General features: G+C 42.5%; 1 protein-coding gene and 7 long non-coding RNA genes across 8 annotated transcripts; 4 read left to right on the top strand and 4 right to left on the bottom strand.

Annotated features, from left to right (window-relative positions):
- Window positions 1–1,026: 1,026 nt before the first annotated feature.
- LOC127333417 (uncharacterized) lies at window positions 1,027–4,345 on the bottom strand. The gene is made up of 2 exons (XR_007871132.2): window positions 3,935–4,345; window positions 1,027–2,653 (listed from the first exon to the last, which is right to left on the bottom strand). It is a non-coding gene; the product is annotated as an uncharacterized lncRNA (long non-coding RNA).
- Window positions 4,346–21,304: 16,959 nt separating this feature from the next.
- On the bottom strand, window positions 21,305–21,736 carry LOC139835612 (uncharacterized). Its single transcript, XM_071825472.1, has one exon. It carries the CDS (start codon window positions 21,734–21,736, stop codon window positions 21,305–21,307), a length of 432 nt encoding a protein of 143 aa, XP_071681573.1.
- A 2,019-nt stretch (window positions 21,737–23,755) lies between these two features.
- LOC139835214 (uncharacterized) lies at window positions 23,756–25,800 on the top strand. The gene is made up of 3 exons (XR_011750974.1): window positions 23,756–24,349; window positions 24,425–25,281; window positions 25,384–25,800. It is a non-coding gene; the product is annotated as an uncharacterized lncRNA (long non-coding RNA).
- Window positions 25,801–28,719: 2,919 nt separating this feature from the next.
- On the bottom strand, window positions 28,720–35,819 carry LOC127333418 (uncharacterized). The gene is made up of 3 exons (XR_007871133.2): window positions 35,551–35,819; window positions 32,940–34,086; window positions 28,720–30,320 (listed from the first exon to the last, which is right to left on the bottom strand). It is a non-coding gene; the product is annotated as an uncharacterized lncRNA (long non-coding RNA).
- Window positions 35,820–128,050: 92,231 nt separating this feature from the next.
- On the bottom strand, window positions 128,051–372,829 carry LOC139836067 (uncharacterized). Its single transcript, XR_011751973.1, has 3 exons — window positions 372,762–372,829; window positions 129,619–129,699; window positions 128,051–128,331 (listed from the first exon to the last, which is right to left on the bottom strand). It is a non-coding gene; the product is annotated as an uncharacterized lncRNA (long non-coding RNA).
- LOC139835215 (uncharacterized) lies at window positions 190,442–193,749 on the top strand. The gene is made up of 3 exons (XR_011750975.1): window positions 190,442–190,490; window positions 192,303–192,363; window positions 193,475–193,749. It is a non-coding gene; the product is annotated as an uncharacterized lncRNA (long non-coding RNA).
- On the top strand, window positions 206,294–207,714 carry LOC139835216 (uncharacterized). Its single transcript, XR_011750976.1, has 2 exons — window positions 206,294–206,383; window positions 207,496–207,714. It is a non-coding gene; the product is annotated as an uncharacterized lncRNA (long non-coding RNA).
- Window positions 372,830–394,619: 21,790 nt separating the features above from the next.
- LOC127333415 (uncharacterized) lies at window positions 394,620–426,477 on the top strand. Its single transcript, XR_011750977.1, has 3 exons — window positions 394,620–394,698; window positions 394,877–397,110; window positions 426,086–426,477. It is a non-coding gene; the product is annotated as an uncharacterized lncRNA (long non-coding RNA).
- Window positions 426,478–576,716: the final 150,239 nt, after the last annotated feature.

Genomic DNA, 576,716 nt, shown 5'->3' on the forward strand with positions numbered 1-576,716 from the left:
CAGAACGCCAAAGTTGCGAACAATTTCTGAATGCCGCAAAACTTTGAGAAGGTAAGACCCCAGATCCGTTCTGTGTGGCGTGGTGCCATCTCTGGCGTCGGTTTGCTACTTTTATTCGTATCAACAGATACGAAGAAAAATCCTAACGGACGCGTTAGGTACCCGATAAATATGACTGGGACTCGACAGAATGGTAAGACCTTAAGCGGCACCTGTCGAAGTTTACACCAGTATCCCGAGATCATGTCCAGGGACGTGATCTTGAAGTAGGTTTTTGCGGATTGCCACTAGAGCAGTTAACTAGTACCTGATCCGTCAGATGAACTAGCCCCAACTACCATTATCCCTGTACAATATAGAAATTCATATGCAAAGAAATATGGAGAAAGTCAAAGCTACTGAATAAATATAACGGTGGAGATTTTCCCTGACTCTACGATTCAAGCAAAATCTCGGGGGCTACTGACATAGGCATCCCCAATGGGCCTGCGGAACATAGTACCCGGGGTTTACTGAAGGCCCACGACTCGAAGAATAAGAAGAATCGGAAGCCCAAGTTGTTATTAAGGAAAGCTAGAGTTGTATTAGGAGATAGTATTTGTAATCTTGCGGGATGAGTTGGAAACCCTCCCGGACTCTGTAACTTGTACAATACGAATCCCTAGGCTCCACCTCCTATATAAGGGGGAGTCGAGGGACAAAGAAAGCATCGAATCATTGTCTCACAAACCCTAGTTTTCATATCGTCGAGTACTTTTCGGCTGAAACCTTCGAGATCTACTTGCCTTCTACTTCCAACTAAACCCTAGTCTACAACCCGTAGGCATTGACAAGTTAATACATTGTCACCAAGCAACAGCTCGACATGCCCATGCACACAACACCCACCTCAAAGGCTCACGTTAGGCTTTCCAAGCCTGAGTGCTTCACCTTCCTGTGCACTTCACACATACACACACTGTGCACAGGATACGAGGGTAGAATACAGCTCAAATATCACAACATGACTATGTATGACACAAAATATGGAAATAAAGGTTCATATATATAGCAACGCTCTAATGAGCAAGATCCAAATGACACTCAGAGGACACATGTCCCAATATTACATCATACATAAGATAGCCAAATAGTCTGGGTACAGACAAGAACCAAATGGGACTAAGAGTCCTGAAGATAAACAAGCGGTGTTCCCATAACCAACATGCCACTGGCTGCTGCCTTAGGAACGATCCTGCTATGCAACGAAGTCGTCATCCGTGAACTCGACAAAGTAGCCTCCTGCGTACTGGTCATCATCTATAGTACTTGTTTGTCGAAAAGCGTGTTCCGGAAAAAGAGGAAGAAAAATGAGGGTAAGTACCAAATGGCACGTACTTGCGAGACAAGACCAGCTATGCTTGCTGGTGGGCGGTGTAAACTTCGCCCGGCTATATGGTGGAGTTTAGCGGCAGCAAAGCACTATCCAACAGAGACACGCTACAACATCCGTCTAATAGAGAAGATGAGAGAGCGCATATTTTAGCAGTTCTATACTCTGCAAACAAACCCTGCCATTGCGATCCCCCTTAGCCAAGAGGTACTAACAAGGCACTCACACAGTTGCCAAATTTTACGTCCATTCCATTATAATAGGGCTAACTTAATACGCAAGTAATTAGTAAGTTATTAGCGACAACATTAGGTGTAAGTTGTTCCATGATCGAGTTAAACAGGTCCAAGTCGTCCATAACCGCGGACACGGCTTTCCGAAAAGATTTAACCCTGCAGGGTGCACCAATGTTACCATACATGCATGCTCGAACCCGCATAGACAAGTGCAGAGTCTCACAACAAGACCGTTCCCAGATCAACAAGAATGCCTAGGGGGGCCACCCGACTAAGCTACCCGAAACGAAGTTTGGCCGTACTCCGATGCGGACTCAGGGTTTGCGTTAACGGCTAGGCGTGCAAACCACACGCTTCACTAAACGTTCCGCGGGGTATAATACAGAATATAAACACCCGAAGGCAACAGGAAGAAAACACCCGAAGGCAACAGTAAATAAAGCATGGCATACATGGCATAGGCAAATAAAACCAAGGTTGTGGCCCCCTTTTCAACAGACTTGAGAAATGGTAATGGGTGATGGGGGGTCCCGATAAATCCTCCCACGAGTGGTTAGCGCGCTCAGTCTTAGAAACATATAACAAGAACTCGGGTCCTAGGGGACACAAGCGAGACAAATATCCGATGCTTTCGCAAAGGGGCTCACCGATGCCTCTGCAATATTATATCCCTTAGCAATTTTAAGTTGTAGCAAAAGTTATCATCATCCTTTTGTAAAGGTGGTACATGTGTCAACATCCCAACAAGATATCCCGAGCATTTCGAGATATCAACAGAAAACCCTAAACTCGCCTACGACTCGCAAAGCTGGCAAACAACAAACAACGGTAGGGCGAGGAGGTGTATCTCGAATATATAGGTAACAGGTGGAATAGGACACGTGACACAACAGAATCGTGACATAAGGATAGCAATAGATCAAAAGAGCATGTAAATGTAAAATAGGTGAAGGGGTGGGCTCGCCTGTCAGATCAGAGGTAGAAGCACCGACATGATCCTCCAGGGGGAACTCGTACTCCTGCTCGAACTGCTCTGCGTCGGTGTCTACTCGAGAAGAACCAAAAAGCACATACAAGGAAAGTATAGCACAAATCAATAGAAGTATGCAATGCGCAATATGATGCATGATGACATGGCAAGATGATATGTGCAAGCCAAATGAAGTGGGGTGCTCATAATTCACATGAAATGATAAACACCCTCACATATAGTTTTAATTCAGATTTGCAATTTTTAACTTAACCATCCAGGGATGATGTCAATGATGCATGAAGATGCAAGATTTGAATTCCTCACATTTTCTAATGCAATTGGATATAAAATTTACTAAATTTGGAGTTATAGATATTAAGTTATGAATTTAGCAAAATTCATCAATTTTAGTTCAGATTTGAAAAATGATCCAATTTTAGTTGTTCAAAAGTTGAAACAAAGTTCATGGTTGGTAGATCATGTTTTTCTGATCAAAAAGGATATAAAGTTTGTCCAATTTGGATTTGTATAAGTGCAATTTTAAAATGTTTGAAAAACCATCTCTAAGCAATTTTTCTGAGAACTGAAATTTGAATTGAGCTGAAACATTTATACACGTCTGAAAACTAGCCCAGGTCAATGACCAGTGGGGTCACGTGCCACGTAGGCGCCAGCGTGGCAAAAGCTGCAAAAAGGTTTGGAATACTGCCGCCGGTGTGATTCGAACACAGTTCTCCTGGTTGAGAGATAGGGAGCAAAACCCACTGGCTGCTAATGTGGATTTGATTAGGAATAGGTTGCAGATTATCTGTAGCATTCGTGGCGTTACTGAATTTTATGTCACTGAAACTGAAAACTGGACAGCTCGCGGTGACGAATTTGGACGAAGATGGCGAGTAACATGGGCGGTTCTAGGCGAGGGTTTTGACGAGTTGAGTGAGTTTGGTGCGACATGACTCAAATGGAACAAGTTTGGGTGAAAACGGAGCACTGTAGTGGCGGCGAGATTCGACGGAAGTTGAGGCCGTGACAGCGGCGGCGCTCGGCTGAAAACTGCAGATTCACGACACAGTTTTGCGTCGACGATGGCGTCGTCTACAGGCGATGAAATCGAGTGATTCCAAAAGCAAAGTCGTAGCCCTTACTCTCAGCTTTCCAACGGTGTGAAGAAAGCATGTTGGCGTGGCCTGTGCTGGCGGTGAGATGCGTCGGAAGTCGCTGTCCCGTAGCAGTAGAAAAAAACTGGGAGTTTTTTTACGAACTCGGTTTCGTTCTCCTCTCATCTCTCCCGTTTCAACTCGAACCAGAGATGCAGGAGCACATGTAGAAGGGAGATGGGGTGCTGCTGCTCACCCTGGGGTTGGCGGCGAAGAGAAACGGCCGGAAAGGAAGAAGAACGTGCGGCAACCGTCGGTGGTCCAGAAGAAGGCGCGACGGCGAGGATGATTCCGAGAAGAACTTGGCGGCTCGAGTTCCGGGGACGTCGAGGAAGAGGGAGCCGAGGAGGTTCCGTTCCACTGCTCGGGTTGGCTCGAGCTGGTCCATGGCGACGGCGGCGGACGGCGGCGAGCTGCGGTGGTTTTTGTGGTCGGGGTTGGAAGCAGGTGGCGGCGTAGATGGGGAGAAATGCTAGGGTTCGGCTGGGGCTGCAGTGGACGTTTTAAGGAGGAGAAAAGGGCAACGTGGTGTCATCCAGGAAGAGGAGGAGGATCTTGTGGCCATGGGGTTGCTCGTGCAAAGGATGACGCACGAGGTAGACGACGTACAGGGGTAGCGTCTCCAAAGTTTAGCGTTGAACTGGGCTCAGCCCTTGCATATCTCCTTAGACAGGTACGTGAGTTTTGGCTGCTGGTTAATTAGATTAGTTGGGCTCCACGTTGTTAGGTTCGATGGGCTGGGTTAGTTTTAGGTTTTGCTTTTTTTTTCTGTTTTATAAACCATTTGAAGTTGCCAACTTTTATGAAATTTTGAGATGAGAATATTTTGAAGTTGAACTGCAATTTGAATTCAGGGAAGATCTCAAGCATTGCATACCAACATGGTAGGCTTGAGGAAAAATAAAAGACGAAAAGAATTAGAGGGAGCCTTTTATATTTTAATAGAAACCAAAATATTTGGTATTCAAATTTTTTTTTGTTAAACCTTATGTAGGTCAACCATTTGAGAAAGGGTGAAACCCATCTCAAGATCATATTAATAGCATTGATAAAAATATTTGAGAGGTAGGTTTAACAACCATAATAGATATTTTGGCATGACCAATTGAAAGATAGATCAAGTAGAGGGATAGGTTTGTCTTTCATATGCTTTGCATTTGTTGCTTTGCATGGTTGAATATTTATAGGATACTCCGCTAGGCTTTAATTGCCGGTATATGCAATAAAATTCAAGTTCATTCACACATGCATATATTATGGGGGAGTTTGTTCTAAATATTCAACTTGGGGTTGTTCGCTAAATTCCATATTTAAACCCTCTCAAAGAGATTGTCATCAATTACCAAAATGGGGAAGATTGAAAGAACATGTCCATTACCCCATGTGTGGTTTTGGTAATTGATGACAATCCCTATGGGCTAACGGTTGCATTGAGAATCAATCTTAGGTCAAGTCCATAGCCATGTATTGGACTCAAGGTTGCAAGATGGAGAAGACGGAGTACAATGATGAAGATGGTGTCGAAGAGAGACGAAGACGGTGTTGAAGATGAAGAGTGAAGACGACGTAGAAGATGAAGAGAGAAGACGGCGTTGAAGATGGATGAAGACGGTGGCATGCGTACAAGATCAAAGAAGACGGTGGCGTGTATGTTGGCGGAAGACGGTTGCACGTACAAGGTTGATGAGCTGAAAACGGAGCTTGCCGATTCGAGGGAAATGCGCAAGGTTAAGGTTTGTGCTCGATAGGATAGTGGATCACATCATAGGAGAGAGCTCAAACCTCGCATGCATTGCATCGTGTTTCTTGGTTGTTCTTGGTTCTTATCCATGAGATGAGTTAGAGCTTGTGTTCATCTCCATGACAAGCTCTAGCTCATCGGAAACAGATTCCGGTTGCATTGCATGTTGCACACGCAAGGGCGATGATTTTCCCGATATACCATATTGAGAGGTTACACCTCTATGACCATGAGAAAATCATCATCTACTCTTTTGCATGATTTCACCTTGTGAGAAGGTAGCTCTTGTTGTCCTCTTTCCAACAAAATTGGTTTCACCGCATTCGGAGTTGTCTAGCTCAAGTTATGGTTTTTCTAATTGCTGCATATTTAAAAAGAAAAAGAAAAATCATTTTGGGCCGGCCGGTACTACCGCTGTAAGTACCGGCCCAACTTCCGCTTCAGCCTTCCGAGCCCACTGGATACCAACCGGTACCAGGCCGGTATCGGGCCGGTAGTACCGTAACTCGTTTACGGTACCTGACCGGTACCGGTCCGGTACTACCGGCCCAAGCCTTTCTTCACCAAACAGCCACCCACCGCCAGATCCCGTAGTGGGCCGCCGCCATCAGTCCGGCCTGCCAGCCAGCCTGCCACGCGCCGGCTGCACGCACGCGCGCTACTCCTCGCGTGATCCGGCGCCTCGCTCCCGCCCGCATCGATCGATGTGATGACTCCCGCGCGGGACATCGCTCGGCTGACAGCCTCGCAAGCCACGCCATCTCCCGCTCGTAGCTGACCCCACGCGGAGCTGCTGCTGCCGCTGCATGCCTGGCCCCACCACTGCCGCTGCCATGCTTCCCGCCCGCGTTGCTGCATGCCATGCTGCTGCTCTGCGCATGCGCTGCCGTGCTGCTCCTCTGATTTCTCTCTCTCTCCCTGTTTTTCACTATTTTGCTCAGATTCGAACACAAGCGATAGTACCGCTCCGCAGAGCGGTACTACCGGTTTTGGGCTGTTTTTCAGTTGTTTTCTAAGAAGTTCGCGCGCGAGCGGTAGTACCGCTTCGACAAGCGGTAGTACCGCTTTGGGCGCGGATTTGACCGTTTTTCAGCCCCAACAGTCATATTTCTGGGCCCCCTATATATACCTCTCTTCCAGTGGCGGACCTTAGTTGAGGCAAAACAGGGCTGTGGCCCGCCCAGCGCAAAATATTTTTTGCCTATATGTTTGTAAAATCTAGCCTAATAATAAACATTTTTACAGATCTTTAGTGTATTGGTCCGCCCAAAAAATTTAGGCTAGTTCCGCCGCTGCTCTCTTCCACCTCCGACCCAAACTCTCCTTCCCCTCCATTCTCTCTCCTCCATAGTTGACCTTGAGTTGTTTGTTTCTCCTCTTGATCCCCCACTATTTCTTGCATATTTTTGGGGGAAAGGACAGAGGAGATCTAGATCTAGAGCTTCACCAATTGAATCCCTCTCCAAGTGAGGGGATCTTGCTAGATCTAGATCTTGGAGTTTCTTGGTGTTTCTCCACCTTTTGTTCTTCCTCCCTTATTCCCCCAATAGCTTTTCTAGCTTTGTTGGAATTTGGGAGAGAAGAACTTGGGCATCTTAGTGGTGTTCTTAGCCATTGCATTAGGTGCATCGGTTTGGGTTCTCTCCGGGGTTTTGATCTCGTAGAGTGAGTGTTTGACCTTAGTGGTGTTCTTGCCTTAGTGGCCATGTAGCCTTAGTGGCCTTATCATCTTTGTGGCTTGGTGGCCTTTGGTGGCGTTGTTTCCTTTGTGGAGTGTGTTAGCCTCTTGTGGCGCATTAGTATCTTGGTGGCTTGGTGGTGTGTTGTAGCCTCTTGTGGCCGTGTACTTGAGAGCCTCCGTGTTGTGGAGTTGCCTCAAGCGTGACACTTGGGTGTTTGCCCAAGCTTGTACGGGTTCGGTGACCACCCTCAAGGGTCCCTTAGTGGATCGAGACCTTTCCTTTCGTGGAAAGGCTCGAGGAGAATACGGTGGCCCTAGTGGCTCATTGGAGTGCCTTGTGCCTCCACACCGCTCCAGACGGAGACGTAGCACCTTTGTGTGTGAACTTCGGGATACATCATCGTCTCCTCGTGCACCAGTTACTTCTCAACCCGAGCTCCTTTACCTATGCGCTTTACCTTGTTGTATCTATCTTGCTTGATGTGCTATACCTAGCTTGTTATCACATTGTGCTCATCATGCTAGCATAGGTTGTTGGTGCTCTTAGGCAAACCCCTAGTTGATAGGCTTTGAGCTAAACTAGTAAACACATGTGTAGTTTTATTCCGCCTAGTTTAGCTCTCAAGTAGAAGTTTTTATACACCGCCTATTCACCCCCCCTCTAGGCGACGTCCTAGAACATTCAATTGGTATCAGAGCTAGGGCTCTCTTATCTTGTTGGGCTTCACCGCCTAGAGAGTATGACGTCAGCTAGAGGATTAGTGCACATTTCCACCTTTACATTTGATGGCACTAATTATGATTCTTGGAAATTCTACATGCTTGATTATTTTAGGGGCATGCACCCACTTGTGGAGCAAATTCTTGATATGGGTTTTTCACCTCCTAAGGATCCACAAAATCCAAATTTTGAGGAGAATAAAAACTCTTATCTAGATGCTCAAGCTACTAAAGTGCTTTGTCATGTTGTGAGTCATGTAGTGATTTCCTCCATCGCGCCTTTCTGGAGTGCTCATGAGTTTTGGACAAAGCTTCGAGATACATATGGTGGATCCAAGACCATTGAGGATGATCACACTCCTTCCACTTCACCAATGTGTGGTAAGACACAAGGTAATGGTATAGTGAGTGGTGATGAATGTTGCATTGTTGATTGTGAGCTTTCTCTTGATGATTCTTCATCCCTATCCCATTGCAATGTATCATCTTTGGACTTTAACACTTGTAGCACTATAAATGCTTTACATGCTAGTATTGATAGTCCTTGCATATTTTCATTCCATGATGATATGCTTCTCTTGTCTTGTTGCCATAATGAAGATACTTTGCTTTCCACTAGTATTTGTGTGACTAGCAATGTAGAGGAAACTGAAGATTCTATGGGCCAAGATAAGATCTTGGATGGAGCTTCAAGTAGTTCATCTTCTTCATCATCGGATGGTTCCTACACTTGCCTTATGGCTAAGGCTTCTAAGGTATCTCCTTCCTTGGAATCCTATCTATCTAGTGATGATGAGGATGATGATATAGAAGGACTTAATGTTGCTTCCTTAAACATAATGGGAGAGTCGGTTTTTCATGCTCTTCATAAGAAGATATTTTCTTGTTCTAACTTCATGAAAATCTTCGATTTTGCCATTGAGAGCACAAAACGTATTGATAAAATGGAAGGGCATGAGCGCAAGTATGCAAACGAGATTGCAACTCTTAGTGAAGCTCTTAAAGAACAACAAACAACCAATGAATCTCTTGAGGAGAACTTTACTCTAGTGCTATCTATGGTAGAGGAATCTCGTGATAGAGCTTTAGAGGTGGCACATGATTTTCGAATTAGAAATGCTGAGCTAGTAAGTGCTCGTGCTAAACTCCTTGAGGATTTTGAGCTTCTCAAAAGTAGCTCTAGGGCTATTGAGAGTGAGCTCATCAAACTCACCGAGTCACATGAGCAATTTAAGGCTCTCAACCTAATAGATCTTGCTAAGTTGCCTTCTCCTTGTGCTATAATTGATAATGCTTGTGCTACTAACTCTACCTCTTGTGAAGCCTCCATCTTGAAGGAGATGAGCTAAGGGCTCAACTTAATTTGCTAACAAGCAATTATGAGAAATTGGAAGAAAATTATGGAAAGCTTTCTAGCTCCCATGATGATCTTCTAGTTTCTCATGATTTGCTAAAGTTAGCTCATGAGGCTATCATGTCAAAGGTAAAATCTTGTGAGCCTCATGTGAGTACTAGCACTACCTCTCAAAATTCTATTTTGCCATGTGCTAGTGCTTTTAGTTCACCCACTCATGCTATTGACTTATCTTGTGGTGAACTACCTTATATGCCTTGTTCTACAATTCCATGTGCTAGTGCTAGTAATTCACCCACCCATGCTATTGCTATATCTTGTGATGAATTACATACCTTGCCTTGTTTCTCTAACAATGAAGCTTCCACTTCCTCTAGTACTTGTGTTGTTACTAATCATGTAGGGGAAATGGAAGAGCTCGAGGCCCAAGTCACTTCTTTGAAGAAGGACTTGGTAAAGGGTCATGAAGGGAAGCAATTCCCCAATGACAAGAGTGGACTTGGATTCAACTCCAACAACAAGAAAAAGTCCACCACGCACAAGCGGAAGAAGGGCCAAGGGCATGTGAAGGACCCCGCCAAGATTGTGTGCTTCAAGTGCAAGATTGAAGGGCATCATCTTAGATTGTGCCCCTTGAAGAAGAAGCCACTTGGTGTGAAGAAACAAGGGAAGCGGTCTCAAGATGGAGCTCATGGTCTTCCTCAAGGCCAAGCTCAAGGTCTTCCTCGACTTGAAGAAAGGCCGCTACCCAAGAAGGATCAAGCTAAGGCTCCCGTAGTGGAGAAATCAAGTGAGAAGAAGGAGAAGAGAAGAACATGCTACATATGCCGTGAGAAGGGCCACATCTCCTCCTTTTGCACTAGTGGTAAATCATCCAACCCTATCTTAATCGGTGGTGCTTATTCTCTTTGAAAGGATAAGGTTAGAAATGTGTTTGCCAAATATATGGGCACTCAATGTGGTTTCTCAAAAAAAACCATTTGGGTTGCCAAGCCTATTGTGACTAACTTATTAGGACCCAACTTGGTTGGGGACCAACAAGCCAAAATTTGATCAATAGGTACAAGTGGAGGGCATGGAGGCTTGACTAGTTCATGAAGACTTAGGGGATCTTCATCATTCTTATTTCCACAAGTCAAGTTGTATCCCTTTCATCCTTTACCCATGCTCCTCCTTGCGGTAACAAGTCCTCAACTCCTTTACATTGAAAGTTACTCGCTCCCTTTTTACATGTGTTGGTTTTGTACCTTGCATGTGATTGTGTATGTTGTGCTTCCTACTTGCTTATCTTGTTTTCATGCTTATATATGTTGGGTGGCACATCATGTACAATTGTTCTTTGTTGAGCCTATTGCATCTTATTGATATCTTAGTTGTTCGCTCATGTGAGAAATTAATGGACTATCCCTTTTTTGGGGTGTGATATACTTTGTGCATTTCACAATCCTAAAATGTGCGACATGATGAATTAAAATTCTATAATGTCCATTAATTATCTCACTTGGTTCTTATTTTCCTCTTGCACGAAAAATATCTTTATCACATTATGGGGGAGTATTATGCTTTGTGCATCTTACAAGCCTAGAAAATGTGAACACTTGAGGTTGTGTCACATAGAATTGATATTTTAGATTATCTTGTTCCTATGTGACATGTTTGCTCAAACAAATCCCACTTTACCATATGCTTTGTTTATTATGAAGATAATCCTGGACATACTCACAAACTACCATATGGATATTTCCTAAATACCACTTGTCCTTGGACAATTGGTAATAAATTGTGTGGTATTGTTCCGGATCATCCTCACACTTGGCTCATGTGCTCAATTGCTTCATTTCTTGCCAAGAATTTGTCCTTGTGGGTTAGACTCCCATATGTCTTCCTCGCTTCTTTTGGATCTCCTTATTTCACTTGAACCTTGTTGGTGTTTTGATAAACATGGTTGAGCAATAATCCCGCATTTGTGCATTTTGTATTCAAATGCAAAATTCTAAATGGTGCACTAATTTTGGGGGAGCTCTCCTATGTTTGCTAGAACACTCCCTTGTTTCAAGAATTTGACCTTGGAAGACAAACCTTTTCTTTTCGGTACTTTTGTGCCATCATGAAAAGCGTTGAGGGTTTGGTTTATTTGGAACCTTGCTTTCTTTGGGAGTTGTTTATCTCATTACTTTCTATTTGGTTTAGATTCTTAATATGAGATAAGTCCTTGAGGATGCTTGTTTTGGATATCTTGCTCTATCTCTCTTGTACCTATCTTGTGTGTGCATGTTTCTTTGTGGATAAACGTCTTCGTGATGTTGTCCACTTAGAGAAACCTATACACATAAGAGATGGTGCATATCTTTTGATATCCCTCTTTGTTGGAGTCCATTCCTTTATTCTTATTTGACTTGTTAATGACTCCACAAAGATCTTGGTCATGAGTGCTTGTTTTATCCTACTTGCATCTTCACGCACTCATACTTGTTTTTGGCACAAGCTCCGTTTTTACTTGCCTCTAATTAAGCTTGTGTTTATTTTTGGGTCATTAGATTGCTTGCTTCATTTGTCGAAGCTTTCTCACCTTCTTATTCTCTTGCAATTTTTTATCCTCAATATAGTTGGATTTCCTCCCGGTATTCGTCATTGGATATGTGCATTTGATTTCACTCACAATTATGAGAAATGCACAACTTATGGAGGAACGCTCACTATATTGGCCTTCTAAACCTTTCGTCCATTTTGGCAATCGATGCAAATGGGGGAGAAGTTTGGAGGGTTTAAGGGAATTTGCTTTTGATTGGTTCTTAAGCATTTGCCTTTCATATGCTTTGCATTTGTTGCTTTGCATGGTTGAATATTTATAGGATACTCCGCTAGGCTTTAATTGCCGGTATATGCAATGAAATTCAAGTTCATTCACACATGCATATATTATTGGGGAGTTTGTTCTAAATATTCAACTTCGGGTTGTTCGCTAAATTCCATATTTAAAACCTCTCAAAGAGATTGTCATCAATGACCAAAATGGGGGAGATTGAAAGAACATCTCCATTACCCCATGTGTGGTTTTGGTAATTGATGACAATCCCTATGGGCTAACGGTTGCATTGAGAATCAATCTTAGGTCAAGTCCATAGACATGTATTGGACTCAAGGTTGGAAGATGGAGAAGACGGAGTACAATGATGAAGACGGTGTTGAAGATGAAGAGTGAAGACGACGTAGAAGATGCAGAGAGAAGACGGCATTGAAGATGGATGAAGACGGTGGCGTGCGTACAAGATCAAAGAAGACGGTGGCGTGTATGTTGGCGGAAGACGGTTGCACGTACAAGGTTGATGAGGATGAAGACGGAGCTTGCCGATTAGACGGAAACGCGCAAGGTTAAGGTTTGTGCTCGATAGGATAGTGGATCGCTGATACGTCTCAAACGTATCTATAATTTCTTATGGTCCATGCTAATTTTATGATGATACTCACATGTTTTAACACACTTTACATCATTTATATGCATTTTCCGGAAGTAACCTATTAATGAGATGCCGAAGTGCCAGTTCCTGTTTTGTGCTGTTTTTTGGTTTCAGAAATACTACAAAGGAAACATTCTCGGAATTGGACGAAATCAACGCACAGGGTCCTATTTTCCACGGAAGGTTCTAGAGCACCGAAGAGGGACCAGAGGGGAGCCAAGGGGGACCCACCCCACATGGCGGCGCGGCCAAGGGGGGGCGCCCCCTAGTGTGTGGGTCCCCAGGACCCCTCCGAGGCTGCCCTTTCGCCTATAAAGTCTCTCCGTCGCGAAAACCCTAAAACAATAAGGCACGATACGAGAAAAGTTCCAGAGCCGCCGCCATCGCGAAGCCAAGATTCGGGGGACAGAAGTCTCTGTTCCGGCACGCCGCCGGGACGGGGAATTGCCCCCGGAATTTATCTCCATCGACACCACCACCATCTTCATCGCCGCTGCTCTCTCCTATGATGAGGAGGGAGTAGTTCTCCCTCGAGGCTAAGGGTTGTACCGGTAGCTATGTGGTTCATCTCTCTCTCTCATGTGATCTTTATGTGATCATGAGCATTGTATCACTATTAATGTATGTGCTACTCTAGTGATGTTATTAAAGTAGTCTATTCCTCCTCCATGATGTAATGTTGACAGTGTGTGCATCATGTAGTACTTGGCGTAGGTTATGATTGTAATCTCTTGTAGATTATGAAGTTAACTATTACTATGATAGTACTGATGCGATCTATTCCCCCTTTCATAGCTGATGGTGACAGTGTGCATGCTATGTTAGTACTCGGTCTAAATTGCAACGGTCTATTATGCACTCTAGAGGTTACTTAAATAAGAACTCCGAATGTTGTGGAGCTTGTTCACTCCGGCTTGAGGGAGCTCTTGTAGCCCTACACAATGAATGATGTTTGTTATCCAACAAGAGAGTGTAGAGTAGTTTTATTATGTGATCATTGTTGAGAGAGTCCACTAGTGAAAGTAGGATCCCTAGGCCTTGTTTCCAAACATCGAATCACCGTTTATTTACTGTTCCACTGCATGTTTACTCGCTGCAATATTTATTTCAGATTGTTATTACCACTCATATTCATCTATATCACTTGCATTTTACTATCTCTTCGCCGAACTAGTGCCTATACACCTGACAAGTGTATTAGGTGTGTTGGGGACACAAGAGACTTCTTGTATCGTAATTGCAGGGTTGCTTGAGAGGGATATCTTTGACCTCTACCTCCCTGAGTTCGATAAACCTTGGGTGATTCACTTAAGGGAAACTTGCTGCTGTTCTACAAACCTCTACTCTTGGAGGCCCAACACTGTCTACAAGAATAGAAGCGTGCGTAGACATCAAGCTATTTTCTGGCGCCGTTGCCGGGGAGGTAAGGTAAAAGGTATTCACATCCTCCGACTACTAAGCTATTTCCTAGCATTGTTGCCGGTGTGGGATTGCTCGAAGCTATTTCCTTTAGATCCTGCAATTGCATCTTTTTGTTTCTTGTTTTTATTTCACTAGTTAGGCTTAATGGAAAACAACAACAAAATTAGAGATCTTTATGAAATTTATCTTGAGTTAGGACATGAGGTGTTTGAAGAGAAAATTAAAAACCTATGGAACTTTATATGCATGCTAATGGCAATATTATTAGTATGAATGCTTTGAACACCATTGTTGCTAATGCTATGGAAAATTCTAAGCTTGGGGAAGCTGGTTTTGATGAGCATGATATTTTTAGTCCTCCAAGCATGGAGGAGAAAATTTTCTGTGATGATACTTTGCCTCCCATTTATGATGATTATAATGCTAGTGATATTTTGGTGCCACCTACTATGGAGTATAAAGTTTATTATGATTATACCATGCCTGCAATTCATGATGATTACAATGATGGTTGTGATAGTTTTACTCCCACTATTACTAATAAAATTGATCATACTTATGTGGAGAGTAATGATACTTTTATGCATGTGAATAAGAATGCTTTATGTGATAGTTATATTATTGAGTTTGTTCATGATGCTACTGAAATTTATTATGAGAGAGGGAAACATGTTTATATGCATCTTAATAATATTAAGTTTCCCATCTTTATGTTGAGAATCTTGAAGTTGCGCTTGTATTGCCTTCCTATGCTTGTTGCGTTATGCTTACATGACTTGTTTATTTACAAGATTCCTTTTCATAGGAAGTGGGTTAGACTTAAAAGTGTTTCTTATTTGCTTTTGATGCTCTCTTTTGTTTCAACTCTTACTTCTTGCGTGAGCATCATTAAAATTGCTGAGCCCATCTTAATGGCTATAAAGAAAGCACTTCTTGGGAGATAACCCATGTTTTTATTTTATTACAGCAATTTTGTTTTATATTTGAGTCTTGGAAGTTGTTACTACTGTAGCAACCTCTCCTTATCTTTATTTTATTGCATTGTTGTGCCAAGTAAAGTCTTTGATAGTAGGGTTGATACTAGATTTGGATTACTGCGCAGAAACAGATTTCTTACTGTCACGAAATTGAGCCGCCCCATCTGTAGGTAATTTAGAAAAATCTTCCAATTTACGTGAGTGATCCTCAGATATGTACGCAACTTTCATTCAATTTGAGCATTTTCATCTGAGGAAGTTAAGTGCCCCAGAAAAATTCGTCTTTACGGACTGTTCTGTTTTGACAGATTCTGCCTTTCATTTCGCATTGCCTGTTTTGCTATGTTTGATGGATTTCTTTGTTCCATAAACTTTCAGTAGCTTTGTGCAATGTCCAGAAGTGTTAAGAATGATTATGTCACCTCTGAATATGTGAATTTTCGATTATGCACGAACCCTCTAATGAGTTTGTTTTGAGTTTGGTGTGGAGGAAGTTTTCAAGGGTCAAGAGAGGAGGATGATACAATATGATCTAGAAGAGTGAAAAGTCTAAGCTTGGGGATGCCCTCGTGGTTCATCGCTGCATATTCTAAGAAGACTCAAGCATCTAAGCTTGGGGATGCCCAAGGCATCCCTTCTTCATCGACAACTTATCAGGTCACCTCTAGTGAAACTATATTTTATTCCATCACATCTTATGTGCTTTACTTGGAGCGTCTGTATGTTTTTATTTTTGTTTTTTATTTGAATAAAATCTGATCCTATCATGCTTGTGTGGGAGAGAGACACGCTCCGCTCATTCATATGAACACTGGTGTTCTTAGCTTTACTTTTAATGTTCATGGCGAAGGTTGAAACTGCTTCGTTCATCATTATTATGGTTGGAAACAGAAAATGCTTCATGTGGTAATTGATATAATGTCTTGAATAATTTGAAACTTGGCAATTGTTTTGCTCAAATAGATCATGTTTAAGCTCTTGCATCATGTACTTTGCACCCATTAATGAAGAACTACCATAGAGCTTGTTAAAATTTGGTTTGCATCATTGGCCTCTCTAGAGTCTAGATATTTTCTGGTGAGGTGTTTGAACACCAAGGAAGACAATGTAGAGTCTTATAATGCTTGCAATATGTTATTATGTAAGTTTTGTTGTACCGGTTCATACTTGTGTTTGCTTCAAACAACCTTGCTAGCCTAAGCCTTGTATTGAGAGGGAATACTTCTCGTGCATCCAAATCCTTGAGCCAAAAACTATGCCATTTGTGTCCACCATACCTACCTACTACATGGTATTTCTCTGCCATTCCAAAGTAAATTACTTGAGTGCTACCTTTAAAATTCCATTCTTTGTCTTTGCAATATATAGCTCATGGGAAAATAGCCTTAAAAACTATTGAGGTAAAGAATATGTAACTTATGTATCTTATTTCTTATAAGTTGCTTGTTGAGCGGTTACCATGTTTCTGGGGACGCCATCAACTATTACACCTTTGTTGAATATCATGTGAGTTGCTATGAATGTTCGTCTTGTCTGAAGTAAGGGTGATTTATCATGATCAAACGGTTTGAGTATGCATATTGTTAGAGAAGAACATTGGGCCGCTAACTAAAGCCATGAACCATGGTGGAAGTTTCAGTTTGGACACTAATCCTCAATCTCTTATGAGAATATTATCTGTTGTTGAATGCTTATGCATTAAAGAGGAGTCCATTATCTGTTTTCTATGTTGTCCCGGTATGGATGTCTAAGTTGAGAATAATCAAAAGCGAGAAATCCAATGCGAACTTTCTCCTTAGACCTTTGTACAGGCGGCATAGAGGTACCCCTTTGTGACACTTGGTTGAAACATATGTTATTCAATGATAATCCATGTAAATCCAAGCTAATTAGGACAAGGTGCGAGCACTAATGGTAATCTATGCATGAGGCTTGCAACTTATAGGATGTCTTATGCATAACACATATGCTTTATTACTACCGTTGACAAAATTATTTCTATGTTTTCAAAATAAAAGCTCTAGCACAAAAATAGTAATCCATGCTTCCCTCTGCGAAGGGCCTTTCTTTTACTTTATGTTGAGTCAGTTTACCTACTTCCTTCCATCTTAGAAGCAAACACTTGTGTCAACTGTGTGCATTGATTCTTACATGTTTACCTATTGCACTTGTTATATTGCTTTATGATGACAACTATCCATGAGATATACATGTTACAAGTTGAAAGCAATTGCTGAAACTTAATCATCCTTTGTGTTGCTTCAAAACCTTTGTACTAAGAATTTATTGCTTTATGAGTTAACTCTTGTGCAAGTCTTATTGATGCTTGTCTTGAAAGTACTATTCATGAAAAGTCTTTGTTATATGATTTAGTTGTTCACTCATTGTCTTTACCATTGCTTCAAATCGCTGCATTCATTTCATGTGTTTTACAATAGTATTGATCAAGATTATGATAGCATGTCACTTCAAAAATTATCTTTGTTATCGTTTACCTACTCGAGGGCGAGTAGGAACTAAGCTTGGGGATGCTTGATACGTCTCAAACGTATCTATAATTTCTTATGTTCCATGCTACTTTTATGATGATACTCACATGTTTTATACACACTTTACATCATTTATATGCATTTTCCGGAACTAACCTATTAACGAGATGCCGAAGTGCCAGTTCCTGTTTTGTGTTGTTTTTGGTTTCAGAAATCCTACAAAGGAAATATTCTCGGAATTGGACGAAATCAACGCACATGGTCCTATTTTCCACGGAAGGTTCCAGAGCACCGAAGAGGGACCAGAGGGGAGCCAAGGGGGCCCCACCCCACATGGCGGCGCGGCCAAGGGGGGGCGCGCCCCCCTATTGTGTGGGTCCCCCAGGACCCCTCCGAGGCTGCCCTTCCGCCTATAAAGTCTCTCCGTCGCGATAACCATAAAACAATAAGCCACGATACGAGAAAAGTTCCAGAGCCGCCGCCATCACGAAGCCAAGATTCGGGGGACAGAAGTCTCTGTTCCGGCATGCCACCGGGACGGGGAATCGCCCACGGAAGGCATCTCCATCGACACCACCGCCATCTTCATCGCCGCTGCTGTCTCCTATGATGAGGAGGGAGTAGTTCTCCCTCGAGGCTAAGGGCTGTACCGGTAGCTATGTGGTTCATCTCTCTCTCATGTGATCTTTATGTGATCATGAGCATTGTATCACTATTAATCTATGTGCTACTCTAGTGATGTTATTAAAGTAGTCTATTCCTCCTCCATGATGTAATGTTGACAGTGTGTGCATCATGTATTACTTGGCGTAGGTTATGATTGTAATCTCTTGTAGATTATGAAGTTAACTATTACTATGATAGTACTGATGCGATCTATTCCCCCTTTCATAGCTGATGGTGACAGTGTGCATGCTATGTTAGTACTCGGTCTAAATTGCAACGGTCTATTATGCACTCTAGAGGTTACTTAAATATGAACTCCAAATGTTGTGGAGCTTGTTCACTCCGGCTTGAGGGAGCTCTTGTAGCCCTACGCAATGAATGGTGTTTGTTATCCAACAAGAGAGTGTAGAGTAGTTTTATTATGTGATCATTGTTGAGAGTGTCCACTAGTGAAAGTAGGATCCCTAGGCCTTGTTTCCAAACATCGAATCACTGTTTATTTACTGTTCCACTGCATGTTTACTCGCTGCCATATTTATTTCAGATTGTTATTACCACTCATATTCATCTATATCACTTGCATTTTACTATCTCTTCGCCGAACTAGTGCACCTATACATCTGACAAGTGTATTAGGTGTGTTGGGGACACAAGAGACTTCTTGTACCGTAATTGCAGGGTTGCTTGAGAGGGATATCTTTGACCTCTACCTCCCTGAGTTCGATAAACCTTGGGTGATTCACTTAAGGGAAACTTGCTGCTGTTCTACAAACCTCTGCTCTTGGAGGCCTAACACTGTCTACAGGAATATAAGCGAGCGTAGACATCAATCGCATCATCGGAGAGAGCTCAAACCTCGCATGCATTGCATCATGTTTCTTGGTTGTTCTTGGTTCTTATCCATGAGATGAGTTAGAGCTTGTGTTCATCTCCATGACAAGCTCTAGCTCATCGAAAACGGATTCCGGTTGCATTGCATGTTGCACACGCAAGGGTGATGATTTTCCCGATATACCATATTGAGAGGGTACACCTCTATGACCATGAGAAAATCATCATCTACTCTTTTGCATGATTTCACCTTGTGAGAAGGTAGCTCTTGTTGTCCTCTTTCCAACAAAATTGGTTTCACCGCATTCGAAGTTGTCTAGCTCAAGTTATGGTTTTTCTAGTTGCTGCATATTGAAAAAGAAAAAGAAAAATCATTTTGGGCCGGCCGGTACTACCACTGTAAGTACCGGCCCAACTTCCGCTTCAGCCTTCCGAGCCCATTGGATACCAACCGGTATCAGGCCGGTATCGGGCCGGTAGTACCGTAACTCGTTTACGGTACCTGACCGGTACCGGGCCGGTACTACCGGCCCAAGCCTTTCTTCACCAAACAGCCACCCACCGCCAGATCCCGTAGTCGGCCGCCGCCATCAGTTCGGCCCGCCAGCCTACCTACCCCGCGCCGCCTGCACGCACGCGCGCTGCTCCTCGCGCGATCCCGCGCCTCGCTCCCGCCCGCATCGATCGATGCGTTGACTCCCGCGCGGGACATCGCTTGTCCGACATCCTCGCAAGCCACGCCATCTCCCGCTCGTAGCTGACCCCACGCGGAGCTGCTGATGCCGCTGCATGCCTGGCCCCACCTCTGCCGCTGTCATGCTTCCCGCCCGCGCTGCTGCATGCCCTGCTGCTGCTCTGCGCATGCGCTGCCGTGGTGCTCCGCTGCTTTCTCTCTCTCTCTCTATTTTTCACTGTTTTGCTCAGATTCGAACACAAGCGGTAGTACCGCTCCGCAGAGCGGTACAACCGGTTTTGGGCCATTTTTCAGCTGTTTTCTGAGCAGTTCGCGCACAAGCGGTAGTACCGCTTTGACAAGCGGTAGTACCGCTTTCGGCGCGGATCTGACCGTTTTTCAGCCCCAACAGTCATATTTCTGAGCCCCCTATATATACCTCTCTTGCACCTCCGACCCAAACTCTCCTTCCCCTCCATTCTCTCTCCTCCATTGTTGACCTTGAGTTGTATCTTCCTCCTCTTGATCCCCCCACTACTTCTTGCATATTTTTGGGGGAAAGGAGAGAGGAGATCTAGATCTAGAGCTTCACCAATTGAATCCCTGATCTTGCTAGATCTAGATCTTGGAGTTTCTTGGTGTTTCTCCACTTTTTGTTCTTCCTCCCTTATTCCCCCAATAGCTTTTCTAGCGTTGTTGGAATTTGGGAGAGAAGAACTTGGGCATCTTAGTGGTGTTCTTAGCCATTGCATTACGTGCATCGGTTTGGGTTCTCTCCGGGGTTTCGATCTCGTAGAGTGAGTGTTTGACCTTAGTGGTGTTCTTGCCTTAGTGGCCGTGTAGCCTTAGTGGCCTTATCATCTTTGTGGCTTGGTGCCCTTTGGTGGCGTTGTTTCCTTTGTGGAGTGTGTTAGCCTCCTGTGGCGCATTAGTAGCTTTGTGCCTTGGTGGTGTGTTGTAGCCTCTTGTGGCCATGTACTTGAGAGCCTCCGTGTTGTGGAGTTGCCTCAAGCGTGATACTTGGGTGTTTTCCCAAGCTTGTACGGGTTTGGTGACCACCCTCAAGTGACCCTTAGTGGATCGAGGCCTTTCCTTTGGTGGAAAGGCTCGAGGAGAATACGGTGGCCCTAGTGGGTCATTGGAGTGCCTTGTGCCTCCACACCGCTCCAGACGGAGACGTAGCACCTTTGTGTGTGAACTTCGGGATACATCGTCGTCTCCTCGTGTACCGGTTACTTCTCAACCCGAGCTCCTTTACCTATGCGCTTTACCTTGTTATATCTATCTTGCTTGATGTGCTATACCTAGCTTGTTATCACATTGTGCTCATCATGCTAGCATAGGTTGTTGGTGCTCTTAGGCAAACGCCTAGTTGATAGGCTTTGAGCTAAACTAGTAAACACATGTGTAGTTTTATTCCGCCTAGTTTAGCTCTCAAGTAGAAGTTTTTATACACCGCCTATTCACCCCCTCTAGGTGACGTCCTAGAACATTCAGATGGTATGATAAGAATGCAAGAAAAGTAAAAAGGACTAAGGTGTTACTCTTGGGATGTTACAAACGCCCCCCTTGAAGGAATCGCGCCCGGAGATTCTCATGAAGAAGAGAAAAAGGACAGGTACTCGAACGGAGCTGATCTTCCTGCTCCCAAGTTGCTTCTTTATCAGAATGGTGCGACCACTGCACCTTGAGGAACTTGACAGAGTTGTTGCGAGTTCGACGTTCAGCTTCATCAAGAATCCGATCGGGATGCTCTTTGTAGGAGAGGTCTTCTTGGAGGTCGATGGACTCGTGATCAACTGCACGGCCCGGATCTTTGAAGCACTTCTTGAGCTGTGACACGTGGAAGACACCGTGTACTTTGGAGAGCTTCTCAGGAAGTTCAAGGACGTAAGCGACTTCACCACGCTTTGCTAGAACCTTGAAGGGACCAATGTATCTTTGCGCCAGCTTGCCTTTGATACCGAAGCGATGAGTGACCCTCATAGGAGTAACACGAAGGTAGGCTTGATCACCAGGATGATATAACATATCACGGTGCTTGCTATCATGATAGCTTTTCTGCCGAGATTGTGCTATCTTGAGATTGTCACGAATGTTTCACACCTTTTCTTCAGCCTCGTTGATGACATCGGGGCCAAAGATTTGCCTTTCACCAGTTTTAGACCAGTTCAGAGGTGTTCTGCATTTGTGACCATAGAGAGCTTCGAAGGGTGCCATGCCCAAACTGGCTTGATAGCTGTTGTTGTAAGAGAACTCGGCGAAAGGAAGGCATTCTTCCCATTTCATGCCGAAGGAGATAACATAGGCATGAAATATGTCCTCGAGAATCTGATTGACTCTTTCGACTTGCCCACTCATTTACGGATGGTAAGTTGTGCTGAAGAGCAGATTAGTTCCCATAGCTTTCTGAAAGCTTGCCCAAAACTTGCAAGTGAAGATGCTTCCGCGATCAGAGCTTATTTCCAAAGGAACACCATGAAGAGAAACAATCTTTGCAGTGTAGAGCTCAGCCAACTGACTAGAAGATATTGTTTCTTTGACAGGAAGGAAGTGAGCAACCTTGGAAAGACGGTCGATCACCACGAAGATAGCATCATTGCCTTTTCGAGACTTTGGAAAACCAATCACAAAGTCCATCTTGATCTTATCCCATTTCCACTCAGGAATTTTCAGGGGTTGGAGGACACCGGAAGGTCTCTGATGTTCTGTTTTGACACGGATACAGACATCACATTCTGAGACATAGCGAGCAACATCCCTTTTCATCCTAGTCCACCAATAGGTAGACTTGATATCGAGATACATCTTTGTGCTGCCAGGATGGATAGAAAGAGGAGTGTCATGAGCTTCTTTGAGAATGAGATTTCTCAGGTCTGGATCATTTGGAACAACAAAACGACCTTGGAAGAAGAGAGTTCCTTGATTATCGAGAGAGAAAGACTTGTACTTGGGCTTGTGCATATTCTCTTTGATATTCTTGCTGCAAATATCTCGCAACTGTCCTTTTCGGATCTTATCTTCAAGAGTTTGCGTGATCACCAAGTTTGCAAGGTAGCCTTGGGGAACAAGTTCAAGATTCAATTTCCTGAATTCTTCATAAAAAAGCAGGGGTTTTGTATAGGCTTGATCTTTGTTTTTCTCTTGTTACCTGAGAGTTTCTCACTCTCTTTGTAATCTATATACTTATGTTGTTTTATTTATATTAATAAAAATTGCAGTGGGTTAACCCCACTGTTTTACCCTCAAAAAAAAAGAAGGTTGACTTTCCTGAATCATGAGGTTGTTGCAATAGGACTTGCGACAAAGGGTGTCAGCCATGACATTAGCTTTGCCTGGAGTGTAGCTGATAGGCAGATCAAAATCCTTAATGGTTTCCATCCATCTCGTTTGACGGAGGTTCAAGTTGGGTTGTGTGAAGATGTATTTGATACTCTTGTGGTCGGTGAAGATCTCACATTTGTTGTCCAACAAGTATTGGCGCCATGTTATTAAAGCATGTAACACGGCTGCAAGCTCAAGATCATGTGTGGAATAGTTGAGTTCATGCTTTTTTAACTAACAAGAAGCATACGCCACAACTTGACGTTCTTGCATGAGGATAGCACCTAGTCCATGAAGAGAGGCATCACAGAATATCTGGAAAGGTTTAGAAGTATCTGGAAGAACAAGGACAGGCACTACAAGAAAACTCCCCATTATGCAACGTATAACTTGCAACGAACTAGATATACGTTGCAAGATTTATATGTAGATACGCATACAAGGGTTGCAGGCTACATCCATTCTTCGGTATTAGGATCAACAAAACACCGACAAAAAAAACAATTAGCGCTAAATCATACAGATGCTCCCGCCTCCGAAACACAATCCAAATTTTTGTGCGCGGCCTGGATGAAAATTTCAGCCCCCCGCGCGATCTACCTAGACGTAGGTGAAAAATATCATCGTTCTATAGGCCCACCAATGAGGCACTCGTTCTTATCTAATCCCCACTATCATTTTTCGTCTCAGCAGTTCTTCCTCCCCACCTTCCCGATCTTGGATCCCCACCGTTTCGACCTCCCATCGCCGGTGTCCTCCACCCCTTTATATCGCAGATCTGACCTCGTCGCAATCTCCTACGCCAGCTACCCACAGTCTTGTGCCGTAGCAATCTGAAACACAAACTCCACTTTAACCTAGGCCGGATCCGTCAATGTAGGAGGTCCGACGGCCAATGGGTCCTCTCCGGCCACCTTGCTCGAGTTCTCCACCACCGTATCCAGGTACATGACTTGGCGTCATGATCTAGCAGCGCGAGCATAAAGTCTCGCATCACACCCCATGGTCGAGATCTAAATCTCTATCTCGCTTGATTATTACCATGCCAGAGCCGCTCTATGCGTATGTGAAAGGGGTCAATGTCCGTGGATGGCTACTCCATTGACATGTTTCAACCTTTCTTCTGTCTAACCTGTGTAATTTCTTCTGTATTTCCAGATTGATTCCCTTTTTTTGCCTCCTTTAGAATTGCTGAATAGAGGAAACACACAAGATGGAACCTAGATGATGCGTCAAGGATGAGCCTGCAATCATGTCTGGCTGCAATCGTGTCTGGTGAGTAACCTTCTATGCTCATCTTATACCTTATCACTACGTTTTTCTTTATTCTTATATTTTGTCTGTTTTCAGTGAACCTGTTTGGTGTTTGCCAAGACGAGATTTCACGGCTGGTAATCAATAGTGTGGCATTATCTGCTGGGTGAGGCCCCGCAAGTTGCAATCATTCTCTGCTTTTGCTGCATGTGGCCGATGTCACGAATAAGCACTTGAGCAGTGTCAAGGGGTGCTCTCTGCTGAAACAATGGTTTCTCCATGTCCTGTTTTCTCAGTCTGTATCTTGTGATCAGACTAGTAGTAGGGCTGCCTGTATCTAGTATGTATGATAAGAGGTAATTTATATTTGTTTTCTATGGCTCATTCGTTCACGTGGTGCTAACCTACAACTTGGATTAGAGTAGTGCCTAGATAGATCAATGTTAAAACTTAATTTGCTCGCATATGTGCGTTGTGGTTGCGATATGAATTGCTTGTAGATTGGATTTGTAGGTCTGGAGTCAGGGCAGAGCTGCAGAGCGCCCATCCTCATGTAATTAAAATGGAGCCAGGACCTGATGAAGGTACACGCATGCTCCTTTATAGATACCACACAACAGTAAATCTTTTCATCTATGTTGATTTAGTTGCATTATTGCTTCATATTAAGTAACCGTCTACGAGAAGTAAAATCTAATATTATAATGCCAGCTTATTTATCCTGACACACTTGTTCTATCTATCTTATCAAAATGCTCTAGGTGGATAATAAACATGTTAGCTGTAATTTATGATGTTTATCACTGAATATGTGTTTGTTGTGGTAATTCTTTCTAGTTATGAAGAATTTATTTTTCCTTGATATTTTAATCAGCACTTAGATCCGATTATTTGAGAGTAGGAGCAGTTAATAATAATCACATTGCAAGAGTGCAGATAAACATACGCTCTAGGTACAAATTCGTCATGAATCTCTACCTGGAATGCATCTAATAATGTATTGTAATTTTTTGTACTAATAGTCCTACATTCCTTGCATTGCTTTGTATCTTCAGGACGTTATATGAATGGAGGGGAGACTTGGTGATGAAAACGAGTAGTTCTGCATCTGAAATTCTGATAAATGTTTCATTCTGGAAGTTAATACCATTGGACCAGAGTATTGATCAGTTTGTATCCATTCCCTTGGCTCTCTGTTTTGTGCAACTACTTGCAGAATTACCTCTAGCCTATTGCCAGATTGATACTGGAATATGTATTTTGTTTTTTGCAGGCCCATAAGATCAGTAAGGGGACATACCATATTCAGATATCAGCTTTGAAGCTATCTAAAGGAAATATATTTGTAGAAATATATGTATAGGAGTAGTTAGAGAAATATTTTGAATAAAGATTGTACACTTTGTGCCTGTCGGATAATTTTCATGTATTTCTGATACTGATTCAAATAGTATACGTAGAATTGTTTGTTCATGGAGTGCAATTCTATTTTGTGATTTTTGTGTATTGTGGTATGCCTCTTCTATGTTATATTCTCTCATGACGAGGAAAAAGGATTCAAGAGCTCAAACAATGCACTCGATAAAATAATATCTATTTAGACAAAAAATCATATTATATTTACTAAAGGTTCACCCCATATGTTGTCTAGCAACGCATATATCTATTGCTTGAATTTTGTTGTTAATTTGTAACGCTTTATTGATTGGTTACCAACGGAGCTATATGCGTTGCATTGTACCCTTGCAACACCCAAAAACGCAATGCATTTTTATCCGTTGGTATAAGCACTAGCAACGCCAATATGAACATTTAGATACAGATACATGCGTTGCTGTAGGAGGGGTCCTCTTGTAGTGAGGTGTGGAAGTGAGCTTCTGCTTGAGGATATCAAAGCTTTCTTGACATTGAGGAGACCAAAGGAACTTCTTGTCTTTCTTGAGGAGATATGTAAGAGGCTTGGCGATCTTGGAGAAATTTTCAACAAAGCGGCGGCAGTAATTTTCCAAACCGAGGAAACTTCTCACTTGCTTGACATTCTTCGGAGGAAGCCATTCAACGATTGCCTTGACGGTTTCAGGATTGACAGCAATGCCTTTTCCCAAAATGACATGGCCAAGATAGACGACTTGAGGAAGCCAAAATTCACACTTGGAGAACTGGGCATAGAGACGGTGTTCACGAAGCTTCATGAGGATGAGCCGAAGATGCTCTTCATGCTCCTCATTGGACTTGGAGAGACAAGGATATCATCGAGATAGACTACCACAAACTTGTCGAGGTACTCCATGAAAATGTAGTTCATCAACCGAGAGAAAGTGGCAGGAGCATTAGTGAGGTCAAAGGACATGACGGTGTATTCGTAGAGACCATAACGAGTTTTGAAGGCTGTCTTGGGTACATCCTCCTTGCGGATTTTGATTTGGTGATAGCCACTTCTCAAATCCATCTTAGAGAACACAATTGCACCCGCAAGCTGATCAAAGAGCTCATTGATGCGAGGAAGAGGATATGTATTCTTGATCGTTTTCTCATTGAGAGGGCGATAGTCAACCACCAATCGATCAGTTTTATCCTTTTTCTTCACGAAGATGGTAGGACATCCCCATGGAGAAGTGCTTGGCTGAATGAAACCAAGTTTTTGCAACTCGTCAAGCTGCTTCTTGAGTTCAGCCAACTCATTGGGACCCATTTTGTATGGCCGCTTTGAGATAGGAGTTGTTCCAGGCTCTAGTTAGATGAAGAACTCAACAGCCCTGTAAGGTGGCATACCTGGAAGTTATCCAGGAAAGACGTCAGGAAAGTCGTAAACCACCGGTATAGACTCAAGCTCCGGAAGAGAACTAGGATTCAAAGCAAAGAGCTGAACGGAAGGTGTTTGAGAAGGTGTATAGGTCAAGGATCCTGTCGCCGTAGGAAGAGAAACTGAATGCTTAGCGCAATCAATGACAACTTTGTTGGCCTTCAACCAATCCATGCCAAGAATGACATCGATACCAGAAGATCTTAGCTCGACGAGGGACGCAAGGAACACATGGTTTCCAATCTAAATTTGATTTCCATGACTTATTCTTAGCGCAGCCAACATTCCTCCGGGAGAAACAATCGTGAAAGATTTGGACAAGTACTCAACCGGTAACTCATGCTTTTGAGAGAACGGAAGCGACACAAAGGAAAGTGAAGCTCCCGTATCAAACAGAACTTTTGTAGGAATAGAGTTAACAAGAAAAGTACCAAGCACGACGTCGGTAGCTTGTTCAGCTTGCTGAACGTTGAGGTTGTTGATGTGAGCAGCTCTCAGACCTTGCCTGGTGTTGTTGTTGTTGAAGGCATGGCCCTGAACTGGTGCACAAACCATCACATTTGTCGAAGTAGAGCGAGGTGGTGGTGGAGGAAGCTTCTGAGGGCAAAAGGTAGAGATGTGCCCTGCCTGACCACACTTGTAGCATGTGGGGTCGGCTCGTGGACCCATCGGCCTTGGTCCACCATAAGAGGCCTTGGTGGAGCTTGGTAGGTCCTCTACTGTAGCTGTGGGGTGGGAGAGCGGGGAGCATACCCAGCGTTTGCTGCGCGGGGAGCATACCCAGCTTGGGCAGCTTGTCTTGGCGGTGCGGGATAAGGAACCCACAACCTTCCATGAGCCTCAGAAGCGTGGGATGATGGAGTATACGGTAGTTCCATGAGAATAACGAAAAGAAAACAGGCTCCGGAACTTGGAAGTGGTCAAGATATCAATGGATCAACAGAGAGAAAGCACATTAGCATGAAAATACCAACATGTCAGAGGAATAGATTATATGTGGAGATTGACAAAGGATGATAATGAAGCAACCATAGTACAGAAAATTTTCAAAACACTTTTCCCTATGGCCCTATGGTTTCCCACAGACACGTCCAAGCCTAGGTGAAACAAGATAAGAATAGAGTAAAACCGTTGCACGTCCTTACCAGAGGGATGGTGGGTGGGGTAAGAAATAAAAGCAGAATTCCTACTCTCGCGCACAATTTTTCCTATGTAGCTACTAAAGTATGAGTTTCTAGACACAACTTCGTCCGCTGCAAAGGGGCTCCTAAAGGCAGTCCTACTCTGATACCAAGTCTGTAAGCCCCAGGAGTAGGAAAACCCAGAGCGCGCAGGTAAGAGGGGTTTATGTGCATGAGGTCACTACAAAGGACCGTGAGGTCGCCTCGCATTCCCAAGCTTATGGGTAGGCCAAGCAACAGCTCAACACGCCCATGCACACAACACCCACCTCAAAGGCTCACATTAGGCTTTCCAAGCCTGAGTGCTTCACCTTCCTGTGCACTTCACACATACACACACTGTGCACAGGATACGATGGTAGAATACAGCTCGAATATCACAACATGACTATGTATGACACAAAAGATGGAAATAAAGGTTCATATATATAGCAACGCTCTAATGAGCAAGATCCAAATGACACTCAGAGGACACATGTCCCAACATTACATCATACATAAGATAGCAAAATAGTTTGGGTACAGACAAGAACCAAATGAGACTAAGAGTCCTCGAGATAAACAAGCGGTGTTCCCATAACCAACATGCCACTGGCTGCCGCCTTAGGAAAGATCCTGCTACGCAACGAAGTCGTCGTCCGTGAACTTGAAAAAGTATCCTCCTGTGTACTGGTCATCATCTGCCGTACCTGTTTGTCGAAAAGCGTGTTCCGAACAAAGAGGAAGAAAAACGAGGGTAAGTACCAAATGGCACGTACTTGCGAGACAAGACCAGCTATGCTTGCTGGTGGGCGGTGTAAACTTCGCCCGGCTATATGGTGGAGTTTAGCGGCGGCAAAGCACTATCCAACAGAGACACGCTACAACACCCGTCTAATAGAGAAGATGAGAGAGCACATATTCTAGGAGTTCTATACTCTGCAAACAAACCGTGCCATTGGGATCCCCCTTAGCCAAGAGGTACTAACAAGGCACTCACACAGTTGCCAAATTTTACATCCATTCCATTATAATAGGGCTAACTTACTATGCAAGTAATTCGTAAGTTATTAGCGACAACATTAGGTGTAAGTTGTTCTATGATCGAGTTAAACAGCTCCAAGTCCATAACCGCGGACACGGCTTTCCGAAAAGATTTAACCCTGCAGGGGTGCACCAATGTTACCATACAGGCATGCTCGAACCCGCATAGACAAGTACGGAGTCTCACAACAAGACCGTTCCCAGATCAACAAGAATGCCTAGGGGGGCCACCCGACTAAGCTACCCGAAACGAAGTTCGGCCGTACTCCGATGCGGACTCAGGGTTTGCGTTAACGGCTAGGCGTGCAAACAACACGCTTCGCCAAACGTTCCACGAGGTACAATACAGAATATAAACACCCGAAGGCAACAGTAAATAAAGCATGGCATACATGGCATAGGCAAATAAAATCAAGGTTGTGGCCCCCTTTTCAACAGACTTGAGAAATGGTAATGGGTGATGGGGGGTCCCGATAAATCCTCCCACGAGTGGTTAGCGCGCTCAGTCTTAGAAACAGCTAATAAGAACTCGGGTCCTAGGGGACACAAGCGAGACAAATATCCGATGCTTTCGCAAAGGGGCTCACCGATGCCTCTGCAATATTATATCCCTTAGCAATTTTAAGTTGTAGCAAAAGTTATCATCATCCTTTTGAAAAGGTGGTACATGTGTCAACATCCCAACAAGATATCCCGAACATTTCGAGATATCAACAGAAAACCCTAAACTCGCCTACGACTCGCAAAGCTGGCAAACAACAAACAACGGTAGGGCGAGGAGTTGTATCTCGGATATATAGGTAACAGGTGGAATAGGACACATGACACAACAGAATCGTGACATAAGGATAGCAATAGATCAAAAGAGTATGTAAATGTAAAATAGGTGAAGGGGTGGGCTCGCCTGTTAGATCAGAGGTACAAGCACCGACATGATCCTCCAGGGGGAACTCGTACTCCTGCTCGAAATGCTCTGCGTCGGTGTCTACTCGAGAAGAACCAAAAAGCACATACAAGGAAAGTATAGCACAAATCAATACAATTATGCAATGCGCAATATGATGCACGATGACATGGCAAGATGATATGTGCAAGCCAAATTAAGTGGGGTGCTCATAATTCACATGAAATGATAAACACCCTCACATATAGTTTTAATTCAGATTTTCAACTTTTAACTTAACCATCCAGGGATGATGTCAATGATGCATGAAGATGCAAGATTTGAATTCCTCACATTTTTCTAATGCAATTGGATATAAAATTTACTAAATTTGGAGTTATAGATATTAAGTTATGAATTTAGCAAAATTCATCAATTTTAGTTCAGATTTGAAAATTACCCAATTTTAGTTGTTCAAAAGTTGAAACAAATTTCATGGTTGGGTAGATCATGTTTTTCTGATAAAAAAGGATATAAAGTTTGTCCAATTTGGATTTGTATAAGTGCAGTTTTAAACTGTTTGAAAAACCATCTGTGAGCAATTTTTCTGAGAACTGAAATTTGAATTGAGCTGAAACATTTATACAGGTCTGGAAACTAGCCCAGGTCAATGACCAGTGGGGTCACGTGCCACGTAGGCGCCCGCGTGGCAAAAGCTGCAAAAAAGGTTTGGAATACTGCCGCCGGTGTGATTAACTCAGGTCTCCTGGTTGAGAAACAGGGAGCACAGCCAGTGGGCTGCTCAGCCGGATTTGATTAGAAATAGGTTGCAGGTAATGTGTAGCATTCGTGGCGTTAACTGAATTTTATGACCTTGAAACTGAAAACTGGACAGCTCGCGGTGACGAATTTGGACGAAGATGGCGATTAGCATGGACGGTTCTGGGCGAGGGTTTTGACGAGTTGAGTGAGTAGGGTGCGACATGACTCAAATGGAACAAGTTTGGGTGAAAACAGAGCAATGTAGTGGCGGCGTGGTTCGACGGAAGTTGAGGCCGTGATAGCGGCGGCGCTCGGCTGAAAACTGCAGATTCACGACACAGTTTTGCGTCGACGATGGCGTCGTCTACAGGCGATGAAATCGAGTGATTCCAAAATCAAAGTCGTAGCCCTCACTCTCAGCTTTCCAACGGTGTGAAGAAAGCGTGCTGACGTGGGCTGTGCTGGCGGTGAGATGCGTCGGAAGTCGCTGTCCCGTAGCAGTAGAAAAGAAAAACTGGGCGTTTTTTACGAACTTGGTTTCGTTCTCCTCTCATCTCTCCTGTTTCAACTCGAACCAGAGATGCAGGAGCACATGTAGAAGGGAGATGGGGTGCAGCTGCTCACCCTGGGGTTGGCGGCGAAGAGAAACAGCCGGAAAGGAAGAAGAACATGCAGCAACCGTCGGTGGTCGAGAAGAAGGCGCGACGGCGAGGATGATTCCAAGCAGAACTTGGCGGCTCGAGTTCCGGGAACAGACATAGAGGAATAGGGAGCCGAGGCGGTTCCGTTCCACTGCTCAGGTTGGCTCGAGCTGGTCCATGGCGACGGCGGTGAGCTGCGGTGGTTTTTGTGGCCGGGGTTGGAAGCAGGTGGCGGCGTAGATGGGGAGAAAAGCTAGGGTTCAGCTGGGGCTACACTGGACGTTTTAAGGAGGAGAAAAGGGCAACGTGGTGTGCATCCAGGAAGAGGAGGTAGCGTTGAACTGCGCTCAGCCCTTGCATCTCTTCTTAGAGAAGTTTAATAGTAGAGCTAACTGTTGGTTATAAGCCAAGTGCCATGTGATCTATAGTAATCTTAGAGCCAACTTGTACAATAGTGAGCTATAAAATTGTACTACTTTATTAGGGCATGCCCACCATTCACTCTCACATAGTGTCTAGGAGCACGTGCTAGAGCTGGCTCTTCCATAAGAGCTCACTCCTCTTCTCTCTCCTCCTCTCTCTCCTCCAACTAGGCAACAATATATTATTTTAATACTTATAGCCAGCTGACTAGAACTTATTGTACTTGCTCTTAGACATGTACGTGAGTTTTGGCTGCTGGTTAGATTAGTTGGGCTGCACGTTGTTACGTCAGATGGGCTGGGTTAGTTTTAGGTTTTGCTTTTTTGTTTTGTTTTATAAACCATTTGAAGTTGCCAACTTTTATGAAATTTTGAGATGAGAATATTTTGAAGTTGAACTGCATTTTGAATTCAGGGAAGATCTCAAGCATTGCATACTAACATGGTAGGCTTGAGGAAAAATAAAAGAAGAAAAGAATTAGAGGGAGCCTTTGATATTTTAATAGAAACCAAAATATTCGGTATTCAATTTTTTTTTGGTAAACCTTATGTAGGTCAACCATTTGGGAAAGGGTAAAACCCATCTCAAGATCATATTAATAGCATTGATAAAAATAGAATAAGAGAGGTAGGTTTAACAACCATAATAGAAATTTTGGCATGACCTATTGAAAGATAGATCAAGTAGAGGGATTGGCTTGTCTTGTTAGCTTTTCTTGGAACATCACAAGAGGAAGGGGGTGAACCAAGAGAGAAGAAGGAGGAAAACAACAAGCAAACAAAAAGGAAGCCAAAACCAAATGTAATTTTATAAAAGCCAAAGGTGGTGATATGCATGAATGCAACATGATGGTATGATAACAATGCAAGAAAGGTAAAAGGGACTAAGGTGTTACTCTTGGGATGTTACAATCTTCTTGTAATACTCCTCAACGGACTTGAAGCTTTGCTTGAGTTGAGTGAGCTTGTTGAAAAGGTCACGTTTGTGGTAGGTGGGCACAAAGCGTTTGTGCATGACTTATTGCATCTCTTCCCATGTGTCAATGGGCTCTAAGTTATTAGTGACAACATTAGGTGTAAGTTGTTCTATGATCGAGTTAAACAGCTCCAAGTCATCCATAACCGCGGACACGGCTTTCCGAAAAGATTTAACCCTGCAGGGGTGCACCAATGTTACCATACATGCATGATCGAACCCGCATAGACAAGTGCGGAGTCTCATAACAAGACCGTTCCCTGATGAACAATAATGCCTAGGGGGGCCACCCGACTAAGCTACCTGAAACGAAGTTCGGCCGTACTCCGATGCGGACTCAGGGTTTGCGTTAACGGCTAGGCGTGCAAACCACACGCTTCACTAAACGTTCCGCGGGGTACAATACAGAATATAAACACCCGAAGGCAACAGGAAATAAACACCCGAAGGCAACAGTAGATAAAGCATGGCATACATGGCATAGGCAAATAAAACCAAGGTTGTGGCCCCCTTTTCAACAGACTTGAGAAATGGTAATGGGTGATGGGGGGTCCCGATAAATCCTCCCACGAGTGGTTAGCGCGCTCAGTCTTAGAAACAGATAACAAGAACTCGGTCCTAGGGGACACAAGCGAGACAAATATCCGATGCTTTCGCAAAGGGGCTCACCGATGCCTCTGCAATATTATATCCCTTAGCAATTTTAAGTTGTAGCAAAAGTTATCATCATCCTTTTGAAAAGGTGGTACATGTGTCAACATCCCAACAAGATATCCCGAACATTTCGAGATATCAACAGAAAACCCTAAACTCGCCCACGACTCGCAAAGCAGGCAAACAACAAACAACGGCAGGGCGAGGAGGTGTATCTCGGATATATAGGTAACAGGTGGAATAGGACACGTGACACAACAGAATCGCGACATAAGGATAGCAATAGATCAAAAGAGCATGTAAATGTAAAATAGGTGAAGGGATGGGCTCGCCTGTCAGATCAGAGGTAGAAGCACCGACACGATCTTCCAGGGGGAACTCGTACCCCTGCTCGAACTGCTCTGCGTCGGTGTCTACTCGAGAAGAACCAAAAAGCACATACAAGGAAAATATAGCACAAATCAATACAAGTATGCAATGCACAATATGATGCATGATGACATGGCAAGATGATATGTGCAAGCCAAATTAAGTGGGGTGCTCATAATTCACATGAAATGATAAACACCCTCACATATAGTTTTAATTCAGATTTGCAATTTTTAACTTAACCATCCAGGGATGATGTCAATGATGCATGAAGATGCAAGATTTGAATTCCTCACATTTTTTAATGCAATTGGATATAAAATTTACTAAATTTGGAGTTATAGATATTAAGTTATGAATTTAGCAAAATTCATCAATTTTAGTTCAGATTTGAAAAATGATCCAATTTTAGTTGTTCAAAAGTTGAAACAAAGTTCATGGTTTGGTAGATCATGTTTTTCGGATAAAAAAGGATATAAAGTTTGTCTAATTTGGATTTGTATAAGTGCAGTTTTAAAATGTTTGAAAAACCATCTCTAAGCAATTTTTCTGAGAACTGAAATTTGAATTGAGCTGAAACATTTATACAGGTCTGGAAACTAGCCCAGATCAATGACCAGTGGGGTCACGTGCCACGTAGGCGCCAGCGTGGCAAAAGCTGCGAAAAAGGTTTGGAATACGCAGTTTTAAAATGTTTGAAAAACCATCTCTAAACAGTTTTTCTGAGAACTGAAATTTGAATTGAGCTGAAACATTTATACAGGTCTGGAAACTAGCCCAGGTCATTGACCAATGAACAGTGGGGTCACGTGCCACGTAGGCGCCAGCGTGGCAAAAGCTGCGAAAAAGGTTTGGAATAGCCGCCGGTGTGATTCGAACTCAGGTCTCCTGGTTGACAAACAGGGAGCACAGCCAGTTGGCTGTTCAACCAGATTTGATTAGAAATAGGTTGCAGGTAATGTGTAGCGTTCTTGGCGTTAACTGAATTTTATGACACTGAAACTGAAAACTGGACAGCTCGCGGTGACGAATTTGGACGAAGATGGCGAGTAGCATGGGCGGTTCTGGGCGAGGGTTTTGACGAGTTGAGTGAGTGGGGTGCGACATGACTCAAATGGAAAGTTTGGGTGAAAACGGAGCAGTGTAGTGGCGGCGAGGTTCGACGGAAGTTGAGGCCGTGACAGCGGCGGCGCTCGGCTGAAAACTGCAGATTCACGACACAGTTTTGCGTCGACGATGGCGTCGTCTACAGGCGATGAAATCGAGTGATTACAAAAGCAAAGTCGTAGCCCTTACTCTCAGCTTTCCAACGGTGTGAAGAAAGCTTGCTTGCGTGGCCTGTGCTGGCAGTGAGATGCGTCGGAAGTCGCTGTCCCGTAGCAGTAGAAAAAAAAAACAGGGCGTTTTTTTACGAACTCGGTTTCGTTCTCCTCTCATCTCTCCCGTTTCAACTCGAACCAGAGATGCAGGAGCACATGTAGAAAGGGAGATGGGGTGCTGCTGCTCACCCTGGGGTTGGCGGTGAAGAGAAACGGCCGGAAAGGAAGAAGAACGTGCAGCAACCGTCGGTGGTCGAGAAGAAGGCGCGACAACGAGGATGGTTCCGAGCAGAACTTGGCGGCTCGAGTTCCGGGAATAGACGTCGAGGAATAAGAGGGAGCCGAGGCGGTTCCGTTCCACTGCTCAGGTTGGCTCGAGCTGGTCCATGGCGACGGCGGCGGACGGCGTCGAGCTGCGGTGGTTTTTGTGGCCGGGGTTGGAAGCAGGTGGCGGCGTAGATGGGGAGAAAAGCTTGGGTTCAGCTGGGGCTGCACTGGACGTTTCAAGGAGGAGAAAAAGGAAACGTGGTGTGCATCCAGGAAGAGGAGGAGGATCTTGTGGCCATGGGGTTGCTCGTACAAAGGATGACGCACGAGGTAGATGACGTACAGGGGTAGCGTCTCCAAAGTTTAGCGTTGAACTAGGCTCAGCCCTTGCATATCTCCTTAGACAGGTACGTGAGTTTTGGCTACTAGTTAATTAGATTAGTTGGGCTGCACGTTGTTAGGTTAGATGGGCTGGGTTAGTTTTAGGTTTTGCTTTTTTGTTTGTTTTATAAACCATTTGAAGTTGCCAACTTTTATGAAATTTTGAGATGAGAATATTTTGAAGTTGAACTGCAATTTGAATTCAGGGAAGACCTCAAGCATTCCATACCAACATGGTAGGCTTGAGGAAAAATAAAAGAAGAAGAAAATTAGAGGGAGCCTTTGATATTTTAATAGAAACCAAAATATTTGGTATTCAATTTTTTTTTGGTAAACCTTATGTAGGTCAACCATTTGAGAAAGGGTGAAACCCATATCAAGATCATATTAATAGCATTGATAAAAATAGAATAAGAGAGGTAGGTTTAACAACCATAATAGAAAGTTAGCTTTTCTTGGAACATCACAAGAGGAAGGGGATGAACCAAGAGAGAAGGAGGAAAACAACAAGCAAACAAAAAGGAAGCCAAAACCAAATGTAATTTTATAAAAGCCAAAGGTGGTGATATGCATGAATGCAACATGATGGTATGATAAAAATGCAAGAAAGGTAAAAGGGACTAAGGTGTTACTCTTGGGATGTTACAAACGCCCCCCCCCCCTTGAAGGAATCGCGCCCCGAGATTCCCATGAAGAAGAGAAAAAGGACGGGTACTCGAACGGAGTTGATCTTCCCGCTCCCAAGTTGCTTCTTTATCAGAATGGTGCGACCACTGCACCTTGAGGAACTTGACAGAGTTGTTGCGAGTTCGACGTTCAGCTTCATCAAGAATCCGAACGGGATGCTCTTTGTAGGAGAGGTCTTCTTGGAGGTCGATGGACTCGTGATCAATTGCACGGCCCGGATCTTTGAAGCACTTCTTGAGCTGTGACACGTGGAAGACATCGTGCACTTTGGAGATGTAACATCCCAAATTTCAATAAAAAGAAAGTTAGAAGATTCCAGAGAGCAAAATTTCAAACCAACAAAAACTTTTTAAATTGCATATAGTGCCATGCATAGGACTTGTGCATTTGATTGATATGCCATGATGATTTTTATTATGTGTATGTGCTATACTCTAAAACCCTAATGTGATCATAAGAAGATCACCAACGCAATAAATCAGCAAGAGAAAGAAATCAAATAAAAGAAAAACCCTAAAACCCTCACATATGGCTTACGCCATGTTTATAAATTTTGACCCTAGACCAATTTGGTCTTCACCATTAGTTGAACAATGTTACTAAACACTTATTACAACTTTGGGAATCAAAGAATCACAAATCAAATGAATGTCAAATTCAAATTTGGCTCAGATATGATAATGGTCAAATCTGCCAATTATAGTCTGATCACTACTTTGAGCCCCTGCAATTCAAAATTTTCAAACTAAACTTTTCTAACTCTTTGCACCTCATCCAAGAGCACATCAAGGTGAACACTTTTTGTAAATACCACCATGCCAAATTCCTTTTAGATCAAATGCTATGCTCATCCAAAGTTGCAACATTTTATTAAGTGGAACAATCTCACACTTAGCCAAATTTGCAATTCTTTGAATTTAACAATTCCACCACCACCTCTCATCATCTCTGGTCATTTATAACTCAACCAAACACACACAATTCAAATCTTGCCACCATTTGAATTCACTCACAAATTGGATAAATTTACAAATTCCAAATATGGAACTATTTGACACTATGTCAAATAGTGATCTACACTACCCTAACCTGCCCTAAACCTCTCTATTTGGTCCCCTTGTCCCCTCTCTCACTTAATGCAGCATAGCAACCCTAAGAGGAACCCTAGGGAGACCACCACATGGCCATGACACCACCATGCCGGCCATGTCGAGCTCCCCCTCTTCTCCTTCATCGCCACCACTGGCCCTGGTGCCCAACGATGCCACCGTGCTCGTCTACCTCACCTAGCACCGACCACATCGCCATAGCCGCCGTACCCTCGCCGGAGAACGCGCGCGCAGAACACGCCAGCATGCCGCTCGCGTCGCGACCATGCACGTCGCGGACGCGCACTGGCCACGCGCCACCCCACCGTCTCGCACTCGCCCTGGCCCCTCTCTTGCTGCGTTGAGCATCACCGTGACACCACGACACCACCAGACACGCTCACGACCACTCCCTGGACCGCCGCCGCCGGAGACGAAGAAGAAAATCCCGTAGACGCCGCCGCTCGACACGGAAGCAATGTGTCGCCACCAGACGTCGCCCGACCGTGCCGTCACCACCTATAGCTTCGCCTGGACGAGGAGAACGCTGCCGCACCGTTGCCTAGCCCAACCGCTCGCCAGAATCGCCGCGCGCTTGTCGACTTCAACCCTGCCCCGCAGCCCCTTCTCGACTCTATAAATACCGCGTTCCCTGGACGAAGCTGAGCACACCATCTCGTTCCCCATCCACCACTGCCTCTCCTCAACCCAGTAGCTACCTCGATCATCGCCGGAGCAAGGCCAATCGGAAGATCGGAGCCGCGGAAGCCCTGGAGGAATCGCCATCGATCCAGGCCACCTCGAGCTCCGCCACTGCTACCAGCTGCTTCACCGTTGTCGACAACTACCTCACGCACACTGCCAACCCTTGCTGGAGCTCTGGTTAGCCCTCCGACCCCCTAACGCCGCCGTGCCCGTAACCCTCTCTTGTCGGAGAAGACGACGACGGTGAGCCGTTGGATTGCCTTCTAATCCAACGCGCCACGTCGCTCGTACCGATTCGGCGTGGAACAGCCGCTGACGAGTGGCCCCCACCCTGTCAGCAGGCCCACGAGCACTGGATGCGTTGCTGGGCCGTGCTTCCCTTTTTCAAACCTTTTCGGCCCAAACTCGTTTCCCGCCGGCCCTTTTAATTCAAATAGAAAATTCCAAATCCATTTAAATTCAATACTGGCTCCAACTTTGAAAATCCATAGAATCTATTTGGCTTGGCCAAATTTAACAAATTTCATATTGATGGAAAGCTACTAAAAAGATCTACAATATGCCACTGGTCCCACTTCAAGATCTGTTGTAGACTTAATCTGATAAAAAGATGAAGGCAGGGACTTTTCCATAGTCAAATAATTATTAAAAATCAACTAAAATAGATATTAAGTTAATTCCAACTCCAATAGCTCAAATTTGACTTACACTAATTGTTTCTGCAAGAAAATGGTGTGGTCACTTTGCATGATCATGCCCTAGTTTAATTAATGGACAATATGGCTAGTTTATGTAATTGATATTGTCCAAAACTATTATGCAAATCATATGAAGATTTATACTTCATTTAAATCTTGTCCCAAATGAATTCATGTGATGTTTGGACCCTTGGCCAAACTCTCTTATATGAATTACTTGGAGATTTAAATCATTTGTAGCATTATTAAATGGTATGAGGTGGTCTACCTCATTTAAATCATTTTCTCAAATGATGATAATGAATGTTTGACTTAGGTCAATATAAGTTCATGTATGATTGTTTGAGATATTAAATCTTAAGAAGATTTCAATGAGAGGAAATTATTTCTCAAGAACCCTATGGAAACTATCATTTACATATTAAATAAAAGGAAATTATTTCTCCTCAAGCAACACAACCAATGCACCCTAATTAGATTAATTGTGTGCTTATAATAGCTTGTGTGAATATATGTGATGTATGGAATAGCCATTGAATTAGTTGAGTGATTATACTCGTATTTAAATTTAGATGCTAGCACCGGAGAATACCCGGAGGAAGAAGGTTGCTACCAAGAAGAGGAGGAGGAGAACTTTGAGAACTACCAAGGAAAGCTAATATTCTTGCAAAGTGCAAAGCCCTTTGGGGCAAGGCACCATAGTCTTACCTTTTCTTACCATAAGCCTATCCCAAGTTTCTACATTACAAGTTTTACTTGTTGTTTTCCAAGAGTTACTTTTATAGTTAACTTTGGTCAAAGTGAAAGAAGTTACTAGAGTAGTAAAGTTGGTCTCAATCTAGCAAAGCAAGGTAGCACCCCTCATGATTTAGAGCTAGTGCTAATGAAATAAAACTTGACTACTCTAGATGGGAACAATGTGACTTGAACTGAATTTGAAACCTTGGAATGATGAAGCATTCCATTGAATGATTTTTTGAAGGTGAATATGACCAAGAGAAGATGGTGATTTTTGATAAAAATGATATTGGTTTGAATGCGATACCTTTCCAATATTGAGTACCCCCACAATACCTGATTATGGGTAGGGCTTAACTGGAAGTTTATGCATCTTAGTATGGGTTCCCTCTGAACACACATCATAGGGGTTATGCTTGAGGCTGCCTCCGTTGTTGAGAAAAGATGTGAATTGAGGTGAATTGTACGGCCAAGCCCTGTGCAGTAACCAGGTTGACAGTTGGTCTTCACTGGGAGGCCAAGCTCATGGGGAGAGGTGCTCATACTAGGATTTATAAGTGAAAGGTTATGGTTGATGATCCGCGTACTGTGTTACGATGATTCGGGGTAATCCCGACGGATGAAATCAAATGTTGTGGCACAAGTGTGCAACCTCTGCAGAGTGTCAATCTATTCGAATAGCCGCGTCCACGGTTACGGACGGTTGGAAAGGCCATACAGTTTCCGATGTCAAATTCTTGAAAATGGTGTTGAGATGAAATGGGTGAAATGAATTGTGAAGTGGTGAATTGAATTGAAATCACCACTTGAATGGTGGGAATGACACTAATGTTCCCACTTGAGTTAGTTAGCACATGAATAAGGTTTTACTCAAATACTTGTGAACTAAAATTGGCTTTATGCAAATAAACTAGAGCTTAGCAAACCTTACTAGAATTGTCTAGCACTTACACTAGTATTAGTTTGCGAGTACTTGAAGTACTTGCGGCTTTGTCCCTGGCTATTCAAATGGCCAGAGTATGAAGATGAACACGGAGATGACCAGCAGGACGCCTACGACAACTAGGAGTCTTCCGACGTCAAGCGTTGGCCTGTGGACTAGAGAGTCCTTGTATCTTACGCTTCCGCTGTGAACTTGTGTTTGTTCGTTGATCAATAGATCAACTATTCGTGTAATATGGATGATGTGATTCCAATTGTAAGACATTATGGTTTGTAATGAATGATGACTGTGATACTTAACTACTATGCCTCGCAATAACAATATTCCTGGGATTGCGATGTATGCCATAATAGGCATTTGGACTTAAAAATCCGGGTGTTGACAAGTTGGTATCAGAGCCATTGTTTGACCTTAGAAGACCTTAGTTAGAATGGGCGTTCTGAAAAACTTAACTTTGAAATCAAATGAAGAGAATATTTGTGAAAATTTACTTACACTCTTGCCTTTGAGACTTTTCCAAAAAAAAATTGATGAATCATGTTCTATCTTATTTGAATCTACATAAAATTTTGCCACACTTTGCACTCTCTAACCTACTCATCCAATTCTCTTTCAGATGGAGCCGAATGAACCCATCAACACCAAGTTTTACCAGCTTGGGAACGGAGGGAGCTTGATCTTCGAGCACGACCTCAACGCCCTTTCGGACTTCCTCGAGCGCCCGCACCCTGAGTTCCACGGGATTCAGGTGGACGACACTCCTGGAGGAGAGTTGCAGTGGATCATCACTGCCGACTTGAGGGGCAAGATGGAGCCTCCCACCTCGGAGAGGATCCTCTTCTCCTTCCGCGAGAGCAACTGGCTCGACGGACTCGCACGTGGCCTTCAGGAGGCACTTGCGCGCCTCTGTGGACAGAACGTGGTGCGCATCCTCGCTTTGCGCTTCGCGCATCTCGTGAAGCGTGATGCTATGGGAGTGCCCATGGAGCTGCAGCCGCACCCGCAGTTGAGGCACCATGCTGAGCACCTGGACTTCATGCTCTACCAGACTCAGAAGGACCTCGACGCCACTCGCGCTTACGCGAACCAGGCCCATGCTCACATCGTCAAGCAGGGTGAGGCGATCAAGCTACTCAACAACGACCGCAAGAGCCTTCGCCAGCAGCGTGCCAAGAAGGACGCTATGATTGTGAGCCTTCGCGCCAAGATCGCGTCTCTTGAGGCCACTGTCAAGGCCCAGGAGGATCAGATTTGAGAGCTGGAGGAAGACGACGGAGGTATCGACCTTCAAGGAGGAGGAGCCTTCCTGAGCGTCGATGACGACTTTGAGGAGGACGAGTTCACCGAGGAGGAGGACTACGAGTTCCTGGAGGCAGGACCTGACGACTACGTCCCGATCGATGTCAAGGATGAGGAGTAGTTGCACTAGTTTCACTTATGTATGTGTGAGTTATATCCCGTCCTTTGTATCATAGCATGAGAATGGTTCTTAAAACCATGGTAGTATGAGTGTGTTAGTTTGTACTATGTGATGAATGAATGAATGAATGTTATGTTTGTCATGAAAAGATTACAAGTTTCAGATGTTTTCAAACTTACTCAAAATAAAACATAGAAATTTCCCTCTTATCTCATGATCTTCTCTATCTTCAGATGGCCCCTCCCAATCGCACCAACGATGCGATGATGCAACTGCTGCAAACCCTGCTTGCCGACAGGGAGACAGAAAGAGCTGAACGCCAAGCCAACATCGCAGCCTTGCAGAACATTGCCAACCAAGGCCCTGGAAATCATGACCACCCCGGATCCAAGCTCAAGAACTTTCAGAACACCAACCCTCCGGTGTTTAGGAAGACGGAGGAACCCCTCGACGCCGACGACTGGCTCCAGACTATGGAGAACAACTTGGAAGTAGCCGGAGTGGAAGCAAATGAGAGGGTTTTGTTTGCAACCCATTATCTTGCCGGACCAGCACGCGCTTGGTGGACAAGCACCCGTGCCATGAACGGAGGTCAGTTCATGACTTGGGAGGATTTCAAGCTCAAATTCAGCAAGTACCATGTACCCCCGAGTCTTTTCAAGAAGATGAGGGATGAGTTCCGTGAACTGAAGCAAGGTCGCTTGACAGTGGTAGAATACCGCGACAGATTCCTTACACTGTCAAGGTACGCCCCCGATGAGACCGACACCACCGAGAAGAGGCAGGAGAGATTCCTGAACGGACTGCATGATGAGATGCAGACTGTCCTCGTCAACATCCCCTTCGCCGATCTTGAAGCCCTTGTTGACTCCGCCATCCAGATGGAGGGCAAGCTGAACCAAGCCAATGAGAACCGCAAGCGCCGCATGATGTACCAGAATGGGTCTAGCAATGCCCAGCAGTATCGCCCCAGCTCAAGCGGAGGTTTCACTCCAAGAAACAATAACAAGTCCCCCGATGCAGAACTCGCGCCCCGGTTAGCAGAACCGGAGTGGAGGAAACTCCAAGTCAGGAGGCTACAACAACAACTACTACAACAACAATAACTACTACAACCGCGCTCCGCCCAGAGCCCCCAACAACAACAACACCAACACCGCTCCCAGAACCGGAAGCAACGCCATCCCCGTTGCGACCAAGGACAAGGCCACCATCACTTGTTATGAGTGTGGTGTAGTGGGGCACTACTCCAACGAGTGTCCCAAGAGGCTCGCCAAGCTCGCCAGCAACACCGCTGCAACTGCTCAGCAGCAACGCCGTGTCTCCACCGGCAAGAAGTTCGCCCCCAACAACCCCAATAACCGCAACGGCCGTCTCTACCACATGAACGCCGAAGAAGCCCAGGAAGCACCAGATGTTGTACTGGGTATGTTTTCTGTCAACCACATCCCTGCCAAAGTGTTGTTTGATTCCGGAGCATCTCATTCTTTTGTCACTGAAGACTTTGCATCAACAAGTAAAATTCAACCCATCAGTTTGAAGCATGTTATGATAGTTCAAATTCCCGGATCAACCACCAAAGCCAGAAAATTTTGCAAAAATGTACCCATCAAAATCCATGATGTAGACTTCTATGCCAATCTCATCATTCTGGGAACCAAAGGTTTGGAAGTCGTACTAGGAATGGACTGGATGTCAAAACACAATGGATTGATAGACTGTGCCAAGAAAGCCATCACCATGACTAGCAGCACCGGTATCATATTAGAACATGTCTCTGAAAGACTACCCAGAAAATTCACCTGCAACCAAAGTGTATCCAAGCCAACTCTGGATCAAATCAGGGTCGTTTGTCGCTACCCTGATGTGTTTCCGGATGATCTACCCGGTATGCCCCCGGATCGGGACATCGAGTTTATCATCGAGTTAATCCCCGAAACTGGACCTATAGCCCAGAGAGCCTACAGCATGAACGCAATAGAGCTTGTGGAGCTGAAGAAACAGATAGATGATATGTTAGCCAAAGGTCTGATTAGACCTAGTGCATCCCGCTGGAGATCCCCAGTTTTATTTGTGGACAAGAAGGATGGTGCCAATCATTTATGTACTGACTTTCGTAAGCTTAACGTTGTCACCATCAAAAACAAATACCCCCTACCCAAGATAGAAGACTTGTTTGATCAACTAACCGGAGCCAAAGTTTTCTCCAAGATAGACCTTAGAACTGGATATCATCAGCTGAAGATCCGAGCCACCGACATTCCAAAGACTGCATTCACCACCAGATATGGGTTGTATGAGTACAACGTCATGTCATTTGGATTAACCAATGCCCCCGCTTATTTCATGAATCTCATGAATAAGATCTTCATGAACTTTTTGGACAAGTTTATCGTTGTCTTCATCGATGACATTCTGGTATACTCCAAGTCCGAAGAGGAACATGAACAACATTTGGAAACTGTCCTAGAAACCCTTAGACACCACCAGTTGTATGCCAAGTTCAGCAAGTGTGAGTTTTGGTTGGAGGAAGTAGGATTCCTGGGACATATCTTGTCTGCAGGAGGAATTGCCGTAGATCCCGCCAAGATCAAAACTGTTATGGAATGGCAAGCCCCAACCACCCAAACCGAGGTCCGCGCTTTTCTTGGATTAGCCGGATATTACCGCAGATTTGTAGAAGGCTTTTCGAGCATCGCTCGACCAATGACCCAACTGCTAAAGAAGGACAAGAAGTTTGAGTGGACTGACAAATGTGAAGAGAGCTTTCAACAGCTCAAGAGTAGACTGACAACAGCCCCAATCCTGATCATGCCAGACATCACCAAGCCCTTTGACGTATATTGCGATGCCTCCAAGACTGGTCTTGGATGTGTACTTATGCAAGAAGGCAAGGTTGTATCCTACATTTCAAGACAACTGAAGCAACATGAACAGAACTACCCAACCCATGACCTCGTGCTTGCAGCCGTGGTCCTAGCCTTGAAAGTTTGGCGTCATTACCTCATGGGTAATCGATGCGAGATCTACTCCGATCACAAGAGCCTGAAATACATCTTCACCCAGAAGGAGTTGAACCTGAGACAACGCCGATGGATCGAATTGATCAAGGATTACGACATGGAGATTCACTACCACCCCGGCAAGACCAATGTGGTAGCGGATGCTTTGAGTCGACTGCCGTGTCAGTTGAACTCCATGATCGCAACCGAGCAGCCCAGCTTGTACCAAGAGTTTGAACAGTTCAGACTTGAACTTGTTAGTGAAGGATTCCTAGCCAGCATAGAACTGCAACCCACCTTGGTTAGCCAGATCAAGGAAGCCCAGAAGGACAACGCTAGCATCGACGGAATCAAGAAACAGATAGCCACAGGAAAAGCCCCTGGATTCACCGTTGATGAAGCCGGAGTTCTTTGGTACAAAGAACGCCTCTGCGTACCATCGGACTCAGACTTGAAGCAAGTCATCCTGAAAGAAGCCCATGACACCCTTTATTCAATCCACCCCGGAGGTACCAAGATGTATCAAGACCTGAAGGAGCAATTCTGGTGGCATGGAATGAAGAGAGAAATCGGCAGCTACATCGCCAAGTGTGACATCTGTCAGAGAGTCAAGTAAGAACATCAACGACCCGCAGGACTGCTACAACCCCTGCAGATTCTAGAATGGAAGTGGGACTCCGTAGGAATGGACTTTATCACCGGACTGCCCAAATCCAGCAAAGGCAATGATTCAATATGGGTAGTTGTCGATAGATTGACCAAGGTAGCCCATTTCATCGCTGTCAAGACCACATACCAAGGCCCGAAGTTAGCTGAACTGTACATCTCCAGAATAGTCGCCCTGCACGGAACCCTGAAGTCGATAGTGTCAGATAGAGGATCACAGTTCACCTCGAGATTCTGGCAGAAAGTGCATGAAGGACTAGGAACCTGTCTGAATTTCAGCACCGCCTATCACCCTCAGACCGACGGACAGACTGGGAGAGTCAACCAGATATTGGAAGACATGCTGAGAGCATGTGTACTGGAATATGGATCCAAGTGGGAAGACTGCTTACCTTACGCAGAATTCTCGTACAACAACAGTTATCAAGCTAGCCTACATATGGCCCCCTTTGAAGCCTTGTACGGAAGGAAATGCCGTACCCCCCTGAACTGGTCGGAAGTCGGAGAAAGCCAAGTTTTTGGCCCAGATGTTCTTCGTGAAGCCGAAGAGAAAGTGCACAAGATTCGCGAGTACCTCAAGACGGCGCAATCAAGACAGAAGAGCTACGCCGACAAGAGACGTCGGGAGATGACCTTCGAGATCGGAGACTTCGTCTATCTCAAGGTATCCCCCTTGAAAGGAATGCAGAGATTTCAGCTGAAAGGAAAGCTCGCACCCTGATATGTCGGAACCTTCCAAGTTCTGAGTCGCCGAGGTGAAGTATCTTATCAACTGGAGCTACCAGAAGAGATGTCGGCTGTGCACGACGTGTTTCATATCTCACTCCTCCGGAAGTTCCTTGAAGTCCCTGAGAAGACCGAAGTGTTCAAGAACATCGATCACCGATCGGTGGATATCAACAAGGACCTGACATACCGCGAAGTGCCGATTCGCATCCTGGAGGAAGCTTACCGAACCACCCGTACCCGAAGCATCAAGTTTCTGAAGATACAGTGGAGCAATCATATTGAAGATGAAGCCACCTGGGAACGCGAAGACTTCATGAAGAAGGACTACCCAGATCTCTTTAGTACCTAACTTTCTTTTAGATTTCGGGACGAGATCTTTTGTAAGGGGGAAGGGTTTGTAACATCCCATATTTCAATAAAAAGAAAGTTAGAAGATTCCAGAGAGCAAAATTTCAAACTAACAAAAACTTTTTAAATTCCATATAGTGCCATGCATAGGACTTGTGCATTTGATTGATATGCCATGGGGTTGCTCGTACAAAGGATGACGCACGACGTAGACGATGTACAGGGGTAGCGTTGACACGCATACAGCACGCGACCGTTGGGAACCCCAAGTGGAAGGTGTGATGCGTACAGCAGTAAGTTTCCCTCAGTTAGAAACCAAGGTTTATCGAACCAGTAGGAGTCAAGAAGCACGTTGAAGGTTGATGGCGGTGAAGTGTAGTGCGGCGCAACACCAGGGATTCCGGCGCCAACGTGGAACCTGCACAACACAACCAAATTACTTTTCCCCAATGTGACAGTGAGGTTGTCAATCTCACCGGCTTGCTGTAACAAAGGATTAGATGTATAGTGTGGATGATGATTGTTTGCAGAAAATAGTAGAACGAGTATTGCAGTAGATTGTATTCGATTAAAAGAATGGACCGGGGTCACCAGTTCACTAGAGGCGTCTCTCCGATAAGAATAAGCATGTTGGGTGAACAAATTACAGTTGGGAATTGACAAATAAAGAGGGCATGACCATGCACATACATGATATGATGAGTATAGTGAGATTTAATTGGGCATTACGACAAAGTACATTGACCGCTATCCAGCATGCATCTATGCCTAAAAAGTCCACCTTCAGGTTATCATCCGAACCCCTTCCAGTATTAAGTTGCAAACAACAGACAATTGCATTAAGTATGGTGCGTAATGTAATCAACAACTACATCCTTAGACATAGCATCGATGTTTTATCCCTAGTGGCAACAGCACATCCACAACCTTAGAATTTTCTCACACCGTCCTGCATTTAATGGAGGCATGAACCCACTATCGAGCATAAATACTCCCTCTTGGAGTTACTAGCAAAAACTTGGCCAGAGCCTCTACTAATAACGGAGAGCATGCAAGATCATAAACAACACATAGGTAATAGATTGATAATCAACATAACATAGCATTCTCTATTCATCGGATCCCAACAAACACAACATGTAGCATTACAGATAGATGATCTTGATCATGTTAGGCAGCTCACAAGATCCAACAATGAAGCACAATTAGGAGAAGATGACCATCTAGCTACTGCTATGGACCCATAGTCCAGGGGTGAACTACTCACTCATCACTCCGGAGGCGACCATGGCGGTGAAGAGTCCTCCGGGAGATGATTCCCCTCTCTGGCAGGGTGCCGGAGGCGATCTCCTGAATCCCCCGAGATGGGATTGGCGGCGGCGGCATCTCTGGAAGGTTTTCCGTATCGTGGCTCTCGGTACTGGAACTATTATCGACGAAGGCTTCTTATAGTCGGAGAGTTAGGTCAAGGGGCGACGCGAGGGCCCCACACGCCAGGGCCGCGCGGCCAAGGGGTGGGCCGTGCCGCCCTGTTGTGTCGGCGCCTCGTCGCCCCACTTCGTTTCCTTACCGGTGTTCTGGAAGCTTCGTGGAAAAATAAGATCCTGGGCGTTGATTTCGTCCAATTCCGAGAATATTTCCTTACTAGGATTTCTGAAACCAAAAATAGCAGAAAACAGCAACTGGCTCTTCGGCATCTCGTTAATAGGTTAGTGCCGGAAAATGCATAAATATGACATAAAGTATGCATAAAACATGTAGGTATCATCAATAAAGTGGCATGGAACATAAGAAATTATCGATACGTTGGAGACGTATCAGCATCCCCAAGCTTAGTTCCTGCTCGTCCCGAGTAGGTAAACGATAACAAAGATAATTTCTGGAGTGACATGCCATCATAACCTTGATCATACTATTGTAAGCACATGTAATGAATGCAGCGATCAAAGCAATGGTAAATGACATGAGTAAACAAATGAATCATGTAGCAAAGACTTTTCATGAATAGTACTTTCAAGACAAGCATCAATAAGTCTTGCATAAGAGTTAACTCATAAAGCAATAAATCAAAGTAAAGGCATTGAAGCAACACAAAGGAAGATTAAGTTTCAGTGGTTGCTTTCAACTTATAACATGTATATCTCATGGATATTGTCAATGTAAAGTAATATAACAAATGCAATATGCAAGTATGTAGGAATCAATGCACAGTTCACACAAGTGTTTGCTTCTTGAGATGGAGAGAAATAGGTGAACTGACTCAACATAAAAGTAAAAGAAAGGCCCTTCGCAGAGGGAAGCATTGATTGCTATATTTGTGCTAGAGCTTTGATTTTGAAAACATAAAGAGAGCAATAAAGTAAATTTTGAGAGGTGTTTGTTGTTGTCAACGAATGGTAGTGGGCACTCTAATCCCCTTGCTAGACAAACCTTCAAAGAGCGGCTCCCATGAATTATTTTTATTTTTGGGTGGCACTCCTTCCAACCTTTCTTTCACAAACCATGGCTAACCGAATCCTCGGGTGCCTGCCAACAATCTCATACCATGAAGGAGTGCCTTTTTATTTTAGTTTTATTATGATGACACTCCTCCCCACCTTTGCTTTCTCAAGCCATGGCTAACCGAATCCTCGGGTGCCGTCCAACAATCACATACCATGGAGGAGTGTCTATTTTTGTAACATTATGAAGGTTAATTAATTTGGGACTGGGAATCCCATTGCCAGCTCTTTTTGCAGAATTATTGGATAAGCGGATGAAGCCACTAGTCCATTGGTGAAAGTTGCCCAACAAGAATGAAAGATAAACACCACATACTTCCTCATGAGCTATAAAACATTGACACAAATCAGAGGTGATAAATTTTGAATTGTTTAAAGGTAGCACTCAAGCAATTTACTTTGGAATGGCGGAGAAATACCATGTAGTAGGTAGGTATGGTGGACACAAGTGGCATAGTGTTTGGCTCAAGGATTTTGGATGCATGAGAAGTATTCCCTCTCGATACAAGGTTTAGCCTAGCAAGGTTATTTGAAACAAACACAAGTATGAACCGGTGCAGCAAAACTCACATAAAAGTCATATTGTAAACATTATAAGACTCTACACCGTCTTCCTTGTTGTTCAAACACTTTACTAGAAAATATCTAGACCTTAGAGAGACCAATTATGCAAACCAAATTTTAGCAAGCTCTATGTATTTCTTCATTAATGGGTGCAAAGTATATGATGCAAGAGCTTAAACATGAGCACAACAATTGCCAAGTATCAAATTATTCAAGACATTTTACCAATTACTACATGTAGCATTTCCCGTTTACAACCATATAACAATTTAACGAAGAAGATTCAACCTTCGCCATGAACACTATGAGTAAAGCCTAAGGACATATTTGTCCATATGCAACAGCGGAGCATGTCTCTCTCCCACACAATGAATGCTAGGATCCATTTTATTCAAACAAAACAAAAAACAAAAACAAACAGACGCTCCAAGCAAAGTGCATAAGATGTGATGGAATAAAAATATAGTTTCACTAGAGGAACCTGATAATGTTGTCGATGAAGAAGGGGATGCCTTGGGCATCCCAAAGCTTAGACGCTTGAGTCTTCTTGAAATATGCAGGGGTGAACCACCGGGGCATCCCCAAGCTTAGAGCTTTCACTCTCCTTGATCATATTGTATCATCTCCCTCTCTTGATCCTTGAAAACTTCCTCCACACCAAACTTAAAACAACTCATTAGAGGGTTATTGCAAAATCAAAATTCACATATTCAGAGGTGACATAAGACATTGCACAAATCTACTGAAAGTTAATGGAATCGAAAAATCCATCAAGCATAGCAAAACAGGCAATGCGAAATAAAAGGCAGAATCTGTCAAAATAGAACAGTTCGTAAAGACGAATTTAATTGAGGCACCAGACTTGCTCAAATGAAAATGCTCAAATTGAATGAAAGTTGCGTACGTATCTGAGGATCACTCACGTAAATTGGCATAATTTTCTGAGTTACCTACAGAGAATTAGGCCCAGATTCGTGACAGCAAGAAATCTGTTTCTGTGCAGTAATCCAAATCTAGTATGAACCTTACTATCAAAGATTTTACTTGGCACAACAATGCAACAAAACTAAGATAAGGAGAGGTTTCTACAGTAGTAACAACTTCCAAGACTCAAATATAAAACAAAAGTGCAGTAGTAAAATCATGGGTTGTCTCCCATAAGCGCTTTTCCTTAACGCCTTTCAGCTAGGCGCAGAAAGTGTGCATCAAGTATTATCAAGAGACGAAGCATCAACATCATAATTTTTTCACAATTTGTCCCATTAGGTATCTTAGATTCTCCCTTATCTATAGTGGTTTTAAGAGCTTTATCAATTTTAGGCCTATAATAGCTTTTTGGTTTAGGCACCTTAGAGACATACATGAACTTTTGCTCCTTACCCACATAAGCTTTCTCTCTAAACATAATAGATGAAAAAGTTGAACCTAAGGTTCCCATAGCTTCTTCAAGTTCACTAATCCTTTGGGTTTGATTATCATGAATAGCACAAGCTTCTAAGGCAGGAGTACCTAGGAAGTTACCTCCCGCGAGACAATCAAGAACATACCTATTCCAGCTAGAGATACCAACATAAAAATTCCTGAGTAGGATAGTGGTGGAGTGTTTCCTAGTGCACCTATTATGGGCATCACTAATTCTATACCAAGCATCTTTTAAACATTCTCCCCCTTGTTGCTTAAATGAACGAACTTCAACTTCAGGATTACTCATTTTAGCAATAGTAAATAAAACAAACTAGATAAAGTAAATGCAAGTAACTAATTTTTTTGTGTTTTTAATATAGCAAACAAGATAGCAAATACAGTAAAACTAGCAACTAATTTTTTTGTATTTTGATATAATGCAGCAAACAAAGTAGTAAATAAAATAAAGCAAGACAAAAACAAAGTAAAGAGATTGGAGGTGGAGACTCCCCTTGCAGCGTGTCTTGATCTCCCCGGCAACGGCGCCAGAAATTTATGCTGCTGGCGTGTAGTTGACGTGGGAGTTAGAAATCTTTGTGGTGTAACTTTTCTTCAGGTCCCCGGCAACGGCGCCAGAAATTTAGCTTGACACGCGTACATCACGCGACCGTTGGGAACCCCAAGTGGAAGGTGTGATGCGTACAGCAGTAAGTTTCCCTCAGTTAGAAACCAAGGTTTATCGAACCAGTAGGAGTCAAGAAGCACGTTGAAGGTTGATGGCGGCGAAGTGTAGTGCGGCGCAACACCAGGGATTCCGGCGCCAACGTGGAACCTGCACAACACAACCAAATTACTTTGCCGCAATGTGACAGTGAGGTTGTCAATCTCACCGGCTTGCTGTAACAAAGGATTAGATGTATAGTGTGGATGATGATTGTTTGCAGAAAACAGTAGAACGAGTATTGTAGTAGGTTGTATTCAATTAAAAGAATGGACCGGGGTCCACAGTTCACTAGAGGCGTCTCTCCGATAAGAATAAGCATGTTGGGTGAACAAATTACAGTTTGGCAATTGACAAATAAAGAGGGCATGACCATGCACATACATGATATGATGAGTATAGTGAGATTTAATTGGGCATTACGACAAAGTACATAGACCGCTATCCAGCATGCATCTATGCCTAAAAAGTCCACCTTCAGGTTATCATCCGAACCCCTTCCAGTATTAAGTTGCAAACAACAGACAATTGCATTAAGTATGGTGCGTAATGTAATCAACAACTACATCCTTAGACATAGCATCGATGTTTTATCCCTAGTGGCAACAGCACATCCACAACCTTAGAACTTTCTGTCACTGTCCCAGATTTAATGGAGGCATGAACCCACTATCGAGCATAGATACTCCCTCTTGGAGTTACTAGCAAAAACTTGGCCAGAGCCTCTACTAATAACGGAGAGCATGCAAGATCATAAACAACACATAGGTAATAGATTGATAATCAACATAACATAGCATTCTCTATTCATCGGATCCCAACAAACACAACATGTAGCATTACAGATAGATGATCTTGATCATGTTAGGCAGCTCACAAGATCAAACAATGAAGCACAATTAGGAGAAGAAGACCATCTAGCTACTGCTATGGACCCATAGTCCAGGGGTGAACTACTCACTCATCACTCCGGAGGCGACCATGGCGGTGAAGAGTCCTCCGGGAGATGATTCCCCTCTCCGGCAGGGGGCCGGAGGCGATCTCCTGAATCCCCCAAGATGGGATTGGCGGCGGCGGCGTCTCTGGAAGGTTTTCCGTATCATGGCTCTCGGTACTGGAACTATTATCGACGAAGGCTTCTTATAGTCGGAGAGGTAGGTCAAGGGGCGACGCGAGGGCCCCACACGCCAGGGCCACGCGGCCAAGGGGTGGGCCGCGCCGCCCTGTTGTGTCGGCGCCTCGTCGCCCCACTTCGTTTCCTTCCCGGTGTTCAGGAAGCTTCGTGGAAAATAAGATCCTAGGTGTTGATTTCGTCCAATTCCGAGAATATTTCCTTACTAGGATTTCTGAAATCAAAAACAGCAGAAAACAGCAACTGGCTCTTCGGCATCTCGTTAATAGGTTAGTGCCGGAAAATGCATAAATATGACATAAAGTATGCATAAAACATGTAGGTATTATCAATAAAGTGGCATGGAACATAAGAAATTATCGATACGTTGGAGACGTATCAGGCGTCTCCAAAGTTTAGCGTCGAACTAGGCTCAGCCCTTGCATATCTCCTTAGACAGGTACGTGACTTTTGGCTACTGGTTAATTAGATCAGTTGGGCTGCACGTTGTTAGGTTAGATGGGCTGGGTTAGTTTTAGGTTTTGCTTTTTTGTTTGTTTTATAAACCATTTGAAGTTGCCAACTTTTATGAAATTTTGAGATGAGAATATTTTGAAGTTGAACTGCAATTTGAATTTAGGGAAGATCTCAAGCATTGCATACCAACATGGTAGGCTTGAGGAAAAATAAAAGAAGAAAAAAATTAGAGGGAGCCTTTGATATTTTAATAGAAACCAAAATATTTGGTATTCAAATTTTTTTTGGTAAACCTTATGTAGGTCAACCATTTGAGAAAGGGTGAAACCCATCTCAAGATCATATTAATAGCATTGATAAAAATAGAATAAGAGAGGTAGGTTTAACAACCATAATAGAAAGTTAGCTTTTCTTGGAACATCACAAGAGGAAGGGGATGAACCAAGAGAGAAGAAGGAGGAAAACAACAAGCAAACAAAAAGGAAGCCAAAACCAAATGTAATTTTATAAAAGCCAAAGGTGGTGATATGCATGAATGAAACATGATGGTATGATAAGAATGCTAGAAAGGTAAAAGGGACTAAGGTGTTACTCTTGGGATGTTACAAACGCCCCCCCCCCCCTTGAAGGAATAGCGCCCCGAGATTCTCATGAAGAAGAGAAAAGGGATGGGTACTCGAACGGAGTTGATCTTCCCGCTCCCAAGTTTCTTCTTTATCAGAATGGTGCGACCACTGCACCTTGAGGAACTTGACAGAGTTGTTGCGAGTTCGACGTTCAGCTTCATCAAGAATCCGAACGGGATGCTCTTTGTAGGAGAGGTTTTCTTGGAGGTCGATGGACTCGTGATCAATTGCACGGCCCGGATCTTTGAAGCACTTCTTGAGCTGTGACACGTGGAAGACATCGTGCACTTTGGAGATGTAACATCCCAAATTTCAATAAAAAGAAAGTTTGAAGATTCCAGAGAGCAAAATTTCAAACCAACAAAAACTTTTTAAATTGCATATAGTGCCATGCATAGGACTTGTGCATTTGATTGATATGCCATGATGATTGTTATTATATGTATGTGCTATACTCTAAAACCCTAATGTGATCATAAGAAGATCACCAACCCAATAAATCAGCAAGAGAAAGAAATCAAATAAAAGAAAAACCCTAAAACCCTCACATATGGCTTATGCCATGTTTATAAATTTTGACCCTAGACCAATTTGGTCTTCACCATTAGTTGAAAAATGTTATTAAACACTTATTACAACTTTGGGAATCAAATAATCACAAACCAAATGAATGTCAAATTCAAATTTGGCTCACATATGATAATGGTCAAATCTGCCAATTATAGTCTGATCACTAATTTGAGCCCCTGCAATTCAAAATTTTCAAACTAAACTTTGCTAACTCTTTGCATCTCATCCAAGAGCACATCAAGGTGAACACTTTTTGTAAAGACCACCATGCCAAATTCCTTTTAGATCAAATGCTATGCTCATCCAAAGTTGCAACATTTTATTAAGTGGAACAATCTCACACTTAGCCAAATTTGCAATTCTTTGAATTTAACAATTCCACCACCACCTCTCATCATCTCTGGTCATTTATAACTCAACCAAACACACACAATTCAAATCTTGCCACCATTTGAATTCACTCAAAAAATGGATAAGTTTACAAATTCCAAATATGGAACTATTTGACACTATGTCAAATAGTGATCTACACTACCCTAACCTTCCCTAAACCTCTCTATTTGGTCTCCTTGTCCCCTCTCTCACTTAATGCAGCATAGCAACCCTAAGAGCAACCCTAGGGAGACCAGCACATGGCCATGACACCACCATGCCAGCCATGTCGAGCTCCCCCTCTTCTCCTTCGTCGCCACCACTGGCCCTGGTGCCCAACGATGCCACCGTGCTCGTCTACCTCACCTAGCACCGACCACATCGCCCTAGCCGCCGTAGCCTCGCCGGAGAACGCGCGCGTAGAACACGCCAGCATGCCGCTCGCGTCGCGACCATGCACGTCGTGGACGCGCACTGGCCACGCGCCACCCCACCGTCTCGCACTCGCCCTGGCCCCTCTCTTGCTGCGTTGAGCATCGCCGTGACACCACGACACCACCAGACACGCTCACGACCACTCCCTGGAACGCCGCCGCCGGAGACGAAGAAGAAAATCCCGTAGACGCCGCCGCTCGACACGGAAGCAATGCGTCGCCACCAGACATCGCCCGACCATGCCGTCACCACCTATAGCTTCGCCTGGACGAGGAGAACGCTGCCGCACTGTTGCCTAGCCCAACCGCTCGCCGGAATCACCGCGCGCTTGTCGACTTCAACCCTGCCCCACAGCCCCTTCTCGACTCTATAAATACCGCGTTCCCTGGACGAAGCTGAGCACACCATCTCGTTCCCCATCCACCACTGCCTCTCCTCAACCCAGTAGCTACCTCGATCATCGCCGGAGCAAGGCCAATCGGAAGATCGGAGCCGTGGAAGCCCTGGAGGAATCGCCATCGATCCAGGCCACCTCGAGCTCCGCCACTGCTACCAGCTGCTTCGCCGTCGTCGACAACTACCTCACGCACATTGCCAACCCTTGCTGGAGCTCTGGTTAGCCCTCCGACCCCCTAGCGCCGCCGTGCCCGTAACCCTCTCTCGTCGGAGAAGACGACGACGGTGAGTCGTTGGATTGCCTTCTAATCCAACGCGCCGCGTCGCTCGTACCGATTCGGCGTGGAACAGCCGCTGACGAGTAGCCCCCACCCTGTCAACAGGCCCACGCGCGCTGGATGCGTTGCTGGGCCGTGCTTCCCTTTTTCAAACCGTTTCGGCCCAAACTCATTTCCCGCCGGCCCTTTTAATTCAAATAGAAAATTCCAAATCCATTTAAATTCAATACTGGCTCCAACTTTGAAAATCCATAGAATCTATTTGGCTTGGCCAAATTTAACAAATTTCATATTGTTGGAAAGCTACTAAAAAGATCTACAATATGCCACTGGTCCCACTTCAAGATCTGTTGTAGAATTAATCTGATAAAAAGATGAAGGCAGGGACTTTTCCATAGTCCAATAATTATTAAAAGTCATCTAAAATAGTATTAAGTTAATTCCAACTCCAATAGCTCACATTTGACTTACACTAATTGTTTCTGCAAGAAAATGGTGTGGGCACTTTGCATGATCATGCCCTAGTTTAATTAATGGACAATATGGCTAGTTTATGTAATTGATATTGTCCAAAACTATTATGCAAATCATATGAAGTATTATACTTCATTTAAATCTTGTCCCAAATGAATTCATGTGATGTTTGGACCCTTGGCCAAACTCTCTTATATGAATTACTTGGAGATTTAAATCATTTGTAGCATTATTAAATGGTATGAGGTGGTCTACCTCATTTAAATCATTTTCTCAAATGATGATAATGAATGTTTGACTTAGGTCAATATAAGTTCATGTATGATTGTTTGAGATATTAAATCTTAAGAAGATTTCAATGAGAGGAAATTATTTCTCAAGAACCCTATGGAAACTATCATTTACATATTAAATAAAAGGAAATTATTTCTCCTCAAGCAACACAACCAATGCACCCTAATTAGATTAATTGTGTGCTTATAATTGCTTGTGTGAATATATGTGATGTATGGAATAGCCATTGAATTAGTTGAGTGATTATACTCGTATTTAAATTTAGATGCTAGCACCGGAGAATACCCGGAGGAAGAAGGTTGCTACCAAGAAGAGGAGGAGGAGAACTTTGAGAACTACCAAGGAAAGCTAATATTCTTGCAAAGTGCAAAGCCCTTTGGGGCAAGGCACCATAGTCTTACCTTTTCTTACCATAAGCCTATCCCAAGTTTCTACATTACAAGTTTTACTTGTTGTTTTCCAAGAGTTACTTTTATAGTTAACTTTGGTCAAAGTGAAAGAAGTTACTAGAGTAGTAAAGTTGGTCTCAATCTAGCAAAGCAAGGTAGCACCCCTCATGATTTAGAGCTAGTGCTAATGAAATAAAACTTGACTACTCTAGATGGGAACAATGTGACTTGAACTGAATTTGAAACCTTGGAATGATGAAGCATTCCATTGAATGATTTTTTGAAGGTGAATATGACCAAGAGAAGATGGTGATTTTTGATAAAAATGATATTGGTTTGAATGCGATACCTTTCCAATATTGAGTACCCCCACAATACCTGATTATGGGTAGGGCTTAACTGGAAGTTTATGCATCTTATTATGGGTTCCCTCTGAACACACATCATAGGGGTTATGCTTGAGGCTGCCTCCGTTGTTGAGAAAAGATGTGAATTGAGGTGAATTGTACGGCCAAGCCCTGTGCAGTTCCCATGTTGACAGTTGGTCTTCACTGTAGGATAACGTTGCATAGAAAACAAAAATTTTCCTACGGCGAACACGCAATCCAAGCCAAGATGCAATCTAGAAGACGGTAGCAACGAGGGGGTATCGAGTCTCACCCTTGAAGAGATTCCAAAGCCTACAAGATGAGGCTCTTGTTGCTGCGGTAGACAATCACTTGCCGCTTGCAAAAGCGCGTAGAAGATCTTGATCACGATCGGTTCCGGCGCCACGAACGGGCAGCACCTCCGTACTCGGTCACACGTTCGGTTGTTGATGAAGACGACGTCCACCTCCCGTTCCAGCGGGCAGCGGAAGTAGTAGCTCCTCTTGAATCCGACAGCACGACGGCGTGGTGTCGGTGGCGGTGAAGAAGTCCGGTGGAGCTTCGCTAAGCTACGCGGGCTATATGGAGGAGAGGGGGGCGGCTAGGGTTTGGGAGGGGGTGGCCGGCCACTTCAAGGGGGGCGGCCAGCTTGTGGTCTTGGGGTGGCCGGCCCCCTCCCTTGGCCCCTCATTATATAGGTGGATCCCCAAGTGTTGGTGTCCAAGTCTTCGAATAAGACCCGAACCAAAAACCTTCCATAAGAGGGGGAAACCTAGCCCAACTAGGACTCCCACCAAAAGGTGGGATTTCCACCTCCCATGTGGGGGTTGGCCGGCCCCCTAAGGGGGAGTCCACTTGGGACTCCTCCCCACCTAGGGCTGGCCGGTGGACTCCACCTTCCTTGGTGGTTTCTTCCGGACTTTTCTAGAACCTTCTAGAACCTTCCATAGAACCTTCCGCGACATTTTAATTCACATAAAATGACATCCTATATATGAATCTTATTCTCCGGACCATTCCGGAACTCCTCGTGATGTCCGGGATCTCATCCGGGACTCCGAACAAATATTCGAACTCCATTCCATATTCAAGTACTACCATTTCAACATCCAACTTTAAGTGTGTCACCCTACGGTTCGTGAACTATGCGGACATGGTTGAGTACTCACTTCGACCAATAACCAATAGCGGGATCTGGAGATCCATAATGGCTCCCACATATTCAACGATGACTTTAGTGATCGAATGAACCATATACATATAATACCAATTCCCTTTGTCTCGCGATATTTTACTTGTCCGAGGTTTGATCTTCGGTATCACTCTATACCTTGTTCAACCTCGTCTCCTGACAAGTACTCTTTACTCGTACCGTGGTATGTGGTCTCTTATGAACTCATTCATATGCTTGCAAGACATTAGACGACATTCCACCGAGAGGGCCCAGAGTATATCTATCCGTCATCGGGATGGACAAATCCCACTGTTGATCCATATGCCTCAACTCATACTTTCCGGATACTTAATCCCACCTTTATAGCCACCCATTTACGCAGTGGTGTTTGGTGTAATCAAAGTACCTTTCCGGTATAAGTGATTTACATGATCTCATGGTCATAAGGACTAGGTAACTATGTATCGAAAGCTTATAGCAAATAACTTAATGACGAGATCTTATGCTACGCTTAATTGGGTGTGTCCATTACATCATTCATATAATGACATAACCTTGTTATTAATAACATCCAATGTTCATGATTATGAAACTAATCATCCATTAATCAACAAGCTAGTTTAAGAGGCATACTAGGGACTTCTTGTTTGTCTACATATCACACATGTACTAATGTTTCAGTTAATACAATTATAGCATGATATATAAACATTTATCATAAACATAAAGATATAAATAATAACCACTTTATTATTGCCTCTAGGGCATATCTCCTTCAGTCTCCCACTTGCACTAGAGTCAATAATCTAGATTACATTGTAATATACCTAACACCCATGGCATTCTGGTGTTGGTCATGCTTTGCCCTAGGGAGAGCTTTAGTCAACGGATCTGCTACATTCAGATCAGTGTGTACTTTGCAAATCTTTACTTCTCCATCTTCGATGTACTCGCGAATCGAGTGGTAACGCAGCTTGATATGCTTCAGCCTCTTGTGTGACCTTGGTTCTTGTGCATTGGCGATGGCACCCATGTTATCACAATAAATGATTAATGGGTCCAGTGCACTAGGAACCACACCGAGCCCTACAATGAACCTCTTCATCCATACCGCTTCTGATGAAGCCTCTGAAGCCGCTATGTACTCTGATTCTGTTGAAGACTTCGCCACCGTGCACTGCTTCGAGCTTGCCCAGCTTACTGCAGCACCATTCAATATAAACACGTACCCAGATTGTGACTTAGAGTCATCAGGATCAGTGTTCCAACTTGCATCGGTGTAACCGTTTACAACGAGCTCTTGGTCACCTCCATAACAAAGAAACATATCCTTAGTTCTTTTCAAGTACTTCAGGATATTCTTGACCGCTGTCCAGTGCTCCATACCTGGATCACTTTGATATCTGCTAGTCAAACTAACAGCATGTGCTATATCCGGTCTAGTACATAGCATGGCATACATGATAGATCCTACTGCCGAGGCATAGGGGATATTACTCATCCTTTCTCTTTCTTCTGCCGTAGCCGGTCCTTGAGTTTTACTCAATACCTTGCCTGGTAACATAGGTAAGAACCCTTTCTTACTTTCGTCCATTCTAAACTTCTTTAGAATCTTGTCCAGATATGTACTCTGTGATAGCCCTATTAGGCGTCTTGATCTATCTCTATAGATCTTGATGCCTAATATGTATGATGCTTCACCAAGGTCTTTCATTGAAAAACTATTTTTCAAATAACCTTTAACACTGCTTAATAGTTCTATATCATTCCCGATCAATAATATGTCATCTACATATAATATCAGGAATGCTACAGAGCTCCCACTCACTTTCTTGTAAATACAGGCCTCTCCATGATACTGTATAAACCCGAAGTCTTTGATCACCTTATCAAAGCGTCGGTTCCAACTTCTTGATGCTTGCTTCAGTCCATAGATTGAACGCTGAAGTTTGCATACTTTGTCAGCATTTTTAGGATCAACAAAACCTTTGGGTTGTACCATATACAACTCTTCCTCAATGTCTCCATTAAGGAACGCCGTTTTGACATCCATCTGCCAAATCTCATAATCGAAAAATGCAGCTATTGCTAACAAAATCCTCACAGATTTTAGCTTTGCTACAGGTGAGAAAGTCTCATCGTAGTCAACTCCTTGAATTTGTCGAAAACCCTTTGCGACAAGTCGAGCTTTATAGACAGTAATATTACCATCAGCATCTGTTTTTCTCTTGAAGATCCATTTATTTTCGACAGCCTTTCGGCTATCACGTAAGTCTACCAAAGTCCATACTTTGTTATCATACATGGATCCCATTTCGGATTTCATGGCTTCTTGCCATTTGTTGGAATCTGGGCTCATCATCGCTTCTTCATACGTCGCAGGGTCCTCATCATTGTTATCCACAATCATGACATTTAGACAAGGATCATACCAATCAGGAGTGGCACGTTCCCTTGTCGATCTGCGAGGTTCAGTAGTTTCCTCGTTCGAAGTTTCATGATCATTATCATTAGCTTCCTCTGTTGCCGGTGTAGGCGGTACAGTACAACTTCCGATCTTTGCGCTACTCGATCAACGCGTATAGATTCATCAATCTCATCGAGTTCTACTTTTCTTCCAGTCACTTCTTTAGTGAGAAATTCTTTCTCAAGAAAGGTTCCGTTCTTAGCAACAAAGATTTTGCCTTCGGATCTGTGATAGAAAGTGTACCCTATAGTTTCCTTAGGGTATCCTATGAAGATGCATTTCTCCGCTTTGGGTTCTAGCTTGTCCGGTTGTAACTTCTTTACATAGGCTTCGCAACCCCAAACTTTCAGGAACGACAGCTTAGGTTTCTTATTAAACCATAATTCATACGGTGTCGTTTCTACGGATTTTGATGGTGCTCTATTTAAAGTGAATGCGGCTGTCTCTAATGCATAACTCCAAAATGATAACGGCAAATCAGTAAGAGACATCATACTACGAACCATATCTAAGAGAGTTCGATTACGACGTTCGGACACACCGTTTCGTTGAGGTGTTCCCGGCGGTGTCAATTGTGAAAGTATTCCGCATTTCTTTAAATGCATGCCAAACTCATAACTCAGATATTCACCTCCACGATCAGATCGTAGAAATTTAATCTTCTTGTTACGTTGATTTTCTACTTCACTTTGAAATTCCTTAAACTTCTCGAAAGTTTCGGATTTATGTTTCATGAAATAGATATACCCATATCTACTCAGATCATCTGTGAAGGTTAGAACATAACGATAACCACCGCGCGATGCTACGCTCATTGGTCCACATACATCGGTATGTATGATTTCCAATAAGTCAGTAGCTCGCTCCATCATACCAGAAAATGGAGTCTTTGTCATTTTTCCCATTAGACATGCTTCGCATCTATCAAGTGACTCAAAGTCAAGTGATTCAAGTAATCCATCAGTATGGAGTTTCTTCATGCGTTTCACTCCAATATGACCAAGACGACAGTGCCACATATAAGTAGAATTATCATTCAATTTAATTCACTTAGCATCAATGTTATGTATATGCGTATCACTACTATCGAGATCTAACAGAAATAAGCCATTCTTTTGTGGTGCTCGACCATAAAAGATATTATTCATAAAAATAAAACAACCATTATTCTCAGACTTGAATGAATAACCGTCTTGCATTAAACAAGATCCAGATATAATGTTCATGCTCAACGCAGGTACATAATAGCAATTATTTAGGCTTAAAACTAATCCCGAAGGTAGATGTAGAGGAAGTGTGCCGACTGCGATCACATTGACCTTGGATCTGTTTCCAACGCGCATCGTCACTTCATCTTTCAGCAGTTGTCGTTTATTCTTTAGTTCCTGTTTCGAGTTACAAATATGAGCAACCGAACCAGTATCAAATACCCAGGTACTAGAACGAGAACCAGTGAAATGAACATCTATAACATGTATATCAGATATACCTTCTTTCTTCTTCTTGACAAGGCCGCTCTTCAGATCTGCCAGATACTTGGAGCAATTACGCTTCCAGTGTCCCTTCTCCTTGCAGTAATAACACTCAGCATCAGGCTTAGGGCCGTTCTTAGGTTTCATAGGAGGCGTGGCAGCTTTCTTGCCACCCTTCTTGAATTTTCCCTTAGACTTGCCTTGTTTCTTGAAACTGGTGGTCTTGTTGACCATCAACACTTGGTGCTCTTTCTTGATCTCAATCTCAGCAGCTTTTAGCATGCCAAAGAGTTCAGGTAACTCCTTGTTCATGTTCTGCATATTGTAGTTCATCACAAAGTTCTTGTAACTTGGTGGCCGTGATTGAAGGACACGATTAATCCCCGATCTGTTAGGAATCACTATTCCCAAGTCATCGAGTTTCTTCGCATGCCCGGTCATGGCGAGCATGTGCTCACTAACGGAGCTGCCTTCTTCCATCATACAGCTGAAGAAATGTTTCGATGCTTCATAGCATTCCACGGCCGCATGAGTCTCGAATATAGCTTTCAGCTCATTCATCAACTCATGAGGATCGTGGTGCTCAAAACGTTTTTGAAGATCGGATTCCAGACTGCACAGGATGGCACACTGAACTTGAGAGTACCGAGTTTTCAGAGTCGCGTAAACAGCTTTTACTTCATCGGTTTCATCTTCTGCAGGAGGGTCACCTAGCGGTGCATCAAGCAAAAATTGCAGATTTCCGCCAGAGAGGAAGATCCTCACATGACGGAACCAGTCGGTGAAGTTGCTACCGTTGCTCTTAAGTTTCTCTTTCTCTAGGAACTGATTAAAATTGATTGGGGACGCCATCTCTACAACATATATTTGCAATAGTTTAGACTAAGTTTATGACAAATTGAGTTCAAATTTTAATTCAACATAATTAAAAACCTAAGTGAACTCCCACTCAAAACAATATCCCTCGCATTGTCTTAGTGATCACACGAACCAAATCCACCGCACCTTAACCCGATCATCACGAGAAAAGGTGTGATTTCAATGGCGAACACTCAAAGTGTTCATCATATCAACCATATGATTCATGCTCTACCTTTCGGTATCACGTGTTCCGAGACCATGTCTGTACATGCTAGGCTCGTCAAGACCACCTTAGTATCCGCATGTGCAAAACTGTCTTGCACCCGTTGTATGTACTTATAGAATCTATCACACCCGATCATCACGAGATGCTTCGAAACGACAAGACTTGGTAACGGTGCTACTAAGGATGAACACTTTATTATCTTGAGATTTTAGTGAGGGATCATCTTATAATGCTACCGTCGCGATCTAAGCAAAATAAGATGCATAAAAAGGATTAACATCACATGCAGTTCATATGTGATATGATATGGCCCTTTTGTCTTTGCGCCTTTGATCTTCATCTCCAAAGCACGGACATGATCTCCATCATCTTCGGGCATGATCTCCATCATCGTCGGCGTAGCGTCAAGATCAATGACGCCGTCTTCATGATTGTTCTCCATGTAGCAACTATAACAACTACTTTGAAATACTACTCAACATGAAATTTAAAGACAACCATAAGGCTCCTGCCGGTTGCCACAATACAATAATGATCATCTCATACATATTCATCATCACATTATGGCCATATCACATCACCAAACCCTGCAAAAACAAGTTAGACGTCTCTAATTTGGTTTGCATATTTTACGTGGTTTAGGGTTTTTGAGAGAGATCTAATCTACCTACGAACATGAACCACAACGTTGATACTAATGTTTTCAATAGAAGAGTAAATTGAATCTTTACTATAGTAGGAGAGACAGACACTCGCAAAGCCTCTTATGCAATACAAGTTGCATGTCGAACGAGGAACAAGTCTCATGAACGCGGTCATGTAAAGTTAGTCCGAGCCGCTTCATCCCACTATGCCATAAAGATGCAAAGTACTCAAACTAAAGATAACAAGAGCATCAATGCCCACAAACCATTGTGTTCTACTCGTGCAACCATCTATGCATAGACACGGCTCTGATACCACTGTAGGATAACGTTGCATAGAAAACAAAAAATTTCCTACGGCGAACACGCAATCCAAGCCAAGATGCAATCTAGAAGACGGTAGCAACGAGGGGGTATCGAGTCTCACCCTTGAAGAGATTCCAAAGCCTACAAGATGAGGCTCTTGTTGCTGCGGTAGACGATCACTTGCCGCTTGCAAAAGCGCGTAGAAGATCTTGATCACGATCGGTTCCGGCGCCACGAACGGGCAGCACCTCCGTACTCGGTCACACGTTCGGTTGTTGATGAAGACGACGTCCACCTCCCGTTCCAGCGGGCAGCGGAAGTAGTAGCTCCTCTTGAATCTGACAGCACGACGGCGTGGTGTCGGTGGCGGTGAAGAAGTCCGGCGGAGCTTCGCTAAGCTACACGGGCTATATGGAGGAGAGGGGGGCGGCTAGGGTTTGGGAGGGGGTGGCCGGCCACTTCAAGGGGGGCGGCCAGCTTGTGGTCTTGGGGTGGCCGGCCCCCTCCCTTGGCCCCTCATTATATAGGTGGATCCCCAAGTGTTGGTGTCCAAGTCTTTGAATAAGACCCGAACCAAAAACCTTCCATAAGAGGGGGAAACCTAGCCCAACTAGGACTCCCACCAAAAGGTGGGATTTCCACCTCCCATGTGGGGGTTGGCCGGCCCCCTAAGGGGGAGTCCACTTGGGACTCCTCCCCACCTAGGGCTGGCCGGCCATGGAGGTGGAGTCCCATGTGGACTCCACCTTCCTTGGTGGTTTCTTCCGGACTTTTCTAGAACCTTCTAGAACCTTCCATAGAACCTTCCGCGACATTTTAATTCACATAAAATGACATCCTATATATGAATCTTATTCTCCGGACCATTCCGGAACTCCTCGTGATGTCCGGGATCTCATCCGGGACTCCGAACAAATATTCGAACTCCATTCCATATTCAAGTACTACCATTTCAACATCCAACTTTAAGTGTGTCACCCTACGGTTCGTGAACTATGCGGACATGGTTGAGTACTCACTTCGACCAATAACCAATAGCGGGATCTGGAGATCCATAATGGCCCCCACATATTCAACGATGACTTTAGTTATCGAATGAACCATATACATATAATACCAATTCCCTTTGTCTCACGATATTTTACTTGTCCGAGGTTTGATCTTCGGTATCACTCTATACCTTGTTCAACCTCGTCTCCTGACAAGTACTCTTTACTCGTACCGTGGTATGTGGTCTCTTATGAACTCATTCATATGCTTGCAAGACATTAGACGACATTCCACCGAGAGGGCCCAGAGTATATCTATCCGTCATCGGGATGGACAAATCCCACTGTTGATCCATATGCCTCAACTCATACTTTCCGGATACTTAATCCCACCTTTATAGCCACCCATTTACGCAGTGGTGTTTGGTGTAATCAAAGTACCTTTCCGGTATAAGTGATTTACATGATCTCATGGTCATAAGGACTAGGTAACTATGTATCGAAAGCTTATAGCAAATAACTTAATGACGAGATCTTATGCTACGCTTAATTGGGTGTGTCCATTACATCATTCATATAATGACATAACCTTGTTATTAATAACATCCAATGTTCATGATTATGAAACTAATCATCCATTAATCAACAAGCTAGTTTAAGAGGCATACTAGGGACTTCTTGTTTGTCTACATATCACACATGTACTAATGTTTCAGTTAATACAATTATAGCATGATATATAAACATTTATCATAAACATAAAGATATAAATAATAACCACTTTATTATTGCCTCTAGGGCATATCTCCTTCAGTCACTGGGAGGCCAAGCTCATGGGGAGAGGTGCTCATACTAGGATTTATAAGTGAAAGGTTATGGTTGATGATCCGCGTACTGTGTTACGATGATTCGGGGTAATCCCGACGGATGAAATCAAATGTTGTGGCACAAGTGTGCAACCTCTGCAGAGTGTCAATCTATTCGAATAGCCGCGTCCACGGTTACGGACGGTTGGAAAGGCCATACAGTTTCCGATGTCAAATTCTTGAAAATGGTGTTGAGATGAAATGGGTGAAATGAATTGTGTAGTGGTGAATTGAATTGAAATCACCACTTGAATGGTGGGAATGACACTAATGTTCCCACTTGAGTTAGTTAGCACATGAATAAGGTTTTACTCAAATACTTGTGAACTAAAATTGGCTTTATGCAAATAAACTAGAGCTTAGCAAACCTTACTAGAATTGTCTAGCACTTACACTAGTATTAGTTTGCGAGTACTTGAAGTACTCACGGCTTTGTCCCTGGCTATTCAAATGGCCAGAGTATGAAGATGAACAAGGAGATGACCAGCAGGACACCTACGACAACTAGGAGTCTTCCGACGTCAAGCGTTGGCCTGTGGACTAGAGAGTCCTTGTATCTTACGCTTCCGCTATGAACTTGTGTTTGTTCGTTGATCAATAGATCAACTATTCGTGTAATATGGATGATGTGATTCCAATTGTAAGACATTATGGTTTGTAATGAATGATGACTGTGATACTTTACTATTATGCCTCGCAACAACATTATTCCTGGGATTGCGATGTATGACATAATAGGTATTCGGACTTAAAAATCCGGGTGTTGACAGGAGAGCTTCTCAGGAAGTTCAAGGACGTAAGCGACTTCACCCCGCTTTGCTAGAACCTTGAAGGGACCAATATATCTTGGCGCCAGCTTGCCTTTGATACCGAAGCGATAAGTGCCCCTCATAGGAGTAACACGAAGGTAGGCTTGATCACCAGGATGATATAACATATCACGGTGCTTGCTATCATAATAGCTTTTCTGCCGAGATTGTTCTATCTTGAGATTGTCATGAATGATTCACACCTTTTCTTCAACCTCGTTGATGACATCGGGGCCAAAGATTTGCCTTTCACCAGTTTCGGTCCAGTTCAGAGGTGTTCTGCATTTGCGACCATAGAGAGCTTCGAAGGGTGCCATGCCCAAACTGGCTTGATAGCTGTTGTTGTAAGAGAACTCAGCGAAAGGAAGGCATTCTTCCCGTTTCATGCTGAAGGAGATAACATAGGCACGGAGCATGTCCTCGAGAATCTGATTGACTCTTTCGACTTGCCCACTCGTTTGCGGATGGTAAGCTGTGCTGAAGAGCAGATTAGTTCCCATAGCTTTCTGAAGGCTTGCCCAAAACTTGGAAGTGAAGATGCTTCCGTGATCAGAGATTATTTCCAAAGGAACACCATGAAGAGAAACAATCTTTGTAGTGTAGAGCTCAGCCAACTGACTATAAGATATTGTTTCTTTGACAGGAAGGAAGTAAGCAACCTTGGAAAGACGGTCGATCACCACGAAGATAGCATCATTGCCTTTCCGAGACTTTGGAAAACCAGTCACAAAGTCCATCTTGATCTTATCCCATTTCCACTCGGGAATTTTCAGGGGTTGGAGGACACCGGCAGGTCTCTGATGTTCTGCTTTGACACGGCGACATACATCACATTCTGAGACATAGCGAGCAACATCCCTTTTCATCCTAGTCCACCAGTAGGTAGACTTGATATCGAGATACATCTTTGTGCTGCCAGGATGGATAGAAAGAGGAGTGTCGTGAGCTTCTTTGAGAATGAGATTTCTCAGGTCTGGATCATTTGGAACAACAAAATGACCTTGGAAGAAGAGAGTTCCTTGATTATCGAGAGAGAAAGACTTTTACTTGGGCTTGTGCATATTCTCTTTGATATTCTTGCTGCAAATATCTCGCAACTGTCCTTTTCGGATCTTATCTTGAAGAGTTTGCGTGATCACCAAGTTTGCAAGGTAGCCTTGGGGAAAAAGTTCAAGATTCAATTTCCTGAATTCTTCCTAAAAAGCAGGTTGACTTTCTTGAATCAAGAGGTTGTTGCAATAGGACTTGCGACTAAGGGCGTCAGCCATGACATTAGCTTTGCCTGGAGTGTAGCTGATAGACAGATCAAAGTCCTTAATGGTTTCCATCCATCTCGTTTGACGGAGGTTCAAGTTGGGTTGTGTGAAGATGTATTTGAGACTCTTGTGGTCGGTGAAGATCTCGCATTTTTTGTCCAACAAGTATTGGCGCCATGTTATTAAAGCATGTAACACGGCTGCAAGCTCAAGATCATGTGTGGGATAGTTGAGTTCATGCTTTTTCAACTAACGAGAAGCATACGCCACAACTTGACGTTCTTGCATGAGGACAGCACCTAGTCCATGAAGAGAGGCATCACAGAATATCTGGAAAGGTTTAGAAGTATCTGGAAGAACAAGGACAGGTGTGGAAGTGAGCTTCTGCTTGAGGAGATCAAAGCTTTCTTGACATTAAGGAGACCAAATAAACTTCTTGTCTTTCTTGAGGAGATCTGTAAGAGGCTTGGCGATCTTGGAGAAATTTTCAACAAAGCGGCGGAAGTAACTTGCCACACCGAGGAAACTTCTCACTTGCTTGACATTCTTCAGAGGAAGCCATTCAAGGATTGCCTTGACGGTTTCAGGATTGACAGCAATGCCTTTTCTCGAAATGACATGGCCAAGATAGACGACTTGAGGAAGCCAAAATTCACACTTGGAGAACTGGGCATAGAGACGGTGTTCACGAAGCTTCATGAGGATGAGCCGAAGATGCTCTTCATGCTCCTCATTGGACTTGGAGTAGACAAGGATATCATCGAGATAGACTACCACAAACTTGTCGAGGTACTCCATGAAAATGTAGTTCATCAACCAAGAGAAAGTGGCAGGAGCATTAGTGAGGCCAAAGGACATGACGGTGTATTCGTAGAGACCATAACGAGTGTTGAAGGCTGTCTTGGGTACATCCTCCTTGCGGATTTTGATTTGGTGATAGCCACTTCTCAAATCCATCTTAGAGAACACAGTTGCACCCGCAAGCTGATCAAAGAGTTCATTGATGCGAGGAAGAGGATATGTATTCTTCATCGTTTTCTCATTGAGAGGGCGGTAGTCATCCACCAATCGATCAGTTTTATCATTTTTCTTCACGAAGATGGTAGGACATCCCCATGGAGAAGTGCTTGGCTGAATGAAACCAAGTTTTTGCAACTCGTCAAGCTGCTTCTTGTGTTCAGCCAACTCATTGGGACCCATTTTGTATGGCCGCTTTGAGATAGGAGCTGTTCCAGGCTCTAGTTAGATGAAGAACTCAACAACCCTGTCAGGTGGCATACCTGGAAGTTCTTCAGGAAAGACGTCAGGAAAGTCGCAAACTACCGGTATAGTGTAACATCCCAAATTTTAAATAAAGGAAGAAGAAGAATTTCCAAGATCCAAAATTTAGAACCAACAAAAACTTTTATTTGCATATAGTGCTATGCATAGGACTTGTGCATTTTTGTGTGATATGCCATGATGAGTGCTTATGTGTTTATGTGCTAAACCCTAAAACCCTAAATTGATCAAGAGATGATCACAAATCAAATCAAATAAAAAGAAAAGAAATCAAATAAGAAAAACCCTAAAACCCTCACATATGGCTTATGCCATTTTTGCAAATCTTTACCCTAGACCAATTTGACGTTCACCATTAGTTGAAATATGTTACTAAACACTTATTACAACTTTTGGAATCAAAGAAATTCAAATCAAACCAAAATTGAAATCAATTTGTGATCACATGGAATAATGGTCAAATCTGCCATTTGCAATCTGGTCACTACTTTGGGCCCCTGGTTTTCAAGATTTTCAAACCAAACAAATCCAATTCTTTGCACCACATCCAAGTACACATCAAGGTGAACAACTTTCGTAAAGACCACCATATCAAAATCATCCTGGATCAAAAACTATGCTCATGCAAAGCTGAGACTTTTTAACAAAACCAACAATCTCACACTTTGCAAAATTTGCATTTCTTTTATTTTTGCAATGCCACCACCACCAATGTGTGTCTCTGGTCATTTGCAACTCATCCAAACCAACCACTTTCAAATTTTGGAACCACACTGCACAGATCAAATTTGGCACAAATTTGAATTTGCAATTATGATCAAATCCAAACACTATTCTAAATAGTGTTTGCCTAACCCTAAATCCACCACTTGACCTCTACTCTGTTCCCTGGTCCCCTCTCTCTCCCACACCAGCATAGGAACCCTAAGGAGGAGCTATGCATGGCATGGACATGGCCATGCCGGCCACGGACACCATGTCCACCCAACCCCTCTCTCCTTCCTTCCCCAACCCTGGCCACCGTGCCATTGCTTGCCACCGCACCCAACTGGACCTACTGGAGCAAGCCATGGTTGAGGAGGAGCGCGACAGCCGCCGGACGACGCGCGCCCAGGACGGCCACGCCATGCCGACGCCGTTGCGCGTGCATGCTTGCAGACACGCCTTGGCCACGAGTCGCCTCGCCACCTCGCGCATCCCCTGGACCCCCTCTCAGCAGGTTGAGCATCACCACGCCACCGCGACGCCGCCAGACACGAACACGACACCGACCCATGCCCTCCGCCGCCGGAGACGGTGATGAAATCCTGCCGCAGACGCCGCCAGACATCGCCTCACCCCGACCAAGTTAGGCACTGCCTAAGCTACCTGTCGCCACCTAGAGGACCGCCATGATGCACTGAGCAGTGCGCCGCCCTCGCCTAGCCCCTTAGCTCGCCGGAGAAGCCGCGCCGTGGTCGAGTTCGCCGCAGCACCCACGGCCACTTCCGCGCCTATAAAAGGAGGCCACCATTCTTCGATTTCTTCACACCAGCACCCTCACCTCTTCTCCCTCGACCGCCTGAGCTATTCCACTGCCTCGATTAGCCACCGCCGCCGTTCAATTTCTACCTCACTGCCGCACGCCGCCGCGGAAGCTCGCCGCCGATTGGAGCCACCCCAGGACGAGCCGCCGGTACCAGGAGCCTCGCCGTCGTCCACCGCTTCGTCGAGCATACTGCCCACCGCCGCTGGAGCCCCGGTGAGCTCTCCGACCCCCTAGCGCCGTCGTGCCAGTAACCCCCTCTCGCCGGCGACGACGATGAACTCTGGCCGTTAGATCTGTTTCTAATCCAACGATTCACACGCCCCGTACCGTTTCGCTGGTCAATGAGTGACTGACGGGTGGAGCCCACCGTCAGACGACCCACGTGTGCGTGGACGCGTGGTGGGCTGGACTCTGTTCATTTAAATGATTTGGGCCCGTTTAGTTTCCCGTCGGCCCGTTTCCAAATTCAAATGTGAAAATTATTTAAATCAAATTCAATACTGGCCCTGTGTTCAAAATTCAATAGATTCAAATTAGATTAACCAATTTTGATGAATTTCATATTGTTGGAAAGCTAAGAAAAACATCTACAAAACTCCACTAGTCTCACTGTGAGATTCTTTGTAGAAATAAGATGACAAAAAGAACAAGTCAGGGACTTTTGCACATTCAAACAATTATTAAAAATCAACCAAAAATGATATTAAGTTGATTTAAACTCTCATAGCTCACATTTCACTTACACTAATTGTTTCTGCAAGAATATGGCATGCTTACTTTGAGTGATCATGGCCTAGTTTAAATAGAGGACTATATGGCTATTTTAGTCAAATGATATTGTCCAAAACTATTCTGTAAATCATACACTACAAGAAAAGTTCTGATAGACAACGTCCCAAAATCGTCCGCTAAGGGCCATTTTTCGTCGCCTATGGGCCTAACCCGACGATATGGGTTCTGTTGTCGAAACTGCGTCAGGCAAAGTCCTACGATGATTTTTTCGGTCCGTCGCGCTTGGGCGCCCTTCCGCCACGGAAAATCGGACCGTTGTAAAAGTGTTTCCGGGAGCCCGTTGACTGCTGACGTCATGCAAACTGACACGTGGCAGATGTCATTAACTGGCAGTTAACGGCGTTAACCGGCTGAAACCCTGTGGTAGATGGTAGGCCCACACGAGGCATGCCACGTCTTAAGCGGGCCGGCCCATTAAGTTTGCGGGCCGGGCCAGCTGACTTAGTTTGACCGGTCAACTATATAGCTGGGCTCGTCCATTAGTTACGTGGGCCGGGCCTAACCTCTAAGGTTGACTGGTCAAAACTTTAATGGGCCGGCCCACTAAGCATGTGGGCTGAGCCGAATGCACTCGTTTGACCGGTCAACAGGCAAAAGGGCCGGCCCACAAGACATGTGGGACCCACTTTCCTGTTATCGGGCCGGCCCATTTAACAAGTGGGGTCCACCTCAAAGCAAGTGGGCCGGCCCAAGAAGTTATTGGGGCGGCCCAATTAGCATGTGGGTCCCACTATCCTGCTATCGGGCCGACCCATTTAGTACGTGGGGTCCACAATAGATCAAATGGGCTGGCCCAACAAGCCAGTGGGCCGGGCCAAAAACACAGGTGGGTCCCACTTTCATGTTAAAGGGCCGGCCCATTTAGTGTGTGGGGTCCACCATATAGCAAGTGGGCCAGCCCAACAAGATAGTGGGCCGGGCCAAAAAACACAGGTGGGTCCCACTTTCCTGTTAAAGGGCCGGCCCATTTAGTATGTGGGGTCCACCATATAGCAAGTGGGCTGGCCCAACAAGAAAGTGGGCCGGGCCAAAAACACAGGTGGGTCCCACATTCGTGTTAAAGGGCCAGCCCATTTAGTATGTGGGGTCCACCATATAGCAAGTGGGCTGGCCCAACAAGAAAGTGGGCCGGCCCAAAACACAGGTGGGTCCCACTTTCCTGTTAAAGGGCCGGCCCATTTTGTATGTGGGGTCCACCAAAAAAGCAATTGGGCGGGCCCAACAAGTTAGTGGGTCGGCCCAATAAGCTTGTGGGTCCACTATCGTGGTAACGGGCCAGCCCAATTAGTATGTGGGGTCCACGGTAAATCAGGTGGGCTGGCCCGACGAGTTAGCGGGCCGGCCCAATAAGCTTGTGGGCCCACTTTTCTGTTACAGGGCTGGCCCAGTAGTGGGTGGGGTCCACCTTGAAGCAAGTGGGCTAGCCCGTTTAGTTGGTCTTTATATGCCGGCATAATAGGCGCTTTCGGATTTTGCAGGCCGGCACATATGTGATTTCGCTTAATTGGGCCGTTTAAGGGATGGGAATTTGTGATTTAGATACTGAGAATATTTACGTAGCACATGATTTCTGTCGGATAGCCTAACTTGCCACAAGCACCAGAGAAAAAATGCGCGAAAGAACTATAAAAACTAACTAAATATTATATCAGCTGCAAGGCTTTGAAAAAATATTACAGAACCCAGAGAAATTGAATGGTAATTAAACCTAGCAATACAATGAAGCGATCCGGCAATCTTTTAAGTTATCCATGCAGCACCTATATCTGAAACAAAGACATTACAACTTAAGACAGCAACAATGGAATGGCAAAGACACTACAATATTGTTTGCCAAAGAATTTGGAACTCATCATTTCGTCGTTATAACAAGATCATTGTAATGCGCACAATAAGCAAACAAAGAGTGCATGCCGCATACCAACAACCAATATAACAGAGCATGTTAGAATGAAACAGCAGACTTACTACTGTCGAGTCCCATGCAAACCAACATGTTCATGGAGTACAAAATTGGCATGAACAACATAGTAGCAGGCTATAAATTTTGTAACAACGACTGAGCAAGATGAAGTTATGATGGCCACAACTACAGAGCAGGGAATGTAAACCAAAAATAGAAGTTACGATGGCAAAAGCTAAAGAGGAGGGAATGTGAACCAACATGTGCCAAGTGCAATTACTTCATATTGGCCGTGAACTAAATAATACTCATGAACATATAGTGAAGGGGATGCAAATCAAGATGTTTCGGGATATAAACTTGTAATGAGCAACACATAGAGGATAGTTAATGTTGGAGATTAGGATGTACCAGATACAGAATATAGTGGGATCACCTGTGAACTTGTATAAGAGGGAATGCAAACCAATATGTTCAGCATTCCATATGTGAGCGTTATGCCAAGTCAGAGAAACAAGTCAATAATGCAGCTTTTGAAGAACAAGATGGCACGCAAAATTATTATCTAGTAGTATGACAAGTTTGTTTGTACTACAGGCTAGATAGCAGAGTGATAGCATGCCAAACTAAGTCCTTACTTTGTTAGCTTACAATGAACTAGATACAAAACAATGGCATCACCTGTAGTACAGGGAATGCAAGCCAACATGTTCATGGAGTAAAAATTTGGCACAAACAACATAGTATCAAGCCATAATTTTTGTAACAACGACCGAGCAAGATAAAGTTATGATGGCTAGATCTACAGAGCAGGGAATGTAAACCAAATATAGAAGTGGCGATGCCAAAAGCTATAGAGCAGGGAATGCGAACCAACATGTGCAATTACTTAAAATTGGCCATGAACTAAATAATAGCAGGATGTTACTATAATAGCTAGGAATAAAACAGATAGGAGTTATAATGACATCACTCATAAACTTGTAGATAAGGGAAACAAATCAATTTGTTTCGGGATATAAAGTTGTAATGAGCAACATATAGAGGATAGTTAATGCTACGGCTTACACTACAAGGAAAAAGCCTATTGCCGGCGCACCTATTTGGTCTACTGCCGGCGCACCAAAGCCCGCCGGTGCGAATGGGCTGGTGATAAGTTCATCTACTGCCGGCGCACCAGCATTGCTTCGCCGGCAAATGCATAGTTCCACTGGCGCATGTGCCGGTGCGCCGGCAGTAGGGCTGCCAGCACTGGCGCGTGCCATGTGCGCCGGTAGTAGGCATGTAGGTGCGCCAGTAGTATTACTCGAAAATACAATGTTTATAGCTTTTTCCAGCATATTACAATGTATATTTGCATATTTATATAGCGATATATAACAGTTCACATTTAGACAGCAGTACATGCATTATGAGAAGCACATAGAGAGCCAAGTTTCATTTCGGTATCAATACACAAATATGCAAGTCTCGTTTCGGAATGTATTGATTCATACAACACATGTGCATATGCAACACTGAACGACGAAGTTTCACAAAGTTAGAAGTCTCGGTACATAGTCGTCACAAGTATCGTCATACACCTCACAATGTAGGTTCTAACCTAAACTACAATCACATAGAACATGACCAACATGGTCATGATGACCATCATCACGAAGGCCATGGTCTTCATCCGGTTCCTCCTCATGTCCCTCATCTCTTCCGCTAGATAACGGGCGTATCTTCCTTCCGCCTCCACCCTAGTGGGGTATCCCTTGTAGCTATTGCCGCTGAAACGGTGCACCTGTCTCCGACAGTCCTCCCAGTCGTCGTAGACTCCAGGAACCCTCCCCTTGTACACGACATATGTCGTCGGCATCTCCATTCACAAGACAAGTAAAACGTTAGTACCAATGCAATGAACAAGTGCCAACTCAAATAAGAGACAAGTAGTATGAACTAAATAGTATGTGCCTCATACTTTGTTGGTCGAAATAAATAATAACATACAGGGATGGGGTCAGCGAGGCTAGGTAGGATGCACAATAGATTGATATTTGTGGCCATCACACCAAGGCTCACTGGCCCCACCCCGGAGTGTACAAGTGACCGAACATTTTAATCATCGGCCAATGCAATTAAGAAGTGCAAACTCAAATAAAAGACAAGTAGTACGAATTAAATAGCGTGCCTCATACTTTGTCGGTCGAAACAAATATTAACATCCAGGGATGGAGTCAGTGAGGCTAGGTAGGATGCACAAAAGATTGATACTTGTGGCCGTCGCACCAAGGCTCACTGGCTCCACCCCCGAGTGTACGAGTGACCGAACATTCTAATCATCGGCGAACTCCAAATAAAATACAAGTAGAACAAATTAAATAGCGTGCCTCATACTTTGTCGGTCAAAACAAATATTAACATCCAGGGATGGAGTCAGTGAGGCTAGGTACGATGCACAAGAGATTGATACTTGTGGCCGTCGCACCAAGGCTCACTGGCTCCACCCCCGAGTGTACGAGTGACAGAACATTCTAATCATCGGCGAACTCCAAATACGAGGCAAGTAGTGGTCGAGTAAATGCAAATAATTATTAAGCTATCTACGCCATAATCTTGAAATATATAGCAAAGTAAATGAAACTATAGACACATGTTCACATGCACATTCATACAACTAAATAAAAGCAACAAGTCGATTCTATGGGAATATATAGCAATTATTACAATACGGAAGTTCAAGGACATATCGTACAAGCTTTAGCAAGTGTTCCCGTCGTAGGATCAGGTTGTACGCCTAGGGGGGATGGACGGTAGCCCTCAAGCGAGTTGAACAGCCTCTCATCACGCGACATCTCCAAGCGGAGTTCTATCTCGTCATTAGGTGGTAGACCGTATCCATAGAAGAACTCGCCAGACCTACCATTGACATCATGCAGGATTATCGTGCAAATGAACTGCTGGATGCGACCCCAGTTCTTTCTAATCTCTCTATCAGGGACATCCGCCATGGTTGCAAACCTGTTTCTGAGATTCTCTGGCAGCAACATGTCATCTGCGTACTTTATGTACTCCTGCATCTGAAGGATGGCGTACCACGCGTCCATCCCATTGTCTTGCGTCGACTGCCTGAGGGAGGGGAAGTTGGTTGTGTGGGTTAAGACCAAGCCTCCTCGGGATTTCCTCTCTACTTTGAGGGGGCCTGCCTTGTTGGCGAAGCCGGTGAGAGCATCATTGAGAAGGGCCTTGATGTGGGTGTTGTCTTTCTTGTGGTCCCTACCCGAGTCGAGATAGACTGCATGCGAGTGTTGCGGGTGCACGACGATAAGGGTGCAGAACTTGTCGCTGCGGAAAACACACGGATTAACCTTTGGAAATGCAAATGGAGATATAGGATAGAATGGTAATGGGGGACTAGTGAGTGATTACTTACTCGGGGAAGTAAGGGATGAGAATGGCGCCCTTTTTAATGTTCGCCAGCATGAAATCCTCGACCTGCTGGGTGGCAATCGCCCGATCCCCAGCATTGCAGATGATGCTCTCCCGCATATAGAAGGGGTCCATTATCGCGATGGTCAGCGTCCCCTCCTTAACAATCTGGGAAGACAAGCTAAGAGCAACTAGGTGAACCACACTAAAGTGGAGCGCTTGCATGCGATAGATGCTGAAGATGTCGTTGAACCGGATGAAGCACAAGTCCGCGGGGTACTTCTCGACGAAGTTCATGCCAGTTGGCACCTTCGCCACGAAGAGAGGGTAACCAGGATTTTTTGATTTGAGAAGAAGGTTCTCCAGATGCCTGACACTCTCATGCAAGCTCCTCATATCCGGGGTGAGTTTGTTGACGACATGCTCCGGCAGCATCGGTTCACCCAAGTGATGCAGAGGTCACCAATTGTTTGGCAACTTGTCAAGGAGTGGGACCTTGTCCTTGGATTTGGTCGCCGCCTTGTCTTGGGCGTCCTTCTTATTTGGCCTCTTCCTCTTCTTGGGTTGTACTACTGGACCCTCCATCGCCGTATTGGCTGTAGCACGGAGTGTGTTTGGGCTCAGCATATTTTTGACGGCGGCGGTGGCGACCTCCTCAGGATTTTCCTCCTCAGCCGTTTCTTGAGAATCGAACAGCTTCTTGGAGCACACATATTTCGAGGCCGGCGCATCCTCATGGACAACTTGTGAAGACGTAGGAATATCCCATTGGAAGTTCTCACGTTCGTATTCCTTGGCCTCTGGTGCAACTGGCTGTTGGGGTGGGGCGCTGACCTCTGGCGCAGCTGGCCGTTCTGGTGGGGCGATGAGCACCGGCGCCGCTGGCTGTCGTGGAGGGACGCTGACACGTGGCGCCGCAAGGTGCTTGTATTTGCTTGCCGTCGACCCCGAGTAGGTGTTGATCTGAATTAGGGTCTTCGGCCATAGCAGTACCCAACCCTTCAGTGAGGCCAGATTCAACGGGCTATCGTCATCGGCACCATGCGGTTGATTAGGAGGAAACAAATCCTCATAGCCCGGTAACGCCCGATCCACTTCAACCCGGTAAACGTCATCCGCCATATATCGTGTGTTCCACTTCTTATCCAGGGGCCGAAGGATGGACCCCCTCGCGACGTCTTTGAGTTCGTAGTTTACTCTCATCAGGAAGGTGCATGGCGTTGAGAGTGCCTGCGAGAACATGTGTATGGCGTTAGAGAGAGGGCAAGGATGATGAAACTAATATATTAACTTGATGTACACATTAGTTAATTACCGTGAGGGCGTTGAGCTCGGCTAATGTCGATGGGCCGGCACATGCGGCAGCGGGCGTGCAAGTGACGGAGGGGCTGCTACCCGGCATGGACGGTGAATCCCTAGCACCAGCGACATTGCCGGCGGCCGGAGGAGTCTCCATTATAACATTGTCATTGCCGGCGGACGGCGGCACCATCGAGTTGCTACAGTCGAAGCTAACCACTTGCATTTTCGGGGGGGGGGGGCTTGTTTGCCACCCTCATACCACGCGTGTAGAGCGTTGAAATCTGCTTGGACTGAAGCGGCGACTTCAGCTTTGACTTCAGGTACGAGTGTAGCTTTGAGTTGGGGTACCAGTTGCGGTACCAAACCATCTTGGACTTGGGCTAGGATTGACTCCCTCATTTCCTCCGCCTCCCGCTGCTTCCTCTCATTGCGCGCATTTTTATCGGCCGCAGACGACAAGCCGTAGTGACCATGCTTGTAGCCTGTACTAGCGCCAGCCACACGGCCTCTATGCGGCCTTCTCGTAGGTGAATGCTCATTGACAATGTTTAGCGCCCGTACGAGAGGCTTGTCCCATGCTACCCTGCCCGTCGACACCTGGGACGAGGAGCCTTCGTCACCTTGAGAAAGTCTTTGTCTTTCTTCTTCCTGCGGAAGAAACGTGAACCATTTAGAAATGTTGCTACTATTATATGAACGATACTTGATCTAATTAAACCGGTAAATTGCTTACCAGTTTTTTCTCCAACGACAGGACCTTCTGGTCGTTCGTGAACCAAATTATGTCGGTTACGACCTTGGGGTCCATGACAAGTTCCCCGGTTAGTTTCTTCTTATGGTACCGGGACCTGATGAATCTTCTTTCAAGCGAGTCCTTGTACTTGAGCCAGAGGTTCTCAATGATGGCATTTACATACGCCTCGTCCTCCTTCACCCAATAGGGCTCCTTTCCCTCGTACTCACGGCTCCCAAGGTTGTGCTTGCCGATGTTAAGCTCCCGCATTTCCTTCCCCCACAACTTGCGATTCTTCGTCGCTTGTAGCTCTTCATTGGCCACAAAAGCATCAAAGTCTGCCTGGGAGACATGCGGAAAGGCAGAGTGGACCTCTTCGAAACCTTTGCCGTCAGCAATCATCTTCCGCACCATGTACTTATAGCTGCTAAGGTGTTTGGTGAACTTCAGGAGGGCTTGTGAGTTCACAATGTTCTTGGTTTCATGAGTGGAGGCGTAGTCGCCTAGGAACTTGTATCGTGAGTGCAACCTCGCAATGAGCTGGGCTCGCAAATGCGCTTTGTTCTCAGCTCGGAGATCCATCTCGTTGAGATTGATGACCTCTCGGAGGATACATGCCAGTTGGTTGACGTACCTCTTGGCAACATCCTTAGGCTCCACCTGCAAACCACTGGTGGGGTACACCTCTTTGATTGTGTCTCTGCCGGTGGCGACCGTGTTTTGGCGCCTTGCCTTCCGCGGCCTCTTGGAACCACTTGTCCCGGTGGCAGTACTCCCGGCGGCGCCGCTAGGATAGTCGCCGCTTGTCTCGCCGCCACCCCCGGCGGCGCCGATTGCCTCATCGCCGCTAGGCTCGTAGGTACTACCCCCGGCGGCGCCGCTTGCCTCATTGCCGCTTGGCTCGTCGGCACTACCCCCAGTGGCATCCTCCATCTCATGGTCCTCGTCGCCGCCAACACCAGCGGCCTCGGCATCCTCCTTCGTCCTAAAGAAGTGCCTATTTTAGTGCTCCTCTAACTGTTCTTGAGACGCCATGGTGGCTTGCACTAATAGAAGATGAAAAAGAGTTAGAATTCACGGAAAAATTCGGCATGACCTTTGCTAAATATTGGTCATGCCGAGTGCTAGAATTGCTAGAACGGAAATGAATCGACATTCCGGCACTCAATAGCAACTCAATCCCTGTAACAGAATGGCACTTACAGTAATAGCAACCATCATTTTCATTTCACCATAACCATCACCATAAACCATCAGTAATAGCACTTACAGTAGCATTATCATTTGCAACAACTTAACCAGAGACAACATTTGCAATAGCACATGCATCATATATAACCAGAGACAACTATTTTCATTTTATTCGATGGGAATAAAAATGGAAATGCTGACATACAAAATTTGCAATAGGTGCAACATAAGCAACATCACATGCTAAATCAAACTCTGCTTAGTGCTCAGTGCAACATAAGATATGAATGATACAGGAATAAGCAGTAGCATCAGCTACTATCATAAGATAGATTTCCCAAACATTAAAATAAAAATGGAAATGCTGACATACAAAATTTCATACAACATATAAATGGCAGAGAGCATACAACATACAGAGCTTGTAAAAACCAGAGCAGCAACATCAGCTACTATCATACAGAGCTTGTACCCACTTATAAGACAGTTCCAAGAAACAAATCATTTTATATATATGGCAGTGGCATATATATGGTTCATTTCAAAATTGGTTTAGTTTCAAACCAGAGAGGATACAACATACAGAGCTTGTACCCACTTATTCTCTGCTCATCAATAATACACTGACAAGCATACAATAGCATGGACCATTTTCTCTGGTTAAGGGGACCATTTTCTCTGTAATAGCATTTTCTCTGGTTTTCACAATAGCATGGACCGTATAGCAGCATAATAGCATCTTATTGATGAACATAGCAGCATAACAGCAAATTCCACAGCAGCATTTCATTATGTTTTCATTTTCATTTTCATTTTGTTTTAAATGAACCAGAGAATGAACATAGCACTTGTTCTTTTTTCATTAAGTAACCTATGAATTTTTGCATATCAACCAATGAATTTTATATATCAACCAATTCTTGGCAGTGGGGATTTAAATGAAGAACCAACATACTGCCTAAGTGTCTAGTTTTTATTTTCATCATAAACCAAATTCTTCAGAACATGTTCAAGATTTAACTAAACCAATTTATCTAGCAAAACTATTTTCATTTTCATTTTCATTTTCATTTAATGAAGAACCAACATACTGCCTAGTGTCTTGGCAGTGAGCATGAGCAGTAGCATTTCAAAACCATTTCAACATCTTTATTTGCAACCAGTGAGCATTAGCATGAGCATTCAACCATGGTGAACTAATTCATAATGCAAGCATTTAAATCATTCAATTTGCAATGCACTCAACTTTGAGTAATCTTGACCAGGAAATCCTGCTCAACTTCATCTGTTCTAAATTATAATACTGGACTATTTCAGTAAATTGAGAAGGAAACACAAATTTAAATTGAGAAGCAAACAATACTGCTATTGCTACTGCAAACAGTACTTGTAAGAATCAGAACAACATTTTGCTTCATTGTTAAATTAAGCTGCACCCATCATTATCAAAACAACATTTTGCTTTACCCAACAGTTAAACAACTAACATTTTGCTTCAGTTGGATGCCACTTGAATTTTGGTAACAGCCAACAAAACAAGCTTCATTATCTCATTTATATGGCTGGGGTTTCTGGAAATTAGTACAAACTTGCTTTGTAGCTACAACATTTTTTTAAAATTTGCATTAGGTAAATGCCCCATTTTATTTTCAAGCATCTGAGCATCAATTTCAAGCATTAGTTAAATGCCCCATTAGGTAAATTTGCATTAGGAATTTGCAAGCATCTGAGCATCATTTCATTTGATTTTCATTTTCAATTTTTCTTACTGCAAGCAATTCAATGTAGAAATTTTCAGAGAGCTACTGCATAATGCAAGAAGGGAGCTACTTGAAGAACTAAAATTAGGGCTACTGCAAGAATTCGGAGGCAAAGAGAGGGAAGGAATAGGGGGATGGAGAGGGGAAGGAAGATGCCGGGGAAGGGAGATGGGTTCTTACCAACGGTGATGGTGGCGACGCCCTGCAGCTCCTCTCTGCGACGGTGGGACGACGACGGCTCCTCTCCTCCTTGCGCGGCGGCTCCTCTCCTCCTCCTTGTGCGGCGGCTCCTCTCCTCCTTGTGCGGCAGCTCCTCGATCTCCTCCTCCTTGCGGGGTGGCTCCTCTCCTCCTTGCGCGGCGGTGATACGCGTACAACACGCGTCCTTTGGGAACCCCAAGAGGAAGGTGTGATGCGTACAGCGGCAAGTTTCCCTCAGTAAGAAACCAAGGTTTATCGAACTAGTAGGAGCCAAGAAGCACGTTGAAGGTTGATGGCGGCGGAGTGTAGTGCGGCGCAACACCAGAGATTCCGGCGCCAACGTGGAACCTGCACAACACAACCAAGATACTTTGCCCCAACGAAACAGTGAGGTTGTCAATCTCACCGGCTTGCTGTAACAAAGGATTAGATGTATAGTGTGGATGATGATGTTTGCAGAAAACAGTAGAACGTGAATTGCAGTTGATTGTATTCGATGTAAAGAATGGACCGGGGTCCACAGTTCACTAGTGGTGTCTCTCCAATAAGAAATAGCATGTTGGGTGAACAAATTACAGTTGGGCAATTGACAAATAAAGAGGGCATGACCATGCACATACATGTTATGATGAGTAGTGTGAGATTTAATTGGGCATTACGACAAAGTACATAGACCGCTATCCAGCATGCATCTATGCCTAAAAAGTCCACCTTCAGGTTATCATCCGAACCCCTTCCAGTATTAAGTTGCAAACAACAGACAATTGCATTAAGTATGGTGCGTAATGTAATCAACACAAATATCCTTAGACATAGCATTGATGTTTTATCCCTAGTGGCAACAGCACATCCACAACCTTAGAACTTTCTGTCACTGTCCCAAATTTAATGGAGGCATGAACCCACTATCGAGCATAAATACTCCCTCTTGGAGTTACAAGTAACGACTTGGCCAGAGCCTCTACTAATAACGGAGAGCATGCAAGATCATAAACAACACATAGATAGATTGATAATCAACATAACATAGCATTCCATATTCATCGGATCCCAACAAACGCAACATGTATCATTACAAATAGATGATCTTGATCATGTTAGGCAGCTCACAAGATCGAACAATGATAGCTCAATTAGGAGAATACAACCATCTAGCTACTGCTATGGACCCATAGTCCAGGGGTGAACTACTCACACATCACTCCGGAGGCGACCATGGCGGTGAAGAGTCCTCCGGGAGAAGATTCCCCTCTCTGGCAGGGTGCCGGAGGCGATCTCCTGAATCCCCCGAGATGGGATTGGCGGCGGCGGCGTCTCTGGAAGGTTTTCTGTATCATGGCTCTCGGTACTGGAGTTATTATCGACGAAGGCTTCTTATAGGCGAAGAGGTAGGTTTAGGGGCGACGCGAGGGCCCCACACGCTAGGGCCGCGCGGCCAAGGCCTGGGCCGCGCCGCCTGTAGGGATTCGTTGCATAGAAAACAAAAAAATTCCTACCGCGAGAATGCAATCCAAGCCAAGATGCAATCTAGAAGACGGGAGCAACGAGGGGATGATCAAGACTAACCCTTGAAGAGATTCCAAAGCCTACAAGATGAGGCTCTTGTTGCTGCGGTAGACGATCACTTGCCGCTTGCAAAAGCGCGTAGAAGATCTTGATCACCGGTGCCACGAACAGGCAGCACCTCCGTACTCGGTCACACGTTCGGTTGTTGATGAAGACGACGTCCACCTCCCGTTCCAGCGGGCAGCGGAAGTAGTAGCTCCTATTGAATCCGACAGCACGACAGCGTGGTGTCGGTGGTGGTGGAGAAATCCGGCGGAGCTTCGCATAAGCGTGCGGGATGTGGTGGAGGAGAGAGACCTCTAGGGTTTGGGGAGAGGGGCGCCGGCTAGGGCACCCATGAGGGGTGCGGCCATGGTGGAGGCTTGAGTGGCCGGCCCCCTCCCCTTGGCCCCTCATTATATAGGTGGAACCCCAAGTGTCTGTCTCCAAGTCTTTGAATAAGACCCGAACCAAAAACCTTCCATATGGTGGGGAAACCTACCCAAGCTAGGACTCCCACTAGAGGTGGGAATTCCACCTCCCATATGGGGGGGTGGCCGGCCCCCTAAGGGGGAGTCCACTTGGGACTCCTCCCCCACTATGGTTGGCCGGCCATGGAGGGGGAGTCCCATGTGGACTCCACCTTCCTTGGTGGTTTCTTCCGGACTTTTCTAGAACCTTCTAGAACCTTCCATAGAACCTTCCGCGTCATTTTAATTCACATAAAATGACATCCTATATATGAATCTTATTCTCCGGGCCATTCCGGAACTCCTCGTGATGTCCGGGATCTCATCCGGGACTTCGAACAAATATTCGAACTCCATTCCATATTCAAGTTCTACCATTTCAACATCCAACTTTAAGTGTGTCACCCTACGGTTCGTGAACTATGCAGACATGGTTGAGTATTCACTCCGACCAATAACCAATAGCGGGATCTGGAGATCCATAATGGCTCCCACATATTCAACGATGACTTTAGTGATCGAATGAACCATTCACATACGATACCAATTCCCTTTGTCACGCGATATATTACTTGTCCGAGGTTTGATCTTCGGTATCACTCTATACCTTCTTCAACCTCGTCTCCTGACAAGTACTCTTTACTCGTACCGTGGTATGTGGTCTCTTATGAACTCATTCATATGCTTACAAGACATTAGACGACATTCCACCGAGAGGGCCCAGAGTATATCTATCCGTCATCGGGATGGACAAATCCCACTGTTGATCCATATGCCTCAACTCATACTTTCCGGATACTTAATCCCACCTTTATAACCACCCATTTACGCAGTGGCGTTTGGTGTAATCAAAGTACCTTTCCGGTATAAGTGATTTACATGATCTCATGGTCATAAGGACTAGGTAACTATGTATCGAAAGCTTATAGCAAATAACTTAATGACGAGATCTTATGCTACGCTTAATTGGGTGTGTCCATTACATCATTCATACAATGATATAACCTTGTTATTAATAACATCCAATGTTCATGATTATGAAACTAATCATCCATTAATCAACAAGCTAGTTAAGAGGCATACTAGGGACTTCTTTGTTGTCTACATATCACACATGTACTAATGTTTCGGTTAATACAATTATAGCATGATATATAAACATTTATCATAAACATAAAGATATAAATAATAACCACTTTATTATTGCCTCTAGGGCATATCTCCTTCAGTCTCCCACTTGCACTAGAGTCAATAATCTAGTTTACATTTGTAAAGATATAACACCTTGGCCTTCTGGTGCTTTATCATGTTTTACTCACGGGAGAGGTTTTAGTCAACGGATCTGACACGCTCAGAAACGTATGTATTTTGTAATTCATTTGCGTCTCAACGCATCACTCATTTCCAAATGAGTCGGCATTTAAATATGTTTGGTCTTCTGGTGGAACCTTAATTCCGCGGTCTGAAATATGTCACTAATATTGTCACACACAATATAGCTTCAAAGTTCTGACTCATTTAACTACACCAAGTTCTCAAAGAACCTCTTGACTTAACATTCTTTGTCATTGTCAAAACAATGACATACTCTGCCTTCTTTTGTAGAATCCGTCACAATATTTAGAACTCTTCTAAATCTAGCATAGACAACTTCTAGCTCATTGTGCTACCTTTTAAAACAACACTTAGTCTAATTTGAGATTTGAAATTTTATTTTCATATGTGACAAAACTAATATCGGTGCAACACCTTACAGCGATTTGTTTTGTCATTTCTCCATATAAAACTATATATATATATACTTGGTTCTTCTTAAGTACTCAAGAATATTCTTACTGTTTTTCAGTGATCATCACATGAATCATTCTGGTACATGCTCATAACACTTTTAGAGCATAGGACATCTGATTGTGTACATATTATTCGTGATCTATAATCACTCATGTGTTTTTACTCATTGAGTGTCAGATACACTCAAATCTTGTTAAAACTTCACATGACAAGAACATCTTCTTAATATTTCTATATTGAACTATTTCAATATCCATTCTATGTACTTTGACTTAAACTTATTTTGTGTCTAAATCTATCTTCATAGATCTTGACACTAAATTTGTTTCAGTCCATATCTTTTCATTGAAGTTAATTTCTCAATGAAACCTTTTTAATCATGTATATAATTACATCATTTATAACCAACTATATGTCATCTACATAAAGTATTATAAATATGTCTCAGCGCTCCCACTTAATTTCTTGCAAATGCAAGCCTCTTCATCGTCTCTTGATGAAATCAAAAAACTCTTTGACTATTTCATCTGGTGAAGATTCCAACTCCGCGATACTCACTTCATCCAATTTGAAGTTTGTATACTTATCTAGTATTCCATGGATCAGCAAAACTCTTGGTTGTATCTTGTATACACTTTTAGTACACACTTCTAATAAGTATTGTATTTTGCCATCCTACTAACATATCTCATAAAAGAAATATGTAGTGATTACTAGAATAATCCACATAGACTATAAGCATTGCTACGGAAGGTCTAATCTTATCATAGTCAACTCTTTGAACTTTGTCGTAAACAACTTTTCGACAAGTCAAGCTTCTTCAAGGATATTCCATCCAAGTCCATCAATTTTATAGATCCATTTACTTTCAAAAAGTATTTATCTATCTTGGATTTCATGGCATATAGCCATTTTAACGGAGTCAGGGCCCATCATAACTTCTTTGTTTGTAGTTGGTTTATCATTGTTCAAAATCAATCCTTTGTACACAAATCATTTATTTGATCACAAAGTAAACCATACCTACAAGGTTCAATATGTACTTCGATCTCCATGGCTAAAACACTTTGTAGTCATGGGAGCCATGATCGTCGATGTCGCTTCCGGAACCAGTTTCCGATGCTGCGCTACTCTGATCATTATGCTCAGGTTCATAAACCTTATCAAGTTCTATTGTCCTCCCACTCAAATACTTCACTAGAAACAATTTCTTGAAAATAAGAAACATTGACAAACACTTTTGTCTTTGTCTCATGGGAAGAATTCCCAATCAAATCTCTGGGATAACCAACAAAGACATTCATCCGATTTTGGTTGTAAACTTATTTACTTATGCTATGCATACCAAAATTTAAGAAAAGACTATCAGGTTTCATACCCATGCCATAACTCGTATGGTGTCATTTCAACGGATCATGATGATGCTCTATTCAGTGTAAAAGCGGTATTCACTAAAGCATAATCCATAAAAATATAATGGCATCAATATTTTATCTCATCATTGATCCAACAAAGTTTGAATATATCTCTTGGATACTTCATCATCACTATGATACTCCAAGAAACGTAAGTTGTAGAACAATTTCATAACTTTCTTAGATGTTCGCTAAAACTCGTAATTCAAATATTTTCACCATAATCCAATCATAGATATTTGACTTTTCTATTACGATGATTTCCACTTCATGCTGAAATTTATTTGAATCCATTCAAATGTTTTAAACTTCTTCCTTATTGAATATATCCACATATATATACTCAATTCATTGTTGAAAGTTTTCATGAAGTAGAAGAATCTCCCGCACACAACTATGCCCAGTGAACCACATACATCATTATGTATTTTTCCACTAAGTTTGTTGCCCGTTCTACTTTTGGCCTATGAACGGTATTTTAATCATTCTCTTTAGAAAAGATTTGCAAGCGCCAAATGATTCAAAAATCAAATGACTCCAAAAATCCATTTGCATGGAGTTCCTTCATGCGTTCCTTTCTAACATGACCTAAATGGCGGTTCCACAAATAAGTGGAATTCAAATCATTTGCCTTATGGCATTTTAGCGTCAGTGTTATGTATGTGTGTTTCACCATTAAGATTTATAATAACTTATCCATCATACATGGAGTAATGTCATAATTTGAACAACTCATTATTTTCATTTGACCAGAGCAAAATAACAATTATTAAGTTCTTTATTATAAATTCTAAGGGCTAGATAGAATGCCAACGACGAACATAATAACACTTTATTTTGTTCTAGACGTGCATCCTTATCATATTCCTTGTCAGTCACTTAGGCCATTGTATTCTTGTATTGCGTTGTTTTGTATGACACTTCATAGCAACCAATATAGTACTAATACCCAAGAATTTCATAGTGTGACTTAACTAGGAATACAACCATAACATGTATATCATTTATATACACCTGAGCTAGACTTTCTAGTCTTTTCTTTTCTTTTTGCCAAAATATCTTTTGCAGTTTCTCTTTTAGCTTTCCTCATTATTCAGAAAAACATTTCAACATCAATAACTTCTAGGTGTGTTGGTCAAATACCAATAACCTTGAGGTTATTACTTTGAAGTTGATCATCATATGACAAGTGTTTCAGATTTCACTATTAGTAACTTTGTAATATGATGAACAATTTCACTCATAATTTTATCCATCATATCATGACTACTTTTCGAGACCATGTCTGTACATGCTAGGCTCGTAAAGTTTAACCTTAGTATTCGCATGTGCAAATCTGGCTTGTACCCGTTCTAAGCACACGTAGAATCTATAACACCCGATCATCACGTGATGCTTCGAAACGACGAGTCTTAGCAACGGTGCATACTAAGGACAATCACTTCATGGATATGCGAATATCGTTAGTGCCCCAATAGTTGGAGGATTGGGACGCCTTGCGTCTTCAACCTTCGTACATTCCCATAAAACTTATGAGTTTATGTAGTCTCACCAAAATATATTCTATCATCTTGCAATAAGGTCTTAGATATCACATATATCTCATACCTTGATTATTTCTGAAAACTAAATTTTCAGCTCCTTATTTTTCAAACAGATTTGAACTTCAAGTTTCACGGAGACAAGATAACTTTAGGTACTAATTGAAACCATAGCTCTTTGAATCAACAATGTGAGGTTTACTAAAAGTTTGCAATAGGACTTAATCAATTCTTGATTCTTTAAAAATACGGTACCAGTCCGTAAAGTTTCTTGTTAGATTTTAACAGTATTTCTATCTCAATAACAAGACTAGCGCATAGTAGTAAACGGATGCCAATACTACAAAATTAATGCAAAATACTACTCAGACTATGTTTATGATAATTAGTTCATGTTTTAATCTAATTACTAATGAACTCCCACTTAATACAACATCCCTCATAGTTTTTAAGTGGTACACGATCCAAATCCACTACACCAAAACCGATCATCACGTGAGATGATGTAGCTTCAATGGTGAACATCAACATGTTGATCATATCATCCATATGACTCGTGTTCAACCTTTCGGTTTCCGTTGTCCCGAGGCCATGTCTGTACATGCTAGGCTAGTCAAGCAAACCCAAGTATTCCGCGTGTGCAACATGGCTTACACCCGTTGTATGTGAATCGTTGAATCTATCACATCCGATCATCACGAGATGCTTCGAAACGACGAACTGTTACAACGGTGCATACGAGGGGAGAACACTTTATTATCTTGATATTAATGTGAGGGATCATCTTATAATGCTACCGTCGCGTTCTAAGCAAAATAAGATGCATAAAGGATTAACATCATCAACGGGCCTTTAGTCTCTGCGCCTTATTAATGTGATATGATATGGCCCTTTAGTCTCTGCGCCTTTGATCTTCATCTCCAAAGCACGGACATGATCTCCATCATCAACGGGCATGATCTCCATCATCGTCGGCGTAGCGTCAAGGTCCATGGCGCCGTCTTCATGGTTGTTCACCTCATGTAGCAACTATTACAACTACTTTGAAATACTACTCAACATGAAAATTAAAGACAACCATAAGGCTCCTGCCGGTTGCCACAATACAATAATGATCATCTCATACATATTCATCAACACATTATGGCCATATCACATCACCAAACCCTGCAAAAACAAGTTAGACGTCTCTAATTTGGTTTGCATATTTTACGTGGTTTAGGGTTTTCGAGAGAGATCTAATCTACCTACGAACATGAACCACAACGGTGATACTAATGTTGTCAATAGAAGAGTAAATTGAATCTTCACTATAGTAGGAGAGACAGACACCCGCAAAGCCTCTTATGCAATACAAGTTGCATGTCGAACGAGGAACAAGTCTCATGAACGCGGTCATGTAAAGTTAGTCCGGGCCGCTTCATCCCACTATGCCACAAAGATGCAAAGTACTCAAAATAAAGATAACAAGAGCATCAACGCCCACAAAAACATTGTGTTCTACTCGTGCAACCATCTATGCATAGACACGGCTCTGATACCACTGTAGGGATTCGTTGCATAGAAAACAAAAAAGTTCCTACTGCGAGAACGCAATCCATGCCAAGATGCAATCTAGAAGACGGGAGCAACGAGTGGATGATCAAGACTAACCCTTGAAGAGATTCCAAAGCCTACAAGATGAGGCTCTTGTTGCTGCGGTAGACGATCACTTGCCGCTTGCAAAAGTGCGTAGAAGATCTTGATCACCGGTGCCACGAACGGGCAGCACCTCCGTACTCGGTCACACGTTCGGTTGTTGATGAAGACGACGTCCACCTCCCATTCCAGCGGGCAGCGGAAGTAGTAGCTCCTCTTGAATCCGACAGCACGACGGCGTGGTGTCGGTGGTGGTGGAGAAATCCGGCGGAGCTTCGCATAAGCGTGCGGGATGTGGTGGAGGAGAGAGACCGCTAGGGTTTGGGGAGAGGGGCGCCGGCTAGGGCACCCATGAGGGGTGCGGCCATGGTGGAGGCTTGAGTGGCCGGCCCCCTCCCCTTGGCCCCTCATTATATAGGTGGAACCCCAAGTGTTGGTCTCCAAGTCTTCGAATAAGACCCGAACCAAAAACCTTCCATATGGTGGGGAAACCTACCCAAGCTAGGACTCCCACTAGAGGTGGGAATTCCACCTCCCATATGGGGGGGTGGCCGGCCCCCTAAGGGGGAGTCCACTTGGGACTCCTCCCCCACTAGGGTTGGCCGGCCATGGAGGTGGAGTCCCATGTGGACTCCACCTTCCTTGGTGGTTTCTTCCGGACTTTTCTAGAACCTTCTAGAACCTTCCATAGAACCTTCCGCGTCATTTTAATTCACATAAAATGACATCCTATATATGAATCTTATTCTCCGGACCATTCCGGAACTCCTCGTGATGTCCGGGATCTCATCCGGGACTTCGAACAAATATTCGAACTCCATTCCATATTCAAGTTCTACCATTTCAACATCCAACTTTAAGTGTGTCACCCTACGGTTCCTGAACTATGCGGACATGGTTGAGTATTCACTCCGACCAATAACCAATAGCGGGATCTGGAGATCCATAATGGCTCCCACATATTCAACGATGACTTTAGTAATCGAATGAACCATATACATATAATACCAATTCCCTTTGTCACGCGATATATTACTTGTCCGAGGTTTGATCTTCGGTATCACTCTATACCTTGTTCAACCTCGTCTCCTGATAAGTACTCTTTACTCGTACCGTGGTATGTGGTCTCTTATGAACTCATTCATATGCTTGCAAGACATTAGACGACATTCCACCGAGAGGGCCCAGAGTATATCTATCCGTCATCGGGATGGACAAATCCCACTGTTGATCCATATGCCTCAACTCATACTTTCTGGATACTTAATCCCACCTTTATAACCACCCATTTACGCAGTGGCGTTTGGTGTAATCAAAGTACCTTTCCGATATAAGTGATTTACATGATCTCATGGTCATAAGGACTAGGTAACTATGTATCGAAAGCTTATAGCAAATAAATTAATGACGAGATCTTATGCTACGCTTAATTGGGTGTGTCCATTACATCATTCATACAATGATATAACCTTGTTATTAATAACATCCAATGTTCATGATTATGAAACTAATCATCCATTAATCAACAAGCTAGTTAAGAGGCATACTAGGGACTTCTTTGTTGTCTACATATCACACATGTACTAATGTTTCGGTTAATACAATTATAGCATGATATATAAACATTTATCATAAACATAAAGATATAAATAATAACCACTTTATTATTGCCTCTAGGGCATATCTCCTTCACCGCCCTGTTGTGTCGGCACCTCGTCGCCCCACTTCGTTTCCCTTTCGGACTTCTGGAAGCTTCGTGGAAAAATAAGATCCTGGGCGTTGATTTCGTCCAATTCCGAGAATATTTCCTTACTAGGATTTCTGAAACCAAAAACAGCAGAAAACAACAACTGGCTCTTTGGCATCTTGTTAATAGGTTAGTGCCGGAAAATGCATAAAAATGACATAAAGTATGTATAAAACATGTGTGTATCATCATAAAACAAGCATGGAACATAAGAAATTATCGATACGTTGGAGACGTATCAGCATCCGAAGCTTAGTTCCTACTCGTCCTGAGTAGGTAAACGATAACAAAGATAATTCCTGAAGTGACATGCTATCATAATCTTGATCAATACTATTGTAAGCACATGAGATGACTGCAGCGATTCGAAGCAATGGTAAAGACAATGGTTAAACAATTGAATCATATAGCAAAGACTTTTCATGAATAGTACTTTCAAGACAAGCATCAATAAGTCTTGCATAAGAGTTAACTCATAAAGCAGTAAATTCAAAGTAAAGGCATTGAAGCAACACAAAGGAAGATTAAGTTTCAGTGTTGCTTTCAACTTGTAACATGTATATCTCATGGATAGTTGTCAATGCAAAGTAATATAGTAAGTGCAATAGGTAAACATGTAAGAATAAATGCACAGTTAACACAAGTGTTTGCTTCTAAGACAGAAGGAAATGGGTAAACTGACTCAACATAAAAGTAGAAGAAAAGCCCTTCGCAGAGGGAAGCATTGATTGCTATATTTGTGCTAGAGCTTTTATTTTGAAAACAAGAAACAATTTTGTCAACGGTAGTAATAAAGCATATGTATTATGTATAATATATCCTACAAGTTGCAAGTCTCATGCATAGTATACCAATAGTGCCCGCACCTTGTCCTAATTAGCTTGGATTTACATGGATTATCATTGCATAGCATACGTTTTAACCAAGTGTCACAAAGGGGTACCTCTATGCCTCCTGTACAAAGGTCTAAGGAGAAAGCTCGCATCGGATTTCTCGCTTTTGATTATTCTCAACTTAGACATCCATACCGGGACAACATAGACAACAGATAATGGACTCCTCTTTAATACATAAGCATTCAACAACAAATAATATTCTCATAAGAGATTGAGGATTGTTTTCCAAACTGAAACTTCCACCATGGATCATGGCTTTAGTTAGCGGCCCAATGTTCTTCTCTAACAATATGCATACTCAAACCATATGATCATGATAAATCTCCCTTACTTCAGACAAGACGAACATGCATAGCAACTCACATGATATTCAACAAAGGGTAGTTGATGGCGTCCCCAGGAACATGGTTATCGCTCAACAAGCAACTTAATAAGAAATAAGATACATAAGTACATATTCAATACCACAATAGTTTTTAGGCTATTTGTCCCATGAGCTATATATTGCAAAGACAAAGAATGGAATTTTAAAGGTAGCACTCAAGCAATTTACTTTGGAATGGCAGAGAAATACCATGTAGTAGGTAGGTATGGTGGACACAAGTGGCATAGTTTTTGGCTCAAGGATTTTGGATGCACGAGAAGTAATCCCTCTCAATACAAGGCTTAGGATAGCAAGGTTATTTGAAGCAAACACAAGTATGAACTAGTACAGTAAAACTCACATAAGAACATATTGCAAGCATTATAAGACTATACACCGTCTTCCTTGTTGTTCAAACCCTTACTAGAAAATATCTAGACCTTAGAGAGACCAATCATGCAAACCAAATTTTAGCAAGCTCTATGTATTTCTTCACTAATAGGTGCAAAGTATATGATGCAAGAGCTTAAACATGAGCACAACAATAGCCAAGTATCACATTATTCAAGACATTATACCAATTACCACATGTAGCATTTCCCGTTTCCAACCATATAACAATTAACGAAGCAGTTTCAACCTTCGCCATGAACATTATGAGTAAAGCCAAGAACACATTTGTTCATATGCAACAGCGGAGCGTGTCTCTCTCCCACACAATGAATGCTAGGATCCAATTTTATTCAAACAAAACAAAATAAAACAAACAGACGCCCCAAGTAAAGCACATAAGATGTGATGGAATAAAAATATAGTTTCACTAGAGGAACCTGATAATGTTGTCGATGAAGAAGGGGATGCCTTGGGCATCCCCAAGTTTAGATGCTTGAGTCTTCTTGAAATATGCAGGGATGAACCACCAGGACATCCCCAAGCTTAGAGCTTTCACTCTCCTTGATCATATCGTATCATCCTCCTCTCTTGATCCTTGAAAACTTCCTCCACACCAAACTCAAAACAACCCATTAGAGGGTTAGTGCATAATCAAAATTCACATGTTCAGAGGTGACATAATCATTCTTAACACTTCTGGACATTGCACAAAGCTACTAAAAGTTAATGGAATAAAGAAATCTATCAAACATAGCAAAACAGGCAATGCGAAATAAAAGGCAGAATCTGTCAAAACAGAACAGTCCGTAAAGACGATTTTTTTAGGTGCACCAGCACTAGTGGAAATATGGCCTTTTGCACCGGTTTTTAAAGGCCATATGCACCGGATGGCTAACCGGTGCAAACCATCCGGTGCAAAAGGCCCCCCCCTTTTGCACCGGTTCTCTTACGAACCGGTGCTAAAGGGGTCTCCACGTGGCCGGCTGTGGGGCGCTCGGCGGGGGAGCTTTTGCACCGGTTCGTATAATACGAACCGGTGCAAAAAGGTTGGCGGCAGCATTTTAGTGCCCTTCCCTGCCGCGGCAGGGAATTGCACTAAAACGCTGCCGCGGCAGAGACTCTGCCCCATTCGAAATACGGTATAATATTAATGCAGACAATTCACATATATATATATAGGAAACCATTGTATTACATATATCGATCAAAGTGACACACGTTCATGCATATATATATATGTCTACATCAACATTGATATTGGCGGTTGTCCACATAGTGTTCTCCATCTGGAGCTATGACTTGCTCAAGTAAGAACCCCGCCAGTTCTTCTTGAATTGCTCGTACACGCTCTGTTGCTAGAAGACCGTCCCGCAACCGTTCGATCTAATAATTTGAAGAAGGTACGATGGTCAGTATATATATATGTGTGTATGTGAATGAAACACAAGGTGATCGATAAAATAAAGCCATGAATGTTGTTTAATTACTTACATCAAGTTGTTCCAAAATGTCCCTCTTATGGTGGGTATTCAGCGGATGAACTCGCAAACGTAGAACCCGCATAAATTATTCCCGTCCTCCTGCCTCAAGCACTTTACGAGAACAAAGTTCAATCAAAATAATATATATATAATCAAGGATGATAATAATGGTATTGAAACTACAATCAAAGAGATGCGCGGCCTAGCCGATGGTACTTACCGGTACATGTTTTATTCGAAGTTCTTTATTCTTTAAACCCGGAGACTTGTTGGTGAACCGTTTCCAAGCCTTGAGGAGGATATCAGCCATGTCCCCCCACGCCTCAAGGGGTTTACTCTTCGAGTCCATGACTTCTACTATCCCGGTGTCGGGTTCAATGACTAGCAGGATATAGTGAAACCTGCGGACACACATATATATGCATAACTCATCAATTACACTTAACACATGGAGTAAGCGAAAAAGATTTAATGTGTGAAGACAGTAACACTCACGCGAAGTTGTAAGGAAATAGTATTGCCCTTTTGTATGAGTTTTTCCTTAAGACATATACCAAGTTATTCTCCGTGTCCTTGGGAGAGTTGTCGACAGTATACCCATTCACGGTATATGGGTCAACGAACCCAAGATCATAGATTTGCCCCTTGCGGCATTCGCGAATCTTCATTCTGCATAATACAGTGAGAGTATGGTTATATGCTAGCAATAATGGACGAGTCGCGGTAGAGACTTAATTACATAAATAATACTTACAGACAGTATGCACTCAGCAGAGATTTGTCGAGGGCGTCTTGGTTGAATAACTGAAATAATTCACAAAATTCGATGTTCATCACGTCAGTTCGCCCGTAGTGCTCATCTCTTATTGCCACCATGATCCAGTTCTGGCCGTCCTTACATGCATCCAAGTACCAATTATGTAGTCTTCGCAGCTATGTTCATAGATTAGGCAACTCCGCAGCTCTGACAAGAGGTTCCCCGTATGTGTAATGGTATGCTAATTGGACATCGTCCGTGGCCATGAATTCGATGCGGCTTAAGTACTCAGGAATAATGCTCAATACATGATCAATAATAGTGCTGAAAGCAGATAGTGCAGTTACATGCATACATAGATCGATAATACATCAATCACTACTACAAACACTCAACCGCGCAGACCGGGTCCTAGAGGGCGCCGACCGGTCCCGAGCCGCTGGGTGTGCCCCCAAAGCCACGGAACAACAACGGGAGCATAGCTAACATGAGATCCCTGCATAACGCTCCATCCGCCCCTATACATGTTGTCTAACGCATACATGTAACGGCGAACGTGCTGGTCCTCCGCTTCAATGCGCTGAGCTACCTCCTCCGGCGGGGCCGGCTCCCTCTGAAACGAACGTGGCCCATAAGACCTCCACCAGAGAATATCCGGGTTGACGACGGGACCCGGATTCCGCACCAAGGTGCGCGCCCCGGAAGATAACACCTCCCAGTGCCACCCCGGCGGAGCCCAGTCCCGGACTTCCCCCATCTGCTGCATCTCCTCTAAAACTGTCCTAGCTCCAGGACGCGGAGGCCGCGGCATCGTATGCAAACTAACAAATATAATAATAAAGTACTTATGAATATGAATGAAACTAACTAAATTTTGTCTAACACATACTAATAAAGTACTTACTACTTTTTTCTAACACATACTAATAAAGTACTTACTACTTTTTTCTAACTAAATAACTAAATTTTCTAACTAAATAACCTAACTAAAATCTCGAACTAAATTTTCTAACTAAAACTAACAAATTTAAACCTAACTAATTAAAATCTAACAAAACCTAACAAATATTCTAATAAAACCTAACAAAAATGTAACTAAAATCTAACTAATTCTAACTAAAATGTACTAAAATCTAACAAAATCTACTAAAATCTAACAAAATCTAACTAATTCTAACAAAACTAAAATCTAACTAATTCTAACAAAACCTAACAAAAATCTAACAAAATCTAACTAATTCTAACAAAAATGTAATTAAAATCTACTAAAATCTAACTAAAAAAGAAAAAAAGGAGGGCCGGGGTGCGGCCTCACCTTCACGCGCCGCGCGAGGGCGGCGCGGCAGGAGGAGGCGACGGCCGCGGGCGGCGGGCGGCGCGGAGAGGCGGCGGGCGGGCGCGCGGAGTGGTGGGGCCGGCGGCGGCGCGGAGGAGGAAGAGCAGCAGGCGGCGCGGCGGGCGGGCGGCGCGCGCGGCGGCGTGCGGGCGACGGCCGGCGACGGCGCGGCGGGCGAAGCGGCGACGGCCGGCAACGGCGCTGGCGGGCGGCCGGCGACGGCGCGCGGAGGAGGAAGAGGCGGGCGACGGGCGGCGGCGGGCCGGGGAAAATTTGGGCAGAGTTTCGCCTTGTTTTGTGTCCTCGCGCGAAATGGAGAAGAAGGGGCGCGCGGGGGCAGTTATACTGCGACCCTTTTGCACCGGTTCGTGGCTGGCACCGGTGCAAAGACCCTTTGCACCGGTTCCAGCCACGAACCGGTGCAAAAGGGTCAAATTTGGGCTGAAATTTTTTGCTTTCTTCCCGCCTTTTTTCTCTGATTCGCGCGGGATCGAGTTCCCGCCACGACGCTGCGCGGGTTTCCGCCACGACGCCGCGCGGGATATGTTCCCGCCACGACACCGCGCGGGACATTTTCTGCGCCACGACGCCGCGCGGGATATTTTCCCGCCACGACGCGCAGCGCGGAGATTTCCCGCCTAAACGCCCTCTATAAATAGTACGCCCCCGTGTCTCCCATTTCACTCATCACCAAACCCTAGCCCATTGCACAATGTCCCCCAAAGCCGCACCCGCCGCCGGTGGAAGTGGACCCGCAGCTCGCGGAGATAGAGGAGTGGGAGGAGCTGCTGCGGCAAGAGGCGGCAACCAGGAGGGCAGCAGCGGATGAGGTGGACCCGCAGCTCGCAGAGATAGAGGAGTGGGAGGAGGCAGCGCTAGCGGCTACCATAGAAGCATTTGAGAGGCAGAGTCTCCAGGAACTGCATAAGCGGCCGCGTGTGATGGATCTGGATAGTGAGGAGATGCATAAGCGTCGTCGTGAGGAGGAGCTGCGGCAGGAGGCGGCATCCAGGAGGGCAGCAGCGGATGCGCGGAAGAACTAGTAGAAGTTGTTATTTTAGTTTAAGTTTAGTTACCGTATCTTGTTAAATTTCAATAAAGTCGTTGTCGTTTTATCCCGGTTAATGGCTGGAACCGGTGCTAAAGACGGTTGATTAGTTTATATACCCCTTTTATCTGTTATTTGCCTTATCTGGGGTGGTTTCATCTGGGGGGGAGGGGATTATCTGGAGGCACACACCGCCCGAGTAACTCTTCCCGCAAGTCCCGCTCGGAAGCTGCTACTATACACCCAACAACCAGTAGGTGAGGATAAATTTGCAAACATGTGTATCTAGAAAAATAATAAACTTGGATAATTGCATTTAGTTCAAACGACCAATGTTACTGATACATATCACAACAAACGCTTCACAGTATGAGCTCAAGGTACATTATGATCGCTTCGACCGTAACCATGGAGTATCTTCAGCATTTAACGCGATGGTTGGATCAATGTTCACTGTGAAGGGCGGAATTTCAGCAAACTTATTATAATCTTCTGACATGTCCGTCTTGTCCTCGACTCCCACGATGGTTCTTTTCCCTGAAAGAACTATGTGACGCTTTGGCTCATCGGATGAGCTCGTTTCCTTATGTTTTCTTTTCTTCGGTCTAGAGGACATGTCCTTCACATAGAAAACCTGAGCCACATCATTGGCTAGGACGAATGGTTCGTCTCTGTAACCAAGATTGTTGGTATCCACTGTTGTCATTCCGTACAGCTGGTCTACCTTTACCCCTTTTCCATCCAGCTTGAACCATTTGCACCGAAATAAAGGGACCTTAAAAGAAGGTCCATAGTCAAGTTCCCATATCTCCTCTATGTAACCATAATATGTGTCCTTTTTGCCACTGCTAGTGTTTGTTGCATCAATGCGGACACCACTGTTTTGGTTGGTGCTCTTTATCTTGGGCGAACGTGTAGAAGGTATTTCCATTTATCTCGTACCTGGAATGTCACTATAGTCGAAGATGGTGACCAGCCAACATGTACAACTGATCTACAATACTTGTTGTTATTAATGAGATGTTCTCGGAGCCAACCGCCGAATGTACGCATATGTTTATGCGTAATCCAGTCTTGAGACTGCCCGTGATGTTCGAGCGCACAATATTCTTGTGATCGATGATATACGGGGCCACCAAGGTGGAACTTTGTAGAACTGTGTAGGGGGCTTGAGTGTATGAAATGCCGTCCCTACATATCATTGATTTCCTTCCTAGCGTGCCTTTTCCACTTAGTCGCCCCTCATGTCGCGATTCAGAACACCAATCGACTTAAGGTCAGGAATGAAGTCAACGCAGAACTCGATGACCTCCTCTGTTCCATAGCCCTTGGAGATGCTTCCTTCTGGCCTAGCACGGTTATGAACATATTTCTTTAAGACCCCCATGAACCTCTCGAAGGGGAACATATTGTGTAGAAAGACAGGACCGAGGATGGCAATCTCTTCGACAAGGTGAACCAGGAGATGTGTCATAATATTGAAGAAAGATGGTGGAAACACCAACTCAAAGCTAACAAGACATTGCACCACATCCTTCTGTAACCTTGGAAGACTAGCTGGATCGATTACCTTCTGAGATATCGCATTAAGGAATGCACATAGCTTCACAATGGGTATTCGAACATTTTCCGCGAAGCCCCCTCGGTGCAACCTAAGCAAGCTGCGTCATAATAATGTGGCGATCATGCGACTTCAGGTTCTGGAATGTTTTCTTCTCCATATTTATAATTCCCTTTATATTGGAGGAGAAGCCGGACGGGACCTTGATACCGTAAAGGACTTCAAAAAAGATATCCTTCTCTCGCTTTGGTAAGAGCGTAGGTGGCGGGACTTAAGCGACTCCCTGTATCCTTGTAATCCTGTTCTTGCTTGTCTTTTGGGACTTTCATACGATACTGGTCCTCCCGTGCTTCTGGTGTATCTTTTGTCTTCCCATACACGCCTAAGAAACCTAGCAGGTTCACGCAAAGATTCTTCGTCACGTGCATCACGTCGATTGAAGAGCGGACCTCTAGGACTTTCCAATAGGGTAGATCCCAAAATATAGATTTTTTCTTCCACATGGGTGCGTGTCCGTAACGTCGTCATTCGGAACAGATTGGCCGCCAGACCCTTTCCAAAGATTACTTTTAGGTCCTTGACCATATCAAGTAAAGCATCACCGGTACGGAGTTCAGGCTTCACCCGGCGATCTGCCTCACCTCCGAAATGATTGCCTTTCTTTCTGATGGGGTGCCTCTTTGGAAGAAATCGACGATTCCCCAGGTACACAACCTTCTTACATTTATGCAAATAGGCACCTTCGGTCTCATCTAAACAGTGCGTGCATGCATTGTATCCCTTGTTTGTCTGTCCTGAAAGGTTACTAAGAGCAGGCCAATCATTGATGGTCACGAAAAGCAACGCTCGAAGGCTAACTGACTCCTGTTTGTACTCATCCCATGCATGTACACCTGGTTTGCTCCACAACTGTAAGAGTTCTTCAAATAATGGCTGTAGGTACACATCAATGTCGTTGCCGGGTTGCTTTGGGCCTTGGATGAGCACTGGCATCATAATGAACTTCCGCTTCATGCACAACCAAGGCGGAAGGTTATAGATACATAGAGTTACAGGCCAAGTGCTATGACTGCAGCTCTGCTCCCCAAAAGGATTCATTCCATCTGTACTTAGGCCAAACCTTAAGTTCCTCGCGTCATCTGCAAAATCCGGGAACTCTATATCGATTGTCCTCCACTGCGACCCATCAGCGGGGTGTCTCAGCATCTCGTCTTTCTTACGGTCTTCTTTGTGCCATCGCAACAACCTGGCATGCTCTTTATTTCTGAACAGACGTTTCAACCGTGGTATTATAGGAGCATACCACATAACCTTGGCAGAACCCTCTTCCTAGGGGCTCGCCCTCAACATCACCGGGTCATCTCGCCTGATCTTATACCGAAGTGCGGTGCATACCGGACATTTTTCCAAATTTTCATACTCGCGCGGTAGAGGATGCGGTCATTAATGCATGCATGTATCTTCAGCACCTCTAATCCTAGAGGGCAGAGAACCTTCTTTGCTTCGTACGTCTTTGTCGGGCAATTCGTTATTCTTTGGAAACCTCCTCTTCATTATTTTCAGTAACTTCTCAAATGGCTTGTCACATATACCAGCCTCTGCCTTCCATTGCAGCAACTCCAGGGTGGCACCGAGCTTTGTGTTGCCATCTTCGCAATTTGGGTATAACTTCTTTTTGTGATCATCTAACATGCCCTTTAACTTTCGCTTCTCGTTTTCTGTTTCTGCATCTCTGTGTGCGTCGGCGATGGCCCGACGAAGATCATCATCAACGGGCTCATCTGATGCCTCTTCATCTTGATCACCTCCTCCTGCATCTTCATCTTCATCATGCCCTGTTGCGGTATCACCGTAGTTAGGGTACATATCATCATCCTCTTCTTCTTCTTCGTCGTCTTCCATCATAACCCCTCTTTCTCCATGCTTGGTCCAACAATTATAGCTCGGCATGAAACCTTTCCAAAGCAGGTGTGAGTGAATGACTTGCCATTCAGGGTATTGCTTCAAGTTATGGCAATCAACACATGGACAACACATAAAACCATCCGCTGTGGGTTTTCACGAGCCACACGGATAAATTCTTCCATGCCCGATCTGAACTCGGGTAGACGTCGGTCAACGTACATCCATTGCCGCCGGTTCATCTACATCAAATAATTAATTAAGTTTATCAATAAACAATTACAAAACATCATAATATTTATAAATAGTGGAAATTAGCACCGTACAAATGAAAGGGTTAAGTTGTTGCTTAAACCTTGATCGAGGAGGAAAGAAAGAGGAGAAAGCTTAAGTGTCGCTCCGGCACCTCATCTCATTTTTGTTGGGTGTAAAATCAAGCGGCATCACTCTCTCACACATTTCATCGAGCACCTTATGTGCATGCCAAAGAGAAGCAACTTAGCACTCAACACACACACCTTCTCCTAGCAAAAATGAAGTGAGTTGGGCTGTTTGGCCGGTAGCTGAGCTGAAATAGGGCTGGGGACCTTTTAGCACCGGTTCGTGTTACGAACCGGTGCAAATGGTCTATCTTTTGCACCGGTTCGTAACACGAACCGGTGCTAAAGGTTCCTCGGCTGACACGTGCCTGGCGACGAACCTTTTGCACCGGTTTGTGTTACGAACCGGTGCAAAAGATAGATCATTTGCACCGGTTCGTAACACGAACCGGTGCAAAAGGTCCCTCGGCCGGCTGCTCCCCACGAACCGGTGCTAATGACCCCTTTTAGCACCGGTTCGTGCCAAATCCGGTGCAAATGACATTTGGGGCAAAAAACCAAAGCCCTTGTTTCTACTAGTGCAGACTTGCTCAAATGAAAATGCTCAAATTGAATGAAAGTTGTGTACATATCTGAGGATAACTCACATAAATTGGCAGATTTTTCTGAGTTACCTACAGAGAATACTTCTCAAATTCGTGACAGAAAGAAATCTGTTTCTGCGTAGTAATCCAAATCTAGTATGAACCTTACTATCAAAGACTTTTACTTGGCACAACAATGCAATAAAATTAAGATAAGGAGAGGTTGTGATGTAGCCCCGGTCACCGACGTCGCTACACCAAGACCAACAAGTCCCCCTAGTGGACCGATAACACGAGCCCGAGTCAAAGCTCTTCATGATGAGGTGAACTCGCTCCTCACCACCCTTGATCTTGGTACCCCTTTGGATGGATTGCTACCTCATGCCGACGTGCTATGTGTCATTAGGTACAAGGCGCGCCAAGACCACGGAGAGGAGAAGACGCCAACGTCAAAGGAAGGAGAGAAGCAACTGGACATGGAGATGATCATGAAGCCGAAGCCGACGTCGCACGAAGCGCTCCAAGGAAGAGACGGACGTTGGCCGGTCCAGGACCCGGTCAGACCGGACCCACAACCGGACGCCCCGGTCATAGGCCCGGTCGACCGGGCGCAAACCGGGCCAGCTCCCTCGTACCGGACGACGACCGGACCCAGGACCGGAAACTTCGCAGTTTCCCGGTTTGCGCCGATCGACCGGACCCATGACCGGACGGCCCGGTCACAGGCCCGGTCGGACCGGCCCCAAACCGGACAGCCCGGTCCCAGGCCCGGTCAGACCGGCCCCAAACCGGACCTGACGAGAATGCCCCACCAAACTGCCTTAACTTATCCATTCGCGTACCTGTTCGCCCTTGCTGGCCATGTATGACTATATAAGTAGCTGGAACCCCTCATTAGCTCTTTAGACTTGTTTTGAACTCAAACCTAACTTTGAGCTTAGTCTCCCTTGGGTATCATCCCTCTGTAATCAAGGCCATCCTTGTTGTTGATTTGGATATTGTTGAGTGAGATTCTAGTACAAGCTACTCTCTCTCCCTCACCAATCCCCTTTTCTCCAACACCAATCTCTCACCGGGAATTCTGCCGCGTGCCTCTTCCGGGTGATTCTATTGGCGTGGTCCATCGAGCCACGGGGGTAAGTATCGGGTGTATCGGGTTGGTGTGCGTGCGTGAGTCTCGGAGTTCCTCGTGTTCATCGTGTTCTTCATGTTCCTCGCGTTTTCCCATCTCCCCTCTTGGTTTCGAAGTCAATCCGCGAGATCGGGCCACACACGGGGTCTTAGACCTCATCATATGGTATCAGCAGCTCTTGGTTACCGCGGATTTGACCTTCTACCCACTCGATTTCGTCCCTAGAAAATTTTCCAAAAAATCCCCAAAAATAGCCCCAAAGTGCCTCTTGACCGATCTGTGATTTGGTTGCGTTTTGAGTGGTTTTGGTCCGTGGATCTGGTGTTGTTGTGCTTGATCAACTATTTCCCCAACTTTTAGCCTCCAATTCCATCGTTTCCCCTCGATTTGGTCGATTTGGCTTGGTTTTCGTGAAGAACAGGAGAGAGAAAGCTTCATCCCGCGAAATCCGGTTGAGCAGCCGGTCAACCGGGCCCACGATCGCCGAGCCAGCCCAGAACCCGGTCGACCGGGCGGCAAACCGGGCAAGCCGGTCCACAACCCGGTCCAACCGGGCCTCCGACCGGGCGACGCAACGCCCCTCCTTCGACCTCGTCTTCCGGCGATCTCCACCACCACCACCACCACCACCATCATCGCAGGTATAACTTGCAGGTTTCACCTTGTAACCCCTCTTCCTTTTGCGATCTATCCCATCGAGCATTGCTTGTCTAGTGTTGCGAGACATTGCACGTGGCCCCGCATTGTGAGGTGTGTGTGTCGCGTTGAGTAAGGCACCCAAGCAAACACTCGTGTGGCAAGATAGCAAAAGCGAGGCTAACGCTAACATAGTGCGTGAAAAAGCCCCAAAAACACAAAAAGAGTGCGAGTAGCACCATACATCCATACGCCCATACATACAAGGTGTCCACGTGCCACCAAAGATACAAACGAGTGCAAGTGCCGCCATATACAAAAGAGAAAAAGCTTTTAAGCAAAGAGAGATAGGAGAAGAGAGGCCACGTGTGAATCTTGTTGTCTCTTCCTTTGCAACCAAAGCTTTGGCTCTCCTTGTGTTAGTGTGACACCGAGCACTTATACATACACTTTTCCGCTCACTTTTGGTTGCACTAACCCCGCTTATCTCGTGTGTGTGTTCCACAACTTTTTTCCGTGTTTATAGTGATCTTCACATTGACATTTGGATTTTTGGACTTTACCCACTTTTAACAACATACTTGATCTTGGATTTGTCTTTTGGCTTTCCACAACACTCGCCTAACACCATATTTGCTAGCTTTTGCGTGTGGTTTTGCGTGTGTTCCCGATACACTTGATCTTGCTTTTGGTTTGGTGGATTGCCTCAATACTATCTTACCTTGGTAAGAGTGCGAGGTAGTCTCCTTCCACTAACATACACAACATAGTTCTTGTCTTTGCATCATGGATAGGAACGGAGATACCAATAGGGATGAAGAGATCCTCCGCAACACCGAGAGGTTGGCTACTCAACACAACCTATGGACGCAACGACAAGAGTTCAAGGAGCAACTCTCACTCTTCGAGACCCGCATCGATGAGCAATACGAAGAGGTGGCTCACAACTTCTCCACCGTGAACCAAGATTTGGCTCTTCTTCGTGAAGCTACGGACAACTTGAATGGCCAAATGGCGGCCAATGATGCTAACATGGAGCGGCGCATGGATAGCCTCGAGCGCGCCATCACCAACTTGGGTCGTCATCGTCGACACCGCTCTACTTCCTCTTCATCAAGCTCGCCACAAGATTACTATTCTCATGGTGGCCTTTCGTCCTCAAGCTCCTCCTCAAGGCATGAAGACCATCATCGACCTCATCGCTCACATGCTCGTCATGAAGACTCCCGCTCCAACTCTAGGCGTGGAGAAATACATCGCCATGCTCGTCCACATGAGCGTCCTCCACAAGCTCAAGACCTTCCACAAGATCGTCACCAAGCGGATCGCCATGCCCACCATGGGCGTGATGGCCATCCCCAAGACCAAGGTCCTCAAGATCCACCTCGGCGAGATCTCCGTCGCCACCCTCACCATGACCAACGTGGACGAGGAGAACTACACCATGATCAAGATGAGAGACCCAACATTGAGCATCGTCCTCAACCGCGACAAGATCTTCAACCACATCCTCACCGTGAACCAAGTGAAGCAAGCGTTCATCTTCAACGCCAACCCAATGCTATGGTTGGCCGTAGAAGACCTCCTATTCCACCTCTAGCCGCAAGAGATGTTGGCGCCCCTCCTCGTAGAAGAAACTTGGAGGATGAAGAGAACATGTATGGCAAGCTCAAGTTCAACATGCCCAAGTTCAAAGGGGAAGACGATGCCGAAGCTTACCTCTCATGGGCACTCAAGGTGGACAAGATCTTCCGCATCCACAACTACTCCGGTGCCAAGAAAGTGGCCATGGCATCACTCGAGTTTGAAGACGACGCCAACACTTGGTGGGAGCAAGTCCTCACTCTTCGAGAAGAGAAGGGTGAACCTCCAATTGACACTTGGGAAGATATGAAGAAGGAGATGCATGCTCGCTTTGTCCCAATGCACTACATGACCGACCTCTTCAACAAGCTCCAAAAGTTGAAGCAAGGCACCAAGACCGTTGAGGAGTTCTACAAGGAGATGGAGCTCACTATGATGCGAGCCAACATCCAAGAATCCGAGGAGCAAACCATTGCTCGTTTCTTCAATGGCCTTACTTATCCCATCAAGAGGATTGTCGAGTTCCAACCCTACTCCAACATGGTTGAGTTAGTCCACCAAGCATCGAAGGCCGAGCGCCAAGTGATTGAGGACATCAAGTACTCCAAGACCAAGTCCTATTTCTCCTCCAAGCTCGCTACATCGACTCCTCCTACTACATCAACTCCTTATGCTACAAGTGCCAAGGCCGACGCCTCGTCTACACCTTCCAAGAAACCGACTATCCAAAGTCGCATGAAGCAAACGGTCTCCTCCACCGCCTCCTCTAAGGCATCCACGGGACCCTCTAGTGTCACTTGCTTCAAGTGTGGCACCCAAGGTCACAAATCGTTTGAGTGCAAGAACACCAAGGTCATGATCACTATGGAGAATGGTGACATCGAGACTCTTGATGAAGATGAATATGAAGCCCTTGTGCAAGCCGCCGTGGAAAGTGAAGAAGCTTATGAGCAAGAAAGTGGAGAAGATCCTCTTTTATGTGAGCATGACCCAAGTCCCTCACTTGTGGTCACAAGGGTGCTAACCACACAACCTCATGATATGGAAGAACAACGGTGCAACATCTTCCAAACCCGTGCCGGAATTGGTGGCAAGTCAATCAAGGTCATCATCGATGGTGGAAGTTGCCATAACCTTGCGAGCACCGAGTTGTGTGAGAAGCTCAACCTCACTCTCCGCAAGCATCCTCACCCTTACCATATCCAATGGTTGAGTGACAAGGGCAACATCAAGATACAACATACCATCACCGTCAACTTCAAGATCGGCCCTTATGAGGATACTATCGAGTGTGACGTGGTACCCATGACGGTGTGCCACATGTTGCTTGGCCGCCCTTGGCAATATGACAAGAAGGCTATACATGATGGACTCTCCAACACATACACCTTCAAGGTCAACGACAAGAAGTTCGAGTTGCGCCCGATGACTCCTAGCCAAATCATCGCGGATAATGCGAAGGCTTTAGCGAGGGCACAACTCCGCACCCACCATAGTGAGATGAGAGGAGAGGGAGCGACCCACCACAAAGATAGTGAGCGCCACAAGCCATATATGAGTGAGTCCAAGAGTGTCCTTCTAGCCACCAAGAGTGAGTGGAGAGAGCTCCAAGAGAACCCATCCACCATATTGCACTATGTGCTCATATGCAAGGGACCCTCGTCGGCGACTAACGACTTAACCAACATTCCTCCGTCTTTGTTGTCTCTTTTGCAGGAATTTCAAGACCTCTTCCCCGACGAGCTCCCTCATGGACTACCACCACTCCGAGGCATAGAACACCACATCGACCTCATACCCGGCGCTCCGCTCCCAAACCGTGCCGCCTACCGCACCAACCCCGAAGAGACCAAGGAGATCAACCGCCAAATTCAAGATCTCCTCGCCAAAGGGTACGTCCGAGAAAGCCTTAGCCCTTGTGCGGTTCCCGTGATTCTTGTGCCTAAACCGGATGAGACGCAACGGATGTGTATGGATTGTCACCCCATCAATGCCATTACCGTCCGTTACCGCCATCCCATTCCGCGTTTAGACGACATGCTTGATGAACTTAGTGGTGCCACGATTTTCTCTAAAGTCGATTTGCGTAGTGGTTACCATCAAATCCGCATGGCTATTGGTGATGAATGGAAAACGGCATTCAAGACCAAACTTGGTCTCTATGAATGGCTCGTTATGCCTTTCGGTCTTTCCAATGCACCCTCTACTTTCATGCGCCTCATGAATCACATCTTGCGTCCTCTCATTGGCAAGAGCGTGGTTGTCTACTTCGATGATATTCTTATTTATAGCAAAAACCTCGAGGACCATGTGCAACATGTGAGAGAAGTCTTGTGCATCTTGCGCCATGAAAAGCTTTATGCTAACCTCCCCAAGTTGCTCAAAACAAATTGGTTTTTCTTGGTTTTGTAATTTCTGCTAATGGGATTGAAGTTGATTCTTCCAAGGTGGAGGCCATCCATAATTGGCCTATCCCTACAAATGTTGGCCAAGTCCGAAGCTTCCATGGACTTGCCAGGTTTTACCGCCGCTTTGTGAAAGACTTTAGCACCATTGCTTGCCCTTTGAATGAGCTTACCAAAAAGAATGTTCCGTTTGTTTGGGGCAAGGCCCAACAAAATGCTTTTGATGAGTTGAAGAAACGCCTTACCGAAGCTCCACTTCTTGTTCTTCCAAATTTTGCAAAAACTTTTGAGATTGAGTGTGATGCAAGTAGGCTTGGTATTGGTGGTGTTCTTATGCAAGAGGGCAAACCCGTGGCATACTATAGTGAGAAGTTAGATGGCGCACGCCTCAACTATCCTATATATGACAAGGAGCTCTACGCTTTGGTTCGTGTTCTTGAAGTTTGGCAACACTATCTTTGGCAAAAAGAGTTTATCATTCATTCCGACCATGAGTCCTTGAAATATTTGAAAAGCCAACACAACTTGAACAAACGACATGCAAAATGGGTCGAGTTCATTGAGTCCTTCCCATATGTGATCAAATACAAGAAGGGCAAGGACAATGTTGTGGCGGATGCTCTTTCCCGCAAAAACACTCTTTTGCTAACTCGTTTGGATTTTCATGTTTTGGGACTTGAAGAGATCAAAGAACTCTATCCTTCCGATTCTTTCTTTGCTCCCATTTTTAAGAAGTGCTCCGTTGAGCGAGGAGTGGATGATTTCTATTTGCATGATGGCTATTTGTTCAAAGCTAACAAGATTTGCATTCCCGAGTCTTCGCTTCGAAAATTGCTTTTGCAAGAGTCTCATGGAGGAGGTCTTATGGGCCACTTTGGCCGTGACAAGACATATGCCATGCTCTCAACCCACTACTATTGGCCAAAGATGAAGCGAGATGTGGAGCGCCTTTGCCGTCGGTGCACAACATGCTTACAAGCTAAGTCTACCTCCAACCCTTATGGTCTTTACATGCCATTGCCTATTCCTTATGCACCATGGACCGATATTAGCATGGATTTCGTTCTAGGCTTGCCTCGCACTAAGCATGGTCATGATTCCATATTTGTTGTAGTGGATAGATTCTCTAAGATGGCTCATTTCGTACCTTGCCATAAGAGCGACGATGCTTCACACATTGCTTCATTGTTTTTCAGGGAAATCGTTCGCCTACATGGAGTACCACAAAGCATTGTGTCGGATCGAGACGTCAAGTTCATGAGTTATCTTTGGAAGTCGCTCATGGCGAAGTTTGGAGTCAAGCTCTTGTTCTCATCATCATCGCACCCGCAAACGGACGGCCAAACGGAAGTGGTCAATCGAAGCCTCTCCACCCTCCTACGCATCCTCGTGAAGAAAAACTTGAAGTCATGGGAGGAGTGCCTTCCGCATGCCGAGTTCGCCTACAACCGCGCCAAGCACAAGACTACGTCAAGGAGCCCCTTCATGGTCGTATATGGCTTCGAACCTTACACGGCACTCGACATACTTCCGCTTCCCCTCCACGAGCGCATCAACATGGACTTCGACAAGCGCACCGCCGCCATCAAGAAACTACACGAAGAGACAAGGGCAACCATACAAGAACATGTTCTTCGTCAAGCCAACCGCATCAACACCAAGAAGAAGGCAAGGATATTCGAAGAAGGAGACCTCGTTTGGATTCACCTCCGGAAGGAACGATTCCCTCATGAGCGCAACTCCAAGCTCAAGCCAAGAGGAGATGGCCCCTTCAAGGTCCTCAAACGCATCAACGACAACGCTTACGTCATCGACATACCGACATCCAAGTACTTGGTGAGCAACACGTTCAACATCTCGGACTTGTCACCCTATCATGGAGATGAGGAGGTGCAAGAGTCGAGGACGACTCTTTCCCAAGGGGGGGGGAGATGATGTAGCCCCGGTCACCGACGTCGCTACACCAAGACCAACAAGTCCCCCTAGTGGACCGATGACACGAGCCCGAGTCAAAGCTCTTCATGATGAGGTGAACTCGCTCCTCACCACCCTTGATCTTGGTACCCCTTTGGATGGATTGCTACCTCATGCCGACGTGCTATGTGTCATTAGGTACAAGGCGCGCCAAGACCACGGAGAGGAGAAGACGCCAAGGTCAAGGGAAGGAGAGAAGCAACTGGACATGGAGATGATCATGAAGCCGAAGCCGACGTCGCACGAAGCGCTCCAAGGAAGAGACGGACGCTGGCCGGTCCAGGACCCGGTCAGACCGGACCCACAACCGGACGCCCCGGTCATAGGCCCGGTCGACCGGGCGCAAACCGGGCCAGCTCCCTCGTACCGGACGACGACCGGACCCAGGACCGGAAACTTCGCAGTTTCCCGGTTTGCGCCCGGTCGACCGGACCCATGACCGGACGGCCCGGTCACGAGCCGATCGGACCGGCCCCAAACCGGACAGCCCGGTCCCAGGCCCGGTCAGACCGGCCCCAAACCGGACCTGACGAGAATGCCCCACCAAACTGCCTTAACTTATCCATTCGCGTACCTGTTCGCCCTTGCTGGCCATGTATGACTATATAAGTAGCTGGAACCCCTCATTAGCTCTTTAGACTTGTTTTGAACTCAAACCTAACTTTGAGCTTAGTCTCCCTTGGGTATCATCCCTCTGTAATCAAGGCCATCCTTGTTGTTGATTTGGATATTGTTGAGTGAGATTCTAGTACAAGCTACTCTCTCTCCCTCACCAATCCCCTTTTCTCCAACACCAATCTCTCACCGGGAATTCTGCCGCGTGCCTCTTCCGGGTGATTCTATTGGCGTGGTCCATCGAGCCACGGGGGTAAGTATCGGGTGTATCGGGTTGGTGTGCGTGCGTGAGTCTCGGAGTTCCTCGTGTTCGTCGTGTTCTTCGTGTTCCTCGCGTTTTCCCATCTCCCCTCTTGGTTTCGAAGTCAATCCGCGAGATCGGGCCACACACGGGGTCTTAGACCTCATCAGGTTGCTACAGTAGTAACAACTTTGAAGACTCAAATATAAAATAAAAGTGCAGAAGTAAAACCATGGGTTGTCTCCCATAAGCGCTTTTCTTTAACGCCTTTCAGCTAGGCGAAGAAAGTGTGCATCAAGTGTTATCAAGAGATGATGTGTCAACAGAGGGGTTTGGAGTTTTCTCAACTATGCATTGTATATTATCTATGTAAGTTTCAGAGGCTCCCTTTTCATTACTCTTGGGCTTGCTACTCTCATCAAACAAATTTTCAGGAACAATCCAATCAAAATTCTTTCCTAGTGCCTCGCACATTCCTAAGAGCTTGCAAGGTATTGATGTTTTAATATCCCCCTCATAATTAACTTTATTAGTGTACTTTTGTCTATCTTTTTCCATATTTTCAAGGGTGCTAGCAAAGTTGGTATAAGACGCAAGCATATTATATTTAGTAAAGACTTTTCTAGCTTCTCTTGCTACATCACCAAATTCTTTAAGAAGGGTTTCTAAGACAAAATCTTTCTTTTCTCCTTCTTCCATATCACCTAGTGTAAGAAACATATGCTGCATTACGGGGTTGAGGTTAACAAATCTAGCTTCTAACATGTGTACTAAAGAAGCAGCAGCAATTTCATAAGTAGGAGCAAGTTCTACCAAGTGTCTATCTTCAAAATCTTCAACCGTACTAATATGAGTGAAAAAATCTTCTATATTATCTTTCCCAATTATAGACCCTCGTCCTACCGGTACATCTTTAAGAATAAACTTAGGAGGAAACATGATGAAATAAGTAAAGTAAATGCAAGTAACTGATTTTAGTGTTTTTAATATGGAGAACGCAAACAAGATAGTAAATAAAGTAAAGCTCGCAACTAATTTTTTTGTATTTTGATATAGTGCAGCAAGCAAAGAAGTAAATAAAATAAAGCAAGACAAAAACAAAGTAAAGAGATTGGAAGTGGAGACTCCCCTTGCAGCGTGTCTTGATCTCCCCGGCAATGGCGCCAGAAAATTTGCTTGATACGCGTACAGCACGCGTCCGTTGGGAACCCCAAGAGGAAGGTGTGATGCGTACAGCGGCAAGTTTCCCTCAGTAAGAAACCAAGGTTTATCGAACCAGTAGGAGCCAAGAAGCACGTTGAAGGTTGATGGCGGCGGAGTGTAGTGCGGCGCAACACCAGGGATTCCGGCGCCAACGTGGAACCTGCACAACACAACCAAGATACTTTGCCCCAACAAAACAGTGAGGTTGTCAATCTCATCGGCTTGCTGTAACAAAGGATTAGATGTATAGTGTGGATGATGATGTTTGCAGAAAACAGTAGAACGTGAATTGCAGTTGATTGTATTCGATGTAAAGAATGGACCGGGGTCCACAGTTCACTAGTGGTGTCTCTCCAATAAGAAATAGCATGTTGGGTGAACAAATTACAATTGGGCAATTGACAAATAAAGAGGGCATGACCATGCACATACATGTTATGATGAGTAGTGTGAGATTTAATTGGGCATTACGACAAAGTACATAGACCGCTATCCAGCATGCATCTATGCCTAAAAAGTCCACCTTCAGGTTATCATCCGAACCCCTTCCAGTATTAAGTTGCAAACAACAGACAATTGCATTAAGTATGGTGCGTAAAGTAATGAACACAAATATCCTTAGACATAGCATTGATGTTTTATCCCTAGTGGCAACAGCACATCCACAACCTTAGAACTTTCTCACATCATCGTCCCCATTTAATGGAGGCATGAACCCACTATCGAGCATAAATACTCCCTCTTGGAGTTACAAGTAACGACTTGGCCAGAGCCTCTACTAATAACGGAGAGCATGCAAGATCATAAACAACACATAGATAGATTGATAATCAACATAACATAGCATTCCATATTCATCGGATCCCAACAAACGCAACATGTATCATTACAAATAGATGATCTTGTTCATGTTAGGCAGCTCACAAGATCGAACAATGATAGCACAATGAGGAGACAACCATCTAGCTACTGCTATGGACCCATAGTCCAGGGGTGAACTACTCACACATCACTCTGGAGGCGACCATGGCGGTGAAGAGTCCTCCGGGAGATGATTCCCCTCTCCAGCAGGGTGCCGGAGGCGATCTCCTGAATCCCCCGAGATGGGATTGGCGGCGGCGGCGTCTCTGCAAGGTTTTCCGTATCGTGACTCTCGGTACTAGAGTTATTATCGACGAAGGCTTCTTATAGGCGAAGAGGTAGGTTTAGGGGCGACGCAAGGGCCCCACACGCCAGGGCCGCGCGACCAAGGCCTGGGCTGCGCCGCCCTGTTGTGTCGGCGCCTCGTCGCCCCACTTCGTTTCTCTTTCGGACTTCTGGAAGCTTCGTGGAAAAATAAGATCCTGGGCGTTGCGTCCAATACCGAGAATATTTCCTTACTAGGATTTCTGAAACCAAAAACAGCAGAAAACAGCAACTGGATCTTCGGCATCTTGTTAATAGGTTAGTGCCAGAAAATGCATAAAAATGACATAAAGTATGCATAAAACATGTGTGTATCATCATAAAACAAGCATGGAACATAAGAAATTATCGATACGTTGGAGACGTATCAGGCGGCTCCTCTCCGTGGCGTGGGACGACGGCGCAGGGGCGGATCGACGGTGGCGGCAGCAGAGAGATCGATTGGGAATGGGGAGGGAGAGAAGAGTCGCGCGGTGCGATTAAGTCCCAGGTATAGCAGGATCGACCTTATTGCCGGTGCACCACGTGTTTGGTTCGCCGGGGACAATCATACCCCCGGCGAACCAAACAGGTGGTGTGCCGGCAATAAGATCGATCCGGCAATACCTGGAACTTGTCCCCCAGCCCCTGGCTGGCCATTTACTTTTCTATTTTTATTTTCTTTTTCTTCATTTCTTTATTTGTTTTCACATTCTTTTATGTTTCTTTTCTTTTCCCCCAAATCCTATACAAAAATGAGTTATGCATTACAAAAAATATGAGTTATGCATTGTAATAAATATGGGTTCTACATGTTGACAAACACAATTAATATTAGTTATATATTGGACATGACCATATGAGTAGTTATGAATTACACAAAATATGAGTTATAGATTGCAAATTAAGTTTTACATCATCGATTGAGAAGAGTGTTTTGCTTTCTTCTTGCTTTTCTTGCTCGTCGTTGAATAATTTAGCCCCGTGTCGTGACTTCTTCTTTTGAAGGGTCGCCTGACCTCGGTAGCGTGGTCCTGCTTCTTCTTGTGGTGTATGTTGTGTCTTCGTCCTCGGATTCTTCCATCATTGGGTCTCCGACTTGTCCTTCGAAGTCTTCCTCGTTGGCGACTCCATCCATTCCGACGATGGTCCTCTTGCCTCTCCTCACGATAACACGGCTAGGCCTGGATGGGTCGGTTATGAAGAAGCATTGGTGCACGTGTTCTGCCAGTACCCATGGCTCATTCTGCGTGGTGGCGTTCGTGGACTTTGATTTGTTGGCTTCGGGTAGAAACATGGTGGTGAAATACCGGTCTTCTTTTGTGACGCTCTTAGCCCATCTGATACGGAACATCGGCACTTTCTCCCCAGTGTAGCTAAGCTCCCAGATTTCCTCGATTCTTCTGTAGTATCTAGTCTTTACGTCACCCGTCCAGGAATCCATCGTTACCCATGAGTTCTGGTAAACACTGTTCTTGTCTTTTTCTTCCGTGTAGAATGTGTACCCGTTGATATCGTACGCTTGGTAAGTCATGATGTTGGGCGCGGGGCCATGTGACAAGGCCAATACTAGTTTATCCTTGTCAGAATCCATTGGTGGGGGATTAGCATCAATGTGGTCTTTGAACATCCGCACGAAAGAGGAGTTGTGCTCTCTATATATTTCTGCTTCCGTCATCATCGGCTTGCCACTGTTCTCTATCATGGTTTTGTGCTCTTTCAACCAAGGATCGATCAAGTCAATGTGTTGTAGCGCTACTAAGTTGGCCCTGTCAAAGTCGGAAGTCCGACCAGACATGTGCACGTGCAGTTCCTTCCTTCCATTTTTGTGGCCTACTCCCTCGAACCTCATGAGAGGTGCTTGTTTTGAGGCAAACCAACAGGGTCCTCGATGTCTAGATAATTCGTGCAGAAAGAGATGCACTCTTCGGTGAGCCAGCCCTGGACGATGCTTCCATCCGGATGTGACCTGTTACGAACGTATCCTTTAATGACCCCATTCATTCTTTCAAACGGCATCATGTTGTGTAAGAATGCCGGCCCTAGACTGATGATATCATCCATGATATGGACCAACAGATGGACCATCACGTCAAAGAATGCAGGCGGGAAGTACATCTCAAGCTCACATAGGATCACCACGATCTCTTCCTGGAGCCTTGCGAGTTTCTTCACGCTTATCGACTTCCGAGTTATGACGTCGAAGAAGGTACAGAGCCCAGTCAGCATTGCATGGACATGGTCATCCATTATACCTCGGATTGCAACCGGAAGAATCTGCGTCATCATCACGTGACAGTCATGAGACTTCATGCCGCCGAAGTTTTGTTTCTTGGGGTCCATGTATCTGCTTATTATCCCGGAGTAACCGAAGGGCACTTTGACTCCTAGAAGGCAATTGAAAAATTGATCGACCTCAGCCGGACTAAAAGTGAAGCAGGAGGGGGACAGTAATAGTCTGGCTGCTTAATCCTTTTGCGCTTCTGACCGCCGTCCGCCTCCTCCTCTGACTGTCCCTCTTGGGCCGCCGGGATCTGAAGCTCTTCCCTGATGCCCAAAACTTTCAGGTCGTGTCTTGCTTTCGGTCCATCTTTGGTCCGGTCCGGCATGTTGAGAAGAGTGCCAAGCAAGCTCTCGCACACGTTCTTTGTAATATGCATGACATCAAGGCAGTGAGGTGTATCGAGAATTTTCCAGTACGGCAAGTCCCAAAACACGGACCTCCTTTTCCATACACCAATGAGCGGCGTCGTTTCCTTTTTCTTCTTCTTCTCTCCAGGCTTTTGACGAATCTTTCCCGGCGCAGGGCACTCCTTCCAACCTTTCAGTAATGCATCGATCTCTTCGCCGCTCTTCTTACGTGGAGTTCCTCGGGGTTCATTTGTACCATCGAACAGATCTCCACGCTTTCTCTATGGGTCAGTCTTGTGTAGCCACCTTCGATGCCCCATGTAAACTGTTTTCGAAGAGTCGGGATCCTTACGAAGCTGCAAAAACATCGTCTCTTCCATGCACCTGACACATGCCTTGTGTCCATGGCACACCTAACACGAAATATATCCGTATCCGAGGTAGTCCTGCACCGTCGTGATCAACGCAACTCTCAAAGGGAAATATTCTTCAGAGACGGCGTCCCATGTATCTACCCCTTCCTCCGCCCACAACGTTTCAAGCTCCTCCTTTAATAATTTGAGATACATGTTGATATCGTTTCCTGGCTGTGTCGGCCCTTGAATTAGCATACTCATTTGTATGTACTTCCTCTTCATGCACAACCAGGGCGGGAGGTTGTAGATCCATACAAACACGGGCCATGTGCTATGTGTGCTACTCTGGTTTCCGAACGGATTGAATCCGTCCGTGCTCGCACCCAACCTGATGTTTCTGGGATCTGCCCCAAAACTTCCGAATTCATTGTCTAATGCTTTACACTGGCTTGCATCCGAAGGGTGCGTCAGCACTGGGTGCTCAATCCGCTCTTCATCATTCAACACTGCCTCCTTTCTTTCAGCGTGCCAGCGCATGAGCTTTGCTTCCTTGCGGTCCGCGTAGAACCGTTGAAGCCGGGGGGCGAGCGGGAAGTACCACACAACTTTCCGAGGAGCTTTCTTCTTCCCTTTCTTGTACCGTTCAGCGTCACACACAGGACATTTGGTCTTGTCAACGTGCTCCTTGCGATACATGATACAGTCGTTGATGCAGGCGTGATACTTTTCGTGGGGTAAGTCGAGAGGGCACACAATTCTCTTGGCCTCAGCTAGACTACCAGGACACGTGTTCCGGGCAGGAAGGAGATCTTTCACGTATTCCAGAATGTCGTCGATGCTTGTGTCCGTCCATCCGTGTTTTGCCTTCATCTGCAGCACATCGAGCGCTACTCTCAAGCGGGACTCCCCCAACCCGCGACCTGAGTCGTACAACGGAGTATTCGAGTCTATCTCTAGTTGCTCAAGCTTTGATTTCCGCTTGGCGCCTTTCGTCTTTTTGAGAAGCAGATCTTGAAGATGAGGGTCCCGCACGACGGAAGCTAGCGGCACCTCTTCGTCGTCGTCAAGGTTACTGTCGTCGTCAAGGTTACTGTCGTCGTCCAGGTTATCGTCATGTGCGACAAACTCTTCATCGTCATCAATATCATGATGCCCTCCTTCTTTCCGGCCATTACCACCTGCTGTCGTCGCCCCATTGACCTCCGCGCCATCATCAGTCATCCATTGAGTGTGTCCATGCATGAAACCATTAGTGAGCAGGTGCCCCTGCAATTTGCCTGAATAGGGGTCAAACCATTTCACTCGTTTGCATCTTCGGCACGGACACAATACCTCTATGCGGTTAATTTCATACATGTCGATGATCGCGTGTTTCAGATATCTCATCACGACGCTTTCACTCATCTCGATAAGCATTATCGCCTGCACGGTAAGATTATATAATTGATTAGAACCATCCATCCGTCGGTAGTTTTCACGGAAAATTTTGGCATGACCTTCCTACACGGTAGGACATAGGAGCGCCAGAAATGTGCCGAAACGGAAACATAAAGAATCAACATTTCGGCGCAACGTTGGCAACTCATTTTCAACGTCAACACACAAGAACAAACACAACATATATATATGCCACACACAAGAGCTTTGCTTCAAATGTCCAACTTACGCCGATTTCATTCCTCAATTTGTTCATTAATCACCTATTTGTTTGATATATTCGTCGATGAGATCGAGACGATGCGCCGCGACAATGGCGTATGGAAGCCGACTTTCTAGATCTAGAACTAGATCTAGATTGAGCAGTCAATGCGCGATAGATAGATCTAGATCTACATAGGGATGTGGGAGATGCATATAGGAAGGGAAGATTTGCTCAAAAAATATGATTTTGTTTGGTCAAATTGGCTAAAGTTGGGGTAGAAATGGGCAAAAATTAGGTGGGTTGGGAGAAGGGTCGGGTTGTGTGGATGAGGAGTTAGTGTAGTGGCTTCTGAGTGCTGGTTGGTGGCTGTAATAAGTCCCAGGTTACTGCCGGCGCACCAGGACCTGGGTGCGCCGGCAGTATATAGCCCATCCGGCTATATCTGCTCCAGACCAGGCCCACGAAGCATTGCCGGAGCACCAGCCCATGAGCGCGCCGGCAATAGAAAATGACCGCCGGCGCGCTCCTGGGCTGGTGCGCCGGCAATGCTTCGTGGGCCTGGCCCGAGTTGGGCGAGGTATTGCCAGGAAATAGCGCCGGCGCGTCGAATCAACAGGTGCGCCGGTAGTGGGCAGGCATCGCCGGCGCGACGCATATTTGGTGCGCCGGCAACAAGTTCCACCGGCGCATTCATATGGTGGTGCGCCGGCACCACTTGCCTCCACCTATAGACTTTTCCCTAGTAGTGTTAGGATGGACCAGAAACGGAAAATAGTGGGATCACCTGTGAACTTGTAGAAGAGGGAATGCACACCAATATGTTCACCATTCTATATGTGAGCGTCATGCCAATTAAGAGAAACAAGTTAATATTGCAGCTTTCGAAGAATCAGATGGCAGACAAACTTATGATGGAAGTAGCTGCTGTGACGAGTTCAAATAAATTTGTACTGCAGGATGGCAGAGCGATAGCATGCAGGAACTAATAGCAGACAGTTACTTTGTTAGCTTACGACGAAGTAAATAGAAATAACAATGGCATCACCTGTAGTACAGGGAATGTAAACCAACATGTTAAGGGAAACAATATTAGCATGAACAAAATAGTAGCAGCCTATAATCTATTATATACTAGAAGCAAAATAAGAGGTTTTTAATGGAGACACCAGGTTAATTCACATCATCTAAATTAATTTTTCTAGTAAGATCAAAAATAAATGGCTGAGATTTTATGAAAAATTTGTAGTTACGTAACATGTTGACACGATAGATGTTAAGAAAATCACATCTCACAAACACGTACGTGACGTCAACTACTTTAATATAGAAATATGCGTTATGGAAAGCTGTAACTGTTGGCCATGTCGTTCAAAAACGCATCTATGTAGGAGACTAGATATATTGTACGAAACCGTGATTGTTGCATAAAAAAATAGCCCTACCTAGATACGTTGGTTTACAAAATCAGCATGATGTTACGTTCTTTTTTTTTTACATGTAAACCAGGATGATGTAGCTATTTTTGTTGGAACGTGGTTGCTTGAAAGAAAACCCACTTGAAAAGGTGGTGACAAAAGATATGGGTATTTCAGAAAAAAGTTACGAAATGTAAAGTGAGAATACGTATTTTCTCTGTTTTATATACTAAAAGCAATATACGGATGTCTAACAAAGCTATCATGTTAAGCCACATGAATTAAATTCTTATAATAGTTACATCTATATATAATTTGTGTTTAAAATTTAACAAGGGGATGATAGCAGCGCAATCTGATCTGGCACACAGTCAATGCCACGTACGTAGATGAGCAATTCGGTCTCACACTATATTTGGTAGAAAATATGAAAAGGAAGGTAATGGAATATGTATTTTGATAGGACTCTAACTGCCTATTTTATAAAAATTAAAATATGAAAACAACACCCGTTAAAAAAGGAAAAGCTCCACATCGCATATACACCCGTGATATTGTTAGATCCCTCCGGTAACTTCAACACTACAACGATCTCGAAGAAGACAATGGAGCTGTTGGGACGGCCCGGGGTCACCGGATGTGCTATTGATGGTCTTCGGTAATCCAGGTTCGTGTCAGACGGTGATGAATCAGCAAATTACTATCAAAATCTTATGCTTTGCAGATGATTATAATCAACATATAAAATTTCTGAAGGGAGATAGAAGAAATCTACATAAGACAGCATTGTGTTAGTACAACCCAAAACTTTATACTATGCTGATCATTGGTTTGTAAAATTAAAATGGTGAATTATATATATAACTGGTACTTTTAATGTGAGATACCTATTTATTGCAAGGTTTCATTTTCCCATATTTTTCTTAGAAACATAATATGTTAATATACAAAATAGTGGTCAAAGGTATACAATTAGCAAGTATATGGAGGTTTAAAGAATTGTTTATTTTGCAACAAAAGATATGGACAGGAGAAAAACATATTTTTATAATATAAATAGAATCACTTAACATCGTTGTAACTACATAAATGTATAGTAAAAATATTATACGGATGAAAAAGGAAGCCAACACATGTTTCCACATGTGCTACATATTTGATCTGCTAACTTCGAATATTATTGGCGGGGGTTAATAATTGTATGCTTACAAAATTATGTTACAGTACAAGCACAGACACGATCGACACCGGTTGAACCGAACGAAGGAGTCCGATCGGACGCGTTGGCTGAACAGTACCAAGAAGTCCGGTTCCTACAGGTGCACTTAGGCCAGATATTTTATGCTTTTTTCTGTTTTTCCTATAACGAGTAACTAGCTGGGTGGCCCGCACAATTTGCGCGGCTAGTTTTTGTAACAACGACTGAGCAAGATAGAAGTTATGATGGCTACATCTACAGAGCAGGTAATGCAAACCAAAATGTTCAATCGCTTAAATTTAGCAATGAACTAGAAAATAGCAAGGTGTTACGGTCATATCTAGGAATGAACTAAAAGAGCTTCAGACAAACAAGCATCTGAACCCAGAACATGGCGCTAAAACAAGGGACTTACATTAGGAGAAGCACTCTGTGGGAGTCACAGCAGATCTTTCTGGGGTTGATAGATCCGGTGATGAAGTACGCTACATGTGCTACTTGGGGTTGGAGAGACGGCCATTACACTTCGTGGTTACTCATCTCATCTGCAAAAACGTAACGGCGCGTCGTTAGCACAAACAGGTTCCCCAAAGATTAAACAAGAACTTGCAGGCAAGCAATAGAAAAGCGACAGCAGAAGAGTTTAGATCATGCACGGCGCCGGTGAAGCAGATCCGGTTCATGCACAGCGGTGTCGGTGAGCAAGATCCGATGCGGTGGACGACGGATCCGGCGAAGCGGCTCCGGTGGGGTCGATGATACCGCAGCTGAAGCGACTGCGGTAGACTGCTGGATGAGCATATGGTTTCGAGGTTCGGCGGGGATGATTCGGTCCGGTTGATGACGACATCGATGAAGCGGCTCCGGCAGGCAGCCGGATGACGAGGATCGCGAGGCCTCGGGTAGGCCAGGGAAGTCCGGCGGGGATGTTCCTTTGCGGTGGTCGTGGAGGTGGGAGAGAGAGGGACTTGGGAAGTTCCGGTGGGTGGTCTGAGGGAAATGAATTTTTTTTGGGAGGGTTTCCGGGCTAGGGAGGTGGTGATCGAAAAAATAACGGGCAGAACCCCCCACCAACCGACTTTGCTGTCATCTCCACAGGGGTAGAATGGGAATTTGGAAGCATGTGAAATTTTTGTATTTTGTGGGCGGGAAGTTTTGCCGCAGATTTTGAATTTGGCTAAGGTCCAAGTATAATGATAAAAAATTGTGAGACCGTACTAGTACCTCTATTCAAGGCCAAGTGCAAAATCAAATCATCATCACATTAAATACCGGTTACTATCATCGTGATCTATGTTCTTATCCCATTCAAAAACCCGTCTGAAATATTTCAGGATTGGCGGGAGATTTTGCCGCCCGACTAAGATTTGATTTTGAATATGGCTATGGTCAAGTAATATAATATAATACTAATATAAAGACGGTACACCTGGTTAAGTACTAATTGCTCTGCTCCGGCAGTCAAGGCCAATAGCCACATCAAGCCATCATCATTACAAACAAAATCAGTCAAATCTAGAAGCTAGTATAGGAAAAATGCACAGCAGCATAATAAATCCAGAAAACTAAGTACGGAGTATAATACATAAACTTCATACAATAGCCAAAAGCAGCCAATAACAATGTTAATGTTCACGACAAACTAATCTGAAAATAATACAAGACGCAATGTATGGCGAACATGAAGATTAGGATACCCCAGGATGAATGAATCTGATCTTCATTCAGCATATATTTCTTCGTCACTCCATTCTCTAATCTGACGGAAATATTCATTGAACTCCTTCCGTCTGCAGTGTGCAGCCAATACATCCTCCAAACGGTATGGCCTTTGTTCATTTCTCATACCGTAGTTTCCTAATCTATCCACACGTATTGGCCACTCATCCCAAGCCTTTATATCATCAAAGTACTCTCTGATATAACCCAAATCTGCGTAGTAGATGCAGCCAGGTCGAAGTGTCGGGTGTAATCTGGTGTCGACGGAGATACACCGGATATAATGGATGAAGAAGGCACGACTGCCAATGTTATTGATAGCATGGAGAGAGTGGCTCTCAGTGTCCACATGGTAGACCAATGATTGACCTTCCTTGAAATGCTTGTTGTCCAACAACACAAGCAGCAGAGCACCATCCGACTTCACATGGTAGAACTTGTTATTTCCAAGTTCTGGAAATAAAAATAGTGTATCCATGTTGACAGTGCTCGCGCGCTGCTCCAACTGGACATTGTTGGTGCACACTAATTTTCCGAACTCAAAATTATTCACAGCTATTGCATACAATTCACCATTGAACGGGGTAATGCAACACAGAGAATGGTGCTCGGTCGAAAATCTTCCTTCTCCCCAATCTTCATCTATACCCTTAGTTGGAGTGCTCTCATCGACCCAAGCAATTTCCGCCGGGTAATCTTTGGAAACGAAGACCATAGTCGGGGACTTCATTACAGCGACTGACTTCAGAATAACATATGGTATATGCGCCTCAAACCTATTATTCAATGTCTTTGTGAGTGGGTTCAGAAGCCGTATCTTGTGCGGCTGGTTCTTCTGGGCAAGCACGATGACGCCACGGCAAAAGCCGACGAAGTATTATCTAAAATATATTGATGAAGATAACATTCAGCACTAAGATGTTTACGATTGAAAATAAAAATAGATTAACTCTATAGATATGGAGGAATTTGAACGTTGCATGAATTTCCATTAGATCGATGGTGACGTAGCAGGATGTGCGGAGGTGGAGGAAGGTGAAATCAGCAGCGCGTGGAAGGGCGCGTTCTACCATGATCCATTTGTGCAGGTGCACGTCGGGCTCAGGTAAACCTGAGCGCCAATTTCTACAAACTTGCCTCAAAGCAGAGTAGGTGTCCATGTACTCCTCATTCGCCAGTAAGCAGTCCCCGATCTTGTGAAGTGGTCCGTCAGCCCTGAGAGAGGCCCAGTCCACGGAGGCGCCGTGCTTGGATGCGTCGCCCTCGGAGGCGACGGTCTCGGAGGCGACGGTCTCGGGGGCGACGGCCGCCGTCGCATTCTTCTTGTCCATCGCCGGCAGGGAACGCGCGTAGGGCGGTTGGTGTTTTTTCATTCGATTTGGAGAAGTTGATGGGACATGAGAGGCGTGGTTGCGTGCGTGTGTGAGAATGAGACTGTGTGCAGAGGGAGGGACAAAGGGGCTCTGTACATGCAACGTGACGGTTGGTCTCGGTAGTTTCTCAAAAAAGCTAGACGTTTGGTCTCAACACGCGCACCGCCTAACCGCTGCGCACCACGACACGCGTCCGTGGTACTGCACGTCTGCACCATTACGTGTACTCAGTTATACCGTCGAGCCTTACACTGGAAAAATATATGTACTCAGTTTTCCCCTCGAGTACTAATACTGGCTAGTGCAATACACTCAGTTTTACCCTCAAGTGGCTGGTCAACAGAGAGTCAACAAATGGGATTAAGCTATCTAATTGAGTAATTTCATGCGCAAAAAAATAAAATCATAGTGCCTCCTACTCATGGAGTCTTGTTAAGAAGAGGAGGTCTAACACGTGGAAAACAGAATAGCACACCACAGGTCTGAAATGATGGAAAGGGATAGGCAATCCACTTATAGATCTCAACAAAAACCACATGGAACTATATTAAACTTATGCAGTAGCCAACGCAACCAAAAGTCAGAAGTGCAGGCTAAGTCCCAAAGGCACAACACAATACAGAAACTTGCAAACTTATATAAAAGGGGCTATGCAACCCACTTATACACACATTAACAACCATCCTCGTGTGTGACAAGAGAAATTCAACACTGGATTCGGAGGTAGGCACATGAAGCTTTACAAGGGCCAATGGGGCACCAACAAATTAAGGATGAATTGAACCACACCGTCAACAATTCAAACTCGAGACCTTGGCTCTAATACCATTTAAGTTCAAACTGATTGAAAAGGCTAGGCAACCAATTTATAAAACATCCACAGGAACAACTACCAAGTTGATCCCAGCCGCAGATAAATGCATCCACCAACAAAATAGGAACATTGCCTCAGTTTCAGGAAAAATTTCACAATACCAAGGTACTCACATGTCAATGTCAGTGTTCATCTCCAATTATCTATGGCATTTTATTAGTCTTTGAGAGATTATAACGAACTTGATTGGCCTCCTGCAGTAGGGCATCACATGCTTCTGATCTCGATCTCAACATGTCAACTTGGTTTCTTAACACATCTGCTGCAGCTCATTCTATTTGGAGTTGTTCCTCCAGAACTTGTGCAAAGAAAGACTTGGACTTGGATTTGGACTTGGACTTGGACTGCAAAAACCCAGCATTTTGCAGGAAAGTGTTTTTGGTGATATCTTTATTTTTAAGTACCATGGTAAATGTCTCCATATATTCTTCTATAGTTTTTTCCATACCGTCTTTCCCGGGTTTTGCCATCTCCAATTTCATATTTGCCTGAAAAGTTTTCATTCGTGTAAAAATTAAAGTTATTACGGAGAAACATGCAGACGGTATATTTAATGTGTATGAACTACTTTTAATCCTACAAGTTGGTATGCCTGATTACACATCAAATGCATTTTCACAAAAACGCCTACAAGATCATATTGACATGCCCATTATTGCTCCTACAAATTGGCAAGTGTGTCGTTAAAAAATTTAAATCATAAAGAAGACTTACAATAACACTTTCTCATGAAGTTCTCCTATCACATTATGTTTGTTCTTCTCGGCATGCCTCGAATCAAGCCCGCTGCAGTCATCTCTTTGTCTGGTTGCATGTTGTTTGCATGATCTACTTTCTGCATTTTTGTACAATCATATAGAAATCAAATAACGTGGTTAAAATGGAGGATGGAAATATAACATGCACATGGAGTTCTACACAATTTACGAGTAACATATGTAGCATTACAGACCAGCGGGGCATTACTTTTTGCCAGAGATTCCCAACCAAGTGACGAGATCCTGTACGGCTTAGTAAACGTTGTTTCAAGCGGTTAGCCTGGTTCCTTTTAGACAACGTCTGCAAAAGGAGACTAGTGAGACACTGGCGCAAAATAATTATTCGGAATTTAATCTGGTTTCATGGTCCTCATAAGCCATACCACATTCTTTGGATCAGACCAGTGCTTGACAAGATCTCCCCACTGCTCGTCAGTCATACAGGGTGCAGGAGACTTTGTTTGAACATTCGCAGTAATCTGGCCAGTGAAGTATGTCGCCTTAAGCTTATAGAAGTGCTGGCGCAACAATTCTTTGAATATGGAAGCGATGACAAACTTTACATCCTCATTATCGTCAATATTCAAACCTTAACTGCTCACAACGGTTGAATGATTGGTGAGTTATATAGCATAGAAACAACAGTAAGCTACAAGAAATGGGACAGATCAATGTGGAATAATTTATCATTACCAGGAGAAGCATGACTTACATGTAAATTATGCACTAAACTCTCGAACTGTGAAGGGGTGTCAACGTGCTGCTTCCACAATGGGAAGGTAGGAAGTTCATTCATGATAAAATAGCCAATATGTGATACAAGATATGAAGATTCATGCGGATGAAGTGGCCTTCTGCCACCTATGTAAGCCCCAAGAGTAGGAAAAACCTAGAGCGCGCAGGTAAGAGGGGTTTATGTGCATGAGGTCACTACAAAGGACCGTGAGGTCGCCTCGCATTCCCAAGCATATGGGTAGGCCAAGCAACAGCTCGACACGCCCATGCACACAACACCCACCTCAAAGGCTCACGATAGGCTTTCCAAGCCTGAGTGCTTCACCTTCCTGTGCACGTCACACATACACACACTGTGCACAGGATACGAGGGTAGAATACAGCTTGAATATCACAACATGACTATGTATGACACAAAAGATGGAAATAAAGTTCATATATATAGCAACGCTCTAATGAGCAAGATCCAAATGACACTCAGAGGACACATGTCCCAACATTACATCATACATAAGATAGCCAAATAGTCTGGGTACAGACAAGATCCAAATTGGACTAAGAGTCCTGAAGATAATCAAGCGGTGTTTCCATAACCAACAAGCCACAGGCTGCTGCCTTAGGAACGATCCTGCTACGCAACGAAGTCATCGTCCGTGAACTCGACAAAGTAGCCACCTGCGTACTGCTCATCATCTGTCGTACCTGTTTGTCGAAAAGCGGGTTCCGGAAAAAGAGGGAGAAAAACGAGGGTAAGTACCAATGGCACGTACTTGCGAGACAAGACCAGCTATGCTTGCTGGTGGGCGGTGTAAACTTCGCCCGGCTATATGTGCAGTTTAGCGGTAGCAAGGCACTAACCAATAGAGACACGCTACAACTTCCGTCTAATAGAGAAGGTGAGAGAGCGCATATTCTAGCAGTTATATACTCTGCAAACAACAACCCAGCCAGTGCGATCCCCCTTAGCCAAGAGGCACTAACAAGGCACTCACACAGTTGACAATTTTATATCCATTCCATTATAATAGGGCTAACTTACTACGCAAGTAATTAGCAAGTTATTAGCGACAACTTTAGGTGTAAGTTGTTCTATGATCGAGTTAAACAGCTCCAAGTCGTCCATAACCGCGGACACGGCTTATCGATAAGATTTACCCTGCAGGGGTGCACCAATGTTACCATACACGCATGCTCGAACCCGCATAGCAAGTGCGGAGTCTCACAACAAGACCGTTCCCAGATCAACAAGAATGCCTAGGGGGGGCACCCGACTAAGCTACCCGAAACGAAGTTCGGCCGTACTCCGATGCGGACTCAGGGTTTGCGACGGCGGCTAGGCCTGCGAACCACACGCTTTCGGTAAACGTCCCGCCGGGTACAGTACAGAAATAAACACCCGAAGGCAACAGGAAGTAAACACCCGAAGGCAACAGTAAGTAAACACCCGAAGGCAACAGTAAGTAAAGCATGGCATACATGGCATACATGGCATAGGCAAATAAAACCAAGGTTGTGGACCCCTTTTCAACAGACTTGAGAAATGGTAATGGGTGATGGGGGGTCCCGATAAAACCTCCCACGAGTGGTTAGCGCGCTCAGTCTTAGAAACAGATAACAAGAACTCGGGTCCTAGGGGACACAAGCGAGAAAAAAATCCGATGCTTTCGCAAAGGGGCTCACCGATACCTCTGCATATTATATCCCTTAGCAATTTTAGCAAAAGTTATCATCATAATTTTGAAAAGGTGGTACATGTGTCAACATCCCAACAAGATATCCCGAACATTTCGAGATATCAACAGAAAACCCTAAACTCGCCTACGACTCGCAAAGCTGGCAAACAACAAACAAAAGGTAGGGCGAGGAGGTGTATCTCGGACATATAGGTAACAGGTGGATAGGACACGTGACACAACAGAATCGCAACATAAGGATAGCAATAGATCAAAAGATCATGTAAATGTAAAATAGGTGAAGGGGTGGGCTCGCCTGTCAGATCAGAGGTAGAAGCACCGACACGATCCTCCAGAGGGAACTCGTGCTCCTGCTCGTACTGCTCTGCGTCGGCGTCTACTCGAGAAGAACCAAAAAGCACATACAAGTAAAGTAATAGAACAAATCAATACAAGTAAAAGCAATGCGCAATATGATGCATGATGGCATGGCAAGATGATTTGTGCAAGGCAAAATTAAGTGGGGTGCTCATAATTCACATGAATTGATAAACACCCTCACATATAGTTTTTGTTCATGTTGCATATTTAATTTGGACAATTCAGATATGATGCCAATGATGCATGAGAATGCAAGATTTGAAATTCTCTCACTTTTCTGATGAAAATGGATATATAATTTGCACAATTTGGATTTGTAGAATTGAAGATATGAATTATGCCATATTACTAAAATTAATTCGGATTTTAATTATGTCCAAATTTTAATTATCCAAAACCCAAAACAAAGTTCATAGTTGGATAGATCATGAAAAGCTGATCAATTTGGATATAAACTTTGCCCAAATTGGATTTGTGAAAAAGCATTTGTAAAAGTTTTAAAAACCATCTGTGAGCAAAAAGCTTGATCTGGCGGGAGATAATTGACCCACGCGACACGTCAGATGCACCGCGTGGCAACCAAAAAGTTTGGGTTAATCGCGCGCGCCAAGGTTTGAACCCAGGCCGGCACGGATGTGAGACGTGGGAGTTGCCAGTGTGCTACTGTGCTGATCTTGACAGGTTCCAGGGTACAGTTAAGGTAACGCGTCGCGCGCGGTTAACTGAAACATATGACACTTGGAACTGAAGAAAGACACCTGCAGACGTTTTCGAGCACGGCTTTTAAAGCAGCGAGAAACAAGAATCTGGGCAGACAATTTAGGAACTATCGACGAGCTGAGTAAGCTGGTTGTGCTGAGATTCATCTGGAGGTGGTTTGAGTCGTAGGGATGCAATGAGTCACCGCCGGTGAGCTTTGGAAAACGTGACAACGTCACAGACGAGGAACAGTAAAAACAGAAACCCTTTTCTGGACCGAAGTTTGATTGAAGATGGCGGCAAAACCACGCATCATCTTGGAGAAACTCCAACAGCAAAAGTGTTGATCTATGTCTCAGCTTTACAACGGTATATGGTGCTAGCGCTGAGATGAAGCGGTTCGCCGGATAGATCGCCGGAAAGACGGCACCGTGAACAGATCTTAAAACTGCAAACAAAAACGAACTGCTTCTGGGCTCGATTTCGGTTGAAGATGACGTCGCGAATTCTTGATGAAATCGAGTGATTCCAAAACGAAAAACGTAGCCTCCAGTGCCGTGCTTCGAATGGTTCAAGTGGCTCGAAGAGGGGAAGCTTGTATCCTCGGAAAGATCGCCGTGAAGTTGATACCGTGATAGACAAAACTAAAACCTTTTCTCGTTTTCGATTTGATCTCGATCAGATCCTCTCACGTTTTATGTTTGAAGCATGCAGGGGTAGGAAGAAGGGTGCGTTGCTCACCCAGGGTCGTCGATGATGACTAGGAAGCGGCGGAGGGCTCGCCGACGACGAAGAAGAAGGGGATGCCGGGGTGTAGACGAGGCAGATGAGGTCGAGGACGAGCAGATCTTGGCGTCTTCGAATCCGTGAAGAAGACAAGGACGTAGAGGGAACCGTGGTGGTTCGATTTCAGAGCTCAGGTGGGGTAGATGGCGGCCACGGCGACGACAGCGAGGTTTAGACGGTGGTGTTGTTCTCAGCAGGTTTTTTTCACCGGGAGTAGAAGGAGAGGTGGCGGCGGCTTGGAGAGGGAGGAAGATGGTCTAGGGTTTGGAGGACTGCTGGTGCTGCTTATAAAAGAGGGAGGAGGACCAGAGGATGAAGTAGGTTGGCGACGTGGAGCTCAGGAGCACGCCATTGCCAGATACGTGCTCCTCTGTCGACGTGGAAAGGTTGGCGACGATGGGGACCTCACACCTCTTCGGGAAAGGTGGGTTGGGCTAGCTTGGTGGGCTGCTGAGGTGTTGGGTTAGATGGGTTAGGCTGGGCCTGCGGCTGGGTGTAGAAAGGATAGGGTGTAGTTAGGGTTTAGCTAGATTTTCCTTTTTCTCTCTTCTCTTTTCAAATCCGTTTTTATCTTGTTTTTCAAAACTCAAACCGTTTTGGAATTGAACAGCAGATGTTGTTTGAGAAAAAAAAGAGAGGAAAGAGTATGAGGAGATTCAACCATATCACATATGATGGTAAGAGAAAATTAAAAGAAGGGTTGCACATAGGGTTTGAAAAGAAGAGGTGGTTTGAGGTGACACCAAATTATAGAAAAATTTGGCATGACCTATGTGTATAAGGTTAAAGAGGAAGAAAGATGGAGTATGCCTTTCTTGGAACATCACAAGAGGAGGGGATGAACCAAGAAGAAGAAGGAGGGAACAACAAGCAACAAAGAAAAACCAAAGGCAAATGCAATTTAGTAAAACCAAAGGTGGTGATATGCATGAATGCAACATGATGGCATGAACAAAAATGCAAGAAAAGGTAAAAGGGATCTAGGTATTACTCTTGGGATGTTACAACCTACAATAGATGTGATGCGAAATCTTGAACCCATTCCGGAAATCTTAGCTGCATGTTTTCTTCCTACCGTTGGCCCCCTCGTTTTTATTGATCGTGGTGAACCTACCAAGTTAAGCATTACATTAAGCTATCATGGTATATAGATACATAAGGGAGCATTAAACTACAAGTCTTTAAAAAAGTATTACCTTTTTTTGGCGTGGGTCTCATCATCGGGAGAGGAGTTGTCTTTCGCAGGACTAAGGGTCGGAGGGAGATCATCACCAGTTTGCTGGTGTTGTGGCAGCACTGTTTGGACATTTGAGGCTGTATCATCTGGGACTAGCATCATGTGTCCTTGGCCATTATTACCTACCACCACTCCTGATGGTGCCAATTGTTGGCTCGAATTTGCTGTGGAAACTAGTTCTATTGGCAATTGTTGCTGAGAAACAGTATTGGCAACTGGTGGTTGTGGAATGTGTGGGCTGGTACATGTTGGGGCTACTTCTGTCTGATTCGATGGTTTGTGGTTTTTACGAGACCTTTTACTGTTATCATTCTCGGCCTGGTCGCCACCTCGTGTTAGTCTTTTGTTAGACCTTGTAATAGGAGGAGCAGCACGAGCATCAGGCTTAACCCTTTTTTTATTACGCACTGTCACCCATCCTCTGGTATCAGCCTGAGGTTCCTGTTGAGTGTTCTTCCTCCTGTTCGTTCTTGAAAAGTTCTTGCCCGAATCTGCAGATGCCTGTCACACATAAATGATATTTCAATGTACAATATTATATGATGATGATATGCAGATGGAATGGAAAAACAATAAGGCAACATATGCCAAAACATATATGATGGCATGGGTAACATATTTGGTAGGACTGGGATACAACAAATGGAAGTTGGGACAAATAATTCGATGATAGGACAGAGAAAACTCACCTTGTTGTGTTGCAGAGGATAGTCGACCAGGGCATCTTCGCTCGCCATCACAATCAGAAGGATCAAATTCTGAATCAGAGGAATGTTCCGTATCCTTTGTGATGGAGGTGGGTGGCATTTTTGCACTAGACCTTGTAGAAGGATGTAGTGTTAGGCCCACGAGGCTGCAACTCGGCTATTATGCAGGATAGTTTGCCTCCGTTGCTCTTCGTACTCATTCTCGAGTGGAAGACCTAACATGCATTGGCGAGAAATGCAGATGAGATTTATCATGGAACTGTGCATATAAGAACAAATTAATAGTAGCAGTGAGACTGCTCAAAAGGTGAAATGACAAACAAACTATGGCTCAAAAATAATTGATGTTCATATTGTCAAGCTTCATGCACTAGCCAACGCAACCGGAAGTCCGGACTGATGGAAAGGGAAAAGAAATTATGGCTCAAAAATAATTTATGTTGGGCAACAGAGGGCAGCAGCAACAAGTTTTAGGATAAGTATGAATGTCAAGCTTCATGTAGTAGCCAACGCAACCAAAAGTACGAACTGATGGAAAGGGCTAAGCAATCCACATATAGACTCAAACACATAAGTGTCATTTCATCCCAATGGTTAACCATATGGAATGGCGTGTGCTTAATATAATTGCCTAGGGTCTTCCAAGTTCCAACAGATCGGTCTATTGGATGAACTTGCTAGAGCATGCAATTCGAAATGGTATCAGACCTACAAGGTCCTGAGTTCAAATCCTAGCAAGTAGCAATGCAGTATTCAAAATAAATACTTGCAGCCTTCCTAAAAAAATATCTAATGATACATGCCTAAGGCTCGGTCTATTGAATGAGCGGTTTTATCACTTAGCAACACAAGTTGGGGATTTTTTATCACATAATACCAACATTTGGGGAAATTATTTCACATAACACATTATTTGTCATTAGTTGGCTTGACAAGAGCATCACCCTACAGCGTGACACCAATTTACAGTACGTGAGCATGTTTGCTACAAACAAATGAATTTTGGTGTGAAATTTTGTAGACACTCTGTGGAAATGAGAATATGAGTCACACTTGTTACATATGCTACACACAAAATGAATTACCATATGACACATATCCATTGAAATTATAACCACACAAGATATTGAGATTTGGGTAATATATTCTGTACCAGCATAAGGTTTTGATAATGTGTACCAATACAACTACCCTGGACATAAGATTTTTTTGAACCATATGGACATAAGATTTAATAACTAGTGTTGACAAACAGCTTTGTATTTAGCGTTTAACAGCAAATACCGCAAAATAAAGTCTGATTGTCTTTCACCTGCTGTCATCTTAAACTGACGGTGGCCTGAAGTCACTAATGGGCTATCAAACAGAGATCATGTATTCTGCGAAACAATTACCCCAAATGTTGGTGTTTTGTGATACAAATTTCTAGGGTTGTGGTTCTGTGATAAAATAAAATCCCGAACTTCTGTTGTTAAGTGATAAAACCTCATTGGATGAACTGGCTAGAGCATGCAATTCCACATGGCGCACACAGAGTTGCAAATTGAAATAAATACAGGCAGTTTAATACTATCAATAAATTGCTCTGCTAGCTTGACTGCTATCATAGCCTTTGTAAAACGTACTACCACCATCTCGAAGTTTTTACCAAAAATCATTATTAACATGCAAAATACAAATTTAATATCATTAAATAGATAACGAATATATTTTCGTACGGTATCTATGAAATATTATATTTCTTGATAGATTGTTCTGAAAGTTTGGTCAAACTTTACTTGGTTTGACTTTTATAAATAAGCCTTCAGGTTTGGGGTGGAGGTAGTATACTTCAAGGGTGTGTCTATGTCTCAGTCAACTGAGAATTTCTTAAGTCTCAGTCACTTCAGAAAAGTGCAACTGCAGTTCAAAAAAATGTGCAACTCGGATCAGTTGCACTTTTCTAGTAGAAAAGTGCAATTGCACTTTTTTGACAGAAAAGTGCAACTCAAGTGCATTTTCGTGAGTGACTGAGACTTTAGAAATTCTCAGTTGACTGAGACATAGCAAAACCGATACTTCAAACCCCAAAAAAGTACCGTACAAAAGTGATATTTGGAAAAGAAAAGCGTAACGAAAGCGGACATAAGCTCTGCCTCTCCATCAGCAGATGTAAGGTTACGATCAGCAGAGTTCCGAGATAAAAAAAAATACAGGCAGTTTAATACTATCAACAAATTGCTCTGCTAGCTTGACTGCTATCATAACCTTTGTAAAACGCATACTTCAAACCCCCAAAACATATCGCACAGAAGTGATTCTCGGAAAAGAAATGCATAGCGAAAGCGGACATAACCTCGATCTTCCTCTCGATCAGCAGATGTAAGGTTGAGATCTCATATAGCTACGTGGCAAACAACTATCTACACGGATCTAATATCAGCAAGAATGCATTGCAAGAAAGCAACGAAAACTAGTGTCAGAAATCAAATGCATATAACAAAAGCAGACATGTAAACTATTCATCAACCTTCGTCTGAGGCCAGGGAGGATTTACTCTTTGGTTGGGGGTGGTCGACTTTGGGGCCGCGTTTTTTGCCCATCTCGATCTCTGGTGAGGTGGACTACAGAGTCGGGGAAGCAGATCCAGAGCAGATATGGCGCGGTCAACATCGGCGTCGAGGAAGCTAATCCGGCTTGCTAGACAGCAAGGGAGGTCCGCCGGTAAAACGTGGTCGGTCACTACGGTGGCCGGTGAGGAGGCAGTGATGGTGAGGAGGGGCGGTGGGGCACGGCCGTCGTCGTGGGAGTGTGCCTGGTAGAAGCATGAGAAAGATGCGGTGTTCGAATTGTGCTCTACAGGGAAATATCCTCTGTTGACCGATGTTTTATAGGCCGACGGGCAAACCGCAGGTTTTGGGGTAGCTTGAAAATGGGACGCGCCAACAATTTCGGTGCGTGTTTTGCGGCAGAGATGAAAGTCACCCATAAGAAACTTTCCTCATGGAATACCTTTTGCTTGTTGGTTGGTCGTGTGGACAACATATATAGTGGGAGATGCCCATAGCTAGCTAGGCCATTCATATCAAACTCGAGTGATTATCACTAAGTTTACAATGAATATATTTCATGACACTTGCTATTGGCCGGATAGTAGAAAATATATTTCATGACTATCCCATATTAGTTAATTTATATTATTTCAATTGCTAAAATATTTTCATATTCTTTTGGAGTTCTAAAAAACACACTACACAATGACAATGGATATTACCACTACCTTCTAGGTCCCGGCCATCAGATTTAGGGCTCCTTTGATTCATAGGATTTGCATAGGAATTGTGTAGGATTTGTTTCCTATGGAAAAATTTCCTATACATATTGTTTGATTCATAGGAATATATCCTATAGGAAAAATTCCTATGGAAATCTTGTAGTGTAATTCCTATAGGGAAAAAACATTAGCTCATACCTCATGAAAAATTCCTTTGCTTCAATCAAACACACTTCATCTTCCTATGAGATTCAAATAGACATGCCATTCTAATCCTATGACTTTCCTATTCCTATGCTTTTTCTATCCTTTGAATCAAAGGAGCCCTTAGAGAAAAGTAGCTTAGCCAGAGATTTAGACCTTTGTGCAACAAATACATGAGTTGGTGATATGTGTAAAAGAACAGGTTAAGTGAGTGTTCTGTGCAACAATGACAACAATAAGTGGAGTTTCGTGCAAAGGATAAAAGGTGCAAAAGGGATCACACGGAAGGAGAAAGAGAAAGGAATTGAAGAGCAGTGCCTCACGGGGCTGCTGTTATTTATGGTGAAAAGAAATGCTTCACTTTTTTCGGTGAGTGATGTTGACTGGCACACAGGGTTTCAGTTCTGTAGACCTGCAGTGCAGGCTACGCGCCCGTCTGATATTCTTTTTTTTCAACGACAAATGGGAGAGAGAGAGAGTCTTGACGATGCGTCATTACTTGACAAAGAAGATTGCTGGGAGTTTGCCTACCTACCGCACGTGACTTGTCCTCACTGATGTGTGGGACCTACACGCATGGGAACCACACGTAAGTGACCGACCTACTTTATTCTATGGGTGCTCGTCAAGCTAATACATAGTCTGCAACATGAAACTCTATTCGCTTATAAAATCTGAGCTTTGAAATCCAATTTAATTTAAGTCTATTATTGGTCATATCAAGTATAAAATTACATTCTGAAACTTGTTCAACGCTTTCTCATAAATTATTATGGTAGTTTTTTAAAATCAAATGCTAATTGATTTGAGATAAAAACATATATTATTGCACAACAATGGGATATTAAAATATATATTTGTAAATAAAAATAAGAAGTCAATGTTGTGGTAAGTTAGGAGGTTCAAAAGGTAAACCAAATATAACGTTTTGTTCAATCTCATAGTTAATATTACCAAGTTTGATTCTCCCTGGACAACATTGTTTGTTATAGTGTTACCTAATTGGGCATGGTGGTGCATCTTGCCATTTCTAACACTGTTGATGACTAGACTTTTCAAGTTTTCAGTATAAAAAATCTTTTTTCATTTTCTAGATGATAAAATATGTTTATTTTGTGCATTGGGTAGATAATATATGGGTCAAAATGGCGCATCTACATTTTTAAAATAAATTAGGCCATATTTTAATGCCAGTTCCCAAATTTACGGTTTTTAGTGCTTTCTACCTAGTTTCGCACATTTAAATGACTTTATGCTGATTTATTGAAAGTAATTCAAATTTGAATTGTAGGTGTGTTATAACTTGGTCCTACAAGTCCCCACAAATCATTTTTAGATACATATTACTTACTATATATAGAAACCAGTGATAGTACTAAAATATTCAACCCCTTTGCAAGGATAATCATGTCAACCATTTTGACCAGGTTTTGAAATAAATAAATGAAAATGAAGAAAACCTCAAAAATGAAACCCTTCTGCATGGAGTGTGCTTGTATGTGTTAGTTGACAGGGAAAATAATAAACATGTGATAGGGTAGTGAAAAACAAAATGTCTTCAAAAAACGGACTATCGTGTATGAAGATTCCTGGTTTGCAAGCCAAATGATATAGTTATGGCCATATGTGTGGCATAGTTTGTTACAATGTGCCCAAATTGGGAATGGTGGTGCATCTTGCCATTCCCAACAATGTTGCTGACTAGACTTTTCAACTTTTCGATATATAAAACTCATTTTTCAATTTCTAGATGACAAAATAGGTTTATTTTGTGAATGGGGTACATAAGATACGGCTCAAAATGGCGCCTCTACATTTTTAGATAAATAAGGCCACATATTACTGAAAATTCCCAATTCTTTACATTTTTTGTGCTTTCTAGCTAGTTTCACACATTTAAATGACTTTATGCTAATTTATGGAAAATAATTCCAATTTGAAATGTAGGTGTGTTATAACTTTGTCCTATAAATCCCCAAAAATCATTTTTGGATACATATTACTTACTATATATAGAAACATGTGATAGGGTAGTAAAAACAAAATGTCTTCACAAGACGGACTGTCGTGTGTATGAAGATTCATGTGCTTTGGTTTTCATTTTTTGATTTTTTCTGAATGTTTATGCCCATTTGAATCTTGGTCAAATCCTAGGTTTGACCAAGATTTAAGCAAGTTTAAAACACATGAAAATGAAAAGGTAAGCTTGGATCCTTCTTAGTCATTCTAGAATGAAGCTTTTGGGGGTTCTTGAAATCTCAATGTTTGAAACCCAAAACCACTTTTCTTCATGGTTGACTTCATAAGACAGAGTTTAGGGTTAGGGGTAGATACATGATTTGTCGGGTTTGAATATGTCTAGACCTTGTTTATCAACTTGAATGCTTACTATATATATGACGTAAGAATACTATGTGCTTTGGTTTTTCTTTTCTTTTTTTGATTTTTTCTGAATTTTTATGATCATTTGAATCTTGTTGGTCAAATCCTAGGTTTGACCAAGAATTAAACAAACTTAAAACATGAAAATGAAAAGGTAATCCTGGATCCTTCCTAGTCACTCTAAAATTAAGCTTTTGGGAAGTTTTTGAAATTTCCATGTTTGAAACCCAAAACCACTTTCTCTTCATGCTTGACTTCATAAGACAGAGTTAAGGGTTATGGGTAGATACATGCTTTTTTCTATTTTGAATATGTCTAGACCTTGTTTATCAACTTGAATGCTTACTATATATGACATAAGAAGGCTATGTGCTTTGGTTTTTCATTTTTCTGGTTTTTTTTTTGAATTTTATGCCCATTTGAATCTTGGTCAAATACTAGCTAGCTAGGTTTGACCAAGATTTAAACAATTTTAAAACATGAAAATGAAAAGGCAAGCCTGATCTTTTCTAGTCACTCTAAAATGAAGCTTTTGGGAGGTTCTTGAAATTTCAATTTTTGAAACCAATACGACTTCTCTTTATGCTAGACTTCATAAGATTGCCCGAGTTTATGGTTAGGGGGTAGATACATGATTTGTGTGGTTTGAACACATGTCTAAACCTTGTTTATCAACTTGAATGCTTACTATATGACATAAGAAGACTATGTGCTTTTGTTTTTCATTCTTCTATTTTTTTTGAATTTTATGCCCATTTGAATCTTGGTCAAATCCTAGGTTTGACCAGCATTTAAACAAGTATAAAATATGAAAATGAAAAGGTAAGCCCGGATCCTTCTTAGTCACTCTAATATGTACCAGCTTTTGGGATGTTCTTGAAATTTTCATGTTTGAAACCCAAAACCACTTCTCTTCATGATTGACTTCATAATTAAGACAGAGTTTAAGGTTAGGGGTAGATATATACATGATTATCTGGTTTGAATATGTCTAGACCTTGTTTATCAACTTTAATGCTTACTATATATATGACATAAGAATGCTATGTGCTTTGGTTTATCATTCTTTTGGTTTTTTCCTGAATTTTTATGCCCATTTGAATCTTGGTCAAATCCTAGGTTGACAAAGATTTAAACAAGTTTAAAATATGAAAATGAAAAGGTAACCATGGATCCTTCTTAGTCACTCTAAAATGAATCTTTTGGGGGGGTTCTTGAAATATCAATGTTTAGTGTTAGGTTTAGATACATGATTTGTCAGGTTTGAATATGTCTACACCTTGTTTATCAACTTGAATTCTTACTTTATGACATAAGAAGGCTATGTGCTTTGGTTTTTCATTTTCTGATTTTTTTGAATGTTATGCCCATTTGAATCTTGGTCAACTACTAGCTAGGTTTGACCAAGATTTAAACAAGTTTAAAACATGAAAATGAAAAGGTAAGCCTCGATCCTTCTTAGTCACTCTAAAGTGAAGCTTTTGGGAGGTTTTTGAAATTTCCATGTTTGAAACCCAAAACCACTTCTCTTCATGCCTTACTTCACTCTAAAATGAAGCATTGGCATTTCATTTTTTTCATTTTTTCATTTTCATGCCCATTTGAATCTTGGTGAAATCCTAGGTTTGAGCAAGATTCAAACAAGTTTAACACGTGAAAACGAATAAGTCAGCATGGATCCTTCTTAGTCACACCAAAATGTACCAATTGATAGATGTGTTAACTTTGCTTCATGGAAAAATTAATGTCATATAAATGAGTTAACTTGGATTTCCTACCCTTGAATCCATAGGAAACTTTGTTCTAATGCACTATAATAATAACCTGAGTTTTTACACCAACAGGTCTGTCACTTACGTGTGGTGCCCATGCGTGAGGTCCCACACTTCAGTGAGCACAAGTCACGTGCAGTAGGTACGCAAACTCCCAGCCATCTTCTTTGTCAAGAGAAGACGCATCAGGATGCGTATTGGAAGTCTCTGGGTCCTTCAGGATCCTTCGGTTGTCCCTCTCACAAAAAAAAATCTCTCTCATTCTCGGCCTCGCTCGACTCGCTCGCTCGCACCTCCTGCTCACTGGCAAAACCTGCACAACAGTCAACATCATCACCCGAAAAAGGGGAGACACCATAATGCACTCCCTTCTTCTCTCCTTCTGAGTGATCCCTCTTCCTCCGAGTTTCACTCGACGGGCAAACACACATGTGCTGCATAGTAATAATAAAAAAGTAGAAAAATCGACCTACGAATCTATGATTAAATAGGTTAATCTAGGATTTTTCCCACTACTACAGATCAAGTTCAAAAATATCCAACTACTGGTTCAATTTTGGGCTACTAATGTGCGTTGGTTTTTTAATTTTTTCTGAATGTTTATGCCCATTTGAATCTTGGTCAAATCCTATGTTTGACCAAGATGTAAACAAGCATAAACATGAAAATGAAAAGGTAAGCTCGGATCCTTTTTAGTCACTCTAAAATTAAGCTTTTGGGATGTTTTTGAAATTTCCATGTTTGAAACCCAAAACCACTTATCTTCGTGCATGACTTCATAAGACATAGTTAAGGGTTAGGGAGTAGATACATGCTTTTCCTGTTTTGAATATGTCTAGACCTTGTTCATCAACTTGAGGGCTTACTATATATATATATATATGACATAAGAAGGCTATGTGCTTTAGTTTTTAATTTTTTTTTTGAATTTTTATGCCCATTTGAATCTTGGTCAAATCCTAGGTTTGACCAAGATTTAAACAAGATTAAAACATGAAAATGAAAAGGTAAGCCTGGATCCTTCTTAGTCACTCTAAAATGAAGCTTTGGGGGGGGGTCTAGAAATTGATACGGGGTTGCCCGATCTTCTCAGTAAGCGACGGTGGTGATGAACACACGATGGTAGCAGCGGATGGAATCGGTGATGATGAGGAGGATAACTTGTATGATGCCAACGAAGTCTCTCGATTGATTCCTGATGCCAATGCAACAGCTCTCAACCCTGCAAGATATTCGCAACTCCACACACTTGCGCACGTAGCCGCCGACCACGAAGCGGTAAATTGCAATCTTCTAATCCCCAATGGAACAGCAGATCACACACAAACTTTCAGTAGCATAAAACTCCAGATCGATGCGAATTGGAGAGTAGTATTCAATAGTTTTGCAGAGCAAACAACTAAGAACTAGGGTTTATCTTAAACGTGGTCTAAAGCAACTTTGGGGGCGTCCCAGGGACTTATATAGGCGTTCGGGACGACCTCAGGTCGAAAAAGTACGAAAATAACCGACCCAGAATAGATCTGGTCGAGACAGACTCGGACTCGGCCGGTCTGGGGGCCGGTCAACCGGGCCTGGGACCGGGTGGTCCGGTCCTAAACCGGGTCCCAGGACTGGCGGAAACCGGACGAAGGGTCCGTGTTCCCTGGACGTGGCCCGGATGGCACCGGTTCAAAATCCGGTTTGTGACCGGGTGGCCCGGCGCCACGGCCGGTCTGACCGGGCCTGGGACCGGCCTGAAGAACTCCTCCTCTCGCGCATGCCTCCCGCTCCTCCCTCGCGCGTCCATGGGATGTCTTCACGTCCGGCTCCATGTCCAGCTTCACGTCCAGCTTCTTGTCCAGCTGCTCCTCTTCTCCTCGTGCGATGCTTGGTTCCTCCTTATACCTGATCATACATAAGTAATACGACTTAGGTAGTATAAAGTTCTCGTCAATCAAAGTATCGTTTAGGAACAAGTTCACCTGTTGTTTAAGTAGCTTCGCACGAGCTCGTGTCATTGGTCCAATCCTAACTTCATTGGACTTGAGCTTCACAGCTTCATCTTCATCTTGCAATGACGGAGGTAGTAGTGAGGTAGGGATGTCCTCATCATCTCCCCCCCCCCTTCAAAAGACGTCGACCTCGACGCTCCAAGGTCTTCTCCGTCATATGGTGTCAAATCAGCAACATTGAAAGAATTACTGACACCAAACTCATCAACTGGAAGATCTATCGAGTATGCATTATCATTGATCTTGGCAAGCACTTTGTAAGGACCAGCACCACGAGGCACGAACACGAACAAGTCCATCCCACCAACGCAATGCATAGCCATCAAATTCAGAGGAAGCAAGCTTGATCTTCCTATCTTCAGTATAGTCAGGATGTAAACGCCATAATCTCTCAATCTTCAGCTCCCATGTAAGATATTCTTCAACATCAGTACCTCCTTCAAATCTGGGAATTGAGAACTTGGGCTTACCCAAACCATCGTCTTGTTGTTGAGGAACACGTTGGGCTCCGACGGGGACAAAACCACGACCACGGAACGCATCTCCAACGCCACGTCCAAGACCACGACCAACACCACGCCCTTGAGCATTAGCAGCTTCAGTATTGTCACCTTGCACACTGCCATCTTCATCAGGTGGTGGTTGTTGTTGCACCATTGTACGTATCTCACCAACGGCGGTTGTCAAAGCTTGTATAGATGCTTGAAGAGTCGTCACCGACGTTTGAACGGTGTTAACCGCTGTAGTAGTCTCGTCGACCTTCAAGTGAACACTCTGAATATCCTTGTCCAACACATCACTAGCAACTCGTATTTCACGTTGCATGTGATCACGAAGTGCCTCAAATTCACGCCAAGTAACTGGTGTAGCGGCGTCCTTTTTCTGCATCACATCAACATTCTTGGTAGAAGACATGATTAGTAGGTTAGTGCACTAAACAAAGATCTTTGGTGGTACTCTCACAACTCACTCAAAACTGATAAGAAAGGTAAATCTTACCGCTCCAAAGTGAATTAGTATTGCTTACCAACTTGGATTGACGGACTAGTGCACGGATGTAGCGAAGCGAATATCAAGGGTATAAGAACAAATCACACGACAAAACAGGATATATGTGGGGCTGTAGGTGGCCTACCTATTTGCACCAATAACAAGCTCTAGCGCTGACCGTAGACAACCAATGATACTCACACAAGGCGATATAATGGGGCAATGCAACTATATGTGGGAAAAGTTGCAATGCACTAGAGAGACGCTAGCAAAGCTCAACGAGACAGGCACAAGATTGCTCAACTACGAGTGCAGGAAAGTAAACTTAGGCCTTCACTTGATTCAACTAGCACAACACTTTTCTTTTTGGATGTTCTATTTGTATAACACACGCAGCGATGTAGCTCTTTTTGCTTCTTTTCAATTTTCTCTTTTTTTTTGACACAACTCCTTGATAACACGGCCAACAGAAATATGCAAAGCACCGATAACCTAACGAGCAGCCTGTCGAGCGGTAAAACTAGTCTCTTCTGGGGAAGTTCCTAGTCACTTTATATCGATAGGCTGTGTCTATGGTTGGGAACAAGCACACTGTATGCTATGTGGACTCGGAGTAACAAAACTGACACGATATGATAAACTAGATGAGAGAAAAAACACAAACCCTAACAATTCTACTAGATGAAAGATAAAGATACGCAAAAACAACTACGAAAAGCAACTAAAACTCGAAATTAGTGCAATCTAAGGCTATGGCAAACCCTAACCCTAACTTTTTATGGCTTTTTCTGGATAGGAAACACTCACAACTCAACTATGGGGTGGATTGTGGAAGGCTTACCGAGGAAAACTGGAAATCTGATACCAAGATGATACGGGGTTGCCCGATCTTCTCAGTAAGCGACGGTGGTGATGAACACACGATGGTAGCAGCGGATGGAATCGGTGATGATGAGGAGGATAACTTGTATGACGCCGACGAAGTCTCTCGATTGATTCCTGATGCCAATGCAATAGCTCTCAACCCTGCAAGATATTCGCAACTCCACACACTTGCGCACGTAGCCACCGACCACGAAGCGGTAAATTGCAATCTTCTAATCCCCAATGGAACAGCAGATCACACACAAACTTTCAGTAGCATAAAACTCCAGATCGATGCGAATTGGAGAGTAGTATTCAATAGTTTTGCAGAGCAAACAACTAAGAACTAGGGTTTATCTTAAACGTGGTCTAAAGCAACTTTGGGGGCGTCCCAGGGACTTATATAGGCGTTCGGGACGACCTCAGGTCGAAAAAGTACGAAAATAACCGACCCAGAATAGATCTGGTCGAGACAGACTCGGACTCGGCCGGTCTGGGGGCCGGTCAACCGGGCCTGGGACCGGGTGGTCCGGTCCTAAACCGGGTCTGTGACCGGGCGGAAACCGGATGAAGGGTCCGTGTTCCCTGGATGTGGCCCGGATGGCACCGGTTCAAAATCCGGTTTGTGACCGGGTGGCCCGGCGCCACGGCCGGTCTGACCGGGCCTGGGACCGGCCTGAAGAACTCCTCCTCTCGCGCATGCCTCCCGCTCCTCCCTCGCGCGTCCATGGGATGTCTTCACGTCCGGCTCCATGTCCAGCTTCACGTCCAGCTTCTTGTCCAGCTGCTCCTCTTCTCCTCGTGCGATGCTTGGTTCCTCCTTATACCTGATCATACATAAGTAATACGACTTAGGTAGTATAAAGTTCTCGTCAATCAAAGTATCGTTTAGGAACAAGTTCACCTGTTGTTTAAGTAGCTTCGCACGAGCTCGTGTCATTGGTCCAATCCTAACTTCATTGGACTTGAGCTTCACAGCTTCATCTTCATCTTGCAATGACGGAGGTAGTAGTGAGGTAGGGATGTCCTCATCAGAAATTTTCATGTTTGAAACCCAAAACCATTTCTCTTCATGCTTGACTTCATAAGACAACTCTAGTTTAGGGTTAGGGCCAGAGAAGATAAATGATTTTTCTTGTTTTAATATGTCTAGACCATGTTTATCAACTTGAATGCTCATTATATGACATAAAAAGGCTATGTGCTTTGGTTTTTTTTATTTTTTTGATTTTTTTTGAATTTTTATGCCCATTTGAATCTTGGTCAAATCCTAGGTTTGACCAAGATTTAAACAAGTTTAAAACATGAAAATGAAAAGGTAAGCATGGATCCTTCTTAGTCATTCAAAAATGAAGCTTTTGGGGGGTTCTTGAAATCTCAATGTTTGAAACCCAAAACCACTTCTCTTCATATGGTTGACTTCATAAGACAGAGTTTAGGGTTAGGGGGTAGATCGATACATGATTTGTCGGGTTTGAATATGTCTAGACATGCTTGTTCATCAACTTGAATGCTTACTATATGACATAAGAAGACTATATGTGCGTTGGTTTTTCATTTTTTTTTGTTTTTTCTGAATTAATGTTTATGCCCATTTGAATCTTGGTCAAATCCTAGGTTTGACCAAGATTTAAACAAGTTTAAAACATAAAATGAAAAGGTAATCCTGGATCCTTCTTAGTCATTCTAAAATGAAGCTTTTGGGGGGTTCTTGAAATCTCAATGTTTGAAACCCAAAACCACTTCTCTTCATGGTTGATTTCATAAGATAGAGTTTAGGGTTAGGGGTAGATACATGATTTGTCGGGTTAATTTGAATATGTCTAGACATGCATGCTTGTTTATCAACTTGAATGCTTACTATATGACATAAGAAGACTATATGTGTGTTGGTCAAATCCTATGTTTGACCAAGATTTAAACAAGCATAAATCCTGAAAATGAAAAGGTAAGCTTGGATCCTTCTTATTCACTCTAAAATTAAGCTTTTGGGAAGTTTTTGAAATTTCCATGTTTGAAACCCAAAACCACTTGTCTTCATGCTTGACTTCATAAGACATAGTTAAGGGCTAGGGGGTAGATACATGCTTTTTCTGTTTTGAATATGCCTAGACCTTGTTCATATCGATCAACTTGAATGCTTACTATATATATATGACATAAGAAGGCTATGTGCTTTGGTTTTCATTTTTTGATTTTTTCTGAATGTTTAATGCCATTTGAATCTTGGTCAAGTCCTAGGTTTGACCAAGATTTTAGAAAGTTTAAAACACATGAAAATGAAAAGGCAAGCCTGGATCCTTCTTAGTCATTCTAAAATGAAGCTTTTGGGGGGGTTCTTGAAATCTCAATATAATGTTTGAAACCCAAAACCACTTCTCTTCATGCTTGACTTCATAAGACAGAGTTAAGGGTTAGGGGTAGATCGATACATCCTTTTTTCTGTTTTGAATATGTCTAGACCTTGTTGATCAACTTGAATGCTTACTATATATGACATAAGAAGGCTATGTGCTTTGGTTTTTCATTTTTCTGGTTTTTTTGAATTTTATGCCCATTTGAATCCTGGTCAAATACTAGCTAGCTAGGTTTGACCAAGATTTAAACAATTTTAAAACATGAAAATGAAAAGGCAAGCCTGGATCTTTTTTAGTCACTCTAAAATGAAGCTTTTGGGAGGTTCTTGAAATTTCCATGTTTGAAACCAATACGACTTCTCTTCATGCTAGACTTCATAAGATCGACCGAGTTTATGGTTAGTGGGTAGATACATGCTTTTTCTATTTTGAATATGCCTAGACCTTGTTCATCAATTTGAAATTTCCTTGTTTGAAACCCAAAACCACTTCTCTTCATGCTTGACTCCATAATACAGAGTTTAAGGTTAGGGCCAGGGTAGATACATGATTTTTCTAGTTTGAATATGTCTAGACCATGTTTATCAACTTGAGTGCTCATGCATTATATGACATAAAAAGGCTATGTGTATTTTTTATTTTTTTATACCCATTTGAATCTCGTTCAAATCCTAGTTTTGACCAGGATTTAAACAAGTTTAAAACATGAAAATGAAAAGGTAAGCCTGTATCCTTCTTAGTCACTCTAAAATGAAGCTTTTGCGAGGTTTTTGAAATTTCCATGTTTGAAACCCAAAACCATTTCTCTTCATGCTTGACTTCATAAGATAAAGTTTAGGGTTAGGTGTAGATACATGATTTGACTGGTTTGAATATGTCCAGACCTTGTTTATCAACTTCAATTCTTACTATATGACATAAGAAGACTATGTGCTTTGGTTTTTCATTTTTCGATTTTTTCTGAATGTTTATGCCCATTTGAATCTAAAGGTGAGAGAACACGTTAAAGGTTATTCTAACAAAGGTCATGCTTGGAATCTTACCTATGTATTATTGTACATCACAAATGTGAAATGAAAATATGTGCATCTCTATAAACCATAAACCCTAACCCTAACTATATATATATAGAAAAAGATGAACAATCCATGCTTTTCGATTGCCTTTTTTGATCCACCTTTGGCTGGATTTCAAATTGGGGGGGGGGGGGGTAGGGGACGAGTGTGTTTCTTTGGATGCCTCTCTCGTATTTGCTCGTTTTTGGGGGTCACAAAAATTCACGGTAGCATCATGCCCACCCCCTCCCTTCACGCGCGGAAAAAGTGTTAGGCGAGTAATAAAATGGCATGAACAACAAGTTTCAAGTAAAATTTTGAATATAACCAGAATGTACCAATTGATAGATGAGTTAACTTGGCTTCATGGAAAAAATAATGTCATGTAAATGAGTTAACTTGGCTTTCCTACCCTTGAATCCATAGGAAACTTTGTACTAATACAGTATAATGATCACCCGAGTTATTACACCAACAGGTCTGTCACTTACGTGTGGTTCCCATGCGCGAGGTCCCACACTTCAGTGAGCACAAGTCATGTGCGGTCGGTAGGAAAAATCCCATCTTCTTTGTCAAGAGAAGACGCATCAAAACTCCCCCACTCTCTCTCCAGTTATCCACCTCCGCTGGCTGACGGTTTTGGCATTGCGTTTCTAGCTCAGCTCGGAGGCCATGGTGTGCATGCACTGTAGCCATGGCGATTTGGTCGCACTAAGTGGTTCGTCCCCGGCTGCGACGAGGATCAATCTGGGCGGTGGCTGTTAAGGACCCGATCGCATTTCTTGCTTTCAGCGTGGGGTCTTCCATGTAAAAGTTAGGGATTTAGATGAAATTTCCTGTTTATTCTGTGTCTTGTTGTAAACTGTGCTCTGGTGCGTATTGGAAGTCTGATTCCTCCAGTATCCTTCGGTTGTCCCTCTATCTCAAAAAAAAACATCTCTCTCATTATCGGCCTCGCTCGCTCGCTCGCACCTCCTGCGCACTGACAAACCCTGAAAAAGGTCAGACACCATAACTAAGAGGGCCCCCTCACTTCTCTACCTTCGTCTCCTTCCGTGTGATCCCTCTTCCTCCGAGTTTCACTGGACGGGCAAACAAATGTGCTGCCTACAAATATTCGACCCCTTTGCATGGATAATCATGTCGACCATTTTTACCTGGTTTTGAAATAAATAAAATGAAAATGAAGAAAACCTCAAAAATGGAACCCTTCCGCATTGAGTGCTTATAGGTGTACTAGTTGACAGGGAAAATAAGAAACCTGTGATAGGGTAGTAAAAAACAAAATGTCTTCACAAAACGGGCTCCAAATGGCGCCTCTACATTTTTAGGATAAATTAGGCCACATATTAGTGAAAATTCCCAACTCTTTACGTTTTTTAGTGCTTTCTAGCTAGTTTCACACATTTAAATGACTTTATGCTGATTTATTGAAAGTAATTCCAATTTGAAATGTAGGTGTGTTATAACTTCGTCCTTTAAATCCCCAAAAATCATTTTTACATACATATTACTTACTATATGTCTAGACCTTGTTTATCTACTTGAATATGCTTACTATATATATGACGTAAGAAGACTATGTGCTTTGGTTTTTCATTTTTTTTTCCTGAATTTTTATGCCCATTTGAATCTTGGTCAAATCCTAGGTTTGACCAATATTTAAACAAGCTTAAAACATGAAAATGAAAAGGTAAGCTTGGATCCTTCTTAGTCACTCTAAAATTAAGCTTTTGGGAAGTTTTTGAAATTTCCATGTCTGAAACCCAAAACCACTTCTCTTCATGCTTGACTTCATAATTAAGACAGAGTTAAGCGTTAGGGGGTAGATACATGCTTTTTCTGTTATGAATATGTCTAGACCGGCCATGTTCATCAAGTTGAATGCTGCTTACTATATACGACATAAGAAGGTTATGTGCTTTGGTTTTTCATTTTTTTTTTGATTTTTTTTTAATTTTTATGCCCATTTGAGGATTTGACCAAGATTTTAAAAAGTTTAAAACATGAAAATGAAAAGGTAATCCTGGATCCTTCTTAGTCACTCTAAAATTAAGATTTTGGGAAGTTTTTGAAATTTCCATGTTTGAAACCCAAAACCACTTCTCTTCATGCTTGACTTCATAAGACATAGTTAAGGGTTAGGAGGTAGACACATGCTTTTTTCTGTTTTGAATATGTCTAGACCTTGTTCATCAACTTGAGTGCTTACTATATATATATATGAAATAAGAAGGCTATGTGCTTTGGTTTTTCATATTTTGATTTTTTCTTGAATTTTTATGCCCATTTGAATCTTGGTTAAATCCTAGGTTTGACCATGATTTAAACAAGCTAGTTTAAAACATGAAAATGAAAAGGTAAGCATGGATCCTTCTTAATTAGTCATTCTGAAATGAAGCTTTTGGGAAGTTTTTGAAATTTCCATGTCTGAAACACAAAACCATTTCTCTTCATGCTTGACTTCATAAGACCGAGTTTAGGGTTAGGGCCAGCTAGGGCGTAGATACATGCTTTTTCTTGTTTTAATATGTCTAGACCATGTTTATCAACTTGAATGCTCATTATATGACATGAAAAGGCTATGTGCTTTGGTTTTTGATTTTTTTGATTTTTTTGAATTTTTATGCCCATTTGAATCTTGGTCAAATCCTAGATTTAAACAAGTTTAAAACATGAAAATGAAAAGGTAAACCTGGATCCTTCTTAGTCATTCTAAAATGAAGCTTTTGGGGGGTTCTTGAATCTCAATATAATGTTTGAACCCCAAAACCACTTCTCTTCATGGTTGACTTCATAAGACATAGTTTAGGGTTAGGGGGTATATACATGATTTGTCGGGTTTGAATTTGTCTAGACATGCTTGTTTATCAACTTGAATGCTTACTAGCTATATGACATAAGAAGACTATACGTGCATTGGTTTTTCATTTTTTTGTTTTTCTGAATGTTTATGCCCATTTGAATCTTGGTCAAATCCTAGGTTTGACCTAGATTTAAACAAGTTTAAAACATGAAAATGAAAAGGTAAGCCTGTATCCTTCTTAGTCACTCTAAAATGAAGCTTTTGTTGGGAGGTTTTTGAAATTTCCATGTTTGAAACCCAAAACCATTTCTCTTCATGCTTGACTTCATAAGACAAAGTTTAGGGTTAGGTGTAGATACATGATTTATCTGGTTTGAATATGTCTGGACCTTGTTTATTAACTTCAATTCCTACTATATGACATAAGAAGACTATGTGTGCTTTTGGTTTTTCATTGTTTTTTGATTTTTTCTGAATGTTTATGCCCATTTGAATCTAAAGGTGAGAGAACACGTTAATGGTTATTCTAACAAAGGTCATGCTTGGTATCTTACCTATGTATTATGGTACATCACAAATGTAAAATGAAAATATGTGCATCTCTATAAACCCTAAACCCTAACCCTAACTATATAGAAAAAGATGAACAATCCATGCTTTTCGATTGCCTTTTTTGTTTGGCTTGATTTCAAATTTAGTGGGGAGGGGGGTAGGGGACGAGTGTGTTTCTTTCGATGCCTCTCTCGTATTTGCTAGTTTTTGGGGGTCACACAAATTCAGGGTAGCATACTGCCCACCCCCTCCCTTCACGCGCGGAAAAAGTGTTAGGCGAGTAGTAAAATGGCATGACCAACAAGTTTCAAGTAAAATTTCGAATATAACCAGAATGTACGAATTGATAGATGAGTTAACTTGGCTTCATGGAAAAAATAATGTCATGTAAATGAGTTAACTTGGCTTTCCTACCCTTGAATCCATAGGAAACTTTGTACTAATACAGTATAATGATCACCTGAGTTATTACACCAACAGGTCTGTCACTTACGTGTGGTTCCCATGCATGAGGTCCCACACTTCAGTGAGCACAAGTCATGTGCGGTAGTTAGGCAAACTCCCATCTTCTTTGTCAAGAGAAGACGCATCAAGACTCTCTCTCTCTCTCTCTCTCTCTCCAGTTATCCACCTCTAAAATCGATGCATATGAAGCTACATATATATTCTTGGTCATAATCCCCTTATCTAAAGAGGATGGATGCATGGCTTCACGTCGTCGTCGCTTTCATCGTCAGTATCTTCGTCGTCCGAGTAGTAGTACTTCCTGCACATTGTTCCGTCGAACACCTTCACTGTGAGCACATCATCGCCTTCATATTTGAAGTGTACGAAGCAGCTGAAATCCACACCGTGCGCGATGGCGAAATTCTCCCAGCCCTTGTCGAGGTACATCCGGCCTTGTCCGTCAAATAGGACCTCCACGGTCCAGAGACGAGGACCGCAGTCAGCTGCTCGCAGATACACCTTAGCTGGCTCCTGGCTATCAAGATAGTCCGCAAACTTTTTTGGGAGAGCCTGCAAAGAGATCGAGCGCCGATCGTTTGAAATTAAAGGTTTTTTAGAACATGCCCATAATTAATCACATGCATCATATATGTGGGAACGCGTACGTACCTTCTTGACCAAAGGGTCTTCATAGACGACGATGAAGAACTCCTCTATGATCAAAGGCAGTGTTGACGGTGGTGGTGGCAATGATGATGATCCATCACCCCGGCCTCCCCTTCCCTTTCCCCTTCCCCTTCCCCTTCTGGTCGGCGTCCGAGACGTGGAAGCCATGGCAATGGATCAAGTGTATGTGAACGAAGAAGAGAGAGGCAGAACCTATTGACACAAGGGATGGCCGTTGTGGTTGTTTATAAGGAAGAGATGACCGTTGTAGGGGTTTACACAATAAATTAAGGAGGAGGTGACCGTTGTGGGGGTTTTACAAAATAAATTAAGGAGGAGATGGCCGTTGTGGGGGTTTATATATCAACAAAAAAGTAACGCAGACTATTTTGACGGAAATGGACTAGTTGACAGGGAAAATAAGAAACATGTGATAGGGTAATAAAAAACAAAGTTTCTTCACAAAATGGACTATCGTGTATGAAGATTCATGGGTTTCAAGCCGAATAATATATATAGTTATATATGGCCATATTTGTGACATATTTTATTATAATGTGCCCAAATTGGGCATGGTGGTACGTGCATCTTGCCAGTCCCAACGATGATTTAAAAGTTTGCCTTGGTTCTTGTAGTAACATGTGCACATGGGAAATTGAAGAAGCAAGGCAAACTCCAACATATATGAATGGTGAGAGAACATGTTAAATGTTATTCTAACAAAGGTCATGCTTGTTTAATTTCTTACCTATGTAGTATTGTACATCACAAAAGCGTGAAATCAAAATATGTGCATCATCTCTATAAACCCTATAACCCCCTAACCCTAAACACTTATAAATCAATATATCACTACAACAAAAAATCAGTCATGAGATTCAAAGGTTTGCCATTGTTTTCTTGTAGTACTTAATACAATGCTCCCACACTTTTGGGAAGTGAGTGGAACTTGTACTCAAACACATGTGGTGCCGAAAACTGTGCATGGTTCTTCTAAAAGAGGATATACAAGTGTATATATATGCCACGTTCATTTGGTATTGTCATATATATAGAGGTAGTATGTAAACCACAAATGATATGACTCAATATTCATGCTTTGTTTCGAGCTTTTTTATATCGAGCCCCACAATAACTTTGGCATGTTCTGAAATTGATGTCGATCAATCTCATGACGCTCACCCTTGTTTTGTGCTAGCTAGTTGGACGAAGGGGCTCGTGTGGTTAGCCATTATATCTCTTGTACCATGGCTCCAGACATTCGGGTCACACACCCCTGTATTTTTTCAGTTATTTGTTTGATATGTACTTCATATAGCCACTGTTCAAATTTGCATTTAAGCAATTTAGCCCCCAAAAATGGTACATATATGGATTCACATTGAGATAATTCATGAAACTTTGGAAATGGCCATCTCGTGTCATGTTTCCCCACAAATGAGAATTGGATTAATTGGTGGCAGACAAGTAAAAGCACATTTATGTGCGACAACCCAAAATGCACAAGTAAAAGCTCTTTTCTAAAACATTGGTATGGCATGTCTGCTATTTTCCCTAGCTATATAGAAAAAAGATGAACAATACATGCTTTCTGATTGCCGGTTTTGAACCACCTTTGGCTTGATTTCAAATTTAGGTCAAAATCATGGGGGGTGGTAAGGGACACGAGTGTGTTTCTTTTGGATGAAGCGCTCGTATTTGCAAGTTTTTTGGGGTCCCACAAATTTAGGGTAGCATCATGCCCACCACCATCCCTTCACGCGCGGAAAAAGTGTTAGGCGAGTAGTAAAATGGCATGACCAACAAGTTTCAAGTAAAATTTCGAATATATAACCAAAATGTACCAAGTGTTAGATGAGTTAACTTGGCTTCATGGAAAAAATAATGTCATGTAAATGAGTTAACTTGGCTCTCCTACCCTTGAATCCATACGAAACTTTATACGGAGTTCTAATACAGTATAATGATCACCCGAATTATTACACCAACAGGTCTGTCACTTACATGTGGTTCACATGCGTGAGGTCCCACACTTCAGTGAGAACAAGTCACGGACAATTTTTTGCATATGTTGCAAAGGATAAAAGGTGGAAGAGGGATCACACGGAAGGAGAAGAGGAAGGGAGAGCAGTCACGGCCTCGAAATGCTTCAACCTTTCCGGGAAGTGATGTTGACTGGCACGCAAGGTTTTTCAGTGCTGCAAACCTGCAGTGCGGTGATTTTGATAGAAATAACCCTTTTGGCAAAGAAAAGCACAGACTGACCCTCTGAGCAATCTATTTCACTGGACTAACCTTTTTGTGTGGCTCATTCTGTGTTTTTCTTCGCCAAAAGGGTTACTTTGTCAAAATCGCCCCCCTGCAGTGCAGGCTACGCGCACGTCTAATAATTTTTTTTCAATGACAAAAGGGGGGAGAGAGAGAGTCTTGACGACGTGTCTTCACTTGACAAAGAAGATTGTTGGAAGTTTGCCTACCTACCATACATGACTTGTTCTCACTAAATTGTGGGACCTACATGCATGGGACCCTGCAGCCCTCTTAGGGCAGACGTGTGAGACGCAAAATATGATTTTTAGTTTAGTAAGGCAAAAAAATAAGCCTTGGAGGGCCGAGGCGGGGCGGCCGTCCGCCATTTTATACCTTTACGCCCCACACCTCGTTTCATTTTTCATGTCTACCAAGGAAGAGCTCGGAGGAGAAGATGCAGTCCTAGCTTCTCGACCCCCTGGCGCCCCACGCATAAATACTACTACCAGAAGTACACTGTCTCTAACAATCCTGCCTGCGAAGGGAGATCTCGGAGGAGACAATGCGGGCTCAGCGTCCCCGCCGTTGATGAGCCAGGACACAAGGGTTACTATGCCTCTTTTAATTACCTTCGTTTTGCTGGTAATACTCGGACTTATATCTGTTATCTTCCGCAGGAGAGGGTCGATATCGCCGGAGAAGATGATGTGAGGCAGATGATCAAGCTCGCAGGAGAAGATGATGTAAAGGAGATGGTCAAGCTCGGAGCATAAGATGATGTAAAGGAGATAGTCAATGTTGGAGAAGATGATGTAAAGGAGTTAGTCAATCTCGGAGAAGATGTGGTGGCATTGGACCAACAGCGGTCGTTGGGCGAGATCCCAGAAATTCACTTACCTCGTTTGCACTGGTAATGATATGCCTGATCTATAACATTTTGAACATTTTTCGTCGGCTTACACATGAGCTATCTCGGCTTAGGGTCAACAAGGCCCCGGGAGCGGAACTTCCGCATCTCGGCGCGGAGAACTCCGAGTTACGCCAGAAGCGCCCTGGGGAATCGCACGCGCAGGCGCAGCACATCCGTTTGCAGGATCTTTCATCCTTCGACGTCAGGTTCCAGCGATAGGTCGTAGAAGAAGATAAGTTGCCAGCTTCCCCGCCGTTCAAGAGGATGAAGGAGCTGAAGACGGAGGTTAATATTAGCTGACTTTGGGTTGCTGGTTTTTGGGTACTTCGAGTCACTGACATGTAGACACCACTTAAGTTTGTCCTACATGTTAGTGACCACATTCGTTAATCAGCTAATTTGTGCCCTTCGTTTGCCGGTAACGCTCGATATGTTTGTTGTTACCTTTGGCAGGATCACTCCCCTTGCTTATCCTGTCGGAGGATGAAGTTGGATATTACCAGCATGCGGGAGGAGAACAAAGAGTTAGGGATCAAGATATTTCGGTACAGGCAGGCGGTGTCTTTCCTAGAAGTGGATGAGATCATGGCCTGTGCTCGTAGGAGTTGTGACGAGGCCATTCATCTGGGAGAACGGATCAAAGCTCAGCTTGTCTCTTTGATGGAAGTCGCAGAACGCATGATTTTCAATGCTAGAGAGAAGCGGGAACGACTTCTGGTGGCTGAAGATCTCGCATAGCAGTTTAATCATGTGCGCTTATTAGTTGCCTACTACTTTTGTAATTATTCACAATTAAGTATGTATCAATGGCTTGCCTTTTGTGTGACGGAGGAAATTGCACATACCACCACTTGTTGGTGCAGTTTTTGCACATAACACAGTTTGAGATTCTTTTTACACAAATAACCAGATTTTGACGTAAACTTTTGCACAAAAAACAACCTTACTCCATGTTTTCTTTTGTCTTCTAAAGACATGTAGGTGCTTCGAAAAATACCTCTGTTCCAATGCTTAAAGCTTAGTATATTTTTCTTGAAAATTCAAACCAAGTAAAGTTCGACCAAACTCTTAGAAGAATCTATCAGCACATATAATATTTTGTAGACACCATATGAAAATATAATTTATTTTCTATCTAATAATATTGATTTTGTATCTTGCATATTAATGCTTTTGGTAAAAACTTAGTCAAACTTAACATAGTTTGACATTCTAAAAATCAATTTATTCCTTAAGCTTTGGGACGGTGGTTCTAGACGTGGTCTAGACGTGTTTCAACATATTGCCTTCGCATTTTCTAAACGCATGGAGTTTCTTACAAAGTTTATTTTTTCGAAATATTTTCGACTTTATATTATTTTTATTCATTTTCCCCCTGGTTGTCATGTTTTCTGTCCGGCTTCCCCAGCCCATCCATCCGTAACCCACATGCGCACGTGACACGAGTAGTGGGAGACATGGTGCCCAAAGGGATAGCTTTTATCAATGGTGGCGACGGTTCCCTAGGCCAATGCTGGCGATACGTCTCATCGTCGCTAGTTGTGCCTTCCCCATGCGGCCGTATTAATGCACACCACTGCTCCTTTGCGCCTCCGTGGCTGATCAAGTAAGTTTGATCATAAAAGATGATCACATAAGCTCGATGATTACCTATAACCTAAAAATTATCTTAATTTGTAAACGAAGACATAAAATAACTAGTTGTTTGATTAGGAAAGACAAAGGAAATTTCTATTGAGATTGAGTTCATTTCATAGTTGTTATAGACACATAGCAATATTACCAAGAGATAGGATTGTAGAGAAAGCAATCCATAGGTATTTTGGAGGGTTCTCAATCCTTTGAATCAAGCAAGCTCTATAGGAAACATCCCTATGTGTAAAAATCCTACTCCGTACAAGATACCTTTAGAAATCCTTTGAACCAAACAAACTCCGATTCATATTAGTCTCTACTACATTAAATGGCTAGAGGTGGTGAGATGGTTAGTACGTCGTGTGTCACCACAGTATCCGCTTCCGCGCCAAGATGTGAATGGGCCAGAGCAGGCCCATAAAATTGCATCCCCTGCCCAAGCACGACACGATCACCCCGCTCGCAACTTCCATACACGATCTCTGATTCTCTGTCAGTTAGACACCCCAATCCTCGTTCTGGCGCCGCCTCCCGGCACCCATCGTCGTCGCTTCCCCAACACGCTGCCTCCCTCATCCCAATCGTGCCGTAGTCAATCCTCTACCTGTGGAAAGAACAACGCCGTCACCTCGACGCCTCTGACCTGCTGCAAATCCCGGCACAGGGGCTCCATCGCAGTCGCGCACGGCCCCCGTGCTCCACATCAGCGGATGCTGCCGGACTTCCCCTCCTTACCCGCCTCGTGGTAACCATTCCCCATTCAAGACGGGCCCGATGTACTTCGCCGGTTCGCTCCATGTCTGGCACAAATCGGCATCGACCTTGCCTTGTAGATGATGGGCGTCAATTGAGCATGCTTGGATCCGCCGCCTCCCTGTCCTCCCATGTGGTCAGCTCTGGACCTCCCCGTGTGCCCGACCCAGCGGGAGAGCTGCCTTTACTCGAGGTCTCCCGTGAACGCCTGTCGGGCCGTTGTGGCTGTCGACCCAGGCGATGATGTCGGCCGTGACGTCTCCAGTATTCGACCCTTCAGACAGGCGTTGGAAGCACACCCTTGGTGAGGAGTCCCGTATGAACTGTATGTTTCTGAATTGTCAGTGTTATTTCTGATGTTCGCTGTTGTTCTGATTCGAACTTAAGCACTGCTAATACGACATGTTGTCTACATATGGATGCTTCTCTGCAGAAATAAGAATCATAGTGGAAGATGTGTCAAGATAGCAGGACATGCTAATTTTGAATTCTCATCAGCGCAATGATTATTTGTTTCATGTTGCCCTCTGAATTTGTTCACACTGGCATTCCAACTTATAAACTACGCACAGCTGACGCCCAACATATTACTTCTTCAGGTCAGCAGGTGTATACACCTCTTACATGTTCGATGCCCAACCAGAGAGGTCAATTGGGATAATCATACGAAATTGCATACCATGGCATCAACATGGCCACTGGGGACTCGGCGGAACAAAACTAACAACAAATTCAAAGCCATTAATCTTTTTGAGGAATTCCCTACCTTTTGTTTGCATCATTTCTTTACTGCAGTGTTATATTGGTACAATAAAGGCTAGGAAGAAAGTAAAGGGAGTAAGGTAAATGTGTTGTTCTATTAGAAGCACAAAAAATCCACTCTGTAGGTGAATTATGATTCATGGTGGATTCTACTTATAAGGCCACATAATAGTCCTAATTAAATTAAAAATTTATCTCCTAAAATATGTGATGCGACTGTACTACTACCGTTGATTTGGCATCTATTGGCTTATGAATGGCATGGTGATGGGCAGCCTTTCCCCAAACAAATTCAGTGACATCATGGTTTGTCAGTGGCATTAGCTTGCAGCTGTGTAAGAGTTTCATTTATTTGTGTTTAACTCTCTCTTTATGGGCTCCGTAAGTTGCCTCTGTTGTATTTCCTTTTCAACTGAGAAGGGCGTGTATTGTGATTCTGGTATGGGCATGCACATCTATCAGTTCTGGTGGTTTCGGTATGTGTGTGTTAGGTGTCTGATCAAATGCTTGTTCCTGGGTAGATGTCTTCACAAAGCAAGGCTTTGTTGCAGTGGTAATTACAAAATGGAACCAAATCACGCCGTAGGAAATGATTTTGTCTTGTTCAATTGAATCGATTTACTACTATTTTCTGATTGATGCATGCAGGAATAAGCCAGGGATATCCCTTGAAGCGTTATTGCCATGAATGGTTGTTTTCTCATTGTGGAAGGGACTTTCATGGTGAAATTTATTGATGGTTGTTAAGTTGCCAGTATAAGATTATTCTTTGAAGTTAAACATAAAGGCATTGAACTCACATGGATTGCTCTAGGAAACAGAGCCTGCCATGCCACATGGAGTGCATTATGTTAGCATGATCTTTTCTCATCTGTAAAATCTTATTTTTAAAAGATAATGTAACATCCCAATTTTCAATAAAAAGAAAGTTAGAAGATTCCAGAAAGCAAAATTTCAAACCAACAAAAACTTTTTAAATTGCATATAGTGCCATGCATAGGACTTGTGCATTTGAGTGATATGCCATGATGATTGTTCTTATGTGTATTTGCTATACTCTAAAACCCTAATGTGATCATATGAAGATCACCAACCAAATAAATCAAAAAGAGAAAGAAATCAAATAAAAGAAAAAACCTAAAACCCTCACATATGGCTTATGCCATTTTTATAAATTTTGACCCTAGACCAATTTGATCTTCACCATTAGTTGAATAATGTTACTAAACAGTTATTACAACTTTTGGAATCAAAGAAACACAATTCAAATGAATTTCAAACTCAAAATTGGATCACATGTGATAATGGTCAAATCTGCCAATTATAGTCTGATCTCTACTTTGAGCCCCTGCAATTCAAAATTTTCAAACTAAACCTTGCTAACTCTTTGCACCTCATCCAAGACAACATCAAGGTGAACACTTTTTGTAAAGATCACCATGCCAAATTCTTTCTAGATCAAATGCTATGCTCATCCAAAGTTGACACTTTATATTAAGTGGAACAATCTCAAACTTAACCAAATTTGCAATTCTTTGAATTTAACAATTCCACCACCACACCTCATCTTCTCTGGTCAAATACAACTTAACCAAATACACACAATTCAATCCTTGCCCCATTTTTGAACACACTCAAATTTCGACAAATTTGCAAATTGTAAATATGGAACAAATCAAAAACACTAGTGTCAATAGTTTCGGCCTAACCCTACTGCCCCAACCTACTCCACCCTGTCCCCTGATCTCTTCTACCTCTAACACACTCAACAACAAGCCTAGAGGAGGGCCATGAATGCCAAGGCCATCACCATGCCGGCCATGGCCATGAGCATCTCCATCCCCTCTCTTCTCTCCACCGTGGCCTCGACCACCATGCCCAACACGCTCCCCTTGGTCCCCTGAGCACGCCGGTGATCGCCGTTCATCGAGAGGTGGTCCACAACGCCCTGGCCAGAACGTGCCCGCGACGCCCACGTGCGATATGAGCGGCATGGCCATGCCATGCTTGTCGGCCGACGCGCTCTCCACGGACACGCGCCGCCTCGCTGCATCCTTCCATCTCTGGCCCCCTTTCCTTCACCGTTCGCCTTGCCGCGCCACCACGACTCCACCAGACATGCTAGGAACGGAGACCCTGGACCCCCACCGCCGGAGACGTCGAGCAAATCCTGCCATTGCCGCGGCATACCTGGAAACAATGCGACCAAACCAAGCACCGCCCGACCAAGTTTTCGCCGCCCAGAGGACCGTTGTGACGTCGTGAACACCACTGCGCCCTCGCCTAGCTCCCTAGCTTGCCGGAGGAGCCGCGCCATTGTCGACCTCGCCACTGCCCCGCTGCCCTCTCACGATTCTATAAATAGAGGACTCCCTGGACGAAGCTGAGCACACCACCCTCTTCTCCTCCCATCCATGCTTCTCAACGACCAAACCACACACTCAATCGTCACCGGAGCAAGCTCAATTTGGTGATCGGAGCCGCCCGTACCCGGAGATCGCCGCTGTCGATTGGAGCTTCCCCACGCCGCGCCACTGCTACCAGCTGCTTTGCCGTCGTCCACAACGTCATCACGCACACTGCCCACCCTTGATGGAGCCTCGGTGAGCGTTCCGACCCCCTAGGCTCGCTGGAGAAGCCACGGCATCTCGTCGGAGACGACGATGCACGTGAGCCGTCCGATTCGCTTCTAATCCAACGCCCCCTGTTAAAACATACCGTTTCGGGTTTATTAAGTCGCTGACGAGTGGACCCCATGCTTCAGCAAGCCCACGCATCTGTGGACTGTGGTGGGCTGGGCGTGGGCCGTTTTAAATCAATTCGGCCCAGCTTCGTTTCCCGCCGGCCTTTTAATTCAAATTAGATTTAATTCAATTCAAATAATTTCAATACTGGCTCCAACTTTGAAAATCCATAGAATCAGTTTGGCTTGGCCAAATTTAACAAATTTCATATTGTTGGAAAGCTACTAAAAAGATATACAATATCCAACTGGTCCCATGTCAAGATTAGTTGTAGAATTAATCTGATAAAAAGAAGAAGGCAGGGACTTTTCCCTATTCAAATAATTATTAAAAATCAACCAAAATAGATATTAAGTTAATTCCAACTCCAATAGCTCACATTTGACTTACAATAATTGTTTATGCAAGAAAATGGTGTGGTCACTTTGCATGATCATGCCCTAGTTTAATTAATGGACAATATGGCTAGTTTATCTAAGTGATATTGTCCAAAACTATTATGCAAATCATATGGAGTATTGTACTTCATTTAAATCTTGTCCCAAATGAATTCATGTGATGTTTGGACCCCTGGCCAAACTCTCTTATATGAATTACTTGGAGATTTAAATCAATTGTAGCATTATTAAAAGGTATGAGGTGATCTACCTCATTTAAATCATTTTCTCAAATGATGATGATGAATGTTTGACTTAGGTCAATATAAGTTCATGTATGATTGTTTGAGAAATTAAATCTTAAGAAGATTTCAATGAGAGGAAATTGTTTCTCAAGAACCCTATGGAAACTATCATTTACATATTAAATAAAAGGAAATTATTTCTCCTCAAGCAACACAACCAATGCACCATAATTAGATTAATTGTGTGCTTAGAATAGTTTGTGTGAATATATGTGATGTATGGAATAGCCATTGAATTAGTTGAGTGATTATACTCGTATTTAAATTTAGACGCTAGCACCGGAGAATACCCGGAGGAAGAAGGTTGCTACCAAGAGTAGGAGGAGGAGAACTTTGAGAACTACCAAGGCAAGCTAATATTCTTGCAAAGTGCAAAGCCCTTTGGGGAAAGGCACCATGAATCTTATCTTTTCTTACATAAGCCTATCCCCAAATTTATACCTTACAAGTTTTTACTTGTTTATTCAAAGAGTTACTTTTATAGTTAACTTTGGTCAAAGTCAAAGAAGTTACTAGAGTAGTAAAGTTGGTCTCCATCTAGCAAAGCAAGGTAGCACCCCTCATGATTTAGAGCTAGTGCTAATGAATTAAAACTTGACTACTCTAGATGGGAACAATGTGACTTGACCTGAATTTTTAAACCTTGGAATGATGAAACATTCCATTGAATGATTTTTGAAGGTGAATATGACAAAGAGAAGATGGTGATTTTTGATAAAAATGATATTGGTTTGAATGCGATACCTTTCCAATATTGAGTACCCCCACAATACCTGATTATGGGTAGGGCTTAACTGGAAATTTATGCATCTTAGTATGGGTTCCCTCTGAACACACATCATAAGGGTTATGCTTGAGGTTGCCTCCGTTATTGAGGAATGATGTGAATTGAGGTGAATTGTACGGCCAAGCCCTATGCAGTTCCCAGGTTGACCGTTGGTCTTCACTGGGAGGCCAAGCTCATGGGGACAGGTGCTCATACTAGGATTTGTAAGTGAAAGGTTATGGTTGATGATCCGCATACTGTGTTACGATGATTCGGGGTAATCCCGATGGATGAAATCAAATGTTGTGGCACATGTGTGCAACCTCTGCAGAGTGTCAATCTATTCGAATAGCCGCGTCCACAGTTACAGACGGTTGGAAAGGCCATACAGTTTCCGATGTCACATTCTTGAAAATGAGGTTGAAGTGAAATGGGTGAAATGAATGGTGAAGTGGTGAATTGAATTGAAATCACCACTTGAATGGTGGGAATGACACTAATGTTCCCACTTGAGTTAGTTAGCACTTAAATAAGGTTTTACTCAAATACTTGTGAACTAAAATTGGCTTTATGCAAATAAACTAGAGCTTAGCAAACCTTACTAGAATTGTCTAGCACTTACATTAGTATTAGTTTGCGAGTACTTGAAGTACTCACGGCTTTGTCCCTGGCTATTCAAATGGCCAGAGTCTGAAGATGAACAAGGAGATGACCAGCAGGACGCCTACGACAACTAGGAGTCTTCCAACGTCAAGCGTTGGCCTGTGGACTAGAGAGTCCTTGTATCTTACTCTTCCGCTATGAACTTGTGTTTGTTCGTTGATCAATAGATCAACTATTCGTGTAATATGGATCATGTGATTCCAATTTGTAAGACATTATGGTTTGTAATGAATGATGACTGTGATACTTAACTATTATGCCTCTCAACAACAATATTCCTGGGATTGCGATGTATGACATAATAGGCATTCGGACTTAAAAATCCGGGTGTTGACAAGTTGGTATCAGAGCCACTGTTTGACCTTAGAAGACCTTAGTTAGAATGGGCGTTCTGAAAAACTTAACTTTGAAATCAAATGAAGAAAATATTTGTGAAAATTTACTTACACTCTTGCCTTTGAGACTTTTCCAAAATTGGATGAATCATGTTCTATCTTATTTGAATCTACTTAAAATTTTGCCACACTTTGCACTCTCTAACTTACTCATCCAATTCTCTTTCAGATGGAGCCGAATGAACCCATCAACACCAAGTTTTACCATCTTGGGAACAGAGGGAGCTTGATCTTCGAGCACGACCTCAACGCTCTTTCGGACTTCCTCGAGCTCCCGCACCCTGAGTTCCACGGGATTCAGGTGGACGACACTCCTGGAGGAGAGTTGCAGTGGATCGTCACCGCCGACTTGAGGGGCAAGATGGAGCCTCCCACCTCAGAGAGGATCCTCTTCTCCTTCTGTGAGAGCAACTGGCTCGACGGACTCGCACGTGGCCTTCAGGAGGCACTTGCGCGCCTCTGTGGACAGAACATGGTGCGCATCCTCGCTTCGCGCTTCGCGCAACTCGTGAGGCGTGATGCCATGGGAGTGCCCATGGAGCTGTAGCCGCACCCGCAGTTGAGGCACCAGGCTGAGCACCTAGACTTCATGCTCTACCAGACTCAGAAGGACCTCAACGCCACTCGCGCTTACGCGAACCAGACCCATGCTCACATCGTCGAGCAGGGTGAGGCGATCAAGCTACTCAACAACGACCGCAAGAGCCTTCGCCAGCAGCGTGCCAAGAAGGACGCTAAGATTGTGCGCCTTCGCGCCAAGATCGCGTCACTTGAGGCCACTGTCAAGGCCCAGGAGGATCAGATTAGAGAGCTGGAGGACGACAACGGAGGTATCGACCTTCAGGGAGGAGGAGCCTTCCTGAGCGATGACGACGACTTTGAGGAGGACGAGTTCACCGAGGAGGAGGACTACGAGTTCCTGGAGGCAGGACCTGATGACTACATCCCTATCGATGTCGAGGATGAGGAGTAGTTGCACTAGTTTCACTTATGTAGGTGTGAGTTGTATCCCGTCCTTTGTATCGTAGCATGAGAATGGTTCTTAAAACCATGGTAGTATGTGTGTGTTAGTTTCTACTATGTGATGAATGAATGATCGAATGAATGTTATGTTTGTCATGAAAAGTTTACAAGTTTCAAATGTTTTCAAACTTACCCAAAATAAACCATAGACATTTCCCTCTTATCTCATGATCTTCTCTATCTTCAGATGGCCCCTCCCAATAGCACCAACGATGCGATGATGCAACTGCTGCAAACCCTGCTTGCCGACAGGGAGACAGAAAGAGCTGAACGCCAAGCCAACATCGCAGCCTTGCAGAACATTGCCAATCAAGGCCCTGGAAATCATGACCACCCAGGGTCCAAGCTCAAGAACTTTTAGAACACCAACCCTCCGGTGTTTAGCAAGACGGAGGAACCACTCGACGCCGACGACTGGCTCCAGACCATGGAGAATAACTTGGAAGTAGCCGGAGTAGAAGCAAATGAGAAGGTGCTGTTTGCAACCCACTATCTCGCCGGACCAGCCCACGCTTGGTGGACGAGCACCCGTGCCATGAATGGAGGTCAGTTCATGACTTGGGAGGATTTTAGCTCAAGTTCAGCAAGTACCATGTACCCCGGGTCTTATCAAAAAGATGAGGGATGAGTTTCGTGAACTGAAGCAAGGTCGCATGACGGTGGTAGAATACCGCGACAAGTTCCTTACACTGTCAAGGTACGCCCCCGACGAGACCGACACCGTTGAGAAGAGGAAGGAGAGGTTCCTGAACGGACTGCATGATGAGATGCAGACTGTCCTCGTCAACATCCCCTTCGCCGACCTTGAAGCCCTTGTTGACTCCGCCATCCAGATGGAGGGCAAGCTGAACCAAGCCAATGAGAACCGCAAGCGCCGCATGATGAATCAGAGTGGGTCTAGCAATGCCCAGAAGTATCGCCCCAGCTCAAGCGGAGGTTTCACTCCGAGAAACAACAACAAGCCCCCGATGCAGAACTCGCACCCCGGTTATCAGAACCGGAGTGGAGGAAACTCCAAGCCAGGAGGCTACAACAACAACAACTACAACAACAACAACAATTACTACAACCGAGCTCCGCCCAGAGCCCCCAACAACAACAACAACAACACCAACACCGCTCCCAGAACCGGAAGCAACGCCATTCCCGTTGCGACCAAGGACAAGGCCACCATCACTTGTTATGAGTGTGGTGTAGTGGGGCACTACTCCAACGAGTGTCCCAAGAGGCTCGCCAAGCTCGCCGGCAACACCGCTGCACCTGCTCAACAACAACGCCGTGTCTCCACCGGCAAGAAGTTCGCCCCCAACAACCCCAATAACCGCAACGGCCGTCTCTACCACATGAACGCCGAAGAAGCCCAGGAAGCACCAGATGTTGTGCTGGGTATGTTTTCTGTCAACCACATCCCTGCCAGAGTATTGTTTGATTCCGGAGCATCTCATTCTTTTGTCACTGAAGACTTTGCATCAACAAGTAAAATTCAACCTATCAGTTTGAAGCATGTTATGATAGTTCAAATTCCCGGATCAACCACCAAAGCCAGAAAATTTTGCAAAAATGTACCCATTAAAATCCATGATGTAGATTTCTATGCCAATCTAATCATTCTCGGAACCAAAGGTTTGGAAGTCGTACTAGGAATGGACTGGATGTCAAAACACCATGGTTTGATAGACTGTGCCAAGAAAGCCATAACCATGACTAGCAGCACCGGTATCCTAGTAGAACATGCCTCTGAAAGACTACCCAGAAAATTCACCTGCAACCAAAGTGTATCCAAGCCAACTCTGGATCAAATCAGGGTCGTTTGTCGCTACCCTGATGTGTTTCCGGATGATCTACCCGGTATGCCCCCGGATTGGGATATCGAGTTTATCATCGAGTTAATCCCCGGAACTGGACCGATAGCCCAAAGAGCCTATAGCATGAACGCAACAGAGCTTGTGGAGCTGAAGAAACAGATAGATGATATGTTAGCCAAGAGTCTGATTAGACGTAGTGCATCCCCCTGGAGATCCCCAGTTTTGTTTGTGGACAAGAAGGATGGTGCAAATCGTTTATGTACAGATTATCGTAAGCTTAACGATGTCACCATCAAAAACAAATACCCCTACCCAAGATAGAAGACTTGTTTGATCTACTAACCAGAGCCAAAGTTTTATCCAAGATAGATCTTAGAACTGGATATCATCAGCTGAAGATCCGAGCCACCGACATTCCAAAAACTGCCTTCACCACCAGATATGGGTTGTATGAGTACAACGTCATGTCGTTTGGATTAACCAATGCCCCCGCTTATTTCATGAATCTCATGAATAAGATCTTCATGAACTTTTTGGACAAGTTTGTCGTTGTCTTCATCGATGACATCCTTGTATACTCAAAGTCCAAAGAGGAACATGAACAGCATTTGGAGACTGTCCTAGAAACCCTTAGGCACCACAAGTTGTATGCCAAGTTCAGCAAGTGTGAGTTTTGGTTGGAGGAAGTAGGATTCCTGGGACATATCTTGTCTGCAGGAGGAATTGCCGTAGATCCCGCCAAGATCAAAACCGTTATGGAATGGCAAGCCCCAACCACCCAAACCGAGGTCCGCGCTTTTCTTGGATTAGCCTAATATTACCGCAGATTTGTAGAAGGCTTTTCGAGCATCGCTCGACCAATGACCCAACTGCTAAAGAAGGACAGGAAGTTTGAGTGGACTGACAAATGTGAAGAGAGCTTTCAACAGCTCAAGAGTAGACTGACAACAGCCCCAATCCTGATCATGCCAGACATCACCTTGCGACGCCTCCAAGACTGGTCTTGGATGTGTGCTTATGCAAGAAGGCAAAGTTGTATCCTACCTTTTAAGACAACTGAAGCAACATGAACAGAACTACCCAACCCATGACCTCAAGCTTGCAGTCGTGGTCCTAGCCTTGAAAGTTTGGCGTCATTACCTCATGGGTAATCGATGCGTGATCTACTCCGACCACAAGAGCCTGAAATATATCTTCACCCAGAAGGAGCTGAACATGAGACAACGCAGGTGGATCGAATTGATCAAGGATTATGACATGGAGATTCACTACCACCCCGGCAAGGCCAATGTGGTAGCGGATGCCTTGAGTCGACTGCCGTGTCAGTTGAACTCCATGATCGCAACCGAGCAGCCCAGCTTGTATCAAGAGTTTGAACAGTTTCGCCTAGAACTTGTTAGTGAAGGATTCCTAGCCAGCATAGAACTGCAACCCACCTTGGTTAGCCAGATCAAGGAAGCCCAGAAGGACAACGCTAGCATCGACGGAATCAAGAAACAGATAGCCGCAGGAAAAGCCCCCAGATTCACCATTGATGAAGCCGGAGTTCTTTGGTACAAAGAACGCCTCTGCGTACCATCGGACTCAGACTTGAAGCAAGTCATCCTGCAAGAAGCCCATGACACCCTTTATTCAATCCACCCCGGAGGTACCAAGATGTATCAAGACCTGAAGGAGCAATTCTGGTGGCACGGAATGAAGAGAGAAATCGGCAGCTACATCGCCAAGTGTGACATCTGTCAGAGAGTCAAGGCAGAACATCAACGACCCGCCGGACTGTTGCAACCCCTACAGATTCCAGAATGGAAATGGGACTCCGTAGGAATGGACTTTATCACCGGACTGCCCAAATCCAGCAAAGGCAACGATTCAATATGGGTAGTCGTCGATAGATTGACCAAATTCGCCCATTTCATCGCCGTAAAGACCACATACCAAGGCCCAAAGTTAGCTGAACTGTACATCTCCAGAATAGTCGCCCTGCACGGAACCCCGAAATCGATAGTGTTATATAGAGGATCGCAGTTCACCTCAAGATTCTGGCAGAAAGTGCATGAAGGACTAGGAACCCGTCTGAATTTCAGCACCGCCTATCACCCTCATACCGACGGACAGACTGAGAGAGTCAACCAGATATTGGAGGACATGCTGAGAGCATGTGTACTGGAATATGGATCCAAGTGGGAAGACTGCTTACCGTACGCAGAATTCTCTTACAACAATAGCTACCAAGCCAGCCTGCAGATGGCCCCCTTTGAAGCCTTGTACGGAAGGAAATGTCGTACCCCCCTGAACTGGTCGGAAGTTGGAGAAAGCCAAGTTTTTGGCCCAGATGTTCTTCGTGAAGCCGAAGAGAAAGTACAAAAGATTCGCGAGTACCTCAAGACGGCGCAATCAAGACAGAAGAGCTACGCCGACAAGAGAAGTCGGGAGATGACCTTCGAGATCGGAGACTTCGCCTATCTCAAGGTATCCCCCTTGAAAGGAATGCAGAGATTTCAGCTGAAAGGAAAGCTCGCACCCCGATACATCGGACCCTTCAAAGTCCTCAGCCGCCGAGGTGAAATATCTTATCAACTAGAGTTGCCTGAAGAAATGTCGGCTGTGCACGACGTGTTTCACATCTCACTCCTCCGGAAGTGCCTTGAAGTCCCTGGGAATACCGAAGTGTTCAAGAACGTCGATCACCGATCGGTGGATATCAGCAAGGACCTGACATACCGCGAAGTGCCGATTTGCATCCTGGAGAAAGCTTACCGAACCACCCGCACCCGAAGCATCATGTTTCTGAAGATACAATGGAGCAATCATACCGAAGATGAAGCCACCTGGGAACGTGAAGACTTCATAAAGAAGGAGTACCCAGATCTCTTTAGTACCTAACTTTCTTTTCGATCTCGGGACGAGATCTTTTGTAAGGGGGAAGGGTTTGTAACATCCCAATTTTCAATAAAAAGAAAGTTAGAAGATTCCAGAAAGCAAAATTTCAAACCAACAAAAACTTTTTAAATTGCATATAGTGCCATGCATAGGACTTGTGCATTTGAGTGATATGCCATGATGATTGTTCTTATGTGTATTTGCTATACTCTAAAACCCTAATGTGATCATATGAAGATCACCAACCAAATAAATCAAAAAGAGAAAGAAATCAAATAAAAGAAAAAAACCTAAAACCCTCACATATGGCTTATGCCATTTTTATAAATTTGGACCCTAGACCAATTTGATCTTCACCATTAGTTGAATAATGTTACTAAACACTTATTACAACTTTTGGAATCAAAGAAACACAATTCAAATAAATTTCAAACTCAAAATTGGATCACATGTGATAATGGTCAAATCTTCCAATTATAGTCTGATCACTACTTTGAGACCCTGCAATTCAAAATTTTCAAACTAAACCTTGCTAACTCTTTGCACCTCATCGAAGACAACATCAAGGTGAACACTTTTTGTAAAGAACACCATGCCAAATTCTTTCTAGATCAAATGCTATGCTCATCCAAAGTTGACACTTTATATTAAGTGGAACAATCTCAAACTTAACCAAATTTGCAATTCTTTGAATTTAACAATTCCACCACCACACCTCATCTTCTCTGGTCAAATACAACTTAACCAAATACACACAATTCAATTCTTGCCCCATTTTTGAACTCACTCAAATTTGGACAAATTTGCAAATTGTAAATATGGAACAAATCAAAAACACTAGTGTCAATAGTTTCGGCCTAACCCTACTGCCCCAACCTACTCCACCCTGTCCCCTGATCTCTTCTACCTCTAACACACTCAACAACAAGCCTAGAGGAGGGCCATGAATGCCAAGGCCATCACCATGCCGGTGTAGGATAACGTTGCATAGAAAACAAAAAATTTCCTACCGCAAACACGCAATCCAAGCCAAGATGCAATCTAGAAGACGGTAGCAACGAGGGGGTATCGAGTCTCACCCTTGAAGAGATTCCAAAGCCTACAAGAGGAGGCTCTTGTTGCTGCGGTAGACGTTCACTTGCCGCTTGCAAAAGCGCGTAGAAGATCTTGATCACGATCGCTTCCGGCGCAACGAACGGGCAGCACCTCCGTACTCGGTCACACGTTCGGTTGTTGATGAAGATGACGTCCACCTCCCCGTTCCAGCGGGCAGCGGAAGTAGTAGCTCCTCTTGAATCCGACAGCACGACGGCGTGGTGTCGGTGGTGGTGGAGAAGTCCGGCGGAGCTTCGCTAAGCGTGCGGGATATAGTGGAGGAGAGAGACCGCTAGGGTTTGGGGAGAGGGGGCGCCGGCCACTATAGGGGTGCGGCCACCTTGTGGTTCTTGGGTGGCCGGCCCCCTCCCCTTGGCCCCTCATTATATAGGTGGAACCCCAAGTGTTGGTCTCCAAGTCTTCGAATAAGACCCGAACCAAAAACCTTCCATATGGTGGGGAAACCTACCCAAGCTAGGACTCCCACTAGAGGTGGGAGTTCCACCTCCCATATGGGGGGGGGGTGGCCGGCCCCCTAAGGGGGAGTCCACTTGGGACTCCACCCCCACTAGGGTTGGCCGGCCATGGAGGTGGAGTCCCATGTGGACTCCACCTTCCTTGGTGGTTTCTTCTAGAACCTTCCATAGAACCTTCCGCGTCATTTTAATTCACATAAAATGACATCCTATGTATGAATCTTATTCTCCGGACCATTCCGGAACTCCTCGTGATGTCCGGGATCTCATCCGGGACTCCGAACAAATATTCGAACTCCATTCCATATTCAAGTTCTACCATTTCAACATCCAACTTTAAGTGTGTCACCCTACGGTTCGCGAACTATGCGGACATGGTTGAGTACTCACTCCGACCAATAACCAATAGCGGGATCTGGAGATCCATAATGGCTCCCACATATTCAACGATGACTTTAGTGATCGAATGAACCATTCACATACAATACCAATTCCCTTTGTCACGCGATATTTTACTTGTCCGAGGTTTGATCTTCGGTATCACTCTATACCTTGTTCAACCTCGTCTCCTGACAAGTACTCTTTACTCGTACCGTGGTATGTGGTCTCTTATGAATTTATTCATATGCTTGCAAGACATTAGACGACATTCCACCGAGAGGGCCCAGAGTATATCTATCCGTCATCGGGATGGACAAATCCCACTGTTGATCCATATGCCTCAACTCATACTTTTCGGATACTTAATCCCACCTTTATAACCACCCATTTACGCAGTGGCGTTTGGTGTAATCAAAGTACCTTTCCGGTATAAGTGATTTACATGATCTCATGGTCATAAGGACTAGGTAACTATGTATCGAAAGCTTATAGCAAATAACTTAATGACGAGATCTTATGCTACGCTTAATTGGGTGTGTCCATTACATCATTCTTACAATGATATAACCTTGTTATTAATAACATCCAATGTTCATGATTATGAAACTAATCATCCATTAATCAACAAGCTAGTTTAAGAGGCATACTAGGGACTTCTTGTTTGTCTACATATCACACATGTACTAATGTTTCGGTTAATACAATTATAGCATGATATATAAACATTTATCATAAACATAAAGATATAAATAATAACCACTTTATTATTGCCTCTAGGGCATATCTCCTTCAGTCTCCCACTTGCACTAGAGTCAACAATCTAGATTACATTGTAATATACCTAACACCCATGGCATTCTGGTGCTGGTCATGCTTTGCCCTAGGGAGAGCTTTAGTCAACGGATCTGCTACATTCAGATCAGTGTGTACTTTGCAAATCTTTACTTCTCCATCTTCGATGTACTCGTGAATCGAGTGGTAACGCAGCTTGATATGCTTCAGCCTCTTGTGTGACCTTGGCTCTTGTGCATTGGCGATGGCACCCATGTTATCACAGTAAATGATTAATGGGTCCAATGCACTAGGAACCACACCGAGCTCTACAATGAACCTCTTCATCCATACCGCTTCTGATGAAGCCTCAGAAGCCGCTATGTACTCTGATTCTGTTGAAGACTTCGCCACCGTGCACTGCTTCGAGCTTGCCCAGCTTACTGCAGCACCATTCAATATAAACACGTACCCAGATTGTGACTTAGAGTCATCAGGATCAGTGTTCCAACTTGCATCGGTGTAACCACTTACAATGAGTTCTTGGTCACCTCCATAACAAAGAAACATATCCTTAGTTCTTTTCAAGTACTTCAGGATATTCTTGACCGCATGCTGTTCCATTCCTGGATCACTTTGATATCTGCTAGTCAAACTAACGGCATGTGCTATATCCGGTCTAGTACATAGCATGGCATACATGATAGATCCTCTTGCCGAGGCATAGGGGATTTTACTCATCCTTTCTCTTTCTTCTGCCGTAGCCGGTCCTTGAGTCTTACTCAAGACTTTGCCTGGTAACATAGGTAAGAACCCTTTCTTACTTTCGTCCATTCTAAACTTCTTTAGAATCTTGTCCAGATATGTACTATGTGATAGCCCTAATAGGCGTCTTGATCTATCTCTATAAATCTTGATGCCTAATATATACGATGCTTCACCAAGGTCTTTCATTGAAAAACTATTATTCAAATAACCTTTAACACTGCTTAATAGTTCTATATCATTCCCGATCAATAATATGTCATCTACATATAATATCAGGAATGCTACAGAGCTCCCACTCACTTTCTTGTAAATACAGGCCTCTCCATGACACTGTATAAACCCGAAGTCTTAGATCACCTTATCAAAGCGTCGGTTCCAACTTCTCGATGCTTGCTTCAGTCCATAGATTGAACGCTGAAGTTTGCATACTTTGTCAGCATTTTTAGGATCGACAAAACCTTTGGGTTGTACCATATACAACTCTTCCTCAATGTCTCCATTAAGGAACGCCGTTTTGACATCCATCTGCCAAATCTCATAATCGAAAAATGCAGCTATTGCTAACAAAATCCTCACAGATTTTAGCTTCGCTACAGGTGAGAAAGTATCATCGTAGTCAACTCCTTCAATTTGTCGGAAACCCTTTGCGACAAGTCGAGCTTTATAGACAGTAATATTACCATCAGCATCTGTTTTTCTCTTGAAGATCCATTTATTTTCAACAGCCTTTCGGCTATCAGGTAAGTCAACCAAAGTCCATACTTTGTTATCATACATGGATCCCATTTCGGATTTCATGGCTTCTTGCCATTTGTTGGAATCTGGGCTCATCATCGCTTCTTCATACGTCGCAGGGTCCTCATCATTGTTATCCACAATCATGACATTTAGACAAGGATCATACCAATCAGGAGTGGCACGTTCCCTTGTCGATCTGCGAGGTTCAGTAGTTTCCTCGTTCGAAGTTTCATGATCATTATCATTAACTTCCTCTGTTGCCGGTGTAGGCGGTACAGGTACAACTTCCGGTACTGCGCTACTTTGATCAACGAGTATAGATTCATCAATCTCATCGAGTTCTACTTTTCTTCTAGTCACTTCTTTAGTGAGAAATTCTTTCTCAAGAACGGTTCCGTTCTTAGCAACAAAGATTTTGCCTTCGGATCTGTGATAGAAAGTGTACCCTATAGTTTCCTTAGGGTATCCTATGAAGACGCATTTCTCCGCTTTGGGTTCTAGCTTGTCCGGTTGTAACTTCTTTACATAGGCTTCGCAACCCCAAACTTTCAGGAACGACAGCTCAGGTTTCTTATTAAACCATAATTCATACGGTGTCGTTTCTACGGATTTTGATGGTGCTCTATTTAAAGTGAATGCGGCTGTCTCTAATGCATAACTCCAAAATGATAACGGCAAATCAGTAAGAGACATCATAGAACGAACCATATCTAAGAGAGTTCGATTACGACGTTCGGACACACTGTTTCGTTGAGGTGTTCCCGGCGGTGTCAATTGTGAAAGTATTCCGCATTTCTTTAAATGCATGCCAAACTCATAACTCAGATATTCACCTCCACGATCAGATCGTAGAAATTTAATATTCTTGTTACGTTGATTTTCTACTTCACTTTGGAATTCCTTAAACTTCTCGAAAGTTTCGGATTTATGTTTCATGAAATAGATATACCCATATCTACTCAGATCATCTGTGAAGGTTAGAACATAACGATAACCACCGCGCGATGCTACGCTCATTGGTCCGCATACATCGGTATGTATGATTTCCAATAAGTCAGTAGCTCGCTCCATCATACCAGAAAATGGAGTCTTAGTCATTTTTCCCATTAGACATGCTTCGCATCTATCAAGTGACTCAAAGTCAAGTGATTCAAGTAATCCATCAGTATGGAGTTTCTTCATGCGTTTCACTCCAATATGACCAAGACGACAGTGCCACATATAAGTAGAATTATCATTCAATTTAATTCGCTTAGCATTAACGTTATGTATATGCGTATCACTACTATCGAGATCTAACAGAAATAAGCCATTCTTTTGTGGTGCTCGACCATAAAAGATATTATTCATAAAAATAGAACAACCATTATTCTCAGACTTGAATGAATAATCGTATTACATTAAACAAGATCCAGATATAATGTTCATGCTCAACGCAGGTACATAATAACAATTATTTAGGCTTAAAACTAATCCCGAAGGTAGATGTAGAGGAAGTATGCCAACTGCGATCACATTGACCTTGGATCCATTTCCAACGCGCATCGTCACTTCATCTTTCAGCAGTTGTCGTTTATTCTTTAGTTCCTGTTTCGAGTTACAAATGTGAGCAACCGAACCAGTATCAAATACCCAGGTACTAGAACGAGAACCAGTGAAATGAACATCTATAACATGTATATCAGATATACCTTCTTTCTTCTTCTTGACAAGGCCGCTCTTTTGATCAGCCAGATACTTGGAGCAATTACGCTTCCAGTGTCCCTTCTCCTTGCAGTAATAGCACTCAGCATCAGGCTTAGGGCCGTTCTTAGGTTTCAAAGGAGGTGTGGCAGCTTTCTTGCCACCCTTCTTGAATTTTCCCTTAGACTTGCTCTGTTTCTTGAAACTGGTGGTCTTGTTGACCATCAACACTTGGTGCTCTTTCTTGATCTCAATCTCAGCAGCTTTTAGCATGCCAAAGAGTTCAGGTAACTCCTTGTTCATGTTCTGCATATTGTAGTTCATCACGAAGTTCTTATAACTTGGTGGCAGTGATTGAAGGACACGATTAATCCCCGGTCTGTTAGGAATCACTATTCCCAAGTCACTGAGTTTCTTCGCATGCCCGGTCATGGCGAGCATGTGCTTACTAACGGAGCTGCCTTCTTCCATCATGCAGCTGAAGAATTGTTTCGATGCTTCATAGCATTCCACGGCTGCATGAGTCTCAAAAATAGCTTTCAGCTCTTTCATCAACTCATGAGGATCGTGGTGCTCAAAACGTTTTTGAAGATCGGATTCCGCATCGCACAGATGGCACACCGAACTTGAGAGTACCGAATTTTCCGAGTCTCGTAAACAGCTTTTACTTCATCGGTTTCAGTTTCTGCGGGAGGGTCACCTAGCGGTGCATCAAGCACATATTGCAGATTTCCGCCAGAGAGGAAGATCCTCACATGACGGAACCAGTCGGTGAAGTTGCTACCGTTGCTCTTAAGTTTCTCTTTCTCTAGGAACTGATTAAAATTGATTGGGGACGCCATCTCTACAACATATATTTGCAAAAGTTTAGACTAAGTTTATGACAAATTGAGTTCAAATTTTAATTCAACATAATTAAAAATCTAGGTGAACTCCCACTCAAAACAATATCCCTCGCATTGTCTTAGTGATCACACGAACCAAATCCACCACACCTAAACCCGATCATCACGAGAAAAGGTTTGATTTCAATGGCGAACACTCAAAGTGTTCATCATATCAACCATATGATTCATGCTCTACCTTTCGGTATCACATGTTCCGAGACCATGTCTGTACATGCTAGGCTCGTCAAGGCCACCTTAGTATCCGCATGTGCAAAACTGTCTTGCACCCGTTGTATGTACTTATTGATTCTATCACACCCGATCATCACGAGATGCTTCGAAACGACAAGACTTGGTAACGGTGCTACTAAGGATGAACACTTTATTATCTTGATATTTTAGTGAGGGATCATCTTATAATGCTACCGTCGCGATCTAAGCAAAATAAGATGCATAAAAGGATTAACATCACATGCAGTTCATATGTGATATGATATGGCCCTTTTGTCTTTGCGCCTTTGATCTTCATCTCCAGAGCACGGACATGATCTCCATCATCTTCGGGCATGATCTCCATCATCGTCGGTGTAGCATCAAGGTCAATGGCGCCGTCTTCATGATTGTCCTCCATGTAGCAACTATTACAACTACTTTGAAATACTACTCAACATGAAATTTAAAGACAACCATAAGGCTCCTGCCGGTTGCCACAATACAATAATGATCATCTCATACATATTCATCATCACATTATGGCCATATCACATCACCAAACCCTGCAAAAACAAGTTAGACGTCTCTAATTTGGTTTGCATATTTTACGTGGTTTAGGGTTTTCGGGAGAGATCTAATCTACCTACGAACATGAACCACAACGTTGATACTAGTGTTTTCAATAGAAGAGTAAATTGAATCTTTACTATAGTAGGAGAGACAGACACCCGCAAAGCCTCTTATGCAATACAAGTTGCATGTCGAACGAGGAACAAGTCTCATGAACACGGTCATGTAAAGTTAGTCCGAGCCGCTTCATCCCACTATGCCACAAAGATGCAAAGTACTCAAACTAAAGATAACAAGAGCATCAACGCCCACAAAACCATTGTGTTCTACTCGTGCAACCATCTATGCATAGACACGGCTCTGATACCACTGTAGGATAACGTTGCATAGAAAACAAAAAATTTCCTACCGCAAACACGCAATCCAAGCCAAGATGCAATCTAGAAGACGGTAGCAACGAGGGGGTATCGAGTCTCACCCTTGAAGAGATTCCAAAGCCTACAAGAGGAGGCTCTTGTTGCTGCGGTAGACGTTCACTTGCCGCTTGCAAAAGCGCGTAGAAGATCTTGATCACGATCACTTCCGGCGCCACGAACGGGCAGCACCTCCGTACTCGGTCACACGTTCGGTTGTTGATGAAGATGACGTCCACCTCCCCATTCCAGCGGGCAGCGGAAGTAGTAGCTTCTCTTGAATCCGACAGCACGACGGCGTGGTGTCGGTGGTGGTGGAGAAGTCCGGCGGAGCTTCGCTAAGCGTGCGGGATATAGTGGAGGAGAGAGATCGCTAGGGTTTGGGGAGAGGGGGCGCCGGCCACTATAGGGGTGCGGCCACCTTGTGGTTCTTGGGTGGCCGGCCCCCTCCCCTTGGCCCCTCATTATATAGGTGGAACCCCAAGTGTTGGTCTCCAAGTCTTCGAATAAGACCCGAACCAAAAACCTTCCATATGGTGGGGAAACCTACCCAAGCTAGGACTCCCACTAGAGGTGGGAGTTCCACCTCCCATATGGGGGGGTGGCCGGCCCCCTAAGGGGGAGTCCACTTGGGACTCCACCCCCACTAGGGTTGGCCGGCCATGGAGGTGGAGTCCCATGTGGACTCCACCTTCCTTGGTGGTTTCTTCCGGACTTTTCTAGAACCTTCTAGAACCTCCCATAGAACCTTCCGCGTCATTTTAATTCACATAAAATGACATCCTATATATGAATCTTATTCTCCGGACCATTCCGGAACTCCTCGTGATGTCCGGGATCTCATCCGTGACTCCGAACAAATATTCGAACTCCATTCCATATTCAAGTTCTACCATTTCAACATCCAACTTTAAGTGTGTCACCCTACGGTTCGCGAACTATGCGGACATGGTTGAGTACTCACTCCGACCAATAACCAATAGCGGGATCTGGAGATCCATAATGGCTCCCACATATTCAACGATGACTTTAGTGATCGAATGAACCATTCACATACAATACCAATTCCCTTTGTCACGCGATATTTTACTTGTCCGAGGTTTGATCTTCGGTATCACTCTATACCTTGTTCAACCTCATCTCCTGACAAGTACTCTTTACTCGTACCGTGGTATGTGGTCTCTTATGAACTTATTCATATGCTTGCAAGACATTAGACGACATTCCACCGAGAGGGCCCAGAGTATATCTATCCGTCATCGGGATGGACAAATCCCACTGTTGATCCATATGCCTCAACTCATACTTTCCGGATACTTAATCCCACCTTTATAACCACCCATTTACGCAGTGGCATTTGGTGTAATCAAAGTACCTTTCTGGTATAAGTGATTTACATGATCTCATGGTCAAAAGGACTAGGTAACTATGTATCGAAAGCTTATAGCAAATAACTTAATGACGAGATCTTATGCTACGCTTAATTGGGTGTGTCCATTACATCATTCTTACAATGATATAACCTTGTTATTAATAACATCCAATGTTCATGATTATGAAACTAATCATCCATTAATCAACAAGCTAGTTTAAGAGGCATACTAGGGACTTCTTGTTTGTCTACATATCACACATGTACTAATGTTTCGGTTAATACAATTATAGCATGATATATAAACATTTATCATAAACATAAAGATATAAATAATAACCACTTTATTATTGCCTCTAGAGCATCTCCATCCCCTCTCTTCTCTCCACCGTGGCCTCGACCACCATGCCCAACACGCTCCCCTTGGTCCCCTGAGCATGCCGGTGATCGCCGTTCGTCGAGAGGTGGACCACAACGCCCTGGCCAGAACGCGCCCGCGACGCCCACGTGCGACAGGAGCGGCATGGCCATGCCATGCTTGTCGGCCGACGCGCTCGCCACGGACACGCGCCACCTCGCTGCATCCTTCCCTCTCTGGCCCCCTTTCCTTCACCGTTCGCCTCGCCGCGCCACCACGACTCCGCCAGACACGCTAGGAACGGAGACCCTGGACCGCCGCCGCCGGAGACGTCGAGCAAATCCCGCCATTGCCGCGGCATACCTGGAAACAATGCGACCAAACCAAGCACCTCCCGACCAAGCTGTCGCCGCCCAAAGGACCGTTGTGACGTCGTGAACACCACTGCGCCCTCGCCTTGCTCGCTAGCTTGCCGGAGGATCCGCGCCATTGTCGACCTCGCCACTACCCCGCTGCCCTCTCGCGATTCTATAAATAGAGGACTCCCTGGATGAAGCTGAGCACACCATCCTCTTCTCCTCCCATCCCTGCTTCTCAACGAACAAACCACACACTCAATCGTCGCCGGAGCAAGCTCAAATTGGTGACCGGAGCCGCCCGTACCCAGAGATCGCCGCCGTCGATTGGAGCTTCCCCACGCCGCGCCACTACTACCAGCTGCTTCGCCGTCGTCCACAACGTCATCACGCACACTGCCCACCCTTGCTGGAGCCTCGGTGAGCGCTCCGACCCCCTAGGCTCGCCGGAGAAGCCACGGCATCTCGTCGGAGACGACGATGCACGTGAGCCGTCCGATTCGCTTCTAATCCAACGCCCCCTGTTAAAACATACCGTTTCGGGTTTATTAATTCGCTGACGAGTGGACCCCATGCTGTCAGCAAGCCCACGCGTCTGTGGACCGTGGTGGGCTGGGCGTGGGCCATTTTAAATCAATTCGGCCCAGCTTCGTTTCCCGCCGGCCTTTTAATTCAAATTAGATTTAATTCAATTCAAATAATTTCAATATTGGCTCCAACTTTGAAAATCCATAGAATCAGTTTGGCTTGGCCAAATTTAACAAATTTCATATTGTTGGAAAGCTAATAAAAAGATCTACAATATGCCACTGGTCCCATGTCAAGATTAGTTGTAGAATTAATCTGATAAAAAGAAGAAGGCAGGGACTTTTCCCTATTCAAATAATTATTAAAAATCAACCAAAATAGATATTAAGTTAATTCCAACTCCAATAGCTCACATTTGACTTACACTAACTGTTTCTGCAAGAAAATGGTGTGGTCACTTTGCATGATCATGCCCTAGTTTAATTAATGGACAATATGGATAGTTTATCTAAGTGATATTCTCCAAAAGTATTATGAAAATCATATGGAGTATTGTACTTCATTTAAATCTTGTCCCAAATGAATTCATGTGATGTTTGGACCCCTGGCCAAACTCTCTTATATGAATTACTTGGAGATTTAAATCAATTGTAGCATTATTAAAAGGTATGAGGTGATCTACCTCATTTAAATCATTTTCTCAAATGATGATGATGAATGTTTGACTTAGGTCAATATAAGTTCATGTATGATTGTTTGAGAAATTAAATCTTAAGAAGATTTCAATGAGAGGAAATTATTTCTCAAGAACCCTATGGAAACTATCATTTACATATTAAATAAAAGGAAATTATTTCTCCTCAAGCAACACAACCAATGCACCATAATTAGATTAATTGTGTGCTTAGAATAGTTTTTGTGAATATATGTGATGTATGGAATAGCCATTGAATTAGTTGAGTGATTATACTCGTATTTAAATTTAGACGCTAGCACCGGAGAATACCCGGAGGAAGAAAGTTGCTACCAAGAGGAGGAGGAGGAGAACTTTGAGAACTACCAAGGCAAGCTAATATTCTTGCAAAGTGCAAAGCCCTTTGGGGCAAGGCACCATGAATCTTATATTTTCTTACATAAGCCTATCCCCAAATTTATACCTTACAAGTTTTTACTTGTTTATTCAAAGAGTAACTTTTATAGTTAACTTTGGTCAAAGTGAAAGAAGTTACTAGAGTAGTAAAGTTGGTCTCCATCTAGCAAAGCAAGGTAGCACCCCTCATGATTTAGAGCTAGTGCTAATGAATTAAAACTTGACTACTCTAGATGGGAACAATGTGACTTGAACTGAATTTTTAAACCTTGGAATGATGAAACATTCCATTGAATGATTTTTGAAGGTGAATATGACAAAGAGAAGATGGTGATTTTTGATAAAAATGATATTGGTTTGAATGCGATACCTTTCCAATATTGAGTACCCCCACAATACCTGATTATGGGTAGGGCTTAACTGGAAGTTTATGCATCTTAGTATGGGTTCCCTCTGAACACACATCATAGGGGTTATGCTTGAGGCTGCCTCCGTTATTGAGGAATGATGTGAATTGAGGTGAATTGTACGGCCAAGCCCTGTGCAGTTCCCAGGTTGACAGTTGGTCTTCACTGGGAGGCCAAGCTCATGGGGAGAGGTGCTCATACTAGGATTTGTAAGTGAAAGGTTATGGTTGATGATCCGCGTACTGTGTTACGATGATTCGGGGTAATCCCGACGGATGAAATCAAATATTGTGGCACAAGTGTGCAACCTCTGCAGAGTGTCAATCTATTCGAATAGCTGCGTCCACGGTTACGGACGGTTGGAAAGGCCATACAGTTTCCAATGTCACATTCTTGAAAATGAGGTTGAAGTGAAATGGGTGAAATGAATGGTGAAGTGGTGAATTGAATTTAAATCACCACTTGAATGGTGGGAATGACACTAATGTTCCCACTTGAGTTAGTTAGCACTTAAATAAGGTTTTACTCAAATACTTGTGAACTAAAATTGGCTTTATGCAAATAAACTAGAGCTTAGCAAACCTTACTAGAATTGTCTAGCACTTACATTAGTATTAGTTTACGAGTACTTGAAGTACTCACGGCTTTGTCCCTGGCTATTTAAATGGCCAGAGTCTGAAGATGAACAAGGAGATGACCAGCAGGACGCCTACGACAACTAGGAGTCTTCCAACGTCAAGCGTTGGCCTGTGGACTAGAGAGTCCTTGTATCTTACGCTTCCGCTATGAACTTGTGTTTGTTCGTTGATCAATAGATCAACTATTCGTGTAATATTGATCATGTGATTCCAATTTGTAAGACATTATGGTTTGTAATGAATGATGACTGTGATACTTAACTATTATGCCTCACAACAACAATATTCTTGGGATTGCGATGTATGACATAATAGGCATTCGGACTTAAAAATCCGGGTGTTGACAGATAACTACATCATAAGTTCTCCTATGATTTTCCTCAGAAAAACAAGTTTTCGTATTCTTCTGTAACAGCTAGAGAAGATACTTTTCAGTGCTTAGGATGTGATAGGAGCTCAGAATTATCCCCCAGCCACTCATTTGGCTCAATCCAGTTTCCATCAACTACGTAAAAAAATCTGATTGTCTTACAGTATCGCAGTTATCTATTTCCAGAAGACCATAGAGGTGGAGGCCATTGCCAGGGTGAACGGTGTCGTCCCTGCCAGTATAGACATCTTGTATGGCATGCCGCACATCGGTAAGTTCTTCATATTTCTAGATGACATCATCACGTAGTTTATTGTAGATCTGAAGTGTATTATCTTCTGATAGAGTTCACACGAAAATAGGGCTTACCAGTGGACAACTGAAGATATTACAAATAAGTGGAAGTCAGTTTCAAAAGACAACTCCAAGGGATATTCCACACACCGTGAGTACCTTGCATGATAGAAAATTGTAATTGCTAACTCAGGTTCTGTGTTTGAACCGATCAGTTGATCATCTGTTTACCTATTCTATCCAGGTATCTAAGGTATGTAGGTCTAGACATAGTGCCTGACCGAGTATCTTTCCCTATCCGATCTATGCTCATACGATTGTATCCTGTATATATAAGCCTACTACTACAAGCTAGACATAACCGTTCTAAAAAGCTCTTTGGCTTGGTGCTTTGCGTTTTAGTTGTTCACACCCCGTTCTTACTTTGGTCTTATTGGTGTATTTCTGACCAACCGCATACATTATGATCAAGTAGCATACTCTGAATTCTGGGACATGGATGTATTAAAGCCCTACTACTTAAGAGATATCTAACTAATTTAATAGACTTAACAACATATTTCTTACCAATAGCTATCTAGCAATAATGCCCTTAGTTTTAATTTGATTCTTTTTTTTTTGCAGATTGCCATTGCATTAGTGATGTGTTTGACAGTACATTATTCAGTTCTAACCGCATGTAGTGAAGTAGTACGGATCCAGCAGCAAATGGGTGGATTGAAGCATCCTCCTCAGATGTATGATCACAGTGGAGCCCCAGGTAAAAGCACCAATGCAACTCCGGCCACTCCATCTCACATCAGGTTGGATCTTCCACCTTAATCCAATGTATTGGTAAGAATAAAACTTGGTGGTTCACATATGTATTTATCGAACGCATAGAATCTGTGGATTTCCCTGGATGGCTGGAGTGCTGATGTGCTTAGATTGATCATATATTTAGTATGAAGTGGATATGTTGATCATATTAGAATATACGTAGTTATTAATTTAGCTAAAGAAATTAAGATATCAAAGTTGAAGTCTGGATGTATTGAAGCACTCCTCACGCAAGTTGCTTTCTACAAGTAATTTCTGATACAAATAGGGAAATGATAACTTGTACCTCTGGAAATCTAATATGAGCATGCCCTGTTTGACATTTACCTATTTGATGCTCTCTCAAGTATTGCATCCCTCTTTTAACTGAATTATTATATATTCAGGTTAATATTTTACGCACAACAGCAAATACACTATTATGCACAACACTATTAATAGAAAAAAGTCAAATATATCAAAGAAAACGTTTGATCTGCTGGTATGGTATTTTATGCTTCTCAATTATCATATTTCAGGAAAGCAAACGTAGCTAACAGTTTGTATAAATGTATGTGGATTTGAATATAGGTGAAACTCAATAGTCAACAATTACTAGCAAACTACTGTTTAGTAACCAATTCAACAGCTTATTGTATTGTCTATGGGCATGGATTTAAGTAGAGGCGAAACTCAACTGTCAACAAATTACTAGGAAAAACTATCGTTTAGTTACCAATTCAGCAGCTTATTGTATTGGCGATTTTTTCATTAAGTATACTAACAAGTCTTCTTTGTTTTTTTTATACCTTATCAGTTCATGAAGGTAACCGTTGTGGTAGGTACAGTTCGTGAAGGTACAACTGCTATTGCGCAGGTGATCCATGAATTTTAAAGATACTTGCGTATAGTTTAGTTGACCATTTTTTTGCACGAAGCCAGTGTATATGGGATCTATATTCTCTTCATTCTGCCTCTATGCTGTTATATGGTTTGTTTGATATCTTTTCAGGCCTGCGCACTTTCCCTAAATAGAACTCCAATTTTTGTGTCAAAGAGGATCAGTCATTGCTTTTGAGATGTAAAACTGATCTTCTTACATGAGATAATCGATCTTCTTACCTTCACCATGGTGACAACTTGGCGGGGGCCCTAACCGAGTATTACCTGCAAGTTACATTTTTTCCTTGTCACTTGTTGTTTTTTGCTGCTTTGATTAATAAAATAAAATTCTTCCTCCGATCCATATTACTTGATGCTAAAGTGGATGTATCTAAAACTAAAATATGTCTAGATACATCTATATTAGCATCAAGTAATATGAATCGAAGGGAGTAACAAAGTGCATTTTGATTTTCCTCCACTGTGTGTAGGTATCTGAATTGTAATTTTTCGAAGGGTCCATGGCCGAACTTCATTAAGGTAGAACAAGGGGATACAAAGTTTGGTTCAAGCACGGTTGAGATAGCCGAGATAAAAGGCTAAGCCACAGCCAGAAATAAAAGCCCCAAACATCAGTTTTGGGCCTGCACCACCGGCACACACATGCGCCATCTAACCTCTAAAAGGAAACAATACATCTACCAGCCTTGCTTGTGGCTGAATTGTAATTTTTATCAATTGGATAGCTTCTTGCCATGAACCTTCACATCTTTGTTGTTTTCCTCGTAGTACTAAACGGTGCTTAACACTTGGTTTTGGGGCTTTGTCCGCCTGGTATTATTGACTAAGTGCTTCGTACCAACAGGTACTCCACTTTTGAGAAATTGTTGTACTATACCTTATAGAATGTTCTGAACTAAAATATAGGTCGATGGGTTCGATGTCTGACCCATCCCGGTTTATAGATCTAACTTAACACAAGATATATACTATAAAACATATATCATTAGAAAGTTTGGATGTTATACTTTCTAATGGTATAATTTTATTATGTAGAACTTATATTATATTGGTCAAATTGACAACCTTGAGGATCTAAACCGGGATGGAGGGAGGATATGTGTTCAATACATCTTCATTATTTGTCATGGGCAAGGAAAATGCTGCCAAAATTTTATCCAGTGGACATAACTTGTAATAAGATGCATTAATTGACTCAATCTTTAATAACTTGGAACACAATCTTATTATATACATGTTTACATAGTTGTATTCACTCATCTTTTTTGCTCAGTATAATATATGATGCTATGTCAGTACACCTAGCAGGGTCAGGGTGTTGTAAAATTACATGCGCAAACGAAGATTACTTATTACAGAGTGGATATTATGTTTGATTAACTAATTACAAAGTGGATGCCATTATTAACATCAAAAAGTCTGTCTTGGAGAATATATTTGATTAGTTGCGCACATAGGTTGGAGCTACACTACATATCGCATCTGTAGTTTCACTTTCATTTGTTATACATGAATGATAATCCTGAGGCCACCTCAACTTTCTCTCTCTACTACTAGGCTACTTTGTGTTGGGTTCATGCATGGAAGTACTTGCATGTCATCTCGCCTAGAAATTAATTCAGCATTCGATATGAAATACATAGGAGAGCTCGAGGATTGTTTTCATCCCAAGGTTTTTCCTCCGGAGTGCGAGGGCCCTCAAGAGTGCTTCCATATGAATGGCTAACCCGAGCTTCACATTGTTTAACAATTGCCAAATGGCGATTCTCAGGAGTGAAGGTACTTAAGGAGGCAGACCATGCAGCTTTTAAAAAGGAATTAATTCCCCTCTCGGAGGACCATTTCAGCTAGGAAGTGGAGTTCGTCGACCAAGCTTAATGCATGTGAAGCGGTATGAGCTTTTTGGATGCGAACTATGAAATCTGCGTCCTAAGTTTGGTGATATCAGATTGCAGTCTCTGTTAAATTTGTAGCTTGATATCTGGTGGGAATCAGAAACACCTTTCTGGGAAGTGTGGACTGATATTTTTTTATGTGTAATTTGCGTTAACAGTTTTCTCCACTATGTTTTCATAATGGCAGCATGTCACATTACCTGCAAATTGTGTTTCATGTCGCACTGATATTCTTTTGGGAATCAAGATTTGAAAGGACGATGGACTGATAGCTTTCTTGCCATATAGCTTGTCTTAGCGGTTTCCATCAGTATAAGGTCATGCAGACCAATTTCACAAGTAGAGCATGTTTGGTCATCTTAATTGTTATTTAGATCAACTATCATCAGAGCACTCCTATATATGGTCTTTAGGCATGCATTGTCTAAACTGAAAGGATTGTCTAACCGATGGATGGATGGATGGATGGAAGTGGCATTACAACCATGTATTGGGGAATCTGATGTCTATGTATTTTTTATTTATTTTGAATGCCAAAATCAGATTAAATATTTATACTTTTTTTGGTGTGAACTTTTCCATGAAAATAAATGGTAATCCAAATGTGCTACTCCCTCTGATCCATAATAAATATTGTGGTTTTAGTCTAAATTTGAAATAAAACCAAGACTTCTCTTATGAATCGGAGGGAGTACCAAGTCATGTAAATGCGTAGGCTGTTCGTTCACATTGTTTTTTCCTAGCCGGCACTAAAGAAGTTCAAATATTTATCTATTTTAAAGTTTTTTAGCATGAAATGATAGTAACAGCTCTCTTGTTTTTTTAGGTACCGTATCATTTAAGATCGAAACGTTGCTTATATTACAAAAATATGACACATAAGGGCAGAAAGAAGTATATGATAATCGAATCATACAAATAAGGTCATAGCTTCTCTGAATGTAGATCAATCTTTAATCAATTTAATACACTCTCCAGACCTAAACATTTATCGCGAGTTCAATAAATCTAGACACATTTTAGTTAACATTTTGCCTAACTATTCGACAAATATTTAGGATTGGATAGTACAATATTTGGCGCATCATAATTATTAGTAGCATGTGAGGTACACAAAGTGAATTATGATAATACTTCTGTTACTTAAGATTATTATTCCGTAGCAACGCACGGGCATTCAACTAGTTGACTATAATATGGATATATCTAGACACATTTTAGTGCTAGATTCATCCATATCATTTGACAAGTAATATGAATCGGAGTGAGTATATTAAATGGAGTAGTATATATTGTTCGAAAAAATTAAGTTATACTGTAATAAAGAAACCATTTCTATGGTCAAACTGATTTGATGGGACAGTAACTGCACGAGGACGTAGTGGCGTGCTATCCTAGCCAAAGTTTTACTCGGCGCCTCGATGCAGCTGCTGAAGAATAAAAAAAGTCATATCCACTCCTACTCTTCACCTCCATCGTTTCCATCCTTGCCTCTCCACTTCCATCATTGTTCTCCACTCGCCAACGCTGCTAGCAATTTTTTTCATCCTCTAGATCTTCCATTTGCATAGCTTTCTCTCCTCACCCCTCCGCAGAACCACAGCACTCCTCCTTCCCGCTCGACTCTCCTACAAAACTCCAATCACACATACTTGCTTCCGCCCTCTTAAATCCATCTCGTCTCCATGGCGGCATCGAACGATGACCAGCTGTATGGCGACTGGGGGAAGCTCCCCGCCGAGTTGTTCAATCTCATTGCCTAGAGTCTGGACGTTACAGTCGACGTCCGGCTGGCCGCATGCTCCAAAACGCTGTGCCGCCATGTCGCCGACAACATGAATCTACACCATTGGGATGGACCCTGCTTGCTGATGCCCGATTCTGCCCATTGGTACTATGATGATAGTAGTGCGCACCACACGGTGTACCACGTTGTGCCCCTCGACCATCCTCGGCGCACAGCCATCCTGCCGTTCATGGACAATAGATTCTGGGTTGGCATGAACAGCGACTGGATCACCGGCGTGGACAGTGGTGGAAACTGGTTCTTCGCGAACATCTACACGCACCAAGAAATCTCCCTACCATCATCGGAAACTTGCAACATTTTTCGGGAGGAATGGATTGGCTTCCCCGACTTGCCTCCTGAAAGGTACATGACGTATGGGCGTGCCATGTTTTTGTTGAAGATTGTAATTTGCGAAGTGCCCACAAAAGCTGGACATTACCTAGATTACAAGCTCATCGCTCTATTCAATTCTGGACTCGCTTACCTGGCTAATGGTAGCCAGGAGTGGAGGTTATTCTCTCTTGCTAGTTGGGGTGTAGATTACAGTGACACCATCGAGCACAACGGCTTCATTGTTGCGGTGGATGGGTGGATCGGCACCACATATTGCTGGGATCAATCACAGGCCGGTAATTCTTCAATCCATATGATATACTTCGCAATAAATTTTAATATGAAGCCCATACATGATATATTGTAACTGAATTAACTAATTTCTCAATAAGATTTTTTTTCACCTTTCAAATGACTGTGCACCATTTAATTATCCTAACCTGACTGAACCATTGCTACAAACGAATTTCAGTAGTATATGCAGTGCACTAATCTGTCAACCCAAACCAGATTATTGCAGTATATGAATGCATTCCTGAATTAGTTACTGCATGCTCTTATCAGAATATGAATAAGGAGCTTAGCCCTGGCCTCTTCATCAATTGATGCATGCAAACTTTCAATTTATTTGAATATTCGATGTACTCAAAGCATTACAATCATGGATCAGATAAGGTTGAGACATGTATCTACCATCAATGAATATGAGTGTAATTAACATACATCTCAAATGGGAACATGTCACATCCCGAAATTTTCTAAATTTTGGATTGAAAAATAAAAATAAATTAAACGCTTAATTGTTTGAACTTGGTTGAAATTTCCCAAAGAATTGAAACTTTTGAAGATAATTAAAAGTAATTTCCAAAAATGGATTTTCATAAACCTTAGTTTCAAAAGATTTTCTAATCAATACTCTATTTTGTTCGGAGGTTTTGGAATTTATAAAATATTTTATTTGAGAAAACATTAAATCCTAAAAAGGCACTATAGCCACATAGACATGTATGTCAAATTTTGGTTTTTTTTTAAGTTTATATTTTTGTTCCAAATTTAGTCTCATATTGAAGCATTTTTCATAACGAATCCAACGGTACCTTATTTGCATTTTTCCGATTTTATTTGAAGCCCCAAAGTGTATTTCCAATTTCAGTATAAAAAAAAGAAAAAAGAAAAACAGAGTCGGGCCGGCCAGCCGAGCCGACCGGCCCAGCTGCCAGCGCCGCCCGCGCGCGCGCCCGCGCGCGCGCGGCAGCGAATACTTCGCCGCCCGAGCGCCGCGGCCCAGTATTTCTTTATTTTTCTCCGGCCCAGCACCCTGCCCCCAGCCCAATTCGCCCCGCGAGGCCGCGAGCACGCGTTGCCGCCGCCAGCAGCCGCACCTGCTTTTCTTTAGTTTTCAGTCCCACGTCGCTCCCTGTAGCAAAATCCTTTCAACTCCTAGCCTATATAAACACTTCAATGACCAGACCCTAAACGCACCTAGCGCCCGGCGCCTCCTCTCTCTCCCACGCGCAGCATACACGGCGCAGCGCTGCTTCTCTAGCGACGCAGCTTCGCGACGCAACATCCGCAACGATATTTTGGTAAACGCCGCAACGCTATTTTGGGAAACGCCGCGATCCAACGCATCCCTTGTCCGGTAATAATTTTATTTCCGCTCTTTTTATAATTTTATTTCCGCTCTTTTTATATAGATGTTCTACGTAACTTCGCAATTTTATTTCCTTAGATCTACACATCCGTTTAGAATAGTGGTTCTTCCGTTGAGTTTGTAAATAGATCATCTACAACTTTCATGTAGGAAGTTTTTCCATCGGTTCAACTTGTTCGGACAACTTTTCGTACACCATTAGAACTTTAACCACTTAGGTCTAGTTTTGTAAAATTCATATCTTAAGTTCTACATGTTGGATTTCGACAAACCCTATACCGTTGGAATCGGCAAATCACGTAGATCATCTTAGACATGTTGCGTGGCAGTTTCGCCCACCTTATCTTCGCGGTACCCCTTTGTTCCGCAACATCGTCTATAAAATAAATATTACCAACTTTTTCCGAGAGATTCTTTTGGCGATACGCTTGTAATGGAATTCTCTACAACTTCCGTGTAGAAAGGTGTTCCATCCGGAGAACTTTTTCTAATAACTTTTCGTGAAAAGTGCAGACCTATGACTGGCTTCAACATAATTCCTTTAGCCAAATTGATCCTTCATACCCATCTTCCAGGACCAGTTACAATTCTTTATCATGTTCACAGATCATGCATAGCTTACATGTGATTGTCTAGTTCATATTATTCAAATAACAATTGAGTTATTTGAGTAAAGTGTGACATATCCTATTTTAGATTTTACCTTGCTCTAGTGGAGTAGAGATGCTCTACCCCATATCACATGTGTTGAACTCTTGTTACACATGAGGCTCCGCGAACCAAATTCCAATATCATTCCAATCCAACCTCAGGTCATTCATTCCTTCCACTTAGTTCAAACTATTCGAATTTAAAATGAGTTATTTGAGTAGTTCACTATATCATTATTTCATATCCAATGCTATGCGTAACCTTGTGCTACTATGATAAATGTTGTCACACTATGTCAATTGCATAAGCCTTATTTTACAGCATTCCATCCAATAGCCTTTCAAATATTTGAATCACTTTGCAAATATTCAAATTCAAATATGAGAATTTGAGTATATATCCATTATCGATTTCTAAAAGCCTTTCTCAACATGATTATTTTGAGAAGGTGAAACTTATGATCACATCCACACCAATACCACTAGGCGATTTACCTTGAACCAATATCCTTACTACATTAAACCTCTCCATCTAGTTCACATATATTCATTTGAGTTATTTCAGTAAATGGTAATGTATCTCAATTAGGTATGCCTTGGATACTTGTGTGTGATACACTCCACCTCATATCACATGTATCATGAGTCCAAACAGTCACCATCCTTCTAAATATCTTTCATACAAATTTCACCTCATGCACACTTATTTTTATTGGTTTATATTGAACTATTCAATTTACAAATGAGTTAATTGAGTAATTCAATATATCACAAAGCCATACCCAAACCTATGTGTAACCCATACTATCTTAGTAAGTGTTGTCACACTTTACTAAATGATATTTTGAGTTGTGCCATTTTGAGACTCATGTGATTTATCTCATGGATCATTCCAATTTTTCCCATTCATGAGTAGCGAACAACAATTGACCATGGGTTCTTGTCAATCATTTTCTTCTGAGTACTTAACTTGGATAATCATTTTCTTTCCAAGTATTTGACACATTCATTCAATATCTTCGAGTCATATCTTGCAAGCCATACCTCATACCACACTTTAGTACCATAGAGCGATTTCCGATTGTCGTCTTGGTTTGATTTTATTGTTGTAGAATGGTGTGTTTATGTTGTGTTATATTCTATGTTATAGTTTGTACGGAGAGGCACGTATTTTGATTAAGAGAAGTGAACGCGCTTCGACTACCAAAAAGGCAAGTGACATTCAAATCCTACTTATTTTAATTATGCATTAGTGTTTTAAAACTAGTATGCATGGTAGGATTTTGTTTTCAAAAGTAAATTATTATGCTATGCTTAGCAAACCTAGTAGTGTGTACCTACTCCTGAACCCATTGCTAGGATGCCTTAATTTTTGCTTTGCAACATCAAATACCAAGTGTTGTTTCGTTATTGGTTGTGAGTGTTTAAAAATTTAAAATTAACAACCCTAAAGAAACACCTGGGTGGATTGGTTGATGGTGGGCGGCTGCTCAGGTCCACGCCCCTAGTAGGCTGAAGTGGTGAAGTCCACGCCCCTAGTTGGCTGAAGTGGTGAATCCCTGAGAGTTCGCATGTTGTAGAGTGGTCGCTTTTGACTGCACACCTGGTTTCACCAGGGGATCGTGTGGGGGTTTACTACCTGTGAGGGGTTTTAAGCTCGTGAGTTCCACTTGTGGTTGGCCACCCAGGATTAAAGAGATTACTATGTCGTCCATGTTTTAGTTAGCTTCCAGTGCAGCCTTATGGTATTATGGGCTCTGCCGGGATTAAGTAAGTTATGAGGTCCAACTTGTCGGCTAGACAGCGGGTGGAGGCGACGGCCAAGGGAACGGGTCTAGCCAGTATGGTTGAAACCTTCTTCTGAAAGATCTTGTCTCATTCTTCTCTTGGGAAGGGTGGGTCGTAAGGTGAAAGTGCACAACCTCTCGAGAGTAAACCTAAGATCTTAGCCGTGTCCCCGGTTATGGACAATTTGAGCTTCTAGGCAGGGAATGTACGGAGGAATCTCATCACCTTTTCTGAATGTATTTAAAATTTTGTATCAACCTTTGAAAACTCATGGGAGATGTAACCATGTGATTATTCTAAAACCCATGGAGGATTTAACCATGGTGTGATTTCATAATGTCATTCAAAGATTTTCAAAATGTTTTGTTTTAAATAAAATGTAGGATAAAATTGGCTTTATGCAAATTTGCCTAAACTCCACTTGCCAAATATCATGTAGATAGTCATGCCCAAAACTGCCACCATATAAGTGTCATTTGCCAGTACATCATTGTACTGACCTCCATTCGTGGGGCTGCATATTCAAACGTGCAGGATTTTCTGAGGAGAAGTACGTGGTAGGATCTCGAGTCTACATTCCAACATGACTGCTTGTGGCACATGAAGATGATGAAGGCTCATTGCTGATTTACTTTCCGCTGTGTTCATTCTGAGCTAGTCCATGTGACTATGCAATTTGTAAGGTTTTATTATACCCTCTGGATCAACGATGTAGTAATTTGATACTATTGCAATGATTACTGTATTTTGTAATGTGTGTGCTATCAGTGATCCCGGGAATAGCACTATACACAGGTATCTTGCCTTTATTAAAAGGTAGGGTGCTACAGAATGGTATCAGAGCATAGTATTGCCTGTAGAAACGAGACCCTAGGTTTGGATTAGAAATAGGAAGACCCTAGGATGAAAAAAATTTCTAATCCTATTTTCAATCAAAAAGATGTTTGGATTTTGAACCTCTTGTATTCTCATCTATTCCATCTTCAAAATTGCTTTCCTCTCAATTTAGATGACCACCTTATCAAAACTATCAACAAGGACTGATGATGGCTGATACGTCTCCGACGTATCGATAATTTCTTATGATCCATGCCACATTATTGATGTTATCTACATGTTTTATGCACACTTTATGTCATATTCGTGCATTTTCTGGAACTAACCTATTAACAAGATGCCGAAGTGCCGATTCTTTGTTTTCTGCTGTTTTTGGTTTCGTAAATCCTAGTAAGGAAATATTCTCGGAATTGGACGAAATCAACGCCCAGGGGCCTATTTTGCCACGAAGCTTCCAGAAGTCCGAAGACGAAACGAAGTGGGGCCACGGGGTGGCCAAACCCTAGGGCGGCGCGGCCCCCCCTGGCCGCGCCGGCCTATGGTGTGGGGCCCCTGTGCCCCCTCCTGACTTGCCCTTCCGCCTACTTAAAGCCTCCGTGACGAAACCCCCAGTACCGAGAGCCACGATACGGAAAACCTTACTGAGACGCCGCCGCCGCCGATCCCATCTCGGGGGATCCAGGAGATCGCCTCCGGCACCCTGCCGGAGAGGGGAATCATCTCCCGGAGGACTCTACGCCGCCATGGTCGCCTCCGGTGTGATGTGTGAGTAGTCTACCCCTGGACTATGGGTCCATAGCAGTAGCTAGATGGTTGTCTTCTCCCCATTGTGCTATCATTGTCGGATCTTGTGAGCTGCCTAACATGATCAAGATCATCTATCTGTAATTCTATATGTTGCGTTTGTTGGGATCCGATGAATAGAGAATACTTGTTATGTTGATTATCAAAGTTATATCTATGTGTTGTTTATGATCTTGCATGCTCTCCGTTACTAGTAGATGCTCTGGCCAAGTAGATGCTTGTAACTCCAAGAGGGAGTATTTATGCTCGATAGTGGGTTCATGCTCGCATTGACACAGGACGGTGTGAAAGTTCTAAGGTTGTGTTGTGCTGTTGCCACTAGGGATAAAACATTGATGCTATGTCTAAGGATGTAGTTGTTGATTACATTACGCACCATACTTAATGCAATTGTCTGTTGCTTTGCAACTTAATATCGGAGGGGTTCGGATGATAACCTGAAGGTGGACTTTTTAGGCATAGATGCAGTTGGATGGCGGTCTATGTACTTTGTCGTAATGCCCAATTAAATCTCACTATACTCATCATGATATGTATGTGCATGGTCATGCCCTCTTTATTTGTCAATTGCCCAACTGTAATTTGTTCACCCAACATGCTGTTTGTCTTATGGGAGAGACACCTCTAGTGAACTGTGGACCCCGGTCCAATTCTCTTTCTTGAAATACAATCTCTTGCAATACTTGTTCTCTTGTTTTTACGCAAACAATCATCTTCCACACAATACGGTTAATCCTCTGTTACAGCAAGCCGATGAGATTGACAACCTCACTGTTTCGTTGGGACAAAGTACTTTGGTTGTGTTGTGCAGGTTCCACGTTGGCGCCGGAATCCCTGGTGTTGCGCCGCACTACATCCCGCCGCCATCAACCTTCAACGTGCTTCTTGGCTCCTCCTGGTTCGATAAACCTTGGTTTCTTTCTGAGGGAAAACTTGCTACTGTGCTCATCATACCTTCCTCTTGGGGTTCCCAACGAACGTGTGAGTTACACGCCATCAAGCTAAATTTCTGGCGCCGTTGCCGGGGACCGAAGAAAAGTTACACCACAAAGATTTTCAACTCCCACGTCAACAGCTAAATTTCTGGCGCCGTTGCCGGGGAGATCAAGACACGCTGCAAGGGGAGTCTCCACTTCTCAATCTCTTTACTTTGTTTTTGTCTTGCTTAGTTTTATTTACTACTTTGTTTGCTGCACTAAATCAAAATACAAAAAAATTAGTTGCTAGTTTTACTTTATTTGCTATCTTGTTTGCTATATCAAAAACACAAAAATTAGTTACTTGCATTTACTTTGTCTAGTTTGTTTTATTCTTGTTGCTAAAATGGCCAACGCTGAAAATACTAAGTTGTGTGACTTCACAACCACAAATAATAATGATTTCTTATGCACACCTATTGCTCCACCTGCTACTACAGCAGAATTCTTTGAAATTAAACCTGCTTTACTGAATCTTGTTATGCGAGAGCAATTTTCTGGTGTTAGTTCTGATGATGCTGCTGCCCATCTTAATAATTTTGTTGAACTATGTGAAATGCAAAAATATAAAGATGTAGATGGTGATATTATTAAACTAAAATTGTTCCCTTTCTCATTAAGAGGAAGAGCTAAAGATTGGTTGCTATCTCTGCCTAAGAATAGTATTGATTCATGGACTAAATGCAAGGATGCTTTTATTGGTAGATATTATCCCCCTGCTAAAATTATATCTTTGAGGAGTAGCATAATGAATTTTAAACAATTAGATACTGAACATGTTGCTCAAGCTTGGGAAAGAATGAAATCTTTGGTTAAAAATTGCCCAACCCATGGACTGACTACTTGGATGATCATCCAAACCTTCTATGCAGGACTAAATTTTTCTTCACGGAATTTATTGGATTTAGCTGCTGGAGGTACCTTTATGTCCATCACTCTTGGTGAAGCAACAAAGCTTCTTGATAATATGATGATCAACTACTCTGAATGGCACACGGAAAGAGCTCCACAAGGTAAGAAGGTAAATTCTGTCGAAGAAACCTCTTCCTTGAGTGATAAGATTGATGCTATTATGTCTATGCTTGTGAATGATAGGACTAATATTGATCCTAATAATGTTCCATTAGCTTCATTGGTTGCACAAGAAGAACATGTTGATGTAAACTTCATTAAAAATAGTAATTTCAACAACAATGCTTACCTAACAATTCTAGTAACAACTATAGGCCATATCCTTATAATAATGGCAACGGCTATGGTAATTCTTATGGGAATTCTTACAACAATAATAGGAGTTCACCCCCTGGACTTGAAGCCATGCTTAAAGAATTTATTAGTATACAAACTGCTTTTAACAAATCTGTTGAAGAAAAGCTTGGGAAAATTGATATACTTGCTTCTAAAGTCGATAGTCTTGCTGCTGATGTTGATCTTTCGAAATCAAAAGTTTTGCCTAATGAGAATCATCATAATAAAATTGTTACTACAGCAAATGCCATTCAAGTTAGAATTAATGAGAATATAAGATTAATGGCTGAACTGCGTGCTAGGTGGGATAGAGAAGAAAATGAAAAACTAGCTAAAGAGAAGAATGTAGCTAAAGTTTGGACTATTACCACCACTTGTAATGCTAATGCTACACATGTTGCTGCACCTCCTACTAATACTAATAAAAGAATTGGTGTTAGCAATGTTTCCACTTCTAATGCAAAGCGAGAGAAACTGCACTGAAACTGCTAAAATCACTGAAATTGCCTGTGATAAAGCTGCTGAATTTTTTTCCAACATTGGGGATGATGATCCCATTGCTTTAGATTATAATGGTTTGAATTTTGATGATTGCCACATCTCTGAAGTTATAAAGTTCTTGCAAAAACTTGCTAAAAGTCCTAATGCTAGTGCTATAAATTTGGCTTTCACACATCATATTACAAAAGCTCTCATAAAAGCTAGAGAAGAGAAACTAGAGCGTGAAGCCTCTATTCCTAAAAAGCTAGAGGATGGTTGGGAGCCCATCATTAAGATGAAGGTTAAAGATTTTGATTGTAATGCTTTATGTGATCTTGGTGCAAGTATTTCTGTTATGCCTAAGAAAATTTATAATATGCTTGACTTGCCACCGCTGAAAAATTGTTATTTGGATGTTAATCTTGCTGATCATTCTACAAAGAAACCTTTGGGGAAAGTTGATAATGTTCGCATTACCGTTAACAATAACCTTGTCCCCGTTGATTTTGTTGTCTTGGATATTGAATGCAATGCATCTTGTCCCATTATATTGGGAAGACCTTTTCTTCGAACTGTTGGTGCTACTATTGATATGAAGGAAGGTAATATAAAATATCAATTTCCTCTCAAGAAAGGTATGGAACACTTCCCTAGAAAGAGAATGAAGGTACCTTTTGATTCTATTATGAGAACAAATTATGATGTTGACACTTCGTCTCTTGATAATACTTGATACACACTTTCTGCGCCTAGCTGAAAGGCGTTAAAGAAAAGCGCTTATGGGAGACAACCCATGTTTTTACCTACAGTACTTTGTTTTTATTTTGTGTCTTGAAAGTTGTTTACTACTGTAGCAACCTCTCCTTATCTTAGTTTAGTGTTTTGTTGTGCCAAGTTAAGCCGTTGATAGAAAAGTAAGTACTAGATTTGGATTACTGCGCAGTTCCAGATTTCTTTGCTGTCACGAATCTGGGTCTACCTCCCTGTAGGTAGCTCAGAAAATTAAGCCAATTTACGTGCATGATCCTCAGATATGTACGCAACTTTCATTCAATTTGAGCATTTTCATTTGAGCAAGTCTGGTGCCATTTTAAAATTCGTCAATACGAACTGTTCTGTTTTGACAGATTCTGCCTTTTATTTCGCATTGCCTCTTTTGCTATGTTGGATGAATTTCTTTGATCCACTAATGTCCAGTAACATTATGCAATGTCCAGAAGTGTTAAGAATGATTGTGTCACCTCTGAATATGTTAATTTTTATTGTGCACTAACCCTCTAATGAGTTGTTTCGAGTTTGGTGTGGAGGAAGTTTTCAAGGATCAAGAGAGGAGTATGATGCAACATGATCAAGGAGAGTGAAAGCTCTAAGCTTGGGGATACCCCGGTGGTTCACCCCTGCATATATCAAGAAGACTCAAGCGTCTAAGCTTGGGGATGCCCAAGGCATCCCCTTCTTCATCGACAACATTATCAGGTTCCTCCCCTGAAACTATATTTTTATTCCATCACATCTTATGTGCTTTTTCTTGGAGCGTCGGTTTGTTTTTGTTTTTTGTTTTGTTTGAATAAAATGGATCCTAGCATTCACTTTATGGGAGAGAGACACGCTCCGCTGTAGCATATGGACAAGTATGTCCTTGGTTTCTACTCATAGTATTCATGGCGAAGTTTCTTCTTCGTTAAATTGTTATATGGTTGGAATTGGAAAATGATACATGTAGTAATTGCTATTAATGTCTTGGGTAATGTGATACTTGGCAATTGTTGTGCTCATGTTTAAGCTCTTGCATCATATGCTTTGCACCCATTAATGAAGAAATACATAGAGCATGCTAAAATTTGGTTTGCATATTTGGTTTCTCTAAGGTCTAGATAATTTCTAGTATTGAGTTTGAACAACAAGGAAGACGGTGTAGAGTCTTATAATGTTTTCAATATGTCTTTTATGTGAGTTTTGCTGCACCGGTTCATCCTTGTGTTTGTTTCAAATAAGCCTTGCTAGCCTAAACCTTGTATCGAGAGGGAATACTTCTCATGCATCCAAAATACTTGAGCCAACCACCATGCCATTTGTGTCCACCATACCTACCTACTACATGGTATTTTCCGCCATTCCAAAGTAAATTGCTTGAGTGCTACCTTTAAAATTCCATCATTCACCTTTGCAATATATAGCTCATGGGACAAATAGCTTAAAAACTATTGTGGTATTGAATATGTAATTATGCACTTTATCTCTTAATAAGTTGCTTGTTGTGCGATAACCATGTTCACTGGGGACGCCATCAACTATTCATTGTTGAATTTCATGTGAGTTGCTATGCATGTCCGTCTTGTCTGAAGTAAGAGCGATCTACCACCTTATGGTTAAGCATGCATATTGTTAGAGAAGAACATTGGGCCGCTAACTAAAGCCATGATCCATGGTGGAAGTTTCAGTTTTGGACATATATCCTCAATCTCAAATGAGAAAATTATTAATTGTTGTTACATGCTTATGCATAAAAGAGGAGTCCATTATCTGTTGTCTATGTTGTCCCGGTATGGATGTCTAAGTTGAAGAATAATCAATAGCGAGAAATCCAATGCGAGCTTTCTCCTTAGACCTTTGTACAGGCGGCATAGAGGTACCCCTTTGTGACACTTGGTCAAAACATGTGCATTGTGATGATCCGGTAGTCCAAGCTAATTAGGACAAGGTGCGGGCACTATTAGTACACTATGCATGAGGCTTGCAACTTATAAGATATAATTTACATGATACATATGCTTTATTACTACCGTTGACAAAATTGTTTCATGTTTTCAAAATCAAAGCTCTAGCACAAATATAGCAATCGATGCTTTTCCTCTATGGAGGACCATTCTTTTACTTTCAATGTTGAGTCAGTTTACCTATTTCTCTCTACCTCAAGAAGCAAACACTTGTGTGAACTGTGCATTGATTCCTACATATTTGCATATTGCACTTATTATATTACTCTATGTTGACAATATCCATGAGATATACATGTTACAAGTTGAAAGCAACCGCTGAAACTTAATCTTCTTTTGTGTTGCTTCAATACCTTTACTTTGAATTATTGCTTTATGAGTTAACTCTTATGCAAGACTTATTGATGCTTGTCTTGAAGTGCTATTCATGAAAAGTCTTTGCTTTATGATTCACTTGTTTATTCATGTCATATACATTGTTTTGATCGCTGCATTCACTACATATGCTTTACAAATAGTATGATCAAGATTATGGTGGCATGTCACTCTAGAAATTATCTGTGTTATCGTTTTACCTGCTCGGGACGAGCAGAACTAAGCTTGGGGATGCTGATACGTCTCCGACGTATCGATAATTCCTTATGATCCATGCCACATTATTGATGTTATCTACATGTTTTATGCACACTTTATGTCATATTCGTGCATTTTCTGGAACTAACCTATTAACAAGATGCCGAAGTGCCGATTCTTTGTTTCTGCTGTTTTTGGTTTCAGAAATCCTAGTAAGGAAATATTCTCGGAATTGGACGAAATCAACGCCCAGGGGCCTATTTTGCCACGAAGCTTCCAGAAGTCCGAAGACGAAACGAAGTGGGGCCACGGGGTGGCCAAACCCTAGGGTGGCGCGGCCCCCCCTGGCCGCGCCGGCCTATGGTGTGGGGCCCCTGTGCCCCCTCCTGACTTGCCCTTCCGCCTACTTAAAGCCTCCGTGACGAAACCCCCAGTACCGAGAGCCACGATACGGATAACCTTCCAGAGACGCCGCCGCCGCCGATCCCATCTCGGGGGATCCAGGAGATCGCCGCCCGCACCTGCCGAGAGGGGAATCATCTCCCGGAGGACTCTACGCCGCCATGGTCGCCTCCGGTGTGATGTGTGAGTAGTCTACCCCTGGACTATGGGTCCATAGCAGTAGCTAGATGGTTGTCTTCTCCCCATTGTGCTATCATTGTCGGATCTTGTGAGCTGCCTAACATGATCAAGATCATCTATCTGTAATTCTATATGTTGCGTTTGTTGGGATCCGATGAATAGAGAATACTTGTTATGTTGATTATCAAAGTTATATCTATGTGTTGTTTATGATCTTGCATGCTCTCCGTTACTAGTAGATGCTCTGGCCAAGTAGATGCTTGTAACTCCAAGAGGGAGTATTTATGCTGGATAGTGGGTTCATGCCTGCATTGACACAGGACGGTGGACAGAAAGTTCTAAGGTTGTGTTGTGCTGTTGCCACTAGGGATAAAACATTGATGCTATGTCTAAGGATGTAGTTGTTGATTACATTACGCACCATACTTAATGCAATTGTCTGTTGCTTTGCAACTTAATACTGGAGGGGGTTCGGATGATAACCTGAAGGTGGACTTTTTAGGCATAGATGCAGTTGGATGGCGGTCTATGTACTTTGTCGTAATGCCCAATTAAATCTCACTATACTCATCATGATATGTATGTGCATGGTCATGCCCTCTTTATTTGTCAATTGCCCAACTGTAATTTGTTCACCCAACATGCTGTTTGTCTTATGGGAGAGACACCTCTAGTGAACTGTGGACCCCGGTCCAATTCTCTTTACTGAAATACAATCTACTGCAATACTTGTTCTACTGTTTTCTGCAAACAATCATCTTCCACACAATACGGTTAATCCTTTGTTACAGCAAGCCGGTGAGATTGACAACCTCACTGTTTCGTTGGGACAAAGTACTTTGGTTGTGTTGTGCAGGTTCCACGTTGGCGCCGGAATCCCTGGTGTTGCGCCGCACTACATCCCGCCGCCATCAACCTTCAACGTGCTTCTTGGCTCCTCCTGGTTCGATAAACCTTGGTTTCTTTCTGAGGGAAAGCTTGCTGCTGTGCTCATCATACCTTCCTCTTGGGGTTCCCAACGAACGTGTGAGTTACACGCCATCAATGGCCATGTCCCTGAAGCATGAAGAGTGATGATTCATGTGATATTCTTCGACTCCGCAAGAAGTGTTTCATGGAAGACCAATGAAGAACATGAAGAAATACTTCGATGCAGGCTGCACAACACATGAAGATACACCGAAGAACTACAATAGAAACTTGAAACATCCAAAGCAGAAATAGATCAGACCACCATTAGCTTTCTTTTTATTGAAACGACGCTAGCATTAGAAAGTATTGATCTTACCAAATTGAGGTATGACCATACTAATTTGTTGGTGTTTGAAACAGATTGCTTGATGCTTGTTAGATGTTGTTTGTAAAATGATTTTCCTTGAATCGATGTGTTGGGTAGGAAATCTTCTTTAGACCTTTCTATCTATTCTCATCTATACCCAACCCAGAGAATGTTTTCTCGGCAACTCGCCATGAAGACAACAGTAGTGAAAACAGCCTTGATATTTCCTATCAAGATGAAGAAAAGTAGAGTAAGAGTTCCGCAAAACCCTAGCTAGGGATCGATAGAGGTGTTTTAAAAACAGTTCAATAATGGGGATTGAAACATTGATTCAATTCTCCATAGAAATTTTATCAAACTTGTGAGGTTGACCAAGTGTTAGAATGCGAGATTCAATAAATTAAATACGGGGTAATAATCTGGGTGAGGATGGATTGATCACCATTCCTACTACTCTTATTATTCGCTTTCGTAATATTGACTTTGCGAATCAAGAGAGACATACCTACACAAGAGATGTCGGCGAATAAGCCAAAACCCTAGGGTGGATAAATATTATACCCTTATAGTGGGCAAGTGCTGCCAAGCGTAGGACTACGTCTAGTTTGAAGATCTAGCCACTAGATGAAGAATAGCGGAAGACCGTCGATGACACCGATAAGTAAGAATATGAAGGATGTCTTGAAGGAACCTATTCGATTCACCAAGAGATATGTTGTTCAATATATGTGAATAAACAACCACCTAGCCTAGGAGCCATATATGTTTTCAAACAATGACCTAGTGTCAAGTCATATCCAAGATAAACTTAGCCTAAACCCAAGACCTAAGACTACCTACAAAAGTTTCTTTTAAGGGTGGTAGAAGCCGTACCCTTAGATTATGGATTTACACCAAGATGTCGCAAGAGATGGTATTTGGAGAAGGTATCACAAGGAGTTTCCCATGAGTATACCCAAGTAGAATATAATACCCCTAGGATGAGTACCCTCATAAGAATGGATACAGTTGATGGTATAACCGCATATAGTTTAGTGTCAAGTTTTCAAATCCCAAAGTTAACTTCCGAAATCTCCTCGGAGATGTTTGAAAAATAAGCAATAGTGAGTATGAACCTATTAGAAGACCTGAGCTCAAAACCCTTTCTTTCTAGCCTTTCTCAAATCTCGAGGACGAGATTTCTTTTAAGGGTGGTAGTCTGTCACATCCCGAAATTTTCTAAATTTTGGATTGAAAAATAAAAATAAATTAAACGCTTAATTGTTTGAACTTGGTTGAAATTTCCCAAAGAATTGAAACTTTTGAAGATATTTAAAAGTAATTTCCAAAAATGGATTTTCATAAACCTTAGTTTCAAAAGGTTTTCTAATCAATACTCTATTTTGTTCGGAGGTTTTGGAATTTATAAAATATTTTATTTGAGAAAACATTAAATCCTAAAAAGGCACTATAGCCACATAGACATGTATGTCAAATTTTGGTTTTTTTTCAAGTTTATATTTTTGTTCCAAATTTAGTCTCATATTGAAGCATTTTTCATAATGAATCCAACGGTACCTTATTTGCATTTTTCCGATTTTATTTGAAGCCCCAAAGTGTATTTGCAATTTCAGTATAAAAAAAGAAAAAAGAAAAACAGAGTCGGGCCGGCCAGCCGAGCCGACCGGCCCAGCTGCCAGCGCCGCCCGCGCGCGCGCGGCAGCGAATACTTCGCCGCCCGAGCGCCGCGGCCCAGTATTTTTTTTTTCTCCGGCCCAGCACCCTGCCCCCAGCCCAATTCGCCCCGCGAGGCCGCGAGCACGCGTTGCCGCCGCCAGCAGCCGCACCCAGCGCGCTTTTGCTTTTCTTAAGTTTTTAGTCCCACATCGCTCCCTGTAGCAAAATCCTTTCAACTCCTAGCCTATATAAACACTTCAATGGCCAGCCCCTAAACGCACCTAGCGCCCGGCGCCTCCTCTCTCTCCCACGCGCAGCATACACGGCGCAGCGCTGCTTCTCTGGCGACGCAGCTTCGCGATGCAACATCCGTAACGCTATTTTGGAAAACGCTGCGATCCAACGCATCCTTTGTCCGGTAATAATTTTATTTCCGCTCTTTTTATAATTTTATTTCCGCTCTTTTTTGTAGATGTTCTACGTAACTTCGCAATTTTATTTCCTTAGATCTACACATCCGTTTAGAATAGTGGTTCTTCCGTTGAGTTTGTAAATAGATCATCTACAACTTTCATGTAGGAAGTTTTTTCATCCGAGCAACTTGTTCGGACAACTTTTCGTACACCATTAGAACTTTAACCACTTAGGTCTAGTTTTGTAAAATTCATATCTTAAGTTCTACATGTTGGATTTCGACAAAACCTATACCGTTGGAATCGGCAAATCACGTAGATCATCTTAGACATGTTGCGTGGCAGTTTCGCCCACCTTATCTTCGCGGTACCCCTTTGTTCCGCAACATCGTCTATAAAATAAATATTACCAACTTTTTCCGAGAGATTCTTTTGGCGATACGCTTGTAATGGAATTCTCTACAACTTCCGTGTAGAAAGGTGTTCCATCCGGAGAACTTTTTCTAATAACTTTTCGCGAAAAGTGCAGTCCTATGACTGGCTTCAACATAGTTCCTTTAGCCAAATTGATCCTTCATACCCATCTTCCAGGACCAGTTACAATTCTTTATCATGTTCACAGATCATGCATAGCTTACATCTGATTGTCTAGTTCATATTATTCAAATAACAATTGAGTTATTTGAGTAAAGTGTGACATATCCTATTTTAGATTTTACCTTGCTCTAGTGGAGTGGAGATGCTCTACCCCATATCACATGTGTTGAACTCTTGTTACACATGAGGCTCCGCGAACCAAATTCCAATATCATTCCTATCCAACCTCAGGTCATTCATTCCTTCCACTTAGTTCAAACTATTCGAATTTCAAATGAGTTATTTGAGTAGTTCACTATATCATTATTTCATATCCAATGCTATGCGTAACCTTGTGCTACTATGATAAATGTTGTCACACTATGTCAATTGCATAAGCCTTGTTTTACAGCATTCCATCCAATAGCCTTTCAAATATTTGAATCACTTTGCAAATATTCAAATTCAAATATGAGAATTTGAGTATATATCCATTATCGATTTCTAAAAGCCTTTCTCAACATGATTATTTTGAGAAGGTGAAACTTATGATCACATCCACACCAATACCACTAGGCGATTTACCTTGAACCAATATCCTTACTACATTAAACCTCTCCATCTAGTTCACATATATTCATTTGAGTTATTTCAGTAAATGGTAATGTATCTCAATTAGGTATGCCTTGGATACTTGTGTGTGATACACTCCACCTCATATCACACGTATCATGAGTCCAAACAGTCACCATCCTTCTAAATATCTTTCATACAAATTTCACCTCATGCACACTTATTTTTATTGGTTTATATTGAACTATTCAATTTACAAATGAGTTAATTGAGTAATTCAATATATCACAAATCCATACCCAAACCTATGTGTAACCCATACTATCTTAGTAAGTGTTGTCACACTTTACTAAATGATATTTTGAGTTGCGCCATTTTGAGACTTATGTGATTTATCTCATGGATCATTCCAATTTTTCCCATTCATGAGTAGCGAACAACAATTGACCATGGGTTCTTGTCAATCATTTTCTTCTGAGTACTTAACTTGGATAATCATTTTCTTTCCAAGTATTTGACACATTCATTCAATATCTTCGAGTCATATCTTACAAGCCAGACCTCATACCACACCTTAGTACCATAGAGCAATTTCCGATTGTCGTCTTGGTTTGATTTTATTGTTGTAGAATGGTGTGTTTATGTTGTGCTATATTCTATGTTATAGTTTGTACGGAGAGGCACGTATTTTGATTAAGAGAAGTGAACGCGCTTCGACTACCAAAAAGGCAAGTGACATTCAAATCCTACTTATTTTAATTATGCATTAGTGTTTTGAAACTAGTATGCATGGTAGGATTTTGTTTTCAAAAGTAAATTATTATGCTATGCTTAGCAAACCTAGTAGTGTGTACCTACTCCTGAACCCATTGCTAGGATGCCTTAATTTTTGCTTTGCAACATCAAATACCAAGTGTTGTTTCGTTATTGGTTGTGAGTGTTTAAAAATTTAAAATTAACAACCCTAAAGAAACACCTGGGTGGATTGGTTGATGGTGGGCGGCTGCTCAGGTCCACGCCCCTAGTAGGCTGAAGTGGTGAAGTCCACGCCCCTAGTTGGCTGAAGTGGTGAATCCCTGAGAGTTCGCATGTTGTAGAGTGGTCGCTTTTGACTGCACACCTGGTTTTCACCAGGGGATCGTGTGGGGGTTTACTACCTGTGAGGGGTTTTAAGCTCGTGAGTTCCACTTGTGGTTGGCCACCCAGGATTAAAGAGATTACTATGTCGTCCATGTTTTAGTTAGCTTCCAGTGCAGCCTTATGGTATTATGGGCTCTGCCGGGATTAAGTAAGTTGTGAGGTCCAACTTGTCGGCTAGACAGCGGGTGGAGGCGACGGCCAAGGGAACGGGTCTAGCCAGTATGGTTGAAACCTTCTTCTGAAAGATCTTGTCTCATTCTTCTCTTGGGAAGGGTGGGTCGTAAGGTGAAAGTGCACAACCTCTCGAGAGTAAACCTAAGATCTTAGCCGTGTCCCCGGTTATGGACAATTTGAGCTTCTAGGCAGGGAATGTACGGAGGAATCTCATCACCTTTTCTGAATGTATTTAAAATTTTGTATCAACCTTTGAAAACTCATGGGAGATGTAACCATGTGATTATTCTAAAACCCATGGAGGATTTAACCATGGTGTGATTTCATAATGTCATTCAAAGATTTTCAAAATGTTTTGTTTTAAATAAAATGTAGGATAAAATTGGCTTTATGCAAATTTGCCTAAACTCCACTTGCCAAATATCATGTAGATAGTCATGCCCAAAACTGCCACCATATAAGTGTCATTTGCCAGTACATCATTGTACTGACCTCCATTCGTGGGGCTGCATATTCAAACGTGCAGGATTTTCTGAGGAGAAGTACGTGGTAGGATCTCGAGTCTACATTCCAACATGACTGCCTGTGGCACATGAAGATGATGAAGGCTCATTGCTGATTTACTTTCTGCTGTGTTCATTCTGAGCTAGTCCATGTGACTATGCAATTTGTAAGGTTTTGTTGTACCCTCTGGATCAACGATGTAGTAATTTGATACTATTGCAATGATTACTGTATTTTGTAATGTGTGTGCTATCAGTGATCCCGGGAATAGCACTATACACAGGTATCTTGCCTTTATTAAAAGGTAGGGTGCTACAGAACAATTTTATTTCTTCAAGTTTTTATACAAGTATAATGACCGCATCCTCCATTTGATCCTACAAATGTGAAGTTGCAGCTATTGGTTGATGTAGCCCCGCTCACCGACGACACTACACCAAGACCAACAAGTTCCCCAAGTGGACCGATGACTCAGGCTCGAGTTAAAGCGCTACATGATAAGGTGAACTCGCTCCTCACCACCCTTGATCTCGATACCCCTTTGGATGGAATGCTACCTCATGCCGACGTGCTTTGTGTCATTAGGTACAAGGTGCATCAAGACCCCGGAGAGGAGGACACACCATGGTCAAGGGAAGGAGAGGAGCAGCGGGACTTGGAGATGAGCACGAAGCTGGACCCGACATCACTCGAAGCGATCGAAGGAAGAGAGGAAGCTGGCCGGCCTAGGACCCGGTCGACCGGCCCCACGATCGGACCATCCGGTCCCAGGCCCGGTCAACCGGGCGCCAAACCGGATCCCCCTCGGTCATGACCGGGCGTCGTACCGGGGGCCAACCGGACGGAGATCTGCGACATTTCCGGTTGGCGCCCGGTCGATCGGCCCCATGACCGGACCGTCCGGTCCGAGGCCCGGTCTGACCGGCCTCAGGACCGGATCCGACGGGAATTCCCCACCAAACTGCCTAAGTTAACCACTTATGTACCTTTCCGCCTTGCTGGCCATGTAGGCCTATATAAACAACCTGGACCCCTCCTTCACCCCTTAGACTTGAATTAAGCTTAAACACTACTTTGAGCTTTGTCTCCCTAGGGTTAGCATTGTCAACACCCGGATTTTTAAGTCCGGATGCCTATTATGTCATACATCGCAATCCCAGGAATATTGTTGTTGCGAGGCATAATAGTTAAGTATCACAGTCATCATTCATTACAAACCATATTGTCTTACAATTGGAATCACATCATCCATATTACACGAATAGTTGATCTATTGATCAACGAACAAACACAAGTTCATAGCGGAAGCGTAAGATACAAGGACTCTCTAGTCCACAGGCCAACGCTTGACGTCGGAAGACTCCTAGTTGTCGTAGGCGTCCTGCTGGTCATCTCCTTGTTCATCTTCATACTCTGGCCATTTGAATAGCCAGGGACAAAGCCGTTAGTACTTCAAGTACTCGCAAACTAATACTAGTGTAAGTGCTAGACATTTCTAGTAAGGTTTGCTAAACTCTAGTTTATTTGCATAAAGCCAATTTTAGTTCACAAGTATTTGAGTAAAAACCTTATTCAAGTGCTAACTAACTCAAGTGGGAACATTAGTGTCATTCCCACCATTCAAGTGGTGATTTCAATTCAATTCACCACTTCACAATTCATTTCACCATCATTTTCAAGAATTTGACATCGGAAACTGTATGGCCTTTCCAACCGTCCGTATCCATGGACGCGGCTATTCAAATAGATTGACACTCTGCAGAGGTTGCACACTTGTGTCACAACATTTGATTTCATCCGTCGGGATTACCCCGAATCATCGTAACACAGTACGCGGATCATCAACCATAACCTTTCACTTACAAATCCTAGTATGAGCACCTCTCCCCATGAGCTTGGCCTCCCAGTGAAGACCAACTGTCAACCTGGGAACTGCAAAGGGCTTGGCCATACAATTCACCTCAATTCACAACATTTCTCAACAACGGAGGCAGCCTCGGCATAACCCCTATGATGTGTGTTCAGAGGGAACCCATACTAAGATGCATAAATTTCCAGTTAAGCCCTACCCATAATCAGGTATTGTGGGGGTACTCAATATTGGAAAGGTATCGCATTCAAACCAACATCATTTTCGTCAAAAATCACCATCTTCTCTTTGTCATATTCACCTTCAAAAATCATTCAATGGAATGCTTCCTCATTCCAAGGTTTCAAATTCCATTCAAGTCACATTGTTCCCATCTAGAGTAGTCAAGTTTTATTTCATTAGCACTAGCTCTAAATCATGAGGGGTTCTACCTTGCTTTGCTAGATGGAGACTAACTTTACTACTCTAGTAAACTTCTTTTACTTTGACCAAGGTTAACTATAAAAGTAACTCTTGTAAAACAACAAGTAAAACTTGTAATGTAGAAACTTGGGATAGGCTTATGGTAAGAAAAAATAAGACTATGGTGCCTTGCCCCAAAGGGCTTTGCACTTTGCAAGAATATTAGCTTGCCTTGGTAGTTCTCAAAGTTCTCCTCCTCCTCCTCCTGGTAGCAACCTTCTTCCTTCGGGTACTCTCCGGTGCGAGCGTCTAAATTTAAATACGAGTATAATCACTCAACTAATTCAATGGCTATTCCATACATCCCATATATTCACACAAACTATTCTAAGCACACATTAATCTAATTAGGGTGCATTGGTTGTGTTGCTTGAGGAGATTTAATTTCCTTTTATTTAATATGTAAATGACTAGGGTTCTTGAGAAATAATTTCCTCTCATTGAAATCTTCTTAAGATTTAATTTCTCAAACAATCATGCAATGAACTTATATTGACCTAAGTCAAACATTCATTATCATCATTTGAGGAAATGATTTAAATGAGGTAGACCACCTCATACCTTTTAATAATGCTACAATTGATTTAAATCTCCAAGTAATTCATATAAGAGAGTTTGGCCAGGGGTCCAAACATCACATGAATTCATTTGGGACAAGATTTAAATGAAGTACAATACTTCATATGATTTGCATACCAGTTCTGGACAATATCACTTAGATAAACTAGCCCTATTGTCCATTAATTAAACTAGGGCATGATCATGCAAAGTGACCACACCATTTTCTTGCCTAAACAATTAGTGTAAGTCAAATGTGAGCTATTGGAGTTGGAATTAACTTAATATCTATTTTGGTTAATTTTTAATAATTATTTGAATAGGGAAAAGTCCCTGCCTTCATCTTTTTATCAGATTAATTCTACAACTAATTTTGAGATGGGACCAGTGGCATATTGTATATCTTTTTAGTAGCTTTCCAAGAATATGAAATTTGTTAAATTTGGCCAAGCCAAACTGATTCTATGGATTTTCAAAGTTGGAGCCAGTATTGAAATTGTTTGAATTGAATTAAATCTAATTTGAATTAAAGGGCCGGCGGGAAACTCTAACGGGCCAGATTTTCAAATTAACGGCCTGCTCAGCCCATCAGCGCATCCAGTGCGAGTGGGCCGCCTGACAGCGTGGGTCCCGCATGTCAGTGGCTCTTAAAACCCGAAACGGTATGGATCAAAGTGGTGCGTTGGATTAGAACAGGATCGGACGGTGCTCGTTCGTCGTCGTCGCCGGCGAGAGAAGGTTACGGGCACGACGACGCTAGGGGGTCGGAGCACTCACCGAGGCTCCAGCAAGGGTGGGCAGTATGCTCGATGATGATGTCGACGACGGCGAAGCTCCTGGTACCGGCGGCAGCTCCGGGGGCGGCTCCAATCGACGGCGAGCTTCGGCGGCGGTCACGGGCAGTGGTGTTGTAATTAGGCGGCGCTACTGGGAAATGTCAAGCGGCGAGGTGGCTAGGAGGTCGAGGGAGGAGAGGGGAGTGCGGCGGTGTGAAGAAATCGTCGAGGCGAGGCGTCCTTTTATAGGCGCGAGAATGGCCGTGGCGCTGCAGCGAGGTCGACAAGGGCGCGGCATCTCCAGCGGTCTAGCGAGCTAGGCGAGGGCGCGGCGGTGTTCACGACGTCACGGTGGTCCTCTGGGTGGCGACAGGTAGGGTAGGCGGTGCCTAACGCGGCCGCATTGCTTCCGTGTCTGGCGGCGTCCGCGGCGGCTTTTCTTCTCCGTCTCCGGCGGCGGCGGTCACGGGTCGCGGTCGAAAGCTTGTCTGGTGGCTTCGTGGCGACGCGGCAATGCTCAACCTGTCGAGGGAGGGGCCAGGGGATGCTCGAGGTGGCCAGGCGGCGCGTGTCCAGTGATGCCCGCGGCGTGCGCACGTGCGACGCCAACGACATCCTGGGAGGATCTGGGCGCGCGGATTCCGGCGACGGTCGCCATCCTCCTCGACAATGGCGATGCTAGGCGGTGCTAGGGAAGCAAGGTGGAGCTCTGGGACATGGTGGCCGTGGCTGGAGAAGGAAGAGGAGAGGGGTGGCTCGACATGTGGCATGTGGCCGGCATGGCCATGCCATGGCTTGCTATGCCTCTCCTCCTAGGGTTCCTATGCTGGTGTTAGTGAGAGAGGGAACCAGGGGACCATTTATAGTAGGTTTGGGGTAGATTAGAGCTAGGTAGATCACTATTTCAAATAGTGTCAAATAGTTCCATATTTGGAATTTGCAAATTTATCCAATTTTTGAGTGAATTCAAATGGTGGCAAGTTTTGAATTGTGTGTGTTTGGTTGAGTTCTAAATGACCAGAGATGATGATGTGTGGTGGTGGAATTGTTAAATTCAAAGAATTGCAAATTTGGCTAAGTGTGAGAATGTTCCACTTAATAAAATGTTGCAACTTTGGATGAGCATAGCATTTGATCTAGAAAGAATTTGGTGTGGTGATCTTTACAAAAAGTGTTCACCTTGATGTTATCTTGGATGAGGTGCAAAGAGTTAGCAAGGTTTAGTTTGAAAATTTTGAATTGCAGGGCTCAAAGTAGTGATCAGACTATAATTGGCAGATTTAATCATTATCATATGTGAGCCAAACTTGAATTTGAAATTCATTTGAGTTGTGTTTCTTTGATTGCAAAAGTTGTAATAAGTGTTTAGTAACATTGTTCAACTAATGGTGAAGACCAAATTGGTCTATGGTCAAAATTTATAAAAATGGCATAGGCCATATGTGAGGGTTTTAGGGTTTTTCTTTTTATTGGATTTCTTTCTCTTTTTGATTTATTTGGTTGGTGATCATCTCATGATCACATTAGGGTTTTAGAGTATAGCACATACACATAATAACAATCATCATGGCATATCAATCAAATGCACAAGTCCTATGCAGGGCACTATATGCAATTTAAAAAGTTTTTGTTGGTTTGAAATTTTGCTCTCTGGAATTCTTCTAACTTTCTTTTTATTGAAATTTGGGATGTTACAAACCCTTCCCCCTTACAAAAGATCTCGTCCCGAGATCGAAAAGAAAGTTAGGTACTATAGAGATCTGGGTACTCCTTCTTCATGAAGTCTTCGCGTTCCCAGGTGGCTTCATCTTCAGTATGATTGCTCCATTGTATCTTCAGAAACTTGATGCTTCGGGTGCGGGTCGTTCTGTAAGTGATACGTCCAAAACGTATCTACTTTCCCGAACACTTTTGCTATTGTTTTGCCTCTAATTTGTGTATTTTGGATGCAACTAACACGGACTAACGCTGTTTTCAGCAGAACTGCTCTGGTGTCTCGTTTTTGTGCAGAAATCCAACTTTCAGGAAAATCCTCGGAATTTATGCAGAAGGTCCTATTTTCCCAGAATATTGGCGGAGCCAGAAGGGAAAGCCAGGTGGGGGCACGAGGGCCCCACACACTAGGCCGGCGCGGCCCAGGAGGGGCCCGCGCGGCCCTAGTGTGTGGCGGCCTCGGTCAGCCCCCGACGCCCTCCTTCGGACTACTTATTGCCTTCGACCTAAAAATCGCGACCACGAAGTCGAAGTCGTCAGAAACCCTCCAGAACGCCGCCACATCACGAAACTCCGTCTCGGGAGCTAGAAGCCTCCGTTCTGGCACTCCGCCTGGACGGGGAATTGGAGGAGATCATCGCCATCATCACCACCGACGCCTCTTCATCAACCAGCCATGTTTCCCCCATCCATGTGTGAGTAATTCCCCTGCTGTAGGCTGAAGGGGATGGTAGGGATTGGATGAGATTGGTCATGTAATAGCATAAGATTGTTAGGGCATAGTGCCTAGTGTCCGTAATTGGTACTTTGATGATATTGTTGCAACTTGTTATGCTTAATGCTTGTCACTAGGGCCCGAGTGCCATGATCTCAGATCTGAACATGTTATTATTTCATCATGATATTCATTGTTTATGGTCTTACCTGCAAGTTGTATACACATGTCGCTGTCCGGAACCAATGGCCCCGAAGTGACAAGAATCGGGACAACCGGAGGGGATGGTAGTGATGTGAGGATCACATGTGTTCATGGAGTGTTAATGCTTTGCTCCGGTACTCTATTAAAAGGAGTACCTTAATATCCAGTAGATTCCCTTGAGGCCCGGCTGCCACCGGCTGGTAGGACAAAAGATGTTGTGCAAGTTTCTCATTGCGAGCACGTACGACTATATATGGAACACATGCCTATTGATTGCTTTGTACTTGGACACCGTTTTATTATTATCTGCAAATGCCCTGCTATGATTGTTACATGAGTTTCTCTCATCCATGCAACGCCCATTATCCGTCCCCGTGCCTACAGTATTTTAATCATGCTGTTTACTATAATCACTACTGCTGTCTCTGTTACTCTGCTGCTGTTATTTCACTATCAAGCTATCGCTATAAAACTGTTACTACTGATAAACTCTTGCGAGCAAGTCTGTTTCCAGGTGCAGCTGAATTGACAACTCCGCTGTTAAGGCTTTCAAGTAATCTTTGTCTCCCCTTGTGTCGAATCAATAAATTGGGATTTACTTCCCGCGAAGACTGCTGCGATCCCCTATACTTGTGGGTCATCAAGACTGTTTTCTGGCGCCGTTGCCGGGGAGCATAGCTTTATTTGGAAGTTCACTTGGATTGATATTGTTCGCTGCAAATTCTCCATCATGGGTAAACCTCGCGATTCTAAAGTCGCCATATTACCATCCACTACAAGAAAAGGTACAACTCTGAGTACCTCTGCTACTCTTGATTCACCATCTGTGGTAAGTCAACTTGTTTCACCGCCGCAAGTTTCACTTGCTGGTACTTCTGCCGAATATGAAAACTCTCATAATATTGATAATGTTTCTACTGTGCTTGATGATAGTGGTTCATTGGGATCCTTTCTAGATGCTACAATTGCTAGGTCTAGACAAATTGAAAATGCTGAAACTCCTAATGAAAATGCTGCTACACCTGTTAATTCACCTGAACTTGATTATTCTAGTGATGATCCTGATGAGGATTATGTGGAGCTTAATGATGATTTTATTAATAGATGCAATGCTACTGCTGATGCAAGAAAAATTAAAAAGTTTCTCGCACAATATACTGTTAGACATAAGCTATCTCCTGATCCTGAATTTGCCACATCTCGTATATGCATTAAGGACAAAGATTATGATTTTTCTCTTGATCTATCTCATATAGCTATTGTAGAGAAAACACCCTTTTGTGGTACTGAAAAAGAAAGTGCTGTAGAACACATGATTGAACTTTCTTCTATGAGTAGCTTGTTTTCTGATGATGTCAAGATGCGTACTTACTTTGTTGCTAAAATTTTTCCTTTCTCATTAAAGGATGATGCTAAAACTTGGTATAATAGTTTGCCTCCTGGTTCTATTAAAAGTCCAACTGATTTGCGTGATGTTTTCTTTCGAAAATATTTTCCTGCTAGTGCTCAACATATTGCTTTACAGAAAATTTATAGATTTGACCAGGGAGATGAAGAGAAATTGCCTGAGGCATGGGCAAGATTTTGTTCTCTTATCAGAGCTCGACCTGGACATGATTTAGAAAAGAATGATCTACTTGATATATTTTATAGTGGACTAACCATTGAGTCTAGAGCATATTTGGATAGTTGTGCTGGTTGTGTTTTCAGGAAAAGAACTCCAGACGAAGCTGAAGAATTATTGGCTAAAATAAGCCGGAATCATGATGATTGGAATACACCTGAACCAACTCCAACGCCAATATTGAAGAAGAGGGGTTTAATTGAATTGAATGATGAAGATATGAGGGAAGCCAAGAAGTCTCTCAAGGAGAAAGGTATTAAATCTGAAGATGTGAAGAATCTACCTCCCATAGAAGATATATGTGAGATAATTCCCCCTTCATCCATGATTGAGGTAAACTCCCTTCAACGCTTTACTAGGGAAGATATTCCGTATTCGAAACCTCCTGCGCAATGCTTAGATGAGTTTGATAATTATATTGTTAAGCAAGAAAATTTTAATATGAGAGTAGAAAATCATCTAATGGAAAATTCTCAAGCTATTAGCAATTTGCATGATATTGTGGAGAGAACCTCCAATGATGTTAAGATGCTTGTTAAACATTTTCAAATGATTCAAACTCAAATTGATCAACTCACTAAAGTGCAAAATGACTTGTTAAAAAATAATCCTAAAGAGAAACATGCTTATGAAGTAACAACTAGAGGTGGTGTCTCTACCCAGGATCCTCTATATCCTGAAGGGCATCCCAAAAGAATTGAACAGGATTCTCAACGCATTGAACCTAGTGCTCCTTCTAAGAAGAAAAAGAAGAAGAAACATAAAAATGTTGTAGAATCCTCTGAACCTGTTAATGATCCTAATAGTATTTCTATTTCCGATGCTGAAACTGAAAGTGGTAATGAACATAATAATGATAATGATAATGTTAAGAATGATGCTTCTGATAAAGAAGAGGTTGAAGATGAACCTGACAAGCATGATAAAAATAAAAAATTTACTAAAGAAGATTTTATTGCTAAGAAACATGGTAATGAAAGAGAACCTTGGGTACAAAAGCAAATGCCTTTTCCTGCTAAGAAACTAAAATCAAAGGAAGAAGAACACTATAATAAATTTTGTGATTGGATGAAACCTTTATTCTTGCAAATCCCTTTGACTGATGCTATTAAATTGCCTCCTTATTCAAAGTATATGAAAGATATTGTTACTAACAAAAGGAAAATCCCCAATGAGGAGATTTCCACTATGCTTGCTAATTACTCTTTCAATGGCAAAGTGCCAAAGAAGTTGGGCGACCCAGGTATACCTACTATTCCTTGTTCTATTAAGAATAATTATGTTAAAACTGCTCTATGTGACTTGGGAGCCGGTGTTAGTGTTATGCCTTTTTCTCTTTATAAGAGACTTTACTTAGATAAGTTGATACCTACTGATATATCTTTGCAAATGGCTGATAAATTTACTGCTATTCCTGTTGGTATATGTGAGGATGTTCCTGTTCAAGTTACTAATAACTGCTTGATATTAACTGATTTTGTTGTGTTGGAAATGCCTGAAGATGATAATATGTCTATTATTCTTGGGAGACCTTTTCTTAACACCGCAGGGGCTGTTATTGATTGCAATAAAGGAAAGGTTACTTTCAATGTTGATGATAAGGAGCATACCGTCTGTTTCCCCAAGAGGATTGATAAAGTATGTGGAGTCAATACTATTTCTAATGTGAGAACTATCAAAATTGGAACTATTGATTGTCCTATATATGAGCCTAAAGAAGGTTATCAAAGTCTTATGATTGGATCCATATCAATACAATTCAAGGTAACATGATTGATTTGAGGTTTATTTCTTCTTGTGCTATGTAAAATTTATTTGGTGGCAAGACTTGATCAACCTTGTTAACAAATACCTTTTATATGCATAGAGGAGGTAAACAACATCTCTTTCTTCCTCCACTTACTTTACTTGCTGTAGCACTTTTGATTTGCAAAGTTCCTTAGTTAATTAGAGATTTCAAAAAATTTCCTGGCCAGTAATAATAAACTTAATGCCCAGAAATGTGCATTTTTCAAAGTTTTCAAAAATTCACAAAAATTATACCGTTGGTCCTATTTTTCGAAAATGCACCTGGGAGCACTGGGATGACCTGTGGGGCACCCCAGTGGCGGCAGACTTACAGGCTGGCGCGGCCAGCAAGGGGGGCACGCCACCCTGGCGTGTGGGCCCCCCTTTACCCCACTTCAGCATCTCTTCCTCCCAGACACTTCTCTCTCCCGAAAAAATCGACACCAGCTTTCTCTCACTCGCGTTTTTGCTCAAGAGCTCAGGATTTTTCGATCTCTTTGCTCAGCCCAGATTTCTGTCTGAAATTTGGCACATTTGCTCTCCGGTATGTGACTCCTCCGTCTATCCAAGTAGAATTTTGTTTGGTTGAGTATATCTTGAATATTTTGCTGCTGTAGGTAACATGTTTAGTGAGCTTGCATGCTTGTTCTAAGTTGTATAAACTAGTTTTGATGCATGATTAGTACTCTAGCAAGTTCCTATAGTAGTTCCCCTTGATTATATGTCACCAAATCAAATTTTATATTGTTTATTGAAAAATTTCAGAAAATGGAGTGGAATAGATATCAACTAAACCAACAAGAATTGGAGGTGCAACAAGTCATGAGAGTGAACCGCGAAGAGGGAGTATACCCCTCTTACTACCCGTGCACAGATTTCATGAGAAGCGCAGGAATATTGGAAGATGTTCAGAATCTAATTTCTCGTGCAGGGTAGAATGATTTTGTTGATGGAGAACCATGCCAATATGCAAAATTGACTATGTCTATTGTGCATGATTTTAAGTTCAATTGGTCGCAATCTAACCCCATGGTTCAGTATAAGATTTATAATAAAACTGTCAACTTGCCATTCAATGATTTTTGTACAGCAATTAGAGTACCGCAATGGGGGTCATGCGAGAAGATAAGGGGATCGCCGCGAGAGCTCTTAAGCCTCTTCGAGATGATTTGTCATGGAAGGAGTTTCTCAGAGGATGGTGGTAAAGTCACTAGCATTCAACTCCCAGCTATCCGCTACTTTGCTTATTTCATTACTAAATGCGTTCTTGCTAGAAGGAATGGTAGTAAACTATCTATCCAGGAGTTAGCTTTTCTAGCTGCTGCACTGCAAGGTAGTAAGACTTATAATTTGGGGGCATTGATAGCTTATAGACTTGCTACTAACCGTGAGAAGGGCGGAATTTGTGGAGGTCTCATCGCCTCTCGTTTACTAGCGTTGCATAGAGTAGAACCTCACCATCTTGATATTCAACTTTTCATAGAAAAACTTAACATAGTCTCCATGATTAAACATGAATTTGTTTCTGATTCATCTAATTTGGGTAACCTGTCTTACAAGATAACATTTTACAAGAAGTCTTGGAGAACAACTAAGAAAACTGAAAAACTAGTAAGATTGCCTGCGCCTGTTCTATTTAACCTTGATTCCAGGGAGGATTGGTCAGTCACAGAAAGTGCACTGAATGCACACATAGAGGGAGGAGGCCATCATGCAAGAGACAACACGAAGGCCGAGGAACACCTCGACTCATCATCCGATGCAGCAAGTTCCTCGCATCAACATTTTGGGCATGTGGAGCCTCCACGCTTTTCTTCTGCACAGGGACCTTACTATGACTACACCATGCATTATCCACCGGCGAGGAACAGCGACCCTCGCTGGGGTTGAACTCCACTTAGGCCAAAAGCCTAAGCTTGGGGGGAGGTATACCGGCATCACTCATTCTTTGCATATTATGATTGCTGGATACTTGTATATACTTGTTTAGTTTGTTTGAGTGGTTTTCTAATGAGAGGGAGATGATATTTGGGGAAGTGCTGCCCGAAAACAGATTCTGGACTGTTACCGAAAAAATTCTCAAAAATAGCCAGGACAGTATTTTGTGAAGCCAATTTTTGTGCATGTTCCCCAGGTTGTTATCTAACTATCATTAGTTGAACACTTTTCGATTTGAGCAGTGGAAGAATTTCTTAAAAATCGAGTACTGTACTGCTGTCAAGTTTGACGAATTTCTGCTGCTTTGTGTTTATGTGACTCTTCTAGTTTGCTATTTCTTGTTTTTTGCTTTGTTTCTTTCCTAAAACCCAAAAAGACCAAAAATATTTCTGTTGTTTCTCTTCATCATTTGTTTGTTTTGGTTTCTAGAATTTATTTCGCTTTATTTGCTATCGTTGGTTTGCTATAAGAAAACCCAAAAAGATTTTGCTTTGTTTGCTTGTTTCCTTTTGTTTTTGTTTCCAATTCGAAAATACTAAAAATATTTGCTGTTCTTCTTTGGTTTGTAAAGTTCATCTTGAGTTCAATGGTCTTCGGTGGTTGGAGCGTGGTTTTCATTTCATATTATCCAAGCTACACAAGTGAAAGGCAATAATGACGATCTACGACAATTGAATTGTGGTGAGAGGCTGGTATGAACTCTATTTGTTTTCATTTTTGTACATATACTCATCCATGTGAGCATGCTTAGTTGGTTCATGTGAGGTATATGTCATTTGAGAAAGTCTAGTAGTTCATGATCTCTCATGTTTAGCTCCAATTTATTAATATGAGTAGCATGTCATGGATGTTTGCTTGCATTGTTTTATTCATAAGTAGGTATGGTATTATGGTATCCTCCTCTGAATAATTCATTTATATCGACTTGGCACATGCTCACGCATGCATATAACTGAACAAAAGTCAATTAAGCCTCGATGATTTACATTGCTTCAGAGTTCTTGTATCACTTTTATGCCTCTGTTAATTTATTTTGCCGCAAGCATGATTATGACAGTTACTGCTCTCTTGATTTGTCGCTCCCCAGTCTATTGCTAGCCTTCACTTATACTGAGCGGGAACGCTGCTCGTGCTTCCAAACACCTGAAAACCAAGTTGTTCCAAAGTGTCCACCATAAATACCTATGCATGGCATTTCAAACCATTCCAAGTAAATTCTCATGCGCTACCTTTAAAACCTTCAAAAATGCTTCTCAATTTGTGTTAATGTTTCATAGCTCATGAGGAAGTATGTGGTGTTTAACTTTCAACCTTGTCATTTACTTTTGACGGAGTTTCATTATGGACTAGTGGCACATCCGCTTATCCAAATAATTTTGCAAAAAGAGCTGGCAATGGATTCCCAGTCCCAAAGTAATTAACCTAAATAGACACTCCTCCATGGTATGTGATTGTTGGACGGCACCCGAAGGATTCGGTTAGCCATGGCTTGTGTAAGCAAAGGTTGGGGGGAGTGTCATCATAATAAAACTAAAATAAAAAGGCACTCCTTCATGGTATGTGATTGTTGGCAGGCACCCGAGGATTCGGTTAGCCATGGTTTGTGAAAGAAAGGTTGGAAGGAGTGCCACATAAACATAAAAATAATCCATGGGAGCCGCTCTTGGGAGTCCGGTTGGCAAGGTAGTTGGTGTACCCATTACCATTCGTTGACAACAACAAACACCTCTCAAAATAATTTTACTCCTGTTTAAAAAAAAATGAAAAGCTCTAGCGCATGTTAATCCCTGCTTCCCTCTGCGAAGGGTCAATCTTTTACTTTTACATTGAGTCACCATCCTTTCTTTGAGCACTATCTTGAGAGCACAACTGTCATTCTTAGTATAATATGCTTGTCCCAAAATATGATTGATTGCGGTATAACTTTGATGCTTTTATCTTTGACAGTCACTATTTCTAGTCTTTCTATGAACTTCAGAGGTGCCTGGGCATTTATGTTTTGCCGATCAAACATGGGAAAGCGAGATACCACTTTATCATACTCTTTTATGAACATTGCAATCCTGCTTATAGACATGATTCATGATGCTTATTATTAATTGTTGGTACCTCTCCATGATTGACATAGCTGTTAGATGATCTTATTTGCATGCATCTCATTATGAACTGCCTAAGTGTTAGCCATATTATGAGAATATATACATCATATGAACAAATGTGTTCGTGAAAGTCCTTTTATCGCTCAGTTGTTAACTGAATTGCTTGAGGACAAGCAATAAGCTAAGCTTGGGGGGAGTTGATACGTCCAAAACGTATCTATTTTTCCGAACACTTTTGCTATTGTTTTGCCTCTAATTTGTGTATTTTGGATGCAACTAACACGGACTAACGCTGTTTTCAGCAGAACTGCTCTGGTGTCTCGTTTTTGTGCAGAAATCCAACTTTCAGGAAAATCCTCGGAATTTATGCAGAACGTCCTATTTTCCCAGAATATTGGCGGAGCCAGAAGGGCAAGCCAGGTGGGGGCACGAGGGCCCCACACACTAGGCCGGCGCGGCCCAGGAGGGGCCCGCGCGGCCCTAGTGTGTGGCGGCCTCGGTCATCCCCCGACGCCCTCCTTCGGACTACTTATTGCCTCCGACCTAAAAATTGCGACCACGAAGTCGAAGTCGCCAGAAACCCTCCAGAACGCCGCCACATCGCGAAACTCCGTCTCGGGAGCCAGAAGTCTCCGTTCTGGCACTCCGCCGGGACGGGGAATTGGAGGAGATCATCGCCATCATCACCACCGACGCCTCTTCATCAACCAGCCATGTTTCCCCCATCCATGTGTGAGTAATTCCCCCGCTGTGGGCTGAAGGGGATGGTAGGGATTGGATGAGATTGGTCATGTAATAGCATAAGATTGTTAGGGCATAGTGCCTAGTGTCCGTAATTGGTACTTTGATGATATTGTTGCAACTTGTTATGCTTAATGCTTGTCACTAGGGCCCGAGTGCCATGATCTCAGATCTGAACATGTTATTATTTCATCATGATATTCATTGTTTATGGTCTTACCTGCAAGTTGTATACACATGTCGCTGTCCGGAACCAATGGCCCCGAAGTGACAAGAATCGGGACAACCGGAGGGGATGGTAGTGATGTGAGGATCACATGTGTTCACGGAGAGTTAATGCTTTGCTCCGGTACTCTATTAAAAGGAGTACCTTAATATCCAGTAGATTCCCTTGAGGCCTGGCTGCCACCGGCTGGTAGGACAAAAGATGTTGTGCAAGTTTCTCATTGCGAGCACGTACGACTATATATGGAACACATGCCTATTGATTGCTTTGTACTTGGACACCGTTTTATTATTATCTGCAAATGCCCTGCTATGATTGTTACATGAGTTTCTCTAATCCATGCAACGCCCATTATCCGTCCCCGTGCCTATAGTATTTTAATCCTGCTGTTTACTATAATCACTACTGCTGTCTCTGTTACTCTGCTGCTGTTATTTCACTACTGCTACTGCTATAAAACTGTTACTACTGATAAACTCTTGCGAGCAAGTCTGTTTCCAGGTGCAGCTGAATTGACAACTCCGCTGTTAAGGCTTTCAAGTAATCTTTGTCTCCCCTTGTGTCGAATCAATAAATTGGGATTTACTTCCCGCGAAGACTGCTGCGATCCCCTATACTTGTGGGTCATCAGTAAGCTTCCTCCAGGATGCGAATCGGCACCTCGCGGTAAGTCAGGTCCTTGTTGATATCCACCGATCGGTGATCGATGTTCTTGAACACTTCGGTCTTCTCAGGGACTTCAAGGCACTTCCGGAGGAGTGAGATGTGAAACACGTCGTGCACAGCCGACATTTCTTTGGGTAGCTCCAGTTGATAAGATACTTCACCTCGGCGACTCAGAACTTTGAAGGGTCCGACATATCGGGGTGCGAGCTTTCCTTTCAGTTGAAACCTCTGCATTCCTTTCAAGGGGGATACCTTGAGATAGATGAAGTCTCCGATCTCAAAGGTCATCTCTCGACGTCTCTTGTCGGCGTAGCTCTTCTGTCTTGATTGCGCTGTCTTGAGGTACTCGCGAATCTTGTGCACTTTCTCTTCGGCTTCACGAAGAACATCTGGGCCAAAAACTTGGCTTTCTCCAACTTCCGACCAGTTCAGGGGGGTACGGCATTTCCTTCCGTACAAGGCTTCAAAGGGGGCCATCTGCAGGCTAGCTTGATAGCTGTTGTTGTAAGAGAAATCTGCATAAGGTAAGCAGTCTTCCCACTTGGATCCATATTCCAGTACACATGCTCTCAGCATGTCCTCCAATATCTGGTTGACTCTCTCAGTCTGTTCGTCGGTCTGCGGATGATAGGCGGTGCTGAAATTCAGACGGGTTCCTAGTCCTTCGTGCACTTTCTGCCAGAATCTTGAGGTGAACTGTGATCCTCTATCTGACACTATCGATTTCGGGGTTCCGTGCAGGGCGACTATTCTGGAGATGTACAGTTCAACTAACTTTGGGCCTTGGTATGTGGTCTTGACGGCGATGAAATGGGCGACTTTGGTCAATCTATCGACCACTACCCATATTGAATCATTGCCTTTGCTGGATTTGGGCAGTCCGGTGATAAAGTCCATTCCTACGGAGTCCCATTTCCATTCTGAATCTGCAATGGTTGTAGCAGTCCGGCGGGTCGTTGATGTTCTGCTTTGACTCTCTGACAGATGTCACACTTGGCGATGTAGCTGCCGATTTCTCTCTTCATTCCATGCCACCAGAATTGCTCCTTCAGGTCTTGATACATCTTGGTACCTCCGGGGTGGATTGAGTAAAGGGTGTCATGGGCTTCTTGCAGGATGACTTGCTTCAAGTCTGAGTCCGATGGTACGCAGAGGCGTTCTTTGTACCAAAGAACTCCGGCTTCATCAATAGTGAATCCGGGGGCTTTTCTTGCGGCTATCTATTTCTTGATTCCGTCGATGCTAGCGTTGTCCTTCTGGGCTTCCTTGATCTGGCTAACCAAGGTGGGTTGCAGTTCTATGCTGGCTAGGAATCCTTCACTAACAAGTTCAAGGCGAAACTGTTCAAACTCTTGATACAGGCTGGGCTGCTCGGTTGCGATCATGGAGTTCAACAGACACGGCAGTCGACTCAAAGCATCCGCTACCACATTGGCCTTGCCGGGGTGGTAGTGAATCTCCATGTCGTAATCCTTGATCAATTCGATCCATCGGCGTTGCCTCATGTTCAGCTCCTTCTGAGTGAAGATATATTTCAGGCTCTTGTGGTTATTAATAGATCTCGCATCGATTACCCATGAGGTAATGACGCCAAACTTTCAAGGCTAGGACCACGGCTGCAAGCTCGAGGTCATGGGTTGGGTAGTTCTGTTCATGTTGCTTTAGCTGTCTGGAAAGATAGGATACAACTTTGCCTTCTTGCATAAGCACACATCCAAGACCAGTCTTGGAGGCGTCGCAGTATACGTCAAAGGGCTAGGCGATGTCTGGCATAATCAGGATTGGGGCTGTTGTCAGTCTACTCTTGAGCTGTTGAAAGCTCTCTTCACATTTGTCGGTCCACTCAAACTTCCTGTCCTTTTTCAACAGTTGGGTCATTGGTCGAGCGATGCTCGAAAAGCCTTCTACAAATCTGCGGTAATATTCGGCTAATCCAAGAAAAGCGCGGACCTCGGTTTGGGTGGTTGGGGCTTGCCATTCCATAACAGTTTTGATCTTGGCGGGATCTACGGCAATTCCTCCTGCAGACAAGATATGTCCCAGGAATCCTACTTCCTCCAACCAAAACTCACACTTGCTGAACTTGGCATACAACTGGTGGTGTCTAAGGGTTTCTAGGACAGTCTCCAAATGCTGTTCATGTTCCTCTTCGGACTTGGAGTATACCAGAATGTCATCGATGAAGACAACAACAAACTTGTCCAAAAAGTTCATGAAGATCTTATTCATGAGATTCATGAAATAAGCGGGGGCATTGGTTAATCCAAACGACATGACGTTGTACTCATACAACCCATATCTGGTGGTAAAGACAGTCTTTGGAATGTCGGTGGCTCGGATCTTCAGCTGATGATATCCAGTTCTAAGGTCTATCTTGGAGAAAACTTTGGCTCCGGTTAGTTGATCAAACAAATCTTCTATCTTGGGTAGGGGGTATTTGTTTTTGATGGTGACATCGTTAAGCTTACGATAGTCCGTACATAAACGATTGGCACCATCCTTCATGTCCACAAACAACACTGGGGATCTCCAGGGGGATGCACTAGGTCTAATCAGACCCTTGGCCAACATATCATCTATCTGTTTCTTCAGCTCCACAAGCTCTGTTGCGTTCATGCTGTAGGCTATCTAGGCTATAGGTCCAGTTCCGGGAATTAACTCGATGATGAACTCGATATCCCGGTCCGGGGGCATACCGGGTAGATCATCCGGAAACACATCAGGGTAGCGACAAACGACCCTGATTTGATCCAGTGTTGGCTTGGATACACTTTGGTTGCAGGTGATTTTTCTGGGTAGTCTTTCAGAGACATGTTCTACTATGATACTGGTGCTACTAGTCATGGTGATGGCTTTCTTAGCACAGTCAATCAAACCATTGTGTTTTGACATCCAGTCCATTCCTAGTACGACTTCCAAACCTTTGGTTCCCAGAATGATTAGATTGGCATAGAAATCTACATCATGGATTTTGATGGGTACATTTTTGCAAAATTTTCTGGCTTTGGTGGTTGATCCGGGGATTTGAACTATCATAACATGCTTCAAACTGATGGGCTGAATTTTACTTGTTGATGCAAAGTCTTCAGTGACAAAAGAATGAGATGCTCCGGAATCAAACAACACTCTGGCAGGGATGTGATTGATAGAAAACATACCCAGTACAACATCTGGTGCTTCCTGGGCTTCTTCGGCGTTCATGTGGTAGAGACGGCCGTTGTGGTTATTGGGGTTGTTGGGGGCGAACTTCTTGCCGGTGGAGACACGGTGTTGCTGCTGAGCAGGTGCAGCGGTGTTGCTGGCGAGCTTGGCAAGCCTCTTGGGACACTCGTTGGAGTAGTGCCCCACTACACCACACTCATAACAAGTGATGGTGGCCTTGTCCTTGGTCGCAACGGGGACGGTGTTGCTTCCGGTTCTGGGAGCGGTGTTGGTGTTGTTGTTGGGGGCTCTAGGCGGAGCGCGGTTGTAGTAGTAGTTGTTGTTGTTGTAGCCTCCTGGCTTGGAGTTTCCTCCACTCCGGTTCTGATAACCGGGGCGCGAGTTCTGCATCGGGGGTTTGTTGTTGTTGCTTCTCGGAGTGAAACCTCCGCTTGAGCTAGGGCGATACTTCTGGGCATTGCTAGACCCACTTTGATTCATCATGCGGCGCTTGCGGTTCTCATTGGCTTGGTTCAGCTTGCCCTCCATCTGGATGGCGGAGTCAACAAGGGCTTCAAGGTCGGCAAAGGGGATGTTGACGAGGACAGTCTGCATCTCATCATGCAGTCCGTTCAGGAACCTCTCCTTTCTCTTCTCGTTGGTGTCGGTCTCGTCGGGGGCGTACCTTGACAGTGTAAGGAACTTGTCGCGGTATTCTACCACCGTCATGCGACCTTGCTACAGTTCACGGAACTCATCCCTCATCTTTTTGATAAGACCCGGGGGTACATGGTACTTGCTGAACTTGAGCTTGAAATCCTCCCAAGTCATGAACTGACCTCCGTTCATGGCACGGGTGCTTGTCCACCAAGCGCGGGCTGGTCCGGCGAGATAGTGGGTTGCAAACAGCACCTTCTCGTTGGCTTCCACTCCGGCTACTTCCAAGTTGTTCTCCATAGTCTGGAGCCATTCGTCGGCGTCGAGTGGTTCCTCTGTCTTGCTAAACACCGGAGGGCTGGTGTTCTGAAAGTTCTTGAGCTTGGACCCTAGGTGGTCATGATTTCCAGGGCCTTGATTGGCAATGTTCTGCAAGGCTGCGATGTTGGCTTGACGTTCAGCTCTTTCTGTCTCCCTGTCGGCAAGCAGGGTTTGCAGCAGTTGCATCATCGCATCGTTGGTGCGATTGGGAGGGGCCATCTGAAGATAGAGAAGATCATGAGATAAGAGGGAAACTTCTATGGTTTATTTTGAGTAAGTTTGAAAACACTTGAAACTTGTAATCTTTTAATGACAAACATAACATTCATTCATTCATTCATCACATAGTACAAACTAACACACACATACTTCCATGGTTTTAAGAACCATTCTCATGCTACGATACAAAGGACGGGATACAACTCACACCTACATAAGTGAAACTAGTGCAACTACTCCTCATCCTCGACATCGATCGGGACGTAGTCGTCAGGTCCTGCCTCCAAGAACTCGTAGTCCTCCTCCTCGGTGAACTCGTCCTCCTCAAAGTCGTCATCATCGCTCAGGAAGGCTCCTCCTCCCTGAAGGTCGATACCTCCGTCGTCATCCTCCAGCTCTCGAATCTGATCCTCCTGGGCCTTGACAGTGGCCTCAAGAGACGCGATCTTGGCGCGAAGGCGCACAATCGTAGCGTCCTTCTTGGCACGCTGCTGGCGAAGGCTCTTGCGGTCGTTTTTGAGTAGCTTGATCGCCTCACCCTGCTCGACGATGTGAGCATGGGTCTGGTTCGCGTAAGCGCGAGTGGCGTCGAGGTCCTTCTGAGTCTGGTAGAGCATGAAGTCCAGGTGCTCAGCATGGTGCCTCAACTGCGGGTGCGGTTGCAGCTCCATGGGCACTCCCATGGTATCACGCCTCACGAGATCCGCGAAGCGAGGATGCGCACCACGTTCTGTCCACAGAGGCGCGCAAGTGCCTCCTGAAGGCCACGTGCGAGTCCGTCGAGCCAGTTGCTCTCGCGGAAGGAGAAGAGGATCCTCTCCGAGGTGGGAGGCTCCATCTTGCCCCTCAAGTCGGCAGTGATGATCCACTGCAACTCTCCTCCAGGAGTGTCGTCCACCTGAATCCCGTGGAACTCAGGGTGCGGGCGCTCGAGGAAGTCCGAGAGGGCGTTGAGGTCATGCTCGAAGATCAAGCTCCCTCCGTTCCCAAGCTGGTAAAACTTGGTGTTGATGGGTTCATTCGGCTCCATCTGAAAAAGAATTGGATGAGTAAGTTAGAGAGTGCCAAGTGTGGAAAATTTTAAGTAGATTCAAATAAGATAGAACATGATTCAGCAAATTTTTTGAAAAGTCTCAAAGACAAGAGTGTAAGTAAATTTTCACAAATATTCTCTTCATTTGATTTCAAAGTTAAGTTTTTCAGAACGCCCATTCTAACTAAGGTCTTCTAAGGTCAAACAATGGCTCTGATACCAACTTGTCAACACCCGGATTTTTAAGTCCGGATGCCTATTATGTCATACATCGCAATCCCATGAATATTGTTGTTGCGAGGCATAATAGTTAAGTATCACAGTCATCATTCATTACAAACCATATTGTCTTACAATTGGAATCACATCATCCATATTACACGAATAGTTGATCTATTGATCAACGAACAAACACAAGTTCATAGCGGAAGCGTAAGATACAAGGACTCTCTAGTCCACATGCCAACGCTTGACGTCGGAAGACTCCTAGTTGTCGTAGGTGTCCTGCTGGTCATCTCCTTGTTCATCTTCATACTCTGGCCATTTGAATAGCCAGGGACAAAGCCGTGAGTACTTCAAGTACTCGCAAACTAATACTAGTGTAAGTGCTAGACATTTCTAGTAAGGTTTGCTAAACTCTAGTTTATTTGCATAAAGCCAATTTTAGTTCACAAGTATTTGAGTAAAAACCTTATTCAAGTGCTAACTAACTCAAGTGGGAACATTAGTGTCATTCCCACCATTCAAGTGGTGATTTCAATTCAATTCACCACTTCAAAATTCATTTCACCATCATTTTCAAGAATTTGACATCGGAAACTGTATGGCCTTTCCAACCGTCCGTATCCGTGGACGCGGCTATTCGAATAGATTGACACTCTGCAGAGGTTGCACACTTGTGCCACAACATTTGATTTCATCTGTCGGGATTACCCCGAATCATCGTAACACAGTACGCGGATCATCAACCATAACCTTTGACTTACAAATCCTAGTACGAGCACCTCTCCCCATGAGCTTGGCCTCCCTGTGAAGACCAACTGTCAACCTGGGAACTGCACAGGGCTTGGCCGTACAATTCACCTCAATTCACATCATTTCTCAACAACGGAGGCAGCCTCGGCATAACCCCTATGATGTGTGTTCAGAGGGAACCCATACTAAGATGCATAAATTTCCAGTTAAGCCCTACCCATAATCAGGTATTGTGGGGGTACTCAATATTGGAAAGGTATCACATTCAAACCAACATCATTTTCATCAAAAATCACCATCTTCTCTTTGTCATATTCACCTTCAAAAATCATTCAATGGATGGAGAGTAGTCAAGTCACATTGTTCCCATCTAGAGTAGTCAAGTTTTATTTCATTAGCACTAGCTCTAAATCATGAGGGGTGCTACCTTGCTTTGCTAGATGGAGACCAACTTTACTACTCTAGTAAACTTCTTTTACTTTGACCAAGGTTAACTATAAAAGTAACTCTTGGAAAACAACAAGTAAAACTTGTAATGTAGAAACTTGGGATAGGCTTATGGTAAGAAAAGATAAGACTATGGTGCCTTGCCCCAAAGGGCTTTGCACTTTGCAAGAATATTAGCTTGCCTTGGTAGTTCTCAAAGTTCTCCTCCTCCTCCTCTTGGTAGCAACCTTCTTCCTCCGGGTATTCTCCGGTGCGAGCGTCTAAATTTAAATATGAGTATAATCACTCAACTAATTCAATGGATATTCCATACATCACATATATTCACACAAACTATTCTAAGCACACAATTAATCTAATTAGGGTGCATTGGTTGTGTTGCTTGATGAGATTTAATTTCCTTTTATTTAATATGTAAATGATAGTTTCCATAGGGTTCTTGAGAAATAATTTCCTCTCATTGAAATCTTCTTAAGATTTAATTTCTCAAACAATCATGCAATGAACTTATATTGACCTAAGTCAAACATTCATTATCATCATTTGAGGAAATGATTTAAATGAGGTAGACCACCTCATGCCTTTTAATAATGCTACAATTGATTTAAATCTCCAAGTAATTCATATAAGAGAGTTTGGCCAGGGGTCCAAACATCACATGAATTCATTTGGGACAAGATTTAAATGAAGTACAATACTTCATATGATTTGCATAATAGTTTTGGACAATATCACTTAGATAAACTAGCCCTATTGTCCATTAATTAAACTAGGGCATGATCATGCAAAGTGACCACACCATTTTCTTGCATAAACAATTAGTGTAAGTCAAATGTGAGCTGTTGGAGTTGGAATTAACTTAATATTTATTTTGGTTGATTTTTAATAATTATTTGAATAGGGAAAAGTCCCTGCCTTCATCTTTTTATCAGATTAATTCTACAACTAATTTTGAGATGGGACCAGTGGCATATTGTAGATCTTTTTAGTAGCTTTCCAACAATATGAAATTTGTTAAATTTGGCCAAGCCAAACTGATTCTATGGATTTTCAAAGTTGGAGCCAGTATTGAAATTGTTTGAATTGAATTAAATCTAATTTGAATTAAAGGGCCGGCGGGAAACTCTAACGGGCCAGATTTTCAAATTAAAGGCCTGCTCAGCCCATCAGCGCATCCAGTGCGAGTGGGCCGCCTGACAGCGTGGGTCCCGCATGTCAATGGCTCTTAAAACCCGAAACGGTATGGATCAAAGCGGTGCGTTGGATTAGAACAGGATCAGACGGTGCTCGTTCGTCGTCGTCACCGACGAGAGAAGGTTACGGGCACGACGGCGCTAGGGGGTCGGAGCACTCACCGAGGTTCCAGCAAGGGGGTGGGCAGTATGCTCGATGACGATGTCGACGACGGCGAAGTTCCTGGTACCGGCGGCAGCTCCGGGGGCGGCTCCAATCGACGGCGAGCTTCGGCGGCGGTCACGGGCAGTGGTGTTGCAATTGGGCGGCGCTACTGGGCAATGTCAAGCGGCGAGGTGGCTAGGAGGTCGAGGGAGGAGAGGGGAGTGCGGCGGTGTGAAGAAATCATCGAGGCGAGGCCTCCTTTTATAGGCACGAGAATGGCCGTGGCTCTGCGGCGAGGTCGACAAGGGCGCGGCGTCTCCGGCGGTCTAGCGAGCTAGGCGAGGGCGCGGCGGTGTTCACGACGTCACGGTGGTCCTCTGGGTGGCGACAGGTAGGGTAGGCGGTGCCTAACGCGGCCACATTGCTTCCGTGTCTAGCGGCGTCCGCGACGGCTTTTCTTCTCCGTCTCCGGCGGCGGCGGTCACGGGTCGCGGTCGAAAGCTTATCTGGTGGCTTCGTGGCGACGCGGCGATGCTCAACCTGTCGAGGGAGGGGCCAGGGGATGCTCGAGGTGGCCAGGCGGCGCGTGTCCAATGATGCCCGCGGCGTGCGCACGTGCGACGCCAACGGCATCCTGGGAGGATCTGGGCGCACGGATTCCGGTGACGGTCTCCGTCCTCCTCGACAATGGCGATGCTAGGCGGTGCTAGGGAAGCAAGGTGGAGCTCTGGGACATGGTGGCCGTGGCTGGAGAAGGAAGAGGAGAGGGGTGGCTCGACATGTGGCATGTGGCCGGCATGGCCATGCCATGGCTTGCTATGCCTCTCCTCCTAGGGTTCCTATGCTGGTGTTAGTGAGAGAGGGAACCAGGGGACCATTTAGAGTAGGTTTTGGGTAGATTAGAGCTAGGTAGATCACTATTTCAAATAGTGTCAAATAGTTCCATATTTGGAATTTGCAAATTTATCCAATTTTTGAGTGAATTCAAATGGTGGCAAGTTTTGAATTGTGTGTGTTTGGTTGAGTTCTAAATGACCAGAGATGATGATGTGTGGTGGTGGAATTGTTAAATTCAAAGAATTGCAAATTTGGCTGTGTTAGAATGTTCCACTTAATAAAATGTTGCAACTTTGGATGAGCATAGCATTTGATCTAGAAAGAATTTGGTGTGGTGATCTTTACAAAAAGTGTTCACCTTGATGTTGTCTTGGATGAGGTGCAATGAGTTAGCAAGGTTTATTTTGAAAATTTTGAATTGCAGGGGCTCAAAGTAGTGATCAGACTATAATTGGCAGATTTGACCATATCATATGTGAGCCAAATTTGAATTTGAAATTCATTTGATTTGTGTTTCTTTGATTCCAAAAGTTGTAATAAGTGTTTAGTAACATTGTTCAACTAATGGTGAAGACCAAATTGGTCTAGGGTCAAAATTTATAAAAATGGCATAGGCCATATGTGAGGGTTTTAGGGTTTTTCTTTTTATTGGATTTCTTTCTCTTTTTGATTTATTTGGTTGGTGATCATCTCATGATCACATTAGGGTTTAGAGTATAGCACATACACATAATAACAATCATCATGGCATATCAATCAAATGCACAAGTCCTATGCAGGGCACTATATGCAATTTAAAAAGTTTTTGTTGGTTTGAAATTTTGCTCTCTGGAATTCTTCTAACTTTCTTTTTATTGAAATTTGGGATGTTACAAGCATCCCTTTGTAATCAAGGCATCCTTGTTGTTGATTTGGATATTGTTGAGTGAGATTCTAGTGCAAGCCACTCTCTCTCCCTCACCAATCTCTTCTTCTCCAACACCAATCTCTCACCGGGAATTCTGCCGCGTGCCTCTTCCGGGTGATTCTATTGGCGTGGTCCATCGAGCCACGGGGGTAAGTATCGGATGTATCGGGTTGGTGTACGTGCGTGAGTACCGGCGTTCCTCGTGTTCTTCGTGTTCCTCGCGTTCTCCCACCTTTTACCCTTGGATTTTGGTGAAATCGCGAGATCGGGCCAACCCCTAGATCTCAGATCTCATCATATGGTATCAACAGCTTTTGGTTACCGCGATTTTGACCCTCCACCCACCCGATTTTGTTTCTAGAAAATTTTCCAAAAAAATCCCCAAAAATAGCCCCAAATTGCCTTTGGACCGATCTGTGATTTGGTTGCGTTTTGAGTGGTTTTGGTCCGTGGATTCAGTGTTGTTGTGCTTGATCTACTATTTCTCCAACTTTTAGCCTCCAATTCCATCGTTTTCCGTCGATTTGATCTTTTGGTTTTGGTTTGGGGAAGAACAAGAGAGAGAACCGCGAAATCTGGTTGAGAAAGCCGGTCAACCGGCCCCCAGACCGGACCAGCCGGCCCAGCACCCAGCCGACCGGGCGCCAACCGGACCAGCCGGTCCAGATATCGGTCAAACCGACCCCCCAGACCGGGCGCCACTTCGCGCCCTCCTCCGAGCTCGATTTCGGCTACCACCACCACCACCATCATCGCAGGTATAACTTGCAGTTTTCCCTTGTAACCACCTTCCTTTTGCGATCTATCCTATCGAGCATTGCTTGTTTAGTGTTGCGAGACATTGCACGTGGCCCCGATTGTGAGGTGTGTGTGTAGTGTTGAGTAAAGCTTCCAAGCAAACACTCGTGTGGCAAGATAGCAAAAGCAAGGCTAACACTAACATAGTGTGTGAAAAATCCCAAAAACACAAAAAGAGTGCAAGTCGCACCATACATACAAAAGAGTACAAGTGCCATCATAGACACAAAAGAGTGCAAGTGCCACCATATACAAAAGATTCACAAGCTTTTAAGCAAAAGAGAGAAGAGAAGAGAGGCCGCGTGTGAATCTTGTTGTCTCTCCGTTGCAACCAAAGCTTTGCCTCTCCTTGTGTTAGTGTGACACCGAGCACCCTTACATACACTTTTCCGCTCACTTTTGGTTGCACTAACCCCGCTTATCCTGTGTGTGCGTTCCACGACTTTTCCGTGTTTATAGTGATCTTCACATTGACATTTGGATTTTTGGACCTTACCCACTTTTAACAACATACTTGATCTTGGATTTTGTCTTTTGGCTTTCCACCATACTCACCTAACACCATATTTGCTAGCTTTTGCGTGTGGTTTTGCGTGCGTACCCGATACACTTGATCTTGCTTTTGGCTTGGTTGATTGCCTCAATACTATCTTACCTTGGTAAGAGTGCGAGGTAGTCTCCTTCCACTAACATACACAACCTAGTTCGTGTCTTTCCATCATGGATAGGAACGGAGATGACCCAAGGGATGGAGAAGTCCACCGCAACACCGAGAGGTTGGCTACTCAACACAACCTATGGACGCAACGCCAAGAGTTCAAGGAGCAACTCACTCTCTTCGAGACACGCATCGACGAACAATACGACGAGGTGGCACACAACTTCTCCGTTGTGAACCAAGACTTGGCTCTCCTTGGCGAAGCTACGGACAACTTGAATTGCCAAATGGCGGCCAATGATGCGAACATGGAGCGGCGCATGGATAGCCTCGAGCGCGCCATCACCAACTTGGGTCATCATCGTCGACACCGCTCTACTTCATCATCATCAAGCTCGTCACAAGCTTACTACTCTCATGGTGGCCATTCGTCCTCAAGTTCCACCTCAAGGCATGAAGACCATCCTCAACATCATCGCCCACATGTTCGTCATGAAGACTCTCGCTCCAACTCTAGGCGAGGAGAATTCCATCGCCATGCTCGCCCACATGAAAGTCCTCCACAAGATCAAGTCCTCCAACAAGATCGTCACCAAGCGGATCGCCATGCCCACCATGGGCGTGACGACCAACCCCAAGACCAAGGTCCTCAAGATCAACCTCGGCGAGATCTCCGACGTCACCCTCGCCATGACCAACGTGGAAGAGGAGATCCACCACATGATCAAGAGGAGAGGACTGATACGTCTCCAACGTATCCATAATTTCTGATGTTCCATGCTTGTTTTATGACAATACTTACATGTTTTGCTCGCACTTTATGATGATTTCATGCGTTTTCTGGAACTAACCTATTAACAAGATGCCACAGTGCCAGTTCCTGTTTTCTGCTGTTTTTGGTTCCAGAAAGGCTGTTCGGGCAATATTCTCGGAATTCGATGAAACGAAGACCAAACATCATAATTCACCGAGATGGACCAGGACACCGAATGGGAGTCAGAGGGGAGGCCTGGGCCCCCCACACCATAGGGCCGCGCGGGCCAGCCCCTGGCCGCGCCGGCCTATGGAGAGGGCACCCTGTTGCCCCTCCTGCGCCGCCTCTTCGCCTATTTAAGCCCTGGAGACCTAAAAACGCGATACCGATTGATGAAACTCCAGAAAGACTCCAGGGGCGCCGCCGCCATCGCGAAACTCCAATTCAGGGGACAGAAGTCTCTGTTCCGGCACCCTGCCGGGATGGGGAAGTGCCCCCGGAAGCCATCTCCATCGACGCCACCGCCTCCATCATGCTCCGTGAGTAGTTCCCCCATGGACTACGGGTTCTAGCAGTAGCTAGTTGGTACTCTCTATCCCATGTACTTCAATACAACGATCTCATGAGCTGCCTTACATGATTGAGATCCATCTGATGTAATCGGTGTTGTGTTTGTTGGGATCCGATGGATGATACATTATGATTAGTCTATCTATAAACTTTGTGAAGTTATTGTTGCTGCAATCTTGTTATGTTTAATGCTTGTCACTAGGGCCCGAGTGGCATGATCTTAGATTTAAGCTCTATAATTATTGCTTAGATTGTATCTACAAGTTGTATGCACATGTCACTGTCCGGAACCAAAGGCCCCGAAGTGACAGAAATCAGGACAACCGGAGAGGAAGGCGGTGATGTGAGGATCACATGTTTTCACGGAGTGTTAATGCTTTGCTCCGGTGCTCTATTAAAAGGAGTACCTTAACATCCAGTAGATTCCCTTGAGGCCCGGCTGCCACCGGCTGGTAGGACAAAAGATGTTGTGCAAGTTTCTCATTGCGAGCACGTACGACTATATATGGAAAACATGCCTACATGATTAATGAATTGAAGTTCTTTCTTAATGCTTTATCAATCCTATCAATTGCCCAACTGTAATTTGTTCACCCAACACTTGTCACTTGTTATTGGAGAGTTACCACTAGTGTAGATCGCTGGGAACTCCGGTCCATCTCTCATCATCATATACTCGTTCTATATGTCATTGGAAGTAGTATCAACTATTTTCTGGTGCCATTGCTCCTGTGTTACTGATATCGCTGTTGTGTTACTGTTACTATTGCTCTCATATTACTGTTGCTTTGACATCACCCCTGTTACTAGTGCTTTTCCAGGTGCAGCTGAATTGACAACTCAGTTGTTAAGGCTTATAAGTATTCTTTACCTCCCCTTGTGTCGAATCAATAAATTGGGTTTTACTACCCGCGAAGACTGCGGGGAGGCATAGCTCTACTCATAAGTTCACCTGGGGAGTACACTCTACCTCTCTCTCTCTCTGTTTTTATTTTGTTTTATTTTGTTTTGCTTAGTTTACTTCTATCTAGTTTATTTGTGCTTAGTTTATTTCTGTCTAGTATTATTTTGCTTAGTTTCTTTTTGTCTTGTTTTATTTTTCTCATATACCCAAAAACCCATAAAAATTTGAAAAACCTAAAAATTAAAAACTGCTGTTATGGGAGAACCCATAACCTACTTGGAGCTTATAGAATATTATAATAATTATAGAGAATCAAGAACGGGTAAAGTAATGAGTGCTATGATAGAAAAATTGAATACAATTGCTAAAATCTTTCTTAAACGCCATGATATAAATTGTTGCTCTAAAGAGGATACTAAACATCTGAAATTTCAATGTGGCTTTAGTGAAGAAGTTTTAATTAAGAACTATAATTGGAGTAACTATATTCATCTTGGGTTCGAAGAGGTAGAACAATTTGTTTTATTTATGGGAGCCTCTGAGATCGAATCCTTCATGGCTAAAAATTATGAAACTTGTGCTGTTTGTAAGGACCTTAAAGATTATGTCTCTTCTATCCTTAATTTTTGCAATGAAAGTTACACTGATAATCCTTATATCATTGATTATAAAGAGAGACTCATTAATGCACAAGAATGCACTCACAATTTGCAGGAACCTGTGGAAGAAGAAATTGATGAACCTGAAAGCTCATTGGATGAAAAAGAGGAGGAAATTGATGAACATGAAAGCTCATTGGATGAAAAAGAAGAGGAGAGTGATGAACAAAAGGAGGAATAATGGATTAGCTACCCATGCCAACCTTCTAATGAGAGTAACTCTTTATCTCTTACACTATTTGATTGTCCTCCATGCTTACCGAAAGAGGTTGAATGTTATGATCCTGTGGATTCTCTTGAAATATTCCCTATGAGAAAAACTTGTGAGAATAATTATGCTACTGTTATCTATGATAATCCATGCTACTTTGATAAATCTTATGATAATGCTTTGTTTGTGCCCGATGTCGAAATGCATGGTACTAAAGAATTTTTCTTAGCAAATGTTTATGATAAAGCTCTAGATGATGGTCCTATGTTACTTGATAATATTAATTGTACTACTAATGAAAATGGGATTGGAGAGTTCTTGACTTTATCTATGAGTCCCATATCTTTTGAGATTGATCAATCATCATGTTATATTGTTGATAAAAGTGGGTTTGAAAGTTTGGATCCCACTAATTTTGAGCTCGATAAAAATTATGTGTCTATGGATCATGAAAAGAATGCTTTATGTGATAGTTATATTGTTGAGTTTATTCATGAAGCTACTGAAAATTATTATGAGAGAGGAAAATATGGTTGTAGAAATTTGCATGGTACTAAAATACCTCTCCACATGCTGAAAATTTTGAAGTTACTCTTGTTTTATCTTCTTATGCTTGTCAATTTGTTCTTCATGAATTTATTTGTGTATAAGATTCCTATGCATAGGAAGTGGGTTAGACTTAAATGTGTTTTGAATTTGATTTTTGATGCTCTCTTTTGCTTCAACTCTTATTTCATGCGAGTGCATCATTAAAATTGCTGAGCCCATCTTAATGGCTATAAAGAAAGAACTTCTTGGGAGATAACCCATGTGTTTATTTTACTACTGTTTTGTTGTGTTTTGGAAGTTGTTACTACTGTAGCAACCTTTCCTTATCTTTATTTTATTGCATTGTTGTGCCAAGTGAAGCCTCTAATCGAAGGTTGATACTAGATTTGGATTTCTGCGCAGAAACAGATTTCTATCTGTCACGAATTCTGGTCAGATTCTCTGTAGGTAATTCAGAAAAATCTACCAATTTACGTGCGTGTTCTTCAGATATGTACACAACTTTCATTAGTTTTAAGTTTTCTGATTTGAGCAACGGAAGTACCTCTTTAAAATTCGTCTTTACTGGCTGTTCTGTTTTGGCAGATTCTGTCTCTGTTTTTTGCATTGTCTCTTGTAGACTTTAAGCAAGGCTTTCTAGACGTGGAGAGCTGTAGCTAATGTTTTATTGAGTTCTTGCAATGTGTCACTACAGGACTAAAAGTGGATTCAAGTTTTTTGAGTACTAACCCCTCTAATGAAGTTTATGAGAAGTTTGGTGTGAAGGAAGTTTTCAAGGGTCAAGAGAGGAGGATGCTATATGATCAAGAAGAGTGAAAAGTCTAAGCTTGCGGGCCCCCCCGTGGTTCATCCCTGCATATTTCAAGAAGACTCAAGCGTCTAAGCTTGGGGATGCCCAAGGCATCGCCTTCTTCATCAACTTATCAGGTTTCTTCTATTGAAACTATATTTTTATTCGGTCACATCTTATGTGCTTTACTTGGAGCGTCTGTGTGATTTTATTTTTGTTTGTGTTTGAATAAAGATGGATCCTCGCAATCCTTGTGTGGGAGAGAGACACGGTCCGCTTTTTCATATGAACACTTGTTCTTCGTGTTACTTTTAATGTTCAATGATAAAAGTTGGAAGCTACAATACTTATGGTTATTTGGTTGGAAACAGAAAATGCCTCATATTGTCCTGAATAATTTGACACTTGGCAATTGTTTTGAGCTCTCAAGTAGATCATGATTAAGTTTTTTCATGTAGTTTAAACCTATTAGTGGAGAACTATTGTAGAGCTTGTTAAAATTGGTTTGCATGATTGTTCTCTCTTAAGGTCTAGATATTTTCTGGTAAAAGTATTTGAGCAACAAGGAAGACATCGTAGAGTATTATAATGCTTGCAATATGTTTTTATGTAAGTTTTGCTGTACCGGTTCATACTTGTGTTTGCTTCAAATAACCTTGCTAGCCAAAGCCTTGTACTGAGAGGAAATGCTTCTCGTGCATCCACAATCCTTGAGCCAACCACTATGCCATTTGTGTCCACCATACCTACCTACTACATGGTATTTCTCCGCCATTCCAAAGTAAATTGCTTGAGTGCTACCTTTAAACAATTCAAAATTTATCACCTCTGATTTGTGTCAATGTTTTATAGCTCATGAGGAAGTATGTGGTGTTTATCTTTCAGTCTTGTTGGGCAACTTTCACCAATGGACTAGTGGCTTCATCCGCTTATCCAATAATTTTGCAAAAAGAGCTGGCAATGGGATTCCCAGTCCCAAATTAATTAACAAAATAGACACTCCTCCATGGTATGTGATTGTTGGACGGCACCCGAAAGATTCGGTTAGCCATGGCTTGAGAAAGAAAAGGTGGGGAGGAGTGTCATCTAAATAAAACTAAAATAAAAAGGCACTCCTTCATGGTATGAGATTGTCGGCAGGCACCCGAGGATTCGGTTAGCCATGGTTTGTGAAAGAAAGGTTGGAAGGAGTGCCACCCAAAAATAAAAATAATTCATGGGAGCCGCTCTTTGAAGGTTTGCCTGGCAAGGGGGGTTAGAGTGCCCACTACCATTCGTTGACAACAACAAACACCTCTCAAAATTTTACTTTTATGCTCTCTATATGATTTCAAAACCAAAGCTCTAGCACAAATATAGCAATCAATGCTTCCCTCTGCGAAGGGCCTTTCTTTTACTTTATGTTGAGTCAGTTTACCTACTTCCTTCCATCTTAGAAGCAAACACTTGTGTCAACTGTGCATTGATTCTTACATACTTGCTTATTTGCATTCATCATATTACTTTATGTTGACAATTATCCATGAGATATGTATGTTGAAAGTTGAAAGCAACTGCTGAAACTTAAATCTTCCCTTGTGTTGCTTCGATGCCTTTACTCTGAATTTATTGCTTTATGAGTTAGCTCTTATGCAAGACTTTTGATACTTGTCTTGAAAGTACTCTTCATGAAAAGTTTTGCTATATGTTATCTATTTGTTAGCAACTATAGATTATTGCCTTGAGTCACTTCATTCATCTCATATGCTTTATAATAGTATGATCAACATTATGTAAGTAGCATGTCACTACAGATATTATTCTTTTTATCGTTTACCTACTCGAGGACGAGTAGGAACTAAGCTTGGGGATGCTGATACGTCTCCAACGTATCCATAATTTCTGATGTTCCATGCTTGTTTTATGACAATACTTACATGTTTTGCTCGCACTTTATGATGATTTCATGCGTTTTCCGGAACTAACCTATAAACAAGATGCCACAGTGCCAGTTCCTGTTTTCTGCTGTTTTTGGTTCCAGAAAGGCTGTTCGGGCAATATTCTCGGAATTCGACGAAACGAAGACCAAACATCATAATTCACCGAGACGGACCAGGACACCGAAGGGGAGTCAGAGGGGAGGCCTGGGGCCCCCACACCATAGGGCCGCGCGGGCTAGCCCCTGGCCGCGCCGGCCTATGGGGAGGGCACCCTGTTGCCCCTCCTGTGCCGCCTCTTCGCCTATTTAAGCCCTGGAGACCTAAAAACGCGATACCGATTGACGAAACTCCAGAAAGACTCCAGGGGCGCCGCCGCCATCGCGAAACTCCAATTAGGGGGACAGAAGTCTCTGTTCCGGCACCCTGCCGGGACGGGGAAGTGCCCCCGGAAGCCATCTCCATCCACGCCACCGCCTCCATCATGCTCCGTGAGTAGTTCCCCCATGGACTACGGGTTCTAGCAGTAGCTAGTTGGTACTCTCTATCCCATGTACTTCAATACAACGATCTCATGAGCTGCCTTACATGATTGAGATCCATCTGATGTAATCGGTGTTGTGTTTGTTGGGATCCGATGGATGATACATTATGATTAGTCTATCTATAAAGTTTGTGAAGTTATTCTTGCAGCAATCTTGTTATGTTTAATGCTTGTCACTAGGGCTCGAGTGGCATGATCTTAGATTTAAGCTCTATAATTATTGCTTAGATTGTATCTACAAGTTGTATGCACATGTCGCTGTCCGGAACCAAAGGCCCCGAAGTGACAGAAATCGGGACAACCGGAGGGGAAGGCGGTGATTTGAGGATCACATGTTTTCACGGAGTGTCAATGCTTTGCTCCGGTGCTCTATTAAAAGGAGTACCTTAATATCCAGTAGATTCCCTTGAGGCCCGGCTGCCACCGGCTGGTAGGACAAAAGATGTTGTGCAAGTTTCTCATTGCGAGAACGTACAACTATATATGGAAAACATGCCTACATGATTAATGAATTGATGTTCTTTCTTAATGCTTTATCAATCCTATCAATTGCCCAACTGTAATTTGTTCACCCAACACTTGTCACTTGTTATTGGAGAGTTACCACTAGTGTAGATCGCTGGGAACCCCGGTCCATCTCTCATCATCATATACTCGTTCTATATGTCATTGGAAGTAGTATCAACTATTTTCTGGTGCCATTGCTCCTGTGTTATTGATATCGCTGATGTGTTACTGTTACTATTGCTCTCATATTACTGTTGCTTTCACATCACCCCTGTTACTAGTGCTTTTCCAGGTGCAGCTGAATTGACAACTCAGTTGTTAAGGCTTATAAGTATTCTTTACCTCCCCTTGTGTTGAATCAATAAATTGGGTTTTACTATCCGCGAAGACTGCTGCGATCCCCTATACTTGTGGGTCATCAAGGACCAACAATGAGCATCGTCAACAACCTCAACAAGATCTTCAACAACATCATCACCGTGAACCAAGTGAAGCTAGTGTCCAACTTCAACGCCAACCCAATGCTATGGTTGGCCGTGGAAGACCTCCTATCCCACCTCAAGCCGCAAGAGATGAAGGCATCCGTCCTCGCCAAAGAAACTTAGAGGATGAAGAGAACATGTTTGGAAGGCTCAAGTTCACCATACCGAAGTTCAAGGGTGAAGAGGATGCCGAGGCCTACCTCTCATGGGCACTCAAGGTTGACAAGATATTCCGCATCCACAACTACTCCGGTGCCAAGAAAGTGGCTATGGCATCTCTTGAATTTGAGGATTATGCCAAGTGAATGAGGACATCAAGTACTCCAAGTCCAAGTCATACTTCGCCTCCAAGCTCGCTACATCAACTCCTACAATAAGTGTCAAGCCCGCCGTGTCCTCTACACCATCCAAGCAACCGACTATCCATAGTCGCATGAAGCAAACGGTGTCCTCCACCGCCTCCTCTAAGGCATCTACGGGACCCTCTAATGTCACTTGTTTCTAGTGTGGCACCCAAGGCCACAAATCGTTTGAGTGCAAGAACACCAAGGTCATGATCACTATGGAGAATGGTGACATAGAGACGCTAAGTGAAGATGAATATGAAGCCCTTGTGCAAGCCGCCGTTGCAAATGAAGAAGCTTATGAGGAAGAAAGTGGAGAAGACCCTCTCTTATGTGAGCATGACCCAAGTCCCTCACTTGTGGTCACAAGGGTGCTAACAACTCAACCTCAAGCTATGGAAGACCAAAGGTGCAACATCTTCCAAACCCGTGCCGATATTGGTAGCAAGTCGATCAAGGTCATCATCGATGGAGGAAGTTGCCATAACCTTGCAAGCACCGAATTGTGTGAGAACCTCAACCTCACCCTCCGCAAACATCCTCATCCTTACCATATCCAATGGTTGAGTGACAAGGGCAACTTCAAGATACAACATACCGTCACCGTCAACTTCAAGATTGGACCTTATGAAGACACTATCGAGTATGACGTGGTGCCCATGACGGTGTGCCACATGTTGCTTGGCCGCCCTTGGTAATTTGACAAGAAGGCTATACATGATGGACACTCCAATGCATACACCTTCAAGGTCAAGGACAAGAAGTTCGAGGTACGCCCGATGACTCCTAGCCAAATCATCGCGGATAATGCGAAGGCTTAGCGAGGGCACAACTCCGCACCAACCATAGTGAGATGAGAGGAGAGGGAGCGACCCACCAAAAAGATAGTGAGCGCCACAAGCCATATATGAGCGAGACAAAGAGTGTTCTACTAGTAACCAAAAGTGAGTGGAGAGAGGTTCAAGAGAACCCATCCACCATATTGCACTATGTGCTCATTTGCAAGGGGCCATCGTCGGCGACTAACGACTTAACCAACATTCCTTCGTCTTTGTTGTCTCTTTTGAAGGAGTTTCAAGACGTCTTCCCCAACGAGCTCCCTCATGGGCTTCCACCACTTCGAGGCATAGAACACCGCATCGACCTCATACCCGGCGCTCCGCTTCCAAACCGTGCCGCCTACCGCACCAACCCCGAAGACACAAAGGAGATTCAACGCCAAATTCAAGATCTCCTCGCCAAAGGGTACGTCCGCGAAAGCCTTAGCCCTTGTGCGGTTCCCGTGATTCTTGTGCCTAAACCGGATGAGACGCAACGAATGTGTATGGATTGTCGCCCATCAATGCCATTACCGTTCGCTACCGCCATCCCATTCCGCATTTAGATGACATGCTTGATGAGTTAAGTGGTGCCACGATTTTCTCAAAAGTCGATTTGCATAGTGGCTACCACCAAATCTGCATGGCCATTGGTGATGAATGGAAAACGGCATTCAAGACCAAGCTTGGTCTCTATGAATGGCTCGTTATGCCTTTTGGTCTTTCTAATGCTCCATCAACTTTTATGTGTCTTATGAATCACATCTTGCGACCTCTCATTGGCAAGAGTGTGGTTGCCTATTTTGATGATATTCTCATTTATAGCAAAAATCTCGAGGACCATGTGCAACATGTGAGAGAGGTCTTATGCATCTTGCGTCATGAGAAGCTTTATGCCAACCTCCCCAGGTGCACCTTTGCTCAAAACAAGTTGGTTTTCCTTGGATTTGTGGTTTCCGCTAATGGGATTGAAGTTGATTCTTCCAAGGTGGAGGCCATCCACAATTGGCCTACTCCTACAAATGTTGGTCAAGTCCGAAGTTTTCATGGACTTGCCGGTTTCTACCACCGCTTTGTGAAAGATTTTAGCACCATTGCTTGCCCTTTGAATGAACTTACCAAAAAGAATGTTCCGTTTGTGTAGGGAAAGGCCCAACAAAATTCTTTTGATGAGTTGAAGAAATGCCTTACCGAAGCTCCCCTTCTTGTCCTTCCAAACTTTGCAAAAACTTTTGAGATTGAGTGTGATGCGAGTGGACTTGGTATTGGTGGCGTTCTTATGCAAGAGGGCAAACCCGTGGCATATTATAGTGAGAAGTTGGATGGTGCACGCCTCAACTATCCTATTTATGACAAGGAGCTCTATGCTTTGGTTCGTGTTCTTGAAGTTTGGCAAAACTATCTTTTGCCAAAAGTGTTTATCATTCATTCCGACCATGAGTCTTTGAAGTATTTGAAAAGCCAACACAACTTGAACAAACGACACGCAAAATGGGTCGAGTTCATTGAGTCCTTCCCATATGTAATCAAATACAAGAAGGGCAAGGACAATGTAGTGGCGGATGCTCTTTCCCGCAAAAACACCCTTTTTCTTACTCGCTTGGATTTTCATGTCTTGGGACTTGAAGAGATCAAAGAACTCTATCCTTCCGATTCCTTCTTTGCACCGATATTTGAGAAGTGTTCCGTTGAACGAGGAGTTGATGATTTCTATTTGCATGATGGCTACTTGTTTAAAGCTAACAAGATTTGCATACACGAGTCTTCTCTTCGAAAGTTACTTTTGCAAGAGTCACATGGAGGTGGCCTTATGGGACACTTTGGACGTGACAAGACACTCGCGATGTTATCCACTCATTACTATTGGCCAAAGATGAAGCGGGATGTGGAGCGCCTATGCAACTGTTGCACTACATGCCTTCAAGTTAAGTCCACCACCAACCCTTATGGTCTTTACACACCATTTCCTATTCCATATTATGCACCATGGACCGATATAAGCATGGATTTTGTACTAGGGTTGCCTCGCACCAAACATGGTCATGATTCGATCTTTGTGGTAGTGGATAGGTTCTCTAAGATGGCACATTTCATACCTTGCCATAAGACCGATGATGCTTCACACATTGCTTCGTTGTTTTTCAGGGAAATTGTCCGCCTACACGGAAATTGTGTCGGATGGAGACGTTAAGTTCATGAGCTATCTATGGAAGTCACTCATGGCAAAGTTTGGAGTGAAGCTCTTATTCTCATCATCCTCCCACCCGCAAACGGACGGACAAACGGAAGTGGTCAATAGAAGCCTCTCAACTCTTCTACGCATCCTCGTGAAGAAAACTTGAAGTCATGGGAAGTGTGCCTTCCGCATGCGGAGTTCGCCTACAATCGAGCCACACACAAGACAACATCACAGATCCCCTTCATGATCGTCTACGGCTTCGACCCTCCCACGGCACTCGACATACTACCACTCCCCCTTCATGAGAGGACGAACATGGACTTCGACAAGCGCACTGATGCCCACAAGTATAGGGGATCGCAACAGTCTTCGCGGGAAGTAAAACCCAATTTATTGATTCGACACAAGGGGAGCCAAAGAATACTTGAAAGCCTTAACAGCGGAGTCGTCAATTCAGCTGCACCTGGAAACAGACTTGCTCGCAAGAGTTTATCAGTAGTAACAGTTTATAACAGTAGTAGTAGTGAAATAACAGCAGCAGTGTAAGAAAGATAGCAGTAGTGATTATAGTAAACAGCAGGATTAAAATAGTGTAGGCACAGGGATGGGTGACGGGCGTTGCATGGACGAGAGAAACTCATGTAACAATCAAAGCAGGGCATTTGCAGATAGTAATAAAACGGTATCCAAGTACTAAACAATCCATAGGCATGTGTTCCGTATATAGTCGTACGTGCTCGCAATGAGAAACTTGCACAACATCTTTTGTCCTACCAGCCGGTGGCAGCCGGGCATCTAGGGAATCTACTGGAAATTAAGGTACTCCTTTTAATAGAGTACCAGAGCAAAGCATTAACACTCCGTGAAAACATGTGATCCTCACATCACTGCCTTCCCCTCCGGTTGTCCCAATTTCTGTCACTTTGGGGCCTCGGGTTCCGGACAGCGACATGTGTATACAACTTGCAGGTAAGATCATAAAACAATGAATATCATCATGAAACAATAACATGTTCAGATATGAGATCATGGCACTCGGGCCCTAGTGACAAGCATTAAGCATAACAAGTTGCTACAATATCATCAAAGTACCAATTACGGACACTAGGCACTATGCCCTAACAATCTTATGCTATTACATGACCAATCTCATCCAATCCCTACCATCCCCTTTAGCCTACAGCGGGAGAATTACTCACACATGGAATGGGGAAACATGGCTGGTCGATGGAGAGGCGTCGGTGGTGATGATGGCGATGATCTCCTCCAATTCCCCGTCCCGGCGGAGTGCCAGAACGGAGTTTCTGGTACTGAGACGGAGTTTCGCGATGGTGGCGGCGTACTGGATGGTTTCTGGCGACTTCCACTTTTTCGTCTCGCGTTTTTAGATCGAAACCCCTAAATAGTCCAGAGGGGGGCGTCAGAGGCTGGCCGAGGCGCCCTCACCATAGGGCGGCGCGCCCCCTCCAGGCCGCGCCGGCCTAGTGTGTGGGGGCCCTGGGCCTCCCCCAGGCCTGCCCTTCTGGCTCCGTGAATCTTCTGGAAAAATAAGCCCTTTGACATAAATTCCGGGGATTTTCCTGAAAGTTGAATTTCTGCACAAAAACGAGACACCAGGGCAATTCTTATGAAAACAGCGTTAGTCCGTGTTAGTTGTATCCAAAATACACAAATTAGAGGCAAACCAACAACAAAAGTGTTCGGGAAAGTTGATACGTTTTGGACGTATCAACTCCCCCCAAGCTTAGCTTATTGCTTGTCCTCAAGCAATTCAGTTAACAACTGAGTGCGATAAAAGAACTTTCACGAACATACTTGTTCATATGATGTAAATATTCTCATGATATGGGCAAGTACTTAGGCAATTCATAATAAGATACATGCAAATAAAATCATCTAATAGCTATGTCAATCATGAAAAAGGTACCAACAAATTAATAATAAGCATCATGAATCATGTCTATCAGCAGGATTGCAATGTTCATAAAAGGATATGATAAAGTGGTATCTCGCTTTCCTGTATTTGTACAGCAAAACATAAATGCTCGGGCACCTCTGAAGTTCATGGAAAGACTAGAAGTAAAGATTGTCAAAGATAAAAGCATCAAAGTTATACCACAGTTAATCACATTTTGGGACAAGCATATTATACTAACAATGACAGTTGTGCTCTCAAGAAAGTGCTCAAAGAAAGGATGGTGACTCAACATAAAAGTAGAAGATTGACCCTTCGCAGAGGGAAGCAGGGATTAACATGCGCTAGAGCTTTTCATTTTAAAACAGGAGTAAAATTATTTTGAGAGGTGTTTGTTGTTGTCAACGAATGGTAATGGGACTCCAACTACCTCGTCAACCAGACTTTCAAGAGCGGCTCCCATGAAGGACGTTATTTCTGCCAGCAAGGTAGATCATCCCTCTTCTCTTTTGTTTACACACATATTTTAGTTTTATTATGGGTGACACTCCCCCCAACCTTTGCTTACACAAGCCATGGCTAACCGAGTCCTCGGGTGCCTTCCAACAATCTCATACCATGGAGGAGTGTCTATTTGCAAAATTAAGTTTCTTACTGATGAATCAGGCAAAACATGTGAAGAGAATTATTAATGAAGTTTGATTAATTGGGGCTGGGAACCCCGTTGCCAGCTCTTTTTGCAAAATTATTGGATAAGCGGATGTGCCACTAGTCCATTATGAAAGTCTGTCAAGAGTAAATGACAAGGTTGAAAGATAAACACCACATACTTTCTCATGAGCTATAAAACATTGACACAAATTGAGAAGCATTTTGAAGGTTTAAAGGTAGCGCATGAGAATTTACTTGGAATGGTTTGAAATGCCATGCATAGGTATTTATGGTGGACACTTTGGAATAACTTGGTTTTCAGGGGTTTGGAAGCACGAGCAGAGTTCCCGCTCAGTACAAGTGAAGGCTAGCAATAGACTGGGGAGCGACAATCAAGAGAGCAGTAACTGTCATAATCATGCTTGCGGCAAAATAAATTAACGGATGCATAAAAGTGATGCAAGAACTCTGAGGCAAAGTAAATCATCGAGGCTTAATTGACTTTTGTTCAGTCATATGCATGCGTAAGCATGTGCCAAGTTGATTCAAGTGAATTATTCAGAGGAGGATACCACAATGTCATACCTATTTATGAATAAAACAATGCAAGCAAACATCCATAACGTGCTACTCATATTAATAAACTAGAGCTAAACATGAGAGATCATGAACTACTAGAGTTTCTTAAATGACATATACCTCACATGAACCAACTAAGCATGCTCACATGGATGAGTTGTCGGGGGGGAAGACCCTGGGTAGGGCAATAGGCGAGGGGCAGCCGGCTCGCGGCTGGCCGGCTCGCGGCAAAGGCCGGCTGAGGAGCAGCCGGCTGGAGCCGTGGCCGGCTGCCTTGGGAGCCGGCTGGCTCTAAGTCTTAGTCGGCCTGGTTACGGCCGTCTGCGCTGTGGCTGGGCCGGATTCTACAAGCCATATCCGACCGGGTTCTTACACTCCAGACCGACTCGAGGCTAGCGAGTCTTGCATGAGAAGGAACTGGGTAGGTGGTCCGGGTTCAAAGGTCCACGCTGACCTCATCTCCCGTAAAGTAAGGGGCACTGTGGAGCAACAGTGCCACGCGCCAGACAGGCCATCGTGGCGCACGCCGGTCTGTACCGGCTACAGGGCATGATGGCGATAGGGACTCTTCCTCTCCATACCGCTGACTCAGGTAGGCGGATGGGACAGGCCATGAGGCCTCAACGGCTCCTGATGTCAACGCCTCGGGAAGGAACGGAAGCGGAAGCCGGCCAGTCGGCCACTAGGTCTTTGGGACTCTTGTGTAAAGTGCCAGCGCCTATATAAGCTGCACTACCCCCTCGTGCGGGGGATGATCGATCACTTCTTACTTGATTCTAGTCTTAGCGCTGCCGTGAGAGAGAGACCTTCGTCTACCTTAGCCTCCCAGGGCAAGCCGGATACAGCTCTAGGAGCATCATTGTACTGTGTTATCACCATATACACTCATAGCAGGAGTAGAGGTGTTACCTCCACAGGAGGGCCTCGAACCCGCGTATGTTGTCGTGTCACTCGTCCCCATACCCGCATCCGGATACCGCCGTGAGACCATCTAGGAACCACCTTCTTTAGCCATCCCATGCCGTGACGATACCACAACATTTGGCGCCCACCGTGGGGCCTTCAGCGTCCTCGGCCGGTGTCTTCATACGGACGGGCCTCACCACCAACAACCGGCGAGCGAGTCGCTTCAGGCTTGATCTGGAGATTCGGCTCCCTCGACTGCGTCAGCGACAACGCTGGCTGCTTCGCCGACAGGCCCTTCCCTGCCGACGGCAGCGTCATCTCCTTCGGCGGCCACGACGTCTACGTCGCCACCGTCGCACCGCCGCGCTACCCGCGGCAGGTGCTGCGCTGTGCAAGCCCTCCCCCAGGAGCCGGCGCCAGCAGCGTTCCCACCAGCCCCTGTGCCGTGCAAGTCATGATGGCTGGCGAGGAGCTCCCCACCAAGTCCACTCGCGTTCGCGGCCCCAACCTCGAGCGCAACGTCGACCCCCACGCATTCGGCTCGGGCCCAAAGGAGCCCGCGCCACCATCCCGGCTGGAGGAAGTCCGGGCAAAGCTGAGCTCTCCGCTCACCGCAGGCGGCGACCCCGCTGCCGTGGAGGCGGATCTGGAGGCGCATCGCCAGCTCCTCCTCAAGCAGGCTGACGAGCTGGCTACTGCCAGGTGCCAGCTGGACATCACCCGGCGCGAGTACGAGCGCGCCCATGGCTTCACGCCAGGCGGCAACAACCCCAGCCGAGCCGGCATGATTCCCCGGAGAGGAGGCGGCCTAGGCGCTGAAATCGATCGCGATGGCCCGGAGGCGCCGGCTCCGTCCACGGAGCTACCCGCCTACAACACCCCCAACAAGAACATCCTCGCAGCCGAAGCCGCTGCGGAAGAACTGTGCCTCCTCGAGGGAGAAGAGCTGCGCCGCCAAACGAAGCGGGTGGCTGATCTGTGCCGGGCTGCAGCCGAACAGACGAAGGATCCCAGGTATGCTAGCGCTCCCAGAGCTCCTCACGTTCGCGCTGCCGCAGGCAACAGCAAGGACGCCCCCAGGGACACGGCCGAGTCCTCCTCGCCAAGCCGGCGCAAAGACTCCCGCGCCACCCACGCAGGTTCAAGCCAGACAAGCCGGCTGTACAGTGGCCATAGTGGCTGCAGCCGGCCCCCACCAAGCCGGAACCAGGAGCACGACTCCGAGCAAGCAGCGCCAACACCGGCCGGCTCCAGAAGCAAGCGGCGTTCGCCAGCCGGCACGTTCCCGGCTGGGCCCGCGCATCAAGCTGGCTGACGCCAGAGACCGCCTTGACCGGCTGGTCGAATCCCGCATCGCGAAGGAAGAGGGGCCAGCCGGCCCAAAGTGCTTCGGGCCCCGCATCGCCAACGAGCCGATGATCGATGGCTTCCAGCTCCCGTGCGACACCCCCAAGTACGACGGCACCGCCAAGCCGGAGGACTGGCTGCTGGACTACTCCGCCGCAGTCGGCATCGCCAGGGGCAACAAGCGCTGGGCGGGTCGATATTCCCCCCTGATGCTAGTCGGCTCCGCCCGCACCTGGCTCAACAACCTGCCAGCCGGCAACATCAACAGCTAGCTTGATTTCGAAGAAGCCTTCATCAGCAACTTCACCGGCACCTACCGCCGGCCAGGTCGCCCTCAGCAGCTGGAGATGTGCAAGCAGGGCCCGGACGAGACGGATCGCGCGTACCTAACGTGCTGGTGCGAGATGCGCAACTCTTGCGAGGGTGTGCATGAGATCCAAGCCATCAGCTTCTTCATGGGCGGCTGCCGGCCCAACACCATGTTGTGGCACAAGCTGCGCCGCAGCGAGCCCAAGACCATGGCCTCCCTCATGGCCATCGCCGACAAGTACGCGCTGGCTGAGGAAGCCGGCAAGGCGCCGGCTGAAGCATCGCCAGCTCTGTCCAGGCGGGACCACCACAAGTCGGCTGAGAACAAGCCGGCAGAGGGCGCCTCTCACGGCAGCCGGTGGGACAACTACCGTGGCAAGCGGCACAGCGACCAGCCGGACCGACGGTACGGTTCCGCCCATGTGGCAGCCGTGTCGGACAACGCGGCTGGCGGCAGCCGGCGCCAGAAGCAGGACCGGCCCTGGAAGCCAAAGTTCACCTTTGAGCAGATGCTCGACTCGCCGTGCAAGTACCACAGCGGCAAGAACCCCTCCAACCACACCACCCGCGACTGCCACTTCATGAAGCGGCTGACAAGCGGCGAACCTCTCCCACCTCCACCCCCGCCTCCTCCAGCCGGCAGGCCGGGTGGCCAAGCCGGCGCAGAGAACGCCAACCTTGAGCACCACGAGCCTAACCAAGTGCACCATGGCCACTACCTGGCCGAAGATGCTGCCTACATCATCTTCACCTCCGAGCCCGAGGACAAGACGAGCCAGCAGAGCCGTTCCCTCGAGGTCAACGCGGTCATACTGCCGGTCCCCCGGTACCTAAACTGGTCAGAGCAGGCCATCACTTTCGATCGCCGCGACACACCGGTTGTCCTTCCGAAGCCGGGCAGCTACGCCATGGTCCTTGACCCCACCATCGGCACAACCCGGAGCTGCGTGCGCTTCTCGCGCGTCCTCATCGATGGGGGCAGCAGCATCAACATCTTCTACCGCGACACCGCCTGCAAGCTTGGCATCCAAGAAGCTGAGTTGCGTCCCACCCCCACCGTCTTCCATGGCATCGTGCCAGGCCACTGCTGCCAGCCGATTGGCCGGATCACGCTAGAGGTGATGTTCGGGAAGCCGGATCACTTCTGTACCAAGAAGATCGAGTTCAAGGTGGTGGACCTCGTCAGTCCCTACCACGCGCTCCTAGGCAGGCCGGCCCTAACCAAGTTCATGGCGGTGCCCCATTATGGGTACCTGAAGATGAAGCTGCCTGGCCCAAAAGGGGTCATCACCGTAGCCGGCGACTATCGCCGCTCCATGGACTATGCCACGCAGAGCTCCAAGATGGCCCAGACGCTGTGATAGGGCAAAGGTGTCCGATCTTTCGATGAGATGGGGATAAATCGATTTGTTGGTGGAGTTCGTGCTTGACGATCCGACTACACGTGCAAAGCTCGTGCACCAATGCAATCGCTAGGACAATCTCCGGGAGTTACTGATCTTGCGGGAGCACGATCAGCCTGACCAGCAAGGGTCTTAATTCCTACCTGAAATCGAGAACAAGTAAGAACTAAAGATGCAATCAGAATATTGCGAATAGAGATGAAAGCTTGATTGATAGTGGTGGAATTCCGAATAGTTGGTCTTGTTCCGGGCGTTGGCCTCAAAAGAAGTACACGAGAGTTGCAACAATTGGCTAACTTTTAATCTAATCAAAATCTAAGTTCTAATGACGGCTACAGAGGGATATATATGGGGGAAGTGAAGGGATTTTCGTCCAACCAGCCAGGGTTGGCCAAAAACACCCCTAAATGGTCCTTCCTCCACTAATATGGCCTCTTAAAATCCCCTAAAATACCTAATCCGAAAATACATGGGCCTTGCCCATTAAATAAGGTGACGCAGCACCATTAATAACTCTTTGGACGAATTTTATGATGGGGAAACTTGTAGAATTCATCCAAGCATCATTGCTTCATTATGGTGGCTTCAATGTTCTGAAATCCTCGCTTGCAACGCCATCCTGAATCCTTGCAGGTCTGCAGCCATCTCCATGCACGTTCCTAATCCAATGCTTGGCGTCCATGCTAGATCAATTCCTAAATAATATAAATACATTTGATTTAGGCAGCATCATATTCTCATATATATCAGGAAGGATTCCTAGTAGCGAATGTACCTGAGATGTGGTTGTAGGAGTATTGGTTGTATCTATCATAGAGATGTCCTCATCATCCTCCCCTACTTGAATTGAAGTCGTCCTCGACGTAGTCTCATCTTTTTCACCAAGATATGCCTTCAAATCAGAGGTAATCATGTCCTCATCATCCTCCCTTTCTTGAAAGAAAAGCCGTCCTCGGCGATGTTTATTCTGTAAACATGCTAACAAAAGAGACAAGGTATATGCATGGTATATGTATATGTCATCTGTTTTAACAGCTCTGTCATGTTTCCCATTTAATTTTGTACATATACCAGTATTGTAGTAGCATAGAAGCTCATTAGTTCCCATGAAACATTTATCACAACTTAGTTTGCAGATATAAGTGAAGCACATATTAACTCCTTTTAAATTATAATGCTCATCATTAAACCATCCCAATAGTGGTAAACCAAAATTCAGTAGTTCCAATTTACATGCTACAACTAGCTTAAATAAGCGATCATGCAACAAGCTATTTGGCATAAAGTCTACACCGTTATTGGAGGTCATATCAGAATGATTGAACATAGGTGGAATTTTACTTCCCATCAAACCAATAGTATATGGAACATCATCACATGTAATGCAAATTTTATTCACTAAAAATTCATTGTCTATCCCATACTCTCCAATTAAATTAAAAGTATAACCATGGGCATAAACACTCTTCAAATATTTGAGTTCAGCGATCTTATTTCTAGCATGTGATAAAAACATAGGAGGATCCATCACAACAGAAAACAAAGAATTAGCATGAGAAATCTTAGCCAACACTTCATTGTTCCTAACCAGTTTTATATGATCCATACTATAGTCATCTTTCAAATCACAAGGTGCATTACCAGGAGCAAGAATGTCAGTTTGTACAATCATAGATATGGACAATTAACTTGTACAGTAGGTGTACTCAACATAGTTGGTATATCAGTTCCACAATTTCCTAACACATGGTCATCCATGGAAACAAAAGTCTCCGTTGGTATACTCATATCAATGCATGAATTAGAATCAACAATAGGTGCACTTAAACCATCATCTATCTGAGTTGTTTGATCACATAAAATCAAATTAGCAGCACAATCCTCTAATATAGGTGGTGTGACCAAATTATTTTCTACCTCATCACATGGTATATTGAAGATAACCTTGCATTCACCAATCTCATGTGGAGGGACAACATCAGTACCTTCATTGTTACCTTGTGACTCTGACTTAGAAGATGTTCGCAGCAACGTGTCACAAATCTGTGGCTGGGCAACTCCCACAACAATATTCATGCGTGGAACGTTGGATGAGACAACCGGTGCTAGTGTGCATGACTTGAAGGAGTTGGAATGGTCCAATGTTTTCTCCTGTATGTGTTTCTCAAAAGCACAAGCTCGAACATATATACCAATAGTAGAATGAGGAATATACTTAAACAAATCCTTAATATCAGGGTTCAAGCCATTGAAAAACATGTTTCTAGTACTTTCCTCAAATTCCTTTATATCACAACGGTACATGTAAAATTTAAATTCCTGATAGTAAACATGCACAGTATTACTACCTTGTTCTAATCGTTCAAGTTTGCGGAGCAGTTCACGTTGATGAGAAAGAGGCACAAATTTACGTCTCAAAACAGATTTTAAATCTACCCAAGTAGTAGGTGTATTATCAACATTTTCTTTATAATTCCAGTCCCACCAAACGGAAGCAAGATCAATAAAAGTTTGGGCGGCAATTCTTACTTTCTCATGTTCATTAAAATCATGGCATCCAAAAATATTGTCAACCTCAAACTCCCAATCAAAATAAGCATCTGTATTATATATACCCTCATAAACTGGTAAGGATATAACCTGATCATGATCTCCTGTAAATGGTTGCACATGCATCTCCGTAGTCGTCATGGTACTCGGGTCGATGGCTTGGTCCTCAATTCCTGTCATGGTTAGTACCCAAAAAGCACAAATGCATATGCCTACAAACTACAGAATATGGTGGTTCATGCGCAATTCGTCAAGCAAAATACAAAGCTCTTACAAGTTCTTACCAAACAGGAGGAAGGTGATATGGCAACCAACAAGGATCAGCTTCTCCCCGAGATTGCACAAAGCGATTACCAGGTGTCGACACAAAGCATGTGGAGAAATCTGTGGAGCTCTAGGAAGGCAAAGTATAGTGATATGGTGGCACAGTAATCAAATCAGCGATGCAAATTGAGTAAATGCTCAACGAAGGTACTGTGCTGGTCCTAGGCTAGATCGTATTAGAGACGCGAGCCTAAATCACCAACGAGGTCACAATGCGGCACAAGATGCAAGAGGCAGTGAAACTGGTGCTGGAGGATAGAGGCACCTACGGTAAGGTGGCAAGTTTTTTTTTGTTTGACTCAACTTGGCGCTAGACCCTAGAGGTCTCTATGGTAGGGCGCCCAGTCTTTTTTTTTGTTTTTTTTTTGGAATCAACCTTGGCGCATGACCATAGAGGCCTCTATGGTAGGGCGCCCAGAATTTTTTTTTTTGAATCAACCTTGGCGCATGACCATAGAGGTCTGTATGGTAGGGCGCCCAGAAATTTTCGGATTTTTTATTTTTTTTAGGATCAGACTTGGCGCATGACCATAGAGGTCTCTATGGTAGGGCACCCAGAAATTTTCGGATTTTTTTTTTGCAGCTAGACTTGATGTAGCCCCGCTCACCGACGTCGCTACACCAAGACCAACAAGTCCCCCAAGTGGACCGATGACACGCGCCCGAGTTAAAGCTCTACATGATGAGGTGAACTCACTCCTCACCACCCTTGATCTTGGTACCCCTTTGGGCGGAATGCTACCTCATGCCGATGTGCTATGTGTCATTAGGTACAAGGCGCATCAAGACCCCGGAGAGGAGGACAAGCCATGGTCAAGTGAAGGAGAGGAGCAGCTGGACATGGAGATGATCACGAAGCCGAACCCAACGTCGATCGAAGCGCGCCAAGGAAGAGAAGGACGCTGGCCGGTCCAGGACCCGGTCAGACCGGCCCCACAACCGGACGACCCGGTCACAGGCCCGGTCAACCGGGCGCCAACCGGCGCAGCTCCATCATACCGGACGAAGACCGGAAACCTCGCAGATTCCCGGTTGGCGCCCGGTCAACCGGACCCAGGACCGGACCACCCGGTCACAGGCCCGCTCAGACCGGATCCAAACCGGGTCTGACGGGAATGACCCACCAAACTGCCTTAAGTTATCCATTCGTGTACCTGTTCGCCCTTGCTGGCCATGTGTGCCTATATAAGTAGCTTGGACCCCTCCTTTACCCCTCAGACTTGTTTTGAACTCAAACCTACCTTTGAGCTTAGTCTCCCTAGGGTTATCATCCCTCTGTAATCAAGGCACCTTGGTTGTTGATTTGGATCTTGTTGAGTGAGATTCTAGTACAAGCTACTCTCTCTCCCTCATCAAGCTCTTCTTCTCCAACCCCAATCTCTCTCCGGGAATTCTGCCGCGTGCCTCTTCCCCGGAGATTCTATTGGCGTGGTCCATCGAGCCACGGAGGTAAGCATCGGGTGTATCGGGTTGGTGTGCGTGCGTGAGTCTCGGCGTTCTTCGTGTTCTTCGTGTTTCTCGCGTTCTCCCACCTCTTCCCTTGGTATTCGGGGTCAAACCGCGAGATCGGGCCACACACGGGGTCTTAGACCTCATCATATGGTATCAGCAGCTCTTGGTTACCGCGGATTTGACCCTCCACCCACCCGATTTCGTTTCTAGAAAATTTTCCAAAAAATCCCCAAAAATAGCCCCAAATTGCCTGTTGACCGATCTGTGATTTGGTTGCGTTGTGAGTGGTTTTGGTCCGTGGATCTGGTGTTGTTGTGCTTGATCTACTATTTCCCCAACTTTGAGCCTCCAATTCCATGGTTTTCCCGTCGATTTGCTCTTTGGATTTGGTTTGGGGAAGAACAGGAGAGAGAAATCGCGAAACCCGGTTGAGAATCCGGTCAACCGGACACCAGACCGGACGAGCCGGCCCAGAACCCGGTCGACCGGGCGGCAACCGGATCCGCCGGTCATCAGTCCGGTCCAACCGGCCCCAGACCGGGCGCAGCTCCGCGCCCTCCTTCGAGCTCGACTTCCGGCGATATCCACCACCACCACCACCACCACCATCATCGCAGGTATAACTTGCAGCGTTCCCCTTGTAACCCCTCTTCCTTTTGCGATCTATCCCATCGAGCATTGCTTGTTTAGTGTTGCGAGACATTGCACGTGGCCCCGCATTGTGAGGTGTGTGTGTCGTGTTGAGTAAAGCATCCAAGCAAACACTCGTGTGGCAAGATAGCAAAAGCGAGGCTAACGCTAACATAGTGCGTGAAAAAGCCCCAAAAACACAAAAAGAGTGCGAGTAGCACCATATATCCATACATCCATACATCCATATACCCATACATACAAAAGTGTGCAAGTGCCACCAAAGATACAAACGAGTGCAAGTGCCACCATATACAAAAGAGAAAAAGCTTTTAAGCAAAAGAGAGATAAGAGAAGAGAGGCCGCGTGTGAATCTTGTTGTCTCTTCCTTTGCAACCGAAGCTTTGGCTCTCCTTGTGTTAGTGTGACACCGAACACTTATACATACACTTTTCCGCTCACTTTTGGTTGCACTAACCCCGCTTATCTCGTGAGTGTGTTCCATAACTTTTCCGTGTTTATAGTGATTGATGAGGTCTAAGACCCCGTGTGTGGCCCGATCTCGCGGATTGACTTCGAAACCAAGGGGGAAGATGGGAAAACGCGAGGAACACGAGGAACTCCGAGACTCACGCACACACACAACCCGATACACCCGATGCTTACCTCCGTGGCTCGATGGACCACGCCAATAGAATCTCCGAGGAAGAGACACGCGGTAGAATTCCCCGGGGAGAGATTGGAGTTGGAGAGGAAGAACTTGGTGAGGGAGAGAGAGTAGCTTGTACTAGAATCTCACTCAACAAGTTCAAAGTCAACAACTAAGGTGCCTTGATTACAGAGGGATGATACCCAAGGGAGACTAAGCTCAAAGTTAGGTTTGAGTTCAAAACAAGTCTAAAGAGCTAAAGGGGTGCTTGGGGTGCTTATATAGTCTTACAAGGCGTCACAGGCCGAAAAGGTAAGTTCGGGCCGAAAATATAACTTAAGTCGCGCAGGCTGGTCAGGAGGCCGGTCAGACCGGGCCCTGTGACCCGGCCGGGTCAGGGGCCGGTCGGCCAAGACTGTGACCGGGCAGGCGGTTTCAGACCGGGCCTGGGACCGGCGGTGACCGGACGAGGCTCCAAGTCCCCTGGATGGTGCCCGGATGTCCACGAGCGCGAATCCCGGTTTCTGACCAAGGCGGCCCGGTCAGAGGCCGGTCGAGACTGGCTGTGGACTGGGTGATCCGGTCAGGGAGCCGGTCTGACCGGGTTCTGGACCGGCCGTCCGTCTTCTCTTCCTTGCGCTCTTCGGGCGACTTCCTGTCCAGCTCCATGTCCATCTTCGTGTCCATCTTCTTGTCCAGCTGCTCCTCTCCTCCCTTTGACCATGGCGTATCCTCCTCTTGGTGACCTTGATGCTCCTTGTACCTAATGACACATAACACGTCGGCATGAGGTAGCAATCCATCCAAAGGTGTACCAAGATCAAGGGTGGTGAGGAGCGAGTTCACCTCATCATGTAGCGCTTTGACTCGGGCTCGTGTCATCGGTCCACTTGGGGGACTTGTTGGTCTTGGTGTGGAGGTGACCGAAGGCCACCCCGCATCAGTGATCTTCACATTGACATTTGGATTTTTGGACCTTACCCACTTTTAACAACATACTCGATCTTGGATTTGTCATTTGGCTTTCCACAACACTCGCCTAACACCATATTTGCTAGCTTTTGCGTGTGGTTTTGCGTGTGTCCCGATACACTTGATCTTTCTTTCGGCTTGGTTGATTGCCTCAATACTATCTTACCTTGGTAAGAGTGCGAGGTAGTCTCCTTCCACTAACATACACAACATAGTTCTTGTCTTGCCATCATGGATAGGAACGGAGATACCCCAAGGGATGACGAAGTCCTCCGCAACACCGAGAGGTTGGTGACTCAACACAACCTATGGACACATCGTCAAGAGTTCAAGGAGCAACTCGCTCTCTTCGAGACGCGCATCAATGAGCAATACGATGAGGTGGCTCACAACTTCTCCGCCGTGAACCAAGACTTGGCTCTTCTTCGTGAAGCTACGGACAACTTGAATGTCCAAATGGTGGCTAATGATGCAAACATGGAGCGGCGCATGGATAGCCTCGAGCGCGCCATCACCAACTTGGGTCGCCATCGCCGACACCGCTCTACTTCCTCTTCATCAAGCTCGCCACAAGATTACTACTCTCATGGTGGCCTTTCGTCCTCAAGCTCTTCCTCAAGGCATGAAGACCATCATTTACCTCATCGCCCACATGCTCGTCATGACGACTCTCGCTCCAACTCTAGGCGTGGAGAAATACATCGCCATGCTCGTCCACATGAGTGACCTCCACAAGACCAAGTCCTACAACAAGATCGTCACCAAGCGGATCGCCATGCCCACCTCGGCGAGATCTACCTCGGCGAGATCTACGCCGCCACCCTCGCCATGACCAACGTGGACGAGGATAGCCACACCATGATCAAGATGAGAGACCCAACATTGAGCATCGTCAACAACCGCGACAAGATCTTCAACCACATCCTCACCGTGAACCAAGTGAAGCAAGTGTGCACCTCCAACGCCAACCCAATGCTATGGTTGGCCGTAGAAGACCTCCTATTCCTCCTCTAGCCACAAGAGATGAAGGCGCCCCTCCTCGTAGAAGAAACTTGGAGGATGAAGAAAACATGTTTGGAAGACTCAAGTTCACCATGCCGAAGTTCAAGGGTGAAGAAGATGCCGAGGCATATCTCTCATGGGCACTCAAGGTTGACAAGATATTCCGCATCCACAACTACTCCGGTGCCAAGAAAGTGGCTATGGCATCGCTTGAGTTTGAGGATTACGCCAACACTTGGTGGGAGCAAGTGCTCACTCTTAGGGAAGAAAAGGGTGAACCTCCGATTGACACTTGGGAAGAGATGAAGAAAGAGATGCATGCTCGCTTTGTCCCAACTCACTACATGACCGACCTCTTCAACAAGCTCCAAAAGTTGAAGCAAGGCACCAAGACCGTTGAGGAGTTCTACAAGGAGATGGAGCTCACTATGATGCGAGCCAACATCCAAGAGTCCGAGGACCAAACCATTGCTCGTTTCTTCAATGGCCTCAACTACCCCATCAAGAGAATTGTGGAGTTCCAACCATACTCCAACATGGTTGAATTGGTCCACCAAGCATCGAAGGCCGAGCGCCAAGTGATTGAGGACATCAAGTACTCCAAGGCCAAGACCTACTTCTCCTCCAAGCTCGCTTCATCAGCTCCTCCGACTACATCAACTCCTCCTACTACAAGTGTCAAGGCCGACGCATCCTCTACACCATCCAAGAAACCGACTATCCAAAGTGGTATGAAGCAAACGGTCTCCTCCACCGCCTCCTCTAAGGCATCCACGGGACCCTCTAGTTTCACTTGCTTCAAGTGTGGCACCCAAGGTCACAAATCGTTTGAGTGCAAGAACACCAAGGTTATGATCACTATGGAGAATGGTGACATCGAGACGCTTGATGAGGATGAATATGAAGCCCTTGTGCAAGCCGCCGTTGCAAATGAAGAAGCTTATGAGGAAGATAGTGGAGAAGACCCTCTCTTATGTGAGCATGACCCAAGTCCCTCGCTTGTGGTCACTAGGGTGCTAACAACGCAACCTCACGCTATGGAAGAACAATGGTGCAACATCTTCCAAACCCGTGCCGGAATTGGTGGCAAATCGATCAAGGTCATCATCGATGGTGGAAGTTGTCATAACCTTGCAAGCACCGAGTTGTGTGAGAAGCTCAACCTCACTCTCCGCAAGCATCCTCACCCTTACCATATCCAATGGTTGAGTGACAAGGGCAACGTCAAGATACAACATACCGTCACCGTCACCTTCAAGATTGGATCTTATGAGGATACTATTGAGTGTGACGTGGTACCCATGACGGTGTGCCACATGTTGCTTGGCCGCCCTTGGCAATATGACAAGAAGGCTATACATGATGGACTCTCCAACACATACACCTTCAAGGTCAACGACAAGAAGTTCGAGTTGCGCCCGATGACTCCTAGCCAAATCATCGCGGATAATGCAAAGGCTTTAGCGAGGGCACAACTCCACACCCACCATAGTGAGATGAGAGGAGAGGGAGTGACCCACCACAAAGATAGTGAGCACCACAAGCCATATATGAGTGAGTCCAAGAGTGTTCTTCTAGCCACCAAGAGTGAGTGGATAGAGGTCCAAGATAACCCATCCACCATATTGCACTACGTGCTCATATGCAAGGGACCCTCATCGGCAACTAACGACTTAACCAACATTCCTCCGTCTTTGTTGTCTCTTTTGCAGGAGTTTCAAGACGTCTTCCCCGATGAGCTCCCTCATGGACTACCACCACTTCGAGGCATAGAACACCGCATCGACCTCATACCCGGTGCTCCGCTTCCAAACCGTGCCGCCTACCGCACCAACCCCGAAGAGACAAAGGAGATCCAACGCCAAATTCAAGATCTCCTCGCCAAAGGGTATGTCCGCGAAAGCCTAAGCCCTTGTGCGGTTCCCGTGATTCTTGTGCCTAAACCGAATGAGACGCAACGGATGTGTATGGATTGTCGCCCCATCAATGCCATTACCGTCCGTTACCGCCATCCCATTCCGTGTTTAGATGATATGCTTGATGAGTTAAGCGGTGCCACGATTTTCTCTAAAGTCGATTTGCGTAGTGGCTACCACCAAATCCGCATGGCCATTGGTGATGAATGGAAAACGGCATTCAAGACCAAACTTGGTCTCTATGAATGGCTCGTTATGCCTTTCGGTCTTTCCAATGCTCCATCTACTTTCATGTGCCTCATGATCACATCTGCGTCCTCTCATTGGCAAGAGTGTGGTTGTCTATTTCGATGATATTCTCATTTATAGCAAAAACCTCGAGGACCATGTGCAACATGTGAGAGAGGTCTTGTGCATCTTGCGTCATGAAAAGCTTTATGCTAACCTCCCCAAGTGCACCTTTGCTCAAAACAAATTGGTTTTCCTTGGCTTTTTGGTTTCTGCTAATGGGATTGAAGTTGATTCTTCCAAGGTGGAGGCCATCCATAATTGGCCCACTCCTACCAATGTTGGTCATGTACGAAGTTTCCATGGACTTGCCGGGTTTTACCACCGCTTTGTGAAAGATTTTAGCACCATTGCTTGCCCTTTGAATGAGCTTACCAAGAAGAATGTTCCGTTTGTTTGGGCAAAGCCCAACAAAATGCTTTTGATGAGTTGAAGAAACGCCTTACCGAAGCTCCCCTTCTTGTTCTTCCAAATTTTGCAAAAACTTTTGAGATTGTGTTTGATGCAAGTGGGCTTGGTATTGGTGGTGTTCTTATGCAAGAGGGCAAACCCGTGGCATACTATAGTGAGAAGTTGGATGGCGCATGCCTCAACTATCCTATATATGACAAGGAGCTCTACGCTTTGGTTCGTGTTCTTGAAGTTTGGCAACACTATCTTTGGCCTAAAGAGTTTATCATTCATTCCGATCATGAGTCCTTGAAGTATTTGAAAAGCCAACACAACTTGAACAAACGACATGCAAAATGGGTCGAGTTCATTGAGTCCTTTCCATATGTGATCAAATATAAGAAGGGCAAGGACAATGTTGTGGCGGATGCTCTTTCCCGCAAAAACACCCTTTTGCTAACTCGTTTGGATTTTCATGTTTTGGGACTTGAAGAGATCAAAGAACTCTATCCTTCCGATTCTTTCTTTGCTCCCATATTTGAGAAGTGCTCCGTTGAACGAGGAGTGGATGATTTCTATTTGCATGATGGCTACTTGTTTAAAGCTAACAAGATTTGCATTCCCGAGTCTTCGCTTCGAAAATTGCTTTTGCAAGAGTCACATGGAGGTGGTCTTATGGGTCACTTTGGACGTGACAAGACATATGCCATGCTCTCAACCCACTACTATTGGCCAAAGATGAAGCGAGATGTGGAACGCCTTTGCCGCTGGTGCACCACTTGCTTACAAGCTAAGTCTACCTCCAACCCTTATGGTCTTTACACTCCATTGCCTATTCCACATGCACCATGGACCGATATTAGCATGGATTTCGTTTTAGGATTGCCTCGCACTAAGCATGGTCATGATTCCATATTTGTGGTAGTGGATAGATTCTCTAAGATGGCTCATTTCATACCTTGTCACAAGAGCGACGATGCTTCACACATTGCTTCATTGTTTTTCAGGGAAATTGTCCGCCTACATGGAGTACCGCAAAGCATTGTGTCGGATCGAGACGTCAAGTTCATGAGTTATCTTTGGAAGTCGCTCATGGCAAAGTTTGGAGTGAAGCTCTTGTTCTCATCATCATCCTACCCGCAAACGGACGGCCAAACGGAAGTGGTCAATCGAAGCCTCTCCACCCTCCTACGCATCCTCGTGAAGAAGAACTTGAAGTCATGGGAGGAGTGCCTTCCTCACGCGGAGTTCACCTACAACCGCGCCAAGCACAAGACTACATCAAGGAGCCCCTTCATGGTCGTCTATGGCTTCGAACCTTACATGGCACTCGACATACTCCCGCTCCCCCTTCACGAGCGGACCAATATGGACTTCGACAAATGCACCGCCGCCGTCAAGAAACTACATGAAGAAACAAGAGCGACCATACAAGAACATGTGCTTCGTCAAGCAAGCCGCATCAACGCCAAGAAGAAGGAAAGAATATTCCAAGAAGGAGACCTCGTTTGGATCCACCTCCGGAAGGAAAGGTTCCCTCATGAGCGCAATTCCAAGCTCAAGCCAAGAGGAGATGGCCCCTTCAAGGTCCTCAAACGCATCAACAACAACGCTTACATCATCGACATCCCGACATCCAAGTACTTGGTGAGCAACACGTTCAACGTCTCGGACTTGTCACCCTATCATAGAGATGAGGAGGTGCAAGAGTCGAGGACGACTCTTTCCCAAGGGGGGGAGATGATGTAGCCCCGCTCACCGACGTCGCTACACCAAGACCAACAAGTCCCCCAAGTGGACCGATGACACGAGCCCGAGTTAAAGCTCTACATGATGAGGTGAACTCACTCCTCACCACCCTTGATCTTGGTACCCCTTTGGGCGGAATGCTACCTCATGCCGATGTGCTATGTGTCATTAGGTACAAGGCGCATCAAGACCCCGGAGAGGAGGACAAGCCATGGTCAAGTGAAGGAGAGGAGCAGCTGGACATGGAGATGATCACGAAGCCGAACCCGACGTCGATCGAAGCGCGCCAAGGAAGAGAAGGACGCTGGCCGGTCCAGGACCTGGTCAGACCGGCCCCACAACCGGACGACCCGGTCACAGGCCCGGTCAACTGGGTGCCAACCGGCGCAGCTCCATCGTACCGGACGAAGACCGGAAACCTCGCAGATTCCTGGTTGGCGCCCGGTCAACCGGACACAGGACCGGACCACCCGGTCACAGGCCCGGTCAGACCGGATCCAAACCGGGTCTGACGGGAATGACCCACCAAACTGCCTTAAGTTATCCATTCGCGTACCTGTTCGCCCTTGCTGGCCATGTGTGCCTATATAAGTAGCTTGGACCCCTCCTTTACCCCTCAGACTTGTTTTGAACTCAAACCTACCTTTGAGCTTAGTCTCCCTAGGGTTATCATCCCTCTGTAATCAAGGCACCTTGGTTGTTGATTTGGATCTTGTTGAGTGAGATTCTAGTACAAGCTACTCTCTCTCCCTCATCAAGCTCTTCTTCTCCAACCCCAATCTCTCTCCGGGAATTCTGCCGCGTGCCTCTTCCTCGGAGATTCTATTGGCGTGGTCCATCGAGCCACGGAGGTAAGCATCGGGTGTATCGGGTTGGTGTGCGTGCGTGAGTCTCGGCGTTCTTCGTGTTCTTCGTGTTCCTCGCGTTCTCCCACCTCTTCCCTTGGTATTCGGGGTCAAACCGCGAGATCGGGCCACACACGGGGTCTTAGACCTCATCAAGACTGCTATCAGAATTCCGACGGAAAACGCGAAATTGACCAAGAAAACGGATCTAAAACCCGAAAAAACTCTGAAACGAAGATCAAGAAAGACCCTATGATGATGGGAACTAAAGGGGCTCAACAAAGAGTTGATGGCAGATGTGGCGGAAGTATATGGTGGTGGTGATATGGCGAGGGCTGCAAGCGGAGATGGTGCGGCGGCGACGCGACTACTATGACCAGAACTCGAAACTCTAACGACTCTAGACGCTAAGACCAGCACGCGACACAACGATTGCAGACAAAGACTCAAAAATCAAAAACTGAAAAGATCATGCAATGGCTTGGCAGGGGCTATGGGACGGATGATCTAAACCTAATATATTTTTGTGGGGCTTTTTCTGGTTTATAGGTAAAACAAATCTACACTAGGAAAACTATAAATCTCACCGAGCAACCTGAAATCTGATACCACTTGATAGGGCAAAGGTGTCCGATCTTTCGATGAGATGGGGATAAATCGATTTGTTGGTGGAGTTCGTGCTTGACGATCCTACTACACGTGCAAAGCTCGTGCGCCAATGCAATCGCTAGGACAATCTCTGGGAGTTACTGATCTTGCGGGAGCACGATCAGCCTGACCAGCAAGGGTCTTAATTCCTACCTGAAATTGAGAACAAGTAAGAACTAAAGATGCAATCAGAATATTGCGAATAGAGATGAAAGCTTGATTGATAATGGTGGGATTCCGAATAGTCGGTCTTGTTCTGGGCGTTGGCCTCAAAAGAAGTACACGAGAGTTGCAACAATTGGCTAACTTTTAATCTAATCAAAATCCAAGTTCTAATGACGGCTTCAGAGGGATATATATCGGGGAAGTGAAGGGATTTTCGTCCAACCAGCTAGGGTTGGCCAAAAACACCCCTAAATGGGCCCTCCTCCACTTATATGGCCTCTTAAAATCCCCTAAAATACCTAATCCGAAAATACATGGGCCTGGCCCATTAAATAAGGTGACGCAGCACCATTAATAACTCTTTGGACGAATTTTATGATGGGGAAACTTGTAGAATTCATCCAAGCATCATTGCTTCACTATGGTGGCTTCAATGTTCTGAAATCCTCGCTTGCAACGCCATCCTGAATCCTTGCAGGTCTGCTGCCATCTCCATGCACGTTCCTAATCCAATGCTTGGCGTCCATGCTAGATCCATTCCTAAATAATATAAATACATTTGATTTAGGCAGCATCATATTCTCATATATATCAGGAAGGATTCCTAGTAGCGAATGTACCTGAGATGTGGTTGTAGGAGTATTGGTTGTATCTATCATAGAGATGTCCTCATCACGCTGGTCATCGCCACCGAGAAGCAGCTCATCCACGACGCTGTCGCCTTGGCCAAGGCCGCGCAGATGGACATGCCGGCCGCAGGCAACCCGGCTGGGACGACTCACTTCCAGCCGGCCAACAACACCAAGAAGATCCTGCTGGACCCGGCACAGCCGAACAAGTACGTCACCATCGATGCCGGCTTGAGCAGCAAATAGGAAAGCGAGCTCACCAGCTTCCTCCGTGAGAATCGGGACATCTTCACATGGACTCCAAGAGACATACCGGGTGTACCGAGGGAGTTGGCTGAGCACCACCTCCACGTCCGTCCTGAAGCCAAGCCGGTGAAGCAGCCTCTCAGGCGCTTCGCCGAAGAAAGAAGGAAGGCCATCGGTGAAGAAATTGCCCGGCTGCTGGCAGCCGGCTTCATCATGGAAGTGCTGCACCCGGACTGGTTGGCGAACCTGGTCCTGGTCCTGCAAAAGAATGGCTCCTGGCGCATGTGTATCGACTACACCAGCCTGAACAAGGTGTGCCCGAAGGACCCCTTCCCCCTACCGCGCATAGATCAAGTCATAGATTCGACTGCCGGCTGTGAACTGTTGTCTTTTTTAGACGCCTATTCAGGCTACCACCAGATTCCTTTGAATCCGAATGATCAAATAAAGACTTCGTTCATTACCCCGTATGGGGCTGATTGCTACACGACTATGCCATTCGGCTTGAAAAATGCAGGCGCCACCTATCAAAGGTGCATGCAAAAGTGCTTGCAGGATCAAATCGGCAGAAACGTTCACGCATATGTTTATGATGTCGTTGTAAAGACCAAGGAGACGTCTACCCTCCTTGACGATCTGAGAGAAACCTTCACCAATCTGCGAAGATTCCGGATGAAGCTCAACCCAGCCAAGTGCACGTTCGGCGTGCCATCCGGCCAGCTCCTCGGCTACCTCGTCTCTCAGCGAGGGATTGAAGCCAACCCGGAGAAGATCAGTGCCCTGGAGAAGATGGAACTGCCGCAGTGCCTCAAGGACGTCCAAAAGTTCACCGGTTGCCTGGCCTCCTTGAGCCGCTTCGTCAGCCGGCTGGGGGAGAAGGCACTGCCCCTGTACCAGTTGCTCAAGAAGTCAGACAAATTCGTCTGGTCACCGCAGGCGGATAAAGCCTTCCGTGACTTAAAGCGTGTGCTCTCAACCGCGCCCATCCTCGCATCGTCGGCTTCAATGGAGCCGATGCTGTTGTATATCGCTGCCACCAATCGAGTGGTTAGCATTGTTATGGTGGTGGAGCGCAAGGAAGCCGGCAAGGAGCAGCCGGTTCAGCGCCCAGTCTACTACCTCAGCGAGGTCCTTTCCCAGTCGAAGCAGAACTATCTGCACTACCAGAAGGTCACATACAGCGTGTACATGGCGGCCAAGAAGCTCAAGCACTACTTCCAAGAGCACCCTATCAAGGTGGTTGCCACGGCACCCCTGGCGGAGATCATCGGCAGCAAAGACGCCATTGGCCGGATTGCCAAGTGGGCCCTGGAGCTAGCCGCCCACACCATCCTCTACGAGCCATGCACGGCCATCAAGTCGCAGATCCCCGCGGACTTCTTCGTCGACTGGGCCGAGATGCAGTACCTGCCGCCTGTGCCTGACTCCACGCACTGGAAGCTGCACTTCGACGGCTCGAAGATGCGCAACGGCTTGGGAGCCGGCATCGTCATCACCTCTCCCAAGGGAGACCGGCTGGACTACCTCCTGCAGATCCACTTCGCCGCATCCAATAATGTGGCGGAGTACGAAGCGCTCATCCATGGGCTGAAGCTGGCCAAGGAGATAGGCGTACGTCGCATACTCTGCTTCGGCGACTCCGACTTGGTTATACAGCAAGCATCTGGCGACTGGGATGCGAAGGACGCCAACATGGCCTCATACCGCTTCCACGTCCAGCAGCTATCCGGCTTCTTCGACGGCTGCGAATTCCACCATGTGCCACGAGCAAACAACGAGGCGGCTGACGCCCTATCCAAGATTGGCTCAACCCGGCAGGCAATCCCGCCAGGCGTTGCCCTGGCGCACCTCAAGAAGCCGTCCATCACACCGTCACCGGACTCGGATTCCATATACGTGCCGGCTGACCCGGGGGCTGCTCAGCCGAACCCGGGGGCTTCATCGCCTAAGTCGGGGGGCTTCAAAGCCAAACCCGCCGGCTTCACAGCTGAACCCGGGGGCTTCTCAGTCTAACCCGGGGGCTTCAGAGCCAAACTCGGGGGCTTCAAGGCCGAACCCGCTGGCTTTCAAGCCGAACCCGGCGACCACGCAGTCGAATCCGGAAGCTCCCACGCAGGAGGCCTTGTTGGTTAGCGTATTCAAGATAAGATGCGTACCTTCATGGGCACAAAATTTCCTCTCCTACCTCACCGACGGTGTGTTGCCTGATGACAGAGTCCAGGCCAGGCAGATTGAGAGAAGGGCCAAGGCCTGTACCATCATCAACCACCAGCTGTACAAACGCAGCGTAAGTGGGGTGTTCCAGCGGTGCGTCGAGCCGGCTGAAGGGATTGAACTCCTACGGGAAATCCATCAAGGAGAGTGCGGCCATCACGCCTCCTCCAGAGCCATAGTGGCCAAAGCTTTCCGGCATGGTTTTTACTGGCCAACTGCGCTCAGAGACGCAGAAGAATTAGTGAAGAAGTGCAACGGCTGCCAGCGCTTCGCCAAGAAGAGGCACTCGCCGGCTTCTGCCTTGAAAACCATCCCCATCACCTGGCCGTTTGCCGTATGGGGCTTGGATATGGTGGGCCCGTTCAGAACAGGGCGAGGCGGCATGACACACCTCTTGGTGATGATTGACAAATTCACCAAGTGGATTGAAGCCAAGCCGATCAAGAAGCTGGACGGCTCCACAGCCATCACATTCCTCAAGGAGATCATCGTGAGATATGGCTACCCCACAGCATCATCACCGACAATGGCAGCAACTTCGCCCAAGGCATCTTCTCTCGCTATTGCGAGGAAATGGGGATCCGGATGGATCTAGCATTCGTGGCGCATCCGGAGTCCAACGGGCAGGTGGAGAAGGCCAACGGCTTGATCCTAGCCGGCATCCGGCCCCGGCTGGTGGAGCCGCTTGAGCGAGCAGCCGGCTGCTGGATTGAAGAGCTGCCCAATGTACTGTGGAGCCTGCGTACAACGCCAAACCGCTCAGTCGGCTTCACACCATTCTTCCTCGTATACGGGGCCGAAGCCGTCCTGCCGACTGATATCGAGCACGACGCGCCAAGGATCAAGCTCTACACAGAAGCTGAAGCTAAAGAAGCTCGTGAAGATGGAGTCGACCTGGTCAAAGAGGCCCAACTGCTGGCCGTGTCCAGATCTACCATTTACCAGCAAAGCCTCCGACGCTATCACAGCCGGAAGGTCCAACCCTTAGCATTCCGAGAAGGAGACCTAGTGCTCCGGCTGATCCAACGGACAGCTGGACAGCATAAACTGTCATCCCCATGGGAGGGTCCCTTCATCGTGAGCAAGGCGGTAGGCAATGATTCCTACTATCTCATAGATGCCCAAGAGGCCAAAGAGAACAAGGCGAACAAAACTGACGAGGAGACTAAACGTCCCTGGAATGTCAACTTGCTTCGCCCATTTTATACTTGAGAGCAGGAATGTATGTATCCCTTGTACTCCTTTTGTAAGCTATGAAAAAGCATGCGCCAAGAGTGCCATTTCCTACAAGTTTTTCGTGTACTCTACTTTGTTTCGCCGATTGGCTAACACCGTCTCACGCGGCCGGCTCAGTACCGTGATCCGATTTCCGACAGCCGGCTTCCAATCCAGCTACAGACCGCAACCCGGCTGCCCGGCTGGCGGGAGTAAGTGCCTAGGGAGCCGGCACGCGAAAGACGGCTAAGGGAAAGAGTGGAAGCGAATTGACTTGCACAACTCTTCATAAAAGTGCTGGATTGCCAAACTCGGCTCGTTCGACTGAAATACTGTCGGCCTCACCCAGCGGCACGCTCTTGATCCGGTGACGGATCGCAAGTCGGACGTACGATCGGCAAGAGCAAAGCCAAAGAGTGGGGCGGATGGGAAAAAGCGAACAAGCCGGAAGAAAGCAAGCTGGCACACAAATGATTAACAAACACATTAAAGTGTGCCTTAATAAAAGGATAACAATATTCATACATATGCACCCGGCATTCCGGGGATTTAACAGATTGTCTTGCAAAAGCAACATCATAGATAGGTACATTTAAGCGCTGGCTGGATCAGGACCAGTCGGGGGAGCATCTGCGGAGCCGGCTGCCGGGTTCTCCTAAGGCGTGTCCTCCGCCTCCTCATCTTCCGCCTCCTCGCCCTCGTCTTCAGACGGCGGGTTCGGATCCTCGATGAAGACGCCCTTGTCGACGAAGTCGGCAATGGCGCAGGCTCGGGCCAGCCGGGCAGTCTTGTTCTCTGCCGGGAGCTTGTCCTCCACGCCGGCTCGCCGGCACTCAAGCTGTTCGAGGCTGGCCTCGTTGTACCAGGAGAGCACGAAGGAAAGCGCCATGTCGGCTCCAGCATGCGCAGCAGACTCCTTCCAGTCGAGGAAGCGATCGGGCGCCTTGTCAAGCCAGGTGATGAGGTTGGCGAGGTCCTGCGGCAGCGTCTCCGTCGGCCACAGCAGCCGGATCAACTCTTCCGCCGCCTTCCGGAGCTCCCAGCCAAGCTTCGTGATCGGCACGACGCGGGCGGCCATGGACGCCAGATAGTCCTGCATGGTGAAGTACTCAGAGCTGCCCTCGCTGGTCTCCCGCCTCCGGGCATCGCGCGCCACACCAACTGCTGCTAGTGCCGCCTCCTGCGCCTCAGGGAAGGCCGCTGCAAAGAAGAAGCATGTAAAAAATCTATCGGCGCCGGGAAAAAGGCATAAAAATGAAAATTTTCAAAGTCCTAAAGTAAGACTGGCGGCAGCCGGCAAGAACCGACTGCCCCCAGCCTGAAGATGGAGATTCCGAAGCTCTAAAGTAAGACTGGCGACAGCCGGCAAGAACCGACTGCCCCCCGGCCTGACGATGGAGATTCCGAAGCTCTAAAGTAAGACTGGCGGCAGCCAGCAAGAACCGACTGCCCCCAACCTGAAGATGGAGATTTCGATGCTCTAAAGTAAGACTGGCGGCAGCCGGCAAGAACCGACTGCCCCCAGCCTGAAGATGGAGATTTCGAAGTTCAAAAGAAAGACTGGCGACAGCCAGAAAAAACCGCCTGCCCCCAGCCTGAAGATGGAGACATCAAAAAATCAGTTTCTGCCACCGGCTACCAACCTAAGCCGGCAGCCGACAGCCGAAAGCCGGCAAAGGGAAAGGAAGAAAGAAAATGCAGACTCACCCACCAAGCCGCGGTCGAGCGCGCTAATCTCCTCCACCCACCGCTTGGCGGTGGCCGACAGCTCGTCAGACTTGGCAGTCACCTCTTGGCGGAGTGCAAGCCGCTGCCGGTCCACTTCCTCCAGCCGCTTGCGCAGACCCTCCACCTTCTCCTCCTCGGCCTGCTTGAGGGCGGCAAGCTCCTTGAGGTGGTTGGCCTCAAGCCGGCGCAGCCGTACCAGCTCCCCCTCAGCCACCTTCAACTTGGCGGCAGCAGCCCGGCCCACCTCCTCGCTCTCTGCACATTGGGCGCGGGCGGCCCGAAGATCCGCCTCCAGCTGCGGGACCCGGGCGGCGACAGCTGCAAATCAACAAAAGAAGACGTCAGCCGGACGAAAACAGAGAAAGAAAAAGAAAAGTCAAGTCAAGGAAAAAATCCTACAATTGGTGGCATCCAGCTCACGAGCCAAGCCGGCTCGCTCGATCTTGGCCTTATGATAGCTGGCCACGAGCTGGTTGTACAAAACGGTCCATCGCTCCGCGACCGTCTGAGAAAAACAAAGTCAGAAGTCTAGGAGAAACCCGGACCGGCTCCAAGCAGCCGGCCCATGCCTCGGAGGGTTACCAGGATAACAACAAAATTGCAACACATGAGATAAAATATCTACCTTGTCGGCTTCCTCCAGCCGCGCCAGGTGGGCGTCAGTCTTGGCCGCCTTCGTCTTGAGGTGGGCGCGGATGCCGGAGAAGAACACCTTCATAGGCGCCACGCCTGGACGCCCATCCCGGCTGGACACCTCGCAGTCATCCGCCTGGTGCCATGCCTTCTCCATGGTACCGGACGAGCCGAGGCTGGAGTCGGAGGCGGACACCACGTTCAGCAGCCGGGCGCCCTTGGCCACATGGAGGCCTTCAGACGGCTCCGACGGGCCCTCCGTCCTCACCAGCGCCCGAGCGTCGGCGTCTCTCGAGCGAGCCGGCTCGTCCCTCGCCGGCTCCTCCCTCGCCGGCTCCGAAGATGGAGGCGGCGCAGTTGAAGCAGTCGGCCCGGTGGGGGCCGCCGACTCCGGCGCTTGGTGCGCCCCCTCTGGGCTCTCGTCCAGCACCACGACACTGGGCGCAGCACCGCCAACTCCAGTCGCAGGCGGCGAAGCCCCGCCAGCTCTGGCTCCGCCGGGCGCACCCCTGCCAGCTCCGGCCGCAGGCTCCAGAAGTCGAGCGCGGCGCGGAAACAGATCGTCAAGAGTAGGCCGGCGCGCCGGCTCACCCTGGGCGCCGCGGCCAGGCGCCGTAGGAGAAGGTGCAGCTGAAGAAGACGCCCCCGCGGAAGGCGGCGTAGCCACAGGCGGCGTAGCCACAGGCTCCAGAAGTGTATTGGGTGTGTTGGGGACACAAGAGACTTCTTGCATTGTGATCGCAGGGTTGCTTGAGAGGGATATCTTTGACCTCTTCCTCCCTGAGTTCGATAAACCTTGGGTGATCCACTTAAGGGAAAACTTGCTGCTGTTCTACAAACCTCTGCTCTTGGAGGCCCAACACTGTCTACAGGAAAAGGATTGTGCGTAGACATCAAGCTATTTTCTGGCGCCGTTGCCGGGGAACGAAAAGCTACACAACAGAGATTTCCTCCCTCGTCAACCACGCGCCAGTCCTGGACAGCAAGCTATTTTCTGGCGCCGTTGCCGGGGAGGAAAGTTAAAAGGCACTCACACTCCGGATCTCGGCAACTAAGCTATTTTCCGGCGCCGTTGTAAGTGCTCGAAGCTATTTCCTTTAGATCCTGCAATTGCATCTTTTTGTTTCTTGTTTTACACTTGTAAGGCATAATGGAAAACAATTATGAGCTTTTTAATCTATTTCCTGAGTTAAGACATAAATGGTGTGTTGCAAAAATTGAAAAACCTATGGAACCTTATTTGCATGCTAATGGTAATGTTATTAGTATGAATACTTTGAACACCATTGTTGCTAATGATATGGAAAATTCTAAGCTTGGGGAAGCTGGCTTTGATGAGCATGATATTTTTAGTCCCCCAAGCATTGAGGAGAAAATTTACTTTGATGATACTTTGCCTCCTATTTATGATGATTATAATGATAGTAGTCTTTTGGTGCCGCCTACTATGGAGGATAAATCTAATTATGATTACAATATGCCTCCTATATTTGATGATAGCTACTTTGTTGAATTTGCTACCACTACAATTAATAAAAATGACTATGCTTATGTTGGGAGTAGTAATAATTTTATGCATGACACTCATGATAAGAATGTTTCATTTCATAGTTATATTGTTGAGTTTGCTCATGCTGCTACTGAAAATCTTTATGAGATATGGTTGTAGAAATTTTCATGTTACTAAAACACCTCTCTATATGCTGAAATTTTTGAAGTTACACTTGTTTTATCTTTCTATGCTTGTTGCATTATGCTTCATGAATTTGTTTATTTACAAGATTCCTTTTCATAGGAAGTGGGTTAGACTTAAATTTGTTTTGAATTTGCTTCTTGATGCTCTATTTTGCTTCAACTCTTATTTCTTGGGAGTGCATCATTAAAATTACTGAGCCCATCTTAATGGCTATAAAGAAAGCACTTCTTGGGAGATAACCCATGTTTTTATTTTACTACAGTAATTTTGTTTTATATTTGTGTCTTGGAAGTTGTTACTACTGTAGCAACCTCTCCTTATTTTATTTTGTTGCATTGTTGTGCCAAGTAAAGTCTTTGATAGTAAGGTTGATACTAGATTTGGATTACTGCGCAGAAACAGATTTCTTGCTGTCACAAATTTGGGCAGTGTTCCCTGTAGGTAACTCAGAAAAATCTGCCAATTTACGTGCGTGATCCTCAGATATGTACGCAACTTTCATTCAATTTGAGCATTTTCATTTGAGCAAGTCTGGTGCCCCTTAAAAATTCGTCTTTACGGACTGTTCTGTTTTGACAGATTCTGCCTTTTATTTCGCATTGCCTCTTTTGCTGTGTTGGATAGATTTCTTTGTTCCATTGACTTCCAGTAGCTTTGAGCAATGTCCAGAAGTGTTAAGAATGAATGTGTCACCTCTGAACATGTGAATTTTTGATTATGCACTAACCCTCTAATGAGTTTGTTTTGAGTTTGGTGTGGAGGAAGTTTTCAAGGATCAATAGAGGAGGATGATACAATATGATCAAGAAGAGTGAAAGCTCTAAGCTTGGGGATGCCCCAGTGGTTCATCCCTGCATATTTCAAGAAGACTCAAGCATCTAAGCTTGGGGATGCCCAAGGCATCCCCTTCTTCATCGACAAATTATCAGGTCACCTCTAGTGAAACTATATTTTTATTCCGTCACATCTTATGTGCTTTACTTGGAGCGTCTGTGTGCTTTTATTTTCATTTTGTTATTTTCATTCTCTGAATAAATGCTTGTGTGGGAGAGAGACACGCTCCGCTGGTTCATATGAACACATGTGTTCTTAGCTTTTAATGTTCATGGCGAAGGTTGAAACTGCTTCGTAATTGTTATATGGTTGGAAACAGAAAATGCTACATGTAGTAATGGTATGATGTTTTGAATAATTTGATACTTGGCAATTGTTGTGCTCATGTTTAAGCTCTTGCATCATATACTTTGCACCTATTAATGAAGAAATACATAGAGCTTGCTAAAATTTGGTTTGCATGATTGGTCTCTCTAAGGTCTAGATATTTTCTAGTAAGGGATTGAACAACAAGGAAGACGGTGTAGAGTCTTATAATGCTTGCAATATGTCTTTTATGTGAGTTTTGCTGTAGCGGTTCATACTTGTGTTTGTTTCAAATAACCTTGCTAGCCTAAGCCTTGTATTGAGAGGGAATACTTCTCGCGCATCCAAATCCTTGAGCCAAACACTATGCCATTTATGTCCACCATACCTGCCTACTACATGGTATTTCCCCGCCATTCCAAAGTAAATTGCTTGAGTTCTACCTTTAAATTTCTATTCTTTGTCTTTGCAATATATAGCTCATGGGACAAATAGCCAAAAAACTATTGTGGTATTGAATATGTACTTATGTATCTTATTTCTTATTAAGTTGCTTGTTGAGCGATAACCATGTTCCTGGGGACGCCATCAACACTTTGTTGAATATCATGTGAGTTGCTATGCATGTTCGTCTTGTCTGAAGTAAGGGAGATTTATCATGAGTTGAATGGTTTGAGCATGCATATTGTTAGAGAAGAACATTGGGCCGCTAACTAAAGCCATGATCCATGGTGGAAGTTTCAGTTTTGGACAACAATCCTCAATCTCTTATGAGAATATTATTTGTTGTTGAATGCTTATGCATAAAAGAGGAGTCCACTATCTGTTGTCTATGTTGTCCCGGTATGGATGTCTAAGTTGAGAATAATCAAAAGCGAGAAATCCAATGCGAGCTTTCTCCTTAGACCTTTGTACAGGCGGCATAGAGGTACCCCTTTGTGATACTTGGTTAAAACATATGTATTGCAATGATAATCCATGTTAAGCCGAGCTAATTAGGACAAGGTGCGGGCACTATTGGTATACTATGCATGAGGCTTGCAACTTGTAGGATATAATTTATATAATACATATGCTTTATTACTACCGTTGACAAAATTGTTTCTTGTTTTCAAAATAAAAGCTCTAGCACAAATATAGCAATCAATTCTTCCCTCTGCGAAGGGCCATTCTTTTACTTTTATGTTGAGTCAGTTTACCTACTTCCTTCCATCTTAGAAGCAAACACTTGTGTCAACTGTGCATTGATTCTTACATACTTGCTTATTGCACTTGTTATATTACTTTGCATTGACAATATCCATGAGATATACATGTTACAAGTTGAAAGCAACCGCTGAAACTTAATCTTCCTTTGTGTTGCTTCAATGCCTTTACTATGAATTTACTGCTTTATGAGTTAACTCTTATGCAAGACTTATTGATGCTTGTCTTGAAAGTACTATTCATGAAAAGTCTTTGCTATATGATTCAGTTGTTTAATCATTGTCTTTATCATTGCTTTGAATCACTTCATTCATCTCATATGCTTTACAATAGTATGATCAAGATTATGTTGGTAGCATGTCACTTCAGAAATTATTCTTTTATCGTTTACCTACTCGAGGACGAGTAGGAACTAAGCTTGGGGATGCTGATACGTCTCCAATGTATCTATAATTTCTGATGTTCCATGCTTGTTTTATGACAATACCTACATGTTTTGTTCACATTTTATGTCATTATTATGCATTTTCTGGAACTAACCTATTGACAAGATGCCGAAGTGCCAGTTCCTGTTTTCTGCTGTTTTTTGTTTCAGAAATCCTAGTAAGGAAATATTCTCGGAATTGGACGAAATCAACGCCCAGCATCTTATAATTCCACGAAGCTTCCAGAACACACGAGAGGGGTCAGAGGAGGGCCACAGGGCCACCACACAGGTGGCTGGCGCGGCCTAGGAGGGGGGCGCGCCGCCCTGTTGTGTGGCGCCTCCGTAACCCTTCCGACTCCGCCTCTTCGCCTATAAGAAGCCCCCTGACCTAAATCTTCGAGACGAATAAGCCAGGGTACGAGAAACCTTCCAGAGCCGCCGCCATCGCGAAGCCAAGATCTGGGGGACAGGAGTCTCTGTTCCGGCACGCCGCCGGGACGGGGAAGTGCCCCCGGAAGGCATCTCGACACCACCGCCATCTTCATCACCGCTGCTGTCTCCCATGAGGAGGGAGTAGTTCTCCATCGAGGCTAAGGGCTGTACCGGTAGATATGTGGTTAATCTCTCTCCATGTACTTCAATACAATGATCTCATGAGCTGCCTTACATGATTGTGATTCATATAGTTTTGTATCACTATTCATCTATGTACTACTCTAGTGATGTTATTAAAGTAGTTTATTCCTCCTCCATGATGTAATGTTGACAGTGTGTGCATCATGAAGTACTTGGTATATGCTATGATTGTGATCTCTTGTAGATTATGAAGTTAACTATTACTATGATGGTATTGATGTGATCTATTCCTCATTTCATAGTGTGATGGTAACAGTGTGCATGCTATGTTAGTACTTGGTATAGTTGAGTTGATATATCATGCTGTGGAGCTTGTTAACTCCGGCATTGAGGTGCTCTTGTAGCCCTACACAATTAGTGGTGTTCATCATCCAACAAGAGAGTGTAGAGTATAGCATTTATCTATTGAGTTATGTGATCAATGTTGAGAGTGTCCACTAGTGAAAGTATGATCCCTAGGCCTTGTTTCCAAATACTGCAATCATCGCTTGTTTATTGTTCTACTGCATCTGTACTTCCTGCAATATTACCACCATCAACCACACGCCAGTTGTAGCAGCAAGCTATTTTCTGGTGCCGTTACTACTGCTCATATACATTCATACCACCTGTATTTCACTATCTCTTCGCTGAACTAGTGCACCTATACATCTGACAAGTGTATTGGGTGTGTTGGGGACACAAGAGACTTCTTGCATTGTGATCGCAGGGTTGCTTGAGAGGGATATCTTTGACCTCTTCCTCCCTGAGTTCGATAAACCTTGGGTTATCCACTTAAGGGAAAACTTGCTGCTGTTCTACAAACCTCTGCTCTTGGAGGCCCAACACTGTCTACAGGAAAAGGAGTGTGCGTAGACATCAAGCTATTTTCTGGCGCCGTTTCCGAGGAACGAAAAGCTACACAATAGAGATTTCCTCCCTCATCAACCACGCGCCAGTCCTGGACAGCAGAAGCCATGTATCTTCAGTTGCTCATCCACCTCCTCCTTAGAGCGCGACCATGGTTTCCTGTGAATACTGAACAAATCTGGCTGCGGCAAAGGGATTTCCCTCTCATCCCCGTCAGCAAACAACATTCTATAGACCATATTATCTAAACTAGAGTCAGTTGTAACAAATTGATGACTCTTCATAGCAGCAATATCAAGCCTTATAGGAGTTAATTTCACATCAGTAGGGTCAAGAGGAAGATCTAGATATGCTAAAATGCGTTATGCAACAATTCCTCCAAAAATAGGCCCCTTGTTAGACAAACGGCGAGCAACAAGAGCACCAAGATGATAAGGTGTCTCTCCAGTAAGTGCAGCAACCAAGAAAGCAAGATGATAGCTAGAAATATTGCTAGTGTTCTCCCTACCAAGAATGCTAGTAGCAAGGTAATAAGCAAAATATCTAATGGCGGGGAGTTGAATGTTTCTTATCTTGCCACGCTGAATGGTGTGGCAATCATCATTGGTGACTCCTCGATAGAGCTCCAGCAAAGCATTGGGATTATTCTCGATCTTCTTCGCTGTACCTACAGGGGCAATATCCAATGCAGTACAAAAATCCTTCAACTTCATAGTAATAGGATTACCATAAATCCTGAATGCAACTGTTGGTTGATAGTGCTTGTTGAACTGAAAGCTCTCAACAAAGATTTTAGTTAGCATGTAGTATTGCTCCCTCTCATCTTCCATATAGGCGGTTAAGCCCACATTACCGACGAGAACCAAGAAATCATCCAGCAACCCTGCATTACTCAAAAAGTTATAACATGGAAAAGGTGAAGCGTTAGGCACTCCATTGTCCTCCTCGGGTTCGAAGCTCGGTGCGATGACGTCCTCATTATAGGATCGCCTGAACCGAGTGGTGGTCCTAGAGGGCCTCCCCGTGCTTGTCGTCTCTCTTTCAAACACTTCTCCAAAGTTATAGTTATCCATCTCCCTTTTCTGAAATTTTTCAACAAACATTATGAAATTTGATTTGGTGACATATAATTGAGGGAAACTACTATAGGAACTTGCTAGAGTACTAAACATGCATCAAAACTAATTATTACAACTTAGAACAGGCATGCAAGCTCACTAAACATGTTACCTACAACAGCAAAATATTCAAGATATACTCAACCAAACAAAATTCTACTTGGATAATCGGAGGAGTCACATACCGGAGAGCAAATGTGCCAAATTTCAGACAGAAATCTGGGCTGAGCAAAGAGATCGAGAAATCTTGAGCTCTTGAGCAGAAACGCGAGTGAGAGAAAGCTGGTGCGAGTTTTTTCGGGAGAGAGAATGAGATGGGAGAAAGAGATGAAGTAGTGGGGCAAGGAGGGGGCCACACCACAGGGTGGTGCGCCCCCCTCCTTGGTCGCGCCGGCTGGTGGGGTGCCACCCTGGGGTGCCCCACTGGTCATCCCCAGGTGTTCCCAGGTGCCTCTTCGAAAAATAAGACCAACGGTATAATTTTTGTGAATTTTTAAAAACTTTGAAAATGCACATTTCTGGGTATTAAATTTATTATTACTGGGCAGAAAAAGATTTTGAAATCTCAAAACAACTAAAGAACCTTGCAAAACATGAAGTGCTACAGCAAGTATAACAAGTGGAGGAAGAAAGAAATGTTGTTTAGCTCCTCTATGCATATAAAATGTACTTGTTAACAAGGTTGATCAAGTCTTGCCACCAAATAAATTTTACATAGCATAAGAAGAAATAAACCTCAAATCAATCATGTTACCTTGAATTGTATTGATATGGATCCAATCATAATATTTTGATATCCTTCTTTAGGCTCATATATAGGACAATCAATAGTTCCCACTTTGATAGTTCTCACATTAGAAATTGTATTAACTCCACATACTTTATCAATCCTCTTGGGGAAATAAATGGTATGCTCCTTGTCATCAACATTGAAAGTAAATTTTCCTTTATTGCAATCAATAACAACCCCTGCGGTGTTAAGAAAAGGTCTCCCAAGAATAATAGACATATTATCATCTTCAGGCATTTCCAACACAACAAAATCAGTTAATATCAAGCAGTTATTAGTAACTTGAACAGGAACATCCTCACATATACCAACATGAATAGCAGTAGATTTATCAGCCATTTGCAAAGATATATCAGTCGGTATCAACTTATCTAAATAAAGTCTCTTGTAAAGAGAAAAAGGCATAACACTAACACCTGCTCCCAAATCACATAGAGCAGTTCTAACATAATTATTCTTGATGGAACAAGGAATAGTCGGTATACCTGGGTCGCCCAGCTTCTTTGAAACTTTGCCATTGAAAGAGTAATTAGCAAGCATAGTGGAAATCTCCTCATTAGGAATTTTCCTTTTGTTAGAAACAATATCTTTCATATATTTTGAATAAGGAGGCAATTTAATAGCATCTGTCAAAGGGATTTGCAAGAATAAAGGTTTCATACAATCGCAAAATTTATTATAGTGTTCTTCTTCCTTTGATTTTAGTTTCTTAGCAGGAAAAGGCATTTGCTTTTGAACCCAAGGTTCCCTTTCATTACCATGTTTCTTAGCAATAAAATCTTCTTTAGTAAACTTTTTATTTTTAACATGCTTTTCAGGTTCATCTTCAACCTCTTCTTTATCAGAAGCATCATTCTTATCATTATCTTTATCATGTTCATTACCACTTTTAGTTTCAGCATCAGAAATAGAAATACTATTAGGATCATTAACAGGTTCAGAGGATTCTGCAACATTTTTATGTTTCTTCTTCTTTTTCTTAGAAGGAGCACTAGGTTCAATTCGTTGAGAATCTTGTTCAGCTCTTCTGGGATGCCCCTCGGGATATAGAGGATCCTGAGTGGAAACACCGCCTCTAGTTGTTACTTCATAAGCATGTTTTTCTTTAGAACTATTTTTTAACAAGTCATTTTGCACTTTAGTGAGTTGATCAATTTGAGTTTGAACCATATGAAAATGTTTAACAAGCATCTTAACATTATTGGAGGTTCTCTCCACAATATCATGCAAATTACTAATAGCTTGAGAATTTTCCATTAGATGATTCTCTACTCTCATATTAAAATTTTATTGCTTAACAATATAATTATCACACTCATCTAAGCATTGAGCAGGAGGTTTCGAATACGGAATATCTTCCCTAGTAAAGCGTTGAAAAGAGTTTACCTCAATCATGGATGAAGTGGGAATTATCTTACACAAATCTTCTATGGGAGGTAAATTCTTCACATCTTCAGATTTAATACCTTTCTCCTTAAGAGATTTCTTGGCTTCCCTCATATCTTCATCATTTAATTTAATCACACCCCTCTTCTTCAATATTGGCGTCGGGGTTGGTTCAGGTGTAGTCGAATCATCGTGGTTCTGGCCTATTCTAGGCAATAATTCTTCACCTTCGTCTGGAGTTCTTTTCCTGAAAACACAACCAGCACAACTATCCAAATATGCTCTAGACTCAATGGTTAGTCCACTATAAAATATATCAAGTAAATCGTGCTTTTCCAAATCATGTCCAGGTCGAGCTCTGATAAGAGAGCAGAATCTTGCCCAAGCTTCAGGCAATTTCTCTCCATCTTCCTGATCAAAGCTATAAATTTTCTGCAAAGCAGCATGTTGAGCACTAGCAGGAAAGTATTTCCGAAAGAAAACATCAAGTAAAACACTTGGACTATCAATAGAACCAGGAGGAAAACTATTATACCAAGTTTTAGCATCATCCTTTAATGAGAAAGGAAAAAATTTAGCAACAAAATAAGTACGCATCTTGACATTATCAGAAAACAAGCTACTCAAAGTAGAAAGTTCATTCATGTGTTCTACATCACTTTCTTTTTCAGTACCACAAAAGGGTGTTTTCTCTACAATAGCTATATGAGATAGATCAAGAGAAAAATCATAATCCTTATCCTTAATGTTTATAGGAGATGTGGCAAATTTAGGATCAGGAGATAGCTTATATCTAACAGTATGTTGTGCAAGCAACTTTTTAATTTTTCTTGCATCAGTAGTAGCATTGCATTTATCAATAAAATCATCATCAAGTTCCACATAATCTTCATCAGGATCATCACTAGAGTATTCAACAGACTCAGGTGAATTAACAGGTGTAGCAGCATTTTCATTAGGAGTTTCAGTATTTTCAATTTGTCTAGACCTAGCAATTGTAGCATCTAGAAAAGATCCCAATGAACCACTATCATCAAGCACAGCAGAAGCATCATCAAAATTATAAGAATTTTCAGATCGAGCAGAAGTACCAGCATGTGGAGCTTGTGGTGGTGAAACAAGTTGACTTATCACAGATGGTGAATCAAGAGCAACAGAGGTACTCAGAGTTGTACCTTTTCTTGTAGTGGATGGTAATATGGCTGCTTTAGGATCGTGAGATTTACCCATGATGGAGAATTTGCAGCGAACAATATCAATCCAAGTGAACTTCCAAATAAAGCTATGCTCCCCGGCAACGGCGCCAGAAAATAGTCTTGATGACCCACAAATAGGGGATCGCAACAGTCTTCGCGGGAAGTAAAACCCAATTTATTGATTCGACACAAGGGGAGCCAAAGAATACTTGAAAGCCTTAACAGCGGAGTTGTCAATTCAGCTGCACCTGGAAACAGACTTGCTCGCAAGAGTTTATCAGTGGTAACAGTTTATAACAGTAGCAGTAGTGAAATAACAGCAGCAGTGTAACAAAGACAGCAGTAGTGATTATAGTAAACAGCAGGATTAAAATACTGTAGGCACAGGGATGGATGACGGGCGCTGCATGGATGAGAGAAACTCATGTAACAATCAAAGCAGGGCATTTGCAGATAGTAATAAAATGGTATCCAAGTACTAAACAATCCATAGGCATGTGTTCCGTATATAGTCGTACGTGCTCGCAATGAGAAACTTGCACAACATCTTTTGTCCTACCAGCCGGTGGCAGCCGGGCCTCTAGGGAATCTATTGGAAATTAAGGTACTCCTTTTAATAGAGTACCGGAGCAAAGCATTAACACTCCGTGAACATATGTGATCCTCACATCACTACCTTCCCCTCCGGTTGTCCCAATTTCTGTCACTTTGGGGCCTCGAGTTCCGGACAGTGACATGTGTGTACAACTTGCAGGTAAGATCATAAAACAATGAATATCATCATGAAACAATAACATGTTCAGATCTGAGATCATGGCACTCGGGCCCTAGTGACAAGCATTAAGCATAACAAGTTGCAACAATATCATCAAAGTACCAATTACGGACACTAGGCACTATGCCCTAACAATCTTATGCTATTACATGACCAATCTCATCCAATCCCTACCATCCCCTTTAGCCTACAGCGGGAGAATTACTCACACATGGAATGGGGAAACATGGCTGGTCGATGGAGAGGTGTCGGTGGTGATGATGGCGATGATCTCCTCCAATTCCCCGTCCCGGCGGAGTGCCAGAACAGAGTTTCTGGTCCTGAGACGGAGTTTCGCGATGGTGGCGGCTTACTGGATGGTTTCTGGCGACTCCCACTTTTTCGTCTCGCGTTATTAGATCGAAACCCCTAAATAGTCCAGAGGGGGACGTCAGAGGCTGGCCGAGGCGCCCTCACCATAGGGCGGCGCGCCCCCCCTCCAGGCCGCGCCGACCTAGTGTGTGGGGGCTCTGGGCCTCCCCAAGCCTGCCCTTCTGGCTTCGTGAATCTTCTGGAAAAATAAGCCCTTCGACATAAATTCCGGGGATTTTCCTGAAAGTTGAATTTCTGCACAAAAACGAGACACCAGGGCAATTCTGTTAAAAACAGTGTTAGTCCGTGTTAGTTGTATCCAAAATACACAAATTAGAGGCAAAACAACAGCAAAAGTGTTCGGGAAAGTAGATACGTTTTGGACGTATCACGCACCGCCGCCATGAAGAAACTGCATGAAGAAACAAGAGCGACCATACAAGAACATGTGCTTTGTCAAGCCAACCGCCTCAACGCCAAGAAGAAGGAAAGAATATTTCAAGAAGGAGACCTCGTTTGGATCCACCTCCGGAAGGAAAGATTCCCTCATGAGCGCAACTCAAAGCTCAAGCCAAGAGGAGATGGCCCCTTCAACTTCCTCAAACGCATCAACAACAACGCCTACGTCATCGACATCCCGACCTCCAAGTATTTGGTGAGCAACACGTTCAACGTCTCGGACTTGTCACCCTATCATGGAGATGAGGAGGAGCACGAGTCGAGGACGACTCTTTCCGAAGGGGGGGGGGAGATGATGTAGCCTCGCTCACCGACGACACTACACCAAGATCAACAAGTTCCCCAAGTGGACCGATGACTCGGGCTGGAGTTGATGCGCTACATGATAAGGTGAACTCGCTCCTCACCACCCTTGATCTCGATACCCCTTTGGATGGAATGCTACCTCATGCCGACGTGCTTTGTGTCATTAGGTACAAGGTGCATCAAGACCCCGGAGAGGAGGACACACCATGGTCAAGGGAAGGAGAGGAGCAGCGGGACTTGGAGATGAGCACGAAGATGGACCCAACGTCACTCGAAGCGCTCGAAGGAAGAGAGGAAGCTGGCCGGCCCAGGACCCGGTCGACCGGCCCCACGACCGGACCATCCGGTCCCAGGCCCGGTCAACCGGGCGCCAAACCGGATCCCCCTCGGTCATGACCGGGCGTCGTACCGGGGGCCAACCGGACGGAGATCTGCGACATTTCCGGTTGGCGCCCGGTCGACCAGCCCCACGACCGGACCGTCCGGTCCGAGGCCCGGTCTGACCGGCCCCACGACCGGACCGTCCGGTCCGAGGCCCGGTCTGACCGGCCCCACGACCGGATCCGACGGGAATTCCCCAACAAACTGCCTAAGTTAACCACTTATGTACCTTTTCGCCTTGCTGGCCATGTAGGCCTATATAAGCAACCTGGACCCCTCCTTCACCCCTTAGACTTGAATTAAGCTTAAACACTACTTTGAGCTTTGTCTCCCTAGGGTTAGCATCCCTTTGTAATCAAGGCATCCTTGTTATTGATTTGGATATTGTTGAGTGAGATTCTAGTGCAAGCCACTCTCTCTCCCTCACCAATCTCTTCTTCTCCAACACCAATCTCTCACCGGAAATTCTGCCGCGTGCCTCTTCCGAGTTATTCTATTGGCGTGGTCCATCGAGCCACGGGGGTAAGTATCGGGTGTATCGGGTTGGTGTGCGTGCGTGAGTACCGGTGTTCCTCGTGTTCTCCCACCTTTTACCCTTGGATTTTGGTCAAATCGCGAGATCGGGCCAACCCCTAGATCTCAGATCTCATCATAGGTATTATTGTCTTCCTGAGCCATTCAAACACTATTTTTTTGTCTCCGTTTACAATGCAGATGCACACCTTGCCCTGCCATTCGTGATCCCATCACCGATGAAGGAACCGTCTGGCAGATGTTTTTAGCTCGATCAGCCGATGGCAAGCGCTTGATGATCATCCATGAAGATCGGTATATATGTAGCAATGATCACCTTGAGCCTGCAGAAGTTCTGCATCATGGTAATGGCCTTATCCTGCGGGAGTATCCTGCCCATGTCATACATATTTTTGAGAAAGATCTATCCCTGATTGGACCCAATTGGAGTCGAGTTGACAGCCTTGGCACACACTCTCTGTTCATTGGACTGAATTATCCAATGAACCTGAAGATAAATGATGGCAATGCTCCTGATGGAACATTGACTCCATTCATGAGGTCAAATTGTGTGTACATCGCGTACTATGCATTTCGGGAACCAACATTTAGTTGTATTTGTCGTTGTAACCTGCAGCAAGGGGAAAATGAGCTGATGGAAGTTATCACCCTTCCAGAAGATGGTTGTGGATTTCCCCGACAGGCGACAATGTGGTTTAAGCCTAGTATGAAAAATATCGGCATGTTGATGCAACTCTAAACTGAGCCATGAATCTTTCTGGAGAAAATAATCTATTTTTACGATATGTTTGAACAATTCAGTAATCTATTCCGTATCTTAAGATGCTCTTCCTTTTTTTCTGAATCTTATATACCTGGACCCATTTCAGTGTGTCTGTTTACTCATTTTAGTGTGTATGTAGCCCACATTGAAGTAATCTAATCTTATAATTTAAAACGGATGGTGATGAACTATGTATTTCCATCCTTTGTAAACCTTGCATGTCTGTTTATTTTTAGTTTCATTTCAGCAACTGTTATTAGTATATGCACACCTTTTTTTAATGTTGAGAGGAGTATAAGGGCATTACAATGCTATATACTATATGGCGCTAATAGAGAACAAATGAATGTCAAAAGATTGTAAAATCCTCCAGGTACTCTCCTTGCAGCGCTAATTGCTGATGGCAGACTGACTTCCTGTTGGTTCCGGTGCTTTAGCTAGGACATGTGAAAAGAGTTTCACGCCCTGCTTTCTTTTGCGTCGACGCTAGGCCTACCGCTGGGATTCACCTCTCCAACCGCCAAACGACGAGGAAATAATTCATAGCGCCCTTGCAGTAGCGCCTGTGTTGGACGTGCCCTAATGTTTTCCTGCTAAAAGGTGCAATCTTTTTTGCACTTGGGTACGGTATTTCCCCACCAGCTTGGATGCAGGCCGCCAAACGCGTCTTAACCAATGTTTAAAATAGTGTGCTAAATGAATTAGCGGCAGCCTCCTTCAAACGATATGAACGCTATATCGTGGTAATAGTGTGGTATATTTTAAATAGCATTTTCAAAATAATACTAAATATAGCCTAAAAATAAATAATTTTACAAGAGCGAATAGATATATATAGTCCAAAAGTGACTGAATCATACATACATAACCACATATAGAAATAGATCTCAAGTATTTTAGAAGGCTAACATCAACATTTCACAAGGCAACAACATAGTATAAATTATTTATTACAACATATTAGCATTAGCGATATTATCTTCTGACTTAGAAGTGGAACCAACAGATTGTAGTTCATGACCACGAAAAAGTGAAAGCAACTTGCCTGAAAAAATAGCATGCTAATACTATGAAGTTTTAGGGCGATAGAGCATGCTGTTTCGCAAATAGCGCCTCAGCGAGCAAAATTACTAAGCGTGGACCCTCTAGATATGCTATAGCGCGCTTTTAGCGGAGAAATAGTTAACTGGGCTTCATTGAGACCCTGGTTTGACAAAGCAGCCTGAGTACGCATCTAAAAAAATCTTCCTGAGGACGCATGCTTGTAAAAAAGAGAGAGCAGACTACAATTATTTCAGTCCCGAATCCTCTATCTCTCCCACCTACTTCACCTCTTTTACACTAATGACTGCCATGAACGGCTTGCCTCCTCCTTCCACCGGCAGCTGCCTGGCGGTAATGGCCGCCGACACAGATGAACATCGCCGATATTTCCTAAACTCAGCCGATTTGATCCACCACATCCTCCAGCAGCTTGATGGACGTCCAGTCTCTTCTATCTAGATCGTGACTAGAGAAGGATCTACGAGTACATCCATTTCTTGCCCTTTGGCAGCGTTGGTTCCATCTCTCGCGGTACTGTCTTCTCCGCTGGAAGCACCATCTGGCTCGGCGCTGATTTCCCTGGCGGCGGCACCAGCTTCTCCGGCTGCGCCAACCCCAACCCCCGCGGCACGGTCTTCTCCAGTGGCGGCACCACCAAAAGTGACTGTAAGTTGTCCTGAACTCACTAGGATGCAGGTGTAAGTAGTCAATGATGGTTGGGGTTTTAAACAAGTTCTTTTTTCTTTAATGATGGGAAACCATAGTAGTATTCTTCTGCAAATGTTTTTTTAATGACGGGAAACAGTAGATGTTAAGTACTAGTTCTGGCAAAAAAAGATGTTAAGTAATAGTATACATCACAGAGCAGGGTTTCACAGTCTGAACATACAAATATATGCTCCATGTTACCTGTTTCAGAAAGTCTGAAAGCTTGCTCAGTACCTGTAAAATCAAATTGTCTTGCTGTTGCTAGATTTTGTACAAACTAATTAAAGAGATAGCTAGATGCATTTTCTCCATGTATGTTATGTTCTGATTTATATGTTGTTTATTGATATATACCGTGCTTAACTAGATGCAGAAGCAAACTCGCTCCAACGTCAATGAGCAACTACGTCTTAGGACTGTCGATTGTACATGTCCTCTGCACCCCCCGAGTTCAGAATTCAAAGAAATTCACTATCCAAAATGCCAAAGGTGACGGGCAGGTGTGATGCAGCAATTCAACGTTGTATATTAAAAGGGCGAGGGAAAGGCCGCCCTAAACGAGTTGGTCACTCGGCGGACCCTCCTCAGCCCTCGCGCTTCTATGTGCAACTGGACGGCAACGATGACATGTATATGTTGGTCATCCCCAGAGAATTCAAGCAATGTCTGAAAGGGATTCTTCCCATGCCTATCAAGCTCAAGACCAGCATAGGCTGCGCCTGGTATGTGCACATCGATGAGTACCAGGGTGAACTGGTCTTGAAGGATGGTTGGTTCGGGTTTGCAGAGGTGCATGAACTGCAGCTCGATGACCTTCTCGTCTTCGAGGTGAAAGACACTTCCTTGATGAATGTGTTGATCTATGACTGTAACACCTCCACCCAGAGGGTAATATTTTGTGCTGATCAACCTTAGTTGCATGCATGATCTGCAGTGCTTTTAGCAAGAGGGGATTAGAAACACCTCAATATTTTATTGAATTAACTAGATGCTGCTTTGACCTGGGGTAGTGCCCTGCTGATGTTCATGCTGAACTTGGTTTTTGTATTAAGCTGAACTGGGGATCAGATACACTGTGATGAGACTTTGTTAATTAGCTAATATTGTATATGTTAGACATGTTTTATTTTACTTTAATTTACTGTGATATGCTGCGGTAGTTTCAATGTGCGGTCTGATGATTTGTATTATACCTAGCTACATGGAGCTCAACATTTTGAAATATTCATAGATTTGTAAATGTAAATGTGATATATCCCATATGTAGTCAATGCTATCTTGTAGGAGCTTGTAAAATCTCAGGGAAAAATACATTTTATTTTAGAAAGTGTAAAAGTGACCAATTTTTTTGATCTGATTGTAGCGAACACAAGTGCAGATGGTCAAACCCCAAAAACTTTTCATATTCATTGTTACATGGTCGAGATATAAAGGTATTTTACGCACTGGTTTAATACTTAACTGCTTACATCCATGTTTGCTAGCAATTTTTTTTGACACCTCTTAATGCTCCCTCCGATCCATTTTTTTTTGAGATACACAGTACAAACACAGACGCTCTCATATAGATGTATCTGGACACATATTAGTTGTAGAGACATCCATTTTATCATCAAGTAATGAGGATCAGATGGAGCATCATTTTCATTTTACCAAAAGAAATGAGGCCATGAGCTCTGAATAGTACAACGTAGCCTGAGGCCCTGAGCTCTGAATGCAATTTCTGTGTGCACACTGATCGGATCATAACCCACATGACCTGTCTCACTGGTATGTAGGTCCGGGCCCCACCAGATACTGGTAAAGCCCAGTAACCCGCCGGGTGAAGTTTTCTGTGTGGATTCCTGCGTACCTGGCTTCGTTCTTCCAAGAAACGCGCTTTTTTTGACCGGGGGGACACGCGCATTTATTCCCTTGCTGATGTATCATTCTCAGTTTCTCACAGCCCCCTCATGTTCAGATCTCCCCAGATCCATCGCTGTCCATCTCCCCTGAGTCCTCTCCCTACACCACCGGCGTCCACCACCGCTCGGACTACGCGGCTTGGACTCCATCCTCTACGGATGCGGCGACGTCGCACCTAAAAACTCCACTAAGGCGGCGCGGCATCCCCGAATCACTAGCGTTGCCGGTCACATCTTTATTATATCTAAGCTGTATTGCCGGTTGCTTAGCATTGTTTGATATAGAGTATTTCTCTCATCTAGTGTATATATTAATCCTCTGGTAAAGACTTGGGCTACACATGCACGCATGCTAGCTAGGTTGGGACTGGATCTAATGTGTGCAATAATAATCGTTCAAATATGATATTGGTCAATCCACGGCCGATAATCACATATGAGGACACCGAGCATGCATGTCTGGCTTACGGACTCTTTAGGCCAACGCTGATTTTTTTGCTTGGTCGATCTGTACTGGCGGATGATGAACTGTAGATGCATTACTCTGATGCTAGACCTAGCCAGCAAGCATGCATGGCTCATGCTAGCTTGATTTCTATTCTCATAGGTACTATTTATATCGATTTGGCTTCTGCGATACAATGATACACTATGCTGAATAATTTGATGATACAAGGTTGTACATATCAGCCTAGCTAGATTCAGAAGCTTATTGTTCAGACTGTGTGTTTGATAAGAACAATGATCCGCTGACTTTGGTAGGTGCCTTTGATTATGCATTTGCTTGGAATTACGGTCAGAAGCTAGAGGCATTATCTAATTGAGGCCTCTTTTTTGCAGTGTTCAAACAAGAAGCTAAAGCTTGGAGAGAGCTTATCATGGAAGGAGACATCTGTAGAGCCAGCCCCAGTGTGCAAGGTGTTTAGGCGCATCGATGAGGAGAATATCGCCGATGCCTTCTGCAAGGTACTATGTACATCGGAGTTAGAGGTGATTACCATCCCCAGTCGTGTTCTACCCTGGTTTTACGGTGGGTGTCCAGAGTCCATCAACCTGAAGATGTCCATTGCATGCACCTGGATTGTGGACCTGAAGCAACAAGATGGCAATGTTTTAATGGACGCAGGATGCCCAGAGTTTGTCAAAGCACATGACTTGAAGGTAGGATACCTCCTGACCTTCAAGAAGCTTGACACCAAATCATTGCAGGTGGTCATATTTGGTTAAAATTGTTGTGAGAAGGTTATATGGTGTTCAGGTTATCACCCATCGCTGGGGCAACAAAATGAATCACAACTGCATTAAGTTGTCTTACAAATGTTCTGTAGAGAGAGCTGGTCTATAATAGTATAATGATGCATTGTGGTGAACATGATGGTACCATTACTGGATTGTGGTCACATGTGAGGGGGGATGTTGATATGTATAAGTGGATTGCCTAGCCCTTTCCATTAGTTTAGACTTTTGGTTGCGTTGGCTAGTGTATGAAGCTTGACATGGTATCAGAGCCCAGGGTCTCGAGTTCGAGACCTGGCTTTCGTAATTTATCCTAAAAATTGGTGCTGCCCTCCGTTGCCCTCCTCGGAGTCCACGTATATGCCTCTTGAGCTATACCTCTGAGTCTCCTTGTGTTGACCTTTTCCCTTCTTCCGGTCACACGTGAGGAGGGGTCTTGAGATGTATAAGTGGATTGCCTAGCCCTTTCCATCAGTTCGAACTTTTGGTTGCGTTGGCTAGTGCATGAAGCTTGACAAACCTTATTTATATGTACAACTCTCTAGTTGTACTATTAATTATTATGTGCTTATGTTGGCTGGATTGTGATGATCATGAGATGTTCTGTTGTTTCCGTAAAGAAAAAAACGTGATGTTTTTTCGAATCCTGCGCTGGATATGTTTTGCACAAACTAGTGAAGAGCCCGCTGACAAAACATATTATGTGCAAATAGGCAACCCTCAGTAACGATCATGGGTTCAAGCATCCATGATCTAGTGCCTTGACATCAGCAAGCACAAATGAACAGTTGGTTGACTTGTAGATTTGGACGCTGGATCGAAAATAGATAGCTAAGAACTAAGTACTGTAGCATGTAGCATATGTACTGTTCATGGTCTCATTCCGGGTTCAAGTGCTACCCCATTGTGGTGACCCGGCATACCACTGCATGGTGTAGTATGCAAGTCTGATATAACACCAATGAAACACCATTCCACTAGTATTATATCGCTCAGAGTGGTACAACAGAAACATATGTGGGTCCAAGGCATGTCTATAGAATTACAACATTGACTCTGTTATATAAGATCATCACAGCCTCCTACTTTACCATGAGGTAAAACTGCAAATAACTCCAGAAGAACGACTCGTAGTCTAGTCTTATCACGAACTCTATTTGTAGAGTATTTAACTAGCTATAGAGGCTATGAATAGATTCTAGCTAAATAGGAGCTAGGTTTAGGAAGCTAGTTCCCTTCTATGGCTAAACTAGGTTTTCTCCTTGTTGGATGTGGTATCTGACTCCTCTGATAGGGTCCTGTCTCTTGAAGTAGTTGTTGACTCCTTGGCCTTCAAGTTGCACTGTATATCCTCCTTCGATGCCTCCATATCTAAGCAGGGGATTTAAGAGTGGGATGAGTACGAGCGTACTCAACAAGTTCATTATAGGAAAGAGGTGTTTAATGCACTAGCTACGGCATTAGACCAGAAAGTCTAATACCAATGCAGGTTTTCATAACCATTTCTTGAAAAGGTTGCTTTTATTCAGAAGAACTATGTCCGTCAGCCTTCACCGGTTTACTAGAACTTCATGGAGCTCCTTTCCGGCAGCGTTCGCAGTTCCATATCCCGGAACAGGGAGTGACAGGTCACGATTCATTACACTCTGCAGAGGTGTGTTGCTTTACCCATAAGAGATCTTAACCTTGGTGCCAACCGAGCCGCGAGCTCATCCACACTTCCTATGGTGTGAGGCCCGGTATAAGGTCTAGCCAATCATGTTCCTCCGCTACCTCGAACACCCACCCTTTGTTGCAAACTCCGACCCTGGGTCCACGCCGGTCCCATTATTCCCATAGATTTCAGGGTGGACCCCGACCACGATGTCAATGCAGGGCTCTACCATACATTCCTACGCCGGCAGCTGCAACCCATCATAGACCGCAATACCGTTGGGACTTAGGACTCCCCAGCCTCACCGCTTGCTCCTTCGGGCGACAAGTGTACTACGGACAATGCCGTGGGGACTTAGGACTCCCCAGCCTCACCGCTTGCCCCCTTGGATTACAAGTGTACTACGGTAAAGCGTATCCGTTGATGAACGAGAGGTGGAAACACTTTTGACTACTCCGTCCCACTCTGGATCTTATGGTTAACACGGGTATTACGGCACAAGAATCACTGGACGACATTTGTTGTTTATTCCTAGATGGATATAAACCCTTGCAATGGAACCTCCACCATATCAACACAATCCATGGTTCCATTGCCCACCACATAGTCATATTCATAGTTATGAAAATAGTGGTTTTGGTTTTTATGCAAGAGTGATAAACATAGTACTTTGCAAGTAATTTGGTAAAACTACTCAAATGACATGAGCAAGCGATGAACTTGCCTTTCTTGACTGCAAGATTATGCAGGCAAGGTCTTCGATACGCAATAACTCCAAATTCTGAAATAGCATCATCGTCCGGTAAGGACGATGTTTAAAAGATTGGCAAGGATGCAATAATGCATAAGTATGAGATGCAATCTCTCTAAGCGTGACCTAACCCTGATGATTTAGGATCAGTGAGTTGTAATGATTTCTTTAGGGTGTGTTGCACTTTTGGAGATGGTTCGCAAGCAAGGTTCTTATTAAGGTTTGATTACTTGATTCATGTACAAGTTATATAATAAAGCATAGTAATCAATTGAGCACACAAGGAATGATAATTAGCATAATGTTAATATGTAAAGAACAGTTGTCATTTTTAGTACTATATGGCATGGTTAATGATTACTTGTTATATTCTTCAAAAGAATAACTTTTGAAGAACATGTCCTTTAATAAAGAACAAGTATGATAATTGGGTTTGTGGGGTTCGATGGTTTTCTATGGTTCCAATTAGTTTCTGGAGTAAGTATTAGATGTATCCCAACAGGGTTGGATTCATCACCAACTAGGTTTGAATGGTTTTACTTAAGCATAAGCATCTTAAGCAATTAATTATACATGGTTTCTATCCTGGTGGGTTCATCTTGCTGGTGATAGCTATCAAGGGTTTATAGTTCCTATAAGGAAGGGTTGATGGCTATACTTTATTTTCTTCAAAAGAATAACTTTTGAAGAACATACTTCTTAAGTAATAAGAAGTACCTCAATTAGAGTTGAGGTGGACTAGGGTTTGCTATTGGATCCACTAAGTAAGGAATGATTGGCTCCTAAATAGGATGGTTCATAATTATGAAGTACTTGTAGGGTTTAGTGGACTATGGTTATGTAATGATAAATATTGGGCATAGATGCTATTGGGGTTCATCACAATGGTGTGATGCTAAGCAGGGATAACTAAGGATGGTGGTCTTGGGAATAGGAACTAGGGGTTTATACTTGGTTGATCCTATTTGATCATCTTGGTTGAATGGTATGCATACATGGAATACTAGTTTGTTGGTGATAGGGTTCTACATTATAAGTGGACATAGATATGTCTTTAGTTGCTAATCATGGCTCTATGATTATGAAATAACATGATCACATGTTAACTTGAGGTTTAAGTTGGGAAACAATTTTAGGGTTCACATGAAATAGTGGAACTAGGGTTTCTAATTGAATTAGGGTTTTGGTTTTACACATGAAATGATGAATTCCTGTTTTCCTACCATATGGAACTAGGGTTTTCTGGTTACCCTATAATTCTTGGATTAATAACTTCATTAAGGAAATTGAAGTTATTAATAACTTTGAAATAAAAATAATGTTGGATCAGTCATTTTATTATTTTTAATGAATTAATAATTAAGGTAATTATTAATTAGGGTTTAAATTTCTTTAATAATGATTTAACAAAATAACAATTAAAGAAAATTAGTTTTAATGTTTTCTTTATTTATTTACTGGTTTTATTTACTTTTGGAAATTTTTACTAATTATTGAATTTTAATTGTATTTAAAATTTAAAGAAAAGGCTTAAATAACAAGTATTAAATAACTGAATTTTTATTAAGAATAAAAATTTCATATTATATTTTTATTAGATAGAGTTTTCTTTTCTAAGAATTTTAATATCTTATTTTAATTTTTTTGAGTTAATATGAATTTTCTAAATTTCATGTAAGGTTGCAGCAATTTAATGGATTTAAATTTAAAACTAGAAATGCTAACTACACGTGTGCCTGTGCTACTCACAGACACAGACAGGTGGGCCAGAGCCACGCTGGCTGCCACGGTGGCGTCGAGGTGGCAACCATGGCCACCACCTGCGGCCAGCCGTGGACGGCGCCGGCGTTCCCGGGGTCCCGCTGGGGCGTGCAGGGGTGCGTTGGATAGTGCTCGCCGAGGCGAACCACTTGGTGGTGGCGCCCCCAGCAAATGGTCACCAGAGTAACCCCGGCGAGCACGAACAGCGGCGGTGGACGGTGGCTCACGTCGGTAAAGCGCTACAGAACGAATTGGGACGCAAGACTAGCATCTACCGACGGGAAATCTTACCCTGATGCTTTATAGCTGGTCTCTGGAGTCGATCGAGGACGGAATCAACGCGGCGGTCGCCATTTCCTCCGCAGAACCACGGAAGGGAACGGCGAAATTCCTTCTCCTCCGAGCTCCCCTTGAGGTGTGGCTGTACCAGATGATCGAGGACGTCGAGGTGCTCCTCCTGAGCTCAACGGCGAGCTCCGGGGTGGTCGGAATCGGTGTGGTGGTATGGTGGCCGGCGGCTAGGGTTTCGGCCAGAACGACGAAAAGAAGAAGAAAGGGGCTCCTGGGTTTCCTCCGCGTATTTATACGGCCACTGCGGTCGTCGATGCTCGTGGAGGTCAAGAACGGCGGCCGGGACGTGGCTCTCGTCGTCGCCGTGGCGCTCTCCCGTGGCGCGGAGACGAAGGAGATGAAGACGCTCTCGTTCTCTTCGTGTTTATCTGGAGTGAAGGGGTACGGGCCAGTGTTGGGCTGTGGTTTGGGGCTGGGCCTTGGGCTGCTCGGTGGATTGGTGCTGGGCTGCGGTTGCCCATCCGGTAAGCCTCTCTTCTCTCTTATTTTCTTTTCTGTTTTCTTTTTCTATTTTTAGTGTTTTGAATTCTGTTTTTTAAATACAATTCAAATTATTTTTATACCCTGCAGGTAATTATACTGTGAACATTTTATGACTAAATAAAGGGCCTTTGTATTTCTGAGTTATTCTGGAATAACCATTTGACATAAGTGAGCTTTATTGTAAATTTTTAATTAAGCATGATTTTTTATGCACTATTTTAATTTCTCTTATCTTGTGTATCAATTTTATTTTGAATGATTATGGTTGATGCTTTCAACCCAAAGTATTTCAGAGATTGTTCTTAGGGTTTGGTTTCTATTTGAGAAATTGGTCACTTTCATATTATTTCATGTGAGCAACATTTTATTAAGGTTTTGTAGATTTGATGATAACCCATATTAAAACTATCATTAGTGTTATGGTCTCTTAATCCTTTGAAATACCTAGAGTAAATATTACTCTCCTCAAGGCTGGGGCTTAAATATATAGGTAAGTGGTTGATAATCACACTTATGGTCTTATTCATAAGATGTATCACAAGGGGTTTTCTCAGGTTTAATAAGTGAAGCATAAGATTTCATTAATATGCCATACCAGGGTTCTAATGATATTTATCTAATGGAACATGGTTTGAATCTCCAATATGGCTTAGGTTTAAGTTGTGATTACTCAAGTGATACCCAAATTAGGGTTAAGACATAATTCTAGTTTGTAGAATTGAGATGACATCATATTGCATTTGCTAGGTTTTAATCTCCCCTAACCAAGGTAATATGGTTACTTGCTTAATTGTTTCTGTTCTCCTTTAATTACTATGGACTTGAGAATTGGTTTTATCTTCTACCAATTAACTTCTATTATTAACCTCAATTTATCATTAAAGTAACTACATTGATTATAGTTCTTTTTATAGTTAACTTTTGTCATATGGATGTATGGTTTCTCACCATATAAAGTATAGAGTTTAACTCTAAGGTTTTCTTAGGTTGTTTAATTGATGAATGAATGAAAAATAGATGGGGTAAGGTTCTACTTATGATCACCAAGTGGTTCACAAGTTAAGGTTGGGATATAAGCCTAGGGTTGCCTACTAGTTACCTCCCTATGATTTCATGTGGTGAATGATATCTACTTATCCTATTAGGGTTTAACTTATCCTCACATACCTCAAGATCATAATCATGGATTAGGCATGATCAACTTGTTCTTAATATCTCTATCTCAAGTTCTTGGGGTTTATGATCATCACTCAATTTATATTGATCAAAGTTTGGCTTCCTAAGGTATCTCTCATTAAATAGGTTTCTCACTTCCATGATCAAGCATTGTCTTGATTAACTAGGGTATAATATCTCTCTTATTGTTTCTTGGGTGGACATGGCTATATTTGTCTCAATAGAGTATATCCCAGGAGAATGCCTGAGATATTCTGTTAGGGTTCTACTTAAACAATGTTGATATTATCATCTGGGTATATGGATAGTTCTCTCCCTCACATTCAAGTGTTGGCTTAACTTTCTTGAGTGTAACTCCTTAGCTTGAGGTCTCTCTCATAGGAATAGTTTATTCAAGGTTTTATGGTGTACTCCTAATATCACCTTAGGTATCTAGGCTTAGGTTCCATTTGTCTAGCTTAGTTGGATTAGTCTCTTCCTCACCTTATTAATTCATTGATATGGTACTATTCCATGTGATAACAGGGTATCTCATCACTCCAAGATGAAATTGTTGTTCCTAATACTTTAGTTCAAAGGTTGTCCTTTACTCTTAAATAGGTCAAGCTAGAATTAGTATGATTGATCTCTCTCATTTGGAAAAGACTTCAACACTAACCTAAGTTTAGGCTCCATAGAGAATGATGTGATCTTCAATATCTATGGTTAACATGAATGGGTTCTCTCTCTAGGAAATGTCTTGAATAATATCCTAGGGTTCCTCTTTAAGATGATGATGTGATCATATGGATATTTATATCCAAGGTTTTAGCTTAAGGTTTCCCATTGCTTCTCTAATAAATAGTATAGAACTCTCACCTCTCTAGGTTTGATGTATAATAACTTGGAATAGAGAAGAATATATACGTCTAGAGTTGATCTCCTTGTCTTGTTTCCAAGATTGAAATAGAATGAATACCATGAGGTTCATGGTAGGATCAAGGATTAGTTCAAGACATGGAAAAGATAAGTTAGGAATAGTTTCTCCATTTATTGTTACTTGACTTCCAATTATATAGATGTTCATATGTTGTGGCAAGGGATACCATATTATAATCTTTTATGAGATCAAGCAATTGATCATTGAGTAAAGTGTTGTTGTGTTGATTATTAGTTCCATTTGATCTAACCCCTTAGATCAAATCATCTCTACCCAAAACAAGGTTTTAACAAAGTCACATTGAGGTTTATAGCGCTTGACTTGATGAGCTACTTCAATTCCACCAAGGTCAAGTGAAACTTCAGTTACTGTGACTGTTTTACTTTAAAGCGCGAAAATTCCCCAGATTTTCTATGCATGAATGCAATGCACACATCTTTTTGCTCTATTTTGTAACCCCAATACCTGGGATATTACAGTCTCTACCCCTTAAACTAAACTTCGTCCTCAAAGTTTGAACTCTCTCACGTTTCCGGAGTGTGGATCTGACTTATGCAGGCTATGACTTTTCTCGGACTCCGTAATGATCTTACTAGATATAATTGAATATATCCCTTGTCCAGATTCTTCCTGAAATCCATTATGGTTTGTCTCTGAACCATGGCTCCTTACTTCAATTCCATGATTTCTTTCAATATCATTTTCTTGTTTCCTTTCTCATTGAATATTCAATGATTGGGACTTCTTCTTGTCCTGACAGTCTTAATTGAGGACTAATTGGATAACATTCTCCTATTTGATAAAATAGGTCTTTGTTTTTCCCTTACTACCAAAACTGCAATATTGGTACTTGGTAAGGTACTTACTATGGAATTGGTCATGGTGGTTTATTCCTCTAAGAATGGATTAGACTAATTTAGTCCATCCAATCATGGTTAATAATTGATACCTATAACTATTTTGGGTTATTTAGGTTCCATGAAAGGAATCATTCTATTAGTCTTTGGTATTGGTATGTTCAATCTTATTCGGTCTTTGGCCTTTTTGAACTGTATTTGGTCTATGGTATTTCCTTCATCCAACTTCATTATCCTTATTTTACTTGAGCTTTCGTACTTCTGATTAAATATTACTCACTTTCTCAAGTTATAGTCCACTTCTTGCTTTCTCGAGGTATAAACCTCGGCTTCTGGTCTGACATTCTTCTGAAAGTGGTGTCAACAATCTTATGAAAATAAGATCGAACTTCCGCTCAGTTCAGACCTTCTGCTTCTATTTAGCTCAAAATATTGAGTTAGTGTACATCCAACTCAGTCTTTACTCTACCCCTTAGAGTTTTCTTATGGTCTTCAACTCATTTTCTTCCAACTATTGGACTTATGATTAGAATGTTGGTCTAGGTCTAGTTTATGGTTTGTACTCTTCTGAGGTCTTGCGAGGAATATCTGTGGTGCATCCACTCAATTGTGGACATCCAATGTTAATCCTTCGACTAAATGATTATAGGTCATTGTTATTTGGTTAACAAAATTTTATTGGTTCACCACTTCTTGGTACAAATAATCCAATAATGGACTACTTGATACCCATTGTGGCTATTTGTTAACTAAAAATGGATTTTATTATAGGTTCTGATCAACTGGACGAGACATCCTCTACTTTATCTCGCAGTATTGATACTATACCAATTGTGGACTTCTGATATCAACTATGGTCTTCTTATATCTGCTATGGTTTCATAGGTCATCTTACTTTCTTCAGGGTTTATTTTGAAAGAAAACCACTATGAATATAGTATCCAAAGTGATTTCTCATGCATTCCCTCTTCTATGTTGACTATGGATCTGCTTAAGCTTCACCATAATCACCAGATTTCTCACCTTCATGCTTCTTCTGTACTAAAGTACTCCTCTGTTGAGGCAAAGCATGAGTTTTGATTGGTACTATCTTCAGAGTATTGTGGTTACTTCCCACAACTTTGCTTCCTTTCTCTGATGAACCTTCATCTTGTCTTCGGAATCTTCCAGAGTTCGTCGCTTCCTCACACTAACATTATTACCCTCTAGATCTATAGCATCAAGTAAATACTTGATATGGCAACATGCATTTGCATATCAACGTCAGACTTCATGTATGGATCTAGTCAAACAATGAAAATCCAATAAAATCCAAGAAGATTCAGCTTTGTGCTTATAATACACACCATCATAAGCCTGAATATAATAGTTGAGTAAGACATCTCTAAACATCAGGCTCTGATATGTAGTATATAGCACCACATAATATAGGTTTATATCGTGATACTTAGCACGAATATATGGAATTCTACTATTTGTCTCAACATTTACCTTAATTGCACATTTGCAATGAGATAAACTTGAAACAAAATGGCCTAGGATAGTTAAAGTTAACCTTGTTTTCTTTTGAAGTACTAACTTAGCTTCCATTTTGTTGAGGACTATTTCACATGGTATATCTGGGTTCTAACATTGCTACTCTAAACACATAACTATGGAAATACAGCTCCTATACTTCCAAATGTTTGTATCATAAGACTATGGTCATGACGTGCTTGGCACACTTCCCATATTTTTGGAACACAGTTCTTGCACTATTTTCTGTCTTCTTATTGTTCTCCTCCTGAATGTTTATGATGTTCTATTCCATCACATAATGATTCTCAAGTGAATCATATATGATTAGCAACTCTACCATGTAAGTAGACATATATTATTCCTATCACTCTTCCTCATTTCTCATGATTGACTCATCATGGTCTATACTACCTCATATCACTTGTTTTTATCACTTACTATCAGTTGTTTTACAAGTTTGGATAATTTACTTACTCATTACTTAACTTGGTCTACATTTTCTATTAGATATCTTAATTATCTTCATCACTTGATATTACTCCTATTACAGGTCTGTATAATTTTATTTAATCATAACATGTGTTGGTACACATCTTCCAATAGGATATCTTCCTTATGGTTGTATCCTCTCTTTGGACTACCATGTATTGTATACCAACTGTGATCTACTCATCTATGGTTTGAAGGACTTAATGGTATACTACATATTTGGGATTAGCTAACTAACTTCACTTAGGAAGAATGGATAAGAAAGGTTGACTTAAGTGTGTCAGGATTATTCTCAAATGAATATCCATCTCAAGTCATAAGAAGTATTTGGTTTACCTAGGACAACTTCCTATAGACACTACCAATCCTATAGGTCTCCTTTAAAGGGTTTTAATCCTAGGGTCAAAGCATTTGCTCTGATACCAACTGTGGTGACCCGGCATACCACTGCATGGTGTAGTATGCAAGTCTGATATAACACCAATGAAACACCGTTCCACTAGTATTATATCGCTCAGAGTGGTACAACAGAAATATATGCGGGTCCAAGGCATGTCTATAGAATTACAACATTGACTCTGTTACATAAGATCATCACAGCCTCCTACTTTACCATGAGGTAAAACTGCAAATAACTCCAGAAGAACGACTCGTAGTCTAGTCTTATCACGAACTCTATTTGTAGAGTATTTAACTAGCTATAGAGGCTATGAATAGATTCTAGCTAAATAGGAGCTAGGTTTAGGAAGCTAGTTCCCTTCTATGGCTAAACTAGGTTTTCTCCTTGTTGGATGTGGTATCTGACTCCTCTGACAGGGTCCTGTCTCTTGAAGTAGTTGTTGACTCCTTGGCCTTCGAGTTGCACTGTAGATCCTCCTTCGATGCCTCCATATCTAAGAAGGGGATTTAAGAGTGGGATGAGTACGAGCATACTCAACAAGTTCATTATAGGAAAGAGGTGTTTAATGCACTAGCTACGGCATTAGACCAGAAAGTCTAATACCAATGCAGGTTTTCATAACCATTTCTTGAAAAGGTTGCTTTTATTCAGAAGAACTATGTCCGTCAGCCTTCACCGGTTTACTAGAACTTCATGGAGCTCCTTTCCGGCAGCGTTCGCAGTTCCATATCCCTGAACAGGGAGTGACAGGTCACGATTCATTACACTCTGCAGAGGTGTGTTGCTTTACCCATAAGAGATCTTAACCTTGGTGCCAACTGAGCCACGAGCTCGTCCACACTTCCTATGGTGTGAGGCCCGGTATAAGGTCTAGCCAATCATGTTCCTCCGCTACCTCGAACATCCACCCTTTGTTGCAAACTCCGACCCTGGGTCCACGCCGGTCCCATTATTCCCATAGATTTCAGGGTGGACCCCGACCACGATGTCAATGCAGGGCTCTACCATACATTCCTACGCCGGCAGCTGCAACCCATCATAGACCGCAATACCGTGGGGACTTAGGACTCCCCAGCCTCACCGCTTGCTCCTTCGGGCGACAAGTGTACTACGGACAATGCTGTGGGGACTTAGGACTCCCCAGCCTCACCGCTTGCCCCCTTGGATTACAAGTGTACTACGGTAAAGCGCATCCGTTGATGAACGAGAGGTGGAAACACTTTTGACTACTCCGTCCCACTCCGGATCTTATGGTTAACACGGGTATTACGGCACAAGAATCACTGGACGACATTTGTTGTTTAATCCTAGATGGATATAAACCCTTGCAAATGAACCTCCACCATATCAACACAATCCATGGTTCCATTGCCCACCACATAGTCATATTCATAGTTATGAAAATAGTGGTTTTGGTTTTTATGCAAGAGTGATAAACATAGTACTTTGCAAGTAATTTTGTAAAAATACTCAAATGACATGAGCAAGCGATGAACTTGCCTTTCTTGACTGCAAGATTATGCAGGCAAGGTCTTCGATATGCAATAACTCCAAATTCTGAAATAGCATCATCGTTCGGTAAGGACGATGTTTAAAAGATTGGCAAGGATGCAATAATGCATAAGTATGAGATGCAATCGCTCTAAGCGTGACCTAACCCCGATGATTTAGGATCAGTGAGCTGTAATGATTTCTTTAGGGTGTGTTGCACTTTTGGAGATGGTTCGCAAGCAAGGTTCTTATTAAGGTTTGATTACTTGATATCATGTACAAGTTATATAATAAAGCATAGTAATCAATTGAGCACACAAGGAATGATAATTAGCATAATGTTAATATGTAAAGAACAGTTGTCATTTTTATTACTATATGGCATGGTTAATGATTACTTGTTATATTCTTCAAAAGAATAACTTTTGAAGAACATGTCCTTTAATAAAGAACAAGTATGATAATTGGGTTTGTGGGGTTCGATGGTTTTCTATGGTTCCAATTAGTTTCTGGAGTAAGTATTAGATGTATCCCAACAGGGTTGGATTCATCACCAACTAGGTTTGAATGGTTTTACTTAAGCATAAGCATCTTAAGCAATTAATTATACATGGTTTCTATCCTGGTGGGTTCATCTTACTGGTGATAGCTATCAAGGGTTTATAGTTCCTATAAGGAAGGGTTGATGGCTATACTTTATTTTCTTCAAAAGAATAACTTTTGAAGAACATACTTCTTAAGTAATAAGAAGTATCTCAATTAGAGTTGAGGTGGACTAGGGTTTGCTATTGGATCCACTAAGTAAGGAATGATTGGCTCCTAAATAGGATGGTTCATAATTATGAAGTACTTGTAGGGTTTAGTGGACTATGGTTATGTAATGATAAATATTGGGCATAGATGCTATTGGGGTTCATCACAATGGTGTGATGCTAAGCAGGGATAACTAAGGATGGTGCTCTTGGGAATAGGAACTAGGGTTTTATACTTGGTTGATCCTATTTGATCATCTTGGTTGAATGGTATGCATACATGGAATACTAGTTTGTTAGTGATAGGGTTCTACATTATAAGTGGACATAGATATGTCTTTAGTTGCTAATCATGGCTCTATGATTATGAAATAACATGATCACATGTTAACTTGAGGTTTAGGTTGGGAAAAAATTTTAGGGTTCACATGAAATAGTGGAACTAGGGTTTCTAATTGAATTAGGGTTTTGGTTTTACACATGAAATGATGAATTCTTGTTTTCCTACCATATGGAACAAGGGTTTTCTAGTTACCCTATAATTCTTGGATTAATAACTTCATTAAGGAAATTGAAGTTATTAATAACTTTGAAATAAAAATAATGTTGGATCAGTCATTTTATTATTTTTAATGAATTAATAATTAAGGTAATTATTAATTAGGGTTTAAATTTCTTTAATAATGATTTAACAAAATAACAAATAAAGAAAATTAGTTTTAATGTTTTCTTTATTTATTTACTGGTTTTATTTACTTTTGGAAATTTTTACTAATTATTAAATTTTAATTGTATTTAAAATTTAAAGAAAAGGCTTAAATAACAAGTATTAAATAACTGAATTTTTATTAAAAATAAAAATTTCATATTATATTTTTATTAGATAGAGTTTTCTTTTCTAAGAATTTTAATATCTTATTTTAATTTTTTTGAGTTAATATGAATATTCTAAATTTCATGTAAGGTTGCAGCAATTTAATGGATTTAAATTTAAAACTAGAAATGCTAACTACACCTGTGCCTGTGCTACTCACAGACACAGACAGGTGGGCCAGAGCCACGCTGGCTGCCACGGTGGCGTCGAGGTGGCAACCATGGCCACCACCTGCGGCCAGCCCTGCTGGGGCGTGCAGGGGTGCGTTGGATAGTGCTCGCCGAGGCGAACCACTTTGTGGTGGCGCCCCCAGGAAATGGTCACCGGAGTAACCCCGGCGAGCACGAACAGCGGCGGTGGACGGCGGCTCACGTCGGTAAAGCGGTACGGAACGAATTGGGACGCAAGACTAGCATCTACCGACGGGAAATCTTACCCTGATGCTTTATAGCTGGTCTCTGGAGTCGATCGAGGACGGAATCAACGCGGCGGTCGCCATTTCCTCCGCAGAACCACGGAAGGGAACGGCGAAATTCCTTCTCCTCCGAGCTCTGATACGTCTCCGACGTATCGATAATTTCTTATGTTCCATGCCACATTATTGATGTTATCTACATGTTTTATGCACACTTTATGTCATATTCGTGCATTTTCTGGAACTAACCTATTAACAAGATGCCGAAGTGCCGATTCTTTGTTTCTGCTGTTTTTGGTTTCAGAAATCCTAGTAAGGAAATATTCTCGGAATTGGACGAAATCAAAGCCCAGGGGCCTATTTTCTCACGAAGCTTCCAGAAGTCCGAAGGAGAGACGAAGAGGGGCCACGGAGGGGCCACACCCTAGGGCGGCGCGGCCCCCCCTTGGCCGCGCGGCCCTGTGGTGTGGGGCCCCCGTGCCGCCTCTTGACCTGCCCTTCCGCCTACAAATAGCCTCCGTGACGAAACCCCCAGTACCGAGAGCCACGATACGGAAAACCTTCCAGAGACACCGCCAACGCCGATCCCATCTCGGGGGATCCAGGAGATCGCCTCCGGCACCCTGCCGGAGAGGGGAATCATCTCCCGGAGGACTCTACGCCGCCATGGTCGCCTCCGGTGTGATGTGTGAGTAGTCTACCCCTGGACTATGGGTCCATAGCAGTAGCTAGATGGTTGTCTTCTCCCCATTGTGCTATCATTGTCGGATCTTGTGAGCTGCCTAACATGATCAAGATCATCTATCTGTAATTCTATATGTTGCGTTTGTTGGGATCCGATGAATAGAGAATACTTGTTATGTTGATTATCAAAGTTATGCTATGTGTTGTTTATGATCTTGCATGCTCTCCGTTACTAGTAGATACTCTGGCCAAGTTTTTGCTATTAACTCCAAGAGGGAGTACTTATGCTCGATAGTGGGTTCATGCCTGCATTGACACAGGACAAAGGATGACAGAAAGTTCTAAGGTTGTGTTGTGCTGTTGCCACTAGGGATAAAACATTAGTGCTATGTTCAAGGATGTAGTCACTAGTTACATTACGCACCATACTTAATGCAATTGTCTGTTGTTAGCAACTTAATACTGGAAGGGGTTCGGATGATAACCTGAAGGTGGACTTTTTAGGCATAGATGCAGTTGGATGACGGTCTATGTACTTTGTCGTAATGCCCAATTAAATCTCACTATACTCATCATGATATGTATGTGCATGGTCATGCTCTCTTTATTTGTCAATTGCCCAACTGTAATTTGTTCACCCAACATGCTGTTCGTCTTATGGGAGAGACACCTCTAGTGAACTGTGGACCCCGGTCCAATTCTCTTTACTGAAATACAATCTACTGCAATACTTGTTCTACTGTTTTCTGCAAACAATCATCTTCCACACAATACGGTTAACTCTTTGTTACAGCAAGCCGGTGAGATTGACAACCTCACTGTTTCGTTGGGGCAAAGTACTTTGGTTGTGTTGTGCAGGTTCCACGTTGGCGCCGGAATCACTGGTGTTGCGCCGCACTACATCTCGCCGCCATCAACCTTCAACGTGCTTCTTGACTCCTACTGGTTCGATTAAACCTTGGTTTCTTACCGAGGGAAACTTGCCGATGTGCGCATCACACCTTCCTCTTGGGGTTCCCAACGGACGTGCCAACCACACGCATCAAGCAAATTTCTGGCGCCGTTGCCGGGGACCTGAAGAAAAGTTACACCACAAAGATTTCTATCTCCCACGTCAACTGCACGCCAGCAAATAAATTTCTGGCGCCGTTGCCGGGGAGATCAAGACACGCTGCAAGGGGAGTCTCCACTTCTCAATCTCTTTACTTTGTTTTTGTCTTGCTTAGTTTTATTTACTACTTTGTTTGCTGCACTAAATCAAAATACAAAAAATTAGTTGCTAGTTTTACTTTATTTGCTATCTTGTTTGCTATATCTAAAACACAAAAAAATTAGTTTACTTGCATTTACTTTATCTAGTTTGTTTTATTTACTGTTGCTAAAATGGCCAACGCTGAAAACACTAAGTTGTGTGACTTCACAACCACAAATAATAATGATTTCTTATGCACACCTATTGCTCCACCTGCTACTACAGCAGAATTCTTTGAAATTAAACCTGCTTTACTGAATCTTGTTATGCGAGAGCAATTTTCTGGTGTTAGTTCTGATGATGCTGCTGCCCATCTTAATAATTTTGTTGAACTATGTGAAATGCAAAAATATAAAGATGTAGATGGTGATATTATTAAATTAAAATTGTTCCCTTTCTCATTAAGAGGAAGAGCTAAAGATTGGTTGCTATCTCTGCCTAAGAATAGTATTGATTCATGGACTAAATGCAAGGATGCTTTTATTGGTAGATATTATCCCCCTGCTAAAATTATATCTTTGAGGAGTAGCATAATGAATTTTAAACAATTAGATACTGAACATGTTGCTCAAGCTTGGGAAAGAATGAAATCTCTGGTTAAAAATTGCCCAACCCATGGACTGACTACTTGGATGATCATCCAAACCTTCTATGCAGGACTAAATTTTTCTTCGCGGAATTTATTGGATTCAGCTGCTGGAGGTACCTTTATGTCCATCACTCTTGGTGAAGCAACAAAGCTTCTTGATAATATGATGATCAATTACTCTGAGTGGCACACGGAAAGAGCTCCACAAGGTAAGAAGGTAAATTCTGTCGAAGAAACCTCTTCCTTGAGTGATAAGATTGATGCTATTATGTCTATGCTTGTGAATGATAGGACTAATATTGATCCTAATAATGTTCCATTAGCTTCATTGGTTGCACAAGAAGAACATGTTGATGTAAACTTCATTAAAAATAATAATTTCAACAACAATGCTTACCGGAACAATTCTAGTAACAACTATAGGCCATATCCTTATAATAATGGCAACGGCTATGGTAATTCTTATGGGAATTCTTACAACAATAATAGGAGTTCACCCCCTGGACTTGAAGCCATGCTTAAAGAATTTATTAGTACACAAACTGCTTTTAACAAATCTGTTGAAGAAAAAGCTTGGGAAAATTGATATACTTGCTTCTAAAGTCGATAGTCTTGCTGCTGATGTTGATCTTTTGAAATCAAAAGTTTTGCCTAATGAGAATCATCATAATAAAATTACTACTACAGCAAATGCCATTCAAGTTAGAATTAATGAGAATATAAGATTAATGGCTGAACTGCGTGCTAGGTGGGATAGAGAAGAAAATGAAAAACTAGCTAAAGAGAAGAATGTAGCTAAAGTTTGGACTATTACCACCACTAGTAATACTAATGCTACACATGTTGCTGCACCTCCTACTAATACTAATAAAAGAATTGGTGGTAGCAATGTTTCCACTTCTAATGCAAAGCGCGAAAAACTGCCTGAAACTGCTAAAACTTATGAAAATGCCTTTGATAAAGCTGCTGAAATTTTTTCCAACATTGGGGATGATGATCCCATTGCTTTAGATTATAATAGTTTGAATTTTGATGATTGCCACATCTCTGAAGTTATAAAGTTCTTGCAAAAACTTGCTAAAAGTCCTAATGCTAGTGCTATAAATTTGGCTTTTACACATCATATTACAAATGCTCTCATAAAAGCTAGAGAAGAGAAACTAGAGCGTGAAGCCTCTATTCCTAAAAAGCTAGAGGATGGTTGGGAGCCCATCATTAAGATGAAGGTTAAAGATTTTGATTGTAATGCTTTATGTGATCTTGGTGCAAGTATTTCTGTTATGCCTAAGAAAATTTATAATATGCTTGACTTGCCACCGCTGAAAAATTGTTATTTGGATGTTAATCTTGCTGATCATTCTACAAAGAAACCTTTGGGTAAAGTTGATAATGTTCGCATTACCGTTAACAATAACCTTGTTCCCGTTGATTTTGTTGTCTTGGATATTGAATGCAATGCATCTTGTCCCATTATATTGGGAAGACCTTTTCTTCGAACTGTTGGTGCTGTTATTGATATGAAGGAAGGTAATATAAAATATCAATTTCCTCTCAAGAAAGGTATGGAACACTTCCCTAGAAAGAGAATGAAGGTACCTTTTGATTCCATTATGAGAACAAATTATGATGTTGACACTTCGTCTCTTGATAATACTTGATACACACTTTCTGCGCCTAGCTGAAAGGCGTTAAAGAAAAGCGCTTATGGGAGACAACCCATGTTTTTACCTACAGTACTTTGTTTTTATTTTGTGTCTTGGAAGTTGTTTACTACTGTAGCAACCTCTCCTTATCTTAGTTTTGTGTTTTGTTGTGCCAAGTTAAGCCGTTGATAGAAAAGTAAGTACTAGATTTGGATTACTGCACAGTTCCAGATTTCTTTGCTGTCACGAATCTGAGTCCACCTCCCTGTAGGTAGCTCAGAAAATTAAGCCAATGTACGTGCATGATCCTCAGATATGTACGCAACTTTCATTCAATTTGAGCATTTTCATTTGAGCAAGTCTGGTGCCATTTTAAAATTCGTCAATACGAACTGTTCTGTTTTGACAGATTCTGCCTTTTATTTCGCATTGCCTCTTTCGCTATGTTGGATTAATTTCTTTGATCCATTAATGTCCAGTAGCATTATGCAATGTCCAGAAGTGTTAAGAATGATTGTGTCACCTCTGAATATGTCAATTTATATTGTGCACTAACCCTCTAATGAGTTGTTTCGAGTTTGGTGTGGAGGAAGTTTTCAAGGATCAAGAGAGGAGTATGATGCAACATGATCAAGGAGAGTGAAAGCTCTAAGCTTGGGGATGCACCCGGTGGTTCACCCCTGCATATATCAAGAAGACTCAAGCGTCTATGCTTGGGGATGCCCAAGGCATCCCCTTCTTCATCGACAACATTATCAGGTTCCTCCCCTGAAACTATATTTTTATTCCATCACATCTTATGTGCTTTTTCTTGGAGCGTCGGTTTGTTTTTGTTTTTTGTTTTGTTTGAATAAAATGGATCCTAGCATTCACTTTATGGGAGAGAGACACGCTCCGCTGTAGCATATGGACAAGTATGTCCTTGGTTTCTACTCATAGTATTCATGGCGAAGTTTCTCCTTCGTTAAATTGTTATATGGTTGGAATTGGAAAATGATACATGTAGTAATTGCTATAAATGTCTTGGGTAATGTGATACTTGGCAATTGTTGTGCTCATGTTTAAGCTCTTGCATCATATGCTTTGCACCCATTAATGAATAAATACATAGAGCATGCTAAAATTTGGTTTGCATATTTGGTTTCTCTAAGGTCTAGATAATTTCTAGTATTGAGTTTGAACAACAAGGAAGACGGTGTAGAGTCTTATAATGTTTTCAATATGTCTTTTATGTGAGTTTTGCTGCACCGGTTCATCCTTGTGTTTGTTTCAAATAAGCCTTGCTAGCCTAAACCTTGTATCGAGAGGGAATACTTCTCATGCATCCAAATACTTGAGCCAACCACTATGCCATTTGTGTCCACCATACCTACCTATACTACATGGTATTTTCCGCCATTCCAAAGTAAATTGCTTGAGTGCTACCTTTAAAATTCCATCATTCACTTTTGCAATATATAGCTCATGGGACAAATAGCTTAAAAACTATTGTGGTATTGAATATGTAATTATGCACTTTATCTCTTATTAAGTTGCTTGTTGTGCGATAACCATGTTCACTGGGGACGCCATCAACTTTTCATTGTTGAATTTCATGTGAGTTGCTATGCATGTCCGTCTTGTCTGAAGTAAGAGAGATCTACCACCATATGGTTAAGCATGCATATGTTAGAGAAGAACATTGGGCCACTAACTAAAGCCATGCTCCATGGTGGAAGTTTCAGTTTTGGACAACAATCCTCAAATCTCAAATGAGAAAATTATTAATTGTTGGTATATGCTTATGCATAAAAGAGGAGTCCATTATCTGTTGTCTATGTTGTCCCGGTATGGATGTCTAAGTTGAAGAATAATCAATAGCGAGAAATCCAATGCGAGCTTTCTCCTTAGACCTTTGTACAGGCGGCATAGAGGTACCCCTTTGTGACACTTGGTAAAAACAATGCATTGTGATGATCCGGTAGTCCAAGCTAATTAGGACAAGGTGCGGGCACTATTAGTACACTATGCATGAGGCTTGCAACTTATAAGATATAATTTACATGATACATATGCTTTATTACTACCGTTGACAAAATTGTTTCATGTTTTCAAAATCAAAGCTCTAGCACAAATATAGCAATCGATGCTTTTCCTCTATGGAGGACCATTCTTTTACTTTCAATGTTGAGTCAGTTTACCTATTTCTCTCTACCTCAAGAAGCAAACACTTGTGTGAACTGTGCATTGATTCCTACATACTTGCTTATTGCACTTATTATATTACTCTATGTTGACAATATCCATGAGATATACATGTTACAAGTTGAAAGCAACCGCTGAAACTTAATCTTCTTTTGTGTTGCTTCAATGCCTTTACTTTGAATTATTGCTTTATGAGTTAACTCTTATGCAAGACTTATTGATGCTTGTCTTGAAGTGCTATTCATGAAAAGTCTTTGCTATATGATTCACTTGTTTACTCATGTCATATACATTGTTTTGATCGCTGCATTCACTACATATGCTTTACAAATAGTATGATCAAGATTATGATGGCATGTCACTCCAGAAATTATCTGTGTTATCGTTTTACCTGCTCGGGACGAGCAGAACTAAGCTTGGGGATACTGATACGTCTCCGACGTATCGATAATTTCTTATGTTCCATGCCACATTATTGATGTTATCTACATGTTTTATGCACACTTTATGTCATATTCGTGCATTTTCTGGAACTAACCTATTAACAAGATGCCGAAGTGCCGATTCTTTGTTTTCTGCTGTTTTTGGTTTCAGAAATCCTAGTAAGGAAATATTCTCGGAATTGGACGAAATCAAAGCCCAGGGGCCTATTTTCTCACGAAGCTTCCAGAAGTCCGAAGGAGAGACGAAGAGGGGCCACACCCAAGGGCGGCGCGGCCCCCCCTTGGCCGCGCGGCCCTGTGGTGTGGGGCCCCCGTGCCGCCTCTTGACCTGCCCTTCCGCCTACAAATAGCCTCCGTGACGAAACCCCCAGTACCGAGAGCCACGATACGGAAAACCTTCCAGAGACGCCGCCAACGCCGATCCCATCTCGGGGGATCCAGGAGATCGCCTCCGGCACCCTGCCGGAGAGGGGAATCATCTCCCGGAGGACTCTACGCCGCCATGGTCGCCTCCGGTGTGATGTGTGAGTAGTCTACCCCTGGACTATGGGTCCATAGCAGTAGCTAGATGGTTGTCTTCTCCCCATTGTGCTATCATTGTCGGATCTTGTGAGCTGCCTAACATGATCAAGATCATCTATCTGTAATTCTATATGTTGCGTTTGTTGGGATCCGATGAATAGAGAATACTTGTTATGTTGATTATCAAAGTTATGCTATGTGTTGTTTATGATCTTGCATGCTCTCCGTTACTAGTAGATACTCTGGCCAAGTTTTTGCTATTAACTCCAAGAGGGAGTACTTATGCTCGATAGTGGGTTCATGCCTGCATTGACACAGGACGATGTGAGAAAGTTCTAAGGTTGTGTTGTGCCGTTGCCACTAGGGATAAAACATTAGTGCTATGTTCAAGGATGTAGTCACTAGTTACATTACGCACCATACTTAATGCAATTGTCTGTTGTTAGCAACTTAATACTGGAAGGGGTTCGGATGATAACCTGAAGGTGGACTTTTTAGGCATAGATGCAGTTGGATGACGGTCTATGTACTTTGTCGTAATGCCCAATTAAATCTCACTATACTCATCATGATATGTATGTGCATGGTCATGCTCTCTTTATTTGTCAATTGCCCAACTGTAATTTGTTCACCCAACATGCTGTTCGTCTTATGGGAGAGACACCTCTAGTGAACTATGGACCCCGGTCCAATTCTCTTTACTGAAATACAATCTACTGCAATACTTGTTCTACTGTTTTCTGCAAACAATCATCTTCCACACAATACGGTTAACTCTTTGTTACAGCAAGCCGGTGAGATTGACAACCTCACTGTTTCGTTGGGGCAAAGTACTTTGGTTGTGTTGTGCAGGTTCCACGTTGGCGCCGGAATCACTGGTGTTGCGCCGCACTACATCTCGCCGCCATCAACCTTCAACGTGCTTCTTGACTCCTACTGGTTCGATTAAACCTTGGTTTCTTACTGAGGGAAACTTGCCGCTGTGCGCATCACACCTTCCTCTTGGGGTTCCCAACGGACGTGCCAACCACACGCATCAAGCAAATTTCTGGCGCCGTTGCCGGGGACCTGAAGAAAAGTTACACCACAAAGATTTCTATCTCCCACGTCAACTGCACGCCAGCAAGCTCCCCTTGAGGTGTGGCTGTACCAGATGATCGAGGACGTCGAGGTGCTCCTCTTGAGCTCAACGGCGAGCTCCGGGGTGGTCGGAATCGGTGTGGCGGTATGGTGGCCGACGACTAGGGTTTCGGCCAGAACGACGAAAAAGAAGAAGAAAGGGGCTCCTGGGTTTCCTCCGCGTATTTATACGGCCACTGCGGTCGTCGATGCTCGTGGAGGTCAAGAACGGTGGCCGGGACGTGGCTCTCGTCGTCGCCGTGGCGCTCTCCCGTGGCGCGGAGACGAAGGCGACGAAGACGCTCTCGTTCTCTTCGTGTTTATCTGGAGTGAAGGGGTACGGGCCAGTGTTGGGCTGTGGTTTGGGGCTGGGCCTTGGGCTGCTCGGTGGATTGGTGCTGGGCTGCGGTGGCCCATCCGGTAAGCCTCTCTTCTCTCTTATTTTATTTTCTGTTTTCTTTTTCTATTTTTAGTTTTTTGAATTCTGTTTTTTAAATCCAATTCAAATTATTTTTATACCCTGCAGGTAATTATACTGTGAACATTTTATGACTAAATAAAGGGCCTTTGTATTTCTGAGTTATTCTGGAATAACCATTTGACATAAGTGAGCTTTATTGTAAATTTTTAATTAAGCATGATTTTTTATGCACTATTTCAATTTCTCTTATCTTGTGTATCAATTTTATTTTGAATGATTATGGTTGATGCTTTCAACCCAGAGTATTTCAGAGATTGTTCTTAGGGTTTGGTTTCTATTTGAGAAATTGGTCACTTGCATATTATTTCATGTGAGCAACATTTTATTAAGGTTTTGTAGATTTGATGATAACCCATATTAAAACTATCATTAGTGTTATGGTCTATTAATCCTTTGAAATACCTAGAGTAAATATTACTCTCCTCAAGGTTGGGGCTTAAATATATAGGTAAGTGGTTGATAATCACACTTATGGTCTTATTCATAAGATGTATCACAAGGGGTTTTCTCAGGTTTAATAAGTGAAGCATAAGATTTCATTAATATGCCATACCAGGGTTCTAATGATATTTATCTAATGGAACATGGTTTGAATCTCTAATATGGCTTAGGTTTTAGTTGTGATTACTCAAGTGATACCCAAACTAGGGTTAAGACATAATTCTAGTTTGTAGAATTGAGATGACATCATATTGCATTTGCTAGGTTTTAATCTCCCCTAACCAAGGTAATATGGTTACTTGCTTAATTGTTTCTGTTCTCCTTTAATTACTATGGACTTGAGAATTGGTTTTATCTACTACCAATTAACTTCTATTATTAACCTCAATTTATCATTAAAGTAACTACATTGATTATAGTTCTTTTTATAGTTAATTTTGGTCAAATGGATGTATGGTTTCTCACCATATAAAGTATAGAGTTTAACTCTAAGGTTTTCTTAGGTTGTTTAATTGATGAATGAATGAAAAATAGATGGGGTAAGGTTCTACTTATGATCACCAAGTGGTTCACAAGTTAAGGTTGGGATATAAGCCTAGGGTTGCCTACTAGTTACCTCCCTATGATTTCATGTGGTGAATGATATCTACTTATCCTATTAGGGTTTAACTTATCCTCACATACCTCAAGATCATTATCATGGATTAGGCATGATCAACTTGTTCTTAATATCTCTATCTCAAGTTCTTGGGGTTTATGATCGTCACTCAATTTATAATGATCAAGGTTTGGCTTCCTAAGGTATCACTCATTAAATAGGTTTCTCACTTCCATGATCAAGCATTGTCTTGATTAACTAGGGTATAATATCTCTCTTATTGTTTCTTGGGTGGACATGGCTATAGTTGTCTCTATAGATTATATCCCAGGAGAATGCCTGAGATATTCTGTTAGGGTTCTACTTAAACAATGTTGATATTATCATCTGGGTATATGGATAATTCTCTCCCTCACATTCAAGTGTTGGCTTAACTTTCTTGAGTGTAACTCCTTAGCTTGAGGTCTCTCTCATAGGAATAGTTTATTCAAGGTTTTATGGTGTACTCCTAATATCACCTTAGGTATCTAGGCTCAGGTTCCATTTGTCTAGCTTAGTTGGGTTAGTCTCTTCCTCACCTTATTAATTCATGGATATGGTACTATTCCATGTGATAACAGGGTATCTCATCACTCCAAGATGAAATTGTTGTTCCTAATACTTTAGTTCAAAGGTTGTCCTTTACTCTTAAATAGGTCAAGCTAGAATTAGTATGATTGATCTCTCTCATTTGGAAAAGACTTCAACACTAACCTAAGTTTAGGCTCCATAGAGAATGATGTGATCTTCAATATCTATGGTTAACATGAATGGGTTCTCTCTCTAGGAAATGTCTTGAATAATATCCTAGGGTTCCTCTTTAAGATGATGATGTGATCATATGGATATTTATATCCAAGGTTTTAGCTTAAGGTTCCCATTGCTTCTCTAATAAATAGTATAGAACTCTCACCTCTCTAGGTTTGATGTATAATAACTTGGAATAGAGAAGAATATATACTTCTAGAGTTGATCTCCTTGTCTTGTTTCCAAGATTGAAATAGAATGAATACCATGAGGTTCATGGTAGGATCAAGGATTAGTTTAAGACATGGAAAAGATAAGTTAGGAATAGTTTCTCCACTTATTGTTACTTGACTTCCAATTATATAGATGTTCATATGTTGTGGCAAGGGATACCATATTATAATCTTTTATGAGATCAAGCAATTGATCATTGAGTAAAGTGTTGTTGTGTTGATTATTAGTTCCATTTGATCTAACCCCTTAGATCAAATCATCTCTACCCAAAACAAGGTTTTAACAAAGTCACATTGAGGTTTATAGCGCTTGACTTGATGAGCTACTTCAATTCCACCAAGGTCAAGTGAAACTTCAGTTACTGTGACTGTTTTACTTTAAAGCGCGAAAATTCCCCAGATTTTCTATGCATGAATGCAATGCACACATCTGTTTGCTCTATTTTTGTAACCCCAATACCTGGGATATTACACCCATGTAGCACCACTTTTTTTTGGGTTAGCCCAGACAACCTTCCCAATAAAAAAATTACTACCTTCCCTGCATGGGCCATTTGTTTGTAATTTTGGGCTGCCGCCGGCCATGTACATGGTGATTGCTGTCAGCCTGCTTACTTCGCTGATAACAATCCAAAAACATTTAATGGGCCTCCGACTCATGCCATTGGGGCCCTTCCTAATTTAAACACGGAGATCCTATGATTGGCCCTCAAGAAACCGAGATTCTACATATAAAGTTATTTTTATTTCGTATCAATTATGATTATGATTCTTTTTAAATGCGCATAGTCAGTATGCGCATCTACATGGGCTCTATATTTTGATATATTCATATAGTCGATTTCAAAATTTCATAAATTATTTAAAGTTCCAAGATTTATTCTATCACTTTGCAAGATCTTAGAGTGTATTTGTAGTTTAAAAAAATGACAAACCTCTTCATCAGATTGTTGTTAACAAGTGTAGTGTTGTGAACCCAAAATATATTACATACTTCCTCGTAGATCAAATTTGAACTAATTAAGTTGAACTAAAACCCGGATCAACAGTTAGTATGGATTAGGTGCATGGAGTACAAAAAACAAATGAATAGGCAATATTTCAGTTTTTCCTTCAGTTGAGAATGCTAGAGCAGGACCCATTTGCCAGTAGCGTCCCTCAACATTTGAAGGTAAAGACAAACAGAAGGGATCGAAAAAAAGCAAGTATCCTACATATCTCGGGTTAAAACATATCGAGAAATCACATATTTCTTGTACATAGAGGCTGCCATCGGGGACCCATCGGCCAGCCGTGGAAAAAAATCCAAGAAAGGAAACAATTATCGTACAGAGAAGCTGACATGTGGGACGCATTTTGCAGCAGCGTCCTCAACTTTAACAAAGGCGACAGGGGATCGAAAGAAAAAGCAAAGTTTCCAGAAATCAGCGGTCAAAAATAAATCCAAGAAATGAAATGTTTATTGTTCATAGAGGCTGACATGTGGGACCCACGAGCCAGCAACGTCCTCAACGTTTGAAAGGCGGCAGGGGATCGGAAAAAAAGGCAAGTGACCATATATCAGGTGCCAAAAATAATCCAAGGAAAGAAACTTTTATTGTACATAGAGGATGACATATGGGTCCCGTTTTGCAGGAGCGGTCTCACCGTTTCCAAGGCGGCACATGATCGAAAAAAAAGAAAGGAAAGGTTTATCGTTCAGAGAGGCTAAGACGTGGGACCCATGGGACAGCAGCGTCCTCTTAGTTTCAACGGCGGCAGGGGATAAAAAAAGGCAAATAGCCAGTAATTAGGGTCAAAAATAAATCAAACAAAGGAAACTTTTATTGTTCATAGAAGCTGACAGGGACCCATGAGCCAGCAGCGTCTCAACGTTTCAGAGGCGGCATGAGATCGAAAGAAAAAGGCAAATACCAAGAAATTATGGGTCAATAATAAATCAAACAAAGTAAAGGTTTATTGTTCATAGAGGCTGACATGTGGGACCCCTGAGCCGGCAGCGTCCCCAACGTGTTAAAGGCGGCAGGAGATCGAAAGACAAAGGCCAAAAATCAGTTGGTAAAAAAATCCAAGAAAAGAAATATTTACCGTTCTGAGAGGCTGACATGCGGGGCCCATGAGGCAGCAGCATCCTCAACGATTCCAAGGCGGCAGGGGATCAAAAGGGGTCAAAAATAAATCCATCATAGGAAACTTTTATTGTTCATAGAGGATGTGGGACCGACCTGCCAGTAGTGTCCTCATCGTTTCAAAGGGGGTAGGGGATCAAAACAAAACGGCAAATAGCCAGAAATTAGGGGTAAAAAATAAATCCAATGAAGGACACTTTTATTGTTCATAGAGTATGACATGCGGGACCCATGAGCCAGCAGCTTCCTCAACGTTTCAAAGGCGGGATGAGGTCAAAAGGAAAAGGAAAGTGACCAAATATCAGGAGCCAAAAATAATGCAAGAAATGAAACTTTATTGTGCATAGAGAATGACATGCGGGTCCCATTTTGCAGTACCGGTCTGAGCGTTTCAAAGTCGGCATTAGATCGAAAGAAAAAGACAAGTGCCAAATATCAGGAGCCAAAAATAATCCAAGAAAAGAAACTTCTATTGTACATAGAGGATGACATGCGGGTCCCATTTTGCAGCAGCGGTCTCAACGTTTACAAGGTGGCACAGGACCAAAAGAAAAAGGAGGTAGCCAAAAATAAGGGTGTCAAAAAATCCAAGAAAAGGAATATTTCAATTGGGCTGCTTCTGGCCATCTGGGCCTTGAAACTATCCCCCTGGACGCCTTTTGATTCATGCAATTTCAGCCCATTCGAAAACAGGAAAGTCCTATGCCTCACAAAAACAAAAAACAAAACGAGGAGATTCAACATATAAGTTTGTTTATGTAAAAATAAAGGTTTAATTGATCCCTTTGCAATAGCTCAGATCAAAATACACTATTTATTGTCTGCAAAATAATCAAGATATCACATGTTTCTTATACGGGGAGTCTGATATCGGGGACCCATGAGCCAGCAGCGTCGTCAACGTTTTAAAGGCGGCAGGGATGGAAAGAAAAAATAAACCAAAAATCTGTTGGTACAAAATCCAAGAAAAGAAACATTTTCGTTCTGAGAGGATAACATGCGGGACCCATGAGGCAGCAGCATCCTCAGCGTTTAATGTTAGAGGCTGACATATGGGACCCGTGAGCCAGCAGCGTCCTCAACGTTTTAAAGGCGGTAGGAGATCGAAAGAAAAAATAATCCAAAAATCATTTGGTATTCAAAATCCAAGAAAATAAACATTTACCATTCTGAGGGGATGACATGCGGGACCCATGAGGCAGCAGCATCCTCAACGATTCCAAGGCGGTAGGGGATCAAAAGAAAAAATGGAAATATCCATAAATTAATTAGGGGTTCAAAATAAATCCATCAAAGGAAAGTTTAATTGTTCATAGAGGATGACATGTGGGACCGACCTGCCAATAGCGTCCTCATCGTTTCAAAGGGGGCAGGAGATCAAAAGAAAAAGGCAAATAGCTAGAAATTAGGGGTAAAAAATAACTCCAAGAAAGGAAACTTTTATTGTTCGTAGAGGATGACATGCGGGACCCATGAGCCAGCAGCTTACTTAACGTTTCAAAGGCGGCATGAGATCGAAAGAAAAAGGAAAGTGACAAAATATCAGGAGCCAAAGATAATCCAAGAAAAGAAACTTTATTTACATAGAGGATGACATGCGGGTCCCATTTTGCAGCAGTGGTCCCAACGTTTCAAACGCGGCTTGAGATCAAAAGAAAAAGAAAGTAGCCAGAAATTAGGGGGTCAAAAAAATCCAAGAAAATAAAGTTGATGGACATAGAGTATGACATGCGGGCCCATGAGCCAGCAGCTTACTCAACATTTCCAAGGCGGCAGGGGATCAAAAGAAAAAGGAAATAGGCAAAAATCAGAGGGTGAAAAAAAGGCAAGTGACCAAATATGAGGTGCCAAAAAAATCCAAGAAAAGAATGTTTCATAGTACATAGAGGATGACATGCGGGTCCCATTTAGCAGCAGCGGTCTCACCGTTTGAGAGGCGGCAGGGGATCGAAAGAAAAAGGTAAGTGACCAAATATGAGGTACCAAAAAATCCAAGAAAAGAAAGTTTTATAGAAAATAGAGGATGACATGCGGGTCCCATTTAGCAGTAGCGGTATCACCGTTTGAGAGGCGGCAGGGGATCGAAAGAAAAAGGCAAGTGACCAAATTTGAGGTGCCAAAAAAACTCCAAGAAAAGAAATTTGATTGCTCATAGAGGATGACAAGCGGGTCCCAATTAGTAGCAGTGGTCTCAATGTTTCCAAGGAGGCAAGGGATCAAAAGAAAAAGGAAGTAGCCAGAAATCAGGGGGTCAAAAAAAATCCAAGAATAGAAAGAATTTTGGTTCATAGAGGATGACATGCGGGACCCATGATCCTGCATCTATAAATCATATGAAGTGTTTTGCTTCATTTAAATCTTGTCCCAAGTACTTTCATATGAAGTTGTGACCCTGGTCTAAATACTCTCACATGAAAGTACTTGGTGATATTAAATCATAATTGGTATTGTTAAATGGTATGAGGTATTCTACCTCATTTAAATAATTTTCCCAAATGATGATGATGAATGGTTGACTTAGGTCAACATTATTTCATGCATGATTGTTTGAGGAAATTAAATCTTAAGAAGATTCAATGAGAGGAAATTATTTCCTCAAGGATTAAATGGAAATTATCATTTACATATGTAATGAGAGGAAATTATTTTTTTCTCTTAAAGAAAGAAGACTAAATGCAACTATTGTGTATGTGTGTTATTAGAATAGTTTGTGTGAATCCATGGTGTGCTTAGTGTAGCTCTTGAACCTTGTTGGTTGATTGTATCTTGTATTCGTTTTTAGACGCTAGTACCGGAGAATACCAAGAGGACGAAGGCTTCTACCAAGAAGAGGAGGAAGAGAACTTTGATCACTACCCTCACCAAGGCAAGCTAATATTCTTGCAAGTGCAAAGCCCTTTGGGGAAAGGCACCATTAGTCTTACCTTACTTACAATGATCCCATCCCAAGTTTTTACATTACAAGTTTTTACTTGATTTTTGAAGAAGTTACTTTTATAGTTAACTTTGGTCTAAGTTTAGAATGTTATGAGAGTAGTAAAGGTAGACTCAAAGATAGCCAAGCAAGATAGCACCCCTCATGTTTAGTGCTAGTGCTAACAACTAAAATTGACTACTCTAGATGGGAACTTGTGATTTGAAATGAATTTGAAAACTTTGGAATGATGAATCATTCCATTGAATGATTTTTGAAGGTGAATATGACCTGAATGAGATGGTGAATTTTTGACTAAAACTGATATTGGTTTGGATGCGATACCTTTCCAATTTTTGAGTACCCCCACAATACCTGATTATGGGTAGGGCTTAACTGGAAGTTTATACATCTTAGTATGGGTTCCCTCTGAGCAAGCATCATAGGGGTTATGCTGAGGCTGCCTCCGTTGTATGAGAAATGTTGTGAATTGAGGTGAATGTACGGCCCAAGCCCTGTGCAGTTCCCAGGTTGACAGTTGGTCTTCACTGGGAGGCCAAGCTCATGGGGAGAGGTACCTATACTAGGGTATGTAAGTGAAAGGTTATGGTTGATGATCCGCGTACTGAGTTACGATGATTCGGGGTTATCCTCGATGGATGAAATCAAATGTTGTGGCACAAGTGTGCAACCTATGCAGAGTGTAAACCTATTCGAATAGCCGTGTCCACGGTTACGGACGGTTGGAAAGGCCATACTGTTACCTGTGTCAGATATCTTTTGAAAATGTTGATGAACTGATTGGTGACTGGAATTGAATCACAACTGAGTTGTGGGAATGACACTAATGTTCCCACTTGAGTTAGTTAGCACATGAAAGAGTCTTTATCAAATACTTGTGAACTAAAATTGGCTTTATGCAAAATAAACTAGAGCTTAGCACCCCTTACTAGAATTGATAACACTTACACTAGTATTAGTTTGCGAGTACTTAAAGTACTCACGGCTGTGTCCCTGGCTATTCAAATGGCCAGAATATGAAGAGGAGCAGAACTACCAAGGTGATGACCAGCAGGACGCCTACGACAACTAGGAGTCTTCCGACGTCAAGCGTTGGCATGTGGACTAGAGAGTCCATTTTATTTACGCTTCCGCTATGAAATTTGTGTCCGTTGATCAATAGATCAACTATTTGTGTAATATGGATCATGTGATCTGAATTTGTAAGACAAGTATGGTTTGTAATGAATGATGACTATGATATTCGACTGTTATGTCTCGCAACAACAATATTCCTGGGATTGCGATGAATGGCATAATAGGCATCTGGACTTAAAAATCCGGGTGTTGACAAGTTGGTATCAGAGCCATTGTTTGACCTTAGAAGACCCTAGTTAGAATGGACGTTCAGAAAAACTTAACTTTGAAATTAAACGAAGAGAATATTTATGAAAATGTATTCACACTCTTGCCTTTGGGGTCTTTTCAAAAATTAATGAATCATGTTCTTCCTTATGAATTTACATAAAATTTTGACACACTTGTTCACTCCCTAACTTACTCATCCATTTCACTTTCAGATGGAGCCGAATGAACCCATCAACACCAAGTTCTACCAGCTTGGGAATGGAGGAAGCTTGATCTTCGAGCACGACCTCAACGCCCTCTCGGGCTTTCTTGGACGCCCTCACCCCGAGTTCCACGGAATCGAGGTGAACGACCAGCCCGGAGGAGAGTTGCAGTGGATCATCACCTCTGACTTGAGGGGCAAGATGGAGCCTCCCACCTCGGAGAGGATCCTCTTCTCTTTCAGGGAGAGCAACTGGCTCGACGGACTCGCACGTGCCCTTCTGGAGGCACTTGCTCGTTTATGCGGGCAGAACATGGTGCGCATACTCGCGTCCCGCTTCCCGCATCTCGTGAGGCATGATTCTATGGGAGTGCCCATGGAGCTGCAGCCCCGCCCCGACCTGAGGCACCATGCAGAGTACCTCGACTTCATGCTGTACCAGACTCAGAAGGATCTGGACGCCTCCCGCGCGTACGCCAACCAGACCCACGCTCACATCACCGAGCAGGGTGAGGCGATCAAGCTACTTGCCCACGACCGCAAGACACTCCGCCAGCAGCGTGCCAAGAAGGACGCTACTATTGTGCACCTCCACGCCAAGATAGCATCCTTGGAGGCCACTGTCAAGGCCCAAGAGGACCAGCTGAGACAGATGGAGGAGGATGATGGAGGTCAAGACCTTCAGGGAGGAGGAGCCTTCCTGAGCGACGACGACGACTTTGAGGAGGACGAGTTCAGCGAGGAGGAGGACTACGAGTTCCTGGAGGCCGGAGAAGACGACTTCATCCCGATCGATGTTGATGATGAGGAGTAGTGTCACTTGATCACTTATGTAGGTGTGAGTTGTATCCTGTCCGTTGTGTTTGTCATCAAAAGAATTCAAGTTTTACATTTATGAACTTACTCAAAATAAGCCATAGAAATTTCCCTCTTATCTCATGATCTTCTCTATGTTCAGATGGCCCCTCCCAATCGCAACAACAACGATGCCATGATGCAACTGCTGCAAACCCTGATGGCCGACAGGGAGACTAGCAGAGCTGAACGCCAAGCCAACATCGCAGCACTGCAAAACCTTGCCAACCAAGGCCATGGAAATCATGACCACCCCGGATAAAAGCTTAAGAACTTCTAGAACACCAACCCTCCGGTGTTTAGCAAGACCGAAGAACCCCTCGATGCCGACGACTGGCTCCAAACCATGGAGAACAACCTAGACGTAGCGGGAGTTGAAGCCGCAGAGAAGGTCTTGTTCGCAACCCATTACCTTGCCGGACCAGCCCGAGCCTGGTGGACCAGCACCCGTGCCATGAACGCAGGTCAAGTCATGACTTGGGCAGACTTCAAGCTCAAGTTCAGCAAGTACCACGTGCCCCCGGGTTTAATCAAGAAGATGAGGGATCAGTTCCGTGAACTCAAGCAAGGACGGATGACGGTGGTAGAATACCGCGGCAGGTTCCTTACACTGTCAAGGTACGCCCCCAAAGAAACCGACACCACCGAGAAGAGGCAGGAGAGATTCCAGAACGGACTGCATGATGAGATGTAGACTATCCTCGTCAACATCCCCTTTGCCGACCTTGAAGCCTTAGTGGACTCCGCCATCCAGATGGAGGGCAAGTTAAACCAACCCAACGAGAACGGCAAACGCCGCATGATGCACCAGAGTGGGCCCAGCAATGCCCCAAAGTATCGCCCCAGCTCAAGCGGAGGTTTCACCCCAAGAAACAACAAGCCCCAGATGCAGACTTCACGCCCGGGTTATCAGAACCGGAGTGGAGGAAACTCCAGGCCAGGAGGCCACCAGAACAACAACAACTACAACAACAACAACAACTTCAACCGCGCTCTGCCCCGAACCCCCAACAACAACAACACCAACACCAACACTGCTCCAAGGACTGGGAGCAACGCCATCCCCGTCGCCACCAAGGACAAGGCCACCATCACTTGTTATGAGTGTGGTGTGGTGGGACACTACTCCAATGAGTGCCCCAAGAGGTTAGCCAAGAATGCCGCCAACACCGCTGCACCTGCTCAGCAGCAACGCCGCGTCTCCACCGGAAAAAAGTCCGCCCCCAACAACCCCAATAACTGCTACGGCCGTCTCTTCCACATGAACGCCGAAGAAGCCCAGGAAGCACCAGATGTTGTACTGGGTATGTTTTCTGTTAACACCGTACCTGCCAGAGTGTTGTTTGATTCTGGAGCATCGCATTCATTTGTCATGGAAGACTTTGCATGCACAAGTAAAATCCAACCTATCAGTTTGAAGCATGTTATGATAGTTCAAATACCCGGATCAACCACCAAAGCTAGAAAATTTTGCAAAGATGTACCCATCAGAATCCATGAAGTAGATTTTTATGCCAATCTAATTATTCTGGGAACCAAAGGTTTGGAAGTCGTACTAGGAATGGTCTGGATGTCAAAACATCATGGACTGATTGACTGTGCCAAGAAAGCCATCACCATGACCAGTAGCACTGGTATCCTAGTAGAGCATGTATCTGAAAGACTGCTCAGAAATTTTACCTGCAACCAAAGTGTAGCCAAGCCAACTCTGGATCAGATCAGGGTCGTTTGTCGATACCCTGATGTGTTTCCGGATGATCTACCCAGTATGCCCCCTGATCGGGATATCGAGTTTATCATCGAGTTAATCCCAGGAACTGGACCTATAGCCCAGAGAGCCTATAGTATGAACCCAACAGAGCTAGTGGAGCTGAAGAAGCAGATTGATGATATGTTAGCCAAAGGTTTGATTCGACATAGTGCATCACCCTGGAGATCACCTGTTTTGTTTGTGGGCAAGAAGGATGGTGCCACTCGTTTATGTACGGATTACCGTAAGCTTAACGATGTCACCGTCAAGAACAAGTACCCCCTACCCAAGATAGAAGACCTGTTCGATCAGTTGACCGGTGCCAAAGTGTTCTCTAAGATTGATCTTAGGACTGGTTATCATCAGCTGAAGATCCGTGCCACCGATATCCCAAAAACTGCCTTTACCACCAGATATGGGTTGTATGAGTACAACATCATGTCGTTTGGATTAACCAATGCCCCAGCTTATTTCATAAACCTCATGAATAATATCTTCATGAACTTTTTGGACAAGTTTGTCGTTGTCTTCATCGACGACATTCTTATCTACTCCAAATCCGAAGAAGAACACGAACAGCATTTGGAGACTGTCCTAGAAACCCTTAGACACCACCAGTTGTACGCCAAGTTCAGCAAATGTGAGTTTTGGTTGAAGGAAGTAGGATTCTTGGGACATATCTTGTCTGCAGGAGGAATTGCCGTAGATCCCGCCAAAATCAAAACTGTTACAGAATGGCAAGCCCCAACCACCCAGACCGAGGTCCGCGCTTTTCTTGGATTATCCGGATATTACCGCAGATTTGTCGAAGGCTTTTCAAGCATCGCTAGACCAATGACCCAACTGTTGAAGAAGGACAAGAAGTTTGAGTGGACTAACAAATGTGAGGAGAGTTTCCAACAACTCAAGAGTAGACTGACCTCAGCCCCAATTCTGATCATGCCGGACATCACCAAGCCATTTGACGTGTATTGCGACGCCTCCAAGATTGGTCTTGGATGTGTGCTTATGCAGGAAGGCAAAGTGATATCATATCTGGCCAGACAGCTGAAGCAACATGAGCAGAATTACCCAACCCATGACTTAGAGCTTACAGCCGTAGTCCTAGCCTTGAAAGTTTGGCGTCATTACCTCATGGGTAATCGATGCGAGATCTACTCCGACCACAAGAGCCTGAAATATATCTTCACCCAGAAAGAGTTGAATATGAGGTAGCGCAGATGGATAGAATTGATCAAGGATTACGACATGGAAATTCACTACCACCCCGGCAAGGCCAATGTGGTAGCAGATGCTTTGAGTCGACCGCTGTGTTAGTTGAACTCCATGATCGCAATCGAGCAACCCAGCCTATTTCATGAGTTTGAACAGTTTAGACTTGAACTCGTTAGTGAAGGATTCCTAGCCAGCATAGAGTGTAACATCCCAAGTTTCAACAATAATAATCAAGAATGAAAATTTTCCCAAAACTCAATATTTGCAATTAACAAAAACTTTTTATATGCATATAGTGCCACATATAGTTTCTTGCATTTGAGTGAATTTCTTTTGTGCAATTACCATGATGAGTGTTAGTATGATTATCAATTGCTATTTGAACCCTAACAAAGATCCTCAAACCCTAGTTTGAGGGGAAATGAAGAAAATGGGAAAAACCCATATTTCACTTACATACACAATATGCCAAATTGCAAATCTTCACCCTAGGCCATAATTGCTTGCTCTCTTGCTTGTAAAATACTTCAATATGATAAACTAACACAATTGCATCCTTGGATCAAGAATCAAACACAAGGAAATCAAAATTTCTACATACATATGATAATGGTCATATGGCCCAAAAATATTTTCTTCACTACTTTACCCCTCTGGTTTTCTCAATTCTTAAACTAAACTTGGTCAACCAAAGCCATGTCATCCAAGACCATGTCCAGGTGAGTAACTTTGATGTTGACCACCATGGCTAGAGTTGACTAGGTTGACCAGTATAAAGGTGACAAGTAGTGATGCTGAAATAAAGGGAAGATCATGTCACATTTGCCATTTTGCAAAACAACTCCAAATTGAACTCCACCACCACCAAACTAACCTATAATTAATATGTTTGAGTTCCACCAAAAAGAATTTCAAAATTCAAATTCAAAGTTCATGCGGCCATTGTGTCGAACACTTGGCAGGCAGTTTTCTGGTTTGATGTTACACCTCTTTGTCCAGCAGATTTTGGACTAAACCACTTTTGGTTTGTGATGATCACCCTCTCCTACATCCCCTGCACCTCCACTCGTCCTTGCCCCGTCGATTAAAGCGTGGAAACAAACCTAAACATTGCCAAACTTTGCCATGCCGGCCACCTTTGGTCACCCTCTCTCTGGCCCTCCAGTCCCACGCCAACCTTGTCCAGTACATGCCCCTGACCATGGTGATCACAACGGTACACGGCCCAAGCTCGCGCAGGCACGGCATTGGCCAGGAGACGCGCGCCCAGCACCGTGCCAGAACGTGCCAGGCACGCGGTGATCGCGCTCTGGACGCGCCAGAGCATCTCGCGTGCCGTCGCCCTCGTCCTCCCCCTGCATCCCTATCTCTGTAACGAGCATCGCCTCCCCGCCCTCTACCCCCTAGACACGCTCAAGCGACTGCGGCTGCCTCGTCACTGTCGTCCTCGCCGGAGAAGTACCGCGGGTACTGCCGCACTCGAAACGAGCCACCGATTGATCCCATCTCCCTTTTCCTGCGCCAGCTGCACCTAGCGCATCGCCAGGACACCGCCTACACGCTGCCATCCTTGCCTTGCCCCTTCGAGCACCCCAAGCACCGCGCCATGGCCGCACCCCCACAACACCTCACGACCATCTCCGCCCGCTATAAATAGAGGAGCTCTGAGCTCCATTTCTTCACCACATCTGCTCCCCTCTCATCCCTGCCTCCTCTCCACTCATCAATTTGACACCACACCACCAGAGCTGCTCCAATCGCAAGACGAAGGCCGCCGGAGCTCGCAGATCCTCGCCATCGATTGACGCCACCCCGAGCCTCGCCACTGCTACCAGGAGCCTCAGCATCCTCGACAACGCCACCTCACCACCAGCAGAGCCCCGCGGGAACGCCGGTAAGGCCGTCGACCCCCTACGTCCGCCGCCAGAACCTCGCCTTCTCGTCGGAGAAGACGACGATTGCTGGCCGTCGATCCCTCCCCTAATCCAACGCCTCTCAGCGCGCGTACCGTTTCGCGTGGTTAAGAGCCACTGACGGGTGGCCCCCACCTCGTCAGGGCAGCCCACTCGCACCCGTGGCTTGTTGGGCTGCGCAACAAAATTAAATACTGTTTCGGCCCGTTAAGGTTTCCCGCCCAAGCCCACGATTCAAAATTAGGTTTAAACTTATTTCAAATTGTGCTGCAGATGGTTTAGTAAAATTTGAATATTTTGAAATCTTCCAAACCAAATCTAGCAAACTTTATACCGTTGGAAAGCCAATGAAATTATCTATCCAATGCCGCTGGTCCCAGCTCCAAATTCAAAGTAGAATTAATCTGATAAAAATAACAAGATAAGGACTTTTGCAAATTGAAACTTTATTTAAAATTCAACCATAATTGATTTTGAATTGATTCCAATTCTAATAAATCACAAATGATGTCCTCTAATTGATTATGCAATAATATAGACATGTTATTTGCATGATAATGGACTAGATCAAATAAAATAGCTATGTAGTCAATTCTAGTGCAATTAAACTTGAATTCAAATTCAATAAGTAATATGAGAACTACCCTCTCATTTAAATCTTGATCCTAAGTAATACAACCAGAGGGAATGACTTAGGCTAATGAACCTCTGATAATTATTACTTAGAGATTTTAATTCATTTAAATGTTAAGTATTAGAACAATGTGAAGTGTAGCACTTCAATTAAAATTACTCACATATAATAGATATGAAATGTTGACTTGGGTCAACCTATATTTCATACCTTATTATTATATGAAGAGATTAAATCTTAATATGAGGTAATGAGAAGAAAATTATTTCCTCTAAGGATCTACATACCAAATTTAAGAAATAGGAATAATGAGAGGAAATTATTCTTCTTTTAAATAAAGACTAATCCAATAATCCACCATGCCATGTTTGATTGATGATAGGATTAGTGTGTGAACTCTTTTGAGTGTTTCTAGTTTAGTATGTGAGCTTGGTTTAGTATTTATATCTCGTATTCGTATATAGACGCTAGTAACGAGGAATACCAAGAGGAGGAGGCCTACTCTCAGGAAGAAGAAGAGAACTTCGATAACTACTCAGCTCAAGGCAAGCTAACCCTTGCTAAACACAAGTGCTTAGCTCTACCAGAGCAAAGGCACCATCACACTCTACTTTTATGTATTACCTATCCCATGTTTTACTTACCTTTACTTTTGCTTATTATTTCAAAGTACACTTTTTGATTCATGATTCACTTGGTCTAGAGTAGAACAATACTTGAAATTAGATTAGCACAACTCAAAGCTAGATAGCACCCCTCATATAGTTGCTAGTGCTAATCAATTAAAATTGACTACTTTAGATGGGAACATGGTGAAGTGGATTTGACTTTGAAAGAAAGTAAAGTGGAGGTGGATTTGAACAAGAGAAGATGGTGATTTTTGATAAAATTGATGATTGGGTTTGAATGCGATACCCTTCCAATTATACAAGTACCCCCACAATACCTGATTATGGGTAGGGCTTAACTAGAAACTTGTGTATTTTAGTATGGGTTCCCTCTAAACAAGCATCATAGGGGTTACGCCGAGGCTGCCTCCGTTAAGTGTGGAATGATGTTAATATGAGGTGAATGTACGGCCCAAGCCCTGTGCAGTTCCCGGGTTAACTGCGGTTTCCACCGGGAGGCCAAGCTCATGGGGAGAGGTGCTCATACTAGCATATATAGGTGAAAGGTTATGGTTGATGATCCGCGTACTGTGTTACGATGATTCGGGGTTTATCCTCGACGGATGTAATCAAAAGTTGTGGCACAAGAGTACAACCTCTGCAGAGTGTTAAACCTATTCGAATAGCCGTGTCCACGGTTACGGACGATTGGAAAGGCCATACTATCTCCGTTATCATTAATATGTTTTGATCCTAAAAATGAATGGTGAATTGAAGGGTGATATTATGGTGAATCAATATGAGTTGTGGGAATGACACTAATGTTCCCACTTGAGTTAGTCTAGCACATGACAAGGCTTTACTAAATGTTTATCAAACTAAAACTTGGCTTTATGCAAATAAACCTAGAGCTTAGCACCCCCTTTTTACACTTAATGAGTAATTATTGTAGAGTTAGTTTGCGAGTACTTTAAAAGTACTCATGGCTTTGCCCTGGCTATTCAAATGCCAGACTATGAAGGAGAGCACCAGTATCAGGATGACGGACAACAGGACGTCTACGATAACTAGGATCATCTTCTAACGTCAAGCGTTGCCTGTGGAATAGATAGTCCACTACTACTTCGCTTCCGCTACTATTTGTGATGTTGAACAATATATTCGTGTAATATTGGATCATGTGATCTATGGTTGTAAGACAATATGTGTTGTAATAAATGATGACTCTATGCTACTTACTATTATGTCTCGCAAAAACATTATTCCTGGGATTGCGATGTACGGCATAATAGGCATCTGGACTTAAAAATCCGGGTGTTGACAAGTTGGTATCAGAGCGATTGTTTGACCTTAGGAGACCCTAGCTAGAATGGACGTTCAAAAACTTAGTTTCAAATACCATGAATTGACTAGTTATGAAAACTCTATTCCCCCTCTTACCTTGAAGAGTCTTTGGCAAACTTTAAATTCATGCTCTTTCCTATGAGTGAATTAAAATTTGGAACACTTGCACTTCTCTAACTTAATCATCTACTCCCTCTACAGATGGATCACGTCGTTGACGCGCAGCCCTTTCTCCAGACTGAGTTCTATCAGTTGGGGAACGGTGGAGAGATCATCTTTGAGAGGGACCTCTTCTCCCTCTCAGAGTTCCTCGGGCGCCCACCACCGGAAGTCTTTGGTCGAATGATCAATGACCAGCCCGGTGGTCAACTCCAGTGGGTGATCATGGTGGACCTTCGTGGAAGGTTCACGCTCCCAATGAGCGCAAGGATCCAGTTCTCCTTCCGGGAGAACAACTGGGCGGATGGTCTCGCACGGGGACTTCAGGAAGGGCTCGCACGTCTGTGCGGGCAAAACTTCATGGACTTCGAGGATAGCCGCTTTGTGCACTATGCAAGGCACAACTCCCTCGGGGTGCCAATGAACCTGCCGTCGCACCCGCAACTTCGCCACCATGTGGATCATCTCGACTTCATGTTGAATGAGACCCGCATCGACCTCGACAACTCCCGCGAACACGCCAACCACACTCACATTCAGTTGGCACAACAGGCGGAGACCATCAAGGTCATCGCCGGGGAGCGCAGGGCACTCCGCCGCGCCAACCAGAAGAAGGACTACGCCATCAACCGCCTCAAAGCCAGGATCGCCACTCTGAAGGCGACCATCGACACCCAAGCTGAACAGATCCTGGAGCTGGAGGGCGAAGGTGAAGGGGAGAACATCCAGGGGGACGGCTACTCCTACGTCAGCAACGACGACGACTACGAGGAGGAGGAAGACGACGACCTGGAGTTCCACCCTTACGAGGATGGCCACGAGCACCTTGCTGCCGGGGTAGACAATGTCTACCCTATCAACGTCGATGGCGAGTAGTCCCGTCTGAGCACTTGCGTCCCATGTTATGTATCGGTCCTTTGTACCCACCCCATGTATCGTAGTTTGTTGAAAGGGTTCTTCAAACCCTCCGGAACATTTGGCTTGTAATATTTGCTACCTCCATGACTATGTTTGTGTGTGTGTAATATTATTATATTTATGAAATCAAGTTTTAAGTTGTGTGAAATTTTATCCCAAAATGAGCCATAGAAATTTCCCTCTCATCTCATGATCCCTATCACTGTTCAGATGGCACCCCCAACTCACAGCGAAACCGCAATGCTGCAAATGCTGCAACAGATGATGGCAGAGAGAGAAGCTAAGAGAGTTGACCGTCAAGCCAACCTAGCTGCACTTCAACAGATTGCTCAGGGCAATCAAGGCCACGGAAACCACGACCACCCAGGGTCGAAGCTGAAAAACTTCCAAAACACCAACCCACCGGTGTTCAGCAAGACAGAGGAACCCCTCGATGCTGATGATTGGCTCCAAACCATGGAGAACAATCTCGAGGTTGCCGGAGTGGAGGACAACGAGAAGGTGTTGTTCGCCACCCACTATCTGGCTGGACCTGCACGTGCCTGGTGGACAAGTGCCCGCGCATTAAATGCGGGGCAAATGATGACTTGGGAGGACTTCAAACTCAAGTTTAGCAAGTATCATGTGCCCCCGGGTTTGATCAAGAAGATGAGGGATGAGTTCAGGGAACTGAAGCAAGGCAGAATGACCGTGGTGGAATACCGCGACAAGTTCCTCACCTTGTCAAGGTACGCCCCGGATGAGACGGACACTGTCGAGAAGAGGAAGGAGAGGTTTCTGAATGGACTGCGCGATGAGATGCAGACTGTGCTGATCAATATCCCCTTTGCTGACTTAGAAGCCCTCGTTGACTCCGCCATTCAGATGGAGGGGAAGATACACCAAGCCAATGAGAACCGCAAGCGCCGTATGATGAACCAGAGTGGGCCCAGCAATAACCATAAGTATCGCCCCAGCTCAAGTGGAGGGTTCGCCCCAAGAAACAACAAGCCCCCGATGCAGAATCCACGTCCGAGTTATCAGAACCGGAGTGGAGGAAACCCCAGGTCAGGAGGCCACAACAACCACAACTACAACAACAACAACAACTCCAACACCGCTCCAAGGACTGGGAGCAATGCTGTTCCTATCACCCCCAAGGACAAGTCCACCTACAACTGCTACGAGTGCGGAGTGGCGGGGCACTTCTCCTATGAGTGCCCCAAGAAGCTCGCCAAGACTACCGCCAACACCTCGGGCCCTGCGCAGCAGCAGCGTCGTGTCACCACGAACAAGAAGTTCGCCCCCAACAACCCGAACAACCGCAACGGCCGCCTCTACCACATGAATGCAGAAGAAGCTCAGGAAGCCCCAGACGTTGTGCTAGGTATTTTCTCTGTTAACTCAATACCCGCAAGAGTGCTGTTTGATTCTGGAGCATCGCATTGATTCATTACTGAAGATTTTGCATGCACTAGTAAGATTCAACCCATCAGTTTGAAGCATGTCATGATAGTTCAAATACCCGGATCAACAACTAAAGCTAGAAAAATTTGCAAAGACGTGCCAATCAGAATACATGAAATAGAATTTTATGCAAATTTGATTGTTCTGGGAGCCAAAGGTTTGGAAGTAGTCCTGGGAATGGACTGGATGGCGAAACATCATGGACTGATTGATTGTGCCAAGAAGGCCATCACCATGACTAGTAGCACCGGAATAATAGTCGAACACATATCTGAAAGGATGCCCAGAAAGTTTACCTGCAACCAAAGCCTAGCCAAACCCACCTTGGATCAGATCAGGGTCGTCTGTCGATACCCTGATGTGTTTCCGGATGACCTACCCGGTATGCCCCCAGATCGGGATATCGAGTTTGTCATCGAGTTAATCCCTGGAACCGGACCTATAGCCCAGAGAGCCTATAGCATGAACCCGGCAGAGTTAGTGGAACTGAAGAAGCAACTGGATGATATGCTATTCAAAGGTCTGATTCAACCAAGTGCGTCACCTTGGAGATCGCCAGTTTTGTTTGTGGATAAGAAGGACGGTGCCACTCGTTTGGTTATGGACTACCGTAAGCTCAACGATGTCACCATCAAGAACAAGTACCCGTTGCCAAAGATAGAAGATCCGTTTGACCAGCTGACCGGAGCCCAAGTATTCTCGAAGATTGATCTGCGGACAGGATACCATCAGCTGAAGATTCGTGCCACTGATATCCCCAAAACTGCCTTTACCACCAGATATGGATTGTACGAGTACAATGTCATGTCATTTGGATTGACCAATGCCCCCGCTTACTTCATGAATCTCATGAATAAGATCTTTATGAACTTCCTGGACAAGTTTGTCGTTGTCTTCATCGACGACATCCTCATATACTCCAAGTCCGAAGAAGAACATGAGCAACATTTGGAAGTGGTCCTAGATACCCTTCGGGAGCATCAGTTGTATGCCAAGTTCAGCAAGTGTGAGTTCTGGTTGAAAGAAGTAGGATTCTTGGGTCATATCTTGTCAGCTGGAGGAATTGCCGTTGACCCCGCAAAAATCAAGACTGTTGAGGAATGGAAAGCCCCAACCACTCAGACCGAAGTACGTGCATTTCTCGGATTGGCGGGATACTACCGCCGATTCGTTGAAGGATTCTCAAGCATAGCAAGACCGATGACTCAATTGTTGAAGAAGGACCGGAAGTTCGAATGGACCGACAAGTGTGAAGAGAGCTTTCAACAGCTCAAGCTAAGATTCACCTCAGCCCCAATACTGGTTATGCCGGACATTACCAAGCCCTTTGATGTGTACTGTGACGCCTCCAAGATTGGTCTTGGATGTGTGCTGATGCAAGAAGGCAAAGTGATATCTTACCTGTCAAGACAGCTGAAGCAGCATGAACAGAACTATCCAACCCATGACTTAGAGCTAGCCGCCGTGGTTTTAGCACTGAAGGTATGGCGTCATTACCTCATGGGAAATCGATGCGAGGTTTACTCGGATCACAAGAGCCTGAAGTATATCTTCACGCAGAAGGAGCTGAATATGAGGCAGCGCAGATGGATAGAGTTAATCAAGGATTATGACATGGAAATCCACTATCACCCCGGCAAGGCCAATGTGGTAGCGGATGCTCTGAGTAGACTGCCGTGTCAGTTGAACTCCATGTTAGCAATTGAGCAACCCAGCCTGTTTGAAGAGTTTGAACAGTTTAGACTTGAACTGGTTAGCGAAGGATACCTCGCCAGCATTGAACGCCAACCCACCCTGATTAGCCAGATCAAGGAAGCTCAGAAAGGAAATGCTAGCATTGATGGAATCAAGAGCCAAATAGCGGCCGGAAAAGCATCGGGATTCACCGTAGATGAAGAAGGATTGCTATGGTATAACAAGCGCCTTTGCGTGCCATCAGACTCAGAGTTGAAGCAAGTTATTCTGAAAGAAGCTCACGACACCCTATACTCCATTCACCCCGGAGGAACCAAGATGTACCAGGATTTGAAGGAACAATTCTGGTGGCATGGAATGAAGAGAGAAATTGGAAGCTACATCGCCAAATGTGACATCTGTCAAAGAGTCAAAGCAGAACATCAACGCCCCGCCGGACTGTTGCAACCCCTACAGATTCCCGAATGGAAGTGGGATTCCGTAGGAATGGATTTCATCACCGGACTGCCCAAATCTAGTAAAGGAAATGATTCCATCTGGGTAGTGGTCGACAGACTAACCAAAGTCGCCCACTTCATCCCCGTCAAGACCACCTATCAAGGACCGAGACTCGCAGAGTTATATATCTCAAGAATAGTCAGCCTGCACGGAACCCCGAAGTCGATAGTATCCGATCGAGGATCCCAATTCACCTCCAGATTCTAGCAGAAAGTACATGAAGGACTCGGAACTCGTCTGAATTTCAGCACCGCCTATCACCCGCAGACAGATGGACAGACTGAACGAGTCAACCAGATACTCGAAGATATGTTGAGAGCATGTGTGCTAGAGTATGGATCTAAGTGGGAAGACTACTTGCCGTACGCAGAATTCTCGTACAACAACCGCTACCAAGCCAGCTTGCAGATGGCCCCCTTTGAAGCACTGTACGGAAGGAAGTGCCGTACCCCTCTGAATTGGTCGGAAGTCGGAGAGAGTCAAGTCTTTGGACCAGATATTCTCCGAGAAGCCGAAGAGAAGGTTCACAAAATCCGCGAGTACCTCAAGACAGCCCAATCAAGACAGAAGAGCTACGCCGACAAGAGACGCCGAGAGATGACCTTCGAGATTGGAGATTTCGTATATCTCAAAGTGTCCCCTCTTAAAGGAATGCAGAGATTCCAGCTTAGAGGAAAGCTCGCACCCCGATATGTCGGACCTTTCAAAGTCCTGAGCCGCCGAGGAGAAGTGTCTTATCAACTGGAGTTACCAGAAGAAATGTCAGCGGTGCACAATGTGTTTCACATCTCGTTACTCCGGAAGTGCTTAGAAGTGCCTGAGAAGACCGAGGTTTTCAAGAACATCGACCATCGAGCTGTGGATATCAACTCAGATCTGACATACCGCGAAGTACCTATTCGCATCTTGGAAGAAGCTTTCAGAACCACCCGTACCCGAAGTATCAAGTTTCTGAAGATCCAATGGAGTAATCACACCGAAGAAGAAGCCACTTGGGAGAGAGAAGACTTCATGAGGACTGAGTACCCAAATCTCTTTAGTACCTAGTTTTCTCGCAGATCTCGGGACGAGATCTTTTGTAAGGGGGAAGGGTTTGTAACATCCCAAGTTTCAACAATAATAATCAAGAATGAAAATTTTCCCAAAACTCAATATTTGCAATTAACAAAAACTTTTTATATGCATATAGTGCCACATATAGTTTCTTGCATTTGAGTGAATTTCTTTTGTGCAATTGCCATGATGAGTGTTAGTATGATTATCAATTGCTATTTGAACCCTAACAAAGATCCTCAAACCCTAGTTTGAGGGGAAATGAAGAAAATGGGAAAAACCCATATTTCACTTACATACACAATATGCCAAATTGCAAATCTTCACCCTAGGCCATAATTGCTTGCTCTCTTGCTTGTAAAATACTTCAATATGATAAACTAACACAATTGCATCCTTGGATCAAGAATCAAACACAAGGAAATCAAAATTTCTACATACATATGATAATGGTCATATGGCCAAAAAATATTTTCTTCACTACTTTACCCCGCTGGTTTTCTCAATTCTTAAACTAAACTTGGTCAACCAAAGCCATGTCATCCAAGACCATGTCCAGTTGAGTAACTTTGATGTTGACCACCATGGCTAGAGTTGACTAGGTTGACCAGTATAAAGGTGACAAGTAGTGATGCTGAAATAAAGAGAAGATCATGTCACATTTGCCATTTTGCAAAACAACTCCAAATTGAACTCCACCACCACCAAACTAACCTATAATTAATATGTTTGAGTTCCACCAAAAAGAATTTCGAAATTCAAATTCAAAGTTCATGCGGCCATTGTGTCAAACACTTGGCAGGCAGTTTTCTGGTTTGATGTTACACCTCTTTGTCCAGCAGATTTTGGACTAAACCACTTTTGGTTTGTGATGATCACCCTCTCCTACATCCCCTGCACCTCTACTCGTCCTTGCCCCGTCGATTAAAGCGTGGAAACAAACCTAAACAATGCCAAACTTTGCCATGCCGGCCACCTTTGGTCACCCTCTCTCTGGCCCTCCAGTCCCTCGCCAATCTTGTCCAGTACATGCCCCTGACCATGGTGATCACAACGGTACACGGCCCAGGCTCGCGCAGGCACGACATTGGCCAGGAGACGCGCACCCAGCACCGTGCCAGAACGTGCCAGGCACGCGGTGATCGCGCTCTGGACGCGCCAGACCATCTCGCGTGTCGTCGCCCTCGTCCTCCCCCTGCATCCCTATCTCTGTAACGAGCATCGCCTCCCCGCCCTCTACCCCCTAGACACGCTCAAGCGACTGTGGCTGCCTCGTCACCGTCGTCCTCGCCGGAGAAGTACCGCGGGTACTGCCGCACTCGAAATGAGCCACCGATCGATCCCATCTCCCTTTTCCTGCGCCAGCTGCACCTAGCGCATCGCCAGGACACCGCCTACACTCTGCCGTCCTTGCCTTGCCCCTTCGAGCACCCCAAGCACCGCGCCATGGCCGCACCCCCACAGCACCTCACGGCCATCTCCGCCCGCTATAAATAGAGGAGCTCTGAGCTCCATTTCTTCACCACATCTGCTCCCCTCTCATCCCTGCCTCCTCTCCACTCATCAATTTGACGCCACACCACCGGAGCTGCTCCAATCGCAAGACGAAGGCCGCCGGAGCTCGTAGATCCTCGCCATCGATTGACGCCACCCCGAGCCTCGCCACTGCTACCAGGAGCCTCAGCATCCTCGACAACGCCACCTCGCCACCAGCAGAGCCCCGTGGGAATGCCGGTAAGGCCGTCGACCCCCTACGTCCACCGCCAGAACCTCGCCTTCTCGTCGGAGAAGACGACGATTGCTGGCCGTCGATCCCTCCCCTAATCCAACGCCTCTCAGCGCGCGTACCGTTTCGCGTGGTTAAGAGCCACTGACGGGTGGCCCCCACCTCGTCAGGGCAGCCCACTCGCACCCGTGGCTTGTTGGGCTGTGCAGTAAAATTAAATACCGTTTCGGCCCGTTAAGGTTTCCCGCCCAAGCCCACGATTCAAAATTAGGTTTAAACTTATTTCAAATTGTGCTGCAGATGGTTTAGTAAAATTTGAATATTTTGAAATCTGCCAAACCAAATCTAGCAAACTTTATACCGTTGGAAAGCCAATGAAATTATCTATCCAATGCCACTGGTCCCAGCTCCAAATTCAAAGTAGAATTAATCTGATAAAAATAACAAGACAGGGACTTTTGCAAATTGAAACTTTATTTAAAATTCAACCATAATTGATTTTGAATTGATTCCAATTCTAATAAATCACAAATGATGTCCTCTAATTGATTATGCAATAATATAGACATGTTATTTGCATGATCATGGACTAGATCAAATAAAATAGCTATGTAGTCAATTCTAGTGCAATTAAACTTGAATTCAAATTCAATAAGTAATATGAGAACTACCCTCTCATTTAAATCTTGATCCTAAGTAATACAACCAGAGGGAATGACTTAGGCTAATGAACCTCTGATAATTATTACTTAGAGATTTTAATTCATTTAAATGTTAAGTATTAGAACAATGTGAAGTGTAGCACTTCAATTAAAATTACTCACATATAATAGATATGAAATGTTGACTTGGGTCAACCTATATTTCATACCTTATTATTATATGAAGAGATTAAATCTTAATATGAGGTAATGAGAAGAAAATTATTTCCTCTAAGGATCTACATACCAAATTTAAGAAATAGGAATAATGAGAGGAAATTATTCTTCTTTTAAATAAAGACTAATCCAATAATCCACCATGCCATGTTTGATTGATGATAGGATTAGTGTGTGAACTCTTTTGAGTGTTTCTAGTTTAGTATGTGAGCTTGGTTTAGTATTTATACCTCGTATTCGTATATAGACGCTAGTAACGAGGAATACCAAGAGGAGGAGGCCTACTCTCAGGAAGAAGAAGAGAACTTCGATAACTACTCAGCTCAAGGCAAGCTAACCCTTGCTAAACACAAGTGCTTAGCTCTACCAGAGCAAAGGCACCATCACACTCTACTTTTATGTATTACCTATCCCATGTTTTACTTACCTTTACTTTTGCTTATTATTTCAAAGTACACTTTTTGATTCATGATTCACTTGGTCTAGAGTAGAACAATACTTGAAATTAGATTAGCACAACTCAAAGCTAGATAGCACCCCTCATATAGTTGCTAGTGCTAATCAATTAAAATTGACTACTTTAGATGGGAACATGGTGAAGTGGATTTGACTTTGAAAGAAAGTAAAGTGGAGGTGGATTTGAACAAGAGAAGATGGTGATTTTTGATAAAATTGATGATTGGGTTTGAATGCGATACCCTTCCAATTATACAAGTACCCCCACAATACCTGATTATGGGTAGGGCTTAACTAGAAACTTGTGTATTTTAGTATGGGTTCCCTCTAAACAAGCATCATAGGGGTTACGCCGAGGCTGCCTCCGTTAAGTGTGGAATGATGTTAATATGAGGTGAATGTACGGCCCAAGCCCTGTGTAGTTCCCGGGTTAACTGCGGTTTCCACCGGGAGGCCAAGCTCATGGGGAGAGGTGCTCATACTAGCATATATAGGTGAAAGGTTATGGTTGATGATCCGCGTAATGTGTTACGATGATTCGGGGTTTATCCTCGACGGATGTAATCAAAATTTGTGGCACAAGAGTACAACCTCTGCAGAGTGTTAAACCTATTCGAATAGCCGTGTCCACGGTTACGGACGATTGGAAAGGCCATACTATCTCCGTTATCATTAATATGTTTTGATCCTAAAAATGAATGGTGAATTGAAGGGTGATATTATGGTGAATCAATATGAGTTGTGGGAATGACACTAATGTTCCCACTTGAGTTAGTCTAGCACATGACAAGGCTTTACTAAATGTTTATCAAACTAAAACTTGGCTTTATGCAAATAAACCTAGAGCTTAGCACCCCCTTTTTACACTTAATGAGTAATTATTGTAGAGTTAGTTTGCGAGTACTTTAAAAGTACTCATGGCTTTGCCCTGGCTATTCAAATGCCAGACTATGAAGGAGAGCACCAGTATCAGGATGACGGACAACAGGACATCTACGATAACTAGGATCATCTTCTAACGTCAAGCGTTGCCTGTGGAATAGATAGTCCACTACTACTTCGCTTCCGCTACTATTTGTGATGTTGAACAATATATTGTGTAATATTGGATCATGTGATCTATGGTTGTAAGACAATATGTGTTGTAATAAATGATGACTCTATGCTACTTACTATTATGTCTCGCAAAAACATTATTCCCGGGATTGCGATGTACGGCATAATAGGCATCTGTACTTAAAAATCCGGGTGTTGACATAGAGCTTCAACCCACCTTGATTAGCCAGATCAAGGAAGCCCAGAAAGGAAACGCTAGCATCGACGGAATCAAGAGCAAGATAGCTGCAGGGAAAGCACCAGGATTCACCGTAGATGAAGCCGGAGTTCTTTAGTACAAAGGACGCCTATGTGTGCCAGACTGCCAGCAGATTCTGAACTGAAGCAAGTCATCCTGAAAGAAGCTGATACACGTGAAGCACACGTCCGTTGGGAACCCCAAGAGGAAGGTGTGATGTGTACAGTAGCAAGTTTTCCCTCAGTAAGAAACCAAGGTTATCGAACCAGTAGGAGTCAAGGAACACGTGAAGGTTGTTGGTGGCGGAGTGTAGTGCGGCGCAACACCAGGGATTCCGGCGCCAACATGGAACCTGCACAACACAATCAAAGTACTTTGCCCCAACCTAACAGTGAGGTTATCAATCTCACCGGCTTGCTATAAACAAATGATTAAATGTATAGTGTGGAAGATGATGTTTGCGAAGAACAATAAAGAACAATGTTTGCAGTAGATTGTATTGAGATGTAAAAGAATGGACCGGGGTCCACAGTTCACTAGTGGTGTCTCTCCAATAAGAAATAGCATGTTGGGTGAACAAATTACAGTTGGGCAATTGACAAATAAAGAGGGCATAAAAATGCACATACATATCACGATGACTACTATGAGATTTAATTAGGGCATTCCGACAAAGTACATAGACCGCTATCCAACATGCATCTATGCCTAAAAAGTCCACCTTCGGGTTAGCATCTGCACCCCTTCCAGTATTAAGTTGCAAACAACAGACAATTGCATTAAGTATGGTGCGTAATGTAATCAACACAAATATCCTTAGACAAAGCATTGATGTTTTATCCCTAGTGGCAACAGCACATCCAAAACCTTAGAACTTTCTGTCACTGTTCCAGATTCAATGGAGGCATGAACCCACTATCGAGCATAAATGCCCCCTCTTGGAGTTACAAGTATCAACTTGGCCAGAGCCTCTACTAGCAACGGAGAGCATGCAAGAACATAAACAACACATATATGATAGATTGATAATCAACTTGACATAGTATTCCATATTCATCGGATGCCAACAAACACAACATGTAGCATTACAAATAGATGATCTTGATCATGATAGGCAGCTCACAAGATCAAACATGATAGCACAATGAGGAGAAGACAACCATCTAGCTACTGCTATGGACCCATAGTCCAAGGATGAACTACTCACACATCAATCCAGAGGCGATCATGGTGATGAAGAGTCCTCCGGGAGATGATTCCCCTCTCCGGCAGGGTGCCGGAGGCGATCTCCTGAATCCCCCGAGATGGGATTGGCGGCGGCTGCGTCTCTGGAAGTATTTCCGTATCGTGGCTCTCGGTAATAGGGTTTTCGCGACGAAGAGTATATGTAGGCGGAAGGGCAGAGTCGGAGGGCTGACGAGGGGCCCACACAATAGGGCGGCGCCGGCCCCCCTGGCAGCGCGGCCCTATGGTGGCGGCGCCTCGTCGCCCCACTTCATAACCCCTTCGGTCTTCTGGAAGCTCCGTGGAAAAATAAGACCCTGGGCGTTGATTTCGTCCAATTCCGAGAATATTTCCTTTGTAGGATTTCTGAAACCAAAAACAGCAGAAAACAGCAACTGGCTCTTCGGCATCTCGTCAATAGTTTAGTGCCGGAAAATGTGTAATAATGACATAAAGTGTGTATAAAACATGTGAGTATCATCATAAAAGTAGCAGGGAACATAAGATATTATAGATACGTTTGAGACGTATCAAGCATCCCCAAGCTTAGTTCCTACTCGCCCTCGAGTAGGTAAACGATAACAAAGATAATTTCTGAAGTGACATGCTATCATAATATTGATCAATACTATTGTAAAGCATATGAGATGAATGCAGTGATTCGAAGCAATGGTAAAGACAATGATTTAAACAACTGAATCATATAGCAAAGACTTTTCATGAATAGTACTTTCAAGACAAGCATCAATAAGACTTGCATAAGAGTTAACTCATAAAGCAATAGATTCTTAGTAGAAAGCTTTGAAGCAACACAAAGGAAAATATAAGTTTCAGCAGTTTCTTTCAACTTCAACATGTTTATCTCATGGATAATTGTCAACACAAAGTAATATGATGAATGCAAATAAGCAAGTATGTAGGAATCAATGCACACAGTTGACACAAGTGTTTGCTCTAAGATAGAAAGAAGTAGGCAAACTGACTCAACATAATGTAAAAGAAAGGCCCTTTGCAGAGGGAAGCATGGATTACTATTTTTGTGCTAGAGCTTTTATTTTGAAAACATAGAAACAATTTTGTCAACGGTAGTAATAAATCATATGTGTTATGCATAAGACATCTTATAAGTTGCAAGCCTCATGCATAGATTACCAATAGTGCTTGCACCTTGTCCTAATTAGCTTGGATTTACATGGATTATCATTGCATAGCATATGTTTCAACCAAGTGTCACAAAGGGGTACCTCTATGCCGCATGTACAAAGGTCTAAGGAGAAAGTTCGCATTGGATTTCTCGCTTTTGATTATTCTCAACTTAGACATCCATACCGGGACAACATAGAAAATAGATAATGGACTCCTCTTTAATGCATAAGCATTCAACAACAGATAATATTCTCATAAGAGATTGAGGATTGATGTCCAAACTGAAACTTCCACCATGGTTCATGGCTTTAGTTAGCGGCCCAATGTTCTTCTCTAACAATATGCATACTCAAACCATTGGATCATGATAAATCACCCTTACTTCAGACAAGACGAACATTCATAGCAACTCACATGATATTCAACAAAGGTGTAATAGTTGATGGCATCCCCAGAAACATGGTTACCGCTCAACAAGCAACTTATAAGAAATAAGATACATAAGCTACATATTCTTTACCACAATATTTTTTTAAGGCTATTTTCCCATGAGCTATATATTGCAAAGAAAAAGAATGGAATTTTAAAGGTAGCACTCAAGTAATTTACTTTGGAATGGCAGAGAAATACCATGTAGTAGGTAGGTATGGTGGACACAAATGGCATAGTTTTTGGCTCAAGGATTTGGATGCACGAGAAGTATTCCCTCTCAATACAAGGCTTAGGCTAGCAAGGTTGTTTGAAGCAAACACAAGTAAGAACCGGTACAGCAAAACTTACATAAGAACATATTGCAAGCATTATAAGACTCTACACTGTCTTCCTTGTTGTTCAAACACCTCACCAGAAAATATCTAGACTCTAGAGAGACCAATCATGCAAACCAAATTTTAACAAACTCTATGTAGTTCTTCATTAATAGGTGCAAAGTACATGATGCAAGAGCTTAAACATGATCTATATGAGCACAACAATTGCCAAGTATCAAATTAGTCAAGACATTATACCAATTACCACATGAAGCATTTTCCGTTTCCAACCATAATAATGATGAACGAAGCAGTTTCATCCTTCGCCATGAACATTAAAAGTAAAGCTAAGAACACATGTGTTCATATGCAACAGCGGAGCGTGTCTCTCTCCCAAACAAAGAATGCTAGGATCCGATTTTATTCGAACAAAAACAAAAATAAAAAAATACAGACACTCCAAGTAAGGCACATAAGATGTGACGGAATAAAAATATGGTTTCACTAGAGGTGACCTGATAAGTTGTCGATGAAGAAGGGATGCCTTGGGCATCCCCAAGCTTAGATGCTTGAGTCTTCTTAAAATATGCAGGGATGAACCACGGGGGCATCCCCAAGCTTAGAATTTTCACTCTTCTTGATCATATTGTATCATCCTCCTCTCTTGACCCTTGAAAACTTCCTTCACACCAAACTCAAAACAAACTCATTAGAGGGTTAGTGCATAATCAAAAATTCACATATTCAGAGGTAACATAATCATTCTTAACACTTCTGGACATTGCACAAAGCTACTGAAAGTTAATGGAATAAAGAAATCCATCAAACATAGCAAAACAGGCAATGCGAAATAAAAGGCAGAATCTGTCAAAACAGAACAGTCCGTAAAGACGAATTTTTCTGGGGCACTTAACTTGCTCAGATGAAAAAGCTCAAACTGAATGAAAGTTGCGTACATATCTGAGGATCAGGCACGTAAATTGGCAGATTTTTCTAAATTACCTACAGACGGGGCTGCTCAATTTCGTGACAGTAAGAAATCTGTTTCTTCGCAGTAATCCAAATCTAGTATCAACCCTACTATCAAAGACTTTACTGTTGGAGATATGCCCAAGAGGAAATAATAAAATGGTTATTATAATATCTTTGAGTTTATGATAATGTTTACATACCATGCTATAATTGTATTAACCGAAACATTGATACATGTGTGTTATGTGAACAACAAGGAGTCCCTAGTAAGCCTCTTGTATAAACTAGCTTGTTGATTAATAGATGATCATCGTTTCATGATCATGAACATTGGATGTTATTAATAACAAGGTTATGTCATTATGTGAATGATATAATGGACACACCCAATTAAGCGTAGCATAAGATCACGTCATTAAGTTATTTGCTATAAGCTTTCGATACATAGTTACCTAGTCCTTATGACCATGAGATCATATAAATCACTTATACCGGAAAGGTACTTTGATTACATCAAACGCCACTGCGTAAATGGGTGGTTATAAAGGTGGGATTAAGTATCCGGAAAGTATGAGTTGAGGCATAAGGATCAATAGTGGGATTTGTCCATCCCGATGACGGATAGATATACTCTGGGCCCTCTCGGTGGAATGTCGTCTAATGTCTTGCAAGCATATGAATAAGTTCATAAGAGACCACATACCACGGTACGAGTAAAGAGTACTTGTCAGGAGACGAGGTTGAACAAGGTATAGAGTGATACCGATGATCAAACCTCGGACAAGTAAAATATCGCGTGACAAAGGGAATTGGTATCATATGTGAATGGTTCATTCGATCACCAAAGTCATCATTGAATATGTGGGAGCCATTATGGATCTCAAGATCCCGCTATTGGTTATTGTTCGGAAAGAAGTCTCAACCATGTCTACATAGTTCACGAACCGTAGGGTGACACACTTAAGGTTTGATGTCGTTTAAGTAGATATGGAATATGGAATGGAGTTCGAAGTTTTGTTCGGAGTCTCGGATGGGATCCAGGATATCACGAGGAGTTCCGGAATGGTCCGGAGAATAAGATTCATATATAGGAAGTCACTTTCCAAGTTTGGAAATGATCCGGTGAATTTATGGAAGGTGGTTTCTAGAATTATCCGGAAATAAATTACTATGGAAGGAGGAGTCCCGGAGGGACTCCACAAACCCTAACCAGCCAACCAAGTGGGAGGGTGGAGTCCATGGTGGACTCCACCTCCTTGGCCGGCCAAGAAAAGGGGGAAGGGGAGAATCCCTGTCCCTCTAGGTTTCGTCCATAAGGCAGTTTTTCTGTTGGGGTCTTATTCGAAGACTTTGGGCAAACCCTTGGGGTTCCACCTATATAATGAGGAGGAGGGGAGGGGGCAGCCCATGGCTTGGCCACACCACCCCTGCCTCCTTGAGGCCGGCGCCCATGGCACCCCCTCTCCCCAAACTCTAGCACCCCTCCTCCACTACTTCTCCCGCATATGCTTAGCGAAGCTCCGCCGGAGATCTCCATCGACACCGCCACCACGCCGTTGTGCTGCCGGGATTCCGAGGAGGATCTACTACTTCCGCTGCCCGCTGGAACGGGGAGAAGGACGTCGTCATCAACACCGAACGTGTGACCGAGTACGGAGGTGCTGCCCGATCGTGGCACCGTGATCAAGATCTTCTACGCGCTTTTGCAAGCAGCAAGTGATCGTCTACCGCAGCAATAAGAGCCTACTCTTATAGGCTTTGGAAATCTTCAAGGGTTAGTCTCGTTCATCCCCTCGTTGCTCCCATCTTCTAGATTGCATCTTGGCTTGGATTGCGTTCTCGCGGTAGGAAATTTTTTGTTTTCTATGCAACGTATCCCAACAGTGGTATCAGAGCCGTGTCTTTGCATAGATGGTTGCACGAGTAGAACACAATGGTTTTGTGGGCGTTGATGCTCTTGTTGTCTTTAGTTTGAGTACTTTGCATCTTTGTGGTATAGTGGGATGAAGCGGCCCGGACTAACTTTAAATGACCGCGTTCATGAGACTTGTTCCTCGTTCGACATGCAACTTGTATTGCATAAGAGGCTTTGCGGGTGTCTGTCTCTCCTACTATAGTGAAGATTCAATTTACTCTTCTATTGACAACATTAGTATCACCGTTGTGGTTCATGTTCGTAGGTAGATTAGATCTCTCTCGAAAACCCTAAACCACGTAAAATATGCAAACCAAATTAGAGACGTCTAACTTGTTTTTGCAGGGTTTGGTGATGTGATATGGCCATAATGTGATGATGAATATGTATGAGATGATCATTATTGTATTGTGGCAACCGGCAGGAGCCTTATGGTTGTCTTTAATTTTCATGTTGAGTAGTATTTCAAAGTAGTTGTAATAGTTACTACATGAGGTGAACAACCATGAAGACGGCGCCATGGACCTTGACGCTATGCCGACGATGATGGAGATCATGCCTGTTAATGATGGAGATCATGTCCGTGCTTTGGAGATGAAGATCAAAGGCGCAAAGACAAAAGGGCCATATCATATCACATATGAATTGCATGTGATGTTAATCCTTTATGCATCTTATTTTGCTTAGAACGCGACGGTAGCATTATAAGATGATCCCTCACATTAATATCAAGATAATAAAGTGTTCTCCCCTCGTATGCACTGTTGCCAAAGTTCGTCGTTTCAAAGCATCTCGTGATGATCGGATGTGATAGATTCAACGTTCATATACAACGGGTGTAAGCCATGTTGCACACGCGGAATACTTGGGTTTGCTTGACGAGCCTAGCATGTACAGACATAGCCTCGGGACAACGGAAACCGAAAGGTTGAACACGAGTCATATGGATGATATGATCAACATGTTGATGTTCACTATTGAAGCTACATCATCTCACGTGATGATCGGTTTTGGTGTAGTGAATTTGGATCGTGTACCACTTAACAACTATGAGGGATGTTATATTAAGTGGGAGTTCATTAGTAATTAGATTAAAACATGAACTAATTATCATAAACATAGTCTGGGTAGTATTTTGAATTAATTTTGTAGTATTGGCATCCGTTTACTACTATGCGCTAGTCTTGTAATTGAGATAGAAATTCTGTTAAAATCTGATAAGAAACTTTACGGATTGGTACCGTTTTGTTAAAGAATCAAGAATTGATTAAGTCCTATTGCAAACTTTTAGTAAACCTCACATTGTTGATTCAAAGAGCTATGGTTTCAATTAGTACCTAAAGTTATCTTGTCTCCGTGAAACTTGAAGTTCAAATCTGTTTAAAAAGTAAGGAGTTGAAAATTTAGTTTTCAGAAATAATCAAGGTATGAGATATATGTGATATCTAAGACCTTGTTGCAAGATGATAGAATATAAATTTGGTGAGACTACATAAACTCATAAGTTTTATGGGAATGTATGAAGGTTGAAGACGCCAGGCGTCACAATCCTCCAACTATTGGGGCACTAATAATATTCGCATATCCATGAAGTTATCATCCTTAGTATGCACTGTTGCTAAGACTCATCGTTTCGAAGCATCACGTGATGATCGGGTGTTATAGATTCTACGTGTGCATACAACGGGTGCAAGCCAGATTTGCACATGCGAATACTAATATCAAACTTTATGAGCCTAGCATGTACAGACATGGTGTCAGAAAGTCATCATGATACAATGGATAAAATTATGAGTGAAATTGTTCATCATATTACAAAGTTACTAATAGTGAAATCCGGAACACTTGTCATATGATGATCAAATTCAAAGGAAGAACCTCAAGGTTATTGGTATTTGACCAACAAACCTAGAAGTTATTGATGTTGAAGTGTTTTTCTGAATAATGAGGAAAGCTAAAAGAGAAACTACAAAAGATTATTGGCAGAAAGAAAGAAAAGACTAGAAAGTCTAGCTCAGGTGTATATAAATGATATACATGTTATGGATGTATTCCTCGTTTGGTCACACAATGAAATTCTTGGGTATTTGTACCATATTGGTTGGTTTGAAGTGTCATACAAAACAACGCAATGCAAGAATACAATGGCCTAAGTGACTGACAAGGAATATGATAGGAATACACGTCTGGAACAAAATAAAGTGTTATTATGTTCGCCGTTGGCATTCTATCTAGCCCTTAGGATTTATAATAAAGAACTTAATAATTGTTATTTTGCTCTGGTCAAATAAAAACAATGAGTTGTTCAAATTATGACATTACTCCATGTACGATGGATAAGTTATTATAAATCTTAATGGTGAAACACACACACATAATACTGACGCTAAAATGCCATAAGGCAAATGATTTGAATTCCACTTATTTGTGGAACCGCCATTTAGGTCATGTTAGAAAGGAACGCATGAAGGAACTCCATGCAAATGGATTTTTGGAGTCATTTGATTTGTTGAATCGTTTGGCGCTTGCAAAATCTTTTCTAAAAAGTAATGACTGAAATACCGTTCATAGGCCAAGAGTTGAACGAGCAACTAACTTAGTGAAAACATACATAATGATATATGTGGTTCACTGGGCATAGTTGTGTGCGAGAGATTCTTCTACTTCATGAAAACTTTCAACAATGAATTGAGTATATGTGTGGATATATTCAATAAGGAAGAAGTTTGAAACATTTGAATGGATTCAAATAAATTTCAGCATGAAGTGGAAATCATCGTAATAGAAAAGTCAAATATCTATGATTGGATCATGGTGAAAATATTTGAATTACGAGTTTTAGCAAACATCTAAGAGAGTCATGAAATTGTTCTACTACTCACATTTCTTGGAGTATCATAATGATGATATAGTATCCGAGAGATGTATCCAAACCTTGTTGGATAAATGATGAGATAAAATATTATGACGCCATTATATTTTTGTGGATTATGCTTTAGTGACTACCGCTTTTACACTGAATAGAGCATCATCATGATCCGTAGAAATGACACCATACAATTTATGGCATGGGTATGAACCCTAATAGTCCTTTCTTAAATTTTGGTATGCATAGCATAAGTAAATAAGTTTACAACCAAAATCGGATGAATGTATTTGTTGGTTATCCCAGAGAATTGATTGGGAATTCTTCCCACTATGGAGACAAAGACAAAAGTGTTTGTCAATGTTTCTTATTTCCAAGAAATTGTTTCTAGCGAAATTTTTGAGTGGGAGGACAATAGAACTTGATAAAGTTTATGAACCTGAGCATAATGATCAGAGTAGCGCAGCATCGGAATTGGTTCCGCAAGCGGCCACGACGATCATGGCTCCCATGACTACAAAGTGTTTTAGCCATGGAGATCGAAGTACATACTGAACCTTGTAGGTATGGTTTACTTTGTGATCAAATAAATGATTTGTGGACAAAGGATTGATTTTGAACAATGATAAACCAACTACAAACAAAGAAGTTATGATGGGCCCTGACTCCGTTAAAATGGCTATACGCCATGAAATCCAAGATAGATAAATACTTTTTGAAAGTAAATAGATCTATAAAATTGATGTACTTGGATGAAATATCCTTGAAGAAGCTCGACTTGTCGAAAAGTTATTTACGACAAAGTTCAAAGAGTTGACTACGATAAGATTAGATCTTCCGTAGCAATGCTTATAGTCTATGTGGATTATTCTAGTAATCACTACATATTTCTTTTATGAGATATGCTAGTAGGATGGCAAAATACATTACTTATCAGACGTGTGTATTAAAGGTGTATACAAGATACAACCAATTGTTTTGCTAGTCTGTGGAATACTAGATAGGTATACAAACTTTAATTGGATGAAGTGAGTATCACGGAGTTGGAATCTTCACCAGATGAAATAGTCAAAGAGTTTTTGATTTCATCAGAAACGATGAAGAGGCTTGCATTTGCAAGAAATTAAGTGGGAGCGCTGAGACATATTTATAATACTTTATGTAGATGACATATAGTTGGTTATAAATGATGTAATTATATACTTGATTAAAAAGGTTTCATTGAGAAATTAACTTCAATGAAAGGATATGGACTGAAACAAATTTAGTATCAAGATCTATGAAGATAGATTGAAACACATAATAAGTTTAAGTCAAAGTACATAGAATGGATATTGAAGTAGTTCAATATAGAAATATTAAGAAAATGTTCTTGTCATGTGAAGGTTTAACAAGACTTGAGTGTATCTGACACTCGATGAGTAAAAACACATGAGTGATTTTAGATCATGAATAATATGTACATAATCAGATATCTTGTGCTCTAAAAAGTTAGGAGCATATACCAGAATGATTCATGTGATGATCATTGAAAAACAGTAAGAATATTCTTGAGTACTTAAGAAGAACCAAGAATATATATATAGAGTTTTTGTATGAAGAAATGACAAACAAATCACTGTAAAGTGTTGCACCGATATTTGTTTTGTCACATATGAAAATAAAATTTCAATTTCATATTAGACTAAGTGTTGTTTAAAAGGTAGCACAATGAGCTAGAAGTTGTCTATGCTAGATTTAGAAGAGTTCTAAATATTGTGACTGATTCTACAAAAGAAGGCAGAGTATGTCATTGTTTTGACAATGACAAAGGATGTTAAGTCAAGAGGTTCTTTTAGAACTTGGTGTAGTTCCGACAGAGTCAGAACTTTGAAGCTATATTGTGTGTGACAATATTAGTGACATATTTCAGACCGCGAAATTAAGGTTCCACCAGAAGACCAAACATATTTAATGCCGACTCATTTGGGAAATGAGTGATGCGTTGAGACGCAAATGAATTACAAAATACATAAGGTTCTGAGCATGTCAGATCCGTTGACTAAAACCTCTCCCGTGAGCAAAACATGATAAAGCACCGGAAGGCCAAGGTGTTATATCTTTACAAATGTAAACTAGATTATTGACTCTAGTGCAAGTGGGAGACTGTTGGAGATATGCCCAAGAGGCAATAATAAAATGGTTATTATAATATCTTTGAGTTTATGATAATGTTTACATACCATGCTATAATTGTATTAACCGAAACATTGATACATGTGTGTTATGTGAACAACAAGGAGTCCCTAGTAAGCCTCTTGTATAAACTAGCTTGTTGATTAATAGATGATCATCGTTTCATGATCATGAACACTGGATGTTATTAATAACAAGGTTATGTCATTATGTGAATGATATAATGGACACACCCAATTAAGTGTAGCATAAGATCACGTCATTAAGTTATTTGCTATAAGCTTTCGATACATAGTTACCTAGTCCTTATGACCATGAGATCATATAAATCACTTATACCGGAAAGGTACTTTGATTACATCAAACGCCACTGCATAAATGGGTGGTTATAAAGGTGGGATTAAGTATCCGGAAAGTATGAGTTGAGGCATATGGATCAACAGTGGGATTTGTCCATCCCGATGACGGATAGATATACTCTGGGCCCTCTCGGTGGAATGTCATCTAATGTCTTGCAAGCATATGAATAAGTTCATAAGAGACCACATACCACGGTACGAGTAAAGAGTACTTGTCAGGAGACGAGGTTGAACAAGGTATAGAGTGATACCGATGATCAAACCTCAGACAAGTAAAATATCGCGTGACAAAGGGAATTGGTATCATATGTGAATGGTTCATTCGATCACCAAAGTCATCGTTGAATATGTGGGAGCCAGTATGGATCTCCAGATCCCGCTATTGGTTATTGGTCGGAAAGAAGTCTCAACCATGTCTACATAGTTCACGAACCGTAGGGTGACACACTTAAGGTTTGATATCGTTTAAGTAGATATGGAATATGGAATGGAGTTCAAAATTTTGTTCGGAGTCTCGGATGGGATCCAGGATATCATGAGGAGTTCCGGAATGGTCCGGAGAATAAGATTCATATATAGGAAGTCACTTTCCAAGTTTGGAAATGATCCGGTGAATTTATGGAAGGTGGTTTCTAGAATTATTCGGAAATAAATTACTATGGAAGGAGGAGTCCTGTAGGGACTCCACAAACCCTAACCAGCCAACCAAGTGGGAGGGTGGAGTCCATGGTGGACTCCACCTCCTTGGCCGGCCAAGAAAAGGGGGAAGGGGAGAGTCCCTGTCCCTCTAGGTTTCGTCCATTAGGCAGTTTTTCTGTTGGGGTCTTATTTGAAGACTTTGGGAAAACCCTTGAGGTTCCACCTATATAATGAGGAGGAGAGGGAGGGGCAGCCCATGGCTTGGCCGCACCACCCCTGCCCCCTTGAGGCCGGCGCCCATGGCACCCCTCTCCCCAAACCCTAGCACCCCTCCTCCACTACTTCTCCCGCATATGATTAGCGAAGCTCCGCCGGAGATCTCCATCGACACCGCCACCACGCCGTCGTGCTGCCGGGATTCCGAGGAGGATCTACTACTTCCGCTGCCCACTGGAACGGGGAGAAGGACATCGTCATCAACACCGAACGTGTGACCGAGTACGGAGGTGCTGCCCGATCGTGGCACCGTGATCAAGATCTTCTACGCGCTTTTGCAAGCGGCAAGTGATCGTCTACCGCAGCAATAAGAGCCTACTCTTATAGGCTTTGGAAATCTTCAAGGGTTAGTCTTGTTCATCCCCTCGTTGCTCCCATCTTCTAGATTTCATCTTGGCTTGGATTGCGTTCTCGCGGTAGGAAATTTTTTGTTTTCTATGCAACGTATCCCAACATTTACTTGGCACAACAATGCATTAAAATAAAGATAAGGAGAGGTTGCTACAGTAGTAACAACTTCCAAGACTCAAATATAAAACAAAAGTGAAGAAGTAAAATAATGGGTTGTCTCCCATAAGCGCTTTTCTTTAACGCCTTTCAGCTAGGCGCAGAAAGTGTGAATCAAGTAACATCAAGAGATGAAGCATCAACATCATAATTTGTTATAATAATAGAATCATAAGGTAACTTCATTCTCTTTTTAGGGAAGTGTTCCATACCTTTCTTGAGAGGAAATTGATACTTAATATTACCTTCCTTCATATCAATAATAGCACCAACAGTTCGAAGAAAAGGTCTTCCCAATATAATGGGATAAGATGCATTGCATTCAGTATCAAAGACAACAAAATCAACGGGGACAAGGTTATTGTTAACCATAATGCGAACATTATCAATCCTCCCCAAAGGTTTCTTTGTAGCATTATCAGCAAGATTAACATTCAAATAAGAATTTTTCAATGGTGGCAAGTCAAGCATATCATAGATTTTCTTAGGCATAACAGAAATACTTGCACCAATATTATATAAAGCATTACAATTAAAATCATCGACCTTCAATTTAATGATGGGCTCCCAACCATCTTCTAACTTCCTAGGAATAGAAGTTTCAAGTTTTAGTTTCTCTTCTCTAGCTTTAATGAGAGCATTTGTAATATGTTTTATAAAGGCCAAATTTATAGCACTAGCATTGGGACTTCTAGCAAGTTTTTGTAATAACTTTATAACTTCAGAGATGTGACAATCATCAAAATCTAAACCATTATGATCTACAGCAATGGGATCATTGTCCCCAATATTTTGAAAAAAATCAGCAGTTTTATCACAAGCAGTTTCAGCAGTTTTAGCAGTTTCAGGAAGTTTTGCAATAGTAGTAGAAACATTGCTAACACCAATTATTTTACCATTGATAGTAGGAGGTTTAGCAACATGTGAAGCATCAACATTACTAGTGGTGTTAATAGTCCAAACTTTAGCTACATTATTCTCTTTAGCAAATTTTTCTTATCTTTTCCACCTAGCAAGCAATTCAGCCATCAATCTAATATTCTCATTAATTCTAACTTGGATAGTGTTTGCTGTAGCAAATGACTTAATATCTTTAGTTTCATTAGGCATAACTTTCAATTTTAAAAGATCAACATCAGCAGCAAGACTATCAACCTTAGAAGCAAGAATATCAATTTTACCAAGCTTTTCTTCAACAGATTTATTAAAAGCAGTTTGTGTACTAATAAATTATTTAAGCATGGCTTCAAGACCAGGGGGTACACTCCTATTATTGTTGTAAGATTTCCCATAAGAATTATCATAACCATTATCATTATTAGAAGGATATGGCCTATAGTTGTTACCAAAATTATTCCGATAAGCATTGTTGTTGAAATTATTATTTTTAATGAAGTTCACATCAATATGCTCTTCTTGAGCAACCAATGAAGGTAAAGGAACATTATTAGGATCAACATTAGATCTACCATTCACAAGCATAGACATAATAGCATCAATCTTATCACTCAAGGAGGAGGTTTCTTCAACATAATTTACCTTCTTACCTTGTGGAGCTCTTTCCATGTGCCATTCAGAGTAGTTGATCATCATATTATCAAGAAGCTTTGTTGCGGCGCCTAGAGTGATGGATGATACGTCTCCAACGTATCCATAATTTCTGATGTTCCATGCTTGTTTTATGACAATACTTACATGTTTTGCTCGCACTTTATGATGATTTCATGCATTTTCCGGAACTAACCTATTAACAAGATGCCACAGTGCCAGTTCCTGTTTTCTGTTGTTTTTGGTTCCAGAAAGGCTGTTCGGGCAATATTCTCGGAATTCGACGAAATGAAGACCCAACATCTTATTTTTCCCGGAAGCATCCAGAACACCGAAGGAGAGTCGGAGAGGGGCCAGGGGGCCACCACACAACTTGGCGGCGCGGCCCCAGGCCTGGCCGCGCCGGCCTACTGTGAGGGGGGCCCAGGCACCCTCCGACTCCGTCTCTTCGCCTATATAAGCTCTTTCGACCTAAAAACGCGATACCAATTGACGAAGCTCCGGAAAGACTCCAGGGGCGCCGCCGCCATCGCGAAACTCCAATTCGGGGGACAGAAGTCTCTGTTCCGGCACCCTGCCGGGACGGGGAAGTGCCCCCGGAAGCCATCTCCATCGACGCCACCGCCTCCATCATGCTCTGTGAGTAGTTCCCCCATGGACTACGGGTTCTAGTAGTAGCTAGTTGGTATTCTCTCCTCTATGTACTTCAATAAAATGATCTCATGAGCTGCCTTACATGATTGAGATCCATCTGATGTAATCGGTGTTGTGTTTGTTGGGATCCGATGGATGATACATTATGATTAGTCTATCTATAAAGTTTGTGAAGTTATTGTTGCTGCAATCTTGTTATGCTTAATGCTTGTCACTAGGGCCCGAGTGGCATGATCTTAGATTTAAGCTCTATATGTATTGCTTAGATTGTATCTACGAGTTGTATGCACATGTCTATGTCCGGAACCAAAGGCCCCAAAGTGACAGAAATTGGGACAACCGGAGGGGAAGGCGTAGGTATGAGGATCACATGTTTTCACCAAGTGTAAATGCTTTGCTCCGGTACTCTATTAAAAGGAGTACCTTAATATCCAGTAGATTCCCTAGAGGCCCGGCTGCCACCGGCTGGTAGGACAAAATATTGTGCAAGTTTCTCATTGCGAGCACGTAAGACTATATATGGAAAACATGCCTACATGATTAATAATCTTGATGTTCTGTCTTAATGCTTTGAATCCTATCAATTGCCCAACTGTAATTTGTTCACCCAATACTTGTTACTTGTTATTAGAGAGTTACCACTAGTGTAGATAGCTGGGAACCCCGGTCCATCTCTCATCATCATATACTCGTTCTATATGTCATTTGAAGTAGTATCAACTATTTTCTGGTGCCATTGCCTCTGTGTTACTGTTACCGCTGCTGTGTTACTGTTACTATTGCTCTCATATTACTGCTACTTTTATATCACCCCTGCTACTAGTGCTTTTCCAGGTGCAGCTGAATTGACAACTCAGTTGTTAAGGCTTATAAGTATTCTTTACCTCCCCTTGTGTCGAATCAATAAATTTGGGTTTTACTTCCCTCGAAGACTGCTGCGATCCCCTATACTTGTGGGTTATCAATGGACATAAAAGTACCTCCAGCAGCTGAATCCAATAGGTTCCGCGAAGAAAAATTCAATCCTGCATAAAAGGTTTGGATGATCATCCAAGTAGTCAGTCCATGGGTAGGGCAATTCTTGACCAAAGATTTCATTCTTTCCCATGCTTGGGCAACCTGATCACTATCCCATTGCTTAAAATTCATTATGCTACTTCTCAAAGATATAATTTTAGCAGGAGGATAATATCTACCAATGAAAGAATCTTTACATTTAGTCCATGAATCAATACTATTTTTAGGCAAAGATAGCAACCAATCTTTAGCTCTTCCTCTTAATGAGAAAGGAAACAATTTTAATTTTATAATGTCACCATCTACATCCTTATACTTTTGCATTTCACAAAGTTCAACAAAATTATTAAGATGGGCAGCAGCATCATCAGAACTAACACCAGAAAATTGCTCTCTCATAACAAGATTCAGTAAAGCAGGTTTAGTTTCAAAAAATTCTGATGTAGTAGCAGGTGGAGCAATAGGTGTGCATAGGAAATCATTATTATTTGTGCTAGTGAAGTCACACAACTTAGTATTCTCAGGGGTACCCATTTTAGCAATACTAAATAAAGCAAACTAAATAAAGTAAATGCAAGTAACTAATTTTTTTGTGTTTTAAATATTGAGAACGCAAACAAGATAGTAAATAAAGTAAAGCAAGTAACTATTTTTTTTGTATTTTTGATATAAAGAACAAACAAAGCAGTAAATAAAATAAAGTAAAGCAAGACAAAAACAAAGTAAAGAGATTGGAAGTGGGAGACTCCCCTTGCAGCGTGTCTTGATCTCCCCGGCAACGGCGCCAGAAAAAGAGCTTGAAACGCGTGAAGCACACGTCCGTTGGGAACCCCAAGAGGAAGGTGTGATGCGTACAGCAGCAAGTTTTCCCTCAGTAAGAAACCAAGGTTATCGAACCAGTAGGAGTCAAGGATCACGTGAAGGTTGTTGGTGGCGGAGTGTAGTGCGGCGCAACACCAGGGATTCCGGCGCCAACGTGGAACCTGCACAACACAATCAAAGTACTTTGCCCCAACGTAACAGTGAGGTTGTCAATCTCACCGGCTTGCTGTAAACAAAGGATTAAATGTATAGTGTGGAAGATGATGTTTGCGAAGAACAGTAAAGAACAATGTTTGCATTAGATTGTATTCAGATGTAAAAGAATGGACCGGGGTCCACAGTTCACTAGTGGTGTCTCTCCAATAAGAATTAGCATGTTGGGTGAACAAATTACAGTTGGGAAATTGACAAATAAAGAGGGCATAATAATGCACATACATATCACGATGACTACTATGAGATTTAATCAGGGCATTACGACAAAGTACATAGACCGCTATCCAGCATGCATCTATGCCTAAAAAGTCCACCTTTGGGTTAGCATCCGCACCCCTTCCAGTATTAAGTTGCAAACAACAAACAATTGCATTAAGTATGGTGTGTAATGTAATCAACACAAATATCCTTAGACAAAGCATTGATATTTTATCCCTAGTGGCAATAGCACATCCACAACCTTAGAACTTTCTGTCACTGTCCCAGATTCAATGGAGGCATGAACCCACTATCGAGCATAAATACTCCCTCTTGGAGTTACAAGTATCAACTTGGCCAGAGCCTCTACTAGCAACGGAGAGCATGCAAGAACATAAACAACACATATATGATAGATTGATAATCAACTTGACATAGTATTCCATATTCATCGGATCCCAACAAACACAACATGTAGCATTACAAATAGATGATCTTGATCATGATAGGCAGCTCACAAGATCTAACATGATAGCACAATGAGGAGAAGACAACCATCTAGCTACTGCTATGGACCCATAGTCCAAGGATGAACTACTCACACATCAATCCGGAGGAGATCATGGTGATGAAGAGTCCTCCGGGAGATGATTCCCCTCTCCGGCAGGGTACCGGAGGCGATCTCCTGAGTCCCCCGAGATGGGATTGGCGGCGGCTGCATCTCTGGAAGTATTTCCGTATCGTGGCTCTCGGTAATAGGGTTTTCGCGACGGAGAGTATATGTAGGCGGAAGGGCAGAGTCGGAGGGCTGACGAGGGGCCCACACCATTGGGCGGCGCGGGCCCCCCTGGCCGCGCGGCCCTATGGTGGCGGCGCCTCGTCGCCCCACTTCGTAACCCCTTCGGTCTTCTGGAAGCTCCGTGGAAAAATAAGACCCTGCGTTGATTTCGTCCAATTCCGATAATATTTCCTTTGTAGGATTTCTGAAACAAAAAACAGCAGAAAACAGCAACTGGCTCTTCGGCATCTCGTCAATAGGTTAGTGCCGGAAAATGCGTAATAATGACATAAAGTGTGTATAAAACATGTGAGTATCATCATAAAAGTAGCATGGAACAGAAATTATAGATACGTTTGAGACGTATCAGAATCCCATGACACCCTTTACTCAATTCATCACGGAGGTACCAAAATGTATCAAGACCTGAAGGAACAATTCTGGTGGCATGGAATGAAGAGAGAAATCGGAAGCTACATCGCCAAGTGTGATATCTGTCAGAGAGTCAAGGCGGAACATCAGCGACCCGGAGGATTGCTGCAACCACTACAGATTCCGGAATGGAAGTGGGACTCGGTAGGAATGGACTTTATCACTGCTTTGCCCAAATCCAGCAAAGGAAATGATTCGATATGGGTAGTTGTCGATAGATTGACCAAGGTAGCCCATTTCATCCCCGTCAAGATCACATACCAAGGCCCAAAGTTAGCTGAGTTGTACATCTCCAGAATAGTCGCCCTGCATGGAACCCCGAAGTCAATTGTGTCAGATAGAGGATCTCAATTCACCTCACGATTCTGGCAGAAAGTGAATGAAGGACTAGGAACCCGGCTGAATTTCAGCACCGCCTATCATCCGCAGACCGATGGACAGACGGAAAGAGTCAACCAGATACTGGAGGACATGTTGAGAGCATGTGTACTGGAATATGGATCCAAATGGGAAGACTACCTGCCTTACGCAGAATTCTCATACAACAATAGTTACCAAGCCAGCTTACAGATGGCCCCCTTTGAAGCCTTGTATGGAAGGAAGTGTCGTACCCCTCTGAATTGGTCAGAAGTCGAAGAAAGCCATGTTTTTGGACCAGATGTTCTTCGTGAAGCCAAAGAGAAAATGCACAAGATCCGCGAGTACCTCAAGACGGCGCAATCAAGACAGAAGAGCTACACCGACAAGAGACGCCGAGAGATGACCTTCGAGATCGGAGACTCTGTCTATCTCAAAGTATCCCCTCTGAAAGGAATGCAGAGATTCCAGCTGAAAGGAAAGCTTGCACCCTGATATGTCGGACCCTTCAAAGTTCTGAGTCGCCGAGGCGAAGTATCTTATCAACTGGAGCTACCCGAAGAAATGTCGGCTGTGCACGACGTGTTTCACATCTCACTTCTCCGGAAGTGCCTAGAAGTACCCGAGAAGACCGAAGTGTTCAAGAACATCGATCACAGATCGGTGGATATCAACAAGGACTTGACGTATCGCGATGTGCCGATTCGCATCCTGGAGGAAGCTTACAGAACCACTCGCACCCGAAGCATCAAGTTCCTGAAGATACAATGCAGCAATCATACCGAAGATGAAGCCACTTGGAAACGCGAAGACATTATGAAGAAGGAGTACCCAGATCTCTTTAGTACCTAATTTTTCTTTTAGATCTCGGGACGAGATCTTTTGTAAGGGGGAAGGGTTTGTAACATCCCAAATTTCAAATAAAGGAAGAAGAAGAATTTCAAAGATCCAAAATTTAGAACCAACAAAAACTTTTATTTGCATATAGCGCTATGCATAGGACTTGTGCATTTTTGTGTGATATGCCATGATGAGTGCTTATGTGTTTATGTGCTAAACCATAAAACCCTAAATTGATCAAGAGATGATCACAAATCAAATCAAATAAAAAGAAAAGAAATCAAATAAGAAAAACCCTAAAACCCTCACATATGGCTTATGCCATTTTTGCAAATCTTTACCCTAGACCAATTTGACTTTCACCATTAGTTGTAATATGTTACTAAACACTTATTATAACTTTTGTAATCAAAGAAATTCAAATCAACCAAAATTGAACTCAATTTGTGATCACATGGAATAATGGTCAAATCTACCATTTGCAATCTGGTCACTACTTTGAGCCCCTGGGTTTCAAGATTTTCAAACCAAACAAATCCAATTCTTTGCACCACATCCAAGTACACATCAAGGTGAACAAATTTTGTAAAGACCACCATATCAAAATCATCCTGGATCAAAAACTATGCTCATGCAAAGCTGAGACTTTTTAACAAAACCAACAATCTCACACTTTGCAAAATTTGCATTTCTTTTATTTTTGCAATACCACCACCACCAATGTGTGTCTCTGGTCATTTGCAACTCATCCAAACCAACCACTTTCAAATTTTGGAATCACTTTGCACAAATCAAATTTGGCACAAATTTGAATTTGCAATTATGATCAAATCCAAACACTATTCTAAATAGTGTTTGCCTAACTCTAAATCCACCACTTGACCTCTACTCTGTTCCCTGGTCCCCTCTCTCTCTCTCACCAGCATAGGAACCCTAAGGAGGAGCTATGCATGGCATGGACATGGCCATGCCGGCCATGGACACCATGTCCACCCAACCCCTCTCTCCTTCCTTCCCCAACCCTGGCCACCGTGCCATTGCTTGACACCGCACCCTACTGGACCTACTGGAGCAAGCCATGGTCGAGGAGGAGCACGACAGCCGCCGGACGACGCGCGCCCAGGACGGCCACGCCATGCCGACGCCGTCGCGCGTACACGCTCGCAGACACGCCCTGGCCACGAGTCGCCTCGCCACCTCGCGCATCCCCTGGACCCCCTCTCAGCAGGTCGAGCATCGCCACGCCACCACGACGCCGCCAGACACGAACACGACACCAACCCGTGCCCGCCGCCGCCGGAGACGGTGACGAAATCCCGCCGCAGATGCCGCCAGACATCACCGCACCCCGTCCGAGTTAGGCGCTGCCTAAGCTACCTGTCGCCACCCAGAGGACCGCCATGATGCACTGAGCAGTGCACCGCCCTCGCCTAGCCCCTTAGCTCACTGGAGAAGCCGCGCCGTGGTCGATTTTGCCGCAGCACCCACGACCACTTCCGCGCCTATAAAAGGAGGCCACCATTCTTCGATTTCTTCACACCAGCACCCTCACCTCTTCTCCCTCAACCGCCTGAGCTATTCCACTGCCTTGATTAGCCACCACCGCTGTTCAATTTCTACCTCACTGCCGCACGCCACCGCGGAAGCTCGCCGCCGGTTGGAGCCACCCCAGGACGAGCCGCCGGTACCAGGAGCCTCGCCGTCGTCCATCGCTTCGTCGAGCATATTGCCCACCGCCGCTGGAGCCCCGGTGAGCTCTCCGAACCCCTAGCGCTGCCGTGCCAGTAACCCCCTCTCGCCGGCGACGATGATGAACTCTGGCCGTTAGATCTGTTTCTAATCCAATGATTCACACGCCCCGTACCGTTTCGCTGGTTAATGAGTGACTGACGGGTGGAGCCCACCGTCAGACGGCCCATGCATGCGTGGACGCGTGGTGGGCTGGACTCTGTCCGTTTAAATGATTTGGGCCCGTTTAGTTTCCCGCCGTCCCGTTTCCAAATTCAAATGTGAAAATTGTTTAAATCAAATTCAATATTGGCCATGTGTTCAAAATTCAATAGATTTAAATTGGCTTAACGAAATTTGATGAATTTTATATTGTTGGAAAGCTAAGAAAAAGATCTACAAAACTAAACTGGTCTCACTGTGAGATTCTTTGTAGAAATAATGTGACAAAAAGAACAAGTCAGGGACTTTTGCACATTAAAACAATTATTAAAAATCAACCAAAAATGATATTAAGTTGATTTAAACTCTCATAGCTCACATTTAACTTACACTAATTGTTTCTGCAAGAATATGGCATGGTTACTTTGAGTGATCATGGCCTAGTTTAAATAGAGGACTATATGGCTATTTTAGTCAAATGATATTGTCCAAAACTATTATGTAAATCATATGAAGTGTTTTGCTTCAATTAAATCTTGTCCCAAGTACTTTCATATGAAGTTGTGACCCTGGTCTAAATACTCTCACATGGAAATACTTGGTGATATTAAATCATAATTGGTATTGTTAAATGGTATGAGGTATTCTACCTCATTTAAATCATTTTCCCAAATGATGATGATGAATGGTTGACTTAGGTCAACATGATTTCATGCATGATTGTTTGAGGAAATTAAATCTTAAGAAGATTCAATGAGAGGAAATTATTTCCTCAAGGACTAAATGGAAACTATCATTTACATATGTAATGAGAGGAAATTATTTTTTTCTCTTAAAGAAAGAAGACCAAATGCAACTATTGTGTATGTGTGTTATTAGAATAGTTTGTGTGAATCCATGGTGTGCTTAGTGTAGATTTTGAACCTTTTTGGGTGATTGTATCTCGTATTCGTTTTTAGACGCTAGTACCGGAGAATACCAAGAGGAGGAAGGCTTCTACCAAGAAGAGGAGGAAGAGAACTTTGATCACTACCCTCACCATTAGGCAAGCTAATATTCTTGCAAGTGGAAAGCCCTTTGGGGCAAGGCACCATTAGTCTTACCTTACTTGATTTTTACATTACAAGTTTTTACATTACAAGTTTTTACTTGATTTTCGAAGAAGTTACTTTTATAGTTAACTTTGGTCTAAGTTTAGAATGTTATGAGAGTAGTAAAGTTAGCCTCAAAGATAGCCAGCAACATAGCTAATACGTCTCCAACGTATCGATAATTTCTTATGTTCCATGCCACTTTATTGATGATACCTACATGTTTTATGCATACTTTATGTCATATTTATGCATTTTCCGGCACTAACCTATTAACGAGATGCCGAAGAGCCAGTTGCTGCTTTCTGCTGTTTTTGGGTTCAGAAATCCTAGTAAGGAAATATTCTCGGAATTGGACGAAATCAACGCCCAGAATCTTATTTTTCCACGAAGCTTCCAGAACACCGGAGAGGAAACGAAGTGGGGCGACGAGGCGGCGACACGCCAGGGCGGCGCGGCCCACCCCGTGGCCGCACGGCCCTGCTGTGTGGGCCCCTCGCGTCGCCCCTAAACTTACCTCCTCCGCCTTTTTAAGCCTTCGTCGATAATAGCTCCAGTACCGAGAGCCACGATACGGAAAACCTTCCAGAGACGCCACCGCCGCCAATCCCATCTTGGGGGATTTAGGAGATCGCCTCCGGCACCCTGCCGGAGAGGGGAATCATCTCCCGGAGGACTCTTCACTGCCATGGTCGCCTCCGGGGTGATGAGTGAGTAGTCTACCCCTGGACTATGGGTTCATAGCAGTAGCTAGATGGTCGTCTTCTCCTAATTGTGCTATCATTGTTGGATCTTGTGAGCTGCCTAACATGATCAAGATCGTCTATCTGTAATGCTACATGTTGTGTTTGTTGGGATCCGATGAATAAAGAATACTATGTTATGTTGATTATCAATCTATTATCTATGTGTTGTTTATGATCTTGCATGCTCTCCGTTACTAGTAGAGGCTCTGGCCAAGTTTTTGCTTGTAACTCCAAGAGGGAGTATTTATGCTCGATAGTGGGTTCATGCCTCCATTAGATCTGGGACAGTGACAGAAAGTTCTAAGGTTGTGGATGTGTCGTTGCCACTAGGGATAAAACATCGATGCTATGTCTAAGGATGTATGTGTTGATTACATTACGCACCATACTTAATGCAATTGTCTGTTGTTTGCAACTTAATACTGGAAGGGGTTCGGATGATAACCTGAAGGTGGACTTTTTAGGCATAGATGCATGCTAGATAGCGGTCTATGTACTTTGTCGTAATGCCCAATTAAATCTCACAATACTCATCATATCATGTATGTGCATGGTCATGCCCTCTTTATTTGTCAATTGCCCAACTGTAATTTGTTCACCCAACATGCTTATTCTTATGGGAGAGACACCTCTAGTGAACTGTGGACCCCGGTCCATTCTTTTAATCGAATACAATCTACTGCAATACTTGTTCTACTGTTTTCTGCAAACAATCATCATCCACACTATACATCTAATCCTTTGTTACAGCAAGCCGGTGAGATTGACAACCTCACTATTACGTTGGGACAAAGTACTTTGGTTGTGTTGTGAAGGTTCCACGTTGGCGCCGGAATCCCTGGTGTTGCGCCGCACTACACTTCGCCGCCATCAACCTTCAACGTGCTTCTTGACTCCTACTGGTTCGATAAACCTTGGTTTCTTACTGAGGGAAACTTACTGCTGTACGCATCACACCTTCCACTTGGGGTTCCCAACGGTCGCGTGATGTACGCGTGTCAAGCTAAATTTCTGGCGCCGTTGCCGGGGAACTGAAGAAAAGGTACACCACAAAGATTTCTAACTCCCACGTCAACTGCATGCCAGCAAATAAATTTCTGGCGCCGTTGCCGGGGAGATCAAGACACGCTGCAAGGGGAGTCTCCACCTCCAATCTCTTTACTTTGTTTTTGTCTTGCTTTATTTTATTTACTTCTTTGTTTGCTGCACTAAAACAAAACACAAAAAAATTAGTTGCTAGTTTTACTTTATTTACTGTCTTGTTTGCAATCTCCATATTAAAAACACAAAAAAATTAGTTACTTGCATTTGCTTTACTTATTTCATCATGTTTCCCCCTAAGTTTATTCTTAAGGATGTACCGGTAGGCCGAGGGTCTATCCTCGGGAAAGATAATATAGAAGATTTTTTCACTCATATTAGTACGGTTGAAGATTTTGAAGATAAACACCTGGTAGAACTTGCTCCTACTTATGAAATTGCTGCTGCTTTTTTAGTACACATGTTAGAAGCTAGATTTGTTAACCTCAACCCCGTAATGCATCATATGTTCCTTACACTAAGTGATATGGAAGAAGGAGAGAAGAAAGATTTTGTCCTAGAAACCCTTCTTAAAGAATTTGGTGATGTAGCAAGAGAAGCTAGAAAGGTCTTTACTAAATATAATATGCTTGGCTCTTATACAAACTTTACTAGCACCCTTGAAAAGATGGAAAAAGATAGACAAAAGTACACTAATAAAGTTAATTATGAGGGGGGTATTAAAACATCAATACCTTGCAAGCTCTTGGGAATGTGCGAGGCACTAGAAAAGAATTTTGATTTGATTGTTCCTGAAGATTTGTTTGATGAGAGTAGCAAGCCTAAGGGTAATGAAAAGGGAGCCTCTGAAACTTACATAGATAAGATACAATGCATGGTTGAGAAAACTCCAAACCCTGCTGTAGATGCATCATCTCTTGATAATACTTGATACACACTTTCTGCGCCTAGCTGAAAGGCGTTAAAGAAAAGCGCTTATGGGAGACAACCCATGACTTTTGTTTTATATTTGAGTCTTGGAAGTTGTTACTACTGTAGCAACCTCTCCTTATCTTAGTTTTGTTGCATTGTTGTGCCAAGTAAAGTCTTTGATAGTAAGGTTCATACTAGATTTGGATTACTGCGCAGAAACAGATTTCTTTGCTGTCACGAATTTGGGCCTAATTCTCTGTAGGTAACTCAGAAAATTATGCCAATTTACGTGAGTGATCCTCAGATATGTACGCAACTTTCATTCAATTTGAGCATTTTCATTTGAGCAAGTCTGGTGCCCCTTAGAAATTCATCTTTACGAACTATTCTGTTTTGACAGATTCTGCCTTTTATTTCGCATTGCCTGTTTTGCTATGCTTGATGGATTTTTCTATTCCATTAACTTTCAGTAGCTTTGTGAAATGTCCAGAAGTGTTAAGAATGATTATGTCACCTCTGAACATGTGAATTTTGATTGTGCACTAACCCTCTAATGAGTTGTTTTAAGTTTGGTGTGGAGGAAGTTTTCAAGGATCAAGAGAGGAGGATGATACAATATGATCAAGGAGAGTGAAAGCTCTAAGCTTGGGGATGCCCCGGTGGTTCACCCCTGCATATTTCAAGAAGACTCAAGCGTCTAAGCTTGGGGATGCCCAAGGCATCCCCTTCTTCATCCACAACATTATCAGGTTCCTCTAGTGAAACTATATTTTTATTCCATCACATCTTATGTACTTTGCTTGGAGCGTCTGTTTGTTTTTGTTTTTGTTTTGTTTGAATAAAATGGATCCTAGCATTCATTGTGTGGGAGAGAGACACGCTCCGCTGTTGCATATGGACAAATATGTCCTTAGGCTTTACTCATAATATTCATGGCGAAGGTTGAATCTTCTTCGTTAAATTGTTATATGGTTGGAAACGGGAAATGCTACATGTAGTAATTGGTAGAATGTCTTGAATAATTTGATACTTGGCAATTTTTGTGCTCATGTTTAAGCTCTTGCATCATATACTTTGCACCTATTAATGAAGAAATACATAGAGCTTGCTAAAATTTGGTTTGCGTAATTGGTCTCTCTAAGGTCTTGATATTTTCTAGTAAGGGTCGAACAACAAGGAAGACGGTGTAGAGTCTTATAATGTTTACAATATGTCTTTTATGTGAGTTTTGTTGCACCGCTTCATACTTGTGTTTGTTTCAAATAACCTTGCTAGCCTAAACCTTGTATCGAGAGGGAATACTTCTCATGCATCCAAAATCCTTGAGCCAACCACTATGCCATTTGTGTCCACCATACCTACCCACTACATGGTATTTCTCCGCCATTCCAAAGTAAATTGCTTGAGTGCTACCTTTAAATTTCTATCCTTTACCTTTGCAATATATAGCTCATGGGACAAATAGCCTAAAAACTATTGTGGTATTGAATATGTACTTATGCACTTTATCTCTTATTAAGTTGCTTGTTGTGCGATAACCATGTTCCTGGGGACGCCATCAACTACTCTTTGTTGAATATCATGTGAGTTGCTATGCATGTCCGTCTTGTCTGAAGTAAGGGCGATTTACCATGAGTTGAATGGTTTGAGCATGCATACTGTTAGAGAAGAACATTGGGCCGCTAACTAAAGCCATGATCCATGGTGGAAGTTTCAGTTTTGGACAAATATCCTCAATCTCATATGAGAAAATTAATTGTTGATGAATGCTTATGCATTAAAGAGGAGTCCATTATCTGTTGTCTATGTTGTCCCGGTATGGATGTCTAAGTTGAGAATAATCAAAAGCGAGAAATCCAATGCGAGCTTTCTCCTTAGACCTTTGTACAGGCGGCATAGAGGTACCCCTTTGTGACACTTGGTTAAAACATATGTATTGCGGTGATAATCCAGGTAATCCGAGCTAATTAGGACAAGGTGTGGGCACTATTAGTACACTATGCATGAGGCTTGCAACTTGTAGGATATAATTTACATGATGCATATGCTTTATTACTACCGTTGACAAAATTGTTTCTTGTTTTCAAAACCAAAGCTCTAGCACAAATATAGCAATCAATGCTTCCCTCGTCGAAGGGCCATTCTTTTACTTTTATGTTGAGTCAGTTCACCTATTTCTCTCCATCTCAAGAAGCAAACACTTGTGTGAACTGTCAATTGATTCCGACATACTTGCATATTGCACTTATTATATTACTTTATGTTGACAATATCCATGAGATATACATGTTACAAGTTGAAAGCAACCGCTGAAACTTAATCTTCCTTTCTGTTGCTTCAATGCCTTTACTTTGAAATTATTGCTTTATGAGTTAACTCTTATGCAAGACTCATTGATGCTTGTCTTGAAAGTACTATTCATGAAAAGTCTTTGCTATATGATTCAATTGTTTACTCATTACATTTACCATTGCTTTGATCATTGCATTCATTACATGTGCTTACAATAGTATTGATCAAGATTATGATGGCATGTCACTTCAGAAATTATCTTTGTTATCGTTTACCTACTCGGGACGAGCAGGAACTAAGCTTGGGGATGCTGATACGTCTCCAACGTATCGATAATTTCTTATGTTCCATGCCACTTTATTGATGATACCTACATGTTTTATGCATACTTTATGTCATATTTATGCATTTTCTGGCACTAACCTATTAACAAGATGCCGAAGAGCCAGTTGTTGTTTTCTGCTTTTTTTGGTTTCAGAAATCCTAGTAAGGAAATATTCTCGGAATTGGACGAAATCAACGCCCAGGATCTTATTTTTCCACGAAGCTTCCAGAACACCGGAGAGGAAACGAAGTGGGGCGACGAAACGGCGACACGCCAGGGCGGTGCGGCCCACCCCCTAGCCGCGCGGCCCTACTGTGTGGGCCCCTCGCGTGGCCCCTAAACCTACCTCCTCCGCCTATTTAAGCCTTCGTCGATAATAGCTCCAGTACCGAGAGCCACGATACGGAAAACCTTCCAGAGACGCCGCCGCCGCCAATCCCATCTCGGGAGATTCAGGAGATCGCCTCCGGCACCCTGCCGGAGAGGGGAATCATCTCCCGGAGGACTCTTCACCACCATGGTCGCCTCCGGAGTGATGAGTGAGTAGTCTACCCCTGGACTATGGGTCCATAGCAGTAGCTAGATGGTCGTCTTCTCCTAATTGTGCTATCATTGTTGAATCTTGTGAGCTGCCTAACATGATCAAGATCATCTATCTGTAATGCTACATGTTGTGTTTGTTGGGATCCGATGAATAGAGAATACTATGTTATGTTGATTATCAATCTATTATCTATGTGTTGTTTATGATCTTGCATGCTCTCCGTTACTAGTAGAGGCTCTGGCCAAGTTTTTGCTTGTAACTCCAAGAGGGAGTATTTATGCTCGATAGTGGGTTCATGCCTCCATAAAATCTGGGACAGTGACAGAAAGTTCTAAGGTTGTGGATGTGCTGTTGCCACTAGGGATAAAACATCGATGCTATGTCTAAGGATGTATGTGTTGATTACATTACGCACCATACTTAATGCAATTGTCTGTTGTTTGCAACTTAATACTGGAAGGGGTTCGGATGATAACCTGAAGGTGGACTTTTTAGGCATAGATGCATGCTGGATAGCGGTCTATGTACTTTGTCGTAATGCCCAATTAAATCTCACAATACTCATCATATCATGTATGTGCATGGTCATGCCCTCTTTATTTGTCAATTGCCCAACTGTAATTTGTTCAACCAACATGCTTATTCTTATGGGAGAGACACCTCTAGTGAACTGTGGACCCCGGTCCATTCTTTTAATCGAATACAATCTACTGCAATACTTGTTCTACTGTTTTCTGCAAACAATCATCATCCACACTATACATCTAATCCTTTGTTACAGCAAGCCGGTGAGATTGACAACCTCACTGTTACGTTGGGACAAAGTACTTTGGTTGTGTTGTGCAGGTTCCACGTTGGCACCGGAATCCCTGGTGTTGCGCCGCACTACACTTCGCCGCCATGAACCTTCAACATGCTTCTTGACTCCTACTGGTTCGATAAACCTTGGTTTCTTACTGAGGGAAACTTACTGCTGTACGCATCACACCTTCCACTTGGGGTTCCCAACGGTCTCGTGCTGTACGCGTGTCAATAGCACCCCTCATGTTTAGTGCTAGTGCTAACAACTAAAATTGACTACTCTAGATGGGAACTTGTGATTTGAAATGAATTTGAAAACTTTGGAGTGATGAATCATTCCATTGAATGATTTTTGAAGGTGAATATGACCTGAATGAGATGGTGAATTTTTGACTAAAACTGATATTAGTTTGGATGCGATACCTTTCCAATTTTTGAGTACCCCCACAATACCTGATTATGGGTATGGCTTAACTGGAAGTTTATACATCTTAGTATGGGTTCCCTCTGAACAAGCATCAGCCGAGGCTGCCTCCGTTGTATGAGAAATGATGTGAATTGAGGTGAATGTACAGCCCAAGCCCTGTGCAGTTCCCATGTTGACAGTTGGTCTTCACTGGGAGGCCAAGCTCATGGGGAGAGGTACCTATACTAGGGTATGTAAGTGAAAGGTTATGGTTGATGATCCGCGTACTGAGTTACGATGATTCGGGGTCATCCTCGATGGATGAATCAAATGTTGTGGCACACGTGTGCAACCTCTGCAGAGTGTAAACCTATTCGAATAGTCGTGTCCACGGTTACGGACGGTTGGAAAGGCCATACTGTTACCTGTGTCAGATATCTTTTGAAAATGTTGATGAACTGATTGGTGACTGGAATTGAATCACAACTGAGTTGCGGGAATGACACTAATGTTCCCACTTTAGTTAGTTAGCACATGAAAGAGTCTTTATCAAATACTTGTGAACTAAAATTGGCTTTATGCAAAATAAACTAGAGCTTAGCACCCCCTTAATAGAATTTATAGCACTTACACTAGTATTAGTTTGCGAGTACTTAAAGTACTCACGGCTGTGTCCCTGGCTATTCAAATGGCAAGAATATGAAGAGGAGCAGAACTACCAAGGTGATGACCAGCAGGGCGCCTACGACAACTAGGAGTCTTCCGACGTCAAGAGTTGGCCTGTGGACTAGAGAGTCCATTTTATTTACGCTTCCGCTATGAACTTTGTGTCCTTTGATCAATAGATCAACTATTTGTGTAATATGGATCATGTGATCTGAATTTGTAAGACAAGTATGGTTTGTAATGAATGATGACTATGATATTAGACTATTATGTCTCGCAACAACAATATTCCTGGGATTGCGATGAATGGCATAATAGGCATCTGGACTTAAAAATCCGGCTATTGACATATAGACTGAAGCTCCGGAAGAGAACTAGGATTCAAAGCAAAGAGCTGAACGGAAGGTGTTTGAGAAGGTGTATAGGTCAAGGATCCTGTCGCCGTAGGAAGAGAAACTGAATGCTTGGCGCAATCAATGACAACTTTGTTGGCCTTCAACCAATCTATGCCAAGAATGACATCGATACCAGAAGATCTTAGTTCGATGAGGGACGCAAGGAACACATGGTTTCCAATCTAAATTTGATTGCCATGACTTATTCTTAGCGCTGCCAACATTCCTCCGGGAGAAACAATCGTGAAAGATTTGAACAAGTACTCAACCGGTAACTCATGCTTTTGAGAGAACGGAAGCGACACAAAGGAAAGTGAAGCTCCCGTATCAAACAGAACTTTTGTAGGAATAGAGTTAACAAGCAAAGTACCAAGCACGACGTCGGTAGCTTGTTCAGCTTGCTGAATGTTGAGGTTGTTGACGTGAGCAGCCCTCGGACCTTGCCTGGTGTTGTTGTTGTTGAAGGCATGGCCCTGAACTGGTGCACAAACCATCGCATTTGTCGAAGTAGAGCGAGGTGGTGGTGGAGGAAGCTTCTGATGGAAGAAGGTAGAGATGTGCCCTGCCTGACCACACTTGTAGCATGTGGGGTCGGCTCGTGGACCCACCGGCCTTGGTCCACCATAAGCAGGCCTTGGTGGAGCTTGGTAGGTCCTCTGCTGTAGCTGTGGGGTGGGAGAGCGGGGAGCATACCCAGCATTTGCTGCGCGGGGAGCATACCCAGCTTGTGCAGCTTGTCTTGGCGGTGCGGGATAAGGAACCCACAACCTGCCATGAGCCTCAGAAGCGCGGGCTGATGGAGTATACGGTAGTTCCATGAGAATAACGAAAAGAAAACAGGCTCCGGAACAAGGAAGTGGTCAAGATATCAACGGATCAACAGAGAGAAAGCACATTAGCATGAAAATACCAATATGTCAAAGGAATAGATTATATGTGGAGATTGACAAAGGATGATAATGAAGCAACCATAGTATAGAAAATTCTCAAAACACTTTTCCCTATGGCACTATGGTTTCCCACAGACACGTCCAAGCCTAGGTGAAACAAGATAAGAATAGAGTAAAACCGTTGCACGCCCTTACCAGAGGGAGGGTGGGTGGGGTAAGAAATAAAAGCAGAATTCCTACTCTCGCGCACAATTTTTCCTATGTAGCTACTAAAGTATGAGTTTCTAGACACAACTTCGTCCGCTGCAAAGGGGCTCCTAAAGGCAGTCCTGCTCTGATACCAAGTCTGTAAGCCCCAGGAGTAGGAAAACCCAGAGCGCGCAGGTAAGAGAGGTTTATGTGCATGAGGTCACTACAAAGGACTTTGAGGTCGCCTCGCATTCCCAAGCTTATGGGTAGGCCAAGCAACAGCTCGACACGCTGATACGTCTCCAACGTATCTATAATTTCTGATGTTCCATGCTTGTTTTATGACAATACCTACATGTTTTGCTCGCACTTTATAATGTTTTTATGCGTTTTCCGGAACTAACCTATTAACAAGATGCCGAAGTGCCAGTTCCTGTTTTCTGTTGTTTTTGGTTCCAGAAAGATTATTCGGGCAATATTCTCGGAATTCGACGAAACGAAGACCAAACATCATAATTCATCGAGACGGACCAGGACACCGAAGGAGAGTCAGAGGGGAGGCCTGGGACCCCTAGACCATAGGCCGGCGCGGCCTGGAGGGGGGGCGCGCCGCCCTATGGGGGACAGAATCTCTGTTCCGGCACGCCGCCGGGACGGGGAAGTGCCCCCGGAAGCCATCTCCATCGACGCCACCGCCTCCATCATGCTCTGTGACAGTTCCCCCATGGACTACGGGATCTAGCATAGCTAGTTGGTACTCTCTATCCCATGTACTTCAATATAATGATCTCATGAGCTGCCTTACATGATTGAGATTCATCTGATGTAATCGGTGTTGTGTTTGTTGGGATCCGATGGATTGTTACATTATAATTAGTCTATCTACAAAGTTTGTGAAGTTATTGTTGCTGCAATCTTGTTGTGTTTAATGCTTGTCACTAGTGCACGAGTGGCATGATCTTAGATTTAAGCTCTATAATTATTGCTTAGATTGTATCTACAAGTTGTTTGCACATATTGCTGTCCGGAACCTGAGGCCCCAAAGTGACAGAAATTGGGACAACCGGAGGGGAAGGCTGTGATATGAGGATCACATGTTTTCACCAAGTGTTAATGCTTTGCTCCGGTGCTCTATTAAAAGGAGTACCTTAATAGCCAGTAGATTCCCTTGAGGCCCGGCTGCCACCGGCTGGTAGGACAAAAGATGTTACGCAAGTTTCTCATTGCGAGCACGTATGACTATATATGGAAAACATGCCTACATGATTAATAAATTGATGTTCTATCTTAATGCTATTTCAATCCTATCAATTGCCCAACTGTAATTTGTTCACCCAACACTTGTCACTTGTTATTGGAGAGTTACCACTAGTGTAGATCGCTGGGATCCCCGGTCTCATGATCATATACTCGTTCCTATATGACATTGGAAGTAGTATCAACTATTTTCTGGTGCCATTGCCTCTGTGTTCTTTATTCTTTGCTTTATTATTCTTGTTACTATTGCTCTCATATTACTGCTGCTTTCACATCACCCCGTTACTAGTGCTTTTCAGTGCGAGCTAAATTGACAACTCAGTTGTTAAGGCTTATAAGTATTCTTTACCTCCCCTTGTGTCGAATCAATAAATTTGGGTTTTACTTCCCTCGAAGACTGTTGCGATCCCCTATACTTGTGGGTCATCAAGACTATTTTCTGGCGCCGTTGCCGGGGAGGCATAGCTCTACTCATAAGTTCACCTGGGGAGTACAGTCTACCTCTCTCTCTGTTTTTATTTTATTTTATTTTGTTTTGCTTAGTTTACTTTTTTCTAGTTTGTTTTTGTCTTGTTTTACTTTTCTCATATACCCAAAAATCCATAAAAATTTGAAAAACCTAAAAAATAAAAACTGTTGTTATGGGAGAACCCACAACCTATTTGGATCTTATTGAATTATATAATAATTATAGAGAATCAAGAACGGGTAAAGTCATGAGTGCTGTGATAGAAAAATTGAATACAATTGCTAAAATCTTGCTTAAACGCCATGATATATACTATTGCTCTAAACAGGATACTAAACATCTGAAATTCCAATGTGAATTTAGTGAAGAAGTTTTAATTAAGAACTATAATTGGAATAACTATATTCATTTTGGGTTCGAAGAGGTAGAACAATTTGTCTTATTTATGGGAGCTTCTGAGATCGAATCCTTCATGGCTAAAAATTATGAAACTTGTGATGTTTGTAAGGACCTTAAAGATTATGTCTCTTCTATCTTAATTTTTGCGTAGAAAGTTACAGTGATATTCCTTATATCATTGATTATAAAGAGAGACTCATTAATGCACAAGAATGCACTCACAATTTGCAGGAACCTGTGGAAGAAGAAATTGATGAACCTGAAAGCTCATTGGATGAAAAAGAAGAGGAGAGTGATGAACAAAAGGAGGAAGAATGGATTAGCTACCCATGCCAACCTTCTAATGAGAGTAACTCTTTATCTCTTACACTATTTAATTATCCTCCATGCTTACCAAAGGAGGATGAATGTTATGTTCCTGTGGATTCTCTTGAAATATTACCTATGAGTAAAACTTCTGAAAATAATTATGCTACTGTTATTTATGATAATCCATGCTACTTTGATAAATCTTATGATAACGCTTTGTTTGTGCCTGATATCGAAATGCATGATACTAAAGAATTTTGCTTAGCAAATGTTTATGATAAAGCTCTAGATGATGGTCCTATGTTACTTGATAATATTAATTGTACTGCTAATGAAAATGGGATTGGAGAGGTCTTGACTTTATCTAGGAGTCCCATATCTTTTGAGATTGATCAATCATCCTGTTATATTATTGATAAAAGTGGGTTTGAAAGTTTTAATCCCATTATTTTTGAGCTTGATAAAAATTATGTGTTTGTGGATCATGAAAAACATGCTTTATGTGATAGTTATAGTGTTGAGTTTATTCATGAAGCTACTGAAAATTATTATGAAAGAGGAAAATATGGTTGTAGAAATTTGCATGGTACTAAAACACCTCTCTATATGCTGAAAATTTTGAAGTTACTCTTGTTTTATCTTCCTATGCTTGTCACTTTGTTCTTCATGAATCTATTTGTGTACAAGATTCCTATGCATAGGAAGTGGGTTAGACTTAAATGTGTTTTGAATTTGCTTCTTGATGCTCCCTTTTGCTTCATTATCTATTTTCCATGTGAGCATCATTAAAATTGCTGAGCCCATCTTAATGGCTATAAAGAAAGCACTTCTTGGGAGATAACCCATGTCTTTATTTTGCTACTGTTTTGTTGTGTCTTGGAAGTTGTTACTACTGTAGCAACCTCTCCTTATCTTTATTTTATTGTATTGTTGTGCCAAGTAAAGTCTCTAATAGAAGGTTGATACTAGATTTGGATTTCTGCTCAGAAACAGATTTCTTGCTGTCACGAAATTGAGTAGCCCCCTCTGTAGGTAACTCAGAAAAATCTGCTAATTTTTGTGTGTGTTCCTCAGATATGTACGCAACTTTCATTAGTTTTGAGTTTTCTGATTTGAGCAACGGAAGTACCTCTAAAAAATTCGTATTTACTGGCTGTTCTGTTTTGACAGATTCTGTCTCTGTTTTTTGCATTGTCTTTTGTGGACTTTAAGCAAGGCTTTCTAGACGTGGAGGGCTGTAGCTAATGTTTTATTGAGTTCTTGCAATGTGTAACTATAGGACTAAAGTGGATTAAAGTTTTTTGAGTACTAACCCCTCTAATGAAGTTTATGAGAAGTTTGGTGTGAAGGAAGTTTTCAAGGGTCAAGAGAGGAGGATGATATATGATCAAGAAGAGTGAAAAGTCTAAGCTTGGGGATGCCCCCGTGGTTCATCCCTGCATATTTCAAGAAGACTCAAGCGTCTAAGCTTGGGGATGCCCAAGGCATCCCCTTCTTCATTGACAACTTATCAGGTCACCTCTAGTGAAACTATATTTTTATTCGGTCAGATCTTATGTGCTTTACTTGGAGCGTCTGTGTGTTTTTATTTTTGTTTTTGTTTGAATAAGATCGGATCCTAGCAATCCTTGTGTGGGAGAGAGACATGATCCGCTTTTTCATATGAACACTGGTGTTCTTTGTTTTACTTTTAATGTTCATGACAAAAGTTGGAAGCTATTGCACTTATTGTTATCTGGTTGGAAACATAAAATGCTTCATATTGTCTTGGATAATTTGATACTTGGCAATTGTTTTGAGCTCTCAAGTAGGTCAAGTTTAAGCCCTTGCACCATGTAGTTTGAACCTATTAGTGGAGAACTACCGTAGAGCTTGTTGAAATTGGTTTGCATGATTGATCTCTCTAAGGTCTAGATATTTTCTGGTAAAAGTGTTTGAGCAACAAAGGAAGACAGTGTAGAGTCTTATAATGCTTGCAATATGTTCTTATGTGAGTTTTGCTATACCGGTTCATACTTGTGTTTGCTTCAAACAACCTTCCTAGCCAAAGCCTTGTACTGAGAGGGAATGCTTCTCGTGCATCCAAAACCTTGAGCCAAAACCTATGCCATGTGTGTCCACCATACCTACCTACTATGTGGTATTTTCTGCCATTCCAAGTAAATACTTCATGTGCTACCTTTAAACAATTCAAAAGTTATTATCTCTTATTTGTGTCAATGTTTTATATCTCATGAGGAAGTATGTGGTGTTTTATCTTTCAATCTTGTTGGGCAAACTCTCACCAATGGACTAGTGGCTTCATCCGCTTATCCAATAATTTTGCAAAAAGAGCTGGCAGCGGGGTTCCCAGCCCCAATTAGTCAACTTTCATTAATAATTCTCTTCACATGTTTTGCCCTGATTCATCAGTAAGCAACTTAATTTTGCAAATAGACACTCCTTCATGGTATGTGAATGTTGGAAGGCACCCGAGGATTCGGTTAGCCATGGCTTGTGAAAGCAAAAGGTTGGGAAGAGTGTCAACCATAAATAAAACTAAAGTACATGTGTAAACAAAAGAGAAGAGGGATGATCTACCTTGCTGGTAGAGATAACGTCCTTCATGGGAGCCGCTCTTTGAAAGTCTGTTTGATGAGGGGGTTAGAGTGCCCACTACCATTCGTTGACAACAACAAACACCTCTCAAAACTCTACTTTTATGCTCTCTATATGATTTCAAAACTTAAAAAGCTCTAGCACATGATTTAATCCCTGCTTCCCTCTGCGAAGGGCCTTTCTTTTAATTTATGTTGAGTCAGTTTACCTACTTCCTTCCATCTTAGAAGCAAACACTTGTGTCAACAGTGCATTGATTCTTGCATACTTGCTTATTGCACTTATTATTCTACTTTGTGTTGACAATTATCCATGAGATATGCATGTTGAAAGTTGAAAGCAACTGCTGAAACTTATATCTTCCTTTGTGTTGCTTCCATGCTTTTACTTTGAATCTATTGCTTTATGAGTTAACTCTTATGCAAGACTTTTGATGCTTGTCTTGAAAGTATTATTCATGAAAAGTTTTGCTATATGTTATCTATCTGTTAGCAACTATAGATCATTGCCTTGAGTCACTTCATTCATTTCATATGCTTTACAATTGTATGATCAAGGTTATGTAAGTAGCATGTCACTACAGAAATTATTCTTTTTATCGTCTACCTACTCGAGGGCGAGTAGGAACTAAGCTTGGGGATGCTTGATACGTCTCCAACGTATCTATAATTTCTGATGTTCCATGCTTGTTTTATGACAATACCGACATGTTTTGCTCGCACTTTATAATGTTTTAAGCGTTTTCTGGAACTAACCTATTAACAAGATGCCGAAGTGCTAGTTCCTGTTTTCTGCTGTTTTTGGTTCCAGAAAGGCTGTTCGGGCAATATTCTCGGAATTCGACGAAACGAAGACCAAACATCATAATTCACCGAGATGGACCAGGACACCGAAGGAGAGTCGGAGGGGAGGCCTGGGCCCCCCAGACCATAGGCCGGCGCAGCCTGGAGGGGGGGCGCGCCGCCCTATGGGGTGGGCCCCCCAGGCGCCTCCTTGCGCCGCCTCTTCGCCTATAAGACCCCTCGCGACCTAAAACCTTGATACCAATTGATGAAACTCCAGAAAGACTCCAGGGGCGCTGCCGCCATCGCGAAACTCCAATTCGGGGGACAGAATCTCTGTTCGGGCATGCCGCCGGGACGGGGAAGTGCCCCCGGACGCCATCTCCATCGACGCCACCGCCTCCATCATGCTCCGTGAGTAGTTCCCCCATGGACCACGTATTCTAGCAGTAGCTAATTGGTACTCTCTATCCCATGTACTTCAATACAATGATCTCATGAGCTGCCTTACATGATTGAGATTCATCTGATGTAATCGGTGTTGTGTTTGTTGGGATCCGATGGATTGTTACATTATGATTAGTCTATCTACAAAGTTTGTGAAGTTATTGTTGCTGCAATCTTGTTGTGTTTAATGCTTGTCACTAGTGCACGAGTGGCATGATCTTAGATTTAAGCTCTATAATTATTGCTTAGATTGTATCTACAAGTTGTTTGCACATATTGCTGTCCGGAACCCGAGGCCCCAAAGTGACAGAAATTGGGACAACCGGAGGGGAAGGCTGTGATATGAGGATCACATGTTTTCACCAAGTGTTAATGCTTTGCTCCGGTGCTCTATTAAAAGGAGTACCTCAATAGCCAGTAGATTCCCTTGAGGCCCGGCTGCCACCGGCTGGTAGGACAAAAGATGTTATGCAAGTTTCTCATTGCGAGCACGTATGACTATATATGGAAAACATGCCTACATGATTAATAAATTGATGTTCTATCTTAATGCTATTTCAATCCTATCAATTGCCCAACTGTAATGTGTTCACCCAACACTTGTCACTTGTTATTGGAGAGTTACCACTAGTGTAGATCGCTGGGAGCCCCGGTCCATCTCTCATCATCATATACTCGTTCTATATGACATTGGAAGTACTATCAACTATTTTCTGGTGCCATTGCCTCTGTGTTACTGTTACTGCTGCTGTGTTACTATTACTATTGCTCTCATATTACTGTTGCTTTCACATCACCCCTGTTACTAGTGCTTTTTCAGGTGCAGCTGAATTGACAACTCAGTTGTTAAGGCTTATAAGTATTCTTTACCTCCCCTTGTGTCGAATCAATAAATTTGGGTTTTACTTCCCTCGAAGACTGTTGCGATCCCCTATACTTGTGGGTCATCACACGCCCATGCACACAACACCCACCTCAAAGGCTCACGTTAGGCTTTCCAAGCCTGAGTGCTTCACCTTCCTGTGCACTTCACACATACACACACTGTGCACAAGATACGAGGGTAGAATACAGCTCGAATATCACAACATGACTATGTATGACACAAAAGATGGAAATAAAGGTTCATATATATAGCAACGCTCTAATGAGCAAGATCCAAATGACACTCAGAGGACACATGTCCCAATATTACATCATACATAAGATAGCCAAATAGTCTGGGTACAGACAAGAACCAAATGGTACTAAGAGTCCTGAAGATAAACAAGCGGTGTTCCCATAACCAACATACCACAGGCTGCTGCCTTAGGAACGATCCTGCTACGCAACGAAGTCGTCGTCCGTGAACTGGACAAAGTATCCTCCTGCGTACTGGTCATTAGTTGTCGTACCTGTTTGTCGAAAAGCGTGTTCCGGACAAAGAGGAAGAAAAACGAGGCAAGTACCAAATGGCACGTACTTGCGAGACAAGACCAGCTATGCTTGCTGGTGGGCGGTGTAAACTTTGCCCGGCTATATGGTGGAGTTTAGCGGCAGCAAAGAACTATCCAACAGAGACACGCTACAACATCCGTCTAATAGAGAAGATGAGAGAGCGCATATTCCAGGAGTTCTATACTCTGCAAACAAACCCTGCCATTGCGATCCCCCTTAACCAAGAGGTACTAACAAGGCACTCACATAGTTGCCAAATTTTACATCCATTCCATTATAATAGGGCTAACTTACTACGCAAGTAATTCGTACTTTATTAGCGACAACATTAGGTGTAAGTTGTTCTATGATCGAGTTAAACAGCTCCAAGTCCATAACCGCGGACACAGCTTTCCGAAAAGATTTAACCCTGCAGGGGTGCACCAATGTTACCATACACGCATGCTCGAACCCACATAGACAAGTACGGAGTCTCACAACAAGACCGTTCCCAGATCAACAAGAATGCCTAGGGGGGCCACCCGACTAAGCTACCCGAAACGAAGTTCGGCCGTACTCCGATGCGAACTCAGGGTTTGCGTTAACGGCTAGGCGTGCAAACCACACGCTTCGCTAAACGTTCCACGGGGTACAATACAGAATATAAACACCGGAAGGCAACAATAAATAAAGCATGTCATACATGGCATAGGCAAATAAAACCAAGGTTGTGGCCCCCTTTTCAACAGACTTGAGAAATGGTAATGGGTGATGGGGGTCCCGATAAATCCTCCCACGAGTGGTTAGCGCGCTCGGTCTTATAAACAGATAACAAGAACTCGGGTCCTAGGGGACACAAGCGAGACAAATATCCGATGCTTTCGCAAAGGGGCTCACCGATGCCTCTGCAATATTATATCCCTTAGCAATTTTAAGTTGTAGCAAAAGTTATCATCATCCTTTTGAAAAGGTGGTACATGTGTCAACATCCCAACAAGATATCCCGAACATTTCGAGATATCAACAGAAAACCCTAAACTTGCCTACGACTCGCAAAGCTGGCAAACAACAAACAACGGTAGGGCGAGGAGGTGTATCTCGAATATATAGGTAACAGGTTGAATAGGACACGTGCCACAACAGAATCGCGACATAAGGATAGCAATAGATCAAAAGAGAGTATGTAAATGTAAAATAGGTGAAGGAGTGGGCTCGCCTGTCAGATCAGAGGTACAAGCACCGACACGATCCTCCAGGGGGAACTCGTACTCCTACTCGAACTAATGTGCGTCGGTGTCTACTCGAGAAGAACCAAAAAGCACATAAAAGGAAAGTATAGCACAAATCAATACAATTATGCAATGCGCAATATGATGCATGATGACATGGCAAGATGATATGTGCAAGCCAAATTAAGTGGGGTGCTCATAATTCACATGAAATGATAAACACCCTCACATATAGTTTTAATTCAGATTTGCAACTTTTAACTTAACCATCCAGGGATGATGTCAATGATGCATGAAGATGCAAGATTTGAATTCCTCACATCTTTATAGATATTAAGTTATAGATATTAAGTTATGAATTTAGCAAAATTCATCAATTTTAGTTCAGATTTGAAAAATGACCCAATTTTAGTTGTTCAAAAGTTGAAACAAAGTTCATGGTTGGGTAGATCATGTTTTTCTGATAAAAAAGGATATAAAGTTTGTCCAATTTGGATTTGTATAAGTGCAGTTTTAAAATGTTTTAAAAACCATCTGTGAGCAATTTTTCTGAGAACTGAAATTTGAATTGAGCTGAAACATTTATATAGGTCTGGAAACTAGCCCAGGTCAATGACCAGTGGGGTCACGTGCCACGTAGGCGCCAGCGTGGCAAAAGCTGCAAAAAGCTTTAGAATACTGCCCCGTCGGTGTGATTCGAACTCAGGTCTCCTGTTTGAGAAACAGGGAGCACAGCCAGTGGGCTGCTCAGGAGGATTTGATTAGAAATAGGTTGCAGATAATGTGTACCATTGGCGGCGTTAACTGAATTTTATGACCTTGAAACTGAAAACTGGACAGCTCACGGTGACAAATTTGGACGAAGATGGCGAGTAGCATGGGCGGTTCTGAATGAGGGTTTTGACGAGTTGAGTGAGTAGGGTGCGACATGACTCAAATGGAACAAGTTTGGGTGAAAACAGAGCAATGTAGTGGCGGCGTGGTTCGACGGAAGTTGAGGCCGTGACAGCGGCGGCGCTCGGCTGAAAACTGCAGATTCACGACACAGTTTTGTATCGACGATAGCGTTGTCTACAGGCGATGAAATCGAGTGATTCCAAAATCAAAGTCGTAGCCCTCACTCTCAGCTTTCCAACGGTGTGAAGAAAGCGTGCTGACGTGGCCTGTGCTGGCGGTGAGATGCGTCGGCAGTCGCTGTCCCGTAGCAGTAGAAAAGAAAAACTGGGCGTTTTTTACGAACTTGGTTTCGTTCTCCTCTCATCTCTCCCATTTCAACTCGAACCAGAGATGCAGGAGCACATGTAGAAGGGAGATGGGGTGCTGCTGCTCACCCTGGGGTTGGCGGCGAAGAGAAACGGCCGGAAAGGAAGAAAAACGTGCAGCAACCGTCGGTGGTCGAGAAGAAGGCGCGACGGCGAGGATGATTCCAAGCAGAACTTGGCGGCTCGAGTTCCGAGAACAGACTTCGAGGAAGAGGGAGCCGAGGCGGTTCCGTTCCACTGCTCAGGTTGGCTCGAGCTGGTCCATGGCGACGGCGGCGGACGGCGGACGGCGGCGAGCTGCGGTGGTTTTTGTGGCCGGGGTTGGAAGCAGGTGGCGTCGTAGATGGGGAGAAAAGCTAGGGTTCAGCTGAGGCTACACTGGACGTTTTAAGGAGGAGAAAAGGGCAACGTGGTGTGCATCCAGGAAGAGGAGGTAGCGTTGAACTGGGCTCAGCCCTTGCATCTCTCCTTAGACAGGTACGTGAGTTTTGTCTGCTGGTTAGATTAGTTGGGCTGCACGTTGTTACGTTAGATGGGCTGGGCTAGTTTTAGGTTTTGCTTTTTTGTTTTGTTTTATAAACCATTTGAAGTTGCCAACTTTTATGAAATTTTGAGATGAGAATATTTTGAAGTTGAACTGCATTTTGAATTCAGGGAAGATCTCAAGCATTGCATACCAACATGGTAGGCTTGAGGAAAAATAAAAGAAGAAAAGAATTAGAGGGAGCCTTTGATATTACTTCATATAAATGTTCAAACACTACCCGGCCAGCCAGGGGGTCTGAGAGGGGCAAATAATCTGGGTCGTTGTTTCTATCGTGCACAGTAAATATTTGGTCCCGCTTTCCACTGCATCCGTTGGATGTATAGTACCTCTGTCCAGATTTAATTGACTTCTATCAATACGGTACTTATTCATTAGCCTTCCCTCTCCCGCGTCGATTAAATAGGAACGGAGGGAGTAGTTTTCTTTCACCGGTAGTTTCCCTGAATTGGTCCGTGACGGCTGGCACCAGACTCATGCGGGACCGCCAGACAGAGGCAGAGACAGCAGATCGCTTGGGTCATCTTTCTTGGCCATTCTTTTCCCACGCGCGTGAGGCGCGGTGAAACCCTAGATCGGTCAAACACTCCCCCAGCCCAATCGTCTGCCTGCTCTCCTCCCCCAATCCCGCCTCCTTGCTCCGCTGCCCAATCCCCGCCTCTCTCTACTCCTCCAATCACCACCTCCTCCTCCATCGAGTTGGACAAAGCTGAGTGCAGCGGAGCAAGCAACGGGAGCCGCCGCTATTGAGGTGTTGGAGGAGGTGGCCGTGCGGGAGGCCGGGTCGGGGCCTAGCGGTGAGGAGGTGGCCGCCGGGCGAATCGGGGCAGGAGCAGCGGGATCTGGGGCAGGACGAGCGACGGCGTTGTGGTGACGTCTCTGTCAGGAATCGGGGCGGGATCTGGGGCAAGACAGGCGGGATCTCGATGGAGGGGGTCCTCGGCGATGCGTAAGCTACTGGCGGCGAGGAGGAAGACGCTCTGCGACATCACCAACCTGAGGCGGCCGCTGGCGGCTGAGGAGGGGTCGAGGTGAGGCAGCAGCATGGGGCTAAGGTTCGTCTAGGTTCACTTCTCCTTTCTCTCAGCTCTCACTCTTGTTTCTCTCCCGTATCTGCAGACAATAGGTGGCCCTAGGTCGGCTCTTGGGCGTTGAGGAGCAGGAGTAGGCAACTCTGGGACGGCTCTGGTGGCGGCACCGGGTGAAGGTATTGCTGGGAGCATTGCTGGCCAAGAGGATGAGCTGCAGCCTCCCCTTTCTCTCTCCCTACTTCTTGTATTTTAGTTCGTTTGCTGCCAATTTAGATCGACCTAATCATCGTTTTTTTCTCATATGATTGGATTTTTGTGCTTGGTGGAGCAGGTAGGACACAGACAGGCACAAACGGGAGAAGGTGCTCATGGGACTCGTTGCCGATGTCAAGGTCAGAATCTCCTGAATCTCCTTCTCCACTGCCCGAGATGTTTGTCGCTGCGAGAGATTCGTCCATTTTCTTTAGGGTCAACAGTCTGTTGGCGTGGACACCGTCATTCTCACGGGCACATTCAAGCAGCGATGGTGATCTTGCCAATTCAATCTGCTTGCGAGGCTAATCCTAGGTTCCGTTCTGCTCTTGCAGGCCTGGTTTACATGTGTCTCCAGGATGCCGATGTAGGATAACGTTGCATAGAAAACAAAAATTTTCCTACCGCGAACACGCAATCCAAGCCAAGATGCAATCTAGAAGACGGTAGCAACGAGGGGGTATCGAGTCTCACCCTTGAAGAGATTCCAAAGCCTACAAGATGAGGCTCTTGTTGCTGCGGTAGACGATCACTTGCCGCTTGCAAAAGCGCGTAGAAGATCTTGATCACGATCGGTTCCGGCGCCACGAACGGGCAGCACCTCCGTACTCGGTCACACGTTCGGTTGTTGATGAAGACGACGTCCACCTCCCCGTTCCAGCGGGCAGCGGAAGTAGTAGCTCCTCTTGAATCCGACAGCACGACGGCATGGTGTCGGTGGCGGTGTAGAAGTCCGGCGGAGCTTCGCTAAGCTACGCGGGCAATATGGAGTGGAGGAGCAAAGCTAGGGTTTGGGAGGGGGTGGCCGGCCACTCAAGGGGGGCGGCCAGCTTATGGTCTTGGGGTTAGCCGGCCCCCTCCCTTGGCCCCTCATTATATAGGTGGATCCCAAGTGTTGGTGTCCAAGTCTTCGAATAAGACCCGAAACCAAAACCTTCCATAGGAGGGGGGAAACCTAGCCCAACTAGGACTCCCACCCAAAGGTGGGATTCCCACCTCCCATGTGGGGGGGTGGCCGGCCCCCTATGGTGGAGTCCACTTGGGACTCCACCCCCACTAGGGCTGGCCGGCCATGGAGGTGGAGTCCCTTGTGGACTCCACCTTCCTTGGTGGTTTCTTCCGGACTTTTCTAGAACCTTCTAGAACCTTCCATAGAACCTTCCGCGACATTTTATTTCACATAAAATGACATCCTATATATGAATCTTATTCTCCGGACCATTCCGGAACTCCTCGTGATGTCCGGGATCTCATCCGGGACTCCGAACAAATATTCGAACTCCATTCCATAATTCAAGTGCTACCATTTCAACATCCAACTTTAAGTGTGTCACCCTACGGTTCGAGAACTATGCGGACATGGTTGAGTACTCACTCCGACCAATAACCAATAGCGGGATCTGGAGATCCATAATGGCTCCCACATATTCAACGATGACTTTAGTGATCGAATGAACCATACACATATATTACCAATTCCCTTTGTCTCGCGATATTTTACTTGTCCGAGGTTTGATCTTCGGTATCACTCTATACCTTGTTCAACCTCGTCTCTGACAAGTACTCTTTACTCGTACCGTGGTATGTGGTCTCTTATGAACTCATTCATATGCTTGCAAGACATTAGACGACATTCCACCGAGAGGGCCCGGAGTATATCTATCCGTCATCGGGATGGACAAATCCCACTGTTGATCCATATGCCTCAACTCATACTTTCCGGATACTTAATCCCACCTTTATAGCCACCCATTTACGCAGTGGTGTTTGGTGTAATCAAAGTACCTTTCCGGTATAAGTGATTTACATGATCTCATGGTCATAAGGACTAGGTAACTATGTATCGAAAGCTTATAGCAAATAACTTAATGACGAGATCTTATGCTACGCTTAAATGGGTGTGTCCATTACATCATTCACACAATGACATAACCTTGTTATTAATAACATCCAATGTTCATGATTATGAAACTAATCATCCATTAATCAACAAGCTAGTTTAAGAGGCATACTAGGGACTTCTTGTTTGTCTACATATCACACATGTACTAATGTTTCGGTTAATACAATTCTAGCATGATATATAAACATTTATCATAAACATAAAGATATAAATAATAACCACTTTATTATTGCCTCTAGGGCATATCTCCTTCGAGTCTCCCACTTGCACTAGAGTCAATAATCTAGATTACATTGTAATATACCTAACACCCATGGCATTTTGGTGTTGGTCATGCTTTGCCCTAGGGAGAGCTTTAGTCAATGGATCTGCTACATTCAGATCGGTGTGTACTTTGCAAATCTTTACTTCTCCATCTTCGATGTACTCGCGAATCGAGTGGTAACGCAGCTTGATATGCTTCAGCCTCTTGTGTGACCTTGGCTCTTGTGCATTGGCGATGGCACCCATGTTATCACAGTAAATGATTAATGGGTCCAATGCACTAGGAACCACACCGAGCTCTACAATGAACCTCTTCATCCATACCGCTTCGATGAAGCCTCTGAAGCCGCTATGTACTCGATTCTGTTGAAGACTTCGCCACCGTGCACCTTTGCTTCGAGCTTGCCCAGCTTACTGCAGCACCATTCAATATAAACACGTACCCAGACTGTGACTTAGAGTCATCAGGATCGGTGTTCCAACTTGCATCGGTGTAACTTGTTACAACGAGCTCTTGGTCACCTCCATAACAAAGAAACATATCCTTAGTTCTTTTCAAGTACTTCAGGATATTCTTGACCGCTGTCCGATGTTCCATTCTGGATCACTTTGATATCTGCTAGTCAAACTAACGGCATGTGCTATATCCGGTCTTGTACATAGCATGGCATACATGATAGATCCTACTGCCGAGGCATAGGGGATGTTACTCATCCTTTCTCTTTCTTCTGTAGTAGCCGGTCCTTGAGTTTTACTCAATACCTTGCACAGTAACATAGGTAAGAACCCTTTCTTACTTTCGTCCATTCTAAACTTCTTTAGAATCTTGTCCGAGATATGTACTCTGTGATAGCCCTATTAGGCGTCTTGATCTATCTCTATAAATCTTGATGCCTAATATATACGATGCTTCACCAAGGTCTTTCATTGAAAAACTATTATTCAAATAACCCTTAACAACTTTGCTTAATAGTTCTATATCATTCCCGATCAATAATATGTCATCTACATATAATATCGGGAATGCTAAAGAGCTCCCACTCACTTTCTTGTAAATACAGGCCTCTCCATGACACTTTGTATAAACCCGAAGTCTTTGATCACCTTATCAAAGCGTCGGTTCCAACTTCTTGATGCTTGCTTCGGTCCATAGATTGAGCGCTGAAGTTTGCATACTTTGTCGGCATTTTTAGGATCGACAAAACCTTTGGGTTGTACCATATACAACTCTTCCTCAATGTCTCCATTAAGGAACGCCGTTTTGACATCCATACGCAAATCTCATAATCGAAAAATGCAGCTATTGCTAACAAAATCCTCACAGATTTTAGCTTCGCTACAGGTGAGAAAGTCTCATCGTAGTCAACTCCTTGAATTTGTCGGAAACCCTTTGCGACAAGTCGAGCTTTATAGACGATAATATTACCATCGGCATCTGTTTTTCTCTTGAAGATCCATTTATTCTCGACAGCCTTTCGGCTATCAGGTAAGTCTACCAAAGTCCATACTTTGTTATCATACATGGATCCCATTTCGGATTTCATGGCTTCTTGCCATTTGTTGGAATCTGGGCTCATCATCGCTTCTTCATACGTCGCAGGGTCCTCATCATTGTTATCTACAATCATGACATTTAGACAAGGATCATACCAATCGGGAGTGGCACGTTCCCTTGTCGATCTGCGAGGTTCGATGGTTTCCTCGTTCGAAGTTTCATGATCATTATCATTAGCTTCCTCTGTTGCCGGTGTAGGCGGTACAGTACAACTTCGATGCTTGCGCTACTCGATCAACGAGTATAGATTCATCAATCTCATCGAGTTCTACTTTTCTTCCAGTCACTTCTTTAGTGAGAAATTCTTTCTCAAGAAAGGTTCCGTTCTTAGCAACAAAGATTTTGCCTTCGGATCTGTGATAGAAAGTGTACCCTATAGTTTCCTTAGGGTAACCTATGAAGACGCATTTCTCCGCTTTGGGTTCTAGCTTGTCCGGTTGTAACTTCTTTACATAGGCTTCGCAACCCCAAACTTTCAGGAACGACAGCTTAGGTTTCTTATTAAACCATAATTCATACGGTGTCGTTTCTACGGATTTTGATGGTGCTCTATTTAAAGTGAATGCGGCTGTCTCTAATGCATAACTCCAAAATGATAACGGCAAATCAGTAAGAGACATCATACTACGAACCATATCTAAGAGAGTTCGATTACGACGTTCGGACACACCGTTTCGTTGAGGTGTTCCCGGCGGTGTCAATTGTGAAAGTATTCCGCATTTCTTTAAATGCATGCCAAACTCATAACTCAGATATTCACCTCCACGATCGGATCGTAGAAATTTGATTTTCTTGTTACGTTGATTTTCTACTTCACTTTGAAATTCCTTAAACTTCTCGAAAGTTTCGGATTTATGTTTCATGAAATAGATATACCCATATCTACTCGGATCATCTGTGAAGGTTAGAACATAACGATGACCACCGCGCGATGCTACGCTCATTGGTCCACATACATCGGTATGTATGATTTCCAATAAGTCGGTAGCTCGCTCCATCATACCGAAAATGGAGTCTTTGTCATTTTTCCCATTAGACATGCTTCGCATCTATCAAGTGACTCAAAGTCAAGTGATTCAAGTAATCCATCGGTATGGAGTTTCTTCATGCGTTTCACTCCAATATGACCAAGGCAGCGATTGCCACATATAAGTAGAATTATCATTAAGTTTAATTCGCTTGGCATCAATGTTATGTATATGCGTATCACTACTATCGAGATCTAACAGAAATAAGCCATTCTTTTGTGGTGCTCGACCATAAAAGATATTATTCATAAAAATAGAACAACCATTATTCTCAGACTTGAATGAATAACCGTCTTGCATTAAACAAGATCCGGATATAATGTTCATGCTCAACGCAGGTACATAATAGCAATTATTTAGGCTTAAAACTAATCCCGAAGGTAGATGTAGAGGAAGTGTGCCGACTGCGATCACATTGACCTTGGATCCATTTCCAACGCGCATCGTCACTTCATCTTTCAGCAGTTGTCGTTTATTTTTTAGTTCTGTTTCGAGTTACAAATATGAGCAACCGAACCAGTATCAAATACCAGGTACTAGAACGAGAACTAGTGAGATAAACATCTATAACATGTATATCAGATATACCTTCTTTCTTCTTCTTGACAAGGCCGCTCTTGAGATCAGCCGAGATACTTGGAGCAATTACGCTTCCGGTGTCCCTTCTCCTTGCGATAATAGCACTCGGCATCGGGCTTAGGGCCGTTCTTAGGTTTCATAGGAGGCGTGGCAGCTTTCTTGCCACCCTTCTTGAATTTTCCCTTAGACTTGCCCTGTTTCTTGAAACTGGTGGTCTTGTTGACCATCAACACTTGGTGCTCTTTCTTGATCTCAATCTCAGCAGCTTTTAGCATGCCAAAGAGTTCGAGTAACTCCTTGTTCATGTTCTGCATATTGTAGTTCATCACAAAGTTCTTGTAACTTGGTGGCGGTGATTGAAGGACACGATTAATCCCGATCTGTTAGGAATCACTATTCCCAAGTCATGAGTTTCTTCGCATGCCCGGTCATGGCGAGCATGTGCTCACTAACGGAGCTGCCTTCTTCCATCATACAGCTGAAGAAATGTTTCGATGCTTCATAGCATTCCACTGCCGCATGAGTCTCGAATATAGCTTTCAGCTCATTCATCAACTCATGAGGATCATGGTGCTCAAAACGTTTTTGAAGATCGGATTCCGGATCGCACGGGATGGCACACCGAACTTGAGAGTACCGAGTTTTCCGAGTCGCGTAAACAGCTTTTACTTCATCGGATTCATCTTCTGCGGGAGGGTCACCTAGCGGTGCATCAAGCACAAATTGCAGATTTCCGCCGAGAGGAAGATCCTCACATGACGGAACCAGTCGGTGAAGTTGCTACCGTTGCTCTTAAGTTTCTCTTTCTCTAGGAACTGATTAAAATTGATTGGGGACGCCATCTCTACAACATATATTTGCAATAGTTTAGACTAAGTTTATGACAAATTGAGTTCAAATTTTAATTTAACATAATTAAAACCCTAGGTGAACTCCCACTCAAAACAATATCCCTCGCATTGTCTTAGTGATCACACGAACCAAATCCACCGCACCTAAACCCGATCATCACGAGAAAAGGTGTGATTTCAATGGCGAACACTCAAAGTGTTCATCATATCAACCATATGATTCATGCTCTACCTTTCGGTATCACGTGTTCCGAGACCATGTCCGTACATGCTAGGCTCGTCAAGGCCACCTTAGTATCCGCATGTGCAAAGCATCTTGCACCCGTTGTATGTACTTATCGAATCTATCACATCCGATCATCACGAGATGCTTCGAAACGATAAGACTTGATAACGGTGCTACTAAGGATGAACACTTTATTATCTTGAGATTTTAGTGAGGGATCATCTTATAATGCTACCGTCGCGATCTAAGCAAAATAAGATGCATAAAAGGATTAACATCACATGCAGTTCATATGTGATATGATATGGCCCTTTTGTCTTTGCGCCTTTGATCTTCATCTCCAAAGCACGGACATGATCTCCATCATCTTCGGGCATGATCTCCATCATCGTCGGCGAAGCACCAAGGTCAATGGCACCGTCTTCATGATTGTCCTCCATGTAGCAACTATTACAACTACTTTGAAATACTACTCAACATGAAATTTAAAGACAACCATAAGGCTCCTGCCGGTTGCCACAATACAATAATGATCATCTCATACATATTCATCATCACATTATGGCCATATCACATCACCAAACCCTGCAAAAACAAGTTAGACGCTCTCTAATTTGGTTTGCATATTTTACGTGGTTTAGGGTTTTCGATATAGATCTAATCTACCTACGAACATGAACCACAACGTTGATACTAATGTTGTCAATAGAAGAGTAAATTGAATCTTTACTATAGTAGGAGAGACAGACACCCGCAAAGCCTCTTATGCAATACAAGTTGCATGTCGAACGAGGAACAAGTCTCATGAACGCGGTCATGTAAAGTTAGTCCGAGCCGCTTCATCCCACTATGCCATAAAGATGCAAAGTACTCAAACTAAAGATAACAAGAGCATCAACGCCCACAAACCATTGTGTTCTACTCGTGCAACCATCTATGCATAGACACGGCTACGATACCACTTTGTAGGATAACGTTGCATAGAAAACAAAAATTTTCCTACCGCGAACACGCAATCCAAGCCAAGATGCAATCTAGAAGACGGTAGCAACGAGGGGTATCGAGTCTCACCCTTGAAGAGATTCCAAAGCCTACAAGATGAGGCTCTTGTTGCTGCGGTAGACGATCACTTGCCGCTTGCAAAAGCGCGTAGAAGATCTTGATCACGATCGGTTCCGGCGCCACGCACGGGCAGCACCTCCGTGCTCGGTCACACGTTCGGTTGTTGATGAAGACGACGTCCACCTCCCCGTTCCAGCGGGCAGCGGAAGTAGTAGCTCCTCTTGAATCCGACAGCACGACGGCGTGGTGTCGGTGGCGGTGTAGAAGTCCGGCGGAGCTTCGCTAAGCTACGCGGGCAATATGGAGTGGAGGAGCAAAGCTAGGGTTTGGGAGGGGTGGCCGGCCACTCAAGGGCGGCCAGCTTATGGTCTTGGGGTTAGCCGGCCCCCTCCCTTGGCCCCTCATTATATAGGTGGATCCCAAGTGTTGGTGTCCAAGTCTTCGAATAAGACCCGAAACCAAAACCTTCCATAGGAGGGGGAAACCTAGCCCAACTAGGACTCCCACCCAAAGGTGGGATTCCCACCTCCCATGTGGGGGTGGCCGGCCCCCTATGGTGGAGTCCACTTGGGACTCCACCCCCACTAGGGCTGGCCGGCCATGGAGGTGGAGTCCCTTGTGGACTCCACCTTCCTTGGTGGTTTCTTCCGGACTTTTCTAGAACCTTCTAGAACCTTCCATAGAACCTTCCGCGACATTTTATTTCACATAAAATGACATCCTATATATGAATCTTATTCTCCGGACCATTCCGGAACTCCTCGTGATGTCCGGGATCTCATCCGGGACTCCGAACAAATATTCGAACTCCATTCCATAATTCAAGTGCTACCATTTCAACATCCAACTTTAAGTGTGTCACCCTACGGTTCGAGAACTATGCGGACATGGTTGAGTACTCACTCCGACCAATAACCAATAGCGGGATCTGGAGATCCATAATGGCTCCCACATATTCAACGATGACTTTAGTGATCGAATGAACCATACACATATATTACCAATTCCCTTTGTCTCGCGATATTTTACTTGTCCGAGGTTTGATCTTCGGTATCACTCTATACCTTGTTCAACCTCGTCTCCTGACAAGTACTCTTTACTCGTACCGTGGTATGTGGTCTCTTATGAACTCATTCATATGCTTGCAAGACATTAGACGACATTCCACCGAGAGGGCCCAGAGTATATCTATCCGTCATCGGGATGGACAAATCCCACTGTTGATCCATATGCCTCAACTCATACTTTCCGGATACTTAATCCCACCTTTATAGCCACCCATTTACGCAGTGGTGTTTGGTGTAATCAAAGTACCTTTCCGGTATAAGTGATTTACATGATCTCATGGTCATAAGGACTAGGTAACTATGTATCGAAAGCTTATAGCAAATAACTTAATGACGAGATCTTATGCTACGCTTAAATGGGTGTGTCCATTACATCATTCACACAATGACATAACCTTGTTATTAATAACATCCAATGTTCATGATTATGAAACTAATCATCCATTAATCAACAAGCTAGTTTAAGAGGCATACTAGGGACTTCTTGTTTGTCTACATATCACACATGTACTAATGTTTCGGTTAATACAATTCTAGCATGATATATAAACATTTATCATAAACATAAAGATATAAATAATAACCACTTTATTATTGCCTCTAGGGCATATCTCCTTCAGCCGATTCATGGCGAGCCTAATCCTATGTGCGGTTGTTGCTCTCGCAGGCTTAATTCACATGTGTGTCTAGAATTTTAGGTACCTTTTGTCCCTCTCCCTTTTGATATCAAGCACCACATTGTTTTAATCCCTTAGTTTGTTTCATGGCCTCTTCTATTAATCAAGTGGGAAGAGTTTGCTGTTGTTTACATATAGCCATTGTATTTTTTTAATCCATCTAAACAACGTTGCTTTGTTTCCTTGCTGTTTCCTTTAGATCATGATGAGGTTGCCAATCCATATTGCTTCCGGTCATTAGCGGAGGCTGTTGTTTGGGAGATGGTGTAGTACATGGTACTAGGTCTACTCGCTCCCCGAACCAGAGCAAGGTATATTGCTTTGAATCCTACCCATTTGTATTACATAGCCACATTGTGTTATGACTAGAAAAGACCCCTTTTTGCGAGTGCTTAATAGCTGCAGGTCGACCTAATATTTTTGGGAACAAGCATAAATATATTTCTTTAAATCCTACCCATTTCCACTACATAGCAATATAGTGCTATGATAAGCTTACCAACAGGTTCTTGGTGCTAGATTCTTTAAACACAGTAGCTTAACTGATGAAAAATTCTACTTTACCAGTATGAAGGAGAAACTTAGAAACTCACAATGATGCCATCACCAATTAATTTTGAGCGTATATATAATTTTTTAATTCTTGGTGATCGGGGTGCAGATGATTAAGGTATTAAGTAATATCCCTAAATGAAAAGTTGCAGCACTCTTCGGTTCAGTACTTCAGTTTTCAGTTAACAATGGACTAGTTCCTTTAATTTCTTTTGGGAGTATGTCCTTTGGTTCAACAATTAATATTCTTACGTGTAGAGTTGATATCATAGTCCAAAGATTGCTGGCTGAATTCTATAACCGACCTATCATCACATACATAGTTCTTATATGCCCTCTTAATGACAATAGTTAGCATGCACACTATGTTCTGTGTAAGCTACGTTTCTTTTAAATATGATTATTCATCTTTCACTATAACTACCATGATCTGTATTCCTATAGGTGGTTAATCAAATATATTATGTACTGTTAGCAGCTAACATACACTACCCACCATTCAATTAACCATCATCCCCATGATGTCTGCAAGACATCTATTTACTTGGAAGATTTAAATCTACTGCTGCCCACATAGGTATGCTCTGTACGGATCCAATTACAAGCCCGGTGTAGATATAAACTATGGATAACATCATGCTCAAATTATTTTAGGCCTGATTTTGGCCCTGTGCCTGTATTTTCTTGATTTTATCCTTCTTTTGAAATTCTTCATATAGGAAGCAACATTTTCATGCCCCAATCCAGAATATGCAGAGAAGATGATCACTGCAATTTATGAAGTACGGGTTGATGGAAATTTGATTGGTGGGACGGTCACATGTGTATTTCCTGAAATGTTTCTCATGTAAGTATTACCATGTTCTGTTCGTTCTGGTGTGTTCCGGGATAACAAGCCAAGTAAGGCCCCCTCTATTTGTTTTATAATATAATGAGCATGCTTTCGGCTACATCATATATAGTAGCAGAATGACTTTGAATTTCAGGTATAATTTATAGGGGTCACACTCCTTTTGCTATAATCTGTATATTTGGAACACCAGGTAAGCATATCAGGTAAATGAAAAGGGTTGGCCAATACTGAATGAGGGTAACGCTACTTGCAGAGTAATTACAGAATGAACTTAGTCAGCATTTGCCTTTGTTTATCTACTCGAATTACTGTATTTGTTTTGCACCTTTAAGCTCTCCTTATAACGACTTGGTTTATTTTCCATTTGTGAAATAATGGTTTGTAGACTTAAGACAGCCCATTGGTATAATCACCACATTTACTTTGGTTGGAGTTATATTTTTGTATGAATTTGTGAGGAGCTCACCAAGTTAAACAAACATCATTTTGTGTTTGGCTATTTCTGTCTATTAAACTAGATGATACCCCGCGCGTTGCGGCGGGAATCTTTGCTAAAAAATAGAATTTATTAACCATCAATTAGAAATAAATGAGAACTGACAGAGAAGTTTTGTGAATTTGAGCTGATATATTATTCCCATGTCATGTATAAATTCTACGGTTACTATTCGGAGGTCATTTGAATGTTTCTCTGTCACGGTGAGTGTTCGAAAGATTGTCTTGGTTTGGTAGTCACTTAAAATTTCTCGGTATTGTACTCTACTAATCGCAATGTTTATAAATAGAATAATTTAACTATCTTGTGTTGGTGAATCTGTTCTCTTATTTGTTAATATCTTCAATTCAAATTTGGTTCAGATTTGTAAACAATGTTGCTAATTCCGTACAATTTACTAATTCCCTGCTTGTCTTTCTAATAGTGTTTGGTGCTTGAAAATAAAATTGATGTTGGCCTTTTTATTTTTACCACGAGTATTATCCTGAAGCTAGCCTGCCTCTTCTCGTGATCTCATTTATCCAATGTGCATGTAAGTTCCCCCACTTTTCTTTTTTTTGTCCTGTCTACATTTATCTTTATGTTGGTACAACATTTTATAGGGTGTTTTATAGGGGTGGTACATGTAATATCCCAGGTAATGGGGTTACAAAAATAGAGGAAACATATGTGTGCATTGCATTCATGCATAGAAAATCTGCGGAATTTTCGCGCTTTAAAGTAAAACAGTCACAGTAACTGAAGTTTCACTTGACCTTGGTGAAATTGAAGTAGTTCATCAAGTCAAGCGCTATAAACCTCAATGTAACTTTGTTAAAACCTTGTTTTGATTTGATCTAAGGGTTTAGATCAAATGGAATTAATATTCAACACAACATCACCTTACTCAATGATCAATTGCTTGATCTATTAAAAGATTATAATATGGAAATCCGTGTCATCACTTATGAACACCAATTCAATTGCAAATCAAGTAACCATAATTGGAGAAACTATTCTTCACTTATCTTCTCCATATCATAAACTAATCCATGATCCTACCATGAAACCTCATGGTATTCATTCCACATCAACATTGGAAACATGATAAGGAGATCAACTCTAGCAATATATATTCTTCTCTATTCCAAATTATATCACATCAAACTTAGAGAGGTGAGAGTTCTATAATAATTATTAGAGAAGCATTAACAAACCTTGAGATAAATCTTGGAAATACATCCAAGTATTTAAATCATCATCCCTAAGAGGAACCCTAGGATCTCATTCAAGATATTCCCTAGAGAGAGAATCCATTTATGTTAACCATAGATATTGGTGACCACACCATTCTCTATGAAGCTTAACCTTAGGTTAGTATCAAAGACCTTTCCAAATGAGAGAGATCAATCATACAAATCATAGCTTTACTTATTTAAGAATAAGTGAAAACCATTGCACTAAAGTATTAGATTTGTAAACCATTTCATCTTGGAGGGGTGAGATAATCAAATATCCAATTGGATAAGATAATATCCATGAGTTGATGAAATAGGGAGGAGACTAATCCAACTAAGAGAACCAAGTGGAATCTTAGCCTAGATACCTAATGAGATATTAGGAATACACCATAAACCCTAGAATAACTATTCCTATGAAAGAGAGCTCAAGCTATGGTGCTACACTCAAATTAATTGAGGCAACACTTGAATGTGAGGGAGAGAACTATCCATATACCAGATGATTATATCATCATTGATCAAGTAGAACCCTAACATAATATCTCAGGCATTCTCCTGGGATATGATCTATTAAGACAATGCTTCATAATAGAAGTGAGAAACCCTAATTCATGAGAGATCCTAAGGAAGCCAACCCTTGATCATTATGAAATGAGTAATGATCATAAACCCTAAGAACTTGAGGTAAAGATATTAAGAACAAGATGATCATGCCTAAACCATGGTCATGCCCTAGAGATATGGGAGGATAAGTTAAAACCTAATAGGATAAACAGATATCATTCACCACATGAAATAATAGGGAGGTAACTAGTAATCAACCATAGGCTTATATCCCAACCTTAACTTGTGAACCACTTGGTGATCATAAATAGAATCCTACCATATCCATACTTCAGAAATTAAACAACCTAAGAAAACCTTAGAGTTAAACTCTATACTTTATATGGTGAGAAACCATATATCCATATGACCAAAGCTAAATATAAAAAGAACTATAACCATTGTAGTTACTTAAATGATAAATTGAGGTTAACAATAGAAGCCAATTGGTAGAAGATAAAACTAATTCTCAATATCATAGTAACTAGAGGAGAACATAAATGTTTAGTAAACAACCACCTTATCATGATTAGGGGAGATTAAACCCTAGCACATGCAATATGGTGTCATCTCAACTCTACAACCCAGAATTATATCTCCAACCTAGTTGTGAATAACTTGGGTGATTACAATTATAAAACCAGACCATAATTGAGGTTCAAACCAATTGCTCATTAGATAAATTCTATGCTTCACTAATTAACCCTAAGAAACATCTAGTGCTTAAATTCATAATTAAATCCATGGGTGGTGATCAACCACTTATCTCTGTAAATAAAGCCCAACCTTGATGAGAGTAATGCATACTCTAGGATTTTAAGTTATATTTAAAATATAGTACTAATACTAACCTTGATTTTGGGTTATTGTCAAACCTACAAAATCCTAAGAAAATGTTGCTCACATGAAATGCCAGTAATTAATTCCTCAAATGGAAACCAAGACATAGTAACAATCTCTGAAATACTTTGAGATGAAAATATCAACTCTCATAATTCTAAACAGAATTGATTGCATAATAAAAAGAGAATTAAAGTAAAAAATATAAGACTATGTCCAAATGTTATTTTAATTACATTCACAAATAAGCAAATAATTCAATATAAAATATGAATTCAAAATAGAACAAGGAAACAATAGTCAGTATACTAAATCTCGAATGAATGAGCATAATTACAAATTATTTACAAACAGTATTGAATTCATATATGAACCTAAATAATAAATATAAAAGAGAATTATAAAACAGAAAAGAAAAGAGGAAAAAATATAGAAGAGGAGACTTACCTGCCTCACCTGGCCGAGCAGCCCAGCACACAGCCCAGCACGCAGCCCAGAGGCAGCCCAAGACGAGCCCAGCAACCACAGCCCATACCCCTTCGTCTAAATATCTCGGGACGAAGTCGTCCTCATCCTCTCCTCGCGCGGGGGTGACAGCACGAAGCCGTGCTCGGCTTCGACTCGCCGGTGGCAGCTTCTCCTCGACCGTCGACGTGACGAGGCGCATCCTGGCGCCGTATAAAGGCCCGCAACGAACCCTAGCCCTCGAGTTCTTCCTCCCTGCTCCAAGAATTCTTCCCAGATGAAACCCTAGCTCGCCCCGGTCATCTCCCTCGCCGCCGTTCAGAGCCATCCCTAACCTCGCCGTGACCACCACTGAGACCAACGTCCTCGACTCATTCACCATGCACAAGGAATCAAGCTGAAACGCCCTCAATCGAACGCTCCAGGTCGTCTTCTCCGACGCCGGCATCAGCAAATTCCGGCGAACCGGACCTCCCCTTGCCACGCCGACAAGCCCTGCGTGCTCCTGGTGAGCTACTTATCCTCATAGCATGCACGCTTTGCTCGATTGCGTCCCGAATCGTCGCCGCGTCGTTGAACCGTGAGCACCGCCGCAGCACTTCACCGACGAGCTTGCTCCGGCGACCAAATAAGGGCGGCGTTGGTACTAGCTTGTTCACCTCGACGCGCTGAGCCTCGTAGTGTAGGTAGTTAACCCGCGCGAGCGCCGTATCGCCGGCGACGACCACCTCTGGCCGCCGGTGAGGCACTTGGTTGCCACGTCGGCACCACGTGGCCGCCAGCGTGGACACGGCCCACCAGTCATGGACTGTGTGGGTATCCTGTCCGTGTAGCTTCAGCTATTTTTAGTGTAAATTCAAATTTCACAAATTGCTGCAACTTTACCGAAATAAATCAAATTCATTTCAATTCTGAAAAATACCAAATGAGATATCAAAATGATCCTAAAAATAAACTCTATCCAATAAAAATATAATATGAAATTTTTATTTTTAATAAAAATTCAATTAATTAATACTTGTTATTTAAGCCTTATTTATTAATTCTAAATTCAATTAAAATTCAATAATTAGGAAAACTCTTCAAATTAAATAAAAACCAGTAAATAAATAAAGAAAACATTAAAACAAATTTTCTTTATTTATCATTTGTTAAATCTTTATTAGTGAGAATTAAACCCTAATTAATAATTACCTAATTATTAATTATTTAAAATAATAAAATACCAAATTCAATATTATTTTTATTCCCAAATTATTAATAACTTCAACTTTAAATTGAAGTTATTAATCATAGAACTATATGGTGATTAAGAAACCCTAGTTCCATATGGTAGAAAAATAGGAACTCATCATTTCATGTGTAACCCTAAAACCCTAATTCAATTAGGAACCTTAGCTCCACTACTTCATATGAACCCTAAATTATTCCCAAACATAAACCCTAAGTAACACGTGATCATGTTACTTCATTAGTAACCATAGATTCATATTTAGAAACTAAATGCTTGTTCAAATCCACATAACATATGGGAACCCTATCACTACTAATTAGCATCCCATGTGTTCATCTTAATCAAACCTAGTTCCTATCACAAGGATCTCATCTTTAATTAACCTTAACTAGCATCACACCATTGTGATGAGCTCCAATAGCATCTATACCCAATATCTATCATTATATCCCATACACACTAAACCCTATTAGTGTGAGATAATAATTAAACATCCTATTTAGGAAACCACCATTTCTTACTTAGTGAATCCAATAACAAAACCTAGACAACCTCAAACCTAATTGATATACTTCTTATTACTTAAAAAGTATGTTCTTCAAAAGTTATTCTTTTAAAGAAAATAAGGAATCATCATCAATCCTGCTTATAAGGACCTATAAACCCTAGCCAGCTATCACTAGCAAGATAAACCAACCTTAACAACAACCATGTATAATGAAATTGCTTAGGATGCCTAGGCTTATCTTAACCTTACAAGCCCTAGGTGTTGATGAATCCAACTCTGTTGGGACCCATCTAATATTTACTCCAGCAACTACCTGAAACCATAGTCAACCATAGAAACCCAGCCTAATTACCATACTTGTTCTTTATCAAAGAACATGTTCTTCAAAAGTTAATCTTTCAAAGTATATGATAATTAATCATTAACCATGCCATATAGTGCTAAAACCAACCACTATTCATTACATGTTAAGATTATACCAGATGTTATTGTTATGTGCTATTAGTGTTATTATTATTTATTACAGCACCTGTTTATGATAACAAGCAACCAATTCTTAATAAAAACCTTGTTTGTGAATCTTTGAATCACTCTAAAAGTGTAACACAGTCTAAAACAAATCATTTCAACTCACTAATCCTAAATCATCGGGGTTAGGTCATGCTTAGAGCGATTGCATCTCATTCTTATGCATTATTGCATCCTTGCCAATCTTTTAAACATCGTCCTTACCGGACGATGATGCTATTTCAGAATTTGGAGTTATTACGCATCGAAGACCTTGTCTGCATAATCTTGCAGTCAAGAAAGGCAAGTTCATCACTTGCTCATGTCATTTGAGTATTTCTATCAAATTATTTGCAAAGTACTATGGTTATCACTATTGCATAAAAACCAAAACCACTACTTTCATAACTATGAATATGACTATGTGGTGGGCAATGAAACCATGGATTGTGTTGATATGGTGGAGGTTCCATTGCAATGGTTTATATCCATCTAGGATTAAACAACAAATGTCATCAATGATTCTTGTGCCGTAATAACCGTGTTAACCATAAGATCTGAAATGGGACGGACTAGTCAATCGTATTTCCACCTCTTGTACATCAACGGATGCGCTTATCGTAGCAGTTGTATCTTGTGGAGCAACTTGTGGGTGGGGAACCCATTCTAAGTCCCCACGGTTATGCTGTGCATACCGTAGCGGTTGCGGCTTGCGGAACAACTTGAGGGTGGGGATCCCACTCTAATTCCCCACGGTAATGTGGTCTATGATGGGTTGCAGCTACCGGCGAAGGAGTTTGGTTCGATCCCAGACTGTTGTCGTGGTCGGGGTCCGTCCTTAAATGGTGTAAGTGGACCGACGAGGACCCAGGGTCGGGGTTTGCAACAAAGGGTGGGTGTGCGAGGTAGCGGAGGAATATGATTGGCTATGACCTTGTACCGGGCCTCACACCATAGGAAGTGTGGACGAGCTCGCGGCTCGGTTGGCACCAAGGTTAAGATCTCTTATGGGTAAAGCAACAGACCTCTGCAGAGTGTAAAGAACCGTGACCTGTCACTCCCTGTTCCGGGATATGGAACTGCGAACGCGGCCAGAAAGGAGCTCCATGAAGTTCTAGTAAACCGGTGAAGGCTGACGGACATAGTTCTTCTGAATAAAAGCAACCTTTTGAAGAAATGATTATGAAAACCTACATTGGTATTAGACTTTCTGGTCTAATGCTGTAGCTAGTGCATTAAACACCTCTTTCCTATAATGAACTTGTTGAGTACGCTCATACTCATCCCACTCTTAAATCGCCTGCTTAGATATGTAGGCATCGAAGGAGGATCTACAGTGCAACTCGAAGGCCAAGGAGTCAATAGCTACTTCAAGAGACAGGACCCTGTCAGAGGAGTCAGATACCACATCCAACATGGAGAAAACCTAGTTTAGCCATAGAAGGGAACTAGTTCCCTAAACCTAGCTCCTATTTAGCTAGAATCTATTCATAGCCCCTATAGCTAGTCAAATACTCTACAAATAGAGTTCGTGATAGGATTAGACTACGAGTCGTTCTTCTGGAATTTATTTGCAGTTTTACCTCATTGTAAAGTAGGAGGCTGTGATGATCTTATGTAACAGAGTCAATGTTGTAATTCTATAGACATGCCTTGGACCTGCATATGTTTCTGTTGTACCACTCTGAGCGATATAATACTAGTGGAATAGTGTTTCATTGGTGTTATATCAGACTTGCATACTACACCATGCAGTGGTATGCCGGGTCATCCACAGTTGGTATCAGAGCAAATGCTTTGACCCTAGGATTAAAACCTTTAAAGGAGACCTATAGGATTGGTAGTGTCTATAGGAAGTTGTCTTAGTTAAACCAAATACTTTTTATGACTTGAGATGGATATTCACTTGAGAATAATCCTGACACACTTGAGTCAACCTTTTTACCTATGTTTCCTAAGTAAAGTTAGATAGCCAATTCCAAGTATGTAGAACATCAATAAGTCCTTAACACAATAGATGAGTAGATCACAGTTGGTATACAATACATGGCAGTCCAAAGAGAGGATACAACCATAAGGAAGATATCCTATTGGAAGATGTATACCAACACATGTTATGATTAAATAAAAATATTCAGACCTGTAATAGGAGTAATATCAAATGATAAAGATAATTAAGATATCATAATAGAAAATATAGACCAAGTTAAGTAATGAGTAAGTAATTATCCAAACTTGTGAAACAATTGATAGTAAGTGATAACTATAAGTTATGTGAGGTAGTATAGACCATGATGAGTCAATCATGGGAAATAAGGAAGAGTGATAGGAATAATATATGTCTACTTAAATGGTAGAGTTGTTACTCATATATGATTCACCTGAGAATCATTATGTGATGGACTAGAACCTCATAATTAATTAAGAGGAGTACAATAAGAAGCCAAGTGCAAAACAATAGTGTAAGAATTGTGCTTCAAAACAATGGGAAGTGTGCCAAGCACATCAAGACCATATGTTTATGGTAGAAACACTTTGAAGTATCGGAGCAATATTCCAAATTGTTATGAGTTAAGAGTAGCAATATTAGAACCCAGATATACCATGTGAAATAGTCCTCAACCAAAATGGAAGTTAAGTTAGTACTTCCAAAGAAAATTAGGTTAATTATAACTATCCTAGACCACTTTGTTTCAAGTTTATCTCATTGCAATTGTGCAATTCAGGTAAATGTCAAGACAAATAGTAGAATGCCAACTATATGTGCTAAGTATCACAATATAAACTATCTTATGTGGTGTTATATACTACACATCAGAGCCTGATGTTTAGAGATGTCTTACTCAACAATCATATTCAGGCCTATGATGATGTGTATTATATGCACAAAGCTGAATCTTCTTGGATTTTATTGGATTTTCATTGTTTGACTAGATCCATACATGAAGTTCGACTTTGATATGCAAATGCATGTTGCAATATCAAGTTCTGACTTGATGCTATAGATCTAGAGGGTAATAGTATTCGTGTGAGGAAGCGACGAATTCTGGAAGATTCTGAAGATAAGATGAAGGTTCATCAAATAAAGGAAACAAAGTTGTGGGAAGTAACCACGATACTCTGAAGGAAGTACCAATCAAAACTCATGCTTTACCTCAATAGAGGAGTACTTTAGTACATAAGAAGCATGAAGGTGAGAAATCTGGTGATTATGGAGTAGTAGAAGTAGAACCATAGTCATTATGGAAGAGGGAATGCATGGGAAATCACTTAGGATACTATATTCATAGTGTCAGCTAGTGGTTTTCTTGCAAAATAAACCCTGACAGAAGGAAGATGACCTATGAAACCATAGCAGAGATAAGAAGACCATAGTTGGTATCAGAAGACCACAGTTGTGGTATAGGATCAATACTGCGAGATAAAGTAGAAGATGTCTCGTCCAGCTGATCAGAGCCTATGATAGAACCCATTTTTTAGATAACAAATAGCCACAATTGGTATCAAGTAGGCCACCATTGGATTATTTGTACCAAGAAGTTGTGAACAAATAAAATTTTGTTAGCCAAATAACAATGATCCATAATCATTTAGTAGGAGGATTCATGTTGGGTGTCCACAATTGAGTGGATACACCACAAGTATTCTTCGTGAGATTTTTAGAAAAGTACAAACCATAAGCTAGACTTAGACCAATATTCCAACCATCAATCCAATGGTTGGAAGAAAAGGAGCTGAAGACCATAAGAAAACTCTAAGGGGTAGAGTAAAGATTGAGTTGGCTGTATAATAACTCAATATTTTGAGCAAGATAGTTGATGAAGGTCTAAGCTGAGAGGAGGTTCGATCTTATTTTCATAAGATTAATGAACACTACTTTCAGAAGGATGTCAGACTAGAAGCCGAGGTTCATACCTCGAGGAAGTAAGAAGTGAATTATAACTTGAGAAAGTGAGTAGTAGTGACTCAGAAGTACAAAACCTCAAGTAAGTCATGGATAAGGAAGTTGAACGAAGTTAATATTAGAGACCTAATAAAGCTCAAATAGGCCAAAGACCGAAGAAGATTGAATATACCAATACCAAAGACTAATAGAATAATTCCTTTCATGGAACCTAAATGACCCAAAATAGATATAGGTATCAACTATAATCCCTGATTGGATGGACTAAATGAGTCTAATCCATTCTTAGGGAAATAAATCATCATGACCATTTCCATGGTAAGTACCTTACTTAGTACCATCATTGCAGTTTTGGTAGTAAGGGAAAACAAAGACCTATTTTATCAAATAGGAGAATGTTATCCAATTAGTCCTCAATTAAGACTGTCAGAACAAGAAGAAGTCTCAATCATTGAATCTTCAATGAGAAAGGAAACAAGATTATAGAGTTGGAAGAAATCAATGAATCAAAGTAAGAACCATGGTTCAGAGACAAACCCTAATGGATTCCAGGAAGAATCTGGACAAGGGATATATTCAATTATATCTAGTGAGATCCATACGGAGTTCGAGAAAAGTCGTAGTCTTCACAAGTCAGATCCACGCTTCGGAAACATGAGAGAGTTCAAACTTCGAGGACGAAGTTTAGTTTAAGGGGTAGAGACTGTAATATCCCAGGTAATGGGGTTACAAAAATAGAGGAAACAGATGTGTGCATTGCATTCATGCATAGAAAATCTGGGGAATTTTCGCGCTTTAAAGTAAAACGGTCACAGTAACTGAAGTTTCACTTGACCTTGGTGAAATTGAATTAGTTCATCAAGTCAAGCGCTATAAACCTCAATGTGACTTTGTTAAAACCTTGTTTTGATTTGATCTAAGGGGTTAGATCAAATGGAATTAATATTCAACACAACAGCACCTTACTCAATGATCAATTGCTTGATCTATTAAAAGATTATAATATGGAAATCCGTGTCATCACTTATGAACACCAATTCAATTGCAAATCAAGTAACCATAATTGGAGAAACTATTCTTCACTTATCTTCTCCATATCATAAACTAATCCATGATCCTACCATGAAACCTCATGATATTCATTCCACATCAACATTGGAAACATGATAAGGAGATCAACTCTAGCAATATATATTCTTCTCTATTCCAAATTATATCACATCAAACTTAGAGAGGTGAGAGTTCTATAATAATTATTAGAGAAGCATTAACAAACCTTGAGATAAATCTTGGAAATACATCCAAGTATTTAAATCATCATCCCTAAGAGGAACCCTAGGATCTCATTCAAGATATTCCCTAGAGAGAGGATCCATTTATGTTAACCATAGATATTGGTGACCACACCATTCTCTATGAAGCTTAACCTTAGGTTAGTATCAAAGACCTTTCCAAATGAGAGAGATCAATCATACAAATCATAGCTTTACTTATTTAAGAATAAGTGACAACCATTGCACTAAAGTATTAGATTTGTAAACCATTTCATCTTGGAGGAGTGAGATAATCAAATATCCAATTGGATAAGATAATATCCATGAGTTGATGAAATAGGGAGGAGACTAATCCAACTAAGAGAACCAAGTGGAATCTTAGCCTAGATACTTAATGAGATATTAGGAATACACCATAAACCCTAGAATAACTATTCCTTTGAAAGAGAGCTCAAGCTATGGTGCTACACTCAAATTAATTGAGGCAACACTTGAATGTGAGGGAGAGAACTATCCATATACCAGATGATTATATCATCATTGATCAAGTAGAACCCTAACATAATATCTCAGGCATTCTCCTGGGATATGATCTATTAAGACAATGCTTCATAATAGAAGTGAGAAACCCTAATTCATGAGAGATCCTAAGGAAGCCAACCCTTGATCATTATGAAATGAGTAATGATCATAAACCCTAAGAACTTGAGGTAAAGATATTAAGAACAAGATGATCATGCCTAAACCATGGTCATGCCCTAGAGATATGGGAGGATAAGTTAAAACCTAATAGGATAAACAGATATCATTCACCACATGAAATAATAGGGAGGTAACTAGTAATCAACCATAGGCTTATATCCCAACCTTAACTTGTGAACCACTTGGTGATCATAAATAGAATCCTACCATATCCATACTTCAGAAATTAAACAACCTAAGAAAACCTTAGAGTTAAACTCTATACTTTATATGGTGAGAAACCATATATCCATATGACCAAAGCTAACTATAAAAAGAACTATAACCAATGTAGTTACTTAAATGATAAATTGAGGTTAACAATAGAAGCCAATTGGTAGAAGATAAAACTAATTCTCAATATCATAGTAACTAGAGGAGAACATAAATGTTTAGTAAACAACCACCTTATCATGATTAGGGGAGATTAAACCCTAGCACATGCAATATGGTGTCATCTCAACTCTACAACCCAGAATTATATCTCCAACCTAGTTGTGAATAACTTGGGAGATTACAATTATAAAACCAGACCATAATTGAGGTTCAAACCAATTGCTCATTAGATAAATTCTATGCTTCACTAATTAACCCTAAGAAACATCTAGTGCTTAAATTCATAATTAAATCCATGGGTGGTGATCAACCACTTATCTCTGTAAATAAAGCCCAACCTTGAGGAGAGTAATGCATACTCTAGGATTTTAAGTTATATTTAAAATATAGTACTAATACTAACCTTGATTTTGGGTTATTGTCAAACCTACAAAATCCTAAGAAAATGTTGCTCACATGAAATGCCAGTAATTAATTCCTCAAATGGAAACCAAGACATAGTAACAATCTCTGAAATACTTTGAGATGAAAATATCAACTCTCATAATTCTAAACAGAATTGATTGCATAATAAAAAGAGAATTAAAGTAAAAATATAAGACTATGTCCAAATGTTATTTTAATTACATTCACAAATAAGCAAATAATTCAATATAAAATATGAATTCAAAATAGAACAAGGAAACAATAGTCAGTATACTAAATCTTGAATGCATGAGCATAATTACAAATTATTTACAAACAGTATTGAATTCATATATGAACCCAAATAATAAATATAAAAGAGAATTATAAAACAGAAAAGAAAAGAGGAAAAAATATAGAAGAGGAGACTTACCTGCCTCACCTGGCCGAGCAGCCCAGCACACAGCCTAGCACGCAGCCCAGAGGCAGCCCAAGACGAGCCCAGCAACCACAGCCCATACCCCTTCGTCTAAATATCTCGGGACGAAGTCGTCCTCATCCTCTCCTCGCGTGGGGGTGACAGCACGAAGCCGTGCTCGGCTTCGACTCGCCGGTGGCAGCTTCTCCTCGACCGTCGACGTGACGAGGCGCATCCTGGCGCCGTATAAAGGCCCGCAACGAACCCTAGGCCTCGAGTTCTTCCTCCCTGCTCCAAGAATTCTTCCCAGACGAAACCCTAGCTCGCCCCGGTCATCTCCCTCGCCGCCGTTCAGAGCCATCCCTAACCTCGTCGTGACCACCACTGAGACCACCGTCCTCGACTCAGTCACCGTGCACAAGGAATCAAGCTGAAACGCCCTCAATCGACCGCGCCAGGTCGTCTTCTCCGACGCCGGCATCAGCAAATTCCGGCGAACCGGACCTCCCCTTGCCACGCCGACAAGCCCTGCGTGCTCCAGGTGAGCTACTGATCCTCATAGCATGCACGCTTTGCTCGATTGCGTCCCGAATCATCGCCGCGTCGTTGAACCGTGAGCACCGCCGCAGCACTTCGCCGACGAGCCTGCTCCGGCGACCAAATAAGGGCGGCGTTGGTACTAGCTTGTTCACCTCGACGCGCTGAGCCTCGTAGTGTAGGTAGTTAACCCGCGCGAGCGCCGTATCGCCGGCGACGACCACCTCTGGCCGCCGGTGAGGCACTTGGTTGCCACGTCGGCACCACGTGGCCACCAGCGTGGACACGGCCCACCAGTCATGGACTGTGTGGGTATCCTATCCGTGTAGCTTTAGCTATTTTTAGTGTAAATTCAAATTTCACAAATTGCTGCAACTTTACCGAAATAAATCAAATTCATTTCAATTCTGAAAAATACCAAATGAGATATCAAAATGATCCTAAAAATAAACTCTATCCAATAAAAATATAATATGAAATTTTTATTTTTAATAAAAATTCAATTAATTAATACTTGTTATTTAAGCCTTATTTATTAATTCTAAATTCAATTAAAATTCAATAATTAGGAAAACTCTTCAAATTAAATAAAAACCAGTAAATAAATAAAGAAAACATTAAAACAAATTTTCTTTATTTATCATTTGTTAAATATTTATTAGTGAGAATTAAACCCTAATTAATAATTACCTAATTATTAATTATTTAAAATAATAAAATACCAAATTCAAAATTATTTTTATTCCCAAATTATTAATAACTTCAACTTTAAATTGAAGTTATTAATCATAGAACTATATGGTGATTAAGAAACCCTAGTTCCATATGGTAGAAAAATAGGAACTCATCATTTCATGTGTAACCCTAAAACCCTAATTCAATTAGGAACCTTAGCTCCACTACTTCATATGAACCCTAAATTATTCCCAAACATAAACCCTAAGTAACACGTGATCATGTTACTTCATTAGTAACCATAGATTCATATTTAGCAACTAAATGCTTGTTCAAATCCACATAACATATGGGAACCCTATCACTACTAATTAGCATCCCATGTGTTCATCTTAATCAAACCTAGCTCCTATCACAAGGATCTCATCTTTAATTAACCTTAACTAGCATCACACCATTGTGATGAGCTCCAATAGCATCTATACCCAATATCTATCATTATATCCCATACACACTAAACCCTATTAGTGTGAGATAATAATTAAACATCCTATTTAGGAAACCACCATTTCTTACTTAGTGAATCCAATAACAAAACCTAGACAACCTCAAACCTAATTGATATACTTCTTATTACTTAAAAAGTATGTTCTTCGAAAGTTATTCTTTTAAAGAAAATAAGGAATCATCATCAACCCTGCTTATAAGGACCTATAAACCCTAGCCAGCTATCACTAGCAAGATAAACCAACCTTGACAACAACCATGTATAATGAAATTGCTTAGGATGCCTAGGCTTATCTTAACCTTACAAGCCCTAGGTGTTGATGAATCCAACTCTGTTGGGACCCATCTAATATTTACTCCAGCAACTACCTGAAACCATAGTCAACCATAGAAACCCAACCTAGTTACCATACTTGTTCTTTATCAAAGAACATGTTCTTCAAAAGTTAATCTTTCGAAGTATATGATAATTAATCATTAACCATGCCATATAGTGCTAAAACCAACCACTATTCATTACATGTTAAGATTATACCAGATGTTATTGTTATGTGCTATTAGTGTTATTATTATTTATTACAGCACCTGTTTATGATAACAAGCAACCAATTCTTAATAAAAACCTTGTTTGTGAATCTCTGAATCACTCTAAAAGTGTAACACACTCTAAAACAAATCATTTCAACTCACTAATCCTAAATCATCGGGGTTAGGTCACGCTTAGAGTGATTGCATCTCATTCTTATGCATTATTGCATCCTTGCCAATCTTTTAAACATCGTCCTTACCGGACGATGATGCTATTTCAGAATTTGGAGTTATTACGCATCGAAGACCTTGTCTGCATAATCTTGCAGTCAAGAAAGGCAAGTTCATCACTTGCTCATGTCATTTGAGTATTTCTATCAAATTACTTGCAAAGTACTATGGTTATCACTATTGCATAAAAACCAAAACCACTACTTTCATAACTATGAATATGACTATGTGGTGGGCAATGGAACCATGGATTGTGTTGATATGGTGGAGGTTCCATTGCAAAGGTTTATATCCATCTAGGATTAAACAACAAATGTCGTCAATGATTCTTGTGTCGTAATAACCGTGTTAACCATAAGATCTGAAATGGGACGGACTAGTCAATCGTATTTCCACCTCTTGTACATCAACGGATGCGCTTACCGTAGCAGTTGTATCTTGCGGAGCAACTTGTGGGTGGGGAACCCATTCTAAGTCCCCACGGTTATGCTGTGCATACCGTAGCGGTTGCGGCTTGCGGAACAACTTGAGGGTGGGGATCCCACTCTAATTCCCCACGGTAATGTGGTCTATGATGGGTTGCAGCTACCGGCGAAGGAGTTTGGTTCGATCCCGCATCGTTGTCGTGGTCGGGGTCCGTCCTTAAATGGTGTAAGTGGACCGACGAGGACCCAGGGTCGGGGTTTGCAACAAAGGGTGGGTGTGCGAGGTAGCGGAGGAATATGATTGGCTATGACCTTATACCGGGCCTCACACCATAGGAAGTGTGGACGAGCTCGCGGCTCGGTTGGCACCAAGGTTAAGATCTCTTATGGGTAAAGCAACACACCTCTGCAGAGTGTAAAGAACCGTGACCTGTCACTCCCTGTTCCGAGATATGGAACTGCGAACGCGGCCGGAAAGGAGCTCCATGAAGTTCTAGTAAACCGGTGAAGGCTGACGGACATTGTTCTTCTGAATAAAAGCAACCTTTTGAAGAAATGATTATGAAAACCTGCATTGGTATTAGACTTTCTGGTCTAATGCTGTAGCTAGTGCATTAAACACCTTTTTCCTATAATGAACTTGTTGAGTACGCTCGTACTCATCCCACTCTTAAATCCCCTGCTTAGATATGGAGGCATCGAAGGAGGATCTACAGTGCAACTCGAAGGCCGAGGAGTCAACAGCTACTTCAAGAGACAGGACCCTGTCAGAGGAGTCAGATACCACATCCAACATGGAGAAAACCTAGTTTAGCCATAGAAGGGAACTAGTTTCCTAAACCTAGCTCCTATTTAGCTAGAATCTATTCATAGCCCCTATAGCTAGTCAAATACTCTACAAATAGAGTTCGTGATAGGATTAGACTACGAGTCGTTCTTCTGGAATTTATTTGCAGTTTTACCTCATCGTAAAGTAGGAGGCTGTGATGATCTTATGTAACAGAGTCAATGTTGTAATTCTATAGACATGCCTTGGACCCGCATATGTTTCTGTTGTACCACTCTGAGCGATATAATACTAGTGGAACGGTGTTTCATTGGTGTTATATTAGACTTGCATACTACACCATGCAGTGGTATGCCGGGTCATCCACAGTACAGTCATGCTCCACAGGATGCAAAAATATTGGAAATATTACTAATACAATATTGTGGGGTTTTGAAGGAGATATGCCCTATAGGCAATAATAAAGTGGTTATTATATATCTATGTTTATGATAAATGTTTATATACCTTGCTATAATTGTATTAACCGAAACATTGATACATGTGTGATATGTAAACAACAAAGAGTCCCTAGTATGCCTCTTAACTAGCTTGTTGATTAATGGATGATTAGTTTCATAATCATGAACATTGGATGTTATTAATAACAAGGTTATATCATTGTATGAATGATGTAATGGACACACCCAATTAAGCGTAGCATAAGATCACGTCATTAAGTTATTTGCTATAAGCTTTCGATACATAGTTACCTAGTCCTTATGACCATGAGATCATGTAAATCACTTATACCGGAAAGGTACTTTGATTACATCAAACGCCACTGCGTAAATGGGTGGTTATAAAGGTGGGATTAAGTATCCGGAAAGTATGAGTTGAGGCATATGGATCAACAGTGGGATTTGTCCATCCCGATGATGGATAGATATACTCTGGGCCCTCTCGGTGGAATGTCGTCTAATGTCTTGCAAGCATATGAATAAGTTCATAAGAGACCACATACCACGGTACGAGTAAAGAGTACTTGTCAGGAGACGAGGTTGAACAAGGTATAGAGTGATACCGATGATCAAACCTCGGACAAGTAAAATATCGCGAGACAAAGGGAATTGGTATCGTATGTGAATGGTTCATTCGATCACTAAAGTCATCGTTGAATATGTGGGAGCCATTATGGATCTCCAGATCCCTCTATTGGTTATTGGTCGGACTGAGTACTCAACCATGTCCGCATAGTTCGCGAACCGTAGGGTGACACACTTAAGGTTGGATGTTGAAATGGTAGAACTTGAATATGGAATTGAGTTCGAATATTTGTTCGGAGTCCCGGATGAGATCCCGGACATCACGAGGAGTTCCGGAATGGTCCGGAGAATAAGATTCATATATAGGAAGTCATTTTATAAGATTTAAAATGATCCGGAAGGTTCTACGGAAGGTTCTAGAAGTTTCTAGAAAAGTCCGGAAGAAATCACTAAGGAAGGCGGAGTCCCGGAGGGACTCCACCTTCCATGGCCGGCCAACCCTAGGAAGGGGGAGTCCACCTTGGGCTCCACCAAGGTGGCTGGCCACCCCCTCCCAAGGAAGGGTGGGAATCCCACCTCTAGTGGGAGTCCTAGCTTGGGTAGGTTTCATGTGATATGGAAGGTTTTGGTTTGGGGTCTTATTCGAAGACTTGTAGACCAACTCTTGGGTGTTCCACCTATATAATGAGGGCCAAGGGGAGGGGGCCGGCCACCCCAAGACCACAAGGTGGCCGCACCCCCTAGTGGCCGGCGCCCCCCTCTCCCAAACCCTAGCGGCCCTCTCTCCTCCACCACGTCCCGCACGCTTAGCGAAGCTCCGCCGGGTTTCTCCACCACCACCGACACCACGCCGTCGTGCTGCCGGATTAAAGAGGAGCTACTACTTCCGCTGCCCGCTGGAACGGGGAGGTGGACGTCGTCTTCATCAACAACCGAACGTGTGACCGAGTACGGAGGTGCTGCCCGTTCGTGGCGCCGTGATCAAGATCTTCTACGCGCTTTTGCAAGCGGCAAGTGAACGTCTACCGCAGCAACAAGAGCCTCATCTTGTAGGCTTTGGAATCTCTTCAAGGGTGAGACTCGATAATCCCCTCGTTGCTACCGTCCTCTAGATTGCATCTTGGCTTGGATTGCGTGTTCGCGGTAGGAAATTTTTTGTTTTCTATGCAACGAATCCCTACAGTGGTATCAGAGCCGTGTCTATGCATAGATGGTTGCACGAGTAGAACACAATGGTTTTGTGGGCGTTGATGCTCTCGTTGTCTTTAGTTTGAGTACTTTGCATCTTTATGGCATAGTGGGATGAAGCGGCTCGGACTAACTTTACATGACCGCGTTCATGAGACTTGTTCCTCGTTCGACATGCAACTTGTATTGCATAAGAGGCTTTGCGTGTGTTTGTCTCTCCTACTATAGTGAAGATTCAATTTACTCTTCTATTGACAACATTAGTATCAACGTTGTGGTTCATGTTCGTAGGTAGATTAGATCTCTCTATCGAAAACCCTAAACCACGTAAAATATGCAAAACAAAATTAGAGACGTCTAACTTGTTTTTGCAGGGTTTGGTGATGTGATATGGCCATAATGTGATGATGAATATGTATGAGATGATCATTATTGTATTGTGGCAACCGGCAGGAGCCTTATGGTTGTCTTTAAATTTCATATTGAGTAGTATTTCAAAGTAGTTGTAATAGTTGCTACATGGAGGACAATCATGAAGACGGCGCCATTGACCTTGACGCTACGCCGACGATGATGGAGATCATGCCCGGAGATGATGGAGATCATGTCCGTGCTTTGGAGATGAAGATCAAAGGCGCAAAGACAAAAGGGCCATATCATATCACATATGAACTGCATGTGATGTTAATCCTTTTATGCATCTTATTTTGCTTAGATCGCGACGGTAGCATTATAAGATGATCCCTCACTAAAATCTCAAGATAATAAAGTGTTCATCCTTAGTAGCACCGTTGCCAAGACTTGTTGTTTCGAAGCATCTCGTGATGATCGGGTGTGATAGAATCAACAAGTGCATACAACGGGTGCAAGACAGTTTTGCACATGCGGATACTAAGGTGGCCTTGACGAGCCTAGCATGTACAGACATGGTCTCGGAACACGTGATACCGAAAGGTAGAGCATGAATCATATGGTTGATATGATGAACACTTCGAGTGTTCGCCATTGAAATTACACCTTGTCTCGTGATGATCGGACTTAGGTGTGGTGGATTTGGTTCGTGTGATCACTAAGACAATGCGAGGGATATTGTTTTGAGTGGGAGTTCACCTAGATTTTTAATTATGTTGAATTAAAATTTGAACTCAATTTGTCATAAACTTAGTCTAAACTTTTGCAAATATATGTTGTAGAGATGGCGTCCCCAATCAATTTTAACCAGTTCCTAGAGAAAGAAAAACTTAAGAGCAACGGTAGCAACTTCACTGACTGGTTCCGTCTTGTGAGGATCTTCCTCGCTGGCGGAAATCTGCAATTTGTACTTGATGCACCGCTAGGTGACCCTCCTGCAGAAACTGAAACCGAGGAAGTAAAGAATGTTTACGCAACTCGGAAAACTCGGTACTCTCAAGTTCAGTGTGCCCTCCTGTGCAGTCTGGAAGCCGATCTTCAAAAACGTTTTGAGCACCACGATCCTCATGAGTTGGTCAATGAGCTGAAACCTATATTTGAGACTCATGCGGCCGTGGAATGCTATGAAGCATCGAAACACTTCTTCAGCTGTATGATGGAAGAAGGCAGCTCCGTTAGTGAGCACATGCTCGTTATGACCGGGCATGCGAAGAAACTCAATGACTTGGGAATAGTGATTCCTAATAGACTGGGGATTAATCGTGTCCTTCAATCCACTACTGCAGAAACCCTTATCAGTGACAGGCTCATTTTGCTCATCAGTGACAGGCAACATGCCAGTCACTAGGATGTTGTCACTGGTAACGCCTGTCACTAGTGATGGTAAGGTTGCCTGTCACTAGTAGGTGTAACTAGTGACAGGCACAAAAGATGCATGTCACTGGCATGGCGAAAGGCTGCATCTATGTTGGGTTCTCTAGTGACTGGCCTAATATCCGGACCGTCACTAGTATCAATTTCGATATTAAAAAAATTATGTTTATGACGAATATGCACTAAGAAGCAAGTACAAGATACAGTGTATCATTTCAACGAAAGCACAATATAAAGCATGTGTATTCTAGGGGACATATCACTCCAAACCCAAGGTTGAAGATGAGTTACACAAAATTTGAAACTAAGAGGGAAGAACTCTACAACAACTACAGGCGAACCAAAAGAAAGCAAAACCAAACACCCAACACTTACACATCTTCTACTCACTGCATCATCTACAACTATAGGCGAACCTAAAGACACCAACATCCCAGCACTTCCACATCTTCTACTCATTGTATCCTCTAGCTTTAGTCGGTCCCAGCCTTGCCATCTACAGTAGAACTCGTGAAGCCCTGCATGTTTCACCACTTTAGTTTCTGTATACCAAGGCCAAAAAGAAATATAATGTGCAGCCTTAAATACTCACCACGGTTTAGCAAACACCTTGACAGTGCCAACATGACATGGATAAAAGATGGTCAATAAAGCTTATCAAATTGTTGACTATTAAGGTGTTAGAGTAGTTAAACTACATTTGAGAATTGACTAAAGAAGAAACCACACAAATAATTGCAATACATCCATAGTACCAATGAAAAGGGAGCATATGCAGAATAATTCAGAAAATTAGACAATAGCGAATCCAAAAAAGTGGAAACGGAAAAATAATCAAGAGAGATTTCACCACTGACATACCTAATGACACCGCCAAGACAGATATTGCCTTCGAGGAAGATTTAAATTTCCCTGCAACAGACCGATCTGAGGGATCAATCTTACAAACCATGCCATCAGCGTCTGCTGTGTACACAGTCCGCCCATGCCTTGAGTATGCTACTGCTGTCACACCCCTGAACATATACAAAATGCACACCAACATAAGTGAGCACTTTTGAGCTCAAGCGCTGCAGAAATTAATCCCAGCCATGGGCATCGTACACATTGCTCTGGTAAGTACAGTGCAGGTGTATATGAGTTAGCACGTTGTTATCAGATGAAATGGATGGGGAGAGGGCCAAACAATCACTTTTTTTTGTATATTACTACTGAAGTGAAGAACGTACATCTTGTTGCCTCACCACAACAAGCGACATCATATGATTCTGTAGTCAGCTCTACTGCGGGCTATGCAAATAGTTTCCCCAACTGATGAGAGTCTTAAATCAGCCACGGCTTGTTCAACTTCTGTGGTTTTTTCTTACGCTGTCCACTCTGAGAAATTGATACCAAAACTAGCGGAAATTCTTCATCTTCTGGGGTTTCCTGTTTATGTCCATGAACTAGTTCAGATTCTCACACCAGACAAAAAAAATCATCTTTAAGAGTCAATGACCTGATCGCAACATAGTCAGTTTGATGAGAATTAAACGAAAATTATAAATACGATTTAGGTTGTGATTCTATTCCGTACAGAAAGTATCTTATTGGTACCCACACAGATATATATGTATGTATATTCAGATCCCATTTGCCAACTAGTTCAATATATTATTTTGGAGCTAAAGAGAGTTTATTCAAAGTGCAGACTAGCAATTGGTAATATTAAGATTGCATTATGCTACTGTTTTAACTATTTTTCCTATCTCGGGATCAGATACATTCACAAGGTATGTTATCTTTCTAGCCCTTTGGTACATACACCTCAGATGGATATGCATATGTATATTCAGATCCCATTTGCCAACTAGTTCAATATATTATATTGGAGCTAAAGAGAGTTTATTCGAAGTGCAGACTAGCAAACGGTAATATTAAGATTGCATTATGCTACTGTGTTATTATTTTTCCTATCTCGGGATCAGATACATTCACACAGTATGTTATCTTTCTAGTCCTTTGGTACATACACCTCAGATGGATATGCAGCTTTGCAATTTGACCATAATACATTTTGCATTGGAGTATTTAATAACTGTGCTCTACATTTCCTGATATTGTTTGCTGGTCTCCTGCAGTCCATTTATTTCTAAATAGGAAGGTGTCAAAATTCATTTCTTTGGGTCAGACAAATTCTTTTCAGCTTATACTATTTTGGTACAAATTTGCGTCCAATTATGTTAACGTCAAGGCAACTGGCTCGTAGTGCAAACATAATTTCTCACTACAGAATTTTCATTTTTGGTACAAATATAAATTCAGAAATTTACTATTTATTTTCTCTGATCTCCAGATGTGTGCAGTTTTGAAGACTGATGTTCGCAGTTTTCAAATGTAAGAAACCGTTATATATGTCGACTCAAGATTGATGTGTGCAGTTTTTTAAAAAACATAGCCATTTGAGTGCTGTAAAAACAAGGGAAGTAGAGCTAATATAGCAACATGAGGTGCCCATAATTTGTCTTTTTTGTACAACACAAAAATAGGCACAACAATTACATTACCAGGTCAGTCCTTTTGAAAACCGCTATACACATCCATATGCAGCAAATGTGTCCTTCCTGAAGGATGCGAGAGCACGGATCTTCTTGGGAAGTTGAGGTCCTTTGATTACATACAAAGTTCACACACCGTGAGTATAAAAACGCAATGAACATGAGAGACCAAGCAATACCAAATAGCAGGCTCACGAGCAAGGACCAAATTCAGCTTGGGACACTGCATAATAAGATCACAAACATATATTATTACACACAATGGAACTCAGTTGCATCAGAACTATACTGATATTATTACACACAATGGAACTCGGTTGCATCACAATTATACTGACATATGTTAAGCTAGAGAAAAGCAATAAAAGACAGGAAGAGGAAGGCGGTCTGCATGGACCATAAGGCTCTACTGACTCGACCCAGGCGAGGCAAGTTCAGAGGCAAATTGTATTAACCCCAGTGCCGCAAGGCGCAATGGGCAATTCAGTATGAAACTCCGCATGAGATCCAAGCATAAGCTATCACACCACTGCTTCTAGTATACAAACGAAAATACTGGCAGAGAAAATGAGCGGATCCTGCGAGCTCCTTGTAACAATGAGCAACTGCAGTTTCTAGCGGCGATGGACAGGAGACGAGCGCGGGGTGGGGGTGGGTGGTGGTGACTTACGTGGTAGACGTGGAAGGCCTTGCCGACGTTGACAGTGACGAGGCGCTGCAAGGAGAAGGGCATGCCACTGGTGGTGATGTAGCCGATCGCGCGGAACGGCTCGAAGATCCCCATCGTCTGTTCCGTAAAACCATTCGCGGGTGCTAGGGTTTTTTCAGGTCTGGATGGGATGGGAGATGCGCCGGCGGAGAGGGTTTTAAAAGGTGCTTGGAGCGGCGGCGCGAGGAGGAAGAAAGGAAGGGGTGAGCCCACAGAAGGTGCATGGCAGCAGCGTCCTCGCTTCAGGCAGCGGCGGCATCCTCACGTCGGTGGGACGGGTGGCGCGGCGTTGGGATGCAGGACGGAGAAGAGATTGGAGATGCGCTGGAGGGGCGGTTGCGTTGGAAGGGAGACCGGCGCGGCATTGGAGGAGCAGAGGGGCGGCGGCGGTTGGGGATTTGGTAGTCTTCGACCTAGACTCGTCTCAAAGTCTCAACCGACGGACCGAGCGGGGAGAGGAGGCGAGAGGGTTGGCCGGCGCAGGGAGAATAGATGGGCCATCGGCCTAGTTAGCCAGCTGAAAAAAGAAAGGTCCATATATGGTGACAGGCAATTATAAACGGGTGTCGCTAACCTATTTTCCCCTTTCAGCCGACCTCCAAAAAGAATGCTAATGACAGCCTATTTTATGAGCCTGTCACTAGAAAACTTACTAGTGACTGGCGTCATTTTGCCCGTCACTAAGTACTGGTGGCTATAAGCATTTCTGCAGTAGTGATCACTGCCACCAAGTTACAAGAACTTTGTGATGAACTACAATATGCAGAACATGAACAAGGAGTTACCTGAACTCTTTGGCATGCTAAAAGCTGCTGAGATTGAGATCAAGAAAGAGCACCAAGTGTTGATGGTCAACAAGACCACCAGTTTCAAGAAACAGGGCAAGTCTAAGGAAAAATTCAAGAAGGGTGGCAAGAAAGCTGCCACGCCTCCTATGAAACCTAAGAACGGCCCTAAGCACGATGCTTTGAGTGCTATTCTGCAAGGAGAAGGGACCTTTGGAAGCGTAATTGCTCCAAGTATCTGGCTGATCTGAAGAGCGGCCTTGTCAAGAAGAAGAAAGAAGGTATATCTGATATACATGTTATAGATGTTTATCTCAACTGGTTCTCGTTCTAGTACCTGGGTATTTGATCTTGGTTCGGTTGCTCATATTTGTAACTCGAAAACAGGAACTAAATAATAAACGAAGGCTCTTGAAAGATGAAGTGACGATCTTGGCGTTGGAAATGGATCCAAAGTCGATGTGATCGCTGTCGGCACACTTCCTCTACATCTACCTTCGGGATTAGTTTTAAGCCTAAATAATTGTTATTTTGTACCCGCGTTGAGCATGAACATTATTTCTGGATCTTGTTTAATGCAAGACGGTTATTCATTCAAGTCTGAGAATAATGGTTGTTCTATTTTTATGAATAATATCTTTTATGGTCGAGCACCTGAAAAGAATGGCTTATTTCTGTTAGATCTCGATAGTAGTGATACGCATATACATAACATTGATGCTAAGCGAATTAAATTGAATGATAATTCTACTTATATGTGTAGTCGTCTTGGTCATATTGGAGTGAAACGCATGAAGAAACTCCATACCGATGGATTACTTGAATCACTTGACTTTGAGTCACTTGATAGATGCGAAGCATGTCTAATGGGAAAAATGACTAAGACTCCATTTTCTGGTATGATGGAGCGAGCTACTGACTTATTGGAAATCATACATACCGATGTGTGCGGACCAATGAGTGTAGCATCGCGCGGTGGTTATCGTTATGTTCTAACCTTCACTGATGATCTGAGTAGATATGGGTATATCTATTTCATGAAACATAAATCCGAAACTTTCGAGAAGTTTAAGGAATTTCAAAGTGAAGTAGAAAATCAACGTAACAAGAAGATTAAATTTCTACGATCTGATCGCGGAGGTGAATATCTGAGTTATGAGTTTGGCATGCATTTAAAGAAATGCGGAATACTTTCACAATTGACACCGCCGGGAACACCACAGCGAAACGGTGTGTCCGAACGTCGTAATCGAACTCTCTTAGATATGGTTCGTTATATGATGTCTCTTACTGATTTGCCATTATCATTTTGGAGTTATGCATTAGAGACAGCTGCATTCACTTTAAATAGAGCACCATCAAAATCCGTAGAAACGACACCGTATGAATTATGGTTTAATAAGAAACCTAAGCTGTCGTTCCTTAAAGTTTGGGGTTGCGAAGCCTATGTAAAGAAGTTACAACCGGACAAGCTAGAACCCAAAGCGGAGAAATGCGTCTTCATAGGATACCCTAAGGAAACTATAGGGTACACTTTCTATCACAGATCCGAAGGCAAAATCTTTCTTGAGAAAGAATTTCTCACTAAAGAAGTGACTGGAAGAAAAGTAGAACTCGATGAGATTGATGAATCTTTACTCATTGATCAGAGTAGCACAGTACCGGAAATTGTACATGTACCGCCTACACCAGCAACAGAGGAAGCTAATGATAATGATCATGAAACTTCGAATGAGGAAACTACTGAACCTCGCAGATCGACAAGGGAACGTGCCACTCCTGATTGGTATGATCCTTGTCTAAATGTCATGATTGTGGACAACAATGATGAGGACCCTACGACGTATGAAGAAGCGATGATGAGCCCAGATTCCAACAAATGGCAAGAAGCCATGAAATCCGAAATGGGATCCATGTATGATAACAAAGTATGGACTTTGGTAGACTTACCTGATAGCCGCAAGGCTATCGAGAATAAATGGATCTTCAAGAGAAAAACAGATGCTGATGGTAATATTACTGTCTATAAAGCTCGACTTGTCACAAAGGGTTTCCGACAAATTCAAGGAGTTGACTACGATGAGACTTTCTCACCTGTAGCGAAGCTAAAATCTGTGGGGATTTTGTTAGCAATAGCTGCATTTTTCGATTATGAGATTTGGCAGATGGATGTCAAAACGGCGTTCCTTAATGGAGACATTGAGGACGAGTTGTATATGGTACAACCCAAAGGTTTTGTCGATCCTAAAAATGCTGACAAAGTATGCAAACTTCAGCGTTCAATTTATGGACTGAAGCAAGCATCAAGAAGTTGGAACCGACGCTTTGATAAGGTGATCAAAGACTTCGGGTTTATACAGTGTCATGGAGAGGCCTGTATTTACAAGAAAGTGAGTGGGAGCTCTGTAGCATTCCTGATATTATATGTAGATGACATATTATTGATTGGGAATGATATAGAACTATTAAGCAGTGTAAAAGGTTATTTGAATAATAGTTTTTCAATGAAAGACCTTGGTGAAGCATCGTATATATTAGGCATCAAGATTTATAGAGATAGATCAAGACGCCTAATAGGGCTATCATAGAGTACATACCTGGACAAGATTCTAAAGAAGTTTAGAATGGACGAAAGTAAGAAAGGGTTTTTACCTATGTTACCAGGAAAGGTCTTGAGTAAGACTCAAGGACCGGCTACGACAGAAGAAAGAGAAAGGATGAGTAATATCCCCTATGCCTCGGCAGTAGGATCTATCATGTATGCCATGCTATGTACTAGACCGGATATAGCACATGCTGTTAGTTTGACTAGCAGATATCAAAGTGATCCAGGAATGGAACACTAGACAGCGGTCAAGAATATCCTGAAGTACTTGAAAAGAACTAAGGATATGTTTCTTTGTTATGGAGGTGACCAAGAGCTCGTTGTGGCGGTTACACCGATGCAAGTTGGAACACGATCCTGATGACTCTAAGTCACAATGCAGGTACGTGTTTATATTGAATGGTGCTGGCGATAAGCTGGGCAAGCTCGAAGCGGTGCACGGTGGCGAAGTCTTCAACGAGAATCAGAGTACATAAGCGGCTTGAGGCTTCATCAGAAGCGGTATGGATGAAGAGGTTCATTGTAGAGCTCGGTGTGGTTCCTAGTGCATTGGACCCACTAGTCATCTACTGTGACAACATGGGTGCCATCGCCAATGCACAAGAACCAAGGTCACACAAGAGGCTGAAGCATATCAAGCTGCGTTACCACTCGATTCGCGAGTACATCGAAGATGGAGAAGTAAAGATTTGCAAAGTACACACTGATCTGAATATAGCAGATCCGTTGACTAAAGCTCTCCCTAGGGCAAAGCATGACCAACACCAGAATGCCATGGGTGTTAGGTACATTACAATGTAATCTAGATTATTGACTCTAGTGCAAGTGGGAGACTGAAGGAGATATGCCCTAGAGGCAATAATAAAGTGGTTATTATATATCTTTATGTTTATGATAAATGTTTATATACCATGCTATAATTGTATTAACCGAAACATTGATACATGTGTGATATGTAAACAACAAAGAGTCCCTAGTATGCCTCTTAACTAGCTTGTTGATTGATGGATGATTAGTTTCATAATCATGAACATTGAATGTTATTAATAACAAGGTTATATCATTGTATGAATGATGTAATGGACACACCCAATTAAGCGTAGCATAAGATCACGTCATTAAGTTATTTGCTATAAGCTTTCGATACATAGTTACCTAGTCCTTATGACCATGAGATCATGTAAATCACTTATACCGGAAAGGTACTTTGATTACATCAAACGCCACTGCGTAAATGGGTGGTTATAAAGGTGGGATTAAGTATCCGGAAAGTATGAGTTGAGGCATATGGATCGACAGTGGGATTTGTCCATCCCGATGACGGATAGATATACTCTGGGCCCTCTCGGTGGAATGTCGTCTAATGTCTTGCAAGCATATGAATAAGTTCATAAGAGACCACATACCACGGTACGAGTAAAGAGTACTTGTCAGGAGACGAGGTTGAACAAGGTATAGAGTGATACCGATGATCAAACCTTGGACAAGTAAAATATCGTGTGACAAAGGGAATTGGTATCGTATGTGAATGGTTCATTCGATCACTAAAGTCATCGTTGAATATGTGGGAGCCATTATGGATCTCCAGATCCCATTATTGGTTATTGGTCGGAGTGAGTACTCAACCATGTCCGCATAGTTCGCGAACCGTAGGGTGACACACTTAAGGTTGGATGTTGAAATGGTAGAACTTGAATATGGAATGGAGTTTGAATATTTGTTTGGAGTCCCGGATGAGATCCCGGACATCACGAGGAGTTCCGGAATGGTCCGGAGAATAAGATTCATATATAGGAAGTCATTTTATAAGAATTAAAATGATCCGGAAGGTTCTACGGAAGGTTCTAGAAAAGTCCGGAAGAAATCACTAAGGAAGGCGGAGTCCCAGAGGGACTCCACCTCCCATGGCCGGCCAACCCTAGGAAGGGGGAGTCCACCTTGGGCTCCACCAAGGTGGCCGGCCACCCCCTCCCAAGGAAGGGTGGGAATCCCACCTCTAGTGGGAGTCCTAGCTTGGGTAGGTTTCATGTGATATGGAAGGTTTTGGTTTGGGGTCTTATTCGAAGACTTGTAGACCAACTCTTGGGTGTTCCACCTATATAATGAGGGCCAAGGGGAGGGGGCCGGCCACCCCAAGACCACAAGGTGGCCGCACCCCCTAGTGGCCGGCGCCCCCCTCTCCCAAACCCTAGTGGCCCTCTCTCCTCCACCACATCCCGCACGCTTAGCGAAGCTCCGCCGGGTTTCTCCACCACCACCGACACCACGCCGTCGTGCTGCCGGATTAAAGAGGAGCTACTACTTCCGCTGCCCGCTGGAACGGGGAGGTGGACGTCGTCTTCATCAACAACCGAACGTGTGACCGAGTACGGAGGTGCTGCCCGTTCGTGGCGCCGTGATCAAGATCTTCTACGCGCTTTTGCAAGCGGCAAGTGAACGTCTACCGCAGCAACAAGAGCCTCATCTTGTAGGCTTTGGAATCTCTTCAAGGGTGAGACTCGATAATCCCCTCGTTGCTACCGTCTTCTAGATTGCATCTTGGCTTGGATTGCGTGTTCGCGGTAGGAAATTTTTTGTTTTCTATGCAACGAATCCCTACAGGTTTTAACTTCTTTTTGTATATAAATGGGATTTTTAGCTTCTTTTTGTATATATATTTCTAGCTTACGCCTTTTCCTCCTGAAACAATACCTGGCAAGCTGACATGTGCCATTATTGATACTTTTAGGTATTTTCAGAGAGCTGCTCCTATAGTTACCGGGCAGCATATTTCAGTACTCTAGGCGAGAGATCCAAGCTATTGTTCAGATATCACAACAGCTTACTGCTCATATTGCCTATGAAGTGGAGCACATGTTCTGGTGGTGTGAGAATTTCCCCCCTAGCCTCACAGTAGTTTATTACTCTCTTTGTTACCCATCAGCCAACATAGTAAGTTAAGTTGGTAAGTAATGATAAAGCAATGTTGTGGATAGACTTGGTAGTTTATACTCTCATCTATTGTTGGTTTTAATTCAAGTCTATTGATCTGCATAGATTTTCTGGTTGTTTGACGGCCGTGTGAGTATATTTTCTAATTGTTCTGCGTAGAGTATCGTTTTTCACTAATATTTTGTCCATCTAATGATATATACTCCGTATTTAATAACGTGACATTGAGTTTTTAAGTTCTTACATTGGTAGATTTTTCCCTTTTGTCCAATTTGGGTACATCCTACCCTATGTGCCATTTACCGCCCTAAAACTACGGTATTTTACATTGGTGCTTGTTGAGCTGAAAATACGATGGCAACTTCATTGTAAATGTGATGCCCATACCATTGTGCAATTATGACAGATAACGGGTCTTTATGGCAAACTGCATTGATGGTAGGAAGAAAAATATGCGAGGAACATAAAGGAATTTTTGATGCTGGTGCTTCATCTGCAAGGAGCTCAGGATGGCCTTGTATATGTGGCGCTCGAGCATCAGATGGTTCACTTTGCAAGAGTCATGCTGCCTCTATACCATCTACCGAACAATAGACATGGTTTCATTTATCCATTTGTTTGTGTTGTAATAAAGTTTCAGTTAGAAATTTCAAAAGTACACTGATTATTCCATTTACAAGGTGCCTTTCCTTCCAACAATAAAAAATAGGATGATAAGAATGCAGAGTTGGTAGATAACTAGATATAGTGTGCCTTGTATATGTGACTTTGGTAGTTAAATCATCTTGGTACATTTTCCCTTGATTTTGTTCTGGAATCAAGTTCAGAAGTTCTCAAGCAGTCTAGCTGATGCCATGTGCTTTATTGCTTTGGATTTTCATTCAGCTTGTATACGGATCTGCTTCTGGTGACCCCTTGCGGTTTAAAAGAGCTGTGGGCCATAAGGATCTCTACTATATCGATGACAGGGAGGTCGACTTCAAAGAGGCAAGGACATTTTAATTCATGCATGAATCAGATAAATTTACACTTTATTTTGACAATGAATTGGAAATATGTCTACCACATGCAGATTATTGAAGCTCATCTACCGAAAACTCCTCTCGACACATCAGCTGTAGCTCACTGGCTAGCTATTGAGGGCATCCTCCAGCCTGCAATTCTCTCATGCTTCGGATCATTTAGCTTCCATTGGTTTCCATGTTCATTGGAAATCTCCTCTCGCTGATATTATTTTTTCTGTCGGCTTGCTCACCTATCTGTTCTCCGTGGAATTTACTATATTATATGAACTCTCTTTTGTTGATTTTTTTAATTTGTTACCACTCCTATGATCTTACTGCAAAGCAGCTATTTGATGCTGAATAGCACATAGTTTGGTAAAACACTGGGATGACCTTTTTTTGAATATTATCTTGTCCCACTTAAAGGTTTCTTAGCTATTGGGGTTCTTTGTTGGTTCACTGTGAAAAGAAAAAATGTATGATTTATGACATATCCAAAATAACCAGCTTAGTGAAGCATAATGAAGATCCTGAGGGAAGGAAGGAAACTATGCACAAAGAAATTAGCCCAGGTGCTATAGGTTTGTAAAGTAGTAGTAGCTTATGCGGGATAGCTGCGGTTTGTTGACTGGGAACCAGAGCCTCAGTGTTAGTAATGTTGTTACTTAAGATAGGAAATAATAGCTTAAAAAATTATCCCAAGCAATACATTTGTAAAGTAGTAGCGGCTTACACAGAAAGTTGCAATATGTGCCTACCTATTTTTCTTCTTCACTTCTTGCTATACAGATTCTATATTTTCCTTACAATGGCTGGGCTATTTACATGCTATTTTTTTGTGCTGTTGTGGTGCCTAATTACTATTCTCGCACTTCTTTCGCTTCTTCATTTACATCTCTTTAATTATCATTACAGTTTTGAAATTTAAATGGTCGACTCAAGTTGCAAAATCAAAATACTACTTTTAAGATGGTGACTGCTATCATTTTGTACTGATATCATGTTTACCGTGAATTTTTCCCCAGCTAATGTACACTGATGATAGTGTGGATTATTTCTACTCTGTTAATGATGTAGTATCATATTTCCCTGAGATCTGATAATAGTGTGGATTATTTCCACTATGTGTTTTTTTGAACCTTTTATTTTTCATATGTCAAGGGCTAAAGAGTAAATAAAGAAGTGACTTCATATTACTTTTATTTCCACTCTGTTACTGATGTAGTATCATATTTCCCTGAGATCTGATAATACATCGTCCTGATAAAATGATCAATGCATGGGCCTGAAATTTCAGACATGTGCCAATTAATTCATTTAGGCGAAGCTGAATTCTGCTATAAAGCATGGCCATCAGATTATACTACAAAATAAGCATCATTTCGTCTTCTATGTACTCAATATTCAACTTTTTATACACCTCCCATTCAATACAATTGTATCATGTATCCCAATATTTTTGTAGTTGGATGATTTATTTTACACTTAGATGTCAATGATTAAATCATTTGTTCTTATTATGTACTCAATGTTCTTACTATGCATGTTTGTGACTTAAAATCACCCGAGTGAATCTCAATAAGAAAAGGTAAAATTTACAGCTTAAGTCTCGTCTTGATTCTGCCATTGTGCGAGTGGCGCAACGGGTCATCTGCCCAGGCACTGTGCTTGCCGGCGCCTTGGCTGCTCCGCCTAGCGCTCTGGTCATCTACACTGTTTTCCCTGATGTGGACTAACTGATGTGCAATGTGCTCGTGATGGATGTCATGCTTGTCGTTAACGGCTCCGAGTTCTGTGGCAACAGTCTACGGATACACATGTCAGGTAGTTAATTCACCCTACGGACACTCCTTGGTTCTTGTTGTTTCACATGAAAATGCATCACCAATATTTTAAACAGATAATTGTTTGCTCAAAAATTTGCATGCTGTGTCATTTTTTAAAGACATACTTTATATTGTGGTGTACTTAACTGCAATGTCTCGCTTCACACTTGATGACTTGCACTCAGAATTTAAACCATAAGTGTTTTAGCGTATTTTAGTAGATCCATCTGTTATGAACTTTTGATATTCCGCTTCGTATGAATCTCACCTATTTTATGAGCTAATAAGTTCTGACCTAGATTGACTAGCAAATGCCGCGCGGACTGGGGAATTTGAGACAGTGGTGCAAGGCGCCTGACTGTCTTCTCTGTTATGTTTTCTATTCAGTTCTCCAGTAGGATACTGTCCATTTTTTCCAAGTTCAAGGCTACAATATTTTTTGGTGTGCTCTCGGTGGCGTCTCTGCTATATGGTAATAAAACAGATTTATAGGAGTTGGTTCTCACATGAGAGCAACAAATAGAGTATTTGAGTGTTTCTCTAAAATATACCTTCTGAGTTCATTTAAGATGTTCCTGTGAAATAGAGTACTTTGTTCTATGCTTTTATGTTGTTTGATATATTTTTTAATTTGTCATCTTCATGGTTTTTAAGACGTCTGCTTTGCGACACTTAGCTGATGAGGCGCCCCTGACAGCGCCTTCCAAATTTGTCCGCTTTCGGCGCTTAGGCACCTGCTTAGGCTCCAGAGTGTGGGGTAGAACATTTTAGGACCCCTTACTGCCTTTAAAAAGCATGGTCATATTTTAGAAATATTAGAGCTCAGCTAGAATAAGGTATGAAGAGCTTGATGAAATTTATCCGCGATTGGTGAATAGGTCTAATGGTTTGTAGCTATGCCTAGAAATCTTGAATGTATGATTGAAATAATTTTTCTGAATAGCTTAGGTATCCAAATAGTAAGACAATACTGTAGTTGGCTGATGCAAAGCTACATAGCGAAAAAGACTGCTTAGTTGATTGATTACATCGCCGCAAGTTTTCTGTTGATCTAACCAATGAATGGACATGTTTGATATACCTAAAACAAATTAACGAAAACTAAACTGCCATTTAGTGGAAGGCCACCTTTGATGCGGCGGGCGAGCGCATTCTGTGTCACTCCACCTGTATGTTCTCTGTTCATTTATTTTAAGCAATCTGTAGAGCATTCAATAGAACTGTCAAAAGAGTGCCAGTTTAGTATATGTTGATTTCTGGGCCATCATATTACAAAGTTAATTCAACTGTGAATTTATAATGGAATGAGACACTTTGAAAAGGTGGGTGTGGCCTTCGACACGGCGTGCGAGCGCCTTCTCTTGATGTCGCTGTGGTGGGGGTTTTGACAAGTCTGTGGTCAGCGTCGTATATATTCTTGTTATGGGGCTAGATATTTGGCATATACATCAGTTTTATGTCTTGCTTGCATTGTATATATTCTTGTTCTGGTGCTAGATCTTTGGCTGTGAGGTCCTATTGATCTGTTAGTTCTAGGAAATAAATGAATACAAAGGTGTGGATTTTATCTATTCACCTGGTGTTTTCAGGTTTGAGCTTGCAACTGAATCTAAAGATTGCTTTTGTGGATGGGTAAAACAGAAAGTCTGAAACTGCATAATATAAGTATCGATGCCACTGTTTGCATGTTCGGTGTGCTTTGGGTTGAATCTGGGATGATTTTTATGCAGACGATTGTGGTGAGATTGAGATTGGTATCCCCTTTTGTCCATGATGGTGCTTTTGCTGAATGTGCTTCCAACCTGTGTGCATGTCGAGCTGGTACCTCTCCCTCCCCATGTAGAAGCAGCCTGTGAGCTCCAATGTCACAACTTGAAAGACAAGAATAATAGTTCAGAACTTCAGATAAAGATGGGCGCAATAATTATATTTATAAAACATGGCAACCATAATTCTATGGAGGAAAGTTGGCAATAACGATTCTGTGGAAGTTATATCCACAGATGCTCCAAATAGTATGATTGTTAGATCAGATATTGTAGTCATTAGTTGGCCACAGTTTGATGATAACTTACTATATCCAGAGGAAAATGGAAACTGTGTGATTGTACTCTTATTCTGTCTTAACAAGGGATTTGTTCGATGCAGGACAAGAACCAATTGCATATCTTGGTCCACGTAAGTGGAACACGGCTGCAAAAGGCCCACAATATGCGAAGATTTGGAATGGCTCATTCAACGAATCTGTGCAGAGGGAGCTCTACCTAGCATTCAGCATAGTCTCATTTGCCTAAGGATATTCTGTTCTTCCCGAAATGCTTCGCCTGCGTCAAAGGCTTGTGGACCCAGTACGTCTGACACGCCAACCTTGGAGTCCTTGCCAAATTGGCTCAGCTGCTTGAATGCGTGTCTCAAGCTGTGAATGTAAGGAATATGTGGAGCAGATGGAGGCTCATGGTTGGAGCCATGAACACCAAGGTACGGATGGGCATCATCACTAGCTGTGTCTCTTGGTGGGCAATCTTGCTGCTGTGTTGGATTGAATGTTTCGGTTTTAACATGAAATGGAAGAGTATGGGACTGTTTGAATTTTGCTGGATGTAGAAGCTCCTGTAACTCACATGAACATGTAGTGATACATCTTGTCTTTAGCATGTAAATCTTAGGATACTGTCGAGCCTTTGTAGTCCGCACTGTAACATTAGTCATGAGGACCCATTGCCATAGTTTTGAGCAGCTGGAGACACAACATAAGCCCTTGCACTATTTTAAAACATGTAACCTGCTATTGAAGTATTTACAGCTGTCTTGTATATTAATAAAAGGTGAAGATATTTCAGCATCTGTTTCCATGTACTCCCTCCGCTCGCAATTAATCGACGCGGGGTAGGTAGTAGTACCAGCAGATATAGAAAGTGTAAAACCGATACCGATTGCTTCAGCAGGAACTCTGGAATTTTCACCGACACTGCAAAGAATCCCATAGGGTCTAATTTGATGGAAAACTGGAATTTTCAGCACATATTAGTTTTTTGTTGCTTCACAGAAAATCCCATTTTTTTAACTAATAAAATGAAAAATATTTTTTGTGACAAAAATTGGAAACACCTCCATGCACAATTTGGGCAAATTATGACCGAGTGTGACATGGATATGGCTATCACCATAATCATTTGGGTACAAAGGTGTGGAGCCATTGGGTGTTCAAAAGGTTTCCATGCTCCTGAGTTTGTTCAAAAGCATCTAAAACTCAAGCACCCCGACTTGGTATCTAAAACTCACTGTGTTGACTTCGGGAGTTCAAGATGATATCTACGGCCAAAATTACATGAATTATGAATCAGTGTAATCAGATAGAACAAAAAAATTATACCCCTCTTCTTTAAAATGTGTCAAAACATGATGTTTCTCCTCTTGTTTCTTTTTGATGCAATCCAAATGCCTTAGGTGGAGTACCAGTTATACCTTAACAAGTGAGAATCTCTATACCATTTTATTTTTTCCCTTTCTACTGATATGCTTCTCAATCTTTTTGATGCAGTTAATTTCATGTGGAAGGCATTGTACTCATCATTAGCTCCCATGCGTTCCACTGCAGACATTCTTTCTTCAGTCAAGAGTGCATTAGACCAGATGGACTTTGTTCCACTGCACAGTCCTAGAGTACAACGGCTCAATATTGGCTGACAGTTGGTTAAAGCTGAAACATGCCATTTGCGTTCATATTCTGCGAATTAGTCATTTTGTGGAAGTGAACCTACTCCATATGATTACGAAACCATCTACTTAGTACGTTTAGCAATTGTTTTGTTTCTCTTGTTCCTTTTCCACTTGAAACAAAATATGTCATAATATGGCATGCATCGATCGCTATAAGAAATCATAGATTGTACATCTATTGATCAGTTAAGTGTGACATTGCATAAATAATCATGTGATTAACCTTAGATTTTTTGTGTTAGAACGAAGTCAATAGAGAGGAATGTTAGGCGCTAAAACTAAATACTTATTTGACTGTTTTTCTCATCATAGATTATGTTGTGAGGAGCAGATATTGGCAATTGATGAAAAAGTTTGGTTATTTTTTTTGTTGGGATGAATTGACTTGGAAGGAAAATCAAGCTCTTTGACATTTGTTGTCGTGAGAGTAAAGCCTATGCATTTACCAGTGAATTTGTACATACTTATACTTATATTGTTTACTGAGCTTTCTATATATGTATTTTGATGATGTATATATAAAATCTTGAACCAAACCTTTTGTCTTGAAGTAGATACATTTTTTCTAGGATTAGTAATTGTCCTTTTATCCTTTTTTTATTGTACTACCTCTTTTGCTACAATAACAATAATTTGGTGAGGAGCTTATACAAAAGCATTGAAAAAAATACGAAATCGTACAAAATTATGAATGTGAGATACTAAAACAGTTAATTTCTGGATTAATTCTTAATATTAAAATAAGCTAAAACGTATAATTTAAATTCTGACTTGACTTTGCCTTTTGCGCGATAGCGCAACAGGTCATCTAGTTTTAATAGAAACCAAAATATTTGGTATTCAATTTTTTTTTGGTAAACCTTATGTAGGTCAACCATTTGAGAAAGGGTAAAACCCATCTCAAGATCATATTAATAGCATTGATAAAAATAGAATAAGAGAGGTAGGTTTAACAACCATAATAGAAATTTTGGCATGACCTATTGAAAGATAGATCAAGTAGAGGGATTGGTTTGTCTTGTTAGCTTTTCTTGGAACATCACAAGAGGAAGGGGATGAACCAAAAGAGAAGAAGGAGGAAAACAACAAGCAAACAAAAAGGAAGCCAAAACCAAATGTAATTTTATAAAAGCCAAAGGTGGTGATATGTATGAATGCAACATGATGGTATGATAACAATGCAAGAAAGGTAAAAGGGACTAAGGTGTTACTCTTGGGATGTTACAATCTCCTTGTAATAGTCCTCAACGGACTTGAAGCTTTGCTTGAGTTGAGTGACCTTGTTGAAAAGGTCACGTTTGTGGTGGATGGGCACAAAGCATTTTTGCATGACTTATTTCATCTCTTCCCATGTGTCAATGGGCTCTAAGTCATCTTTTTCCCGCTTCTTGTTTACTTCTTCCCACCAAACATTTGCATATCCTTCAAACTCAAGTGATGCCATGGCTACTTTCTTTGCTTCGGAGAAGTTGTGTATGCGGAAGATCTTGTCAACCTTGAGTACCCAAGATAAGTATGCATTGGGGTCTTCCTCTCCTTGGAACTTGGGCATGGTGAACTTTAGCTTCCAAAAGATTTCTTCCTCATTACGGTCATTGCGTCTAGGAGGTGGTCTTTCTTCACCATTGTCTTGACGTTGTTGAAGTTGAGGTTGTGGACCTTGAGCATCTCGATTGTTGTTTCTATTTTGTTGATGAGGAGGTGATCTTCCATGACCTTGATATTGATCATCATTGTTGTGGCGGCGTCGAGGCATCACACTTTCTTCACTTGATGCTTGGTGAAGACTTGACTCCTCATTTCTCTCCCTAGGAGGTGATCTTCTACCATGAGGTCGATCATCATGATGGCGACAATTATCTTGACCTTGAGGATGTGGTGCACCATTACATTGAGGTTGAACAACATTGATGATTTGGCGCTCTTGTTGCGCTTTCCTTTGTTCCTCTTCATGAAGGTGTTGCCTTCTAGCTTGAGCTTCTCGTGCTTGTCGTTGCCATTCTTGTTCTTCAAGTGCTTGTTGTTCATTGCGGATACGCTCTTGTTCCCTTGCTCGAACTAGCTCTTGATCATGTCGTAGGAGTTCTTGCTCTTGTTGGAATTGAGCATGAAGAGTCTCTTGTTGAAGGCGCTCTTCTTCAAGGCGTTGACGTTCTTGGACAAGTCGAAGTCGAGCTTGCTCCGCTTCTTGAGCTTGTTGGTGAAGCACTTGAGCATCCACATTATGGTGGCGTGGGTCTTCATTGGAATCATGGTGAGACGGTGTAGGAGCTCGTGACCTTGAACTTTGAGAGCGCGAAGACCTTGAGTGGTGTCTTCTATTGTCTTGACGGTTGAGTGTATGAAGGATATTGTCCAACGCCGTCTTCATCTCTCTTGTTTCTTGACCTTGTATGGCGAGTGTTGCTTTCAACTCTTTTCCTTGAGCTTCAATCTTCTCATGGAGGTCTTGAACTTGGTTATTGAGGTCTATCCTTTGCACTTGAGCTCTTTCTTCATAGCGGAGGGTGGTATCTTCCATCATTGCTTCGAATTCATTGAGCTTGGAGTCGACGGCTTGAGTAGCTATCCAATGCTGGTTCCGCGTCATCGGTAGTTGGTTCCCTTCTCCACTAGACATGGTTACAACTAAAACAAGAACTATGTGGTGGGTGGTTAGGAGAAACTACCAAAAGTGTCAAAACTTGCAAACCAAAATCGAAAAAGGTGTTTCAAGTCGGAGGACAACCGATATGTATGCACACACACAAAACCAAAAACTATATATGGTGTTAGGTATCACTACAAGAAAATTTGCCATGGTCGACGAAGTTGAAGTCGCGCCGTGGTTGCTGGTGCACCATGGCCGACGATTTTGGGTCTCTCTGTGGCGTATGTCAAAACTTTTTTCTCTCATTTTTGAGGCCACCTAGCCCGACACTACAAGAAAAGTTGCCATGGCCGACGAAGTTGAAGTCGCGCCGTGGTTGCTGGTGTACCATGGCCGACGATTTTGGGTCTGTCCGTTGTGCATGTCAAAACGTTTTTTTCTCGTTTTTGAGGCCACCTAGCCCAACGAAACTGGCCAAAACGTTGCGTATGGTGGCCCGGGACGTGGTGCATCTCGAATTCTCGGGTTCGCCGGCCGAGTCAACGCAATTCCGCACCGCCGAGGGATGTAGGGCCGAGATGGCAGCCTCTCTGGCATTGTTTTTTTTCTCGATCGCGCCATCTCGTTCAACGCTCTCCGATCGAGCCGTTTATGATGCAGGATCATGGGTCCCGCATGTCATCCTCTATGAACCAAAATTCTTTCTATTCTTGGATTTTTTTTGACACCCTGATTTCTGGCTACTTCCTTTTTCTTTTGATCCCTTGCCGCCTTGGAAACGTTGAGACCGCTGCTGCTAATTGGGACCCGCATGTCATCCTCTATGAGCAATCAACTTTCTTTTCTTGGAGTTTTTTTTGGCACCTCAAATTTGGTCACTTGCCTTTTTCTTTCGATCCCCTGCCGCCTCTCAAACGGTGATACCGCTGCTGCTAAATGGGACCCGCATGTCATCCTCTATGTACTATAAAACTTTCTTTTCTTGGATTTTTTTTGGCACCTCATATTTGGTCACTTGCCTTTTACTTTCGATCCCCTGCCGCCTCTCAAACGGTGATACCGCTGCTGCTAAATGGGACCCGCATGTCATCCTCTATGTACTATAAAACTTTCTTTTCTTGAATTTTTTTTGGAACCTCATATTTGGTCACTTGCCTTTTTCTTTCGATCCCGTGCAGCCTCTCAAACAGTGATACCGCTGCTGCTAAATGGGGCCCGCATGTCATCCTCTTTGTACAATCAAGTTTCTTTTCTTGAATTATTTTTGGCTCCTGATATTTGGTCACTTGCATTTTTCTTTCGATCTCATGCCACGTTGAGGACCCTGCAGGCTCATGGGACCCGCATGTCATCCTCTATGTACTATAAAACTTTCTTTTCTTGGATTTTTTTGGCACCTCATATTTGGTCACTTGCCTTTTTCTTTCGATCCTCGGCGCTTCTCAAACGGTGATACCGCTGCTAAATGGGACCCGCATGTCATCCTCTATGTACACTCAAGTTTCTTTTCTTGAATTATTTTTGGCTCCTGATATTTGGTCACTTGCATTTTTCTTTCGATCTCATGCCACGTTTGAAACGTTGAGGAACCTGCTGGCTCATGGGACCCGCACGTCATCCTCTATGTGCTATAAAAGTTTATTTTCTTGTGTTTTTTTTCACCCTCTGATTTTTGGCTATTTCCTTTTCCTTTTGAACCCCTGCCGCCTTGGAAACGTTGAGTAAGCTGCTGACTCATGGGACCCGCATGTCATCCTCTATGTACAATCAACTTTCTTTTTCTTTTGATCTCAAGCCGCATTTGAAACGTTGAGACCGCTGCTGCTAATTGGGACCCGCATGTCATCCTCTATGTACAATAAAGTTTTTTTTCTTGGATTATCTTTGGCTCCTGATATTTTGTCACTTGCCTTTTTCTTTCGATCTCATGCCGCCTTTGAAATGTTGAGTAAGCTGCTGACTAATGGGTCCCGCATGTCATCCTCTACGAACAATAAAAGTTTCCTTTCTTGGAGTTATTTTTGACCCCTAATTTCTGGCTATTTGCCTTTTTCTTTTGATCTCCTGCCCCCCTTTGAAACGATGAGGACGCTGTTGGCAGGTCGGTCCCACATGTCATCCTCTGTGAACAATAAAAGTTTCCTTTGATGGATTTATTTTGAACCCCTAATTAATTTCGGGATATTTCCTTTTTTTTCTTTGATCCCCTGCCGCCTTGGAATCGTTGAGGATGCTGCTGCCTCATGGGTCCCGCATGTCATCCTCTCAGAACGGTAAATGTTTTTTTTCTTGGATTTTGTTTACCAAATGATTTTTGGCTAATTTTTCTTTTGATCTCCTGCCGCCTTTAAAACGTTGAGGACGCTGCTGGCTCACAGGTCCCACATGTCAGCCTCTATGAACAATAAACGCTGAGGATGCTGCTGCCTCATGGGTCCCGCATGTCATCCTCTTAGAACGAAAATGTTTCTTTTCTTGGATTTTGTACCAACATATTTTTCGTTTATTTTTTCTTTCCATCCCCTGCCGCCTTTAAAACGTTGACGACGCTGCTGGCTCATGGGTCCCCGATGTCAGCCTCCCCGTATAAGAAACATATGATATCTTGATTATTTTGCAGACAATAAACAGTGTATTGCGCTCTGAGCTATTTCAAACGGAAAATTAAATCTTTATTTTTACATAAACAAACTTATATGTTGAATCTCCTTGTTTTTTTGTATTTGCAAAGCATAGGACTTTCCTGTTTTTTTTAGAAAATTCAGAACTTTCCTGTTTTGGAGTGGGCTGAAATTGTACGAGTCAAAAGGCCAAGCAGGATAGTTCGAAGGCACAGATGTCCAGATGCAGCCCAATTGAAATCTTTCTTCTTGGATTTTTTTCACCCCCTGATTTCTGGCTACTTCATTTTTCTTTTGGTTCTGTGCCGCCTTGGAAATGTTGAGACCGCTGCTGCAAAATGGAACCCGCATGTCATCCTCTACGTACAATAAAATTTCTTTTCTTGGATTTTTTTTGGCTACTGATATTTGGTCACTTGCCTTTTTCTTTCGATCCCGTGCAGCCTCTCAAACGGTGATACCGCTGCTTCTAAATGGGACCCGCATGTCATCCTCTATGTACAATCAAGTTTCTTTTCTTGAATTATTTTTGGCTACTGATATTTGGTCACTTGCCTTTTTCTTTCGATCTCATGCCACGTTTGAAATGTTGAGGAACCTGCAGGATCATGGGACCCGCATGTCATCCTCTATGTACTATAAAACTTTCTTTTCTTGAATTATTTTTGGCTCCTCATATTTGGTCACTTGCCTTTTTCTTTCGATCTCATTCCACGTTTGAAACGTTGAGGAACCTGCTGGCTCATGGGACCCGCATGTCATCCTCTATGTACTATAAAAATTCATTTTCTTTGTTTTTTTTCACCCTCTGATTTTTGGCTATTTCCTTTTTCTTTTGATCCCCTGCCGCCTTGGAAACGTTGAGTAAGCTGCTAGCTCATGGGACCCGCATGTCATCCTCTATGTCCATCAACTTTATTTTCTTGGATTTTTTTTGACCCCCTAATTTCTGGCTACTTTCTTTTTGTTTTGATCTCAAGCCGCATTTGAAACGTTGGGACCGCTGCTGCAAAATGGGACCCGCATGTCATCCTCTATGTAAATAAAGTTTCTTTTCTTGGATTATCTTTGGCTCCTGATATTTTGTCACTTGCCTTTTTCTTTCGATCTCATGCCGCCTTTGAAACTTTAAGTAAGCTGCTGGCTCATGGGTCCCGCATGTCATCCTCTACGAACAATAAAAGTTTCCTTTCTTGGAGTTATTTTTTACCCCTAATTTCTGGCTACTTGCCTTTTTCTTTTGATCTCATGCCCCCTTTGAAACGATGAGAACGCTGTTGGCAGGTCGGTCCCACATGCCATCCTCTATGAACAATAAAACTTTCCTTTGATGGATTTATTTTGAACCCCTAATTAATTTCTGGATATTTCCTTTTTTTCTTTTGATCCCCTGAGCCTTGGAATCGTTGAGGATCTTTGCTGCGTCATGGGTCCCGCATGTCATCCTCTCAGAACAGTAAATGTTTATTTTCTTGGATTTTGAATAGCAAATGATTTTTGGCTAATTTTTTCTTTCGATCTCCTGCCGCCTTTAAAACGTTGAGGACGCTGCTGGCTCACAGGTCCCACATGTCAGCCTCTAACATTAAACGCTGAGGATGCTGCTGCCTCATGGGTCCCGCATGTTATCCTCTCAGAACGAAATTTTTTCTTTTCTTGGATTTTGTACCAACAGATTTTTGGTTTATTTTTTCTTTCCATCCCTGCCGCCTTTAAAACGTTGACGACGCTGCTGGCGCATGGGTCCCCGATGTCAGCCTCCCCGTATAAGAAACATGTGATATGTTGATTATTTTGCAGACAATAAACAGTGTATTTTGCTCTGAGCTATTGCAAAGGGATAAATTAAATCTTTATTTTTACATAAACAAACTTATATGTTGAACTCCTTGTTTTTTTTGTTTTTGCGAGGCATAGGACTTTCCTGTTTTGGAATGGGCTGAAATTGTACGAATCAAAAGGCGTCCAGTGGGATAGTTTGAAGGCCCAGATGGCCAGAAGCAGCCCAATTGAAATATTCCTTTTCTTGGATTTTTTGACACCCTTATTTCTGGCTACTTCCTTTATCTTTTGGTCATGTGCCGCCTTGGAAACATTGAGACCGCGGCTGCAAAATGGGACCCGCATGTCATCCTCTATGTACAATAGAAGTTTCTTTTCTTGGATTATTTTTCGCTCCTGGTATTTGGCACTTGTCTTTTTCTTTCGATCTAATGCCGACTTTGAAACCTTCAGACCGGTGCTGCAAAATGGGACCTGCATGTCATTCTCTATGCACAATAAAGTTTCTTTCCTTAGATTATTTTTGGCTCCTGATATTTGGTCACTTTCCTTTTCATTTCGATCTCATGCCGCCTTAGAAACGTTGAGGAAGCTACTGGCTCATGGGTCCCGCATGTCATACTCTATGAACAATAAAAGTGTCCTAAATTGGATTTATTTTTTACCCCTAATTTCTGGCTATTTGCCATTTTCTTTTGATCCCCTGCCCCCTTTGAAACGATGAGGACGCTACTGGCTGGTCGGTCCCACATCCTCTATGAACAATAAAAGTTTCCTATGATGGATTTATTTTTGACCCCTTTTGATCCCCTGCCGCCTTGGAATCATTGAGGATGCTGCTGCCTCATGTGTCCCGCATGTCAGCCTCTCAGAACGGTAAATGTTTCTTTTCTTGGATTTTATTACCAACTGATTTTTGGCCTTTGTCTTTCGATCTCCTGCCGCCTTTAACACGTTGGGGACGCTGCCGGCTCATGGGTCCCGCATGTCAGCCTCTATGAACGATAAACAATTCTTTTCTTGGAGTTATTTTGACCCCTAATTTCTAGCTATTTTGCCTTTTTTTTTTGATCCCGTGCCACCTTGGAAACGTTGAGGATGATGCTGCCACATGGGTCCTGCATGTCAATCCCCTCAGAACGATAAATATTTATTTTCTTCGATTTTTTTACCAACTGATTTTTGATTTATTTTTTCTTTCGATCCCCTGCCGCCTTTAAAACTTTGACGACGCTGCTGGCTCATGGGTCCCAATGTCAGCCTCCCCGTACAAGAAACATGTGATATCTTGTTTATTTTGTAGACAATAAAAAGTGTATTTCGCTCTGAGCTATTGCAAACGGATAAATTATATCTTTATTTTTACGTAAACAAACTAATATGTTGAATCTCCTTGTTTTTGTTTTGTTTTTGCGAAGCATAGGACTTTCCTGTTTTTGGAGTGGGCTGAAATTGTACGAGTCAAAAGGCGTCCAGCAGGTTAGAAAGCCCAGATGGCCATGCAGCCCCAGCAGGGATACATTCTTTTTCTTTTGGTCCCGTGCCGCCTTGGAAACGTTGAGGACGCTGCTGCCTCGTGGGACCCGCATGTCATCCTCTATGAACTATAAAAGTTTCTTTTCTTGAATTTTTTTTTCACCCTCTGATTTTTGGCTATTTCCTTTTTCTTTTGTTCCCCTGCCGCCTTGGAAACGTTGAGTAAGCTGCCGCCTTGGGACCCGCATGTCATCCTCTATGTACAATAAACTTTCTTTTCTTGGAGTTTTTCCCCCTAATTTCTGGCTACTTTATTTTTGACCCCTAATTTCTGGCTATTTGCCTTTTTTCGATCGCCTACCGCCTTAGAAACGTTGAGGACACTGCTGGCTCATGGGTCCCACATGTCAGCCTCTTTGTACGATAAAAGTTTCTTTTGCTGGATTTATTTTTGACCCCTAATTTCTGGCTATTTGCCTTTTTCTTTCGAGCTCCACTGCCTTTGAAACGTTGATGACGCTGCTGCAAATTGGGTCCAATATGTCAGCATCTATGTGCGATAAACCTTTCCTTTCTTGGATTTTTTTTTGGACACCTGATTTCGAGCTACTTGCCTTTTTCTTTCGATCTCCTGCCCCCTTTGAGAAACGTCGAGAACGATGCTGGTTCGTGGGTCCCACATGTCATCCTCTCTGAATGATAAATGTTGTGGCCGTGGCTGCAAGATAGGTCCCACATGTCAGCCTGACTGTTGAATAAACGTTTCCTTTCTCGAATTTATATTTGACCCCTGATTTCGGGCTACTTTGCCGTTTCTTTCGATCCCCTGCCGCCTTGTCAACGTTGAGGACACTGCTACAAAATAGGTCCCACATGTCATCCTCTATGTAGAATAAATGTTTCCTTTCTTGGTTTTTTTTTTCTTTCGATCTCTGGCCGCATTTCAATGATGAGGACGCAGGTATTGGGCCGTTATCTCCTGAGCTAGTAGGCCCACGTAAATTACCATGTAGATTGCCGTACAGTACGAGTACTTTTTTCTATCCTGAAATCTAACCGGTGGGCGCGTGCCAGACTTACGTCCCGGGCACAGCTGATGCGTAAGCTATCTGATATCAGGTGCCGTTTTCTGAAAAAATGTAACTTTTAAACCGTGCGGCGGAATTACAATCCGTTTTCACTTCTACAATCCCCACGACGAGAGCTTCGAAACTAGACCACATTTTCATATGTTTCGACGAATTTTTTAAACAAGCAACTTTGATGCGCGACAAAGCAATTTTGTTATGCAGCAAAATAACTTTGGTATGTGACAAAGCAACTTTGATATGCAACTAACATATGCACTTTTGGGTACACGAAGTCACAACTTTGATGCCCGACAACAATTTTGGTGTCAATCGGAGCATTTTCAATGTGTGACGAAGGAACTTAAGTGCCCTGCATAGCAACATTGGCGCCCGGCGACGTAGTTTTTTAACCTTGCAGAGCAACTTTGGCGTCCGACCGAGCAAATTTAGTGTCCTGCAGAGCAACTTTGGTACTCGAGAGAGCAAATTTGGTTTGTGATGGTCTAATTTTGGCGTCCATCAAAGCAACTTTGGTGTCCACCGAATAAATTTTGATGTATGGATGAGCAACTTTGGCATCCAGCGATGCAACTTTCATTGTGAATATAGATTTACGCTGTGCAGCAAAGTTGCTTTGTCCCGCACTAAAGTTGCATCGTCTTGCATTATAATTGCTTTGTCGCACGTAGAAGTTGCTTTAGAAAAAACTTTATCAAAATACATAGAAATGAGATCTAGTTTTGAAGAGCTCACCGCAAGAAATTCAAAAGTGAAAGCGGATCTTAATTTCGACATCTTGTGCAAAATTATACGATTTTGAACATTTTCACGCCTTTCCTTCTGGTACACTTACCACAGTGTACATAATCTTTTCTTTTATATCTTTTGGAGGATGGGGCATGAATTTTTCTTATTTAAGGGTTTGCCAAGATTAACCAACGAGCACGCGCGTGCTCGCTAGACGTGCCCTTTTTCTATTGGTAAGGTTTTTTTTTGAGAACTTTTTATTGGTAAGGTGGTACATAGGGGTACCCTTACCAAAAAAAATATGTGGTACATGGAGCAGCGCTGGAACCCTGATCGTTACTGAAGTCATTTGCGCCTAATAGCGCGAGCTTAGCTAATTTTTGAAGAAAAAAAAGATGTCCGGCGTGGTATTCAAAACAATGATCTTCATGTCTGCTACTCCACCAAAAAATAGACCAGCATGTATTCATCACAATACGGGTAGCTAATTTAGGAAAAATGTGTTCATCACGGGATTCAAACAAAGATCTTCATCTCTGCTAAATTTTGATTTCACCAAAAACCGAACAGCGTGTGTTCATGAGCGTGTGTTCATTACGTTAACTTCATGAACACTATGGTTTCTCTATAAAATAAGGTCACCATCCGTTCCTTTACTGAAGGCATTTGCGAAAAGTGTCTTTGGCTCATGGGCACCAGTGCTCCTGCTGTTTAAAAAAAATCAAAAATCATGCATATTTGTTTCAAAAAAATCTGGAAATAAATGCAGACATAATAAATAAAGTAACCTACAAGCGTGTAAAATTTTAATATGAAATCTTTATATTGTAGACTACACAAAAAAGACAAAATCTGTTGAAATTTGGAGATCTGAAATATGCATACCCAGATCCACACGTTTGTTATTTTTGGGTAGCCCAGAATTTTTTGTATTTGAAACTGAAATTTTGCACGCTTATGGGACAATTCATTAGCTACACCATGATTTTTTTTCTAATTTTTTTTAAACACATAAATATGTTTTTTATTTTTTTCTAAAATAGCAGGAGCACTGGTGCCCAAGAGCACCAAATCTCTTAGGCATTTGCGCCTAATAGCGCGAGCTTAGCTAATTATTGAAGAAAAAAAGATGTCCATTGTGGTATTCAGGACAAAGATCTTCATGTCTGCTACTCCACCAAACAACAGACCAGCATGTATTCATCACAATACGGGCAGCTAATTTGTGAAAAATATGTTCAGCACGGGATTCAAACAAAGATCTTCATCTCTGCAAAATTTTGATTTCACCAAAAACCGAACAACGAATGTTCATGAGGTTAAGCTCACGAACACTATGTTTTCTCTATAAAATAAGGTCACCATCCGTCTCTTATTTCTCAAGGAAAAACAGGTGGAAGTGTTGGGACGAACCACATGGGTGCTTCAGCTCTATGTTCAATCTTCTCTTTTTTGTACTGCAATCTTGAGCCTATGGCAGGACCTCCATTGACATGCATTCTGCACCAATTTGGCCTTGGACGTATCCATGTATCACGGGCGCGATTGTGGGTAGCAAAGACACAGTCAGGTTTGAACAATTGGAAATCTGGTTCTGCAGCCTCTGCGTCGATTGGCGGGGGTAGCATGAAAATTGGGTGATTGAGTCCAAGAAATAAAGAATGCCCCTTCAAATTGTTCAATCCTTCCCACCTCGCCTCTTCTACAGTGTCCAAGGTATGGGCAGATCTCAAGAAAACGTAGCACCGTACCAAAGGATAAGACCTCAGCTTGTTACCCATATGTAATATTGGAGGACCGAGGATGGGCCGATAACCCTTAACCTGAATCCACGCGAGATCAGATTCACCAGTAATGGACTCTGCTCTCATTGGTGCCAGGAACCAAGTGCGCTGGTCAGAAAATCCAAGAAATACATCTTCATCTTCATCATTATGATTATCACCATCATTATCTAATTCTTCATCATCTAATTCTTCTTCATCTAATTCGTCTTCTTCTAATTCTTCTTCTAATTCTTCTTCTTCTAATTCTTCTACATCAGCATCATTATCTTCATCGGCACCTCCATCGCCTTGAGCCACATTTTCTTCATCATCTTCCATGACAGCATCTCCCTCGATTTGAGCCAAAATTGCAGCCGCTTCTGCTTCTTCATCTTCAATGACAGGGGCGTCAATGAGACGCGGGGCTGCATGTGTCCCTGCAATGCACAAAGATCAACCACAATGCAGCAAGTAGGAACTACACTGTAAATTATCTCTTCTCTTCTATCTTCTATCTTCTATCTTCTACTACTATAAGGCACCAGTTTTGAACAAGACATGTAGCAGCAATTCCAACTGTTGGTGTCCAAAATCTAACGGTTGGGATTAGAGGTATTCGCGTGAAAAAAATACCACACCAGTGTCCACGTGTTTCTAGAACCGTCATGTTTCCATTATGAAGAAAAATCAGAGCAGTCTCACACCGATATCACACGTCCCACTTGATAGTGATTAAGAAAGGTTCCAATTTTTTGTTCATATTTCGAAACTGTATGCTCACACTTATTTTGATGGTATAACCAAATTACTAGTTGTATTGAAAGTTTGAACAACATTTAGAACGCAACTTACATCAGTATTGTGAATCGTAATTGGTCCAACATGTGCAGCATGCCATTTACTAGTTAAGACATAAAACAAAGACTCACCCCAGGTATATGGATCCCAAACCAGAACATCTCCATACGGATATGTAACTGCGTATACACGATGCAGGTGTGAACTTGTACCATATCCAGGAATGCCCATGGCATCGACATAGCTGGTTCCTTCAAAGAATTTGGGGTTTCCCAGGATCTTCCACTCCGTTTCTAGGGGCGCTTGTAGGATAGCGATCAAGTAGTCAAATACAACGATTACCTCGTAATGCCATGGCCCTGCTAGATCATCTTTGTACGGCCTCTTGACGATCCGTACTTTGAGCAGTTCCAAACTTTTATCTATTTTGTATTTGAAGATGAATGGTGGGCTGGCATTCCACCATTCACGAGTAGGGCCCAAAGAAATTCCTGCATCTTGCAGAGATGGAAGAGGTATAATAGTACCTGATATGTATATGTTGCGGATCGTCAAGAGCCCGTCCTGCTGGACAAATGCCACCTAGTCGCCGTTACAACCCACCCAGTGCATGGGTCCATGTCCATCCAGTTCCTCCTTGGTATGGATAAATGCTGGAACTGTCGGCTTGTCTAATGGCATCAGCAACGCGTGAATGCCCTGCAAATAGGATTTGTTTTAAAATTGTATATGCATGCAAGGTATTTGACAGAATGAAGAGCGGATTGTGCAGAACTGACGCACAGATGCAATGGATAAATAAAGCAATTCCGAAGAGTACATGTGCATAGTGAAGGCAGCAAACCTTACAGTACTCCCAAATTAGGTGATGATGTTGAGTCTAAATATATGCATGATGTTTGGCAGTAAGAAAAATTGATTGAAAAAACACAAGCTGAAACAAGATGAGTAAATAAATAAATACTCTTACAGTATTGTCGTGGTTGTCTGGCCATGTCTCGGGGTCGCAGTGGAGCAGGCTCGGTACACCGAACGGAACCTTATGCGCTCCGCGGATGGCATGCCGCATGCCGATCATGCCTCGAGCGAGGCGACCAGTGCTGAGGATATCCGCCCGCTCGGCTATGTTCTCCACCAGTGGGTAGTGGAGGTTGCCCCACCCCATGGACTGGTGGTAGCAATCAGGAATCTCCTCAACCTTACGCTTCTGCTTCATTGGAGTCGGTAATCTAATGCAAGGGAGAGAGGGGTGAATGGGAGAAAGAGACAGAAGAGGGTTTTTTTGGAGAAGATGCAGTAGTACTACGATACTAGGAGGTGGAGATGCGGGGCATATGTTTCCGGGGGAGAGGAACCACTATTTCCCTTCTACGGAGTAAAAAAAAAACCGCACTTGCTCATTAGAACTTGGGGCGGGGATATAGTGGTAACAGATTCCGAGGTATTGACCAACTTTCCCTCACCTTGACCCCACGTGGTTGTGACCCGAGATAATTTTCTTTTTGATGAACCCGATATACTTATTATAGTACTAAAATAGTACAAGTATATACCTTGTATATACCAATATTATTATTTTAAGGACTTTTGTTCCATGAGCAACAACTTCCCCCACTCCGCTCATCCGAAATCCTAGCCCCTCCAACTTCAAGGACCAATCGACATAGCTATGGCCTTCTAATTTGGCTCAAGTCGCCACACACATAGCCCTCCTGCCGACAAGGAATAGGAGCATCAGCCCTTTCGTCGCTTGTTGCTATACATAATCATATGCAGTACCATATATATTCCAAATTTCCATATCAAAAAATAGTTCAAATCTGAATTTTAACATCTCAAGCTAAACCCTCGCTTGGTCTTAAACATAAGCATACCATAGTTCTACTTTTGTCTTCACCAAACAACAGAACACAATGTGTTCATCACAACATAGCCAACCGGAGTACCTAGTAGTGTAACTAGAGAAGTGAACCTATAGTTGATCAAGCCTTCAACTTTAACACAATAATACCTCCACATTATGTGTTGAGGAGCCACACCCATATATTTAAGAGTACCATCATGTAGACCACAAATGCATCAATGAAGAGAGGGGTATTACTTATAGACCACCTCTTTACAAAACAGTTGTAATTAGTAGACCACAAGTGCCTCGTTCATTAGCTATGAAATTACATACTATCAGTAGCTACAATGGCTGCAGGACCTGTTTCATAATTAAACATCACACTTGTTCCAATCCGGGGCGTTGGTGAAGTTTGGGATGAACCAAAGCGGTGTCTTTACCAGGTACCTATCTTTTTTTGTTTTGCATGTTTTCTCCAAGGCGTTGGTTTGGAAACCAACGGCGCAATCATCACGATTCAGACTGAATCGGCATATTTCAGGCAGCTGCGAATTGCGAAGCCATGCTTCATTCGGCAAGGTGTAGACACAATTTCTTCTCGTCAGACATCCTGGGACAACATCTGCACCACCTAATGGCAGCATAATCGGATAGTTCACTCCAAGGAAAAGAGAATATTCTCCAAGGTCATCCATCTTTTCCCATGGAATACCTTCATTTAACTTACTAGTGTCCTTCGCGAACACCAGGCAACCAAACCCAGAAGCATAGTTGCCAACAGTGCGACCATGATGAACATGACGATCAGAAGCAGTATGGCACACTTTACATGAATATTCCCTTTCATCAGCAATGCCTAGTGTATGGATCAGAAGAAGTCTAGAACCATCTATAGATCTTGCTAACCACCACACACCATAATCGACCTCGTGATCATGGCCAAGAGCATCATCAAGTGCACACCGCCATTCAAACACAATGGATGGTGGCTCTACGATCAGCGGAGGACCTGCTTGAAAATGAAATTACTGTTAAGAAGGACATGTTTGGTTTGCACAAATCTGAAAACGTAAGAATTGGGAAAACGCATTAGGATTCATAAGGGATGATATAATGTCATTTCCATTCAATAATACAGCATATTGGTGTATTTGAGTACATCACATGGGAAACCAAAGGATTCATTTCAAGAAGTTCAAGTAGAGGTCAAAATCCAACATAATTCAATATGAGAATAAAACTCCTAATTATACAATCCTCAAATTTTTCTATGGTAATCATCTCGAATAAAAAGTCTAAATACCAATGAAATTTCATCCGAAGCAAATATGCCCCAAGTCAGATCAGTCAGGTTCGAAAATTAATAAGTTTGTGCATTAAAATTATCTTTACAGCCATGAATAATGAAGCTCGTCATACACCACGTCCGGAGGAAAATTACCAGCTTGCTGAGGTTTCCATGCGTGAACAGTGCCAGTATGAGTTGTGGCAAACACAAGCCCATTGTGGAGAATTGCATCGCTGTAACTGTAAAAGATGTGGGACTTGGGCTCTGTCAGAACTGTCTATTCAGAATCAGCGCCGTAAAGGAGGGCAACTCTGATGTCAAAAACAGCAACAAGAGAAAATTTGTGTACCCCCCAGCAGCTGTGGGAACTTGGCAAATATATATCTTGTGAAATATAATAGCACGAAGGTTGTGGTGGTATATATTTGGAATGTGGGTGGTTTCAAACGGCACAGGGAGAGGAATTTCACGGCGAGTGTAGACGTTGACAAGTTTCCATTTGCAAGCAGGAAAGCCAGTGTCAACCATGGCAACCCAATCTCCATTGGCACATACCCACTGCTTACCCGTACCGTCTGGCATCACAAATAAGCGCAGAGAACCTGTCGAGCGGCGTGAGCTTGCAATCCCGTGCTACCTTCGTCGGGTGAGAATGAAGAACACATGGGAGCCCAAACGGGAGAGAAACAGATAGAGTTGCACTATCATTTGCAGAGTCGAAAATTAGTTTGGACGAACCGACGAGGCTCGTGGCGGTGATGACGTCGCATCTTGTTACGAGTTCTTCAAGGGGACCTTCGGAAAAGACCTTCTGAAACTGTTCAGAGTCATCATTTTCCTTGTTCGATGCCGCCATCGCAGGGCAGGGGGTGGGTCTATGAGGTTTGGGTTCAACTGATTGGAGTTTAATTTGGGTTCGATGGCGGCAGGTGGGGAGGAAGATGAAGAACGGAGGCTCTCAAACTGGGCGGTGGAATTGATTCTCAAGCTGCATGGTAGCGGCACTGGCGCGTGCTATGGAAGGTGGTCGATTGGAGAGTGGGTGCGGGCGGGGGCGGAGGTAGACGATGGAGGTGAACCGAAATAGGGCAGGTGGGGGCGGGGCGCTTGACTTCGCTCCTCTACACTCTACAGCATCTCCTCCTGTTTCTTGGAAAGTGTATAGACCCATAATAAAAAGTCACTGTTCCCTCTGAAAAGGTGAAGAACAAGTCACTGGTCTAACGTGCAAATTTGGACATCCCAAGCTCTGTGTTGTCATGTCAATTCAATGTCCATGGCAGTATTTTGAATTTTGCGTGACCAAAAGAAGTACGCCTTGGCCTTTCACAATTGGGGTTTCTTAGAGCATCCACAACGTGTAGCCAAAAATGGGGTGCGGGCGCAACTAGTTGTGGAATATCCCCTCTCGATGGTTAGCTGAATGGATTCTTTCTCAAATGTGGGCTCACTTCCTTTCTGACAAGCGATGCTCTACGTTGTGACCTCGGTGCCTCAAAACTTTTATTTGGGATCGGTGGTGACGTGTTAGCTTTTTCAGCAATTGGGCACCGGCTACATTGTGGAAGGCAGAGCAAGAACAATAGAAGAGCCAACAGCTGGCAAAAGTGCCACGTAGGCGGGCTATACTATACATTGTGGATGCTCAAGCACCCACTATTGTCCTACTTCCTCTTGGCGTGATACTCCCTCCGTCCACAAATAAGTGGACGTGCGGGATTTTCAAGGTAAATTAGTAAAAGGAAAGAAAAAATGCATTGGAGCACTCGTATCTTAAGAAACACATGTACTCAACCACGGTTGTAGATTTTCTCGGCGCAAGACTTTTCCCCAGCAGTTGTGGCTTTCAGTTGTTCGTGGGTGTGGGGAGGAGCTCCGCCGCATCGGTAGAAAGCAAAGAGGAACGGCGGCTCTCGATCGTGCGGTGCACTCGTAAATCACGTGCGACCCGGATTGAGCTTCAGTGACTTTGCCAGCCCACAAAGTCACTGACTTTGTGTCACTTACAAGTGGGGCAATGTGGAACCCTTCATTATATGTGCCCCACATTGTCCCACTTGTAAGTGACACAAAGTCAGTGACTTTGTGGGCTGGCAAAGTCACTGAAGCTCAATCCGTGCGACCCATGCCCTAATAATTAACAATGCATTGATGAGGGCTATCACTTCATCATCCAATAAAATGTAGTAACTATCGTAATAATATTGTCTCTTAAGCCATGTAGTACAGTGCAAGATGCTTTAGAGAAATAAACATCTATTTTATTGCTAATACACATGGTTATTTATTCTAGGCAAATGCCTACCGAAAGATGTAGGAAAAGGAAAAATGTAGGATTGCAATGTCATGTCCACTCCAATCCTATAGGAATTCATAGAAACCAAACTTTGTTTGATTCCACCATAGGAAAAGTAAAGGATTCTTAAAAAGAGGCATGAGTAGATGTTTAATTTCCTATGGAATCAGGCAATGGAATCCTTAGGAAAAATTCCTATCTAAACAATCCTACAAATCAAACAGCCAAGGATTCAATTCTACCAATTTCCTATGCAAATCCTCGGTGTTCACCCAATCCTCTCGAATACTCATCCAAAAAATGCACTAATACTTTGATGGGGAGTTTTTTATTCTAGGCAAGAATAGAGGGTTTGCTTGAGAAGTGTATTAACCAAAGAAGGCATAAGTAATACACCAACACACACTAACATGCCCTTAATGGATGTATCTCCATAAACTCCCTCTGTTCTTTATTACTACTACTAGTTTATGTACTTCTTAACTAATATGGGATAATCATGAAATATATTTTCTAACATTCAGCCAAAATATAGTGCTTCGACTTTCTAAAATACTGAAAAAGCTATTAATTAAAAATATTTGAGCTAACAAATCTATGAAGTTTGAAATATTTTGTATTCCGTCTGAAAGTTGTGTCACTTGGTGTGAGATTCACACAAAAATGATGAAAATATCAAACCTTCAAAATAATTGTAGTAATTCGACCGTTAAGTGCGTTTCATAATTTTGGAAAATCGATTCTATTTGCAATTAAAACTAGTAGTTGGTGATCCCCGATCATCTGATTTGCTCTTAAACAGCTCAATCCTAAATTTGAACCTCCCTGCAACAGAACACGATAGTTGGTGGTTTGTGCGAAAAAAATAACAGTTTAAATAAGTGTTTACGCAACGAAGGCAGCAATAAGCGGTAGTTTGAGCAATTTCCTCGTGTAAACAACATGTAGCGTCGAAGTAGTAGTACTAGGAGTACAGAAATCTTGTGTAATTTCTAGTTCTACACATTACTAGTGTCCACTGTTTGAGAGTTGATGGATCTTTTTTGTGTAATTCCAAATGTGAAGCAAGTCTCCGTATCTGTGAATGGGTCTAATTTCCAATCGAATGAGAATTAGCAAATTGATTTCTATGACAAAAGCATACAAAGCGATTAAAACCAACATACTCGCATTCGCCGCTGCTACCAGCATGCGATGCCTCCACGAGTGCATTGACGGCTGCTGCAAATCCTCGGAGGGCATCTAGGTCTTGCAGGTCGTCGATTGCCGCTGTCCGGCTAAGCTTAACCAGCATAGCTGCCGCCAAAATATCTCGGATTTGGACCACAGGCAGAAGCTGATTGGGGTCGAAGGATTGCCTGATTCGGAATTTGAAGTACCAAGCCCTCGGCTCCGATGGTGGAAGTTTGGAACTCGGCCCGCCGTAACCTCCCAAATCTGTGTGTGGCAGTGGATGCCCATCGGCATCCCCAATGCTGCCGACGCCGTGATGTGGTCGGTCGCACTTTGGTCCCCACTAAAGGCTGGGGCTGCAGCATGTCGCCGCCGCCCACGACGGCATCGCCATGGAACGAGGCGCTGATTTTGTTGGCGAACCCGAAGCCCTGGATGGCACGTGCTTCTTCACAATGGAAGCATCCTCACCCGGCGAGGTTCGCCCCAGGCGCATGCCTCTGCTCCGACCAGCCCACTTTGCCGCTGCTGCCTGGACTGCCGCCGATACCTGGGCCACCGCCGCTTCATGGGACCCCCTCCCTCCTCTCCCTCTCCTAGATCAAAGGGCGCCAGGAGTCTAGCCACAGCAAGACACAGAGCCGCCTGCTTCATCGCACACCAGTGGCACACAGATATTTGCGAGCTTTTAGCGCACACCCCTCCGAGGCTGAGTCGTGGATCCTGGGTGCACGGGGCTAAGGCTGGAGGAGTCGCTATGGGACGAGGGGTGTCGAGTGCTCGGGCAAGTACGTGAAAGGGGAAGTTTTGCATTCTCAAGGAGCCAAATACTGTATGAGAAACCGGAAAAGTTTGAACGTTTGAAAACTTTGCCGGCATAATGCATCCTTCCAATGCACGCCTACGTACCCAACGTATACGCCAGCTAAGGTAGAAAGCCAACTCAGTTGCTACTTTGTTGGCAAAATGTACCATGGCTCAATCTCAGGTCACACACCCATGAAGCCAAGTTAACTCATCTATCAATTGTCACCCTCTTCATCCCACTATAGGTATAGTAAGGTTGCTTCGAGTTTGATCTTTTGTACAGTATTGTTTCTTGTAAGGTTCGTGAATAATCTAATAAAAAAAGTCGTGTGCATCCTTTGGATGCAGAAGCTCGGGCGATTTTTCCCCCATTTCGAAAAAAATCAATTGGTATATTTTGGTTATATTCAAAATTTTACTTTGTAGGTCATGCCATTCTACTACTCGCCTAACACTTTTTCTACGCGGGAAGGATACGAGCGATGCAACAAAAAGTAACACATTCGTCCCCCTCCCCTAGTGATTTCTCCTAGATATGAAATCAAAGTACAAGTGGTTCAAAAAGGCAATCGAAAAACATGGATTGTTCATCAGTTTGTACATAGCTAGGGAAAATACCAGAATGTCATATTAGTGTTTTAGAGAAGAGCCCTTCAAGTAGTTTGGCACCATGTTGGACACCGTCCAGCTTAATTCCACCCAAACATGATTTTTTTTCGTTTGAATATGTCTAGACTTTGTTTATCATCTTCAATGCGTATTGTATGACATAAGAAGACTATGTGCTTTGGTTTTAATTTTTCGAATTTTTAATGCCCAATTGAATCTTGGTCAAATCCTAGGTTTGACCAAGATTTAAACAAGTTCAAAACATGAAAATGAAAAAGTAAGCCTGGATCCTTCTTAGTCACTCCAAAATGAATCTTTTGGAAGGTTTTTAAATTTCTATGTTTGAAACCCAAAACCACTTCCCTTCATGCTTGACTTCATAAGACAGAGTTTAGTTTTAGGGTACGTAGATACATGATTTTTGTGGTTTGAATATGTCTAAAACTTGTTTAATTTATCAACTTGAATACTTATATGACATACGAAGACTATGTGCTTTGGTCAAATCCGAGATTTGACAAAGATTTAAAAAAGTTTAAAACATGGAAATGAAAAACTAAGCATGGGACCTTTTTAGTCACTCCAAAATGAAGCTTTTGGGAGGTTTTTTTGAAATTTCCATGTTTGAAACCCAAAACCACTTCTCTTCATCCTTGACTTCCTAAGACAGAGTTTAGGGTTGTTAGGGGGTACATAGATACATGCTTTTCTACTATGAATATATATGTGTGGACCTTGTTAATCAACCTGAATGCTTACTATATGACATAAGAAGACTATGTGCTTTGGTTTTTCATTATTTTAATTTTTTGAATTTTTATGCCCATTTGTACGTATCTCTTGGTGAAATCCTAGGTTTGACCAAGATTTAAAACATGAAAACGAAAAAGTAAGCTTGGATCCTTCTTAATTAGTAACTTCAAAATGAAGCTTTAGGAAGGTTTTTGAAATTTCCATGTTTGAAACCCAAAACACCCTCTTCATGATTGACTTCATAAGACAAATCGAGTTTAGGGTTACCGGTAGATACATGATTTTCTAGTTTGAATATGTCTAGACCTTTGCTTTTATCAACTTGAATGCTTAATTAGTATATGACATAAGAAGATGTACTATGTGCATTGGATTTTCATTTTTTTGATTTGTTTTGAATTTTTATGCCCATTCGAATTTTGGTCAAATCATAGGTTTAACCAAGATTTAAACAAGTTTAAAACTTGAAAATGAAAAATTAAGCATGGATCCTTCTTATTAGTCACTCCAAAATGAAGCTTTTGGGAGGCTTTTCAAATGTCCATGTTTGAAACCCAAAACCACTTCTCTTCATGCTTGACTTCATAAGACATATGAGTTTAGGGTTAGGGGGTGTAGATACATGATTTTTCTGGTTTGAATAGGTCTATAACTTGTTTATCAAGTTGAATGGCTTACTATGTGACATAAGAAGACTATGTGCTTTGGTTTTTCATTTTTTGATTTTTTCAAATTTTTTTATGCCCATTTGAATCTTGGTCAAATCCTAGGTTTGAACAAGATTTAAACAAGTTTAAAACATGAAAATGAAAAATTAAGCATGAATCCTTCTTAGTCACTCCGAAATGAAGCTTTTGGGAGGTTTTCGAAATTTCCATGTTTGAAAACCCAAACCACTTCTCTTCATGCTTGAGCTTGACTTCATAAGACAAAGTTTAGGGTTAGGGGGTATACATGTTTTTTCTAGTTTGAATATGGCTAGACATTGTTTATCAACTAGAATGCTTACTATATGACATAAGAAGATAAGAAGACTATGTACTTTGGTTTTTCATTTTTTCTGATTTTGTTCTGGATTTTTATGCCCATTTGAATCTTGGTCAAATCCTAGGTTTAACCAAGATTTAAACAAGTTCAAAACATGAAAATGAAAAGGTAAGCATGGATCCTTCTTAGTCACTCTAAAATGAATCTTTTGGGAGGTTCTTGAAATTTCCATGTTTGAAACCCAAAACCGCTTCTCTTCATGATTGACTTCATAAGACAGAGTTTAGTGTTAGGGGTAGATACATGATTTGTCTAGTTTTAATATGTCTAGACCTTGTTTATCAACTTGAATTCTTACTTTATGACATAAGAAGGCTATGTGCTTTGGTTTTTCATTTTTCTGATTTTTTTTGAATTTTATGCCCATTAGAATCTTGGTCAAATACTAGCTAGGTTAATTTGACCAAGATTTAAACAAGTTTAAAACATGAAAATGAAAAGGTAAGCCTCGATCCTTCTTACTCACTCTAAAATTAAGCTTTTGGGAACTTTTTGAAATTTCCATGTTTGAAACCAAAACCACTTCTCTTCATGCTTGACTTCATAAGACATAGTTAAGGGTTAGGGGGTAGATACATGATTTTTCTGTTTTGAATATGTCTAGACCTTGTTCATCAACTTGAAGGCTTACTATATATACATGACATAAGAAGGCTATGTGCTTTAGTTTTTTTTGTTTTTTCATTTTTTTTGAATCTTGGTCAAATACTAGCTAGGTTTGACCAAGATTTAAACAATTTTAAAACATGAAAATGAAAAGGCAAGCCTGGATCTTTTCCAGACACTCTAAAATGAAGCTTTTGTGAGGTTCTTGAAATTTCCATGTTTGAAACCCATACGACTTCTCTTCATGCTAGACTTCATAAGATCGACCGAGTTTATGGTTAGGGGGTAGATACATGATTTGTCTGGTTTGAACACATGTATAAACCTTGTTTATCAACTTGAATGCTAACTATATGACATAAGAAGACTATGTGCTTTTGTTTTTCATTCTTCTAATTTTTTGAATTTTATGCCCATTTGAATCTTGGTCAAATCCTAGGTTTGACCGGTATTTAAACAAGTATTAAATATGGAAACGAAAAGGTAAGCCTGGATCCTTCTTAGTCACTCTAAAATGACGAAGCAGCTTTTGGGATGTTCTTGAAATATTCATGTTTGAAACCCAAAACCACTTCTCTTCATGTTTGACTTCATAATTAAGACAGAGTTTAAGGTTAGGGGCAGATATATACATGATTTTCTGGTTTGAATATGTCTAGACCTTGTTTATCAACTTTAATGCCTTACTATACGACATAAATAATGCTATGTGCTTTGGTTTATCATTCTTTTTGTTTTTTCCTGAATTTTTATGCCCATTTGAGTCTTGGTCAAATCCCAGGTTTGACAAAGATTTAAACAAGTTTAAAATATGAAAATGAAAAGGTAACCATGGATCCTTCTTAGTCACTCTAAAATGAATCTTTTGGGAGGTTCTTGAAATTTCCATGTTTGAAACCCAAAACCACTTCTCTCTTCATGATTGACTTCATAAGACAGAGTTTAGTGTTAGCGTTAGATACATGATTTGTCTAGTTTGAATATGTCTAGACCTTGTTTATCAACTTGAATTCTTACTTTATGACATAAGAAGGCTATGTGCTTTGGTTTTTCATTTTTCTGATTTTTTTGAATTTTATGCCCATTAGAATCTTGGTCAAATACTAGCTAGGTTTGACCAAGATTTAAACAAGTATAAAATATGAAAACGAAAAGGTAAGCCTGGATCCTTCTTAGTCACTCTAAAATGAAGCAGCTTTGGGGACGTTCTTGAAATTTCCATGTTTGAAACCCAAAACCACTTCTCTTCATGCCTTACTTCATAAGACGGAGTTTAGGGTCATTAGGGCGTAGATACATGATTTGCCTGGTTTGAATATGTCTAGACCTTGTTTATCATCTTGAATGCTTACTATATGACATAAGAAGACTATATGCATTGGTATTTCATTATTTTTTTTTTATTTTCATGCCCATTTGAATCTTGGTCAAATCCTAGGTTTGAGCAAGATTTAAACAAGTTTAACACGTGAAAACGAATAAGTAAGCATGGATCCTTCTTAGTCACTCCAAAATGTACCAATTGATAGATGTGTTAACTTTGCTTCATGGAAAAAATAATTTCATGTAAATGAGTTAACTTGGATTTCCTACCCTTGAATCCATAGGAAACTTTGTTCTAATGCACTATAATAATCAACCGAGTTTTTACACCAACAGGTCTGTCACTTACGTGTGGTGCCCACGCGTGAGGTCCCACACATCAGTGAGCACAAGTCACGTGCAATAATAGGTACACAAACTCCCAGCCATCTTCTTTGTCAAGAGAAGACGCATCAGGATGCGTATTGGAAGTCTCTGGGTCCTTCAGGATCCTTCGGTTGTCCCTCTCACACAAAAAAAAAATCTCTCTCATTCTCGGCCTCGCTCGACTCGCTCGCTCGTTCGCTCGCACCTCCTCCTGCTCACTGACAAACCCTGCACAATAGTCAACATCATCACCCGAAAAAGGGGAGACACCATAATGCTCTCCCTTTCTTCTGTCCTTCCGAGTGATCCCTCTTCCTCCGAGTTTCACTAGCTAGACGGGCAAACAAACATGTGCTGCATAGTAATAATAAAAAGGTAGAAAAATCGATATACGAATCTATAATTAAATAGGTTAAACTAGGGTTTTGCCCAGTACTACAGATCAAGGTTCAAAAAAATGTATGCACTATGTGTGAAAATGAATGCACTATGTGTGCTATAACTTGTATGTCTTTCAAATTTGAACCAAATTTGAATAAGTTTGAAGTATTTGAAAAAGGGGCTTTTGGCTTAAACGTTTGAAACCCAAAATGACTTCTCTTCATGCTAGACTTCACAAGACCGAGTTTAGGGTTAGGGGGTAGATACATGATTTGTCTGGTTTGAATATGTCTAAACTTTGTTCATCAACTTTAATGCTAACTATATGACATAAGAAGACTATGTGCTTTGGTTTTTCATTTTTGTTTTTGAATTTTATGCCCATATATTAGAATCTTGGTCAAATCCTAGGTTTGACAAAGAATTAAACACGTTTAAAACATGAAAACGACAAGGGAAGCTTGTATCCCTCTTAATTAGTCACTCTAATATGAAGTTTTTGGGAGGTTTTTGAAATTTCCATGTTTGAAACCCAAAACGACTTCTCTTCAAGCTTGACTTCATAAGACAGAGCTTACGGTTAGGGGGTAGATACATGATTTGTATGGTTTGAATATGTCCAAACCTTGTTAATGCATCAACTTGAATGCTTACTATATGACATAAGAAGACTATGTACTTTGGTTTTTCATTTTTCTGCTTTTTTTGAATTTTGTGCCCATTTGAATCTTTTGGTCAAATCCTAGGTTTGACAAAGATTTAAACAAGTTTAAATCATGAAAATGAAAAGGTAAGCATGGAACCTTCTTAGTCACTCTAAAATAAAGCTTTTGGGAGGTTCTTGAAATTTCCATGTTTGAAACCCAAAACCACTTCTCTTCATGATTGACTCCATAAGACAAAGTTTAGGGTTAGGGGTAGATATATACACGAGTTGTCTGGTTTGAATATGTTTAGACCTTGTTTATCAACTTTAAAGCTTACTATATATATGGCATAAGAATGCTATGTGCATTGGTTTTTGATTTTTTTTCTGAATTTGTATGCCCATTTGAATCTTGGTCAAATCCTAGGCGGTTTGACCAAGATTTAAACAAGTTTAAAACATGAAAATGAAAAGGGATGTTTGTATCCTTATTAGTCACTCTAAAATGAAGCTTTTGGGATGTTCTTGAAATTTCCATGTTTGAAACCCAAAACGACTTCTCTTCATGCTAGACTTCATAAGATCGACCGAGTTTATGCATGGTTAGGGGATAGATACATGATTTGTCTGGTTTGAACACATGTATAAACCTTCTTACTCACTCTAAAATTAAGCTTTCGGGAAGTTTTTGAAATTTCCATGTTTGAAACCCAAAACCACTTCTCTTCATGCTTGACTTCGTAAGACACAGTTTAGGGTTAGGGGTAGATACATGCTTTTTCTGGTTTGAATATGTATAGACCTTGTTTATCAACTTGAATGGTTACTATATGACATAAGAAGGCTATATATGTGCTTTGGTTTTTCATTTTTTCATTTTTTTCGAATTTTTTATGCCCATTAAAATCTTGGTCAAATCCTATGTTTGACCAAGATTTAAACAAGTTTAGAACATGAAAATGAAAAGGTAATCATGGATCTTTCTTAGTCACAGTACTCTAGAATGAAGCTTTTGGGAGGTTTTTGAAATTTCCATGTTTGAAACCCAAAACCACTTCTTTTCAAGCTTGACTTCATAAGACCGAGAGTTTAGGGTTAGGGGTAGAGATACATGCTTTTTTTTGGTTTGAATATGTCTAGACCTTGTTTATCAACTAATGCTTACTATATTACATAAGAAGGCTATGTTATTTGGTTTTTCATTTTTTCTGTTTATTTCTAATTGTTTATGCCCATTTGAATCCTATGTTTGACCAATATTTAAACAAGCTTAAAACATGAAAATGAAAAGGTAAGCTTGGATCCTTCTTAGTCCCTCTAAAATTAAGCTTTTGGGAAGTTTTTGAAATTTCCATGTCTGAAACCCAAAACCACTTCTCTTCATGCTTGACTTCATAATTAAGACAGAGTTAAGCGTTAGGGGGTAGATACATGCTTTTTATGTTATGAATATGTCTAGACCGGCCATGTTCATCAAGTTGAATGCTGCTTACTATATATGACATTAGAAGGCTATGTGCTTTGGTTTTTCTTTTTTTTTGATTTTTTTGAATTTTTAGGCCCATTTGAGTCTTGGTCAAATCCTAGGTTTGACCAAGATTTAAACAAGTTTAAAACATGTAAATGAAAAGATAAGCCTCGATCCTTCTTAGTCACTCTAAAATGAAGATTTGCGAGGGGTGTTCTTGAAATTAAGCTTGGGTCCTTCTTAGTCACTCTAAAATTAAGCTTTTGGGATGTTTTTGAAATTTCCATGTTTGAAACCCAAAACCTTTTCTCTTCATGCTTGACTTCATAAGACATAGTTAAGCGTTAGGGGATAGATACATGCTTTTATGTTTTGAATATGTCTAGACCTTGTTCATCAACTTGAATGCTTACTGTATATATATGACATAAGAAGCTAGGCTATGTGCTTTGGTTTTCATTTTTTTGATTTTTTTTGAATGTTTATGCCCATTTGAATCTTGGTCAAATCCTAGGTTTGGCCAAGATTTAGGCAAGTTTAAAACACATGAAAATGAAAAGGTAAGCATGGATCCTTCTTAGTCACTCTAAAATAAAGCTTTTGGGAGGTTCTTGAAATTTCCATGTTTGAAACCCAAAACCACTTCTCTTCATGATTGACTTCATAAGACAGAGTTTAGGGTTAGGGGTAGATATATACACGACTTGTCTGGTTTGAATATATGTCTAGACCTTGTTTATCAACTTTAATGCTTACTATATATATGACATAAGAAGACTATATGTACTTTGGTTTTTCATTTTTCTGATTTTTTTATTTTTCTACCCATTTTAATCTTGGTCAAATCGTAGGGTCGACCATGATTTAAACAAGTTTATAACATGAATTGAAAAGGTAAGCATGGATCCTTCTTAGTCACTCTAAAATGAAGCTTTTGGGATGTGTGTCCTTGAAATTTCCATGTTTGAAACCCAAAACGACTTCTCTTCATGCTAGACTTCATAAGATCGACCGAGTTTAGGGTTAGGGGTAGATACATGATTTGTATGGCTTCAATATGTCCAAACCTTATTAATTTATCAACTTGAATGCTTGTTATATGACATGGTAAATATGTTGTTGCCACCGGTGGGTAGTGCCCCCCATCTCCCAGCCGTTAGATGGAGCATATAGATTCACACCTCCCATTTGCTAAGCAAAGTCTAATCTGCTGCCACATCTGCAAATTTTCTGGTGTAGCGAGCTGTCCCCGCAGAGTAGCCAGCTTTTATTGCTCTCCATGCCTCATCAATCCTGATTTAAAGTACCACAGGTTGGGCTTACTGCTGTGGTTGCGCATGCTATCGAGTGTGTCAGGCAGAGATAAATTTCCACACCAACTGATTTGTATGGCCACGTACTTGTAGTGTAGCAGCAACTCGATATAGAGGTGCTTTCTTCCGCTTCATCAGAGAGAGGAAAAGAGCCATGGCTAGCCACTGTGTGCATGGTGAATAATATTCCTAGTTGCACGTTTTGTTGCACAACCACGGATGCGAATGTCCTGGACATCCGCACTGATGCGTGAGGAACCCAGTGGATCCTCCTAGTTGATGCCCGATCTTTCACAGCGAGAACCTGGGGTAGAGATTCCTCCCAACAACGCGATGAACGCAGCCTGGAGAAGAGGGAACGAATCCAGCAAGCAACGGATCAATGAATCGATACGCCTCAAACCTGAGCTAGACAATCCTTGATGAACACAAGAACCTTCGCATCGGATAATATAGATAAACGGCAGCGCCGTACCCCCGGAGGGATGATACACGTGAACACACGCAACTAGGTAACACCTAAACTTTAGACTAAACTTGTTCTATCTAAACCCTAGCCGTGCCTCCACCTTATATGAGGGATGGAGTGGCCGGCCAGCCCATAGTGGGCCTCTCTACCTTGGTTTGGACAGGCCCAAACCAAACTGACTCAATTTATTAAAAACCCTAATTGGCCCACATATGACCATTACATAAACTAGGATAAATAAGCTGGTGGAGTCCTGAATCGGGGCTCCACATAGGCCTCCGTGCCCATATCATCCTCCCCCCCTTCAAGAAGCGTTGTCCCCAACGCGTGAGGGTCTTCTGGAAAAAGGTGACGTGATATGAACATGACATGTCCTCGCCGTCTTCAAGTCTTGCTTGCCTTCCACACCACATCCTCCCTCGCGGCCTGCTTGACTTGATACAGCACTTGGCGCCTCCTTTCTTCTCCACATGAGCTTGGACTTCGGCGCCAATTCCTTCTTCTTGCGAGGTTTTGATGGACCCTTGTGTCGCTGCACATGACCCTGCACAAGATGTGTAATTCCTGGACCACATAGATGTCTCACACGTCCATCCTTGCCTCGATGCATCCGTGGTGTCGCGGAAAACTGGACTGCAGTACTCCTAGCATGGTAGTGCCGCTGCCCACTGTCTCCACTGACGCGCTCGCCTCCCACTCCTCCCACGCACATCTGCGCCACATGTACTGAAACACCATCAGCACAAACATCATCAGTCTGCATACTAGCATCAACACCAACTGGAACTGTAGCACATGCTGCAACATCCACATCAACAACAAGTGTAGCTTCATCCGGCTTGTCACCAACAAGAACTGGCTTGTCATCTACAGGCTTGGCTGAAACATCACCAACATCAATGCTCGGAACATCATGCACCTCTTGCTGCACTTTAGGCTTGTGCAACTTCTCTTTACGCACCACTAACTCCACATCGGACTTGATATGATCATCACCCATAGGCTTCAAAGTCCGCTGTTTGCCACCATGCATAAAAGAATATGTATTTTCTCGCCCAGCATGTGTCACATTGCGATCATACTGCCAAGGACGCCCAAGTAGCAATCCACACACCTCCAATGGCAACACATCGCACTCGATCTCATCAATATAATCACCAACTGTAAATGGCACACGCACCTTGTGAGTAATCTTCAGCATACCACAACTATTCAACCACTCAAGACGTTTAGGTTCAAGAAGACGCCATGTAGACAACCCCAATGCTGCCACCATCGCCTTGCTAATGCCATTAGTACAGCTACCACCATCAATCATCAACTTGCAAGCCTTGCCCTTGATAAAGCACTGAGTCTGAAACAAACTCCACCACTGAACCTTGTCAACTGTCTTGCAAAAATCATCTTGTACCTTCTTGAGTTGCATATTCAGCCCGCTCAATGGTACATCCTCCTCAACAGTCACAGTAGCGCTCTTGGTATCAGAGCCAGGTTTCCTCTCCTCAATGACTGTCGACACTGGAACATCCTCCTCCACGGTAGTGTTAGAGCACACCACCGGCTTACTCAAGCTCGCAAAATGAAAGTTATGACGCAGAAACTGCTTGAAATCTGCCCAACTAGACCGTAGACCAATGATACCCTGAAATATAAGAGCATTACGGTACCAACCAGCCACAACATCATCAACACGCCGGTATGCAATAGCAAACTCCGTCTGGCCACCAAAAGAACTATCAAACTCCTTGCATCTCGCAAATCCACCTTCAATGTGTGATTCCCAAAGTTGATATTCCGTCGGTGTCGTAGAACTAGCCAACCTCCACTTGATGGTAGATGCATCGAAGTGCAAACCCGTCACAATACGAAGGTAATCATGATAGACATCATCCATCCTATCTTCAATGCCACCAAAACGTGAAGAAACCATAGCTGTGCGCGAAACAAACAATCAGCAGAAAACAGCAAAAACAGGCTCACGGCAGAAAATTCCTGTCGCGGCAGAGAAACTGGCAGAAATCCTGCCGCGGCAGAGAAAACTGTCAAAATCTGCGAGGCCGGCAGTGCCGGTGTTCCGAGGTCGGCAGTGCCGGTATGGCCGGCAGTGCCGGTGTGTCAAGGCTGGCAGTGCCGGTCTCCTGACGAAAATCTTCTTCTTCCTCGCGATTCCGAACTCGAAAAGTCGCGATTCTGGCCGCAGAAACTGCCCGAAACAATGGCAAAACCTCGCCCAAACAGCTCCAAACTTCCTCCAACTCAAACTCCTTTGACCGAGAGCCAATCTCCTCCGATCTAGAGCCAACCTTCTCCGATGTAAACCGATCTAGATGCGATCGATCAACAAAACCTCGCTGTGAGCAACCCAGAAATCTGATACCACATGATGCGGGAGGAACCCAGTGGATCCTCCTAGTTGATGCCCGATCTTTCACAGCGAGAACCTGGGGTAGAGATTCCTCCCAACAACGCGATGAACGCAGCCTGGAGAAGAGGGAACGAATCCAGCAAGCAATGGATCGATGAATCGATACGCCTCAAACCTGAGCTAGACAATCCTTGATGAACACAAGAACCTTCGCAGCGGATAATATAGATAAACGGCAGCGCCGTACCCCCGGAGGGATGATACACGTGAACACACGCAACTAGGTAACACCTAAACTTTAGACTAAACTTGTTCTATCTAAACCCTAGCCGTGCCTCCACCTTATATGAGGGATGGAGTGGCCGGCCAGCCCCTAGTGGGCCTCTCTACCTTGGTTTGGACAGGCCCAAACCAAACTGACTCAATTTATTAAAAACCCTAATTGGCCCACATATGACCATTACATAAACTAGGATAAATAAGCTGGTGGAGTCCTGAATCGGGGCTCCACATAGGCCTCCGTGCCCATATCACGCACACTACATCTCTCTCCTTTTCATAATTCTCTGATCCCACCATACCTACAAACCGAGCATGCATGGCGGACTCGACGGTGGGCGGTCGATCCGGAGAAGAAGAAGTGGTATCAGAGCGAGGCAATGGCGATGGTTCCGTACGGTGGCGCTGGGGGAGCGTGGTGCCGCTCTCCTGTCCGATGCTCACCGGCGACAACTACACTGTCTGGGCGAGGTCGAGGCCAACCTCGACGTGCAGGACATCTGGGAGGCGGTGGTTCTGGCGGACTCGACGGCGGCGGTCGATCCAGAGAAGAACAAGAGGGCGAGGGCGTACCTGCTCGGCGCGCTCTCGGAGGACATTCTGTTGCAGGTATCATCGAAGAAGAAGGCGGCCGAGGTGTGGGCGAGCCTCAAGACGCGGTTCGTCGGCGCGGATCGTGTCAGGGCGGCACGGCTGTCCACGCTCCGCGGCGACTTTGACCGGCTGAACATGGGGGACGGCGAGGCGCTGGACGTCTTCGCCGGCAAGATCAGTAGCATGGCGGTGAGGTACGCCAACCTTGGCGCGACCCTCGACGATGTGGCAATGCCGAGGTTCACAGGAAGCTCGAGCAGCGACAGCCGGAGGTCACCTGACCAGAGCCAGGCTAAGAAGCGGACCAGCAAGGGATGGATTGGGACACGAGCTGAGCGATAGGAGATGGACAGGTTCAACTGCAGAGGAATCTCGTTCGCCGACCTCGCCCTTGATGTTAAGCTCGGAGCAGGCAATGGCGTCTTCAGGTCGATCTTTGCTAGTAAAGAAGAAGATGGGATGTGCCGCACGCGCCGCCGTACTGGCTCACACATCGGCCACGGGCAGATCAAGAAGCAACCTCTAGTGCTCGGGCAGATCAACGCGTCTTCAGGTCATTGCAGCTCACAACTCACAAGCAATAGTAGTCGGTAGAGTCCTAGTACTGTAGTACATATGCATGTACTAGCTTGTGACAACACCGTAAGATTAATTGTATAGCTCATTGCCTTGCCATGCATGCCTAGCACAGCAGAGCGCCATGCATGCCTGTTTTTAGTGTGTACAGGAGGCCATGTGCGATGTCTGACAAAAGGAGTCAGTGGGCCGGTTTTGTCGCTGCAAGTCTCGTGTCATATCAACGCATAATTAGCGAGTAATTCAGTTTTGGATAAGATCTATCGACCTTTAAGGGCACTGCGATGAACATCTGTCAAGGCGGACCGAATCTCCAGTGTGTCATCGGACGGCAACTAAAGGGGGGGCATTGCCACCGGGTGGCAACAAATCCACACTCTATATGACATACGAAGAATATATGCTTTGGTTTTTCATTTTTATAATTTTTTATGAATTTTATGCCCATTTGAAACTTTTGGTCAATCCTAGATTTGACAAAGATTTAAACAAGTTCAAAATATGAAAATGAAAAGGTAAGCATGGATCCTTCTTAGTCACTCTAAAATAAAGCTTTTGGGAGGTTCTTGAAATTTCCACATGTTTGAAACCCAAAACCACTTCTCTTCATGATTGACTTCATAAGACAAAGTTTAGGGTTAGGGGTAGATATATACATGAGTTGTCTGGTTTGAATATGTCTAGACCTTGTTTATCAACTTTAATGCTTACTATATATATGACATAAGAATGCTATGTGCATTGGTTTTTGATTTTTTTCTGAATTTGTATGCCCATTTGAATCTTGGTCAAATCCTAGGTGGTTTGACCAAGATTTAAACAAGTTTAAAACATGAAAATGAAAAGGGAAGTTTGTATCATTATTAGTCACTCTAAAATGAAGCTTTTGGGATGTTCTTGAAATTTCCATGTTTGAAACCCAAAACGACTTCTCTTCATGCTAGACTTCATAAGACAGAGTTTAGGGTTAGGGGGTAGATACATGATTTGTATTGTTTGAATATGTCCAAACCTTGTTAATTCATCAACTTGAATGCTTACTATATGACATAATAAGACTATATGCTTTTGTTTTTCATTTTTCTGTTTTTTTTTAATTTTATGCCTATTTGAATCTTTTGGTCAAATCCTAGGTTTGACCAAGATTTAGACAAGTTTAACACGTGAAAACGAATAAGTAAGCATGGATCCTTCTTTGTCACTCCAAAATGTACCAATTGATAGATGTGTTAACTTTGCTTCATGGAAAAAATAATTTCATGTAAATGAGTTAACTTGGATTTCCTAGCCTTGAATCCATAGGAAACTTTGTTCTAATGCACTATAATAATCAACCGAGTTTTTACACCAACAAAGTGCTGTCACTTACGTGTGGTGCCCACGCGTGAGGTCCCACACATCAGTGAGCACAAGTCACGTGCAATAATAGGTACGCAAACTCCCAGCCATCTTCTTTGTCAAGAGAAGATGCATCAGGATGCGTATTGGAAGTCTCTGGGTCCTTCAGGATCCTTCGGTTGTCCCTCTCACACAAAAAAAACAAATCTCTCTCATTCTCGGCCTCGCTCGACTCGCTCGCTCGCTCGCACCTCCTCCTGCTCACTGACAAACCCTGCACAATAGTCAACATCGTCACCCGAAAAAGGGGAGACACCATAATGCTCTCCCTTCTTATGTCCTTCCGAGTGATCCCTCTTCCTCCGAGTTTCACTAGCTAGACGGGCAAACACACATGTGCTGCATAGTAATAATAAAAAGGTAGAAAAATCAATATACGAATCTATAATTAAATAGGTTAAACTAGGGTTTTGCCCAGTACTACAGATCAAGGTTCAAAAAAATCCAACTACGGGGTTCGAACAACACGATTCTAATCCAAGAATTTTTTCTACCTCATCCAAATGGCCTCAAACTATAGGGTTAGCATCTATCTAGTGCAGTATGTGTGAAAATGTATGCACTATGTGTGCTATAACTTGTATGTCTTTTAAATTTGAACCAAATTTGAATAAGTTTGAAGTATTTGAAAAAGGGGCTTTTGGCTTAAACGTTTGAAACCCAAAACGACTTCACTTCATGCTAGACTTCACAAGACCGAGTTTAGGGTTAGGGGGTAGATACATGATTTGTCTGGTTTGAATATGTCTAAACTTTGTTCATCAACTTTAATGCTAACTATATGACATAAGAAGACTATGTGCTTTGGTTTTTCATTTTTTTTGAATTTTATGCCCATATATTAGAATCTTGGTCAAATCCTAGGTTTGACAAAGATTTAAACACGTTTAAAACATGAAAACGAAAAGGGAAGCTTGTATCCCTCTTAATTAGTCACTCTAATATGAAGTTTTTGGGAGGTTTTTGAAATTTCCATGTTTGAAACCCAAAACGACTTCTCTTCAAGCTTGACTTCATAAGACAGAGCTTACGGTTAGGGGGTAGATACATGATTTGTATGGTTTGAATATGTCCAAACCTTGTTAATGCATCAACTTGAATGCTTACTATATGACATAAGAAGACTATGTACTTTGGTTTTTCATTTTTCTGCTTTTTTTGAATTTTGTGCCCATTTGAATCTTTTGGTCAAATCCTAGGTTTGACAAAGATTTAAACAAGTTTAAATCATGAAAATGAAAATGTAAGCATGGATCCTTCTTAGTCACTCTAAAATAAAGCTTTTGGGAGGTTCTTGAAATTTCCATGTTTGAAACCCAAAACCACTTCTCTTCATGATTGACTTCATAAGACAAAGTTTAGGGTTAGGGGTAGATATATACACGAGTTGTCTGGTTTGAATATGTTTAGACCTTGTTTATCAACTTTAATGCTTACTATATATATGACATAAGAATGCTATGTGCATTGGTTTTTGATTTTTTTTCTGAATTTGTATGCCCATTTGAATCTTGGTCAAATCCTAGGCGGTTTGACCAAGATTTAAACAAGTTTAAAACATGAAAATGAAAAGGGAAGTTTGTATCCTTATTAGTCACTCTAAAATGAAGCTTTTGGGATGTTCTTGAAATTTCCATGTTTGAAACCCAAAACGACTTCTCTTCATGCTAGACTTCATAAGATCGACCGAGTTTATGCATGGTTAGGGGATAGATACATGATTTGTCTGGTTTGAACACATGTATGAACCTTCTTACTCACTCTAAAATTAAGCTTTCGGGAGGTTTTTGAAATTTCTATGTTTGAAACCCAAAACCACTTCTCTTCATGCTTGACTTCGTAAGACAGAGTTTAGGGTTAGGGGTAGATACATGCTTTTTCTGGTTTGAATATGTATAGATCTTGTTTATCAACTTGAATGGTTACTATATGACATAAGAAGGCTATATATGTGCTTTGGTTTTTCATTTTTTGATTTTTTCAAATTTTTTATGCCCATTAAAATCTTGGTCAAATCCTATGTTTGACCAAGATTTAAACAAGTTTAGAACATGAAAATGAAAAGGTAATCATGGATCTTTCTTAGTCACAGTACTCTAGAATGAAGCTTTTGGGAGGTTTTTGAAATTTCCATGTTTGAAACCCAAAACCACTTCTTTTCATGCTTGACTTCATAAGACCGAGAGTTTAGGGTTAGGGGTAGAGATACATGCTTTTTTTTGGTTTGAATATGTCTAGACCTTGTTTATCAACTAATGCTTACTATATTACATAAGAAGGCTATGTTATTTGGTTTTTCATTTTTCTGTTTATTTCTAATTGTTTATGCCCATTTGAATCCTATGTTTGACCAATATTTAAACAAGCTTAAAACATGAAAATGAAAAGGTAAGCTTGGATCCTTCTTAGTCCCTCTAAAATTAAGCTTTTGGGAAGTTTTTGAAATTTCCATGTCTGAAACCCAAAACCACTTCTCTTCATGCTTGACTTCATAATTAAGATAGAGTTAAGCGTTAGGGGGGTAGATACATGCTTTTTATGTTATGAATATGTCTAGACCGGCCATGTTCATCAAGTTGAATGCTGCTTACTATATATGACATTAGAAGGCTATGTGCTTTGGTTTTTCTTTTTTTTGATTTTTTTGAATTTTTAGGCCCATTTGAGTCTTGGTCAAATCCTAGGTTTGGGTCCTTCTTAGTCACTCTAAAATTAAGCTTTTGGGATGTTTTTGAAATTTCCATGTTTGAAACCCAAAACCATTTCTCTTCATGCTTGACTTCATAAGACATAGTTAAGGGTTAGGGGATAGATACATGCTTTTATGTTTTGAATATGTCTAGACCTTGTTCATCAACTTGAATGCTTACTGTATATATATATGACATAAGAAGCTAGGCTATGTGCTTTGGTTTTCATTTTTTGATTTTTTTTGAATGTTTATGCCCATTTGAATCTTGGTCAAATCCTAGGTTTGGCCAAGATTTAAGCAACTTTAAAACACATGAAAATGAAAAGGTAAGCATGGATCCTTCTTAGTCACTCTAAAATAAAGCTTTTGGGAGGTTCTTGAAATTTCCATGTTTGAAACCCAAAACCACTTCTCTTCATGATTGACTTCATAAGACAGAGTTTAGGGTTAGGGGTAGATATATATACGAGTTGTCTGGTTTGAATATATGTCTAGACCTTGTTTATCAACTTTAATGCTTACTATATATATGACATAAGAAGACTATATGTACTTTGGTTTTTCATTTCTCTGATTTTTTTATTTTTCTACCCATTTGAATCTTGGTCAAATCCTAGGGTTGACCATGATTTAAACAAGTTTATAACATGAATTGAAAAGGTAAGCATGGATCCTTCTTAGTCACTCTAAAATGAAGCTTTTGGGATGTGTGTCCTTGAAATTTCCATGTTTGAAACCCAAAACGACTTCTCTTCATGCTAGACTTCATAAGATCGACCGAGTTTAGGGTTAGGGGTAGATACATGATTTGTATAGCTTCAATATGTCCAAACCTTATTAATTTATCAACTTGAATGCTTGTTATATGACATACGATGAATATATGCATTGGTTTTTCATTTTTATGATTTTTTATGAATTTTATGCCCATTTGAAACTTTTGGTCAATCCTAGGTTTGACAAAGATTTAAACAAGTTCAAAATATGAAAATGAAAAGGTAAGCATGGATCCTTCTTAGTCACTCTAAAATAAAGCTTTTGGGAGGTTCTTGAAATTTCCACATGTTTGAAACCCAAAACCACTTCTCTTCATGATTGACTTCATAAGACAGAGTTTAGGGTTAGGGGTAGATATATACATGAGTTGTCTGGTTTGAATATGTCTAGACCTTGTTTATCAACTTTAATGCTTACAATATATATGACATAAGAATGCTATGTGCATTGGTTTTTGATTTTTTTTCTGAATTTGTATGCCCATTTGAATCTTGGTCAAATCCTAGGCGGTTTGACCAAGATTTAAACAAGTTTAAAACATGAAAATGAAAAGGGAAGTTTGTATCCTTATTAGTCACTCTAAAATGAAGCTTTTGGGATGTTCTTGAAATTTCCATGTTTGAAACCCAAAACGACTTCTCTTCATGCTAGACTTCATAAGACAGAGTTTAGGGTTAGGGGGTAGATACATGATTTGTATGGTTTGAATATGTCCAAACCTTGTTAATTCATCAACTTGAATGATTACTATATGACATAATAAGACTATATGCTTTTGTTTTTCATTTTTCTGTTTTTTTTTGAATTTTATGCCCATTTGAATCTTTTGGTCAAATCCTAGGTTTGACCAAGATTTAGACAAGTTTAACACGTGAAAACGAATAAGTAAGCATGGATCCTTCTTAGTCACTCCAAAATGTACCAATTGATAGATGTGTTAACTTTGCTTCATGGAAAAAATAATTTCATGTAAATGAGTTAACTTGGATTTCCTAGCCTTGAATCCATAGGAAACTTTGTTCTAATGCACTATAATAATCAACCGAGTTTTTACACCAACAGGTCTGTCACTTACGTGTGGTGCCCACGCGTGAGGTCCCACACATCAGTGAGCACAAGTCACGTGCAATAATAGGTACGCAAACTCCCAGCCATCTTCTTTGTCAAGAGAAGACGCATCAGGATGCGTATTGGAAGTCTCTGGGTCCTTCAGGATCCTTCGGTTGTACCTCTCACACAAAAAAAACAAATCTCTCTCATTCTCGGCCTCGCTCGACTCGCTCGCTCGCTCGCACCTTCTCCTGCTCACTGACAAACCCTGCACAATAGTCAACATCGTCACCAAAAAAAGGGGAGACACCATAATGCTCTCCCTTCTTCTGTCCTTCTGAGTGATCCCTCTTCCTCCGAGTTTCACTAGCTAGACGGGCAAACACACATGTGCTGCATAGTAATAATAAAAAGGTAGAAAAATCGATATACGAATCTATAATTAAATAGGTTAAACTAGGGTTTTGCCCAGTACTACAGATCAAGGTTCAAAAAAATCCAACTACGGGGTTCGAACAACACGATTCTAATCAAAGAATTTTTTCTACCTCATCCAAATGGCCTCAAACTATAGGGTTAGCATCTATCTAGTGCAGTATGTGTGAAAATGTATGCACTATGTGTGCTATAACTTGTATGTCTTTCAAATTTGAACCAAATTTGAATAAGTTTGAAGTATTTGAAAAAGGGGCTTTTGGCTTAAACGTTTGAAACCCAAAACGACTTCTCTTCATGCTAGACTTCACAAGACCGAGTTTAGGGTTAGGGGGTAGATACATGATTTGTCTGGTTTGAATATGTCTAAACTTTGTTCATCAACTTTAATGCTAACTATATGACATAAGAAGACTATGTGCTTTGGTTTTTCATTTTTTTTTGAATTTTATGCCCATATATTAGAATCTTGGTCAAATCCTAGGTTTGACAAAGATTTAAAAACGTTTAAAACATGAAAACGAAAAGGGAAGCTTGTATCCCTCTTAATTAGTCACTCTAATATGAAGTTTTTGGGAGGTTTTTGAAATTTCCATGTTTGAAACCCAAAACGACTTCTCTTCAAGCTTGACTTCATAAGACAGAGCTTACGGTTAGGGGGTAGATACATGATTTGTATGGTTTCAATATGTCCAAACCTTGTTAATGCATCAACTTGAATGCTTACTATATGACATAAGAAGACTATGTACTTTGGTTTTTCATTTTTCTGCTTTTTTTGAATTTTGTGCCCATTTGAATCTTTTGGTCAAATCCTAGGTTTGACAAAGATTTAAACAAGTTTAAATCATGAAAATGAAAAGGTAAGCATGGATCCTTCTTAGTCACTCTAAAATAAAGCTTTTGGGAGGTTCTTGAAATTTCCATGTTTGAAACCCAAAACCACTTCTCTTCATGATTGACTTCATAAGACAAAGTTTAGGGTTAGGGGTAGATATATACATGAGTTGTCTGGTTTGAATATGTTTAGACCTTGTTTATCAACTTTAATGCTTACTATATATATGACATAAGAATGCTATGTGCATTGGTTTTTGATTTTTTTTTCTGAATTTGTATGCCCATTTGAATCTTGGTCAAATCCTAGGCGGTTTGACCAAGATTTAAACAAGTTTAAAACATGAAAATGAAAAGGGAAGTTTGTATCCTTATTAGTCACTCTAAAATGAAGCTTTTGGGATGTTCTTGAAATTTCCATGTTTGAAACCCAAAACGACTTCTCTTCATGCTAGACTTCATAAGACAGAGTTTAGGGTTAGGGGGTAGATACATGATTTGTATGGTTTGAATATGTCCAAACCTTGTTAATTCATCAACTTGAATGCTTACTATATGACATAATAAGACTATATGCTTTTGTTTTTCATTTTTCTATTTTTTTTTAATTTTATGCCCATTTGAATCTTTTGGTCAAATCCTAGGTTTGACCAAGATATAGACAAGTTTAACACGTGAAAACGAATAAGTAAGCATGGATCCTTCTTAGTCACTCCAAAATGTACCAATTGATAGATGTGTTAACTTTGCTTCATGGAAAAAATAATTTCATGTAAATGAGTTAACTTGGATTTCCTAGCCTTGAATCCATAGGAAACTTTGTTCTAATGCACTATAATAATCAACCGAGTTTTTACACCAACAGGTCTGTCACTTACGTGTGGTGCCCACGCGTGAGGTCCCACACATCAGTGAGCACAAGTCACGTGCAATAATAGGTACGCAAACTCCCAGCCATCTTCTTTGTCAAGAGAAGACGCATCAGGATGCGTATTGGAAGTCTCTGGGTCCTTCAGGATCCTTCGGTTGTACCTCTCACACAAAAAAAAAACAAATCTCTCTCATTCTCGGCCTCGCTCGACTCGCTCGCTCGCACCTTCTCCTGCTCACTGACAAACCCTGCACAATAGTCAACATCGTCACCCGAAAAAGGGGAGACACCATAATGCTCTCCCTTCTTCTGTCCTTCCGACTGATCCCTCTTCCTCCGAGTTTCACTAGCTAGACGGGCAAACACACATGTGCTGCATAGTAATAATAAAAAGTTAGAAAAATCGATATACGAATCTATAATTAAATAGGTTAAACTATGGTTTTGCCCAGTACTACAGATCAAGGTTCAAAAAAATCCAACTACGGGGTTCGAACAACACGATTCTAATCCAAGAATTTTTTCTACCTCATCCAAATGGCCTCAAACTATAGGGTTAGCATCTATCTAGTGCAGTATGTGTGAAAATGTATGCACTATGTGTGCTATAACTTGTATGTCTTTCAAATTTGAACCAAATTTGAATAAGTTTGAAGTATTTGAAAAAGGGGCTTTTGGCTTAAACGTTTGAAACCCAAAACGACTTCTCTTCATGCTAGACTTCACAAGACCGAGTTTAGGGTTAGGGGTAGATACATGATTTGTCTGGTTTGAATATGTCTAAACTTTGTTCATCAACTTTAATGCTAACTATATGACATAAGAAGACTATGTGCTTTGGTTTTTCATTTTTTTTTTGAATTTTATGCCCATATATTAGAATCTTGGTCAAGTCCTAGGTTTGACAAAGATTTAAACACGTTTAAAACATGAAAACGAAAAGGGAAGCTCGTATCCCTCTTAATTAGTCACTCTAATATGAAGTTTTTGGGAGGTTTTTGAAATTTCCATGTTTGAAACCCAAAACCACTTCTCTTGAAGCTTGACTTCATAAGACAAAGCTTACGGTTAGGGGGTAGATACATGATTTGTATGGTTTGAATATGTCCAAACCTTGTTAATGCATCAACTTGAATGCTTACTATATGACATAAGAAGACTATGTACTTTGGTTTTTCATTTTTCTGCTTTTTTTGAATTTTGTGCCCATTTGAATCTTTTGGTCAAATCCTAGGTTTGACAAAGATTTAAACAAGTTTAAATCATGAAAATGAAAAGGTAAGCATGGATCCTTCTTAGTCACTCTAAAATAAAGCTTTTGGGAGGTTCTTGAAATTTCCATGTTTGAAACCCAAAACCACTTCTCTTCATGATTGACTTCATAAGACAAAATTTAGGGTTAGGGGTAGATATATACATGAGTTGTCTGGTTTGAATATGTTTAGACCTTGTTTATCAACTTTAATGCTTACTATATATATGACATAAGAATGCTATGTGCATTGGTTTTTGATTTTTTTTTTGAATTTGTATGCCCATTTGAATCTTGGTCAAATCCTAGGCGGTTTGACCAAGATTTAAACAAGTTTAAAACATGAAAATGAAAAGGGAAGTTTGTATCCTTATTAGTCACTCTAAAATGAAGCTTTTGGGATGTTCTTGAAATTTCCATGTTTGAAACCCAAAACGACTTCTCTTCATGCTAGACTTCATAAGACAGAGTTTAGGGTTAGGGGGTAGATACATGATTTGTATGGTTTCAATATGTCCATACCTTGTTAATTCATCAACTTGAATGCTTACTATATGACATAATAAGACTATATGCTTTTGTTTTTCATTTTTCTGTTTTTTTGAATTTTATGCCCATTTGAATCTTTTGGTCAAATCCTAGGTTTGACCAAGATTTAGACAAGTTTAACACGTGAAAACGAATAAGTAAGCATGGATCCTTCTTAGTCACTCCAAAATGTACCAATTGATAGATGTGTTAACTTTGCTTCATGGAAAAAATAATGTCATGTAAATGAGTTAACTTGGATTTCCTAGCCTTGAATCCATAGGAAACTTTGTTCTAATGCACTATAATAATCAACCGAGTTTTTACACCAACAGGTCTGTCACTTACGTGTGGTGCCCACGTGTGAGGTCCCACACATAAGTGAGCACAAGTCAAGTGCAATAATAGGTACGCAAACTCCCAGCCATCTTCTTTGTCAAGAGAAGACGCATCAGGATGCGTATTGGAAGTCTCTGGGTCCTTCAGGATCCTTCGGTTGCCCCTCTCACACAAAAAAAACAAATCTCTCTCATTCTCGGCCTCGCACGACTCGCTCGCTCGCACCTCCTCCTGCTCACTGACAAACCCTGCACAATAGTCAACATCGTCACCCGAAAAAGGGGAGACACCATAATGCTCTCCCTTCTTCTGTCCTTCCGAGTGATCCCTCTTCCTCCGAGTTTCACTAGCTAGACGGGCAAACACACATGTGCTGCATAGTAATAATAAAAAGGTAGAAAAAACGATATACGAATCTATAAATAAATAGGTTAAACTAGGGTTTTGCCCAGTACTACAGATCAAGGTTCAAAAAAATCCAACTACGGGGTTCGAACAACACGATTCTAATCCAAGAATTTTTTCTACCTCATCCAAATGGCCTCAAACTATAGGGTTAGCATCTATCTAGTGCAGTATGTCTGAAAATGTATGCACTATGTGTGCTATAACTTGTATGTCTTTCAAATTTGAACCAAATTTGAATAAGTTTGAAGTATTTGAAAAAGGGGCTTTTGGCTTAAACGTTTGAAACCCAAAACGACTTCTCTTCATGCTAGACTTCACAAGACCGAGTTTAGGGTTAGGGGTAGATACATGATTTGTCTGGTTTGAATATGTCTAAACTTTGTTCATCAACTTTAATGCTAACTATATGACATAAGAAGACTATGTGCTTTGGTTTTTCATTTTTTTTTTGAATTTTATGCCCATATATTAGAATCTTGGTCAAGTCCTAGGTTTGACAAAGATTTAAACACGTTTAAAACATGAAAACGAAAAGGGAAGCTTGTATCCCTCTTAATTAGTCACTCTAATATGAAGTTTTTGGGAGGTTTTTGAAATTTCCATGTTTGAAACCCAAAACCACTTCTCTTCAAGCTTGACTTCATAAGACAGAGCTTACGGTTAGGGGGTAGATACATGATTTGTATGGTTTGAATATGTCCAAACCTTGTTAATGCATCAACTTGAATGCTTACTATATGACATAAGAAGACTATGTACTTTGGTTTTTCATTTTTCTGCTTTTTTTGAATTTTGTGCCCATTTGAATCTTTTGGTCAAATCCTAGGTTTGACAAAGATTTAAACAAGTTTAAATCATGAAAATGAAAAGGTAAGCATGGATCCTTCTTAGTCACTCTAAAATAAAGCTTTTGGGAGGTTCTTGAAATTTCCATGTTTGAAATCCAAAACCACTTCTCTTCATGATTGACTTCATAAGACAAAGTTTAGGGTTAGGGGTAGATATATACATGAGTTGTATGGTTTGAATATGTTTAGACCTTGTTTATCAACTTTAATGCTTACTATATATATGACATAAGAATGCTATGTGCATTGGTTTTTAATTTTTTTCTGAATTTGTATGCCCATTTGAATCTCTATCAAATCCTAGGCGGTTTGACCAAGATTTAAACAAGTTTAAAACATGAAAATGAAAAGGGAAGTTTGTATCCTTATTAGTCACTCTAAAATGAAGCTTTTGGGATGTTCTTGAAATTTCCATGTTTGAAACCCAAAACGACTTCTCTTCATGCTAGACTTCATAAGATCGACCGAGTTTATGCATGGTTAGGGGATAGATACATGATTTGTCTGGTTTGAACACATGTATAAACCTTCTAACTCACTCTAAAATTAAGCATTCGGGAGGTTTTTGAAATTTCCATGTTTGAAACCCAAAACCACTTCTCTTCATGCTTGACTTCGTAAGACAGAGTTTAGGGTTAGGGGTAGATACATGCTTTTTCTGGTTTGAATATGTATAGACCTTGTTTATCAACTTGAATGGTTACTATATGACATAAGAAGGCTATATATGTGCTTTGGTTTTTCATTTGTTGATTTTTTTTCGAATTTTTTATGCCCATTAAAATCTTGGTCAAATCCTATGTTTCACCAAGATTTAAACAAGTTTAGAACATGAAAATGAAAAGGTAATCATGGATCTTTCTTAGTCACGGTACTCTAGAATGAAGCTTTTGGGAGGTTTTTGAAATTTCCATGTTTGAAACCCAAAACCACTTCTTTTCATGCTTGACTTCATAAGACCGAGAGTTTAGGGTTAGGGGTAGAGATACATGCTTTTTTTTGGTTTGAATATGTCTAGACCTTGTTTATCAACTAATGCTTACTATATTACATAAGAAGGCTATGTTATTTGGTTTTCATTTTTCTGTTTATTTCTAATTGTTTATGCCCATTTGAATCCTATGTTTGACCAATATTTAAACAATCTTAAAACATGAAAATGAAAAGGTAAGCTTGGATCCTTCTTAGTCCCTCTAAAATTAAGCTTTTGGGAAGTTTTTGAAATTTCCATGTCTGAAACCCAAAACCACTTCTCTTCATGCTTGACTTCATAATTAAGACAGAGTTAAGCGTTAGGGGGTAGATACATGCTTTTTATGTTATGAATATGTCTAGACCGGCCATGTTCATCAAGTTGAATGTTGCTTACTATATCTGACATTAGAAGGCTATGTGCTTTGGTTTTTCTTTTTTTTTGATTTTTTTGAATTTTTAGGCCCATTTGAATCTTGGTCAAATCCTAGGCGGTTTGACCAAGATTTAAACAAGTTTAAAACATGAAAATGAAAAGGGAAGTTTGTATCCTTATTAGTCACTCTAAAATGAAGCTTTTGGGATGTTCTTGAAATTTCCATGTTTGAAACCCAAAACGACTTCTCTTCATGCTAGACTTCATAAGATCGACCGAGTTTATGCATGGTTAGGGGATAGATACATGATTTGTCTGGTTTGAACACATGTATAAACCTTCTTACTCACTCTAAAATTAAGCTTTCGGGAGGTTTTTGAAATTTCCATGTTTGAAACCCAAAACCACTTCTCTTAATGCTTGACTTCGTAAGACAGAGTTTAGGGTTAGGGGTAGATACATGCTTTTTTTGGTTTGAATATGTATAGACCTTGTTTATCAACTTGAATGGTTACTATATGACATCAGAAGGCTATATATGTGCTTTGGTTTTTCATTTTTTGATTTTTTTCGAATTTTTTATGCCCATTAAAATCTTGGTCAAATACTAGCTAGGTTAATTTGACCAAGATTTAAACAAGTTTAAAACATGAAAATGAAAAGGTAAGCCTCGATCCTTCTTACTCACTCTAAAATTAAGCTTTTGGGATGTTTTTGAAATTTCCATGTTTGAAACCAAAACCACTTCTCTTCATGCTTGACTTCATAAGACATAGTTAATTAAGGGTTATAGGGGGTAGATACATGCTTTTTCTGTTTTGAATATGTCTAGACCTTGTTCATCAACTTGAAGGCTTACTATATATATATGACATAAGAAGGATATGTGCTTTAGTTTTTTTTGTTTTTTTCATTTTTTTTGAATTTTATGCCCATTTCAATCTTGGTCAAATACTAGCTAGGTTTGATCAAGATTTAAACAATTTTAAAACATGAAAATGAAAAGGCAAGCCTGGATCTTTTCCAGTCACTCTAAAATGAAGCTTTTGTGAGGTTCTTGAAATTTCCATGTTTGAAACCCATACGACTTCTCTTCATGCTAGACTTCATAAGATCGACCGAGTTTATGGTTAGGGGGTAGATACATGATTTGTCTGGTTTGAACACATGTATAAACCTTGTTTATCAACTTGAATGCTTACTATATGACATAAGAAGACAATGTGCTTTTGTTTTTCATTCTTCTAAATTTTTGAATTTTATGCCCATTTGAATCTTGGACAAATCCTAGGTTTGACCGGTATTTAAACAAGTATAAAATATGAAAACGAAAAGGTAAGCCTGGATCCTTCTTAGTCACTCTAAAATGAAGCAGCTTTTGGGATGTTCTTGAAATTTTCATGTTTGAAACCCAAAACCACTTCTCTTCATGATTGACTTCATAATTAAGACAGAGTTTAAGGTTAGGGGCAGATATATACATGATTTTCTGGTTTGAATATGTCTAGACCTTGTTTATCAACTTTAATGCCTTACTATACGACATAAATAATGCTATGTGCTTTGGTTTATCATTATTTTTGTTTTTTCCTGAATTTTTATGCCCATTTGAGTCTTGGTCAAATCCCAGGTTTGACAAAGATTTAAACAAGTTTAAAATATGAAAATGAAAAGGTAACCATGGATCCTTCTTAGTCACTCTAAAATGAATCTTTTGGGAGGATCTTGAAATTTCCATGTTTGAAACCCAAAACCACTTCTCTCTTCATGATTGACTTCATAAGACAGAGTTTAGTGTTAGGGTTAGATACATGATTTGTCTAGTTTGAATATGTCTAGACCTTGTTTATCAACTAATGCTTACTATATTACATAAGAAGGCTATGTTATTTGGTTTTTCATTTTTTCTGTTTTTTCTAATTTTTATGCCCATTTGAATCTTGGTCAAATCCTAGGTTTAAGTAGTCACTGTAAAATGAAGCTTTTGGGAGGTTTGTGAAATTTCCATGTTTGAAACCCAAAACCACTTAAGACAGAGTTTAGGGTTAGGGGTAGATACATGCTTTTTCTGGTTTGAATATGTATAGACCTTGTTTATCAACTTGAATGGTTACTATATGACATAAGAAGGCTATATATGTGCTTTGGGTTTTCATTTTTTGATTTTTTTCTATTTTTATGCCCATTTAAATCTTGGTCAAGTCCTAGGTTTGACCAAGGTTTAAACAAGTTTAAAACATGAAAATGAAAAGGCAAGCATGAATCATTTCTTAATTAGTCACTAGCTCTAAAATGAAGGTACTTGAATTTTTTTATGTTTGAAACCCAAAATCCCAGTTCTCTTCATATGTTTGACTTCATAAGACAGAGTTTAGGGTTAGGGGTAGATATGATACATGATATTTCTGGTTTGAATATGTTTAGACCTTGTTTATCAACTTGAATGCTTACTATATGACATAAGAAGACTATATATGTGCTTTGGTTTTTCATTTTTTGTTTTTTTTATGAATTTTTACGCCCATTTGAATCTTGGTCAAATCCTAGGTTTAACCAAGGTTTAAACAAGTTTAAAACATGAAAATGAAAAGGTAAGCATGGATCCTTCTTAGTCACTCTAAAATGAATCTCTTGGGAGGTTTTTGAAATCTCAATGTTTGAAATTAACCCAAAACCACTTCTCTTCATGCTTGGCTTCATAAGACAGAGTTTATTGTTAGGGGTAGATACATGCTTTTTTCTGGTTTGAATATGTCTAGACCTTGTTTATCAACTTGAATGCTTACTATATATATGACATAAGAAGGCTATGTTATTTGGTTTTTCATTTTTCTGATTTTTTATGCCCATTTGAATCTTGGTCAAATCCTAGGATTGACCAAGATTTAAACAAGTTTAAAACATGGAAATGAAAAGGTAAGCCTGGATCCTCCTTAGTCACTGTTTAATGAAGCTTTTGGGAGGTTTGTGAAATTTCCATGTTTGAAACCCAAAGCCACTTAAGACAGAGTTTATGGTTAGGTGTAGATACATGATTTTTTTGGTTTGAATGTGTCTAGACCTTGTTTATCAACTTGAATGCTTACTATATATTAAATAAGAAGGCTATGTTCTTTGGTTTTTCATTCTTCCTGATTTTTTTAAGTCCATTTGAATCTTGGTCAAATCCTAGGTTTGACCAAGATTTAAACAAGTTCAAAACATGAAAATGAAAAGGTAAGTCTGGATCCTTCTTAATCACTCTAAAATGAAGCTTTTGGGAGGTTTTTTAAATTTCCATGTTTGAAACCCAAAACCACTTCTCTTCATATTTGACTTCATAAGACATAGTTTAGGGGTTAGGGCTAGATACATGATTTTTCTGGTTAGAATATGTCTAGACCTTGTTTATCAACTTGAATGCTTACTATATGACATATGGAAATCTTGATAATCCATATCAATCATTTTAGAAGTGATAAGGTAGGAGTAGTTAAATTTAATCCATCAAATATGTACCATGGTGATATTATATGCAGCTGGGCACCAGACATCACGTGCAAACTATATCAATGCGCAGCAGTACTTGCTCCAGAAAACCCACATTTTTGTACCTGGACGTTACGCTAAAATGAACTGCGAAAACAACGAACAACACTTTTGTAGTACTGTACTCGGTACTCCGTACTTTCTCCAGATAATCCCCATTGCTTCACTACTACAGTACTACCCTGGCGTTCATTGTTTCCACTGACTATTCAGAGCTTTGGACGTCCATCAGAGTAGTACTAGTAGTCAGTAGTACAGCTGCTAGCTCGATTAATGGCGTGCTATGAAATTCTATACTAGCCGACAGATGTCCATTCCTCGGGTTGCGCGCCAGAGCCTTCGAAGAGAAGGTAGCCGCTCTGTCCCGTTGATTTACGGTGGACGGACAGGATAGAACGTCTCTGTGTTGAAGCATACGTACTACTCCGGACCGCTCTCGATTCATTTTCTTCTTCTCCCGAGTCCTGACCAGGGACTGAGATCCAGTGACTCCAGTAAGAGAAGTCACCATGCAACTTCGTCTTAATGTAAAGTTTTTTTTTCGATAAAGGGATTTTTTTCTGAGCAACATAAATTTTAGTTTCAAATTTTAGATCAACCATGTGCGTTGGATCTTAATCTGATGGCTCGTATAGGTAAAGTTCATGGTAACTTCTGTTGGGTAAGTCACTGGATCTGAGTTCGCAAGGGAGCCCCCTCTCGGCCATTGATTTAGGATGGGCGGACCAGGTTGCTCGAAGCGAGGGCAGGAGACGGCTGTCTGGTTTTAATAGGGGGGAGTACTTCTTCCATTCCCTTCTTGCTTCACGTCCAGTCTCCTTCCACTTCCCGCGATGCCTCCGAAGTCAAGGCCACCATCTCGCTTGAAGAAGCACCATCTAGTGTTGACCAGGGACGCGGAGAGTTCCCGCCGGCGGTCTATCCAGATGCTGGCCGCGAGAAAGGACCCGCCAGAAAATGAAGGCCCTGCTTCGCGCTCGTCTCGGAACGACGTCCGTCGTGCGGTCGAAGATTCCTAGTTAGATTCCATCGCCATGTTTCTTGATTCTTCCTGGCCCGGAGGTCCCAACTCTTTATTCCATATTAATCCTTTTTATACATATCTCAGTGCCCCACGACGCACCCTGCCATCTTCTCATGACGACTTCAACCTGTGTCTCGTGCGCTTAGAGGTTACCACTGATTGGACATTTTCGTCTTCCTCTCGTCACTTTGTTTGGTACTGATGATATTGCCATGCAGGAAGCGTCGGCGTGTTTCAGAGATGAGCTTAAAACTCTCGTGAAACTCGCCTCCAACTTTCGCGATGATCTCGATACTTTGAAGGACGAGGTCACCGGCCGGGGCAAGCTGCATGATGTGAGCATTCCATCAAGTGAGGAAACGAACACTGTCATCAAGAAGCTTAAGGGCGAGAATTTGATGCTTAAGATCGAGTGCGGCTTTCTTCGCGAAGAAAACGTCGAGCTATAAAACATGTGCGTTCAAGCTCTCAACGGGAGCCTCAACACCCAACATGATGCGGTGAAGAAGATGATGGATGACAGCATCTTGAAGAAAAACAATATGGTGGAGGACACGCGCGGGATGGTCGATCCAATCCAGGCACCACAGAAGGAAGTCGATGTGCTCCGAGTCCAGCCACCTTTGCGTAGGTCACCGAGGCGCCCTCGCGGAGGTAGCTGAGGAGCGCATGTCGCCGAGTAGGCTGGGGGATAAGGAGTTCCAGGGAGAGAAGCGGAATCACCACCTGACCTGATGGAGGGCCGCTCCGCCAGGTAGGCTGGGGGAGAGAAGCACTGACTCTCATTATTCTTTAGCTAGTCCTCCGATCCATATTACTTGATGTTAAAATGGATGTATCTACAACTGAAATATGTCAAGATACATATATTTCAACGTTTATATTGCCTAAGTCATATTATCCATCCCTAAGCTAGGTCGCTTTTGTAACTACTGATTTGTAGATTTGACTCTTCTGACGAAAGATTTGTGGCCATGTGTCTTACAAGTCTAGTTCCAACTGACATTATTTGTACTCGATAAAAACGTATTATTCAGTACCCCCTCTGAATAATACTTTCGTAGTATGTGCTTCTAAAATTGTAGATGTTGATATTTTTTATGTAGAGTTCCTCAATCTTTTGAATTTTGACTTGGCTGTAAAAATATATGTATCGTAATTAGGGAAGGAGATAGTAGCAAGTTGGGATGCATCTGGATTTGGATGTTTGGCGTCACTCGAACCTCTGTTAATAGGATTTTTCTTTTGTGAGAGGGACAACCGATACGCATCCTGATGCGTCTTCTCTTGACAAAGAAGATGGCTGGGAGTTTGCGTACCTATTGCACGTGACTTGTGCTCACTGAAGTGTGGGACCTCATAAGTGGGCACCACACGTAAGTGATAGACCTGTTGGTGTAAAAACTCGACTGATTATTATAGTGCATTAGAAAAAAGTTTCCTATGGATTCAAGGGTAGGGAATCCAAGTTAACTCATTTACATGACATTATTTTTTCATGAAGCAAAGTTAACACGTCTATCAATTGGTACATTTTGGAGTGACTAAGAAGGATCCAAGCTTACTTATTCGTTTTCATGTGTTAAACTTGTCGAAATCTTGGTCAAACCTAGGATTTGACCAAGATTCAAAAGGGAAGAACAAAAAACATAAAAATGAAAAACCAAAACACATACTCTGTCTTATGAAGTCAAGCATGAAGAGAAGTGGTTTTGGGTTTCAAACATGGAAATTTCAAAAACCTCCCAAAAACTTCATTTTAGAGTGATTAAGAAGGATACATGCTTCCCTTTTCATTTCATGTTCTAAACTTATTTAAATTATCTTGGTCAAGCCTAGCATTTGACAAGATTCAATTGGGCATCAAATTTAAAAAAAAAACAGAAAAATGAAAAACAAAAGCAAATAGTTTTCTTATGTCATATAGTAAGCATTAAAGTTGATAAACAAGGTCTAGACATAATTAAACCAGACAAATCATGTATAGGTCTACCCTAACCCTAGACTCCGTCTTATGAAGTCAACCATGGAAATTTCAAGAACATCCCAAAAGCTTCATTTTAGAGTGACTAAGAAGGATACAAACTTCCCGTTTCATTTTCATGTTTTAAACTTGTTTAAATCTTGGTCAAACCTAGGATTTGACCGAGATTCAAATAAGTTTAAAACATGACAATGAAAAGGTAAGCATCGATCCTTCTTAGTCACTCTAAAATGTAGCTTTTGGGATGTTCTTGAAATTTCCATGGTTTAAACCCAAAAGCACTTCTCTTCATGCTTGACTTCATAAGACAGAGTTTAGGGTTAGGCCTTAGGGGTAGATACATGATTTTTTCTGGTTTGAATATGTCTAGACCTTGTTTATCAATTTGAATGCTTACTATATGACATATGAAGGCTATGTGCTTTGGTTTTTCATTCTTTCGATTTTTTTTCTGACTTTTTATGCCCATTTGAATCTTGGTCAAATCCCAGGTTTGACCAAGATTTAAACAAGTTTAAAACATGACAATGAAAATGTAATTAATCCTGGATCCTTCTTAATTTAAAAGTAAGTCTAATTAAAATGAAGCTTTTGGGAGGTTTTTGAAATTTACATGTTTGAAACCCAAAACCACACTTCTCTTCATGCTTGACTTCATATATGAGATAGAGTTTAGGGTTAGGGGGTACATGATTTGTCTGGTTTGAATATGTCTAGACCTTGTTTATGAACTTGAATGATTACTACATGACATAAGAAGACTATGTGCTTTGGTTTTTTATTTTTTATTTTATGCCCATTTGAATATTGGTCAAATCCTAGGTTTGACCAAGATTTAAACAAGTTTAAAACATGAAAATGAAAAGGTAAGCCTGGATCCTTCTTAATTAGTCACTCTAAAATGAAGCTTGTGGGAGGTTTTTGAAATTTCCGTGTTTGAAACCAAAAACCACTTGTCTTCATGCTTGACTTCATATATAAGACAGAGTTTAGGGTTAGGGGTAGATACACGATTTGTATTATTTGAATATGTCTAGACCTTGTTTATCAACTTTTGAATGCTTACTATATATATGACATAGGAATACTATGTGCTTTTGTTTTTCATTTTTCTGATATTTTTTAATTTTATGACCATTTGAATCTTGGTCAAATCCTAGGCTTGACAATGATTTAAATACGTTTAAAATATGAAAATGAAAAGGTAAGCATGGATCCTTCTTAGTCACTCTAAAATAAAGCTTTTGGGAGGTTTTTGAAATTTCCATGTTTGAAACCCAAAACCACTTCTCTTCATGCTTAACTACATAAGACAAAGTTTAGGGGTAGGGGTAGATACATGATTTTTCTTGTTTGAATATGTCTAGGCCTTGTTTATCAACTTTAATGCTTACTATATGACATAAGAAAACTATGTGCTTTGGTTTTTCAGTTATCTTTTTTTTTTTGGAATTTTGATGCACATTTGAATCTTGTAAAATCCTAGGTTTGACCAAGATTTAAACAAGTATAAACATGAAAATGAAAAGGGGAGAATGTATCCTTCTTAGTCACTCTAAAATGAAGTTTTTGGGAGTTTTTTTAAATTTCCATGTTTGAAACCCAAACTATGCACTTCTCTTCATGCTTGACTTCATAAGACAGAGTTTAGGGGTTAGGGGGTAGATACATGATTTGTCTAGTCTGAATATGTCTATACCTTGTTTATCAACGTTAATGTTTACTATATGACATAAGAAGACTATGTGCTTTAGTTTTTCATTTTTTCATTTATTTTATTTTATGTCCACATGAATCTTGGTCAAATCCCTTATTTGACCAGGATTTAAACAAGTTTAAAACATGAAAATGAAAAGGTAAGCCTTGATCCTTCTTAGTCACTCTAAAATGAAGCTTTTGACATGTTCATGAAATTTCCATGTTTGAAACCCAAAACGTCTTCTCTTCATGCTAGACTTCATAAGATCGACATGGGGTAGATACATGATTTGTCTGGTTTGGATATATCTAGACCTTGTTTATCAATTTGAATGCTTACGATATGACACAAGAAGACTATGTGCTTTTGTTTTTCATTTTTTTGATTTTTTTAATTTTGTGCCCATTTGTATGTTGGTCAAATCCTAGGGTTGACAATGATTTAAACTAGTTTAAAATATGAAAATGCAAAGGTGATACGTCCAATTTGCATCACTATTTTGTATCATAATTTGCTGTTATTCATTGATATATTTCATATTTGGACACAATACTTATGTTATTTCATCTATTTTGCATGTTTCATCATTATTGGAGGATCGAGCACCGGAGCCAGGATTCTGCTGGAAAAAGCACCGTCAGAACGCAATATTTCGGAAGATCAACTGTGGAAGGAAATTATACCAAAAATCCTATTTTTCCAGATGACGAAGGAAGCCAGAAGGGGGAGCTGAGAAGACCCAAGGTGGGGCCAGACCACAGGCCGGCGCGGCCGCGCCACCTTGTGGTGTGGGGGCCCCACAGCCCCTTTCGCCTCCTTTTCTTCGCGAAATCCTTCGTCCCAAAAACCTAAGCCACAGAGGGTACCTCACGAAGAGTTACAGCCACCTCTGCGGGGCGGAGAACACCAGAGAGAAAAGAGCTCTCCGGCGGGCTGAGATCTGCCGGGGAAATTCCCTCCGGGAGGGGGAAATCGACGCCATCGTCACCGTCATCGAGCTGGACATCATCTCCATCACCATCATCATCATCTCCACCATCATCACCGCCGTCTCCACCGCTGGACATCGTCACCGCCATAGCAATTTGGGTTTGATCTTGATTGTTTGATAGGGGAAACTCTCCCGGTATCGATTTCTACTTGTTGTTGATGCTATTGAGTGAAACCATTGAACCAAGGTTTATGTTCAGATTGTTATTCATCATCATATCACCTCTGATCATGTTCCATATGATGTCTCGTGAGTAGTTCGTTTAGTTCTTGAGGACATGGGTGAAGTCTAAATGTTAGTAGTGAACTATGGTTGAGTAATATTCAATGTTATGATATTTAAGTTGTGGTGTTATTCTTCTAGTGGTGTCATGTGAACGTCGACTACATGACACTTCACCTTTATGGGCCTAGGGGAATGCATCTTGTACTCGTTTGCCAATTGCGGGGTTGCCGGAGTGACAGAAACCTAAACCCCCGTTGGTATATCGATGCAGGAGGGATAGCAGGATCTCAGAGTTTAAGGCTGTGGTTAGATTTATTCTTAATTACTTTCTTGTAGTTGCGGATGCTTGCAAGGGGTATAATCACAAGTATGTATTAGTCCTAGGAAGGGCGGTACATTAGCATAGGTTCACCCACACAACACTTATCATAACAATGAAGATTATTTAGCCGTATGTAGCGAAAGCACTAGACTAAAATCCCGTGTGTCCTCGAGAACGTTTGGTCATTATAAGTAAACAACCCGGCTTGTCCTTTGTGCTAAAAAGGATTGGGCCACTCGCTGCAATTGTTACTCTCGCACTTTACTTACTCGTACTTTATTCATCTGTTATATCAAAACCCCCTGAATACTTGTCTGTGAGCATTTACAGTGAATCCTTCATCGAAACTGCTTGTCAACACCTTCTGCTCCTCGTTGGGATCGACATTCTTACTTATCGAAGATACTACGATACACCCCCTATACTTGTGGGTCATCAAGACTATTTTCTGGCGCCGTTGCCGGGGAGTGAAGCGCTATTGGTAAGTGGAATTGGTAAGGGAAATATCTACTGTTTGTGCTGATTTTATTTCTGCTGCCATAATTCATTATGGAGAGATCTCCTCTTGAATGTTTATTTGGGAAATCTGCTACTACTGCAAAGGTAGTGGATGAGGCGCCAGGTAAAGAAGAGAGACCATACAAAATACCTATGAAAATTATTGAACGCGTAGTGAATAACCGTTATACAGGGGATGGAACTGTCCACCCTGGAGATCATTTATTGTTCTTGCATGAATTATGCGGTTTATTCAAGTGTGCAGGTATTGCTATGGATGAAGTGAGGAAGAAACTATTCTCTATATCGCTGTCTGGTAAAGCGGCGCATTGGTATAAATTACTGGATAATGGGGATTCTCTTGGATGGAATGATATTGTGCCCCGGTTTTATTCTAAGTTCTATCCTCCAAGTGAAATTCACAAGGATCGGAATCGCATATATAATTTTTGGCCTCATGATGGAGAGAGTATTGCCCAAGCTTGGGGGAGATTGAAGTCTTTAATGCTCAAATGCCCCATTCATGAGCTTCCTGGTAATGTTATTATTGATAATTTCTATGCAAGACTTTCTTTTGAAGACAAGACCTTGCTGGATACTTCTTGTTCTGGATCATTCACGCGCAATAAGGAAGAGTTTAAAAGGGACCTTCTTAATCGGATCCAGGAAAATACTGAAGGATGGGAGATCGACAAAGATAGAGAATCAGGTATAAATTATGATTACAAATGCATTGAAGCTTTTATGGATACTGCTAAATTTCGTAATATGAGTGCTACTTATGGTCTTGATTCTCAAGTTGCTGCAAATCTTTATAAAGCTTTTGCCTCTCATTATGAATTGCCTAAGAAGAATTTTGATAAGTATCATGAACCGTATAAAGATAAAATTGATTCATCTATTAATAAATGCGTTGCAGTTGAAACTGTTGATCATGTTATTCCTGAAGCTTATATTGAAAAAACTCCTTTCCCTGCTAAAATGAAGGAGTACTCTGTTATAAATAGTGCGGTTCATAAAAGTGAAAAGAAACCTATAGAACCTGAAGAACAAATAAAAGTTGAACCTGCTGTTGCAATAGTTAAAGATCTTGTGACTGAAAATTTGGAGGAAGGTCATATTATTTTCTGTGAAGATGCTTCTAATATTGTTTCACATCCTAATAAACCCAAACAAGCTAGTGTTCCTATGCTATCTGTTAGAATTGGTGATCATTACTATTATGGTTTATGTGATATTGGTGCAAGTATTAGTGCTATTCCTTATGAGCTTTACACGGAGATTATGCACGAAATTGATTCTTGTGAACTTGAAGATATTGATGTGGTTATTCAGCTGGCTAATAGAGAAACTATTTCTCCAATTGGTATTGTTCGAGATGTGGAAGTTTTATGTGGTAAGATTAAATATCCTGCTGACTTTTTGGTACTTGGTTCTGCTACTAGTGATTATTGTCCTATTATTTTTGGTAGACCTTTTCTAAATACTTGTGGAGCTATTATAGATTGCAAGAAAGAGAAAATTTTGACCAAATTTGCTGGTGAATCTTATGAGTTTAACTTCTCTAAATTTACCAAAACTCCTTATAAAGCTGATTTGCCTAATAATGATTTTAAAATGGAACAGTGTGCATCTATTGTTCTTGTTCCTAATAATCCTTTGCAGCAACATTTGGAGAATAGCGAGAGTGAAGTTTTTAGGAAAGAAAGAGATGAGCTTGAGGAAATTTTTCTTCGCCAACCTATTCTTAAGCATGATTTACCGGTGGAAGATCTTGGTACAACACCGCCACCAAAGGAAGATCCTGTCTTTGATTTAAAACATTTGCCTGATAATCTTAAATATGCTCATATTGATGATAAGAAAATATATCCTGTTATTATTAGTTCTAAGCTTACAGAGTTTGAAGAAGAAAGGCTATTGGAAATATTGAAGAAACACCGAGGTGCTATTGGCTACACTCTTGATGATTTGAAGGGGATTTCTCCCTCTATTTGCCAACACGCCATCAATATGGAAGATGATGCGAAGCCTGTTGTTGAACCTCAGCGTCGTCTAATTCCTAAAATGAAGGATGTGGTAAGAAATGAGGTATTACGACTTCTTGAAGCTGGTATTATATATCCTATTGCTGATAGTAGATGGGTTAGTCCTGTGCATTGTGTTCCTAAGAAAGGAGGAATGACTGTTGTGCCTAATGATAATGATGAGCTCATACCTCAAAGAGTGGTTGTAGGGTATAGAATGTGCATTGATTATCGAAAAGTTAATAAAGTTACTAAAAAAGATCATTACCCTTTGCCTTTTATTGATCAAATGTTAGAAAGGTTATCTAAAAATACTCATTTTTGTTTTCTTGATGGTTATTCTGGATTTTCACAAATTGCTGTTAAAACTAAAGATCAAGAGAAAACCACTTTCACTTGTCCCTATGGAACTTATGCTTATAGACGTATGCCTTTTGGTTTGTGTAATGCTCCTGCTACTTTTCAAAGATGCATGTCTGCTATTTTTCATGGTTTTTGCGAGAGTATTGTAGAGGTATTCATGGATGATTTTTCTGTCTATGGGAATTCTTTTGATAATTGCTTGCGGAACCTCGATAAAGTTTTGCAGAGATGTGAAGAAACTAACCTTGTTCTTAATTGGGAGAAATGCCACTTTATGGTTAATGAAGGAATTATATTGGGACATAAAATTTCCGAGAGAGGTATTGAAGTTGATAGAGCTAAAGTTGAAGTAATTGAGAAGATGCCCTATCCTAGGGATGTTAAAGGTATTCGTAGTGTTCTTGGTCATGCTGGGTTTTATAGGAGGTTTATTAAAGATTTCTCCAAGATTTCAAAGCCTCTTACTAATCTTCTTCAAAAAGATGTACCTTTTGTTTTTGATGATGATTGTAAGGAAGCTTTTGAGACTCTAAAGAAAGCCTTAACAACTGCTCCTATAGTTGAACCTCCTGATTGGAACTTACCATTTGAAATTATGTGTGATGCTAGTGATTTTGCTGTAGGCGCTGTTCTTGGACAGCGGGTAAATAAAAAATTGAATGTTATTCATTATGCTAGTAAAACTCTTGATGCTGCTCAAAGAAATTATGCTACTACTGAAAAGGAATTGTTAGCTGTAGTCTTTGCTTGTGATAAGTTTAGATCTTATATTGTTGATTCAAAAGTTACTATTCATACTGATCATGCTGCAATCAGATACCTTATGCAAAAGAAAGATGCTAAGCCAAGGCTTATTAGATGGGTACTTGTGTTGCAAGAATTTGATTTACATATTGTAGATAGGAAAGGTGCTGATAATCCTGTTGCTGATAATTTGTCTAGATTGGAAAATATTGCTTATGATCCTGTTCCTGTTAATGATAGTTTTCCAAATGAACAATTGGCTGCAATAAAGGTGAGTTCGCGAGATAGTCCTTGGTATGCTGATTATGCTAACTTTATTGTTTCCAAGTATTTGCCTCCAACCTTTTCAGCTCAGCAAAGGAGGAAATTCTTTTATGACTTGAGGCATTATTTCTGGGATGACCCACACTTATATAAAGAAGGAGTGGATGGTATTATGCGAAGATGTGTTCCCGAATATGAACAACAGGAGATATTGAGTAAATGCCATGGTAGTGCTTATGGAGGACATCACGCCGGAGAAAGAACTGCGCAAAAGGTTCTACAATCAGGTTTTTATTGGCCAACTCTCTTCAAAGATGCAAGGAAGTTTATTTTATCTTGTGATGAATGCCAAAGGGTTGGTAATATCTCTAGACGCAATGAAATGCCGATGAATTATACTCTTGTTATTGAACCGTTCGATTGTTGGGGATTTGACTTCATGGGACCTTTTCCCTCTTCAGAAGGTAATACTCATATACTTGTTGTTGTTGACTATGTTACTAAATGGGTGGAAGCCATACCAACAAAAAGTGCTGATGGTGAGACCTCTTTAAGAATGCTTTTAGATATTATTTTTCCTAGATTTGGAGTTCCTAGATATATTATAACTGATGGAGGTTCTCATATTATTCATGGTGGTTTTAGAAAAACTCTTGCTAGATATGGTATTAATCATAGAATTGCTTCCGCTTATCATCCTCAAACTAGTGGGCAAGTAGAATTATCAAATAGAGAGATTAAATCTATCTTGCAAAAGACTGTTAATAAAACTAGAAAGAATTGGGCTAGTAAATTGAAGGATGCACTTTGGGCTTATAGAACTGCTTATAAAAATCCCATGGGAATGTCACCTTATAAAATGGTTTATGGGAAAGCTTGTCATTTACCTTTAGAACTAGAGCACAAAGCTTATTGGGCTGTTAGAGAATTAAATAAAGATCCTAAACTTGCCGGTAATAAGAGGTTGTTGCAACTGAGTTCTCTAGATGAATGGAGAAGTGAAGCTTATGAAAATGCTAAACTCTTTAAAGAGAAAGATAAGAAATGGCATGATAGAAGGATTTGTTGGCGTCCGAAACTCACCGGCGAGCTACGGCTGGCAACACGAAGAGCCGGGAACAACCTTAGGGCTGCGGCTGGCCCTGGTCCCTCCGAGCGACGGCCCGCAAAGCTCCTGGTACACATGTCCCGATGCTGGTGCAAGGGCGTGCCACCTGATCTATACCTGATCAGGAAGGTGATGGATTTGCTTCGCTAAGTTTCCTGCATGGCATACACGTAAACATTAAATACGAGCCTCGATCGGCTCTTAGGTTGTCCCGTGAATCGGCTCAAGGAGCCGATCCACCCATGGTTCGTATGAGGTCTACGATCACATGATGGTCCTGCTTGATCAACATAAAGCTAAAACGATCTACCACGATCTAGGGTTTTCACCACATAATCGGAACGTCCTACTCGTGATTGAGCCTAGCAGCCACGCACGGTGACAATGAACCAACCCTAGATAAGGCCTAAAAACCAACATGAAGTTGATCCCCGGAACATCTTATCTAGGGCTAGCAAACCACACCCTACGTGCTACCGGATCCTTCAACCCGTTTGCAAGGCCTAACTATGCAGATATTAAACTAATCCTTGAAGAACAAGGAGCGATCATAACGGATCGGATCTACTAAACAATGATCAAGCAAGGTGCCGCCCTTACACCTAAGAAAGGTGTAAGGACGGCTAGACGTCTAAGGGTTGCATGGACGGAAGCATGTAGCACGGTAGAACGATGCTAACCCTAACACATCTATGATAACTACGTTGCTCGCCATCAAAAAGGCTTCAGTACGAGCAACGCATGAACGACGAATAAACGTATTATCTTGCCTAGATCGCAAGATGCGATCTAGGCAGCATGATGCTTACCCGGAAGAAACCCTCGAAACAAGGGGTCGGCGATGCGCCAAGATTGGTTTGTGATGAACGTGATTGTTGTTTATTTCAGAAACCCTAGATACATATTTATAGTCCGTAGACTTTCTAACGTGGGAATAATCCCAACCGTGCACGAGCCAAACTCCAACTAACCGACACGTATCCTACTATATTTACAGATACAAGGGCAAACTAGCCCAAACTTCATGTACAAGGCCGGTTCACGTATTCTTCCATGTGTATTTCTTCAAGCCCAATCTTGATCACGGCCCACCTCTGACTTGGTCAAATTCTGGTGATAACACATGCCCCCTGGTTTTGGAATTGATAATCCCAAAATCACTCTGCTTTTTCTTCATCGGGTCATGTTGTGGCAGGGCAAAAACCGTCGCAGTATCCTTCATCATGATGCCTTGCCTTCTCAACTTCTCCGCGTGATTTGACCGTTGTTTTTTTTTCTTTGGGCACCACCTCCTCGGAAACTGCTGTGGCATTGAATCTCCACTATATCGCCTCTATTTTAACCGCAACCTGTAGTTCACTTCTTCATCCCCTTCGCATTAGCACTCCAAAAGCCCTCCTCTGCCACCATGTCTTCCTCCTCCTCTGCCTCGTCGGGTCTTTCGACCCAGTCCTCCCCCTCCCGCGAGTCGACGCCGGAGCGGGACCCAAAGGAGGCCCACGAGGCCCACATTCGCCGCGCCATAGAAGACGGGGATGAGTCCAGTCACGACTTCTCTGTCTGGTCTGAGGACGACAAGTCCTCGATCGACGGGGAAAGTGACCTCCGCTTCCTTGCCGATGGGGAAACGGAGGAGGAGAGCGATGACGATCGCTTCTCCTGGGACGACTTCACCTCCTTCGAGGAGGAGGAGGAGGAGGACGACGACGACACCTCCTCCGATGAACCGCCGGCCAAGCGCTTCTGCCCCTGGCCGGGGAACCTCAGCGACTTCGACAGCGACGACAACGCTGACGAGGAGGACGAGGACAACGAGGGCCCTGCCGGCGGCCGCGGCAGCAGCGACGACGAGTCAGCCGGGAGTAGCGCCGACAGCGGCGACGACGGCGACGACGAGGGCAGCGACGGCCCATAGATAGGACCCTTAGTATAGGATCAGCAGTAGTAGATGGGGCAATGTATCCCCTAGTACTTCCTTTTGAGAGCAATCAACTTTTTATGTAAGGAATCCCGCTATCAATGAAGAATTTCCTTTTCAATTTGATTTTGCCGATTTCCTTTATGCTAATTTAGCCGATTTCCCCTCATACTGACTTTGCCGATTGTCAACCTAACCAACACTCAGTGAACCGATGGTAACGCATCGGTCCCTCACAATCTATCCTTCATCTCTTCGACTGACGACTTTGAGATCTGGTGTATAATGTGGAAGACCCATGCCTTCAGGAGAGCCCTAGGACTGTTGCTGAAACAACTTGACGCTGAAACTGATACTTCTGCAGAACAGGTGCCACTTGCTCGCAAATCTCCCCGCGATAGTTTCCAGTGATGCTTTATAACCCTGCTCTGTTTCTTTGCAGCAACAAGATGGCCCAGAGCCTGTCAATGATGATGGATCCCCTTTCAGATTCTTTTCAACAGCTCTGGTGGTCTTCTCCTGCAACAATTCACCGCTTCTGAAGAAGGTTATGATGCAGGGCCAGCCGACGACACTCCAATCGGCTCCAAAAACAGAGTGTCTACCAGATCAGCTGCCCCCCGAGCCTCAGTTAAGGCGAGAACAGCGGCGAGGACACACAGTTCAGTCGAAGGGCCTCGAACTCAGGCAATTCTGAGACAATCACCACGCAGAGCCAGCCAGACTTGCCACCGTCGGCTTCCAAGAAAAGGTCAGCCCCTGAACCTGCCGTTTCCCAAACTCCCACCCAAAAAGGGCAGGGCAGCTCCATCCTCTCCTCGGCTCATGTTGCATGCTGACCCCTTGTCGTTCTTATCGGCTAACCTCTTCCTCTGCAAACTGATGACACCTCTAGTGGGAATGTCGAGGAGGTACCCACGCCATCCACCACTCTGGCCTTAGCAACTTCTATGAATGCAGTTGAGAAGGCAGCCAACTTGGCCAAACCGACAGCAGAAACACCAGAGCCGATCACCTCTTCTTCCGTTGAAAGCCGATATTGCAGACGAAATGCCAACGGCTTGATGAGCACAAGGCTGCCTTGTACGCCCCAACTGACACCTCTAACAGCACTGCTGAACTGGCGACCTTGCACAAAGGGTTGGAGGTCCTCGAATAGAAGGTTCGGGCAACAAAACAACTCATTGAAGCTGAGGAAGCTCTCATCGTTCACTCCCTCGAGGAAGCAGAAGGCCTCGGGGCTAAACTGAAGACCGACTTGGTCGAAAATCCGCGTCTTGAACACGCGGCTGGTAGATCCTGTGTAATTTGTACTAAAGTCGATGGCTGTGCATCAGCTTTGTTTCTTAGTTCTAAAGTCGATGCCTGTGCATCGGCTGTTCATCATGAGAATTTTTTTTGTTTTACTGGCCGATTTTTCTATCGGCCCCTCACATTTCACTGCCCATGTATCTCACATGTTCCTCTGATTATGTGCCCCCCGAGCCGAATCTGTCAGGTTACTGCAGATATCGGCTCTGCAGTTATCCAAAGAACTAGCCCTGAACCTCGGCTCTGCAGACATGACCAATGCCGATTTCTCACAAGCCGATGTAGACCCATACCCTAGCTTTCCGTCACCTGTTAGATCGACGCTGAACACAGGCAAAACGTATGGCAAGGATAATATGGGCCGATTGCTGGAATCGGCCCCCATCTTGATTGCATTGCTCAACAGAGGTTTACATCTTGTTCGTGGGTCACTATGACTACGTGACATGGTTGAGACAAGATTATTACTTTTTATTTTTTGGGGCCGATCACAAGGATCGGCCTTCCCATGTACGTTCATAGACTTTGCTCCTGTTACACGGTCAGGCCAGTGGATAAGACCAGCCTCACCCCATTTTTTGACACGTCGATGTACTCGCAGTCGTCCAAAGTGATGCCTGAGAGTGGCTCTTGGCCGTCCGTCTCCCAAACGTTCATGCCAGCCGTTGAAACCTCGGCTGTATCGTCCGCATGGATGACTTCTACTTCATCTCCATCCCACTGGATTAGGCATTGGTGCATCGTAGATGGAATGCAACAGTTGGCGTGGATCCAATCTCTCCCTAGCAGGACAGCGTAAGTGCTCTTGCTGTCGACAATGAAGAACGTCGTAGGGATGGTTTTCCTCCCTACGGTCAGATCCACGTTCAGAACACCTTGTGCATCAGATGCTTGGCCGTTGAAATCGCTCAGTGTCACGTCGGTCTTGATCAGATCCGAGCTAGAACGTCCCAACCGACGTAGCATGGAGTATGGCATGATGTTGACTGCCGCTCCGGTGTCCACCAGCATCCTATTGACAGGCTGCCCATTGATATAACCTCGTAAGTACAGGGCCTTCAGGTGTCTGTAACTTCTTTCACGTGGCTTCTCAAAGATAACCGGCCGTGGGCCGCAGTCAAGTTGTGCCACAGGTGCTTCGTCTAATCCTGGAGCACAAAACTCCGCTGGAAGGATGAACACCATGTTTGTACTAGCCGATGTCTCATCATCGGCTTTCCTTTGCTTGGGGCGCCACTCCATCTTTTGTGGTCGACCCTCTTCGTCTAGGGTTCGTTGAATTTTCGCGGCCAGATCAGGCTGCGCCTTCCTTAGCGTGTGCAGGTATAACCTTTTGGCTTCCTCCAAGCCACGCAGTCGCTGAACCCTACGCTTTTGGGAATGGCTGAGTCCATCAGGGCACCACCTTGGCCGGTGGTACTTGTCCTCTTCTTCTTCATAGTCATCTTCTAACTCCTCGAGGTCTTCTTCCTGAGAGAACTCAGCATGCTTGTTCCTAGATGGGAGAGGCCCTAGACGTTTGAACACTGACACGGCCGTTGCACCCTTCTTCTTCTGTCTACATTCTGGGCAGTTGCCGATTGTAGGCAATCGGCTCATTCCTGAATCCCAACAGTGTTTGAAGAAAGGACAGTCCCAGTGCTTGTCCACGTCGTCTTGTTCTCTTGACCTTTCCTTGGCACGGCGCTCGTATCTCTCCTCATCGCGATCATGCCAACGGTGTCTCCTGGCGTCCCTGCTAGCCAGACGATCTCTTTCATCGTCGCTGTTGTACCGCCGGCGCTGGTCGTACTGACTTACATATTTGTTGAGGAGATGATCAGAGAGAGGTCGCTGATATCGCACATTCTTCACTTCTCCCTCTGTGATGTAGCGCTTGCCATCGTGTCGGAGCTGATCGCGTGGAACAGCTTCCTCTTTATCCTTGCTACGAGAGCGGCTGCTCTCGCCTTTGTCTTTACCAGAGTGGTGCCCAGGCTCGACCATGTTGATGCTCAACGAGAAACCTGGCTGGCATCCCTCGGGGTAAGCGTACTCCACCGTGTTAACGGCGGGGAAGGGGTGTGTGTCGACTTTCATGGCGTACTGGTTGAAAATTAGACGTCCTTGTTCTATCGCCATTTGGATCTGCTGACGCCACACCCTGCAGTCATTGGTGGTATGGGAGAACGAGTTATGCCATTTGCAGTATGGCTTTCCGTTCAGCTCCTGTACCGTGGGGATTTTGAGGCCTTCAGGTAACTTCAGCTGCTTCTCCTTAAGTAAGAGGTCAAAAATTTGCTCAGTTTTAGTTACGTCAAAATCAAACCCTCTGGGCGGACCTGGTGGCTTAACCCATTTGCAGGATACGGGGGTTGCCCCCCGAGTCCATTCAGCCACTGCTACCTCTTGATCTCCTGCAGACCCTTCATCTTCTTCTGTCTCAACCAGGACTACTGCACGCTTGAATTTGTCCTGGTACAGCTCTGGGTGGCGCTGTTCATATAATGACAGTTTCTGAACCATGTGCGCCAGTGAAGGGTAGTCTGCTTGGGAAGCCATATCCTTGATCGGTGATGCGAGACCCACCACCGCCAACTCGACTGCTTCCTTTTCGGTCAAACAAGCCGAATAACATCGGTTCCTCACAGTCCTGAAGCGCTGGATGTACTCTGACACTGTTTCTCCGCGCTTCTGACGTACTTGTGCTAGATCGGCAATGCCAGCCTCGGAAGCTTCTGAGTGATACTGCATGTGGAATTGCTCTTCTAACTGCTTCCAAGTCCGGATCGAATCTGGTGGCAGCGATGTGTACCACCCAAAAGCCGATCCTGTGAGGGACTGTGCAAAGAACCTCACGCGTAGTGCATCTGCAGCTGAGATCGTGCCCAGCTGCGCCAAATATCGGCTTATATGCTCGATAGAGCTGGAGCCATCCGACCCACTAAACGTGGAGAATTCAGGGAGCCGATACTTGGGTGGTAGTGGGATCAAATCGTAGTCGTTGGGATACGGCTTGGAATAGCCGATTGCCCTCCTTTTCGGCACCATGCCGAATTGGTCTCTCAAGATCGTGCTGATCTGATCCGCGGTGCTAGCTGCAGGAGTGGAGCTCTGAAGATTCACTGGCGTGGCATATTTAGCTAGCCACGCTTGCTTCTCAAGATCTGAGCTAGCTACAGGAGTTGGGCTCTGGACGTTCGTCGGAGTGGCATACTTAGCTAGCCACGTCTGCTTCTCAAGATCTGATCCAGAAGCTCCTCCTGCTGTTTCGGAAGTCCCTGCTGTTGCAGCCTGGTTCGTGAGCGCCCAGTTACTGCTGTCTGGCACGTATGTGCACGTGTATCCGTGAGGGATCTCCTTAGGCGCCTCATACAAGAACTGGTAGTCGCTAGGATCGCCACCGATCTTGTAGACAACGAATGCCGGTGTACTCGGCACCTCTGGTGCTGCCAGCGCGAACGGCAGCGGTGGTCGGCTCTAGAGTGGTAGCTCTCCTTGGTGAGTCCCTAGAGCAGGTCCTGACGGAGAGTACTGATGCCTCAAGATTTCATGGAGCACCCGATGGGCGACACGCTCCAAAGTGTTCACCAGGCTCTCAGAATGGCGGTGCAGCGAATGAGCTACCATGAAATTGATCTCCTGACGCAAGGACCTGGTGCGCTCTTCTGAAGGGGTGGACATGTCAATTCCATCGAGCGCGCCTTCAGGTGTGAACCCTCTCCACCTGATGCCATGCGAGCGAGTCCTGTGGAAAGAGCCGATGAGGTCAGCCACGAGGATAGCTTTGACGTCGTCATACTTCTTCTTGAGCTCCTCAGGCAGATCCTCGTACGTGACTGGAGTACCTTCCGCCATCTCAGATGTAGATGGCGATGCAGTTGATGTCGCAGACGGTCCCACCGGGCGTGCTAGAATGTGTTGGCGTCCGAAACTCACCGGCGAGCTACGGCTGGCAACACGAAGAGCCGGGAACAACCTTAGGGCTGCGGCTGGCCCTGGTCCCTCCGAGCGACGGCCCGCAAAGCTCCTGGTACACACGTCCCGATGCTGGTGCAAGGGCGTGCCACCTGATCTATACCTGATCAGGAAGGTGATGGATTTGCTTCGCTAAGTTTCCTGCATGGCATACACGTAAACATTAAATACGAGCCTCGATCGGCTCTCAGGTTGTCCCGTGAATCGGCTCAAGGAGCCGATCCACCCATGGTTCGTATGAGGTCTACGATCACATGATGGTCCTGCTTGATCAACATAAAGCTAAAACGATCTACCACGATCTAGGGTTTTCACCGCATAATCGGAACGTCCTACTCGTGATTGAGCCTAGCAGCCACGCACGGTGACGATGAACCAACCCTAGGTAAGGCCTAAAAACCAACATGAAGTTGATCCCCGGAACATCTTATCTAGGGCTAGCAAACCACACCCTACATGCTACCGGATCCTTCAACCCGTTTGCAAGGCCTAACTATGCAGATATTAAACTAATCCTTGAAGAACAAGGAGCGATCATAACGGATCGGATCTACTAAACAATGATCAAGCAAGGTGCCGCCCTTACACCTAAGAAAGGTGTAAGGACGGCTAGACGTCTAAGGGTTGCATGGACGGAAGCATGTAGCACGGTAGAACGATGCTAACCCTAACACATCTATGATAACTACATTGCTCGCCATCAAAAAGGCTTCAGTACGAGCAACGCATGAACGACGAATAAACGTATACTGCCTAGACCGCAAGATGCGATCTAGGCAGCATGATGCTTACCCGGAAGAAACCCTCGAAACAAGGGGTCGGCGATGCGCCAAGATTGGTTTGTGATGAACGTGATTGTTGTTTATTTCAGAAACCCTAGATACATATTTATAGTCCGTAGACTTTCTAACGTGGGAATAATCCCAACCGTGCATGAGCCAAACTCCAACTAACCGACATGTATCCTACTATATTTACAGATACAAGGGCAAACTAGCCCAAACTTCGTGTACAAGGCCGGTTCACGTATTCTTCCATGTGTATTTCTTCAAGCCCAATCTTGATCGCGGCCCACCTCTGACTTGGTCAAATTCTGGTGATAACAGGATTATCAAAAGAGAATTCAATATTGGGGATAAAGTCCTATTGTATCGGTCTCGTCTCAGATTCTTTGCAGGGAAATTACTCTCGAAATGGGAAGGACCGTATGTTGTTGAGGAGGTGTATCGTTCAGGAGCAATTAAAATTAGCTCTCTCCAAGGCAATGCTACGCAAGTGGTGAATGGACAAAGACTCAAGCATTATATCTCAGGTGATTCCTATAATGTTGATGTTGATATTATTCGAGTGGAGACACCGGAGGCTTTCTTCAAAGGACAAATTGACAGTTCGCCAGAACTCGACTTTGAATAGGTAACAGTACTGGTAATGAACAGTTCGCAATTTACTTTCCGAGCAATATTTTTGCTGTTTTTGGAAAATATGGAAAATTACGAGATCGAAACGGAGTGGAAAAGACGCACGAGGGCGTGCCACCATAGGCCGGCGCGGCCTGGCCTGGGCCCGCGCCGCCCTATGGTCTGGCCGCCTCGTCGCCCCTTTCCTACTCTAGTTCGATCTGGTACTTTCCTTTTGTCATGAAATTTTTTGCTATATAATCCCCCGGACCCCTGGAGGTCCGTATAACGTTTTCTCGACGTGTTTTGTTTTGAGCTGTTTCTGCCAGGATCTGTTTTCGGTCTAGAAGCACCATGGCCTCCAACAACAAGGGCAAGGGGCTTTCGGAGGAAGAAGTGAAGAGGGTGCCATCAAAACAAGAGCAGCAAGCCGTTGGGAGCAAGCAAATCTTGGTGGGATCTGTTGACACTCGACGTTCTTTTTCTCATAACTTGCAGGGACCCTTACCACCCGCTCTTAGCCTCGACTCCTTCCCTGTGTTGGAAGAAGCTCTACGGACTACCGATGAGTTTTGTGATCAATATCGGGCTCTAAGAAGAGAAGTGGAGATACTCCAGAAGGAGAATTGCCGTCTCCGTAGAATGCTGGAATACCACTCGATTCACATCACAAGGTCATCATCGCCAACTTCAGATAACAATGAATCTCTTCGAGTCTTTGTGCAGAATTGCCAAGCTGAGAAACTGAAGCTGAAGGAGATCTGTAAGAAGCGCGGGAGGAGTTCATCACCACCATCGCCGAAGGAGTAATTCATCATCGGTATTGGCATCCCCTTGGTTTGTTCCAAGCTTGGGGGAGTGCCGCGGTATCACATCATCACTACCTTTTACATTTTACTGTCAAGTAGTGTCATATCATGAGTAGGGAAGTTATCATATAAGATGGGTTGCAGTTTGGAAGTATCTCTCCTTTAGTTGGTTATCTATGTATCCCTTGGTGTGAGTTATCATTATGGAATATTAATGAGAAGTCTTATCATTTACATATTGCACATCTTATTTTAGTTTGCAATCTCTAGTATATGATTTACCTTGTTGTTAGTATTGGTATCACTTTGGGAGCATTGAATAAATCTATTTGGTTTTGGCAAACTTAGCATTGGTCAATAGCAACAACACTTTGAGGTTTAAGTAGAAAAGAGAAATACATGTAGATGTTTCATTGTCTTTCTTTCTTGTTAGCTCATAGCTTATTATTCTGAAGTTAAAATTGTTTGTGCTTACAAGGAAGATGCATGATTGTTTCTATCACATGTATATTTGTTTGTTTCCTTCAACTCTTATGCTTGCTAATTAACCTTGCTAGCCAAAGACCTGTACTGAGAGGGAATACTTCTCGTGCATCCAAACCTAAACCCAAACCTATGCCATTTGTGTCCACCATAACTACCTACTACATGGTATTTTCTGCCATTCCAAGTAAATACCTCATGTGCTACCTTTAAACAATTCAAAATTTACTATCTCTTATTTATATCAATGTTTTATAGCTCATGAGGAAGTATGTGGTGTTTTATCTTTCAATCTTGTTGGGCAACTTTCACCAATGGACTAGTGGATTCATCCGCTTATCCAATAATTTTGCAAAAAGAGCTGGCAATGGGATTCCCAGTCCCAAATTAATTAAACTAAATAGACACTCCTCCATGGTATGTGATTGATGGACGGCACCCGAAGGATTCGGTTAGCCATGGCTTGTGTAAGCAAAGGTTGGGGGGAGTGTCATCATCATAATAAAACTAAAATAAAAAGGCACTCCTTCATGGTATGTGATTGTTGGCAGGCACCCGAGGATTCGGTTAGCCATGGTTTGTGAAAGAAAGGTTGGAAGGAGTGCCACACAAAATAAAAATAAAATGGGAGCCGCTCTTTGAAGGTTGTCTGGCAAGGGGGTTAGAGTACCCGCTACCAGTCATTGACAACAACAAACACCTCTCAAAATGGTATTTTTATTATCTCTACATGATTTCAAAACTGAAAAAGCTCTAGCACATGATTTAATCACTGCTTCCCTCTGCGAAGGGCCTGTCTTTTACTTTATGTTGAGTCAGTAAACCTATTTCCCTCTATCTCAAGCAAGCATTTGAGTAGTTGTGATCAAACCATTATACTGTGATCTGCTTCATCATGTCTTTTATTCTTCCTTGTTTAGTACAAGTTTTATCTGAATGAATATAGCTTTGCAAGTTATCAATGATTATGAGGAGACTATTATGATTGAGTATGCAAGTTGTGCCATATAAACTTTAACGTGAGAGCGCTGCTCAATAGATAAATATAACCTGTTAATTGTTCTCTGACCAAGAACGAAGTTTGCCATCACCAACTATGATTTCTTATGCACCTTTTATTTGTGATTACTTTATACTTGTTTCAAGTTGAGTTATATGAGGAAGTTGTTTACTAGAATGTCTTGTGTGAATGAATATGATTCTTCTTGTCCGTATTTTATTTATCGACTCTTCACTCCATAAACATGTGGTCCTGTTTACTGAGTTCAGTTTCGCTTGGGGACAAGCGAAGTCTAAGCTTGGGGGGAGTTGATACGTCCAATTTGCATCACTATTTTGTATCATAATTTGCTGTTATTCATTGATATATTTCATATTTGGACACAATACTTATGTTATTTCATCTATTTTGCATGTTTCATCATTATTGGAGGATCGAGCACCGGAGCCAGGATTCTGCTGGAAAAAGCACCGTCAGAACGCAATATTTCGGAAGATCAACTGTGGAAGGAAATTATACCAAAAATCCTATTTTTCCAGATGACGAAGGAAGCCAGAAGGGGGAGCTGAGAAGACCCAAGGTGGGGCCAGACCACAGGCCGGCGTGGCCCATGGCCTGGCCGCGCCACCTTGTGGTGTGGGGGCCCCACAACCCCTTTCGCCTCCTTTTCTTCGCGAAATCCTTCGTCCCGAAAACCTAAGCCACAGAGGGTACCTCACGAAGAGTTACAGCCGCCTCTGCGGGGCGGAGAACACCAGAGAGAAAAGAGCTCTTCGGCGGGCTGAGATCCGCCGGGGAAATTCCCTCCGGGAGGGGGAAATCGACGCCATCGTCACCGTCATCGAGCTGGACATCATCTCCATCACCATCATCATCATCTCCACCATCATCACCGCCGTCTCCACCGCTGGACATCGTCACCGCCATAGCAATTTGGGTTTGATCTTGATTGTTTGATAGGGGAAACTCTCCCGGTATCGATTTCTACTTGTTGTTGATGCTATTGAGTGAAACCATTGAACCAAGGTTTATGTTCAGATTGTTATTCATCATCATATCACCTCTGATCATGTTCCATATGATGTCTCGTGAGTAGTTCGTTTAGTTCTTGAGGACATGGGTGAAGTCTAAATGTTAGTAGTGAACTATGGTTGAGTAATATTCAATGTTATGATATTTAAGTTGTGGTGTTATTCTTCTAGTGGTGTCATGTGAACGTCGACTACATGACACTTCACCTTTATGGGCCTAGGGGAATGCATCTTGTACTCGTTTGCCAATTGTGGGGTTGCCGGAGTGACAGAAACCTAAACCCCCGTTGGTATATCGATGCAGGAGGGATAGCAGGATCTCAGAGTTTAAGGCTGTGGTTAGATTTATTCTTAATTACTTTCTTGTAGTTGCGGATGCTTGCAAGGAGTATAATCACAAGTATGTATTAGTCCTAGGAAGGGCGGTACATTAGCATAGGTTCACCCACACAACACTTATCATAACAATGAAGATTATTTAGCCGTATGTAGCGAAAGCACTAGACTAAAATCCCGTGTGTCCTCTAGAACGTTTGGTCATTATAAGTAAACAACCCGGCTTGTCCTTTGTGCTAAAAAGGATTGGGCCACTCGCTGCAATTGTTACTCTCGCACTTTACTTACTCGAACTTTATTCATCTGTTATATCAAAACCCCCTGAATACTTGTCTGTGAGCATTTACAGTGAATCCTTCATCGAAACTGCTTGTCAACACCTTCTGCTCCTCGTTGGGATCGACATTCTTACTTATCGAAGATACTACGATACACCCCCTATACTTGTGGGTCATCAAAAGGTAAGCATGGATCCTTCTTAGTCACTCTAAAATGAAGCTTGTTGGGAGGTTTTTGAATTTCTATGTTTGAAACCCAAAACCAATTCTCTTCATGCTTGACTTCATAAGACAGAGTTTAGGGGTTAGGGGTATAGATACATGATTTGTCTGGTTTGAATATGTATAGACCTTGTTTATCAACTTGAATGCTTACTATATGACATAAGAAAAACTATGTGCATTGGTTTTTCATTTTTGTGATTTTTTAAAATTTTGATGCCCATTTGAATCTTGGTTAAATACTAGGATTGACCAAGATTTAAACAAGTTTAAAACATGAAAATGAAAAGGGAAGCATGTATCCTTCTTAGTCACTCTAAAATGAAGTTTTTGGGAGGTGTTTGAAATTTCCATTTTTGAAACCCAAAACCACTTCTCTTCATGCTTGACTTCATAAGACATAGTTTAGGGGTTAGAGGGTAGATACATGATTTGTATGGTTTGAATATGTCTAGACCTTGTTTATCAAATGTAATGCAACTATATGACATAACAAGACTATGTGCTTTGGTTTTTCATTTTTCTGTTTTTTTTTTGGAATTTTCTGCCCTTTTGAATGTTGATCAAATCCTAGGTTTGACCAAGATTTAGACAAGTTTAACACGTGAAAACGAATAAGTAAGCTTGATAATCCCATTTGTTGACTCATTTAACTAGTTAATCCCATTTGTTGACTATCTGTTGACCATCCACTTGAGGTGAAACTGAGTACGGAGTATATTGCACTAGCCAGTATTAGTACTCAAGGGGAAAACTGAGCACACAAAAAATGCTAAATTTCCAGGGTTAGACTCGAGTACGCGTGTTGCGGTGCAGAAGTGGAAGACGTGCAATTGTTGACGCGTAGACGCGGGTCGCGGTGCAGAAGTCAAAGACGTGCAATCGTGGACTCGTGTCGCGTTGCAGAAGCCCAAGACGTGCAGACGATCAATGGTGGACGCGTAGGACGCCGGTTGCATTAACCACCCCTCGCCTTTATAGACGCCTCCTCGCACTCTCTCTGTCTCTCTCACTAGCTCATGCAACGCCTCCTCTCACGTCCCATCATCATCTTCTCCAAAGAGAAAAACCCTCTCCCTCTCTGCCGGCGAGATGTGCAAGGAGAATGCGAATCCCATCGTCCATGACGCCGTCGGCTCCAAGCGCGACGCCTCCCTCTTCGATGCCGTCCCCTCAACGGCCGTCGCCGCCGCCGGTGGCGGTCGGATCCCGCCGGGATGGGACCCCTATGAGGAGGTGCCGTACATCCCGCCTCCGAACCCCTATGACACCTGCATGGACGACCCATGGAACGAGGTAACTATGGTTTGCTCCCTTTTTTTGTTCCCCATTCCTCTTTGAACCCTATTTTTGCTGGTTCCCTAGTAACTATTAGTGCCGATCTGTAGATGGATGAGTATTGGGTTGATATTTGCGCCGATTTTATTCCATTTTGCTTTGACCCCTTCTTGATTTCGTCGAAGATTTGGAGTTCGGCCGTTCGGTTAATTTATGCAAGTAGTAATGAGATCTCAATCAGTTAATTTATGCAGGTAATCATGGGATCTCAATCAGTTATTTTATGCACGAATCAAAAGATATCAACCGTTTAATTTTGCAAATAATCTGGAATCTGTTCAAATTCAGATCTGGAATCTGTTTCTTTGCCTATGATGAATCGTTGGGCACAAATTTTTACAGAGTGGGTTCAGCGAACCATTGCTGTGTACAAATCTGTTGTGCATGAGCTTTGGTTCGCTAACACCATCCCTGTAGACATATAATCGTCTCCACTCTAACTGAGGCTGGCTCTGTTTTTCCTTACTTTGTTATCATGCACGTTAGACATCGTTGCAACTCCTTCACTCAAGTTCCAGTTTGATATGGATCAGGTGTCTGGCAGCGACGTCGGCAGCGACGAAGAGGACCATGACACCAAGACTCGCCAGGTGCTGCGGAGGCTGCAGGTCAGCTAGTACGTCTCCTACCTCGACGTTGCCAAGGGTGTCTACAGGTGCCCCTTCTGCACTAGGAGACTCGGCGGCACTGACTTCAACTGCCTCCTCACGCATGCCGAGAATATCGGCAACACCAACCCCAAGGTCGGCGCGTCGGTGAACCCCCACTCCTTCCGCGCCAAGCACATGGCGCTCGGCATGCACCTCCACAGCGTCCAGCGGGTGGAGATCTGTGGGGACCCCGGACTAGCTGTCCAAAATCCCTGTTATGTATACAGTTCACGATCCCATGATCAGTGCGCCTTGAACACATAACCGAACTGATATCAAATTACACCATCCATTACAAAGCGGAATAAGAAAATTACAACATGGTCACATGACCAATACTTACATAATAGCCTCGAAGGGCCTAACTAAAACATCAGAGTAGCATCATCACTTCAGCAGCGCGGTACCCAAGTCATCTGCCATAAACCCTATAGGCAACTGACTAGGAAGACGTTCCTAGCTCGCATAGACGTCGCCAACTCCTTCTTCATCCGTCGTGTTCCTCCAAGTCTGGCCAAGTAAATAGCCAGGGACAAAGCCGTGAGTACATTTGGAATTGTACTCGCAAACCATCAATAAAGGTACGTTGCAAGAGTGCAAGATAACAAGTGCTAATCTAAGATGACAAGAGGGAAGAGCTAATTTCACTAGTGGAAATAGCAGGGGGAAGAGAATCAGTTTCTCTTGTGGATATAGCATGTGGAAGAGACATAGTTTCTCTCGTGGATATAGCATGCACAAGAGCGTCAGTTTCTCTTGTGGACATAGCATGCCGCCATCTCAATTGATGGGGACGCTTAGGAAGTTCTATGACCTATCTATATCTTTATTGGAGAAGAGGTAGCAAAAGTCCATCTCAGTTGATGGGAATGCTAAAGGATTCCTATGACATACCTATATCTTTATTGAAGAATATACTTCAAAAGATTCTTATGACATCTCTATATCTTTGTTAAAGAAGAGTTCCTCTTCAAGAAACATTTAGGAAAGAGTTCCCCACTTAGCCTTTATTTTTCCATGACCATCTCCATATGGTCAACACACGCCCTTTTTCCGTACCCTTCCGGTACACATAAACACAACACTTCCTTTGCATATCATTTGTTCAAAAAACAAAACGCAAGCCCCGGTTAAGTATGGCTATCTCAACTTGTCCATGACCGCGGACGCGGCTATTCGAATAGATTTGACTCTGCAGAGTTTGCACACTTTCCCCACAACTATCCGGATACCTATCGTGTGGGCATCATCCCCGCATAACAACATATGCCACGACGGATACCCGGACATAACCTTTCGCCCATCTCCACTGGCACGAGTCATTCCCTGCGGGCTTACCCCTTCCCGGCACCCCGGCAGCATACCTCCTTTTGAGCGTATCTCCGGCGCCATGACAGAAGACCCTCAGTAATCGTCCGGCTATAGACAACTACAGTGTATTGCCTCCTCCAGAGCGCAACCCGGCGTCGGAGGTCATCGTGACCCTCCCTAGAAAGTTGTGAAGGGTGCTCCTGCCAGCTTCAACAAACTACGGGCTAAGCCCCGTCCCACACCAGGGTAGAGTGGTTGCGCGATAAAAGTTGGGACGGCGAACACTTATACGCAGTGCTCCTTTTTAGAAACCCTTCATTTTTCCCACAACACCACGGTTGCTCAACCAACCTCCATACACCACTTTCCCAAACATCTTTATCAAGATCCTTTGCTTTCATAAACCATACACTTGGGTTAACTCACCCAAGGTTTTCATAAACATTTACATCAAGGTAAACCTTGAGGGGTTCCCAACCTATAGTTTCATGAGAAGGAACTAATACACACCATGGCCGAGATGAGGATCATCACGCCATGAGGAGTATGAGAGAGTGGCTCAAAGGGGATTATACTTGCTTAAGGTAAGCATGTATAAAGACAACACAAGGAGGATTATACTTTCAGATTTGTGGTACTACTATACAACTTGGGTGGTGTAGGTGTACTACCCATCCAACATTCATGAGGATACACGGCATACTTCTCTCAAGTTGAGAATTACACCAAGCTTCATGACTTTGATATCTCTAGGCTCAACAAAGTGGTGAGGGTGTGATGTAAGCTTCCATCTTGGAATAGGACATGCCCGAGTTGAGCATGCAAGACGACCAAAGGGAACAACACGGCCATGATGCCATGCATCCCTCCAACATGTGAGCAAGGGTGGAATAGCACCACAAGGGAGTACCCCACTTACAACCATACATAGACCAATATAGAGAGAACACCACATATAAGAGTAAGATGCTTTGGGACATCAACAAATGACATCCACCACAACATCAATCAGAGTTCAAAGATGGCTTGCCTTGGCTTATTTGTCCTTGTACTTCTTCAACTCCATCAATATAAGAATTCCAACAACATATATAAATAAAATCCTCGTCCGATTTCACTTCTTCTTCTTCTCTGGAATTGTTCGCATCTATCACCGGAAAATATAAAAGGAACACAATCAATCACATTGCATCAACAAGACAACATTCAACAATCAATAACTAATCATGCAGCCAAGGTATAACATACTAAGGACTTATAGATACCACAAAACAAATTTAAGAGTTTTAATTTAGAAAACCCCATTTATTTACCTAGTAGAGGCATGAGTGCATCACAACTTAGCAATTGCCTCTCTCGGTTATCACCATGGTATAAACCAATTATCCCCTGGTAGATAACATCATAAAGATGACAAGTGCATTAGTTTGGCATCAAAAACATTCACATTATAATTTGAAACATTTTTGGAAAAGCGTGCAATCATTCTCCCTATTTTAAAAAAACTTACAAAACACTACACAAGAATAGGAGCAAATGATATGTCCCACCATTTGAAAACTTAAGCAAAACAAAAGAGCTAATGTTAAATTGCAGAGGTTTTGTTTTGCAAGCATAAAACAAAGGTTGCCCATCTCTACTAAAAAGAGTTGGTCAAGGGTTTTAAATAAACCGAAAAGTTTTGCTTCAACAATGCATGTCACACATATATATTACTAACAGCAACAAATATGTATGAACAGAGACTAAAAATATTTTTCCTAGATGGCCAGTACTAATACAAGACTAACCCAATTGGAATCACCCAAAAATATTAAACCTACAATTTTAGGAATTTCTTTGAATCTGACTGTACAGAAAAAAAGATCTGTAAGCCATAAATTGTAGAAAAATCCTAAAAATATGAGGCCACTGGCATTTGAAAGGTAATTAAACAGAGAAGCATACACAATTTGGTTTGGGTTCAAATTGTTTCTGAAACTCGCACAAAGTGATTGACAAATTTACTGCATGTTTTCACCATTTGCTTTAACTATGGAGTTGCAGAACAGATAAAGGTTTGAAACTTGTTTGAGATGATTAAGAAAATATTCAGTAATCCTACAGAATTGGAATCACTCAATTAGGTTCAAAAATGGATTTTTGATGAATTAAAAGCTAATAGCCATGTCTGCAGAACACACAGAACAAGTTTAATTCACCACAAATTGTACATAAATCATAAAAATATGAGGTCAGCTGCATCTGAAAGGCATTGAATAGGTGCTTCTTACCCAATTGGTTTCATTCAAAAATTCGTTTCCATGCTCCTGGTTTAATTCAACAAAGTCAGATCTGACCAGATTTTGATCTGTGAACCATTTCAATTTCAGGAGGTTATTTGAAGTGAAACCAACGCAAAAATGAAGGCAATGTAGAGGGCTTCCACCCACTTTTGAGTTTGCTCAAAAAGGTTTTGTAAAACGGGATAGATCTAACAAACAGTGATTCTGCATGTTTGCAGAACTTTATTTATCATACAAAATCCGTAACGAATTTGAGGATGAGACCAGCGGCAAGTTGTAGATCTTTTCAATACCTATCTGTGGAACTTTGAATCACTCGATTTGGATCTGCAGACAGGATTTGGCGGATTTTACAAGTTCGTACCAGAATCTGAAACAGCAAGATACAGAAATTACGGCAAGGTTTTGGACGAACTTTGCTCAAGAACTTCAGATCTGAGGATAGCTCAACCTTCTCCATGCTTGGACCAACATGCACCTGCATCAAGATCCAATCTTGTGAGAGGAGAAAGGAGAAATAGAGCTGGATTCATCTAGGATTAGGGGAGAAGAGAGTGAGAGGGAAGCTCTCATGGTGAGGGGAAGCTTGAGGGAGGAGGGAGTTGCATCTTGGAGAGGTTTCCATGGCCATGGCCGGCCATGGGAGCAAGGGGCAGCAGCATTTCGTGGTGGAGGGCAGGAGGAGAGTGTGAGGGAGTGGAGAGTGAAGGAATTGAAGCCAAAGGGAAGGAGGTGGCCGGCTAGGGCCAATTTATAGAGGGAGAGGGGTGGCTGCCTCCTTTTTTCATTGGCTATGGTGGGTGGCTGCCCATTTAGTGATTGGGGTAGTTGGGAGGTAAGCCTTGTGGAGGAAGGAAGTGAGGAGAAGAGGGCTGGCCTAAATTTGCATGCACATACAATGGCCGGCTCCATTCTTATGTCATGCAAAAATTATTCATCAAAAGGGAGTTTCCATCATGCATGTAGATCATGGAGGAGCTACATAATTCCTTGCCGGGATGGTGGCTTAGATGATGTGTAGGCAATATAAAAAAAAACTAGAGATGGAGGTAGAGCGTGATGGTGATGGGGGTGTACAAGTTTTCATGTGCAAGCTATTTTGGAGATGGCCGCCACAAGATTTTGAGACTTGGCCATTCCAAACAAGATGAGACACATGGTACCCAAGTGCCTAAGCAAGACACACGACACCACTTGTGTTATGCAAAGAAAATAGGTTTCTTCAAGTGGTAAAGAGTCTAAGGTTTAGAAGGATAGTGATGGATATAATGATACAATAACAATGATGAATATGGTGACATCAATTCATCAATTCATGAGGTCAAGAAGGATGATGGAAGAGAATAGAGGGGTGAGATAGGTATGATGAAACATAAGTTGCTCTTCAAAAAAGAGGTCAATTGGGAAGTGATTTGAGAGTATCAAATGATCATCCATTTGATCAAGAATTGGAGGATGGGGAAATACAGTGTGGTAGGTCAGAGGTGTGCATAAGGTGTGCAAGTGTTGCCATTTGAAAAAGGATTTATTTGAAAGGTATATGAAACACCTCAATTATCAAGGGACAATTGGGAATGAACTCAAGTGGAATAGAATTTGAGAGTGTTGAGAGAAAACTAGTTGGAACTTAGGAGTTCAAAATATTCTACTTACTTTCCCAAGTAAAGTAGAGTTTTTCTCAAATGTAAAAATAAGCAAGAGGAAAACAAGAAATGGTATAAGTACCATAAACAAACCTTTTGTTAAAAAGAAGGCAAGATAGAAAATAATGTTTTTAGAAATCAGTACTAGGTAGAAATGGGATGAAAAACAAAACCCATTTCATTTCCTTGTTTTCTTTGCAGAAATATTTTGAAAAGATTTATAAAACTAGAAGTAGTTTTGTGATCAAAACTAGAGAAGGAAAACAATAGGGTTTTTGAGGAGGAAAAACTAATTTAGGGAGGAGGGTTCTCAAGGGTAGATGATGGCTACAAAATGTACCCACCATTCCCACTCTTGGTTTTGTGAAGATTTAACTTGAATAGAAAGAAGAGGTGAAAATAAAGAAAGTGATCTAGTGCAGAAACACTGGATAAGGTATGAGATCAAGTTGAATATAGGAGTTGCAAGGATAGATTGAGACATGCAGAACGTGGAGGTTGAAGAGGGTGTTGCATAGATGGGATCCATGCACTGAGATCACCAATAACAGTGGTGGGTGCTTAGAGGTCAATTGCCAAAGTCTGGAACTAATAAGCCTTCCAAAACAGATTGTTGACTTGGCTTCAGAATCAACCATGATGAGTGGGTATAAGAGAGGGAGGTAGCTAGGGGTAGATGATCCCAAGTTTTGAATTCAAGGATGGGTTGAGCTAGAGTAACACAAAGGGGAATATCAAGATGGCATACCCATGTTGCCATCAGGAGAAGTGTTTAATGTAGTAAAAAGGAAAACAGTTTTTCCTAAGCCACACATGTGTTTTATTGGGTGAGTTGTTTGTCTGACCACTAGAGGTGTTGTTCTTTGAGATAGCTCACGACAAAACTCAACAAGCAAATCAAGACGATTCATCTACCAACAGATCAAAGCAATTCATCATAACAAGCAGATCAATGCAATTCATCTATTTAGTCTTTAGAAAAAGTTTTTGTTCCCCTAATTTTTGCAATACGGACAATTAATCAAGGTTGCAAAAGTTGGGGTGTTACAAGATCTCCGCCGGGCGCATGCCTCCGCTCAAGCCCAAGGCTCCCAAGGGGAGCAACAAGTGGAGGCAGAGGCAGATGGGGTAGGCGGAGTCCTGGACGTGTGCTGCTGCTGCAAAGCAGCTTCTATTTTGTTGTTAGCTAGGGATCCCTTGTTGTTATGTTGTTAGTATGATGGTGTTGTGAAGAACCTCGAACCTGTTACTATTTTGGCTGCTGTGTATGCAGCTTATTATCTAGGGAGGGATCCCTATTATCTATCCCTATTCTACTATATTTTGTTGGCCCTACTTTGTTTTCTCGATTTACTATGACTGTGAATTTGTCGTTCATTACCCTGGAGATTTGCTTCTAGATTTAACTACATACATATGGACCAGAGGGAGTACTAGATTTGCTGCCATATTGGGCAAACAACGAGGGCCAAAAGGCACAAATAATTGAAGAAAGACAGAAATGCAAGCTTCTCTAGATTTGATACTAATTTGGTTAAAAAAGACAAAGAGATAGAGGGGGAAAAGGTGCTCTTAAAAATGCAAATTCGCGCCGAGAGAGACAGAACCCAGCTCCTGCTGACGTACAACCAAACACGGTCTCGTCCTGTCCCACGCGGTCCCTTTCTACTAGCCCCACACGTCAGCACGGAACGGTCAACTAAACTGGAATCCTCCTGTCTGAGCTCCTTCTGCGGGTTGCAAATAAGGGCTTGGCGAAAACTGAGGAAAAACATAAGGCAATCTTATTGACTAATATAGCTGCTTAATTAATAAAAGGATTAGCTACAACATGCTCAGTTTGCCCATTTATTAAGGTATAAGACTGGCAGGAGAGAAAGTAATCGCTAGTTTCCTCATTTTGCCCCTGCATGCTCGCACGATTAAAGCAACTTCCGCACGCGCTGGACTCCTCGTTTCCTTATACCTCCTCGTTTCTCGGGATAGACCAACAGTTTTTCAGGATCTTGGGTTAATGTGGCCAGGTTTCGACTTTCGACTAGTGGAAACGGGAAAGCAGGTGCAAATTAGGGAGATAACTGAACCACAACCACCCGCGCCTTAAGCATCGAGTAATATCGGTAAAAATGCGCCGTAAGTAGTGAGACGGAGGGAGTAGTTCACAATTCCAATACGGATTATAATTTTACCTGCCATATTTTCTTAATTTTTGTGCAGTCTACAATATATACTAAGATTTTCACATTGAGATTTTGCACGTAGCAGGATATTTTTCATTGGTTTCGAAACTTAAAACTATGATTATGATTTGACAAGGGCTCCCATCAGTATGGGGTGAACAAGCCCTCCCATCAGTATATCAGAGGAATTTGACAAGGGCTACATGACGACTAGATACATCACCAAAAAAGGTGATGCATGTCTCCTTCACCAAAACAGCTGAAACAAGTACATGAACGCAAGTACACCACCATAATAATACTACTACATCAACACAAGTACGAGTAATATAATAAAGTAACAGTACTACTCCCTCTAATCTAATTTAAACCAAAATAAAAATTAAACTTCATCCTAAATTTGACCTAGTGCCTCGTCCTCGTTCTTCGCTCATTTTTTGATCCAAGACGGCGCAGAGTGCCAGAGTGCATGGCACGGAACTCTTCATCGGCGGTCAAAAAAATTGAATTTAGGCCGCATGTCACACGTTGACATGCAAAACGTGCATGTCACCTGGTGGTGGTAGGCAACTACCCTCATTTACGGCGGCGTAGGCGACTGGACGCCGCGTGGCCAGCCGCTGCCTCGTGGCCGCCTCGGTTTCCACGCGGGAGACCATTAAACGCCGACGACCAACCTTCCCGCGTCACGGTTAGCGACTATGACTATAAGGGCAAAACGCTAAACTCTCTCGTTCCATTCAGTTTCTTCCTCTCTCCACCTAACAAACATTTGTTCGTCACTCTCTCCTCCAGCAGTGTCTTCAAAATTCAGGTCGTCGGCGGTCAAGTACGCGGAGAAAAAACGCCGGCTCAAAATTTCAAGAGACGCTTCCAGAAACCAAGTGGGCTCGCCGTCGCCGCCGCCGCCGCCGAAACGCGTCCGTGCTGTGCTCACCGGGTTAGTTTCCTTCGCCATGTACTTTCGTTTCTTCTTCCCGGGCTCAAGCTCTTTAAGAGTCTCTATGGTTATACATCTTAAAGGGTTGGAAGTTCCAACGACGCCCGTACTGCACCAACTTCCACGACCAAGGAATCATCGTCGTCCGATGATTTCAACCCGGCCCTACCCCGGCGAAATGAAGTAGCACCAAGCACTGTGTAGTTATCTTCTTCTTCTTTTTCTTCTTCTTCTTCCTTTGCGCTTACTTGCTACCGATGATTTCGCCCTGAAGGAAGCGGCGCCGACTATCAACACCACTGTCGCCATCTTGATGGAAAAAAATGAGGAGCTCAGCTTAGAGTGTGATCGCCTCCGAGACGATTTGGCTGCCAAGAAGAAGAATTCGAAAACTCTTGTGGAGCTCATTTGCAGCCTTCGCAATGAGCGCGACATGTTGAAGAACGAGCTGATTAAGCAGAAAGAGAGGAACATTGCATCAGCGGAGGAAGCCAGCAACATACTCAAGACTGTGTGCCTCGGAAGAGACAAGTCTGACATAGAGTACAAAATCCTTCTTCAGGATAAAGTAGAGCTCCAAAAGTTGATCCTTGAATATGCTGACATCGCCATCCTTGCCCTTCTCGATAAGCAGAAGGCACAAGATAAGTTGATGCACCTGATGTTGGAGAGCTGCAGTGAAAGAGAAGAGACATTGAAAGAAATGAGCAGTTTGGTGGGATACATGAGTGATGTCGGGTTATGCGCACCTACAACTTCTACTCATTGATTAGAGGTCGCACGACATGGCATTTTCCCTCGAAATAGTAGTACTGTACTAATAGTTGTACTACTTAGTATGTACCTTTTTGTAAAATAATTTCTTACATGTATTAGAAACTACCCCTCTCCTTTCTGGATGCACCCGGGACATTGTCATCCGGCCCTCTTCTGGACAAACCCCCTCGGGAAGGACAGTATATTTTGCACATTTCGCTACTAGTACTTCTAATTCCACCGCTTATTTTTCTAATCCGTTAAATCGTTAATTAGATGACCAACTGATGGAAGTTGCGATAGATTAGACCAACAAGTGGTGAATTGTGCAAAAGATATGTCCGTGTTTTATGCAAAAGAGTGATATGGGGATCTGGTGGAATCTTGAATTTCCTCTTCAGTGGTAGGCATGCTTCACTTATAGCTGGAGTACATTGCGGACCTGGTGCATTTCGTCAGTACCGATCAGCTAGTTTTGCTTATCCGGGAAGAAAAGGTAGTACTAGCCTTTTCAGTGAGATGTCTTTTCAGTGCTACGGAGTTGTCTATTCACTGCTTGCTTTGTCTGTCGGTGACTTTGCCAAGCTGACTTTGCCATGACTTTGGGTGACTGATATGTGGACCATTCTCTCTCAAAAAAAAAGATATGTGGACCACAGTTGTAAGTGACTCAAAGTCACTGACTTGGGGGACTCCTGAATGCTTCGTATATTTCTGACGGTTTCTGAATTATGTACTCTGTACAACTTTTGTAATATTGGTCAAACTAGTTTTGACCAGGGTTTGTGTAGGGTGGTTTTTTTTGGTTGGTCCAAATGGTGTTGTGTGGTCCAAATGCGATGTATCATCACACCACCATGTGCCCCCCACCCCTAGGTTTTGGTAATGCCATTCTGATACATGCTTCTTAGAAGGAGTACATTTTTTCCGTTAGGGCATGACAATTTTGAAAAATTCAAACAAAAATGGGAAGACAGAATGGTATCATCATTTTCCATGTGATGATGCACCCCTGTGCCAATTTTTGGTTCATTTTAAGAATATAAGGTGCCAAATTACTTGAGGAAGCTAGTTGGAGTAGACGGGCATGATCGGATTGGCATAGGGGATTTATTTTTTGAAGGATGTTATTTTTCATAGACAATATCTGACACAAAAAAATGTTAAGGTCTCATATTATTCTGAATGATTTTGAATTACTTATGACGTTTGGAAGTATTGGTGTACGTGAGCCCCACATGAAGTTAAATGGTCCAAAAAAAAAGTTTCGTACATGTTTCCCAGAAAGTGGAAAGTCGAGTACATGCACGACTTCACGCGTCCACTACTGGATACAGAGAGTCAGAGGCTATAAAATAATCGGCCTCATCATCTCTCGCGAGCTCGTCCTCTCCACTCCCCCAACTTGCCTCCCCCACACTGTGAAAAAACCCCATCCACTCACCGCACCTCTGATACATCGACTTCCCCGTTTCCAACCGCAGCAAAGATGAAGACAGGTATTGCATACGAGGCGGAGCAATCGGCGGCCGCCCGCGCAGAGGATGCCTCTACGGTAGTGGCCGTCGCGGTGGGTGAGGCTTCACCGGGCACCCAGGCCGCTCGTCTCCTCTGCTTGTCTGATTCTGCGACCTCGGTCGAAATGGACGTCCTGGCCATCACGACGGGTGAGGCTTCACCGGGCACCCATGCCGCTCGTCTCCTCTGCTTGTCTGATTCTTCGACCTCGGTCGAAACGGGCGTCCTGGCCGTCGAGCAGAAGGTGGATACCAACGTTGTTGATCCCGCCGAAGATGTGCACGGCGTTGCAGGTCACCACGGCGAGGTCTTCCTAGGCCTGGTGCTGGACGCGAACCTCGACCCCTTCGACGATTTCGGCCCAAACGTTCGATTCCTGTGGAGGATGTTGAGGGTGATGACGAGGAGGTACTACTCTTTTATCGAAACTGTCCCAATCCTCTTTGTGTCATATTGCTGTTCACATGGTTTGCACGAGCCTGGTTCTTGATTGATTTGATATCCTACCTTGTTCTTGTAGATGTAATTGATTCTACGATTCGTAAGATCAGATTCTAGTTTAATTTCGACTAATCTGCCATGTAGTCATATAATCAATTTATGTGTTCATACTTAGTGGACTTCCAATTGTTGTGGCTTATGTTCATGGTTGTTCATAGGGTTTCTCTTGATTTATTACGATTTCTTCTGCCATTTACTTGTTCTACACATTTAATTTTAGGGTTTCTAAGGTTTGATTATGTTAGTGGAGTATTTATTCGATCTGTCATAAAAAACCTGATTATGTAGTACTTAATAATTCATAGGAGTATTCTGATGACATGGACAACAACAAGGTGCGCAGGGACCGGAAAAGCCGCTATGTTCTCAAGCGGCTGAAGGGTGGTGAAATTCGTTTCTGCATGCGTGGGGAGCTATTTTGCCCATTATGTGGCAAAATTCTCTAGAAGGACATCCGCAGCCTGATCCAACATGCGATGGGTGTAGGCCTAAGTACATTGGGGGAAGCACCGCCCTGCAACCAAGGGCAAGCACGCATCATATGGCCTCTTCCTCCAGAATTATGTCTTGCCTAGCTTATTCCACGTCAATGCCCCTGCTGCTGGCCCTCATGCCCCTGGTCATGTTTAAAGTTCATATGTGTAATCTTAATCCCTTTGGAAGTTCAGCATTAAACTCTACTAGTACAACCGTGGTGGTCTTGTGATGTAGTACTCTTTTGATGCATTTGTGATGTAGTCGTACTTTTTTTGAAATGATATAGTACTATCTAAGAAAAGTACTCCCTCCGATTCACATTCATTTCACACCAAGAAATATGGATCAGAGTGAGGGAGTAAATTAAACATGGCATCTCGTGCATGAAGCTTGACATATCGATCAGGTTGGCTAGAATAGCAATACAATGCTGCTCATTAGGAAAATGCATGCCATGTACGATAGTATACATCAAGTAAAGAAGTCTATACTGACATAAAAAACTACTTTGGGGATGAGAGTCAATTGGGGCATCTACAGTATAGAAAATCTTGCTCGTAGATGATTTTGGCTAAGAGGGTTTTACTCACATTACACGTGCCACTTTCCTTGTCTGCAAAACAAGTTCCAATAAAGGGAGATGAAAGAAGAGGGTATTGTGGGCGATATTGAACACCTTTTTTATGTGTTAAGCCGAGGACTCGTTTAGATGAGGATTTCGACTTATGCCTAACAGCTCAACACACCCACAAATAATTCTCCTTGCGCGCACCACCTTTCATTAAAATTAACAATATTAGCTCGCAAGATTAAGAACGAAGTGAATTTAAGTAACTTGGTAAGATTTTCAAGCAATATATTCAGAGAAAGAGCACACATGTTCGGCTCGAAATAATCATAAGAGAAGAACGATAAATCTAAGGCACCCATTTCATCGGCAGAAGGGGCGCGACACCACATGGATTCATACCTTGAGTCGACGCTGGCTCGTAGAAGGGCGGCCGCAATGGGTGTGCAAATAAAATCATTGTTGTTGGTGCTAATAAAATCACACAACTTAGTATTCTCAGGAGTAGCCATTTACTAAAAATAATGCAAGCAACAGAAATAAAAGATATACTAATTTTTTTGGATGCGCCTCGAGGATGCCGGGGACGTCTCCACCTCGGTCTCACATGTGACTGCTTATCAGCGGGTGGTGCGCCGCGCCATGTAGAAGATCTATCAAGAGAGGAGAGCCCGGTGACGCTACCGACGCCTCAACCTTGATAGCACCGACCTGTTGCTCCGCACCGAGATGCGCCACGTGCAAGATTTAGCGGATGCACCAATTTTAGAGATATGTCATGATCATTGTAACAAATTTCAACGTGATGATGATTTGATCTTGTACTCGGCCTTGAACATAAGAACTAGTACAATCTCACAATTTTTTTTATCATTATCCTTTGCGAGATTTAGCGGATGCGCCAAATTCAGAGAAATATCATGATCATGGTAACACAATTTTCAATGTAATGACGATTTGATGTTGCACTCGACCTTGAACATAAGTACTAGTACGGTCTCACAAATTTGTATCATTATACTTTGCAAGTTTTAGCGGATGCGCCCATTTTCAGAGGTAGATCATGATCATGGTAAGTTGGTAACAAATTTTCAACGTGATGATGATTTGATGTTGTACTCGGCCTAGAAGAGAAGTACTAGTACGGTCTCACAATTCTTTTTATCATTACACTTTGCAAGATCTAGCGGATACACTAATTTCAGAGATAGATCATAATCATCGTACTGACCGATATTCAAGGTGATGATGATTTGATTTTGCACTCGGCCTTGAACAGAGGTACTAGTACGGTCTCACAATTTTTAAATTCAAAATCTCATAGCGGCAAAACTTCCCGCCCACAAAATACCAAAAATTCACACGCTTCCAAATTCCCATTCTACCCCTGTGGAGATGATAGCAAAGTCGGTTGGTGGGGGGGTCTGCCCGTCATTTTTTGGATCACCACCTCCCTAGCCCGGAAACCCTCCCCAAAAAAATTCATTTCCCTCAGACCACCCACCGGAATTTCCCAAGTCCCTCTCTCCCACCTCCACGACCACCGCACCGGAACATCCCCGCCGGACGGACTTCCCTGGCCTCCCCGAGGCCTCGCGATCCTCGTCATCCGGCTGCCTGCCGGAGCCGCTTCATCGATGCTGCCATCAACCGGACCGGATCATCCCCGCCGAACCTCGAAACCATATGCTCATCCAGCAGTCTACCGCAGTCGCTTCAGCTGCGGTATCGTCCACCCCACCGGAGCCGCTTCGCCGGATCCGTCATCCACCGCATCGGATCTTGCTCACTGACACCGCTGTGCATGAACCGGATCTACTTCACCGGCGCCGTGCATGATCTAAACTCCTCTACTGTCGCTTTTCTATTGCTTGCCTGCAAGTTCTTGTTTAATCTTGGGGGAACCTGTTTGTGCTAACGATGCGCCGTTACGTTTTTGCAGATGAGATGAGTAACCATGAAGTGTAATGGCCGTCTCTCCAACCCCAAGTAGCACATGTTGCGTACTTCATCACCGGATCTATCAACCCCAGGAAGATCTGCTGTGACTCCCACAGAGTGCTTCTTCTAATGTAAGTCCCTTGTTTTAGCGCCATGTTCTGGGTTCAGATGCTTGTTTGTCTGAAGCTCTTTTAGTTCATTCCTAGCTATGACCGTAACACCTTGCTATTTTCTAGTTCATTGCTAACTTTAAGCGATTGAACATTTTGGTTTGCATTCCCTGCTCTGTAGATGTAGCCATCATAACTTCTATCTTGCTCAGTCGTTGTTACAAAAATTATAGGTATTATAGTAACATCCTGCTATTATTTAGTTCATGGCCAATTTTAAGTAATTGCACATGTTGGTTCGCATTCCCTGCTCTATAGCTTTTGGCATCGTAACTTCTATATTTGGTTTACATTGCCTCTGTAGATCTAGCCATCATAACTTTATCTTGCTCGATCGTTGTTACAAAAATTATGGCCTGCTACTATGTTGTTTGCGCCAATTTTTTACTCCATGAACATGTTGGCTTGCATTCCCTGTACTACAGGTGATGCCATTGTTTTGTATCTAGTTCATTGTAAGCTAACAAAGTAAGGACTTAGTTTGGCATGCTATCACTCTGCTATCTAGCCTGTAGTACAAATAAACTTGTCATACTACTAGATAATAATTTTGCGTGCCATCTTGTTCTTCAAAAGCTGCATTATTGACTTGTTTCTCTGACTTGGCATGACGCTCACATATGGAATGCTGAACATATTGGTTTGCATTCCCTCTTATACAAGTTCACAGGTGATCCCACTATATTCTCAGATCTGGTCCATCCTAAGCTCCAGCATTAACTATCCTCTATGTGTTACTCATTACAAGTTTATATCCCGAAACATCTTGATTTGCATCCCCTTCACTATAAGTTCAGGAGTATTATTTAGTTCACGGCCAAAATGAAGTAATTGCACTTGGCACATGTTGGTTCACATTCCCTCCTCTTTAGCTTTTGCCATCGTAAGTTCTATTTTTGGTTTACATTCCCTGCTCTGTAGATGTAGCCATCATAACTTCATCTTGCTCACCTGTTGTTACAAAATTTATAGCCTGCTACTATGTTGTTCATGCCAATTTTGTACTCCCGAACATGTTGGTTTGCATGGGACTCGACAGTAGTAAGTCTGCTGTTTCATTCTAACATGCTCTGTTATATTGGCTGCTGGTATGCGGCATGCACTCTTTGTTTGCTTATTGTGCGCATTACAATGATCTTGTTATAACGAAGAAATGATGAGTTCCAAATTCTTTGGCAAACAATATTGTAGTGTCTTTGCCTTTCCATTGTTGCTGTCTTAACTTGTAATGTCTTTGTTTCAGATATAGGTGCTGCATGGACAACTTAAAAGATTGCCGGATCGCTTCATTGTATTGCTAGGTTTAATTACCATTCAATTTCTCTGGGTTCTGTAATATTTTTTCAAAGCCGTGCAGCTGATGTAATATTTAGTTAGTTTTTATAGTTCTTTCGCGCATTTTTTCTTTTTTGCTTGTGGTAAGTGAGGCTATCCGACAGAAATCATTGCTGCGTAAATATTCTCAGTATCTAAAACACGAATTCCCATCCCTTAAACGGCCCAATTAACCGAAATCACATATGTGCCGGCCCGCAAAATTCTAAAGCGCCAATTATGCCGGCATATAAACAACAACTAAACGGGCTGGCCCACTTACTTATTGGGCCGGCCCAATTGATTTACGGTGGACCCCACACTCTAATTGGGCCGGCCCACTTGCTTTAAGGTGGACCCCACCCAATTCTGGGCCGGCCCACTAACTAGTTGGGCCAGCCAATTGCTTTTGTGGTGGATCCCACATACTAAATGGGCCGGCCCTTTAAGAGGAAAGTGGGACCCACCTGTGTTTTTGGCCCGACCCACTATCTTGTTGGGCCGGCCCACTTGCTATAAGGTGGACCCTACATACTAAATGGGCCGGCCCTTTAACAGGAAAGTGGGACCCACCTTTGCTTTTGGCCCGGCCCACTATCTTGTTGGGCCGGCCCACTTGCAACATGGTGGACCCCACATACTAAATGGGCCGGCCCTTTAAGAGGAAAGTGGGACCCACCTGTGGTTTTGGCCCGGCCCACTAGCGTGTTGGGCCGGCCCACTTGCTATATGGTGGACCCCACATACTAAATGGGTCGGCGCTTTAACTGGGAAGTGGGACCCACCTGTGCTTTTGGCCCGGCCCACTATCTTGCTGGGCCGGCCCACTTGCTATATGGTGGACCCCACATACTAAATGGGCTGGCCCGTTAACAGGAAAGTGGGACCCACATGTGCTTTTGGCCCGGCCCACTGGCTTGGTGGGCCGGCCCATTTGATCTAATGTGGACCCCACGTACTGAATGGGCCGGCCCGATAGCAGGAAAGTGGGGCCCACATGCTAATTGGGCCGACCCAATAATTTTTTGGGCCGGCCCACTTGCTTTAAGGTGGACCCCACTTGGTAAATGGGCCGGCCCGATAACATGAAAGTGGGTCCCACATGTTTTGTGGGCCGGCCCTTTTGCCTGTTGACCGGTCAAACGAGTGCATTCGGCCCGGCCCACATGCTTAGTGGGCCGGCCCATTAATGTTTTGACCAGTCAACCTTAGAGGTTAGGCCGGCCCACGTAACTAATGGACCAGCCTAGCTATATAGTTGACCGGTCAAACTAAGTCACTGCCCGCCCGCAAACTTAATGGGCCACCCGCTTAAGACGTGACAGCCTCGTGTGGGCCTACCATCTACCACGGGGTTTCAATGTTAACGCCGTTAATCGCGCTAAGCGTACGCCACGTGGCGGTTGCATGACGTCGCAAGTCAACGGGCTCCCGGAAACACTTCTGCAACGGTCCGATTTTCCGTGGCGGAAGGGCACCCAAGCGCGACGGACCGAAAAATACGTGGTAGGACTTTGCCTGACGCAGTTTCGACAACAGAACCCATATCGTCGGGTTAGGCCCATAGGCGACGAAAAATACCCCTTAGCGGACGATTTTGAGACGTTGTCTATTTGAACTTTTCTTGTAGTGTGACGAAAGCGGCCAAAACATCTCCTATGGTGGCCCGGGACGTGGTGCAACGCGAATTCTCGGGTTCGCCGGCCGAGTCAACGCAAATCCGCACCGCCCAGGGACGTAGGGCCCAGATGGCAGCCTCTCTAGCATTTTTTTCTCGATCGCGCCATCTCGTTCAATGCTCTCCGATCGAGCCGTTTACGATCCAGGATCATGGGTCCCGCATGTCATCCTCTATGAACCAAAATTATTTCTATTCTTGGATTTTTTGACCCCCTAATTTCTAGCTACTTCCTTTTTCTTTTGATCCTGTGCCGCCTTGGAAACGTTGAGACCGCTGCTGCTAAATGGGACCCGCATGTCATCCTCTATGTACTATAAAACTTTCTTTTCTTGCATTCTTTTTGGCACCTCATAATTGGTCACTTGCCTTTTTCTTTCGATCCTGTGCCGCCTCTCAAACGGTGATACCGTTGCTGCTAAATGGGACCCGCATGTCATCCTCTATGTACTATAAAACTTTCTGAATGGATCGTAGCGAACAAGAGGGGGGGTGAATGGCGCTACGACAAGTTTTAGCCTTTTTCAATTTTAGTGCAACGGAAGATAAAGGTGAGAGCTTTAGCGATAGCGGTGTTCCTACAATGATCCTAGGACAAGTGCAACAAGTAAAGGAATCAACAAGATAGTAAGAGTAAGGAGCGAGACAACCGGGGGCGCGGAGACGAGACGAGGTTTGTTTCCCGCAGTTCCTTCCCCAATAGGAAGTACGTCTGCGTTGAGGAGGTGCTAGTCTCACACAAGAGACTAGACGGACACACCACGAAGGAAGGCCTCACCTTCTTCCTCGAGAGAGCTCCACGAAGGTGCTCTCCCTCTTCCACTAAGGCACCGGTCGAGGCGGTGATTCCTTCACAAGGTTGGGGCGAGCTCCACACACAAGGATGCTCCCAACACCCTATGGAGCTAGTACATCACCAAGCTAGCCTCCATAGATGCACATCTCCAATGTCCCACCATAGGAACCCTACCACCAAGATCCACTAAGGAATAGCTAGTATTGGTGAAATCTCTCTTGGTAGAACTATAGATCGGGGTCTCCTCCACCACTCCTCAAAGTTTGGGCAAGATTGGTTGGATGGTTGGGGAGATCCTCAAGGTTTTGGCTCAGCAACAATGGAGGAGAGAGAGAGAGAAGAGATAAAAACGAGTTGGGGAAGAAGGGGCCCTTATATAGGCTCCTCCAAATCCAACCGTTATGTCCAGTTTTCGCCTAAGCGGTACTACTGCTTTTGGGAAGCGGTACTACCGCTCTGAGTTCGCATTCCCCAGATCTGGTCCACGTGGACGCAGAGCGGTACTACCGCTAGAGGTACCGCTCGAGGTACCGCAACGGGGTCCAAACCTTACTGGATCCAAAGCGGTACCAGAGTGGTACTGCCGTAACTAGTTACGGTACCTGGGCGGTACCGTGGGCGGTACTACCGCTCGTGAGCGGTACTACCACTCCAGGTACCGCAGAGGTACCGCAACTCGTACTGTGGGACAATTTCAGCGCAGAACTCAGAGCGGTAACGTGGGGCGGTACCTATAGGGGTAGCGGTACTACCGCTACAGGTACCGGTAGTACCGGCCTGGCTAAAACTGGGTTTCTCCCCTTTTTCTCTCCAGCCATGTCACCCCGCGATACACACACAAACCCAGAAAACCTATAAACTACGCTTCAGTCTTCCGGTCTTGACGTGTCCAGCGAGGTCACCGTGCACTTGCAAATCTAACAATGATACTCAAGGCACACGGTGAGATTACTCAAGTGTTGTCATCAAACACACAAAACTCGGGGTCTAAACTTTGCTCTTGCACTTTCTTTTCTTAGGTTTTTTTGGGCACCTCATAATTCGTCACTTGCCTTTTTCTTTCGATCCCGTGCCGCCTGTCAAACGGTGATCCCGCTGCTGCTAAATGGGACCCGCATGTCATCCTCTATGTACTATAAAACTTTATTTTCTTGGATTTTTTTGGCACCTGATATTTGGTCACTTGCCTTTTTCTTTTGATCTCATGCCACGTTTAAAACGTTGAGGAACCTCTTGGCTCATGGGACCCGCATTTCATCCTCTATGTACAATCAAGTTTCTTTTCTTGAATTATTTTTGGCTCCTGATATTTGGTCACTTTTCTTTTTCTTTCGATCTCATGCCATGTTTCAAACGTTGAGGAACCTGCTGGCTCATGGAACCCGCATGTCATCCTCTATGTGCTATAAAAGTTTATTTTCTTGGATTTTTTTTCACCCTCTGATTTTTGGCTATTTCCTTTTTTCTTTTGATCCCCTGCCGCCTTGGAAACGTTGAGTAAGCTGCTGACTCATTGATAAGGCAAAGGTGGCCGATCTTTCGATGAGACGTGGATAGATCGATTTGTTGGTGGAGTTCGTGCTTGACGATCCGACTACACGTACAAAGCTCGTGTGCCAATGCAATCGCTAGGACAATCTCCGGGAGTTACTGATCTTGCAGATGCGCGATCAACCTGACCAGCGAGGGTCTTAATTCCTACCTGAAATCGAGAACAAGTAAGAACTAATGATGCTATCAGAACATTGCGGATGAAAGATGAAAGCTTTATTGAAAAAGGTGGGATACCGAATAGTCGGCCTTGTTCTGGGCGTTGGCCTCAAAAGAAGTACACGAGAGTTGCTACAATGACAAACTTTTAGTCTAATCAAAATCCAAGTTCTAATGACGGCTATAGAGGGATATATATGGGGGAAGTCAAGGGATTTTCGTCCAACCAGCTAGGGTTGGCCAAAAACACCCCTAAATGGGCCTTCCTCCACTTATATGGCCTCTTAAAATACCCTAAAATACCTAATCCGAAAATACATAGGCCTGGCCCATTAAATAAGGTGACGTGGCACCATAAATAACTCTTTGGACGAATTTTATGATGGAGTAACTTGTATAATTCATCCAATCATCATTGCTTCACTATGGTGGCTTCAATGTTCTGAAATCCTCGTTTGCAACGCCATCCTAAATCCTTGCAGGTCTGCTGCCATCTCAATGCACGTTCCTAATCCAATGCTTGGCGTCCATGCTAGATCCATTCCTAAATAATACAAATAAATTTGATTTAGGCAGCATCATATTCTCATATATAATAGGAAGGATTCCTAGTAATGAAGGTACCTGAGATGTGGTTGTAGGAGTATTGGTTGTATCTATCATAGTGATGTCCTCATCATCCTCCCCTACTTGAATTGAAGTCGTCCTCGACGTAGTCTCATCTTTTTCACCAAGATATGCCTTCAAATCGGAGGTTGTGATGTCCTCATCATCCTCCCTTTCTTGAAAGAAAAGCCGTCCTCGGCGATGTTTATTCTGTAAACATGCTAACAAAAGAGACAAGGTATATGCATGGTATATGTATATGTCATCCGTTTTAACAACTCTCGCATGTTGCCCATTGTAGTTTGTACATATACCAGTATTGTAGTAGCTTAGAAGATCATTAGTCCCCATTAAACATTCATCACAACTCAGTTTGTAGATATAAGTGAAGCACATATTAACTCCTTTCAAATTGTAATGCTCGTCATTAAACCATCCCAAAGTTGGTAAACCAAAATGTAAAGTCTCAAATTTACTAGCTACGCCATGTGGATTTAAACAATTTTGCAGCAAGTTATTTGGCATAGAATGAATACCAACATTGGAGGTCATATCAAAATGAGAAAGCATATACACAAATTCAGTTTTATTGGAACTATAAGAATCATCACACATGATGCAAATCCTATGTACCATAAAAACATTGGTGCTGACATACGCCCCAACCAAATTAAAAGTAACATCGGGGACGTAGACACTCTTTAAACAAGGAAGTTCATCAATTTTATGTCTAGCATGTGACAAAGATATAGGCGGATCCATCACAACAGAAAACAAAGAATTAGCATGAGAAATCTTAGCCAACACTTCATTATTCATAACCAGTTTTATATGATCCATACTAGAGTCATCTTTCAAATCACAAGGTGCATTATCAAGAGCAAGAATTTCAGTTTGTATACTCATAGATATGGAAGAATTAACTTGTACAGTAGGTGTACTCAGCATAGTTGGTATATCCTTTACACAAGTTCCTAACACATGGTCATCCTTGGAAACAAAAGTCTCCGTTGGTACACTCATATCAATGCATGAATTAGAATCAACAATAGGTGCACTTAAACCATCATCTATCTGAGTTGTTTGATCACATGGTACATGCAAATCAGTAGTATGATCCTCTAATATAGGCTGTGTGGCCAAATCATCAGCAAACTCAACACATGGTATATTAATATCAACATGGTATTTACCAATTTCAAGTGGATTAACAAAACTAGGAAACATCTCCATTGCTTGATCCGAAGATTGTTTCAAAGCGACAACTCTATCCTCAATCAACTTAATAGACAAATCATCACATGAAATATGTTGATCATCATGGAATTCAGCAGTCACATGTGGAAGGACAAAATCAGTACCTTTAGTTTTACCTTGAGACTCCAACGTAGAAGATGTTCGCAGCGACGTGTCACAAGTCTCTGGCTGGGCGACTCGCACAACAATATTCATGCGTGGAACGTTGGAAGAAACAACCGGTGCTAGTGTGCATGACTTGAAGGAGTTGGAATGGTCCAACGTTGTCTCCTGTATGTGTTTCTCAAAAGCACAAGCTCGAACATATATACCAATAGTAGAATGAGGAATATACATTTAAACATAACCTTAATATCAGGGTTCAAGCCGTTGAAAAACATGTTTCTAGTACTTTCCTCAAATTCCTTTATATCACAACGGTACATGTAAAATTTAAATTCCTGATAGTAAACATGCACAGTATTACTACCTTGTTCTAATCGTTCAAGTTTGTGGAGCATTTCACGTTGATGAGAAAGAGGCACAAATCTACATCTCAAAACAGATTTTAAATCTAACCAAGTAGTAGGTTTATTATCGACATTTTCTTTATAATTCCAGTCCCACCAAATAGAAGCCAAACCCGTAAAACTCTAGCAGCATTTCTTACTTTCTCATGTTCAGTAAAATCATGGCATCCAAAAATATTGTCAACCTCAAACTCCCAATCAAAATAAGCATCTGTATTATATCTACCCTCATAAACTGGTAAAGATAGAACCTGATCATGATCTCCTGTAAATGGTGGCACATGCATCTCTGTAGTCGTCACGGTACTCGGGTCGATGGCTTGGTCCTCAATTCCTGTCATGGTTAGTACCCAAAAAGCACAAGTGTATATGCCTAGAAGCTACGCAAATATGGTGGTATCACACGCAATTCATCAAGAAAAATACAAAGCTCTTACAAGTTCATACCAAACAGGAGGAAGACGATATGGCAACCAGCAAAGATCAGCTTCTCCTCGAGATTGCACAAAGAGATTACCACGTGTCGACACAAAGCACGTGGAGAAATCTGTGGAGCTCTGGGAAGGCCAAGTATAGTGATATGGTGGCACAATAATCAAAGCAGCGATGCACATTGAGTAAATGCTCAACGAAGGTACTGTGCTGGTCCTAGGCTAGATTGTATTAGAGATACGAGCCTAAATCACCAACGAGGTCACAATGCGGCACAAGATGCAAGAGTGAGCGAAACTGGTGCTGGAGGATAGAGGCACCTACGGTAAGGCTCTAAGTTTTGTTTTGACTCCACTTGGCACTAGACCCCAGAGGTCTCTATGGTAGGGTGCCCAGAATTTTTTTTTTGCGGAATCTACCTTGGCGCTAGACCATAGAGGTCTCTATGGTCGGGTGCCCAGAAATTTTTTTTTTGCCCGGAATCTAACTTGGCACTAGACCATAGAGGTCTCTATGGTCGGGCGACCAGATTTTTTTTGCCCGAAATCTAACTTAGCACTAGACCATAGAGGTCTCTATGGTCGGGCGACCAGATTTTTTTTTGCAGCTAGACTGCTATCAGGATTCCGACGGAAAACGCGAAATTGACCAAGAAAACGGATCTAAAACCCGAAAAAACTCTGAAACGAAGATCAAGAAAGACTCTACTATGATGGGAAGAAAAGGGGCACAACAAAGAGTTCATGGCAGATGTGGCGGAAGTGTATGGTGGCGATGATATGGTGAGGACTGCAAGAGGAGATGGTGCGGCGGCGACATGACAATTATGACCAGAACTCGAAACTCTGACAACTCTAGAACGCTAAGACCAGCACGCGACACGACGATTACAGACGAATACTCAAAAAGAAAAAACTGAAAAGATCATGCAATGGCTTGGAAGGGGCTATGGGACAGATGATCTAAACCTAATATATTTTTGTGGGGCTTTTTCTGGGTTATAGGTAAAAACAAATCTACACTAGGAAAACTGTAAATCACACCGATCAGCCTGACAGGCGAGGGTCTTAATTCCTACCTGAAATCGAGAACAAGTAAGAACTAATGATGCAATCAGAATATTGCGGATGAAAGATGAAAGCTTTATTTAAAAAGGTGGGATTCAGAATAGTCGGTCTTGTTCTGGGCGTTGGCCTTAAAAGAAGTACACGAGAGTTTCTACAATGGCTAACTTTTAGTCTAATCAAAATCCAAGTTCTAATGATGGCTACAAAGGGATATATATGGGGAAGTCAAGGGATTTTCGTCCAACCAGCTAGGGTTGGCCAAAAACACCCCTAAATGGTCCTCCCTCCACTTATACGGCCTCTTAAAATACCCTAAAATACCTAATCCGAAAATACATGGGCCTGGCCCATTAAATAAGGTGACGCAACACCATAAATAACTCTTTGGACAAATTTTATGATGGAATAGCTTGTATAATTCATCCAATCATCATTGCTTCACTATGGTGGCTTCAATGTTCTGAAATCCTCGCTTGCAACGCCATCCTGAATCTTTGTAGGTCTGCTGCCATCTCCATGCACGTTCCTAATCCAGTGCTTGGCGTCCATGCTAGATCCATTCCTAAATAATATAAATACATTGGTTTAGACAACATCATATTCTCATATATATTAGGAAGGATTCCTAGTAACGAAGGTACCTGAGATGTGGTTGTAGGAGTATTGGTTGTATCTATCATAGTGATGTCCTCATCATCTTCCCCTACTTGAATTGAAGTCGTCCTCGACGTAGTCTCATCTTTTTCACCAAGATATGCCTTCAAATCGGAGGTTGTGATGTCCTCATCACTCATGGGACCCGCATGTCATCCTCTATGTACAATCAACTTTCTTTTTCTTTTGATCTCAAGCCGCATTTGAAACGTTGAGACCGCTGCTGCTAAATGGGACCCACATGTCATCCTCTATGTACAATAAAGTTTCTTTTCTTGGATTATCTTTGGCTCCTCATATTTGTCATTTGCCTTTTTCTTTCGATCTCATGCCGCCTTTGAAACGTTGAGTAAGCTGCTGGCTCTTGGGTCCCGCATGTCATCCTCTACGAACAATAAAAGTTTCCTTTCTTGGAGTTATTTTTGACCCCTAATTTCTGGCTACTTCCTTTTTCTTTTGATCCCTGCCGCCTTTCAAACGTTGAGGATTCTGCTGGCTCATGGGTCCCACATGTCAGCCTCTATGAACAATAAACCTTTCCTTTCTTGGAGTTATTTTGACCTCTAATTTCTGGCTATTTTTCCTTTTTTTAAAATCCTGTGTCGCCTTGGAAACGTTGAGGATGCTGCTGCCTCATGGGTCCCGCATGTCATCCTCTCATAACGATAAATATTTCTTTTTTTTATTTTTTTCAACTGATTTTTGGTTTATTTTTTCTTTCTATCCTCTGCCGTCTTTAAAATGTTGACGACGCTGCTGGCTCATGGGTCCCCAATGTCAGCCTCCCCGTACAAGAAACATGTGATATCTTGACTATTTTGCAGACATTAAACAGTGTATTTCGCTCTGAGCTATTGCAAACGGAAAAAATAAATCTTATTTTTAAATAAACAAACTTATATGTTGAATCTCGTTGTTTTTTGTTTTTGTGAAGCATAGGACTTTCCTGTTTTGGAGTGGGCTCAAATTGTACGAGTCCAAAGGCGTCCAGCAGGATAGTTCGAAGGCCCAGACAGCCAGATGCAGCCCAATTGAAATCTTTCTTTCCTTGGATTTTTTTGACCCCCTGATTTCTGGCTACTTTTGTGTGTTTCGGGCACACAAAAAATCCAAAATTTCAAATTCTGGAAAAAATTAGAACTTCTAAGAAAAATCTAAAAAAAATTTACAGAAAATCAAAAACACTGAAACGGGTATACTGTTTTAATTTGAGCCATTTATGTGCAGATTTGCATAAAAAACAAGGTAACTTAAATACTTGGACGCCCCAAAGATGTGTGGAAGCCCAAAACAATGGCAAAACATGTGCGCACGCAGCATCCAATTCAAGTAGAACACATACCAGGCACCAATAGTTTGACCTAAATTTGAAATCAAAGAGAAGGTGGTTAGAAAAAATCGAAATTGGCAAAGCAAAGCATGAAATCATGAATTTTTGATGCACTATAGCTATGAAAAGTATAAAACAATGCATACCAAAATGATTTTTAGAGGAATACTAGTTAAACTTATTTAATTTTATATTAGTAGCCCAAAATCGAACCAGTAGTTGGATATTTTTGAACTTGATCTGTAGTAGTGGGCAAAACCCTAGATTAACCTATTTAATCATAGATTCGTAGGTCGATTTTTTCTACCTTTTTTATTATTACTATGCAGCACATGTGTGTTTGCCCGTCGAGTGAAACTCGGAGGAAGAGGGATCACTCGGAAGGAGAGAAGAAGGCAGAGAATTATGGTGTCTCTCCTTTTTCGGGTGATGATGTTGACTGTTGTGCAGGGTTTGTCAGTGAGCAGGAGGTGCGAGCGAGCGAGTCGAGCGAGGCCGAGAATGAGAGAGATTTTTTTTGTGAGAGGGACAACCGAAAGATCCTGAAGGACCCAGAGACTTCCGGTATGCATCCTGATGCGTCTTCTCTTGACAAAGAAGATGGCTTGGAGTTTGCGTACTGATACGTCTCCAACGTATCTATAATTTCTGATGTTCCTTGCTTATTTTATGACAATACCTACATGTTTTGCTCACACTTTATAATGTTTTTATGCGTTTTCCGGAACTAACCTATTAACAAGATGCCACAGTGCCAGTTCCTGTTTTCTGTTGTTTTTGGTTCCAGAAAGGTTTTTCGGGCAAGATTCTCGGAATTTGACGAAACAAAGACCCATTATCTTATTTTTCCCGGAAGATTCCAGAACACCGAAGGAGAGTCGGAGGCGGGCAGCAGGGGGCCCACACCATAAGGTGGCGCGGGTGGCCCCCTGGCCGCGCCAGCCTATGGTGAGGGGGGCCCAGGCGCCTCCTTGCGCCGCCTCTTCGCCTATAAGACCCCTTTCGACCTAAAAACGCGATACCAATTGACGAAACTCCAGAAAGACTCCAGGGGCGCCGCCGCCATCGCGAAACTCCAATTCGGGGGATAGAATCTCTGTTCCGGCACGCCGCCGGGATGGGGAAGTGCCCCCCGGAAGCCATCTCCATCGACGCCACCGCCTCCATCATGCTCCGTGAGTAGTTCCCCATGGACTACGGGTTCTAGCAGTAGCTAGTTGGTACTCTCTCTCCCATGTACTTCAATACAATGATCTCATGAGCTGCCTTACATGATTGAGATTCATCTGATGTAATCGGTGTTGTGTTTGTTGGGATCCGATGGATTGTTACATTATGATTAGTCTATCTATAAAGTTTGGGAAGTTATTGTTGCTGCAGTCTTGTTGTGTTTAATGCTTGTCACTAGTGCACGAGTGGCATGATCTTAGATTTAAGCTCTATAATTATTGCTTAGATTGTATCTACAAGTTGTTTGAGCAATCTTGTTGTGTTTAATGCTTGTCACTAGTGCACGAGTGGCATGATCTTAGATTTAAGCTCTATAATTATTGCTTAGATTGTATCTACAAGTTGTTTGAACATATTGCTGTCCGGAACCCGAGGCCCCAAAGTGACAGAAATTGGGACAACCGGAGGGGAAGGCTGTGGTATGAGGATCACATGTTTTCACCAAGTGTTAATGCTTTGCTCCGGTGCTCTATTAAAAGGAGTACCTTAATAGCCAGTAGATTCCCTTGAGGCCCGGCTGCCACCGGCTGGTAGGACAAAAGATGTTGTGCAAGTTTATCATTGCGAGCACGTACGACTATATATGGAAAACATGCCTACATGATTAATAATCTTGATGTTCTATCTTAATGCTATTTCAATCCTATCAATTGCCCAACTGTAATTTGTTCACCCAACACTTGTCACTTGTTATTGGAGAGTTACCACTAGTGTAGATAGCTGGGAACCCCGGTCCATCTCTCATCATCATATACTCGTTTCTATATAACATTGGAAGTAGTATCAACTATTTTCTGGTGCCATTGCCTCTGTGTTAACAAGTATCGCCATCGTGTTATCACATTATTGCTCTCATATTACTGCTGCTTTCACATCACCCCTATTACTAGTGCTTTTCCAGGTGCAGCTGAATTGACAACTCAGTTGTTAAGGCTTATAAGTATTCTTTACCTCCCCTTGTGTCGAATCAATAAATTTGGGTTTTACTTCCCTCGAAGACTGTTGCGATCTCCTATACTTGTGGGTTATCAAGACTATTTTTTGGCGCCGTTGCCGGGGAGGCATAGCTCTACTCATAAGTTCACCTGGGGAGTACACTCTACCTCTCTCTCTATTTTTATTTTATTTTGTTTTGTTTTGCTTAGTTTACTTTTGTCTAGTTTATTTGTGCTTAGTTTATTTCTGTCTAGTATTATTTTGCTTAGTTTACTTTTGTCTAGTTTGTTTTTGTCTTGTTTTACTTTTCTTATATACCCAAAAATCCATAAAAAATTGAAAAACCTAAAAATTAAAAATTGTTGTTATGGGAGAACGCACAACCTATTTGGAGCTTATAGAATTATATAATAATTATAGAGAATCAAGAACAGGTAAAGTTATGAGTGCTGTGATAGAAAAATTGAATACAATTGCTAAAATCTTGCTTAAACGCTATGATATAAACTATTGCTCTCAACAGGATACTAAACATCTTAAATTCCAATGTGGCTTTAGTGAAGAAGCTTTAATTAAGAACTATAATTGGAATAGCTATATTCATTTTGGGTTCGAAGAGGTAGAACAATTTGTCTTATTTATGGGAGCTTCTGAGATCGAATCCTTCATGGCTAAAAATTATGAAACTTGTGTTGTTTGTAAGGACCTTAAAGATTATGTCTCTTCTATACTTAATTTTTGCATAGAAAGTCACAGTGATAATCCCTATATCATTGATTATAAAGAGAGACTCATTAATGCACAAGAATGCACTCACAATTTGCAGGAACCTGTGAAAGAGGAAATTGATGAACCTGAAAGCTCATTGGATGAAAAAGAGGAGGAAATTGATGAACCTGAAAGCTCATTGGATGAAAAAGAAGAGGAGAGTGATGAACAAAAGGAGGAAGAATGGATTAGCTACCCATGCCAACCTTCTAGTGAGAGTAACTCTTTATCTCTTACACTATTTGATTGTCCTCCATGCTTACCAAAAGAGGATGAATGTTATGTTCCTGTGGATTCTCTTAAAATATTACCTATGAGTAAAACTTGTGAGAATGATTATGCTACTGTTATCTATGATAATCCATGCTATTTTGATAAATCTTATGATAATGCTTTGTTTGTGCTTGATGTCGAAATGCATGGTACTAAAGAGTTTTGCTTAGCCAATGTTTATGATAAAGCTCTAGATGATGGTCCTATGTTACTTGATAATATTAATGGTACTAGTAATGAAAATGGGATTGGAGAGTTCTTGACTTCATGTAGGAGTCCCATATCTCTTGAGATTGATCAATCATCTTGTTATATTATTGATAAAAGTGGGTTTGAAAGTTTTAATCCCATTATTTTTGAGCTTGATAAAAATTATGTGTTTGTGGATCATGAAAAACATGCTTTATGTGATAGTTATATTGTTGAGTTTGTTCATGAAGCTACTGAAAATTATTATGGGAGAGGAAAATATGGATGTAGAAATTTGCATGGTACTAAAACACCTCTCTATATGCTGAAAATTTTGAAGATACTCTTGTTTTATCTTCCTATGCTTGTCACTTTGTTCTTCATGAATTTATTTGTGTACAAGATTCCTATGCATAGGAAGTGTGTTAGACTTAAATGTGTTTTGAATTTGCTTCTTGATGCTCTTTTTTACTTCAACTCCTATTCCTTATGTGAGCATCATTAAAATTACTGAGCCCATCTTAATGGCTATAAAGAAAGCACTTCTTGGGAGATAACTCATGTTTTTATTTTTCATACATGTTGGTGTAAAAACTCGATTGATTATTATACTACTACATTTGTACAAAGTTTCCTATGGATTCAAGGGTACGAAAGCCAAGTTAACACATTTACATGACATTATATTTTCCATGAAGCCAAGTTAACTCATCTATCAATTGGTACATTTTGGAGTGACTAAGAAGGATGCAGGCTTACGACCTTTTCATTTTCATGTTTTAAACATGTTTAAATGTTGGACAAACCTATGATTTGACCAAGATTCAAATGGGCATAAAAATTCAAAAAATCAAAAAAATTAAAAATAAAAGCACGTCATCTTCTTATGTCATATAGTAAGCATTCAAGGTGATAAACAAGGTCTGACATATTCAAACCACAAAAATCATGTATCTACCCCTAACCCTAAACTCTGTCTTATGAAGTCAAGCACGATGAGAAATTGTTTTGGGTTTCAAACATGAACATTTCAAAAACCACCCCAAAAGCTTCATTTTGGTGTGACTAAGAAGGATACAAGCTTACCTTTTCATTTTCATGTGTTAAACTTGTTTAAATCTTGGTCAAACCTAGCTAGGATTTGACCAAGATATTCAAATGGGCATAAGAATTAAAAAAAAACCAAAGTGGATGGTCTTCTTACTTCATATAGTAAGGCATTCAAGTTGATAAACAAGGTCTAGAAATATTTAAAACAGACCAATCATGTATCTACCCCGTAACCATAAACTCTGTCTTGTAAAGTCAAGCATGAAGAGAAGTGGTTTTGGGTTTCAAACATGGAAATTTCAAAAACCTCCCAAAAGCTTTATTTTAGAGTGGCTAAGAAGGATCCAGGCTTACCCTTTTCATTTTCATGTTTTAAACTTGTTCAAATCTTGGTCAATGTTAGGATTTGACCAAGATTCAAATGGGCGTAAAAATACTTAGAAAAATCATATACGTATCTACCCCTAATTAACCCTAAACTCTATCTTACGAAGTCAAGCATGAAGAGAATTGGTTTTGCGTTTCAAACATGGAAATTTCAAAAACCTCCCAAAAGCTTCATTTTAGAGTGACTAAGAAGGATCTAGGCTTACATTTTCATTTTCATGTTTTAAACTTGTTCAAATCTTTGTCAAACTTAGGATTTGACTAAGATTCAAATGGGCATAAAAATACTTAGAAAAATCATGTACGTATCTACCCCTAACCCTAAACTCTATCTTACAAAGTCAAGCATGAAGAGAAGTGGTTTTGGGTTTCAAACATGCAAATTTAAAAAAACTCCCAAAAACTTCATTTTAGAGTGACTAAGAAGGATCCGGGCCGGGCTTACCTTTTATTTTCATGTTTTAAACTTTTTTAAATCATAGTTAAACCTATGATTTGACCAAGATCAAATGGGCGTAAATATTCAGAAAAAATCAAAACATGAAAACCAAAACATATAGTATTCTTATGTCATATAGTAAGCATTCAAGTTGATAAACAAGGTCGAAACATATTCAAACCAGACAAATCATGTATCTACCCCTAACCCTAATAAACTCTATCTTACGAAGTCAAGCATGAAGAGAAGTGGTTTTGGGTTTCAAACATGGAAATTTCAAAAACCTCCTAAAAGCTTCATTTTAGACTGACTAAGAAGGATCCATGCTTACCTTTTATTTTCATGTTTTAAACAAGTTCAAATCTTGGTCAAATCGTACCTAGGATTTGACCAAGATTCAAATGGGCATAAAAATTCAAAAAAAAAATGAAAAACCAAAGAACATAGCCTTCTTATGTCATATAGTAAGCACTCAAGTTGATAAACATGGTCTAGACATATTCAAACCAGAAAAATCATATATCTACCCCTAACCCTAAACTTTGTCTTATGAAGTCAAGCACGAAGAGAAGTCGTTTTGGGTTTCAAACATGGAAAATTCAAAAACCTTCCCAAAAGCTTCACTTTGGAGTGACTAAGAAGGATGCATGCTTACTTTTTCATTTTCATGTTTTAAACTTGTTTAATTAAATCTTGGTTAAACCTAGGATTTGACCAAGATCAAATGGGCATAAAAATTTAGTAAAAATGAAAGATGAAACCAAAGCACATAGTATTCTTAGTAAGCGTTCAAGTTGATAAACAAGGTCTAAACATATTCAAACCAGACAAATCATGTATCTACCCCTAAACCTAAACTCTGTCTTATGAAGTCGATCAAGCATGAAGAGAAGTGGTTTTGGGTTTCAAACATGGAAATTTCAAAAACCTCCCAAAAGCTTCATTTTAGAGTGACTAAGAAGGATCCAGGCTTACCTTTTCATTTTCATGTTTTAAACTTGTTCAAATCTTGGTCAAACTTACGATTTGATCAAGATTCAAATGGGCATAAAATACTTAGACAAATTATGTACGTATCTACCCCTAACCCGGCCTAAACTCTATCTCACGAAGTCAAGCATGAAGAGAAGTGGTTTTGGGTTTGAAACATGGAAATTTGAAGAACCCCCCCCCCCCCAAAAACTTCATTTTAGATTGACTAAAGGAACTAGGTCGGGATTACCTTTTATTTTCATGTTTTAAACTTGTTCAAATCGTGGTCAAACCGTACCTAGGATTTGACCAAGTTTCAAATGGGCATAAAAATTCAAAAAAAATGAAAAACCAAAGCACATAGCCTTCTTATGTCATATAGTAAGCACTCAAGTTGATAAACAAGGTCTAGACATATTCAAAACAGAAAAATCATGTATCTACCCCTAACCCTAAACTTTGTCTTATGAAGTCAAGCATGAAGAGAAGTGGTTTTGGGTTACAAACATGGAAGTTTCAAAATCCTCCCAAAAGCTTTATTTTAGAGTGACTAAGAAGGATCCATGCTTACCTTTTCATTTTCAAGTTTTAAACTTGTTTAAATCTTGGTAAAACCAAGGATTTGACCAAGATTCAAATGGGCATAAAAATTCTTAGAAAAATCATGTACGTATCTACCCCTAACCCTAAACTCTATCTTACGAAGTCAAGCATGAAGAGAAGTGGTTTTGGGTTTCGAACATGGAAATTTCAAGAGCCCCCCAAAAGATTCATTTTAGAGTGACTAAAGGATCCAGGTCGGGATTACCTTTTATTTTCAAGTTTTAAACTTGTTCAAATCTTGGTCAAACCGTACCTAGGATTTGACCAAGATTCAAATGGGCATAATAAAAAATAAAAAACCAAAGCACATAGCCTTCTTCTGTCATGTAGTAAGCACGCAAGTTGATAAACAAGGTGTCTAGACATATTCAAACCAGAAAAATCATGTATCTACCCCTAACCCTAAATTTTGTCTTATGAAGTCAAGCACAAACAGAAATCGTTTTGGATTTCAAACATGGAAATTTCAAAAACCTTCCCAAAAGCTTCATTTTTGAGTGACTAAGAAGGATGCAGGCTTACCTTTTCATTTTTGTTTTATAAACTTGTTTAAATCTTGGTTAAACCTAGGATTTGACCAAGATCAAATGGGCATAAAAATTCAGAAAAAAATTAAAAAAATGAAAATCAAAGCACATAGTATTCTTATGTCATACAGTAAGCATTCAACTTGATAAACAAGGTCTAAACATATTCAAACCAGACAAATCATGTATCTACCCCTAAACTTAAACTCTGTCTTATGAAGTCATGCATGAAGATAAGTGGTTTTGGCTTTCAAACATGGAAATTTCAAAAACCTTCCCAAAAGTTTCATTTTGGAGTGACTAAGAAAGATGGCGGCTTACCTTTTCATTTTCATGTTTTAAACATGTTTAAATCTTGGACAAACCTATGATTTGACCAAGATTCAAATGGGCATAAAAATTCAAAAAAACCAAAAAATGAAAAATAAAAGCACGTCATCTTCTTATGTCATATAGTAAGCATTCAAGGTGATAAACAAGGTCTGACATATTCAAACCACAAAAATCATGTATCTACCCCCCAACCCTAAACTCTGTCTTATGAATTCAAGCACGATGAGAAGTTGTTTTGGGTTTCAAACATGAACATTTCAAAAACCATCCCAAAAGCTTCATTTTGGAGTGACTAAGAAGGATACAAGTTTATCTTTTCATTTTCATGTGTTAAACTTGTTTAAATCTTGGTCAAACCTAGCTAGGATTTGACCAAGAGATTCAAATGGGCATAAGAATTCAAAAAAAACCAAAGTGCATGGTCTTGTTATTTCATATAGTAAGTCATTCAAGTTGATAAACAAGGTCTAGAAATATTTAAAACAGACCAATCATGTATCTACCCCCTAACCATAAACTCTGTCTTGTAAAGTCAGGCATGAAGAGAAGTGGTTTTGGGTTTCAAACATGGAAATTACAAAAACCTCCCAAAAGCTTCATTTTAGAGTGACTAAGAAGGATCCAGGCTTACCCTTTTCATTCTCATGTTTTAAACTTGTTCAAATCTTGGTCAATCTTAGGATTTGACCAAGATTCAAATGGGCGTAAAAATACTTAGAAAAATCATATACGTATCTACCCCTAATTAACCCTAAACTCTATCTTACGAAGTCAAGCATGAAGAGAATTGGTTTTGCGTTTCAAACATGGAAATTTCAAAAACCTCCCAAAAGCTTCATTTTAGAGTGACTAAGAAGGATCTAGGCTTACATTTTCATTTTCATGTTTTAAACTTGTTCAAATCTTTGTCAAACTTAGGATTTGACCAAGATTCAAATGGGCATAAAAATACTTAGAAAAATCATGTACGTATCTACCCCTAACCCTAAACTCTATCTTACGAAGTCAAGCATGAAGAGAAGTGGTTTTGGGTTTCAAACATGAAAATTTCAAAAAACTCCCAAAAACTTCATTTTAGAGTGACTAAGAAGGATACGGGCCGGGCTTACCTTTTATTTTCATGTTTTAAACTTGTTTAAATCTTGGTTAAACCTATGATTTGACCAAGATCAAATGGGAATAAAAATTCAGAAAAAATCAAAACATGAAAACCAAAGCATATAGTATTCTTATGTCATATAGTAAGCATTCAAGTTGATAAACATGGTCTAAACATATTCAAACCAGACAAATCATGTATCTACCCCTAACCCTAATAAACTCTATCTTACGAAGTCAAGCATGAAGAGAAGTGGTTTTGGGTTTCAAACATGGAAATTTCAAAAACCTCCTAAAAGCTTCATTTTAGAGTAACTAAGAAGGATCCATGCTTACCTTTTATTTTCATGTTTTAAACATGTTCAAATCTTGGTCAAATTGTACCTAGGATTTGACCAAGATTCAAATGGGCATAAAAATTCAAAAAAATGAAAACCAAAGAACATAGCCTTCTTATGTAATATAGTAAGCACTCAAGTTGATAAACAAGGTCTAGACATATTAGAACCAGAAAAATCATATATCTACCCCTAACCCTAAACTTTGTCTTATGAAGTCAAGCACGAAGAGAAGTCGTTTTGGGTTTCAAACATGGAAAATTCAAAAACATTCCCAAAAGCTTCACTTTGGAGTGACTAAGAAGGATGCATGCTTACCTTTTCATTTTCGTGTTTTAAACTTGTTTAATTAAATCTTGGTTAAACCTAGGATTTGACCAAGATCAAATGGGCATACAAATTCAGTAAAAATGAAAAAAATGAAACCAAAGCACATAGTGTTCTTATGTCATATAGTAAACTTTCAAGTTGATAAACAAGGTCTAAACATATTCAAACCAGACAAATTAAATATCTACCCCTAAACCTAAACTCTATCTTATGAGGTCGATCAAGCATGAAGAGAACTGGTTTTTGGTTTCAAACATGGAAATTTCAAAAACCTCCCAAAAGCTTCATTTTAGAGTGACTAAGAAGGATCCAGGCTTACCTTTTCATTTTCATGTTTTAAACTTGTTCAAATATTGGTCAAACTTAGGATTTGATCAAGATTCAAATGGGCATAAAATACTTAGAAAAATTATGTACGTATCTACCCCTAACCCGGCCTAAACTCTATCTCATGAAGTCAAGCATGAAGAGAAGTGGTTTTGGGTTTCAAACATGGAAATTTGAAGAACCCCCCCCCCCCCAAAAAAAGCTTCATTTTTGATTGACTAAAGGATCTAGGTCGGGATTACCTTTTATTTTCATGTTTTAAACTTGTTCAAATCTTGGTCGATCCGTACCTAGGATTTGACCAAGTTTCAAATGGGCATAAAAATTCAAAAACAAATGAAAAACCAAAGCACATAGCCTTCTTATGTCATATAGTAAGCACTCAAGTTGATAAACAAGGTCTAGACATATTCAAACCAGAAAAATCATGTATCTACCCCTAACCCTAAACTTTGTCTTATGAAGTCAAGCATGAAGAGAAGTGGTTTTGGGTTTCAAACATGGAAGTTTCAAAAAGATCCCAAAAGCTTTATTCTAGAGTGACTAAGAAGGGTCCATGCTTACCTTTTCATTTTCAAGTTTTAAACTTGTTTAAATCTTGCTTAAACCAAGGATTTGACCAAGATTCAAATGGGCATAAAAATTCTTAGAAAAATCATGTACGTATTTACCCCTAACCCTAAACTCTATCTTACGAAGTCAAGCATGAAGAGAAGTGGTTTTGGGTTTTAAACATGGAAATTTCAAGAGCCCCCCAAAAGCTTCATTTTAGAGTGACTAAGGGATCCAGGTCGGGACTACCTTTTAGTTTCATGTTTTAAACTTGTTCAAATCTTGGTCAAACCGTACCTAGGATTTGACCAAGATTCAAATGGGCATAAAAATAAAAAAAAACCAAAAACATAGCCTTCTTATGTCATATAGTAAGCACGCAAGTTGATAAACAAGGTGTCTAGACAAATTCAAACCAGAAAAATCATGTATCTACCCCTAACCCTAAACTTTGTCCTATGAAGTCAAGCACGAAGAGAAGTCGTTTTGGATTTCAAACATGGAAATTTCAAAAACCTTCCCAAAAGCTTCATTTTTGAGTGACTAAGAAGGATGCAGGCTTACCTTTTCATTTTTGTTTTATAAACTTGTTTAAATCTTGGTTAAACCTAGGATTTGACCAAGATCAAATGGGCATAAAAACTCAGAAAAAAATCAAAAAATGAAAACCAAAGCACATAGTATTCTTATGTCATATAGTAAGCATTCAACTTTATAAACAAGGGCTAAACATATTCAAACCAGACAAATCATGTATCTACCCCTAAACCTAAACTCCGTCTTATGAAGTCATGCGTGAAGATAAGTGGTTTTGGCTTTCAAACATGGAAATTTCAAAAACCTTCCCAAAAGCTTCATTTTGGAGTGACTAAGAAGGATGCAGGCTTACCTTTTCATTTTCATGTTTTAAACATGTTTAAATCATGGACAAACCTATGATTTGACCAAGATTCAAATGGGCATAAAAATTCAAAAAAATCAAAAAAATGAAAAATAAAAGCATGTCGTCTTCTTATGTTATATAGTAAGCATTCAAGGTGATAAACAAGGCCTGACATATTCAAACCACAAAAATCATGTATCTACCCCCTAACCCTAAACTCTGTCTTATGAAGTCAAGCACGATGAGAAGTTGTTTTGGGGTTCAAACATGAACATTTCAAAAACCATCCCAAAAGCTTCATTTTGGAGTGACTAAGAATGATACAAGCTTACCTTTTTATTTTCATGTGTTAAACTTGTTTAAATCTTGATCAAACCTAGCTAGGATTTGACCAAGAGATTCAAATGGGCATAAGAATTCAAAAAAAAACCAAAGTGCATGGTCTTCTTATTTCATATAGTAAGGCATTCAAGTTGATAAACAAGGTCTAGAAATATTTAAAACAGACCAATCATGTATCTACCCCCTAACCATAAGCTCTGTCTTGTAAAGTCAAGCATGAAGATAAGTGGTTTTGGGTTTCAAACATGGAAATTTCAAAAACCTCCCAAAAGCTTCATTTTAGAGTGACTAAGAAGGATCCAGGCTTACCCTTTTCATTTTCATGTTTTAAACTTGTTCAAATCTTGGTCAATCTTAGGATTTGACCAAGATTCAAATGGGCGTAAAAATACTTAGAAAAATCATATACGTATCTACCCCTAATTAACCCTAAACTCTATCTTACGAAGTCAAGCATGAAGAGAATTGGTTTTGCGTTTCAAACATGGAAATTTCAAAAACCTTCCAAAAGCTTCATTTTAGAGTGACTAAGAAGGATCTAGTATTACATTTTCATTTTCATGTTTTAAACTTGTTCAAATCTTTGTCAAACTTAGGATTTTACCAAGATTCAAATGGTCATAAAAATACTTAGAAAAATCATGTACGTATCTACCCCTAACCCTAAACTCTATCTTACGAAGTCAAGCATGAAGAGAAGTGGTTTTGGGTTTCAAACATGGAAATTTCAAAAAACTCCCAAAAACTTCATTTTACAGTGACTAAGAAGGATCCAGGCCGGGCTTACCTTTTATTTTCATGTTTTAAACTTGTTTAAATCTTGGTTAAACCTATGATTTGACCAAGATCAAATGGGCATAAAAATTCAGAAAAAATCAAAACATGAAAACCAAAGCATATATTCAAGTTGATAAACAAGGTCTAAACATATTCAAACCAGACAAATCATGTATCTACCCTAACCCTAATAAACTCTATCTTACGAAGTCAAGCATGAAGAGAAGTGGTTTTGGGTTTCAAACATGGAAATTTAAAAAACCTCCTAAAAGCTTCATTTTAGAGTGACTAAGAAGGATCCATGCTTACCTTTTATTTTCATGTTTTAAACATGTTCAAAGCTTGGTCAAATCGTACCTAAGATTTGACCAAGATTCAAATGGGCATAAAAATTCAAAAAAAAAATGAAAAACCAAAGAACATAGCCTTCTTATGTAATATAGTAAGCACTCAAGTTGATAAACAAGGTCTGGACATATTAGAACCAGAAAAATCATATATCTACCCCTAACCCTAAACTTTGTCTTATGAAGTCAAGCACGAAGAGAAGTCGTTTTGGGTTTCAAATATGGAAAATTCAAAAACCTTCCCAAAAGCTTCACTTTGGAGTGACTAAGAAGGATGCATGCTTACCTTTTCATTTTCATGTTTTAAACTTGTTTAATTAAATCTTGGTTAAACCTAGGATTTCACCAAGATAAAATGGGCATAAAAATTCAGTAAAAATGAAAAAATGAAACCAAAGCACATAGTATTCTTATGTCATATAGTAAGCGTTCAAGTTGATAAACAAGGTCTAAACATATTCAAACCAGACAAATCATGTATCTACCCCTAACCCTAATAAACTCTATCTTACAAAGTCAAGCATGAAGAGAAGTGGTTTTGGGTTTCAAACATGGAAATTTCAAAAACCTCCTAAAAGCTTCATTTTAGAGTGACTAAGAAGGATCCATGCTTACCTTTTATTTTCATGTTTTAAACATGTTCAAATCTTGGTCAAATCGTACCTAGGATTTGACCAAGATTCAAATGGGCATAAAAATTCAAAAAAAATGAAAAACCAAAGAACATAGCCTTCTTATGTAATATAGTAAGCACTCAAGTTGATAAACAAGGTCTACACATATTCAAACCAGAAAAATCATATATCTACCCCTAACCCTAAACTTTGTCTTATGAAGTCAAGCACGAAGAGAAGTCGTTTTGGGTTTCAAACATGGAAAATTCAAAAACCTTCCCAAAAGCTTCACTTTGGAGTGACTAAGAAGGATGCATGCTTACCTTTTCATTTTCATGTTTTAATCTTTTTTAATTAAATCTTGGTTAAACCTGGGATTTGACTATGATCAAATGGGCATAAAAATTCAGTAAAAATGAAAAATGAAACCAAAGCACATAGTATTCTTGTGTCATATAGTAAGCGTTCAAGTTGATAAACAAGCTCTAAACATATTCAAACCAGACAAATCATGTATCTACCCCTAAACCTAAACTCTGTCTTATGAAGTCGATCAAGCATGAAGAGAAGTGGTTTTGGGTTTCAAACATGGAAATTTCAAAAACTCCCAAAAGCTTCATTTTAGAGTGACTAAGAAGGATCCAGGCTTACCTTTTCATTTTCATGTTTTAAACTTGTTCAAATCTTGGTCAAACTTATGATTTGATCAAGATTCAAATGGGCATAAAATACTTAGAAAAATCATGTACGTATCTACCCCTAACCCGGCCTAAAATCTATCTCACGAAGTCAAGCATGAAGAGAAGTGGTTTTGGGTTTCAAACATGGAAATTTGAAGAACCCCCCCCCCCCAAGCTTCATTTTAGATTGACTAAAGGATCTAGGTCGGGATTACCTTTTATTTTCCTGTTTTAAACTTGTTCAAATCTTGGTCAAACCGTACCTAGGATTTGACCAAGTTTCAAATGGGCATAAAAATTCAAAAAAAATTAAAAACCAAAGCACATAGCGTTCTTATGTCATATAATAAGCACTCAAGTTGATAAACAAGGTCTAGACATATTCAAACCAGAAAAATCATGTATCTACCCCTAACCCTAAACTTTGTCTTATGAAGTCAAGCATGAAGAGAAGTGGTTTTGGGTTTCAAACATGGAAGTTTCAAAAACCTCCCAAAAGCTTTATTTTAGAGTGACTAAGAAGGATCCATGCTTACCTTTTCATTTTCAAGTTTTAAACTTGTTTAAATCTTGGTTAAACCACGGATTTGACCAAGATTCAAATGGGCATAAAAATTCTTAGACAAATCATGTACGTATCTACCCCTAACCCTAAACTCTATCTTACGAAGTCAAGCATGAAGGGAAGTGGTTTTGGGTTTCAAACATGGAAATTTCAAGAGCCCCCCAAAAGCTTCATTTTAGAGTGACTAAAGGATCCAGGTCGGGATTACCTTTTATTTTCATGTTTTAAACTTGTTCAAATCGTGGTCAAACCGTACCTAGGATTTGACCAAGATTCAAATGGGCATAAAAATTCAAAAAAAACCAAAGCACATAGCCTTCTTCTGTCATATAGTAAGCACACAAGTTGATAAACAAGGTGTCTAGACATATTCAAACCAGAAAAATCATGTATCTACCCCTAACCCTAAACTTTGTCTTATGAAGTCAAGCACGAAGAGAAGTTGTTTTGGATTTCAAACATGGAAATTTCAAAAACCTTCCCAAAAGCTACATTTTTGAGTGACTAAGAAGGATGCAGGCTTACCTTTTCATTTTGATTTTATAAACTTGTTTAAATCTTGGTTAAACCTATGATTTGACCAAGATCAAATGGGCATAAAAATTCAGAAAAAATCAAAACATGAAAACCAAAGCATATATTCAAGTTGATAAACAAGGTCTAAACATATTCAAACCAGACAAATCATGTATCTACCCTAACCCTAATAAACTCTATCTTACGAAGTCAAGCATGAAGAGAAGTGGTTTTGGGTTTCAAACATGGAAATTTAAAAAACCTCCTAAAAGCTTCATTTTAGAGTGACTAAGAAGGATCCATGCTTACCTTTTATTTTCATGTTTTAAACATGTTCAAAGCTTGGTCAAATCGTACCTAAGATTTGACCAAGATTCAAATGGGCATAAAAATTCAAAAAAAAATGAAAAACCAAAGAACATAGCCTTCTTATGTAATATAGTAAGCACTCAAGTTGATAAACAAGGTCTGGACATACTAGAACCAGAAAAATCATATATCTACCCCTAACCCTAAACTTTGTCTTATGAAGTCAAGCACGAAGAGAAGTCGTTTTGGGTTTCAAATATGGAAAATTCAAAAACCTTCCCAAAAGCTTCACTTTGGAGTGACTAAGAAGGATGCATGCTTACCTTTTCATTTTCATGTTTTAAACTTGTTTAATTAAATCTTGGTTAAACCTAGGATTTCACCAAGATCAAATGGGCATAAAAATTCAGTAAAAATGAAAAAATGAAACCAAAGCACATAGTATTCTTATGTCATATAGTAAGCGTTCAAGTTGATAAACAAGGTCTAAACATATTCAAACCAGACAAATCATGTATCTACCCCTAACCCTAATAAACTCTATCTTACAAAGTCAAGCATGAAGAGAAGTGGTTTTGGGTTTCAAACATGGAAATTTCAAAAACCTCCTAAAAGCTTCATTTTAGAGTGACTAAGAAGGATCCATGCTTACCTTTTATTTTCATGTTTTAAACATGTTCAAATCTTGGTCAAATCGTACCTAGGATTTGACCAAGATTCAAATGGGCATAAAAATTCAAAAAAAATGAAAAACCAAAGAACATAGCCTTCTTATGTAATATAGTAAGCACTCAAGTTGATAAACAAGGTCTACACATATTCAAACCAGAAAAATCATATATCTACCCCTAACCCTAAACTTTGTCTTATGAAGTCAAGCACGAAGAGAAGTCGTTTTGGGTTTCAAACATGGAAAATTCAAAAACCTTCCCAAAAGCTTCACTTTGGAGTGACTAAGAAGGATGCATGCTTACCTTTTCATTTTCATGTTTTAATCTTTTTTAATTAAATCTTGGTTAAACCTGGGATTTGACCATGATCAAATGGGCATAAAAATTCAGTAAAAATGAAAAATGAAACCAAAGCACATAGTATTCTTGTGTCATATAGTAAGCGTTCAAGTTGATAAACAAGCTCTAAACATATTCAAACCAGACAAATCATGTATCTACCCCTAAACCTAAACTCTGTCTTATGAAGTCGATCAAGCATGAAGAGAAGTGGTTTTGGGTTTCAAACATGGAAATTTCAAAAACTCCCAAAAGCTTCATTTTAGAGTGACTAAGAAGGATCCAGGCTTACCTTTTCATTTTCATGTTTTAAACTTGTTCAAATCTTGGTCAAACTTATGATTTGATCAAGATTCAAATGGGCATAAAATACTTAGAAAAATCATGTACGTATCTACCCCTAACCCGGCCTAAAATCTATCTCACGAAGTCAAGCATGAAGAGAAGTGGTTTTGGGTTTCAAACATGGAAATTTGAAGAACCCCCCCCCCCAAGCTTCATTTTAGATTGACTAAAGGATCTAGGTCGGGATTACCTTTTATTTTCCTGTTTTAAACTTGTTCAAATCTTGGTCAAACCGTACCTAGGATTTGACCAAGTTTCAAATGGGCATGAAAATTCAAAAAAAATTAAAAACCAAAGCACATAGCGTTCTTATGTCATATAATAAGCACTCAAGTTGATAAACAAGGTCTAGACATATTCAAACCAGAAAAATCATGTATCTACCCCTAACCCTAAACTTTGTCTTATGAAGTCAAGCATGAAGAGAAGTGGTTTTGGGTTTCAAACATGGAAGTTTCAAAAACCTCCCAAAAGCTTTATTTTAGAGTGACTAAGAAGGATCCATGCTTACCTTTTCATTTTCAAGTTTTAAACTTGTTTAAATCTTGGTTAAACCACGGATTTGACCAAGATTCAAATGGGCATAAAAATTCTTAGACAAATCATGTACGTATCTACCCCTAACCCTAAACTCTATCTTACGAAGTCAAGCATGAAGGGAAGTGGTTTTGGGTTTCAAACATGGAAATTTCAAGAGCCCCCCAAAAGCTTCATTTTAGAGTGACTAAAGGATCCAGGTCGGGATTACCTTTTATTTTCATGTTTTAAACTTGTTCAAATCGTGGTCAAACCGTACCTAGGATTTGACCAAGATTCAAATGGGCATAAAAATTCAAAAAAAACCAAAGCACATAGCCTTCTTCTGTCATATAGTAAGCACACAAGTTGATAAACAAGGTGTCTAGACATATTCAAACCAGAAAAATCATGTATCTACCCCTAACCCTAAACTTTGTCTTATGAAGTCAAGCACGAAGAGAAGTTGTTTTGGATTTCAAACATGGAAATTTCAAAAACCTTCCCAAAAGCTTCATTTTTGAGTGACTAAGAAGGATGCAGGCTTACCTTTTCATTTTGATTTTATAAACTTGTTTAAATCTTGGTTAAACCTAGGATTTTACCATGATCAAATGGGCATAAAAATTCAGAAAAAAATAAGAAAAATGAAAAACAAAGAACATTGTATTCTTATGTCATATAGTAAGCATTCAACTTGATAAACAAGGTCTAAACATATTCAAACCAGACAATCATGTATCTACCCCTAAACCTAAACTCTGTCTTATGAAGTCAATCATGAAGATAAGTGGTTTTGGCTTTCAAACATGGAAATTTCAAAAACCTTCCCAAAAGCTTCATTTTGGAGTGACTAAGAAGGATACAGGCTTACCTTTTAATTTTCATGTTTTAAACATGTTTAAATCTTGGAAAAACCTATGATTTCACAAAGATTCAAATGGGCATAAAAATTAGAAAAATAAAAAAATGAAAAACCAAAGCATTTAGTCTTCTTATGTCATATAATAAGCATTCAAGATGATAAACAAGTTCTAGACATATTCAAAACAGAAAAATCATGTATCTACCCCTAACCCTAAATTCTGTCTTATGAAGTCAAGCACGAAGAGAAGTGGTTTTGGGTTTCAAACATGGAAATTTCAAAAACCTTCCCAAAAGCTTCATTTTGGAGTGACTAAGAAGGATGCAGGCTTACCTTTTCATTTTCATGTTTTAAACATGTTTAAATCTTGGACAAACCTATGATTTGACCAAGATTCAAATGGGCATAAAAATAGAAAAATCAAAAAATGAAAAACCAAGCATGTAGTCTTCTTATGTCATATAGTAAGCATTCAAGGTGATAAACAACAAGGCCTAGACATATTCAAACCAGAAAAATCATGTATCTACCCCGACCCCTAACCCTAAATTTTGTCTTGTGAAGTCGATCAAGCACGAAGAGAAGTGGTTTTGGGTTTCAAACATGGAAATTTCAAAAAACTCCCAAAAGCTTTATTTTAGAGTGACTAAGAAGGATCCAGGCTTACCCCTAATTAACCCTAAACTGTATCTAACGAAGTCAAGCATGCATGAAGAGAAGTACGTTGTTTTGGGTTTCAAACATGGAAATTTCAAGAACCTCCCAAAAGCTTAATTTTAGAGTGACTAAGAAGGATCCAGGCTGGACTTACCTTATATTTTCATGTTTTAAACTTGTTTAAATCTTGGTTAAACCTAGGATTTTACCAAGATCAAATGGGTATAAAAATTCAGAAAAAAATCAAAAAAATGAAAACCAAAGCACATAGTATTCTTATGTCATATAGTAAGCATTCATGTTGATAAACAAGGTCTAGACATATTCAAACCAGACAAATCATGTATCTTCCCCTAACCCTAAACTCTGTCTTATGAAGTCAAGCATTAATAGACGTGGATTTGGGTTTCAAACATGGAAATTTCAAGAACCCCCCGAAAGCTTCATTTTAGAGTGACTAAGAAGGATCCAGGTCGAGATTACCTTTTATTTTCATGTTTTAAACTTGTTCAAGTCTTGGTCAAACCCCAAGATTCAAATCGGCATAAAAAATGAAAAACCAAAGCACATAGCCTTCTTATGTCATATAGCAAGCAATCAAGTTTATAAACAAGGTCTAGACATATTCAAACTAGAAAAATCATGTATCTACCCCTAACCCTAAACTTTGTCTTATGAAGTCAAGCACGAAGAGAAGTCATTTTTGGGTTTCAAACATGGAAATTTCAAAAACCTTCCCAAAAGCTTCATTTTGGAGTGACAAAGAAGGATGCAGGCTTACCTTTTCATTTTCATGTTTTAAACATGTTTAAATCTTGGTCAAACCTATGATTTGACCAACATTCAAATGGGCATAAAAATACTTAGAATCAGCATGGACGTATCCCCTAACCCTAAACTCTATCTTACGAAGTCAAGCATGAAGAGAAGTGGTTTTGGGTTTCAAACATGGAAATTTCGAAAACCTCCCAAAAGCTTCATTTCGGAGTTACTAAGAAGGATCCAGACCGGGCTTACATTTTATTTTCATATTTTAAACTTGTTCAATCTTGGTCAAACCGTACCTAGGATTTGACCAAGATTCAAATGGGCATAGAATTTCAAAAAAAAACGAAAAAAATGAAAAACCAAAGCACATAGCCTTCTTATGTCATATAGTAAGCACTCAAGTTGATAAACAAGGTCTAGACATATTCAAACCAGAAAAATCATGTATCTACCCCTAACCGGGACTTTGTCTTATGAAGTGAAGCACGAAGAGAAGTCGTTTTGGGTTTCAAACATGGAAATTTCAAAAACCTTCCCAAAAGCTTTATTTTGGAGTGACTAAGAAGGATGCAGGCTCACCTTTTCATTTTCATGTTTTAAACATGTTTAAATAAGGTAAGCGTGGTTCTGAAACCTCATACACATTGTTGCAAAACTAATTACATAACCTAAACAATACTACTAGTTCATAATTCTAAACTTATGTACAATCTTGAAAACATATAACGCCAGCCTAGTTCACCAATTATCATCATCCCTCTTGATGCGCTTGCCGGTCCACTTGTACCTGCCTCCCATGGGTTGGAAGTCCACGTTCTGCACTCGTTCGGACTTCGTGTGTCAGGAATCCTTGTTCGCTTCCCAACTAGATACAGGCCCTGCCCTTGCTAGCTCACCACATCCAGCCGTTGCCCTACACTAAAAGAAAAGTTCTGATAGACAACGTCCGAAAATCGTCCGCTAAGGGCCATTTTTCGTCTCCTATGGGCCTAACATGGCGATATGGGTTCTGTTGTCGAAACTGCGTCAGGCAAAGTCCTACGACGTTTTTTTCGGTCCGTCGCGCTTGGGCGCCCTTCCGCCACGGAAAATCGGACCGTTGCAGAAGTGTTTTCGGGAGCCCGTTGACTGCTGATGTCATGCAAACTGACACGTGGCAGACGCCGTTAACTGGCAGTTAACGGCATTAACCGGCTGAAACCCCATGGTAGATGGTAGGCCCACACGAGGCCTGCCATGTCTTAAGCGGGCCGGGCCAGCTGACTTAGTTTGACCGGTCAACTATATAGCTGGGCTGGTCCATTAGTTACGTGGGCCGGGCCTAACCTGTAAGGTTGACTGGTCAAAACTTAAATGGGTCGGCCCACTAAGCATGTGGGCCGGGCCGAATGCACTCGTTTGACTGGTCAACAGGCAAAAGGGCCAGCCCACAAGACATGTGGGGCCCACTTTCCTGTTATCGGGCCAGCCCATTTAAAGAGTGGGGTCCACCTTAAAGCAAGTGGGCCGACCCAAGAAGTTAGTGGGCTGGCCCAATTAGCATGTGGGTCCCACTTTCCTACTATCGGGCCGACCCATTTAGTCCGTGGGGTCCACAATAGATCAAATGGGCTGGCCCAACAAGCCAGTGGGCCAGGCCAAAAACACAGGTGGGTCCCACTTTCCTGTTAAAGGGCCGACCCACTTAGTATGTGGGGTCCACCATATAGCAAGTGGGCCGGCCCAACAAAGATAGTGGGCCGGGCCAAAAACACATGTGGGTCCCACTTTCCTGTTAAAGGGCCGACCCATTTAGTATGTGGGGTCCACCATATAACAAGTGGGCTGGCCCAACAAGATAGTGGGCCGGGCCAAAAACACAGGTGGGTCCCACATTCCTGTTAAAGTTTCGGCCCATTTAGTATGTGGGGTCCACCATATAGCAAGTGGGCTGGCCCATTAAGATAGTGGGCCGGCCCAATAAGCAGGTGGGGCCCACTATCGTGTAACAGGACCGGCCCAGTTAGCAAGTGGGGTCCACCATAACGCAAGTGGGCTAGCCCAACAGGTTGGCGGGCCGGCCCAATAATAAATGTGGGGCCCACTATCCAGTTAACGGGCCGATCCAGTTAGTAAGTGGGGTCCACCACACAAGCAATTGGGCTGGCCCAACAATTTAGTGGGCCGACCCAATTAGTATGTGGCGTCCACGGTAAATCAGGTGGGCGGCCCGACGAGTTAGCGGGCCGGCCCAATAAGCTTATGGGGCCCAATTTTCTGTTACAGGGCCAGCCCAGTAGTGGGTGGGGTCCACCTTAAAGCAAGTGGGCCAGCCCAATTAGAGGGTGGGGTCCACCATAAATCAAGTGGGCTGGCCCAATAAGTAAGTGGGCCAGCCCGTTTAGTTGTTGTTTATATGTTGGCATAATAGGCGCTTTAGGATTTTGCGGGCCGACACATATCTGATTTCGCTTAATTGGGTCATTTAAGGGATGGGAATTTGTGATTTAGATACTAAGAATATTTACGCAGCACATGATTTTTGTCGGATAGCGTCACTTACCAGAAGCACCATAGAAAAAATGCGCGAAAGAACTATAAAAACTAACTAAATATTACATCAGCTGCAAGGCTTTGAAAAAATATTACAGAACCCAGAGAAATTGAATGGTAATTAAACCTAGCAATACAATGAAGCGATTCGGCAATCTTATAAGTTGTCCATGCAGCACCTATATCTGAAACAAAGATATTACAAGTTAAGACAGCAACAATGGAAAGGCAAAGACACTACAATATTGTTTGCCAAAGAATTTGGAACTCATCATTTCGTCGTTATAACAAGATCATTATAATGCGCACAATAAGAAAACAAAGAGTGCATGCCGCATACCAACAGCCAATATAACAGAGCATGTTAGAATGAAACAACAGACTTACTACTATCGAGTCCCATGCAAACCAACATGTTCAGGGAGTACAAAATTGGCATGAACAACATAGTAGAAGGCTATAAATTTTGTAACAACGACTGAGCAATATAAAGTTATGATGGCTGCATCTACAGAGCAGGGAATGTAAACCAAAAATAGAAGTTACGATAGCAAAAGCTAAAGAGGAGGGAATGTGACCCAACAAGTGCCAAGTGCAATTACTTCAAATTTACCGTGAACTAAACAATACTCCTGAACTTATAGTGAAGGGGATGCAAATCAAGATGTTTCGGGATATAAACTTGTAATGAGCAACACATAGAGGATAGTTAATGCTGGAGCTTAGGATGGACTAGATACAGAATATAGTGGGATCACCTGTGAACTTTTATAAGAGGGAATGCAAACCAATATGTTCAGCATTCCATATGTGAGTGTCATGCCAAGTCAGAGAAACAAGTCAATAATGCAGCTTTTGAAGAACAAGATGGCACACAAAATTATTATCTAGTAGTATGACAAGTATATTTGTACTACAGGCTAGATAGCAGAGTGATAGCATGACAAACTAAATACTTACTTTGTTAGCTTACAATGAACTAGATACAAAACAATGGCATCATCTGTAGTACAAGGAATGAAAGCCAACATGTTCATAGAGTAAAAAATTGGCACACACAACATAGTAGTAGGCCATAATTTTTGTAACAACAACTGAGCAAGATAAAGTTATCATGGCTAGATCTACATAGCAGGGAATGTAAACCAAATATAGAAGTTACGATGCCAAAAGCTATAGAGCAGGGAATGCGAACCAACATGTGCAATTACTTAAAATTGGCCATGATCTAAATAATAGTAGGATGTCACTATAATAGCTAGGAATAAAACAGATAGGAGTTTTAATGGCATCACTCATAAACTTGTAGATGAGGGAAACAAATCAATTTGTTTCAAGATATAAAGTTGTAATGATCAACACATAGAGGATAGTTAATGCTACTGCTTAGAATGGACCAGAAACGGAATATAGAGGGATCACCTGTGAACTTGTAGAAGAGGGAATGCACACCAATATGTTCACCATTCTATATGTGAGCGCCATGCCAATTAAGAGAAACAAGTTAATATTTCAGCTTTTAAAGAATCAGACGGCAGACAAAATTATGATGGAAGTAGATGCTGTCACGAGTTCAAATAAATTTGTACTGCAGGATGGCAGAGCGATAGCATGCAGGAACTAATAGCAGGCAGTTACTTTGTTAGCTTACGAAGAAGTAGATAGAAATAACAATGGCATCACCTGTTGTACAGGGAATCCAAACCAACATGTTCAGGGAGAACAAGATTGGCATGAAAAAAATAGTAGCATCCTATAATTTTTGTAACAACGACTGAGCAAGATAGAAGTTATGATGGCTACATCTACAGAGTAGGGAATGCAAACCAAAATGTTCAATCGCTTAAAGTTAGCAATGAACTAGAAAATAGCAAGGTGTTACGGTCATAGCTAGGAATGAACTAAAAGAGCTTCATACAAACAAGCATCTGAACCCAGAACATGGCGCTAAAACAAGGGACTTACATTAGGAGAAGCACTCTGTGGGAGTCACAGCAGATCTTCCTGGGGTTGATAGATCCGGTGATGAAGTACGCTACATGTGCTACTTGGAGTTGGAGAGACGGCCCTATATTACACTTCATGGTTACTCATCTCATCTGCAAAAACGTAACGGCGCGTCGTTAGCACAAACTGGTTCCCCCAAGATTAAACAAGAACTTGCAGGCAAGCAATAGAAAAGCGACAGTAGAAGAGTTTAGATCATGCACGGCGCCGGTGAAGCAGATCCGGTTCATACACAGTGGTGTCGGTGAGCAAGATCCGATGCGGTGGACGATGGATCCGGCGAAGCGGCTCCGGTGGGGTGGACGATACCGTAGCTGAAGCGACTGCGGTAGACTGCTGGATGAGTATATGGTTTCGAGGTTCGGCGGAGATGATCCGGTCCGGTTGATGACGGCATCGATGAAGCGGCTCCGACAGGCAGCCGGATGACGAGGATCGCGAGGCCTCGGGTAGGCCAGGGAAGTCAGGTGGGGATGTTCCGGTGCGGTGTTCGTGGAGGTGGGAGAGAGAGCGACTTGGGAAGTTTCGGTGGGTGTGGTCTCAGAGGAGAGACTGAGGGAAATGAATTTTTTTCCGGTTAGTTTCCGGGGCTAGGGAGGTGGTGATCGAAAAAAATGACGGGTAGACCCCCCACCAACCGACTTATACATGGATATTGTTGTCATCTTTACCAGGGTAGAATGGGAAGTTAGAAGCGTGTGAAATATTTGTATTTTTCGGGCGGGAAGTTTTGCCGCTGGAAAGAGATTTCGAATTTGGCTACAGTCCAAGTAATGCAAAAATATGAGACCGTACTAGTTCGGCCAAGTGTCACATCAAGTGATCATCACGTTGAAAATCGGTTACCACGATCATAATCATGATGTATCTTGAAAATCAATTTTGAAAAGCCCTTCCGAAATATTTCAGGATTTGTAGGAGATTTTGCAGCTTGACTGAGAATTGATTTTGAATAAGGCTATGGTCTAAGTAATTTTTTCTTCTTCGAAAAGGGGATATGACCCCAGCCTCTGCATCGTGGTGATGCACACGGCCTTTATTAATAATCCAGTCGCAACAAAAGTATGTAGTACAGATGGTCTAAGTAATATACTCGTGATTGTAATATAGAGATGACAAGTCGGGTAAGCACAGTGCTTAAGTAGTGCAAAACGTAGAAGAAAATTCAGGAAACTATAACAAATACTGTACGTATTTACTGTAGCAATCATTGTATATTTTTGTTGTACAATGGTCATAATTTTGATTGTTACTAATTATTGTAAATGCATATGGCTTACATATATTATGGAAGTTAATTTAGATCAAATTAGACTTAATCATGTAGATGTGGAGAAGGAAAATTAGAGAGGTGTAGCTTACCTGACTTGTTTGTTGCACGTTAGAGGATCTGCTTCCGGGGTAGACCATGCTACTTAGACTACTCATAGTGGGGGTAACTAAGGAGTATTAAGATAGAGCTACATGCATTGCCAACTAGGCAAATTGATGACATGGCATGATATTAAATGAAGAAAGAGATGATTGTGGTAAGTGGTAACTAGCTATGTTACCATAACACTTTTCAAGATAGAATGAGTCTACATGCTAACTAATACACTCATGCATGATAGTACTACATCTAAGTTACTATGCATTATGAAGGTAGTAACATAGAGTAGTGTCATATGCATGCGGAAATTCAATTTGGCTCCCGGGTGCATATGCTCCCTCTTCCAAAAAAATCATATTTTAAATTGTCGAAAAAAATTAGCAAAAAAATGTACATGTACATATTCATAATATATGTTCGTTCGTCAAGTTTCATGAAAAACCAATATTTTTTGTGGTCTATGTAAAAAAGAGAAAACTTATCTTGTGAAAAGCATTATTTTTAGTACTGAGTTTTATCTTTTTACACACGTCACATGACTAGTCGATTTTTTATGAAACAACTTTGTAAGCGCGTAGCACGAGAAGAAGTATATGTGAATTTTTTGTTTCAATTTGTGAAATTCAAAATATGTGTAAGATGCATTTCAAAATAGAGGGAGCATATCCACCCATGTTTCAAAATACCACTCCCGCATGCGCATGACTCTACTATATGTTACTCCCCACTATGACTAGAAAGAAAGTCTTAGTAGCTCTGTTCAGCAATTTAAGGCCAGGGGTCCCATCAAGTCATCATCATAAAATCATTTACACCCAAGTTCTCCAAAGTCCAATTCAAAAACGCGGCTGAAATATTTCAGATTCATTTTGCAGGGGGGGTGCCTCTTGACTGACATTTTGAACTTTGCTACAGTAGAAGCAAAATAAGTACTAGAAAATTTGTAGATCGACGTAGTACCTCTGTTCAAGAATCCAAGGCCTACGGTCACATTTAGTCATAATCACAACCAAAATCACTTCCCATGTACTATCTCCTAAAAAAACTTAAAATCAAAAACGCTTAGCGAATATTTTGGATTTTATTGGCGGGAGATTGTAGCGCTTGACAGATATTTTCAATTTAGCTGGCGCTAAAAAAAATACTGTACTAGAAAATTTGGTAGCTTACTGTAATACTACCTCCTTTCAGGGATACAAGGACAAGGACCCATCAACTAAAATAATGTATGAAAATGTTCACCAATGGGCCAACTAATACTTATGCTTTTCCCATGCAGCGGAATATAAAAAAATACTACAAATTAGATTAAACCTTGATTAAATATCGGTGCATCCAATCCATTCAGTTTTCATTAAATCCACATCACCAAGGAAACAACCACCAGGTACATAACAAGTGCAGATAGAAGCACCAACAAAATAGTTCAGCATCACAAACCCTTTCACACAACCAAGGGACACCTTTGACTGTCAGTGTTCACTGTGGTATTCAGCATCTCCCACACTTTCTCAGGATGTTGCCCAGGTGGGCTTGACTTGCTTCTAATCCTGCAGTTATACGGTTGATGACTACTCTTTGTGCAGCCACTATTGCTCGTTCCTCTTTGAGTTGTTCCTCGAGATTATAAAAAGATAATGACTTGGACCTCAACCTGCGCTTGGGCTTTGACTTGGACTTGGACCTCGACAAATTAGTTGTGAACCCAGCATTACGCAGGAATGTGTTGTTGGCTATACCATGACATTGTAGTACCTTGGAAAATGAATTCAGACATTCTTCCTGGGTTTTTTCTATACCATCTTTGTTTTGTTTTGCCAGCTCCACTTTCATGTCATGCTGAGGAGTTTTCAGTTGTTACACATGTGTAAGAGAAGAGATTATAATGTGAAGACATGTGTATGAACTACCTCTAATAATCCTACAAACTGGCATGGCTGATTACCGCATATACATTTTAGTAAGAGCATGTTACATCATATTGACATGTCTTCTATTGCTAACACGTAATAGCAGGACTATAAAAATATGCATGGATCCATGTGTAAAATTCGTAATGTGCATGATATTGCTGAGAAGTATATAAGTGAATTGTACTAGCCCTTTCCACCAGTTCGGACATTTGGTTGTGTTGGCTAGTGCATGAAGCTTGACAGATATGGCAAGATATTTCTGCATACAATTGAAAACCATAACTGACATTAGTAGAGAATACTTACAATAACACTCTGTGCAAAATGTCCAGTCAAACCATTTCTGCTCGTCTGGCACACCTTGAATTGCTCCAGTAGACTCATCTCTCTGTCTGTACTCTCACAGTATGCTTGCCTTGCATTCTGATATTTTTTTAAGAGAAAATATAAATTAGTTTTACAACCACGTCACATGCCGACATGCGACAATTGAAAGTTTTCAAAAAAAAATTATAAATAAAATAGAGACATCAATTTACGATGTATATTGTGCATCTATAAATTCTAAATGATTTACTAATTTAAATATAGTTGTACAGATAACATTCCTTACCATACAGTAGAGGTGTCCAATAAAGCTACGAGATCTTGTACGCTGTTGTAAACGTACATTATTACGAGCACGCATGTTACTTTGAGCGATGAACTACAAATGAAGACTTGTGAGACACATGCTTAAAAAGGAATCAGTAATGTAATCTTGTCTCACTGTCTTCACAGAACATACCAAATTCTTTTGAGCAGACCAATACTCAACAAGATCACACCATTGATCATCAGTCATCTGTATTATAGGAGAGGTTGTTGGAATATCGCTAGGAGTCCTCCCGGCAAAGTATCTCATCTTTAGCCTATGGCGCTCCTGGCGCAACGCTGAAGAGAATATGCTCTTGATAACAGTGATTACATTCTTCATGTCATCATCAAACTCAAGACATGTCTGTTTACAACAATGGGAACCGTTCATGTGTTAGATAGCTAGCAAACAGCAAGCTAGAGGGCATGTGAACGAGCAACATGGTATTGTTTATGAAAATGACTTACATGTAATGTGTGCAGTAAACCTTCAAAATGAGAAGGGGTGTTTACGTGTTGTTTCCATGATGGAAAGATAGGAATTTGAGTCCTGACAAAAACGCCTGTGATCGATGCTATATTAGATGATTCTTGTGGATCCAGTGGCCTTCTGATACCTGCTATAACTGATGTGATGGGAAATCTTGTTCCCATTTGGGCAATCTCAGTTTTAAGTGATTTCAAATTTGTTGGCCCCCTTCATTTTCTTAGTCATGGTGGAACTGCAAATTTAAGCATTACATCAAGCTATCAAGGTATTTATGTAAAGGAGCATGTAAGGGAATATGTACCTAATTCGGCCCCACCATCATCTTTAAGGAAGAAGTTGTCTCTAGCAGGACCAAAGATCGGCGGGTGATCGTGATTAGTTAGGTGTTGAGAACCTGCTGTTGAAACTGGGTCTGCTGTGAATTGTTCTTGGGTAACTGGATTGGCAACAGGTGGATGGGGAACATGTGGTTTGGTATTTGCTCCGTCTACAGCTTTTGGACAAACCGATGTGGGGTTAGGTCGAAGCTTTTTTATGTCGGTGTTTCGCATTATAATTTTTTGTTGCATGGTCATCATTTTCAACTAGATTAGAGTGACTCTGAGTCCGAGACCTTGTTTTTACTCTATTTACTGCATTTTTTTATGATCTGACATGACCAACTTGAACCCTTTTTATTTTTAGGTGAGTTGTCAGCCATTGAGCTTCCTGTTGAACTATGTTCTTCACCTTGTAGGTATTTGAAACGTCCTTACGTGAAGTCCCTGATGGCTGCCAGAGATAAACGGTACAATCAACAAAATCATATGCATAGTTGATACGAATATGAAACATAAGAACAACAAGCCAAGACATGATGAAACATATGTTATTATTATGTGTTAACTGAGCAGATGATAATGCTATAACATGGGCTGGGTTGGACGGATACATCACAGTTATTGAAGATGCAACAATAATGCCAATGAAAAGAGCGAGCAATCACCTTGGGGGGTGGAGTAGGGTGCTTGACAAGGGCATCCTCTTTACTCATGTCTCCCTCAGACTCTTGTTCAGCAGGATCAAGTTCTGAATAAGAAAATTGATTGTTATCGATGGACACAGGAGAGGGGTTTGATTGTTCACTGGTGATGCCTATATTTTCTCTCCGGCCCTCTTTGTACTCTAGTACAGTATCTTTAGCATGCATTAGAAAAAAATGCTAACGAGATTTATCATGGAACTTTGAGTAGAGCAGTAGAAGGGCAAATTAGTAGTAGCAAGTAGATGATAGCTCAAAAAGGAATAAAGCATAGATCAAAAATAAATGATTTCCCTGTGCATGCCAATTGGTAAGCAGATGGCACACATTTATTTACAAGATTTATAAACATGCAGTTTAATAATGTCGACTAATCACTCTGCAGGCTTGACTTCTACTACAGTCATACCAGATAGCACCAAACAGATTGTAGGAAAAGTAAACTTGGAACCCCTAAAACAGATCGCACCAAACTGATGTTCGGCAATGAAATGCATAACAGAAGCGGCTACACACCAACCTTCGCATGGGGAGTGGACGGGTTTACGCTTTGGTTTCGCGCGGTGGACCGGTTGGGCGCGGGGTCTACCCATTTCACCGTGCGGTGGACCAGGGAGTCGGGAAGCAGATCAGACGCAGCGGCGAAGGTGGACGGCATCCCTGAGCAGGATCCGACGCGGTGGGCATCGGCTACGGTGGAGCACAAATGGTGCGGTGTGCACCTTCATCGGGGGAGCGGCTCCGGCTTGCTTGACAACGTCTTCTCGGACACTACAACGGCTGGTCAGGAGGCTGTGGTGGCGAGCGGTGGTGCACTGCCGTCGTCGGGTGAGATGCTCCGATTCGATGGGTGACGCATGAGAGATGTGGGATTCGGCGCCTGTGCCGGTGGTATGTTTTAATGGCTGGGGTGAGATTGGCCTTGGCCCGAATAAGAGAAGAACCGCTGGGGACGTTTTTGATGAAAGGATAAGATGGGAAATTCGAACATTTGAAAATTCGAGGCGGCAACCCGAGCTATTTTCGCCGGTGTTTTGGGGCTTCGACGAAAATGGTTTGGTGGATGCGCGAAAAAAATGGATGCGGTCCGACCCCATCAAGGTCTCATTTGTAAGCATGGGTGGTACGGCAGCCATCCTACCTTGATTTTTAGTGAATATCCATTCATTTATATGTGTTTTTATGAACATTTGAGTGCTTAAAACGGAATTCATATGACAAAGTTGTGCCTAGTTTAGTGAACACTGCGTGGAGCCGATTTCGAAAAGAAAACATGGAGTAGGTACCAAAAAACATATATAGACTCGTTCTCCGCATTAAAAAGGTTGATGTATCATGGATCTTAGTATATGTAAAATAACCTTGAGCTATTCATTATCATACGCGGAGAATTGAAGACTTCAGATATTTCTTTATATTTGAAAGAAACGCCATGTTTCATCCGACAACATTTATCATCTCATTGAGTTGGCGTTGATTTTATATGTGGTGACGAAAACAACTGAGGCTCCTTTGATTTATAGGATTTAGATCCTACGGGAATTATTCTACACTATTGGTTATATTCATAGGGAACATATCCTATATGAATCTTGTACTGTACTACAAATCCTATATGAAAAAAACATTGGGTCATCCCTCATGGAAAAATACCTTTTGTACAATCAAAGAAACTCATATTCCCATAGGATTCAAATAGACAAGATGTACATATGTTTTTCCTATCCTATGACTTAAAGGACTCCTGAAATGGCTTGACAACAAAGATCATAAATTCCGAGTTGTGCATCGAGCAAAAGATATTGAAAATTCTTGATCGATCGAATTACAAAATGATTTTCAAAAGAACTAAAGTTTTTCCATTGATCACATAATTGGTAGGTATATAGGCTCTACTTATAATAAAATATGTTTTTGTTTATTGGGATTGCGTTAGAATTACATGCATCACAATGTCTCGGGACTATTTTGGTTTTTAACTCTTCTTTTATAGTTCGCCCTATCTAAGATTATTTCCGACATTCACCAATGTTTGCAAGGAATGTCATGCAGTCGTTTCCCACCCAGTTTCGGAAAAAATGAAGAAAAAAAGTGAACTTGTGGCTATAAAATGATAAGCTTGAATTTTGATAAGTTTTTTTTAAAAAAACTAGCTTCAAAATATGGCCTACCATTTTATATAAACAACCATGGGTCTTAACGAAAATGCCCAAGGTAAAATGTGCATTACCATTTTGGGGAAAGGTGCAATAAGATTTCATTTTTTTGTGGGAAACAAATTGTTGTTGTTTTTTTGCCTTTTTCTGAATAGCTAAAAAGGTGTCATATTTTTTCCATACATTCCATAATGTCATTGAACATAAGCATCTGGTGTCCAGATATAGCAACAATTCAGTATAAGACAATACTAACATAGTTTCCATAAAGTACTGCTAACACATAAGAAAACAAAAGATCTAGATGATGACCCAAGAAACAACTTCCATGTATATAATAACAATCTATTGACCATATGGCGGCTTTTGCATCACCCTATAAAAATCATCTGCCTTCAAACACGAGAGCAGAATGTCGACACGTGCTTCAACATGTTCCAAGATCCTTTTGATGACCTCATGGACATCTGCATCAGCCGAATTGGAATCAAAGTTGTCAGCCACGAGCTTCTGCTGAAAAAGAAACATCAGTGTTGAAGGCATCGATCTTAGGAGTCCCCACATTTCATTACTTGCAAGACCAAGATGATCAAATTCCCCTTACTTCATAAGAATGTCTGGATCGCTGGCATGATCGAAATGTTTGATAGTACCCTCCTTTGGCCGAATTCAAATTTACATTAGATCTTGGTGCCCATGCCTTTGGTATATGCGGGTAATTTTTTGCCAATATGTCGTGCATTGCACATAGCGTCCTACTGTACAGGGGTACTTCTACATATCTTCTTCCAAATATAACTTAATTTATTTCGGTTTGGATTCAATTTGTTTCAAAATTTTCTGGTATACCATTTGTATTGGTAGGATATGCAACTTTGAATTTTAATCATTATTTCTAGGTGCCACACTTGCAGGGTACAGTCAAGGATTTTATCCAATGTTTCATGTCTTGACATATCCTTTTCGTAATGAAGGTTGAGACCCCCAGCCTCTGCATCAAAATGATGCACATAGATTTTTTTAGTATGGTATTCAACAAAATCTGATAAGATGCAAAAATCAAACCTTGGAAAAACATGACACATGCTCACTTGGGTAGAAAGCCAATCAAACTGATACAAATTAGATTGTAGAGTTGATGGCGTGTAACTCACACGTTCGTTGGGAACCCCAAGAGGAAGGTATGATGCGCACAGCAGCAAGTTTTCCCTCAGAAAGAAACCAAGGTTTATCGAACCAGGAGGAGCCAAGAAGCACGTTGAAGGTTGATGGCGGCGGGATGTAGTGCGGCGCAACACCAGGGATTCCGGCGCAAACGTGGAACCTGCACAACACAACCAAAGTACTTTGCCCCAACGAAACAGTGAGGTTGTCAATCTCACCGGCTTGCTGTAACAAAGGATTAACCGTATTGTGTGGAAGATGATTGTTTGCGTAAAAACAAAGTAGAACAGTATTGCAAAGAGACTGTATTTCAGTAAAGAGAATTGGACCGGGGTCCACAGTTCACTAGAGGTGTCTCTCCCATAAGATAAACAGCATGTTGGGTGAACAAATTACAGTTGGGCAATTGACAAATAAAGAGGGCATGACAATGCACATACATATCATGATGAGTATAGTGAGATTTAATTGGGCATTACGACAAAGTACATAGACCGCCATCCAACTGCATCTATGCCTAAAAAGTCCACCTTCAGGTTATCATCCGAACCCCCTCCAGTATTAAGTTGCAAAGCAACAGACAATTGCATTAAGTATGGTGCGTAATGTAATCAACAACTACATCCTTAGACATAGCATCAATGTTTTATCCCTAGTGGCAACAAGACAACACAACCTTAGAACTTTCTCACATCGTCCCGGTGTCAATGCAGGCATGAACCCACTATCGAGCATAAGTACTCCCTCTTGGAGTTACAAGCATCTACTTGGCCAGAGCATCTACTAGTAACGGAAAGCATGCAAGATCATAAACAACACGTAGATATAACTTTGATAATCAACATAACAAGTATTCTCTATTCATCAGATCCCAACAAACGCAACATATAGAATTACAGATAGATGATCTTGATCATGTTAGGCAGCTCACAAGATCCGACAATGATAGCACAATGGGGAGAAGACAACCATCTAGCTACTGCTATGGACCCATAGTCCAGGGGTAGACTACTCACACATCACACCAGAGGCGACCATGGCGGCGTAGAGTCCTCCGGGAGATGATTCCCCTCTCCGGCAGGGTGCCGGAGGCGATCTCCTGGATCCCCCGAGATGGGATCGGCGTTGGCGGTGTCTCTGGAAGGTTTTCCGTATCGTGGCTCTCGGTACTGGGGGTTTCGTCACGGAGGCTTTAAGTAGGCGGAAGGGCAAGTCAAGAGGCGGCACGGGGGGCCCACACCATAGGCCGGCGCGGCCAGGGGTGGGGCCACGCCGCCCTAGGGTTTGGCCACCCCGTGGCCCCTCTTCGTCTCATCTTCGGACTTCTGGAAGCTTCGTGGAAAAATAGGCCCCTGGGCTTTGATTTCGTCCAATTCCGAGAATATTTCCTTACTAGGATTTCTGAAACCAAAAACAGCAGAAAACAAAGAATCGGCACTTCGGCATCTTGTTAATAGGTTAGTTCCGGAAAAATGCACGAATATGACATAAAGTGTGCATAAAACATGTAGATAACATCAATAATGTGGCATGGAACATAAGAAATTATCGATACGTCGGAGACGTATCAGCATCCCCAAGCTTAGTTCTGCTCGTCCCGAGCAGGTAAAACGATAACACAGATAATTTCTGGAGTGACATGCCATCATAATCTTGATCATACTATTTGTAAAGCATATGTAGTGAATGCAGCGATCAAAAAAATGTATATGACATGAGTAAACAAGTGAATCATAAAGCAAAGACTTTTCATGAATAGCACTTCAAGACAAGCATCAATAAGTCTTGCATAAGAGTTAACTCATAAAGCAATAATTCATAGTAAAAGCATTGAAGCAACACAAAAGAAGATTAAGTTTCAGCGGTTGCTTTCAACTTGTAACATGTATATCTCATGGATATTGTCAACATAGAGTAATATAATAAGTGCAATAAGCAAGTATGTAGGAATCAATGCACAGTTCACACAAGTGCTTGCTTCTTGAGGTGGAGAGAAATAGGTGAACTGACTCAACATTGAAAGTAAAAGAATGGTCCTCCATAGAGGAAAAGCATCGATTGCTATATTTGTGCTAGAGCTTTGATTTTGAAAACATGAAACAATTTTGTCAACGGTAGTAATAAAGCATATGCATCATGTAAATTATATCTTATAAGTTGCAAGCCTCATGCATAGTGTACCAATAGTGCCCGCACCTTGTCCTAATTAGCTTAGACTACCTGGATTATCACCGCAATACATATGCTTTAACCAAGTTTCACAAAGGGGTACCTCTATGCCACCTGTACAAAGGTCTAAGGAGAAAGCTCGCATTTGGATTTCTCGCTTTTGATTATTCTCAACTTAGACACCATACCGGGACAACATAGACAACAGATAATGGACTCCTCTTTTAATGCTTTAAGCATTCAACAATAATTAATTCTTTTCTCATTAGAGATTTGAGGATGTTTGTCCAAAACTGAAACTTCCACCATGGATCATGGCTTTAGTTAGCGGCCCAATGTTCTTCTCTAACAATATGCATGCTCAAACCATTCAACTCAGTGTAGATCGCCCTTACTTCAGACAAGACGAACATGCATAGCAACTCACATGAAATTCAACAATGAATAGTTGATGGCGTCCCCAGTGAACATGGTTATCGCACAACAAGCAACTTAATAAGAGATAAAGTGCATAATTACATATTCAATACCACAATAGTTTTTAAGCTATTTGTCCCATGAGCTATATATTGCAAAGGTGAATGATGAAATTTTAAAGGTAGCACTCAAGCAATTTACTTTGGAATGGCGGAAAATACCATGTAGTAGGTAGGTATGGTGGACACAAATGGCATAGTGGTTGGCTCAAGTATTTTGGATGCATGAGAAGTATTCCCTCTCGATACAAGGTTTAGGCTAGCAAGGCTTATTTGAAACAAACACAAGGATGAACCGGTGCAGCAAAACTCACATAAAAGACATATTGAAAACATTATAAGACTCTACACCGTCTTCCTTGTTGTTCAAACTCAATACTAGAAATTATCTAGACCTTAGAGAAACCAAATATGCAAACCAAATTTTAGCATGCTCTATGTATTTCTTCATTAATGGGTGCAAAGCATATGATGCAAGAGCTTAATCATGAGCACAACAATTGCCAAGTATCACATTACCCAAGACATTAATAGCAATTACTACATGTATCATTTTCCAATTCCAACCATATAACAATTTAAGGAAGGAGAAACTTCGCCATGAATACTATGAGTAGAAACCAAGGACATACTTGTCCATATGCTACAGCGGAGCGTGTCTCTCTCCCATAAAGTGAATGCTAGGATCCATTTTATTCAAACAAAACAAAACAAACCGACGCTCCAAGAAAAAGCACATAAGATGTGATGGAATAAAAATATAGTTTCAGGGGAGGAACCTGATAATATTGTCGATGAAGAAGGGGATGCCTTGGGTATCCCCAAGCTTAGACGCTTGAGTCTTCTTGATATATGCAGGGGTGAACCACCGGGGCATCCCCAAGCTTAGAGCTTTCACTCTCCTTGATCATGTTGCATCATACTCCTCTCTTGATCCTTGAAAACTTCCTCCACACCAAACTCGAAACAACTCATTAGAGGGTTAGTGCACAATATAAATTGACATATTCAGAGGTGACACAATCATTCTTAACACTTCTGGACATTGCATAATGCTACTGGACATTAGTGGATCAAAGAAATTCATCCAACATAGCAAAAGAGGCAATGCGAAATAAAAGGCAGAATCTGTCAAAACAGAACAGTTCGTATTGACGAATTTTAAAATGGCACCAGACTTGCTCAGATGAAAATGCTCAAATTGAATGAAAGTTGCGTACATATCTGAGGATCATGCACGTAAATTGGCTTAATTTTCTGAGCTACCTACAGGGAGGTGGACCCAGATTCGTGACAGCAAAGAAATCTGGAACTATGCAGTAATCCAAATCTAGTACTTACTTTTCTATCAACGGCTTAACTTGGCCCAACAAAACACAAAACTAAGATAATGAGAGGTTGCTACAGTAGTAAACAACTTCCAAGACACAAAATAAAAACAAAATACTGTAGGTAAAAACATGGGTTGTCTCCCATAAGCGCTTTTCTTTAACGCCTTTCAGCTAGGCGCAGAAAGTGTGTATCAAGTATTATCAAGAGACGAAGTGTCAACATCATAATTTGTTCTCATAATAGAATCAAAATGTAACTTCATTCTCTTTCTAGGGAAGTGTTCCATACCTTTCTTGAGAGGAAATTGATATTTTATATTACCTTCCTTCATATCAATAATAGCACCAACAGTTCGAAGAAAAGGTCTTCCCAATATAATGGGACAAGATGCATTGCATTCAATATCCAAGACAACAAAATCAACAGGAACAAGGTTATTGTTAACGGTAATGCGAACATTATCAACTTTACCCAAAGGTTTCTTTGTAGAATGATCGGCAAGATTAACATCCAAATAACAATTTTGCAGCGGTGGCAAGTCAAGCATATCATAAATTTTCTTAGGCATAACAGAAATACTTGCACCAAGATCACATAAAGCATTACAATCAAAATCTTTAACCTTCATCTTAATGATGGGCTCCCAACCATCCTCTAGCTTTTTAGGAATAGAGGCTTCACGCTCTAGTTTCTCTTCTCTAGCTTTTATGAGAGCATTTGTAATATGATGTGTAAAGGCCAAATTTATAGCACTAGCATTAGGACTTTTAGCAAGTTTTTGCAAGAACTTTATAACTTCAGAGATGTGGCAATCATCAAAATTCAAACCATTATAATCTAAAGCAATGGGATCATCATCCCCAATGTTGGAAAAAATTTCAGCAGCTTTATCACAGCGGTTTCAGCAGTTTTAGCAGTTTCAGGCAGTTTTTCGCGCTTTGCATTAGAAGTGGAAACATTGCTAACACCAATTCTTTTATTATTAGTAGGAGGTGCAGCAACATGTGTAGCATTAGCATTACTAGTGGTGGTAATAGTCCAAACTTTAGCTACATTCTTCTCTTTAGCTAGTTTTTCATTTTCTTCTCTATCCCACCTAGCACGCAGTTCAGCCATTAATCTTATATTCTCATTAATTCTAACTTGAATGGCATTTGCTGTAGTAACAATTTTATTATGATGATTCTCATTAGGCAAAACTTTTGATTTCAAAAGATCAACATCAGCGGCAAGACTATCGACTTTAGAAGCAAGTATATCAATTTTCCCAAGCTTTTCTTCAACAGATTTGTTAAAAGCAGTTTGTGTACTAATAAATTCTTTAAGCATGGCTTCAAGTCCAGGGGGTGAACTCCTATTATTGTTGTAAGAATTCCCATAAGAATTAGCATAGCCGTTGCCATTATTATAAGGATATGGCCTATAGTTGTTACTAGAATTGTTCCGGTAAGCATTGTTGTTGAAATTATTATTTTTAATGAAGTTTACATCAACATGTTCTTCTTGTGCAACCAATGAAGCTAACGGAACATTATTAGGATCAATATTAGTCCTATCATTCACAAGCATAGACATAATAGCATCAATCTTATCACTCAAGGAAGAGGTTTCTTCGACAGAATTTACCTTCTTACCTTGTGGGGCTCTTTCCGTGTGCCATTCAGAGTAGTTGATCATCATATTATCAAGAAGCTTTGTTGCTTCACCAAGAGTGATGGACATAAAGGTACCTCCAGCAGCTGAATCCAATAAATTCCGTGAAGAAAAATTTAGTCCTGCATAGAAGGTTTGGATGATCATCCAAGTAGTCAGTCCATGGGTTGGGCAATTTTTAACCAGAGATTTCATTCTTTCCCAAGCTTGAGCAACATGTTCAGTATCTAATTGTTTAAAATTCATTATGCTACTCCTCAAAGATATAATTTTAGCAGTGGGATAATATCTACCAATAAAAGCATCCTTGCATTTAGTCCATGAATCAATACTATTCTTAGGCAGAGATAGCAACCAATCTTTAGCTCTTCCTCTTAATGAGAAAGGGAACAATTTTAGTTTAATAATATCACCATCTACATCTTTATATTTTTGCATTTCACATAGTTCAACAAAATTATTAAGATGGGCAGCAGCATCATCAGAACTAACACCAAAAAATTGCTCTCGCATAACAAGATTCAGTAAAGCAGGTTTAATTTCAAAGAATTCTGCTGTAGTAGCAGGTGGAGCAATAGGTGTGCATAAGAAATCATTATTATTTGTGGTTGTGAAGTCACACAACTTGGTATTTTCAGGGTTGACCATTTTAGCAACAGTAAATAAAGCAAACTAGATAAAGTAAATGCAAGTAACTAATTTTTTTGTGTGTTTTTGATATAGCAAACAAGATAGCAAATAAAGTAAAACTAGCAACTAATTTTTTTGTATTTTGATTTAGTGCAGCAAACAAAGTAGTAAATAAAACTAAGCAAGACAAAAACAAAGTAAAGAGATTGAGAAGTGGAGACTCCCCTTGCAGCGTGTCTTGATCTCCGCGGCAACGGCGCCAGAAAAAGAGCTTGATGGCGTGTAACTCACACGTTCATTGGGAACCCCAAGAGGAAGGTATGATGCGCACAGCAGCAAGTTTTCCTCGTAAAGAAACCAAGGTTTATCGAACCAGGAGGAGCCAAGAAGCACGTTGAAGGTTGATGGCGGCGGGATGTAGTGCGGCGCAACACCAGGGATTCCGGCGCCAACGTGGAACCTGCACAACACAACCAAAGTACTTTGCCCCAACGAAACAGTGAGGTTGTCAATCTCACCGGCTTGCTGTAACAAAGGATTAACCGTATTGTGTGGAAGATGATTGTTTGCGAAAAACAGTAGAACGATGTGCAAGAGATTGTATTTCAGTAAAGAGAATTGGACCGGGGTCCACAGTTCACTAGAGGTGTCTCTCCCATAAGATAAACAGCATGTTGGGTGAACAAATTACAGTTGGGCAATTGACAAATAAAGAGGGCATGACAATGCACATACATATCATGATGAGTATAGTGAGATTTAATTGGGCATTACGACAAAGTACATAGACCGCCATCCAACTGCATCTATGCCTAAAAAGTCCACCTTCGTGTTATCATCCGAACCCCCTCCAAAGTATTAAGTTGCAAAGCAACAGACAATTGCATTAAGTATGGTGCGTAATGTAATCAACAACTACATCCTTAGACATAGCATCAATGTTTTATCCCTAGTGGCAACAAAGACAACACAACCTTAGAACTTTTCTCACTGTCCCTGTGTCAATGCAGGCATGAACCCACTATCGAGCATAAGTACTCCCTCTTGGAGTTACAAGCATCTACTTGGCCAGAGCATCTACTAGTAACGGAAAGCATGCAAGATCATAAACAACACGTAGATATAACTTTGATAATCAACATAACAAGTATTCTCTATTCATCGGATCCCAACAAACGCAACATATAGAATTACAGATAGATGATCTTGATCATGTTAGGCAGCTCACAAGATCCGACAATGATAGCACAATGGGGAGAAGACAACCATCTAGCTACTGCTATGGACCCATAGTCCAGGGGTAGACTACTCACACATCACACCGGAGGCGACCATGGCAGCGTAGAGTCCTCCGGGAGATGATTCCCCTCTCCGGCAGGGTGCCGGAGGCGATCTCCTGGATCCCCCGAGATGGGATCGGCGTTGGCGGCGTCTCTGGAAGGTTTTCCGTATCGTGGCTCTCGGTACTGGGGGTTTCGTCACGGAGGCTTTAAGTAGGCGGAAGGGCAAGTCAAGAGGCGGCACGGGGGGCCCACACCATAGGCCGGCACGGCCAGGGGTGGGGCCGCGCCGCCCTAGGGTTTGGCCACCCCGTGGCCCCTCTTCGTCTCGTCTTCGGACTTCTGGAAGCTTCGTGGAAAAATAGGCCCCTGGGCTTTGATTTCGTCCAATTCCGAGAATATTTCCTTACTAGGATTTCTGAAACCAAAAACAGCAAACAAAGAATCGGCACTTCGGCATCTTGTTAATAGGTTAGTTCCAGAAAATGCACGAATATGACATAAAGTGTGCATAAAACATGTAGATAACATCAATAATGTGGCATGGAACATAAGAAATTATCGATACGTCGGAGACGTATCAAGAGTCCTTGCATGTTAAACTATATATTGCCAAACACCACATATCTTAAGGGATACATATTAATTTCGATACTACAACTTTTATGATAGAAGATTTGTAACTACAAACGTTGTGGGCTGTGGCTGCCATCCTCAATCTACTCACTTGTCTCATCGGCAACCGTCTCCACCTCTCTACATGCGCATATGGGTACACCTTCTTCACACCCGAAGAAGATTACTGGAGTTACCTGTCATGCTCCGCCACTTGTAGTAGGTGTGCTCCTTTTTCAGAGATGAATTCTCTTTTAGGATGGAGATGTTCTCCTTTTTTAGAGACGAGTTCTCTTTTAGGATGGAGATGTTCTACTTCGATAGAGATGAGTTCTCCTATGATAGAGATGAGTTCTCCTTCAAGAGTATGGCATACTCATTCCATAGCTTCACAGCACGGTATACCAGATGTGCGTTCACATCTCGGGGCTTGGACGCATGGTCAATCAACTCGCGCGACTCATCCAGGAGCGACCGCCGGATTACTTGCATAGACGCTTCATGTTGTCGTCCTTCATTAGATGGTAGATTCACAGAGTGACCCTTTGTGACACATGATATTATACTAATAAAGTGCAAAAGTGTAACTTCAATAGTAATATAGTACTCTGAAAGTTTGCAGGACTTAAACTTCAATACTCATAGTAATATGTACAAGACTAACTTCAATAGTAATTGTAATATGTACAAATTTCAATTGCAATACTGTAGTAATATGAGTACTCCGGACCTTGGAGCAATAAAGTTTCAAACTAAGAACGAAACATGAACTAATAAAGTTTTCCCTATGCATCAATCGATGGAGAGGCTGGATCTCCAGTTCGAAAGGGGGGAAAAAGACTGCAGTGAAGTTTGAAGTTTGCATTGAAGTTCGAAAGTGGTAATGCAGCTAGTATTAGTGCAGTAGAAATCCTTTGTGCCTTGTTTGGTTGACGTGTTTTCACATGGTTCAGTGAGTAATATCTGGGTCTTTCTTAATAAGAACACATTTTATCTGTTTGGCAGGAGAGTATTGGACAGGATCAGAGTCGCGGGGATCCTCAGGAAACACTTCCACGCACGTCGGGTGGACGTGGAACCGCAACACCTCTCTCTGCTCTCGCGTTTCTGGTCGTTGCACATACGTGCTCCGATTGTTGCTGCTCCTTCCATGCCTCTACCCCGTTCTAGCATGGATCAGGCTGAGGGATTGGTTCCAATGCAAAATTACAAGTCCTGAGGCCTGCTGGCATGGATTACGTGAATAGAAATTGGACGCTTCACTAATAAGGCCCGAGGAACCCCTCAAAAAATAAAACTAATAATGCCCCAGGCCAGGCTATCTCTCAGGTTGTCCTGATCTGCCGCAAATACTCACGCCAAAACATGGTGAATGAAGTATTTTGCACCAAATCCCCTCCGAATAATACTCAGTAGGGGGCTAAGTAGTTTTAAACCAATGATTAAACTACATGAACCACTGACCTCGAAGCTCTTCTCCTTGGAGAGGACCGACTCCCCGGCGACGGCGAGGTTGTCTTGCAGCTGCAGCAGGACTATCAAGTCTGAGCCCACGAAGAGGTCGTTGATCCGATGCCGCATGGTGGGCACATCAGACTCAACGGCGAGGCCTCCATGCGCCTGCTGCAGCTGCTGTGGGGGGCGTGCGAGTTGGCGGCGAGGTCATGTAGTTGTTGCTGGGGGATTACGACGGTGGGCCGCACACCTAACATGCCCCCTAGTCGACTCGTGGGATTCATTGCCGGAAGATGGGGATGTAGAGGGGAGGCGCTAATACAGAGGTTGTGGATGGTACAGCCGCCGACGAGCACTGTACAGGTTGGGGCTATAGGATTTTGAAGATGAATGGGGAGAGGCGGCAGGGGCCTATAAATAGAGAGGAGTGAGGTAGCGAGAAT

This window comes from Lolium perenne, chromosome 2 (assembly GCF_019359855.2).
Source record: "Lolium perenne isolate Kyuss_39 chromosome 2, Kyuss_2.0, whole genome shotgun sequence".
NCBI lineage: Eukaryota > Viridiplantae > Streptophyta > Magnoliopsida > Poales > Poaceae > Lolium > Lolium perenne.

Excerpts from the sequence above, each read along its gene's own strand:
- LOC139835612 (XM_071825472.1), bottom strand. The coding sequence starts at position 21,736 with ATGAGGGTCACTCATCGCTTCGGTATCAAAGGCAAGCTGGCGCAAAGA.